The 576,716-nt window shown below is 42.5% G+C and overlaps 9 protein-coding genes, 1 long non-coding RNA gene and 1 other non-coding gene across 15 annotated transcripts; 5 read left to right on the top strand and 6 right to left on the bottom strand.

The window, feature by feature from the left end:
- Positions 1 to 13,134: 13,134 nt before the first annotated feature.
- LOC117064529 (fatty acid-binding protein 5-like) lies at positions 13,135 to 13,837 on the top strand. Its single transcript, XM_033178611.1, has one exon. It carries the CDS (start codon positions 13,204 to 13,206, stop codon positions 13,609 to 13,611), a length of 408 nt encoding a protein of 135 aa, XP_033034502.1. The 5' UTR covers positions 13,135 to 13,203; the 3' UTR covers positions 13,612 to 13,837.
- Positions 13,838 to 81,021: 67,184 nt separating this feature from the next.
- On the bottom strand, positions 81,022 to 99,042 carry F2RL1 (F2R like trypsin receptor 1). The gene is made up of 2 exons (XM_033179917.1): positions 98,762 to 99,042; positions 81,022 to 83,633 (listed from the first exon to the last, which is right to left on the bottom strand). Exons 1-2 carry the CDS (start codon positions 98,841 to 98,843, stop codon positions 82,522 to 82,524), a joined length of 1,194 nt encoding a protein of 397 aa, XP_033035808.1. The 5' UTR covers positions 98,844 to 99,042; the 3' UTR covers positions 81,022 to 82,521.
- Positions 84,036 to 84,668, top strand: LOC117065286 (60S ribosomal protein L17-like). Its single transcript, XM_033179918.1, has one exon. It carries the CDS (start codon positions 84,067 to 84,069, stop codon positions 84,619 to 84,621), a length of 555 nt encoding a protein of 184 aa, XP_033035809.1. The 5' UTR covers positions 84,036 to 84,066; the 3' UTR covers positions 84,622 to 84,668.
- Positions 90,283 to 90,862, top strand: LOC117064647 (60S ribosomal protein L23a-like). The gene has a single exon (XM_033178647.1). It carries the CDS (start codon positions 90,283 to 90,285, stop codon positions 90,802 to 90,804), a length of 522 nt encoding a protein of 173 aa, XP_033034538.1. The 3' UTR covers positions 90,805 to 90,862.
- A 1,176-nt stretch (positions 99,043 to 100,218) lies between the features above and the next one.
- LOC117065284 (40S ribosomal protein S11-like) lies at positions 100,219 to 100,796 on the top strand. Its single transcript, XM_033179916.1, has one exon. The coding sequence runs from the start codon at positions 100,247 to 100,249 to the stop codon at positions 100,721 to 100,723; it is 477 nt and encodes a 158-aa protein (XP_033035807.1). The 5' UTR covers positions 100,219 to 100,246; the 3' UTR covers positions 100,724 to 100,796.
- Positions 100,797 to 135,541: 34,745 nt separating this feature from the next.
- LOC117066285 lies at positions 135,542 to 135,645 on the bottom strand. The gene has a single exon (XR_004430262.1). It is a non-coding gene; the product is annotated as a small nucleolar RNA U13 (small nucleolar RNA).
- Positions 135,646 to 183,928: 48,283 nt separating this feature from the next.
- Positions 183,929 to 205,656, bottom strand: F2R (coagulation factor II thrombin receptor). Of its 3 annotated transcripts, none has more exons than XM_033179914.1 (3): positions 203,362 to 205,656; positions 193,038 to 193,114; positions 184,946 to 187,380 (listed from the first exon to the last, which is right to left on the bottom strand). In XM_033179914.1, the coding sequence occupies exons 2-3, from the start codon at positions 193,048 to 193,050 to the stop codon at positions 186,191 to 186,193; spliced, it is 1,203 nt and encodes a 400-aa protein (XP_033035805.1). In that variant the 5' UTR covers positions 193,051 to 193,114; positions 203,362 to 205,656; the 3' UTR covers positions 184,946 to 186,190. The 3 variants fall into 3 exon arrangements, with proteins under 3 accessions (XP_033035804.1, XP_033035805.1, XP_033035806.1); XM_033179915.1 differs by lacking the exon at positions 193,038 to 193,114 and adding an exon at positions 192,150 to 192,210 and having other exon boundaries at positions 203,362 to 205,649; XM_033179913.1 differs by lacking the exon at positions 193,038 to 193,114 and having other exon boundaries at positions 183,929 to 187,380; positions 203,362 to 205,643.
- Positions 205,657 to 208,460: 2,804 nt separating this feature from the next.
- Positions 208,461 to 212,791, bottom strand: LOC117064528. The gene is made up of 2 exons (XR_004429513.1): positions 212,626 to 212,791; positions 208,461 to 209,288 (listed from the first exon to the last, which is right to left on the bottom strand). It is a non-coding gene; the product is annotated as an uncharacterized LOC117064528 (long non-coding RNA).
- Positions 212,792 to 216,978: 4,187 nt separating this feature from the next.
- IQGAP2 (IQ motif containing GTPase activating protein 2) lies at positions 216,979 to 532,668 on the bottom strand. 3 transcript variants are annotated; one of them, XM_033179907.1, is made up of 36 exons: positions 532,323 to 532,668; positions 468,608 to 468,707; positions 365,487 to 365,643; positions 357,411 to 357,488; positions 352,549 to 352,625; positions 337,344 to 337,411; positions 336,579 to 336,692; positions 335,720 to 335,898; positions 333,376 to 333,463; positions 328,739 to 328,902; positions 324,951 to 325,111; positions 319,296 to 319,420; positions 314,174 to 314,337; positions 297,898 to 297,988; positions 293,351 to 293,518; positions 288,208 to 288,350; positions 284,280 to 284,450; positions 272,199 to 272,282; positions 270,781 to 270,852; positions 270,047 to 270,116; positions 266,716 to 266,924; positions 260,249 to 260,398; positions 256,565 to 256,728; positions 253,401 to 253,625; positions 252,081 to 252,221; positions 251,637 to 251,721; positions 250,967 to 251,199; positions 248,321 to 248,453; positions 244,901 to 245,003; positions 244,204 to 244,345; positions 234,305 to 234,392; positions 231,798 to 232,010; positions 229,266 to 229,426; positions 226,467 to 226,604; positions 225,065 to 225,173; positions 216,979 to 217,913 (listed from the first exon to the last, which is right to left on the bottom strand). In XM_033179907.1, the coding sequence occupies exons 1-36, from the start codon at positions 532,366 to 532,368 to the stop codon at positions 217,800 to 217,802; spliced, it is 4,728 nt and encodes a 1,575-aa protein (XP_033035798.1). In that variant the 5' UTR covers positions 532,369 to 532,668; the 3' UTR covers positions 216,979 to 217,799. The 3 variants fall into 3 exon arrangements, with proteins under 3 accessions (XP_033035798.1, XP_033035799.1, XP_033035800.1); XM_033179908.1 differs by lacking the exon at positions 532,323 to 532,668 and adding an exon at positions 531,391 to 531,492; XM_033179909.1 differs by lacking the exons at positions 319,296 to 319,420; positions 324,951 to 325,111; positions 328,739 to 328,902; ... (7 more) ...; positions 468,608 to 468,707; positions 532,323 to 532,668 and adding an exon at positions 316,117 to 316,203.
- F2RL2 (coagulation factor II thrombin receptor like 2) lies at positions 301,981 to 308,174 on the top strand. Its single transcript, XM_033179912.1, has 2 exons — positions 301,981 to 302,248; positions 306,463 to 308,174. Exons 1-2 carry the CDS (start codon positions 302,185 to 302,187, stop codon positions 307,521 to 307,523), a joined length of 1,125 nt encoding a protein of 374 aa, XP_033035803.1. The 5' UTR covers positions 301,981 to 302,184; the 3' UTR covers positions 307,524 to 308,174.
- A 27,460-nt stretch (positions 532,669 to 560,128) lies between the features above and the next one.
- Positions 560,129 to 561,172, bottom strand: LOC117064527 (U1 small nuclear ribonucleoprotein C-like). The gene is made up of 2 exons (XM_033178610.1): positions 561,086 to 561,172; positions 560,129 to 560,772 (listed from the first exon to the last, which is right to left on the bottom strand). Exon 2 carries the CDS (start codon positions 560,748 to 560,750, stop codon positions 560,394 to 560,396), a length of 357 nt encoding a protein of 118 aa, XP_033034501.1. The 5' UTR covers positions 560,751 to 560,772; positions 561,086 to 561,172; the 3' UTR covers positions 560,129 to 560,393.
- Between the last annotated feature and the right edge of the window lie 15,544 nt (positions 561,173 to 576,716).

Genomic DNA, 576,716 nt, shown 5'->3' with positions numbered 1-576,716 from the left:
TTGAGCCCAGAAAGTCGAGGCTGCAGTGACCACGATCATACCACCATACTGCAGCCTGGGTGATGGAGTAGACACCCTGTCTCAAAAAAAAAAAAAAAGTTATTACTTGTGAAGTACTGTGATGGCTCAGCTACTAAACATAAAATCTCAATTTACAGTTGAAAAAGAACAAACCTCAATCCATACTTTGCACTATCTACAAAAATTAACTCAAAATGGCTGGGCGCGGTGGTTCACACCTATAATTCCCGCACTTTGGGAGGCCGAGGTGGGCAGATCAGGAGGTCAGGAGATCGAGACCATCCTGGATAACATGGTGAAACCCCGTCTCTACTAAAAAATACAAAAATTAACCAGGTATGGTGGCCGGGCCTGTAGTCCCAGCTACTCAGGAGGCTGAGGCAGGAGAATGGAGCGAACCCAGGAGGTGGAGCTTGCAGTGAGCTGAGATCGCACTACTGTACTCCAGCCAGGGCAACAGAGCAAGACCCTGTCTCAAAAAAATAAATAAAATAGGCCGGGCGCGGTGGCTCAAGCCTGTAATCCCAGCACTTTAGGAGGCCGAGACGGGCGGATCACGAGGTCAGGAGATCGAGACCATCCTGGCTAATACGGTGAAACCCCGTCTCTACTTAAAAATACAAAAAACTAGCCGGGCGACGAGGCGGGCGCCTGTAGTCCCAGCTACTCGGGAGGCTGAGGCAGGAGAATGGCATAAACCCGGGAGGCGGAGCTTGCAGTGAGCTGAGATCCAGCCACTGCACTCCAGCCTGGGTGGCAGAGCAAGACTCCGTCTCAAAAATAAATAAATAAATAAATAAATAAATAAATAAATAAATAAATAAAATATAAATAAATAAATAAATAAAAATAAATCAAAATGAATCATAGATTTAAATGCGGAGCCTAAAACTGTAAAAAAAAAAAATGTGGAGAAATAAGTCAAGCACAGTGGTATGTGCCTGTAGTCTCAGCTACTCAGGAGGCTGAGATGGGAGGATTGCTTGAACCCAAGAGTTTGAAGCCAGCCTGGGTAACATAGGAAGACACTGTCTCTAAATAATAATAATAATAATAAAACAAAATCTTTGTGATCTTGAATTAAGCTTGTCAACCTTGGTACTATTGAGATCGTAGACTGATAATTCTTTGTTGGAGAGGTTATTCTGTGCATTGTAGGATGTTTAGCAGCATCCCTGGCCTCTAACCACTAGATGCCAGCAGCAACTCTGTACCCAATCAACCAAAAATATCTTTGATATTGCCAAATGTTCTGGGGAAAGAGAGTTGCCCTTCATTTGAAAACCACTGGGTTAGGCAAATATTTCCTTGATACATCAAAAGCATAATCCACAAAAGAAAAATTTGATAAATTGATTTTTTCAAAATTAAAAATTTCTGTTCTACAAAAGACAATGTTAAGAGAATGAAAAGGGAGGCTGGGGACAGTGGCTTACAACTATAATTCCAGCACTTTGGGAGGCTGAGGCAGGAGGATTACTTGAGTCTAGGAGTTTGAGACCAGCCTGGACAACATATGGAGACCCCATCTCTACCAAAAAAAATTTTTTTTTTCAAATTAGTCAGGCATGGTGGTATGCACCTGCGGACCCAACTACTTTGGAGGCTGAGGTGGGAGGATCACTTGAGCCCGGGAGGTGAAGGTTGCAGTGAGCTAAGATCACACCACTACAGTTTAACCTGGGACAACAGAGTGAAACCCTGTCTCAAAAAAAAAAAAAAAGAAAGTGGGGTGGGGGGGTACAAAATATTTGCAAAACACATATTTGGCAAAAATCTTATATTTATAAATACAAAGAACTCTCAAAACTCAAGAATAGAAACATAACCCAATTTTTAAAATGGCTCAAAGATGTAAACAGATACTTTACCAGAGAAAACATATAAATGTTGCTTGGGCACAGTGGTTCACGCCTGTAATCCCAGTGCTTTGGGAGGCTGAGGTGAGTGGATCATGAGGTCAGGAGTTCAAGACCAGCCTGACTAATATGGTGAAACCCCCATCTCTACTAAAAATACAAAAAAAATTAGCCAGGTGTGGTGGCAGGTGCCTGTAATCCCAGCTACTTGGGAGGCTGAGGCAAAGAACTGCTTGAGGCCGGGCGCGGTGGCTCAAGCCTGTAATCTCAGCACTTTGGGAGGCCGAGACGGGCGGATCACGAGGTCAGGAGTTTGAGACCATCCTGGCTAACACGGTGAAACCCCGTCTCTACTAAAAAAAAAATACAAAAAACTAGCCGGGTGAGGTGGCGGGCGCCTGTAGTCCCAGCTACTCGGGAGGCTGAGGCAGGAGAATGGCGTAAACCCGGGAGGCGGAGCTTGCAGTGAGCTGAGATCCGGCCACTGCACTCCAGCCTGGGCGACAGAGCGAGACTCCGTCTAAAAAAAAAAAAAAAAAAACGGCCGGGCGCGGTGGCTCAAGCCTGTAATCCCAGCACTTTGGGAGGCCGAGACGGGCGGATCACGAGGTCAGGAGATCGAGACTATCCTGGCTAACACGGTGAAACCCTGTCTTTACTAAAAATACAGAAAACTAGCCGGGCGAGGTGGCGGGCGCCTGTAGTCCCAGCTACTCGGGAGGCTGAGGCTGGAGAATGGCGTGAACCCGGGAGGCGGAGCTTGCAGTGAGCTGAGATCCGGCCACTGCACTCCAGCCCGGGCGACAGAGCAAGACTCCGTCTCAAAAAAAAAAATAAATAAAATAAAAAAATAAAAAAATAAAAAAAAAAAAAAAAAAAAAACAAAAACAAAAACAAACAAACAAACAAAAAAAAGAACTGCTTGAACCCAGTAGGCAGAGGTTGCAGTGAGCCAAGGTTGTGCCACTGCACTCCAGCCTGGGCAACAGAGCGAGACTCTGTCTCAAAAAAACAACAAAAAAAGAAAACACAGATGTCAAGCACATGAAGAAATGTTCAAAATCATTCATTGTTAGCGAAATACAGATTAAAGTTACAATGAGATAACACTTTACACCTATTAGAAAGGTAAAATTTTTAAATCTATTAATACCATACTAGCCAGCAATCCCACACTTCATATTTAGCTTAAAGAGAAATGAAAATTTACATCCATATGAAAATCTGTTTATAGCAGATTTATTCAGTCAACCAAAACCAGAAACAACCCAAATGTTTTTCAATTGAATAAACAAACTGTGGTACATCCATGCAGTGAAAGACTACACAGGAATAAAAAGGTATATACAAAATCATAGATTAGTATCAAATGTATTCCGCTAAGTAAAAAAAAAAACAGACTCAAAGGCTACATCATGCCTAATTCCATTTACATGACATGCTGGAAAAGGCCAAACCATGGAAACGAAAAACTAATCCGTGGTCTTTAGGGAATAAGACAGAAGTATCTGATGATGATGAAAAGCAACTAGCCTTGTTATTATTATATACATTTTTTGGGATGGAGTCGTGCTCTGCCCAGGCCAGAGTGCAGTGGCACGATCTCAGCTCATTGCAACCTCTGCCTCCTGGGTTCAAGCAATTCTCCCTGCTTCAGCCTCCTGAGTAACTGGGGTTATAGGTGTCCACCATCATTCCTGGCTAATTTTTATATTTTTAGTAGAGATGGGGTTTCGTCATGTTGGCCAGGCTGGTCTTGAACTCCTGACCTCAGGTGAGCCACCCACCTCAGCCTCCCAAAGTGCTGGGATTACAGGCATGAGCCACCGTGTCCAGCCACCTTATTTATTTTTAAGCAGAAAAATCCAAGAATGTTTGTTTTAAAAATTATCTTCCTGAAAAGTAATGTACGTAACTTGCAAAATGTATTTATTCCTCAAGATAGTAAGTCTGTCCTAATGTTCTGTGGAAAGAGAGCATCTAAAATTAAAATGGGGGGTGGTGCAGAGCAAGATTGTGGAATGGAAACTCCACCAATCATCCCGCCTCCCCCAAGGACAGCAAGTTAACAACTATCTACACAGAAAAAAAAAAACTCTTCATAAGAAGCAAAAATCAGGTGCTCACTCATAGCACTCACTGAAAGAGTACTGAAGAGATTCCAAATCGCTGAAAGAGGAACTGAAGAGATTAATAAAACAGTTCTAATAGCTAATGCCACCCCTGCCCTACCCCTGGCAGCAGTGTGTGGTGCGGAGGGCATTTCTGGGTACTGGGAGAGGGAGAACACTGCAATTGTGAAGCACTGAACTCAGTGCTGTCCTGTTAGAGCAAAACAAAAAGTGGATCAAATTCAGCAGAGGGCTACAGCACTCTGTGTCTCCAGGAATATTCAAAAGGCAGTCTAGGCCATAAGGACTGAATCTCTTCATTGAGTCCTACAACTGAACTAGGCCTAGAGACAGTGGGATGAGAGGGCATGCAACATACTGAGACATCACATGGGGCAGCCAAGGAAGTGCTGGCATCACCCCTTTCCTAACTCTGGGCTGTACAGCTGGAGGCTCCAAAAGAGACCCCCTTCCTTCTGTTTGAAGAGAGGAGGGGAAGAGTGGAGAGGACTTTGTCTTGAGTCTTGAAAACCAGCTCAGCGACAGCAAGATAGGGCACCAGTCAGAGTTGAGAAGCTCTTGTTCCAGGCCCGGGCTCCAAGATGACATTTCTAGACACACTTTGGACCAGGAGGGAACCTGCTGTCTTAAAGGAAAGAACCCAGTCCTGGCAGCATTCATCTGCTAATTAAAGAGCCCTTGGGCCCTGAATAACCAGCAGTGATACCCAGGTGATACACTATGAACCTTGGGTGAGCTGCTGAGACTTGCTGGCTTTAGGTTAGACTCAGCACATTCCCAGCTGTGGTGGCTATGGAGCAAAATTCCTTCTGCCTGAGAAAAGCAGAGGAAAAAGTAAAGGGGACTTTGTCTTGCACCTTAGGTATCAGCATAGCCACAGGGGAATAGAGCACCATGAGGGTTCTTGGGATCCCCAATTCCAGGACTTGACTCTTGAACAGCATTCCTGGGCCCTCCCTGGGCCAGAGGGGAGTGCACTGCCCTGACTAGTAAGTCCCAGACCAGGCAGCATTTACAAACCAGTTGACTGAAGAGCCCCTGGGCCCTAAGGTAATATTGGTGGTAGTCTGGCAGTACTCCTTGTGACCTGGGGTCGGGGTGGCTATGAGGTGAGGCTCCTCTGCCCTTGGAAAAAAGATGAAAAAGTGGGAAGAACTGCATCTTGTGGTTTGAGTGCCAGCTTAGCTGCAATACAATACCAGGTAGACTTCTAATATTTTTTACTCTAGTCCCTGGCTCCTGGACAGCACTTCTGGACCCACCCAAAGCCTGGGGGACCTTAACAACCTTAAGGGAAGGACACAGGCCTGGCTGGCATTGTCACCTGCTGATTGTAGAGCCCCAGGGCCTTGAGTGGACATAGGCAGTATTCAGGGAGTGGTTACAGCAGGCATCGGGTGAGACCCAGTGCTATCGTGGCTTCAGGTTTGACCTAGCACAGTCATTGTCGGGGTGGCCACAGGAGTGCTTGTGTCACTCTACCTCTAGCTTTAGGTGGCTCAGAACAGAGACAGAGACTCTACATTTGGGAAAAAGAAAGGGATGAGAACTAGAGTCTGTCTGGTAATCCAGAGAATTCTTCCAGATCTTGTCCAAGACAATCAAGGAGGTACCTTTACAAGTCTGCAAGAACCACAGTGTTACTGGGATGGGGGTGTCCTCTAAAGCAGATACAGCTTAGATCACAACACCCAAGTCCTTTCAAATATCTGGAAAGCCTTCCCAAGGATGGCTGCAAATAAGCCCAGACAGTGAAGAATATGATAAATACCTAATCCTCAATGCTCTGACACTTAAGAACATCTACTAGCATCAACGCAACTCAGGAAAACATGACCTCATCAAATTAGCTAAGTAAGTCACCAGGGACAAATCCTGGAGAAACAGATATATGTGACCTTTCATATAGAGAATTCAAAATAGCTATGTTGAAGAAACTCAAAGAAATTCAAGATTACACAGAGAAGGAATTCAGAATTCTATCAGATAAATTTAACAAAGATATTGAAATAAAAAGAAACAAGCAGAAATTCTGAAGCTGAAAAATGCAATTGGCATACTAAAGAATACATCAGAGTCCTTTAATAGCAGAATTAATCAAGCAGAAGAAAGAACTAGTAAGCTTGAAGAGAGGCTATTTGAAAATACACAGTCAGAGGAGACAGAAGAAAAAAGAATAAAAAGCAATGAAGTAATCCTACAGAATCTAGAAATAACCTCAAAAGGGCACATCTAAGATTATTGACCTTAAAGAGGAGGCAGAGAAAGAGATAGGGGTAGAAAGTTTATTCAAAGGGATAATAACAGAGTACTTCCCAAACCTAGAGAAAGATATCAATATTCAAGTGCAAGAAGGTTATAGAACACTAAGCAGGTTTAACCCAAATAAGACTACCTCAAGGCATTTAATAATCAAACTCCCAAAGGTCAACCAAAAAGAAAGGATCCTAAAATCAGCAAAAGAAACAAATCACATACAGTGGCGCTCCAATACATCTGACAGCAGACTTTTCAGTGGAAACCTTGCAGGCCAGGAGAGAATGCATGCCATATTTAAATTGCTGAAGGAAAAAAGTTTTTACCCTAGAATAGTATATCCAGTGAAAATATCCTTCAAACCTGCAGGAGAAATACTTTCTCAGACAAACAAAAGCTGGGGGATTTCATTAATACCAGACCTATCCTACAAGAAGTGTTCAAGGGAGTACATGAATCAAAAAGAAAAGGGCAATAATGAGCAATAAATAATCACCTGAAGGTACAAAACTCACTGATAATAGTAAGTATAGAGAGAAAAACAAAGAATAACACTGTAACTGTAGTGTATAAACTACTCTTATCCTAAGTAGAAAGACTACATGATGAACCAACCAAAAATAATAACTACAACAACTTTTGAAGACATGATCAATACAATAAGATATAAATAGAAACAAGAAAAAGTTAAAAAGCAGGGGGACAAAGTTAAGGCATAGAGTTTTTATGTTTTTGCTTGTTTGTTTATACAAATAGTGTTATCCTGTTAAAATAATGGGTTATTTTAATGGGTTATTGCATAGTATATGCAAGCCTTATGGTAACCTCAAACCAAAAAATATACAATGGATACACAAAAAACAAAAAGGCAAGAAACTAAATCACATCACCAGAGAAAATCACTTCACTAGAGAACGAAAGGAAGGAAAGAGAAGGAAGAGAAGACCACAAAAAACAAAAAACAAATAGCAAAATGGTAGGAGTAAGTCCCTACTTATCAATAATAACATGGAATGTAAATGGACTGAACTCTTTAATCAAAAGACATAGACTGGTTGAACAGATGAAAAAACAAGACCCATTGATCTATTGTTTATAAGAAACACACTTCACCTATAAAGAGGTCGGGTTCAGTGGCTCACACCTGTAATTCCAGCACTTTGGGAGACTGAGGTGGGTGGATCACTTGAGGTCAGGAGTTCAAGGCCAGCCTGGAGAAACCCCGTCTCTACTAAAAATACAAAAATTAGCCAGGTATGATGGCACATGTCTGTAATCCCAGCTACTAGGGAAGCTGAGGCATGAGAATCACTTAAACACTTGAACTTGGGAGCTGGAGGTTGCAGTGAGTCAAGATGGCACCACTGCACTCCAGCCTGGGTGACAGAGTGAGACTCTGTCTCAAAAAGAAAAAAAAGAAGGGGGGAGGGACACATAGACCACACAGACTGAAAATGAAGGGATGGAAAAAATAATGCATGCCAATAGGAATCAAGAAAGAGCAGGAGTCACTTTACTTACATCGGACACAATAGATTTCAAGACAAAAACTCTAAGAGACAGAGAAGGAAGGTCACTATGTAATGATAAAGGGGTTAATTCAGCAAGAGGATATAACAATTTTAAATACATGTGTACCCAACACTGGAACGCCGAGATATATCAAGGAAATATTGCAGCTAAAAAGAGAGATAGGCCCCAGTACAAGAATAGCTAGAGACTTCAACACCCCACTTCCAGCATTGGGCAGATCTCCCAGACAGAAAATCAATGCAAAAAACATATTTAATCTGCACTACAGACCAAAAGGATCTAACAGATATTTACAGAACATTTGATTCAACATCTGCAGAACACACGTTGTTTTCCTTAGCACATGGATCATTCTCAAGGATAGATCATATGTTAAGTCAAAAACAAGTCTTAAAATATTCAAAAAGGCTGAGCACAGTGACTCACGCCTGTAATTCCAGCACTTTGTGAGGCCAAGGTGGGTGGATTACCTGAGGTCAGGAGTTCAAGACCAGCCTGGCCAACATGGTGAAACCCTGTCTCTACTAAAAATACAAAAAAAATTAGCTGGGCATGGTGCTGAGTGCCTGTAATATCAGCTACTTGGGAGGCTGAGGCAGGAAAATCTCTTGAACCTGGGAGGCAGAGGTTGCAGTGAGCTGAGGTTGTGTCATTGCACTCCAGCCTGAGCAACAAGAGCAAAATTCTGTCTCAAAAATAAAAAGAAAGAAAAGCCCAGGACCCAATGGCTTCACTGATGCATTCTATCAAACATTTAAAGAACGCCAATATTACTCAAACTATTCCAAAAAATAGAGGAGAGACTATTCCTAAACTAATTCTATGAGGCCCATATTACCCTAATACCAAAACTAAAGACACATCAAAAAAAGAAAACTACAGGACAATATCTTTGAAAAGTACTGATGCAAAAATCCTCAACAGAATGCTAGCAAACCAAATTCAACAATACATCAGAAAGAATATTCATCATGACCAAGTAGCATTTATCCTTGGAATGCAAGAGTGGTTCAACATAAATCAATCAATGTGATACATCATGTCAATAAAATGAAGGATAAAAACCATATGATCATTTCAGTTGATGCTGAAAAGGCATTTGACAAAATTCAACATCCGTTTATGATAAAAACCCTCAAAAACTTGGGGATAGAAGGAACATACCTCAGCTGGGTGCGGTGGCTCATGCCTATAATCCCAGCACTTTGGGAGGCTGAGGTGGGTGGAGCCAGGTGGGTGGAGTCAGGAGTTCAAGACCAGCCTGACCAACATGGAGAAACCCCATCTCTACTGAAACTACAAAACTAGGTAGGCATGGTGGTGCACACCTGTAATCCCAGCTACTTGGGAAGCTGAGCTAGGAGAATTGCTAAAACCCAGGAGGTGGAGGTTGCAGTGAGCCAAGATCGCACCACTGCATGCCAGCCTGGGCAACAAGAGCTAAACTCCATCTCAAAAAAAAAAAAAGAAAAAAAAGAAGGAGCATACCTAAACATAATTAAAGTCATAAATGACAGACTCACAGTTAGAATCATACTGAATGGGGAAAAACTTAAAGTCTGTCATCTAAGATCTAGAATATAACAAGGATGCCCAATGTCACCACTGTTAGGCAACATAGTACTGGAAGTCCTAGCTAGAGAAATCTGACAAGAGAAGGATATAAAGGGCACTCAAATTGGAAAGAAATAAGTTAAATTATCCTTGTTTGCTGATGATATGATCTCATATTTGGAAAAACCTAAAGACTCCACAAGAAAACTATTAGAACTGATAAACAAATTCAGTAAAGTTGCAAGATACAAAATCAACATACAAAAATCAGTAGCATTTGTATATGCCAACAGCGAACAATACAAAAAAAGAAATTTAAAAAGTGATCCCATTTAAAATAGCTACACATAAAATTAAATATATAGGAATTAAGATAACCAAAGAAGTGAAAGATCTCTATAATGAAAACTATGAAACACTGATGAAGAAAATTGAAGAGGACACCAAAAAAATAGAAAAACATTTCATGTTCATGGATTGGAATAATTAATATTAAAATGTCTATACTACTCAAAGCAATCTATGGATTCAATGCAATCCCTATCAAGATAACAATGGCTTTCTTCACAGAAATAGAAAAAACAATCCTAATATTTAAATGAAACCACAAAAGACCCAGAATAGCCAAAGCTATCCTAAGCAAAAAGAACAAAACTGGAGGAATCACATTACCTGACTTCAAATTACACAACAGAGCTGTAGTAACTAAACAGCATGGCACTGGCATAAAAACAGACACACAGATCAATGGAACAGAATAGAGAACCCAGAAACAAATCCCCACACCTACAGTGAAAATTCCCCATCTGACAAGGGATTAATAATCAGAATATTTAAGGGTCTCAAATAACTCTATAGGAAAAAATTAATAATCTAATCAAAAGGTGGGCAAAAGATTTAAATAGACATTTCTCAAAAGAAGACATACAAATGACAAACAGGTATATAAAAAGGTGCTCAACATCACTGATCAGAGAAATGCATATCAAAACTACAATGAGATATTATCTCACCCTGGGTTAAAATGACTTACATCCAAAAGACAGGTAAAACTAATGCTGGCAAGGATATAGAGAAAAGGGAATCCCTGTACACATTGTTGGGGATGTAAACTAGTACAACTGCCATGGAGAATAGTTTGGAGGTTTCTCAAAAAACTAAAAATTGAGCTACCATATGATCCAGCTGCTGAGTATATAACCAAAAGAAAGAAAACCAGTATATCAAACAGAAACCTGCACTCCTATGTTTGTTGCAGCACTGTTTACAACAGCTAAGATTTGGAAGCAATCTAAATGTCCATCAACAGATGAATGTATAAAGAAAATGTGGTATATATACACAACGGAGTACTATTTAGCCATGAAAAAGAATGAGACTCAGTCATTTGCAACAACATAGATGGAACTGAAGATCATTATGTTAAATGAAATAAGCCATGCACAGAAAGACAAACATTGCATATCCTCACTTATTTATGGGATCTGAAAATCAAAACAAATGAACTCATGGACATAGAGAGTAGAATGATGGTTACCAGAGGCTGGGAAGGGTAGCAGGGGGTTGGGGAGGATGGTGGGGATGGTTAACGGGTACAAAAAAAGTAGTTAAAGGGAATGAATAAGACCTGCTATTTGATAGCACAATAGGGTAACTATAGTCAATAATAATATAACTGTATAATGGTTGGGTCTGGTGGCTCACACCTGTAATCTGGCACCTTAATAGGCCGAGGCAGGTGGATCACTTGAGGTCAGGAGTTTGAGAGCAGCCTGGCCAATATGGTGAAACCTCATCTTTACTAAAAATACAAAAATTAGCCAGGTGTGGTGGTGGGTGCCTGTAATCCCAGCTACTCAGGAGGCTGAGGCAGGAGAGTCGCTTGAACCCAGGAGGCAGAGGTTGCAGTGATCCAAGATCGTGCCGCTGCCGCTGCCCTCCAGTCTGGACAGCAGAGAAAAATTCTGTCTCAAAAAAAAAAAAGAAAGAAAGAAAGAAAGAAAAGAAACAAAAGGAAAACAAACAAACAAACAAAAAAACCCTCCATATTTTAAAATAACTTAATGTAATTGCATTGCTTTTAACTCAAAGAATAAATGTTTGAGGGAATGGATACCCTATTCTTCACAATGTGCTTATTTCACATTGCATGCCTGTATTAAAACCTTTCATATACCCTATAAATATATACAACTACTATGTACCCACAAAAAATTTAAATAATTTAAAAATTAAAAAATTAAATTAAAATGCCTTAGTTGGACATCAGCGTTTTTTTTTTTTTTTTTTTTTAACTGTCATTGGGCATTAATTTTCAATTGTTTCTTTGACGGCACTAGATAATATTTGATGACCAAACTTCTATCATTTAGGAATTGTTGACAGGGATGTTTGGCAATAACTCCTTTAGATAATTTCCTTATTCCTGAGGAACTCCAGGGACTACCATATTATAAGTTGCTTTCTTTCCATGAAGGGGGCAAATGGCTCTGTTATTTGGTTGGTGCTATACTTGTACAGTAAATAAGTTTTAAAACGGAGATATTAACAGAGAAAATCCTGGGCATTCTCAAGACAGGTTCATTTCAGAAAACATGTGCTTGGCTTCTCTGATTTGTTGGTGGTGTGCTATGTGCTAGGGGCATTTTAAAGAAATGACTGACAATGCAGAGGGGGAGTGGTCACACATGGCTAAAGAAGTGGTCTCAGAGAAAAAGACATTACAGTTTGTAAGAATAGGGTAAGGGAGGAAGAGAGGCATTTAAAACTAGACTTCAGGGAATTCTCTAATAAAAATAAATAACAGCACTTTTTTCTGATTATTGATCATTGTTGAAACATCAAAATTTAAAATATAAGGAAAAACTTTAAATCACCGACAATGTCACCATCTGTGGTAAACACCTTGGTGGGTTTCCAGTCTTCCTCTAGTCTTTCTTCCATGCATACGTATATGGATGTTAAAATTTGGCTGATGTCTGTCAATGAAAAAAGTCGAACTCTGTAACATGTTTTGAAGAGATTTATTCTGGACAAAATATGAGTGACCATGGTCCATGACACAGCCCTCAGGAGGTCCCGAGAACATGTGCCCAAGGTGACGCAGCTTTATAACCCTCCTGGGTTATACATTTTAGGGAGGCATGATACATCAATCAAATACATTTAAGAAATACATTGGTTTGGTCTAGAAAAGCTGTAAATTTAAACATTTTCTGGTTGACAATTGATTGAGTTTGTCTGAAGACCTGGGATCAATAGAGAAGAATGTCTGGTTGCAATAAGAGGTGGTAGAGACCAAAGTTTTACTATACAGATGAAGCTTTTAGCTAGCAGGCTTCAGAGAGAATAGGTTGTAAAATGTTTCTTATCAGTCTTAAACTCTGTGTTGACATTAATGCCAAAGCGGTATAATGAGGCATGTCAAACCCCCACTTCCCTTCATGACCCGAACCAGTCTTTCAGGTTAAATTTTAAGAGCCCTGGCTGAGGAGGACATCCATTGAGATAATTGGGGGGCCTAGAACTTTATTTTTTGTTTATATGCCTCAAGATAATGGATGCTGTATTCCAAAGGAAAATCAGAGAACACAATCCAAGATTTGCAAAAGGAGCTGGTAGGAACCCAGAGCCCACCTCTTGCTGATGAAGGAGGAGCTGAGAAAAGGTTAGCTATTAGAAGAGGATTTTCCAGGAAGGTCATATGTCCATCTGCCCCTGGGGACCCACACACCTCTTTCCCCCAGTGCTCAGGGGAATCTCTTTTTAATCTCTAAGAAAATATTTTGACAGCACGCTGCCACTCCGACGGCGACCCCGCTCTGCACGTCAGCCCGCCCGCGCCCACCATGGCCACAGTTCAGCAGCTGGAAGGAAGATGGCGCCTGGTGGATAGCAAAGGCTTTGATGAATACATGAAGGAGCTAGGAGTGGGAATAGCTTTGCGAAAAATGGGCGCAATGGCCAAGTCAGACTGTATCATCACTTGTGATGGCAAAAACCTCACCATAAAAACGGAGAGCACTTTGAAAACAACACAGTTTTCTTGTACTCTGGGAGAGAAATTTGAAGAAACCACAGCTGATGGCAGAAAAACTCAGACTGTCTGCAACTTTACAGATGGTGCATTGGTTCAGCATCAGGAGTGGGATGGGAAGGAAAGCACAATAACAAGAAAATTGAAAGATGGGAAATTAGTGGTGGGCTGTGTCATGAACAATATCACCTGTACTCGAATCTATGAAAAAGTAGAATAAAAATTCCATCATCACTTTGGACAGGAATTAACTGAGAGAATGACCAAGCTCAGTTCAATGAGCAAATCTCCATACTGTTTCTTTTTCTTTTTTTCCATTTTTTCCATGTGTTCAATTATCTTTATCACACACATTTTACATGTAGCTATTTCAAAGTGTGTTGGATTAATTAGGATCATCCCTTGGTTAATAAAGAAATGTGTTTGTGCTAAAAAAAAAAAAAAAAGAAAGAAAAAGAAAAAGAAAGAAAATATTTAACTCAGGGCGAGGGAAGTATTTTCTTCAAGAGCAATTCCCACAGTTTCCCTGAAGGCATCGAACATAATTGTCTCAATGGTTTAGACTTTTGAAAACAAAAGCTAGAAAATGAAGTGGTTTTCTGGAAATTTTTTCTTTCTTTCTTTCTGTTGTTGTTTTTTGTTTGTTTGTTTGTTTGTTTTTTTGAGATAAGGTCTTGTTCTGTCACCCAGAGTGGAGTGCAGTGATGCAATCATGGCTCACTGCAAGCTTGACCTCCTGGGTTCAATCAATCCTACCACCTCAGCCTCCCAAGTAATGGGAACTACAGACACATGCCACCACCCCTGCTAATTTTTGTATTTTTTGTAAGTGGAAGTTTCGCCACGTTGGTCAGGCTGAACTTTTGCTTTCTCCCCCATCACAGACCTTCACTTTGAAAAGAGCCTGTTCTCTTCTTAATGAGGGTGAAGAAAATTAAAAACTGCAAGTAGAAACAAAGCAATACCTTAAAAATTCATGCTGCAGCACTTTTTAAACCAAATTAGGGCCAATAACATTCTGTTGTTTAAAGTTAATGCTAAATAGTAGACACTTTCCATTGTGAAAGGAAAAAGAAATCTTGAAACCCCAAACTCACTGTGCCAAAAGGAAAAGTTAAGATTGGGAACTGAATTGCACAAAACTGCCTCCCATTTTGTTCCTAAATAGAGAGCTATAAAGATAGGTCCTCCGGAGGGCCTGGAAATTCCTTGTGGACCCCAAGATCTTTACCCTAAAACAGAGTTTTGCTGAATTTCACTCCGACTATCTAAATCAATGACCTCTCTTCATAAGGGACAAAGACAGGAGGGGGAGTCATCCCTCCACCCACCTGAGACAAATGCATACTTGATTGCTTCTTCTACTCTAAGTTTACTTTATCTTCTGTAAAAATGCAGATTCACAGAGCTATAGAAGAATGCACCGTTGACTGTTCCTCTATCCTCTCTTTTAGCATGTAAAATGTGATTCAATAAATGCTGATCAAAGCCTCAAAAGAATGCAACTGCTTGCCTCTTTTATCTATCCTCCAGCCCCTGCCTTTTTTTCTTTCTTCTTTCCCCTACTGCCCACTCTTTCCTCTTTAAAAATGGAAGTCCACAAACCGTCTTTGGAAAAAAGCAGAGATCACAGATGTTCTTGTGATTTTCTCTTCCTTTTTGTTATGCATGCTCTCAACCTTGGCAAAATAAACCTCTAACGTAGTTGAGACTCACCTCATTTTCTTCAGTTCTACACCATCATGTAGCAGGGCGAGCCACAGACAAAACTCCTCAGACACTGAGTTAAAGAAGGAAGAGGACTGGGTGCGGTGGCTCATGCCTGTAATCACAGCACTTTGGGAGGCCAAGGCAGGAGGATCACAAAGTCAGGAGATTGAGACCATCCTGGCTAACACAGTGAAACCCTGTCTCTACTAAAAATACAAAAAAGTTAGTCAGGTGTGGTGGTGGGAACCTGTAGTCCCAGCTGCTGGGGAGGCTGAGGCAGCAGAATGGTGTGAACCCGGGAGGCGGAGCTTGCAGTGAGCTGAGATTGTGCCACTATACTCCAGCCTGGGTGACAGAGCGAGACTCCATCTCAAAAAAAAGAAGGAAGAGGTTTATTCGGTCAGGAGCATCAGCAAGACTCCTGTCTCAAGAACCAAGCTCCCCAAGTGAGCAACTCCTGTCCCTTTTAAGGGCTCACAACTCTAAAGGGGTCCACGTGAGAGGGTCGTGATTGATTGAGCAAGCGGGGTTACATGACTGGGGGCTGCATGCACTGGTAATCAGAACGAAACAGAACGGGACAGGGATTTTTACAATGCCTTTCCATACAATATCTGGAATCTATAGATAACATAACCAGTTAGGTCAGGGGTCGATCTTTAACTACCAGACTTAGGTCAGACAGGCCCAGGCCTGGTTTCGGGTCAGGTTCCTAGGCTCTGGGCTACCTGCCTTTAGTTATGCTTCTCTTTCTTTTTCTGAGTATAAAACAATATGAGAGCATCTGTCTCTCTTCTCTCATTTCCCCACTTTGAGACTCTCACTTTTTATTAGTGGGTGTTCTCACTAATTTTCACTACTTATGTCTTCCTGTGCAATAGATTGATAATGATTCATATAGTACACTTGTGCTGATACATAACATGAAGTGACGTTGAGAGACTGGGCTGTATGCTTGGCTAATTGCAAAAACAAATTTCTTGTTTTTCCTGGAATTTCTGGTACTGGCACATGCAGTTCATCATAGAAGATTTGAAATACTGGCTCAGGAGAGCGTTTATAAACTTTTCCTCAAACCACAATATTTACTTGAAGATCCAGTCTAGTTCTATCAATTTCTAGGGTTACACATTCCCTCTTTTTCTAGCAAGGATTAAGGGAGTTGGTTATTACTAGTTCTAAGGGATTACACTAACCACTGGTACAGGAAGGGCCACTTTTCCCTTGCTGAAGGTGGACAGGATTTTTTCATGTTTTTATCCAAGTAGCCTAAATGACACAAGACCAGTATCCACATTTATTTTTACACAGTTTTAATTTATGATAAATGTACTTATTTTCTGCCATATAGTCTCTTTCTTAAGAGACCCACATTTTATTTCTAACTTATTATTATTAATGACAGCACAGGCATCAAATTTCAAGGTGACTTGTTTGCACACCTTTTTTTTTGTTTTGTTTTGGCTAACGTTTTACTCATATCATTTATGAGCTCCCACCAGTCTTCAGTTCTTAATCTTATTTTAAAAACTGTGGTCATGGGAGGCTCAGATGGGTCACAACACACATCAGGTTGGTCATTTCCTGGGCTACATACGTTGTATAGAGTAACATTATACAAACAAGTTATTTTTAGAGTTCCAGTACACTTATAATAACTGTAAAATAATAAGACCATAGCGACTTTTTGTCCTATCTCAGTGACTTGATGTATACACTGGGGACAGCCCTCAGTCTGAGGAAGGTCAGTTGAAGTCCTTACTGTGTAAGTCCAAATTTTAAGGAAAATGAATCCCATGATGAATTTCCTCATGCTTCGGCTGTGCGTGGACCAGTCAGCTTCTGGGTGTGACTGGAGCAGGCTTGTTGTCTTTGTGTGTATGTGTGTGTGTATATATATATATATACACACACACACACACTTTTTTTTTTTTTTTTGACACATAGAGTGTAAAGGGTTTTGTCAGGTTAGGTAGCCCCAGGGCTGGGGCCAACATGAGTTTTTCTTTTAACTAATGAAAAGCTTGTTGCTGTTGGTTGTAACAGATGTAGTTTATCTAATCTACATTTTTATTAACTGTCACCCACTAAAATATTGACTTAAATCCTGTAGCTATTTGATTTCAAGCTTTAAATTGATCTGGTATTCCTTGCGGGCCTCCAATTGCATCTAAATAGATGTGAGAGTTGAAAGACCCACAAGGGGCTTCTCTCACTTTATGATGTTTTATTTTTTCTCCCTCTGGTTGATGAAATGCCAGGGTGAAAGGGGTAGCCAACTGGACTAAAGCACAAGTGCCACTCTAGTTATTCAGCAGAGTGCTCAGTAAAGGTCCACCACAATACCACCACACATCCATTCAGGGATGAACAAGGGTTGACTGATTGATAAGCTCTTGAAAATACTTAAGCTTATCGCATCCCTTCAGGTCTCCGAGGAATGCTAAGTTTCCTCCTTATCGTGAGAGACACAAAGTGAACTTAGTGTTGGGAGATGGAAGGTGGATGGCCCATGGGGGCTGACCCGCAGGGTGCTGGACTTAAAGATATAGCAGAGAGAGCTTTGCATGACTTACTACTCCAGGTTGTAGAATCCTGTAAAAGAGCTACCATGCAGCCTAGGCCTGGTCGACTGGAGGACCACCTTAGTGGAAGGGGGACAATCTGGGCCTCTGGCCTGCCATGTGCATACGCATAACAATTGCTTTGTTTAACATGCAGATGGAATATTTGATCCATTTTAACCAGGCATTTGCATCTTGGTATCCTGTCTTCATTGCTAAAGTTTGTTTTAAGTCTTTAACTTCTATGATCCTCTAGTAAAATGAATGTATGATTTTAGGAAATTACAAAAACTGGTTGGGGGAGTTCATCCTTGCTCTTTAGTGGTCCACAGAATGTTGGACCAACTACGGCATAAAAGCTCTACATTGCGGGGCAAGACTCCTGGTTGGCACTGGGGTCTTTATCAAAATCGCCCCAGATTAAATGGTCCTAGTTTACTAATGCCCAGTCTGAGGAGAGTCAGGAGGGACAGAAGTACTTTTCTGAAGTAGAAAGCTGTCTTTGACTTGGCAAGTCTCCACAGGGTATAACAAGGCAAGCATTAAATGCAATAGTTTGAGGTGAAATTGACTTTGTTATGTTAATAACTAGATGGTCAGCAATAGAAGGAGGAAAGAAGAAAGAGTAACAGAATAGATGAAAAGAGTTAATGGGCTGGGAGTGGTGGCTCAAGCCTGTAATCCCAGCACTTTGGGAGACCAAGGTGGGAGGATCACAAGGTCAGGAGATTCAGACCCTGGCTAACATGGTGAAACCCTGTCTCTACTAAAAATACAAAAATATTAGCTGGGCGTGGTGGCGGGTGCCTGTAGTCCCAGTTACTCAGGAGGCTGAGGCAGGAGAATGGCATGAACCTGGAAGGTGGAGATTGCAGTGAACCATGATCATGCCACTGCACTCCAGCCTGGATGACAGAGCAAGATTCCATCTCAAAAAAAAAAAAAAAGAGTCAATTTTTTTTTAAGCTTTACTTCGGTAGGGCTTTCCCTGGGACTATGGCCCACAACTCTGGAGGGGGTGGCGCTTTCTTTACTTGGGTGTGATGAGTCCATCCTTTTTTTTGCTATACAAACAGCAGTCTTGGTGGTTAGCAACACAAGGTAGGGTCCTTCCCAGGCTGCCTCGAGTTTTCCTCTTTTCACCCTTTGATGAGAACTGATCTTCAGGCTGGTGCTAGTTTACCAGAAATTCTAGGGGTGGTATATGTGCTAAAAGACTTTTAGTTTTTGAGGGAAAGGAAAATGGAAGATAAACCAAGTATATAATTTTTAAGGAACTGACCTTTTGTTTAAATGTGAAGACCTTGGGAGTGGACTTTATAGTCTTTAGTGCCTTTTTACTGAGAAATTTTCTTTAGCACCTATTTTTATTAGTTTTTAAACCAAGGAGAGGCCGGGCGCGGTGGCTCAAGCCTGTAATCCCAGCACTTTGGGAGGCCGAGACGGGCGGATCACGAGGTCAGGAGATCGAGACCATCCTGGCTAACACGGTGAAACCCCGTCTCTACTAAAAAAAAATACAAAAAATTAGCCGGGCGAGGTGGCAGGCGCCTGTAGTCCCAGCTACTCGGGAGGCTGAGGCAGGAGAATGGTGTAAACCCGGGAGGCGGAGCTTGCAGTGAGCTGAGATCCGGCCACTGCACTCCAGCCTGGGCGACAGAGCGAGACTCCGTCTCAAAAAAAAAAAAAAATAAAAATAAAAATAAAATAAAATAAACCAAGGAAAGCCAAATAACATTTTACATTTAATAACGCTTCTTGTATGATTTTTATACAAGTTAATTTTACCTTTATATTAGTGTGTTATTAATGTTAAACTTCATTTTAATAAAACCTTGTAGACATATTTATCCAATTTTTAATATTTGACTAGAAGGTAAGATTTTATAGACTCGTTTTAACCTTCTATAATTTTTGCTAAAGAGCAGGTTGGTGCTTTCAGAAAAACCTGCTAGGCTTTTATTTTGACGTCCAGTTTACAGAAAAACTGTATGATACCTCTTTAACTTTAGCCAATGTTTACACACAGAATTTTCTTTCCCATTAACATTTTAAAACTTGATTAAACCTTTAAAACAAAATATACATATATTAAACCATTTAACACAGAGAAAAATTTACATTCTTATGCCTCCTGATAATCCTTTTACCAAAGATATATTTTACTTTTTTTATACACCTTGCACATAAACTGTTTTTTTCAATAGTTTTACATTCAAGAATCCTACTTTTAAATTATACATTTTTTGCATAAATTTTTTAAACATTTTTCTCTTTCATGACTTTCACAGACAATTCTTCAACATGCTTCAATTTTCTGACTTATTACAAATATTTATTTCTTTAAACAACCAGTTAATTTATTTCAGTATAAGAATTTACCATATAATACTCTTTTTACATAAATTCCGCCTCCCCTTTTTTCCTTAGGATACTTCTGAACTGGTGAGGTGTGCTCACAATGAGGTTTCCTCTAAAAGTTATTTTTTTTATATTTTTCTGTTAGCAAAGCAGTTGCTGCTACAGATTGAATGCATTTGGGCCATCCATGGGTTACCGGGTTAAGGATTTTTGATAGGAAGGCCTCAGTGCTTTCAGGATATGCCCCTGTTTACACTGACAACAGAGAGGGTATTGGAGTGTTATAGGGTTATGGAGAATACCTTCAATTATCAATTATAGGTTTTAAATTTACCTTGGCTTTTAAAGGAATAGGGTACACTGTTTTTTTTTTTTCTTAATTACTTGTATATATCTTTCTTTGATTTTGTCTCTCTCTTTGACTTTCCTTTTGCCTCTGTCTCTTCCTCTCTTTCTCTGCCTCTCTCTTTCTCCTCTCTGCCTCTCTCTCTCTCCTCTCTGTCTCTCTCTCTTTCCTCTCTGCCTCTCTCTCCGCCTCGCTTATGCTACAGTTCTCTCAACCACTGTGGAGAGATCTAAAACCAGCTGTAACCAAGCATCTTTGTATGGGAACTGGTCTTGGTGCCCTAGCTTTACAGGTTACCTTGTGCCAATCCTTTGAAACAAGGGATCTGTCCAGGCTTCTTTCTGATGGCCAATCCACCTCTAATGCTGGCCAGTCTATTTTACACAAAGTTGTAAGTTTTTCTGGTGTCATAGTACTCCATAGTCTGCCTTAAATCTTTTTTGTTTGTTTGTTTTTCAACATAGTTCCTAGTAGTGTGGGCTTATTTGTGTCTGACCCATGCTTCTTCGAGACAAAACACCATGCTCACACCACACACATACCACAAAACAAAGAATGAGTAAAAAGGGCACACACACACACTTTTACAGTTTACACCAAACCAAAATCAAAACCAAAATCAGAGTCTCCAGAAATCCAAGCCAGGTCAAAACCAAAACCAAAGTATCAGACAATCCAAGTCAAGTCAAAAACAAAAACCAAAGTGCTAATAAAGGCACGCTGTGGGTCATCCGGCCATGCTTCCACTCAAATGGAGTGGGCAAGTTCCCAAGACCGGTTTTGTCAAGCAATTCAAACCAAGTCAAAAACAAAACCAAAACTAATATGCCAATAAAGGCACGCTGTGGGTGATCAGGCCACGCTTCCACTCAAATGGAGTAGGCAAGTTCCAAAGACTTGTCTTACCAAGTTTCAGATGTCCAGACTCCAACTACAGTTCCTTCCCAGTGTTCAGCCACTGCATTGATTCTCCCCAGGGGCCTGCCACACACTGCGCTGGCGAGGCATCCCACCAGGGCAATTGCCTACCCAGGAGCACTCTTTGGATTGTGTCGCTCAGGCTGGCTGGAGTCCCCTGCAGGGATGCTCCACAGAGCAGGCCTAAGCCACCTAAGGGGCTGCCTCGGCCGTCCATCAGTCACCTTGCTTCCTGGTCAGGGAACCAAGAAATGTAGCAGGACGAGCCACAGACAAAACTCCTCAGAAACCAAGTTAAAGAAGGAAGAGGTTTATTTGGTCGGGAGCATCAGCAAGACTCCGTCTCAAGAGCTGAGCTCCCCGAGTGAGCAATTCCTGTCCCTTTTAAGGGCTCACAACTCTAAGGGGGTCCGCATGAGAGGGTCATGATTGACTGAGCAAGCAGGGAGTGTGTGACTGGGGGCTGCATGCACTGGTAATCAGAATGAAACAGAACAGGACAGGGATTTTTACAATGCCTTTCCATACAATGTCTGGAATCTGTAGATAACACAACGGGTTAGATCAGGGGTTGATCTTTAACTACCAGGCTTAGGTCAGGCAGGCCCAGGCCTGGTTTCAGGTCTGGTTCCTAGATGCCAGGCTACCTGCCTTTAGTTCCGCTTCTCTTTCTTTTTGTGAGTATAAAGCAATATAAAACAATATGACAAGGTCTGTCTCTTCTCTCAATCATAATAAATGTTCTTTGAAAACACATGGTTTAATGAGTTCCTCTTGTAAAGGAACTTTTTGAGAAAGCTGGAGAAGTCAAGAGAAATATAGTCAAGTGGAAATGCCCCCACTTTTCCTGTGGCAAGCAGCTGGCAGACATCATTGGTAGGGACCAATTTGAAAGAGTAGGATGGTCTACGGCCATACCACCCTACCGATCTTGTCTGAAAGAGTAGGATGCATAAAACCCATGTTCTGCCAAGTCTGGGCTGGACCAGAGATGTTTACCCTATCACCATTACCATCATCATCACCATGGTTACTACTTCTTGAGCACTTCATGTGTTCTGGGTGCTTGCTATCTTATTTTAACCATCAAAGTTCCAGTTCTCCTCCTTGAAGGTGCATAATAATCACCTGGTGTGCTTGCTATAAGTGCAGATTCTTACCCTTCCTCCTCCTTCATTTTGAATCATTTGGACTAGGTTGGAAAACTTGCGAATCCTAATGTTTGATAAGTACCCTTAGTTGGTTCTGATGCAGGTAAGCCACTGTATTTGAGACATGCTGGAAAATGAGGCTTAAAGAAATTAAATAACTTGCCCAAGACCTTTACTCTGAGATGGTCTGGTGACATCCTTTCCCTCCCCCTCCTCATCTCCCAGCACCCTAAGGCATGTTCTTCCTTGGTGTCTCCCACCTCTCTCCTCTTCCCCTGCACCCTCTGTCTATCTAATGTTCTTGTGTTGTCTGATTTCTTCCAGAGAAAGTATGCCCCAGCAAGAATTACTCTACAGGTGCCAGTGTTTCCAAACGACTCCTCCATACTTCCATTCAAACCCATTCCTCTTCATCCTAGAGTCTAGACCATCTCTATTGGCACCATCAGCAACACCTGGGAGTTTGTTAGGAATGCAGAATCTCAGACTCCACCCCGACTTACTGTAGCTGAGTCAGATTTCCAGGTGATTCACATGCACATCAAAGTTGAAGCAGCTACTGTCCTAGACAGTTCTCAGTCAGATGTTGATCTAATTATTTGGTTGAAGCAATTCACCATAAAAGCAATAATTTTCAACCCTGGTTGAATTTAGAATTCCCTGATGCTCTTTAAAAAATGCTGATGCCTGGGCCCCATCCCCAGACTAATTGAATCGGAATCTGAATGAGGTGGGGTTTATTCATCTATATTTTTAAAAATATCACAGATAAGTGTAATGTAAAGTAAGGGTTCAAACCCACTGTTTTGAAGATGTAAAATTTTTAGGAGGATATTTAGAAATATAAACCAAACTCCTTTAAGTTAAAAAAGAAACTGGGGGCTGGGCATGGTGGCTCACACCTGTAATCCCAGCAGTTTGGGAACCTAAGGCAGGCAGATCACCTGAGGTCACGAGTTTGAGACCAGCCTGGCCAACATGGTGAAACCCCCGACTCTACTAAAAATACAAAAATTAGCCGGGCCTGGTGGCACATGCCTGTAATCCCAACTACTCGAGAGGCTGAGGCAGGAGAGTTGCTTAAACCCAGAGGCGAAAGTTGCAGTGTGCTGAGACTGTGCCACTGCACTCCAGCCTGGGTAACACAGTGAGACTCTGTCTCAAAAAAGTAAATAAATAAAAGAAGAGGCCGGGCGCGGTGGCTCAAGCCTGTAATCCCAGCACTTTGGGAGGCCGACACGGGCGGATCACGAGGTCAGGAGATCGAGACCATCCTGGCTAACACGGTGAAACCCCGTCTCTACTAAAAAAATACAAAAATCTAGCCGGGCGAGGTGGCGGGCGCCTGTAGTCCCAGCTACTCCGGAGGCTGAGGCAGGAGAATGGCGTAAACCCGGAGGCGGAGCTTGCAGTGAACTGAGATCCAGCCACTGCACTCCAGCCGGGTGACAGCGCGAGACTCCGTCTCAAAAAAAAAAAAAAAAAAAAAGAAGAAACTGTAAAATCTGATAATGGGATAATGGCTTCCCATAATATGGAGGATAATTTCAAATTTCTCACATTAGCACCCAGGCCTTTTCTGCTTCTGAATCCTGTTCACCTCTCTAGCCCCATCTCCTGCCCTCGGACACCCCACATGATAGGGATGCCACAAACGGAACTTGCATTCTCCCAAACAAATCCTGTTTTTGTTTGTTTGTTTGTTTGTTTTTGAGACGGGGGTCTTACTCTGTCACCCAGGCTAGTGTGGTGGCATAATCATAGCTTACTGCAGCCTCAAATCCCTGGGCTCAAGCAATCCTCCAGCCTCAGACTCCCAGGCAGCTGGGACTTTAGGTACACACCACCACATCAGCAGATCCTGTTGTTTCATACCTGTGTGATTTGGGTCATATTCTCTCTCTTTTTAAATAATCATCCTGCATTTCATTGCCTTATCAAAGACTTGACTCAAGCCTCTGCCTCTGCCTCTGCGAAGCCTTCCTTGTTCCCACTATCTTTGGGGGGAAAAAGAAATATGTTTTCAAAATTAAATTGTAGGCCAGGCACAGTGGCTCACACCTGTAATCCCAGCATTTTGGGAGGCCAAGGTGGGTGGATCACCTGAGGTCAGGAGTTCAAGACCAGCCTGGCCAACATGGTGAAACCCCATCTCTACTAAAAATATAAAAATTAGCTGGGCATGGTGGTACGTACCTGTAGTCCCCGCTGCTCAGGAGGCTGAGGCAGAAGAATAGCCTGAACCTGGGAGGCAGAGGTTGCAGTGAGCTGAGATTGTGCCACTGCAGTCCAGCCTGGGTGACAGAGCAAGACTCCATCTAGAAAAACAAAACAAAACAAAATTAAATTTTAAGGTTTTGTTTTGTTTAAGCTTTCTCACTATTGGCATTGTCAGTCACATCTCAAAACCAGGGTCTCAAGTAAGCCTGGGCTTTTGTCTTCATAAGCTGCTCTATCTAATAACCACAACGAGAAAATGTTAAACATTAGATCCTCATTCAGAGATGCTCCTTGAATTTTAAACTTCAAGTTTATTTAAACTCCAGCAAATGCAAAGGACAGTGCCCCTGGGCATAAGAAACAATCAATTTTGCCCTCTACAAAATTATGTGTTCATAACATGAGGAAAAGAAAGCCTCTCCTTTACTGCAAAAGAGCTTTTGGTACATCATGTAATTCTTACTCTTTTGAAATCTAGTTTGAAACAGAGATTGCTTTTCTCCACTTTTAATCGATTTTTAGAAATGCCATGGAATTAACACTGTTTTTTGCATTTATTTCTCTATGTTAATAATGTCTGTCCTAGACTAGAAGCTGAAGAAAATTCTGGATTTACTTTTCATGTTTTAGTGACTCACTTTAGAGTATGTGAACTTTGTAGTAAATTAAAATGAAAACCTTAAAGGCCCCTGCGAAATGTCCAGATCTTCTCTTGCATTGAGTAGTGTATCAACTTGTAAAAAATGAACTTAAACAGCTCTAACATATGTGTTCAATTTTTAAAAAATTTTTCCTTCTAAATGATATGAGGAGCATTTAGAATGAGGAGCATTTAGCTCATTTCAATGAGCAGAGGAGCACCAGGGCTCTTGTCTCACGCTGAATTAGATAAAACAACACAAACACACATGAAGTGGTTTTAAGGAGCAGAGAGTTTAATAGGCAAGAAGGGGCAAGAAAGAAGGGAGAAGGAAGCTGTCCTGTACAGAGACGGACGGAAGGAGGCTCTGAAGCTGAGAGAGAGAAGTCCTGCTCAGGTAATATCAGCCAGTTATATGCCATGGCTAGAGGAGGCAGTGCTTAATTTGCATAGGGCTCAGGGGATTGGTTTGACGTAGCATGTCACTCAGGTAGCACCAAAAACGCTGGCCCTCCCAACCTAGGCTCTTAATATGCAAATATAGAGCACCTTAATGTTCCATACACATGGGGACACGTGGGGGCGGCCATGTTACCAGGCACATGTGGGGCAAGGGCAAAAAGGCAGGGGAATCACCACGAAGGCGGGGGAATCACCATGTTGGGTGGACCCAGTTTCTAACAGCTGGTATTTGCACATTAAAGGTTGCCAGCCTGGCCATGTTGGATGAACCCAGTTTCTAATGGCCTTCATTTGCATATCAAAGGTTGCCAGCCCGGCTCTAAGAGCTGGGGCTTTGCAAGAAACTTTTCCATAGATGCTTTAAAAAATGAAAACTTCCACCAGGCACAGTGGCTCACGCCTGTAATCCCAGCACTTTGGGAGGCCAAGGCAGGCGGATCACTTGAGGTCAGGAGTTCGAGACCAGCCTGGCCAAAATGACACGGTCTCTACCAAAAATACAAAAAACTTAGCTGGGCGTCATGGTGCATGCCTGTAATCCCAGCTACTTGGGAGGTTGAAACACGAGAATCACTTGAACCTGGGAGGTGGAGGTTGCAGTGAGCCGAGATTGTGTCACCGCACTCCAGCCTAGCTGACACAGCAAGACTCCATCTCCGAAAAAAAAAAAAAAATACAGTAGCCAAAGTGAGAGGAAAAGAAAAGTTTGTGGGTAATTCTAAGATCACTATAAAAATGTCGTGAAGACTATGTTAAAAGAAATTTTACTCTATATAGCTTTTCCCAAATAGAGGGTGGGGAGAAACGTGTGTTGTAATCACAGTCTCTGTAGTCTTAACACAGGGTTTGGAGAGATTAACATCACACAAGGGTAGTATGTTGTGCCAAAAATCAATTTAAGTCAACTCTATAAACACCACAGTGAAGTGTTTTCCTTGGAGGAAGCCCCAAACACTGCAATGTACGGCTTCATATATTGATCTCTCGAACTCCTGGCTATTTTGAGAAATGGATCTGTTTGCTACCCCACTGGTCACTGGCCAAACACATCCTTCTATCAATCCCAATCAGTTTGTGCTCGGCTGACAAAGCTCTCTTAGTATTTGTCATTCACTAGAAAATTTGCCACCATAGCATGAAGTACCCCACCTCTGAAGGTGAAGGGCCCCTTCACCTCTGGCCCAATACATAATTTACAGACAGCTGGACCAAGCTGCAGGTATAACTAGCTATAACTAGTTATAACTATAACTCTGGTTATAACTAGCTACATCTTTGATTGCTGCACCAGAATGTTAATTGGTGAAAGTCAAAAATACAATTTTTGTTGTTGTTTTGAGACGGCGTCTCGCTCTGTCGCCCAGGCTGGACTGCAGTGGCGCCATCTCGGCTCACTGCAAGCTCCGCCTCCCGGGTTCACACCATTCTCCTGCCTCAGCTTCCCGAGTAGCTGGGACTACAGGTGAAAGAACACATTCCTCAACACATCACATCCCCCCATATGCCTCCACTTCCTGGGCCCGACACAAACACATCACAGTCTTGAGCACATCCACTTCCTGGGCCCGACACAAACACATCACAGCCTTGAGCCACTTCCTGGGCCCGACACAAACACATCACAGCCTTGAGCACATCACATCCCCCCATATGCCTGCCCGACACAAACACATTAAGAAAAACAATTTGGGAGGCCGAGACGGGCGGATCACGAGGTCAGGAGATCGAGACCATCCTGGCTAACATGGCGAAACCCCGTCTCTACTAAAAATACAAAAAACTAGCCGGGCGAGGTGGCGGCGCCTGTAGTCCCAGCTACTTGGGAGGCTGAGGCAGGAGAATGGTGTAAACCCGGGAGGCGGAGCTTGCAGTGAGCCGAGATTGCACCACTGCACTCCAGTCTGGGTGACAGAGCGAGACTCTGCCTCAAAAAAAAAAAAAAAAAAAAAACACCTGGAGAAGCTCCAATAAGGTTACAACCGTTTGTAAAAGCGCAGGAACCAATAAGAAGGCTGCTAAAAGCATAACATTAACAGGTAAACCAATTGTAATGCTGTAGCCTAGAGAAATGCCTTGTTCCTCTGTAACCTGACAAGTCCTGTTTACCTCGAGCTATAAAAAGCAAGCGCACGCATTGTTCTAGGCCCTCTTGTATGTTGTAGAACGGAGGGACCAAGTTCGAACTTGCATTAAAGATCCTTGCCGCTTGGCTTTGACTCTGGACTCTGGTGGTCTTCTTCGGGGAATAAACGGTCTGGGCATAACACAGGCACCCGCCACCATGCCCGGCTAATTTTTTTTGTATTTTTAGTAGAAATAGGGTTTCACCATGTTAGCCAGGATGGTCTTTTTTTTTTTTTTTTTTTTTTTGAGACGGAGTCTCGCTCTGTCTCCCTGGCTGGAGTGCAGTGGCCGGTTCTCAGCTCACTGCAAGCTCCGCCTCCCGGGTTTATGCCATTCTCCTGCCTCAGCCTCCGAGTAGCTGGGACTACAGGCGCCCGCCACCTCTCCCGGCTAGTTTTTTTTTTTTTGTATTTTTTAGTAGAGACGGGGTTTCACCGTGTTAGCCAGGATGGTCTCGATCTCCTGACCTCGTGATCCGCCCATCTCGGCCTCCCAAAGTGCTGGGATTACAGGCTTGAGCCACCGCGCCCGGCCAGCCAGGATGGTCTTGATCTCCTGACCTCGTGGTCTGCCCACCTCGGCCTCCCAAAGTGCTGGGATTACAGGCATGAGCCACCACACCCGGCCCAAAAATATAATTTTTAAAACTTGGAAACCCTAACCCCAGGTAACATGAAAAAGGGCACGTGCCTATGTACAGAGAAAACAAACGTCTCCAGTGTTTGCTTCCCCTATATTTTGAGTCTCTGTACAAATTCGACTGCATTTGTGACAGAATCATAGGAGAGTATGAACCCAAAGGCCGTCCTGGAATCTGCACCTCATCTACCCTCAAATGAATGCAGCAGCAAAGGCCTGACTCACCGAGAGGAATTCCGCGAGCTCCTGCTGCGGGAGCAGTTTCAGTTCCCCCTTGCTCAGCTTGAATCAGTTCCCTTCCTTGCAAGAATAGTGGTGGAAGGTTCTAATCATGGTGTCCATGGCCATCTCAAGCTGGGTGGGCATGTAGCAGCAGAACTGACCACTCCAGAGGGCAGGCCACCAAACCCAGGGAGAAGATACTTGTTCCAAATAAACAAATGAGGAAACACCAACACTTTCATTAAAACAGAATATTACAATCCCCTGAGGCAGCCTGCCACACAAGTGATGGTTGTTAAAAACATAATAGTCTTTCATTAAAGAGTGTTTCACCCATGCTGGGGCAAGCTGCAAATAAGCACTTTGCAGGTGAGTTGTTTCTCCTCTCTAATCCCTACACCCCCAAGAGGTAGCAGCTCCAGCATATTCATAAGATAGCAAGATAACAGGTACAGAGTCATACTAAAATATAGAATTTAAAAATAAATAAAAATAAGAAGGAAAATACCTAACTTCATACCTGTTCAACAAATACACAGCTCTGTCAATGGTTGTTTACCATTAAACTATAAGCATTTATACCTGGGGGGGGGAAGTTCTCCCCAGCACACCTGTTTCCAGGAAGATGAAAATTGCCAGTAACAAGAGATTCAAAGGGAGGTGCCTCTGCTCTGTACTTAATCGTCAGAATGAACAGGTGTGAGCTGCTGCCCCAAGGGTAATTGAAGAAGGCTGGTGCTCATTGGGTGCATTAGATGAGAAGGCAAAGAGAAGGCAAGAGGAAGCCTTCCGTTATCTCTCATTAGGGGAGTGTGGATAGAAATGCAATTAGTTGCTAGGAGGTTGATGATGGGGAAGAACTCTAAAAATAGAGGAGCAGAGAAGAAACACTAGCTCCAATCTGGAGATACCTCAGCAAAGCCAATAACAAGGACAAGGGAGTAAACTCTTAGTAGATTAAACTAACCCAAAGGACAGTTGGAAAAAAAAAAAGAGGAAGTGCTCCATGCACTGATTTAGAAAGGTATAAAGCAGTGCTCCCAACTGTGTAAAAAAGAAATAATGTAATACTATGTTGGGAGCTGTCAGGGGTAAGGGAGGAAAGGGTAGAACAGAGTGGTTGGAGGTAAGACTTTCCAGTGTACACCTTTTTAACTGGTTTTAACTTTTTCAGTTATAGGAATGTATGACCTAATAAAAAAATTGAAATAAACCTCAGAGCAGGTGTGCATGCAGGAATCCACAACGGATTTCCAAGTGAGAGAAACTTAATAAAGAAAGAGTCCATGTAAAAACCAAAGCCAGATATTGGCAACTGTGATTTTAAATGCTGCCTGTTCTCTCAGGACTGAAACTTAATTATACGGAAAGCAAGCCAGGATCTCCTTATCATTTCCCTTCAACAAAGCAGTCGGTATGTAACCTCAACCATCCCATCTGCTCCTGGCCTTACTGCCTGGGGCATTCCACTGCACCCTCCCTGCAAGGTCCCTAGGAGGTATTCACTGTACACCTAACACACAATTTTCAAACATATTTTAGGCTGGGCACAGTGGCTCAATCCTGTAATCCTAGCACTTTGGGAGGCCGAGGCAGGCAGATCACTTGAGGTCAGGAATTGGAGACCACCCTGACCAAAATGGTGAAACCCTGTCTCTACTAAAAATACAAAAATTAACTGGATGTGGTGGTGCATGCCTGTAGTCCCGGCTATTCGGGAGGCTGAGGCAGGAGAATTGCTTGAACCCAGGAGGTGGAGGTTGCAGTGAGCCAAGATCACGCCCCTGCACTCCATCCTGGGTGACAGACTGAGACTCAGTCTCAAAAAAAAAAAAAAAAGTTGTTAGTTTTTATTGTCAAAGTAATATAGGTAAAGCAATATTTTGAATACTTAGGAGTATGAAATAGTAAAATTCTCTCTCACCATTCCCTACCCTGGTAATTACCCTTTGTTAATTTTTCCTGCATGGGAGGCAGTATCATGGTGGCTAAAAGCATGAACTGCCTGGCCTTACCTCTCACCTCTGCCAGTAGTTGTGTGATCCTATGCTGGTCAATTAGCATCTATGTTGCAGTTTCCCCATCAGTCTAAATGGGGTTAACCATAGCACCTGCTCAGAATGGAATAAACAAACTCTATACAATATTTATTTGTTTATTTATTTATTTATTATTTTTGAGGCAGGGTCTGACTCTGGTTGCCCAGGCTGGAGCTTAGTGGCGCCATCACAGCTCACTGCAGTCTCGACCTCCTGGACTCAGATGATTCTTCCACCTCAGCCTCCCAAGTAGCTGGGACTACAGGTTCACACCACCATGCCTGGCTAAGTTTTATTTTTGTATTTGTAGTAGAGATGGGGTTTTGCCATGTTGCCCAAGCTGGTCTTGAACTCCTGAGCTCAAGTAATCTGCCTGCCTTAGCCTCCCAAAATGCTGGGATTGCAGGTGTGAGCCACCGCACCCAACCTTATTTTATTTATTGTTTTTAAGACAGAGTCTTGCTCTGTTACCCATGCTGGAATGCAGTGGCCCAATCATGGCTCACTGCACCTCAACCTCCCAGGCTCAGGCGATCCTCCTGCTTCAGCCTCCTGAGTAGCTGGGACAACAGGCACGTGTTATCATGCCTGACTGATTTTTCTATTTTTGTAGATATTGGGTCTCCCTGTGTTTCCCAGGCTGGTGTCAAACTCCTGGCCTCAAGTGATCCTCCTGCCTTGGCCTCCCAAAGTGCTGGGATTACAGGCTTTAGCCACCTTACATTGCCTCTGTGAAATACTTAAAAAGGTTTATTTTGAGCCAATATGAGCGACCATGGCCCAGGGAACTGTCTCAAGAGGTCCTGAGAAAGTATGCCCAAGGTGGCAGATTACAATTTAGTTCATTATTTATTTATAGGGTCTCATGCTGTCACCCAGACTGGAGTACAGTGGTGCAATAATGGCTCACTGCAGCCTCAAACTCCCAGACTCAAGCAATCCTCCCACCTCAGTTTCCTGAATAGCTGAGACTGCAGGTGCACACCACCATTCCTGGTTAATTTTTTATTTTTTTAATTTTTTTTAGAGATAAGGTCTCACTATGCTGCTCAGGCTGGTCTCAAACCCCTGGGCTCAAGTGATCCTCCTGCCTTGGCCTCCCAAAGTGCTGAGATTATGGGCATGAGCCACTGCACCTGGTTAAAATTTGGTTTTATACATTAAGTTATAGATGAAGTCATAAATCAGTATATGTAAGGTATACATTGGTTTGGCTCAAAAAGGCAGGGGTGTGGGGCTTACAGACCATAATGGATTTAAAGATTTTTGGATCAGGTATGGTGACTTATGCCTGTAATCCCAATACTTTGGGAGGCTGAGGTGGGTGGATCACCTGAGATAAGGAGTTCAAGACCAGCTTGGCCAACATGGTGAAACCCTGTCTCTACTAAAAATGCGGAAAAAAAAAAAATTAACCAGGTGTAGTGGTGCATGCCTGTAATCCCAGCTACTCAGGAGGCTGAGGCAGGAGAATCACTTGAACCTGGGAGGTGGAGGTTGCAGTGAGCCGAGATCTTGCCACTGCCCTCCAGGGTAGGTGACAAAGGGAGACTGTCAAAAAAAAAAAAAAAGATTTTCTGATTGGCAATTTGTTGAAAGAGTTAAGCATTATCTAAAGACTTGAAGTCGGCCGGGCGCGGTGGCTCAACCCTGTAATCCCAGCACTTTGGGAGGCCGAGACGGGCGGATCATGAGGTCAGGAGATCGAGACCATCCTGGCTAACATGGTGAAACCCCGTCTCTACTAAAAAATACAAAAAACTAGCCGGGCGAGGTGGCAGCGCCTGTAGTCCCAGCTACTCAGGAGGCTGAGGCAGGAGAATGGCGTGAACCCGGGAGGCGGAGCTTGCAGTGAGCTGAGATCCGGCCACAGCACTCCAGCCTGGGTGACAGAGCGAGACTCCGTCTCAAAAAAAAAAAAAAAAAAAGACTTGAAGTCAACAGAAAGAAATTCTTGAGTTAAGATAAAGGGGGTTGTAGAAGCCAAGTTTCTTGTCATGTAGATGAAACCTCCAGGTAGCAGCCTTCAGAGAGAACAAATGATAAATGTTTCTTTTTGGACCTTAAAAAATGTCAAATTGTTAGTTCATTTCTCCTAGATCTGGGAAAGGCCTAGCTGCATTAATGGAGATTCTCTATAGATGCAAAATTTCCCCCATAAAAGATGGCTTTACAGGACCATTTCAAATATGTCAGAGAAGTCTATTTTGGGGTAAAACATTTTGATTTCTTTCATGGTCTGCTATATGTCATGTGATGCTACCAGAGTGAGGTTGGAATTTGGTATCTTATTGTCACAAAGAGTCTGTTTTGTCACTCTTATGATCTCTATTTTAATGTCAGTGCTGATCAGTTGTGCCTAAACTCCAAAAGGAAAGAGGTACAATGAGGCCTGTCTGACCTCCCTTCCCATCAAGGCCTGGAATTCAGTTGTTCAGGTTTCTCTGGGGTCCCCTGGGCCGAGAGGGTCTGTTCGGTCAGTTGAGGATTTTAGGATTTTCTTTTATTTATTTATTTTTTTATTTGTAGAAATGGGGTCTTGCTATGTTGCCCACACTGGTCCCAAACTTCTGGCCTCAAGCAATCCTCCCACCCCAGCCTCCCAAAATGCTGGGATTATAGATGTGAGTCAGCACGCCCAGCCTCCTCCTCTTTTTTTCATGCCCAGCCTCCTTCTCTTTTCCCCTCTCCAGCTCTTAAATGTTGTTCCCCCCGTGGTCTCAGCTACTCCTATAATTTCAGTCTCTCCCAAGATTATATTTCTTGGCCCAGATCTCTCTGCTAAGCTCCAGAACCATCTATCCCACAGCCTGCTGGACCACATGTCTACCTGAATGTCCCACAAGCTTTTCAAACTCAATTCGGACCGTCCACTGAAGAAAAAAAATATGAAGCTTTTAAAAAGTTAAAACTAGTTTACTCAGGAATCTTACTGAGGGCTATAGACCAAGGTCCACATTCTGGGAGCAGCCCTTCAGAGGGGTTCTGTGAGACTGCTCCGGCAAGGTAGCTCAGCCCACAGCTTCTACACAGGCCTTAGGGGTTCACTACATGCAAAGTCACATCAGACTTGCAGAAGTTACATTAAAGCAGAATCACATCAAGGTTTATGTATAAGAGTACATCTGGTATAGGTTACAGAGGCATCATCCCTAACCCCATCAGACGTTATGTTACCTATAGGAAAAGGCATTAATTAGGCTTATTTACCTATTAAGGAATGCGATGACTCAGCCAAGACACAGGACTGTATGCTGTACCCTGTTTTGTCTTCAAAGCATTTTTCTGGAGAGCTGGGTGTCAACACAGAGTCAGGGGCTTGTGAAATTATACTGGCAAGCAAAAATGAGCAAATACGTCTTTTTACATTTGCTACTTTATCTCACGGGACCTAAGCAAAACTCATCCCTTCAGGCATCTCAAGCATCCAGTTCCTTAGTTACACCAGCTTCTGTCACAATTTTTTTTTTTTGAAACGGAGTCAGTCTGTCACCCAGGTTGAAGTGCAGTGACAGGATCTCAGCTCACTGCAACCTCTGCCTTCCAGGTTCAAGCAGTTCTCTTGCCTCAGCCTCCTAAGTAGCTGGGATTACAAATGTGTGCCACCACGCTGGGCTAATTATTTTATGTGTTTTTAGTACAGACGGGGTTTCACCATGTTGGCCAGGCTGGTTTTGAACTCCTGGCCTCAAGTGATCCACCTGCCTCAGCCTCCCAAAGTTCTGGGATTACAGGTGTGAGTCACTGCACCCAGCCACAATTCTTAAATACCAACTAAACTAGTCCACTTCTCTCCATTCTTCACCACCTTTGGGGCCTTTTAATTTTTGGTCTCTGTTCCTGCCGAGGCTTCCTTACTGCTCTCTCTACTTTCTACCATCCCCCTCCATTCTCACCTCTATTCTGCTGCCAGAGAAGCTGATCTAAAACACAAATCAATGCCCATGATCCTGGCCATTCGAAGGCCTGGCCCTGCCTGCAAACTGACCATGGTGTTGGGAGCTCCCATTCTTCCACGCCTTTGCAGGTTCTGAGCACACTGTGTGGAATGCTAATTCTATCTACTCCTTTAAGATCAGTTCAAGTGTCATCTCCTCTTGGACATTTTCCTGCACTCTTCCCAACTACCCATCCCACATCCCCCATCTCTGATAGGTGCCTTCTCTGTCCTCTCCTATTCCCTACCTCATGTTTGTCTTTCTCATCATTGCACTTACCATACCTTCCCAATATCACTTTTTTTTTTTTGTCTGCCATATGTTCCCCACCCTCCACACTTTGAATGAGTTCCTTGATGTCAGGGTTGATATCTGGTTCATCTATGCATTCCACAGCATTTAGCACAGGAACAGGCATATGGAAGTGCTCAGAATCCTCACTGATGGATGGATTCATAAACAAATCAATCAGAGAGAGAAACATAAGATTCCCCAAGAGTTGAGCCTTGTCTAGTTTAACTGCCAAATAATTATTTGATTGCCTTTATTCCACATAAAAATTTGCTTCATCAAAGGGAGAAAGAGAAAAAGACAGACAGACAACAGTCATGTCAATGAATATAAAGAGTTTGAGCTGGACATGGTGGCTCACACCTGTAATCCCAGCACTTTGGGAGGCTGAAGCAGGTACATCACTTGAGGTCAGGAGTTCGAGACCAGCCTGACCAAAACGGTGAAACCTCGTCTCTACTAAAAATACAAAAATCAGCAAGATGTGGTGGTGTGCACCTGTAGTCCCAGCTACTCGGGAGGCTGACGCAGGAGAATAACTTGAACCGAGGAGACAGAGGTTACCGTGAGCCGAGATAATGCCATTGCACTCCAGCCTGGGCGTTGCAGGGAGACTCTGTCTCAAAACAAAACAAAAAAAAGAGTTTGAATTTGGAATTAAATATTATCAGGTTAAGTTGTTGAAGTTATAGATGCACTAAAATCAGTAAATCTTACAAAGTATATGGGTCTCAACAGTATTATATTTAAATCATATATTTTTTTTATTTTAATTTAATTTAATTTTTTTTTTGAGGCGGTGTCTCGCTCTGTCGCCCGGACTGGAGTGCAGTGGCCGGATCTCAGCTCACTGCAAGCTCCGCCTCCCGGGTTCACGCCATTCTCCTGCCTCAGCCTCCCGAGCAGCTGGGACTACAGGCGCCCGCCACCTCGCCCAGCTAGTTTTTTTTTTTGTATTTTTAGTAGAGACGGGGTTTCACCGTGTTAGCCAGGATGGTCTCGATCTCCTGACCTCGTGAACCGCCCGTCTCGGCCTCCCAAAGTGCTGGGATTACAGGCTTGAGCCACCGCGCCCGGCCTTAAATCATATTTAACCATAAAATAATTTACTCGGGGAACTCAATTGGCAGATAAAACTCCTAATAGAATAGATATTGAAAATTGTAATGCTGTCATTTGATTCAAGAGATGAAAATGTGGCCTCTACATCTTGTGCTTGTGGGGTTTAAAAGCAAGGTGATTTTCTCTGTTTCTGATGGGCTGTGGCAGCGCTAAATATATCCTTTGGTACATGCTGCCCCTTAGTGTCAAACTCCAGGATTGCATCTGGCAGCCCTTTAATTCCCAGAATGCACTTGAAATTCTGTTTATAACGCCCCTTCTTCAGGGGCTTATCTTTATATAACCCAGCCTCAGTCCCTGCCCTCCAGGAGGCTTTCAGAAACAAAGGCAATGTCAAAAGGCTCAACAAGAATCTGTCAGGCTAGAGACACAAATTTACAGGTGACATGAAATCCCAGGATGGGGAGACACACCTGTTTATAGCACAGAAGGGTTATCCTGTGCACCTTGCTTGCTCTATTATTTCCATTGTACTTTGCAATTTTGGTATGAGTCATAGCCCTTAGGGTGTAAAGGTCTGAGATAGTGTGCAAAGAATCGGGGAGATGATCAGATTTGGGGGGAGCTTAAAAGTAAGGACTGTGACTGGCTGCAGTGGCTCACGCCTGTAATCCCAGTGCTTTGGGAGGCCAAGGCGGGTGGATCACCTGAGGTCAGGAGTTTGAGACCAGCCTGGCCAACATGGCGAAACCCCATCTCTACTAAATATACAAAAATTAGTTGAGCGTAGTGATGCATACCTGTAATCCCAGCTACTTGGGAGGCTGAGGCAGGAGGATCATATGAACCCGAGAGGCAGAGGTTGCAGTGAGCTGAGATCACACCACTGCACTCCAGCCTGGGAGACAGAGTGAGACCCTGTCTTAAAAATAAATAAATAAATATATATATATATATATATATGTAAAAGTAAGGATAATTTTAGAGAAAAAAAATGGTACAAATCCACAAAGGTGGGAGCAAAAGCAGAAAAGATATTTGTAAGTGAGGCGTTGGTCATGGAGCCTGACAGACAAGACATATGTGAAGAAGAGGCATCCTGTCAACCAGGCAGGCAGACACCTCCTCAGACTGAGGACATCCCCAGGGTGTCTGAGCCAGGAACTGCCCTGGGGCCAAGACTACAGTCATACAGGAGGCTAAGTTGCTTCCTCCTAAAGTCTCCAGTTTCTGTCTTTTTATGTAACCAGATTCAAATGTTCTATCATTTTCCTAGCAACGGCATGAGGAATCTCAGTGGGAGGCATGGACCTCAGAAGGTCGTGAGGACACTTTTGAGGGTGGTGAGTATGTTTATTATCTTGACTGTGGTGATGGTGTCACTGGGGTATACAGATGTCAAACTTACCAAAGTGTAGATTTTAAATATGTGCAGTTTATTGTGTGTCAATTATAACTCAAAGCTATTTTAAAAAGGAAAGAAAGAAGCTTTCCTAGAATTGCACAACTATGTTGCAGCAGAACTGAGATTCAAACCCATGCTTATCTGACAAAAAGATAAAATCATGCAGCCATTTAAAATTAGAGTTATAAAGACTAGAAAAATGCAAAAAAAAAAATCAGGAAATTGGTAAGTGAAAATAGCAAAGTAGAAATTACACATATGCTGTAATGGACAAATTTTGTGTACCTAAAAAGGGAAAATGAAATAGTCCTGTGTTACTTAATGACAAATATATTCTGAGAAATGCGTCATTCGGTGATTTTGTCACTGTGTGAACATCATAGACTATACTTACACACACCTAGATGGTACAGCCCACTACACACCTAGGCCATATGGCATAGCCTATTGCTCTTAGGCTGTCAACCTGTATAGCATGTAACTGTGCTGAATACTGCAGGCAAGTGTAATGCAATAGTATTTGTGTAGCTAAACATAGAAAAGGTACAGTAAAAATATAGTATAAAAGATTAAAAAAAAAAAAGTACTCCTTCAAAGGACACTTACCATGAGTGGAGCCTGCCGGACTGGAAGTTGCTCTGTGTGAGTTGGTAAGTAAATGGTGAGTGAATGTGAAGACCTAGGACACTACTGTACACTACTATAGCCTTCATAGTCATTGTACAGTTAGGTTACACTAAATTTATTTTATAATACTTTTCATGGCCAGGTGTTGTGGCTCACATCTGTAATCCTAGCACTCAGGGAGGCTGAGGCAGGTGAATCATTTGAGCCCAGATTTTCAAGACCAGTGTGGGCAACATAGTGAAACCCTGTCTCTACTAAAAGCACAAAAATTAGCCGGGCATGGTGGCGCATGCCTGTAGTCCCAGCTACTTGGGAGGCTGAGGTGGGAGAACCACTTGAGGCTGGGAGGTGACGGTTGTAGTGAGCCAAGATCACTACACTGCACTCCAGCCTGGGCAACAGAGCAACATCCTGTCTCAAAAACAAACAAACAAACAAACAAAAATTTTTCTTTCTTCAAAATAAGTTAACCTTACCTTACTGTAACTTTTTTTTCTTTTTTCTTTGAGATGGAGTCTCACTCTGTCGCTCAGGCTGGAGTGCAGTGGTGTGATCTCGGCTCACTACAACCTCTGCCTCCTGGTTTCAAGTGATTATCCTGCCTCAGCCTCCTGAGTAGCTGGGATTACAGGTGCCCGCCACCACACCAGGCTAATTTTTTTGTATTTTCAGTAGAGACGGGGTTTCACCATGTTGGCCAGGCTGGTCTCGAACTCCTGGCCTCAAGTGATCTGCCCACCTCAGCCTCCCAAAGTGCTGGGTTTACAGGTGTGAGCCAATGCACCCAGACAACATTTTAGCTTTATAAGCTTGTAAATTTTGTAAACTTTTTGATGCTTTTGTAATCACACTTACCTTGAACATAAACACATTGTACAGCTGTATGAAGTTTTTTCTTTATATTTTTATTCTATACGCTTTTTCTATTTTTAATTTTTTTTACTTTGTAAACTTTTTCATTAAAAACTAGGACACGGGCCGGGTGCAGTGGCTCACGCCTGTAATCCCATCACTTTGGGAGGCCGAGGCAGGTGGATCACCTGAGGTCAAGAGTTTGAGACCAGCCTGACCAACATGGTGAAACCCTGTCTCTACTAAAAATACAAAAAAATTAGCCAGGCGTAGTGGTGTGCACCTGTTATCCCAGCTACTTGGGAGGCTAAGGCAGGAGAATCACTTGAACTCAGGAGGCAGAGGTTGCAGTGAGCTGAGATCACACCACTGCACTGTATGTAGCCTAGGCAACAAGAGTGAAACTCCATCTAAAAAAAAAAAAAGAAAAAGGACATATTAGCCTAGGCCTACACAAGGTCAGAATCATCATTGCTTTGTTGCATCTCTACATCTTGTCCCACTGGAAGGTCTCACGGACAATAACACCTGTGGAGCTGTCATCTGTGATAACAACACCTTCTGAAATACCTTCTGAAGGGCCTGCCCAAGGCTGCTTTATAGTTAGCTTTTTTATAAATTGAGGGAGTACACTCTAACAATTAATAGTATAGTAGGCCGGGCGTGGTGGCTCATGCCTATAATCCCAGCACTTTGGGAGGCCGAGGCGGGCAGATCACGAGGTCAGGAGTTTGAGACCGGCCTGGCCAATATGGTGTAATGCCATCTCGACTAAAAATACAAAAATTAGCCAGGCTTGGTAGCAGGCGCCTGTAGTCCCAGCTACTCAGGAGGCTGAGGCAGAAGAATCGCTTGAACCCGGGAGGCGGAGGTTGCAGTGAGCTGAGATTACACCACTGTACTCCATCCTGGGCAACAGAGCAAGATTCCCTGTCAAAAAAGGAAAAAGAAAAAGAAAAAAAAAGTATAGTAAATGAGGCCAGGCCAGTGGCTCACGCCTGTAATCCCAGCACTCTGGGAGGCTGAGGCGGGTGGCTCGCTTGAGCTCAGGAGTTTGAGACCAGCCTAGGCAACGTGGCGAAACCCTGTCTCTACTAAAAATACAAAAATTAGCCAGGCTTGGTAGCAGGCGCCTGTAGTCCCAGCTACTCAGGAGGCTGAGGCAGAAGAATCGCTTGAACCCGGGAGGCGGAGGTTGCAGTGAGCTGAGATTACACCACTGTACTCCATCCTGGGCAACAGAGCAAGATTCCCTGTCAAAAAAAGGAAAAAGAAAAAGAAAAAAAAAAGTATAGTAAATGAGGCCAGGCCAGTGGCTCACGCCTGTAATCCCAGCACTCTGGGAGGCTGAGGCGGGTGGCTCGCTTGAGCTCAGGAGTTTGAGACCAGCCTAGGCAACGTGGCGAAACCCTGTCTCTACTAAAAATACAAAAATTAGTTGGATGTGGTGGCACGCGCCTGTGGTTCCACCTGCTTGGGAGGCTGAGGTGTTAGGATTGCTTGAGCCCAGGAGGCAGAGGTTGCATTTAGCCGAGATTGTGCCACTGCACTCCAGCCTGGGTGATGCAGTGAGACTCCATCTCAAAAAAAAAAAGTATAGTATGCATTAAGGAGTAACATAGCTGTTTATTATCAGGTATCATGTAGTATAAATAATAGTATGTTCTGCACTTTTATATGACTGGCAACACAGCAGGTTTGTTTACACCAGCATCACCCCAAACATGTAAGTAATGTGTTCTGTTATGCCAGTGAGGGATGTGACTTCACTAAGCAAGAGGAATTTTCAGCTCTATTATAATCTTATGGGACCTTTGTCATATGTGTGGTTGGTCCATCATTGAGCAAAACGTCATTATGAGCACATGACTGTAGTTTTAATCGTTGTTTAATAGAATTATGGATGATTTAGGAATTCTTTAATGCTGCCGACAAATTGCATTTTCAGTTAAAACATTAATTGTAATAATACAGTATTTAAAATTGTAACCTATCTCCATATTAAGCACTGTCTTTTAAGGTAAAATGTTGAATAAAGATTTAGCATATAAAATTCTAGATTTAAGTTTCCAGTGTATAAGGTTTCTTTCATATACTTAGGGCAACCATTTGCCCTGTGCTGGAGCCTTCAAGAGATAATATAATTGAGGACACATGCTCAAAATATTACTAAAAATGCATTACAGATTACTATTAAGTGCTAACCAACCATAAGTTATGTGATATAAATGGGCCTCCTTTTTCACACGTGTAAAATGACAACCTTGGGCTAAATGACCTTGAAGTTCCCTTTCCTTTAAACAATTTTTTGATTCTAAAATGTGTTTAAGGACCACTGTGTGTGTGAGTGCTTGTGTGTGTGCACACTGTTGTGCATGTTTTACCTCCTTCAGCAAAACAATTCAGACAATGAAGTAGAGGTCAAAGGTCCCTGGAGGAAGTTCAAGGAGAGCCTTGACTATACCCTTTTCTTCCTGGCCCCTACCGTCCAGAAAAACAGGTTTAGAGAATTCGCCCCACATTTCCGCCAGGAAAGTCAGATGTCTCTACTCCAGGAACTATAGAAAGTGTTCTCTCTTCTTTAAATGGTGTCGCCTGTTGTTACCAGATAGGTCTTGACTGCGAGTTGTCCAGGTTCATGGTGTGTTGAACAAAGAATTGAACAAAACACACAAACAAAGCAAAAAAAGAAGCAAAGAAAGACAAGACAACAAAAGAACAGAGTAAGGAAGGCACAGATTTCTTTTTTTTTTTTTTTTTTTTTTTTTTGAGACGGAGTCTCGCTCTGTCGCCCAGGCTGGAGTGCAGTGACCCGATCTTGGCTCACTGCAAGCTCCGCCTCCCGGTTTACGCCATTCTCCTGCCTCAGCCTCCCAAGTAGCTGGGACTACAGGTGCCCGCCACCTCGCCCGGCTAGTTTTTTGTATTTTTTAGTAGAGATGGGGTTTCACCGTATTAGCCAGGATGGTCTCGATCTCCTGACCTTGTGATCCGCCCGTCTCGGCCTCCCAAAGTGCTGGGATTACAGGCTTGAGCCACCGCGCCCAGCCAGAAGGCACAGATTTCTTAAGTGAAAGTATAATTCACAGAGCAGGAGAGAACTTGAGGAAGCAGCTCAAGAGCCCATTTACTGCAATGCTCCTTAGGGTTTTTGTTGTTGCTTTGTGATGGAGTCACAAGTCTCACTTTGTTGCCCAGGCTAGAGTGGAGTGGCTTAATCTCAGCTCACTGCAACGTCCAACTCCCAGCCTCCAGAGTAGCTGAGACTACAGGCATGCACCATCATGCCCCGCTAATTTTTTTTTTATGTTTATAGTAGGGACATGGTTTCTCCGTGTTGGCCAGGCTGGTCTCGAACTCCTGGCCTCAGGTGATCCACCCGACTCGACCTCCCAAAGTGCTGGGATTACAGATGTGAGCCACCACATCTGGCAGCTCCTCAGGGTTTTTATAAAGCCAGGAGAATTCAGTAACACCACTAGGTGCTCTTCAGAGGCCTCCAATTGGCTACACCCTATGAAGGATTAGCCTGCACCAATCAGCGGCTGAAGTGGAGACTTCTGTCTTGTTATCACAGGAGTGAGGATGTGGCCTGTATGCTGCCCAATCTTGCCTAGAACTGGCTGTACCTGCTGTTGTCTTGCTTATGCGATCTGGCTGCCCCTGCTATTCCTTTGCTTATGCCCCAACCCTTGGTTACCCTAATTCCCTATTCTCCTCAGCTGGATACATGGCAGTTCATTAGGCTACTCTACTTTTCTATATATTTGAAATTCTACTTAATAAAAAGTTTACACACACACACACACACACTCCTCATCCCTGCCAGCATGAGAAAAAAGGTAACAAAACTGGAATTATTTCATCAGAAGAAGAGAAGTAATTTCATGGCATTGAGTACATGGAGGGTTAATGATAGAGGAGAAATACGAAACTTCTTTGTGTCACTGCTGCAATCAGATGAAGGTGAATAACTTAAACAATCTTAAAGAAAAAAAAAATGATCCCTAACCATGAAGGCTGTTAAACATTGAAATAAGATACTGGAGAAGATAGCTAAGAAGATTCTTTCTCTGAAAATAGGGAGTGAAAATGCATTATTTATACTGATGACTAAGAAGTATAACATGAATGCTTATTTATTTCCCAAATTTATTCCTGAGCCAAATGAAGTAGATGAATCTTGATCTGAACCTCAGCCAGTCACATTGGCCAAGCCTAAAATAAACACATAGAATGTGTTTGGGTAAGTGGCATGCAACTGTGCCAGAGGTCTGAACCCCAGCTCATGTTTACTGTCAGGACTAGCTATCAGCAAGTCCAACAGTTACACTTCCTTGTCACCTCAAGCCACACCCGTTATCAGCAGCAAGACCAACAAGCTTCCTGTGGTAGCTGGCATTCAAAATGGCCTCCAGGCCGGGTGCGATGGCTCACGCCTAGAATCCCAGCACTTTGGGAAACTGAGTCAGGTGGGTCACTTGAGGTCAGGAGTTCAAGATCAGCCTGACCAACAAGGTAAAACCCTGTCTCTACTAAAAATACAAAAATTAGCTAGGCATAGGGGCAGGTGCCTGTAATCCCAGCTACTTGAGAGGCTGAGGTAGGAGAACCGTTTGAACCCGGAGGCAGAGGGTGCAGTGAGCCGAGTTCGCACCACTGCACTCCAGCCTGGGCAACAGAGCAAGACTCTGTCTCAAAAAACAAAAAACAAACAAAAAAACGGTCTCCAGTGATCCTTGCCTTCTGGCATCCTTGCCTTTGTGTGGTGCCCTCCCACAATGAGTAGAGCTGACCTGTGTTCCCAGTGGGAAATTGTGAATGACTTCTGAGACAGGGGCATAAAAGACATCCTGGCTTTGGCTGGGCGCAGCGGCTCATGCCTGTAATCCCAGCACTTTGGGAGGCTGAGGTGGGTAGATCACCTGAGGTCAGGAGTTCGAGACCAGCCTGGCCAACATGGTGAAACCCCGTCTCTACTAAAGATACAAAAATTAGCTGGGTGTGGTGGCAAGTGCCTGTAATCCCAGCTACTCAGGAGACTGAGGCAGGGGAATCACTTGAACCTGGGGGCAGAGGTTGCAGTGAGCCCAGTTCACGCCACTTCACTCCAGCCTGGGCAAAAGAGCAAGACTCCGTCTAAAAAAAAAATTCCTGGCTCTTGCCTTGCTTCCTCTTGGATCACTCACCCTGGAGGCAATCAGCTGCCATGTTGTGAGGATATCCAAGAAGCCCTACAAAGAGATCTGCAGGACAAAGGACTGAGGCTTCTTGCTGGCAGCTAGCACCAACTGACCAGGCACGCAATGAACCACCTTCGGAGTAGATCCTCAGCCAGGGTCAAGCCTTCAGCTGACTGCAACACAACCTTGTGAGAACCAAAAGCCAGAACCATAACCAAACAGCTCCTGAATTCTTGTCCCACAGCTGTATGAAACAATAAATGTTTGTTGTTGTTTTACACTAAATTAGGGATAAATTTTTATGGAGCAATAGATAACTAATATAGCTTGTTAGTTAAAAGTTTGGAATCCTTTTTACATGACTCTTCAGAAAAATAGTGCAATGTAAATAGATACATTTCTTCTAGTAGAATGTTCCAGAAATTAATATGTAATATGTGTGGCCTCTCAAAGAGCACACATGCCAAGCTGTTACAGGAGAGGGTGCTGTTTCCTATTTTCTATAGCACTTTTCATTACAACCAAGGAAATGAAAAGTTATGGGAAGTAGCAATGAGTTTTCTGCAAACAACCTCTTTGAATATCTTAACAGAATTAATAATAGGCTTTTAACTTATCACAGTTTAAACAAAAATCATTGTTTCTGACTCTGAAGCATCACCTCACATCACAAAGTGTTACTCTGTCCCTCCTCAGCACAAGCTGAGCAATGTCTGCTTGGAGCATATCTGATTATTTCCACAATTCACTGAAATAATTAGGGCTTACTTGTCATGAGTCTGTTTCTGTGATATGCAACATAGAACTCCAAAAGCCTCCCGCCAGCCCCTCTTGAGCAGCTGAGAGGGCCGGGCCATCTCAGAGTCTCCAGGAGAAAAGTTTCTCCTCGCTCCATCTATAGCTCCCTTCAATAAATGGCAACTCTAAAAGTTTTCTGTCTTTGAAATTTGATCTGTGATGCAAGCCCATATTTGCCCTCTGTTTTCTGCCACACATGAGGTGAAAGTTGCTGGAGTCAATATAGCATCTGTACTGGCTACAGTGGCAATGACTGCAGAGTCAAGCAGAGCCTTGGTGCTTGGTGGCCACAATGGGAGCGATCTTCTCATCCAGCCAGTTCTGTTCTGTGGTTTTGGACATCATTCCTAGAAGATTCACCTGAAGCTCTCAAAAGAGTTCTGTGAGCCACCCAGAGTTCTTTCTCTGCTTCAGCATCTGGAGTCAACTTTCATTGCCTGCAATTAAGAGCCCTGCCTGATATACCTCATTCAAGACTGATATCTGCCAAGCTGGTTGAATCTCCAGAGAGCCCTACCCTTGATACAGAAAACCAGCAGATTCTCCACAAAGAATTACCCTTAAAGGACTGGATTTGGGCAACAAAAGCTAAAACTGACAAATGGGATCTAATTAAACTAAAGAGCTTCTGCACAGCAAAAGAAACTACCATCAGAGTGAACAGGAAACCTACAGAATGGGAGAAAATGTTTGCAATCTACTCATCTGACAAAGGGCTAATATCCAGAACCTATAAATAACTCAATCAAATTTACAAGAAAAAAACAACCCCATCAAAAAGTGGGCAAAGGATATGAATAGACACTTCTCAAAAGAAGACATTCATATAGCCAACAGACACATGAAAAAATGCACATCATCACTAGCCATCAGAGAAATGCAAATCAAAACCACAATGAGATACCATCTCACACCAGTTAGAATGGCAACCATTAAAAAATCAGGAAACAACAGGTGCTGGAGAGGATGTGGAGAAATAGGAACGCTTTTACACTGTTGGTGGGACTATAAACTAGTTCAACCATTGTGGAAAACAGTGTGGTGATTCCTCAAGGATCTAGACCTACAAATACCATTTGACCCAGCCATCCCATTACTAGGGATATACCCAAAGGATTATAAGTCATGCTGCTATAAAGACACATGCACACGTATGTTTATTGCGGCGCTGTTCACAATAGCAAAGACTTGGAATCAACCCAAATGTCCATCAGTGACAGACTGGATTAAGAAAATGTGGCACAGGCTGGGCGCGGTGGCTCAAGCCTGTAATCCCAGCACTTTGGGAGGCCGAGACGGGCGGATCACGAGGTCAGGAGATCGAGACCATCCTGGCTAATACGGTGAAACCCCGTCTCTACTAAAAAAAAAAAAAAATACAAAAAAACTAGCCGGGCAAGGTGGCGGGCGCCTGTAGTCCCAGCTACTTGGGAGGCTGAGGCAGGAGAATGGTGTAAACCCAGGGGGCGGAGCTTGCAGTGAACTGAGATCTGGCCATTGCACTCCAGCCTGGGCGACAGAGCGAGACTCCGTCTCAAAAAAAAAAAAAAGAAAATGTGGCACATATACACCATGGAATACTATGCAGCCATAAAAAAGGATGAGTTCATGTCCTTTGTAGGGACATGGAGGAAACTGGAAATCATCATTCTCAGCAAACTATCACAAGAACAGAAAACCAAATACTGCATGTTCTCACTCATAGGTGGGAACTGAACAATGAGATCACTTGGACACAGGAAGGGGAGCATCACACACCGGGTCCTATTGTGGGGAGGGGGTAGGGGGGAGGGATAGCATTAGGAGATATACCTAATGTAAATGATGAGTTAATGGGTGCAGAACACCAACATGGCACATGTATATATATGTAACAAACCTGTATGTTGTGCACACGTACCCTAGAATTTAAAGTATAAAAAAAAAAAGTTAAAAACATAAAAAAAAAAAAGACTGGATTTGCCAGTTTCGGGTTAGGTCACAAACCCAATTTACTCAAAGTCCCAAAGTTGCAGAGGCTAATTATGGTTGCATCATTCTAGACAGATAGTTTCCCTGGAGTTGGGAGTTCGCCTCCCTGTGATGAAGGCTTCTCACTTTCTTTCTTTTTTTTTTTTTTTTGGCTCTGTTGCCCTGGCTGGAGTGCAGTGGCGCAATCTCGGCTCACTACAACCTCTACCACCCGAGTTCAAGTGATTCTCCTGCCTCAGCCTTCCAAGTAGCTGGGATCACAGATGCCCACCACCACTCCCAGCTAATTTTTTGTATTTTGAGTAGAGACGGGGTTTCACTATGTTGGCCAGGCTGATCTCAAACTCCTGACCTCAGGTTATCTGCCCACCTCAGCCTCCCAAAGTGCTGGGATTACAGACGTGAGCTGCTGCACCCAGCCAAGGCTTCTCACTTTCAAACAGAGCTGAATGCGGTCCGGGGAGTAAAGATCCTGCATTATTTGCTTTTATTGGGAGCTTTAATACTACCCGTCTCCAAAAGACCTCGATTCTAGAAAGAGCATTCTCTTGTTTTCAATGTGCTCTTTCTTTTCTCAGCAGTTCAGACATAGTTGTGTGGTGGTAAAAGCAGCTCCAAATCCCAATCTTAGTCAACACTGGGTTCCAAAGTTCCTGCAATAAGGATATATTCCTCCTATCTTGATTTTACTCCTAATTATATGAGCATCATATGCTCTAATATTTACATTTCTCCAGCCAGCACAAACTCTCTGGCTATAATTTAATAATCTTTCAGATGATCATCATCATCATTATTATTTTGAGACACTGTCTCGCTCTTTCACCCAGGCTGGAGTGCAGTGCTGCAGTCTTGGCTTACTGGAACTTCTGCCTACTGGGTTCAAGCAATTCTTGTGCCTCAGCCTCCTGAGTAGCTGGGATTACAGGCATGCACTATCATGCCTGGCTAATTATTTTGTATTTTTAGTAGAGACAGGGTTTCACCATGTTAGCCAAGCTGGTCTCAAACTCCTGAGCTCAAATATCTGCCTGCCTGGGCCTTCCAAAGTGCTGGGATTACAGGCCTGAGCCACCCAGCCAGGCCTCAAATTATTTTATAGTCTATGTATCCACCAAGTTGAGATATTTCTCTTTGAAAGTTATAATGTCACCAGAAGGATTGTTTCTTTTATATCATCTCTGTATAGGGATGTGAATTGAAAACTCCCAGTCTTAATCATTTATAAACATAATTTATCACTGTGAAATAAAAGTTGAGAAGCTAATTGTGAAGACTTTGTGTTTTAGACTTTGTAACAATTAGCCCCCACCCCACTTGTCATTGTCCAGGCAGGACAATGGATGATGGGCACGTTGGACTTAAGTTGGATCAGCCATTTCTCATCACCCCCATTTTTTTTTTTTTTTTTTTTCCCAGACAGAGTCTCTCTCTGCTGCCCAGGCTGGAGTGCAGTGGCGTGGTCTCGGCTCACTGCAATCTCTGCCTCCTTGGTTCAAGCAATCCTCCCATCTCAACCTCCCTAGTAGCTGGGACTACAGGCATGAGCCACCATACCCAGCTAATTTTTGTATTTTTAGTAGAGGCGGAGTTTCACCCCATTGGCCAGGCTGGTCTCGAACTCCTGACCTCAGGTGATCCACTTACCTCGGCCTCCCAAAGTGCTGGGCTTACAAGTGTAAGCCACCACAATCAGCCCATCATCTCATTCTTGACATGTTCCCTGAGCCGGTTGGTGCCGTGACTGAACTGGCAAGAGAAGATGGCAGAAGCATAAAGGAATGAGTGTGGTAGAACAGCTTGCACTCTCACACACATCTGGAACGTCATTTTGATAGCCTCAGGAGAGGGGCTCCATGCCTTATACCTTACATCAAAAGATAACTGACAAAGCAAAACTCGTCCTGGCAGTCCCATCTTTTAGCAAGTACAGGCTTTATCACTTCTGGTTAAATAATAACTTCCAGGAAGCCACTTTTTTTTTTTTTTTTTTTTGAGGCGGAGTCTCGCTCTGTCGCCCGGACTGGAGTGCAGTGGCCGGATCTCAGCTCACTGCAAGCTCCGCCTCCTGGGTTTACGCCATTCTCCTGCCTCAGCCTCCCGAGTAGCTGGGACTACAGGCGCCCGCCACCTCGCCCGGCTAGTTTTTGTATTTTTAGTAGAGACGGGGTTTCACCGTGTTAGCCAGGATGGTCTCGATCTCCTGACCTCGTGATTCGCCCGTCTCGGCCTCCCAAAGTGCTGGGATTACAGGCTTGAGCCACCGCGCCCGGCCCAGGAAGCCACTTTTTAAGTTAGCTAAGGAAAACGACAGTTAATACCAAATAAGGAAGAACTTCCTAGGAGCTCATGGAGTTACATTTTATTATAAACTTATTAATTACTTCCAAAAACTCTTGGGTAAGAAATTTCCTGTAGAAGACCGCAGGTTTGATTTTTTTTTTTTTTTTTTTTTTGAGGCGGAGTCTCGCTCTGTCGCCCGGACTGGAGTGCAGTGGCCAGATCTCAGCTCACTGCAAGCTCCGCCTCCCGGGTTTCCGCCATTCTCCTGCCTCAGCCTCCCGAGTAGCTGGGACTACAGACGCCCGCCACCTCGCCCGGCTAGTTTTTGTATTTTTAGTAGAGACGGGGTTTCACCGTATTAGCCAGGATGGTCTCGATCTCCTGACCTCGTGATCCGCCCGTCTCGGCCTCCCAAAGTGCTGGGATTACAGGCTTGAGCCACCGCGCCCGGCCTAGGTTTGATTATTAAAACAAGAATAGGGCTAGGTATGGTGGCTCACACCTGCAAGTCTAGCACTTTGAGAGGCCGAGGCAGGCAGATCACTAGAGGTCAGGAGTTCAAGATCAGTCTGGCCAACATGGCAAAACCCTGTCTCTCCTAAAAAAATACGAAAATTAGCTGGGAATGGTGGCACATGCCTGTAGTTCCAACTACTCAGGTGACTGAGGCATGAGAATTGCTTGAACCCGGGAGGTGGAGGTTGGAGCTAAGATCTTCTCACTGCACCCCAGCCTGGGTGGCAGAGCAAGACTCTGTCTCAAAAAAAAAGGGGAGGGGGAACAGGGGGGTGGGCAAATCCTACCCAAGACAGTTCTGACAAAACGCCATCTCAGAGAGTATACATATGGAAGCACAGATATCACTTGATACGTGCATCCTCATATTACTGGGCTGCATTTTATACTGTTCCCTATTCCTATCTTTCTGAAAGCCTCTATTAACTTGGTTTCCGTGACTTTTCTTACTTTTTTCTTTTCTTTCTTTCTTTTTTTTTTTTTTTTGAGACCAAGTCTTACCCTGTTGCCCAGGCTGGAGTACAGTGGCGCAATCTTGGCTCAATGAAACCTCCACCTCCCGGGTTCAAATGATTCTCCTGCCTCAGCCTCCCGAGTAGCTGGGATTATAGGCACCTGCCGCCACACTCAGCTAATTTTTGTATTCTTAGTAGAGATGGGGTTTCCCCATGTTGGCCAGGCTGGTCTTGAACTCCTGACCTTGTGATCTGCCCACCTTGGGCCTCTAAAGTGCAGGGATTAAAGGCGTGAGCCACCACACCCAGCCTCTGTGACCTTTCACTATGCTGGAGTTCCTCCAACTTCTCTAATTCTTCTCCCTTCATGCTCTTTCCTAAGCCAGAGCCTTATCTTTTAAGAACTGCCCTTTGGGCCAGGCGCGGTGGCTCAAGCCTGTAATCCCAGCACTTTGGGAGGCCGAGACGGGCGGATCACGAGGTCAGGAGATCAAGACCATCCTGGCTAACACAGTGAAACCCCGTCTCTACTAAAAAGTACAAAAAACTAGCCGGGCGAGGTGGCGGGCGCCTGTAGTCCCAGCTACTGGGGAGGCTGAGGCACGAGAATGGCGTGAACCCGGGAGGCGGAGCTTGCAGTGAGCTGAGATCTGGCCACTGCACTCCAGCTTGGGCGACAGAGCGAGACTCCGTCTCAAAAAAAAAAAAAAAAAAAAAAAAAAAAAAAAGAACTGCCCTTTGGATGTGAGCATTCTCCAGGGCTCTACATGGTCAACCTAGGCAATTTCATCTATGGTGATGGTTTTACCTATAAATTAAATTATTTCAATTCTCAACTCTACTTCCCCAATCCTAACCCAAGGCCCCTGAGAGTCATATCAGTACAATTTTATTTCCACTCACCTGGAACATAGACTTAAACCTTCTTGCAACATGCCAGCGTTTTTCATAGCCAGCTATTGCCTATCTTGCTTTTATACTTAAACTCTTTCAAAAAACTTAAATTGTTTGTGGCTTCTGGTTCTCTTTCTTTGGACTTTAATTGGTTATGGCTCTACCAGTTACAGTGCTTTTGTCAGCAAGCGTTATTAGTCTGTTCTTACACCACTATAAAGAAATACCTGAGACTGGGTAATTTGTAAGAAAAGAAGGTTAGACTGGGTGCGGTGACTCATGCCTTTAATCCCAGCACTTTGGGAGGCTGAGGCAGGTGGATCACCAGAGGTCAGGAGTTTGAGACCAGCCTGGCTAACATGGCAAAACCCCATCTCTACTAAAAAATATGAAAACTGGCCAGGCGTGGTGCCATGCACCTGTAGTCCCAGCCACTCAACAGGCGGACACAGGAGAATCGCTTGAACTCAGAGGTCGGGGGTGCAGAGGTTGCAGTGAGCCGAGATCATGCCACAGCACTCCAGCCTGGGTGACAGAGCAATACTCCATCTCAAAAAAAAGAAAAGTAAAGAAGGTTAATTGGCTCACAGTTTCACAGGCTGTACAGGAAGCATAGCAGCTTCTGCTTCTCGGAAGACCTCAGGAACATTCAGTCATGGCAGAAGGCAAAGGGGAAACAGACACATCTTATGTGGCCAAAGGAGGAGGAAGGAGGAGGAAGAGAGAGAGGGGAGAGGTGCCACACACTTTCAAACAACCAGATCTCATGCTAGCTCATTCACTCACTTTCATGACAACAGCACCTTGGGGATGATGTTAACCCATTCATGAGAACTCCACCCCCATGATCCAATCACCTCCCACCAGACCCCACCTCCAACAGTGGGGATTACAATTCAACATGAGATTTGATGGGGAGACAGATCCAAACCATATCATTCTGGCTACTCCAAATCTCATGTCCTTCTCACATTGCAAAATACAATCATCCCTTCTCAACAGTCCCCCAAAGTCTTAACTCATTCCAGCATTAACTCAAAAGTCCAAAGTCCAAAGTCCAAAGTCTCATCTGAGAAAAGGCAACTCCCTTCCACCAATAAACCTGTAAAATCAAAACAAGTTAGTTACTTCCAAGATAAAATTGGGGGTATAGGCATTAGGTAAATACTCCTGTTCCAAAAGGGAGAAATCAGCCCCCAAAAAGAGGCTACAGACCCCACATAAGTCTGAAACCCAGCAGGGCAGCCATTAAATTTTAAAGCTCCAAAATAATCTCTTTCGACTTCATGTCTGATATCCAGGACACACTGCTGCAAGGGGTGGACTCTGAAGGCCTTAGGCAGCTCGGCCTCTGAGGCTTTGCAGGGTAGAGCATCTGTTTTCACAGGCTGGCATTGAGTGCCTGCAGCTTTTCCAAGCACAGGGTACAAGCTGTCCATGTATCTACCATTCTGGGGTCCGGAGGACAATGGCCCTCTTCTCATAACTCTACTAGGCAATGCCCCAATGGGGACTCTGTGTAGGGGCTACAGCCCCACATTTCCCCTCCACACTGCCCTTGTAGACGTTCTCAATGAAGGCTCCATTCCTGGGGCAGTCTTCTGCCTGGATGTGCAGGCTTTGCCATACATCCTCTGAAATCTGTGCAGAGGCTTCCAAGCCTCAACTTTTGCATTCTGTGCACTCACAGGCTTAATAACATATGGAAACCACCAAGGCTTACAGCTTGCAACCTTTGAAGCGGCAGGACCATTGAGCCATGGCTGGAACTGGAACTGGAACTGGAATGGCTGAGATGCAGGAAGCAGTGATGGAGGGGCTGCCTGGAAGGTCTCTGAAATACCTTTGAGGCCTTTTTCCCATTGTCTTGGCTATCAGCATTTCCCATTGTCTTGGCTATCAGCATTTCAGTTATGCAAATTTCTGCAGCCTGCTTGAATCCTTCCCCTGAAAAAGGGCTTTTCTTTTTTAACACGTGGCTAGGCTGCAAATTTTCCAAACTTTTACATTCTATGTCCCTTTTAAATATAAGTTTGTTGAGAGCAAGCCCCCCAAAATCTGGCCATAAACTGGCCCCAAAACTGGCAATAAACAAAATCTCTGCAGCACTGTAACATGTTCATAATGGCCCTAACGCCCAAGCTGGAAGGTTGTGGGTTTACGGGAGTGAAGGCAAGGAACACCTGGCCTGCCCAGGGCAGAAAACCGCTTAAGCCACAAACACCACCATGAGCGATCTGTGCCTTAAGGACATGCTCCTGCTGCAGTTAACTAACCCAACCTATTCTGTTAATTCAGTCCATTCCTTTGTTTCCCATAAGGGATACTTTTAGTTAATTTAATATCTATAGAAACAATGCTAATGACTCGTTTGCTGTTAATAAATATGTGGGTAAATCTCATTTCTGGGCTCTCAGCTCTGAAGGCTATGAGACCCCCGATTTCCCACTTCACACCTCTATATTTCTGTGTGTGTGTCTTTAATTCCTCTAGCGCCGCTGGGTTAGGGTCTCTTTGACTGAGCTGGTCTCGGAAAGGGGTGTCCATTCATGGAGGCTCGAATCCAGGTCGAAGGGTCGCCAGAGCGACGGTTGGAACAGAAAACTAGCTGGAGGACACCCGAGTACTCTTAAAGCATTCCCCGTGGTGAGTAAGAAGGGGAGCTCAGAGGCGTCAGGTTAATGATGGGACAGGTGTGGGGTCTGATTCGTTCCACCTTGGAACTTTTTCACACTGATGATGAGGAGGAAGGAGGGTATAGCAAAGTAACAGAAGAGGTTACAGAGCATGTTTATTTACCAGCTAAAGCTAAAGTGGCAAAGGAAGGAGAGGTTCATCCCTACCCTTCTGCACCCCCTTCTTCTTATTTTGAAGAAAATGACCCTCCAGATCTTTCTTTTCCGGAGGACACTGGGTGAAAAGTAGTTGCCCCAGTCACTGTTTGAGCAGCGCCTCGAGCGACTGCTCTTAGTTCTATTCAGGCAGGAATTCAGCAAGCTAGACGAGAGGGTGATTTAGAGGCTTGCCAGATGCCTGTTAGAATACACCCCCCAGATCAACAGGGAAATATTACAGCTACATTTGAGCCTTTTCCTTTTAAATTACTCAAAGAATTTAAACAAGCTATAAATCAATATGGACCATGTTCTCCTTTGGTAATGGGACTGTTAAAGAATGTTGCTGTTTCCAGTCGGATGATACCTACTGACTGGGACACTCTTACTAAAGCTTGTCTAACTCCTGCTCATTTCTTACAATTTAAAACTTGGTGGGCAGATGAAGCTTCCATTCAGGCTGCTCGCAATGCTCAGGCCCAACCTCAAATTAATATAACTGCAGACCAACTTTTGGGGATTGACGGCTGGGCTGGTTTCGATGCACAACTAGTCATGCAGGATGATGCCATAGAACAGCTTAGAGGAGTGTGCATTAGAGTTTGGGAAAAAAATCACTTCAGGTGGAGAACAATACCTTTCCTTTTTTTTTCTTTTTTTGAGACGGAGTCTCACTCTGTCACCCAGGCTGGAGTGCTGTGGCCGGATCTCAGCTCACTGCAAGCTCCGCCTCCCGGGTTCACGCGATTCTCCTGCCTCAGCCTCCCGGGTAGCTGGGACTACAGGCGCTGCCACCTCGCCCGGCTAGTTTTTTGTATTTTTTAGTAGAGACGGGGTTTCACAGTGTTAGCCAGGATGGTCTCGATCTCCTGACCTCGTGATCCGCCCGTCTCAGCCTCCCAAAGTGCTGGGATTACAGGCTTGAGCCACCGCGCCCGGCCTCAACAATACCCTTCCTTTAGTGACATAAAACAGGGACCAAGAGAACCATACATTGATTTTATAGCTTGGTTACAGCAGTCTCTTTTTTTTTTTTTTTTTTGAGGAGTCTTGCTCTGTTGCCCAGGCTGGAGTGCAGTGGCATGATCTCAGCTCACTGCAAGCTCCACCTCCCAGGTTCACGCCATTCTCCTGGCTTAGCCTCCCAAGTAGCTGGGACTACAGGCGCCCGCCACCACGCCCGTCTAATTTTTTGTATTTTTTTAGTACAGACGGGGTTTCACCGTGTTAGCCAGGATGGTCTCGATCTCCTGACCTCGTGATCCGACCGTCTCGGCCTCCCAAAGCGCTAGGATTACAGGCTTGAGCCACCGCGCCCGGCCCAGCAGTCTCTTAAAAAGATGATTGCAGATTCAGCTGCTCAGGATATAGTATTGCAGTTATTAGCTTTCGACAATGCTAATCCCGATTGCCAGGCTGCTCTGCAACCTATTAGAGGGAAAGCACATTTAGTTGATTATATCAAGGCCTGTGATGGTATCGGGGGTAATCTGCATAAAGCTACTTTGTTGGCACAGGCAATGGCAGGACTGAGAGTGGATAAAGAAAATACTCCATTTCCCGGAGCTTGTTTTAACTGTGGGAAGCATGGTCATACTAAAAAAGAATGTAGAAAAAATCAGCGAGTCAGGCTGCCAGACAGGGGAAAAAAGAAAACTGTTGAGCCTGAAATATGTCCAAAATATAAAAAAGGAAAACATTGGGCTAGTCAGTGTCCCCCTAAGTTTGATAAAGATGGGAACCCGATTTCAGGAAATGCCATGAGGGGCCCGTCCAGGACCCTGTTCTAAACCGGGGCATTTCCAGCTCAGGCCATTCCCTCACCCATGTACAATGTCTGTCCCCCTACCACAGCCAGTAGTGCTGCAGTAGATTTATGCTGCACAAAAACTGTGAGCCTGCTGCCTGGGGAATCCCCGCAAAAGGTCCCAACAGGAGTCTGTGGACCCTTGCCAACAGATATAATAGGATTACTTTTAGGAAAGTCTAGTTTAAGTTTAAAAGGGATACAAATATATACAGGAGTCATTGATTCAGACTACAATGGGGAAATTCAAATTGTTATATCTACTTCTGTTCCCTGGAAAGCAGAGCCAGCAGAGCGCATAACACAGCTCCTGATTGTGCCATAGTGGGACTGAGAAAAAGTGAAATTAAACGAACAGGAGGATTTGGAAGCACAAATAAACAAGGCAAAGCAGCTTATTGGGTAAATCAAATTACCAATAAACATGCTACCTGTGAAATAACTATTCAGGGAAAGAAATTTAAGAGTTTGGTAGATACAGGAGCGGACATTTCAATGGGAAGCACACGTTCTAATTCCAGAACAATTATGTAGCCCTCAAAGTCAACATACGATGCATGAAATGGGGTATGTCCCTGGTATGGGACTAGAAAAAAATTTGCAAGGTTTGAAAAAAACCGCTTCAAGTGGAAAGACAAAATTCCCGCCAAAGAGTAGGATATCATTTTACTATCCCCTTAGCTGAGCAAGACTATGAATCGTTTGCATTTACAATTCCTGCAGTAAACAACCTGCAGCCTGCTAAGCATTTTCATTGTTTTACAGATGGTACTAGTAATAGTAAAGCTTCTTATTTTGGCTCAGAAAGTAAAGTTTTCCAGACATACTTCAAGTCAAAAAGCGGAGCTTATAGCGGTAATTGAGGTATTGACTGCTTTTGATAATGTGATTTCTGATTCTTCATACATGATTCATTCCACATAGTTAATTGAAAATGCTCAGTTATGATTTCATACAGATAAACAACTGATGACCTTATTTACCCAATTGCAAACAGCAGTTAGAAGTAGAATGCACCCTTTTTACGTCACTCACATTAGGGCTCATACACCTCTTCCAGGACCTTTGACCGAAGGGAATCAAATGGCTGATCGCCTAGTTGCTAATGCAACATCTAATGATAGACACTTTCACAATTTAACCCATGTTGATGCCTCTGGTCTCAAACGCAGATACAGTATTACCTGAAAAGAAGCTACAGCTATTATCCAGCAATGCCCAACTTGCCAAATGGTATATTCCTCATCTTTTACAGGAGAAGTTAACCCTCTAGGATTGGAACCTAACTGTCTTTGGCAAATGGATGCTACGCGTGTTCCCTCATTTGGGAGACTAGCTTATGTACATGTATGTGTGGACACCTTTTCTCACTTTGTCTGGGCTACATGCCAATCAGGAGAGTCTTCTGCCTGTGTTAAATGTCATCTTTTGCAGTGTTTTGCAGTGATGGGCATTCCAGCTTCTATTAAAACAGATCATGTACCAGGTTTTACTAGCCAAGCTCTAGCTACATTTTTCTCTATGTGGAATATTGAACACATTACTGGTATCCCATACAATTCTCAAGGACAAGCCACAGTGGAAAGAATGAATCTTTCCCTAAAACAGCAGTTGCAAAAACAGAAAGGGAAAAATAGAGAATATGGAACACTGCAGATACCACTGAATCTAGCATTATTAACTTTAAATTTTTTGAGCCTGCCCAAAGGCCAGATGTTATCAGTAGCTGAACAGCATCTACAGAAACCAGCTGCAAAGACAAAAGCAGAACAATTAGTTTGGTGGAGAGATCTGATAACAAAAAGTTAGGAAATAGGTAAAATAATAACTTGGGGTAGAGGTTATGCTTATGCTTCTCCAGGCCAAAATCAACAGCTGATTTGGATCCCATCAAGACACCTGAAACCTTATCATGAGCCAGATGCTAAGGAAGAGACCCTGGGAGGATCCCAAGGACCCTCCGGTTGTAGCCATGTTGAGACCGACGCTGAGGAAGACCCCAACTGTCACGAGCAACACCCGTCAAACACAGCCACCACCTGGGGACAGATCAAGAAGCTGTCACAGAAGGCGGAAGAAAACCTGAGGAAAGCGGGACAACCAGTCACAACGAGTAATTCAATGGTAGCTATGATAGCGTTGATCACCACTGCCGTGAGTATCCCTTCAACAAGGGCTGACACAGAGAACAATTATACTAATTGGGCATATTGATCAGTCTTGGCTGGCAATGCCTGGATGCAATCACTCTGACACAGTTACACATGCTTTCTGATCTCAGTATTTACCATAACAAATCTGCTCCTATAATTGACTGCCTTCAAAAACCTATTTGTAAACAAAACGGTACACATCCAGAAATAATGAATGTACTTGTTTAGGAAGATTGCATTGCAGAACAGGCAGAGGTGCTGCACAATGATTCCTATAGAATCATTATTGATTGGTCCCCTAAGGGGATGTTTAGCTTGAATTGCAGCTCCCAGTCTGCGTGCCACAGCCACACTATGTTCGGATGATCTGAACAAAATGGTCAGATGGTAGAAATGATATGAAGTACAGCAAAAGTTCCTATTATCTGGAACCATGGCGGTATAGTGGCACCTCAACCTCAAATGATATGGCCCACTCTAGGAGCTTAACATAAGAATTTGTGGAAAGTATTAATAGCGCTTAATAAGATCAAAATTTGGGAAAGAATAAAAAAGCATCTAGAAGGACACTCTACAAACTTGTTTTTGGATATAGCAAAATTAAAAGAACAAATATTTAAAGTATCCCAGGCACACCTGACCTTAATGCTAGGAACTGGCGCGCTTAAAGGAGTCACAGACAGAATAGCAGCTAGTAACCCATTAAAATGGATAAAAACACTTGGAAGCTCTGTGATTTCAATGATGATTGTGCTTTTATTTTTATTTATTTATTTATTTATTTTTTGAGACGGAGTCTCGCTCTTCGCCCAGGCTGGAGTGCAGTGGCCAGATCTCAGCTCACTGCAAGCTCTGCCTCCCGGGTTTATGCCATGCTCCTGCCTCAGCCTCCCGAGTAGCTGGGACTACAGGCACCCGCCACCTCGCCCAGCTAGTTTTTTGTATTTTTTTTTAGTAGAGATGGGGTTTCACCGTGTTAGCCAGGATGGTCTCGATCTCCTGACCTCATGATCCGCCCGTGTTGGCCTCCCAAAGTGCTGGGATTACAGGCTTGAGCCACCACGCCCGGCCAATTGCGCTTTTAATCTGTGTTGTCTTTGTATAGTCTACAGATGTGGATCCTGACTCCTGCGAGAAGTAGCTCACCCTGACAAAGCTGCCTTTGCTTTTATCGATTTGCTAATCAAAGAAGGGGGACATGTTGGGAACAGGCCCCCCAAAATCTGGCCATAAACTGGCCCCAAAACTGGCAATAAACAAAATCTCTGCAGCACTGTAACATGTTCATAATGGCCCTAATGCCCAAGCTGGAAGGTTGTGGGTTTACGGGAATGAGGGCAAGGAACACCTGGCCCGCCCAAGGCAGAAAACCACTTAAAGGCATTGTTAAGCCACAAACAATACCATGAGCAATCTGTGCCTTAAGGACATGTCCTGCTGCAGTTAACTAGCCCAACCTCTTCCTTTAATTCACCCCATCCCTTCGTTTCCCATAAGGGATACTTTTAGTTAATTTAATATCTATAGAAACAATGCTAATGACTGGTTTGCTGTTAATAAATATGTGAGTAAATCTCGGTTCCGGGCTCTCGGCTCTGAAGGCTGTGAGACACCTGATTTCCCACTTCACACATCTATATTTCTGTGTGTGTCTTTAATTCCTCTAGCACCGCTGGGTTAGGGTCTCCCCGACCAAGCTTGTCTCAGCCTAAGTTTCAGTTTCTGGTCATTTCTTTGCTCATGCAATGGGCATAGGTTGTTAGAAGCAGCCAGTCCATATCTTGAATGCTTTGCTGCTTAGAAATTTCTTCTGTCAGATACTCTAAATCATCACTCTCAAGTTCAAAGCTCCACAGATCTCTAGGGCAGGGGTACAATGCCTCCAACTTCTTTGTTAAATCCACAACAAAAATGACCTTTGCTCCAGTTGCCAATAAGTTCCTCATCTCCATCTGAGACCTTATCAGCCTGGCCTTCCCTGTCCATATTACTAACAGCATTTGGTCACTACCATTCACCAAGTCTCCAGGAAGTTCCAAAATTTCCCTCATCTTTCTGTCTTCTTCGGACCCCTCCAAACTCTTCCAACTTGTGCCCATTACCCAGTTCCAAAATCGCTTTCACATTTTTGGATCTCTTTACAGCAATGCCCCACTCCTTGGTACCATTTTTCTGTATTAGTCCATTCTCATACTACTATAAAGAGGTACTTGTGAGTAGGTAATTTATAAAGAAAAGAGGTTTAATGTGCTCATGGTTCCACAGGCTGTACAGGAAGCATAGCAGCATCTGCTTGGCTCCTGGGGAGGCCTCAGGAAACTTTCAATCATGGCAGAAGGCAAAGGGGAAGCAGGCATATCTTGCATGGCCAGAGCAGGAGGAAGAAAGAAAGGGGAGAGGTGCCACACACTTTCAAACAACCAGATCTAACGCTAGCTCACTTACTCACTATCATGAGAACAGCACCAAGGGGATGGTGCTAACCCATTCATGAGAACTCCACTTCCATAATCCAATCACCTCCCACCAGGCCCCACCTCCAACACTGGGGATTATAATTTCTTTCTTTCTTTCTTTCTTTTTTTTCAAGATGGAGTCTTGCACTGTCACCCAGGCTGGAGTGCAGTGGCACTATCTCGGCTCACTGCAATCTCTGCCTCCCAGGTTCAAGCAATTATCCTGCCTCAGCCTCCCAAGTAGCTGGGACTACAGGTGTGCACCACACCTGGCTAATTTTTTGTGTTTTTAGTAGAGACAAGGTTTCACCTTGTTGGCCAGGCTGATCTTGAACTCCTGACCTCAAATGATCTGCCCGTCTTGGCCTCCCAAAGTGCTGGGACTACAGGCATGAGCCACCACATCTGGCCTGGGGATTACAATTTGACATAAGATTTGGTGAGGACACAGATCCAAACTGTATTAGCAAGTAATAGAATAAGCAAATAAAAGTAGTTCAAGCTTAATAAGGTAATTTACTATCTCTTACTATAAAGGTTGGTTGTTTCAGTGTTTTGTCAATGCTGTCAAGGGCCCAAGATCTACTTTTCTTCTTCCCTATCTTCTGTGTGCCAGCGCTCATCTCTGACTTGTCCCCACACAGTCACAAGATGACTGCTGCAATTCCAGGCATCACATCCTCAGACCATCTATGGAGAATTATCTGGGGGGAGTCTAGGCATTTCTTCAGATTTTTCTAAAGTTTCTAACATTAATATAGCCAGATCAGTAGAAAATTAGGTGTCTGAACTGTATCACATTGGCCCCTCCTAGAATTGTTTAAGCAGCTGTGCTTCAAGGGAAAAACTGCTTGAAGCTGCTAGAATCATCAGCCTTAGACTTGAATCGACTCTGGGTTGAATGTTGTTTGAACTTATCATTCCCCCTCTATGAAGACGCTCAAGGGAAAAATGTTGCTCTGGTTTTTGTGTTGAGAAGAGTCCTGACTTGCCTAAGCAATCATCCCATGGATACTATGAATAGCCCAGCTGATAAGATAGATAATGTATCCTCTTTTTCTTTGGCTGCTAGAAAGCCTAGAGTTAAGTTTCTGAACCACCTAGGCCGAATACATGATTTTACCACATTTTGCAAACTCAAATACCTACAGCTGGGTTGTGTTCAAACTTTGTTGTTTTTGTTTGTTTGTTTGTTTTTGAGACAGAGTCTTGCTCTGTCACCCAGGCTGGAGTGCACTGCAGTAGTGGGATCTCGGCTCACTGCAACCTCTGCCTCCTGGGTTCAAGCAATTCTTGTGCCTCAGCCTCCTGAGTAGCTGAGATTACAGGTGTGCACCACCATGCCTGGCTATTTTTTTGTATTTTAGTAGAGATGGGTTTTCGCCATGTTGGCCAGGTTGTTCTCAAACTTTGGCCTCAAGCAATCCACCCACCTCAGCTTCCCAAAGTGGTTGGGATTACAGGTGTAAGCCATTACACCCAGCCCAAACTGTTTAACAACAGGTACAACACAGGCACTAAGCAGAATGAAAAGCAGTTGTGAACAGGGAGCATCAGCCTGCTTCCGTGGCCAGGCTGCTACTGTAAACAGGGAAAATTGATTGAGAATAAGAAAAAAAAACTCTCGACTAATTTTTTTATTACATTTGATAGAAGGGTGAGTTTAGAGAAATAGTCCATGCTGATAAGAGGACTGACACTGCTTCAGTACTGGGGAGCCAAGTGAAGTGGAGACCAGTGGGAAATTAGACAGCCCGTGCCCTCCCAAGAAGGCGAGACTGCTTCTCAGACCCAGATAATCGTTGACAGATGGGATATGGCTCAGAGCTCCCAGAACTTCACCTTTTTTTTTTTTTTTTAAAGAAAAAGTTAGAAATTTTAATTTTTGAGAACTCCTGGATTTTAAGACTGCAACTCAAGACAAGCAAACAAAACCCACCAAAACCCAAAAACATAAGACTGCAGGACAACTCAAATAGTGAATTCAGCGAATGCTGGCCAGCTGGTGACTTCTGCTTTCTGCTGTGTATTTTATATCTAACCTCATTCCTTCCTCTAGTTTACGTCTCGTTCTTTTCTGTGTGCTTTCTCTCCTACTTAATTTATAATATGTTACTCTACATTATGTTATCTTCATATGTCACTTTAAATCCTACCCAGGACCCAGCAGAGTATAAATAAACTGACCACGGGACATCTCCACTTAGATAACACATCAGAGTCTCAGGCTCCAAACCACAGCAAACTGATTTTAGCATTTTCCAATCCCTTGCCCCCTCCTTCCTTTACCCCAGAGGGGATTCCTTTTTTTGCTGCTCCAATCAACAATACCCTCATTCACCCAACTGCATGGCCAGAAACCTGACTGTGTTGCTATTCCTGGCCCCTCTCTCTCTCATGCAATCAGTTGCCAGGTTGTATCTCCTTAGTCTGTGATCCTCCCTCCTCAACCCTAGCGCCATAGTTCAGGCCCTTGTCACTTCTGGACTGAATTATTGTACGAGATCCTGACTCACCTCCTGCACCTACTTTGCTCTTCTTCAAAATCAGCCTCCCCTGCCTGCTAGGATACACACCTGAGCTCCTCCCTACTTTAACCTCCTGGACAGGCCCTGCCATCCCGTGGTTAAATCTAAACTCTCCGCAGTGCACCCACCCATCCCCTCTGCACCATCTGTGCCGCACACGTGGCACACTGCCACTGTGCCGCCCATTCCTCTACTCAGGGCCAATCCTCCAGGAAAGCCTCCAATGCCCCTCAGCTCCTGCGAGCCCTCAGCCGCTGGTGCCCCTGTATTACCTCATGCTTTCCTCTAGACCTACACAGGCACTGGGTCGAAGGAAAATAATTGTAGCCAACATTAATTAGCACATATTTCTGGGCCAAGCACCCTTCTAGGCAATTTAAATGTATTCCTTCATCTCATCCTCAAAAATCCCACGAGGAGGCTGGGGAGTAGCGGCTCATGCCTGTAATCCCAGCACTTTGGGAGGCCGAGGTGGGCAGATCACTTGAGGTCAGGAGTTCAAGACCAGCCTGACCAACAAGATGAAACCCCATCTCTACTGAAAATACAAAAATTAGCCAGGCATAGTGGTGAGCACCTGTAATCTCAGCTACTTGGAGACTGAGGCAGGAGCTTGAACCAGGGAGGTGGAGGTTGCAGTGAGCTGAGATGACGCCGCTGCACTCCAGCCTGGGTGACAGAGCAACACTCTGTCTCAAAAAAAAAAGAAAAGAAAAGAAAGAGGCCGGGCGCGGTGGCTCAAGCCTGTAATCCCAGCACTTTGGGAGGCCGAGATGGGCGGATCACGAGGTCAGGAGATTGAGACCATCCTGGCTAATATGGTGAAACCCCGTCTCTACTAAAAATACAAAAAACTAGCCGGGCGAGGTGGCGGGCGCCTGTAGTCCCAGCTACTCGGGAGGCTGAGGCAGGAGAATGGCGGTAAACCCGGGAGGCGGAGCTTGCAGTGAGCTGAGATCCGGCCACTGCACTCCAGCCTGGGCGACAGAGCAAGACTCCGTCTCAATAAAAAAAAAAAAAAAAGAAAAGAAAAGAAAGAAATGCTATGAGGAGTGATTAGCCATGAAGCTTGAGCAGGCAGGTTAGGTAGCTCTTCCAGTCACATACTGGTGAAGTGAGGATTTGAACCCCGAGACTCTGGTGCCAGAGTAATTACTCTTCACCATGAGGACGCACCAGTGGGGGAGTGTTGGATCACAAGCAGTTTGTTTTTCTTTTTCTTTTTTTTTTTTTGAGACAGAATCTGACTCTGTCACCTAATCTGGAGGGCAGTGGTGAGCTCAGCTCACTACAACCTCTGCCTCCTGGGTTCAAGCGTTCTCCTGCCTCAGCCTCATGAGTAGCTGGAATTACAGGCGCCTGCCACCACGCCTGGCTAATTTTTGTATTTTTAGTAGAGACAGGGTTTCACCATGTTGACCAAGCTGGTCTCAAACTCCTGACCTCCAGTGATCCACCCACCTCAGCCTCTCAAAGTGCTGGGATTAGAGGCATGAGCCACTGCACCCAGCACAATTACTTTAAAGACTTGATGCCTTCCCATTTCTTTTACTCAGAGATATACCAGCTTTAGGTACTAAATTAAACCTCTTCCTGCTTTCCCACCTGATGAACAAACATACCTGCAGCGTGGTGAGTCTGGACCACGTAGCCTCAGAACAGCACTACTCACAGCAGGGCCTCTTGCTCGCTCTAGCTCCTGGGAGGAAAAAGGCTTGCTAATCTCCAAGCCCAGAAACTCAGACAACAGCGTTCTCCTTACCTCATCTCCACAGGAGGCAGCTCTAAAGTAAAAGATTATTTTTGTGGAAGATTCTTGTTTCTCAGTCTAGTGGTTGAAGTGTGTGCCTGGCAGGCGTTGGATTTGAGAGGGCAACAAGGGTGGAGGTTGTGAGGTGGGGGGGTTGCCTTGGGGCTTCCACTCTAAAATGTGGCCTTACCTTGGCCACAAAGGGGTGGGGAAGAGAGAGAGAGAGAGTGCGCAAGCACAGCCTGATCATAGCTCGGAGCTTAGAGGTTCTGGTAAGTTCCTTGCCCTAAAGAACACTTAGTTCATTCTGGGTCCTTTCCTGGTGACCATCCTGGCTTCCTGCTTGGCCTTCACCTCACCTTGAGAAATTCAAGTTTCATGTTCCTGTCCAGGCCAAAGACCCAGAAGAACCTTCAAGGTGAGGCTTGGCCCCCTTAGATCCACTCCGGGGATTTCGCTTCTTTTCCTGAAGCCTGCTCAGATGCCAGTGTAAGCCCACTCCCAGGAAGTCACTGTAGCGATCTGTGCTCCTCCTCCTCACACTGGCCAGTGCTGGGCATGCCTGGACAATCAGCCCTGGGCCTAATGGCTGCTCTCAGCCTAGAGAAGAAGAGAGGGAAGAGGGATGGAAGGGCTGGGGAGAAGTTGGTCAGAGGACACAAAATTTGGGTTAGACAGGAGGAATAAGGCTTTTTTTGTTTGTTTGTTTTTGGTATTTCTGGGGATGGAGTTTCACTCTGTCACCCAGGCTGGAGTGCAGTGGTGTGATCTCAGCTCATTGCAACCTCCGCCCCACGGGGGTTTAAGCGATTCTCATGCCTCAGCCTCCCAAGTAGCTGGGATTAAAGGCATACACCACCATGCCTGACTGATTTTTGCATTTGTAGTAGAGACAGGTTTTCACCATGTTGGCCAGGCTGGTCTCAAACTCCTGACCTCAAGTGATCCACCGGCCTCAGCCTCCCAAAGTACTGGGATTACAGGCATAAGCCACTATGCCTGGCCCAGGAGGAATAAGTTTAAGAGATTCTATTGTACAACATGATGTTTACAGCTAATAATATATTGTATACTGAAAATTGCTAAGACAGTAGGTGTTAAGCGTTTTTACCCCCCCCAAAAAATGACAAGCATATGGGGCAATGAGGTCAAATAGCTTGACTTAGTCATTCCACAATGTATACATAAATAAAAACATCATGTTATATACCATAAACGTATACAATGTTTACTTGTCAATTAAATAAATAAATAAATACACAGAAAAGGGCAGAGACAGGTCAAGAAGCACTCAATACAGAAATACAGAGAACAATATATTCAATATATTGAAAGAAAGAACTCAAAGATAAGTTCTTTCTGGTTTTTTTTTTTTTTTTTTTTTTTTTTGAGACGGAGTCTCGCTCTGTCACTCAGGCTGGAGTGCAGTGGCCGGATCTCAGCTCACTGCAAGCTCCGCCTCCCGGGTTCACACCATTCTCCCGCCTCAGCCTCCCAGGTAGCTGGGACTACAGGTGCCACCACCTCGCCCGGCTAGTTTTTTGTAGTTTTTAGTAGAGACGGGGTTTCACCGTGTTAGCCAGAATGGTCTTGATCTCCTGACCTCGCGATCCGCCCGTCTCGGCCTCCCAAAGTACTAGGATTACAGGCTTGAGCCACCGCGCCCGGCCTTTTTTTTTTTTTTTTTTTTTGGAGACAGAGTCTTGCTCTGTTGCCTAGGATAGAGTGCAGAGACACAATCACAGCTCTCTGCAACCTCAACCTCCCAGGCTCAAGTGATCCTCCCACCTCAGCCTCCCAAATAGCTAGGACTACAGGGCATGCCACCACACCTGGCTAATTTTTTTATTTTTTTGTAGAGATGGGGTTTCACCATGCTGCCCAGTCTGGTCTTGACCTCCTGAGCTCAAGTGATCCTCCCAACTTGGCTTCCCAGAGCGCAGGGATTACAGGCACCAGCCAACGCACTGGGCCAAAGATATGTTCTGAAGATTAAAATGTCTCTCTTTTCAAAATAACTACTCTTGGCCAGGCATGGTGGTACGCACCAGTAGTCCCAGCTACTCAGGAGGCTGAGGCAAGAGAATCACTTGAACCCACGAGGTAGAGGTTGTAGTGAGCCAAGATCGTGCCACTGCACTCCAGCCTGGAAGACAGAGTGAGACTCCGTCTCAAAACAAAACAAAAAAACAAAAAAAACCTCTTGACTGGGTGCGGTAGCTCAAGCCTATAATCCCAGCACTTTGGGAGTCAGAAGTGGGAGGATTACTTGAGCCCAAGAGTTCATGATAGCCTGGGCAACATAGGGAGACCCCATCACCACCAATTTTTTTTTAAATTAGCTGGGCATGGTGGTGCACACCTGTGGTTTCAGCTACTCAGGAGGCTGAGGTTGGGAGTTTGAGGCTGCAGTGAGCTGTGATTGTACCACTACTCTCCAGCCTAGGTGACAGAGTGAGACTCTGTCTCAATAACTACATTAATTAATTAATTAATTAATTAATTTTAAAAAACTAGTCTTTCCCACCTGAAAGTGAAAACTAAGAACATCCAAACCGGGCTGGGCGTGGTGGCTCAAGCCTGTAATCCCAGCACTTTGGGAGGCCGAGACGGGTGGATCATGAGGTCAGGAGATCGAGACCATCCTGGTAAACACGGTGAAACCCCGTCTCTACTAAAAAATACAAAAAACTAGCCGGGCAAGGTGGCGGGCGCCTGTAGTCCCAGCTACTTGGGAGGCTGAGCCAGGAGAATGGCGTGAACCTGGGAGGCGGAGCTTGCAGTGAGCTGAGATCCGGCCACTACACTCCAGCCTGGGCGACAGAGCGAGACTCCGTTTCAAAAAATAAAATTAAGGCCGGGCGCGGTGGCTCAAGCCTGTAATCCCAGCACTTTGGGAGGCCGAGACGGGCGGATCACGAGGTCAGGAGATCGAGACCATCCTGGCTAATACGGTGAAACCCCGTCTCTACTAAAAAATACAAAAAACTAGCCGGGCGACGAGGCGGGCGCCTGTAGTCCCAGCTACTCAGGAGGCTGAGACAGGAGAATGGCGTGAACCCGGGAGGCGGAGCTTGCAGTGAGCTGAGAGCCGGCCACTGCACTCCAGCCTGGGTGGCAGAGCAAGACTCCGTCTCAAAAATAAAATAAAATAAAATAAAATAAAATAAAATAAAATAAAATTAAAAAAAAAAAAAAAAAAGAAGATCCAAACTGTAGGATTATAGAATGAAGGACATCTGGGGAGATCAGAACGAATCTGCAGAAGGAGAACATGTAATCTGTCTGCATTGCCAGGTTTGGGTGGTGATTCCTGTCCAAGTGTGACTCCCAGGCACAAGACTGTGGCCCAGGGTCCTGTTCTTCCCTGTCTTTAGGAAAACTTTAAGATCCCCATGAGGCAGACACCACATAAGAAAGCACAGTGATAAGAGTTTTAGCATTCCTCGTTGTTCCTGCTAAGTGCTCGGTGAACAGTTGTATAACCAGAGTTCTTGATTGGCAGAGTCTTTTCATTTCCTCTAATATGCTTCATACTTTCCAGTTGTAGATACAATCAGCAAAATCCAGACTATGGGGAAAACCTATAAACAACCTGGTTTCTTCAACAAGTAAGTTGTAAGGGGTGAAGGTGGAGATAAATTAAGAGATTTGAAAGTCATAAATCATTTGCAATGTCTGAGCTTTATTTAGATTCTGATTTTTTTTTAAATAAAACTAAAAAAACCACTTATGACAATTGAGACAAGTAGAAATTTGAACACTGACAGGATATCTAATATTAAGAAATTTTTTGAGGTATGATTTTTAAATTTCTTATCTTAGACACTGAAACATTTACAAGTGAAATAATATGATTTCTGAGATTTGCTTCAGAATAAACAGGGGATGGGGAGGAGGATGGGGTAGAATTGACCAAAGGTTGATGATTATTGGGCCTGAGTGATAGAGACATAGAGGTTTCCTATACAGTCCGAATTCTGTATGGGTACAAAATTCTCCATAATAAAGTTTTTAGGGCCGGGTGCTGTGGCTCAAACCTATAATCCTAGCACTTTGGGAGGCCAAGGCAGGAGGATCACTTGAGTTCAGGAATTCGAGACCAGCCTGGCCAACATGGTGAAACCCAGTCTTTACTAAAAATACAAGAATTAGCTGGGCATGGTGGAGGGCGCCTGTAATCCCAGCTACTCGGGAGGCTGAGGCAGGAGAATCTCTTGCCCAGGAGGCACAGGTTACAGTAAGCCAAGATCTCGCCACTGCATGCCAGCCTGGGCGACAGAACAAGATTGTCTCAAAATAAAATAAAATAAAATAAAACAAAATAAACAAACAATAAAGTTTTTAGGCTGGGCATGGTGGCCTGTGCCTATAATCCCCACACTTTGGGTGAGTGAGGTGGGCGGATCACTTGAGGTCAGGAGTTGGAGATCAGCCTGGCCAACATGGTGAAATCCCGTCTCTACTAAAAATACAAAAATTAGCCAGGTATGGTGGTGCACATCTGTAATCCCAGCTACTAGGGAAGCAGAGGCAGGAGAATCGCTTGAACCCAGAAGGCAGAGAGTGCAGTGAGCTGAGATCACACCACTGCACTCCAGCCTGGGTGACAGAGCAAGATTCTGTCTCAAAAAAAACAGTTTTTAAAAAGATTTTAAAAAAAGAATTCCAGTTTTAACGGACAGAAACTGTCACTGGAATAAACACCATCATTTCCCTCCCTGCTGCAATTTTTTAAGCCATAAATTCTGATAAATCCATTATATTTTTAACAAGGTCTCTCATTTACACAAATCTCTGGTTAAAGAAAAAAGTCTGTCTTTCACCAGTAAGAACTAGACACAGTTCCCCTGCAGGAGTCCAGGTGGCCTCTGAAAGAGCTCAGAACATAAGGCTTGGCTAAAACTGCTTTCTTGGGATTAGGTAATTTAGTCTACCCGATGGTACATAGAAGCTATAATTCAACACTTTCCATGGACTTGTCATTCACCCCAGGCTACATGGTGCAGCTGAGGTGAGGAACTCGGACCTGAGCCAGACCCAGCAGTGCTGAAAGTTAATTCCTCATCTGCAGGTGAGCTGGCTAGGGCCCAGGGCTGGGACTCCAGGCTCCTGCTGTAGCGGCTGCAGCCATGCCCTCATGTTCTCCACAAAAGAATGATAGAAAACTCATCAGAGCAAAGGATACTCCACATGGCACAGAAGTTTTTTGTAACCCACCCAGAAGAATAGTTTAGGTTTCCTCTCTGAGCTAATACAAAGAGAAACGGGACCAACTTCCCGCAAGGCCGTACCTTTCGGGGGTCACTGCCTTGGTGGTGAGGAATGGCAGGCGGAAAATATGCCTAAAATATAAAGTAAACAAAGGAAGAAAGCAGAACTCTATTTCTTCCCAGATACTTATGGTCCTGCATTATCATTACACTCAAAATTTGTGAGGTTCAGACTGGCAAATAAAAGACCATGAAAATTTAGTGTTTACAACACTGTAGATAAACAGACACACATTTTTGGCAAGTGTATAATTGGTACAACATCTTAGGAGGGAAACTTACCACAATCAAAATTACATTTATTCTTTGACCCAGAAATTCTACTTATTTTTTTGTTGTTGTTGGGCAGTCTCTCTCTGTTGCCCAGGCTGGAATGTAGTGGTGTAATCATAGCTCATATAGCCTTGAACTCCTGGGTTCAAGTGATCACCCTGCCTAAGCCTCCCGAGTAGCTGAGACTATACGTTTACACCACCTCCCCTGGCTACTTTTGTTGTTGTTATTGTAGCAATGGGATCTTGCCATGTTGCCCAGGCTGGTCTCGAACTCCCGGGCTCAAGAGATTCTTTCACCTTCACTTATAGAAATACAATACATGCAAAGACACACTGCCTCCCTCTCTGCTGATTGACTCTCATTGCCTTTCTTGCTTCTGCATTCTCCTGCTCCCTTTCACAGTTAAACTTGCTGTAAGGATTGTCACTGTCATTGTGTGGACTTCCTTCTTTCTCCTTCTTTCTTGAACACACTCGTTCTGGCTTCCTTTCCCTATCACAGCACTGAGATGGTGGTCTTGTCAAGGTCACCAAGGTTCTCCAAGGGCAAGCTCCAGTAGTCATTCCTCTGTTCATATCTCACTTGGCTTCTTAGTAATTTTCACCGTGATTGATTACTCCGTCCTTTACGCCATTGGCTTTCCTGACAGCATATTTGCTGGACTTTCTTCTTGCCATAGTGGCCCTTCCTCTGCTCAAAAGAGTCTACATGCCAAAGGCCTCTGTCCAGGGCCCCCTTTTCTTCATCTATATTCTCTCCCCTAGGTGTCAGAGACGTTTGAACCAGAGGAACCCTTGAATAGGAGCTGGGTAAAAGAAGGCTGAACCCTACTGGGCTGCACTCCCAGACAGCCACTCTAAGTCACAAGATGAGTTAGGTGGTCAGCACAAGATACAGGTTATGGCCGGGCGCGATGGCTCACGCCTGTAATCCCAACACTTTGGGAGGCCGAGGTGGGTGGATCACCTGAGGTCAGGAGTTCGAGACCAGGCTGACCAACATGGCAAAACTCTTTCTCTACTAAAAATACAAAAAATTTTCTGGGTGTGGTGATGCATGCCTGTAATCCCAGCTATTTGGGAGGCTGAGGCAGGAGAATGGCTTGAACCAGGAGACAGAGGTTGCAGTGAGCCGAAATCGTGCCACTGCACTCCAGCCTGGGCAACAAGAGCGAAACTCTATCTCAAAAAAAGAAAAAAAAAAAGATACAGGTCATAAAGACATTGCTGATAAAACAGCTTGCAGTGAAGAAGCCGGCTAAAACCCACCAAAACCAGACGGCCACAAGAGTGACCTCTGGTCGTCCTCACTGCTACACTCCCACCAGCGCCATGACAGTTTACAAATGCCTTGCCAATGTCAGGAAGTTACCCTATATGGTCTAAAAAGGGGAGGCATGAACAATCCACCCCTTGTTAAATATATCAACAAGAAATAACCAGAAAAATGGGCAACTAGCAGCCCCCGGGGCTGCTCTGTCTACGGAGTAGCCTTTCTTTTATTCCTTCACTTTCCTGATCAACTTGCTTTCACTTTATCAACTCACCCTGAATTCTTTCTTGAGTGAGATCCAAGAACCCTCTCTTGGGATCTGGATCTGGACCCCTTTCCAGTAACATAGGTAACCTCACCAAGTTTCTTTTTTTTTTTTTTTTTTTTTCCGAGACAGGGTCTCATGCTGTTTCCCAGGCGGGAGTACAGTGGCACGATCTCAGCTCACTGAAACCTCTGCCATCTGGGTTCAAGCAATCCTCCCAGCTCAGCCTCCTGAGTAACACTGGGACCACAGGTGTGTGCCACAACACTGGGCGAAATTTTTTCTATCTTTTTAGAGATAGGGTTTTGCCATGTAGCCCAGGTTGATCTCAAACTCTTGAGCTCACGTGATCCTCCCACTTCAGCCTCCCAAAGTGCTAGGATTACAGGTGTGAGCCACTGCACCCAGCTTCCTACTCAACAGTTCTACTTGGATGTCTAACAGGCATCTCAATCTCAAGACGCCATGGTCAAAACAGAACTCTTAACTTTCAGCCTCCAAACATGCTCACTCCTAATTATTTCACCATTATCCATCAAGCAGAAACTCTAGGCATGAGCTTTGATTCCTTTTTTTTTTCCCACATCTATTGACTTTAGGCTCCTTCTCTCCATCTCTGTTACCACCACCCTAATTCAAGCCAACATCACCTCTTGCTTGGATTACTCCAAATTGTTCTTGCTTTCTCTTCTTGTCCTGCTATAATCCCTATTCCACATAGTAGCTAGTGATTTTTTTTTTTTTTTCTTTTTTTGAGAGGGAGTCTCACTCTGTCACCCAGGCTGGAGTGCAGTGGCACGATCTCAGCTTACTGCAACCTCCGCCTCCCAGATTCACATGATTCTATCTCAGCCTCCTGAGTAGCTGGGATTACAGACACATGCCACCACGCCTGGCTAATTTTTGTATTTTTAGTAGAGACGGGCTTTCACCATGTTGGTCAGGCAGGTCTCAAACTCCTGACCTCGTGATCCACCTGCCTTGGCCTTCCAAAGTGCTGGGATTAAAGGCATGAGCCACCGTGCCCGGCCACCAGTGATTTTTTAAATGGCCAGTAAAAGAAACCTATGGCATCCCGCGTCAAAAGAAAATCAATCTCCTTACTCCCTTACAGTTCCCTTCAGTTTTCAAGCTCTTGCCTCTCTCTCCAGCCTACTTACTCTTAAGAGTGTCTTAAGACACTCTTCCTGGCCGGGCGCGGTGGCTCAAGCCTGTAATCCCAGCACTTTGGGAGGCCGAGACGGGCGGATCACGAGGTCAGGAGATCGAGACCATCCTGGCTAACACTGTGAAACCCCGTCTCTACTAAAAAAATACAAAAAACTAGCCGGGCGAGGTGGCGGGCGCCTGTAGTCCCAGCTACTCGGGAGGCTGAGGCAGGAGAATGGCGTGAACCCGGGAGGCGGAGCTTGCAGTGAGCTGAGATCCGGCCACTGCACTCCAGCCCGGGCGACAGAGCGAGACTCCGTCTCAAAAAAAAAAAAAAAAAGACACTCTTCCTTCCCTTACTCATTCCCATAAAGTCCTTGCTTGAGATCCTTCCATGGCTGGTTTTCCTGCCCTTTGTCACTTAAACTTCACCTCCTTAGAAACCTTCCCTGATCGGCCGGTCGCGGTGGCTCAAGCCTGTAGTCCCAGCACTTTGGGAGGCCGAGACGGGCGGATCACGAGGTCAGGAGATCGAGACCCTCCTGGCTAACACGGTGAAACCCCGTCTCTACTAAAAAATACAAAAAACTAGCTGGGCAAGGTGGCGGGCGCCTGTAGTCCCAGCTACTTGGGAGGCTGAGGCAGGAGAATGGCGTAAACCCGGGAGGCGGAGCTTGCAGTTAGCTGAGATCCGGCCACTGCACTCCAGCCTGGGCGACAGAGCGAGACTCCGTCTCAAAAAAAAAAAGAAAAAGAAAAAGAAACCTTCCCTGATCTCCCAATATAAGATACTCTTAGCATTTACTACTATTGGATATTTTGTTTTGTTTTCAGTCTTTCTCCAATCAGAAAGTAAACTCCATGAGAACAGAGTTCTTGTCTATTTTGTTCTCCACAATATTCCTTATTGTCTAGAAGATGACTTGGCACATAGTGCATGGTGGAAGAATATTGAATTAACAAGTATGTACAGATTTCCACTCAAATATTATTTCTGTAGCAATACAAGTATAGCATAAGCTGGATTCCATAAATTATGGTATATTATATGTGCACATGGAGATAGCCACTTAAAAGAATGGGGCTAATCTGCAGATGTTAACATGGCAATCACATCCAAGATGTGTTCATGTATATAATGTGGTAGCCAGCCTCCCATGTGGTCCCCAGTGATCCTTGCCTGCTGGTATTTATGCTTTTAGGTAGTCTTCTCCCAGATTGAATTGGAGCTAGCTTGTCTGACCAAGCAATTGGAGCTAGCATGGTGGAGGTGATGGTGTGTGACTTCTGAAGCTAAGTAATGAAAGGCATTGTGGCTTTCCCCTTGTACTCGTGGATCACTCATTTTGGGGAACACCAATCTTTGTGTTATGAGGTCAATCCAACAGCCCTGTGAAGAGGCCCACATGGAGGGAAACTGAAGCTTCCTGCCACCAACGTACCAGCCCTGTGGAGGATCCTCCAGCCCCTGTCACATCTTCAGCTAGGAGCAGCACCAGCCAGTATCTTACCTGGCACCTCATGAGATCCTAAACCAGAACCATTGGGCTAAACTGCTCCTGAATTCATAACCCACAGAAACTGTGCGAGTTAGTAAATGTTTATGACTGTCTTTAAGACACTAAATTTTGAGGTAATTTATGTATAATTTAAGTAATACATGGTGTAACTCCTTTTATTTTTAAAAAGCATGTATACATGTTTATACATGTGTAAAAACATCTCAAAGAATATACAGAGGACGTATAAACAGGTTCCCATGTGGGGGATAGGGAGGGTGTTCATTTCTCATTGTATACTTATACTCTCAGATTTACTTATTTAATTTACCTACTCAATAGGTATGGGTTTTTTAATTTGCATTTTTCTAATGACTAATGCTAAGGGTCTTTTATGCTTCAATATGCTTATTTGCCATCCTTTCTATTCAATTCTGCTTTTTGTTTATTTTTCATTTTTTAGAGATGAGGTCTCGCTACGTTGATCAGGATGGAGTATAGTAGCTACTCACGGGCATGATCATGGCTTCATGGCTCACTGCAGCCTTGAACTGCTGGGCTCAAGCAATGGTGTAAACAAAGCAGTGGTTAGAGGGGTAAGTCATAGTAGCTGCCCTTCTGGAACCTTCTTGTCCTTTGCGTTTACTTTGACTTTCTGCCAGTCTCAAGATCTAGCTCTGAAATAGACTATGCTTTAAAGGCTTTGGAGAAGCCCATATACTGGAGGGTTAGGTTTTGCAATTTGTTTTTTTAAATATTGATGTATTCCACTGAGAACATCAACCCCTCAACTGGACAGCTGCTAAAGTAGAAATCCTAATTTAATTATTTGCATTTAATAATGCAGTAATGTTGCAATGAATGTTTGTGGGATTGTGAACCCCAAATATTTGAGACAGGGCTCAGTTAATTTAGAAAGTTTATTTTGCTAAGGTTGAGGATGCGTGCCCGTGACACAGCCTCTGGAGGTCCTGACAACTTGTGCCCAAGGTGGTGTGAAAAGAAAATATCTTGGGCCCCCACAATCACTGCGCTAAAAGGAAAACTCAAGCTGGAAACTGCACAGGGCAAACCTGCCTCCCATTCTATTCAAAGTCACCCCTCTGCTCACTGAGATAAATGTGTTATCTGATTGCCTTCTTTGGAAAGGAAGAAACTCAAAAGAATGCAAGAGGGTTTGTCTCTCACCTATCTGTGACCTGGAAGTCCCCGCCCCGCTTTTCCGGCCTTTGCTTCAAGTTATCCCACCTTTCCAGACCAAACCAATGTACATGTTACATAAATTGATGTTTAATGTCCCCCTAAAATGTATAAAACTAAGCTGTGCCCTGGCCACCTTGGGCACATGTCATCAGAATTTCCTGAGGCTGTGTCACAGGCATGCGTCCTCAACTTCGGCAAAGTAAACTTTCTAAATTAACTGACAACTGTCTTAAATGTTTGGGGTTCACAGTGCTCACAGCAGTTTGGTTTTATACATTTGAGGGACACATGAGACATCAATCAACATATGTAAGATGAACATAGATTCGGTCTGGAAAGGTAGGACAACTTGATGCGACGTGATGCGGGGAGGGGGCTTTCAGGTCATGGGTAGATAAGACACAAATGGTTGCATTCCTTTTTTTTTTTTGAGACGGAGTCTCGCTCTGTCACCTGGGCTGGAGTGCAGTGGCTGGATCTCAGCTCACTGCAAGCCCCACCTCCCGGGTTTACGCCATTCTCCTGCCTCAGCCTCCGAGTAGCTGGGACTACAGGCGCCCGCCACCTCGCCCGGCTAGTTTTTTGTATTTTTTAGTAGAGACAGGGTTTCACCGTGTTAGCCAGAATGGTCTCGATCTCCTGACCTCGTGATCTGCCCGTCTCGGCCTCCCAAAGTGCTGGGATTACAGGCTTGAGCCACCGCGCCCCGCCCAAATGGTTGCATTCTTTCGAGTTTCTGATTAGCCTCTCGAAAGGAGGCAATCAGATATGCATTTTTTTTTTTTTTTTTTTTTGAGTTGGAGTCTCATTCTGTTGCCCAGGCTGGAGTGCAGTGGTGCAATCTCAGCTCACTGCAACCTCTGCCTCCCAGGTTCAAACGATTTTCCTGCCTCAGCCTCCAGAGTAGCTGGGACTACAGGCGCCCGCCACCACACCCAGCTAAATTTTTTTGTATTTTTAGTAGAGATGGGGTTTCACCATGTTGGCCAGGCTGATCTTAAACTTCTGACCAGGATGGTCTCAATCTCTTGACCTTGTAATCTTCCCACCTCAGCCTCCAAAATGCTGGGATTACAGGCGTGAGCCACTGTGTCCGGCCCAGATATACATTTGTCTCAGTAAGCAGAGGGGTAACTTTGAATAGGAGAGGCAGGTTTGCCCTAAGCAGTTCCCAGCTTGACTTTTCCCTTTAGCTTAGTGATTTGGGGGCCCCAAGATTTATTTTCCTTTCACAGGATGAAGGAATGAACCACCCACATTGCTGCTGGGTTCTTGATGGGCCCACAAGCATGGGCTGTGGTTTCTACCGGAGGTGGTCTGTAACTCTGTTCAGGCTTAATTTCTCACCAATAAAGACAGAGGCTGAGAAAGAGTCCATAGATTGACCCACTGGTAGAGGAAAGAGCAGCTCATACTCAAATCGTAGAATATTTCAAACTGTCTCTCCAGAGAGGCTTTCCAAGGTTGGTATGAGTCACTCTAATTGTTGACATTTAAGTAGGACAATCATCTCAGTGAAGTTCCAAGGCTTGAATGAAATGGAGGGGCTAGATCCCTGATCACTAAGGGTTTGGTTTTTGTCTTCAAAACTGGGTATCAGAAAAGGACTGGACACATCAGAAACTTCTCTTTGAGGAGACATCTAAACACCAAAGCAAAAACTCATCATTTTAATCAAGATCCGGAGGACACTAAGGATTACCTTTGATTCTGCAATAAATTATAGTCCTCTCAGAGGACTCCAAAGGGTTAATGTTTCAGGAACAAAGTTGTAATCACTAAACTATGCATACTGATGAGATTATAACCCTAAAGTTTAGGAAATCTTGATAACCAGGAAATTAATTACAAGTTTGAAGCTCCTGCTGCAAACCACTGAGGTGACACACTAGGAAAGAGCCCGTAAAACAACTCCAGCCAAGTCAGTTTAGCACTGGCCTTTGTTCTGAGCATCAGGACTGCTAATCTTTGTTCACTTTCAACTTAAGTCTCACTGTTAGTAAATAAGCCTGTGGAGTTCAAAGTATTTACATTTTCAGACATTTTAGGACTCAGTTTAGAGAAATTAAACCACAATATGACATGTAACACAAGAGCAAAGACAACCACATCCAAGGTACTACTCTGCTAGGGCCAGAGTTCCTCACACTTCCAATCAGGGGCCTAATTCAGATAGACCAGGGGCTTTTCTAAGCCACTTTTCAAAGGCAAAACAAAACAATTTGAAAAGCTTTGCTGGGCCAGGTGTGGTGGCTCACACCTGTAATCCCAGCACTTTGGGAGGCCAAGGTGGGTGGATCACCTGAGGTCAGGAGTTCGAGACCAGCCTGGCCAACCTGGTGAAACCCCATTTCTACCAAAAATACAAAAAATTAGCCAGGCGTGGTGGCAGACGCCTGTAATCCCAGCTACTCAGAAGGCTGAGGCAGGAGAATCGCTTGAACCTGGAAGGCAGAGGCTGCGATGAGCTGAGATCACACCACTGCACTCCAGCCTGGATGACAGAGCGAGACTCGGTTTCAAAAAACAAACAAACAAAAAAAAGCTTTTGCTTTATTCAAAGGCTTGGTGAAAATAGACCAAGAAAAACACCTGTTCTTTAATAGGTACTTTTGACTAAATGTTGGGTCATTCATACATGAAATACTACTTGGTCATTAAAAATAATGAGAAATAGTCAGGGCACAGTGACTCATGCCTGTAATCCCAGCACTTTGGGAGGCTGAGGTGGGAGGATCTCTGGAGGCCAAGAGTTTGAGACCAGCCTGGGTAACATAGCAAGACCCTGTCTCACTAAAAATAAAATAAAAATAAATTAATGAGAAGCAGTGAATGAGTTAAAAAAAAATGAGGACAATTTATATAAACTGATTTAGGAGTTAAAGTGATATCTATGTACACATATTGCATACATATTTATTCTTGTTTTTTTTTTTTTGAGACGGAGTCTCACTGTCGCCAGGCTGGAGTGCAGTGGCACAATCTCGGCTCACTGCAAGCTCCGCTTCCCGGGTTCAAGTGATTCTCCTGCCTCAGCCTCCCAAGTAGCTGGGACTACAGGCACCCGCCACTACGCCCAGCTAATTTTTTGTATTTTTAGTAGAGACGAGGTTTCACCATGTTGGCCAGGATGGTCTCGATCTCTTGACCTCGTGATCCACCCGCCTCAGCCTCCCAAAGTGCTGGGATTACAGGCATGAGCCACCGTGCCCTGCCACATATTTATTCTTAAAGTATAGCCACATTGTAGTGAGATTTGCATAGTTACACACACACACACACACACAAAGAGGGTATAGCTAGGAGTGTTGGCATGTTCCTTTAGCCCCTAGCTAATATGGAGGCTGAAGCAGGAGGACGGCTTGAATCCAGGAGGGTGAGGCTGTATTAGGCTATGCTGATCATTGTCTGCACTAAGTTCAGCATCAATATGGTAACCTCCAGGGAGAAGGGGACCACCAGGTTGCCTAAGAAGGGGTGAACCAGCTCAGGCAGGAAATGCAGCAGGAAAAACTCCCATAGTGATCAGTAGTAGTGGAATCACACGTGGGAATAGCCACTGCACTGCAGCCTGGGTAACAGACCGACACCCTGTCTCAAAAAAAAAAAGAAATGACGAACACTAGAAAAATGTTCTCCACTGAGTCAGCTACAGATGGCCTTCAGGGCTCTGTGAACTATTTGTTCCTGCTCCCTTTTATCCTGTTCCCACCATTTTCCCATTTCTCACCTGACAAATGAGGACAACTTCTCAGGCCCACAACGAGACTCAAAGCAGAGAAGGCAAAGAAAGCAGTGACACTGAAGTGAAAGGGGGCAGAGCAGAAAACAGGTCTCGTCCACAGAGCATAGTAATAATATTATTTAATATTTATGATCACATAAACGTGCCAAATATTTTTATTCTCATAACTTTATGAGGAAGTTTAACTTTATGAGGAATTATTATCCTAATTTTACAAGTAAGGACTGAGATACTACTATCCCCATTTGACAATGAGTCACATTTTATTATCTTACTGCTTGAGGTAATAAAAACGTCCCTAATGTAAGCAATGATGGAGTCAGAATTCAGCCCTTAGCCGCTAGGCTGTGCTGCTTCTTCAATAAAACAATGACTTTTTTTTTTTTCCCCCAATCAGATTGGGAAACCAAAGACTGAGAGCATGGAATGTGGATGAGCATTTCAGGAAACAGGTGCAAAATATACCATTTTGGTAGAAGTATACACTACTGAAGACAATTTGGCAAGACTTATCAAAACTTTTTTTTTTTTTTTTTTTTTTTTGAGGCGGAGTCTCGCTCTGTCGCCCAGACTGGAGTGCAGTGGCCAGATCTCGGCTCACTGCAAGCTCCGCCTCCCGGGTTTATGCCATTCTCCTGCCTCAGCCTCCCGAGTAGCTGGGACTACAGGCGCCCGCCACCTCGCCCGGCTAGTTTTTGTATTTTTAGTAGAGACGGGGTTTCACTGTGTTAGCCAGGATGGTCTCGATGTCCTGACCTCGTGATCCGCCCGTCTCGGCCTCCCAAAGTGCTGGGATTACAGGCTTGAGCCACCGCGCCCGGCCAATCAAAACTTAAAATAGGCATCTAACTTTTGAGTTGCCCATTCTACTTCTAGAAACTTATCCTCAAAAAATATGCTCACAGATGTCTGTACACAGATATTTGATACAGCTGTTTTTTTTTTTTTTGAGAAAACAAAAATGGAATATTTATTTGCAACTCAAAAGAAACACTATGCATATAAGGTAAGAGATTAAACATAAACACAGCAAGTTCCATCCCATTTCTGTCTCCAAGGCTGCATGGCCAAATGGAATCTTGAAGAGAACACCTGGACAACAGAGGACCTGTCAGTGACTCCAGTCTGGACTTCTGGATGCAGCAGTTTTAAGAGTCAAAAAAAGAAGGGTGGGGGGATGACAACCTAAGGAGCCGTTGGTAGGGAAATAATTACATACATCACAATGTACACCAAATGTTAAATAGCTTCTATCCTTGAAAAGTGGTCAACCTACAGATGCAGGTGTGGAAAGAATTCTAAAACTTTTCTTTTCTTTTTTTTTTTTTTTTGAGATAGAGTTTCACTCTTGTTGCCCAGGCTGGAGTGCAATGGCATGATCTCGGCTCACTGCAACCTCCTCCTCCCAGGTTCAAGTGATTCTCCTGCCTCAGCCTCCCGAGTAGCTGGGAATTACAGGAACTTGCCACCACGCCCGGCTAATTTTTGTATTTTTAGTAGAGACAGCATCTTGGCATGTTGTCCAGGCTGGTCTTGAACTCCTGATCTCGGGTGATCCACCTACCTCAGCCTCCCAAAGTGCCGGGACTACACGCATGAGCCACAGCGTCAGTCCTCTAAAAACATTTTTAAATGAGAAACAGTTGTCACAGAGTTTGGTGTGAGTGTCCATCATTTCCTTTTAGAGGGGTAAAGCTGTTGCCTCCCTTCTCTCACTCCTTCCCTCAAAACAAACACACAACTCAGAAATAAGCTGTAAAAAAAATTGTGTTATTTATAAATCAATTACACAATAAAATAATGATTTTTAAAAGTCACAAATACAATCATTATATAAAGTCAGTTTGGCATCAAGTACCTTTTGAATATGTTGCAAACTATTTTCCAAAGAGATGTGGTCGAAACTCTCTGAAAGTTTTATAATTTCGTATTAGATAACAAGTGAACAAAACTGACAATAAATACTCCAACGATAATTTTTTAAAATGCTAAGTGGTAAATGCTATTCTAAGTGGCAAAACAATCTATTACTCAGACTGCCTGAAAATTTCACTGAAGTCATAAAAAGTTATACAAAATTTGTATTTACACGTTTAAAATCCTGATTGTATTTTTCTTGAATAATAATATATACAAAAGCTCAAAGGGTTAATAAATAATTCAAAGTCCTAATAAGTCAACAAACAGATTTCATTATAAGCTGAACATAAAAGAGACACCACTGTTTGCTTCTCTTTCTGAAAATTATCATTGTCAAATGGAAGCAGCATTCAGAACAATGGTTCTCAAATCTTCATGTGCATAAACATCATGTAGGTTTGTACCACACAGATTCCTGGGCCCTGTTCCCAGAGTTTGAGCTCTCATTACTGAATCTGAGGAATCTGCATTTTAACAAGATCCATGATTATTTTATTTTATCACCCAAGCTGGAATGCAGTGGTGTGATCTCGGCTCACTGCAACCTCTGCCTCCTGAGTTAAAGTGATACTTGATTCTTGTGCCTCAGCCTCCGGAGTAACTTCGATTACAGATGTGCACCACCACACCTGGTTAACTTTTGTATTGTTAGTAGAGATGAGGTTTTGCCATGATGGCCAAGCTGGTCTCAAACTCCTGACCTCAAGTGATCTGCCTGCCTCGGCCTCCCAAAGTGCTGGGATTACAGACATGAGGCACCGCACCCAGCCAAGATCCATAATGATTTTGATGAAGTGGTACAAGAACCTCACTCACTGGACATTGAAATTCTACTGTCCAATCCCAACTCACTGCTGTTGATTGGAAACCTGATTCTGGCAGTTCATTTATCTTGATTTCCTCATTTGTAAGGTCATTCGATTGGACTGATCATCTCTGAGGGCCTTGAAGCCCTAACAAGTCTATCACAATCCCAGATGTAAAATATATATATATATATATAATTTCAGCTGAGAAGTGAGTCTTCACACCAAGTCTACTTTTTGCAAGTTACTGGGTTTCTGTCTTTACCATCTTCTGAAAAGTCTGCTTCTGTTAGTTCAGTTTCTGGGGACATCTGAGTAGAGGAATTCTGAAACAGACACTGATGTTAATTTGAGGGACTACTTTTCTCATGCAAACAAGGGAGCTCCTAGCAATCCTAAGAGGTGCTGCATCCACATGGTATGCGGTGAGATGCGTTTGGTTAGGAAATAAGAGACACGTCCCCATAACATTAAACAGGCTCCACATCCTATGGTGCAATTCCCATCTGAGGACTTGGGAAGCTCAATAGGAGGTCTTAACAGTGGTTGAACTTAAAGAGTAAGAGCTGGACTTCCTGGAGTGTTTCTTTGAGGTGAGGGATACTTGCATCTGCTTTACTGTGCGGACACTTCTGCAAAGGAGAGCGTTCTTTGCATGATCCCTGAAATCATGTGAAACAAAGTAATAGACAAAGGGGTCGATGCAGCTGTTGAGGGTAGAGAGGCAGAGGGCTACAATGTACAGGGCATAGACATGGCTCTGGCCCCGGCTCTTAATCAGAAAATAATGCACCACGAGCAGAAGGTTACTAGGAGTGAAGCAGATCAGGTACATGGCCAGGACAGTGACAATGAGTTTGATGGCCCTCTTCCTTTTCTTCTGTGAGTTTTCATCCATGGCAGAAAATCGCAGCATTCTGATCATCAGCACGTAGGCAGAGGCTGTGAGGAAGGCTGGGAACAGAAAAACCCCAATGGCCAGAGAGAGGAAGTAATTGAACATGTCTCCCACCAAGAGCTGCTCAGGCAAAACATCATGACAGGTCGTGATGTTCAGGGCTGGAATGAAGATGGTCTGCTTCACGACATACAACGGGATGGTGACCAGCAGAATGAGCAGCCATATTGCCAGGGAGATGCCAATAGCAATGTTTGCCTTCTTCCTGGAGTGCCCCATGGGGTTCACAATGACCCAATACCTCTGCACACTGAGGCAAGTCATGAAGAGAATGGAACAGTACATGTTGCCATAGAAAAAGCCAATAAGCATGTTACAAAGAGCTTCCCCGTAAATCCAATTGTTGCCATGTATATGATAGGCAATCTTCAAGGGGAACCAGATGACAGAGAGGAGGTCAGCCAAGGCCAGATTGGCCATGTAAATCACAGCAGGGTGCTTCTTCTTAGTTCGGAAAAGAAAGACCCACAGGGCCATGCCATTACTTGGCAAACCCACCACAAATACAATTGTGTAGACAATTGGAAGGAAGACAGTGGTCAGTTTTCCAGTGAGGACAGATGCAGAAAACTCATCCACAGAAAAGCCTTGTTCAACTGTAACTCCTTTTCCAGTGACGTGGGATGTGCCATCAACCCTACCAATAAGGCTTCTTCCTTTAGAGGATCTATTGGTTCCTGTACAAGAAAAGAAGACAAGAGTCATTACAGAAATAAATGTTTCAGCAGTAACACTGGTTTGTTCAAATGAAAGTACATTCATTTATTCATTTTTTAATGTACCCAGGCTGGAGCGTAGTGGAGCGATCATAATGTACCGCAGCCTCAAACTTTTGGGCTCGAGCAATCCTCCTGAACTGCCAGGCCACAGGCACGCACCACCACACCCGGCTAATTTTTTACTTTTTGTAGAGATAGGATCTCGCTGTGTTGCCCAGGCTCTTCTCAAACTCCTGGCCTTAAGATTCTCCCGCCTCAGCCTCCCGAAGTGGTGAGATTACAAGTGTGAGCCACTGAGCCCAGCCTCAAATGAAATTACCTTAGATGATGAGTTCTCCCAGAAGCCACCACTCCTCCTCTTTCCCTAAGCGGCCTGAGGTAATCTGGGAAAATGGTTCACTATTCACTTGACCCGGAGAACCCCACGAAATCATGCAAATCAAGAGGTTCCAATCTTCGTGTTCACTTTAAGAACACTCGTGAAACTGCCCAGGCCATCAAGGGTATGCATATTCGAAAAGCCACGAAGTATCTGAAAGATGTCACTTTACAGAAACAGTGTGTACCATTCCGACGTTACAATGGTGGAGTTGGCAGGTGTGCCCAGGCCAAGCAGTGGGGCTGGACACAAGGTCGATGGCCCAAAAAGAGTGCTGAATTTTTGCTGCACATGCTTAAAAATGCAGAGAGTAATGCTGAACTTAAGGGTTTAGATGTAGATTCTCTGGTCATCGAGCATATCCAAGTGAACAAAGCACCTAAAATGCGCCGACGGACCTACAGAGCTCATGGTCGGATTAACCCATACATGAGCTCTCCCTGCCACATTGAGATGATCCTTACTGAAAAGGAACAGATTGTTCCTAAACCAGAAGAGGAGGTTGCCCAGAAGAAAAAGATATCCCAGAAGAAACTGAAGAAACAAAAACTTATGGCACGGGAGTAAATTCAGCATTAAAATAAATGTAATTTAAAGGAAAAAAAAAAAAAAAAGAAATTACCTTAGATGAAAACAGAAATATACTATTAAAGGATTACACAAAATGCTTATGGGGCTTTTCTTTGTGTAATGAGATTATTGGGATTTCTATTGTCTGGTTTAGTTTGGTTTTATGGGGTTTTTTTCTTACAGTGAGTATTTTTGTATCTGGGAGTTGTAAGGAGTTGTGGGATGCATGTGGAACATTGATTTCTAGGAATATAAAGAAGACTAACAATATTTCAACTTATTTTTACAAACTATCCACATTCATTAGTCCCCAGCTATTCTTTTTATTTTACTTACATTTTTTTAGAGATGGGGTCTTGCTATGTTAACTAAGCTGGTCTTGAACTCCTGGCTTCAAGTGGTCTTCCCATCTTAGCCTCCCAAAGTGCTGGAATTACAGGCATGAGACATCACACCCAGCTCTAGCTATTCTTATCACATGACTAACAACAGTCCTTTGATTTATCAATTAGTAAAATTTGGTTTGGCTGGGCATGGTGGCTCACACCTATAATCTGAGCACTTTGGGAGGCTGAGGCAGGCGGATCACCTGAGGTCAGGAGTTTGAGACCAGCCTGGCTAACATGGCGAAATCCCGACTCTATTAAAAACACAAAAATTAGCCAGGCGCGCCTGTAATCCCAGCTACTTAGGAGGCTCAGGCAGGAGAATCGCTTGAACCCGGAAGGTGGAGGTTGCAGTGATCCAAGATCATGCCACTGCACTTCAGCCTGGGTGACAGAGACATCAGTTTAGGAATGTGCAGTAATTCCTTTCCAAATTCTCAAGTGTGTAAAATAGCGATCCCCCTCCTGACACCAGTTTTCTAATTTCCCACTTCATAATGGCCTTCTGTTCCACTCCAGTCCTGAGCCAGGATCCATCCTGGCCTATTCAATTCATCATACCCTACTCAGACCTTGCCACAGGGAGATTCCCAGGACCACAAGGGACATTCCCTTTTCACCCACAAGGATAGCCTCAACAGTGGGCAGGGATTTCCCCTGTTCATGTGCTGGCTTCCTGGAGAAGGTCCCAGGGAGGCCAGCTGGCAGGGAAACTGTCTAGCCTGGACAGGTGGCTGTACTGATGACAGATCTGTGTTCTGACTTCCAAGCATGTAGCATGACAAGCTAACTTATTCTCCCTCTCTTATATTATGAAGTTGATCTTAAAAACCACAAAGAAATGAATGGCATGTCCTCCCTACATTCTGCCCCTAAGTATACATGAACCTGCAGGAGTAAGTAAGGACAATTTAAGGATGCCAAAGAATTTTACTCTAATTCTGGGGAAAAGTAGGCTTCACCAGGCAGAGAGGACAGGGCAATACTGGCACTGCAGATTACCAGGGAGGATATTAAACCTACTTATGCTCTTATCTCATAATGTTATGCTTGGTCATCACTAGAAGCTTTACACTAATGTTCCGCAGAATTTTTCACATCTTAACGCTTCTATTTGGGATGCTAGCCTGGGTGGAGTGTTGGGGGATGTAGAGATCAATATTTCACTTTTCACTTAGTGTAGTAGGTTGAAAGGTGGTACCCCCAAAAGAGAAGTCTATGTCCTAATCCCCAGACTCCGTGAACATTATTTAGCAAAAAGGTCTTTGCAGATACAATTAAGGATCCTGAGATAAGAAGATCTCCCTGGGTTATCTAGGTGGGCCCTAAATCCAACGACAAATGTCTTTTTTAAGATAAAGGCAGAGGCCTGGGGCGGTGGCTCACGCCTGTAATCCCAGCACTTTGGGAGGCTAAAGTGGGCAGATCACTTGAGGTCAGGAGTTCGAGACAAGCATGGCCAACATGGTGAAATCCTGTCTCTACTGAAAATACAAAAATCAGCCAGGTGTGGTGGCGTGTGCCTGTAGTTCCAGCTACTTGGGAGGCTGAGGCAGGAGAATCGCTTGAACCCGGGAGGCAGAGGTTGCAGTAAGCCAAGGTTGTGCCACTGCACTCCAGCCTGGGCGACAGAGTTAAAGTCTGTATCAAACAACAACAAAAAAAGAGAAAGGCAGAAAGAGATCTGCAACACGCAGAAAAAGAGAAGCCAGAGGAGTGAGTGACATGAGAATGGAGGCAGAGATTGGAGTCACGTCAAGGAACAGGCCAAGAATGCCAAGAAATGCCGGCAGCCACTGCAAGCTGGAAAAGGCGAGGAATGGACTCTCCCTTAGAGCTTTTGGAGGACATGTGGCCCCAATTCCTTGATTTCAGACTTCTGGCCTCCAGAACTGACAGAATAAATGTGTTGTTTTACATATTTATTTAGTATATGGCAATTTGTTACGGTAGCCACAAGAAACTAATATGCCTAGGATAGTAGGATAGTCCTATTTCTTTCTTTTTTTTTTTTTTGAGACAGAGTCTCGCTCTGTCGCCCAGGCTGGAGTGCTGTGGCCGGATCTCAGCTCACTGCAAGCTCCGCCTCCCGGGTTCACGCCATTCTCCTGCCTCAGCCTCCTGAGTAACTGGGACTACAGGCGCCCGCCACCTCGCCCGGCTAGTTTTTTGTATTTTTTTTAGTAGAGACGAGGTTTCACTGTATTAGCCAGGATGGTCTCGATTTCCTCACCTCGTGATCCGCCCGTCTCGGCCTCCCAAAGTGCTAGGATTACAGGCTTGAGCCACCGCGCCCGGCCTCGGATAGTCCTATTTCTAATGGTTCTATTTTTTTTTTCCATAATTCTTCAAAAAGAACATATGTTGTTTTTAAATTAAAAAAAAAATCCTACATATTACAGTGTTCTTCAAATATTTGACCATAACGCCTAAGAACCATATTCTACATAGTAACCCAGTTCCCAATACACATATCCATAGTAGAAAAAAGTTTCACAAAATAATAATTATTCTTATTAAACAGGGTGCACTGATACTTTCTATTGTATTCTATTCCATTATTATAAAAAGCCAGTTATTATTCTTTAACATTGATTTCACAGGCCACTTAACTTAGAATGACAACGATGTAACAATTAGAAAGTAACACACTAGAAATTAATTTGGTGTTGGATTCAGTGCTTGATCAGCGTTATAGACTGAGCAACGGGTGCAGTTATTGTGGGATGTATCCAACACCAAATTAATGGAAATGAAGGTGGCAAAGTGTTAAACACTACGAATGTAGTCAGTAAAATCGAGACTCTGGGAACTGCTACAGGATAAGGGCCTGTTTTTCACAAAATATTAATTATAAGGCAAAAAATAAGAAAGAGGGCCAGGCACAGTACCTCACGCCTTCAATACCCAGCACTTTAGGAGGCCAAAGCAGGAGGATTTATTGAGACCAGGGATTTAAGACCAGCCTGGGCAAATAGCAAGACCCCATCTCTTAAAAAAAAAAAAAGAAGAAGAAGACAAAAGGAAAAGAAAGGTGTGGAGGTGAAATTTATAGAGTAGAAGATCTAAAAGACATATCAGTCATATGTATGTACCTTCTTTGAATCCTGATTCAAACAAACCATAAAAATACCTTTTTTTTTTTTTTTTTGAGATGGAGTCTCACTCCGTCAGCCAGGCTGGGGTGCAATGGTGCAATCTTGGTTCACTACAACCTCCATCTCCCAGGTTCAAGCAATTCTCCTGCCTCAGTCTCCCAAGTAGCTGGGATTACAGGTGCGCATCACTATACCCAGCTAATTTTTGTATTTTTAGTAGAGATGGGGTATCACCATGTTAGTCAGGCTGGTCTCGAACTCCTGATCTCAAGTGATCTGCCCACCTCAGCCTCCCAAAGTGCTGGAATTACAGGCATGAGCCACTGCACCCGGCCTAAAATGACATTTATGAGACAATTAGAAATTTGAACACAGAGCCAGGCATGGTTGTTCATGCCTATAATCCCAGTGCTTTTTGAGGTTGAGGTAGAAGGATTGCTTGAGGCCAAGAGTTTGAGACTAGCCTGGCCAACATAGCAAGACCCTGTCTCTACAAAACATTAAAAAAAAAAAAAAATTAGCCAGGCATGGTGGCGCGCACCTGTAGTCCTGGCTACTTGGAAAGCTGAAATGGGAGGATCACTTGAGACCAGGAGTTCAATGATTCAGTGAGATTGCGCCACTGCACTCCACTCTGGGTGACAGAGTAAGGCCCTTGTCTCTTAAAAAAAAGAAAAAAAGAAATTTGAATACTGACTGAATATTTGATTATATTAAAAATTAATGTTAGTAGATACTATAATGGCATTATGTTTATATTTGAAAAAGAAATCCCTCATACTTTATTAATACATTCTAAAGTATTTTAGGATGAAATGATATCTGAGATTTATTTCACAACCACAGGAATTGAAACCCTCAGACACTGCTGGTAGGAATACAAAATGGTGCACGGCTGGGCAAAGTGGCTCACACTTCTAATCCCAACACTATGGGAGGCCGAGGTGGGTAGATCACCTGAGGTCAGGAGTCCGAGACCAGCCTGGCCAACATGGTGAAACCCCACCTGTACTAAAAATACAAAAATTAGCCAGGCATGGTGGCATACACCTGTAATCCCAGCAACTTGGGACGGTGAGACAGGAGAATCATTTGAACCAGGAGACACAGGTTGCAGTGAGCCAAGATCGCGCCACTGCACTCCAGCCTGGGTGACAGAGTGAAACCATGTCTATTTAAAATAAATAGCCGGGCGCGGTGGCTCAAGCCTGTAATCCCAGCACTTTGGGAGGCCGAGACGGGCGGATCACGAAGTCAGGAGATCGAGACCATCCTGGCTAACATGGTGAAACCCCGTCTCTACTAAAAAAAAAAATACAAAAAACTAGCCGGGCGAGGTGGCAGGCGCCTGTAGTCCCAGCCACTCGGGAGGCTGAGGCAGGAGAATGGTGTAAACCCAGGAGGCGGAGCTTGCAGTGAGCTGAGGTCCGGCCACTGCACTCCAGCCTGGGCGACAGAGCGAGACTCCGTCTCAAAAAAAAAATAAAATAAAATAAAATAAAATAAATAAAATAAAACGTACAGTTATTGTGGGAAATTATCTTCAGTTCCTCAAATGGTTAAAGAGTTACTATATGGCTGGACGCGGTGACTCATGCCTGTAATCCCAGCAATTTGGGAGGCCGAGGCAGGCGGATCACGATGTCAGGGGTTTGAGACCCGCCTGGCTAACATGGTGAAACCCCATCTCTACTAAAAATACAAAAATTAGCTGGGTGTGGTGGCACACGCCTATAGTCCCAGCTACTTGGGAGGCTGAGGCAGGAGAATCGTTTGCCAAGGGCTAAGACCGGAAGATTGGTGAATGACAGCTAAGGTGTTTCTTCCAGAGTAATAAAAATGTTCTGAAAGTGTTTGTGGTAATGGTTGAATAGTTCTATGAATACACTAAAAGCCACTAAATTGTACAGTTTAAAGGGGTGAATTGTATGGTGTGTAAATTATCTGATATGGAATTCTTGGTAAAGCTGTTAAAAAAAAAAACACAGGCTCAGTATCATAGGAAAGGGAAAAAAACAGAAAAGAAATAACAGGGAAGGGGGTGGCAGGTGGGTTGGGGAATAGATGAAACAAGATTAGCCAACAGTTAATAATTATTGAAGTTGAGTGGTGGGTACACGGAATTCATGTAATAGTATACTGCTATAAGATTAAAATTCTCCATAAAAATAAGCATGTACCAAGTCAGGAAAGCTCACATAAAGAGTGCTCAACCTTTTCACAAGTTGGCGCCGAAAGCGAAGACCGAAGCTCCTGCCCCTCCTAAAGCCGAAGCCAAAGCCAAGGCTTTAAAGGCCAAGACAGCAGTGTTGAAAGGTGTCCAGAGCCACAAAAAAAAGAAGATCCGCACGTCACCCACCTTCCGGCCGCCCAAGACACTACGACTCTGGAGGCAGCCCAAATATCCTCGGAAGAGCGCCCCCAGGAGAAACAAGCTTGACCACTATGCTATCATCAAGTTTCCGCTGACCACTGAGTCGGCCATGAAGAAGATAGAAGACAACAACACACTTGTGTTCATTGTGGATGTTAAAGCCAACAAGCACCAGATTAAACAGGCTGTGAAGAAGCTCTATGACATTGATGTGGCCAAGGTCAACACCCTGATTCGGCCTGATGGAGAGAAAAAGGCATATGTTCGACTAGCTTCTGATTACGACACTGTGGATGTTGCCAACAAAATTGGGATCATCTAAACTGAGTCCAGCTGCCTAATTCTAAATATATATATATATCTTTTCAACATAAAAAAAAGAGTGCTCAAAATCTGTTTTAAATAAGAACACTAAAATAAAGACCAAAAAGGAACAAGGAAAGGCAATATAGCAATTTTTTTTTTTTTTTTTTTGAAACAGAGTCTCGCTCTGTCGCCCAGGCTGGAGTGCAGTGGCCGGATCTCAGCTCACTGCAAGCTCCAGCTCCCGGGTTTACGCCATTCTCCTGCCTCAGCCTCCCGAGTAGCTGGGACTACAGGCGCCTGCCACCTCGCCCGGCTAGTTTTTTGTATTTTTTAATAGAGTCGGGGTTTCACCGTGTTAGCCAGGATGGTCTCGATCTCCTGACCTTGTGATCCGCCTGTCTCGGCCTCTCAAAGTGCTGGGATTACAGGCTTGAGCCACCGCGCCCGGCCTGCAATTTTTTTTTTTAATGGATTTTTTTCTTAGAATATTTCAACATATAACCTTTAATGGTCTCCATCAAAACTATTGTTGGTATTAACTGTTCTAGAACACTGGTAAATGTCAAGACGCTACTTGAAGGTCTCTGAAGCCCTTTCAGCCCAGTGCATCGGCTCTGACTCTACAGTGTCCTTACCACTCACCAGAACTCACAGAGCTTGTCTAGAGAACCAATACTATCCCAGCTCCCAATTGTCAACCAGGTAAAATCATTTCTATTTCACAGAGCTGAGGGGAGACTAACTGCACAAATGAAGTTTAAACACATATAAAGTGTCTGGCTACAATTACATTCCCATTTCTACGGCTGTAATAAACAATTATTGCCCAAGTGTGCAAAAATACACACTCACAGATGCTCAAGGCAGCATCCCCTACTCAGTTATAAACAGCTCCTTATTCCTATTCCTAACTTAACATGTCCCTGGCATCATCCCTATCACTAAGGGTAGACATTATACTAGCCAATAATATTGAAATGGAAAGACAGCCACAATAAACAGTCAATTGAAAAAAGAAACTGGCTGGGCACGGTGACTCACGCCTGTAATCCCAGCACTTTGGGAGGCCAAGGCGGGCGGATCACGAGGTCAAGAGATCGAGACCATCCTGCCCAACATGGTGAAACCCCATCTCTACTAAAAAATATAAAAATTAGCTGGGCATAGTGGCGTGTGCCTCCCAGCTACTCGGGAGGCTGAGGCAGGAGAATCACATGAACCCGGCAGGCGGAGGTTGCAGTGAGCCGAGATCACACCACTGCACTTCAGCCTGGCGACAGAGCAAGACTCTGTCTCAAAAAAAAAAAGAAAGAAAGAAAGAAAGAAGAAAGAAAGAAAGAAAATTATAATGTACAATTTGCAAAATCTGAAGTCTAGAAGGATATCCACCAAACAATAAAAAGTGGCTGGCTCTGTGAAGTAGAATAGCTGGAGACAAGAGAACTTTTCTTTTATTTTACACCTCTCTATATTATTTGAATTTTGTATCTCAAAGGAGTATAAATTGGTTTAATATTTTTGGTGGGTAATTTGGCAAAACATATCAAAATTTTAAATGTATTTGCCATATGACCTAGCAATTTATTTCTAGGAATTTGTCCTGCACCTACCAGCTAAAGTGCACAAAGTTATTCTATGTACAAGAATATTTACTGGAACATTGTCTAGCATGGTGAAACAAAGATGTTAATTTCAACATCTATCAAAAAGGGGAGTAGTTCAGGGCCTGGTGCAGTGGCTGACACCTATAATTCAAGCATTTTGGGAGGCTAAGGCGGGAGGATCACGAGGTCAGGAGTTTGAGATCAGCCTGGCCAACGTGGTGAAACCCCGTCTCTACTAAAAATACAAAAATTAGCTGGGTGTGGTGGCGGGCACCTGTAATCCAAGCTACTTGGGAGGCTGAGGCAGGAGAATGGTTTGAACCTGGGAGGCGGAGGTTGCGTGAGCTGAGATCACACCACTGCACTCCAACCTGGGTGACAGAGTAAGACTCCATCTGGGGTTTGGGGGTGGGCGGGAAGAAGGGGAGTAGTTCAGGTCAGGCATAATGGCAACCTAGTCATAGCCCCAGCTACTTGGGAGCTGAGATAGTTACAGTGAGCTATGATCCTGCCACTGCACTCCAGCCTGGGTGACAGCCAGAACCAGTCTCTTTTTAAAAAAAAGCAGGGCTGCGGGGGGCGGGGGGGCAGTAGTGTGGTGGGGAGGACTAGTTCAATTACCCCTCCTACAAAAGTTTATACAGGGCCGGGCGCAGTGGCTCACGCCTGTAATCCCAGCACTTTGGGAGGCTGAGGCGGGTGGATCACGAGGTCAGGAGATCGAGACCATCCTGGCTAGCACGGTGAAACGCTGTCTCTACTAAAAATACAAAAAATTGGCCGGGCGCAGTGGCTCAAGCCTGTAATCCCAGCACTTTGGGAGGCCAAGACGGGCGGATCACGAGGTCAGGAGATCGAGACCATCCTGGCTAACATGATGAAACCCCGTCTCTACTAAAAATACAAAAAACTAGCCGGCGATGTGGCGGGCGCCTGTAGTCCCAGCTGCTTGGGAGGCTGAGGCAGGAGAATGGCGTAAACCCAGGAGGCGGAGCTTGCAGTGAGCTGAGACCCGGCCACTGCACTCCAGCCTGGGCGGCAGAGCGAGACTCCATCTAAAAAAAAAAAAAAAAAAAAAAAAAAAAAAATACAAAAAGTTAGCCGCAGGATAATGGCATAAACCCGGGAGGCAGAGCGTGCAGTGAGCCGAGATCGCACCACTGCACTCCAGCCTGGGCAACAGAGCAAGACTCCGTCTCAAAAAAAAAAAAAAAGTTTGTACAAATTTCTATACACTGACTATGAATAGATTAGGTAAAAAAAGATAAATCATACCACAGTACGTACAGTACAGTATGCTCCGTCTATTCCTATAAATCATTTGTGCATAGAGAAGTTGAGCTGATGGCCAGAAACCCCTGTAATCTCAGCACTTTGGGAGGCCAAGGCAGGCGGATCACTTGAGGTCAGGAGTTCAAGACCAGCCTGGCCAATATGGCAAAATTCTGGCTTTACTAAAAATACAAAAATTAGCCGGAGGTGTTGGTGCACATCTGTAATCCGAGCTACTTGAGAGGCTGAGGCAGGAGAATCACTTCAAGCTGGGAGGCGCAGGTTGCAGTGAGCTGAGATCACATCACTGCACTCCAGCCTGGGCAACAGAGCGAGACTCCATCTCAAAAAAAAACAACCAACGAACCAACCAACAAACCAGCCAACCAACCAACCAAACAAAACCTGAGAAGTTGTGCTGAAATTGGAGAACAGAAAGTATGAGTTTCACTTTTTTTTTAGACCCTTCTGATTTACACATTTTTTGGGAAAATCTGCATGTAAAACTTTTTTTTTTTGACACGGAGTCTCGCTCTGTTGCCCAGGCTGGAGTGCAGCAGCACCATCTCGACTCACTGCAAGCTCCACCTCCTGGGTTCACGCCATTCTCCTGCCTCAGCCTCCGAGTAGCTTGGACTACAGGCGCCTGCCACCACGCCCAGCTAATTTTTTGTATTTTTAGTAGAGACTGGGTTTCACTGTGTTAGCCAGGATGGTCTCGATCTCCTGACCTCGTGATCCGCCTGCCTCAACTTCCAAAGTGCTGGGATTACAGGCATAAGCCACCGTGCCCAGCCTAAATTTTTTTTTTTTTGAGACAGAGTCTCTCCCTCTGTCGCCCAAGCTGGAGTGCAGTGGCCGGATCCCAGCTCACTGCAGGCTCCGCCTCCTGGGTTTAGGCCATTCTCCTGCCTCAGCCTCCCGCGTAGCTGGGACTACAGGCGCCCGCCACCCCGCCAGGCTAATTTTTTGTATTTTTAGTAGAGACTGGGTTTCACCGTGTTAGCCAGGATGGTCTCGATCTCCTGACCTCGTGATCCGCCCGCCTCGACTTCCAAAGTGCTGGGATTACAGGTGTGAGCCACTGCGCCCAGCCTAAAATTTTTAATTTAATTTTTACTTTAAGTATACTCCTCTTGTGGGAGCTCCTCTGTGCTCTTGGGAGCACAGACTGAAAAAACAAAGGTTTCACTTGTGGGGTGCCCCTCCCTAAACTTTTAGTACATTTTCACAAGTGTTCTTTCAGAATGAACTGTTTTCTTCAACACTTGCCAAGCTAATAAAACCGTAAGAATGTCAAATACAGATTTACTAAAACATCATCTATCAAGGTTACTTAGTAACTACAAGGCAAGCAAAAGGATCAAATTTAAATTCCTATCTTCCAGTTCATTGCAGTGTTCTGTCATTTTACAAAACTTTGGCCAGGGACGGTGGCTCATGCCTATAATTCCAGCATTTTGGGAGGTCGAGGCAGGTGGATCACTTGAGGACAGGAGTTCGAGACCAGCCTGGCCAACATGGCAAAACCCCATTTATACCAAAAATGCAAAATTAGTTGGGTGTGGTGGTGTGCGCCTGTAGTCACAGGTACTCCGGAGGCTGAGGCATGAGAGTCACTTGAACCTGGTAGGTAGAGGTTGCAGTGAGCCAAGATTGTGCCACTGCACTACAGCCTGGGTGACAGAGCGGGATTCCATCTCGGGGGAGGGGGGGAGAAAAATTGGAAATACCACATATCTATCAACAGAGGACTAATTTTTAAAATTGATACATCCTTCTATAACATTTTAGTCATTAAAAATGTTTTATATGTATTGACATGATACTGATCTGCTTATATAATCCCATACTTGCACAAACATATTTTCTGTATTTGTGAATACATATTTTGTGCATGGATGTAATAAAGAGTGGGAAAAGATATAAGCTGAAATGTTAGCAGTGGCTACTTTGGTACTGAAGTTCAGGGTGATTTAATTAAATTTTTCCTTTGTTTTCCTTTTGTTTTGGCTCATTTTTCCCTAGTGATCACATATTGTTTTTATAATTTAAAAAACAATTATAGATAAGGCACCTGTAATCCCAGCACTATGGGAGGCTGAAGGCAGATGGATCACCTGAGGTCAGGAATTTGAGATCAGCCTGACCAATATAGTGAAACCCTGCCTCTACTAAAAATACAAAAATTAGCCGGGCGTGGTGGTGCGTGCCTGTAGCCCCAGCTACTCAGGAGGCTGAGACAGGAGAATTGCTTGAACCCAGGAGGCAGAGGTTGCAGTGAGCCGAGATCATGCCACTGCACTCCAGCCTGGGCGACAGAGAGAGACTGCCTCTAAAAAAATATTACCTGGGGGTGGCGGTGCACGCCTGTAGTCCCAGCTACTCGTGAGGCTGAGGCAGGAGATTTCCTTGAGCCCGGGAGAGGTGGAGGTTGCAATGAGCCAAAATCGCACCACTGCACTCCAACCTGGGCAACAGAATGAGACTCAAAAAAAAAAGAAACACCAAACCTATTATAAAGAAAACAGAAGTTCCAGTCTCAAAAAGATAAATGGAATGACCTAGGCCCGTAAAATGGTGGAAAAAAATAAGTAAGTGGCAGAGAGAAGCTGACTGAAATGAACACCACATGGACCAGCCAGGGTACTCTGGGCAAGACTCCTCACTTCATTCATTTGCTATTTACTGAGGTCCCTTAGGTGATGAGACTATGCTACACATGATGGAAAGGATGGTAGGGTCCCCTGCCTCCAGGAGTTAACGATGCAGTGAAGACATGTATTAAACATATGAAGAGGGGCTGCGATTTCCAAGTGTTTTCCTTGCCTTGCCTCCTCCCCAATTCAGTGTCCCTCACCTGTACCCTGAGAAGGCTGTGATCTAGGCTGAGTTCCTTTCTCTGAGGCAGTCTTTCGGAGTGAGGCTTTGGGAAGAAAATCAAACCCCAAATCGGCCTTGCAGCCACTTGAGGGGCACACAGAAGGACTGGTTAAAAGGCAATGAGCAAAGATCTACCCTGAGGGCAGAAAAGCTTTGCTGACACGGTATTTATTAAAATCAATTTAGTTTTAAGGTGGGAGGAAAGCTCCATCTGCCTAAATCAATTCTCAGTGTTACTTCGCTAACCCTTTGGGAAAGTTACCCTGCAAGGGAATAAAAGTATGGTGGGGGGAGGATGAGGAACAAGGTGCAATATTAAGTGGCTCTAGTTAACAAGTAACCTGATTTTTCCTTATTTTTTTTTTTTTTTTTTTTTGAGACGGAGTCTCGCTCTGTCACCCAGGCTGGAGTGCTGTGGCCGGATCTCAGCTCACTGCAAGCTCCGCCTCCCGGGTTCACGCCATTCTCCCCCCTCAGCCTCCCGGGTAGCTGGGACTACAGGCGCCACCACCTCGCCCGGCTAGTTTTTTGTATTTTTTAGTAGAGACGGGGTTTCACCGTGTTAGCCAGGATGGTCTCGATCTCCTGACCTCGTGATCCGCTCGTCTCGGCCTCCCAAAGTGCTGGGATTACAGGCTTGAGCCACCGTGCCCGGCCCTTATTGTTAAATCAAGTTCGCCTTATACTCCAGGGATCTCCCAATTCCCCATCAAGAGGGGTAAACAAGAACAAGCCAAATAATCGGGGCATGCTTCCTAGAGGGACCTCTGATCATAAAGATGTTGAATCATCTATACCAACATGTATTTTTTTAAAGTTTGCACATACTAACCTTTGTTCCTGAATTTTAAGTTCCCAACTTCAAAGGACATAGAGGAGACGTGTTCATTACAGTTTTCAATACTTCCTGGAACTAAATGCCTTTATTCTGATGCTGATTAATAAAAAGTATATCAGAGGTGCACAGTTTTCAAGCTTACACCATTAATACCCTTTTCCCTAAGTGAAGAGGGAAAAGAATCACATTCTTCCATCTAATTCCAACCCACTGTGATTTGCTCTTTTACCTCCTCTTTATGAAGAGGAGGATAAAAGTGAGAAATGCCTTTTACAGCAAGTCTGCACATTTCTGAGGGAAATTAAAACCTCCCTTTGCTACCCAGGCTGCCCCAAACAGCGGGGCCTCAGTTAGGATCACAGTGGCGCGATCGCAGGTCAAACATCCCCCACGGCTACAGCGAGGCCTGCTGGGCCCGGAAGAACACATTCCCAGCAGTACAAGTTCGAGCACACCCAGGGCAGTACACCCAAGGAACGTGGCGGCCGGGCGCAAGTGCTGCTCTGTTCCCAGGGCGGCCAGCCTCCGGCCTGCAGACCTGGGTGGCAGCCAGTGGTCGCTCCGGGTGGCACACTAGGCAAGTCCCGGAACCCCAGGTCCAGAGAGTCAACTGGTCAAATATAAGGCAGCGTCCAAGAAGTTCCGCTCGTAAATCCTTGTGACGCCCAACGGGCCTGAACGCTCATTACCACCAGAACCCAGCAGAGTCCGGCCCTGAATTTCATACCCCAGGCCTTCCACCATGGGTGCCAGGAGCCGCGGGCCCCGGGTGGATCTCGAACGCCAGGGGCAGAACCCGAAGAAAGACTTCCAGTAGTTGGGGGAGGGGGGCGCAAAAAACAACCTAGAAGGCTTCCGGGCCGCGGGTTCCCACCCACTCCGCCAGTTCCCACCACTCCGCCCTGCCCTGCGCAATCAGTTCGCTAACTCCACCGGCCCCGCGGAAGCCAGAGAGGAAAGTAGGGGAAAAGCTCTTAATGACTTAGTGTTTACAAAGCAACCAAGCCCGGGGAGGGGACTGGGTCCTCTGGGTACCCTTTAGACACAGCTACTCCTTCCTTCCCTCCCTTTCCCCGAACCCACGCTGGGGCCTGGGGGGTGCCCAGCATGACAGCCTCTACGGGAAGTGGGGTCTTTGGGGAAATCTCTGCCTCTGCCGGGCTCTGCCAACTTCAGCTGCTCCCGCATGTCCCACCTGGGTGCCTCCTTGGCGCAGAGACCCCCCATCAAAGTCACCAAGGAGAGGCTAAGGGATTCGTGGAGATGGGTGCCGGCAGCAGAACCCCTCCGCGCACCTGACCGGATCACCGTTTGCCCAGCGTGCCCAGGACCCCAGCTCCTCAGCGATAAGAGCCCTCCTTGGCCAGGTTTCTCACCTTGGATGGTGCCATTGCAGGAGACAGAGGCTGCCAGCAGGATGGCTGACCCCAGCAGCCACGCCGCGCTGCGGCTCCGCATCCTCCCCGAAGCCCCGACGCCGGGCGCGCTGGGAATCCGCCGCCACGGATTCGAAACTCAGAGCTCCACTGGACGCACCGAGAGAAAGTCAGCCTCTCATCTGCCCCGAATCGGAGCCTCTGCGCTCCTCCCCAGGGCGGGTTAGGTTTCAGGGAAACCGAAGGCGCAGCGGGACTCACCTGCGGGAGGCCACGCCCCGGGACCGGAACACGCGCCCTGGCCCCGCCCCCAGCCACCTGCCTTGCGCGGCTGCGCCCCGGCTCCCCGGACGCGCGCCAGGTCCCCTAGACTGCTGGAGCCGCCTGCGGGCTGGGTTGAGCGCATGAGGTGTCCGCTTTGGAATGCGAATAGCAGGAGCGCTGGGACCACGGGTTAATCCCAGCCTGGGTTATGCCGCGAACTACCTTTAACCTTTACTTACTCCTAGAGAACCGGGTGGTCGGTCTCCCTCACTTTTCCTGACTGTGGGAAAGCCACGATCCGAACTCACTGCAATTGTGGTTGGTAACTGATACAGAGAGGGCTTCCCGGTGCGGTGGACACTGCAGGAGGAGGGATGCGTTTTTTATTGTAGAGGCAGCTGCGGACACCACGAAAGCGGTGGGGAGCACAAGGGGCGGGGCGGGCGGAGGCAAGGGTGAGGTGGAGCGTGATGAAGACATGGAATGGCTACTTTCAGCCCCAAATGCCAAAGCTTTAGATAATTATCTTGTTTAATCCCTGTAACAACCAGCGCAATAAGTATGATTATTCTTCCCATTTTATGGACGAGGAAATTGAACTTAGAAAGACTAGATAAATTGGTTAGAGTTACACGGTTTATAAACACAGTGTATAAATGTTTATCACATTTCAACTCTAGTCGAAGACTGCCACTGTCTTCTATTCATTGCTGCACTATAAATGCGTCCACCAGGGCTCCTCTGTATTGGGATCCCATAGACTAAATAAATACATGAGCAGATAGAAGGGGTGGGAGAGGAGAAGTGTGGGGTTGGGGATAAGTGCATGAGTGCATGAGAGTTGGCATCATATTGGTAATGTCTTACTTTTTTTTTTTCTTCGAGTCGGAGTCTCGTTCTGTTTCCCAGGCTGGAGTGCAGTGGCGCCATCTCGGCTCACTGCAACCTCCGCCTCCTGGGTTCAAGCAATTCTCTAGCCGTAGCCTCCCGAGTAGCTGGGGTTACAGGCGTGCACCACCGCATCTGGCTAATTTTTGTGTTTTTAGTAGAGACAGGGTTTCACCATGTTGGTCAGGCTAGTCTCGAACTCCTGATCTCCTGATCCTCCCACCTCCGCCTCCCAAAGTGCTGAGATTACAGGCATGAGCCACCGCACCCGGCATGTCTTACTTTTTATTTGCTTTTTAAAAGATCTATTGCCTTTTTCGGGCGGCCGGGAAGATGGCGGACATTCAGACTGAGCATGCCTACCAAAAGCAGCCGACCATCTTTCAAAACAAAAACAGGGTCCTGCTGGGAGAAACTGGCAAGGAGAAGCTCCCGCGGTACTACAAGAACATCGGTCTGGGCTTCAAGACACCCAGAGAGGCTATTGAGGGCACTTACATTGACAAGAAATGCCCCTTCACTGGTAATGTCTCCATTCGAGGGCGGATCCTCTCTGGTGTGGTGACCAAGATGAAGATGCAGAGGACCGTTGTCATCCACCGAGACTACCTCCACTACATCCGCAAGTACAACCGCTTCGAGAAGCACTACAAGAACATGTCTGTGCACCTGTCCCCCTGCTTCAGGGACATCCAGATCGGGGACATCGTCACAGTGGGCGAGTGTCGGCCCCTGAGCGAGACAGCGCGCTTCAACGTGCTCAAGGTCACCAAGGCTGCTGGCACCACGAAGCAGTTCCAGAAGTTCTGAGGCTGGACATCGGCCTGCTCCCCACAATGAAATAAAGTTATTTTCTCATTCCAAAAAAAAAAAAAAAAAAAAAGATCTATTAAAACAAAGTCTACTGTTACCCATTTAAACATTGGTATGGGAAGAGCACAGAAGAGAGATATAGGTGTTTTCAAATATTTGAAGGATTCGCTTGTAGAAGAGGATTTGGATGTGTTTTGAGTAGCCCCAGCGAGCAAAAATAGGTGGAAGCCACAGTGGGGTTTAATTTCAGCTCAATGTATAAAGAAATTTTCTCTATTTTTTATGTTAATTTCTATTAGAAAATAGAAGTGGGGTCTCCCTATCTTGTCCAGTCTAGTCTGGAACTCCTGGCTTCATGTGATCCTCCCCACTGAGCCTCCCAAAGTGCTAGGATTACCGGAATGAGCCACCACACCCGGACAGGCTTCTCCCCTTGTTCACATTGGTGTGATCCCAAGTTTACTTATCTTCTCTAAACTTTAAGTTATTTTATATATATATACACACACACGTGTGTTTTAAAGGTGTTTGAGGATAAAATAGTGACTAGTGACTGGGTTGGATACGTGGTAGAAGCTCAATAAATATTTTTTGTTTATTTCCTTTCTCTGAGGAGTCCTCATACCCACCTACACCCCAGCTCTCACTTCAGCCCATGCCCACTTTTCCTCCCAGGAAAAGCTGACTTCTAGAAGTAGAACAGGAACCTTTGACATCCTGAACAGCGGACAGTTCTCCTGATAGGGATCAGGCCATTCCTGAAGGTCCGTCCCCAGGGGAGATAACTGATTGGTAAGATGTCCCTTCAAACTATTCAAGCATCCATTTCCTCACCTGTAGCTTATTAGTATTACATCTATCATCTGGGAATGATACTAGTACCACTCTCGTAGGGGGGTTGTGAGGATTCACGTTGCTAAATGTCCATAAAGGACTTCTTAGCACAGTTTCTGGTATATAGTAAGCATCTAAGAAATGGGAAGTGCTATAGAATGACGGCCTTTAAGGTGGAATCTTCCTCTTTCAGAGAAAAATACATCAGAGTTCAGCTGCTTTTTTTTTTTTTTTGAGACGGAGCCTCGCTCTGTCACCCAGGCTGGAGTGCAGTGGCCAGATCTCAGTTCACTGCAAGCTCTGCCTCCCGGGTTCACGCCATTCTCCTGCCTCAGCCTCCCGAGTAGCTGGGACTACAGGCGCCCGTCACCTCGCCCGGCTAGTTTTTTTGTAATTTTTTTTTTTTTTGAGACGGAGTCTCGCTCTGTCGCCCAGGCTGGAGCGCAGTGGCCGGATCTCAGCTCACTGCAAGCTACGCCCCCTGGGTTTACGCCATTCTCCTGCCTCAGCCGAGTAGCTGGGACTACAGGCGTCCGCCACCTCGCCCGGCTAGATTTTTGTATTTTTTAGTAGAGACGGGATTTCACCGTGTTAGCCAGGATGGTCTCGATCTCCTCGGGATGGTCTCGATCTCGTGATCCGCCCCTCTCGGCCTCCCAAAGTGCTGGGATTACAGGCGTGAGTCACCGGGCCCAGCCGGTTCAGCTGCTTTCCACTGAAATTTTCACTGTAGGCCGGGCGCGGTGGCTCACGCCTGTAATCCCAGCACTTTGGGAGGCCGAGGCGGGTGGATCACGAGGTCAGGAGATTGAGACCATCCTGGCTAACACGGTGAAATCCCCGTCTCTACTAAACAAAACACAAAAAATTAGCCCGGCGTGGTGGCGGGTGCCTGTAGTCCCAGCTGCTCTGGAGGCTGAGGCAGGAGAATGGCCTGAATCCAAGTGGAACTTGCAGTGAGCCGAGATCGCGCCACTACACTCCAGCCTGGGCGACAGAGTGAGACTCCGTCTCAACAGAAAAAAAAAAAAAAAAAAGAAATTTGCACTGTATTTTATGGGAATATGCCTTGACTCACCACAATTTCCAAGAAAAGACGTTATTGAACAATGCTATGAGTTAATTATCTCAAAAATGTGGTTTCTTTCCACAGCCTGACTAAATGAACTACCTCACTTGAGTCAGTTTGCAGGTGTTTTTCTGTAATTTGGGGAGTATAGTGTTTGTTTTTCAGGGGTTGATGACTCCTTCGCCCTGAAGGGATTGGAGTATTGTATGGCTGTGTGGAACAGTATAGAGAAATGACCACAGGCAATTCCAGACTGCCTGGCTTCCAGAGATTAGGAACTATGCAATCTTCCGCCACCTACAATTCCAAAAAGAGGAGTTTAGACACTGAGGGAAAAGGTATTTCATTCAAATAATTCATCGAACTCTTCCTGGAGAAACAAAGTCCCCAAGTTATTGGGTCCTGATCAAATATAGTTGGAGAAAGTTACACTCATTTATTCACTGATTCATTGAGCACTCACTCTGGACAAGGTTAGCAATGACCTCCACATGGTCATTGGTCCTATGGTCCTCTCTCAGTCCGTTCTCAGTTACTCAGCCTAGCTGTAGAATTGGACACAATTGATTTCTCCCACTTTCTGGAATGCTCTATTCACTTGGCCTCCAGACCCGCTCTTCTCTTCATTCTCCATCTGCCCCATTAGCAACTCAGAAGTGGATTCCTCGCTAGTTCCCACCTACCCTCCTGACCACTATATTCTGGAGTGAGTGCCCTAGCTTAGTCTTTGGACTTCCTTCCTTCCTTCCTTCCTTCCTTCCTTCCTTCCTTCCTTCTTTCTTTCTTTCTTTCTTTTTTCTTTCCTTCTTTTTCTCTCTCTCTCTTTCTTTCTCTTTCCTTCCTTCCTTCCTTCCTTCCTTCCTTCCTTCTTTCTTTCTTTCTTTCTTCTTTCTTTCTTCTTTCTTTCTTTCTTTCTTTCTTTCTCTTTCTTTCTTTCTTTCTTTCTTTCTTTCTTCTTTCTTTCTTTTCTTTCTTTCTTCTTTCTTTCTTTTCTTTCTTCTTTCTTTCTTTCTTCTTTCTTTCTTTTTTCTTTCTTTCTCTCTCTCTCTCTCTCTCTCTCTCTCTTTCTTTTTTTTGAGACAGGATTTTACTCTGCTGCCCCGGGCTGGAGTGCAATGGCATGATCATGGCTCACTGCAGCCTCAACCTCCCGGGCTTAAGCAATCCTCTCACCTCAGGCCCAGAGTAGCTGGGACTATAGGCACACACCACCAGGCCTGGCTAATATTTTCTTATTTTTTGTAGAGACAGGGTCTCACTATGTTGCCCAGGCTGGTCTTGAACACTTCGGCTCAAGCAATCCTCCCACCTTGGCTTCCCAAAGTGTTGGGATCACAGGCATGAGCCACTGCGCCCAGCAGACTTCTTTTCTTCTTGATGTATACACTCATTCCTTTGATGACCTCATTCAGTCCCATGGTTTTAAATATCATCTATATGTTGACAGCTTCCAAATTTCTATTTCTACTCCTGATTTCTCCAGTCCAGACATATAGCATATTCATCTAGCTATTCAAAATGCCCCCTTGGATGTTTCTACAGGCATATCAAGCATAAGTCCAAAACCAAATTCCTGATTCATTCCACCTCTACCACTCTTTTCACAGTCTTCCCCCTCTCCTTAAATAACAACTCCATCCTTCCAATTGCTCAAATCAAGTCTTGGAGTCAGGCTGGGTACACTGGCTCATGCCTATAATCCCAGAAATTTGGGAGGCCAGGGCAGAAGGATTGCTTGAGCCTAGGAGTTTGAGACCAGCCTGAGCAATATATTGAGACCCTATTTTTTACAAAAAAATTACCCAGGGGTGGTTGTATGCACCTGTAGTCCGAGCTATGCAGGTGGCTGGGCAGAAGGATCACTTAAGCCCAGGAGTTCTAGGCTGCAGTGAGTCATGATTGTGCCACTGCACTCCAGCCTGAACAACCAAGTGAGACCCTGTCTCGAAAAAATTAAAATTATTTGGCCAGGCACACTGGCTCACACCTGTAATCCCAGCACTTTGGGAAGCCAAGGCAGGTAGATCACTTGAGGTCAGGAGTTCAAGACCAGTCTGGCCAACATGGTGAAACCCCATCTCTACTAAAAATTAGCCGGATTTGGTGGCACAGGCCTGTAATCCCAACTACTCGGGAGGCTGAGGCAGGAGAATCGCTTGAGTCCTGGAGGTAGAGGTTGTAGTGAGCAGAGACTGTTCCACTGCACTCCTGCCTGGGCAACAGAGCAAGACTTGGTCTCAAAAAAAGTTAAAATTATAAAATGAAAATTAGGCTGAGCGCGGTGGCTCATGCCTGTAATCCCAGCACTTTGGGAGGCTGAGGCGGGTGGATCACCTGAGGTCAGGAGTTCGAGACCAGCTTGACCAACATGGTGAAACCCTGTCTCTACTAAAAATACAAAATTAGCTGGGCTTGGTGGTGCATGCCTGTAATCCCAGCTACTTGGAAGGTTGAGGCGGGAGAATCGCTTGAACCTCAGAGGCAGAGATTGCAGTGAGCCAAGATGACACCATTGCACTCCAGCCTGGGCAACAAGAGCAAAAGTCTATCTCAAAAACAAAAAAGGAAAAGAAAAAAAAAAACTGAAGTGTTTCCCACTTCCCTCTGAGTAAAAACCAAAATCTATCAAAGGTTTACACATCCTGTTCCCTCTTCCCCATCCACACATACACCACATTCTTGATGTTATCGCCTGTGATTCATATTATCATCCTACTCCAGCCATGTATGCCCCCGTCATTCCTTTGCACTCGGTATCCTTTGCCTGGAGTGATGTTCCATCAAGCAGCTCTTGACTCATCTCTCTAAAGTATTAGTTTACTTAGAATTATAAACCGCTGGAGCTGGAGGGGTCTTTACAAGCCAGAGTAGGCCCTCACTCAGCCAGTATCTCTTAGCTTGTTGGCAGTGAGGCTAAGGCGTCTGGATGGTAGGCAAGGACTTAGTTGGTCATAGTGGTCTGTCCTCTACACGAAGGCCTTCTAGACCCAAAGAAATAATCTCTCATGATAATCATTTCAAGCATTAGTGGTCGACTATTATCTAGTGTTACGGTCTGTGGGGTTTTCTACTTTTTAGATTTTTTTTTTCATTTGATCAAAAAATGGGAATTTTTTTTTTTTGAGACAGTCTCACTCTGTCACCCAGGCTGGAGTGCAGTGGCACAATCTCAGCCCACTGCAACCTCCACCTCCCGGTTCAAGCTATTCTACTGCCTCAGCTGTCTGCCCAAGTAGCTGGGACTACAGACATGTGCCACCATACCCTACTAATTTTTGTATTTTTGGAAAAGATGGGTTTTCACCATGTTGACCAGTCCGGTCTTGAACTCCTGACCTCATGATCTGCCTGCCTCGGCCTGCCAAAGTGCTGGGATTACAGGCATGAGCCACCATGCCCAGCTGAGAAATATTTTTAAGGAAAAGAGTTATGAAGACTTTCAAACTGGGGCTGAAATTGTGGCTGGGTGATGTGTCACTGGGACATGTGTAGACAGAGAGTTAGTCATGACATCATGGGAAATGCAGCCACAATAGTAATCCTACCTTCTGAAAAATGATACTGCTCTAGGGTGCAGAACTGGCACCTCGCCCCTCATGAAGAGTCAGGCAACAGCACATGTGCCAGCGATTACTTAATGAAGTAAGTACATGATGGGCTGAGGTGTGGAGAGTAGTCATTATGCCACATGCTAATTAAAGAGATGGGAAAGGTCGATCTGCAGGAGCTGAGATGCCCACATAAGTAGCTCTAGTGGTAGGACTGGATCCTCCTACTCTCCCCATTTTCCTCTTTCTATTTCTTCCACCTACAACTGAGACAGCCAGGTGGGAGGGTGTCCCTGGAGAAACTCCAACCAGCCTGCCACTGAGGTGAAGCCTGGGGAAGTTTGCAGCAGGGAGGATCCTGGCCCCTCCTCTTCCTGTGGGAACCTGGGATTCAAAGGGCCAGGCAGGAAGTGCTGTAGCAGGGACTCTGGCCTTGCAAGAATCCCTGTTTCTCCCTTTCCTTCCTTTTCACCCAATAAAACCCTGTCTTACGACCATTCAGATTGTCTGAGCGCCCGAATTTTCGTGGCCTTGGAACAAAGAACCTGTCCTTAGCTGAACTAAAGAAAAGTCCTGGCTGGGCGCGGTGGCTCACGCCTGTAATCCCAGCATTTTGGGAGGCCAAGGCGGACGTATCACGAGGTCAGGAGTTCAAGGCCAGCCTGACCAACATGATGAAACCCTGTCTTTACTAAAAATACAAAAAATTAGCCAGAAGTGGTGGCACGCACCTGTAATCCCATCTATTCAGGAGGCTGAGGTGGGAAGACCACTTGAGCCTGGGAGCTGAAGGCTGTAGTGAGCTGTGATCATACCACTTGACTCCAGCCTGGGCAACAGAGTGAGACTGTATCCCAACATAAACAAATAATAAAAATCAGATTGACATTTGCATACCTCTTTTGTTACTGAGTTTTCCCTACTCAACAACATAGTGAACATTTCCCCAAATGTTTATTCTTCCATAGCACCGTTTTCAATTGCAACAGAATATTTCATCTTCTCAATAGATTTTAATTTAATCTTGTAAAATATTCAGATTATTTCATGTTTTTATTGTTTTGATAACACAGAGATAAACATATTGTGATGCATACATTTGTTTCTGCAGTCTCAGACTATTGTACGGTTTGATAATAATCACTAAGAGCTTTTAAAATAAATGTAATTTTTTATTAAGCAAATCCACCTATCCTTTGAAATATTTCTTCCTAGTCTGATTAAGTTATTGCTAAATTAAATGAAGAAGAAATAGTCTGAGACTTAGTATCTATTACAAAATTAAAAATAAAATGAAAATTAAAAAGATAAAATGTGCATAAAAGTTCTTTGGAAACCATAAAAGCATGACACAAATGCAGGTGATTATTATTTTTTTTTATTATACTTTATGTTCTAGGGTACATGTGCACAGCATGCAGGTTTGTTACATATGTATACATGTGCCATGTTGGTGTGCTGCACCCATCAACTCGTCATAAGTGATTATTATTATTGCTGTTACTAACCACAGTGAAGATCATAATAGCCAATCTTAAATATACCATATTGTATTTTTTTATTTTTAATTTTTTTGAGACAGGGTCTTGCTCTGTTGCTCATGCTGGAGTGCAGTGGTGTGATTTCCACTCACTGCAACCTCCACCTCCCAGGTTCAAGCAATTCTTGTGCCTCCGCCTCCCAACTAGCTGGGACCACAGGTGTGCATGATCACACCTGGCTAATTCTTTGTATTTTTAGTAGAGACAGGGTTTCACCATGTTGGCCAGGCTGGTCTTGAACTCCTGACCGCAAGTGATCCACCCGCCTTGGCCTCCCAAAGTGCCTGGATTACAGGTGTGAGCCACTGTGCCCAGCCAACCATAGAGTATTTAAACAAGTCATCTTGTTTAAAGGTCTTCCCTCTGCAACCTGGCAGGACCCTGTTAGGCCATCATCCTCATAAAACACCTGGGTGAGAGAGACAAAGATCAGAGCCACTTCCTAAAAGCCCAGGATTTTAGAGTTTAACACAGTGACTTCAGGTACGTGAGACAGATGTACCTACAAAAACCAGTCACAGATGTCAAAGGAGGAATTGAGACCAGTGTGTGCTCTCAATTCTGCGTGTGAAAGCTACATGTAGTTAGCATCAAGGACAAGCCTCAGCAAGATTGTGGCAGGGAGGGAAAGTAGGGTGAGAACCTGTGACCCAGCAGGGCCAGATCTGTGGATTCCACGAAGTGGTTCTGCATCTTGGTACTGTCATGGATGCTGTTTTCCTTCAGACTTCAGAGTTGCCTCATCCCTCCTCCAATTAGAAATGTCTCTTGCCTCTAGAAGGGAGTCGTTTTGATTAGGAGGAAGGGCTTGGGCAGTGCCCGAATGGATTGAATGCTGGCTCTTGTGACTTACGATCCTGGTTAAGTTACTTCATTTCTTTGGATGCCTGTTTTCTTTTTCTTCTCTTTTTTTTTGTTTTTTGTTTTTGAGACACAGTCTTGCTCTGTCACCTAGGCTGGAGTGCAATGGCATGATCTTGGCTCACTGCAACCTCTGCCTCCTGAGTTCAAGCGATTCTCCTGCCTCAGCCTCCTGAGTAGCCAGGATTACAGACATCCACCACGACGCCCGGATAATATTCTTTTTTCTTGTTTTTTTTAGTAGAGATGGGGTTTCAACACATTGCCCAGGCTGGTCTCGAACTCCTGAGCTCAGGCAATCCACCTGCCTCGGCCTCCCAAAGTGCTAGGGTTACAGGCATGAACCACCAGGCCTGGCCCTGTTGTATCTTATAAAATGGGGATATGTTACCTGCCTTACAAGAACATTGTGAATATTCAAAAGGCTAAAGGGCTATGGGCTCCACCACTGGGACCCCCTCAAAGGTGCTTAGTACTGATGGGGCTGGTCAGAAGCTGCTGTTTGCCTGGAATCCCTGGGGCACCTGAAGGAAAGACAAAGGCCTGTAAGAAGGGATGGTAACGAGAGGAAGCAAGAGGCAGAGGGGCTTGTAGAACTCAGAGTGTCAGCATTTGATAAGAAAGATAACTGAGGGCCACACAGGCCAAGAGAGAAGAGTTAAAACAGGTGGGTTCCTGGCAATTTAAGGACAGCTGGTGGGAATGTGGAAGAAGGAGGGTCTGCGAAATCTCTGGGAAGAAGGGTAAGGCAGTAATTCCCAGCTGCTTGGGGCCACAGAAACCAGTTTGGTCCTGCTGTTCAGCTTTTGTAACTGTTCATTAGCATATGAAGGAACTGCCGGCAGAACGCACCCTGGGTCTTTGGAGCTGTGCTGTGTATGCTGGGCCGGGGGTGGGGGCAGGGAATGAAATGGCTCTGACATCAGCCTGATTTCCCGAATCCAGATCCACCACCAATTCTGGACTCAGTAAGAAGGGACTGAATCTCTGATCCTTTCCCAGCTAAAGTCAAAATTTGTTCTATTTACAATACTTCTCAAGTCCTCAGCTGCTTCTATAATTGGTCTAATACAGAGAGCATAATAATTTTGGAAGGAAAAAATTTTTAACAGGTATGGGGAACACTATGAATGGACTAACTCTCATTTAATCTTCACTATATCTTATGAAATATAGACAATTCATATCTTCTTGTTAGAAATAACATGATTCAGAAGGGACTTCAGGAAACACATGCCAAACTCTTGACCTTAAAGTGGAAGAATTTCTTGCATGTAACACTAAATGGTTGTGTTATCAGAAGCTTCCCTGAATTTCCAGCATACAAAGAAAAATATTAGGTGCTTATTCCTTTGGGGGGAAAATTCAGGCCAATTTTTGGCTTTAGAGCCTAATGATGGCAGTCATGCAAGTTTTGATTCTTGAAAAATTGTAGCCAGGCACTGCCTATGAAACTGTCCCACCTACCTCGTCTGAGAGGTAGAAAGAGGTTGTAGAAGAGTCTGGAGTTGAAAGTGCATAGAGTGTTGTGTTCTGCCAGCTCTAATGCCCAGTCACGTACAACCACATTTCAGCCCAGCTCTTCTGAAAGGAAACTCACTTTAGAAATGCAAATGACTCACCAAGGAGTGAGGAATTTTAGTGTCTGACAAGTGAAGTGTGTAGCTTTGAAGACTCGGAGACCTCCGTGTTCTCCCAGGACTACCTCCCAGGGTTGTTGTTGAAGCCAAAGGAGATCAGAACTCTAAACGGGCTTGGTAACTTGGAAGGTACTAAAGGAACTTTTATTTTTCTTGGAAAAGTGTTGATCCTGAATAGCTCGGGGCCCACTGAACTAGCCTATGGAAAAGATGAGGTTGTGTAAACACTATTTCATTGGCCAGGATAGACAATCTTGGTCTAGAGCTACTCCTATTCTTTTTTTTTTTTTAATTGTTACTTTTTATTTTCAATAGAGTATAGTGGCATGTCACAGTCCACTGCAGCCTCAAAATCCTGGACTCAAGTGAATCCCCCACCTCAACCTTGAGGTATGCACCGCAACACCCAGCTAATGCTTCTGTTCTTAAAATCCGATTTTCAGTCTCTACCTCCCATTACTCCCCCGCTCTCTGCCCATATTGAGCAGGTCCTTTCTTGGGAGTCGTCCTGTGCTGGATTGAGTTTAGCCAAGGAGACTGCTGCTGCACAGCTCAAAGAAAACAGAACTGCTCATTCCAACAGGAAAGTCTGGGAGGTCAAAATAAAAGCATCAAAGACTAAGTTAGCGGTGGATAAGCCTAAAGAGGGAGTTATGAACAGGAGGATGGGAAGAGAAACCAAGATGCAAGATACTACAGAAGTGAGATGCAAATTGCTTATTACTCAGTGCCCAGCAGGCTCCCCAAACAGTCCTCAAAGCTACAGCTGGCTTGTCAGATGCTAAAATCCCTTCTTCCTTGATGAGTCATATGAGACAAAGTAGCAAACATAAGAAGTCGTGTTTGCTCATTTCTGCTTGCTTAATTTCACGAAGCCCCTGACTCTGTCTACGCACAGCTCTCTGGAAAGAAGCTTTGAAGACAAAACAAGACACCTCTTGCCTGAGTCACTGTATTCCTTAAAAGATAAATGACTCCAGTGTTTGCCTTTGCCTACACGTAAGATAACCTCTGACAAGGTCAGTGATGATGCCTCTGTAATCTATAACCAGTTGTGCTCTTACACTGAAACCTCAAAGTGATTCTGCTTTAATGCAACCTCTGAGCAAGTCTGATGTGACTTTGAACATACTGAACCCCCACGGCCTGTATATGAGCCATGGGCTGAAATACTTGACCCAGTAGTCTCACAGAATTGCTCCTGGGCTACTGGCCTTGGTCTATAGCCCTCAGGAAGACTTCTGAATAAAACTCTCTTTAAATCTTTAAAAGCTTTTTTTTTTTTCATTGATAGTCATTTTCATCCTCAAAGGGAGTTTTATATCAGAATAACTGAGTTGGACAGAATAACAAAGGCAACTTAGCCGCACTGGCTAAGAGCTGGGACTCCTGGGCAAAACTGCTTGGGTTGGAATCTCAACTCCACTGTTTATGAGCTGTGACCTTGGGCAAATTCGCCTCTCTGTGCCTCAGTTTTTCTTGTCTGTAAATCAGGGTTGATATTAGTAATACCTAGTTCTTAGGCTGTTTTTTTTTTTTTCTTCTTCTTTTTTTTTTGAGACAGAGTACTGCTCTGTCACCCAGGCTGGAGTGCAATGGTGCAATCTTGGTTAACTGCAACCTCCATCCCCCAGGCTCAAGTGATTCTCCTGCCTCAGCCTCCCAAGTAGCTGGGATTACAGGCACACATCACCACGCCCAGCTAACTTTTGCATTTTTAGTAGAGATGGGGTTTCACTGTGTTACCCAGGCTGGTCTTGAACTCCTGACCTCAGGTAATCCACCCGCCTCAGCCTCCCAAAGTGCTGGGATTACAGGCGTGAGCCACTGCATCTAGCAGTTCTTAGATTATTATACAGGAGTTAATATTTGTAGGGTGCTTAAAACAGGGGCTGGCACACAGTTTCGTTAAAGTAGGTTTTTAAAACTTACTATTGTGGCCAGATGCGGTGGCTCACGCCTGTAATCCCAGCACTTTGGGAGGCCGAGGTGGGCAGATCAACTGAGGTCTGGAGTTCGAGACCAGCCTGACCAACAGAGAGAAACCCCATCTCTACTAAGAATACAAAATTAGCCGGTTGTGGTGGCACATGCCTGTAATCCCAGCTACTCGGGAGGCTGAGGCAGGAGAATTGCTTGAACCCGGGAGGTGGAGGTTGCAGTGAGCCAAGATCGGGCCATTGCACTCCAGACTGGGCAATAAGAGCAAAACTCCATCTCAAAAAAAAAAAAAAAAAAAAAGAGAGAAAACCTATTATTGTTATTACTTCATTAATGCATCTCCATGACTAGATATAAGCTCTGAGAGCAGAGGCTCGGTCTGGGTTTGCTCAGAATTGTGTATCCCGTGCTTAGCACAGCGTGTGGGTAAGTACCCAGCTATTTGTCTTATGAACAAATGGACAAAGGGAACCTCCCGAACCATTCCCAGACTCAGAAAAGGAGGATGGGAGTTCCGTCCCCACGCATCCAAGAAGTAAAAAGGTCACGCCTGTTAATAGTCAACAGTGCTGGAGCAGTAACCCCACCAGCAATGCCGTGACACTGTTCCCGTTCTCAGACCCTTGGACTTCTCCTTGTCGTCACCACACAGGATGTGTTCACCACACAGGGGCCCAGCTCTTATTGACTTGGCTGAAGTCTTGGCCTCTGAGTCAGGAGTTTCTGTCCAGTTTCAGGTGTGGGCCAAGTATCGCCTTGTCCTTGGTCTCCCACACTCTTGGGAGAGTGGGCAGAGGGTCTCTCACACTCTTGTGAGAGCTGGTGGGCAGAGGGCCGGCCTCCCCTCTCTGGCCTCGCCAGACACCTAGGTCCCATCTGCAGAGGCTTGGGCTGAATGTATGTGTAATAAAGAGAGTGCCGCAGCCCACAGTTTGTTACTGTTATAAAGATGTTGGCTTCTCTTCCCAACTGTCAAAGTGAACAGCATCTGCAGGGCCCCACTTTGCTCTCTGCAACACAGGGATCTAGTTGGAGCCAAAGTAACAACGTTCCACAGTTCAACCTATCCAAGTCACCTTTGACAAAAAGTCTTCTGCATTGTATGGAGCACCTAGAAGAAATAAATACCAACACTTAGACATCCCATTTTTTTTTTTTTGAGACAGAGTCTCACTCTGTCGCCCAGGCTGGAGTGCAGTGGTGCGATCTCGGCTCACTGCAACCTCCACCTCCCAGGTTCAAGCAATTCTCCTGCCTCAGCCTCCCAAGTAGCTGGGACTACAGGTGCCCGCCACCACGCCTGGCTAATTTTGTGTATTTTTAGTAGAGACGGGGTTTCTGTTAGCCAGGATGGTCTTGATCTCCTGACCTTGTGATCCACCCGCCTCGGCCTCCCAAAGTGCTGGGATTACAGGCGTGAGCCACTGCACCCAGCCCGATATTCCATTGATTTTAAGATTTACTCCAATTTCACCATGTTGATGTTAAAATATGAAAAAGATGCATCTTAAAGTTGATGAAAACAGGCCGGGCGCGGTGACTCAAACCTGTAATCCCAGCACTTTGGGAGGCCGAGACGGGCGGATCACGAGGTCAGGAGACCGAGACCATCCTGGCTAACACGGTGAAACCCCCGTCTCTACTAAAAAAATACAAAAAAAAAAAACTAGCCGGGCGAGGTGGCGGGCGCCTGTAGTCCCAGCTACTCGGGAGGCTGAGGCAGGAGAATGGCGTGAACCCGGGGGGCGGAGCTTGCAGTGAGCTGAGATCCGGCCACTGCACTCCAGTTCGGGCGACAGAGCAAGACTCCGTCTCAAAAAAAAAAAAAAAAAAAAAATAGTTGATGAAAACAGCAGCATGACAACATATGGACAAAGCAGGACAGAATGGGAAGCAGTCAGAAGAGAATGTCCACATGTTCCCCCAACAGAGGTGCCCACAATGTACCCTGCCCTCCCTCTTTTGACAATGAGTGAACTGCTGGCAAACCCATCTAGCCCACCTCATGCTACATATGCACCCACTTCCACCCACTCCCAGTGACGTCAGGACATCACTCTAGCAAGCCCCACTCCTCTCCTCTGCATCGTCAATTTCTTCCTCTACTGGTTTTCCATTTTCTCTTGCCTAAAACTATGAAATAATGCCTTCCTTCTTGATCCCTCTCCAATGCCATTTCTTTTTTTTTTTTTTTTTAAGACAGGGTCTCACTCTGTCGCCCAGGGTGGAGTGCAGTGGTGTGATCACAGCTCATTGCAGTCTTGATTTCTTGGACTCAAGGAATCCTCCTACTTCAGCCTCTGGAGTAGCTAGGACTACAGACATGTGCCACCATGCCCAGCTAATTTTTATTTTATTTTTTATTAATTAAAAAAAAATTTTTTTAAATAGAGACAGGGTCTCACTATGTTACCCAGGCTGGTCTCAAACTCCTAGGCTCAAGCTATCCTCCTGCATTGGCCTCCCAAAGAACTGAGATTACAGGTATGAGCCGCTGCACCCAGTCTAATTTTTAATCTTTTGTAGAGATTGGGGGTCTCACTATGTTGCCCAGGCTGGTCTCAAACTCCTGATCTCAAGTGATTCACCTGCCTCGGCTTCCCAAAGCGCTGGGATTACAGGCATGAGCCACCACGCCCAGCCTTCAATTCCACTTCTTGACTGCACTTTTTTGTGTGTGTGTGAGACAGTCTCACTGTCACCCAGGCTGGAGTGCAGTGGCGCAATCTCGACTCACTGCAAACTCCGCCTCCTGGGTTCAAGCGATTCTCCTGCCTCAGACTCCTGAGTAGCTGGGATTACCAGCGAACGCCATCACGCCTGGCTAATTTTTTTGTGTGTTTTTAGTAGAGACGAGGTTTCACTATGTTGGCCAGGCTGCTGATCTCGAACTCCTGACCTCAAGTGATTCACCTGCCTCGGCCTCCCAAAGCGCTGGGATTACAGGCATGAGCCACCACGCCCAGTCTTCAATTCCACTTCTTGACTGCACTTTTGTGTGTGTGTGTGAGACAGTCTCACTGTCACCCAGGCTGGAGTGCAGTGGCGCAATCTCGACTCACTGCAAACTCCGCCTCCTGGGTTCAAGCGATTCTCCTGCCTCAGACTCCTAAGTAGCTGGGATTACCAGCGAACGCCATCACGCCTGGCTAATTTTTTTGTGTATTTTTAGTAGAGACGAGGTTTCACTATGTTGGCCAGGCTGCTGATCTTGAACTCCTGACCTCGTGATCTGCCCACCTCAGCCTCCCAAAGTGTTGGGATTACAAAGGCATGAGCCACCACGCCCGGCCTTTCTTGACTGCGCTTTCTGCTCTTGCTATCTCCTCATCCCCTCCCATTTCTTCCATCAAATGCTGATAGGGACACCAGGCTTCCATCCCCACTACTCTATCTATCTTGCCAAATGCAACAGTTAACCTTCAGTCTGTATCTTGCTCCCCTCTTGGCAGCAGTTGGCTTCCAGGATACTGCTGTCTCTGGACTCTCCTCCTCCCTCCTTGACTGCTCCTTGTCAATCGATTTCCCCGGCTTCCTCCTCCACACACTGGAGAGCCCTGAGGGTCAGATATCTTTTCTACCTGTGACCACTCTCTAGGTGATCTCACCCTGTCCTGTGACTTTAATTACTATCTTTACTCTGATAACTACAGTCCCCAGCTCTGACCTCTCTCCTGAACTCAGGGCTTGTATATTCTAATAGGCATCTCAAGCTAATGTGTCCAAAACCAAGCTTTTGAATTCCAACCTCAAAGAGGTTCTTCTCAAGAAGTCTTCCCGGTCTTAATAACTCGCAGCCAGTTATTAAGTCTTAATAACTCGCAGCCAGTTATTAAGTCTTAATAACTCCCAGCTTGTCTGGCCAAAAGGCTTGGAATGCAAATTATCCTGACTACTCACTCTCTCTCCCTTCCAACCCATCAGCAAATCCTTTTAGCTTTACCTTCAAAATATTTCCAGAACAAGATCAACTTTTGCAGTTTCCTCTTGCTCCCACCCTCGCCCAAAACACCAGCCTCCCTGTCCCAGTTCTCCATAGCCTCCCAACTGGTTTCCTTTAGCCCACCCCTGTCTCCTACATTCCAGCCCTCACACAGAAGCCTGAGTAATCCTTAGAGAAGGTAAACCAGACCTTGGCCCATTTCTGTGCAAACTCTCCAAGGCTCACGTCTAACTCAGAACAAAAGCCAAAGGCCCCCTGCAGGATTCATTTCTGGTCCTCTGTGCTCCTCTCCTACCACTCTTCCCTTCCATGCTCTCTCCAGCCACACAGGCCTCCTTGTAACTTCTAAAATACATCAAGCACTTTAATTTCTTCTCCAAGCCATCGGCTAACCTCTCACCTCTTCAGGTCTTGGCTCCACTGTCACTCCATCAGGGTGGTCTTTTATTTATTTTTTAATTTTTAAATTTTTGTACAGACAGGGTCTTACTATGTTGCCCAAGCTAGTTTTGAACTCCTGGACTCAAGTGATCCTTTTTTCTTGGCCTCCCAAAATGCTGGGATTACAGGTACCACCCGTACAGAATATCCCCTCCCCAGCATCATTCTCTGTCCTTACCTTGTTTCTTTCCTTTACTTATGTTGTATGTCACTCCCTCACATGCTGTGTATCTATTGGGGTTTTTTGGCTGTCTGTGGCCCCACTTGAATGTAAACTCCATGAAGTCAGGGATTCTGTTCACAGCTGTATCCTCAGCTCCTTGGCCCCTGAGTGGTACATGGTAGACACTCCATGAAGATTTACTGGATGACTTCTGATGTTGAAAAATACCTTATGCAGGAATGTTAGGGGTGTGACCATTTTTCCTGCTCCTTTCAATAACTAGGTCACTAGGAGTTAAAAAGAAAGGCAAACATGGCCGGGCATGATGGCTCACACCTGTAATCCCAGCACTTTGGGAGGCCAAGGCAGGTGGATCACCTGAGGTCAGGAGTTCGAGACCAGCCTGGCTAACATGGTGAAACTCCATTTCTACTAAAAATATGAAAATTTAGCCTGGCGTGGTGGGGTGTGCCTCTAATCCCAGCTACTCGGGAAGCTGAGGCAGGAGAATCGCTTGAACCCAGGAAGTGGAGGTTGCAGTGTGCCGAGATCGCACCATTGCACTCCAGCTTGGGCAACAAGAATGAAATTCCATCTCAAAAAAAAAAAAAAAAGAAAGAAAGACCAATGCGTGTTTCCTAGAAGTTGTTGCCTGAAACACAGAAAACAGCTGCCTTTTTAATCTTACCACAGGATCATGTCTAAAGGCATCTATTTGGGGCCTGAGTGTGCATGTACAAGGAGTCCAGCGGCGCTTCACCTGGGTCTGCAATGCCCTAGCTGGTCTCTTCTGCCCATGGTTTTCTCATGCTCCCCTACCCACCCCAACACTCTCACACCGACCTCCTTGTCCTCTGAGTCTCACTGCTTATAGGGTCCTGATGGTCCGTGCTCAACTTCTCTCTCCCTTTCCCCATCAGCTTTTCCTCTCTTCACTCTCAGCTCTTTCTCTAGACCCTTTCAAAGTCATTTGTAAGCCTGCATGACACATGTCTTTGTTTCCATCTGTGCCTGTCTGCCCCTCCTCACCAAACCTCTTAAGACCATGAAGCAGGCCGGGCATGGTGGCTCATGCCTATAATCCCAGCACTTTGGGAGGCCGAGGCGGGCAGATCACCTGAAGTCGGGAGTTCGAGACCAGCCTGACCACCACAGAAAAACCCTGTCGCTACTAAAAATACAAAATTAGCCGGGCGTGGTGGCACATGCTTGTAATCCCAGCTACTCGGGAGGCTGAGGCAGGAGAATCGCTTGAACCTGGGAGGTGGAGGTTGTGGTGAGCCGAGATCACGCCATTGCACTCCAGCCTGGGCAACAAGAGCAAAACTCCATCTCAAAACAAAACAAAACAAAACCAGACCATGAAGCATTTGAAGTTGGGGGTTGTATCTTACTCATCTTTATATCCTTAACCTGTAACACAGTACCTGGCACATTGTAGATGCTCAAAACCTGTTTGCTGAATGACTGAATAAACTCTCCATTGTTGACAAGCGGACTCCCCAGGACAGGCTGAGCTCATTCTTGGCAAAGATGTGCTGCAACATGGCCTCCAACCAGCATGCCCTGCCCCTCATTTCTACACATACAAGACCACCTTCAATAGCTAACTTTTTTTTATTTTTTATTTTTTGAGATGGCGTCTCGCTCTGTCACCCAGGCTGGAGTGCAGTGGCCGGATCTCGGCTCACTGCAAGCTCCGCCTCCCGGGTTCACGCCATTCTCCTGCCTCAGCCTCCCGAGTAGCTGGGACTACAGGCGCCCGCCACCTCGCCCGGCTAATTTTTTGTATTTTTAATAGAGACGGGGTTTCACCGTGTTAGCCAGGATGGTCTTGATCTCCTGACCTCGTGATCCGCCCGTCTCGGCCTCCCAAAGTGCTGGGATTACAGGCTTGAGCCACAGCGCCCAGCCTCAATAGCTAACTCTTAATTAAACAAGATATTTGGGCTCACTAAGCATTTATTGTCTATTTATAATGTTCTGGTACTGTACCCAGCAGTTGATAAAGATAAGTTGGTGCCTGATTTATTGGTCCAAGGTACATCAGCTACCATTTCTTCATTAGGCCTCTCTTTATAACTCCAAACAATGCACACCTTCCCCCCATCAGAGGGTGCACAGCACAGAGGATTGGTTTCAGGGAGAGGAAGTAAAGCTCTGTGTGTGGTTAGGACGGTGGTATGTAAGGGCTGGAGTCAGACTGCCTGGTTCAAACCCAGTTTTCCTAATAGCTTTCTTCATAAGGTTATTGAGAAGATTAAATGAGATAATGTGTCCAAAGGACATAGATTATGACAGTGCCTGTAATCCCAGCACTTTGGGAGGACGAAGTAGGAAGATCACTGGAGGCCAGGTAGGTGGGGGAGCATGAGAAGACAATATCAACCTGGCCAACATAGCAAGACCCTATCTCTTTAAGTTAAAATTTTTTTAATGAAAAAATGTTTAAAAAGAATTTTAAAAAAGGACATAAATTATGATCAACAAATGCTAGCTGTTATTATCATCACAGATTAGACCTTTGATCCTTTGATATGAGATTCTACTTTATGAGGTATTGTGGTTTTCCCTTCTCCTTCTCCTTCTCCTTCTCCCCTTCCCTTCCTTCTTTTTACAACAGTCTCGCTCTGTCGCCTGGGCTGGAGTGCAGTAGCTTGATCTCCACTCACTGCAAGCTCCGCCTCCCAGGTTCATGTGATTCTCCTGCCTCAGCCTCCCAAGCAGCTGGGACTACAGGCGCCCACCACCACGCCTGGCTCATTTTTTGCATTTTTAGTAGAGATGGGGTTTCACTGTGTTAGCCAGGATGGTCTTGATCTCCTGACCTCGTGATCCACCCGCCTCGGCCTCCCAAAGTGCTGGGATTACAGGTGTAAGCCACTGCGCCCGGCAGTGGTGTATTTCCTTATTAGGTCATATATGTAAATCATCTTTTGTTTTGTTTTGTTTTTTAAAGAGACAGGGTCTCACTCTGTTGCTCAGGTTGGAGTGTAGTGGTATGATTATAGCCCACTGCAACCTTGATCTCCTGGGCTCAAGCAATCCTCCGGCCTCAACCTCCTGAGTAGCTCGGATGAAGTCATGTGCCACCATACCCAGCTAACTTTAATTTTTTTTTATTTTATTATTATTATTATTTTTTAGGCAGAGTCTCGCTCTGTCGCCCGGACTGGAGTGCAGTGGCCGGATCTCAACTCACTGCAAGCTCCGCCTCCCGGGTTTACGCCATTCTCCTGCCTCAGCCTCCCGAGTAGCTGGGACTACAGGCGCCCGCCACCTCGCCCGGCTAGTTTTTTTTTGTATTTTTTTTAGTAGAGACGGGGTTTCACAGTGTTAGCCAGGATGGTCTCGATCTCCTGACCTCGTAATCTGCCCGTCTCGGCCTCCCAAAGTGCTGGGATTACAGGCTTGAGCCACCGCGCCCGGCCCCAGCTAACTTTTTAAAAAAAATTTTGTAGAGACAGGGCCTTGCTATGTTGCTCAGGCTGGTCTCAAACTCCTGGACTCACCAAATCCTCCCGCCTCAGCCTCCCAAAGTGCTAGGATTATAAGCTTGAGCTGCTTCACCTGGCCATAAATTATCTCTTAAATGACAGTTCAATTAACTAGAAGGCTTGGATCATGAGCAAATAGTAGGCTTAGAATGAACAGGGAGGAATTGAGTTGAACCAAGTATATTAGTTAATCCATAATTTCTTTTCTTTTCTTTTTTTTGAGACGGAGTCTTTCTCTGCCGCCCATGCTGGAGTGCAGTGGCCGGCTCTCAGCTCACTGCAAGCTCCGCCTCCCGGGTTCACGCCATTCTCCTGTCTCAGCCTCCCGAGTAGCTGGGACTACAGGCGCCCGCCTCCTCGCCCGGCTAGTTTTTTTTTTTTTGTATTTTTTAGTAGAGACGGGGTTTCACCGTATTAGCCAGGATGGTCTCGATCTCCTGACCTCGTGATCCGCCCGTCTCGGCCTCCCAAAGTGCTGGGATTACAGGCTTGAGCCACCGCGCCCGGCCAATCCATAATTTCTGAGACTGTATCTTTATTTTTATCTATTTACTTTTAAATTCTCTTTTGAGACGGAGTCTCGCTCTTGTCTAGAGTGCAGGGGCATGATCTCGGTTCATTGCAACCTCCACCTCCCGGGTTCAAGCGATTCTCCTGCTTCAGTTTCCCAAGTAGCTGGGATTACAGGTGCACGCCACCATGCCTGGCTAATTTTTTTGTATTCTTAGTAGAGACAGGTTTTTACCATGTTGGCCAGGCTGGTCTCGAACTCCTGACCTCAGGTGATCTGCCTGCCTCAGCCTCCCAAAGTGCTGGGATTACAGGCATGAGCCACTGCACCTGGCCATGACACTATCTTATTTTGTTATCTGGCAGATCTTTTTCTCAGAAGAAGATTAGAGAGGAGGGCCAGCCATTTCATGTATGATTCCATATATGTAAGTCATCATGTCTGATGGGGGGTTTTATTGTGTGTGGGAGTGTATAGAAACCCTTTGTCCCAAGGCTGCCATCCTTTTTCATAATCAGCTGGAATGATTAATTGAAAACAGTGCTACATAGAACATATGTCTACATAAAATCCTGGTTCTGGTAGTCAGTGCTGGCTCTGCCTTTCTCTAGTTGTACATTGGGTAAGTTATTTAACCTCTGTTTCTTTATTGAGGGTGAAGATAATGATAACAGTCCTACCTCATAGGGCTATCATGAAAATTAAATAAGTGCTTAGCACACAGTTAAGGGCACAATATGTGGTTGCTATTTTGTTTTGTTTTGTTTTGTTTTTTGAGACGAAGTTTTGTTCACTCTTCTTGCCCAGGCTGGAGTGCAATGGTGCAATCTCGGCTCACTCCAACCTTCACCTCCAGGGTTCAAGTGATTCTCCTGCCTCAGCCTCCTGAGTAGCTGGGATTACAGGCACACACCACCACACTCAGCTAATTTTTGTATTTTTAGTAGAGACGGGGTTTCACCATGTTGGCTAGGCTGGTCTCAAACTTCTTTTTATTTTTTATTGTTTTAATTTTTATTTATTTATTTCTGAGATGGAGTCTCGCTCTGTCGCCCAGGCTGGAGTGCAGTGGCGCAATCTCGGCTCACTGCAAGCTCCGCCTCCCAGGTTTACGCCATTCTCCTGCCTCAGCCTCCCGTGTAGCTGGGTGTACAGGCGCCTGCCACCTCGTCCGGCTAGTTTTTTTTTTTTTTGTATTTTTTAGTAGAGACGGGGTTTCACCATGTTAGCCAGGATGGTCTCGATCTCCTGACCTCGTGATCCGCCCGTCTCGGCCTCCCAAAGTGCTGGGATTACAGGCTTGAGCCACCGCACCCGGCCACGAGTTTGTATTATTTTAAAGAAAAAAGAAGCCGGGTGTGGTGGCTCATGGCTGTAATCCCAGCACTTTGGGAGGCTGAAGCCTGCAGATTGCTTGTGGTTGGGAGTTCAAGACCAGCCTGACCAACACAGTGAAACCCTGTCTGTACTAAAAATACAAAAATTAGCCAGGCATGGTGGCGGGCACCTGTAATCCCAGCTACTTGGGAGGCTGAGGCAGGAGAATCATTTGAACCTGGAAAGTGGAGGTTGCAGTGAGCTGAGATTGCATCACTGTACTCCAACCTGGGTGACAGAGACTCCGTGGAAGGGAGAGGGGAAGGGAGAGGGGAGGGGAGGGGAGAGGAGGGGAAGGAATGGAAGGGGAGGGGGAAGGCAGCAATAAAGATAAATAAAGGCCGGGCGCGGTGGCTCAAGCCTGTAATCCCAGCACTTTGGGAGGCCGAGACGGGCGGATCACGAGGTCAGGAAATCGAGACCATCCTGGCTAACACGGTGAAACCCCGTCTCTACTAAAAATACAAAAACTAGCCGGGCGAGGTGGCGGGCGCCTGTAGTCCCAGCTACTCGGGAGGCTGAGGCAGGAGAATGGCGTAAACCCGGGAGGCGGAGCTTACAGTGAGCTGAGATCTGGCCACTGCACTCCAGTCCCGGCGACAGAGCGAGACTCCGCCTCAAAAAAAAAAAAAAAAAAAGATAAATAAAAAAGCAGGGCCTTCACTATTATGAGACAAGATCAAACTCGCCTGAACTTACAAAAGAATATAAGACTGGGTGCCATGGCTCATGGTTATAATCCCAGTACTTTGGGAGACCAAGGTAGGAGGATCGCTTGAGCCCAGGAGTTTGGGACCAGCCCAATCAACATAGTGAGACCCCCATCTCTACAAAAGATAGAAAACATTAATCCCAGCTACTTGGCAGGCTGAGGTGGGAGGATCGCTTGAACCCAGGAAGTTGAAGTTGCAGTGAGTCATGGTTGTACCACTGCACTCCAGCCTGGCCAACAGAGTGAGACCCTGTCTCCAAAAAAAAAATATAAGATTGTTAAAACAAATTTGAATGGTGGTTCATGCTTGTAATCCCAGCACTTTGGGAGGCCGAGGCAGGCAGATCACGAGGTTAGGAGATCGAGACCATCCTGGCTAACATGGTGAAACCCCGTCTCAACTAAAAATACAAAAAATTAGCCAGGCATGCTGGCATGCGCCTGTAGTCCCAGCTACTTGGGAGGCTGAGAGAGGAGAATCGCTTGACTCAGGGAGGCGGAAGTTGCAGTTAGCCAAAATCGCGCTCACTACAGCCTGGGTGACAGAGTGAGACTCCGTCTCAAAAAAATAAATAAAAATAAAAACAACTTTGATGACACAAGTATGCTAATATACATGCATTTTCTCTCATTTCCCTCTCTCTGCACAGTTAACAATGAAGTCAGCATTCACATTTCTACGGCTTTGAATATATGTCTAGTGTTTTGAAAGAGCAGCTATTTCCAAGATTGTGTTTTAGGATCTGATAATATTGTCAGAGGCATTTAAACCACAGCAACTCCATCTTGAATAGGGCTGGGTAAAATGAGGCTGAAAACTGAGCTGCATTCCCAGATGGTTAAGGCATTCTAAGTCACAGGATGAGATATGAGGTCGGCACAAGATACAGGTCATAAAGACCTTGCTGGTAAAACAGGTTGCAGTAAAGAAGCTGAAACCGGCCGGGGGGAGTGGCGCATGACTGTAATCCCGGCACTTTGGGAGGCCGAGGAGGGCAGATCACTTGAGGTTGGGAGTTCGAGACCAGCCTGGCCAACATGGAGAAACTCTGTCTCTACTAAAAATACAAAATTAGCCGGGCGTGGTGGCACATGCCTGTAATCCCAGCTACTCGGGAGGCTGAGGCAGGAGAATTGCTTGAACCCAGGAGGCGGAGGTTGTGGTGAGCTGAGATCACACCATTGCACTCCAGCCTGGGCAACAAGAGCGAAACTCCGTCTCAGAAAAAAAAAAAAAAAAAGAAGCCAAAACCCACCAAAACCAAGATGGCCATGAGAGTGACCTCTGGTCATCCTCACTGCTATGCTCCCACCAGTGCCAGGACAGCTTACAAATGCCATGCCAACATCAGGAAGTTACCCTATATGGTCTAAAAAAGGGAGGCATGAATAATCCACCCCTTGTTCAGCATATCACCAAGAAATAACCAGGCCGGGTACAGTGGCTCACACCTGTTATGTCAGCACTTTGGAAGGCCAAGACGGGCAGATCACCTGAGGTCAGGAGTTCAAGACCAGCCTGGCCAACATAGTGAAACCCCATCTCTACTAAAAAAATACAAATATTAGCTGGACATGGTGACAGGTGCCTGTAATTCCAGCTACTCGGGGGGTTGAGGCAGGAGAAACACTTGAACTCGGGAGGCGGAGGTTGCAGTGAGCTGAGACTGGCCATTGCACTCTAGCCTGGGCAACAAGAGTGAAATTCCATCTAAAAAAAAAAAAAAAGATAAAAAGAAAAAGCCATAAAAATCGGCTCTGTCTATGGAGTGGCCATTCTTTATTCCTTTACTTTCCTAATAAACTTGCTTTCACTTTACTCTATGGACTCGCTCTGAATTCTTTCTTGCATGAGCTCCAAGAACCCTCTCTTGGGGTCTGGATTGGGACCCCTTTCCTGTAACAATATCACACAGAAAGGCAAGCTTAGGAGCCTGGAAGACTTCACTCAGTGTGAAAGAATTCTCTCTCAAGGGGTGATCCTCTAAGAACTCTTTCCTTTCCTATCATCTTTGGTCAGAATAATTCTTTGCTTAATTGATTTTTCTTATTCATTATGAAACATAGTAGGGTGAGAATAAAATCAAGGAAGCAGGAAGGAAGGGAACCACCCAAGGAAGGGATGAAGGAGGCCGACGGGAAAGAGGAAGAAGACAGATGGGAATGAAGAAAATGGGCCAGAAAGAGGAAACTGAAGAGGAGAAGAAGGGAAAAGAGGCAGTAGATAAACCAGGAGGGCTTGGGCCTTGGTCTAGAGAACTGGTGAAAGAGGCTTTTGTTGCTGTTGTGAAGCGGGGCCCATTCAAGTCTTCCCTGCTCCCTGAAGCATCTCCCGCCCAGTCTGGTGTTTATCTCTTCTGAGCTCTGAATTCTGGTCCAGCTCTCTTCCCTGAGCTCCATCCTCATAAATCTGATCTCCATCTAGGTGTCTAGTAGATATCTCCAATGCATCTGACCTTCCCCAATCCTATGTAAGCTCTGTGAGGCAGAGATTTGGTGTTGGTTTGTTCACTGCTGTATCCCAGAAGCATGCTTGGCACCAAGCAGACATTCAATAACTATTAGTTGAGCGGATGAATTAATAAACTCCTGTAGCAGCAACAGTCAAAAGTATACAATATGCTTTTACTGCATTGGCATGGCTGATGTTTCCTGCTTGTTTAATGTTCCCAGCAGAACTGCAAAAACCCTTTAAGATCAGGGACCCTGTGCTTTTATATTCCCATTGGTGTTTAGCACAGACCTGTGCCCATAGGTGATTTGTTGACTGATTAAACAGCAAGTCCCACCAACAGTACAAGCTCATGGCTAGAGCCACCTTTCTCAAATAGTAGGAACCACATGCTAACTCAAGAAAAAAAAAAATGTTAATTCATATCCAGAAATGTCTAAGCACTTCAGCTTGAGCCTTGTGACATGTTAGTGGTATAATACTTTTCCTGTGTTTGATTCTCATCCTCTTTAATAGAGTATGTCTCATTTACATATCTGGATTTTAAGCAGAGTTTTTGAGTCTTATTCTCCTTCTATCCAGCCTTCAGTGGCTCACCAGCACAATGCGAGCACACAGGAGAAGCTCAGCCCAGTTCTGCCTGTGGGCTTCTGACTTTGATTAAACATAGAGACCATGCAGTGCTGAAGGCCCCGTGCATACAATGGTACAAATCCTTCAAATCCCTGCTAGGCTGAAAGATGGGGTTCTCATTTGCTGCTAGTGACATCACCCTTCTGGTAACCTTCCTCTCCAGATGTGCCTCTGCTTGTTTATCTTAGAGCCTCATTTCACAGCAGCAAGAAGACACAACAGGAAGCAAATGTCTGGAGCTGTTCCCATCCATTCCAGTGTCTCATAGCCTATCTGTGACACAAGAGCAGCTCAGAGTCAATTATGTTGGATTCATTCACTAGGAACTTTTTCCCACCACAGTCCTTGTTGTGGGTGGAGCCGTCTTTTGTTCTAGCTGGTTTGCTGTCTCTGTGGAACTGCTATCAGAATGGCTGTTTGCTATTGCAATGACTAAGAGCTGCATCATCGCTATGTTAGGAAGCAATTATCTGAAAACAAATTCATTTCCTGAGTCATGTAGCTGATTTAGCCTGTGCCACTCTTTCCCCCTTCCACCCGACAACATTTCACCAGTTAAACAACCAAAATGTCCTATTCGTACTTCCTGCTCTATTTGTCAGGAGATTATATATCTGGTTTAGATGGATCAACAGAGTTATTACTTTTCTCTGTGTTACTCAGTCTGTCCTATTCTAATTCCAGATTTATTTTCAAAAGACACATGGTTTTCTGGATTAGTTTATTTGGCTTTCACGCCTTTGTGTGCTGAATGAGTAACATTGCATTCATGAGCTCAGCATCCTTGCTTCCTTCTTTCTGCCTTGTTTTAAAGGTATGAATACTTTCACATCTTCTTCATATTCTGTATTCGTTTCCTGTGACGGCAGTAACAAATTACCATAAACTAGATGGTTTAAAACAACAGAAATATATTCCCTCACTGTTCTGGAAGCCAGAAGTCTGAAATCTGTATCACTGGGTAGAATCGAGCTGTCAGCAGGGTTGTGGGCCTTTGGAAGGCTCTAGGGAAAATCTGCTTCTTGTCCCTTCCAGCTCCTACAGCTGCAGGCATTCCTTGACATGTGGCCATATTATTCTAATTTCTGCCTTGGTGGTCACATTGCCTCCTCTCTTTCTGTGTGTCTAATCTCCGTTTGCCTGGCTTGCGCAAGGACACTTGTGATGGTCCACCCAGATTATCAGGGATAATCTCCCCATGGCAAGATCCTTAAATTAGTCACATACACAAAGCCCGTTTTTCCTTATATGGCAACATTTACAGGTGCTAGGGATTAGGGACTGCTATCTCTAAATGACCATTATTCAGCCAACCACACTTTCAATTCCTTGCTCTCCACAATGCCCACAGTATTTTGTATGTAGTTTAAAAAGTTGGTGAGGAAGATAAGGAAAGAAAGAGCAAAATAAAGGAAATAGAAGATAGTCAAAGAGGATTTTTTTGTAATCCTAGCACTTTGGGAGGCCGAGGTGGATGGATTACCTGAGCTCAGGAGTTCGAGACCAGCCTGGGCAACACAGTGAAACCTCGTCTCTACTAAAAGACAAAAAATCAGCCGGGTGTGGCAGCGTGCGTCTGCAGTCCCACCTACTCGCGAAGCTGAGGAAGAATTGCTTTAACCCAGGAGGCGGAGGTTGCAGTGAGCCAAGATTGTGCCACTGCGCTCTGTCAGGTCTCTGAGCCCAAGCCTGCACGGATACATCCAGATGGCCTGAAGCAACCGAAGAATCACAAAAGAAGTGATTTTCTTCTTTTGGCTGGTTCCTGCCTTAACTGATGATGACATTACCTTGTGACATTCCTTCTCCTGGACAATAAGTCTCTGGAGCTCCCCACCAAGCACCTTGTGACCCCCACCCCTGCTGGCAAGAGAACAACCCCCTTTGACTGTAATTTTCCACTACCTACCCAAATCCTATAAAACTGCCCCACCCCTAACTCCCTTTGCTGACTCTCTTTTCGGACTCAGCCCACCTGCACCCAGGTGATTAAAAAGGTTTATTGATCACACAAAGCCTGTTTAGTGGTCTCTTCACACGGACGTGTGTGACACACACCAGCCTGGGTGACACAGCAAGACTGTCAAAAAAAAAAAGAGGCTGGGCGCGGTGGCTCAGCCTGTAATCCCAGCACTTTGGGAGGCCGAGGTGGGCAGATCACAAGGTCAGGAGATGGAGACCATCCTGGCTAACACGGAGAAACCCCGTCTCTACTAAAAATACAAAAAAATTACCTGGGTGTGGTGGCGGGTGCCTGTAGTCCCAGCTACTCCGGAGGCTGAGGCAGGAGAATGGCGTAAACCGAGAGGCAGGGAGCCGAGGTCTTGCTACTGCACTCCAGCCTGGGGGACAGAGACTCCGTCTCAAAAAAACAAAGAAAAAAAGAGAGATTTTTGTTTGTTTGTTTGTTCGTTTGTTTTTTTTTTTTTTTTTTTTGAGGCGGAGTCTCGCTCTGTCTCCCGGACTGGAGTGCAGTGGCCGGATCTCAGCTCACTGCAAGCTCCGCCTCCCGGGTTTACGCCATTCTCCTGCCTCAGCCTCCCGAGTAGCTGGGACTACAGGCGCCCGCCACCTCGCCCAGCTAGTTTTTGTATTTTTAGTAGAGACGGGGTTTCACCGTGTTAGCCAGGATGGTCTCGATTTCCTGACCTCGTGATCCGCCCGTCTCGGCCTCCCAAAGTGCTGGGATTACAGGCTTGAGCCACCGCGCCCGGCCCGTTTGTTTTTGCTGTGATTTCCTTTTAGCAATCGAGTGGTCTTCCTGGCATGCGCTCCCGCTTCCTGCTTCCTGGGGAAATATGACCTTGCAGGAGGTACCCTACTCTGGCAGCCAAAGGAAGCACAGACATTCATTTTCCCTTCTCCTTGGTAGTCAGGGCACTGGCATATGATACCAGCTACACCAACCAGACATTCCTACCCAGGATTTTTGACTTTTGAGGGCTTTAGTACCTGCGTATCAAGAGAATGACAAATTGTTTCCAAGATGGCAGGGTAGAGTCCAGGAGCAGCAACGCCTGTGTCTGGCAGCTATGGCAGTGGTACTTGCCTCCCACTCTGACTGTTGCAATGGCAAGGTCTGTCCGAGTTCTTTCTCTGCTTTTTGGTCTCCCCAGGTTCCTGCTCACTCCCCTACCCTGGTTCTCCCACATTCCTGCATATTCAGTGAGCTGCTGAATACCCAGCCAGGACATTCCTTGTCTGTTTAAGTCAGCCCCCAATTTGGCCCCTGGTGTTTGTAACCAGGAACTCCCCTGACTTAGAAACTACCGGTGGAAAGGCTCTATTTTTACTTATTTATTTGAAAGGCTTTATTTATTTATTTATTTATTTTTGAGACAGAGTCTCGCTCCATTGCCCAGGCTGGAGTGCAGTGGTGCAATCTGGGCTCACTGCAGCCTCCGCCTCCTGGGTGTAAGCAATTCTCCTGCTTCAGCCTCCTGAGTAGCTGAGATTACAGGTGCTTGCCACCACGCCCAGCTAATTTTTGCATTTTTAGTGGAGACGAAGTTTCACCACATTGGCCAGGCTGGTCTTCTGACCTCAAGTGACCCACCCGCCTCAGCCTCCCAAAGTGCTGGGATTACAGGCATGAGCCATCGCACCTGACTATTTATGTAATTTTAAAAGGTCAACTAATATAAAGAGAAAATTAAAGGAAAACATTTGTATAAAATAACTATTTGTGTATAAAATAATTCTATACATAATTAAAGGAAATAATATTTATATAAAAATGTGTACTCCGACATGTAAATGCATGCGTGTGACTACATTAGAGGACCCCACAAATTTACAGCAGGGCCTGACCATGCTTTACTGAATGGAAAACGCAGGTCACACACCAGTCATAAAGTTTGGATTAAAGTCCTCTGACAAATGAAAGACACAGATGCATATATACCTACTCGTAGATGCATGCACAGAACAGGAAACTAGAAGAATGCTCTGTAACATTCTGGCCAAGTTTACCTCCGAGGAAGGAAGTGGCTGAGAGTTGTGAAGAGGAAAGAAGGACTTTCACATTTTGCTGTCTTTTTGCATCCTTTGCATTTTTTATTTTTACTTTTAGAGACAGAGTCTCACGCTATCACGCAGGCTGGGGTGCAGTGGCATTATAGTTCACCGTAGCCTCAAACTCTCGGCCTCAAGTGATCCTCTTGCCTCAGCCTCCCACAAAACTGGGACTACAAGCACGTGCCACCACACTGGCTAATTTTTATTTATGTATTTTTTTGTAGAGATGGGATCTCACTATGTTGCCTGAGCTCATCTCGAACTTCTGGCCTCAAACAATCCTCTCACTTCAGCCTCCCAAATTGCTGGGATTAGAGGCGTGAGCCACTGTGCCTGGCCCAATCTGCATCTTTAATAAAATCAGTGCATTCCTTTTGTAATAAAACCGTGAAAGGGAGGTAGGAAAATGATTGGATTAGCATTGTGTGTGACAAGCATGTGGTAAGTAGTCAGGTGAGAAAAAGTGAAGAAGGGCAGGGTTGGACAGGTTTAATGATGAAGACAGCAGCTCCAGGGAGGAAAATGTATTGGTTGCTTCCACTGAGGTCATTCAAATGAGTTTGGCAATTAGCGGCTGTGTGATCCTGAGCAAAGTCACCTGTCAGGTGTGTTATCCTGAGGCCATGGCGCTGCCTTATGTATAGCATCACACTGTTGTTTGTGTTAATACTACTACTACCCATGGGGCAGAAGTCCTTATCTATGGAGCTGGCAGCTGTGTCCAAATAGCCAAGTATCCAAGTGGTCCTGCCCCCATCATCCAGGGCTGTCTGATTGTAATTCACTTGCAATGTGATCGTCTGCAAGCCAAATGCCTGGAGGACCTTCATTCTTTGGTTTATTCAACTGACATTAATTGACTACAAAGCTAAATAGAATAATTATTTGCTCACCAAAATGCATGTTTTGAAAATGGCAGTGGATTTAAATTCCTACTCTATGACTTACTAAATATGCTCTGAGTTTTTGTTTCCTTATCTATAAAATGAGGATAACATATATTTACTACATACGGCGTGTTAGGAGAAATAAATAACAATGTATATCAAGCTCACATTAGAGTCCCTAATTACACTTTAGGTCACTATTATTATTATTATTAGAGATGGGGTCTTGCTCTGTCACTCAGCTGGAGTGCAGTGGTGTGATCTACAGGTGGGACTATAGGTGTGAGCCTCTGTGCCGGGCTAATTTGGTGTTTATTAGTGTTGTGATCTCCAATTTTATAGCATGGGCATTGCTATGATCTGAATGGTTATGTCCCCACAAAATTCATCTGTTAAAATCAAACCCCCAATGCAATGCTATTGGAAGGTGGGGTCTTTTTGGAGGTGATTAGATCATGAGGACTATGCCCTTGTGATGGATATTAGTGCCCTTATAAAAGAAGTGTGGCTGGGCATGGTGAGTCATGCCTGTAATTCCAGCACTTTGGAAGGCTGAGGCGGGCGGATCACCTGAGGTCAGGAGTTCAAGGCCAGCCTGGCCAACATGGTGAAACTCCACCTCTACAAAAATACAAAAATTTGCCGGGCATGATGGTGGGTGCCTGTAATCCCAGCTACTCAGGAGGCTGAGGTGGGAGAATCACTTGAACCTGGGAGGTGGAGGTTGCAGTGAGCCAAGATCGTGCCATCGCGCCATTACAGGCCATCCTGGGCAACTGAGTGAGACTCCATCTCAAAAAAAAAAAGAAGTGTGAGGGAGCCTGCTTGCCCCTTGTGCCATTCGAGGACACATAGAAGACGCTATCTATGACAAAGTGAGCCCTCACCAGATACCAGATCTGCCAGTCCTTGATCTTGGACTGTCCAGCCTCCAGAACTGTGAGAAATCAATTTCTATTGCTAACTGTGAGAAATCAATTTCAGTTGCTTATAATTTACCCAGTGTGTGGTATTTTATTATAGCAGCCAAGTTGACTGAGACAGACTTCAAGTTGCTGGGCACTGATATTATAGTTTTCTCTTTTTCCATCTGTCTTAGTTCAGGCTGCTGTAACAAAATACCATAGACTGGATGGCTTATAAACAGTTGTAAATATATATATCTTATTCTCACCTATTGTCCCTCAATAGATATATATCCTATTGGTACTATATCTCTGGAGAACCCAAATTAATACAATTATGAGTGACAGATTGAAAAGATTATGGATCTCTATTATGGTCCTCTGAAGATTCCAAATTATTTATTTATTTTATTATTATTATTATTTTATTTTATTTTATTTTATTTTTTTGAGACTGAGTTTCGCTCTTGTTGCCCAGGCTGGAGTGCAATGGTGCGATCTCAGCTCACTGCAACCTCTGCCTCCCAAGTTCAAATGATTCTCCTGCCTCAGCTTCCCAAGTAGCTGGGATTACAGGCGTGTGCCACCAAGTCTGGCTAATTTTGTATTTTTAGTAGAGATGGGGTTTCTCCATGTTGGTCAGATTGGTCTTGAACTTCCAACCTCATGTGATCTGCCCACCTCGGCCTCCCAAAGTGCTGGGATTACCGGCGTGAGCCACTGCGCCCGGCCTATTATTATTTGGAGGCAGGGACTCACTCAGTTGCCCAGACTGGAGTGCAGGGGCACGATCTCAAATCACTGAAATCTCTGCCTCTTGGGCTCAAGTGATCCTCCCACCTCAGCCTCCCAAGTAGCCGGGACTATAGGCACACACTACTATGCCCAGCTAATTCTTATATATTTTTGTAGAGATGAGGTTTTGTCATGTTGTCTAGGCTAGTCTTGAACTCCTTGGCTCAAGTCATCTACCTGTCTCAACTTCCCAAAGTGCTGGGATTACAGGCGTAAGCCACTGCATCTGGCTTACCCAAATTTTTAGTTTAGTAGGCAGTTAACTTGGCTGAACTCAAATTCCGAATTTTGCCTCCCCCGTGGTGAGTGAACAGCTGGAGCCTCTGTTTATTTTAGCCTTATCTGAACTGCTTGGAGTCTATCCTGTGCATGCATAGTTGGAGGTCTGCCAGAGACGTGGGTAGCCTCCTGCTAGAGCTGGGAACCAGAGCCGCCAGGTGTGCTATCCTGAGCCAATATATACACATATCTGAATGAATTGGCTCATGTAGTTATAGAGGTTGAGAAGTCCCAAGATCTGCAGCTGGCAAGCTGGAGACCCAGGGGAATAAATGATGTAAATTCCAGTCCAAGTCCAAGCCCAAAGACAGAAGCCTAATGTTCCCAGCTCAAAAACAGTCAGCCAGAGAGAACAAATGTTGTTCTATTCAGCCTTTTTGTTGTATTCAGGTCTTCAATGATTGAATAAGGCCCCAAGACACTGGGGAGGGCAATTTGCTTTACTCAGTCAACCTATAGAAATGTTCATCTCATCCAGAAACACCCTCAGCGTTACACTCAGTATGTTTAACGAAATACCTGAGCATCCCATGGTCCAGTCAAGTTGACACATAAAATGCACAGATAAAATCCAGCCTTTTTTTTGAGATGGAGTTTCACTCTTGTCGCCCAGGTTGGAGCACAATGGTGCTATCTCAGGTCACTGCAACCTCCGCCTCCCAGGTTCAAGCGATTCTCCTGCCTCAGCCTCCTGTGTAGCTGGGGCTGCAGGCCCGCGCCACCATGCCTGGCAAATTTTTGTATTTTTAGTAGAGACAGGGTTTCACCATTTGGCCAGGCTGGTCTCGAACTCCTGACCTCAGGTGATCCCCCTGCCTCGGCCTCCCAAAGTGCTGGGATTACAGGCATGAGCCACTGTGCCCAGCTAAAATCCAGACTTTTATGGCAGATGAGTGGGAAGGCAAGGGAAGCTGGTTAAAATGAAGATTCTCAGGATCTACCGGTCACCTGCGGAATCTTTGCCCCAAGAAATCTGTGTTTTTAACAAGTTTCTCAGGCCAGGTGTGGTGGCTCATGCCTGTAATCCCAGCACTTTGGGAAGCTGAGGCAAGTGGATCACCTGAGGTCAGGAGTTCGAAACTAGCCTAGCCAATGTGGCGAAACCCTGTCTCTACTAAAAATACAAAAACTAGCCAGGCATGGTGCTGGGCACCTGTAATCCCAGCTACTTGGAGGCTGAGGCAGGAGAATCGCTTGAACCCGGGAGATAGAGGTTGCAGTGAACAGAGATTGTGCCACTGCACTCCAGCCTAGGCAACAGAGTGAGCCTCCATCGCAAAAAAAAAAAAAAGTTTCTCAAAGATTTCTGATTTACATTATAATAGAACTGCTGCTTGAGATTCTGGAAAGATTCATCAAGTTCATTATATATGGACTTAACGCTCAATCTGAAGGATGTTGGAATAACAAGAATAATCATGGGAAACAGTCAGGGTCTTTCTCCTGATGGCATATGGGCCATTTTCAAGTGGGATGAGAATAGTTAATGTGTGATCTATGTGTTGATCTAATACAGGGCAGAAACCAATTTGAGCAAGTAATGCTCCAGGGCACACCCCCTTACTCACCCACACCTCAAAATAATTTTACCAACTGTTCAAAGTCCAAGTGACAAAGGGCAGTGCTGGTTGTCATTGTTCTTGGGTGAGTCATACTATACAGCTTACTAATTCCTCTTCCTCCCCAAAGCTGCCTTTTTCCCATCTTCTAGGGGTTGAGGATTGTTTTTTTTAATCACACTCCACAAATGTGAACCTCTTTTTTCTATCACACTACCAGGATCTCTCTTTCTCTTTCTCTCTGTGTATGTGTGTGTTTGCACACATGTGTGTATATGTGTGTTTCTGAATTTCGGACAATTTTTATGAAGTTCTATATAATGTAATTTTTTTGTGTGTGTATGCATGAGGCCAGGTGTTAAAATATATACATTTAATTTGTTAAATATATGTAACATTGTTGAAGTATCACATACCTACAAAAAGTGTACATGTCAGCCAGGTGCGGTGGCTCACACCTTTAATCTCAGAACTTTGAGAGGCTGAAGCAGGTGGATCATTTGAGGTCAGGAGTTCAAGACCAACCTGGCCAACATGGCAAAACCCTGTCTCTACTAAAACTACACAAATTTGCCAGGCGTGGTGGTGCGCGCCTGTAGTCCCAGCTACTCAAAAGGCTGAGGCAGCAGAATCACTTGAATCCGGGAAGCAGAGTTTGCAGTGAGCCAAGATTGTGCCACTGTACTCCAGCCTGGATGACAGAGTGAGAGTCTGTCTCAAAAAAAAAAAAAAAAAAGTACATATAAGTTTGCAGTTTCATAAAATTTTACAAAATTCATATACATAGAACCAGAATTCAAATCAAGAATCAGAATACTACCAGAATCCTGGAAGACTCGCTCATGCTGTCTTCCAGTCATGAATTCCCACCCGGGTAATGTGAGCCAAAAATGAAATTATAAGCTCCTCCCCCAAATGACTGAACAGACCCCTTCCTCTCCACCAAGGGGGTTTCAAACCGGGGTAGGAGGGTCGGATATGCCTCATTATACTCTACTCCCTTTGGAATTCAGGCACAGCTGACCAGCATTAACATTAAAACAAGAGATCTTATGACTGACAAAGCAGACTCTTTGTAGCAATAAAATACCAAATTCCAACCTGATTCTAGTATAGCATCACATTCAGATAGCAGACCCTGAAAGGAATAAAAATCTTTTACCCCAGAATATATTTCTTTGACATATTTTTATTTATTATTTTTCCTTTATGTCAGACAGGTAATGTGCCAACATCCTAATGAGGTTTGAGGGTGGCACATCTGATGCATGCATGTGAACGCCCTATCATTACACTCTTGAACTACAAAAGGATCAACTTTGATGTATTTTTTAAATGGCTCTGCAAAGTTGTATCTTGTGGGGGAAATTTACTTTCTATAGAGAATCTCCTTCCCTTTCCAAGTCTTTTTCTGATCCTGAAGAGATTGGCCGAGAGACCAGCACCTTTTAAAGTTCTAAATAGAAAACATTTGCCATCTGTTGCCTCTAAGGGTGGCCACCTATGAGACTTTATCTACATAATAAGAACCTTGCAAGTCTCCACAAGTCCTTATCTTAACCCAAACACTCCTTTCTATTGATTCCAGGTCTCTAGGTAATAACTCTTTCAACCAATTGCCAATCAGAAAATCTTTGAACCTACCTATCACCTAGAAGCACACTTCCCCCGACTTGAGTTGTGCTGCCTTTATAGATTGAATCAATGTATGCTTCACATGTATTGATTGATGTCTTATGTTTCCCTAAAATGTATAAAACTAAGCTGTAACTGAACCACCTTGGACACATTTCTCAGGACCTCTTGAGACTGTCTCTTGGGCCATGGTCACTCATATTTGGCTTGAAGTAAACCTCTTTAAATATTTTACAGAGTTTGACTTTTTTTGTCAACAGTAACAACTGTTCTAACTTCTAGAATAATAGATTAGTTTTTAGCTGGCAAAACAGCTCACACCTGTAATCCCAGCATTTGGGGAGGTTGAGGTAGAAGGATTCCTTGAGCCCAGGAGTTTGAGACGAGCCTGAGCAACACAGTGAGATCTCATCTCCACAAAAAATTTAAAAAAATAGTGGGGTGTTGTGGTGTGACTGTAGTCCCAGTCACTTGGAAGGCTGAGGCAGGAGGATCACTTGAGCCCAGGAATGCAAGGCTGCAGTGAGCTAAGATCACACCATTGCACTCCAGCCTGGGTAATAGAGTGGGACCCTGTCTCACTCTAGAACTTTAAAAATGGGTTAGTTTTGTCTATTTTTATTTTGTATTTTTATTTTTGAGAGATGGAGTCTCGCTCTGTCACCCAGGATGGAGTGCAGCAGCATGATCTCAGCTCACTGCAACCTCTGCCTCCCAGGTTCAAGCCATTCTCCTGCCTCAGCCTCCCAAGTAGCTGGGATTACAGGTGCCCGCCACCATGCCTGGCTAATTTTTGTGTTTTTAGTAGAGACAGGGTTTCACCATGTTGGCCAGGCTAGTCCTGAACTCCCACCCTCAGGTGATCCACTTGCCTCGGCCTCCCAAAGTGTTGGGATTGCAGGCATGAGCCATCGCGCCCAACCCAGTTTTGTCTATTGTTAAAGTTTTGACCTTTACATTATACGAGTAGAATTGTAAACTATGTACTCTTTTTTTGTCTGGCTTCTTTTGGTCCTCACATTGTGAGATTCATTCAGGTTGTGGTTTATAGCTGTAGTTTATTCATTCTCATTGCTGCATAGCCTTTCATTATATGGATATACTTTCATTTTTTTTTTTTTTTTACCAGGACCCTGAACACAGGCCACCATTGTGAAAAGAGAAAGCACAGCCACATGGTTGCAAGGTCAGTCTCCCAAGGAAATGACTAACCAGTTTGCTGGGCTGTCTTGAACAGCAGGCATATACAGGTCCTACGTCCACATTCTATCCTAAGGTACTCCTCATCATGACAGAACAATACAGAAAGATACACAAAGCACACCAGATTCACTACAGTTTAAGATTAGCCTGAGCAATCCTTTTTTCCATTAATCAAAACTTTACAGAGGAGATAAACAGTGATTTTGTGTTTGTTTTTTATTGTTGTTGTTTGTTTTTTGAGCCGGTGTCTCGCTATGTAGTCCAGGTTGGAGTGCAATGGCATGATCTTGGCTCACTGCAACCTCCACCTCCCAGGTTCAAGTGATTCTCCTGCCTCAGCCTCCCGAGTAGCTGGGACTACAGGCACTTGCCGCCACACCCAGCTAATTTTTTGTATTTTTAGTAGAGACGGGGTTTCACTGTGTTGCTCAGGCTGGTGTCGAACTCCTGAGCTCAGGCAATCCACCTGCCTCGGCCTTCCAAAGTGCTGGATTACAGGTGTGAGCCATCATGCCTGATATAAACAGTGATTTTTACCATTCATTTAACCAGTTTGCAGAGAGGGAGCACGGGCATGCATTCCCTGAGGCAGAGTAGGAAAAGCGAAGAGCTCAGGGAGACCAGAGAAAGACCCACCCATTGCTCAAAAGTTCAGGTGGCTGCTTGTCCGTCATGAAGGGATCTTTTCCAGCAGTCCTGTCAGCTCTCAAATTTCCCCTTTTAGGGAGGAAAAAGCTCCCCATGTTCCATGATCCTGTACCTGCCTAATCCTGTCACCCACAGTCATCAGCAAAGAGTGCAAAGCAGATTATTCCAAAGAGAGTAGCAGTTAACATCCTGTAGTGCCAAACCCATTCTTAGCCGAGAGGGACTTTACTGAGAGGGGCCTCTAACCCTCCTAAGTTGGGCCTTGAACCCAAGGTTGGTCAAGTGTCCTTGCCTTTTATTGAGAGGAGCCTTTAACCCTCTTTGTCTTAGGAGAGACTCTTCTAACTTCTTTAAGTTGGGCCTCTCACCCAATCCCATTCTTTACCCAGGTACCCCACCAACTTACCCAAAGTCAACCAATCTATTTCCTTTGAGTGAGGGGATTTCATCCCTTCAGGGTTCGCCAGAAAGATGTTACCGGACCCAACCACTTACCCAAAGTTAGCCTTTGTGTCAGGGGTTTCCGCACTATAGTCCCTTCTTTGGTTGCCAACAATATGTTACAATAAAAGGGTCCTGATCCATACCCCAAGAGAGGGTTCTTGGATTTTGCGCCATTAAGAATTCCTAGCAAGTCCCTAGAGTAAAGTGAAAGCAAGTTTACTAGCAAAGTAAAGGAACCAAAGAATGGCTACTCCACAGACAGAGCAGCCCCAAGGGCTGCTGGTTGCCCATTTTTATGGTTATTTCTTGATGATATGCTAAACAAGGGGTAGATTATTCATGCCTCCCCTTTTTAGATCACATCGGGTACTTTCTGATGTTGCCATGGCATTTGTAAACTGTCATGGTGCTAATAGGAGTGTAGCAGTGAGGACGGTCATCACCTTCTTGGTTTTGATGGGTTTTGGTCGGCTTCCTTACTGCAACCTGTTTTATCAGCAAAGTCTTTACGACTTGTGTCTTGTGCTGGTCTCCTATCTCATCCTGTGACTTAGAACGCCTGACTGTCTGGGAATGTAGCCCGGTAGGACTCAGCCTTATTTTACCCAGCCCCTACTCAAGATGGAGTTGCTCTGGTTCAAAGGCCTCTAACAATCATAGACCACTGGAACTTCAAACTCCTGGCCTCAGGTGATCCTTCCATGGTGGCCTCCCAAAGCACTGGGATTAGGAGTGTGGGCCATTATGACCAGTCCTATCCATATCTTTTTTTTTTTCTTTTTTGAAACAGAGTTTCACTCTGTTGCCCAGGCTAGAGTGTAGTGGCACAATCTCAGCTCAATGCAGCCTCAACCTCCTGGGCTCAAGCAATTCTCCCACCTCATTCTCCTGAGTAGTTGGGACAATAGTCACCTGCTACCGTGCCCAGCTAATTTTTTTTTTTTTTTTTTTTAGATGGAGTCTCACTCTGTTGCCAGACTGGAGGACAATGCTGCCATCTCGGCTCACTGCAACCTCCGGCGCCCTGGTTCAAGGGATTCTCCTGCCTCAGCCTCCCGAGTAACTGGGATTACAGGCACATACCACCAAGCCCAGCTAATTTTTGTATTTTTAGTAGAGATGGGTTTTCACCATGTTATCAAGACCAGGATAGTCTTGATCTCCTGACTTTGTGATCTGCCGCCTCGGCCTCCCAGAGTGCTAGGATTACAGGCGTGAGCCACTGCACCCAGACATGCGCAGCTAATTTATTATTTTTTGTAGATATGGGATCTCCCTGTGTTGCCCAGGCTGGTCTCAAACTCTTGGGCTCAAGCAGTCATCCTGCCTCAGCCTCCCAAAGTGCTGGGATTACAGACATGAGCAACCACACCTGGTCCCATTACATTTTTGTTTGTTGTTTTTGAGATAGGATCTTACATCACTCAGGTTAGCATGCAGTGATGCAATCATGGCTCACTGTAACCTCAACCTCCCTGGCTTAAGTGATTCTCCTGCCTCAGCCTCCTGAGTATGGGACTACGGGCACATACTACCATGCCCAGCTAACTTACGCATTTTTTATACACACACTAATAAATACTACAGGCACACACTACCATGCCCAACTAACTGGGATTACAGGCATGAGCCACTGCACCCAGCCTGAGTAATTACTTTTTGATGATACATAGTTATGAATGTGTATATGTGCTCACAATATATTAAGTGCAAATTACAGAACTGCATTGTATGCTCTATTTCTGGTATATATATATAAATTTATTTATTTTTTTCAGACAGAGTCTTGCTCTGTCACCCAGGCTGGAGTGCAATGGTGCAGTCTCGGCTCACTGCAACCTACACCTCCCGGACTCAAGCAATCCTCCCACCTCAGCCTCCCAACACAGCAAAATTAGTTTTGCTGTGTTGTCCGGGCTGGTCTCCAACTCCTGAGCTCAAGCGATCCGCCTGCCTCGGCTTCCGAAAGTGTTAGGATTACAGGCATAAGCCACTGCGCCCAGCCCCCATCCTATTTTTTTTTTTTTTTTGGTTTACAATAACTTAACATTATAAGCTTTATTATGATTGGTAGCATATACTCAGACATCACAATTTTATAAATGCCATACAATTTTGAAACATATTAACATTATTCACTAAAATATAGCTTGAAGAGGATTAAACCTTATTTTTATTTTGGCAATCTCATGTAACTAAGCACGTGAAATAGTCCTGTTCACCTCTCTTTTGGATGCTCCAAAAGAGAGCTCCAAAGGCCCTCTGTAGCATTCAAAAGTTAGGGGTCAGAAAAAAAACTTTTGAAGCTGAAGTTTGATTTGGGGAAGCCTGTCCCCATCCTACTTTTAATGGACATTTGAGTGTCCAGTGTGTGGCTCTTGCCAACAGTGTGAAGCATAGTTTTTATACTGAGTCCTGGTTTTAAGAGGGAGTGTTAGGTATTCAAGTTAAAAAAAAACCAAAAAACAGAAAACAAAGACTGCTTGTGGCAAATAATAGAAACAAATGAACATTCCACAGATACCTTTGTTCACCCTAAAAATGGCTCCCAGGGTTAGGAAGCCCATATGGGAAAGAGGAAAAAAGAAAGAGAGCCCAGAGCCGAGAGTGATTTACAGTTCAGCCTGCCGCCCCTGTTCGCTTCTCCAAGGCAACCCCTTGCCCCTCCTCCTAATTTGGCCTAAATCAGTAGCTTTTCAAAACACTTGCTGGGTATGCAAACTGACCGGTTTAAGGGCTCTATGATAGATTCATTGCTATGTGGTCAGCGAACCAAGATGGGGGTGGGTCATCTCGTTAGAACGAACAGTTAAAGCCCTGTGAAGCGCTATCCAGAGTTCTGACCTTCCCTACTTGTGTCAGAAAATGTACAGCGCCATAGAATCAGAGATTTGAGCTGAAAGGGGTCTAAGGGAGAATGTAGGCCAACTCCTCATTTTACAGATGAGGAAACTGAGTCCCAGACAGCTAAAGTGCTCAAGATCACATGCAGAGTCATGGGTTGGGCTGGATGTTGATTTAGAACCACATCTTCAACTTCAGGGGTTTTGTTTTGCTTGTTTTGTTTTTCTTTTACTAGGCTACATTGTAACATGACCTTACCTCTCCACTGCATTTGCAATATGATGCTGGTTGCCTTATTTTCTGACTTCCTCCATTTAGAGTAGTTTTTCTCTGGCTAAAATGTTACTACCCTCTTCTATGACTTCCTCATTTTTGTTTTTGTTTTGCTTTCTATTTTGTCCATCCGTGTGCCATCAATGATATTTATATGGCCTGGATAACAGAGGTGGAAACTCATGTGCTGATATCCCTTAGAAACTAGGAGTTTTCAATAGTCAAGCAATTACAGAGTAATTTCTTTCTTTCTTTCTTTTTTTAGATGAATTTTGCTCTTGCTGTGCAGACTGGAGTGCAATGGTATGATATTGGCTCACTGCAACCTCCACCTCCCGGGTTCAAGCAATTCTTCTGCCTCAGTTTCCCAAGTTGCTGGGATTACAGGAATGTGCCACCAGGCCTAATTTTGTATTTTAGTAGAGTCAGGGTTTCACTATGTTGGTCAGGCTGGTCTCAGACTCCTGAGCTCAAGTGATCCTCCTGCCTCAGCCTCCCAAAGTGCTGGGATTACAGGCGTGAGCCACCGCGCCCAGCTGGAGTAATCACTTTTTAGTGATACTTAGTTATGAATGTGTACATATGCTCATAATATATTGAGTGCAAATTACAGAACTGCATTGTATGCTCTATTTCTGATATACATATATATATATTTTTTAATTAATTATTTTTTTCAGACTGTCTTGCTCTGTCGCCCAGGCTGGAGTGCAATGGTGCAATCTCGGCTCACTGCAACCTCCACCTCCCGGACTCAAGCAATGCTCCACCTCAGCCTCCTGAGTAGCTGGGATTACAGGTGCCCGCCACCATGATTAATTTTTTTTTTTATTATACTTTAAGTTCTAGGGTACATGTGCATAACGTGCAGGTTTGTTACATATGTATACTTGTGCCATGTTGGTGTGCTGCACCCATCAACTCATCAGCACCCATCAATTCGTCATTTATATCAGGTATAACTCCCAATGCAATCCCTCCCCCCTCCCCCCATTAATTTTTGTATTTTTAGTAGAGATGGAGTTTCGCCACGTTGGCCAGGCTGGTCTCAAGCTCCTGACCTCAAGTGATTCACCTGCCTCGGCCTCCCAAAGTGCTGGGCCTACAGGCATGAGCCACCCCGCCCGGCCGAAAGTAAGTTTTAACTGAACTTGGAAGTATGTGATCTTTATCTGAAAGGACTGTTAACCATGGCACCAAGGACAACCCTACTGATTCTTTTTGCAATTCAAGTTCTAAGACATTTAAAACATAATTTCTCTGTACACTGTGTAATATTCACTTTTGTTCTCCCCAGTGCCTGACATAATTTGGGCCCAATCCACTTTTGGTAAATGAGTAATATGAATAAATGGAATGGAGATCTCACAGTGTGAGAATATCAGCTAACTATAGTAATGGGAAGGGGGCTGGTTTACGAGGTTGATAAAGAGAGATACATTTTTATTTGTCAGCATCCAGAGATCCACATGGACAGGGTTTACCTTCTACCTGCTGCTAGGAATACTGGCCTAGCCTCTATGATTTTAAAAATAACCCAAGAGGCGGCCAGGAGTTGTGGCTCATGCCTGTAATCCCAGCACTTTGGGAGGCCAAGGCGGATGGATCACAAGGTCAGGAGATCGAGATGATCCTGGCTAAGACAGTGAAACCCTGTCTCTACTAAAAATACCAAAAATTAGCCGGGCCTGGTGGTGTGCACCTGTAATCCCAGCTACTTGGGAGGCTGAGGCAGGAGAATCCCTTGAACCCGGGAGGCAGAGGTTGCAGTGAGCTAAGATCATGCCACTGCACTCCAGCCTGGGCGACGGAGCGAGACTTTGTCTCAATAAATAAATAAATAAATAAAAAACACAAGAGGCTATGTTTTAGGTAAATAAAGACATTAGAATTTTCGTATTTTTTCAGACCTGTGCTCTATCCTACACAGCATTCAAATCCAGCAGAATTTATATGCCTGATTCTAAAAGTCTATCTCAAAGCTTAGGAATCAACCCCCATCCTAGTTAACCCATTATGGCTTCATCATCCCTGAACTTATCTAACAATCTACTCTTTTTTTTTGAGACGGCGTTTCACTTTCATCCCCCAGGCTGGAGTGCAATGGCACACTCTCGGCTCACTAAAACCTCCACCTCCCAGGTTCAAGCAATTCTCCTGCCTCAGCCTCCCGAGTAGCTGGGATTACAGGCACATACCATCATGCCCGGCTAATTTTTGTATTTTTAGTAGAGACGGGGTTTCACTATGTTAGCCAGGCTGGTCTCAAACTCCTGACCTCATGTGATCCACCCACCTTGGCCTCCCAAAGTGCTAGGATTACAGGCGTGAGCCACCATGCCCGGCCCTAATATCCTACTCTTATATTTGTATTTATTCTAGAAACAATTTTGGGTGATGTTTTATATTTACTAAAGATAGACAAAAATCACCCATAACCCGGCTACCCCATCTCAGGAGGTGTAGAGCCATCAATGACCTTTGAATTTGTCGTGAAAGCCTGGAAAGATGTCGATCAAGATGTCAATGGTGCCTAAAAGGCATACGATGGAAGTTTTTTTTTTTTTTTTTGTTGAGACGGGGTCTCACTCTGTTGCCCGGGCTGGAGTGTAGTGGCCGGATCTCAGCTCACTGCAAGCTCCGCCTCCCGGGTTCACGCCATTCTCCTGCCTCAGCCTCCCGAGTAGCTGGGACTACAGGCGCCCGCCACCTCGCCCGGCTAGTTTTTTGTATTTTTTTTTAGTAGAGACGGGGTTTCACAGTGTTAGCCAGGATGGTCTCGATCTCCTGACCTCATGATCCGCCCATCTCGGCCTCCCAAAGTGCTGGGATTACAGGCTTGAGCCACCGTGCCCGGCCTAGATTTTTTTTTTTTTTTTTAACTTAGAAAGGCTCAACTTAAAGCTTACATTGGAAAAAGTAAATTATTCTCAATTCAGAGCACAAACCAGTCAAACCTGCCAGTCATTAACAGATGGCATCTTTCACACATTGTACATGCCACAGTCTAAAACAAAATTTGCAAATTGACTGTAAGAGTAAACATTTGAGCCCACACACTGCTTTTTATTTCTTCACTCAATGTATATGAAATGAGTTTCGAGTATATTCTGGTTACTAGTTTAGGTCCAGTGGATACAGCAATGAACACAACCACCATCAAAGCGTTTATGTAAATTGATTTTTTGGGCAAACATAGACCATAAAAAAGATAAGTGAAATTTTGGTGCATTAAATTGCAATAAGAGCTAAGAAGAGAAAACAATGCAGGTAAGTGGTAGGTTAAATTTTAGACTGTGGCCAGGAAAAGTGTCACTAAGGTGTCTTTGTGGCCCGAAAAGGTGGCTCACACCTGTAATCCCAACATGTTGGGAGGTTGAGGCGGGAGGATCTCCTGTCCAGGGTTTTGAAACCAGCCTGAGCAACATGGGCAGAATCCACCTGTACAAAAAATAAAAACATTAGCCAGGCATGGTGTCCTGTGCCTATATTTGGGAGGCTGAGGTGGGAAGATCTGCTTGAGCCTAGGAGACCAAGGCTGCAGTGAGCTGTGATCCTGCCACCACCCTCCACCCTGGGTGACAGAGTGAGACTCTGTCTCAAAAAAAAAAAAAAAGAAAGAAAGAAATCTTTTGAATAGAGGTAGGAAGGGAGTGAGGGAGCCAGCAATGCAGACTGTAATGAGAAGGGCATCTTGGGCCCAGGCAAGTGGGTGTGAAGAGGCCAGAGTATGCAGATGACTGAGAAGGTCAGTGTGGCTGGAGCTGGGAGAAGGAGGGATTAGAGGAGAAGATGAGTACAGAGAAGGGGGGTGGTGAAGTTTAATTGCGACCTTGTAGATCATCGTAAGGCTTTGGCTTTCACTCTGAATGAGAGTGAAATCCTCACCTCAGCCTCCCAAGTAGCTGGGACCAGACACCTGCCAACACGGCTGGCTATTTTTTTTTTTTTAACTTTTTGTAGAGATGGTGTCTCACTGTGTTGTCTGGACTGGTCTCGAACTCCTGCCCTAAGTGACTTCCTGCCTCGGCTTCCATACAGGTGTCGGGACCTGAACATTACTTAATATTCCCAAATCATCTAATATCCACCTTACGTTCAAATTTCCCAAATTGTTATGTAAATAATTTTGGAAATCATATCTGTTGATTAAAGAACGTAAATAAATGCACATGCCTGACACTGCCTTCATACAGTGTTTCCAAGCACAGATTTCTTTTTTAACTTCACCCTGGAATGCAGCTCAAATGAAGGCAGTGCAGTTTGTTTAGTGGACAGTAGGGGGCGCCACAAGTCCATTATGCTATTTGCCAGCGTTGGTGATTTCCCTAGCGGAGGAGTGGGTGCCCGGAGTTCTGGGTAATTTTCAGTGTATCACACAAGACCTGTGATTTCAGAGTGCACTCAGAACCCCACAATGTCACCATTTCTGTAAGGGAGGTCATAAAGACTTCAAAGCAGAATTGAATTTTATTCCATTAAAAGCCAACTCAAGCCACACAGTACTTTTTTGGGATGATTTTCAAAACTGTGCTGTGAAATCAAATTAACAAAAAGCTATAATTCATTGAACTAACCACTTAAAGGAAATGACCCTAATCATTTCTCAAAAGCAAACTGAGAAATGATTGAGAATTTTTTTTGTCTTTAAAATATTACTTTTTTTTTCTTTCTTTCTTTTCTTTTTTTTTTTCGAGACGGAGTCTGGCTCTGTCGCCCAGGCTGGAGTGCAGTGGCGCGATCTCGGCTCACTGCAAGCTCTGCCTCCCGGGTTCACGCCATTCTTCTGCCTCAGCCTCCCGAGTAGCTGGGACTACAGGCGCCCGCCACCACGCCCGGTTAATTTTTTGTACTTTTAGCAGAGACGAGGTTTCACCGTGTTAGCAAGGATGGTCTCCATCTCCTGACCTCTTGATTCGCTCACTTTGGCCTCCCAAAGTGCTGGGATTACAGGCGTGAGCACCGCACCTGGCCTTGGCATTCCTTTTTTTTTTTTTTTTGAGACGGAGTTTCGCACTTGTTGCCCAGGCTAGCTTGCAATGGTGCGATCTCGGCTCACCGCAACCTCCGCCTCCCGGGTTCAAGTGATTCTCCCGCCTCAGCCTCCGGAGTAGCTGGGATTACAGGCATGCACCACCACGCCAGGCTAATTTTGTGTTTTTAGTAGAGATGGGGTTTCTCCATGTTGGTCGGGCTTGTCTCGCACTTCCGACCTCAAGTGATCCACCCGCCTCAGCCTCCCAAAGTGCTGGGATTACAGGCGTGAGCCACCGCGCCCGGCGGCATTACCTTTCTTAATGAAAGAAGAAACATGCTTTTGCCACCACATTTTTCCAGATTGTTTTTGTTGTTGTTGTATTGTTTTTTCAGTTCCTTACTTGTTTTATATATTGCCTGGAATCCAGTATATTTCTTCTTGAAAGTATTCCTGCAGCCCACAGACGTTCGTTTGTGTTTTTTATTCCTTTTTTCTTTTTTTTTTTTGAGATGGAGTCTCATTCCGTCACCCAGGCTGGAGTGCAGTCGCAAGATCTTGGCTGACTGTAACCTCCACCTCCTGGGTTCAAGCGATTCTTGTGCTTCAGCTGTAGCTGAACTTGTACTTCAGAGTAGCTGGGACTGTAAGTGCATGCCACCACACCCAGCTAATTTTTGTATTTAATACAAAATGTGCCGGGCGCGGTGGCTCAAGCCTGTAATCCCAGCACTTTGGGAGGCCGAGATGGGCGGATCACGAGGTCAGGAGATCGAGACCATCCTGGCTAACATGGTGAAACCCCGTCTCTACTAAAAAATACAAAAAACTAGCCGGGCGAGGTGGCGGGCGCCTGTAGTCCCAGCTACTTGGGAGGCTGAGGCAGGAGAATGGCGTGAACCCAGGAGGCGGAGCTTGCAGTGAGCTGAGATCCGGCCACTGCATTCCAGCCTGGGCGACAGAGCGAGACTCCGTCTCAAAAACAAACAAACAAACAAACAAACAAACAAAAACAAAATGTTTTCACCATGTTGGCCAGGCTGGTCTTGAACCCCTGAACTCAAATGATCTACTGGCTTCAGCCTTTCAAAGTGCTGGGATTACAGAAGTGAGCCACCGTGCCCAGCCTGTGTGTGTGTGTGTGTGTGTGTGTGTGTGTGTGTGTGTGTGTCTTGAGATGGAGTCTCACTCTGTCACCCAGGCTGGAATGCAGTGGCATGATCTCTGCTCATTGCAACCTCCACCTCCCAGGTTCAAGAGCTCCTCCTGCCTCAGCCTCCCGAGTAGCTGGGACTACAAGCACACGCCATCATGCCCAGCTAATTTTTGTATTTTTAGAAGAGACAGGGTTTCACTATGTTGGCCAGGCTGGTCTCAAACTCTTGACCTCGTGATCTGCCCACCTGACCTTCCAAAGTGCTGGGATTTTTTTTATGTGTTTGTTTATTTGAGATGGGGTCTCTGTTGCCCAGGCTGGACTTGGTTCACTGCAGCCCCAACCTCCCAAGTTCAGGTGATCCTGCCACCTCAGCCTCCCTAGTAGCTGGCACTACAGGTGTGTGCCACCAACCTGGCTAATAATTTTTTTTTTTTTTTGAGAGGGAGTCTCGCTGTGTCGCCCAGGCTGGAGTGCAGTGGCGCGATCTCGGCTCACTGCAAGCTCCGCCTCCCGGGTTCACGCCATTCTCCCGCCTCAGCCTCCGAGTAGCTGGGACTACAGGCGCCCGCCACGGCGCCCGGCTAGTTTTTTGTATTTTTAGTAGAGACGGGGTTTCACCGTGTTAGCCAGGATGGTCTCGATCTCCTGACCTTGTGATCCGCCCGCCTCGGCCTCCCAAAGTGCTGGGATTACAGGCTTGAGCCACCGCGCCCGGCCCCTGGCTAATTTTTTGTATGTTTGGTAGAGATGGGGTTTCACTATGTTGTCCAGTCCTGTCTCGAACTCCTGGGCTCAAGCATCTGCCTGCCTTAGTCTCCCAAAGTGCTGGGATTACAGGCATGAGCCACCAAGCCCGACCTGATATCTGACATTTGTTATAATTTGCATAGCTCTTAACCTGGCTTGTTCCTTCATTGCCTGCATCTCATACATTTTTCTTTCTCAATTTTCTCCCCCCACCTCCACTCCCCTGCTTTTTTTTTTTCGTAACTGAAGCATCCTATTTTCAGTCCCTTTCTCTCTTTTCCTCTCCCCTGATATAGACGCCAGTCCACACCCTGTCTGGGCAGAGAAGTCTCACTCCTCCAGAGCCCCTCCCACACATAACCCCTTACTGCACTCCCTCTGTCTACAATTCATGTTTTCTTTTCATCTCCCAGAAATGTGTTGAAATCTCTCGACGACTGATGCCCAAATCATGCCTCATCATCTTTTTGACTACGGATTTATACTCTTTTAAATTCTTTATTGCTTCATTAGTATCTTGAGAAAGAAGAATGACAAACCTACATGCTAAGTTTACCTTCTTGAATTGGAATCTGTTTTATATAAATGTGGGTTGTTGAGGGTTTTTTTTTTTTTTGCCTTTTTGTTTTCATAAATACAAGTATTGTGTTTAACTCTTTCGCTAAATACACAGAAACTATTGCTACCATGTTTACATAGCAGTTTTGCAAACTTAACTAGGTCCCTTGAATATTTGGGAATTACAGTACTAACATACTAACTGATGGTTAAAGGTGAAAAAGAGGAATATAAAGGGTCTATACTTACTGTAAGTTACAGGCTACAGCCCAAATTATTTTTCAGAGCAAGCATTTGTTAATCCACAGCTTTCTGGAGCTGTACTCTGTATAGAAAAATTATTATTCCTATTCCTAACAAGTTTCCAAGAGAAGGACAAACACAAGCATTTATACCACCAAGTAGAGAGCAACCTCAGTGAGAAATAAAGAATGTCAATTAGCAAAGTCATTATGATTCACAGCCCCTTTTTTGTTTTTTTAATATCATTTCAATGTTTATTTTAGATTTAGGGAGTATGTGTGCAGGTTTGTTCCAAGGGTATATTGCATAATGCTGAGGTCTGGAGTACAACTGATCCCCTCATGACGTTAGTGAGCATAGTACCCAATAGTGTTTTGTTTTGTTTTGTTTTTTTGAGACAGAGTCTCACTCTGTCACCCAGGCTGGAGTTCAATGGCACGATCTCGGCTCACTGCAACCTCCGCCTCCCGGGCTTAAGCGATTCTCATGCCTCAGCCTCCTGAGTATCTGGGCCTACAGTCACGCGCCACCGTGCCCGACTAATTTTTGTATTTTCAGTAGAGATGAGGTTTCCCCATGTTGGCCAGGCTGGTCTCGAACTCCTGACCTCAGGTGATCCACCTGCCTAGGCCTCCCAAAGTGTTGGGATTACAGGTGTGAGCCACGGCGCCCAGCCTCAGTAGTTCGTTTTTTCACTCTTTCTCTCTCCCTACCTCCCACCCAGTAGTTCCCAGCATCTATTGTTCCTGTCTTTATGTCCACGTGTACCCAATGTCTAGCTTCCACTTATAAGTGAGAGCATGTGTTATTTGGTTTTCTGTTCCTGCATTAATTCGCTTAGGATAATAGCCTTCAGCTTCCTCCATGTTGCCGCAAAGGACATGATCTCTTATGGCTGTATCTCTTATATACACATATGGTATATGTGTATATAAAAAAGAATAAGATCATATATGTACCACATATACACAATACTACATGTGTATTTATACCACATTTTCTTTATCCAGTCCACGGTTGATGGGCACCTAGGTTAAGTCCATGTTTTTGCTATTGTGAATCATGCTGTGATGAACATACGAGTTCATGTGTCTTTATGGAGAACGATTTATTTTCTTCTGGATATATCCCCAGTAATGGGATTGCTGGGTTGAATGGTAGTTCTAAGTTCTTTGAGAAATCTCCAAACTTTTTTCCATAGTGACAACTAATTTACATCCCCACTAATAGTGTATAAGCATTCTCTTTTCTCCATAGCCATGCCAGCATCTGTTAATTTAGGACTTTTTTTTTTTTTTTTTTTGAGGCGGAGTCTCGCTCTGTCGCCGGGACTGGAGTGCAGTGGCCGGATCTCAGCTCACTGCAAGCTCCGCCTCCCGGGTTTACGCCATTCTTCTGCCTCAGCCTCCTGAGTAGCTGGGACTACAGGCGCCCGCCACCTCGCCCGGCTCGTTTTTGTATTTTTAGTAGAGATGGGGTTTCACCGTGTTAGCCAGGATGGTCTCCATCTCCTGACCTCGTGATCCGCCCGCCTCGGCCTCCCAAAGTGCTGGGATTACAGGCTTGAGCCACCGCGCCCGGCCGACTTTTTTTTTTTTTTAAGACAGAGTCTCACTTTTGTTGCCTAGGCTAGAGTGCAATGGTGTGATCTCAGCTCACCACAACCTCCACCTCCCAGGTTCAAGCAATTCTCCTGCCTCAGCCTCCCAAGTAGCTGGGATCACAGGCATGTGCTACCATACCTGGCTAATTTTGTATTTTTAGTAAAGATGAGTTTTTCCATGTTCTTCAGGCTGGTCTTGAACTCCTGACCTCAGGTGACCACCTGCTTCTGCTTCCCAAAGTATTGTGATTACAGGCGTAAGCCACTGCGCACGGCCATTTTATGACTTTTAAATAACAGCCATTCTGACTGGGGTGAGATAGTATCTCATTGCACTTTTTATTTGCATTTCTCTGATTATTCGTGATATTGAGCATTATTTTTTCATGTTTGTTGGCTGCTTGGGTGTCTTCTTTGAGAAATGTCTGTTCATGTCCTTTGCCCACCTTTTTTTTTTTGAGACAGAGTCTCACTCACTCTGTTGCTCAGGCTGGAGTGCAGTGGTGTGATCTTGGCTGATTGTAACCTCCACCTCCCGTTTTAAAGTGATTCTCCCACCTCTGCCTCCCCAGTAGCTCAGATTATAAGTGTGCACCACCATGCCTGGCTAACTTTTGTATTTTTAGTAGAGACAGGGTTTTGCCATGGTGGCCAGGCTATTCTCAAACTCCTAACCTTAAGTGATCCACCTGCCTAGGCCTCCCAAAATGCTGGGATCACAGGCATGTGCCACAGTGCCCAGTCCTTTGCGCACATTTTTTTCTTTTTTGAGACAGACTTTCGCTCTTGTTGCCTAGGCTGGAGTGCAATGGTGTGATCTTGGCTCACCGCAACCTCTGCCTCCTGGGTTCAAGAGATTCTCCTGCCTCAGCCTTCTGAGTAGCTGGGATTACAAGCATGCGCCACCATGCCCTTGCCCACTTTTTAATGAGGTTGGCTTGTTGAATTAAATTCCTTATAGATTGTGTTTTTGTTTTTTTGAAACAGGGTCCTGCTCTGCCACCCAGGCTGGGGAGCAGTGGCACGATCATAGCTTACTGCAGCCTCAAACTCCTGAGCTCAAGTGATCTTGCTGCCTCAGCCTCCCAACTAGCTGGGACTACAGGCATGTGCCACCACGCTTGGCTCCTTATAGATTTTGGATATTAGACCTTTGTCAGATGTATGGTTTGCAAATATTTTCTCACTTTCTTTAGGTTGCCTGTTTACTCTGTTGATAGTTTCTTTTGCTGTGTAGAAGCTCGTTAGTGTAATTAGGCTCCACTTGTTAATTTTTGTTGCTATTGCTTGAGGACTTAGTCATAAATTCTTCCCCAAGGCCAATGTTCAGAATGGTATTTCCTAGGTTTTCTTCTAGGATTCCTATAGTTTGAGGTCTTACATTTAGATTTTTAATCCACCATGAATTAATTTTTGTGTGTAATGAATTGTAGGGGTCTAGTTTCATTCTTCTGCATATTGCTAGCTGGCTATCCCAGCACTGTTTATTGAATAAGGAGTCTTTCCTCATTATTTATTTTTATTGACTCTGCTGAAGATCACATGGCTGTAGATGTGTGGCTTCATTTCTGGGTTCCCTCTTCTGTTCCATTGGTCTGTATATACTGTTTCTGTACCAGCATCATGCTGTTTTGGTTACTGTAACCTTATAGTATATGATGTCAGGTAATGTGATGCCTCCCGCTTTATTCTTTTTGCTTAGGATATTGCTTTACCTATTCAGGCTTTTCTGATTCCATATGAATTTTAGAATAGTTTCTTTCTAATTCTGTAAAAAATGATGTTGGTAGTTTGATAGGAATAGTATTGAAATCGTAAATTGCTTTGGGCAGTATGGACATTTAAATGCTATTAATTCTTCCAATCCATGAGCATGGAATGTTTTTCCATTTGTTTGTGTCATCTCTGATTTCTTTCAGCAGTGTTTTATAGTTCTCTTGATAGAGAGCTCTCACCTTGATTAGATGTATTCCTAGGTATTTTGTGTGTGTGTGGCTATTGTAAATAGGATTGCATTCTTGATTTGGCTCTCAGCTTGAACATTATTGGTGTATAGAAATGCTACTGATTTTTGTACATTGATTTTGTATCCTGAAATTTTACTGATGTTGCTTATCAGTTCCAGGAGCCTTTTGGCAGTCTTTAGGGTTCTCTAGGTATGTAATCATATCATCAACAAAGAGAGATAGTTTGACTTCTTTTCCTATTTGGATGCTTTTATTTTATTGCCTGTTTGCCCTGCATAGGCCCCTTTCATTGTCAAGTCTAATAATATGTTTATGTGAACAAAAGTCTGTCTTAATAAGATAGTTATGACCATAAAAGAAGGACAGTATTACTCAGGAGGCTGAGGCAGGAGAACTGCTTGAATCTGGGAGGCAGAGGTTGCAGTGAGTTGAGATAGTGCTACTGCACTCCAGCCTGGGTGACAACTCAAGACTGTCTTCAAAAAAATAAGAAAAAAAAAATGACAATGTTACTTGGGAGGCTGAGGCAGGAGAATCACTTGAATCCAGGAGGCAGAGGTTGCAGTGAGCCAAGATCGTGCCACTGCACTCCAGCCTGGGTGAAAGAATGAGACTCTGTCTCCAAAAAGAAAAAAAAAAAGAATGACAATATTTAGTCTTCCAGAGTTATGTATAAATTTTATGTATCTTACCTCCCTTCAAAGACTGATGATTAGTTGGTGTTTTCATATTATTTAGGCACAGAATATTATTTGAGATCAGTGATAGTTGGTCTTTACATCACAGCTATAAGTAATACAAGAACTATAAATATTATAAGATCCATAGATATATGGGCTAACAGATCATTTCTGATGTATTTACTTTTTGGTCAGTTATTATCTAACTTTTGTAGGGTGCCTATTTTATGCTTTGCAGTTTTTGTTTTTTGTGAGGTTTTTGTATTTTTTGTAGAGATGGGGTTTCGCCATGTTGGCCAGGCTGGTCTCGAACTCCTGGCCTCAAGTGATCTGCCCACCTCAGCCTCCCAAAGTGTTGGGATTACAGGCGTGAGCCACGGCACCCAGCCTATGCTTTGCATTTTGATCAAATTATTAGATGATATTAAACCAAATAAGACCCTGCCCTCAGGAGTTTACTTTGATCTCTTTGAATTTTTTCCTGATATATATATATATTTTTAAATGTTCATTGTGACTCAGAGTTGATTTCATGACTCACTAATGAATCATACATATAATGTGAAAAACACTAATAAAGAGACATTTGTGCCTTCTGCTGTATTGGTGACTTCAGTATGTCTGCTCGATCATGAAAGAAACTAGCTAGTCTGTTAGACAGATGGATTGTACAGAAACTTCTTGAAGTGGTAGGAATATATCTTAGATTTTCATTTCAGATAGTTTTGATGGCAAGAGTTTTTAAGAGTACCAGTTATGGACTGAACTAGTGAAGATCCAATGAGGTTTTTCCATGGCTAGCTCAGGTTGGAGCTGACTCTCTCTCTCTCTCTCTCTCTCTCTCTCGTGTGTGTGTGTGTGTATATTTTTTGAGACTGAGTTTCACTTTTGTTGCCCATGCTGGAGTGCAATGGCACCATCATCTTGGCTCACCGCAACCTCCGCCTCCTGGGTTCAAGTGATTCTCCTGCCTCAGCCTCCCAAGTAGCTGGGATTACAGGCATGCGCCAACACTCCCGGCAATTTTCTATTTTTAGTAGAGACAGGGTTTCTCCATGTTGGTCAGGCTGGTCTCGAACTCCTGACCTCAGGTGATCTGCCTGCCTCTGCCTCTGAAAGTGCTGGGATTACAGGTCTGAGCCACAGCACCTGGTCTGACAATATATTTTTATGGAATTTTCTTGGAATGCATCTTTTACCTCCAGCCCAATTGCCACAACCTGGCAGGTCCAGCACTGCAAACCTCACATCTCACCCATGGAGAGGCAGTTCAACTCACCCCCATTCCCTCTGCAACACCACTTCTGGCCTCTGATCCTCCAATTATAGTGGTGGTCTATGGATGAACTGGCAGAGGTTTGCTACTTTTCAGTAAGAATATCTGAATATTGTGTTACGATAATTATATATATTTGTTTGTATGTTTGAAATGGAGTTTCACTCTTGTTGCCCAGGCTGGAGTGCCATGGCATGATCTCAGCTCACCACAACTTCCACCTCCCAGTTCAAGCGATTCTCCTGCCTCGGCCTCCCAAGTAGCTGAGACTACAGGCATATGCCACCACGCCTGGCTAACTTTTTGTATTTTTAGTAGAGACAAGGTTTCACCACGTTGGCCAGGCTAGTCTCGAGCTCCTGACCTCAGGAGATCCGCCCACCTCGGCCTCCCTAAGTGTTGAGATTACAGGCATGAGCCACTGCGCCCTGCCCGTCTCCTGTCTTTTCAACTGGTAGTTGGATAGGGATGCAACTTTTGCTTGAAGAAGATAGAGACCCAGGACTCTGTATCCCCTTCCTGAGAGCCTGACAGAGGCCTCCAAAAGATTAGACTCACACCCTGTACAACCTCAAGTCCATGCCATATCAGGGGCCAAAGTCAAGTCACTGCTTCTCCAGAGCAAGCCAGCTCATTCAAATGCTAAGTAAATGTTCCCTAAAATAAACTGACCCCAAGAATGAGATTCTTTCCTAAGTTAGGTCATCTGAAGAGTGGTTTATTGAAAGCCATGTGAACTCTGACTTGAACGAATGACCTTCTGAATAATATGCAGTTTGTGGGATGGAAACTCGTTGCTTTAAACATGAATCTTGGCAGAGTTTTCTGTGTTAACAATATTTTTGCTTGGCCTGAGTCTGTAAGATGTGCAGCTAGAAACATTGTTTATCTTGTTACAAATCAGGTAGAGAATGACTGAGAACTCAGGAGATCAGTTCCAAACAAATCTGAACAGTAGCTGGACACAGTACTCCTTGTGGATGTCACAAAGTGGATCTGATCTTACATTCTTTTGATACTTTGTCATTTCTTTGTTTTACAAAGAAATAGACACCATGAGAGTTTACCAAGTACAAAGTATGTGAAGTGTTACACAAAACTAAACTTACAGAACAGACCAATAACAAGTAAGGAGATTGAACCAGTAATAAAAATCTCCTATGAAAGAAAAGACCAGGAACTTCTACCAAACATTTAAAGAATAACTAAATCAATATTTCTCAAACTCTTCCAAAAAATTAAAGAGGAGGGAATATTTCCAAACTTACTTTACAGGCATTACCCTGATACCAAAGCCAGCCAAAGATAATAAAAGAAGAGAAAATTACAGGTCAATATCCCTCATGAACATAGAACAAATCAGAACATAAACATACTGCAAATCAGATTCAAGAGCACATTGTAAGAATCGTTTGACCGGGTGCAGTGGCACATGCCTATAGTGCTAGCTAATTAGTAGTGCTGGCTAATTTGGAGGCTGAGGTGGGAGAACAGCTTAAACTCAGGAGTTCAAGGGCAGCCTGGGCAACATAACAAGATGCTCATCTCTAAAAAAAAAATAGTTCAGTATGATCAAGTGAAATGTATCCCTGGAATGCAAGGATGGTTAAACGTATGTAAATTAATAAATGTAATATGTTACACTGCATTAACAGAATGACAGAATGAAGGATAAAAACCATATAATCTTCTCGATAGATGCAGAAACAATGTTTGACAACATCCAACATCCTTTCATAATAAAAGAATTCTGAACAAATAGGTATAGAAGGAATGTACTTCAATACAATAAAGTCCATATATGACAAGTTCACAGTTAACATCACATTCAGTGGTGAAAGGTAGAAAGCCATTCCTCTAAGATCAGAAACTAGAGAAAGATGCCCATTCTTGTCACTTCTATTCAACACAGTACTGAAGGTCCTAGCAAGAGCAATTAAATAAGAGAAAGAAACAAGAGGCATCCAAATCAGAAGGAAGAAGTAAAATTGCCTGTTTGCAAATAACATGGTCTTATATATAGAAAACCCTAAAACATCATGTTATACCGCATAAATATAAAAAATGTTTGTCAATTAGAAAATATATAGTAATAATTTTTAAAACCCCAAATCATAAAAACTAAATCTATAGACCCAGGTCTTATCTGTTAGGAATTTATAGTTCCAACCCAATAGAAGTTGCTATTCTCCTTCCTTCCCTCTCTCATCCTTTTTTCTTTCCTTCCTTCCTTCAAGATGATTTTACGAAGTCTGAGTGGAAGCATGAAGGAAGATAAAATAAGTCATATTCTTTATTGGGTGGTTTTTTTTTTGTTTTTTGACAGGTCTCTCTCTGTTCCCCAGGACAGAATGCAGTGGTATGATAATGGCTCACTACAACCTCCACCTCCTGGGCTGAAGCAATCCTCCCACCTCAGCCTCCCATGTAGCTGAGAATATGCATGCATACTACCAGACCCAGCTAATTTTTGTATTTTTTGTAGAGACGAGGTTTCACCATGTTGCCCAGGCTAGTCTCGAACTCCTGACCTCAGGTGATCCACCTGTGTTGGCCTCCCAAAGTGTTGGGATTACAGGCATGAGCCACTGTGCCTGGCCGAAAGTGTCATTTAAAAATACCATTTTAAAAAGGCTTTGGAAAAGCAATTCTGGTAGAAATCCCGTTCTTAGCATGAAGGTGGGTTAGCTTCTCTGTAAACAGGCCCAGTTTTATTTACAAGACAAACATGGAACACAGCAAATATCAGAACAAAGCCAGGAGACATGTCGCCACTGGCCCTATCTCTCACTGTTTGTATATTTGTTGCCTTGAATTGTTAAAATCCACCCCTACCACTTCCTGTCAAGGAGGACTGTGCCCTAGATGGTGGCTGAGGTCACTCATCTCTCTACATCCTGCAAGTACATGCAAGGCAGGATTCTGAGACTGACTGCTGACCCTCTGGTGGAGACATTAATACCACTACTGTTCTCAGTTGCTGCTGGAGAAGGCAGTCCATGAGCTGCAGAGGGGAGAAAGCAAAGAACTGAGGGCAATGATAATGCTTGCCACCAGGTACCCGTGAAGCTGAACCCAAATTTTTCACTCTGACCTTCACACCTCACTTTTCTTTTTGTTTGGAATTAATGAAAATACCTGCTTATGTCTTCATTCAGCGTAGCTCCTGTCTCTGTCTTCAGGTTTGTGGGGCACCAAGATATGGAAATCCTTGGCCTCGCTGTGCTTATTTGAAGCCAAGAGGCTTGAAGACAATCATGACTGTAGCTGGATTCAATCTTCTAAAAGATGAAACTGAAAAAAACTGCAAAAACACAGCTTTTACAGCCACATAATGCAACATCTGGAGAAAAAGAGGGTATCTCTTTCTCCTAAAATAAGTGGGGGTCCTTCCCAGAAGTTTTCAGGACACCTCTCCAGTGTCTCATTGGCCTGAATTAGGGCACATCCCCATTCCTGGATAACCAATGGGCCAGGGGTTGGATTTCTCTTAGGTTTATCAGGCCCGTTCCTGCATTTGGGGATGAGGTCAGCCTTCCTGGAAATACACAGGCTGTGTGGGGAGGAGATAACTTCAAAACACTTGCTAAAAATTAGAGTACTGTTAGAAAGAGAAAAGAGAAGAATGGGTGTTGGCTTGGTGACCAAAAATATCCACCATAACTTTCTTATATATCCTTTCAGGATTTCTTTCTTTCTTTCTTTTTGAGATGGAGTCTCACTCTGTAACCTAGGCTGGAGTGCAATGTAGTGATCTTGGCTCACTGCAACCTCTGCCTCCCAGGTTCAAGCGATCCTCCCACCTCAGCCTCCTAAAGTAGCTGGGATTACAGGCACACACCACCATGCCCAGCTAATTTTTTTGTATTTTTAGTAGAGATGACATTTCACCATGTTGGCCAGGCTGGTCTGTTTTTTTTTTTAAACAGTCTCACTCTGTCACCCAGACTAGATTCTAGATTGCCCCAGCACAATCACAGCTCACTGCAGCCTCTCCTCTGGGGCTCAAGAGATCCTCCCATCTCAGCCTCTTGAGTAGCTAGGACTACAGGTGTGCATCACCATACCCAGCTAATTAAAATTATTTTTAGATTAGAAATACTAGTCAGGGCCGGGCGCGGTGGCTCAAGCCTGTAATCCCAGCACTTTGGGAGGCCGAGACGGGTGGATCACGAGGTCAGCAGATCGAGACCATCCTGGCTAACATGGTGAAACCCCGTCTCTACTAAAAAATACAAAAAACTAGCCGGGCGAGATGGCGGGCGCCTGTAGTCCCAGCTACTTGGGAGGCTGAGGCAGGAGAATGGCGTGAACCCGGGAGGCGGAGCTTGCAGTGAGCTGAGATCCGGCCACTGCACTCCAGCCTGGGCGGCAGAGCGAGACTCCGCCTCAAAAAAAAAAAAAAAAAAAAGAAATACTAGTCAGGCTCTCACTATGTTGGCCAGACTGGTCTCGAACTCCTGGGCTCAAGTGATCCTTCCACCTGAGCCTCCCAAAGTGCTGGGATTACAGGCATGAGCCACCATGCCTGGCCCTTTTCAGGAAATTTTATCTGGTGTTCCTTATTCTATCATGCACTGTATTAGTCTGTTTTCATGCTGCTGATAAAGACATACCAGAGACTGGGCAATTTACAAAGGAAAGAAGTTTAATTAGACTTACAGTTCCACATGGCTGGGGAAGCCTCACAGTCATGGCGGAGGGCAAGGAGGAGCCAGTCACATCGTATGTGGATGGTGGCAAGCAAAAAATGAGAGAGCTTATGCAGGAAGACTCCTGGTTTTCTGTTGGTTAATTTGTTTTGTTTAAGACAGAGTCTCACTCTGTTGCCCAGGCTGGAGTGCAGTGGCATGATCTTGGCTCACGGCAACCTCCACCTCCCAGGTTCAAGTGATTCTCCTGCCTCAGCCTCCCTAACTGGGATTACAGGTGCCTGCCACCATGCCCAGCTAATGTTTTGTATGTTTAGTAGAGATGGGATTTCACCATGATGGCAAGGCTGGTCTCAAACTCCTGACTTCAGTAGATCCACCCGCCTCAGCCGCCCAAAGTGCTGGGATTACAGGTGAGTCACCGCACCTGGCAAGACTCCTGTTTTGAAAACCATCAGATATCATAAGACTTATTCACTATCACAAGAACAGCATGGGAAAGACCTGCCCCATGATTCAATTACCTCCCACTGGGTCCCTCCCACAACACGTGGAAATTCAAGATGAGATTCCGGTGGGGACACAGCCAAACCATATCATTCACTAACAGTAATGATAGCAATATTTATTGTATTTCACCATCTGCCAGGTGCTATGCTAAGGTTTTACAGATATCTTCTCATTTTAATCCTTAAAACAGTGTGGCAAGTGCAGGTACTATGTCCTTCTCATTTTACAAATTAGAAAACCAACGGTCAAGGAAGTTCAGTGGCTCACCTGAAGACACAGAACTAGTCAGGATGGAGATGAAATTCAAAGTGTGGACACTGTGGGTGCAGTGAATGTGTAACCATGACTCTTACCGCCTCTCATGTGTACCACACCTATCACGCCAGACAGCTTGTTGGCTTCTTCTCTGCTACTGACCTTTACATCAACTCCCCTTTGGTAACCCACTCCTGTGGCCACAGTGGACCCTTGTCATAGCCCCGCACGGCTCCACTTCTGACACCTGGCACTCTTCCTTTTGCCTTCTTTTTTTTTTCCAGACGGAATCTTGCTCTGTTGCCCAGGCTGAAGTGTGGTGGCATGATCTCGGCTCACTGCAACTTTCACCTCCAAGGTTCAACAAATTCTGTCTCAAACTCCTGAACTCAAGCGATTCCCCTGCCTTGAAGGACAGAACAGGAGAGAGGGCTGGGGGCTGAGACACTTTCCAGGGCTCAGGCTTGTGTGGGCAGCTTCATTTGAGGCCAGGAGCAAGGCAGGTAATCCATCCTCAGGCTGAAGCGCCATTTATTCTGGGTTTTTGTCTTTTAGCAACAGTCCTCCTCCTGATTTTCCCACTTCTTCAATACTCCCTCTTTTTTTGGTCTTCATTCTTTTTCCATCCACAAACCTGGCTCATGGCTGTGAGCCACTGCACTCCAGCAGTCCAGCTTGGGTGACAGAGCAAGAATCTGTCTGAAATATATATGTATATATAATATATATTCGTATTTATACCAAATATATAAACATTATTAATATTAATATAATTAATATTATAAACATATCAGTAATATTAATATGGTAATAATAAATATATAAACAAATATATTTGTATTAATATTAATTAATAATTCTGCCTCAGCCTCCCAAGTAGCTGGGATTACAGGCATGCGCCACCGCGCCCGACTAGTTTTTTTGTATTTTTAGTAGAGAGGAGGTTTCACCACGTTGACCAGGCTGGTTTTGAACTCCTGACTAGTCAGGAGGCTGAGGCAGGAGAATTGCTTGAACCTGGGAGGCAAAGGTTGCAGTGAGCTGAGATCACACCACTGGACTGCAGCCTGAGTGACAGAGTGAGACTTTGTCTGATAAATAAATAAACAAAAGCCAGGAGAGCAGCTCCTGCACGAGGTCACTCATCCTTGCATCTGGGCTGATGGTGAGAGGTAAGGCTGGGAACCAAAAGGGGCATTGGGAGAGGTCACAGAACCTGAAAAGCTGATTATCAGGACAGCTGTGATCATGGACCTCCCTGGCTCATGTGATCCCCCTACCTCAGCCTCGCAAGTAGCTGGGACTACAGGTGCACACCACCAGGCCCAGCTAATTACTTTTTATTTACAAATCAGAATGAGGTTTTCCTGTGTTGCCAGACTGGTCTCAAACTCCTGAACTCAAGCGATTCCCCTGCCTTGGCCTCCCAAAGCACTGGGATTACAGGCCTGAGCCACCACACCTGGCCTGAAAAGTATCTTTAATCTCTAAATAGAAGTCTGTAATACACTGTCCTATTTGATAATTTGCTACCCTGGTAATGTTATAATTGATGTCTCCATTTTCCTAAATGGTCTATATAACTGAGGCAGGAGAATGGGGTCTGGAGACAGGGAACCTAGAGCTGTTTCAAGTCTACTTCCTAGAACTAAATTGAAAGGAAAACCCTAACTTTCCACGCCTAAGTAGCAAAATGACCTACTGCCTTTGTAAACCCTCACCTTTTTAGTGTGGAGTTGAGTTGCCACAGATGGGAAATTGGCTGTCCGCAACAAATCAGACTGATTGCAGGTCCAGTCTTGGTTTGCAACTTTGTAACTTCGCTCCAGCCTCTGAATGGTTGCTGTCCACAATCAGACTGATTTTGGACAGAGTCTTTGTTTGCATAGAAGTACAACTTTGCTTTGTAACTTCAACCTAGCCTCTGACTAGCTGCTTTCTGCAACCAATCAGATGTTTGTACAGGAGTGTGACCTCTGTAAACACTTCAGCCTCTGGTTGGCTGCCTTCTGCAACCAATCAGATTGATTGTGGGCTATCACTTTATTTGCATGAGGTGAGCATGAAGTGGCCAATGGGAAACTTCTAGAGGGTATTTGGACCCAAGAAGATTCTGCATCTGGGCCCTTGAGCTGGGGCCCTTGAGCTGCTGCTGGGCGTGCTCCCACCCTGTGGAGTGTGCTTTCATTTTCAATAAATTCCTGCTTTTGTTCTTTTGTTGCTTCACTCTTTCTTTGCTTTGTTAGGCGTTTTGTCCATTCTTTGTTCAAGATGCCAAGATCCTGGACAACTTGCAGTCACAACTGTCTACCGATGACACAAGGAGTGAGGCCACAGAGGCCTACCTGGGGCACAGAGAACTGAGGTGGACGGAGGCTGGAAGGGTGCCCACCCGCTGCAGCAGCTGCAGCCCAGCCTCTCCTGAGGGGACTGAGTTCAGTAACAGGAGCCACCAGGCTCTGAGCGCTGTCTAGCAACACCCAAGCACCAGGATCCAAACAGCCAAGAACAGAAAAACTCCACCTGGAAAAGTTCACTAAATCCTTCTAGAAATGGGACCTTGAGGATTTTAAGCCATTTTTCAGAAACTTAGGTGACATCTGAATGCTGTAGACCTGGCCGTTGTGAGATTGTTCAACTCTGTAGTCTGAGAGAATTCAAAGGAAAATACTTGGTTATCCCTAAATAATCTCTGAGCTGAACTGTTGGAAGACAGGCTGGAAGGGAAGAAAGGAGCGGGGTAGAGAGCTAGCCCACAAAAGCATTTTGGGGTGTGTGTGTGTGTGCATATAGCGACACCTCATTTTTCAGTAACATTGGAGAAAAAGTCTTGTTTCAAATACAGGAATATTTCCATAACTGAAGCTTACCTTTCTGCACTGGTGTAGATTAAGATTGTCCAACCCACAGCCCAGGACAGCTTTCAATGGGGCCCAACACAAATTCGTAAACTTTCTGAAAACATTATGAGTTTTTTGTTTGTTTGTTTTTGCAATTTTTTTTTAAAGCTCATCAGCTGTTGTTAGTGTCAGTAGTGCATTTTATGTGTGGCCCAAGACAATCCTTCTTCTTCCAGTGTGGCCCAGGGAAGCCAAAGGATTGGACACCCTTTATGTAGATTCTTCCAGAGGAGGATCTTGAGACAAGCTCTGCCTCTGGAAGAATGCTACTAGTTTACCTGGGACATGCAGGAATCACCTCTAGGGAAGTAGGGAAATGATAAAGGATGGGATAGCAGCCACTAAAGGCTGTGCTACCAACCCAGTTAGCACAGTGGATGACTGAAGCCTCACCTAGTGGGCCACTTTGGGAGGATGTGTAAGATCTCACTCAAGGGGCATGCGTGCTAATGGATTTGTACACCAATGCCTGAGGGTTATTAGTGCTGCTCCCAGGGGAGCAGGGTGTGTGCATTGCCTGGCACTCTTGGGCTGCTGATGAGTGCAACTGTGTGCAGGAAATAAACCTTCTGGTTTCAGAAAAACCTTCAGGTATGGATTTGGGCAGTTGAAATCCAGCCAGAGGATAATAAATCAGTGAGGTTCAAGGAACGTGAGCAGAGCACTGACAGTGTCTGTTGCATTTATTAATCCCCAGACTCACTTTAGACTCCTGAAATTTTCCAACACAGTACACGGAGCACAATTTAGTCCTTTGTTCATGGCTAAGCAGCATCATAATGAGCATCAGTCATTTTAACTTCTTTTGTTGCAGCTGCTAGCAAGGTGATAGAATGGTTTGTTTTAAACTACAGGCCCTGGAAAATTCTGAGTGTGTTTTATATTTCCAGTGAATACTTATTGAAAGAATGAATAAATAACTTTCCATGTCAATACATGCATTTTGTTTTTCTTGAAATGAAAATTTAAAACATAGAAGTAAACATTTGAGTACATTCTCTCATAAAAGGTTTACCCAATACAGTTAAGCAAACATTCCCTTTTTCCCTGCCCGTGAATCTAGCTTTCCTAGAGGATAACGAATCATAACAGTGATTTAGATATATTCTTCCCAACCATGTTAAAGGCATCTGTACATATATATGTATACCTCTAGAAATATGTAGCTTTGTTTTTGTTTGTGTTGTATATAGATATATGTATATATCTATGTTAAACCACTGTCTATACCAAAAACATTTTCATCACCCCCAGTGTAAACTCTATATGCATTAAATTGTCTTATTCTTTTTCATTCTCATCTTATAGACGTGCTATAATTTATTGATTGACATTGAGGCTTCCAGTTTTTTCCTAGTGCAGACATTGCTCAAGGAAATATTTTGCGCTCTTGCCATTTTGTGCATATGAAGATGTTTCTCTGTATATTCCCTGGAATTGAGGACAATTTAAACTTTCTTTGAAATTGTTTTCTACTTATTTCCTTATTTTTTTCTGGATGTTTTTCTGAAATAGATGTTGAAAGCGGAATTGGTGGGTTGTAGAGAATGCAAGTCAAAATTTTTGACAGAATAAAATTTCTTTCTGAAAAGGCTATATCCATTTATTCTCTTCAACTGAGAATGACAGCTTCCATTTCTCCATATCTTCACCCATACTGGATGTTATAAATCTTTTATTTTTGCCAATCGGGGTAAAAAAAGAACTTATTTTAGCTCTTGAGATTGAACATATTTTCATATGATTATTAGTCATTTGTATTTCTTCTGTGAAGTTCCTGTTCATACCTGATTTTTTAAAAGTATTTCTTTTCCATATTATTAGATTTGGTCTTTCTTACTATTTACAGGCACTATCTGTTATTATGGCTATTAATATTTTGTCTGTTATATATGCCAGAAATAGTTTCTTCTGCTCTATAGTTTGTCTTTTTAAAGTTGTTTATGGTTCTTTTTTGCCAACTGGATGTTTTGAAAGCTTATTTAGTGAAATTTATCCATTTTATGGCTTCTTTGCTTAAGGAAGTCTGTGCTATCCCAAAGTTATAACCACATTCGCTTATGTTTTCTTTTCATTTGTCTGGAGTCTTGCTTTTCGTGTTTTCCTCTTTTAATTAACCTGGAATTTATGTGGCAGCATAAAGTAAGGATCTAATTTTTTCTCCTCCCAAAATGCATAGCCAATTCTTTAATGCTTGTGTTTATTGATTGATTGAGACAGAGTTTTGCTTTTGTTGCCCAGGTTTAAGTGCAGTGGCACAATCTTGGCTCACTGCAACTTCTGCCTCCTGGGTTCAAGCAGTTCTCCTGCCTCAGCCTCCCGATTAACTGGGATTACAGGTGCCTGCCACCACGCCTGGCTAATTTTTTTTTGTATTTTTAGTAGAGACGGGGTTTCACCATGATGGCCAGGCTGATCTTGAACTCCTGACCTCAAGTGATCTACCCGACTGGGCCTCCCAAAGGGCTGAGATTACTTGAGTGAGCCACCCCACCCGGCCAATGCTACTTATTTGTATCCTTTCACAATTAATATGGAATGCCTTCTTTATCACAAATTACACTCTCGTGAAAATGGATCTACTTTTCAACCTCATTCTACTTTATCAATGTATTTGTATTTTCTTGTACATTTCTGAGTGCTCGTCTCTGCTTTTCATTGTTCTTCTGTCTCTCTTTTATATGTGGGTGCGGGTAGTGCCTCTGCCTCCAGCAGCATGGTTTCTTCTCAACAACTAACTCGAGTCTGCTGGGAGCTAGAAAGCAGTGGATAATTGGGCTTGTACATATTATGGCCAAGAAGAAAAAGGATGCCTACACAGCCTACAAATGTCCTATAAGCATTCTGGAAACACAAGGTTTATCCTCCTTCTCAGAAGCCTTTTTTTTTTTTTTTTTTTTCCTGAGACAAGGTCTCACTTTGTCGCCCAGGCTGGAGTACAGTTTGATCTTGGCTCACTGCAACTTCCACCTCTCAGGCTCAAGCAATCCTCCTGCCTCAGCCTCCTGAGCTGCTGGGACTACAAGTGTGCACCACCACAACAGACTAATTTTTTGTTTTTTTAGTAGAGATGGATTTTTGCCATGTTGGCCAGACTGATCTCAAACTCCTGGCTTCACGTGATCCGCCTGCCTCAGCCTTTCAAAGTGCTGGGATTATAGGCATGGCATGACTGGCCTTTTCATAAGCCATTTTTGCCTCTTCCTTGAAACTTGGGTGAGCATGCATTGTTTGAAGAAGTAACTTTGGGATAAGCGCAGGGTCTCACTTCTGATATGCTCAAAGGGATTCCTTATAGTCAAGTGCATTTGCCTTCTTGCCTGAGGCCCAGGCAGGGCACCCACCACCTGTAGTCACTGCAGAGATATTTAAGGGGACCAAAGAGGGCCAAATAAAGAGAGACTGACTAGGTTAAAGGCAGAGTGGAAAGGACACACCTACGTGACGAAGACACATTTTAGAGAATCGCAAGAGCCAACTGTAAAGCCAGGTGGTTTGACTGTGGACTTCTGGAAAGTCACAGGAACAGACTCCACAGGCATCCTGAAAGAGGTATCCGGAAAGAAGGTTTCATCCCTGAAAGAGGCTCGGGCATCTGCTGGGTCGCGAACCCTTTACTCTTCTCAGGGTGCCAGCAGCAGCTGCCAGCAGAGCAGGCAGAGTCTTCATGATGTTTTCCAAACTTGTCGGGTCACAAGAACCACGTGGAGCACTTGCTCAACATAGAGATTCCAGATGCCAGCTGCGGACTCCTGAATCAGCGTCTCCAGAGAGAGGTCTGGGCACCTCTGTGCTTCACACACACCCCAGGTGACCCTTTTGGCCTGGCACACCAGGGAAATGATGACATGGGGACAAAGGCAACCTTTAAAGTGGATTGAACTCAGCTGGGCAGCCATGGTGCTCATGCGGGTAACTCCTACATCCAGAATGAAGTGAAGGCAAGTCATTCCTAGCATGGGGCTTGCAAGGGCCTGCAGCATCTCTGAGAGCCCAAGGAAGCGCTAATGAAATCAGACTTGTTTAAAGTGAACCTCATAGCCCAGGGTGAACTTATGCATAACACTTCTTTTTAGATTTGCTGTAGAACAATGATTCCCAGTTGAGTAGGAATTAGAATGAGGGAGCAGAAAGGAATGGTATAGATGAAAAATACTGCATTTTCCAACTAACTAGTGTAGTTGGAAACACATTAAAAATTGCTTTGTTTTAAATCAAAAGTAATTTACTTTGAAATGTATGAGGTGTAAAAACGGTGTGAGATTTTAATGTTTCTCAAAAAGAAATATGAGTGTAAGATGTTTGAGAGGACCTGTGGTTGACTGGGATAAACCAAGAACTACAAGTCAGATTTGCCTGGGGCGTCTGTAGAATGGTAGGGACCTCCTACAGCTCACCCTCTCCTGGACTCTGCCTTCTGGTTGGCCATCTCCAGCCCATCCCTCCTCTGCCATCTTTCTAAAACTCACATCACAAGTCAATAACCGCCTTGACGTTGTTGAAAGGTTTACTGCTACCCATGAGATAAAATCCAAACAAATTTAAGTGTGGCCCTCAAGATCCCTCTGTCTGGCCCTACCCTAAATTTCCAGCTGTACCTCCTGACCTTGCTTGCCACGTGTATTTTGTTCCTGCAACAGCAGGCTGCCGAAGTTACCCAAACACGGCCCCACCTTGGAACCTTTGCATGTGCTGCGCTTTTCTCCACTGATCTATCTGCAGATCCAGCTCCTCATCCAGATGCCTTTTCATTAAGCCTCTCCCAGGTCCCATGTGTCTGGCAGAATACATTGTTTCCATTTCCCAAAACAAGACGTTTGTTGATTGACATAGAAGTCAGAGTGGGGTCTTGGGCAGGGGCAGTGGAGTCTGAAAGTCATCTGTCCATTTGTCTAGCACTGCCCCAAGATAAGCACAGTTGATTAGAGGATTCCTTCCTGCCTTTCTTCCCTCCATCTTTCTTTCCTTCCTTACTTCCTTTCTTTCCTTCTTTTTTCCCTTTCTTTTTCTACCTTTCTCTCTCTCTTTCTATCGTGGTAAATAGACAAAACAAATTTTAACATTTTAAAGGTAAAGTCATGGGCAATAAGAACATTCACAGGGTTGTATAATCATTTCCACCATCCATCTCCAGAACTTTTTCATCTTTCTCAACTAAAACTCCATACCAATTAAACAATAACTACTGCTTCTTGCCTCCCCCAGTCCCTTCTATTTTTTGTCTCTATACATTTGATACTCTGGGTATTTCATATGAGTGAAACTTGCAATATTTATTCTTTTGTGTCTGGCTTCCTTCACTTAGCATACATATTCAAGGTTCATCCATGTTGTAGCAGGTCTCAAAATTGTATTCTTTTTTGTGGCCAAATTATGTTTCACTGTGTGCATATACCACATTTAGTTTATCCATTCACTCACTGTTAGACATTTGGGGTGTTTCCACCCTTTGACTATTGTGAATAATGCTCTTATGAATGTGGATATACAAATATCTGTTAAAGTTTCTGCCTTCAATTATTTTGAGTATATACTTAGGAACTGCTGGATCATATAGTGATTCTACATTTAATTTTTTGAGGAATTGTCGTATTGTTTCCTTTTTTTTTTTTTTTTTTTTTGAGACGGAGTCTTGCTCTGCCGCCCAGGCTGGAGTGCAGTGGCCGGCTCTCAGCTCACTGCAAGCTCCGCCTCCCGGGTTCACGCCATTCTCCTGTCTCAGCCTCCCGAGTAGCTGGGACTACAGGCGCCCGCCTCGTCGCCCGGCTAGTTTTTTGTATTTTTTAGTAGAGACGGGGTTTCACCATATTAGCCAGGATGGTCGCGATCTCCTGACCTCGTGATCCGCCCGTCTCGGCCTCCCAAAGTGCTGGGATTACAGGCTTGAGCCACCGCGCCCGGCCCATATTGTTTCCTATAGTGGCTGTACTGTTTTACATGTCCACCAGAAATGTGCAAAGGTTCCAATTTGTCCGCATCCTTGTCAACATGTGTTTTTATTGTAGTTGTTTTTAAATAATAGTTATCATAATAGGTGTGAAGTGATATCTCACTATGATTTTTATTTGCAATTCCCTAATAATTGGTGATGTTGAGTCTTTTTTGTTAAAAACTTCCATTTTATTGGGGTAAAATTTATGTACAAAAAACTGCACCCGTTTTAAATTCAAATAATTTTGAAATATATATATATATATGTAACTGCCATCATGATAAAAATATATAACATTTTGGTTGGGTACAGTGGTCCATGCCTATAATCCCAGCACTTTGGGAGGCTGAGGCAGGCAGATCACTTGAAGTCAGGAGTTCAAGACCAGCCTGGCCAACATGATGAAGCCCTGTCTCTACTGAAAATACAAAAATTAGCCGGGCTTGGTGGCCCGCACCTGTTACCCAGCTACTTGGGAGGCTGAAGCAGGAGAATTGCTTGAACCCAGGAAGTGGAGGTTGCAGTGAGCCAAAATCACGCCGCTGTACTCTAGCCTGGGTGACAGAGCGAGACTTTGTCTCAAAAAAAAAAAGAAAAGAAAAGAAAAAAAGATTTCCAGTTGCTTCACATCCATGTCAGGGTAGCCTTCCATTAGAAAATCTCTCTCACTTCTGGCTGAGCTCAGAGGGCCACCAGTTCCTATGAACTATACCTGTGGGTATCAGTGACAAACATAAAGAAAAAGGGCAAGGGGGAGGAGGTGAATTTCTACAGGGTTATGTTGCATAGATAATGCTGTACAATATTTTTCTACATCTCAGATTATGGAGAGTGCTGATGTCAGTGGGCAGCAATTTACAAAGGCAATACCTGTTCCATTGAGGCTAGTGTCTTAGTCTATAGTTTGTGTCACTATAACAGAACACCTGAGACTGCATAATTTATAAAGAAAATGTTTATTTAGCTCATGGTTCTGCCAGCTGGGAAGTTCAAGAAGCGTAGTACTGACAACCGTTCCGCTTCTGGCGAAGGCTTCTGTGCTGCATCATAACATGGTGGAGAATGTCAAAGGGGAAGCAGACACATGAGAAGAGGGTAAAAACTGAGGGCATCGTGGCTTTCTTTTTTACTTTATTATTGTTATTATTATTATTTTTGAGACGGAGTCTTGCTCTGTCACCCAGGCTGGAGTGCACTGGCACGATCTTGGCTCACTACAATCTCCGCCTCCCAGGTTTGATGGATTCCCCCGCCTCAGCCTTCCGAGTAGCTGGGATTAAAGGCCTGCACCACCATGCCCGGTTAATGTTTGCTTTTTGTTTTTTGTATTTTTAATAGAGAGGGGGTTTCGCCATGTTGACCAGCCTGGTCTCAAACTCCTGATCTCATGTGATTCTCCCGCCTCGGCCTCCCAAAGTGCTGGGATTACAGGCGTGAGCCACCACGCCCGGCCAGCATCGTGGCTTTTTAATGATGGAAGAAAAAACCTTACACAAATTACGCTCTGGAGAGCAAGAACTCACTACCGGGAGAATGGCACCAAGTCATCCATGAGGGATCCACCCCCATGACCCACACACCTCCCAATACACTCACCTCTCAACACGGCCACATTAGGGATCACATTTTGATGGGGACAAACTCAAACCATATCAGCTAGGATACACCCGTCTCGCATTCAAACCTCTAAAACAGATTCCAACCTAACTGCATGCAAAGACTCATTGAACTATGCCTGATCACTGAGTGTGGCCAGGTCTTACTTCTCACTTTCTACCAGAGAGAAATGCTGCGTTTTCCAGTGACTGCCTGTCAACCAACAGGACTAAATGTGAGTGGGTCAAGAAATGTTAACTAAGTAATTCCACATGCATATTAAAGTATGTGAAAATTCTACTTAAAAGGTTACTTTTTAAAGATCAGGATGAGGCTACTGATAGCATCAGAGTCAGTGTTATCTTAAGAAACAAAGTTTATTTCTTAAAATAAGCAAACAGCAATTGAAATTAAGTTCAATGGAAAGCAGAAACCAGAATCACCCCTGACATTTGTTTCATAAACCTTTCATAAGGGTCACTTTGTAAGTATGACTATTCTGATTTTAAAAGGCAAATATTTAAATCAGTATAGAATACTAAAAATAATCCCCAAAAAATGTCGACATAAAAGAATGAAAACTGTACTTGATCACAGTTTTTCTGAAAGTGGCTTGTTAGAAGATTGGCACCCCTGCTGGAGGAGGTAAAATTTTCTATTAAAATGGCACTTTTCTTTGGTACAACTTGAAACATTCTATTTCATGTTTCCTCAAATATTCTCCCAGAGTCATTATCCACTTTTTTCTTTTCTTTTTAACTTTTATTTTTATATAAAAGTAGAGACAAGGTCTCACTGTGTTGCCCAGGCTGGCCTCAAACTCCTGAGCTCAAGCAATCCTCTGGATTCAGCCTTCCAAAGTGCTGTAATTATAGATGTGAGTCACCATACCCCACCTGTTTTTCTCATTTCACATATGACAGTGGAAAGATATGTGCTGACTGACTGGGTGTAGGTCCCAGGTCTTTGAGATGTTTTCACAATTCTTCTGTGGACCTTAGAAATATATACGTCAGTGACTGGGTGCAGTGGTTCATGCCTGTAATCTCAGCATTTTGGGAGGCCAGGGTGGGCAGATCGCTTGAGATCAGGAGTTCGAGACCAGCCTGGCCAACACAGCGAAACCTCATCTCTACTAAAAATACAAAAATTAGCTGGGCAGGGTTGGGGGAGCCTGCAGTCCCAGCTACTTGGGAGACTGAGGCACAAGAATCACTTGAACCCAGAAGACAGAGGTTGCAGTGAGCCAAGATCGTGCCACCGCACTCCAGCCTGGGCAACAGAGTGAGACTCCATCCCCCCCTCACCCCTCCCAAAATTATATATTCATATACAACTGAAAAATCTTCAGAAAACATGGACAGTTTTATAAAAGCACAATACTTGAACACTAAGCCAAGTATTGTTATTGTAATGAATTTTCAGTCATTATGTACAGTAGATTTTGGTGATAGCCTCATTCCTCATCACTCCTTATAGCCATGGCCTTGCATGTGACATTGAAACTCCTTTCACTAAAGTGGCAATGTCTATTTTTCCATCGCCTTAAAACTGGGATGGCCTGTGTCTTACTTTAGTCAGTAGACTGTGACTGTGGTGAGAACATGCCAATTCCAATCCTACACTTCCCGATGTCCAGCATGCTTTCTCTTATCTCTAACACCTCGGCCATTGCCATGGGAATGCGCCAGGATTAGCATACTTGAAGATGAGAGACATATGGAACCCAATAAGTCACCCTAGTCATCCCAGTCCAGGCCTTCCTAAATCAGCCAATAGATCCCCAGACACATCAGCAGGACTACCTGGCTGGCTATCCCAGAACATTAGCAATAAATGCTTGTTATATGCCTCTGGGGTTTTGTGTAGTTTGTTATGCAGCAAATATCTGACTGAGATCTTTACATCAAAAGGCGTTTTTAAAACTCAAAGATACCATTAAAAAATAAAATGGCTTATTGTAGGTGTGGGTGGCCCATGCCTATAATCCCAGCACTTTGGGAGGTGGAGGCGGGGGGATCGCTTGCGGTCAGGAGTTCAAGACCAGCCTGGCCAATATGGTGAAACTCTGTCTCTATTAAAAATACAGAAATTATACAGGCATAGTGGCATATGCCTGTAGTCCCAGCTACTTGGGAGGCTGAGGCAGAAGAGGCATGAACCCGGGAGGTGGAGCTTTTAGTGAGCCAAGAGTGTGCCGCTGCACTATAGCCTGGGCAACAGAGCAAGACTGCATCTCAAAAAAAAAAAAGGCTTATTGTATACTCTCTTTTAGCTTTCCTGCCAAAAGTAATAATGAGTTTCCACATTGTTGTTTAGATTCAACACCATACTCAAGAAGCTGTTAACTGTGGTTGCCTTCCAGGAGATGACAGAAATGGAAAGGGTGGTTTTCACTCTATATCCTTTTTGCTTTTGAAATTTGAACCACATGAGTGTTACCTATTAAAAAAAAACAATAAAAATCCTACATGAATACAGAGCATTGACTTGTATTTCTAGAGGAGAGGAGAGACAAGGCAGAGGAAATGATAGAGACAATTGTTTGTAAGGCTAAATTTTTCAGTGGATATTTTCAGATATTTAGGGTCAATACCTAGGGGGTTATAGCTAAAGAATACTAATATTCCAATAACTTTACTGAGAGACATGATAATATACAGGTCAACTCTGAAAAATTTTAGCATATTAACAAATAAACTGTGGTTTTCCACTTGCTGACCACAGAATATACTAGGTTAGAAATTTAGTCTAGGCCGGGCGCGGTGGCTCAAGCCTGTAATCCCAGCACTTTGGGAGGCCGAGGCGGGCGGATCACGAGGTCAGGAGATCGAGACCATCCTGGCTAACACTGTGAAACCCCGTCTCTACTAAAAAATACAAAAAACTAGCCGGGCGAGGTGGCGGGCGCCTGTAGTCCCAGCTACTCCGAGGCTGAGGCAGGAGAATGGCGGTAAACCCGGGAGGCGGAGCTTGCAGTGAGCTGAGATCCGGCGACAGAGCGAGACTCCGTCTCAAAAAAAAAAAAAAAAAAAAAGAAATTTAGTCTAAAAACTAGATCCATGGTTCTCAAAGTTTGGTAGGCATGAGAATCACCCCCAGCTCTTGTTAAAAATGCAGATGATCCAGGTCCTATCCAACATTCTGGTTGTAGGTCCAGGACGGAGACCAAATATCTGCATTATAACAAGCAGCTCAGAAGACTTTTGTGGACTTCATTTCCAGAAGCACTGAATGTAGTCACTGCTGGGTGGTTCAATCAACTACTGAAGCTGCCTTCATCATACAGAAGCAACAAGCCTATGGGTACCAGCTTCAGTTTCATCATGTAGGAAACCATTTAATAATTGTAAGAAAATGAATAAGAGAAATTAAAGATCCAACAACATGGGTCAAAGGCGGCAGGAATTAAAGAAATAAAGCTCCAGTGTGTTTTAAAAAGAGTTTATGGGATAACCAAATTTTTAAAATACTGAATAATAGAATGTGGGTTACACACATTCATTAATTTCAAGAATAAGAAGACTAACATAACTATGCAATAAAATCAGTCAAAGTTTTTGTTTTGTTTTGCAAAAATAATATTTGCTGCTTGATGAGGAAATATGAATTCCAGAAGAAAACAAATGAATGGCCCTTTTAGCATAAGTATGAAGACTATCAGAGTAAACAGTTGTGCTCTGGTTATGTTGACAGAATGCTGAACTGAATGTTCTGATAGCTGTTGGGGACAAATAGAAACATTTCTGGCTTCAGAGTATAGCTAATGACTTTTTTTTTTTTTTTTTTTTTTTTTTGAGACAGAGTCTCGCTCTGTTTCCCAGGCTGGGCTCATTGCAACCTCCACCTCCAGGGTTCAAGCCATTCTCATGCCTCAGCCTCCTAAGTAGCTGGGATTACAGGTGTGAGATACTGCACCTGGCCATGGTTAAAGATATTTTTATGTTTTTGAGAATTTCAGAGTTCCACAAGATATTCTGGGAGAATCTTAAAGATGTCAAATATATGTAGAATCATATGATTTCCTAAAACCTTTATTTCCTGCTTGAGGGGCACAAAATACTAATTGTGGCTAGAAGATGGTCAGAAAGATTGTTTGTTTTTTCAGATTATTTGACTTTTGTTTTAATGTGGGTTGCTTTTTTGTTAGGGAGGCAGTACATAGGAAAGAGAGAAGTAGAAAATCCTTTTTTTTTTTTTTTTTTTGAGACGGAGTCTCCCTTTGTCGCCCAGGCTGGAGTGCAGTGGCACAATCTCCGCTCACTGCAAGCTCCGCCTCCCAGGTTCACGCCATTCTCCTGCCTCAGCCTCCAAGTAGCTGGGACTACAGGCGCGCACCGTCACGCCCGGCGAATTTTTTGTATTTTTAGTAGAGACAGGGTTTCACCGTGTTAGCCAGAATGGTCTCGATCGCCACCCGCCTCGGCCTCCCAAAGTGCTGGGATTACAGGCGTGAGCCACCGCGCCCGGCGAAAATACCTCAAAGGAAAAAAAAAAATGCCCCAATTGCCAAAACACAAGTTTAAACATCTTGGTATATTTCTCATTAGTTTTTACCTTGACTTAGATCTATTTTTCCCCATCTTGTTGGTTTCATTCTGCATGTATATCATTGCATTTTATTTTTTAAATTAAACATTATAAGCACTGCTCTATGCCGTTACATACACTTAAAACATCTCATTGTTAAAGGGTATAATAGTCTTCGGAGAAGTCCTTTAAAATTACACATCTAGGGCCGGGCGCGGTGGCTCAAGCCTGTAATCCCAGCACTTTGGGAGGCCGAGACGGGTGAATCACGAGGTCAGGAGATCGAGACCATCCTGGCTAACACCGTGAAACCCCGTCTCTACTAAAAAATACAAAAAACTAGCCGGGCGAGGTGGCGGGCGCCTGTAGCCCCAGCTACTCTGGCGGCTGAGGCAGGAGAATGGCGTAAACCCGGGAGGCGGAGCTTGCAGTGAGCTGAGATCCAGCCACTGCACTCAAGCCCGGGCGACAGAGCGAGACTCCGTCTCAAAAAAAAAAAAAAAAAATTACACATCTAGAGGAGTTTCGTCTTCTGCTAATATGCAAATGAGGCTGCTATTAACAACTAGAAGCCTATTACTTTTTTGATGTTATTTATAATTATTTCTTGATAGATTCCAGAAGTCATACAACTGGGTCAAAGGTTATGAACATTTAAGGATGATGACGTTTTGTCAAATTGCTTTCCTAAAGCGTGTCCACCGACATTATCTTACCCTTTCTGGTATTTATATTATTTTCCTTATTTCCTTCATTCCTTCTATAATACTTATTAGGGAGCTGTTTTAGCCATCATAGAAAAAGATCATTGTTAATTGGACAGGAGCCGGTGTTATCTTGTTTTAAACTGCAGCTATTTGATTATTACTGAGATGCAACACTTTTTCCCATGTTGGCTAACAAATTATAGTTTTTCTTTCATCATTTAGTAGTTTTTTTTTTATCAACTCGTAAGAGGGCTTCTATAATGATGAATTTACTCCAGGTTTACTGAATGTGCTGTAAATGTGTTCCCAGAGTTGATTAACAAAATCTTTGGTTTTCCCCAGGCACAGTGGAGTCATGGATCCTCTGATAATGATCCCTGGGCTGACTCATTTGCCTTTGGGTTTGCAAAGTTTCTCATTCCAGCTCCATCTAGATTGAAGCTCCTGAATGCTAAATAGCACCCTAGTGTTTCCCTGAGGTCACCGTTTTTCAGCCAGACCTAGAGACAGGAGAAATATCCACAGCTGCTTTCTGGTAACCAGGCGCTGCCGCTATCTGCCGGGCACTATCTTTAAAAAATGGGAGTTGCCACTTTAAACCCCCAATGTCTTATGAAATGGTTTTATGAATGAGATTAGAGCCATTTAAACTATCTTTTTCCCTAGAAAGGAACCAAAGAAGGGAGAAAGAGGAGAGGAAGCATACAGCAAGATAGATCTCACCTACAACAAATTTTGATTAAGAACCTGTGCTGCCACTACATTAAACATTGCCCCAATTTTCTCAGAATAAAAAAAAAAATGGTCTCAGAAAATGATTTTAAGGATATGAGAATTGATTTTCTGGATCCTTGGACCTGCAACCCAGCCAAATTTTGCCTCAGGGCTATCTCTGAGGGCCCTGCTATTCAAAGTATAGTCCAAAAGGAGCAACTTCAACTTTACCTGGTAAGTTGTTACACAGGCAGACCCAGCCTCAGACCAATTGCAGCAGACTCTGGTAATTGGTATGCATGTTAAATTTGAGAAGCAGACAGATCACAGCTCACTGTAACTTTGAGCTCCTAGGCCCAAAGGATCCTCCCGTCTCAGCCTCCTGAGTAGCTGGGACTACAGGTATGTGCCACCACAACCAGTTAATTTTTAAATTTGTTTTAGAGATAGGGTCTTGCTATGTTGCCCAGGCTGGTCTCAAACTCCTGGCATCAAGTGATCCTCCTGCCTTCACCTCCCAAGGTGCTGAGATTATAGATGTGAGCCACTGCACGTGGCCAAGAAGCGCTATTTTCTTTTCTTTTTTAAAAAGACTTTTGCCGGGCATGGTGGCTCACACCTGTAATCCTAGCACTTTGGGAGGCCGAGGTGGGCAGATCACAAGGTCAAGAGATTGAGACCATCCTGGCCAACGTGGTGAAACCTCATCTCTACTAAAAATACAACGGGGCATGGTGGCGCACACCTGTAATCCCAGCTACTCGGGAGGCTGAGGCAGGAGAATCCCTTGAACCCAGGAGGCGGAGGGTGTAGTGAGCCGAGATTGTGACACTGCACTCCAGCCTGGCGATGGAGCAAGACTCTGTCTCAAACAAACAAACAAACAAAAAACACTTTTACTTTAGGTTCAGGGGTACATGTGCAGGTTTGTCATGTAAGTAAATTGTGTATCTTGGGGGTTTGTTGTACAGATTATTTCATCACCCTGGTGATAAGCATAGTACTCAATAGGTGGTTTTCAATCCTCTCCTCATCCTTCATCCTCAAGTAGGCCCTGGTATCTGTTGTGCCCCTCCTGTGTCCATGTGTACTCAATATTTAGCTTTCGCTTATAAATGAGAACATGTGGTATTTGGTTTTCTGTTTCTGTGTTGCTTTGCTTAGGATAATGGCCTCCAGCTCTATCTATGTTGCTGCAAAGAACATGATCTTGTTCTTTTTTATGGCTGCATTGTATTCCACGGTGTATATGTACCACATTTTCTTTATCCAGTCTACCATTGGTGGGCATTTAGGTCGATTCCATGTCTTTGCTATTGTGAATAGTGCTGCAATGAATACCTGCGTGCATATGTCTTTGTGGTAGAATGATTTCTATTCCTTTGGGTATATACCCAATAATGGGATTGCTGGATTGAATAATTCTGTTTTACATTATTTGAGAAATTGCCACACTGCTTTCCACAATGACTCAACTAATAATTCACATTCCCACCCTCAGTATATAAGCTAAGAAGCACTTTTCAAAAACAGTGGTATTGTTGATCTAAAAGGAAGAAGCTGAGTCAAAATTAATGTAAGTAGAGAGTTTATTTGGGCCAAGCTTGAGGACTGCAACTGAGTGTATATTCAAGTTGTCCTGAATATACAAACTGATTAGCAGCAGTTGCATGTGAATGTTTATAAAGGAAAAGAGACAGGTCCTAAGTTGTTTATCAAAATTTACATTAAAATAACATAAGCTGTTGATTGGCTACATGTTGTTCTTTGTATCACAGATTCCAGGAACATGAAGATAACAGGGAAGGCAACTAGTCAGGAACAAAATGCCCTCCCCCTTTTTTTTTTTGAGATGGTGTTTCTCTCCGTTGACCAGGCTGGAGTGGCACCATCTTGACTCACTGCAACCTCCACCTCCTGGGTTCAAACAATTCTCCTGCCTCAGCCTCTCGAATTGGGGTTACATGAGCATGCTGCCATGCCTGGCTAATTTTTGTATTTTTAGGAGTGTTGGGGTTTCACCATGTTGACCAGGCTGGTCTCAAACTCCTGACCTCAAGTGATCCTCCTGCCTCGGCCTCCCAAAGTGTTGGGATGACAGGCACGAGCTGCCACACCACCAGGAACAAAATGACTTTAAATAATTGCCCACAGGCATTGGAGGGGGTGGGTGGGGGAAGGGTATGTGACTGAAGTCCCTTACTCCCGTCTCTCTGGGCCTGATAATTTTGCATACCTCACGTAGCTCAGACTGCTGAGGGATTTTTTTATTTTCTTAGTATCGACCCTGGTTTACACATTAGAATCTTCTGAGGAGCTTGAAAACAATATCAATGTCCAGGTCCCGCCCCGAGAGATTGGCATTGGAATTGTTTAGAAGCTCTCCGGTGATTCTATGTGCAGCCAGAGTTGAGAACTGATTTAGTTTCTTTTCTTTCCTTTCTTTTTTTTTTTTTTTCTGAGACAGTCTCGTTCTGTCTCAGTTCACTGCAGCATCCGCCTCCCGGGTTCCAGCAATTCTCCTGCCTCAACCACCCAGGTAGCTGGGATTACAGGCACGTGCCACCATGTCCAACTGTTTGTATTTTTAGTAGAGACAGGGTTTCACCATGTTGACCAGGCTGGTTTCGAACTGCTGACCTCGGGTGATCCGCCCACCTTGGCCTCCCAAAGAGCTAGGATTACAGATGTGAGCCACTGCGCCTGGCCAACTGATTTAGTTTCTGAAACTTGTTATAAGGCAGAGCTGATAAAATTCTACATCTGAGGTCTTCAGATTTTGTGCTTCCCAACTAAACATTAAGTATTAGGATTAAATCCAAAAGCCAGTTAGCTCCTGGAGGATGGGAATATATTATTTGTCTTTTTTTTTTTTTTTTAAATATTGTGTCAGCCAGTTTCAAGAGCAACTAGATATCTCAGGATTGGAAACAAAACAACAAAAATAGATATCAAATGATTATGGTTTTGCTAATGAATGCATCTCACTATTGGAAAGCCCACCCTTCGTGGTGTTTTCACTTCCCTGGATGGGTCACATAGCAGCACACCAAAATGACCTGATGATGTAGTCATTAAGATAGGCAAAACAGCCAGACTGGCCCTGCCACCATGCAAGCTACTATAGATGCAGATTTTCTTTCTTTTTTTTTTTTTTTTTTTTTTTTGTTTGAGACGGAGTCTTGCTCTGCCACCCAGGCTGGAGTGCAGTGGCCAGATCTCAGCTCACTGCAAGCTCCGCCTCCCGGGTTTACGCCATTCTCCTGCCTCAGCCTCCCGAGTAGCTGGGACTACAGGCGCCCGCCTCGTCGCCCGGCTAGTTTTTTGTATTTTTAAGTAGAGACAGGGTTTCACCGTATTAGCCAGGATGGTCTCGATCTCCTGACCTCGTGATCCACCCGTCTCGGCCTCCCAAAGTGCTGGGATTACAGGCTTGAGCCACCACGCCCGGCCCAGATTTTCTTTCTTTCTTTCTTTCTTTCTTTTTTTGAGATGGAGTTTCGCTCTTGTCATCCAGGCTAGAGCACAATGGCACAATCTCGGCTCACTGCAACCTCTGCCTCCTGGGTTCAAGCAATTATCCTGCCTCAGCCTCCCAAGTAGCTGGGATTACAGGCATGTGTCACCATGCCTGGCTAATTTTTGTATTTTTAGTAGAGACAGGGTTTCACCATGTTGGCCAGGCTGGTCTCAAACTCCCGACCTCAGGTGATCCACCCACCTCGGCCTCCTAAAGCGCTGGGATTACAGGGGTAAGCCACCATGCCCCGGCCAGATGCAGCTTTCAAAGCTCATCTCCTCACTGCTTATGAGTCATTTCCTGAAGTGATAAACACACAGCCTGCTGGGTTGAAACCATACATGCTGTATTATCTGAATTCTGAGATGCTACTGAATTTGACCTCTGGTCTTCCGTGTGTTTCCATAAGACTAGCATGCAATCAACAGTCCCTATGACAACAAACTTGGAGCTTGAGTTTCACTTTACAGGAATGCCACCATGGGTAGAATCTACTGCTGTTCTGAATTGTCTCGTGGTCTTCTGGTCTGAAACTTTGCTCAGCAAGCACCTCTCTCTTTCCTTTACACAGCAGCTGGATGATATTCAGACCTCACACAGACCTTCCTGATCTGTGGACCACACCACACCCGATGACTTGAATCAGTATCTTTTTTCTTTTTGAGACAGGTTCTCACTGTCACCCAGGCTGAAGTGTAGTGGCGCCATCTTGGCTCACTGCAACCCCTGCCTCCCAGGCTGAAACCATCCTCCCACCTCAGCCTCCCAAGTAGCTGGAACTACAGGCATGAGCCATCACGCCTGGCTAATTTTTGTTTTTTTCGTAGAGACGGGATTTTGCCATGTTGCCTAGGCTGGTCTTGAACTCCTGGGCTCAAGCCATTCGTCTGCTTTAGCCTCCCAAAGTGCCAGGATAATAGGTGTGAGCCACTGAGCCCTGCCGTTGAATCAGTTTCTAGCTCCAAGACTTGGAACCCCTCAGCTCTGAAACAGCCAGAAACCCAGAGTGGTACCTGCAGCTATAAGCCAACTCTTTACCCATTTGCTTTTATGCTTTTATAATCATTACCAGTTTCTCTGTTTTCTTCAAGTCAATAAAGTTGGGAAATCTTGGATAAGGGTAGTGGTTTTCAAACTTCTTTTGCTCAGAACACCTTAATATACTTAAAATTAATGAGGACCAGCAAAGAGCCTTTGTTTATGTTGGTTGCATCCATCGGTGTGCTGGAGTCAGCCTGTACTTGCTCATAAGAATTCAATATTCAGGAAATTTGTCAAGCCAACTGTTAAACTGTTGGGAGCTTGAAACTGGAAAAGAAGGGAGTATTCACACCATGAAATTGGCAAATGATAGTTTGCCAGATCAGGCTTTATTTTCTTTTTGTTTGATCCTGTTTAGCAGCACATCACTGACTTTTTTTCTCTTTCTTTTTTTGAGACAGAGTCTTGCTCTGCTCTGTCATCCAGGCTGGATGTAGTGATGCGATCTTGACTCTCTGTAACCCCTGCCTCCCAGGCTCAAGTGATTCTAGTGCCTCAGCCTCTGGAGTAGCTGGGATTACAGATGTGCACCACCACACCCGGCTAATTTTTTTATTTTTAGTAGAGATGGGGTTTACCCTTGTGGCCCAGGCTGGTCTCAAACTCCTGGCCTCGTTATCCGCCTGGCTTGGCCTCCCAAAGTGTTGGTATTACAGTGTGAGCTACTGCATCCTGCTGCCAATGATTTTATCTATTGATATTTTCCATATTAGACACTAAAATGGAGAACTTTTGAAAACATCTATTTCAGCTAAAAATGACAATAAACCCATTACATGTTAAAATAAATGCTATTTTTTCATAATTTTTTTCCAAAACAATAATTTAAGGAGGAGAGTTGCATTGTTTTACATTTTTGCAATCTCTTTAATGACTGGTGTAATAGGAGACAGTCAGATTTTCATCTCTGCTTCTGCATTCAATCTGTTGCATTTTCACATGTTGTGTAGCTTCTGGAAAACTCATCTGTCCACTTGTGAGAGCATCAGACCAAAAAAGGCAAATAATATCTTGGTATTTTAAGAGAGTTTTGACCTTGCAGATCTCCTGAAAGAGTCTCAGGAACTCTGAGAATAATTGCATTAGAGAATTTCTCCTCTCTTCTCACACTGCAGCTCACTTAACCACACCTCCTTCACAAAACACCATTAGGTTTATCCTGTGGTCAATTACTCTTCACACACATTTGGTCTAGTAATTTTGAAAGGCATAGCCACATAACATGCTAATTATGCCAGGAAATTACCGTTGGTGACCTGTTTTTCCCCTTAATTTTCACGACAGCACCTGGCTGAAGATAAGCTACTAGAGGATGGTCCAGGGCCAGAAACTTAAATAGCTTGGTCATCAATGCTGCTTAACCTTTTCCACTTGCTTCCGTAGCTCAACTTCCTCAAAGACATGCCAACAGCAAACAGTTTTTTATATTTCTTAAATTCAGAAGTATAACCTAAAATTTTCCAAGTGTATATTCAATAGCCAAGCATTCCATTTCCCTAAAAATGCTATTTTTGGCTTGTTGGAAAAAATGTATTTTTTTTTTGGAAACATGGTCTCACTCTGTTGCCCAGGGTGGACTGCAGTGGATGGCTCACTGCAGCCTCAACCTCTTGGGCTCAGATGATCCTCCCACCTCAGCCTCCTGAGTAGCTGGGACCACAGGCATGCCATTGTGCCAGGTTAATTATTTATTTATTTTTTAATTGAGATGGGGTCTCACTATGTTGCTCAGGCTGGTCTCAACCTCCTGGTCTGAAATAATCCTCCGGCCTCAGTCTCCCAAAGTGTTGGCATTATAGGCGTGAGCCAACATGCCTGGACAAAAAACATTGTTGTGTTAGCAAAATTTAAGGTTTTTTGAACTCAATCTGTTCCTTGAAATACATGTGAAGTGTTCAGGCCTTAGAAACTTAAAAAGCTTATGTGTTAACTCATAAAAATTCTGTATGTTAACAAAATCCTTGTTTAGTTGAAATAATTTTTTCATTGACTATACTCTAGAAATAATTTATCAAAAATTGTTTGGTTTTCAACCCTGAGAAGTACTAGTCATTTTGCTTTCAATTTCCCCTCCTCGCTTCTGCTTGAGGGAGTGCTAGATGGCAAAGGACTGTCATTTAGCCAGAGAAGACAGCACAGCCCTTTTATGGATTTCCTTTCTGCTCTGACATTTAATTTCTCTCTCACTAGGGAAGAACTGCAGACACTACCGAGGATGTCTATAACTCAGAAATTTGAATATATTCCCAATAAACTTTTTTTTTTTTTTTTTTTTTTGAGACGGAGCCTCGCTCTGCCGCCCAGGCTGGAGTGCAGTGGCCGGATCTCAGCTCACTGCAAGCTCCGCCTCCCGGGTTCACGCCATTCTCCCGCCTCAGCCTCTGGAGTAGCTGGGACTACAGGCGCCTGCCACCTCGCCCGGCTAGTTTTTTGTATTTTTTAGTAGAGACGGGGTTTCACCATGTTAGCCAGGATGGTCTCGATCTCCTGACCTTGTGATCCGCCCGTCTCGGCCTCCCAAAGTGCTGGGATTACAGGCTTGAGCCACCGCGCCCGGCCTCCCAATAAACTTAAATTTTCCTAAGAAGGGATTAAGAGAGAGAGCGCTAATCACTCAATGTCTTTGGCAGAAATGGTGCTGTTTGTTTTATTTTTTGCCTGCATTTGTTCTTCCAGATCCATTCTCCACGGCCAAGGAAGTTGATCTTTATGGACTACTTCACTTCTGGGTATTGGGTTAAGATTAGGATCAAGGGGAGGCCTCGCAAGAGATCGGAGAGTGAGGGAGAGGCCTCAGTATGTTCCCTCCTCTACCTGGGCCTTGGGGGCAGTAACAGCTTCCCCTGATTGCTAGTCTGTGGGGGTGCTTCACCACTCCCTGTTGGTTCCCTTAACCCTGTCCATACCTTTGCAAATCACCTCTTCATTAAATGTTCTTCAGTTAAGCCCTAAAAGTGTGCCAGGACGACAAAGATACAATACTAATTTGTTCCAAAGAGATACCAAGCAGATGTTCACATTTATTAATATACGTTACGTTTTTAAGAGTGAACATAAAAACAGTGACATACTATTTTGTAAGTACAGTAATGATAGCATATTTTAATATATACAGACTAATAAACAATGACAGTAAATCTCCACTGATTTAGATAAAATGAATATAGACACTAAATTAATAAAACCAGTGCTAGCTTCTACTTACAATACAGTTATATTACTTTTATGTAAGTTATTCTATGGTATTTGGAAAGAGTTTGCTCTTTTTTTTTTTGAGACGGAGTCTGGCTCTGTCCCCAGGCGGGAGTGCAGTGTCGCAATCTCGGCTCACTGCAAGCTCCGCCTCCCGGGTTCACAGCCTCCCGAGTAGCTGGGACTACAGGCGCCCGCCACCACTCCCGGCTAATTTTTTTGTATTTTTAGTAGAGATGGGGTTTCACCGTGTTAGCCAGGATGGTCTCCACCTCCTGACCTCGTGATCCGCCCGCCTCCGCCTCCCAAAGTGCTGGGATTACAGGCGTGAGCCACCGCGCCCGGCCAGTTTGCTCTTTTAAATAGATAAACATTTGCCTTGCAACTTTCTATTTTGTTTAAAATGCTACCATTTTTCCATAAGAAAAAAGAGATATGTTTCAACCTAATTTCCAAATTACTTTGTAAATTCCATGAAGATTTTCTATACTTGATACTTAGGAGGTTAAAAAATGCTTTTAAAGTCTCATTAAGTCTTAAGTAAATGGAAATTATAGAATAATTTTCCTAGATTTCAATGTCAATTCTATTTTCTTCTGTTATTTCTAAGTAGACTGACATGATCGATTCTTAAAAGAAAACCTGATTTGAGCAATCTATTAAGCAAACATTTGCAAATAAATAGTGCCCAATTAAATCAGACTTATTTTAAAAAACATATGTGCTGTACTGCATTATGTTTTCACCTTAAGTTATAACCACAAGAGCTATTAACCCAAATGTTCAAAGCTCTTTAGCTGATAGGCCTCGTTTGTGTGAAACATATTGATTATGCATACATCACACTCTATGCATCATCTACTTTGCTCTTGAGGGCAGGTCTGGTTCTTATTCCACTCTGTGTGCCCAGCACCTATTGGAGTGCCCACAGTGCATAATGGGTGCTTCCATATCCGACCTAACCTTTCAGAACAACTACTGGATGTGTTTATACCCAGCAGACGGGCATCCAGAAGTCCATGCCTTCTTTCGTTGTTTTTAAGATGGGTAGAGAAGTCTTTTGTGGTCATTACCTCCTAGGATATCACATTCTGCTTTGCCAGTTTCTCATAAACATGATCAGCTCGCAGCCAATCCTAGGAGGATGAAGCAAATGTGGTGGCCCCAGTCTCATTGCTTTCTGTGAGGTTCAGCAGGAAGGTCTCTGGCCAATCTGTGTCTAACATGGCCCTGGCATGTGTCTGCTGCTTGGAGTCCTCCATCGGGGGCGGACGCATGCAGCTCTCAGGAATAGGCTACCCTGAAAGCCAGCCTACATTCACTAGAGGACTTATGCTCAGTTTTGGCTTATGTATACAGTGTGTAAAATGTAAAAAATACTACCCATATCAAAATAGGGGCTTTTCATCTGTTTCCATAATTTTAGGAATTCAAACTTGTATATGTTTAAAACTGAAAACACTACAACTTCTACACACAGATAGTAGTAAGTCTTATCCCTTAATAACTTAAACCTTGCTGTCAAACAACTTCAAAATACACTTATTTGCAAAAGTGGTACAAGCCCAAACTATGGAGTCTCTCACTGTTGATGAACATCATCAAATGTTCAGGGCTAAACTCTACCAACCTAGACTTTGCATATTAAATCAGGGAATCAGAGATTATTTCCATAATTGCTGGAGTAGGGGGGAAAAGAGTGTTTTAAAGTGCCTATTCTATACTGCACTGCAAATAATATATGTGTGTGCATACGTCTACATATACACACATATAACGCGTATGTCACCTAGCTATATCCAAAAGTGACATTCAGTTATTACTGTAGCATTGACAATATTCCCTTGGAATAACACAGTCATCTCGTCCTGTTATCTTTCTGGTAACTGACAAAAAAATACATGCATGATGGCTCCCATAAAAAGCTGGCATGCAAGTTGTACATCTGTTGTTTTAGGAGGTGAAGTCAATACAGTTTGGGTGGGGACTAATAGAATCCTCAAGTTATTCACTTTCATAAACTTTTCTTTTTTAACCTCCCAGCAGTCCCTTTTCCTAAGTTAACAGCTTTTTGTATATGCTGTTATTCAGGTTACTAGAGCAGGTATCCATTTTACTTGCCATCAACTGCCCACTACTGTTATAACTGCTGGGATCGGAACTTTCTTTGCAGCATAAGATACTGTAGACATACCTCTGGCACTCAGAGGAAGCGTAATAGTAAATTAGGGGGTCGATGCAGCAGCTTATGCTGCTGACACAGACACAGAGGAGGTAGGCAAAGTAGGCAGCCTCTGTGGTGGAAGTGTGAGAAAGGAATGAGTAATGCGCAATCAGGAGGATGTTTGTGGGTCCGAAGCAAATGATGAAGATGCAGAAAACAGCAGCTGACAGGAACAAAGCCCGGGACTTCTTGCTGCGGTTGGCAACTGTGGAGGAGCTAAGACATCGAATGATAGACACATAACAGACCGTGGAAATGATCAGTGGCACAAAAAAGAAGACAGCAGAGAAGGCTGAGAAGTAGTAGGCATAGTAGCCTTCGAGCAAGGTTTCATTGAGCACATCATGACAGGTGGTGATGTTGAGCCCGGGCACCTGGATGGTTTGTTCCTTGAGGAGCAGAGGCACTACCCCTGCAATGGCCAAAGCCCAAATGGCCAGACAAGTGAAGGAAGCCCTTCCCAGAGTACGCCAGGAGAGGGACTGCATGGGATACACCACAGCCAGAAACCGGTCAATGCTTATGACTGTCATGAGCAAGATAGAGGCGTACATGTTACAGTAAAATGCTGCAGTGACAAAGCGACACAATTCAGACCCAAACTGCCAATCACTGCCGGAAAAGTAATAGCTGATCTTAAAGGGGAGCACAGACACAAAGAGCACGTCTGCCGTGGCCAGGTGCAGCATGTACACCACCGCCGGCTTCTTGACCTTCATTTTCAGGATGAACACAATGATGGCCATGATGTTTAGTGGGAGGCTGACTACAAACACCCCGGTGTACACAGATGGGACAAAGAGTGTCAGCCAGGAGCTGGTCAGATATCTGGAGGCATCTTCTGAGATGAACGCAGGAAGTGGTTTTTGAAGAGGACAGCTTTTATTGATGGAGACTAATCTGTATTCAGTTAACCCACTTTCATTTTTCTCCTCATCCTCCCAAAATGGTTCATATTTATCATTGGGATTCCTGAGAAGAAATGACCGGGGATCTAAGGTGGCATTTGTTGCTTTTGACTCTGAAAAATAAAATTAAAAAAATTTTAAATGTAAAAAGTGAATGCATCAACAAGGCAAAAGCGACAAGCAGAGCGCATATTTTACTTTTGTTTGTTTTATGTTTTCTTACTAGGAGAATGGGTGGTAAAGAGCAGATAATGCACAAATAGACTTTATTACAGAATAAGCCAACTCAAAATACTGTGCAACATTTGTCTTGATATAAGCAATACTTACTAAACTCTGTCCCTCAAAGGGACAAAGGTGAATGATAAGTTTTCAGAGATCTACCCTGAAGACATCAGGAAAGGCTGAGTACTTGACATGAAGGGATCAATCAGTGATTTCCACACTAGCCACTGTTCTATATAAACAAGTCACTCCCAGCTTCTATGACTTCTCTTTCCTCCGCATACCTTCATGTGCATATTTTCTCCATTTAGTCTGCAGCCATCCCATGAAACCTGTCCCTTTTCAATGGAAAAATCCACGTAGAAAGTTGAGGGGATTTAGGCTGGGCACACTGGCTTACGTCTGTAATCCCAGCACTCTGGGAGGCCGAGGTGGATGGATCACGAGGTCAGGAGTTCAAGACTAGCCTGGCCAAGATGGTGAAACCCCGACTCTACTAAAAATACAAAAATTAGCCGGGCACGGTGGCACGCACCGGTAATCCCAGCTACTCGGGAGGGTGAGGCAGAAGAATCGCTTGAACTTGGGCAGCAGAGGTTGCAGTGAGCCGAGATTGTAACATTGCACTTTAGCCTGGGCGACAGAGCGAGGCTCCATCTCAAAAAATAAAAATAAATTAAAAAAAAAAAAAAAAAGAAAGCTGAGGGGATTTCTTTCTTTTTTTTTTTTCTCCTCAGACACAGTCTCGCTCTGTTGCCCAGGATGGCGTGCAGTGACGCGATCTCGGCTCACTGCAATCTCCGCCTCACGGGTTCAAGGAATTCTCCTGCCTCAGCCTCCTGAGTAGCTGGGATTATAGGCACGTGCCACCAGAGGGGATTTCTTACAGGTTTTGGCATTAGAGGCAAATTAACAATGGGACTCAGGACTCCCAATTCTATGGCCATTGTCCATGACAGTAGTTTTCCTCTATAGTCTTTAGTTTGCTTACACAGGAGAACATAGAAATCTCTCACTATATCTGGGTCCAAACCACAATCCCTGGGGTTATCTCCTAACATAGTCACAAGGTATCCATCATCTCAGTCATTCTTCCACTTCTTTCCTGAGCAGGTCAGCAGAGCAGCAGATGTTCTTGGCCACTCATTCCAGGCCAACCAAGGTTTCTGGAGTATCAACCAAAAATAGGTGAACACATGTAGGTTCCTGGAAGGTGGTGCGCAAGAGAGGGCATGGAAGCTCTGTGCTCCTTCCCACAATTCCCTATGCATCTCTACCATGTGGCTGTTCATCTCTATCCTCTGTAATTTTCTTTATAATGAATGGATAAAGGTAAGTAAAGTGGTTCCCTGAGTTCTGTGAATCATGCTAGCAAATTAATCAAATCTGAGCAGGGGACCTTAGGATCTCCCAATGTATAGTGTGGTCAGAAGTCTGGAGGCCCAGACTTATGACTGCCATCTGAAGTGGAAGGCAGCCTTGTGAAACTGAGCCCTTAATCTGTGGAATCTGACTCTATCTCCAGGTAGATAGATAGTGTCAGAATTGAGTCATATTAAGAAGCAGATAGCGTCAGAATTGACTTATATTCAAGGATACCCAGCTGGTGTCCACTGGAGAGTCTGCAAGAGAATTGGTTGCTTGGTATGTGGAGAAACAAGCTCCAGACATATGGTGTCAGAAGGATTGAGTGAAGTGCTGGGTAAGAGAAAACAGTTTGGGGAAAATAGTTTGGTTTTTCCTATATAACAGCAGTGCCTATATAACATAAAAGGTGACTAAAACCCAGATAGAAAATCCATAGTCTTTTTGGCCTACAGAACCAGAGGACAGAGTTCAGGGCAAACACAATCACTGGAAAGTTAGGAGAGAATCCTGGAAAGGAAAAAGTCGGTTGCGGGGGGGGCCTAAATTTCAGTATAAATTCTGTCCTAGGGTTTGGCTGACCCTTGAACTATCCATGTGTAGGAAAGATGAGAAGCACCTCTGCTAAAGATAAAAGAACTGAAGTGATATTTAAGCTTCTGCTCAAGAGAGAAAGAGTCTGCTGTTTGAGTAAAACCAAATTAATTGGCTGCTAAAGCAAAAACACCAACACTCTTTGAAGGAATATAACAAAATCCAGAGTCTTTTCCTGTAATTTATACAGGAAAATGGTTTATTGGACTTACAATTCCACATGGCTGGGGAGGCCTCATAATCATAGCAGAAGGTAAGGAGGAGCAAGTCACATCTTACTTGGATGGCAGTGGGCAAAGAGAGAGCTTGTGCAGAGAAGCTCCCATTTTTAAAACCATCTGATCTTGAGAGACCCATTTACTATCATGAAAACAACATAAGAAAGACCTGTCCCCATGATTCATTCGTCTCCTACTGTGTCCCTCCTATAACATATGGGAATTATGGAAGCTACAAGATGAGATTTGGGTGGGGACACAGAGCCAAATCGTATCACCAGATCCAACCACCCTACACACAAGTGATACACTCTGGACCTCTTGTCCCCCTTCTCTCACACTATATACAACAACCAACTTAAATGGATTAACGGCTTACACATAAGACCTGAAACTGTAAAACTACTAGAAGAAAACATAGAGGAAAAGCTTCTTGATATTGTTCTGGGCAATAATTTTTTGTAATGACCATAAAAGCACAGGCAATAAAAGGAGAAGTAGACAACTGGGACTATATCAAACTAAAAAGCTTCTGCACAACAAAGGAAACAATCAACAGTGAAGAGAAAATGTATGAAATGAAAGAAAATATTTGCAAACCATATATCTGATAAAGAGTCAATACCCAAAATACATAAGGAACTCCTATAACTCAATAGCAAGATAACGAATCACCTGATTTAAAAATAGGCAAAGGACCTGAATAGACATTTTTCAAAAGAAGACATACAAAGGGCCAGCAAGTATATGAAAAAATGCTCAACATCACTAATCAAGGAAATGAACATTAAAACCAGAATGAGTTATCACTTCATACCTGTTAGAATGGCTATTATCAAAAAGATGACAGATAACAAATGTTGGTGAGGATATGGGGAAAGGGAACCATTGTATATTGATGGTGGGAATTTAAATTGGCATAGCCATTATAAGGAACAGTATGAAGGTTCCTCTAAAACTAAAAATAGAACTACTGTATGATACAGCAATTCCACTACTGGGCATACATCCAAAGGAAATAAAATCAGGATTTTGGCCGGGCACAGTGTCTCATGCCTGTAATCCCAGCACTTTGGGAGGCCGAGACGGGTGGATCTCCTGAGGTCAGGAGTTTGAGACCAGCCTGGCCAACATGGTGAAACCCTGTCTCTACTAAAAATACAAAAATTAGCCAGGCGTGGTGGTGCATGCCTGTAATCCCTCCTCAGGAGGCTGAGGCAGGAGAATTGCTTGAACCCAAGAGGTGAAGGTTGCAGTGAGCTGAGATTGCGCCACTGCACTCCAGCCTGGCCGACAGAGCGAGACCGCATCTCAAAAAAAAAAAAAAAAAAAAAAAAAGGCCAGGATGTCAAAGAGCTGGCTGTAATCTCATGTTCATTGCAGAATTATTTACAACAGCCCAGTTATGGAATCAAACTAGGTATCCACTGATGAATGAATGAATGAAAACAATGACGTATATACACAGTGGAATACTATTCAACCTTAAAAAAGAGGAAATTCTGTCATTTGCAACAACATGGATGAGCTGAGAGGGTGTTATGTTAAGTGAAATAAGCCAGGCACAGAAAGACAAATATAGCATGATCTCACTTATACGTGGAATCGAAAACAGTTGAACTCATAGAAGCAGAGAAGAGAATGGTGGTTACTAGAGGCTGGGGTTGGATGGGTGGGTAGGGTAGACTGGGGAGACATTGGTCAAAGGGTACAAAATTTCTGTTAAAAGGAATACGTTAAAAAAAATCTCAGGCCGGGCGCGGTGGCTCAAGCCTGTAATCCCAGCACTTTGGGAGGCCGAGGCGGGTGGATCACGAGGTCAGGAGATCGAGACCATCCTGGCTAACACGGTGAAACCCCGTCTCTACTAAAAAATACAAAAAACTAGCCGGGCGAGGTGGCGGGCGCCTGTAGTCCCAGCTACTCGGGAGGCTGAGGCAGGAGAATGGCGTAAACCCGGGAGGCGGAGCTTGCAGTGAGCTGAGATCCGGCCACTGTACTCCAGCCCGGACGACAGAGCGAGACTCCGTCTCAAAAAAAAAAAAAAAATCTCTTGTATAATATGGTGACTATAGTTAATAACAATGTGTTGTATACTTGACAATTGCTAAGAGAGTAGACTTTAAGTGATCTCTCCACAAAAAAATGATAAGTATTTGAGGTAATACATGTTATAAGTTTGATTTAGCCATTCCACAAGTTATGCATATTTCAAAACATGTTATACACTATATATAACTTTTTGTCAAATAAAAGAAAAAGAGGGCTGCCAGGCGTGGTGGCTCACACCTGTAATCCCAGCACTTTGGGAAGCCCAGGTGGGAGGACAGGTTGAGCCTGGGAGATCGAGGCTACAGTGAGCTATCATCACACCACTATACTCCAGCCCGGGCAACAGAGTGAGACTCTGTCTCCAAAAAAAAAAAAAAAAAAAAAAAGTGACCTAGTCTTAAGTAAAAAGACAGTGAGCGGAAACCAACCTCAAGTTGACCAGATGTTGGAATTAGCAGATAAGGATTTTGAAGAATATATTACAACCATCTGTAAGAAAAAAAGAAAAGAAAAGAAAAGAAAAATATTTCACTGAAATGAACTGAAAATAGGAAATATCAGCAAAGAACTACCAAGTGGAAATTCTAGAAATAGAAAATAAAATACAATAAGTTGGCATCTGTTTCTAAAATGAAGAGCAAAGCTAGAGTGGTACCAACTCAGAGACAGCAGAGCAGAGCCTGGCAGTGTAGGGTTGAGGTCAAGCTCCCTAAGCAAAGTTGGGAGAGGGTCTCCAGACAATGAAGGGGTGGCCTGGCAGGAGATCTGTCACAGGGAAGGAATAAATGTCTCTAGTGATGAATGTGAATACACATTGTGTCTCGATTGATCCTTAAGAGTAAGAACTGTTCCTGTTAATCTCTGAACCTCCAGTACCCTGTGCCCTGCATATGGTAGGCACATATTTGTATTCTAATATTGACTCTGTTCAGGGATCACTTAACTTCTCTGAATTAAGCTCAGAATCATTCAAATGGGATTCTAATGCCTGTCTGGCCTACAAATCTGGCAACTGGAGCATCCCATGTGAAATAGGACATATATTCACTTTGGAAACTATAACAATTAAGCAGTTTAAGAAATTACTATTATCCTCCCTCTCCCACTTTCATGTAGTGTGCTTTTATATCCAACTGTTTGCTCACTTAATTAAGTTAAAAGGAAATCTAGGTTCATCTTCCCTCCTACTTAGCAATGTTTATAGTTTTTTAGTACAATGAGGGAATGAACAAGTTGTAAATTATATAGCTCTAGGGTTCAGAACTATAAATCAAATTTCGAATTCATAATCTTTTATGGAAGTATCACTCTCTTACCTCTGCAATGCATGTAACTTACTCTGTGTTCACCTTGCCCCAGTCACACAGAAGCCTGACCTTGGTACCAACAGCCCCTGTGGACATGAAGCTATTTTCAAGATCACAATGAGTGTGTGGGAGCTGAAAGAAAGGAATGAATGGCTTCTGGCACTTAAAAATATATTTTTTATTTTTTATTTTTCTTGTTTGTGGTTCTGGCACTTTAATATCACAAAAGCATGCATGTGCAAAAATGCTGACCTAGAGGAATCTTGTATTTATTTATTTTTGAGATGGAGTCTTGCTGTCACCCACGCTGGAGAGCAGTGACGCGATTTTGGCTCACTGCAACCTCTGCCTCCCTGGTTCAAGTGATCCTCCTGCCTCAGCCTCCCAAGTAGCTGGGATTACAAGCATGCACCGCCATGCCCAGCTAATTTTTGTATTTTTAGTAGAGATGGGGTTTCACCATGCTGGCCAAGCTAGTCTCAAACTCCTCACTTCAAGTGATGCACCCACCTCGGCCTCCCAAAGTGCTGGGATTACAGGCCTAAGCCACTGTACCTAGCCAAGGAACCTTAAAACAATGCAATTCTCCTCTGCAGTTTTGGAAGCCTGGCCAGATTATGGGCTTCTGTGAGGCACAGAGGGGAAAAAGTGGACACGAACATGCATACTTACATACATGAATCAAGATGACACCTGAGAGTGATACAATCTGAAAACTAATAAATAGTCACAACTAAGCTCTTCAGATACTATCACTTAGTCTGAAAAGAAAACTGTCACTAGACTTTACTCTGTATTTACTACTTAGGCAATAAGTACTTGTTTTAAAAAACATCTTCTCTGGGTAGGCCTCAGGCAGTACAGTACTTCCGACAGAAACATTATACTTGTGGAAACATGAAATTTTTATAGGCTAGAGCTCAGGAAGAATGTAGAATGTATAATCCCTTCGTTAAATATCACTGCCTAAGGTGTTACCTTTTCTTAATACTATAGGTTTGATATTCTGGTTTTTGTGAAATTAAAGAATGTCAGAAAAAAAAAAAAAAAAGGAAGGAAAAAAATGTAGTATACACCAGCATCAAAGAAAGCACAAAACCAATGCAAGGCGACTAGATAATTCCAACTAGTTCAAGACCCTTAGGCTGAAATTTGAGTTTAAGTATCTCGCTTTTCCTTCAGTCCTAGCACAACTCAGGTCAAGGAGAAAGTGCTTGTCAGGGTGCCCAAATCTCTTATCATTCATCTCTGTTTTTGTTGTTGTTGTTGTTAAGCTGTGGTTTCACAAAAAAGGCAGCAGAAGTCCTGAATTCAGTTTTCATGCTATCTGCTAAGTTTCACTTAATTTAGCCTTCTCTAAATTGCTCTAGAGTAGTTTTGTTATTGAATACAGCAAATTATTAAATAGTTTAAATACAGACTCTTTAACTTTGGAGATTTTTTAAAAGTAGTGAGTTAGGCAACACATTTTCCAACTGTGATGAGATCTGTCCTGGAAGCAGAGGGGTGACTAGAGGATCTCTGAATGTCCCATTTGATCCTGGGATTTATACCACACCAGCATTTCATGACACACCAAGTCTTGGTTTTGACTCACAGTTCTGCCCTTGGGGCTCACGCCTTTTGAGAGTTAACAAAGCAGAAGTCCCAGGACTTTGCTCACATTCCCACACAGAGCACAGCAGTTGAAACAACACTACAGGCTAAAAAGAAATGAAGAGGAGGACAGGAAAATAACAGAAACACACTAACTCTGTCAAGTGGAAAACAGCAGCATTACTGGAATGTTTTACTCCCTCAGATTCAAACAAACACCATTTTCCAATGAAAAGAACTGGGGCTCCTTAAAGAAATGGCTAGTTCCAGATCTGGCGTAGGAAATACAGAAGATGAACACTGAACATCTTCAAAGAATATCAGGGTTAGGTCAAAAAGACTCTGGAGTCAATCTGAAAGGGCTCCCATTGACCAAAGATGTGACATTTTGATCACCAATTTGACCATCAAAACAATAATGATGGAAATGAATTGAAACATTTCATACATGTGAGATCCACAAGTTGAAGATGCAGTTAGCCAGATCCAGTATGTAGGAAAGTAAGACAGATGGCTTAGTTTCTTTGACAAATAAATAGCAATAAGAAAAGGGATGGGGTGGGCAGTTACAGATTAAAATGTAATGGTGGACCTTGTTTGAACTGATTCAAACAAACCAACTGTTAAAAGGTATTTATGAGACAGTAAGGAAAAAGACAGTCGGTCATGAACACTGACTGACTATCAGATGATATTAAGGAATTGTTAGGCCGTGCACGGTGGGTCACGCCTGTAATGCCAGCACTTTGGGAAGCCGAGGCAGGAGGACTGATTGAGCCCAGGAGTTCCAGACCAGCCTGGGCAACACAGCAAAACCCTATCTCTACTAAAATAAATACAAAAATTAGCTGGTTGTGGTGGTGTGTGCCTGTAGTCCCAGCTACTTTGGAGGCTGAGGCAGGAGGATTGCTTGAGCCCAGGAGGTTGAGGCTGTGGGTGAGCCATGATTGTGCCACTGGTCTCCAGCCTTAGCAACAGAGTAAGAATGTGTCTCGAAGCAAACAAACAAACAAAATACAAAAGGAATTGTTCATTTTTTAGATATTATAATTGTATTGTATTGTGGTTATGTGAAAAAAAGAGTTCTAACGTCTAAGGATGTTTACTGATGTATTTATGAATGACATAATATGATATCCGGGATTTGCTTTAAAATTATACAGTTACGGGAGGAGGGCAGTTGAGGGTTTAGATAAAACAAGATTGGTCATATATAAATAATACTGAAGTTGGATGATGGGTAGAGGGAGTAACTATACTGTTCATTTTTGGGTATGAATAAAAACTCCCATAATAAAAGTTAAAAAAACAAACAAATACTTTATGCATGTTTATTTGCCACTAGAAGTTAAGGGCAAGCGTTTTTGCTTTTTTCTTTTGTCCTAGCTCTGAAAGGAAAAATGTTCTTGCATGTTTGTGTGAAGATTGTCTTATATTTAGATAATTTATTTGGTATCAACTCTTCAAAAGCTTTTCTGTAATATGGAAGGATTGGTGTATGAAAAAACCTTACCATTTTTTTGAGCACCTACTATGTGCCAGATACTTCAATTGCCTTAGTTCCTGTAATTCTAACATTTCTATGAGATGAGCATTATGACTACCATTTTATAAATGACAACATGGAGGCACAGAGAGGCTAAGTAACTAATCCAAAGTCACACAGCTATGAAGTAGAGGAGCCGGGATTTGAATCTAGATCTGCCCAGCTCCAAAGGTCATATCACACTATTCACCCCATCACACTATTCTCTCTTTAAAAACCTGTCATTCATGACCTACTCCTAAAAGAGGAACATTTTTTTCTCTTAACATTTCACCAAACAAATGAATCTGCCCATCCTTTTAGCTTTAGTATGTGGACATGTGAATGACTAGCTTAACGTGATGATGCCAAAAGCTGTTGCTTGGGAATTCTGGGGTCCTACTGACTTTGGCTGCACACCAACCACACACGCCAACAACTCAGCCCTTACATACAGGAGAGAGATAGCAGGGAGACATTCAAGGACAAAACAGACAAATACATCTTTAAAACACTGTTCTAGATGGAGCAGATGCAACAGCAGTAAGTGAACAAAAATCTCTGCTACAGAAAAAGCAGAATTAAAGATAAAATTCCCCTCCCCCCACTTTTTTTTTTTTTTTGATACAGACAGAGTCTCACTCTGTCTCCTAGGCTGGAATGCAGTGGCACAATCTTGGCTTGCTGCAACCTCTGCCTTGTGGGTTCAAGACATTCTCCTGCCTCAGCCTCCCGAGTAGCTGGCATGACAGTTGTGCACCGCCACGCCCGGCTGATTTTTGTATTTTTAGTAGAGACGGGGTTTTGCCATGTTGGTCAAGCTGGTCTCCAACTCTTGACCTCAAGCAATCTGCGCCTCGGCCTCCCAAAGTGCTGGGATTACAGGTGTGAGCCACCGTGCCCAGCCTAAAGGGAGAATTCTTGACTGACTGGGGGTCACAAGAAGCTGCCAATATCAGAGGCCTCCTCTCCTCCCATTCCATGTCCTGGAGCAGGTACTCCTCTGGAAGTATAAGAAAGCAAGCCTAAGAGGAAGCTGGGAGAAGGGAAGTTGCAGGGAAGTAACGCAGGTGTACCCAACGCCACAGCAGGCATGAAGACTACATAAGCAAAGTGTGTGGGCTCTTGCCTGGAGCAGCCTGGAGGCCAGAGCCTGACATGGGGTGAGGATGCCAGCAGGCCTTGCCTGGGAACTACTCTGACTCCCTGACGTTCCCTGTTCCTCCAGGTCTGTTCTCCACTAAGTTACAGGTCCTGAGCTCTCCGTCTTGGGAATGTGGCTCTCTACTCTCCAACAAGACATCTAGCTAAAATGAAAACGAATTCACAGTCAAGGACATTAATGATCACCAATTCCTCCCCAGGGTTGGGGATGGCGACAGCTTTGTACTGTACAAAGTACTGTGCACTGTACTACAAAAACTGTCCCCATGCCCACCCCTGCCCAAGTCCTTCTGCAGTTTGTATATCGGAACTCAAATAAATTAGGTTCTAGACATGATAAGAACAATAATAAACAACAGTTCCAGGAAAACAGAACTCTTCCTGAAAAGCTAATAAGGCCTTTGATTTGGCTACCATAGGAATATTCACTGCAGCTGCTGCATTAGGTTTTAAATTATGGTATAGATTTAGCAATGGTTATGAAATCAATTCACACGATTGCAATAAGCATTAAAGATAGACTATAGGGTAGAAAATATCAAAATGCATACAATGCAGTAAAGGTGGGCACTGTTTGGTACAACTTTTGTTTCATGTTTACATATACACTATGATTGTCCACACATATTTATTGGAGACACATACCCCTACCATATCACAATGTAAAGTGTTATTTCTACAGTTCTTACTGTAGGTTACCAAACAGGAAAACACTGTACTGGTAAATGCTATTCTACAATACTATAATACCTGATTTTTAATTCATCATAGACTTGAAATATAAATAGATTACATAATGTCTTTTCCTAAAGTTATATAAATTTGTTTTCAAGGGCAAATTACAGATTATTCCTGTTGTGTCAAAAGGCCACTTACTTTTGAAAGCAAATAATGTATATAGGACTGTCAGAGCCCTTTAAGTGGCTTCCTCCAAGTACCATGACCAGGTCAGTGTGGGAGAGGGTATTTGGGGAAGTGAAAGCTCATACTCAGAAAAAAAATCTCAGTATATATAGAGAGTTATTTATGATGACAGTTTTAGGCACAAGCAAGAGAAAGAAAAAGGCAGAATGAAAGAAATCACAAAAAAGGAAACCAACAGAAAATTATGAAGGGTAAAACTATGGAGTCCTCTACACTGGTATCATAGTCAAAAATAAACCATGGCCCTGGGTCCTAATAACTCTTCTAACAAGGGTGTTTTTGTGAGTATCTGCAACGGAAGGGGAGCCTGGGTGCTCATGAAGACTAGTTAAAGACTGGGCATGGTGGCTCACTCTTGTAATTCTAGCACTTTGGGAGGCCAAGGTAGGTGGATCACTTGATCCCAGGAGATGGAGACCAGCCTGGGCAATGTGATAAAACCTTGTCTCTACCAAAAATACAAAAATTAGCCAAGCGTGGTGGTGGGTGCCTGTGGCCCAGCTACTCTGGAGGCTGAGTTAGGAGGATAGCTTGAGCCTGGGAGACAGAGGTTGCAGCGAGCCAAGTACGTGGCACTGCACTCCAGCCCGAGTAAGAGAGCTAGACCCTGTCTCAAAAAACAGCAACAGCAACTTTCACCCACGTAAAGTTAAGTTCCCCAGACACTAAGACCACATATTATATGATTCTATTGATATGAAATATCAAAAACAGGTAAATCCATAGAGACAAAAGGCAAACTGGTAGTTCCTGGGGGTAGGGGGAAGGGATAATGGGATCTGACTGCTTACTGGTTTCCTTTCGGGGAGATGACAGTGTTTTGGAAGTAGGTAGGGGCTTATAGTGTACATTGTACACTGTAAATGTAGTAAATACCCATTGAATTGTATACTTTAAAATGGTTAATTTTATGTTATGTGAATTTTATCTCAATTTTATTAATTTTATTTTTAAACATTTAAATGATTAATTAAAATGTAAAATTTTTATGTATTAAATATTTGGAAGACAGTGTCTCTCCCGCTCTGTTGCCCAGGCTAGAGTGTAGTCACGTGACCATGGCTCCCTGCCACCTTGAACTCCTGGGCTCAGGCCATCCTCCCAGTCTCCCAGATGCTGGGACTACAGGTGTACACCACTGTGCCTGGCTAATTTTTAATTATTTTTTTTGATAGAGATGGGGTCTTGCTATGTTGCCTAGGCTGGTCTCAAGTGATCATCTGGCCTAGGGTTCCCAAAGTGCTGGGATTACAGGTGTGAGCCACTGCACCCAGACCCTGAAAACCTGCTATGCTGATATGTTCTACAAAAATAAAGGCAAAGCCACTAAAAAATATTAGAGAGAGAGAGAGAGAGGGAGGGAGGGAGGGAGGAGAGAGAGAGAGAGAGAGAGAGAGAGAGAGATAGTAGAGATAGTAGGGCAGAAAATTACTTGCTGGCTCATAAGAAATCTGACTTTCAGGCTTTATAGAGCTTTCTGGTCTGCTTAGGGTAGAACCACTGTTCAGTTTTGTGTCTTTGTTTAGGTTTACTAGCGATATCTCTTGTAACATCTGATTAATTAGCGTATTCATGAGCAGGGATCTTTTCAGAGCCTGCCTTATCTATCATCCATTAGCAAAGTAAATGAGAGAATACCATAGTCCATGCATAAATGCTTATGAAATACCTCCCTGTGCTGAGTCTGGGTTACCAAGGCAATACGGCACAGACTTTGCCTCTAGGGGTACTAGGGAACACAGTGGGGTTACTTCTCTACTGTAAGAGGGGCTGGGAGTCTAGATGGCTTCCTTTCTTTGGGAGGTATTAGAGAAAGCCCGCACTTCAGAGAGACAGGCCTGTGGTCAACTCCCAATTCCATCTCTTTTTTTTTTTTTTGAGAGAGAGTCTCACTCTGTTGCTCAGACTGGAGTGCAGGGGCACGATCTCGGCTCCCTGCAACCTCTGCCTTCTGGGTTCAGGCAATTCTGGTGCCTCAGCCTCCCAAGTAGCTGGGACTACAGGTGTGCACCACCACACCCAGCTAATTTTTTATTTTTAGTAGAGACAGGGTTTCACCATGTTGGTCAGGCTGGTCTCAAACTCCTGGCCTCAAGTGATCCACCCACCTTGGCCTCCCAAAGTGCTGGGATTACGGGTGTGAGCCACCGCACCCAGTCCCAATACCACCTCTTTCTCAACTTGTGACTCAACCTTTCTGGGTCTCTGTTTTATAACCAGTAAAATGAGGATGACATCTGCTCAAAGGGCTGTTGTGAGAAATAAACAAGATAGTATGCATAACATCCCTAAGTAGGGTGTCAGCTGCAGTCAGTGCTCCATAGAGGGTGGCTGTTTTTAATTAAACATGAACGTGGCGGGTATGGGATATGGGGAGGGCATTCTGGCCAGAGGGAATGGCATGGGGACAGAAGCCAGAGAAAGTATAGCTCCTTGAAGGGAAGATCTAGAGGATGGGGCTGGGTGAACTGGAGGGTGAGTAACAGGAGATGGCTGGAGAGGGGCTGGGGACCCTTTTGCAAGGGGAGGAGCACTTCATTCTATGCCACAGAATTGGGCTTGACTCTGTGGGTAGGAGGGTAGCAAGTGGAACTGCCCATCGAGTCCTCTCTGTCATAGCCACCACCAGCTATTCTTGAAACCTTTAACCCTCTAAGAGCCTCATAAAATTCATAAACATCACCTTTTACTCTTGCATGTTGGCCCTTTTAATGATTACATGTCACCTCACTTAAATTGTCTAGACAAAGGAATGTAAATTTGTTGATGAATTTACACATTTCTCAACAACTATCTGCTGAGTGAACATTTGTTTTAGTCACCATGGGGATAAATAAAACTTTATAATCTTAGCTGGGAAAATGAGACACACACACAAAGTGACAAGGCAGGAAATGCCAAAATGAGTGGGAACAAAAAGTCGGAAAGTGCTGCAGGAAGGCTCAGCTTGGTGGTCAGGGCCAGCCCTGGGAGGGCTCCACAGCCCCTCTTAGCACATAGAGCTGGTAATCCTGGGCAATAAACTCTATCAGAGCAGTGGCGGTTCAAGGATGGGAGGCACCGTTGGATGCCTTGGGGTCCCAGCACCACTACCTTATGACAGACAATGTTTAGAATTACCAATGCATGGTGGTAATAAAAAGTAAACCCATCTTAGGTTGATTTTATTGGTGATTTTAAATTTTCTAAAGACAAAGCCCCACTTATTCCTAATTGCTTACACCCAGGGTGGGTGGACTGCCCACACCCCACGCCCCCTCCCCCACCACCCCATGCCCCTTCCCCCCACCTCCCTCCATTTGCTTAGCTACTGTTTCTGGGTCTTAGTTTCAGAATCAGCAAAAGGGGATAAACACCCACCTTAACAAGGTGTTTTGACAAGGTGAAATGAGACAATCTAAGTGAAAATTCCTTCTGGCCCAGGGCTTGACATGGAATACTGCACTTAGCAAGCACTCCTTTTCCTCTATCATACTCCTTTTGTCTTTCCCTCCCAAAGTGGTTCCAGAATCCAGTGTTGATAAACTAGCCAAGGTGGTCCACCTGCCTTTCTGTCTACACCAGCACTGTCCATATTAACATGCACCACTCCTCCCATGAGGATGTAAGACGCTTGGCAGAAATCAGCACCCTGTAACTTCACTCCTTAATGAGGCTACACACCTTGCTGGGAGGCTACTGTGAGAAAGGGTGGCTACAATGGATGCAGCATTTCTATAAGCCCTGTTTTCCACCCCATGATCCAAATCTCAAACAAAACACTGGATTCTCAAGAGCTTGTCTCCAACTAAATTGAACAAATTACATAATGTTATGTGAAATTATATCTCATCGCAAACAACTTTTCAGGAGTTCTCGGCGTTCTCTCAAACACTCAACAATGCTCACTTGATCTGCAGGCAGGCTAGTTACTGCTAAACACGGGGCCCCTGTCTGGAGCTCTTAGTTTTCCCAAAAGCATCTCAAAATTCACCGTGAACAAAGACAGAGAGGCAAGAACATGCTATGTCTTTGTCACCTCTTAATCTTGATGTGTCTACACTTTTTTTTTGAGTGTGGGAGCAATAGAGAGTGCACATTCTTTTAGCGATAACAAGAAAACCCGCTAGAACTTCTTTCAGCGTAAAAAAAAATTGGCTCAAAGCTTATAAAATGCTATTGTTATTAGGAAATTCAAAAACACTTTTCTCACTTCCTAATTAGTGCCTTTACAGGCTAAAAACAACTCATCTGTACTGCTTTTGGGGAGAGGAATATAGAAAATATTTGACCAAATAATCAAATTTATTTATTTGGTCAAGTAGCCAGATACTTAAAAATAGACTACGAGTGGGGAAAATATTCTAGGGAAGCAACCTTCTTGCAGCGGATCAGAAATCTCGTTAAGAAATACTTGGATCCCACAGTGTTCGAGGGAGCTTGGTCCTGGGGAGGGATCTCTCTCTTCAACTCACTTAGAAGGAATGGGTTCTAGGTAACAATAAAATCCTCCTCCTGCCCCCTCCCCTCCCCCACCCCCCCACCACGCGGAGCCTCTGCTATTGTCACCGTACATCTCGCACCGAGCACTTCCTAGACACAAGACCGGGGGCTGCTGGTACTGATTCTCTACTAAACATGCCAAGGGACTGCCAGGGCTTTTCTCTACACCACTTTTCTCGCCTGTAAAATGTGGAAGAAAAAAACTTCCAAGAAAGCAAAACTTCAGCGGCAGCGGTTCGCCAATTTTTGTTGAAAAGATCGGAACGTTTATTGGTGGAGTAATGTGAGACCTTTTCTTTTTGGGGGTGGTCCTGGGAGAAACAGGCTACACAATGACAAGTGCAACGCAGGACCGCAGGCTCCCCCAGGGGCTTCCGCTCCAACCTCCTCCGTATCCAACACCCCGTGGCAGGCGGGCTGCACCCTCCAAGATCGAGTCCAAAGGGGCATCGGCTGGGCCCGCGAAGGGGGTGGCACGCCCCACCTAAACGTGACTGGGAAAAACTCTAGCTCTCAGCCCAAATGCCAGTTTGGCTTTCGGAGGAAACTGAGGCAGGGGTGAGGAGAAGGAGCAACCGGGACCCCCGCAGTCTCCCCTCAGCGTCCCTCCGCCCGCGCGCCCCATTCCCGTGCGGCTCTCACCTGGCCTGCGGGCCCGGGTGCGGGCGGACAACAGCGGGCCGCACAGACAGAGGCAGGCGGCCACCAGCAGCAGCCGCCGCGGCCCCATTGTCCCGGGATCCGCACTGCGCTGCTCCACGAGGTGCCCCGCCTCGGGCGCTCCTCTCCACCCTCTCTCCCGACTTCTGCTGGTCGGGCAGCCGGTCGTCGCGGCAGGCAGAGCGCGGGGTGCCCGCGGGCAAGATCAGGGTCCGCGCGACCCCCGGCGAGCGCTGTGTCTGGGGCGGTGCGCCGGACGGGGCGGGACTTGGGCGCGCGACCGCGCGGGCGCGAGCGGGGAAGGGCGCCCCCCGGCGCACAGTGAGAGTCTTGGCGCGGTCGCCGCTCACCGCCCCTTCCCCGCGGTCCCTCTGCCGCCTCCCGCAAGCCCCTCTGGCTCTGTGCGCCCCGCCCCGCCCCGTTCAGGGGCCCTGGCCGCCGGCCACTGCCGGGCCTAGGAGTCCAAATGAGAAGTTTTTTCCTCTGGGCGCCGTTGACCCGCGAAGCTGTCAGTGACTCAGACTCAGACTGGCGGGGTCCTTGGAACGGGGCCGCGCGGCTCTCCGGCTGCTTCCTGCGGCCGTCTCGACCCTCCTGGGATGTGGAGACGTGGACAGTGGACGCCCCGGCCAGGATGCGTCCACGCCCTGCAGCCCCGCAGCCCCCGCAGTCCTGGCGTGGCCTCCCGTCTTCCCTCCCTTCGTGTGGGACACCGGCAAAGTTCAGTTTTCGCTAAAAGTCTGCAAGGGACTTCTGCTTTCGTAACGTGGGGATCATGGATTTAAAAGTTTATGATATAGTGACAGGGTTGCCCCTAAATGAGAAAGGGCCTTGAATTTGGACAGAATTCTTGACGTTTGATGCGTCTCTATTTCGCGAAGTTGGCGTTTCATACGCCGGACACTGGTTCCCCCCACGAGCGGACTGCGGGTGGAATAGGAAGAGCGGCTTCTCCCGCTTCTTCCCCTCGCGGCCTAGCGGAGCTCTTCCCTCTCCGGCGCCTCCCGGCGAGGTCACCTGCGCAGCCGGGGAGGAGGGCGCGCGTCTGCAGGTGAGGCCGGCGTTCTTCGGCCGTGGACGCCCAGGAGAGAAGTGGCTTGGTAACTTTCCAAGTGTCCTTCACACGTTCTTGGACGATATTACAGTTTGATTTGTTTTTGAGGCAGGGTCTTGCTCTGTCGCCCAGGCTGGCGTGCAGTGGCGCCAACACGGCTCACTGCAGCCTCGATCTCCCGGGCTCAGGCGACCCTTTCGTCCCAGCCTCCGGATTAGCTGGGACAGTTAGAAAGGCGCGCGCCACCATGTCCGGCTAATTTCACTTCTGGCCTCAACTATCCTCTTGCCTGGGCCTCCTTTAAGTGCTGGAATTACAGGCGTGAAGCACCACACCGGGCCTAATATTCCAGGAGTTTGGCTAAATTCAAGGCACAAGGCGGGGACACTCGCGTGGCAGTCCGCTAAGGGCCCCCAGGGCACGTCGCGGCTGGGGGTGGGCAGGAGGAGCCTGCAGCTTAAGTTGCTTTGCCAGTGGCTCCGGTGTGTGTGTCTTTCAGACTCCAACAGGAAATGGGTCCCCAAATAGCTGTTTCTAGGAAAGCTCAGCCGCAGCCCCTTCTCCTCTTAAGCCAGGGCGCTGATGTGCCGGCGTTTTCGGAAATCTGTGGTTGATGAGCTGCAGCTGACAGCCGCTGGTCAGGTTTCTAAGCCTTTTTAAAAAATAAATTTCTCATGAAGAGTATCATTCCCCCACTAAAGCCCGGACACTTACATCCGTGGAGAAAGTACGATCAGAGACTATTTCGTTCTTCCCTGTATTCTCCCGTCAGCCTCCAAGCACAGTACCTTGTTGTACACAGAAGTTGGTCACTAAATTACGGAAGTATCCAATTAAATAACGCTATTTAAAATCTATCCCCATTCAATTATCCTCTGGAAACATACCCAAGAGTAAATGTGAACCGTTAAAATTACATACTTCTTCATTCACTATTAAACTATTTTTCATTACTCCTGAGACGTCATTGATTTTACAATTCATCATTTTAACCCATTACCACAAGCCAGAGAAAAATGTGACATCCAATGATTGTAAAAAACACTTCAATTTCAGGATTATGAAGAAAAGGCACTTTAGAATGATTGAAACACGGAGTAAAATGTAAACACATATGACAAAATTTCTGATAATTGAAGGCTATGAAGTGAAAAATAAATTATCTTCTGCCTCCCCTCCTATTGCTGCCATCTGAGCACTAAGTTTCTTTTCTTTCTTTCTTTCTTTTTTTTTTCTGAGGCAGAATTTCACTCTTGTTGCCCAGGCTAGAGTGTAATGGCCCGATCTCGGCTCACTGCAACCTCTGCCTCCTGGGTTCAAGTGATTCTCCTGCCTCAGCCTCCCGAGTAGCTGAGATTACAGGCGTCCACCACCACGCCCGGCTAATTTTTTGTATTTTTAGTAGAGACTGGGTTTTACTGTATTGGCCAGGTTGGCCTGAAACTCCTGACCTTGAGTGATCCACCCACCTGGGCCTCCCAAAGTGCTGGGATTACAGGCGTGAGCCACCGCATCCAGCTACCTGACCACTAAGTTTCTGTTCACCATTCAAAAAAATCATATCCACATACAAATTATATATATGTATATCCTTAAAATAAGAATGGAATAATATGACCACACTTTAAAATTTTATCTGTGTCATTGGTGGAAAATGTTATTTTTAATTGTTTTACAAAACTATAAAGTTTAAAAGGATGCTTTGGGGGCGTAGTTATTAGAACAAAATGTGCCTCTAGTGACAAAAAGAGGTACAATGAAGGCTGGGTGCAGTGGCTCACTCCTGTAATCCCAGGACTTTGGGAAGCCGAGGCAGGCGGGCAGCCTGGCCAGCATGGAGAAACTCCGTCTCCACTAAAAATACAAAAATTAGCTAGGTGTGGTGGTGTGCACCTGTAATCCCAGTTACTTGGGAGGTTGAGGCAGGAGAATTGCTTGAACCCGGGAGGCAGAGGTTGCAGTGAGCCAAGATTGTGCCACTGCACTCCGGTCTGGGCAACAGAGCAAGACTCTGTCTCAAAAAAACAAAAACAAAATCAAAAAAACAAAAACAATGAAATGCTTAAATGCTTTGTGCATATTGACTAAAGGATTCCTTCGGCAGGGCGCGGTGGCTCAAGCCTGTAATCCCAGCACTTTGGGAGGCCGAGACGGGCGGATCACGAGGTCAGGAAATCCAGACCATCCTGGCTAATACGGTGAAACCCCGTCTCTACTAAAAAAATACAAAAAACTAGCCGGGCGACGAGGCGGGCGCCTGTAGTCCCAGCTACTCGGGAGGCTGAGACAGGAGAATGGCGTGAACCCGGGAGGCGGAGCTTGCAGTGAGCTGAGAGCTGGCCACTGCACTCCAGCCTGGGCGGCAGAGCAAGACTCCGTCTCAAAAAAAAAAAAGGATTCCTTCTAGGAATATCTCTGCCAGTTGTATTTTTTGAGGCTTGTTTGCTACATGTTTATCCAATTCTTTTTAAACATTACACTATTCCCTTGTATACATATAATACATTTTAGTCTTCTAAAACTATGTTATCTGTAGTGTTGTCCCCATTTATATTCCTAATGTAGCTAATTTTTTGCTTTTTTCCCTTTATCTGACCAGAGGTCAGAAATGACTATTTTCTAATGCTCATCTTTTTGTTCTGTTACTTTTATTTTTATTTATAAACACAGATCTTTAATTCATTCTTTTCCTCTACTTTCTTTGAGCTTACTCTTTAGTATAATTTTTTGAATTGATTACTTTTTATCTCTTCTTCTTCAAAAGACCATATCAGCTACATTTTGCAAGTTTTGATATGTGCATATATAAAATTCCGGTCTAAATATTTTGTGAATTTCATTCAACCCTCAACCATAAATTCTTGGATATTTTGACTGGTATTTTGTGACTGATTTCCAATTTTATGGTTTGTTAGTGATGTTGTTTTTGTTTTGTCCTCAGACTTCACAAAGTTCCTATTTTTATGTGCTCCTAAGAGCTTTTTTCTTTTTCTTTTTTTTTAAAATGAGACAGAGTTTCACTCTTGTTGCCCAGGCTGGAGTGCAATGGCCCAACCTTGGCTCACCACAACCTCCGCCTCCCGGGTTCAAGCAATTCTCCTGCCTCAGCCTCACAAGTAGCTGGGATTACAGGCATGTGCCACCACACCTGGCTAATTTTTGTATTTTTTTTTTAGTAGAGATGGGGTTTCTCCATGTTGGTCAGGCTGGTCTCAAACTCCTGATTGCCAAGACCAGCTCGGTGGTGGAGACCCTAACCCAGCAGTGCTAGAGGAATTAGACACATACACAGAAATGTAGAGCATGGAATGGGAAATCAGGGGTCTCACAGCCTTCAGAGCTTAGAACCTCTAACAGATTTACTCACGTATTTATTGACAGCAAACCAGTCATAAGATTTACTAAAAGTATTCCTTATGGGAAATAAAATGATGGGCTGAAACAAAGGGATGGGTCTGGCCTAGTTATCTGCAGCAGGAACATGTCCCTAAGGCACAGATCCCTCATGCTATTGTTTGTGGTTTAAGAACACCTTAAGTGGTTTTCTGCCCTGGGTGGGCCAGGTGTTCCTTGCCCTTATTCTGGTAAACCAACAACCTTCAGCGTGGACATCATGGCCATCATGAACATGTCACAGTGCTGCAGAGATTTTGTTTATGGACAGTTTTGGGGGACTGTTCCCAACATGTCCCCCTTTTTTGTTTTGCAAAGTGATAAAAACAAAGGTAGCTTCCTCATGGTGAGCTACTTCTCGCAGGAGTCAGGATCCGCATTTGCAGGCTATACAAAGACCAACAACACAGATTACAAACATAATCATTATTGAAATCACAGAGTTTCCAAGTGTTTTTATCCATTTTAATGGGTTACTAGCTGCTAATCTGTCTGCAGCTCCTTCAAGCACTCCAGTTTCTGACATTAAGGTCAGATGTGCCTGGGATGCTTTAAATATTTGTTCTTTTAATTTTGCAACATTCATGACAAGTTTTTAGAGGGTCCTTCTAGATACTTTTTTATTCTTTCCCAATTTTTGATCTTATTAAGAGCTATTAATAGTTTCCACAAATCCTTATGTTTCGCTTCTACAACAGGTCATATCATTTGAGGATGAGGTGCCACTATGCCACCATGGTTCCAGATAATAGGAACTCTTGCTGTACTTTTTACCTTTTCTACCATCTGACTGTTTTGTTTAGACCAGCTGGACATAGTGTGGCTGTGGCACGCAGACTGAGAGGTGCAATTCATGCTAAACATCACCTTAGGGGACCAATTAATAATGATTCCATAGGAATTGTTGCGCAGCATCTCTGCCTGTTCTGCAATGCAATCTTCCTAAACAAGTACGTTCATTTTTTCTGGCCAGGTTCAATTTTGTTTACAAATAGGTTTTTGAGGGCAGTATGCCTCAATTAAAGGAGCAGATTCATTATGATAAATACTGAGATAAGAAAACATGTGTAACTGTGTCATAGAGAGATTACATTCAGGCATTATTGCCAACCAAGATTGAGAAATATGCCAAATAAGTATAATTGTTCTCTGTGTCAGCCCTTGTTGAAGGGATACTCACAGCAGTGGTGATCACCACTATCATAGCTACCATTCAGTTACTCATTGTGACTGGTTGTCCCACTTTCCTCAGGTTTTCTTCCGCCATCTGTGACAGCTTCTTGCTCTGTCCCCGTGTTTGACGGGTGTTCCTTGTGACAGTTGGGGTCTTCCTCAGCATCAGTCTCAACATGGCTGCAACTGGGGGGTCCTCAGGATCCTCCCGGAATCTATTCTTTAGCATCCAGCTCATGATAAGGTTTCAGGTGTCTTAATGGTATCCAAATTGGCTGTTGATTCAGTCCTGGAGAAACACAAGCATAACCTCTACCCCAAGTTATTATTTTAACTATTTCCCAACTTTTTGTTATTGGATCTCTCCACCAAATCAGTTGTTCTGCTTCTGTCTTTGCAGTTGGTTTCTGTAGATGCTGTTTAGCATCTGGCCTTTAGGCAGGCTCAAAAAATTTAAAGTTAATAATGCTAGATTCAATTGACCTCAATTACAGCTATAAGCTCTGCTTTTTGAGCTGAAGTATAGGGTGTCTGAAAAACTTTACCTTTCGATCCAGAATAAAAGGATTTACCATTACTAGACCTGTCTGCAAAAACATTCTGAGCACTTTCTTTTTTTTTTTTTTGAGATGGAGTCTTGCTCTGTCGGCCAGGCTGGAGTGCAGTGGCCGGATCTCAGCCCACTGCAAGCTCCGCTTCCCGGGTTTATGCCATTCTCCTGCCTCAGCCTCCCGAATAGGTGGGACTACAGGTGCCCGTCACCTTGCCCGGCTAGTTTTTTGTATTTTTTAGTAGAGACGGGGTTTCATCATCTTAGCCAGGATGGTCTCAATCTCCTGACCTCGTGATCCACCCACCTCAGCCTCCCAAAGTGCTGGGATTACAGGCTTGAGCCATGGCGCCCGGCCGAGCACTTTCAATTGGTTTAAATTTAGTTGTTTTAGGGAGGATCCAATTAGTTAATTTCAAAAATGGAAACAGTTTTGTTTTAGGAAAATGATTATCAAGAATACCCACAAAGTCAGCTGCATGGGTTCGCCAAGTAAGACTATTTATAAAAGCTTGCTGTATTTGTGCCTTTGTGAGAGGGACAATAATTCTTCTAGTATCATATCCATGTAATTTAACAATCGGAGTTCTCCCATTTCCTATCGTAGTAGTGATTTGATCCAAATAAGGAGTTAGAGTCCGTGAATTAGTATGTGGAAGAAAAAGCCACTCTACAAGATCTTGCTCTTGAACAATAACACCAGTAGGTGAATGCTGAGTTGGAAAAATTAGCAAATCTAGAGTCTTCTCTGGGCCTATTCTATTTATTTGAGCTTTATGGACTTGCTTTTTGATTAGCTGCAGCCCTGCCTTAGCTGCTTTCGTTAATTGCCAAGGTCTAGTGAGACTAATATTTCCTCTAAGAATAGAAAATAGATTACTCATGGCATAAGTAGCAATGCCTAGAGCAGGTCATATCCAATTAATGTCCCCTGGTAATTTTTGAAAGTCATTTAATGTTTTCAGTTGATTCCTATGTATGGTTACTTTCTGTGGCACAATGGTAGTGTCATTTACTAAGGACCCCAAGTAGGAGTAAGGAGTAGTAGCTTGAATTTTATTATGAGCTATAATTAAATCAGCATGAGAAATTGAATTTTACAAGTGATCATAAGATTTGAGGCTTGAGTGGGGGCAGCACAAAGTGTATCATCCATATAATGAATAATGTAATGATGTGAAAATTTTTTTACAAGTAGGTTCAATTGCTTGCCCTACATAAGTCTAGCAAATTGCTGGACTGTATAACATGCCTTGTGGCAACACTTTCCAATGCAAACACTTAGCAGGCTGCAGGTTGTTTACCGCAGGAATTGTAAATGCAAACCATTCACAGTCTTGCTCAGCTAAGGGGATAGTAAAGAAACAGTCTTTTAAATCTATGACTATTAAAAGCCAATTTTTTGGAATCATATCAGGAGAAGACAATCCTGGCTATAATGTCACCATGGGTTGTATAACTGAATTAATGATTCTTAAATCAGTTAACTTTCTCCATTTACCTGATATTTTTCTTAATTATGAAAACTGGAGAATTCCAAGAGAAAAATGTTGGAGGTATGTGTCCGTTTTCTAATTATTCAGTAACTAATTCCTCTAAAGCGTCCAGTTTCTCTTTACTTAGTAGCCATTGTTCTATCCAAATTGGTTTATCTGTTAACCATTTTAAAGGTATAGGTTCTGGAGACTTAACAGTGGCCACCATAAAAAATGATCTCCTGAACCTTGGCGGGAACTTTGTCTTTTCACTTGAAGCCGTTTCTTTAAACCTTGTAATTTTTTTCCTGGTCCCATACCAGGGACATACCCCATTTCATGCATCGTATATTGACTCTGAGGGCTGTATAACTGCTCTAGAATTAGAACCTGTGCTCCCCATTGTTGTAATAAATCTCTTCCCCATACATTTATAGGTACAGAAGTTATAACTGGTTGAATAGTCCCAGGTTGTCCATTGGGCCCTTCACAATGCAAAATATAACTACTTTGATATACTTCAGGGGCTTTACCAACTCCAACTATGTTAAATTGAGCAGGTTCAATTGGCCACACAGACGGCCAGTGCTGTAGAGAAGTGATTGAAATGTCTGCTCCAAACCTTTAAATTTCTTTCCCTGAATAGTTATTTCACAGGTAGGACGTTTATCAGTAATTTGATTCACCCTATAAGTGGCTTTGCCTTGTTTATTTGTACTTCCAAATCCTCCGTTTAATTTCACTTTTCCCCATTTCCACATATGGCACAATCAGGAGCTGTCCTATACATAGCTCTGCTGGCTCTGCTTTCCAGGGAACAGAAGTAGATATAACAATTTAAATTTCCCCATTGTAATCTGAATCAATGACTCCTGTTTGTATTTGTACTCCTTTTAAATTTAAACTAGACCTTCCAAGAAGTAATCCTATCATCCCCACTGGCAAGGGTCCACAGACCCCTGTTGGAACTTTTTGTGGGAGTTCCCCAGGCAGAAGTCTCACAGCTTTTGTGCAGCATAAATCTACTGCAGCACTACCAGCTGTGGTGGGGACAGACATTGTACAGGGGTGAGGGAATGGCCTGAGCGGGAAATGCCCCAGTTTGGAATGGGGCCTGGGACAGCCCCTCATGGTGTTTCCCGAATTTAAAAGGAAAAGGCTCAAACGTAGCTATAATATTTCCCCATTGATCTGGGGGGTGTATTCTAACAGGGAACTGCCAAGCCTCTAAATCACCCTCTCTTCTAACTTGCTGGATTCCTGCCTGAATAGAACTGACAGTGGTCGCTCCAGGCGCTACTCGAACAGTCACTGGGGCAACTACTTTTCACCCAGGGTCCTTCTGAAAAGATCTGGAGGGTCAGGCCACTCTCTTTCTTCAAAATAAGAAGGGGGTGCAGAAGGGTAGGGATGAACCTCTTACTCCTTTGCTGCTTTAGCTTTAGCTGGCAAACAAGCCTGCTCTGTTACTTCTTCTGTTACTTTGTTATACTCTCCTTCCCCCTTATTATTAGTGTGAAAAGGTTCCAAGGTGGAACGAACCAGAGCCCACACTTGTCCTATTGTTACCCAGATGCTTCTGAGCTCCCCTTCTTACTCACCACGGGGATTGCTTGAGAGTACTTGAGTGTCCTCCAGCTTAGTTCCACGTTCTCCAACCATTGCTCCAGCGACCCTTCAACCTGGGTTTGAGTCTCCACATTGGGTGCTGCTTGCCAAGACCAGCTCAGTCATGGAGACTGTAACCCAGCGGTGCTAGAGGAATTAAAGACAGAGTGTGGAGTGGGAAATCAAAGCTGAGAGCCTTGAACAGTGATTTACCCACATATTTATTGACAGCAAGCCAGTCATAAGATTTACTGAAAGTATTCCTTATGGGAAATAAAGGGATGGGCTGAAACAAAGGGATGGATCTGGCTAGTTATCTGCAGCAGGAACATGTCCCTAAGGCACAGATCCCTCATGCTATTGTTTGTGGTTTAAGAACACCTTAAGCAGTTTCTCCCTTGGGTGGGCCAGGTGTTCCTTGCCCTCATTCTGGTAAACCACCAACCTTCAGCTTGGGCATCATGGCCATTACTAACATGTCACAGTGCCGCAGAGATTTTGCTTATGGTCAGTTTTGGGGCCAGTTTATGGCCAGATGTGGAGGCCTGTTCCCAACACCTGACCTCAGGTGATCCGCCCTCCTTGGCCTCCCAAAGTGCTGGAATTACAGGTGTGAGCCACCGTGCCTGGCCTCTCACGAGCTTTTTGAAGAAGATAACCCACTACTTAATTTGTTCCATGCCACTCATGCCAAAATCCCTTTGTCAGTTTTAGAGCAAACATCTGTAGGTTTCCCAGAGTAGAAAGTCTACCTAACCAGAGATGATAAACATATTGAAAATCTGCCTATCCAGAGTTGCTAAAAACATTTCTCAGAAATGAAATCTCAACCTTGCAGCATCATTCATATTGGAACCACTTGATATTAGTTTCTGGTTTTCATTTTCTGTTTTAACTTGCCTGGTACCAAATAGTATGAGTCATTAGCCATCCTCCCATAATGTTTATGGTATTTAGTAGTGTTTTCAAACAAATGTGGCATCAACGTGGTAAACATTTTAATAACTAGATGACACAAAAGCAGTTTCGTGTAAGTCATTAGATGATCTACCTGCTTCAGGTATTCTGGTTACCACTCTTCTCTTTGAAGTGTTGAAGTGTTCCAAAGACAATAGTATATTCTGAGAACTTGCATAGTAATTTCCTTTTGGAAGCTAATGGTGGGGATACCAGAGCTCATATGAAAATATTCAAAGTAGACTGAGGCACTACCAGATTCTGTGTATATATTGCCACATTTGTTTAAGCAAACAGAAGGTTTGTAATCCACAGCTCACATGAAAGTATTCAAAGTAGGTTGAGGCACTACCAGATTCTGTGTATATATTGCCACATTTGTTTTTTAAGCAAACAGAAGGTTTGTAATCAGGTTACAAGCTAACCAACGGATGACCTGTTTCTGTCTTTCATTGTTATAAACCTGTACTGTCAGCTTAGATTTAGAAGTTAATCTCTCATAATAGATCAACAACTGTATTTCCACCATAGATAGAATGGTAGGCTATCCCTATGGCTTAGGGTGTTAAGGAAAGGTCAAATTCAGTATCTATTAAAAGACAACAAAAACCAAAAACTTCCGTTCCAGTTAAGTAAGGTGAACACATTGTCTCCTAGTTCTCTCTCTTCATTGATTTCCCTTTCAATATATTTTAGCTAAAAGATTTTATACTCTAAGAAAAACAGTGAGGCAACATAGTAAATCTGTATAAGATATTTTATTTGGAAATTGAGTCGAGAGGCTATTCACTTTTAGACTGAGATAATAAGTAAAAGCCCCATTCATATGAGTGCCAACCTAAAGTAATAGTGGACTGCTGAGGGGCAGTGGGGGTGGTAGGGTCTGTCTGCTTGTCATTGCATTGCTAGAACCCACGTCTGCACCTGCCATTTATTTACAAAGCATTGCCAGGCTCAGGATTTAGAGTGACTGAAACAGATTCTGTCCTCTGGAGCTTAGGGGGCCTCTATGTAACCTGTTACCAAGTTTGGTTTTAGTCACATTGGCAATAGATTTTTCAAAAAGCTAACCAGCAGTAAGAACATCCAGTGCTCACTAGAATTTTTCAAAATAAAGACAACTTTCACCATTCAGAGTTCTGTGGTTTGCTCTTGGAATGTTTGAGGAATACCACAAATCCTTGCTTAATGACAGAGTCATAAAAATCACATCATGAATAGCATCTCTAATTTGTGCCCAACCACACACAAACACTAACATATAATTACAGTTCGGATCATTCATGTCAGACAATGGTCACAAGCCGGTCTTTCTTCACCACTAACTTTCAGAATAAAGCATACACATGTTTTCCTTCTCTTGAAGACCACTAAAGCATATCCTTTGAGAGCACCTAGAGTGTTGCATAAGTACTTTTTGCTTTTAAGATCAAAATAATCAAAATACGGGAGTCAGTTTTGTAAAAAGTTATGGTTCCAATTGCTCAGTGTTTAAAAGCAAGAAAGGAAGTAAGCAAACAAACAAAAAACCCAAACAACAAAAAACCTTTTCTATTGAGTAAGAAAAATCTATGGGCTCTGGGAGGAAGTTGGACTCCTTAGTGGCTCAGGCTCAGGGTTATCAAGAATTGTCCTCTGGCTTGAGGGATAGTTTAGTCTTAAAGAGTAGCACACGCCTTGGCTCCAACAAATCTCTATAAACTGAAGTCTGCTACACCCACGCCCCCATGGCCTCTTGTGTTTGCTCCTTCATCACCAGCCTTCTTCTCGGGTCACCCACTCATTCATACGGCTTAAAGATCTCAGACAAAGAGCAATTGGTGATATCTTCAACAATAACCTCATCTTGTGGGCCAACAGAGAAAACATTCACAGCGTTCCTTGAAGGTGTTGACATGATGCAAATTCTTTTTTTTTTTTTTTTTTGAGACGGAGTCTCGCTCTGTCGCCCAGGCTGGAGTGCAGTGGCGCGATCTCGGCTCACTGCAAGCTCCGCCTCCCGGGTTTACGCCATTCTCCTGCCTCAGCCTCCCAAGTAGCTGGGACTACAGGCGCCCGCCACCTCGCCCGGCTAGGTTTTTGTATTTTTTAGTAGAGACGGGGTTTCACCGTGTAGACCAGGATGGTCTCGATCTCCTAACCTCGTGATCCACCCGTCTCGGCCTCCCAAAGTGCTGGGATTACAGGCTTGAGCCACCGCGCCCGGCCCATGATGCAAATTCTTTATTTGCATCATGTCAAATAACATTCAAGCATATCATTCAGTGTTGCAATAAGACAAGCTCCTTTCAGAGATGCTGGGAAAGCTGGCTTTTGCCTCCAAATATTGCTCCCTAATTTGGCTCCTTCTATACATTTCCACTAAAAGCCTTGCCCAGAGCAAGAAGGAAGCTTACCCAGTCCACCCCCCATTGCCCCTGGCTCCTCTTCCCCTTTCCAATGCTAGCAGTAGGGCAAGAGGGAGGTTTATTTTCAACGTGAAACTTAACTGTATATTTGATTCCTTTTACCAAGGAGCCAAGGCCTGTGCTACTCTTTAATATTTGATTCCTTTTACCAAAGCCTGCATTAAGGCTAATGCATTAAAAAACATACATACCCACAAACTGTTGAGATAGTGAGCATTGTTTTAAGCTATTCATCTCTTTGTCAAAAAATATATATAGCCTGAAACCATCACTAAAGTAGCAGATTCTACTTTTTTTAATTTGACTTTTCCAAATTCTGTTGGTCTCACACTTCAAGTTCATTTGTGCCACATGTGCATAAACTAACCTACCTTCTCAATATTTTGCAATTTGTGAAAAAATAAAGCCTGTTGCAGGCATGAACAAAGTGGCAGGGAGGTTCTGGCCTGAGCGTCTGGAATCCTATTGTGGTGGAGACTCCTAAAGTGTCGGTAGGAATCACACTCCTTTTCTTCCGTTTAATAACAGACCCAATTCCCTCTCTACCTCTCTCTATTCACTGGCTACATGGCTGCCTAGTTAGGGACTATCTTTAGCTAGCTGTGTTCATGTGACTCAGTTTTGGCCAATACGATGTAAGTGGAAGTGAAAGTGATGCATATAACTGAAAAGGCTTGCCCTGGACTTCTTCACCATCCTCTCCCTCATCTGGCTGGGGGGAATCAGTACGAGGACAGAGCCAACTGACCTGCCTGAAACTCTTTACCTTGTGGATCTGCTCACCTTTGAGCTGAATTTGAGAAAAAACGAACTTCTACTCCTTGTTTTAGACACCAGAGTTTTGTATCTTTTCCTTACAGCAGCTTGCTCTATACTTTAACCAGTACAGCAAGAAATGTATTATTTCCTGACAAACACTACCAAGAATTTCCCCCTACCCACTAAACGACTTTGATTGATTAAGACAACTTAAAAGCCAAATTAATGGAATTAAGTAACATTTATTTTACATAAAACAATTTCCAGAGAATACATTTAAAAGCCATCTAGATACTGATTTTTTAGCATTACAAAAAATTGAGAGGCACAATTGAAGTATTCAAATAAATTGTGAGGGGTGGAGGCGGGGACTACGCTCACTATCTATGTTGTTCCTTAGTCACTTAAAGGCTCCGCGTGCAAGAGTCATTACATGAGGCAGTAGTGCACTTTCATTTAGTAGGAATAAATCACATAAAATATATACTTTTATACAGAAAGTGTTATTGTGTTGTCATTTTCAATTACTTATAAAAAGTTCATTTGAATTGCACAAAAGTTCTCTTTAAAATTGATAACTCCCAGAAGACAGGGCTTAAAACTGTCTAAATAATTCATTACAAACAATTAGGTTTCCATTTATCCATAGATTAAAAAAAAACTATGAAGAATTACATTACTCAAGTGGGACATTTAAAATGTTTTCATAGGAAAATAGGTTTACATGTTTGTCCCTAGTCAGCTAAATTCCCCACCCCGCAACTTTAAAACAGATCACACGATGTCCAAAGTTTTAAATCACAGTACCTATACCACAGTACAGTGTGGATATGTTTCCATTAATTCATTTTATGTCTCATTCTATTATAGTATCAGATTAGCAAAAAGGCACCTGGGTACATTCTTCAGAACAGTTTTGGTCATTAAAAAACAAATTACACATTTATAAGCAGTGATTTCAATCATGTTTAAAAACAAAAATATTAAACAAATTCATTTCCTAATCCAGATGGTACAGAATCCATGACACTTCTGCAGGCACTTCACTTTCCATAGAATTTCTTGTTCAGCAGATAGATGAGAAGGTTTACATTCACTTTAACCTTATCAAACATTTTCATTACAGCTACTCCTTCATATTGCATCTGAAGTAAATCCTGAAATTGTAAAAAGCATCATTAAATCTCAACTTTGATATTTTGTGCATTAAAAAAAAACATATTAGATGAATTTGTCGACAAAAGTCAGATTCAATTGACCTAATCACCCAGGTGGGGTCTAACTATGTTGCCCAGGTTGGTCTCAAACTCCTGGCTTAAGCTATCTTCCCACCTCAGCCTCCTGAGTAGCCAGGACTACAGGCGCATACCATAGCAACAGGCCACAGATGGGGGTTCTAAAACTTAAGTGTACATCACAATCATCTGGTTAAAAACACAGGCTAGTTAAAAACACAGGCTGTATGGGCTCCTCCCACAGGAATTTCTTATTTTGTAGCTCTCTGGTGGGGCCCATTAATTTGCATTTTAATAAATTCCCAACTGATTGTGACTTAGATGAAAGAAAATAGTTTTTTAGAATTGATAAGGGCTGTATGAAAGAAAATGATCATTAAGTTAATGTCAGGTATATAATTATAATTTCATTTTTATTTGAAAATGTCAAAACACAAAGTTCTGGCTAGATGCATATTCTTTAGAAAGCAGTGTTTTCTGGCTGGGTGTGGTGGCTCATTCCTGTAATCCCAGCAGTTTGAGAGGCTGAGGCAGGTGGGTTACTTCAGGTCAGGAGAGTGAGACCAGCCTGGCCAACATGGTGAAACCCCATCTCTACTAAAAATACAAAAATTAGCTGGGCGTGGTGGTACACACTTGTAATCCCAGCTACTCAGGAGGCTGAGGCAGGAAAATCACTTGAACTGAGTAGGCAGAGACTGCAGTGAGCCGAGACTGCACCACTGCACTCCAGCCTTGGTGATAAAAACTGTCTCAAAAAAACCCAAAAACAAAAACACAGAAAGCAGTGTTTTCTAAAGTGAAGTGAACAAGACAATTCAGTGGGGAGGCAAAAAGAATATTAGAATTCCTATTTCTATTTACTTTTCCTCATTTTTTGGACCTTTTTGTATATATTTTATACAGCACGTTTTAGAGTCCAATAGCAGAAGCATGTATACTTTACAAATAACTATGTATGGAGAGAAGTGCTCATACTATTTCCTGATGAAGTGACCAAAGTTTGGAGACCATTGTACAAAGCAGTGGTCTGTACTTCTTGATCTAGGCTACTTCTGTTTCTGTACTGAGAACAAGCCCTTATTCTTAAGTCGAACTATCATTCTGTTTTTCACTGTCAGCATATAAACAAAGGAAATCAACTCTCTTATTAAAATAAGTAACTGGGTCACACCAGCCATATGCATGAAAGTAAGCCGTAACATTTCATAGTCACACAGGTACAGGAAACCTTTCCCAGTGGAACGTGTAATTCCTGAGCTGTCCTGGCCCAATAGCTAGGTCTTATTTTCTTGTTTCTAGCAAGGTCAATTGTAGAAGTTGGAGTCATCTTTGAGAGAACTTTGACTCTTGACAGCTTCCTCCTCCACTTCCTCAATTACCTCTAACTTCACTCAAGTAAACTCCTACATTATTCAGATATGCTTCTAGAACTAAAATTCTATAGGGAATTGAAGTCCTTTCATCAATAATTCTTTTAGCTATTTAGAGTGTAGAGGAGATTCACTTTTCCTTTGGGAAATGCAACATCTGTTAAACAAAGTCTACTGGAAAAGAATTAAACCAATAGAGTTAGATTGAAAAGGTATGGCATATGTAGGGGAAGTAGCTGGGTCCCCAAAGTAGGGAGCAGAGAAAACATGGCTTGACTCATGACTTGAAAAGCAGACTTTAGTTTTAGCTCTGCCATTTGCTATCTTAAGACCTTGCAACATGACACAACTTCTCTGAAGTTCTGTTTCTTTGTGTGTAAATTGGGGATAACACTGCCAATTTCACAAGGGTGCTACTGGGAATGAGATATGAGATTAAGGTATATGCAAACCCTTTGTAAGCTACTCTTGTCTTGCAGGATCAACTGGAATCCTATGAGACAGGCAGAGGACTAGAGTGATGAAGAACTTGGATCCCAGCTGCCTCTTCCATAATTAGCTCTCTGAACCTCAGTTCTTCATCTAGGAGAGGAAGAAGGCCCACCCTGCAGTCCCTGATAAATACCTGACATTATTTTTATAAGCAGAACATATATCACATAAGTCATATCCTCCTGTTACCTATATGACCTATAGTTATAGGATATAATTCTATCCTACGGTTTTCTTTAGGAACTGAAGGGAGAATGGGCTGAAGATAACCAAGAGACATAGAGCTGTAATGTTAGAAGTGACTTTCTTTAGTCCTTTCAAACTTTGGTCCTGTTCCTGGTCCTTTATTCACAGTAAAGACCTGGCCATCACATTTCTCTTTGGCAAGTTACACATTCATGCAATTGACTGAAAGCTGCATATATAAATAGAAGTCAGCCTTTACATCTGACAGCTATCAAATGCAGGGCTGGCTCCGTAGGTATGCAATCTGTGCAGCTGCACAGGGTCCCATGCCCAGGGTTTTATTCTCTTCTGTCATCTCCTAAAATCCTTAACAATTATAAAAACAGGGTGCTGCATTTTTATTTTGCTCTGAGCCTTGCTAATGATGTAGCCAGTTCTGATTATGTGCTACTGATTTTAAAAACCCAAGACATATTGGTCACCTGCATATAGCTAAGGATTAACATTTCACAATCCATTATGTGTATAAATGAATAGTATGAACAGCTAATCTTACTGTATACAGAATCCTTAACAAAGGAACAAGTGAAGCTTGGTTTTTGTACCAGTACTCAAAGGAAGTCTCATGGAATTATTGCTTTCTCTCTAAACACAATAAAAGGTGTCTCCTGGTCACTTGTGACTCATTGGTTCAGTTGACATTGACTGGCCCTGGATCATTTCCTTCTTGGCAATCACATATGTCTTTTGCTATTTCTACAGAGGAATCACTAACGGAAGGGTATCACCACAAGCACCTTCTTTTCTCTTCCTGTATTTATCTATTACACAAAGTAACTGAAGACCCTAATTAGCTAAATTGTTTTTTTTTTTTTTTTTTTTTTGAGGCGGAGTCTCACTCTGTCGCCCAGGCTGGAGTGCAGTGGCCGGATCTCAGCTCACTGCAAGCTCCACCTCCCGGGTTTACGCCATTCTCCTGCCTCAGCCTCCCCAGTAGCTGGGACTACAGGCGCCTGCCATCTCGCCCGGCTAGTTTTTGTATTTTTTAGTAGAGATGGGGTTTCACCGTGTTAGCCAGGATGGGCTAAATTGTTAAATGGATACATTTAGTGACATTTAAAGTAAGTTAGAAAACAATATTGTTTACTTAAAAATACTTTCCATAATTACATAACAGCTTTCATCTTATCTTCAAATTCTAATTTACTCCATTATCAAATCCATTCAGCTCCTGTTTTTCTTTTTAAACTTACAAGGGCTGCCAGAAAAGAAGGGCTCTGGCACAGACTCCCATGATGGGGAGGTAATTCCAGTGCATGCAGCCATGGGCTGCACAGACAGTGAGGCCAGAATTCACATCACTCTCAGGATCTGAGTGAGATGATTCATGTAAACATATGCAAAATACCTGGAAACTATTTTGTAAGTAGTTTGGGGCCCAGGTAAAAAGATGTTATTTCCATATAAAAAGTGTTAGATCAAAAAAGAAAAATTCAATTACCTCTTTAAATTGATTTTGTGCGTCGGCCGGGCGCGGTGGCTCAAGCCTGTAATCCCAGCACTTTGGGAGGCCGAGACGGGCGGATCACGAGGTCAGGAGATCGAGACCATCCTGGCTAACATGGTGAAACCCCGTCTCTACTAAAAAATACAAAAAACTAGCCGGGCGACATGGCGGGCGCCTGTAGTCCCAGCTGCTTGGGAGGCTGAGGCAGGAGAATGGCGTAAACCCAGGAGGCGGAGCTTGCAGTGAGCTGAGACCCGGCCACTGCACTCCAGCCTGGGCGGCAGAGCGAGACTCCGTCTCAAAAAAAAAAAAAAAAAAAAAAAAAAAAAAAAAATAATAAATAAATAAATTGATTTTGTGCTAAGGATTAAGAAGTTGCGGGTAGATGAACATTTGTTTGCACTGCCCTCTTAACTTTTTTTTTTTTTTTTTCTCCGCACAGAAACTGGATTTCTCAGTTTTCATTTATGTGTATGTGGCTTAAATGTGGCTTTTATGATAAAATAATTTATATTGCAAACATCATTTTTCTATTTATAGATATCTGTTTTGCATAATGCCTTTCATTCCTGTGATCACAAACATTTGGCAAATAGAGTTAATAAACTGATGTAAAAACTATTTTAGAGGCCAGGTGTGGTGGCTGATGCCTGTAATCCCAGCACTTTTGGAGGCTGAGGCTGGCAGATCACTTGAGCCCAGGAGTCTAAGACCAGCCTGGGCAACATGGCAGAACCCCGTCTCTACCAAAAATACAGACATTAGCCAGATGTGGTGGTGTGCACCTGTAGTCCCAGCTACTTGAGAGACTGAAGCAGGAGGATCGCTTGAGCCCAGGAGGTTGAGGCTGCAGTGAACCATGATTGCGCCACTGCGTTCCAGCCTGGTGACAGAGCAAGACCCTTTCTCAATGCCCCCCTCCCCCCACAAATAAGAAAACCCATTCTAGGAAAGAGGGAGAAATGAGATCATGAAAGTTCCAGTCCTGGGCATACATAGTCTTAGAAAGAAATGCAAGTTTCCAATAAAAGGAAAATTTATAGCATTTATTTAATAGCTCTGAATACTTTTAAATTATATTCTGCTGTCTAAGCTTTAAAATGGAAACATGGGCCGGGCACGGTGGCTCAAGCCTGTAATCCTAGCACTTTTGGAGGCCGAGATGGGCGGATCACGAGGTCAGGAGATCGAGACCATCGTGGCTAACATGGTGAAACCCCATCTCTACTAAAAAATACAAGAAAAAAAAAAAAAACTAGCCAGGCAAGGCGTCGGGCGCCTGTAGTCCCAGCTACTTGGGAGGCTGAGGCAGGAGAATGGCCTAAACTCGGGAGGCGGAGCTTGCAGTGAGCTGAGATCGGGCCACTGCACTCCAGCCTGGGTGACAGAGCGAGACTCCATCTCAAAATAATAAATAAATAAATAAATAAAATGGAAACATGGCTTAGAGAAACTGACTGCTATAGTTTGCCAGCTAGAAGCATATTAATTTCCAATCATTTGAAAAGTCACAGCTTTTAAAAATCATCAACACTTGGCCGGGCGCGGTGGCTCAAGCCTGTAATCCCAGCACTTTGGGAGGCTGAGACAGGCGGATCACGAGGTCAGGAGATCGAGACCATCCTGGCTAACACTGTGAAACCCCGTCTCTACTAAAAAATACAAAAAACTAGGCGGGCGAGGTGGCGGCGCCTGTAGTCCCAGCTGCTTGGGAGGCTGAGGCAGGAGAATGGCGTAAACCCAGGAGGCGGAGCTTGCAGTGAGCTGAGACCCGGCCACTGCACTCCAGCCTGGGCGGCAGAGCGAGACTCCGTCTCAAAAAAAAAAAAAAAAAAAAAAAAAAAAAAAAAATAAATAAATAAATAAATTGATTTTGTGCTAAGGATTAAGAAGTTGCGGGTAGATGAACATTTGTTTGCACTGCCCTCTTAACTTTTTTTTTTTTTTTTCTCCGCACAGAAACTGGATTTCTCAGTTTTCATTTATGTGTATGTGGCTTAAATGTGGCTTTTATGATAAAATAATTTATATTGCAAACATCATTTTTCTATTTATAGATATCTGTTTTGCATAATGCCTTTCATTCCTGTGATCACAAACATTTGGCAAATAGAGTTAATAAACTGATGTAAAAACTATTTTAGAGGCCAGGTGTGGTGGCTGATGCCTGTAATCCCAGCACTTTTGGAGGCTGAGGCTGGCAGATCACTTGAGCCCAGGAGTCTAAGACCAGCCTGGGCAACATGGCAGAACCCCGTCTCTACCAAAAATACAGACATTAGCCAGATGTGGTGGTGTGCACCTGTAGTCCCAGCTACTTGAGAGACTGAAGCAGGAGGATCGCTTGAGCCCAGGAGGTTGAGGCTGCAGTGAACCATGATTGCGCCACTGCGTTCCAGCCTGGGTGACAGAGCAAGACCCTTTCTCAATGCCCCCCTCCCCCCACAAATAAGAAAACCCATTCTACGAAAGAGGGAGAAATGAGATCATGAAAGTTCCAGTCCTGGGCATACATAGTCTTAGAAAGAAATGCAAGTTTCCAATAAAAGGAAAATTTATAGCATTTATTTAATAGCTCTGAATACTTTTAAATTATATTCTGCTGTCTAAGCTTTAAAATGGAAACATGGGCCGGGCACGGTGGCTCAAGCCTATAATCCTAGCACTTTGGGAGGCCGAGATGGGCGGATCACGAGGTCAGGAGATCGAGACCATCGTGGCTAACATGGTGAAACCCCATCTCTACTAAAAAATACAAGAAAAAAAAAAAAAAACTAGCCAGGCAAGGCGTCGGGCGCCTGTAGTCCCAGCTACTTGGGAGGCTGAGGCAGGAGAATGGCCTAAACTCGGGAGGCGGAGCTTGCAGTGAGCTGAGATCGGGCCACTGCACTCCAGCCTGGGTGACAGAGCGAGACTCCATCTCAAAATAAATAAATAAATAAATAAAATAAAATGGAAACATGGCTTAGAGAAACTGACTGCTATAGTTTGCCAGCTAGAAGCATATTAATTTCCAATCATTTGAAAAGTCACAGCTTTTAAAAATCATCAACACTTGGCCGGGCGCGGTGGCTCAAGCCTGTAATCCCAGCACTTTGGGAGGCTGAGACAGGCGGATCACGAGGTCAGGAGATCGAGACCATCCTGGCTAACACTGTGAAACCCCGTCTCTACTAAAAAATACAAAAAAACTAGGCGGGCGAGGTGGCGGGCGCCTGTAGTCCCAGCTACTCTGGAGGCTGAGGCAGGAGAATGGCGTGAACCCGGGAGGCGGAGCTTGCAGTGAGCTGAGATCCGGCCACTGCACTCCAGCCTGGGCGACAGAGTGAGATTCTGTCTCAAAAAAAAAAAAAAAAAAAAAAAAAATCATCAACACTTAACAAATATTGGCAAAGAAAGCTGGCACTGGTTTTCTGTTAAACTTTATTGTTGTCATGGAGAGCGAGAGCCAGGGTAGCAATGTATGATCCACATATAAAATTTATCATGAATGTGCAGAAATTCCAGCAGCTTACCTGAATATTGAGTTGCACCTTTTCCATCTCAACACCAAGGAATTTTGATCTTACATCGAAAATGCCTACATCTTCAGTAGCTATGATATCAAATGTAACATTCTTAAACCTGTGAAGAAAGGGACATTCATACATGTGAAATTACAAATACAGATGTGCTTAAAGCTGCAACAAACTAATGGAATCTCAAATAATCATTTTTAAAGAATGGCTTGTTGAGAAAATCCTAAGGAAGTCACCAAAAACCTCACATCATCTTTCCCCCAATTCTGCTTTCCAAACACTAAGTTTGATGGCTATTGTCAAGATCTGTAGCTCACAGAGTTCTGACATAGGTGGTTTATTACAGAAAAAATAGAAGATATCATCCTTGCTCTTCAAGAGCATAAAATATAGTTGGAAATATGTAAGTCACAGAACATGAATATTACTGACCTATAGCCAATTGAGTACTTCAGATGATAACTTTTACAGAAACTTTAGGCCAGGCGCGGTCGCCTGTAATCCCAGCACTTTTGGAGGCTGAGGTGGGGCGGATCGCCTGGTCAACATGGTGAAATCCCGTCTCTACTAAAAACACAAAAATTAGCTGGGCGTGGTGGCACGTGCCTGTAATCCCAGCTACTTGGGAGGCTGAGGCAGGAGAATCACTTGAACCTGGGAGGTGGAGGTTGCAGTGAGCCAAGATCGTGCCACTGCACTCCAGCCTGGGCAGCAGAGTGAGACTCCATCTCAAAAAAAAAAAAAAAAAGAAACTTCAAAAGAGGAAGAAGCTTCTCTTCTGAGTTGGTGTTGTCAGGAGGTTTTATGGGATAAACAGAAGCCAGGCTTTGAATACAGGCAGGAGTTAAAGAAGAGGCAAATGCCAGTGAGTCCGGCTTCCCTTGAGATTTTAGGACAAGAGAGTGATGGAACAATGGGCTCATGACCCCTTTAAAATGAGGCAGCACCTGGTGCCTGATGTGGGGCTGTGAAGGAGGGTTTGTTTTCTCCACCACACTGAATACACACTCTCATAGCATGCTGTGGAAATGGCTCTGATCCAGGGGTTGGCACAGCCTATTTTAAATGAGAAAGGTGCTATTTTGCAATGGTAGATAATTCATCCATCAAGACCAAAAGATAGCCTTTTACTCTCATTGCTATGACTCAGTTCTGGAGGTTCACCAACCCAAACATATTGCACAAGCCATGGGAAAGACAACCACTGAACACACTACATATGACTGATAGCACCAGATGCTGAGGCCAAGGGAAGAGTAGCCATGACAATTTGTGTATTCTTCCCTTGTCACCCATCAGTAATCAAGGTTAAGCCTTGCTAGACCAAATGGAGCTCTCTCCAAGGCCACAAGAAATCAAACGGCATGCGTGTTCTATGCAGATTCCAGGTCACACTTACTGGTTTGTTTGAAGATCATCTATATCTAGCAGGACACCTTTCTCGTGCAGCTTTGCCGCAGTGTACTTCACTGGCTTTGCTCTCTTCGTCCCTTTGGGTTCTCCTTTCCCATCCAGTTTAATTGATCTCCGAGTATTTCTGACAAAATAAGAACAGACCATTTGTGGTTATGATGGCAAATACAGAGGCTTCTGGTAGTGCAACTACCATACCCAGAATGACATCGCTGTTCATACCTGGCCCTCAGACACTGGACATACACGTTTTTATTTTGTGATGGTAGGTAATTTCATCCATAGAGTAAAACTTCACTACTAAACTGTTTGAGGGGAAAGGGATTTCCCAAGTGACTGAAGTTTACATGACAGACTAACATTTTTCATATAACTTACACTCTATTTTCTCAGGTATATTGAACCAAGTGGCTATCTTTAGTCATTTCAGAAGTAGCTTTGGTGCAATAACATGAACTGTGTGGTCCTACATAAAGATATCACCAGGACTGTTTTAATCTATTTAACAAACACCATGTGGCCAGCATTGTTCTAAGTGCCTTATAAATATTACCTCACATTTCCAAAATTAACATTTCCATGTACTTTTAAATTAATAAATTCCTTTGCTATATACTATATCATGTAGCTCTCATAACCATACTTGTGAGTCTGGTACTGTTTGTTTTTTGTGGGGAGGTTTTTTTTTTTTTTTTTTTTTGAGATGGAGTCTTGCTCTGTTGCTCAGGCTGGAGTGCGGTGGCATGATCTTGGCTCACTGCAACCTCTGCCTCCTGGGTTCAAGTGATTCTCCTGCCTCAACCTCCAGTTGGGATTATAGGCACATGCCACCACATCTGTCTAATTTTTGTATTTTTAGTAGAGAAGGAGTTTCGCCATGTCAGCCAAGCTGGTGAGGCTGGTACTCTTAATTCCACCTTAAAGATGAGAAAACTGAGGCTCAAAGTTCACTGAACTGGGCTCAAGATCACACAATGTAAGAGAGAATCAGAACCCAAATCCAATTCGCCCAACTGTGGATCTTGTGTGAAATGCCTTAAAGTAAATCACTAACAATCTCTTTTCTACTGAAAATAAGCTTGACCAACTTCTTCCTTGCATGTATATGTATATATTCTTCCTTCCTATATTTAGTGTATAGTGTATATACACTATACACTATATAATGTATATATTTATGTAATTGTAAATGAATATGCACACTATGTATAGTGTGTGTATATACATATTTAGTGTATTTTTTTTTGTGTGTATATATATATAGAGAGAGAGAGAGGGAGAGAGAAAAAGAGAGAGAGAGAGAAAGAGAGAGAGAGAGAAAGATAAACAGAGAGAAGCCCGAAGCAAACGAACTAAAATTCAGGACTAGTGGGTGTCAAATCAATAAGGTTTAAATGTGGCTACATCCCTTTATCAAATCTTCTGTGATTTCAGCAATCCAACTTCTGAGTGTTTATTCCAAGATGTGAAATCAGTTTGTTAAAGAAATGTCTGCACTCCCATGTTCACTGCAGCACTACTCACACAACAGCCAAGTTATGAAATCAACCTAAAACTCTACTCACAGATGAACAGGTAAAGAAAATGTGGTACATACACACACAGGGGAATACTATTCAGCCCTAAGAGAAAGAAATTCTGTCATTTGGGGCAATGTGGACAGAATTAGAGGACATTATGAAAAGTGAAATAGGCCAGGCACAGAAAGGCAAGTACCACATATTCTCACTTACATGTGGAATCTAAAAAAGTTGAACTCATAGAAGCAGAACAGAATGGTGGTTACAGAGGCTGGAGGGTGGGGGAAATGGGGAAATGATGGTCAAAGGATACGAACTCTCAGGTGGAATCAGTTTTTTTGAAATCTATCGCACAGTGTGGTGAATATAGCTAATAATAGTGTATTGTACATTTAAAAACTGCTAGGAGCAAATTTCAAGTGTTCTCATCACAAAAACTAAGTATTTGAGGTGCTGCATATGTGAATTAATTATTTCATATTATAATAACAAATTATAACATCATCTTGTACCTCATGAATACATAAAATTATAGCCAATTTGCAACAAAATTTAAAAGATCTATGATTTTTAAATGCAACAGATTTTTCCATACAGCACCATTTCCTCCTGCCATTTGGATGACAAGGATTATATAAAAATATTGCACTACATATTTAAATGGGTAATTAAAATTTAACTAGCATTGATCATAGTCTAGTGATAAGAATAATTACTAAGCAAAGGATATTCATTAAAAATGGCTATACTGTATATAAACACCTATAATACTTATGCTAATGGATAATAGACAGCTACCAAATTTTGCCAGTTGTGTCAATAATAATTTTTTAAAACCATTAAGCAATTTAAAAATATTCAGCTGCTCTGTGCAATTGGTAAACATCCGGCATTATCTAACATTATCAATTATATAAAATATAGTCCAAAAACAAGAGATTTTAAAAACAATAGTATTTTAAAAAATCTTTGACTAAAAAAGACAAAAGGAACAATGAAAGTGCTTCCCCAACTACTAATGCTATTTGTTCAATATGCAACAGGTAAGTCACTTTAGTTCTCGTGCTGGTGGGGAATTGAAAAGCTTCCATTTGCTCCTGACTTCTTAGTTCACAGTGGCAAATAATAAAGCTGAGACTCCAGTTTTCAGTTATAAGACAGAGCAAAAAGTTTTCTTCCATACCCAACCCAAATGTGTAGATGCAGAACTGACATCTCATATAAATCATGACATTACGAATGAACATGACATGATTGTAACTTACTTTCTTTTTAAGTTGTCTAAACAAGTCTTTATGTAGGTGTCATAATAATTGATTTGCTCTTCATAAAATGCTGCCTTCTTGTTAAGTGCATTCAGGGTCTGCTGAAGTTTTGCCAATTCAGCTTTTCGAAGCTTACGATAGATTCTTTGATTTCGAATATCCTAAAACAACAAGTAAGGGCTATCATATTTAAGCAGAAGCTTGCTTTATGATATTGCCAATTTGGGACACGAAGAATATCAAACAGTAGTAAGTCACTATTTGTAACTTGACTTGTAGCTTATTTCAGGCCCCTTATTTTACTCTCAACACCACAGGGTTCCCATCCCTTTTTACTTCAGAACGGGAAAGTGTACATATTTCACTTTAAGAGACTTGTTAACATTAATTTTTTTCTTGATGGAAAGGCAAATAAGTCATTTTAGAATAACCACTATTTAGTTTAAGGAAAAATTGTGTTTTAAAAGGGGCACAAAGCAGCAGAAATGCAATTTCTTCAGATTTTTTTTTTTTTTTAGATGGAGTCTTACTCTGTCACCCAGGCTGGAGTGCAGTAGCCTGATCTCTGCAACCTATGCCCCTGGGTTCAAGTGATTCTCCTGCCTCAGCCTCCTGTGCAGCTGGGGCTGCAGGCCCGCGCCACTATACCTGGTTAATTTTTGTATTTTTAGTAGAGACAGGGTTTCACCATGTTGGCCAGGCTGGTCTTGAACTCCTGACTTCAAGTGATCTGCCTACCTTGGCCTCCCAAAGTGCTGGAATTATAGGCATGAGCCATTGTGCCTGGCCTCTTCACACTATTTTGAATATTCCTCTTTGACTAGTACTTTAAACTAAAAAGGTTTACATTTAATTGTTAAATTGATTTTTAAAATAAGAAAAGAACAAACTTTTTCATCTGACAAATATTTCTCAAGGTTTGAAAAAACAACACTAGCCTGTCAAGACTGAGTGAAAAGATTCAACATTGATAACCATTACTTGGCTTTAAATAGAATTCCTAGAACATTAAGTTGCATAAGCTGTTTATAGCTTACAAGAGCTATGCTAAATTTAAACTTGCAGATATACGTTTTTTTGGTAATTCTAATTGGTAAGTTATGAAAGTGTTTGACTTAAGAAAATGATGCCTGTTTAATATTGTTTTTCTTTTGTAGACAAATTAAAAACCATTCCCCTAGGAATTTAAAGAAATACCTACGTACACATACACTCCCCCCACAACTTCCCCATGCCGTTAGGTAAAAATTCTTCATAAATAGAATATTAGAATAGAATATTCTTCGTTAAATATAATTCTTCATTAAATAGAAATTCTTCAAATAGAATATTCATTAAATAGAAATTCTTCATATAATAGAATATTCATTAAATAGAATATCATGTCTTCATGATAGCCTTTTTCTTTTTAAAGCAAAAGCATGTATTTATCTACCCCATATTCCCAAATAGAAATATTTCTACCCCAAAACTAAAGAAAGAAATGCTATTTCCCTTGAGTCACTTGGGCTAGAATGAATAAGCCTACTGCCAGAATTGAACACAACTTTCTATCAAAGAACAAAGCTGGGCGCATTTCCCTCCCAGAACATGAGAAAATTTATTATTTTTTTTCTGGTCATTTAACTGCCTTTAACCTCTAGATCCATATTAATTTGCATGTTTGAATAAAAAGAATGAAATATCCTTCTAACTCAAATATATACTTCCTTATCCTTGACAAACAGATCTCAGCCACTTCCTGTGATGTTTCATTGCACTAAGTTGAGATGCTTTGCTCAGGAAGTTTCTCAAGTGTAAAAATACGGGATAAGAAAACAGAAATTAATCTTCAAGTCTGAACTGCATTTAGGCTAAATAGCTTAAAAACAAATGATCAGAGACACAGAGTTCATCTCAATGGCAGGTTCTAAGAGCAACTGAGCTATATGACAACTAACATCTCAGGAGAAAACTCTTCCAAATAATGTTATTTTAAAAACTAGCTTAAAGGTATAGACCAAACTTGTCAAGTACATTTTTTAGTATTTATTTCTGGTCTGTTTCAACTCTCCTAATGACTTCAAAGTGTTGTGATTATTTTCTCTTAAAAGTCATCAACTGCTTGGGAGGCCGAGGTGGGCGGATCACCAGGTCAGGATTTTGAGACCAGCCTGGCCAGCATGATGGAACCCTGTCTCTACTGAAAATACAAAAATTAGCCAGGCGAGGTGGTGTGCGCCTGTAGTCCCAGCTATTTCGGAGACTGAGGTAGGAGAATCGCTTGAACCTGGGAGGCAGAGGTTGTTGAGAGCTGAGATCACGCCACTGCACTCCAGCCTGGGCAGCAGAGTGAGACTCCACCTCAAAAAAAAAAAAAAAAAAGTCATCAACTGCTTTGAAACCTTGAAAAATCTGTAACATTGAAGAGTGCAGTAACCACAGCATATGCAACCATGAATCCCTAATGCCACCTCACAGAGTGCCCAGCACTTGACTGGTGATTAGCAAATGTCTGCTAAGCGAAGAAGAAAGAATACTGTTTCCAAAAACCTTGGCAATCTCATTGAGAATGTCTTGGTATTTATTTTTGGATGACACGTGTCCAGTCTGTTCCAATGTCCGAAGATTCCTCTGGATTTTCCTCTTCTTCTGCTCAAGAGGCAGCTGTGCATCTTCAATCATAGATTGGCTATGCTTCATTTCTTCTGGAGTCCTGGAATCTATCATTGCACGGCTCACCATGTCCGTGGCATGGTCTGCCTCCTGAAAAGAGAATATCAAGATGCTGATTTTTCTCTGATCCCCTAATTTCACAGTTCATAAGCTACACAATGCAAGTTAATGTCAAAATGAAAGTAGTCCTCCAGCCAAAGTTCAAAGACTAGAACCAGAACATGTTCTTCCTGAGATTTGAAGTTTGAAAGGAATTACTTCATCTTTTTGATAGCAAGCCTTATTTGGGAACAATTATCAATAGCTGCTTTATTCCCAAGGTGGCAAATCACCATAGTAATGGACATATTTTAATGGGTAACTGCTACTTTGTAATTCCCCAGATGGAAGGATTTCGATTCCTGGATAGTCTAGCCGAGGAAACTAAAACTAGATTATCTATTGAAATGTGGCTATGAGAACCCTGAATGTTCAGAACCCAGCTAAACTCTCACACATCAGCCATGTTTATGGAGAGTCCTAAACTAAACCAACAGAGGCAGTCAGAGAGCTTTATTCTTATAAGGGAATCACAAACCAGCAACTCTGAAAAACCTGCAAAGTTTCTTTGAGCCAAAGGGAATAAGATAGCACATCATAAATTCCCAAACAAATGATGAGTACATGAATGAATGAATGAATACTCTTTGGATAGTCTGTAAAAGGAAACAGTAATAAAAAGAGACTATTGGTCTTCCCATTTCATTGTACGAGACAATTGACTGACCCAATAGATGAAGTCTAAGGAAACGACTATTAGTTAGGCACAGTAATGTCAGACATAGGACAGGTAGGTCAACATTATTGACACAGGAACATCATTACCAGGTTAGCAGTAAATAACAAAAGCAGCAGCCAACATTGTTGAGCACTTAATATACGCCAGATACGAATGTACCCATTTAACATGTTTTAACTCAATCCTGGCTGTGAACTGGGTATTATTATTAATCCCATTTTACAGTTGAGGAAACTGCGGCACAGCAATGCTTCTAAGTGCACAGAGTTACACACCTAGGAGGTGCAGAGGTATACTTGATCTCAGAAGTCTGTGTTCTTAGTCACTTATTCATGACACATTTAGGGGAAAATGAAAAAGTAAAAGTCTTTTATACTAACCTAGTGTAATATTTTACTCACATTGTTGAAAACATGTTCACACATTAAAAAACGTGATTTGAAGTTTAGTTTTACATTTTTTATTAAAAATTTTTAAAAGTTAGAGATGGGGGTCTCACTGTGTTGTCCAGGCTGGTGTTGAACTCCTGGGCTCAAGCAATCTATACATCTCAGCCTTCCAAAGTACTGGGATTACAGACATGAGCCACCATGCCCAGCCATTTATATTTTTAAAATTAAAAACCATTCCAAGGATTCCTGGCAATCAAATAAATTAAGAATGATCCAGGCCGGGCGCGGTGGCTCAAGCCTGTAATCCCACTTTGGGAGGCGAGAGATAATCAGGAGATCGAGACCATCTGGCGAACACAGTGAAAGTTCTACTAAAAATACAAAAAACTAGCCGGGCGAGTGGCGGGCGCCTGTATCCCAGCTACTGGGAGGCTGAGGCAGGAGAATGGCGTGAACCCAGAGGCGGAGCTGCAGTGGCTGAGATCCGCCACGCACTCCAGCCTGGGCTACAGAGGACTCCGTCTCAAAAAAAAAAAAAAAAAAAAAAAAAAAGAATGATCCAGGAAAATTATGTATAGCTCTGCTAGAAGTAGTTAATTAAATAATTAACTTTTGTTTAGGGAGTGGCAATTATTGGTACTAAAATAACAACCTTAAATTTATTTTAGAATGAACAATGACACATTTTCAAAGATGTTAATAAAAAGCTAAATGCAAGATTGTTGTGAAACCTTACTTATGCTAACATAATGATGCTTTGACCCAGTGGACTCAATAGTTGCTTCTGAAGCATTTGGAAAACATCTTTAACATGTGAGATGCTTATTTGTTTCAAGTTAGTAAATACATAAAATGGGAAAGGTATTTTTCAATATCTTGTCAGCTAGAACTCTCTCAACTGACTTACTTGCCCATATACTGTGTGATAAATACTATGATGAACATTTCCAGGCTTTGAAAAACCCAGAACTATCATCCTAGGTTAAGACAAAAGTATATCCGGCATGAATTTGGCGCTGTATTTTCTATTTCATTCCCATTGATACTTCATACAGGTTTATATATGGCTGAACTCAGTCCACTACAGTAATAGATAAAATTCCTTACTTCCGGACCATGTCAGATACAGTTTCTCTGAGATAATAAACATTTGGCATAAAGATTTACTAAGAAAATCAACTCCTATTATTATTTTCCACTTAAAGCCAAATTACCTGTTGCGCAGTTGCTGGTGTCTCTAAGATTTCTGTCAATGTGTTCCCTGGCTGGTTCCGGATCACATCAATTATCAGCTTCTTGGTCCTTAACAAAACAGAGAAAGAGACAAGACTTTGAGACTGTAGTCCTTATGCACAGAAATCTGTTTCTCCTAAGAGAGTGCACAAACACATACAATACTGAAGCTTCAAAGAGAATACCTTACAATAAAACATTCTTGCAGATATTCACCAGATCTGCGGTAAGACTCTTGAAAGTTTATGAATGCTTGATAATCAAAGTCTGGGCTTTATGTGTTTGATGTTGTAGGATTATACTGTCAGTAACATGGGCACAAGTGTATCACAAGATTTCCTCTCTAAATACCTTTCCTTCTTTTTTAGACCGAGACTACTTTTCGATGGGCAGGGGAACAAGTGCTGCTGATATGGCCTGCTACTGCAGAGTGCAGGAATGATATCTAATATTCTCCTTTCCTGACTTTAATAGCACCTAGACTTCTGGGTCGGCTTAATACCTCATAAGCCTTTAGGAGCCAGACTAACTGTCCTGCTATCAGAAAGCTATGAAAGAGTTTGAAGACCAGTGGGAGCAAACGTCCAGTGTGAGCTGTGGAGGCTTGGGCTGTCAGCTGACATAGCAGCGAGGAGGATGGTGTTCAAGGGCCTGACCAACTAACAGATAGGGTTAGGTCCTCATCTTCAGGCAGAATAGAATAGAAGAGCTTCTCAGTAAATAGTAAAGAGCTGGAAAATCCTTCTGGAAGTACGAAAACCATATGTTCTCTCATAGGTGTTTTTTATGGCAGTTGGCCACCCCTTCCTAGTGAGGGATCATGTTATGTAATTACATAAAAAGGTTTTAACACAAAAGATAAAGGGTCAAGTTTGTTCACTTTTACATAAGGTGGAAACAGTATTATTGGGAAATAAAAAAAATTAAAAAAAAAAAAAAGGGCCAGGCGCAGTGGCTTACTCCTGCAATGCCAGCATTTTGGGAGGCCGAGGTGGGCGAATTACCTGAGGTCAGGAGTTCCAGACCAGCCTGGCCAACATGGCAAAATCCCGTCCCTACTAAGAACACAAAAATTAGCTGGGCATGGTGGCGTGTGCCTGTAATTCCAGGTGCTCAGGAGGCCTAGGTGTGAGAATTGCTTAAACCCAGGAGGCAGAGGTTGCAGTAAGCTGAAAACATGCCACTGCACTCCAGCCTGGGTGACAGAGTGAGACTCCATCTCAGATAGATAGATAGATAGATAGATAGATAGATAGATAGATAGATAGACAAACAGAAAGAAAAGAGAGGAAGAAAAGGAAACACAGACAAATGTTTGTTTAAATTATACATACACTGGTCTAATCGATGTCTGAAGTTTCACTTTTACTGTAGTCCCGTTATTGCATTTAACTTTAGTTATTTCAAAGTCATTATATGATATCACTGAATGACTAATTTTTCTTCCTAAACTCTAGCAGGAAATGTTCATGCAGCATGAAATTTAGAAATGAAAATAAAATTTTCACATTTTGAAGGATATGGGCAACTACTCCCAAATGACAGAGAAACCTTCCAAGTTAATTACAAATATATTACTTTTGAAAATAGGATAAAATCCAATAAGCCATCTGTAAACATCATTTTTCCCATTTCCTATTTATCAGAAGTCTGTGTGAAAAGAACAATCACAATGTGTCTTCCTTGCCTCCCTTCCCCCTGGCCTTTGGAGAACCATTTCCTCTGGCCCCATGACCCTTTGCTGCTGGGGATTTACAGGCTGTCTGGGAATGCACAGCTAAATACTCCATGGAGAGTCAAAGGTGGGCTCACAGCTAATTACAGCCACGTGGGGGATGGCATATTTCCTAAGGCAGCTGTGGCTGAGAAAGCCATGTATCCTTTCCTTCCTACACACCACCTTCCTCCAGCCATCATCATCAACGTATTAAACAGGAACACTGAGTTAAAAATAAAAGCTTTGGGTGATTTAAAAAGTGTAAATATAGTAACTTTCTTATTTGAAATAGTATTCTCAGAACTAATTGTGATATACAGTTTCTAGGGAGCTTCTAGTTCTTTAGAGAAGCTGTGTAATGACCAAATGACTGGAGTCACTAAAACGTGCCCCACCAAAGACAAAGAATGTTTATTTGCTCAGGAGTTGCTGGAGGATAAACTGCTCACACAGCCTGTTTCTCTTGGGCTTCTACTGTACATCAGGCCTGTGGAATTCATTGCCAAGGTTCTACCTCAGACATAAGTAACCATCCAGTCCCATGACAGGGAACCCACCTCCCTCCCACTACAGTGTGTCTAGTGCTTAAGGACAATGGGGACGGACAGATTTAAAACCAAATCTGTCTTGGCTTGGACTCTTGCTGCATATTAGCCATGTGGATGTGTGCAAGTTATATAATCCTTGGGGGTTTTGTTTTTACATTTATAACACAGGAATCTCTCAGGACTGAGGCAAGGATTGGATGAAAAGATCTAAAGTCTTCTGTGAGGTCTGGCACATGGTAAGCACTCACATGGTCCTTAAAGCTGTGCTGCCCATGATGGCCGCCACTGGCCACAGGTGACACTTGAGCACTTGAGACATGGCTAGTACAAACTGAGATGTGCTGTGTGAAACACACACTGGATTCTGAAGATGTTGTATGAAACAAAGAATGTACAATATCTCATCAATTTTTTACATTTATTACATATTTAAATATTTTTGCATATATTTGGTTAAATAAAATATATTATTAGAATCAATTTCATCTATTTCTTTTTAAAATGAGGCTTCTAGAAAACTTAAAATTACATGTGGCTTATATTAAATTTCTTTTGGAGAGTACAATATTGGCACATTCCATTCTCAAACAGGAGCTCACTCTAGAGGCCTGCCTTCCAGGGCCACCCAGTCATGGAACCTGGTTAGTCATAGGACTGTGGCCCGGAGGGAGACCTTTGAAAAACAATCCAATCCCTGATTGTACAAATGTGGCAACTAAAACCTAAGTAAGAGACTAGAGCTGCAGGAAACAAGTCCAATTCCCTTTCCAAATCAGCAGCTCCTGAAAAACCTATAGAGAAATGCCAAGACTGTGTCCCTCTACCCCCTCTTCTACCGTATTTCCTTTTTCCAAGTGAAACCGCTCAGTCCCTTAAAGCTCCTCACAATGGCATCTGCAAAGAGCTCACAGTCCTGCTCACATTCCAGTTGCCAATGACCTTAACATGCATTCCCCTTGCCACCCCAGTCCAAATATAACATTCTGGATATGGTCTGACCAGCATAAATCAACTGCTTAGAGTATTGGCGCTGGGGCTCTTCAAATATGTAAGATAGGTTGATCCAAACCACGGGTCTTGCCCTCCTTTAATGAGGAGGTATCTAATTTTGAAAAAGAATTAAGGAAAAAAGAGAAAGAAATACACCAGGGAGTTTATTCATCATAGCTGTGCTCAAATTCCACTGTAGATAAATGAGCCCATATGGCGCTTGTAGGCTGGTGTGGCCCCTTGGGTTTGGCCCCTCCATTCATATGGCATCTATTATCACCAGTAGCATTCCTGAAGCTCTCCCTCTGTCATCTGCTTCTAGTGTGCCAAGGTTGAAAAGGAATCAGTGTTTGTGGAAACTAAGCAATATTTTCAATATTTAAAATCCTAACAACACAATTTACATTATTAGCTCCAGATCTCAAATATCACCTTAGCCATTTAGTGCTCCTGCTAGTTTGGACCAAAAAAACAAGGAAATCTTTCAGCTGGGATCATGGGACCTAAACTTAATCATGTGATAGGAAATTCTTAAGAGATGACAATTTAAGAACTCAAGCAGCTAAGTATGATTAAAAACCACAAATATTGCCTTCTACTTAAACGCACATACTTTTGTGGGAAACTAAGCTTAATTAAGGCCAGAAGGATCACATATTTTAAGCTGCATCATAAGTTATAATGAAAGGTTGACAATTGCATGGTTCTATATAATTTATATGGTATTAATTATAATTTCATGTGATCATCATAGCCCTTCCTTTCCCCTCTCCTCTACATTATGGAGGAGAAACTGATGGCGAGGCAACTTGCTGAGTTCCATGGTTAATAAGCGATAGATTGAGGTTATCATCCTATGTCATCCTAAGACCCCTCGACTAGGTTTTAGGATTCCTCAACCAGGCTTCTTCTTTTCTTTCTTTTCTTCTCTCCTCCCCTCCCCTCCCCTCCCCTCCCCTCCCCTCCCCTCCCCTCTCCTCTCTTCTCTCTCTCTCTCTCTCTCTCTCTCTCTTTCTTTCTTTTTTTAAATATCCCTGTGCTTGGTAGTATTAGGAAAATAGCAATAGCCCAAACTGAGGTTCTCTATTCTATAAACATACACAAGGAAAAAAGAAATAAATGTTTCTTTCTACTCTGATATGTGCCCTTTGTCCCTCCTCTTTGTCCTGGAAAAATACTCCAGCCTCTGTCACTCAGTAACTGCTCAGCTAATAATTCTCATTATTTATTCTAAGATTCTTAAGAATGCAAAGAACAACGACCTTGCCCTGGACAAGTTGTAAAACTTTATTATCAAGAGTGTAGGCCCTGGAGGATTTAAAATCGTGTGAGTTTGAATCTCTGCTCCACTTAGTAACGGTATTACCCAGGAAAAGGTTTATATTTGTTCGTGCCAGTTTCCTCATCTGTAAAATACTGATAATAACCTCCACTCTCTTGGGGTTGCTGAGAATATTACATACATATTTTACACGTTTATTTTAATATATATATGGACATATTATTCTCTTTCTCTCTTTACAGATTGTACGCCCCTTTTTCAAAATGCTTGGGCCCAAAAGTCTTTCAGACTTTTTATCTTTTCAGATTTTGGAATATTTGCATTATATACTTACTAGTTCAGCATCCTAAATCCTAAAAACGCTCCAATGAGCATTTCCTTTGAGCAGTGTCAGCTCTCAAAAGGTTGGGAATTCTGGAGCACTTCGCATTTGGTGTGTGTGTGCACATGCACACACACATAGAGTATATAAAAACTGTCCCTGGTCCATGGTAAGCACTACATAGGTGTTTGCTATTATCATCATCTTCATCCTCATCTAATGAGTAAGAATTATGAGACGAGCATTGAATTAAATGTACAAGCATAAGGATTAACAACGCCTCAAATTCTGCTACTGTGGGGCCCCATGAAGATGAGCTCCTCATGACTGGAAGGCTAGTGACATTGTAATTAAACTTAAGGGCATTTCTGAAAGTTAAGAACACAATCTGTTTAACAAAAAAGCAGAATAGGTTTTTGATAGAGAAAAGCTAGGTATTTTCACATCCCAGTTGCTCTGCATTTCATGTCTATCCACTTCATAACTTATAAAAGTCACTGTCTTAGTTAAATTTGGTTCTCTCATGAATCTCAAGAACTACATCTCATGCTTGAGTTACAAATTTGGTTTATTAGCTTGGAAAAAAATCATTCTCATGAGAGTGTTCAAGTCAATATTTTAAAGGAGTGGTCCCCAACCTTTTTGGCACCAGGGACAGGTTTTGTGGAAGACAATTTTTCCATGGACAGTGTGGGGGATGATTTCAGGAGGTTGATTCAAGTACATTACATTTATTCTGCACTTTATTTCTATTATTATTGCATTGTAATATACAATGAAATAATTATACAACTCACCATAATACAGAATAAGTGGATGCCCTGAGCTTGTTTTCCTGCAACTAGCCAGTTCCATCTGTGGATGATGGGAGACAGTGACAGATCATCAGGCATTAGATTCTCACAAGGAGTGTGCAACCTAGATCCCTTGCATGTGCAGTTCACAATAGAGCTAACACTCCTATAAGAATCTAATGTTGCCACTGATCTGATAGGAGGTGGAGCTCAGGTATTCATGCCAGTGATGGGGAGCAGCTGTAAATACAGATGAAGCTTCACTTGCTCCCCTCCTGCTGTGCAGCCTGGTTCCTAATAGGCCATGGACTGATACTGGTACTTTTAGACTTTAGTTTCCTTGCCTTTAAGAAAAAGACTCAGTTTTCAGGTTCCCTGTCAATGCTGCACTTTGTAATTATCTGTTAGTATCAAGATTTTTCAAATATGTACTTTAAAGGAAACATATTTAGAAGCAGGGCTTGACTAAAATCATAGAGCTAATTCTATTAAATCTTTTGGGCAATACCCACATTTCACTTTCAGGGATGGCTAATCAGTCAGTGTTGATTTCAGATTGTTACCTACATTGATCACTGGGCTGCTTAGTAAAGTGGTCAGCCAACAGTAAGATCTCACAGTATGCCAGGAGGAAGGCCTTTGAGCATAAAAGACTTAGGGCCTCTATTAAAACACTGACCTCAAGCCTTTTTTTACATAAATGGAAAAGTAGATCCCAAAATTCACATATAATTGCAAAAGACCTATTCAACTGCAAGACTAAAACAATCTTGGAAAAGAAGAAAGAAGTTGGAGGACTTCCCTATTTCAAAACTCACTACAAAGCTACGGTGAGCAATATGGTGTGGCACTAGTACAAGGATAGACATATAAGTGAATGGAGTAGAATTGAGAATCCATAAATAAAACCATACATGTATGGTCAATTAGTTTTTGACAAGGGTGCCTAGACCATTCCATGGAGAAAGAATAGTTTCTTTAACTAACGGTGCTAGGACAACTGGACATCCACATGCAAAAGAATGAAGGTGGGGCCAGGTGCAGTGGCTCACGCCTGTAATCCCAGCACTTTGGGAGGCTGAGGTGGGCGGATCACGAGGTCAGAGGTCAGGAGATCAAGACCATCCTGGCTGACACAATGAAACCCCGCCTCTACTAAAAACACAAAAAATTCGCTGGGCACGGTGGCAGGTGCCTCTAGTCCCAGCTACTCAGGAGGCTGAGGCAGGAGAATGGAATAAACCCAGGAGGCAGAGCTTGTAGTGAGCCAGTATCATGCCACTGCACTCCAGCCTGGGTGACAGAGCGAGACTCCGTCTCAAACAAAAAACAACAACAACAAAAAAGAATGAAGGTGGACACCTGTCTCACACCCACGCAAAAATTAACTCAAAAAGGGTTAATAGACCTAACTATAAAGGCTAAAACTATAGAACCTTTAGAAGAAAACATTAGGGTAAATCTCACAAGCAACGACAACAACAACAAAAAAAACAGATAAACTGGACTTCATCGAAATTAAAAAAGAAAACACACTTGTGCAGAAAAGGACATTATCAAGAGAGTAAAAGAGAACCCACAGAAGGGGCAAAAATATTTGCAAATCATATATCTGATAAGGGTCCAGTATCTGGAATATATAAACAACTCTTACAACTGAGGAACAAAACCACAAACAACCTAATTTTAAAAGGGGCAAAGGACTTAAATAGACATTTCTCCAAAAAGAATACATAAATACACAAATGGATGACAAACATGGAAGAATCCTCAACATTTTTGGTCATTGGAAAAGTACAAACCAAAACCACAGTGAGATACGACTTCATATCTTCAGGCAAAAGTTCAAAGACAGAGTGCAGACTAGTAGTTGCTAGGGACTGGGCAGCAGCGGGGAATGGGGAATGACTCCTTAATGCGTACGGGGTTCACATCTGATAAAAATGTTCTGGAACTAGACAACAGTGATGGTTGCACACTGTGAATGTACTGAATGCATGTACACTTTAAAATGGCTGAAATGGGAAGTTTTATGTGTATTTTACCACAATAAAAATAAACCCACTGCTGGCTCTACATAGTGTGGTGATTAAAGAAGTGGATACTGTTTGTTTCCAACACACACTGGAGACTGGGGGAGAGCCACACAAGGCCGAGGCTGGGTAATGGCAAACAGGACAACGTCCCAGGTTTCCCAGGCTAAGACACATTGCTTCCAGACAGGCCTGACTTTTATGGTTTTATCTTTAAAATGTGATTTCCTAGAATTTGCGGGATCATTGAGACTGGTGCTCAGGAATAAGTATAAATATATATGATATTCAGATGATCTGATACTTTAAACTACTCAAATTGTGATTCTCAGACATCATGCAGACATTTGAGTTGACTGCATTTAGAAAATAATGTTGAAATAGCAGACAAAACTAATTAAGAAAAAATTTCTTTCCATTACTTCTAAAGGACAAAGCTTATGAGATCATGGGATACTTGCCCTAATTTCATTTACATGGCAAAACCACACAATCTGTATTTCCAGTTATCTTTATAACTGGCACTTGTTCAGAGGAACCCAGGTGGAGACTTTCTCCCCCTTTCTCTCCTGCCCTGTCCTGAATTGTCTCCCTGAAAGTTTGATCTGCCTTGGTAATCTGTAGTCAAAAAGAACTGCCCTCAACTCTTGTGAGGCCAAGGGTAAGTCCTAGTCCTGCAACTTGGTCACGGTCCTACTGTCGAGCTGTGCTCTCCACCCCTGTAAGACAGAGGCTGTTACCAGCTTGCCTACTGTTGTATCCCAGTCTCAAGCCCAGTGCATGAACACAGAGTAGGTAGACAAGCATTGACCAAATGGTGCATGACCAAATGGAGCCTCAGATGATCTGAGGACAAAATCAACAAGCCTAAGAGAAGAACATATCAACACAGCACAGTGAAGAAGTTCTTTCTGTTGTTTTCATAGATGATTGAATGTTTAAAAAAAAAATTAAGTGGAGATGAATGCTGTTTTCATTCACATTTCAAGCACACTTCAGCACATCAGTGGCAGGAGAGAAAGCTCTTGCCACAAATAAAAACAACCTCAGAACTCAGGACAGGTAGCTTGGAAGTAATATGTGAAGTATTGTTTCAACACACACTTGTTCCCTTTTGTCCTCATTTTTCCACTTCCAGTCTCCATCTCACCCCAATACAAAACTGTTCTAATGTACTGATATGCACTCTCGGGTCTGTATAAGTTCTTGAAAACTGCATTGCTTGGTCAGCGTGTGCTTTTGAATTATGGTGTTTTGATTTATGGTGTTGTATCATGAATCTCATTCTCTTTCTTACTCTGTGTGTAAAGGATGGATGTGGAATATCCTTGATTCTTTGATGGAGAAAAGATAGTATTATTTAAAGTGTGAATGCTTCACTTGAAGTCTTTGGTGGCAGGAAATAGGGTACAAATAAAGTCAAAGCTGGTAAACATATCCAGGATCAGTTTAATAGGAAGGAAGGCCAATAAATCAGATGGTATCATAATGTCTTATCGTAGGTATGTGTTTTTATATGATTCTATATCGGAAATTAACGTTGGTTAACTGGATTTCCTTACTAATCTTCTGGCCACTCTGTAATAGATATTTCTCTTCAGTTACCTAAGGACTTGTGTAAGCTGAGTTAATCATTTCTCAAAGGAAAAAAATCAAATTACTATATGGAAAACTAAAAACCAAGGAAGGTGTTGTAAACTATTATAATATTTAATTCCTTCCTAAATTCTACAGAGTCTATTATCCCTTGATTAGATGTTTGATGGATATACATAATAGATTTCAATGTTCACAAACTTTTTTTTTTTGAGACTGAGTCTTGCTCTTTTGCCAGGCTGAAGTATAGTGGCACGATCTCCACTCACTGCAACCTCCGCCTCCCGGGTTCAAGCCATTGTCCTGCCTCAGCTTCCTGAGTAGCTGGGACTACAGGCATGCATCACCACGCGCAGCTAATTTTTATATTTTTAGTAGAGATGGGGTTTCTCCATGTTGGCCAGGCTGATCTTGATCTCTTGACCTCGTGATCCGCCTATCTCAGCCTCCCAAAGCGCTGAGATTACAGGCGTGAGTCACCATGCCTGGCCAATGTTCACATACTTTTAAATAAATTAGTTGGGATTTAGCCTTATTTGAATTTGCATGGTTTAAGATGTGTATTTGGAGACATGTGCCCTTTAACCCCCAAACTTACTTTATCATGAGGCTTCGGCTATCTATAGCGTCACCATCCTCTATGTCATATTTGCTTGCCAAGACAAGAGAAATCTCGGTCTTTGAAAGCTGACTTAATGTATTTGCCTTGTTAGGGTCATTGGGGTCAACTGCTCCTTCTCCTGTAAGGAAAAAATCCTAGTGTTATTTTTACAATTCACTCTTTGTGATGATGGCACCAACAATGTAAGATAAAGGTTCTGTGGGAAAGACAGGCTCAGTAATTAAATGAGAGATCATGGTCTTCACAAAACCCACATTCTACTATAGCTAAAGTGGCTTTTAAAATATCAATTGAAAAATTAAAATGACACGGGACATAGGTATTTCAAATACAAACAAATTACTAAAAAGGATAACTGTTAATAAAATTATTTCTCATTTCCTAATAAATTTGGTTCTTTAACGATGCCTTCTTTCTGTATAATACAGGTTGACAATTCCTTTTTTACATATCTGGAGCTCACCTTCAAAAATATTGAATTATTTTATAATCCCGGACTCTATCAATTATAGAACTCTTACTGTAGGAAGGGGCAAGTGTAGTTGTTATTCTTTAAATATGCTTAAGCATTAAATTCCAAAAGAAATTGTTTTATCTAGGATAGGAAAACCAACCAACCAACCAACCCAATTAAACAAAAACCAACAGATAAGTAGAAGGAACAAGCTCTTACCAAGAAAAGATTCCACGGTCGGCACCTCTCCCAGCGACCCCAGCAATTCACTCAGTAAGTCATTTTTTTCAGGGGCAATTGCATCCTGGTGTTCCAACAGGAGCTTTATGTAGAAAGCAACACACACACAAAGAAAAAAGTAAATTCTCAACTGTACCATATTTATATGAAATTTTTCATAATGTCCTCCTCATACTATTTAAATCTTAAACACAAGTATGACATTTATAAAAATCAGAGACATAGATACAGTTTTTATTGTATCTCAGAGGGAAGTACCTACTGTACATCAAAAAATTGCAGCAAGAAACATGTTCATAAACCCTTTTTCAGCAAGGTCTGCCAAGGAGTAGCCTTCTACTACCTGATCTCTGTGCTTCGCTCTTCCTCCATAGAAAAAGTCAAAGTTGGGGGAAGAGTCCAGAATCAGGCAGGTCTTTCAGCTAATGTTGGTAACAAACTGGAGGGGCATTTACATTTCTATGCAGTAATCAAACACTACCGTTATCTTCTTCTTAATCACTACTATTAGCTGTTTCAATCTGTCTTGCAGTGAAGATCTCTCCTGGGTAAGGATGTAAGAGACCTACATGTCCTGAGTGGTTTCCCCTTTCCTGATCCTAAGAAGGCCCAAAGATGAGTAACATCTGCTGGGGTGTCTTGCCAGGTCTTAGAGGAAACAGCGTTAACTCCTGAGGGGTAGCAGCACTTAGGGGAAACCATGAAGGACAACACATCTGGTTTTTGTTTTTTTTAAAATTTAAACAAATTTTAATGGAGTTGGTTTAATTATTACAACCTTATACACGAACAGCAACACATCTGTTTTTGCTTGCATTTCTAATTAGATTGAAACAACATTTCTAAAGTATGGAACTAGTAATCCTGGAGACAGGAGGTAACATTTGTTGTTCTGAGCAACTATTTTTATAAAATCCTGCATCATAATGAAAAGCTAGTTCCTTTTCCATTTTCAATCTTTTTTCCAACAACTTTACCAAAATGAATTCAGATACATCAAATCCACTCACTTAAAATGTACGATGCAATGGCTTCTAGTGTATTCACAGAGCGAATTAAGAGACAAGAACAAAATATGCAAGATGGATAAATTTATGTTCTTGTTCTCTGATGAGCCAGGGCAACTGATTTGGTTGTTTTCTTTGAAAATGATTTAGGTGGTCAGCTTCTACCTTTTATTCTGACAAAATTTCCTAATAATTTCTTTTTAAAGAGCTTATTTTGAAGTTCTTACATCTTCCTTAGAGAAAGGGGCAAGCACATGGCCACAGGCTTGGCAAATCCTGCTACTGCTGTGCTTGTGTCTGCACATGGACGCCTCCACACAGAAGGCAGACAGTAAACAGGACAGTCTTCCTATGAAATTACGCAATTTCCCCACATTACATCTGCTTCCAACCTAACACAGGAAGAAATTCCAAATCGGTCACAAGCTCTCTTTCCCAGGATTGAATTCCGTTTTCAATTCTTGTTAACAAAAGAAGAGACTATTTCTTCTTAAAGACTTCTAAGACTTCTAAATTAATACGGTAACATTTTCTCTCTGCTACCCTCAGGAAAGAATCTCTCACTCTAAACAAGTACTCCCTACCATTTTTCTTGCATGTGGATATTGCATTCAGCAAATGTGCATCCAAGATGTGCACATTCTTTGAAGACAGAGAATGTACCATAAAAACAGACAAATGGGTCATTGCTCAAATATAAACAAGTCTGTCCAATAGATAATTATTTTTGTAAGTAATGCATTGCTAGATTGCTAGACAGTTTTCCTTGTAATTTCGGGTGTTTATATATAGAGAAAAGAAGGATAGCCTATTCATTTAATCAGTATGTATTGAGAGCTTGATATAAATGTCAGGGAAGTTCCCTGTTCCAATCCTGAAAGAAGAAAATCAATACTAGATTCAATCTTTCCTTCAAACCTACATTCAAGCTTTAGTTTCTTAGAAGAGCTTAATAATAGACTGAAATTTTAAGCAGCTAACCTGCCACTTGTTAGTATGTCTGGTTTGATGGGGGCTGGAGCACAACCTTTGAGAACATGTATTTATTATGCTTTCCCCTTAGTTGTCTGTATAATCCAAAGTTGGGTGCATCCTTAACTGAAGCATCTAGAAATTGAATGTGCATCTGAATCCTCTGGGATCTTGTTAGAACGCAGGTTCTAATTTGGGAGGTCCAGGGTGCATTGCTAACATATCGCCAGGACCTTGCTTTAACTCATAAGGTCTGAAACTATTCTTGAAAAGGTTACCTTTTAAAAACCAAGATTTTTCAGGAAAGAAGTTCCAATTGATCTTAAAAACAAAACAATGCAAATCCCTCAATGATTAGCTTTTTAAAAATTTTAATGTTTGCAAAGCCATCTAAAGCCTCCCAATTCCTTCCCCATGCCACTGAGCACAGTTCCCCGCACCCAACAGATACTTAATAGATGCTAATGGCTGATGACAGTGATGTCTGCATGCAAACCAGATGTAGATGTCATAGCACAGCACATGATGTGAAAAACTGCCTGCTTCCAAGAAATGGCGGTTTCCAGAACAATGGAAGTGATAGTTGCTTGTTTTCTTTGCATAGCCTGTTTACTGCCTCTCTATGTTAAAACATTAGAATAAAAAGAATATTCTCATTTCCCTCAGAAAATTACTGGAAAAACTGAGAGGGTTCCTGGAAGAGGGGAGAGACAGGGTGTGGGTCGAGATAGCATGGCTTTGGCTGATGAGAACACCATAGCCTGTCCCTGCCTAGGGCTTAAACTGCACATTTACAATCTGGCTTTATTTTTATTATTATTTATTATTATTTTTTGAGGCAGGGTCTTGCTCTATTGCCCAGGCTGGAGTGCAGTGGTATGATCATAGATCACTGCAGCCTCAGACTCCTGAGCTCAAGTGATCCTCCCACCTCAGCCTCCTAAGTATCTGTGACTACAGGCATGTACCACTAAACCTGGCTAATTTTAAAAAATTTTTTGTAGAGATGAGGGTCTCACTATGTTGCCTAGGCTAGTCTCAAACTCGTGGGCTCAAGCGATCCTCCTACCTCAGTCTCCCAAAGTGTTGGGATTACAGGCATAAGCCACCATCCCAGTCACAATCTGGCTTTGTAAATGGATTATACCAAAAGTACACTTTCTTTTCTGGGGAGAAGTTTTATTAATATATAGGAGTCAGGGAATAAATATATTATGTAAAAATAGAATTTTCTTGTTTGGGAGAAGGAGTTTTATTAATGTATAAGAGTCATGGAATAAATAATTGAGGGATTTTTAGGGTTAAGAATATGAGTATTAGCACATGTGTACAATAAGTCCTGTAGAGATTAAACATTTTCAAGATAACAGATGCCTAAACCATAGGTCCATTGCTAAGACGCCTCCCCAGCCCCACTTACTGAATGTGTGCTGATGATTTCTTCTATTGAAATATAAATGACTGGTTTGCTGACTGTCACCAGGTCTGTGTATTTGTCCATATTAAACTTCTCTTCTGGCTCAGGGACATTACATGCTTCTTTGAAATATTTCCTAATAAAGGGGGGAAAAAGTCTTAAGATAGACTCAAATGTGTGCATTAAACAGTTTCATCAAAATAGCTAGGAAAATTTGAATGATGACATGTACTTTGTTCCCAACTCAAACCTTGAGAGGACGTGTTACAGCTTCTTTCAGGCTGGCTCCCAGCTGTTGGAGCTGCATCCATGTTTCTGGATATTGGACCCAGCTCCTCAAACAGGATTGGAGAGAGTGGCAAGGGCCCCAGGCCCTGTTTGTGACTTAGTGATATAGTGACCTACGCACAGGTCATCTTAAAAATGTTACTTTAAAAATGGTCCCTGAAACTTAAAATAAAAAGTCAAAAATGATAATTCTTGATCTAAGAATCAAGCCTCTGTGAGGAATACAATAGAAAAAACAATTAGTCAAATTTGCTGCTTTAAACAGCACAAGCTCCTGGGTTTACATCACCCTAATCACCCTTCAGAGCTTCTGTTATCAGTTTGACAAAAATGAGATCAAGTCTACTCTTCTTTGTTGTTGCAAATATCTGCTGGCTGACGGAAAGACTGTTAAGGCTTGACATCCAAATACATAACATGTCCCAGTACTCAGACCCTAAAAAATCTATTTTAAGCTATAGCAAGTTTTGACAGATATCAAGAAAAGTGAGACATGCTGTGATCACAGTTTAGTAGTTCTATGTATTTTTTGCCTAAACAATTCTTGTGCAGGTTGAATATATATTTTATTCTATAAAGTTGTAAATGTTTCATATGCCTGAAATCATTGTTGGTATCTCTCCTATGGGCACCTGGGTCTTACGTACCAGAAATGACCTCTGCTTTCCCAGCCAGAGGCTGGGGGAGGTTAAACAGCAGAGCCCTGTTGTGGGGAGCATGTTCCTATGTGACAATCAGCTTTCCTATGCTGCTTTGGTTATAATTTTTTGTAGATTTCTGAGAAACACAAAGGATAAATATGAGTGGAAGAAAGGACAAGTTTAGGACAAGCTTAGAAGAGGCTCACTTCTTTGGTGTTTTTTTTTTTTTTTTTTTTTTTTAAATAAAGAATAGCTGGGAACATAAATGACTGATAGGAATAACAGCAGTTAAAAGTTCATGAGAAATGTGGGAAATGGATATTACTTTGTGTGTGTGTATGTGTGACAGGGTCTCACCCTGTCACCTGGGCTGGAATACAGTGGCACAAACACAGCTCACTGCAGCCTTGACCTCCCGGGCTCAAGTGATCCTCCCATCTCAGCCTCCTGAGTAGTTAGGACTACAGGTGCGTGCCAGCATGCCTGGATAATTTTTAAAATTTTTTTGTAGAGATGAGGTCTCCCTATGTTGCCCAGCCTGGATATTACTTTTTTAGTTGGTGAGAAGAATGAAAAAATTGCAGCTTGAAAAATCAACACTTTCTGTAGTAAGAGGATTTGGGGTAATTTTCTCACAAAAGACCACAAATTCTAAATAGAAATGAATAATCATGAACTACCTTTGTTTTCAGATAAGTCACTCACCCAGAGGGAGACTGAGGAATAGGAAATAAGTTTCCAAGTGAGGATTTAAAAGAGGCAAAATTTATGCTATACTTCTATGGCCTGTTGATTAAATGGCAGACATGAGAACAAACATGACAAGAGGAAAGTGCTTCCTCAGAGCTCTAGAAGGAGTGAATCTGACTACAAGACTCATGCCTTTCTTGTTAATGATTAGTGATATAATTTAGAAACACAAAATCAATAGAATTAAATCTTCTTAAATGTGTCATTAAGAAAGGCTTGAAAATAGAACAGAACATATTTACATACACAATCATCAACAAATATAAAATCTGGGCTTTCATAACCTTTCAAAATCAAGTATTCCATTTCCTACTATAGTCGTCCCTTGGTATGTTTGGGGGATTGGTTCCAGGACCCCCATACACACCAAAATGTGTGCATAGTCAAGTTTGAAATTGGCCTTGTGGAACCCACGTATGTGAAAAGTCATCTGTCTGTATATGTGGGTTTTGCATCCCACGAATACTGTGTTTTCTCTCTGTCTTTGGTTGAAAAAATTCATATATAAATAGACCGGAGCAGTTGAAACCTGTGTTGATCAAGGGTCAAATGTATTTGATGTAGATAAGGCAAGTTCTTCCTCAAAGGAAAACTTTTAAAAAATGATTCCTCTCTTCTTAAGTTGAAAAAAGCAGAAATCTGCTATTTTGATTTTTAAATTCTAGGTACTAGATGCCTGTAGCATACAAGGAAGAACAAGCATTCCATTTTGTCAGCAGCAGAAATAATACGCACAGAAAAGACTCAGTGTAATGGGAGTGCAGCAGTAGGGGTAGGATAGGATCACCAGGCAGAGGCAATCTTGCCTGCACTTCCCTCTCTCCTCTTTCCCTGAGTGGTTGGTAGAAGCAATGCTTGTAACCACCTGGGGTTCCTGTCCTCCATGCCCACTGTAGCTCTGGGCACAGAGCACATATTATTCTTGCCTACCATTCTTGCATGTTTCTCCAAAACTAACGGCCCCTCTCACCTGAATTCCTGATATGTCTCTGATAAATAATTGTTCATAGATGAGAGATGCTCATTTTCTCCTTCAAACAGCTTGTTGGAGGCTGCGTGCTGAAGAACCTTGGCCACCGATCCTAAGTTTCTCCTTTGGTCAGAATTTATCTGACCTCCAGCTGTCATGTCAATGATATCAAAGCCATCTGGAGCTACAATGGCTGGATTCATGTACCGATAGTACAGGAGGTTTCCAACAATCTGGAGTGATGTAGAAGTGCAAGACCATTTTTAAGAAAGAAAACTCAAGAGTTTTAGTTTAGTTTTTTTTTTAAAAGATATATACTCCTTACATTTCCCAAGAGAAAGCAGATCATTTTCTGATGTAAATCCTAACAAGGAGTTAAGTAAAGGCAATGAATACAATCACACATTATTAATAGCATAATTTGCAAAGTTGTTTTTGATGAAAAAATGCTCATTGCCCCCAAAATGCTCTAATACAAGAATTTCAATAATGCCTAGGATCTCCAAATTAACCTCAGCTTAATCAATTATCTTGAGAGTCATTAGAAACAGAAGACCTGCAGCTTTTTATAAATAATTACACATGGGGAACAATCTTACAAAGTTATATGTTGGTAATTTTGATTCAAACCCCAGGAGAAGCTATGGTGAGATTACCCTTGAAAATCTACCTTTAATAGCTCATCTTCTGTTGCATCGGGGAATTTCTCATGGATCGAATTCTTCAGTACTTTGGCTATATACCTCAATCCATAACTACATATAAAACAGATGACAAAAGAAAATAATGGAAAAAAGGCGGAGTGAGGAAAAAACACACAGCAATTGTTCCAGTCAACTTCAGCTGAGTAGTTTTTCTAAAAATTAAACATAAGATGAGATGGTAATGGAATCACAGGACTTCCACTGATGATAATAACTGAGCTGTGTTTGCTACTGAAGCATTGCCCCTTCTTTACAGAACACTCAGGATTTAAAAGGTAAATGTAGCAATCTTTTAAAATAGTAAACACAGTATAAGGGGAAACTGCTGCCTTCACTACAGGGGCTTATTTTACATCGTATTCCAAGAACTTCCAGGAAAGAATGTTAAACTTGCTGCAAGTACAACTTACGGCAATAGATCAAGGGAAGAAATGATAGAATTCAGGACTTTGTCGGTGACCCTTCTTAGGTTCTCAATGGAAGCCTCCAGTTTATTTTTCACTTCTGGGTATGTTAGAGCTTGTTCTGTGGTCACATCATAAGGCAACTTGCTGAAAACACAAAGGCTTTAAATTAACTGGAGGCTTAGGTACACGCATTAATTTTTCCTGCCAAGTTGGTTCAATAGTCAAGCTTTGTATAGTGAATTGGACTTTGCCCGCTGACACCAGTAACAAAATGTTTAGTAAATGAGGGGAGGCTCCACCCTCACAGAGGGTGCCTTCTGCAACTTGAAGCAGGAAGGACTTGAGGCTGTCCCTCTGGGCTCTTCTGGCAAAATAATAGGCAGACCCAGGTAATTTAGACTCAGCTAAATTTCTTTTAATTATAAAAAGCAAATGTTCATTACAGAAAAATAAAATCACATATAATCTAAAACAATACCAAAGCAGACAACCAATTTTCATACCTTAGGGCATAACTGTCCAAATCCTCCTCTGTGCATGTATGTCTATGGGTCTCACGTGTTAATGAGTATAATGCAATTTGTGTATGTAGACATTCTATACAGATCCTGTGTGGTGTATGCAATGAGCATTCTTTTCCCAGAAAAATGGGTTATTGCACCTAACCCCAACTGGAAAATATACCATCAACTTTTTCTGTGCCAAGAAATGTATATCTATACCATCATTCCAAATACTTATTCCATTATGTGCTATACCAACATTTATTTAACAAATCCCTCAACGCTAAATATTTTGACTTTTCCTGACTTTTTATTATTACAAATAGTACTGTGACAACCAGCCACATAATTACAAAATTCTCTGTGTACACTTTATTTCACAGACATCCTTTTACAGGAAACAAGAAGCTAGGATTGCTTAAATCTACAAACCACCACTCAGAATACGCCAATCCAACCTGGACTGTTAAACCTTACACAGTAAAGTTACTTGATTGGTAACTGTAAAGAAAGTATGTATTATCAGGTGAAGAGAGAGTCTGCACCATCTCTAGGTCGAGGTTTAGAAATACACAAAGAAAACAAACAAGGGAGAGAATTATGGAAGTTGTGGCATTGGGGATCACCTGGCTCTGAAATCTGGAAATACCTTTTAGTATCAAGATGTAATTTGCATGGATATGTTAAAGGGAGGTAACATTTTGGATTGACAATTGACTATGTACTGTTTGCCTAACAAAGTTTAAGGGTGTAAATAAATACACATGTGAAAATATCAAAAAACACAACAGAAGACCAACACCTTCCGGACTCTTATTACCTGGCCTCTCCAGTCTGTGTTTCTAGTTGGTTCACCCAAGCCTTGTACACCTCTACAGGGTTCGTGTTGATAATCAGCGACTTGTCCTCGATGATCTCTTTCACCACTGCAGCCAGGAGTTGGCGCAGGGTGTTCTGTCCCCGGGCACCTCTATTGAAGCTGACGACCATCTTGATGACTGTAGGGTTACCAGTAACTATGTCCTGTACCTGGTCCACCTTCGATCTAAAAAATCCCAAGACAAAACAAAATGGTTTGCTTCTATGGATACAGTTTTTTTTTTTTTTTTTTTTTTGAGACAGTCTTGCTCTGTCACCCAGGCTAGAGTGCAGTGGTGTGATCTTGGTTCACTGCAACCTCCACTTCCCAGGTTCAAGCAATTCTCCTGCCTCAGCCTTCTGAGTAGCTGGGACTACAGGTGTGTGTCACCATATGCCTGGGGCTAATTTTTGTACTTTAGGATGGGGTTTCACCATGTTGACCAGGCTGGTCTCGAACTCCTGATCTCAGGTGATCCGCCTGCCTTGGCCTCCCAACGTGCTGGAAATACAGACATGAGCCACGGCACTGGGCCTGGATACAGTTTTAAACAATGTATCCTCCCTCTGGAAGGCAAGGACTTCATGGAATTGTACTTTTCTTTATGAAAATCTAAGTTGGTGTGTTTCAAAAACAATCATTTATAAGGTGTATATTTCTTTTTTTCTTTTTGAGACAGAGTCTCACTCTATTGTCCAGGCTGGAAAAACAAACAATCATTTATAAGGTGTATATTTCTTTTTTTCTTTTTGAGACAGAGTCTCACTCTATTGTCCAGGCTGGAGTGCAGTGGCGTGATCTTGGCTCACTGCAACCTCCTCCTCCAGGGTTCAAGCGATTCTCCTGTCTCAACCTCCTGAGTAGCTGGGATTACAGGCACGCGCCACCATGCCCAGCTAATTTTTGTATTTTCAGAGACATGGAGTTTCACCATTGTTGGCCAGGCTGGTCCCAACTCTGACCTCAAATGATCTACCCGCCTTGGTCTCCCAAAGTGCCGGGATTACAGGCATGAGCCACTGTTCCCAGTCTATAAGGTGTATGTTTCTTAGATGAGCAATTTGAGGATCTGAAAATAAAGCCACAGCCTCAATTTCAATCTAGAAGGCAGGTATGAGCTGAAAATGGACTAGGACTAACAATACTGGGTGACACTGTACAAGTATCATGCCCCTGTAGTTATCAAATTTCAAAAACAACTTTCTTGATTGAATGAACTGTTTTCACTTTTTCAAATCCCACTCAAAGCTGCAATATAGCTTCTAGCCACATCAGATGGCTGAGAGAGCTTTTCTTGATTTATGGTTGCTGATTCTTTGGGCCTCTCTCCTGTCTTCCTTACCTTTCTCTTCTCCCTCTTGACCACTTTCTCTCTCTCTTCCACCTCCTCCCCCTTTAGAGCCTGACAGTGCCTGGTTCTTATCTTATCCAGTCATTCCTTTTTATTTCCTTTGCTGGCTCCTCTTCCCATCTTTAAATGCTATTTTTGTTTATTTTTTGACTAACTGTAGGTGCTTATAAGGTGAATGAGGGTGAATTAATGCCCAAACAAAAGAATAACTGGTCTACCAGAGTCCAGCCAAAACCCACGTTCTCCCCTCAGACCTCATGTGCATGTACAGCTTCACCCGTCATCTCTCTGGGACCTATCCCCCTGAAGTCAGGAGTTTGAGATCAGCCTGGCCAACATGGTGAAACCTCTTCTCTACTAAAAATACAAAAATTAGCTGGGCGTGGTGGCGGGTGCCTGTAGTCCCAGCTACTCAGGAGGTGGAGGCAGGAGAATGGCATGAACCCAGGAGGCGGAGGTTGAAGTGAACTGAGATCATACCATTGCACTCCAGCCGGGGCGACAGAGTGAGACTTTGTCTTCAAAAAAAAAAAAAAGAAAGAAGGAAAGAAGGAGGAGGAGGAAGAAGGAGGAGGAAGAAGGAGGAGAAGGAAGAAGAAGAAGGAGAAGAAAGAAGAAGAAGAAAGAAGAAGAAGAAAGAAGGAGAAGAAGAAAGAAGAGAGGAGGAGGAGGAGGAGGAGAAGGAGAAGGAGGAGGAGGAAAAGGAGAAGAAGAAGAAGAAGAAGAGGAAGAGGAAGAGGAAGAGGAAGAAGAAAATAAATAAATAAATAAAGATTTCACAGATCCCCAAAAAGCAAATAGAGCCTTAACAGCTGGGCCTTTACTCAGAGTCTCCCACAACCTGGCCCTACCCTATCTTTCAGGATTCATCTCCTGGTAGTTACTAATTAAGTCACATTCTGGCTAGACTAATTTACTTTCCTTCTGGGACCTATGCCCATGCCGTTTCCACCACCATTGTGCCTTCTTTCCCTTTTCTATCTCTTCTCATAAAAACTGCAGCTATTCCTCAAGGTTTTGGGTCAAGCACCTCCTCTTCTACAAAATCTTTACTAGTCAACCTGGCTGGAATCTTTCCTCCTATCCTCTAACCTGATACATTGTGCATGTCCTTCATTTAGACGCGTCCTTCATTTAGTACTTACCACATTCCACTGCATAGCATTCCTATTGCCGATGAATCACATTTCTCATGGGCTTACCGAACCTGGAGGGCAGAGGTGCCTGGCTCCCGTGCTCCCAAAACCAATAGGAGCTAGTATGACTTAAGGTTTCCACAAGTTACGAAGGCCACCTGAGCTCAGGACATTTCTCATGCATGTTTCTCAGTCCACTCATTATAGCTACCTATACAATTTTTACATTAACTGAGTCAGAAAATAATTTAGCAAAAGTAGTTTAAGTTCTAGTAAGAAGGGAGGACTATTTAGGCAGAGATTGCACTTTGCATTCTCACCCATTAATGGCCTTACTACTCAGAATTTTAATTAAGTTAAATGTTTTCACTGACTTTCAATATACTACTGATTTTCAGTTGTTATAGACATACAAAATCAAAAGTTAATTTAACACTACAGAAAGTATCATTGGTGGGAGAAAATAGTACTTGAATATAGCTCTAATGATATAGAAGTATTCTCAAGAAACTTGATATATTTTAATATGTGGGAATAACTTGTATGAATTGAAAAATAATTTTAGTAAACCAAAGACAGCCACCACTAACAAAAGGATCTATTCATTGGTATTTTTACATACATATTTGTATACATACTTTATTTCTTCCTCCAGAGCAGTTTTAAAAAGCTTGAGAAGTAGATATTCTTCTCGCTGATTAGAGGCATAATTATATAGTGTGAAAATAACAGTATCCATAAATTTAGTGGACTTGTTCTGTGGCATCTGGAAAATCAGCTTAGCCAAGTATAAAGGGTTGGTCTAGAAGGAAAGAAGGAAAAAGAAAACAAAAAAATCCCACAAAACAATAAGTTAATATATTATTAAAGCACAAAGCAATATCTGATTCCCTGTCTTCAACGACTTAATGTCACTAAAAGCATATAGATGAGTATATAAAATAATTTTTATGTGCCAGGTACTCATCTCTATGCTATTAGTAATATAGTATAACTTTCTACTATAGTTTCCTTTAGACTGATATTATATAACTTTCTACTTTAGCTTCCTACCGTATATTAATATTTAAAAATATTAATATCAAATATTAATTACTTAATATTATTCATATCATACTATAGGAAGCTATAGTAGAAAATTATGACAGGATTTAAATGATACACACTATATGATACACTTAACATATTATATCTACTTTTCACTGTTGACCTTTTTGAGCCACATATTAATATTTATTGTAGAGACGCAGAAGACAGGGTGGGTAGCCAACAGAATCTGGTGTCCAAAGACACTGGCAAAGCTTGGGCATGGTGGCTCGCACCTACAATTCCAGCGGTTTGAGAGACAGAGGCAGAAGGATAGCTTGAGCCCAGGAGTTCGAGACGAGCCTGGGCAACATGGACAGGCCCTGTCTCTAGAAAAAAGTAAAAATAAATTAGCCAGGCGTGGTGGTGCATGCATGTAGTCCTTGCTACTCAAGAGGCTGAGGTTGGGAGGATCATTTGAGCCCAGTATTTCAAGGCTGCAGTGAGCCGTGATCATACCACTGTATTTCGGCCTAGACAACACAAACTCTGCATCTTAAAAAAAAAAAAAAAAAAAAAAAAAGTGGACTAAGGGCCCAGCTATATAGACTGGCCTAGAAGGATTGATGGATGAGTAGAAGGAAATGCATACTATCTTGTCAGACTGGAAAGAACAAGAAAAGAATACATGTACAATGTGGAAACAGCAAAATGGCCACAATGTTCTACACAGAGTGAGAAGGGGGAGTGAGGTAGGGAGGTTGAAGAGAGGGGTGAAGGTCAGGACAGTTGATAAGGGAAGTGCCAGAAGACCATGAGCAAAAAATAACAAAGAACTTAAAATGGACGTGGAACCCTGAGGGTTCTGATGAGGGTGGACCCGTTGGATACAGAACCAGCCTTCATGGTGATGTGGCTTTTCTCGAGCAGCTACACCTACCAGGTAGAAGTTCAAAGAGAACAACAGTATTCAGGTTACAGAGGAAAGTATGTTCGAAGAGAAATTTAATACTCCTAATCTTCATCTTCTTTCTGACAAGAGAAGAAAATTTTTCTATACTTGAAAACTAAGATTCATCTAATATACTCAAGCAGTTTGGGCAGCTTTTAAGAAACCTCAAATTCTGGTTTACTTTACCACTTAGGTTTACTTTTAAGTTCATAATGATTGGTTGAAATTTTATAAATAAGCAGCTCAGTACTTTTTCTTGACAGCTCTGTAGTGACTCTTTTTCAATGTGAAGTATATAGGAATTAGGAGAAAGGAAACTTACTCTAGGACTAAATAAAGATGCCTACTCACCATTCCTCCTAAGGTTACCTAAAATTTTTTAAATTTAGTTTCACACTGAAGAGACAAATCCCCCAAAAAACTATATACTAGCTGACCTGTGGCTTTGGTTAAGAATTTTTGCTACGTCGGGTGTGGTGTCTCATGCCTGGAATCCTAGTGCTTTAAGAGGCTGAGGTGGGTGGATCACTTGAGCTCAGGTGTTTGAGATCAGCCTGGGCAACATGGAGAAACCCTGTCTCTACAAAAAACACGAAAAAATTAGCCAGCCATTGTGGCATATGTCTGTAGTCCCAGCTACTCAGGAGGCCAAGGTGGGAGGATTGCTTGAGCCCAGGAGATGAAGGCTGCAGAGAGCTGTGGTTGCTCCCCTGCACTCCTGCCTGGGCGAGATAGACCTTATCTCTACAAAAAAAGAAGTCTTGCTAAAGTGTAACCTGCGGGCTGAAGGAATCCAGGCCATTTGCTTTTCTATAATTTCTTCAGTGATAATGGGCTAATGTCTCAAAAGAAGAGAAGGAGAAGAAAAATATATGATTTCAACAGGGATTTCACTTGATACAACTGAATGGATGCACTCTTTGGTTGTACATTTTGGATTGTTTGTGGATAAAGTTTGGTGGGATTATTCTAAACATGCTCCTCTGCTTTTTCTTCTTCCCAAATGCCTCCATTTATATAATAAACAATGCAAGTCTTAGGTCAATGACTAGATTTTGACTTATGACAAATTCTGTCAAATTGAGAAAACTAAATTCTACAGAATCTTCAATATGCTTGAAATTTCATGGATATAAAAAATGATAAGTGCCTAAGATTAACTTTCAAACTGGTAGCTGACTACTAAATTAGGCAGACCAACATCCTTTCCTGCTTAAAGGGAGCCCCCTTTCTTTCTAAGTTTGCTGGCGTGAAACGGTGGGTTCCACAGACAATTCTAAGTACTGTTAACCTTTTCCTTCTGTACCGCCATGTGGTGGCCACTTGTGTGAAGATGTTCATATGTTTGAAGATGTTCTCCAATCTCTTATTCTAAGTAGAGAAATTTCAAACCTACCAAAATTAACATCGTGTTTCTCCATGAGATTCGCCACACCTCTTATTTATGGTTTGTGTCATGTGCTCTCTATACATCTACAGACAGTGACATCCTCAAAGAAAGATCTAAGTGTCTCCAGGCTTTGAAGGAATTCCAACAGTGGCCCCACTCTGAGAGACATCTGACTCTTCCAAGGGAGAACTATGGATCCACCTCTTTGGGGAAACTTTTCCTGCTGAAGCGGATGCTTGTTTATTTCTACCGCTATCACGCAGTTTCCTTTGTGACTAGTTGTATGTGCTAGTAGGCCTGACAGGCTGAATCAATGGTCAAACAAAACAATAAGTGATTCATCAAAGTCCAACCATAACCAGTCAAACTTATTAGTTCTCATCATCACTCAGGAAGCAATGGAAAATTACTATTCATTTAGATCACAGTAACGCCATGAAAATAATAAAAGAAAAAAGAAATACTGTTTTGAAATCCCAAACCCTCTGGCTCTTTCCCCCACAGAAGGGGAGACTGGTTCTGGTAAGTATCTGTTTTTCACATACAGTTATTTTAACTTTTTCATGGATGACTGTATCTGTTTTTGTTTTGTTATTATCAGATTTATATTGTTTCTGCAGGTAACCGTAGTATAATATTGTGAAGAGCATGGGCTCTGAAGCCAAACTGCCTGCATTTCAAACCCCCTGCTTTATCATTTACTGACTGTGTCTCAGTTTTCTCATCTGTAATGCAGGAATAACAATAGTACTCATTCTCTCGCGGCTCCCAGGGTTATGGTAAGAATTAAATGAGAGAATGTATGTAAAGCACCAACAATAGCCTTGGTACTTAGTAGATGCTCAAAACAGGTATGCTATTATAGCTGAAGCATGATAAAAGACTCCCTGTAAGCCACAGACATGTAACATAGTAGTACTCCCAAACTCAGAGTGAAAGATAAATTGCTCTCACCTGTAAAAGGTAAAACAGTTGCTGATATGTTTCTAGTGTTTTTCTCCTCTCCTTACTCAAACTTTTTATTCCTTGGTTGTCGGTGTTATTCAGTATTTCCATTTCTCCTCCTTTTTTCTTATTCAGCTTTTTACTGTGTGAAATTACATCCTGTAAAAAATTTGATGAGATTACTGCTTTTTAATTCTTGTACTCTTTTCCTCCTCCCTTCACATACAGGATTGAAACACACATATTTGGAAATACAGGCATACCTCATTGTATTGTGCATTGCTTTATTGTGCTTCACAGATATTGCATTTTTTTTTTTTTTGCAAATTGAAGATTTGTGCAACCCTGCATTGAACATGCCTGTTGTCACCATTTTTTCCAATAGCATGTACTTACTTTGTGTCTCTGGGTCACATGTTGATAATTCTTGTAATACATAGAACTTTTTCATTATTACACTATCTGTTATGGGGCGCTGTTATCAGTGATCCTTTTTTTTTTTGAAATGGAGTCTCTCTCTGTCACCCAGACTGGAGTGCAGTGGTGCAACCTCGGCACACTGCAACCTCCGCCTGCCAGGTTCAAGCGATTCTCCTGCCTCAGCCTCCCGAGTAGCTGGGATTACAGGCACCTGCCACCACGCCTGGCTAATTTTTGTATTTTTAGTAGAGATGGGGTTTCACCATGTTGACCAGGCTGGTCTCGATCTCCTGCCTTCTTGATCCACCTGCCTCTGCCTTCCAAAGTGCTGGGATTACAGGTGTGAGCACCCGGCCTATCAGGGATCTTTGATGTTACTATTGTAATTGTTTTAGGGTACCACAAACCATGCCCATATAACTTAAGCAGCAGTTCTGACTGCTTCACCAACTTTCCTTTTTCTCTTCTCTCCTTGGGCGCCCTATTCCCTGAGACAGGACGATATTAAAATTAGGTTAATTAATAACCATACGATGGCCTTGAAGTGTTCAAGTGAAATTTACACATCTTTCACTTTAAATGAAAAGCTAGAAATGATTAAGCTTAGTGAAGAAGTTATATCAAAAGATTATATCAAAAGATAGGCTAGGCCTAAAGCTAGGCCTCTTGCACCAAACAGCCAAGTTGTGAATGCAAAGAAAAATTTCTTGAAAGAAATAAAAAATGCTACTTCAGTGAAAACATGAAAGATTAAAAAAACCAAAATGGCCCTATTGCTGATATGGAGAAAGTTTGAGTGGTATGGATAGAAGATTAAACCAGCATAATATTCCTTTAAGCCAAAGCCTAATCCAAAGCAAGGCCCTAACTTTCTTCAATTCTATGAAGCCTTAGACAAGCCAGGAAGCTTTGGAAGAAAAGTTGGAAGTGGGCCAAGTGTGGTGGCTCATGCCTGTGATCCCAGCACTTTGGAAGGCCAAGATGGGAGGATGGCTTCAGGCCAGGAGTTTGAGATCAACCTGGGTAACAGAGCAAGACCCCATCTGCACAAACAAATTTTAAAAATAAGCCAGGTGTGGTGGCTCATGCCTGTGGTACTAGCTACTTGGAAGTCTGAGACCCGCAGTAAGAAATACATTTTCCATCTTTTATTGGTGAACACACATACACCCTCTCTCTTACTAATGGTGCATGCTGATATTTTTTATTTGCTTTTATTCTATTCCACTTTTGAAGATTACTCATTGTGACACACTAAAATGATTTAATGACCCTAATGGCACATGACTCATATTCGAAAGTCGCTGTTCTAGAACACCTCCCCTGTCACTTGGCATTAGTTCACTGTCCCAGAGTAAGTGGTAAGAAAGTTGCTTTTCCTAAAACTTCTTCCAGATTTTTGACTGAGCTCTTAGCTGGACCTCTACATGAGGACTCTACTTGCACATCAGGAATGCTGGGCCAGTATCCTTAGAGGGGCACTATGGTCAGTGTGGACAACAGCGTTTTGCTCTGCATGCACTACTGACATCTGTCACCCTGGATCCTTCCCACCAAATACCAGCAGGGACCCCTAGTCATTTTCACAGCCGACATGTGCCCGCCCTCATTTCCAATTGCCACTGGGGATAAGAACCACCGTCAGGTCTTGCCTAAAGGGTAAGCTCTAAATATGTTTACTTCCTGGCACCCCATTCTCCCATGGCTGGGGTCAGCCTATTGAGCAGCTGGGGTCCAGAGCTCTAGGAAGCTCTCGAATAAGACAGTTCCATGTGGCTACATCCATTGCCTTCCAGGTCCATGATTTTGTTCTTTCTCATTCTCAGCTCAGAGAGAGGCAGCCTTGACTTACCCACTTACTTCTGTCACCCCAGTTGCTTTTATAGGGAAAGGGGAGAGGGGAGTTGATTTACATTCCCATAACATTTTTTAAAAAGCAACATTTCCCCCTTGTTTTACCAATATATAAAGTGTATTCAGTTCAAAGAAAGGAACTGTAGTTACCACCAGATAGAGGTCAAGGGGGAATCTAGGCAGGTGGCTGTCTGATAATCCTTATCTATAAGAAGTCCTAAGACATCACTAGAGTAAATGTGGCTTATAGTGCCAGTTAATCCACATTTTTCCTCTTCAGATAGCTGGCGATGTTAAATCATTCAACTCCCTCAAATACACAGAATAAATCTATTACCTTGATTTTAAATATATGGCAGGAAAACAAGTCTTGTTACCTAGAATCCCCCCCTTTTCCCTCCCAAGTGTTTTCAGTGGAGGTCACTCTAGAAACTAGGGGCTTTTTGTTTTGTTGCAGACTTCATCTTCTGGTTAATGGTTTTTGCCATATACAGAAGAGAGGATAGGGGTGGTGAGCAAGATCTGGGGCAGATCTAAACTCCTCTGCATTAAAAACAGAGAGAGTTGGTGAAGGCAGGACAGGGAGAGGAATGGAGGGAGGGAAGCAGCGGAGGCAATGCTGAACCCAGAAAGGGGAAGAGAGGGCAGGCCGGTGGCTGTGCCGATGGAACAGCGCCTGTCTGCTGGAGCTCCAAGGGCAGAGCCGGGTACAGCAACCAGGATAGCCCCTCTGCCTTCTCCCTGTGAGGTTCGGACTTGCTCATGAATGTGCTTGGGTGAATGGAGGTTTGCTTTGGGAAGCTTGAAAATGGACACAAGAGCCAACCTAGACAAGGATAACAAACAGAGCGGTTACTTTTTATTCATCACAACTCACTTTTCCTGATTCTTAATCAATATCGAACACTGGAGGAATACCGTGGTTTGAAAGAGGAACTGTATTTGGCTTGTTTATGATAGTCCCACATCTCAATACTGCCCTTTTCCCACCACCTTTCCCCTTTTCCTGATAAGGGGATATCTGCAGGCCGGTAGTACGCTATGATATAAACATTTTTGTAGAAAGTGTGGGCTAGTATGAAGGGCTTGGGCTTGGGCGTCGTAAAGATATGGATATCTGCAGAATATAATTAGCTTGGTAAACTTGCACAGGTTAACCTAAGCTTCAGTTTCCTCATCTATAGAGTGACTACAATAACAGCAATTTTACTGAGTTGCTGTGAAGATTAAAAATATATGTCAATCACCTAGTACATTTTCCAAGGAAGAAAACACACTCACAGAGAGGTTAAGAAACATGCTCAAGGTCACATGTTAATATAAGCAGTGAAGTAGTATAATTAAGCATTAATAGTTACAAATCTCAATCCTGAGTTTCAGGTAGTACTGGCCTGCAAATCTGGGCTCCTAGATGATACATCACACTTATGAATGGGAATTTTAGTGCTAGTTTTAGATTAGCTTTAGTCTCTTAATTTAGGCTTTCCTTCCAGCTAGGTTGACCTATAGCTTTTTTTTTTTTTTTTTTTTTTTTGGCTCCTGTGCCTCCAGGAAACCTCTATTTCAGTTGCTTTGTCTTCTTTCTCCAAACTATTCTTTTTGCCTAAAATCAATATTAGTCACTTCACTAACCTACAGATTTTGAGGTTTTTAGGAGGAATGCTGATTTTTAAAAGAACTATAAAAAATGTTAAGGTTACTAGCAAGAGTTAGCACTGTTCTGTAAGAACAAAGCCATTTCCCTTTACAATCTCTCTTTCCTCACTAAACACACACTCATTGTTAAAAATAAAAAGGTGTGGGGAGGAGGGGGAGGAGATAAACTTAACTATCACACAAAGAAAAATCACTTAACTTCTTTCTCCGTCTGGCTTATTATTATTTTTTGATAATATAAGAAATCATACTACCTTAGGCACTATTTTCTCCTCTACTAAATCGCAAACCTTTCCTCCTGCTTTAAAAGTATCAAAACCATTATTTTTAGTGGTTATACAACATCTACATTAAACTAATTATATCATCCTCTATTGTTTTGGCCTTCAGGTCGTTTTCCACTTTTTCACTACTATAAATAAAGCTTCAACTGCTCTGTTCTTTATCACTACAAACGTTCTGTCAATGATAAGGCTAACAGCTGCATATTTAATAATCATTAGTTTAATCACTAAAAAATGTTGGATACATATTTGGTGTTTGCAAATATGTTGAAAAACTTCACAATGTTATCTATTAGTGATAAGTGGCTTTAAAAAACCCCCCACAAAACTCAAGCATTCATGAAAATCTGATAACTTGCCATGATTGCGTTTCCAAAAGATACATATTATTTAAACTATGTACTGATTTGCAACTAAGCCTTTATTTTAAAAGGCAAGACATTTCCTGTTTATGATTTTATGGCGATAGGGTGAAACAGCAGTTTAAGGCTATAAAAAGCATTCTCTAAAAAACCTTCTGGAATATATTACACTTTAAAAGTTCTCATGTATGTCAAACAATACAAATACATTATTTTTTAAAAAGTACTATTTTTCTGGATAAAATAATAAAAGTAGTTTTATTCCTGAATATTAAGAAGAGACAATCACTTGTGTTTATAAAATGATGTTTTTCTTATTTTCTCCTCCACAATTGCCCTGGTGTCTTTATGAGGTCTGGAGGACCAGCCTGGGGCATTCACATGCCCACGTAACTGGCAGCCTCCTGTGGCTGCTCATCTCCCAGCTCTCCAGAACACTTGCTTGGTTGCTCGCCACTGGAGCTCCACCTATGAGCCACTGTAGCCTTCTCAGAGTTTCCAGAAGGTCAGTTTCCCTCTTTGACCTATCAGTTTTCTGAAAACTGATGTGGCACATAGGAAGGGAACAGGGACGGGGAGAGAGGTCTTATCCTAGGCATCTGTTCTTGGATAAAAATGACGCTTTTTACACTTTTTTTTGAGCCCTGATATTGGCAGGTTTCACACAGATGTGAAGTCACACCGTGATTTATTTAGAAGTTATCAATGGGGGCAGTGTGACTCTGTACGTATTTTGGAAATACGTGGGGATGTTTTTTAATATCTTAACAATTGAAGGGCACTCCTGCTTTATAGAGAGCAGGGATTGGGGATGAGAGGTGCTCTGTGATCTGGCGATTTGTGGGATGGTCCTGTGTAAATAATTGCCCTACACCTTCCATGACAGAACTTTTGAATGTCTTACTGGTCATTTATGTAGGTCAAGATTCTGTTTGTAATTATCTAAGCCTAGAATCTAATTGTTTTACGTAGATGTGTAATATATTTTCTCCACACAAAATTAGGATTTTCTAGAATTGCAACTGCTGTGTAAACTGGGTGGAGACTACACTTGGCTAATGCTGAACTTTACAAATAGTTGTTCTCCATTTGGGAAAATGAGGTCCTGCCAGCTCTACCACTTCTTCACGTCAGTTGCCACTGAAGCCCTCACAATCGGTAGCTGTTCTGTGAAGAGGTCCACACCCCTGGTAACTGTATCATGTCTTCCAATGTCATCAGGCATATACATTTTCTCAATAAAATGTGTGCTTTTATTAACAATTACTCTTTAATTTCCTCTTTTGTATTCATATAAAGGCCCTAGTCTTATTCTGAAGGTATATATATCAGTACATTTTATCACATAGATTTCATTTCAGAATAAGGAAGCCTTACAAAATGTTATAAATGGGGAGGCATAAAATTTTACAGACTGGAGAACCACTAATTTATAATAGAAACGATAAAAACTTATCGTAGATTCCAAATGAACTTAGCTAGACCAAAGTATCATGCACATATATAATCACAAACAACATGTTTCAGTCAACAGTAGACCTCATATAAGACATTAGTTCTATAAGATTATAGTATAATATTTTCACTGTATTTTTTCTATGTTGAGCTATGTTTAGACACACAAATACTTACCTTTGTGTTACAATTGCCTGTAGTATTAGTACAGTCACAAGCTGTACAGGTGTGTAGCCCAGGAGCAGTAGGCTCTACCATATAGCCTAGGTGTGTAGTAGACTCTACCATAATCTGTGTTTACGTAAGTGTTCTATGATGTTTGCATCAGGATGAAATCACCTAATGCTACATTTCTGAGAACGTATCCCTGTCATTAAGTGACTCTTGACTGTATGTAGGCATCTTCCCTCTTCTGGGAGCTGACAGTCCCAAAAACCCCACTGACCTCTAGTGTGATCCTGTTCTTCACCAGGAGTCCAATCTTGATGTCCATCAGGTTCAGGTCTTTTTCCAGCTGTTGATTGGCCCTGATCTTGGTCACTACTTCTTCCCTTAATCGTGCAACCTCTAGTTCCTCCTGGAAATCCAAATCACTTTGGTCCAACAGGTATACAAATTTGCGAATTACTGTTAATGGTGGGTTTTCAGAGCCAACTGCAGTGACAGGAACAGGTATACTTTAATTAGGAAAGCTTGGAATGATTATCAACAGGAAAGAAACAAGGTCTTAAACAAGTACCAGAAAAATATACCAATGAAAGTACTTGGTCTAGGGTGAGAATCATTCTACCCACCCCCACACAATTTAAAATCTGGACAAGGAAACTGATCAATAAATAAATGAACAAAACAGATATCTGGCCCCACTCTTTTCTAGTTATCAACTCCCCTTTTCTCCCTTTTATCAGCTCTCTCTCACACTGTTCCCTGGACTCATGCACTAAGAAGATAGTACTATCTGTGCCTCCTTCCTCAGGAACCTGGGAAAGAAAGTTAATATAAGTTACCTCGACCCTGAGACCTTGTGCTTGAGCTAGATAAGTGACTTACATTCTTGCTGCAGGAAGCAGAAAGTGGTTTCTCCCAACCCAAAGGATCTTTGGGAAGGAGCCGGAAGTAGGCGAAAGCTGAATTAGAAAAGGGCCAGGAAGGGAGGACTGTAAAAGCCAAACAGGAACCAACAGAACGATAAGTGAAATGAATGTTCTACTCAGCTGAAATAAAAAGATTTTAGAAATTGAAACTTGGCCTTTGTTCTTTGAGCACCAGCCAAGGGAGGGTGCTCAGAATCTATAGGTCAGCCCTTGTTATTGAGAGGGACATTGTCACATAAACTCTAAAAGGGTTTTTCCCTTAGTACCTGGAACTTTAGGCTTTGATTTCCTGGCACTCTGACTCTTGGAAAATATTTTAACATGCTTAGGGAGATAACAGCTGGGTAAACTGTAAGAATAAATCATCTCGTCCATTGAAGACGAATGATTAGACCCAATACTAGAGAGATGACTTGCAAGAGCTAGTCCAGTCATGGCCATCTCAATAGCTGCCCTCCTTTACACCTAGGCCCTTGACAGTCTTCCTTTGACTTCCACCTTAGTTCTGTGGTGTTTTGACACTAAAGGAGTAAGAAAACCAGCACCACAAACAACTGCATAAACCCAGCATGGAAAACCAAATCTATAGTCAGGTATGTTATTTTACCACTGCTGATGGCCTTTATTGGAGAATTTTCCTTGGATCACCGGACCCTTTATTTCCTGACCACTGAAGCACATCAATTTATTTTCCTTCCATTTCTAGCAAAGATGCTGCCACTGACATGACCACTTCAGGGAAGGCCTTAGCAATGCACCACAGCTCATCCATGCAGCCAAGTTGGGGGAACATGAGCCCTCCCACCGTGGCCAGAGTTGATGGCTGCTTCTCCCTCCCGCTAAGGGTTATATCTCTTCATATGTACTAACAGTCCCATCGGAAAACGACTAAATTTTAGCTTTACTAATTGTTATGGCCTGAATTTATTATTTCCTCTATCAATACTAGGCTTTTTGCCATCTTCATCTGAGAATGACTTTGTGGTACGGGTATTTTCATTTCAGGAAATCAGACCCCTTTATAGTCTGCACCTACAAGTGACCACATCTTAGTTCCAGCAACTTTCAAGCTGGAATGCATTCAGTGACATTCCAGAGAAAAAGGGTGAGAACAGATGATAACAAACTTAGAAAAGTTTTGGTTACCATAAATTTTTTTGGTTACCATAAAAGCACCCAATTTGCTGAAGCCCAGAGAAGCTTAGATCTAACTCACTCACCGAGATGGTTTCTCGATTTACCTTTTATGTCCCAATATAAAGTTGCCTAGATTTTAAAATTGGAATTTGTGTTTGTAATAAAAAAGTAAACAAATAAAAAACATCACTGTAATTGCTTAAAAAAAAAACATGTCACCTTGAACGAAATGAAAATTAGCCTGTGTTCATTTGGAAGATTTACTTTGAACTCATCTTTCATATATAAAAGCAATAGCAAACATATTTTAGTGCCAGGGCTCAGAAAAAGAAAAATCCTCTTTAGCCTTCTTTAAAAAAAATTCAAAACAACAACAACACATCTACTAGCTGAGAGGTGAGCTGGAATCTAGTGGAATGAGACATTATTCAGTAGATTCTGCAGGCTGGAGGCAGAGTGAGGACTTCAAGCGTCCCTATATTTTCCTTAACAAGTACCAGGGAAGATCTTTCTTCAGCCATATACTTTATCCCTTAATTCAGACAAACTTTAGATAATAAAAGGTGCTGGCTAAACTTACTAGGCACTGTAAGTACTAATAAATTTATCAGCAAGCTTTCCTTGACTGTGCATGTTCCTGTGATAATTAGAATGGAAAAACTGAATATATGAAGAATGAACTTATGATGTAAAAAAACAAAATAACAAACATAGGCAAAGTTGGGACTGTAAGGAGATAGCACAAAATGTGATTGTTATTTTTTGGTGAATTTTATTTTGCTATTTTCAAACTTTCTACACATTTTTATTAAAAACCTTAATCTGTAATCCCAGCACTTTGGGAGGCTGAGATAGGTGAATCATGAGGTCAGGGGTTGAAGACCAGCCTGACACACATGGTGAAACCCCGTCTCTACTAAAAATACAAAATATTAGCTGGGTGTGGTGGCTTGTGCCTGTAATCCCAGCTACTCAGGAGGCTGAGGCAGGAGAATCGCTTGAACTGGGGAGGTAGAGGTTGCAGTGAGCCAAGATTGCGCCACTGCACTCCAGCCTGGGCGACAGTGTGAGACTCTGTCTCAGAACAAAAACAAACAAACAAAAATTAAAAATTATTCTGTGAAAATTTCAGCATGAAATTGCAGGAAGATGTTTGCAGTTGTCATTTTTGGGAGATGAGACTATGTCTAACAAATTAAACAATGTAAATGTAAGGTTATTTTCTGGCTAACTCTTTTGCATTAGATTTTTGACTCTAGCTTAGATTGAAAAAAAATTCAGCATTTACGCCAACTCCATTCTCTTTGAAGAAGAAATTATACCATGTGGCTGATCCTTTCCATTTAATAGGAAGGCCCATTTCCTGTCACCAAGTGTTCCTCTGTGTACTGATTTAGAACCTGGGGCCTGAGATGATCAAAATCTACTGGAAACAATGGGTATCCTCTGTTCTTAGAGCAACCTCTGAAGTGACCAATATGGACCAATATGTCCTTGCCTGGTTTATAAAAAATCCTTGCTTTGTTTCAGAAAGCTCTCACTTACCCAGTGTTTTGTAGTCATCTCTAGCTTTGTTCGCTCTCAGCAGTGACTGTATTTTCACAATTTCATTATTCTGCAAAAGATTGAGACGGGTCTTGATCTCCCAGTGTCCCACCTACTCCATTATTTTTGAATTTAGAACATTTAAGAACCGTTAGTATTTAAGAACTGACACTACTTAGAACTGACAGTATTTCAATGTGATGTATTCAACGTTTATTTTTCCATTTTCTTTGAAGAAGAGGTCAGATAAGTTAACTAAAAGTACAAACAAGACTGTAGGGGAACTGCTTAGACAAAGAGATCTAAAAGGGGAAAATAATTTTAGCACAGAACTTAGATGATCCAATCTATGTTCCCATATCTCTTCTCTAAAGATTCAGGAAAAAATCCCTCCCAGCGGCTTCTATTTAAAGTAAGCAGTTAGCAGTTGAAAAAACTACATATGCAATGCTGGAAAATATTTCTCTAGAGTCTTCTCTCTTTGGTGTTACTAGCCTACAGTTTTCCCCTCACCCATTTTCTATTGAGTCCTGACTGGCGAAGTCTAACTCTCAACATGATTTCTGAATGAAAACAGTAAGCCTCCAAATATTATCATATGAAGTTCTAAGATCCATTCTTCCCTAAGTGTTCTTGTCCACCATTCAACAAAAATCATTCAATGCTAACATTCAATAAAGCATTAATTTAGTTCATTATCAACCTGGATAAAATCCCACAGGCATTTTTCTTACATGATCTCTGAAATACTGTAGTCTTGAAAGATAGCTCTTTCTTGCAGTTGCCATTCGGAACCAGGACTGAATCTAAAAGGTTTAAAAAAATAGAAAAGAACAACAAAAAATAAAGAGAAAAGTCAAAGTAATCACCAAACAACCTGTAATACGGTTTTGTGTAGTTTTTCTAAAAACAATGATACTTGATAAGGAAAAAAAGCAGCCCACTAAATAATCAATCTTTCACAGATGTTTCTTAAGGGGTTCAAAACACTTTACCTGTTACTCTTAATTTCACCGCCTTAATAAGAGAGAGGTGGGGAGAATAATTTAACTTTGTACTATTTTACCTTAATCTCAGTAAATAAAAGCCAGAAGGGTGAGGCGTTTTGCTGAGAGTTGCAATGAGTCAGGAAATCAAGTAAACTAAGTCTAGGGTTTCTTCTATCATCCCTTTAAATGCATTCAATATCCTTTAAGCTTTTACGGGAAAACACTGAAGAGGTCTCATGAGGGACCAATAGTTTTTGAGAGAACAGGCATATGTTCCATAGGATGCTATTTCATCAAGGAGCTACTGCACAATGGATCTGGGTCACGTTATTCTCTGCCTTCACAGTTTAAAACTTTTTTAAAATTTGTTTTTATTTATTATTATTTTTAAAAATACAGATGAGTTCCCCCATGTTACCCAGGCTGGTCTTGAACTCCTGGGCTCAAGCGATCCTCCCACCTCGGCCTCCCAAAGTGCTGGGATTACAGGTGTGAGCCACTAAGCCTGGCCTAAAAGATCTTTAAACTAATCTGATTCTACTTTCCAGCTCCATTGCTTCCACTCTCATCTGGATTTCCAAGCTGGAGACTTGTAGATCTCCAAGTTGTAGATTTCCAAGTTGATTTTTGTCCAGTCCTCTGGCTTTCAGATCCATGAGAAAGGACACCACAGTACCCTTTCTTTCTCACCCAGAACTATTCACCTGAGTGAAAGGCTGGGTTGACTAATTCAACTCCCAAATATAGGCCTTAAATTAGCTCAACTTCCTCTAATCATTGGTTTTGTTCTGTTACATCTGAGCATTCTAAATATGCTTAAGCAAATGTGGAAAGAGAAACATGAAATAAAGCTGGGTTCTACCTAGAGTTTAAATAATCAATTTGAACTTTCTGGACAAAGAGCATTTATTAGTTACAGAACACTTTCACTTGTGATTCTCATAACCACTCATAAAGGACTTGAGGTTTTATAGTAGTTTAACTAACCTGCTTGAAAAATGATTAGGTAAATGAGCAGCGGAGCTGGGATTCAAATCCAGTACTGCCTTCTGACTTCAAGGCTCACACATACCCTCCCTTTCTGTAGCTGTCTTTCAGATTAAACATGAAATGAGGGGAAACATTTAAGCCAAGCACTTGGTATGGTAGGAAAGGGTATTTACCTTCACAATAGAATCAGTATTATCAATGAACGTTTGCCGCCTGTGCATATACTCCTTCCGTTGTTTACATCCTTTCCAAAAAGCCTAAGGAAAAGAGTGGGTTATAGAATTATTTACCAGCAAGTTTCCCAGTTTATATAGGAAGTGCAAGAGCAGAGCACATCTCAGGTCGCATGGAGCTGGGGCACTGTCAGGGACCCTCCCTTCAAATCTCATCTGGACACCCTCTCTGGGGGTAGCCAGTTAACCACGGCACAGAACAACAGCTCACAGCTGAGACTTGTTCTAAGCTTAGGACAGCAGAGCAGGGGTCATAAATTACATGGAGAAGCACAGTTCCTGCTGGAAAGCTTAACTTTACCAAGGCCCTGGGTGACAAGAAGGAACAATAAAATGGAATTTCTCCAAAACCCATAAACAGTATTAAGTAGGTGCTACTGGTATTTGATAACAACAAAAAATGCTTGAAAATAATGCCTAATATTAAGTATCTTTACCACAACCAGTGGCCCACTGTGGTCCTGACTGGAAAGGAGGATGCTCTACCAACTTGTGGCCCTGAATCCCTTGGATCCCTGAAAACACTGGTGCTGCAACTGACCATCATTTCAGATACTCCCACATAAGGTTCAACAATGCTTCATCAACACAGCTTTACCTGATTATCACCATTAAGAAGAAGTTTTACAGGAAACACAAAAACCGGACACAAACTAGTATCTTTAGAAGAATTAAATTCATAACTGTTATCAGTTTATTCCAATTCATTTATGAGCATCTTTTTATTGAAACATCTTTGTAACTCACCCCAATTCTGATACTGTTTTTCAAATTAGAAAGGAAGTAAAAGTTCCTTGTTAAAAAGGGCAAATATAAAAAATCAAATTATTTGTATAAACATCCTTCCATGTCTGTATATATTTGCCTCATTCTTTTTTAAAAGGGTACATGAAATTTTGTTATTTCAACAATAATATTTTTGTAATGAGTCAAAACAATATAGTCAGGATGGAATCAAAATGATGAACTGGGCACTTGCTCCAGACTTCCCCTTGGTCCAAATCCCTAGAAGGCACAAATATGCTTAAAAAAAAAAAAACCTTTTAATTTCGAAAGAATCACCAACTCACAAGAAGGATCAAAAATTATTCAATGAGTTCCATGTACCCCTTTACACAGCTTCCCCCAATGGTAACATCATACAAATATACTTTTATTATTATTTTTTGAGACAGGGTCTCTTTTTGTCACCCAGGCTACAGTGCAGTGGCTCAATCATGGCTAACTGCAGCCTCCACCTCCTGGGCTCAACTGATCCTCCTGCCTTAAGACTCCTGAGTAGCTGGGACCACAGATATACACCACCACGCCCAGCTAATTTTTCTATTTTCATTATGTTGCCCAGGCTGTTCTTGAATTCCTGGACTCAAGCAATCTGCCCACCTTGGCCTCCCAAAGTGTTGGGATTACAGGTGTTAGTCATACCTGGCCCAAACATACTTTTAAAGCAATCCATAATAGTGCTAGAAAATAAGAAGGCATAGAGATAAAAATTATGAGGGTTCCTAGAAAACAGAAAGTAACTAGAACTGAACTGAAAGAGGAAAAGGCAGAACAAATTTCTACAAAAATGTCAAAACATCTTTGATATGGCTTTAAGCTTGAGGCAGTCAGGGTAGTTTTGGGAAAATTATTGCCTTATCCATTTGTCAGTTGGTGGACAAAGAAAGCATAGATGGTGAAGTGTGAGCTCGAGGAAACTACAAAAGGGTATAGTTTTGGGGAGGGAATTTAGCAGTATCAAATTTAAAATTATTTAGCCTTTCATCTAATATTTCTAGTTTTCAATATATCTAGCCCAGGAAAATAAAAGCACCTGGGTAGAAAAACCCCATATATAAGTATTTTTGTCACAGCATTGTTTGTAATACCAAAAATGTGCATCCAGTAAAATGGTCACAAATAGGGGGAACAGCTAGAGACACTGCAATTGCAGTCCCACTGAGGGATGCTACACATCCGTTAAGAGTAAAGTAAGGTTGGGGGAGGGGGAGGGATAGCATTAGGAGAAATACCTAACGTAAATGATGAGTTAATGGGTGCAGCACACCAATATGGCACATGTATACATATGTAACAATCCTGCATGTTGTACACATGTACCCTAGAACTTAAAGTATATGTATAAAAAAAGAGTAAAGTCATATATACTGACTATGGCAAGGCTCTGTATCTTGGAGAATAGGAAGACCTCCAAGATATATAGATAATACGAAAAGGAAATTTTAGCTTACCACACATATTATGATACCACATGTTAACAAAAAATCCACAGAATAATTATAGCTATTTCTATGCAAACAATCTGCACCTCAATACCTAGAAGATCTATTAAAATACACAGTGAACAAAGAGAAAGGGTATACGTATCTGTGTACCTATCTCTACTTCCATCTGGCTACTTTATAAAGGGAACTACTATTTAACATTTTATTATGTATCCTATGAAATATGCACGTGTAAACACACATACCCCATCATTATACACACAAATACAAATACAAACTTACATTAAGATGTGAACTGGGCATGGTGGCTCATGCCTTGATACGGTTTGGATTTGCGTCCCCACCCAAATCTCATGTCTAATCGAAATCCACAATGTTTTAGAGATCTTCACAGCAGCCCCTGCCATCACAGGCTGGGAAGCCTAGGAGGGCAGAACAGTTTCGTGGGCCTTGCTGCCTGCACAGCCTTGGGACACTAATCCCTGCATCCCAGCCGCTCCAGATCTAGCCATGGCTAAAAGGGGCTCAAGTACAGCTCAGGCTGCTGCTTCAGAGGGTGCAAGCTGTAAGCCTTAGTGGCTTCCATGTCATGTTAAGCCTGTGGGTGCACAGAATGCAAGAGTCGAGGCTTGGGAGCCTCTGCCTAGATTTCAAAGAATGTTCGGAAAAGCCTGGGATTCCAGGCAGAAGCCTGCTGCAGGAGCAAAACCGTCATGAAGAATCTCTGCAGGGCAGTGTGGAGAAGAAATGTGGGGTGGAGCTCCTACAGAGTTCCCACTAGGACATTGCCTAGTGGAGCTGTGAGCAGACAGCCACTGTCCTCCAGACCCCAGAATGGTAGATCCATTGACAGCTTGTACCCTGTGCCTGGAAAAGCCACAGACACTGAATACCAGCCCTTGAGAGAAGCCACGGGGAATGAACCCTGCATACATTCAGAACCACATCAGCACTTCAACTGTCAATTTTAAAAACTCAAGAGTAGAAAAATGTATTTATTCATATTTTTATTCTTCTAGCTATCCTTTCTTCCTTTCTGATGTTCTGAAATTTCTTCTTTCGTCATTTCCTTTTTGTTTAGAGAGCTATCTGTAGTCATTCTTTAAGGGAAGGTTTGCTGGTAACAAGTGCTCTTAGTTTCTCTTTCATTCCTAAAGGATATTTTTGCTGGATATAAAATTCTATGTTGACAGTTATTTTCTCTCCAGACTCTACAAATGTCTGAGTGCCTTGTTACAGGAGGGTGGAAGTTTAGACTCCTCATTCAGCCTTTGCTTCCCCTGAAAAATGTTTTACTTCCTTCTGGCCTCCTTAAGTTATGAAAAATCCTCTATCATTAGAACTGTCTCCCTCTTATAGGTAAGTTGTTTCTATCTCACTGGTTTTCAAAATATTTTCTTTGTCTTTTGTTTTTAGAAGTTTGGCTGTGATATGTCTTTATGTGAATTTCTTTCACTTTACCCTGTTTGAGGTTTCCTCAGCTTCTTGAATCTGTGTTTTTGGAACATTTCCACTTTTATTTCAAGTACTTTGTCAGTACTGCCTCTTTCTCCTCTCCTCTGGGAATCTGATGACACAAATGTCAAATCTTCTGTTATAATCCCATTGATCCTTGAGGCTCTGTTCTTTATTTTTTTCAGTCTGCTTTTTCTCTGTTGTTCAGATCTGGGAATTTTATTGTTATAGTCTCTAGTTCACTGATTCATTCCTCTGTCCTTCCATTCTGCTGCAAAGACTATTCATCTGGTTTCCACGTCTGTTACTGTATTTTTTAGTTCTAAAAGTTACTGTGTGGTTTATAAACTTTTTAATTATTTGCTGAGGCTTTAGTTTTTTTTCCTGAGATGTTCTTTCTTTTGCTTCAAGTGTTAGTAATTGCCAATTGCTTATTGTAACATTTTTATGATAGCTGCTTTAAAAATCCTTGTCAGATAATTCTAACATCTGTCATTTCTGTGTGGGCACCTAGGAATTGTTATTTTAAACTTAAGTTGTGATTTTATTGGTTCTTGACATAAGTGATTGTTGTGATTGTAATATCCAAATAGTCAAGTGATGAACCTTAGACAATGTGGGTAGTATGGGGTCCTGGATCTTATTTAATCCTACTGTTTTAGGTGGCTTTTCCTGACATTGTTTTGGCAAGGAAAAGGTGGGGGCACTGCCTCATTACTAGGAGGTGGGAGGAGAAGGCTAGGTTCTCCATTTGGTTTCTGTCTATATAAACTAATATAACCCTCTTAAAGATGAAAAGGAAAAAAGGAGGCTAGTGAACCTTGGGACCCAAGGAACCTTAACACCAAGGTGGGGAAGGCCTCCTCGTTATTGCTGGGAGGGGGTCCAGCTACCTACTGTACCTGTCTTGATATCACTCTGGCTGGGAGAGTAGAAGTGCCTTCTTATTACTCCCCATGTGGTCTCCATTGACCAACTGAGGGAAAAGACCTTATTACAACTGGATGGTGTGAAGGTCCTGCCTCTCTGCCATGGCTCCTCTCACACCACTCTAGCAGGGAGAGGGAGGGCTGCCACATTACTGCTCAGTGGGCACGAGATACAGATTCTACAAGTCTGGGTGCCTTGTTCCAGTCCAGGAGGGTGGAAGCCCAGGCTCCCCATTCAGGCTTTGCTGCCCTAGGTGGAGGCATTACAGTTTTTTTTTTTTTTTCTGCGCGCACGTGTGTGGTGTTTGGCTAGAGTAGAGTAGTTACTGTCTGAAATTATTTTTGTCTTGCTAGACTGTTTCTTTCTTGGTCCTTTGGCTATAGAGAACAGGCTTTCATTGGAGCCTGTATTAGTCTGTTTTCATGCTGCTGATACAGACACACCTGAGACTGGGAAGAAAAACAGGTTTAATGGACTCACAGTTCCACATGGTTGGGGAGGCCTCACAACCATGGCGGAAGGTAAAAGGCACTTTTTACATGGTGGCAGCAAGAGAGAATGAGAAAGAAGCAAAAGTGGAAATCCCTTATAAAACCATCAGGTCTCATGAGACTTATTCACTACCACAAGAACAGTATGGAGGAAACCGTCCCCATGATTCAAATTACCTTCCACTGGGTCCCTCCCACAACATGCGGGAATTATGGATGTTCAATTCAAAATGAGATTCGGGTGGGGACACGGAGCCAAACCACATCAGAGCCTGTACCCACTGGTATTTCTGGGTTGCCAGCCTCTTCAGCTACAGGTCAGAAAAATATAAACAAAAAGAAAACTAAAAGAACTCACCACTATGTCATTCCTTGGGTCCCAAGGTTCACTAGTTAGTCTGACTTTTTTCTCTTCACTTTTAAGAGTGTTATGTTTGTTTATATATAACATTGGGGGCTTTTAGTTGTATTTATGGAAGAATAGGGAAAAGAACATGTGTTCCATTTCCCCAGAAGCGGAAGGCAAGCCCAAATAATTTTTAAGTCCTTAAAGTTTATAGTTTTCTATATTATTAAGGTTATATGAATCTATTCCTTGACAAAATTCAAGATTTAAAAAAATCAGAAGTGTCAACAGCAGTTATGACTCAAGAGGATCAACTAAAAATGTATTAGAACTAAGAGTTCATCCTGCTGACTAGTAATAAAATGAATATAAAATTGATAACTTTTCTACATGTCAAGAATAAACAACATAATAGAATAAAGATGTTATTCACAATAGCAGAAAAAGATACATGGGGTAGGAGTAAACTCAAAAATATACAGGAATAAAATTATAATGGTATACTTTGGAACAGATTAATAAATGGAAAAAGATTAATGTCTGAACGGTAAAGTTTATTATTATAAAGATGCCAACCGCCTCAGCAAAACTTTAAACTTCAACGCAATCATTTAAAGACACAGGAATGGGTCTAGAATTTTATCAAATGCTTTTGCAGTAACTATTGAAATGAGCACATGAGTTTTTCTCCCTTAAGCTCTTATGGTGATAAAGAATTATATGGGAAGATGAATTATCATCTGGAGTTTTGAAATGGAAGTGATCTTAACAGTGCCTCTCAAACGTAAATGTGAATATAAAATCATCTGAGGATCTTGTCAGAATGCAGGTTAGGATTCAATAGGCCTCGCGGAAGGCATGAGATTTTGTACTTTTTCCAATTTTCCAGGCAAAGAGAGTATTGTGTATGTGTCCACACATTAAATGATAAAAATGTAAATAACCAAAATAAAAAATTTTAAATTAATTATCTGTTTAGAAAATGCTACCCCATGGGATTTGTCACAGTGTGACAATTCTGAGATGGGCAAAATTCTCTGATGTCACCAACAGTTGCTCACAAAAGTGTCCCAACAGCACAACAGCAAGTAGGGGAAGTGGACCCTCATCGCGGGTCTCTGGGATTTCATGGCAGTCCAATCAGTAAAACACATGTTGTGATGGATCATAACAGTTCACATTTTGGTGGGTAACACTGGTTTAAAGCAGAGAAGTGTAATTGTTTGAATGTATATTATAAATCCCATTCCTTCCTTAGTCCACACCGAAAGGCTAAACAAGATAATTGGAACGAGCTCAAGTTCCCATTTTGCTCTTCTGGAATTACCTAAACTCCAAAAACATGGTTAATTTCAATTATCTGAGATTCACAAACATTCTGAATAAGTGACCTGTCATAGTAACAGATTATTTAATATTGAATTACTCCTGCATTGGCAAAATGACCCCATTCGTCCATTCTGGTTTTTTTCTTCTTCTTCTTTCTTCTTCTTCTTCTTCTTTTCTTTCCTCCTCCTCCCCCTCCTCCTTCTCCCCCTCCTCCTCCTCCTCCTTCTTCTTCTTCTTTTTTTTTTTTTTTAATGTACTAAGGATTGTCCATTCTGGTTTTTTTCTTCTTCTTCTTCTTCTTCTTCTTTTCTTTCCTCCTCCTCCCCCTCCTCCTTCTCCCCCTCCTCCTCCTCCTCCTTCTTCTTCTTCTTTTTTTTTTTTTTTTAATGTACTAAGGATTGTCCATTCTGGTTTTTTTCTTCTTCTTCTTCTTCTTCTTCTTTTCTTTCTTCTTCTTCCTCCTCCTCCTCCTTCTTCTTCTTCTTTTTTTTTTATGTACTAAGGATTAACTCTGTGTGCCACCAGGATTTACCTTGAGAGTTCATTATTATGTTTCATCTCATTATTATTTACGTAATTTTTTCTGGTATTCTCCTACATTTATGAGTTTTGTTACCTTTCCAAACAAAGGCATCTTGGCTGGGAATACAATTTTTTTGCTCCTGGATATGAACAGATACTTCTCAAAAGAAGACATTTATGCAGCCAACAAACATGAAAAGAAGCTCAACATCACTGGTCATTAGAGAAAAGCAAATCAAAACCACAATGAGATACCATCTCACACCAGTTGGAATGATAATCATTAAAATGTCAGGAAACAACAGATGCTGGAGAGTATGTGGAGAAATAGGAATGCTTTTACACTGTTGGTGGGAGTGTAACTTAGTTCAACCATTGTGGAAGACAGTGTGGCGATTCCTCAAGGATCTAGAACTAGAAATACCATTTGACCCAGCAATCCCATTACTGGGTATATACCCAAGGGATTATAAATCATTCTACTATAAAGACACAGGCACAGGTATGTTTATTGCAGCACTGTTCACAATAGTAAGGGATTGGAACCAACCCAAATGCCTGTCAATGATAGACTGGATAAAGAAAATGTGGCACATATACACCATGGAATACTATGCAGTCATAAAAAAGGATGAGTTCACATCCTTTGCAGGGACATGGATGAAGCTGGAAGCCATCATTCTCAGCAGACTAACCCAGGAACAGAAAACCAAACACCGCATGTTCTCATTCATAAGTGGGAGTTGAACAATGAGAACACATGGACACAGGGAGGGGAACATCACATACTGGGGCCTGTCAGGGGCTGGGGAACTAGGGGAGAGATAGCATTAGGAGAAATACCTAATGTAGATGGTATGTTGATGGGTGCAGCAAACCACTATGGCACATGTATACCTATGTAACAAACATGCACATTTTGCACATGTATGCCAGAACTTAAAGTATAACAATAAAAGAATTTTTTTTGCTCCATAGAAGCAGAATACTACTTACCTCATATTTCATTTGCCAAAATTCTGTTTTTCTTTTTTTAGTCTGTAAGTTTTAGTTCCATTGAGATAAGCTTTTCCTATTATGTACCAACAACAGAACACTTGTGCATAGCCATGATATTGTAAGCTCTTCTCTAATTAGAGGCTGTTTATTATAAGCAAATATGGGTATAAAGTTGATATAAAGAAACTTGGAAAATTACAGACAGATGGAATTTACATGCCGGGTGTGGTGGCTCATGCCTATAATCCCAGCACTTTGGAAAGCCGAGGCAGGCAGATCACTTGAGGCCGGGAGTTCAAGACCAGCCTGGCCAACATGGTGAAACTCTGTCTCTATAAAAAATACAAAAATGAGCAGGGTGTGGCGGTGCACGCCTGTAATCCCAGCTACTTGGGAGGCTGAGGTATAAGAATCACTTGAACCCAAGAGGTGGAGGTTGCAGTGAGCTGGGATGGTGCCACTGCACTCCAGCCTGGGCGACAGAGCAAGACTCTGTTTTAAAAAAAAATAGATTTACAAAAAAAAAAAAAAAATAGATTTACAAAAATGGCAGTCTCATTCTCCTGCCTGGTATGGGAACTTGTGGGAAAATTTATAATAGCCATCTTATTTGTTTTGTTTTCTAGTACCACAAATATATTTTCTGTGCAGAGTATCTGCATAAAAGAAGTCTGTCAAAACACTTAGACCTCAGAGGTCATTGCTCTGTTTTATAGACTTTATTCCTCGCTGGGAAATCTGGCTTGATACACGGGCTGCTATGCTTGATAACTGGACACTCAGTACAGATATATTCAAATTACCAATGCCAACTTTGAATGCACAAAATACTTGTGTGATTTCGGTTAGCCAATAAAGCCCTAAACATTTACCTCTTCTCCCTCGTCCGAAGGTAAAAAAAAAAAAAAAAAATCCAGCGATCTGTAAGAGTAGTCAGTTACATTAAAACAACTGAGGACCGACTCTCCCAGGCCATCCCCTTCCTCTTGGTCCACAGACTCTGCCGCTGCTCCTGGCAAAGTGAAGTTCCTTCAGGGTAGCTTATTTTTCTTCACCGGGATGCTTGTGGCACTCCCTGAGCTGAAGTTCAATAATTCATTAAATCTCAGGGCTAGGTTTTGGTGTTTACCATTATTATATCCTTTCCTAAAAAGTAGTATACTAGCTTTTTTCAGTTCACGAAAAAAACTTCCTCCTGTAGTTACCTATTCTATCCTATTTGATTTTTTTCTGAAGTCTTCCTGTGCCACATCACCAGTATCAATATTGGATCCCCATTATCTGCTCTCTGAGTCATTATCTCTATCATCTTGCCACTTCTAAACTTTATCAAGCACTTGAGAAGCACATACTAGGAAACCTCTGTTATGTGAATTATTGCAGTCCGTCCTTACCACCCTGCAATAAAATGGGCATTATATTTTTCAGATGAGAAAGTGTGCTTTTAATAATCTATTCTTTCTCTCATCTTTTGTGGATTTTTCTGAAGCTTTCTGTGTCTGCTCCAATTATGCTCAGTGTCTATTTTGCATTCTGCAGTTATAAATTCATTTACATTCTATGACATCATTATTTCTCTTCCTCTCCTTAGCTGTCAGCTGTCTTTTTATTTTATTATTCTGTTGTCTTCTTATTTCATTAAGTCCACGTCTTAACAAATTCCTTGACAGTATAAAGCAGTTTCAGTATAACATTCTCTCCTGTCTTCTGGAAGAGTAACTCTAGATGTCTACTCCGTTTATATTTTGCAAGTTATATTCCTTTTTCTGTTTTTGATATAAAGTCTTTTTTGTTTATGAGCAGTTTTTTCTTTCTGGCTCACTCAGGCGATTTTACTGGGGACTTCTAACTGCTCAAAAATAATATGGCTATGTAGATTATCTTTGACTTCCTCTATATTGACCTGGGCACCTCCCAATTAACTCCATAAGCACTTGAGACAGAGTGCTGGACGTTGATCATGCACATTCTCTGTACCACTACTCACTTCCTTGGCAGACCACTGACGGCAGGGAGGGTGGTGTAGCTGGGGTATAGCTGGCCTTGGCCTAGGAGCTTTGCCTTTGTATTTCTCTCCAATTTTGTTAAAACTACTGTATCTGGGGCAATTCAGCCAGCTAGGAAGCCCACAGTGTTTTACATAGGGGAACTTCTCAGATATCAGAACATTTTCCTACTTGAAGGTGAACCAGTCACTTTGGCGAGAAATGAGATTAGCATGACACCTTTTGGTTCACCGGCTCTTGGTTTTAAGGGTCAGCAGGTTCCTACTGACTGCATTATTCACTTCTGGTCCACATCTGTGAAGTAGGCTTACCCTTAGGCTTCACGCCCTCTGTTTTGGAAAATTGTCAGAAGACTGATAAAAAGGCGTAGTGAGGTGACTTCATGGTTTGATGACTGCTTCGTCAATTCTTCTGCCTCTGCTGAGGTGGAGGAAAAAGGCTCCAAATGATCGCTCCTGTCCTTACCCCGTTTCTCTCATCCTTCAGCCCTGGTTTCTAATACAGAGGGATTCTGTACTGGTGGGCTCTGTGGTATACCTTCCAACTGCAACACTGCTGTGTGCCCCGAGACTGGAGAGTGTGGGGTCCAAATTTTATATTGGCTGCCATGTGAAATTTGTGCAAAATTAGAGCCTCATCAGTGCAGATGACTATTTTGAGGCTTTTGTTTACTTCCTGTGTGTTCTGTCTACTATTTGTTTAAAGGAATAAATTGGAAACTCACTGGCCCACCTAGAAAAATCCTTTGAGTGTTCAGATTTATAGTAGAAATTTCTTTTACAAAATTAATTATTTCTGCTTTGCTAATAATATCTTAAGCTCTAAGCAAATTTTAAACATGTAAGCATCTATCATGTGCAAGATACAGGAAGACAATGTTTGTAAAATTCATTTTCTGCCTTGGACATTACAATTAGGTGGGAAAAGCAGATGAGTTCACCAGTGACCACACAAAAAAGAAGCTCTTCCACAGAAAAACGTTCAATTTAGGAAGCTTCGAAGTAAAAACCCACCAGCATCAGACTTTACCAGTTGTTAACAATACCCCTTTGAACTCACAATAAAAAGAACAAACTCACAGCCTTTCACAAACCAGTCTGGTGACTGGTAGGGGGTGCTACAGGAATACAGAAGAGAAACATCTAAACCTGGCAAATTCTCCTGCCAATCAGAAAGTTCGGACAAGTCATGCAAACTTAAGAACAATTTATAGCAAAAAAATTGGGAATGAAGTTTTCTCCTGCAGGCCTAAAAGAAGAGTGACAGATTACAGAAGGTAGAAGACATTCTTAGAGATGCTAAATCTGTTTATTTCATTAGTTCTTCTGTTCTTTCAGGCTAGAACAGCACAGAAACTAAGATGCCACTCAACATCCACTAACCACAAAAAAGCCAAATTGTAAAGCCCCCAAGTCAGGTATGATTTCAACTCTGATCCAAGGCATATCCCTTTGGGTCCAACTAAGTTGGCAGCAGGTAGATCTGTGCAAATCTGCAGTGCTCCTAAATACTCTCTAGAAGACCATAGGTTAAGTCATTCATCATCAAAATGCTTTCCATTTTAAAGCCTTAGTGAAGTAGACTAGGGGCACTGATTATGTAAAAATATGCAGTCAGATTTGTTTATAGGAATGCTGGTAGTTGACTATTATCAAAGAAAACATTTTCAGGTGATATGACAGTTTGTTGCAAACAGTGGTAGGTGATCCACATACCTGTATTTTGACCACATTCTCTTCTTGTTCATGCAAAAATGATTTTCTAGCTTCAAACTCTTCCCTAAGGATGGGTCCTGAACTTGTGGCTTGAAAGCGAAGAAGCATCTCTTCTGAAGCAGACCATATATTTTCACGAATGTAACCTACTGTGACTTCCTCAATTATGTCCTGGCAAGAGATATTTCTTATGGTTACACTTCACACATCAGCTGAAAGGCACACATAGAATAGCTTCTGATATTTTATCTTTTAGAAAATAATATAGATGTCTCCTTTTGGCTTGGTTTAAAAACAAATGTAAGCAGAGCTGAGGGATGAAACTGTCTTAGCTTCTTTCTAGCAATTATGATTTTGGAATCTCTGAGTTTGGTGCTGAGGTGGCAAGAGAATAAAGCTCAATGATCTCAGGATTTGGAAGCAGAGATGTATGCATGATGCTGGCAAGGACGAGGCATGAGGCCTGATCTCTACAGAATGTAAAGGGACAAGGGTGCTTGCTGTAAAAACATGCATCACCTCCCACTTCCCTTGGGCTGCCAAGGAAAAGATTGCAATGGTCATGAGGTCCTCAGACTTCTTTCCCATTTCTTCCCCAGGCCAGAGTAGGCAGACCCCTGTAATGAGCTGCGGCCAAACTCAGAATGATGCTCTGGGGCAAAAGAAAAAGGGGTGGGAGGAGGAGCAAGAAAAGTGCTATTAAGGATAGATGGCAGAAATCTAGAAGAATGAGAAAAAAGGAAGAAGGGGGTTATAAGAAAGTTTCACGTGGGGTATGAACAGGGTTTACTTTTATGCCCGATGAGAGATGCAAAGAAAGACTGGACTGTCACTTCTATAGCTGATGACTCTTATTTAGTACAACTGGAATTAATGGTTGGTTAACTCAAAGATCTAAAAGTGAAATCATGCAAAAGATGCATACATATCTTTAAGAGAAGACATATATGTACGCATTCATTGAATAAAACTGGTAACTTCAGGTTGTTTAGAAGAAACACAACTTTTTTATAACAGTGTTAGACCTTCCACTGGTTAATAATCTTAACAGACTGATGCTCGATATAACAAAAAGTTATACCTTGGGTATATCTTGGGATGCCACATGACCAATTTTTTATTCTAAATTTTAAATCTTCGATGCTACTTCTTTATAGTTTGATACATCTTGTCAACCATAGCACATAATTTTTTAGCATGTCTATAATTTCATTTTTTTCTTCAAAATTAGCACTAATAATCCATTGCTACAATGTCATTTTCCTAAAACTTGTACAACCTCTGAACATCCGAAATGAGTCACTAAACTGTGTTCTTCACTATCTTCTTGTCATTAAGCATTTTTGGTAGCATTGGTCAGACTCAGATCACGTTTTTTTCCTCTAAGTTTCAGTAAATACTGCATTGGTGATTCTGTCTGCAATACTGCTACACTGCAATATCTTTGATGTTGACTTTTAATGATTCTGTAAGATGTGTGTTCTTGTTTTTTTCCAAGATAGAATTTAATTATCATCAGTATTTTCTCTTTAAACATATTACGATGCGTGGATCCATTACCGGCGGGTTTCACATCCTTTGGGTCGAACTTTTGTTTTTAAATCCAAAGCAATGTTGGTGAATATCACTTCAAGAGTATTCCTCCTGGGAAGCATTACTCACTTTTTAAAGTACCTATGTATTTCTTAAGCCACCAACTTGGCTTATTAATTCCAGAGCAATGGGCACATGACAAAACCACTCAGAGATACTGGTGACTGTGTCAAAAACAATGAAAAAGTGGAAAAGATACTAGACTAGAAGTTGGAAGCACTGGAAATAAATCTGCTAATTGACAAAATCTACACAAATTGCAGAATTAGCACAAGCTGCTTCACCTACTCTGTGCCCCAATTTCCTCACTTAGAAAAACAGAAGATGAGAATATTTGCTCTATCTCTACTTAGAGGATAATTTAGGGATCAAAGTGATGTGAAAGTATATTGGAAAGTGAAACTCTATACAAACGAGGGGTACTTGGCTATGTTTATGGTTTCAGGAGACCTCATTCGCAATCCCACACATTCTTTGGGTATTTGCAGGGACACCAGCTGGAAAGGTTCCTTCTGGCCATAACTTGTTTCAGACATCTTGCTACAAGGGTTGATTCCAATTTCACATTCCTCTGACTTTACCCCTACCTGTTTCCTCACGGCTGCCCACCAACCTCAGACAAAGCAAAGAAGAACCTCACAGAGAAGGCCATTCGGCAAGATCTACTTCACTACCTGTTTATAGCTAAGTCTTTTGTTTCAGGAAATCTTGACGAAGCATTTAGTCCCCCTATTCCCATGTTGTGAGAAAATATTCAGATCTAACAAAGCCATGATTATACAAATAATCTATTGTCAAAGTGCTCCTCTCATTCCTCTATGTAGGGAGGGCACCTAAAAAATGAATGAAATTCAGTGATCTAGAACTGAAGCTCAAAAGAGCTCTTCTGGCTGTACTTTTTCTCCTAGCTTTGCTCTTGTTATCTTTTTTGTAAATACTTCAGCCCTGGGCTCCTGTATATATAAAAATTGCTGAATATTTGGGAGGGAATTAGGACTACAATGGACAAGGCACACGGGGAAATCAGGAGGACCCCTGAGACTCCAGCCAGTCTTGTTTACAATGAGAAAAAGCATCTGAACCTGAGATTCTAATGCAGACTTTTCTGTTTTTTGTTTTTCCCCAAGACAGAGTGTAGTTCTTATTGCCCAGGCTGGAATGCAGTGGTGCCATCTTGGCTCACTGCAACCTCTGCCTCCTGGGTTCAAGCAGTTCTCCTGACTCAGCCTCCCAAGTAGCTGGGATTACAGGTGCTCGCCACCATGCCCAGCTAATTTTTGTATTTTTAGTAAAGATGGGGCTTCACCTAATACAGACTTTTCTGAATGAGTTTCTTCTTTCTGTATTTAAAATAACAAATGTCCCCTCAAAAAGAGAAACAAACAAAAACTAACAAATGTCCTAATAGTCAATACCGACGCTATGTTCACTAATGCACTATTTCTTTACTTCTAACGAGAAGCTCAAACAGGTACTATCTATATAGTTTGGTTAAAAAGAGATGAGAGAAGGGATAAATAACTTTCAATAAGTAAAATCTGGTAGAAGAAAGCTTTCAAATATGGGTCAAGGATTAGTTAAAAGGGACCTTTAGTAGTTAAATAGAAATTTCAATTCAATGTATCATGTATAACTCTTGGTTAGTGCAATACATGGACACATGGCTAATTTTTATGTCAGTTAATCGAAAGCCAAGTATAAGATACACTCAGTTGTGATGTTAGCACTTACATTTGGACATGGGTACATCCAGAGCTCTAGAAATGTTAAGCAATGAAAACACGCTAAGATGACCATCTCAGAAGAAGCAAACGTTTAATGTTTACCCATCCTGCTCTTTGCCCAACTCTGTTCTTTCCTTCTGAAGCTGTCCTGGAGATGGCTGGGGCCATGTGTGGCAGAGATGCCCTCTCTAGCACTTTGTAGAAAAAAATGACATTTTGGTTTGAAAGGTACAATGTTAAGTTGCAGGCTGAGATGGGTGGGAAAGAAATACCTTTTAAATATTGACAACCCAGGAATTATCATTAATTGTGCTTAATTAAGTCAAGGAAAATCTTAAGACTGATTTCTTAGGATAATCTACCATCCCAAATAAATAGTGAAATATTTCTTCCCCCTGCTCTATTTGGTTTTGTTAAGCCAATATGGGAAAAATTCTGTACATTAGTAACAATGCAGCCACATTCAACTGCAGTTCATGAAGATCTTCTTACATATCCAGCCTTTAGATAAATCAATTAGTTCCTCTCATCACTTCCATAATTCAGAAATAGACAACCAGTCAAATTTAACTTTATACAGTACAGTTATCCATCAAACACCAACCTCCTACCTCGATTTCTTTTCCTGTGAGCCATGATTCTTTATACAAGCATGATTCAGGTATGGCCCAGGAACCCTCTTTTGAATCAGTGTTGTAATAGTAGTCATATTTTTCATGCAGGTTGAGTTTGAGCCATGAACCTTCACTAGACACTAAAGAAAAAAGCTTGTTAAATTCTATAGAGACACAGTGAACCCTTAAACATTAGCGTAGTTTCTTTAATATGTAAAATAAATGAATATGTTTTTCACCAAACCTTCAGACAGTCAAAGGCATCAGAAATGACCCACTAACATGGAATAAATTCGATGTATTTAATGGCAGATGCCTGCCAACCCAAGGAAAAGGAAGAGACACAAATGTCTAAGGCTAGTTCTGGAACTTAAATCTTTCATGAGGATGATAAAAACATGTTCGGCCAAAAACAGTCAAAGAGAAGGAAAAGCAAATAATAATTGTAAGTCCCAGGTAGATGCAAACAACAACACATGTAGACAAAGGAGACCAATCGGCAAGATCCTCTTTGCTTGCAAAGTTTACCTGCAATTTCTCCAACACGGATATACCCACAAGGACTGTGGCCCTTATTTAAGGAGGGCCAATGATTGGCATTAAACCAAAGCAGAACCTGCAGAGACAACGTTACTCAAAGTACAAAATGGCATAAGCACAACATAAAGGTCAACTAAAGTAGGGAAAAAGAAAATTCCTGGTTCCTCTGACTTATTTTGTGCTATGCAACCACACAAAATGAGAAAAAAAAATTTTTTTGAAACTTAATTTTGGAGGGGGGTGATAGAAAAACCTATGGTAGTTATGACTTCAATTGGTCAAGAATATCTCCTCCTCATGAATCTATGGGCTAAACCTCATATTTAGAAATCTGTTTATTTTGTTGAATGGTTACAATTCTGGTCCCAGACCTGAGAGCAAAAAACAACAGAAAAACATAAGAAGTTCTAACTTAGACTAAGCTAAGTCAACTGCACCAAGTGAGCATGAGACTCATTACCTTTCCAGGTAAATCAAAGTTCAAGTGAATTTCTTCACAGAATATTGAAATGCATTGAAATAACTAAGCAGGGGTAACTTTAAGGTCTTTAATATGTGTTAATGCTTCATTTGACTTTAAATGCCCCTCACCTGTTCTTTCTGTTTGTCAATGCCCAGGAAGAGAGATGTATCTCTTTTCAATGGGCAGTCAGACAGCTGGTTCATCTGTTTAGAAACATGGGTCTACTACAAAATACACTGTACAGTCAAGTTAGGATGTTTACAAGTAATTATTATTCTTTCTTCCTTTCCTTCCCTCTTCCTACCCTCCCCTCCCCTCCCCTCCCTTCCTTTCTTTCTTGCTTTTGAGACAGGGTCTCACTCTGTTACCCAGGCTGGAGAACAGTGGTGTGACCAAGGCTCACTGCAGCCTCAACTCCCCAGGCTCAGATGAGCCTTCAGAGTAGCTGGGACCACAGGATCATGCACAACTGGCTAATTTTTTGTATTTTTTGTAGAGATGGGTTTTGCCATGTTGTCCAGGCTGTTCTCAAACTCCTAGGGTCAAGCAATCCACTCGCCTCAGCCGCCCAAAGTGCTGGGATTATAGGCATGAACCACCATGACCAGCCAATTATGATATTTTCAATTACCAATAGTTGTCAGATTCATAAATGTTTTCAGAAGAATAATCACCCTTCTTAACGCAACTGTCTCAGTGGGAAGGGAAGAAAGCAAGCAAAGCTGGTGAAAATGTTTCTCCCATCACTTAAACTGAGAAGTAAAAAATTTCTTAGTTGGTTAAAAGCCAATCACCAATGGTCAATTCACTTGAACTTTGATTTACCTGGAAAGGCAATGAGCCTAAAGCTCACTTGATAGCAGTTGACTTAGTTTAGTCTAAGTTAGAACTTCTTATATTTTTCTGTTGTTTTTAGCTGTCACCCAAATATGACACATGGGAAAAGAAGCAGGCAAGTTTAGGAGAGAGAAAATAAACTAAGTTTTTTCCACGATGAATATGAAATTAGGATAGCTCATTAATACAGTTATGTAATTCTTTCATAATGAAGGATGAGACAGGGGACATTACAGTAATTCCTGATGAAGAGATCTGAATGGCATTAGAAGGCTTTACTTGGGTTAGGATGTCAGTAGGTAATAGGCAAGAAGAATTCCTATCTTTTTCACATCTAGTTTGAATGTAGTTAGATAAGAGGCTGAGGAGAGCTATTTTCCAGCATGGGTTCCAAATAGTTTTCCTAAGAAATATAGTTGGGTTGTTACTTAGAAAAAAGACTGATAACAGTTAGTTAAGAGGTGATGAACATTCCACAAGGAGGCATACTTTTTAGATGCCTTCCAGACAAAATTATACGCGAACATACAGAAGCGTTAAACTGAGTTGTAAGGCTGAGTAATCCATCCACCGAATGGTGGATGTTTTAGTTTGGGAAAAGATAGCCATCCTAGAACCAGAGGTGAAAAAGATAAGAATAAATCATCCTGTGCATGCCTGAAACAATGCTCATAGTTCTATCGGGGGGTGAAAATCAGTCTTTAATTGCTTGGGATGCTCTTCTTTGTAGAACAGGGGTCGGCAAACTTTTTCTGTAGAGTCAGAGAGTAGGGGCTGGGTGCGGTGGCTCATGCCTGTAATCCCAGCACTTTGGGAGGCCGAGGCAGGTGGATCACCTGAGGTCAGGAGTTCCAGACCAATCTGGTCAACACGGTGAAACCCCGTCTCTACTAAAAAATACAAAAATGAGCCAGGCATGTTGGCATGTAATTGTAATCCCAGATAGTTGGGAGGCTGAGACAGGAGAATTGCTTGAACCTAGGAGGTGGAGGTTGCAGTGAGCCAAGATTGCCCTGCTGCACTCCAGCCTGGGTGACAGAGCGAGACTTCATCTTGGGGAAAAAAAAGGCAAATATTTTCAGCTTTGCAGGCTGTGGGTCTCTGAAACAACCACTCAGCACTACCACTGCAGCAGGGAAGCAGCCATAGATCATATATAAATTAATGTGTGGCTGGATTTCAGCGAAAATGTATTTATTAAGGCAGATGGCAGCACAAGAAATGTACTAAAAATGATTAGAATGAGTTCAGCAAGGTTGCAGGATACAAGATCAATATACAAAAATCAGTTGTATGAAAAGATATGCCCACGAAAAAACCCAGACATGAACATTCATAGCAGTCTCATTTAGAATAGCCAAAAGTTGGGGGGAGAGGGTGGCACAGAATACAGGTTCCATCTGTTGATGACTGGGTAAACAAAACGTGGCATACTCATACAATGGAATATTAGCCACAAAAAAGGACAAACTGACAAATACTACATGAATGAACTCTGAAAATATTATGCTAGGTAAAAGAAGCCAAACACAAAAGGCTATGTATTGTATAATTCTGTTTACATGAAATGTCCAAAACAGGCCAAAGGCAGAAAGTAGATTAGTAGTTGCCTGGGGCTGGGGAGTGGGTGATGGGGATTGATTGCTAATAGGTACTGGGTTTTGTTTTGGTGTAATGAAAATGTTCTGGAATTAACTAGAGGTGTTGGATGTACAACCTTGTGAATATACTAAAAACCTCTTAATTACATACCTTAAAAGGACAATTTTATGGCATATAAATTATTTCTCAATAAAAAGTCAATTGTATATCTATAAACTAGCAATAAACAATCCCAAAATATAATTAAAAAACAATATTTACAATAGAATAAAAATGATAAAATACTTAGGAATAAATTTAATGAAACAAGTGCAAGCCTTGTATGCTGAAAACTACAAAAAATTGTTGAAAGAGTTTTAAACTTGATTAAAAGGAAAGACATCCCATGTACATGGATCAGAATATTGTTAAGATGGCAAGACTTCTCAAAGTTATCTATAGATTCAATATGATCTCAGTTGACAAAAGTCTTGCTGCCTTTTTTTATTCCCAGAAGAATGAATCTGAAGCACTTCCTAGGTTTCTGAATTGGATACAAAGGGATTTGACTATAGTCACCCAAATATGACACGTGGAAAACGAAGTAGACAAGTTTAGGAGACAGAAGATAAACTAAGTTTTTCCAGGATGAATTTGAAATTAGGATAGCTCATTAATACAATTATGCAATTCTTTCCCAATGAAGGATGAGACAGGGGACATTACAGTAATTCTTGATGAAGAGATCTGAATGGAACAGAGAGGGACTCAAGGGTGACCAGATGCCAAGTAAGAGAGTGGTCATTTCATTAATAGAAAATTTACTGAATTTTAAGGTGGAATCTCCAAGTTGGAAATATATGAAACTTGAAAGCAAGTACATAGGGTACTACTAGACAAACATCAAGTTGGACAAAAAAAGTTTTTTTTTTTTTTTCTTAAGCTCTACTTCTACGGCCATACGCTGTCACACTAGTTTCTTAAAGATGAATACTATCCTGTAGATGACCTACAATGTGGTACAAATAAACACTAGCCTAGAAGTTGAGAGCCACCTTGATCCTTGACACTAGGAAATAGTAGGTGCTTAGTAAAATCTACTAAAGGAATTCTGGATTAAAAATTAATTGTCCTTGGGTCTACCATTCTTTTCCTCTGTCTGAAATCTTACCAATGTGAATTTCCAAATCTGAAAAATGAGTATCAAACTGTATAGTCTCAAAGATTATTTCCAGAGCTAACAATGTAGGTTCTGCCGTTGGATTGAGTAGGCATAACTAGTTGCCTAGCTTTGCCAACTGATCCCTTGCAGACTGGCTTACTGTACTTTATTTTATATATTCAAAATTACTCTTTACCTCTACTTAATATTGTACAATCACAAAGGATTAAGTGAGAGAAAATATTAGTATAAACATCTATTTATATCACTGGACTACCCATTGGAATAAATCAATCAAGAAGCATGACCTGTATAAGGGCACAGATTCTCAAATATGACATTTTCTTAATGCCATCCATATATTGCCACTGAGCTCATCATAGCTTTCCAAAACTAAAAAGAAACATTTAAAACTTTTCCTAATTTCCTTAGCCATAGATGACAAAAAATTACAGAAATATTAATTTGAAAGCAATACTTGTCTTAAAATTAAGAAAATATAATACCACAGAAATGGTATTTAAAATAGTTTGTGCTAAAGTAACAAACCAACTTACCTTTTTCAGATTTGAGCTCTTTTGCCTTCACAAGGGCATCATAGTATTTGTCAGCACACTCCGGGATTATGTCATTTGCATTAGAAGTGGAAGACTTCAATACAGACAAAATATCACTTGATTTTTTTCCTTCCAAACACTGATTAACATCAACCACCAGAGTAACCCCTGGGTAATTGAAAAAAAAAGTTTCTTGTTAATGGTTATCTTCTACTTACTTCAAGGCATGCAAATATATAATTCGACGTTTTAGGAATGCATTAGTATCAAACATTTTTACCCTTTGGGAATATTTACCACATATGCCCAAGACAATCACAAATTCACCGACCAGTTTAGTCCATAAGAATTAGATACCATGGGAGTATGGTTTATTAAAAACAATAGTCTTCCCTGGTTACTCACACATTAGGTATCAAGGCACTAGGTTTTGCTTGCTGTAGTAATCTATGAAATGGGGTGAATACACACCAACAGTAGATATGCAGCTCTAACCTAGGCCATTAACATGTATTTGAGAACTAGTTTTACAAAGACATTTGTTTACTTTAGGATAAGCAAAATGCTTTTTAAGTTATAGAAATCCTGGTATTCTCTTGTATAGTGCCAATATATTTAGCAAGACTGTCATAAACAACCTAAACAAGAGTTCTGGAAAGGCAGAGCTGGTGGATATGTGCGATGGAGTCCTAATACTTAATTCTGGAACCATTTTAGACCTAACTAGCATTTTATCCCATTGCGAATTTCTACCCCTCCTCATTAACAAAACCATATTAAACTCTTGGTTGCCTAAGGAAAGTTAACTTAGTGAATTATTTCCCACTTTAATTCCAGGTAAGAATATCCAATCAGTAGGACTAGCGTTTTCACAACCAGTAAATGCACCGAGTTAGAAAAGTAGAACCAGAAAATGAAAAGAAGCCAAGTTAAAATACTTCCTACATGGAAAACATCTTGATGAAAAGAGAAGGAAGACATGGATACTTTTTCTTTTTTTCTTACACGTACATCAAACTCTACAAATATTAAATTACAATCTGTTCTCATCAAATTATGTTCACAGGTGCATAGTACTATGAGGGTTAAAGGCGAAAGGAAAACAGAGATTGACTTTCAACAGCCTGGAGTCAAAGTCATGCAAATCTGGAGGGGCACACAGAGATGAAAGGAGAACTTCTCAGGCAAACTCCAGTGGTTATTGAACAAAAGGTATGGCAGTATTTTCTTATGCTAATAGAGGTTAACAGGAAATGGGTAGACATTGCCCTTCCCTCCCTTTCCTCTTCTTCTGGAAAGCTTTGTAGGATAGAGGAAATAGAGTACTGGAAATTGAGAAGTTTGTGGTCTGAGAATAGCCAAAGGAACAAGAAAATGACAAAAATTATCACATAAACTACATGTGACAGTGTCATCTAACCCAATAAAATGCAATTTTCCTTAAAAGATATTACAAAAGGCACACATTTCTTGCATATATTATCATTGAGTATCGATGTGCTGGTTCACACGTCAATCAGATAACTAAAGCTAATTCCTTTATGGACCAATTCTCATCTTACTAGAATCATTTTTGACGAAAACTCTAAAACACGCCTTAGAGAAAATCCTAACAGGACAGTCGCTATTGCTCCTTATTTTACCCAAAGTCTCTGATATAAAGTAGGTGCTTAATGTCTGCTGAGACCTGCCAGAAGAGTCCTTCTTGTCATTAAAATTGTGCTGTGCTATAATCCGGTGTTATTTTCAAGGACTATGGAGGTGTTTGGGCTTACTGGCTCCTGCACAAAATAGCCTTAATAACTCCTATACTTCCTAGTTTTTCCTTCTTCCTTCACTGTCAGCTGTCACTTTTTACTGACATTGATGTGCCTGTCTGTGGCAGCTTAAGCACTTTACTGCCTTGTGACTTGTGGCTTCTGATGTGCTCTGAGTCACAATCAAACAGGAAAAGAAACTACCAAAGATAATAGAGTTTCGCCTAAGAAAAGAATCAACAGGCTCAAAGTGTCTATCTGAGGGGTCCTCAGTGAAAAAAGTAGATTAACTTCAATGTGCTTACTTTGAGATATCTATTTTGATTGCTTTTTTCCTTAATCTGTGAGCTGTAGCTAAGTTCCAGATAGCCACAGGTATCAGATATCAGATAGATGACTTTCACTCCAGAAAGTCAGGTATGTTTCTGCCAAGGAACAAATTAAGAAACCTCCCATAAATCTCCTAAGAGATCCAAAAAATGTTTGCTTTACATCTTAAGCCATATACCAGCAGGCTCTCTTAAGGCACACATTCACAGTGGAGGTGATATAACCCCTAACGGGGCAAAAATTGGTTTCTGCAGGGAGAGAGTGAAAAAAATCTCTTTATGTATTAAGTACAGGTCTACATATGGCACATAAACAGGTATACAATATATCTGTGGCACTAAAATTTCATGGTAAAGAGTGATTAGAGAAAAAACTGTCTAAAAAGATTCTTTTAGGGTGCCATAATGAGAAAAAGGTAGAGAAGGACTGCTCTAAGGAATCAAAAGTAGAGGCAAATCTACTTTCAGCAAGCAAGATACACCAGTGAATGTGAACACTGGGCCAAAATGAAAGGGACTTGAGTTACTCTGCCCTTTTAAATTTTGCTGATGGTAACATATCTGGGCCAACACATCTTCTTTTATCATATTATCTGAGAGTGTGTTTGATGCTTATAGTGTGTGACCAGAATCTATTTCAAGTCTTCATGCAAATAATGAATAATGTTTTTAAAAGGTTAAATTCTTGTTGAAAGTCAGAAAACTCTCATAGGTAGTATTAACTTTGGAAAATCTTTTTTGCTGTTATATATAGTAAAAGAAAGTATACCAGCTCCTCTAAGGGACAGGACAGAGGGAAAAGATAGGATTTTAGATGTGCAAGTACAGAGTACAAAATCATACATTTGAGAAAACCTCTTACTTTTGTAGTCAATAGTACCATGAATCTCAATGTGAAAAACAGAATCAACTTAACATTTGCAGGCCAAATGTAAGAACAATGAATATAAGAAAAATTTAAAAACCTTCTAAATTGGTTTGATTTCTAAGAGACAAATCATAACCATTTTAGGCTATTTTAATGTCTAAATTACAATCGAATTTCTCAAAAGTGTCTCTTCAGACTATGGCTTCCTTCAGTTTTATATTTAAGTTGAAATTTCTTATATACACACCTCCACTTTATTATTTTTTTTCTTAAGGCGTGCTAGAAAGGAAAGACTTCAAAGTTCCTTAGGGAATAAAAGTTCAGGTTAGAGAAATACACACATTTTTCTAAGCTAAGGAAGTAAAGCCCAGATGTTTCTCAAGGATGCTTCCGAGGTTGAAAAGCCCATCTGTGGAGTAAGACAAAGTCATCTTAAGAATCTTCTCTGACCTGATATAACAGAATAGATTTTAATTATGCCATGAGTTGGTAGGTTAATGAAATATACTTTTAGGAATCTTAATTTATATATGGAGAATGTGAGCATAGCCATTTAGAAGCTATTTCAGACTATCATGTGAATTTTCATATTATTCTTCCTTAAAAATAGAGGGTTAAACACTTTTATCATTTGAACCAATGTGGGGATCCTGCCAGTTGCTGATTATACCTATTCCAATTATGCACTCCAGAACTGGGGAAGTAACCACAGAAGGGGTTTAGGGACCCACAGTGAGATGGATCTGAGCTAATATTCTATTGATCACCTGACCTCCATAAACCCCTACATTGACTGGTGGATCACAGTTATGTTTTGGGCCTCTTGGAATTAGTGTCAGTTCAGAGTAAGTGTCCACTAATCCCCAAAATTCTGATTATGCCCTTTCTCCTAAGTACAGTCACCCTGGTAAAAGGCCATAGGTCCCTTTGGGGGAGGGGTGGAAGAAAGACTAACAGTATACATTTTTGGTAGTGTAGCTGAGTTCTTCCTCAAGGGGCCTGGCCTTCCCTTCATTTGAGGGGTTCTGGATTTGTAAACTGGCCCCATTCTGGGAATTGATTGAGGGTCCATGACTGTTCTTATGATTCAAGGTAGACTTATATTTGCTTGAGTCAAAACTCATCCAGTGTACAGATTAAGTAAGAATTGAGTAGACTGCTAGTCTATTTCACTTCTAGTTGCACCATGATCAGCTAGCCAACTCCATAGGTCTCCTATTGGTTCTGTTTCTATGGAAAACCCTGGTAACAATAAAGGCCATGAAAAGGAGAAAAAAGCATCTATTAAGTAGAAATGGTCTAGTTCTCTAAAAATCAAGAGGAAAAAAAGGATTTGATTCAATTATACAATTTGAGAGCTTAAAAACTATTTTTTACCTTCTGGATTTTGTTCAGCAACATTGTTAAATTTTGTTGGAGATAGAGTCAAATCACTGACAACAGGGCAACCAACTAATTTTGGTATAATTATGTGTCCAAGAACTAAAACTTGGTAAGAATCCAAATCTTCCAGAAATTAACAATCACATGACTTCAGGCACATAACCAAATCCAAAAAGACAAGTTTCAAGAGCAAAGGAGGTGAGGGCTTACATTGTTTTGCTCTGTCCTCGTTCACATTGGCCTCGTCTACGGCTTGCTGTATCTCATCCAGCCAAAGCACTTTGGAAACACTCTCAGAGTCCTGGGAACAATGTCACAGAATAAAAAGAAAGAACAGTGAATGATGAGAAAACAGAATTAATAACTGCTTTTGAGGAGCCATTTAATCATAATTCCCACAAATTCTTAATCAGCAACTACCCAGCTCTGCCATGTACTGTATACACTCCTGATGAAGCAGACCCCAAACCCGACCACTTCCCCTTCTTCCCCACCACTCTTGAGTCCAACCCTCCATCATCTCCCAACTGGACAGCCGCACTAGACCCCTAGTAGCTTCTGCTGCATCTAAGCTTGCCCTCACCACAGTGGCCGTTTATAGAGAGCCCAGAGGATCTCTTCAAAATGGATAGCTCAGTGCACCACTCCTCTGTTTAAACCTTCCCCAAAGGCTTCCCCCAGCAGTTAGAAGGAAACACAAGGTGCCTTCTCAGGGACAGTGGGGCTCCAACAGCATGGTCCTGCCTACTGCCTCTCTGGCTGCACCTCACACCCCTCTACTTCCCCCTTCCTGTTCTAGACCTTCACACGAGTCTCTTTCAGACCACAATACTCTATCTATCCTCACAGCGTGGCTGTTGGCTTTTTCTTATCATTCAGGTCTCAACTCAGATGCTACCTACTCCAAAAAGCCTTCCTGGGCTACCCTAGTCAAACACTCTCTCCCTTAATCAATTACTGTGGTTCTCAAACTAAGTGTCAAGGGGCCCCAGGGTACCATGGGATATTTTTAATTTGAGAGAAACACAGGGATCATCCCTATTTATCAGACACAGAGACAAAAATTAAAAACAAACAACATGGTGATTGTCCTCAAGGAGCTAACATTGTAGTGTAAGAGACAGATGTGTCAAGACATATAGCTGGGTGTGGTGGCTTACACCTGTAATCCCAGCACTTTGGGAGGCTGAGCGTGGGTGGATCACTTGAGGTCAGGAGTTTGAGGCCAGCCTGGCCAACATGGTGAAACCCCATCTCTACTAAAAATACAAAAATTAGCCAGGTATGGTGGTGCATGCCTGTAGTCCCAGCTACTTGGGAGGAAGGTGGGAGGACTGCTTGAACCTGGGAGGTGGAGGTTGCAGTAAGCCAAGGTCAGGCCACTGAACTCCAGCCTGGGCGACAGAGTGAGACTTTGTCTCACAAAAAAAAAAAAAAAAAAAAAAAGAAAGAAAGAAAAAAAAAGGAAAAAGAATTATAATACAATGTGATCAGGGCAATATATGCTGCAGACACATGATCCAGACATAGGTGAGAAAGGGTTAACCTATGGTAAAGGTGTTGAGTTGCAGGGGGAGCAAAGACTAAGTAGTTAAAGATAGCTTCAGAAAGGAAGCAACAGCAGCAATGAAAATGTATTGCATTTTTCCTATTATAGGTAAATATTCATATTTAACTTTGGGTTGATTCTGAAGGTCCTGCTACAAAAGCAACCCTGACCGATATTAAGTGGAACTTCTAGGTAGCAAATGTGTTTTATAAGATCTTGTCTGAGATGGCAAGTAAATAATTATCAGCAGAGATATTTCCAGGAAACATGTGACATTGAACAAATGGGAACATTTTACTTATGTGTAGAAGTAAGTGTCATGTTCTAAATCCTAAGTCAAGACTGTGATGAATGAAAGGTAATGGATCCGGCACTGACTCTGTCATTTAAAACTTAAGATGGATGGGGGCAGGAAGGAGAGGAAATAGTCACTGGTTCCTCTGGCAGGCTTCTAACGCTGTTTTCCTCAGAGACTAACGTGAGATAATGCATGTGGAAAGGGCTCTGAAAATGACACAAAGTATCTATTATTTCATCCTGCAACGTCTGGGCTAAAGGAGACCTTGGGGAAGTCTTGGTGCCTGCTTCCACAATCACCTCTAGCTACGTGGCAGACTACAATGGAAGCATCAGCAAGATTTTCCATTTCTTTTAAGAATGGATGGGGGAGGCTCAAACAGGAAGCTGGGTGGAAAGGGGAAGACTAGAGGAGGAAAAAAGAGACAGGGAAGCAGGAGCTAATTTTTCTCTGTTTCCAAGATCTCAGAGAACCCAACACTCCCCAGGTATAGCCTAAAAACTAAGCTCTACAAGTTCATTTATGTGTCTCAGTTCTTTTGAAGGGTATTTACCTTCCTTCATAACTTATCACTGTAGAAGATGCACCACACAGATTTTTACCCAGATGAGAAGGCAGTAACAATCTTACTTCAAAGCTTAAAGTATTAGTCTTATGAGCCAAACTGAAGAGAGAAATTACAAATCAGATGAATTTAAGTCAACAGTTTAAATTATGAAACATTGAACTAAAGGTTGCTAGAGTTAAATGTAAAACAAAGAGTAAAAGCTGAATCTTATCAATGTAAAGTCTGCTTTTTCTTAATTTATTGATTTTGTTTTATTTTTGAGATGGAGTGTTGCTCTGTCACCCAGGCTGACTCACTGCAACCTCCACCTCTCAGGGTCAAGCTATTCTCCTGCCTCAGCCTCCCAAGTAGCTGGGATTACAGGCACCCGCCAGCATGCTTGGCTAATTTTTGTATTTTTAGTAGAGATGGGGTTTCACCATGTTGGTCAGGCCAGTCTCGAACTCCTGACCTCAAGTGATCCCCCCCACCTCAGCCTCCCAAAGTGCTGGGCTTACAGGCATGAGCCACTGCGACTGGCCAAGTCTGCTTTTTCAATTGTTCACCAGAAGACTGAAAATAATAGTATATTTATGGGACGGCCACATCTCCACTTCAGTTAAACAGCCAGGTTCAACAGAAGAGATAAAAATGAATTAAATGACCAGAAACTAGGCCATGTGCAAATCGTCATAAATTCCTGAATTTAGATAACTCCCAGAAAAGTTCTAATTAAACAGAAAAAACCTTTGTCAATATTTTATGTTTTTTATTTCTGCAATATAATAGCATTCAATCTCAGTTTGTATAACCATATATTATGTAGTTGAAGTATTAAACACTGACTTTTGTAAAAATCTTGGTCTAATGTAATTTAATCAAGATGTGAAAGGTTTCCGCAGATCAATTTCTTCCTAGCTTTATCCCTGGCCTTTAAGTCTCATGTGAAATTTGTGTTTTCTGATTCTTGCTGTATTTTGTAAGGAGCAGGCAGTGGGGTGGTGAGGCTTCAAGTTTAAGTTTCATTTACTACAGAAAAATCTGTTATAATGCATTTTTTTTTTTACTGTATATTAAGTCATACTCTACAGAATATAACAATTCATAAAAGCTAATATGTTGTACAACAGTGTGAATGTATTTAACATTACTGAACTGTATGCTTAATACTGGTTAAGATAGTAAATTTTATGTTATGTATATTTTACCTTTATTAAAAATATCTTATTGTAGACTTATTCATCAGCACTCATGGAATAAAGGGAGTTCTCCTCATTTTAGTGATGTGCTATGATTTTAGTTTAATTGAACAATGTTGTTTGGGAGGTTCCTCATCTGACTCTAAGGGTTACTGAATGGCTCAAAACACATCAAGATAAGGCAAAAAAAAAAAAAGCCCGAACAAACCCCATCCTCACCCAGCAAAGAAAAACCACCACCACTCAAAAGCCAGGTTCTGGCCAGGCACTGATGACAAATTCAAATCAATATGACATTGATGGAAAATTTTCAAAGTAATTGACCACTCAGTTTGAATTTCTTAAAAAATGTTTGTTTTCCATAATTAATTTATAATTATATAAGGTGTTTAAGAATTAAGATTTGAAATAGCTGGGAAGATAAAGGAAAGGATAATTTATTAAGTAGAAATTACACTCGGGAACTGCATTTTTAAAATGGATAAGAAATGAAATATGGGACAGATTCAAAACTTACTGCTGCTCAACATCTGTTTTTGGCTTAGTTCTATAAAGGCCTGCGTAATTTCTGTCATTTTTAAATGCAAATATACTAGGGGAGAATTACAGCACCTATTCAGAATAGATTGTTGGGGGTGGGTAAGAGTTAAATGCCTTTCTCCAGGGATAACGTAACACACTCAGAGGCTTGGCCTGAGTCATGTTTACTGAAGCATCGAGTGGGTTACATCCTTTCCCTACGGGGGACCAGTGCAAGTTTCCTGCCTGTACGGCACAGGAGAGCAAACTTCTACAGACAGACCAAGGCTTCCATTTGCTGCTGACACATGGAACTGAGGTGAAATTGTGCTCCATGATTGTATACGTTTCATAACGTTCAAGAGACGAGACTCAGGTCATCAAAATGAAAGCCCTCATCTTTGCAGCTGCTGGCCTCCTGCTTCTGTTGCCCACTTTTTGTCAGAGCGGTAAGCAATTTTCTCAGGGGGGTAGGATGGGGATGTGCGTTCCTGTTACAAATTAAGAGTCAACTGAACCTAGCTTTCTTTGCATCTCACACAAACTGCAAACCCCAAAGGCAGTTTGATCTTTATTATTAAAAGGTAGAACCATGGAAATGAACATCTATAGTTCATTTACTCTATTCAAACCTGGTCAAAGACTAAGTGTTCCCTCCTGATGTTTAAAAATATGTGGCATATTCAAGATTTTAGATGTCTACAATTAAGTCAGGGAGCAATTTTGAAAGATGTTTTGTGTTTGTAAGAATTTTCTCTTCTGGTTAAGCAAAGATGGCACTTTTTCAAGGGATTAAAAAATATATCCTGTGTTTATACCTCTTGATGAGACAAAAATGGGAGAAACAAGAATATTGCCAGAAAGAGAAAGTCATCTGCTTTCAATAGCTGGCAATGCTAATAAGTCAGTATTTCCAAAATGAATGACCTTTTTTGCCTTTCAGTGGGGAGTTCTCCCTACCCTCATACATGATTTTTTAATTTTAGAAATAAGGTCTCCCAAATACTGTTATCCAACTTCAAATGTACATTCCACTTTACCCATCACGATGTTAGCCTGAAGCCTCCTGCTTTTTCCAAAAATAACAAATTTGGGATAGGTCTGTACCTGTCACTTTTTATTAGGTCACACACTCCAGTCAACATTGTTAGGAGTGGGAGAGGCAAAGACTGCACATAGCAAGGGAAACAAACACAGAAAACAATGCTTTCTAAAGGAACATTGCTTAAATTCACAGTTGGAATCCCTGAGTTGTTGCAGAGAGCTCTAAGAGAATCTGTGGTGATTAGCAGTAAGCACATGTGGGATTTATGAAGACAGTAAGTGCACGCTCTTTCTGGGAGTAGATGGGCCAATATGTTAAGAAGCAGAATTGCAAAAGAAACAAGGTTTTCGGGGGTGATTCCTTCAAGACACTAGTAGGGTTTGATGGAGGTGAAAACGGGGGCCTCTGAAGGAAACAAAGAGGCAGTGGATTTGCTTTCTTCCATAGGGGTGGGGGAGAAATGTGAAGGAAGAAAGAAGTAAGCTTGTCCAACTTGCCTTATTTTGTTGTGGTTTTGTTTTGCTTTAGGCTTTTAGCAGCCTGAAGCCATGGTTTTTAGTTTCTGTCTCTAGTGATAAACGGAAAAGATGGATGAGGAAGGGGCTTTACTGGCTCAACTAGAAACAGAAACTGTGAATGAATCCATGACGGTATTCTCTCCTTTGGACACCCCTGAGAGGCCGGAGTTCATTCCCTTTGGATTAGTTCTTCAAGGCCTTTTCCCAGACAGAAAACATTTTGGAAACATTATGCCCAATGGAAGCCTCTATGAAGAATTAAAATACATAAAAAAAAATTTAACAATGAGTACAATTCATAAGGAAAACCAGGCTCTGAGGAATAAAAGACTTATTTAAGTGGAACCAGATCTGGCATTCTCGTGGAAAATGGAATCAAATCAACTTTTCCACAAAACACAGGCACTGTCTGGCATGTCTGGAGGCATGATGTCTTGCTAAATCCCAGAAATTTTCTGAAAACGGACAAACACTTGGTTTTAACAGCTTTTTAAAATCAGGCTAATAACTTGTACGGCATGATCGTCAGCCACCATTCTCTAACTTTGTGCCTATCTTCAAAGGCACTTCTCTTTGGGTGATGTCAGATGCAAGAACTTTTCCAAAATGCAAAAGTGAGCAGAAGGGTTTGTGTGTCACACACACCTTCCAAGATCACCTCTAAATACAGGCACAGAAGAATGCTGCCTCCCGCATTTTTCTTTCCTTTTCTTTAATCTACCTTTTCTTAAATGATACCTGATCACCTCCATACCGTCAGTTATCAGGCTACACTTCCTCTATTTTACACTGTGAATTCAGCTTGTGCAATCTCAGGTTTACACGGAGAGTTTCCATTTCACCCGGCAGCTAACTGCTAGAGATTAAAGCAAGAAGAGAAACTGGCTCTGAATGAAACACAGGTTACTAAACACGAACTTCAAGTATTCAATACGGAGGAATTTTGAGGCCATGGGACAAGATGTAATGGCGCAGTACTGGCATTTTAAATCGATAAGAATGAGGTTTATATTTGGCATAGAAGTCTATCTTAAAGGTAACATTAGAAATCTGAGAGAATCTATTTTCTATACATGTGAAAGGGTTACAAAAAGTTATATAATAATAAATGTTCAGGTTTGGGCTTTAAGATTTTGTTTTTGAAATTGCAGGAATTAGGATTATTAACATCAACATGCCAAGGAACACCAAATCTTGATAGCACATAGTTGATGTGTTTCTATCTTTTAAAGAATTCATTTCCAACTTCTTAGGTCCTCATACCGATTTCATCTTCTGAATTTTCCTCCTTTGTTTCCTCTTCCCTTAAAATCTGTCATTATCCCTAAAGTCCACCTTTGGATTCTTTCTTCTCATAACTCTCCCTGGGCCATCTAAACCACTTCCACTGAATGAAACGAGAGCCTCCATGCAGACTACAATAAACCATGCCTCTAATTTGGGCTCCTGGAATTTTGGACCCACATCTGGTCTTCTAACCAGTTGCTGGATGTTTTACACACTAATATTCCACCAGCAACTCATCCTCAGTCAGACTAAAAACAGATTGTAGCTTCTCCCCCATCCTGCCTCCTTGTCTCTTCCTCCAACTCAGTTAATGGCATCCTTTCCCTCCAAGTCATCTAGAGTAGAAACCTGAGTCATTATTGCTTCCTGCCTCTCCCTCACTGCACCCCAAAGCCAATCAGATGCCAAGTCCCTTTGAGCCGCCATCAGTCTCATGTGTTCACCTCTGCCTTTCCATGACCACTGTTCTAGCTCAGTAACGCACTGAGCTATGAATGATAACAGTAGCCTCCAAATCAGGTCCCCTTGCCTCTGATTTCTTACCTTTTCAATCTATTCTCTAAACTATTACCTAAGACATCTTAAAAACAAGTCAAAATAATGGCTATATTAGTTTCCTATTGCTGCTATATCAAATTACTACAAATTGAGTGGCTTAAGACAACAGATTATATTCCTGGAGATCAGAGGTCTTAAAATCAAGGCCGTTGGTGGGGTTGTGTTCATTCTGGAGGCTCTAGGAGAGACTCGGCTATCTTGCTTTTTTCAGCTTCTAGAAGCTGCCTGCACTCCTTGGCTTATGACCCTTTCTTCCATCTTCAAAGCCAGCAGCATAATGTCTTCAAATCTCTGACTTTGACCCTCTTACCTTCCCCTTAAATGGACTCTTGTAATTATATTTGACCCACCCCGACAATCCAGGAAAATCTCATTTTAAGATCCTTAACTAAGTTAGATCTGCAAAACTCCTTTTGCTAGGTAAAGGAACAAACATACTTGTACGTTCCAGGAATTAGCAGGTAGAATCTTAGGGGGTGCTATTATTCTGCCTAACACAATGGTCATTCCTCTGTTCAAAATTATGTGTGCAATCCCAGCATCTGTGAATAGACATATGATTTCTTAGGATAGTTTAGAGGCCCTTCAGGAATTTAGCTGTCACTCACGCTTTACATTTCCTTTCTCAGCTGTACCTTATTAGCATAAGACAATGCATTTTTATGCATCTTCTCCACTAGTAGCATTACTTACAGATAGAAATGGAGTTTATTTAAAACTTTACACCACTGACACATAAGTATACAATAAAAATTTGCTAAATCATTTGCAAATTTGGCATTCCCAGATTCCATGAGAGCCCACATTATGCTTCTGCCCATTCATCACCAGCAGAATCTTACTCATTAAATTCTATCTTTTCATGAACCTTGCTAATCTTTGCTCAAGTTCATCTTTTCCTTGACATTTTGCTCAAACATCTGAATCTATTAAGTATTGTCTGAATGCCTATATAGTTTATAGTCAACATGCCTATAATATTCTGATGGGCTTTTTTGTTTCTTCCAATAGTATTATAAACACCTTACATACAAGGACTGATCATTTAGTTTTTGTTTCTGCATGAGATAGTGTTGTTCTGGGGCATATGATATGTATTAAATATATGCTTGTTGAGTGACTAATCTATAATAACTTTTAAAATAAAAGTGATCTTAAATTCTACAATCACAGAAATTATTTATAAGTAATTAAACACATTGTTTTCTTTTCTCTTGAACTATACATTTATGTTAATACTTTCTTTCAATTACAGGCATGGAAAATGATACAAACAACTTGGCAAAGCCAATCTTACATATTAAGACCTTTCGTGGAGCTCCCCCAGATTCTTTTGAAGAGTTCCCCTTTTCTGCCTTAGAAGGCTGGACAGGAGCCACCATTACTGTAAAAATTAAGTGCCCTGAAGAAAGTGCTTCACATCTCCATGTGAAAAATGCTACCATGGGGTACCTGACCAGCTCCTTAAGTACCAAACTGATACCTGCCATCTACCTCCTGGTGTTTGTAGTTGGTGTCCCGGCCAACGCCATAACCCTGTGGATGCTTTTCTTCAGGACCAGATCCATCTGTACGACCGTATTCTACACCAACCTGGCCATTGCAGATTTTCTTTTTTGTGTTACGTTGCCCTTTAAGATAGCTTACCATCTCAATGGGAACAACTGGGTATTTGGAGAGGTCCTGTGCCGGGCCACCACAGTCATCTTCTATGGCAACATGTACTGCTCCATTCTGCTCCTTGCCTGCATCAGCATCAATCGCTACCTGGCCATCGTCCATCCTTTCACCTACCGGGGCCTGCCCAAGCACACCTATGCCTTGGTAACATGTGGACTGGTGTGGGCAACGGTTTTCTTATATATGCTGCCATTTTTCATCCTGAAGCAGGAATATTATCTTGTTCAGCCAGACATCACCACCTGCCATGATGTTCACAACACATGCGAGTCCTCGTCTCCCTTCCAACTCTACTACTTCATCTCCTTGGCATTCTTTGGATTCTTAATTCCATTTGTGCTTATCATCTACTGCTACACAGCCATCATCCGGACACTTGGTGCATATGATCATAGATGGTTGTGGTATGTTAAGGCGAGTCTCATCATCCTTGTGATTTTTACCGTTTGCTTTGCTCCAAGCAATATTATCCTTATTATTCACCATGCTAACTACTACTACAACAACACTGATGGCTTATATTTTATATATCTCATAGCTTTGTGCCTGGGCAGCCTTAATAGTTGCTTAGATCCATTCCTTTATTTTCTCATGTCAAAAATCAGAAATCACTCTACTGCTTACCTTACAAAATAAATAGTGAAATCATCTTAGAGAACAAGGACAGCCATCACAGAGAACGTCTGTTTTCACAGACAACACATGCATAGTGCAAGGAGCTCCATTTCTGAGCTCCTAAGAAATATGCTTCAAAGGTCAAACATTACAAAAGTATTAGTTTTTTTTTTTTTTTTTGAGACTGAGTCTCACTTTATCACCCAGACAGGCACGCAGTGGCGCTATCTTGGCTCACTGCAACCTCCGCTCCCAGGTCAGCCTCCCAGGTAGCTGGGATTACACCACCACGCCCAGTTAATTTTTGTATTTTTAGTAGAGATGGGGTTTCACCATGTTGGCCAGGCTGGTCTTGAACTCCTGACCTCAAGTGATCCGCCTGCCTCGGCCTCCCAAAGTGCTAGGATTACAGGCGTGAGCCACTGAGCCAGTCAGCATTCGTAATTTTAAAAAATACTTTATCAGTATTTAAAAACGTTAATGCAGGAGAAAAGATACCACAACTCTTTATGGAAAATGACATTTCCATTTGCCTTATTGCTACTTCAAGCTCTTTAAATCGCCATCTTCCCTGTTCTGTGAGTGGTATTGCCATCCTTGACATCTGACATCGTTTTTTATTCTTTGGTCTCTTTTGACTCTCATGCTGGTGGCTGCTTCATCAACTGATCCTATCTTTGTAGGGTCCCTCACCAGGGTTCTTTATTTAGTTTCGCCTTTGCCTTCTTTTTTCTTTTCTTTTTTTTTTTTTTGAGACGGGGTCTCGCTCTGTCGCCCAGGCTAGAGCGCTGTGGCCGGATCTCAGCTCACTGCAAGCTCCGCCTCCCGGGTTCACGCCATTCTCCTGCCTCAGCCTCCCGAGTAGCTGGGACTACAGGCGCCCGCCACCTCGCCCGGCTAATTTTTTATATTTTTTAGTAGAGACGGGGTTTCACCGTGTTAGCCAGGATGGTCTCGATCTCCTGACCTCGTGATCCGCCCGTCTCGGCCTCCCAAAGTGCTGGGATTACAGGCTTGAGCCACCGCGCCTGGCCCTTTTTTCTTTTTTTAAATGGAGACGGGGTCTTGCTTCGTCATCTGGCTGAAGCGCAGTGGCCTGATCATAGCTCACTTCAGCCTCCAACTCCTGGGCTCAAGCAATCCTAATGTGTCAGCCTCCCAAGTAGCTAAGACTACAGGCATGCACCACCATACCCAACTAATTTTATTTTTTATTTTTTGCAGAGATGGAGTCTCACTTGCCCAGGCTGGTCTTGAACTCCTGGTCTCAAGTGATCTTCCTATCTCAGCCTCCCAAAGTGCTGGGACTACAGCCATGAGCCACTACACCCAGCCCACCTCTACTTTCTAAGTATTCTCTCCACTGCCAGCCTACCCTCTGCTTCACAAGTCCTGCCAGATTAATCTTCCTTAGATATCAGCTAGGATACATCACTAAAATGTCTCCACTAACTCCACTGCTTCTATAATAAATCATAAATCTTTAGCCTGGCATTCAAGGCTCAATTGCTAATCCAACTTCCTGTTAAACCTTGTTTGTGATACAGGCACCAACCAAACCTCTTGCTGTGCTCGATCTCCACTCTGCCTCAGACTGAAAAGCTAGTCCTGACGTCTTTGCCTTAATTCTGTCCGTTTTTTCTTTCAAGTCCTCGAAGGACCATTCTTCCCTGATTCTCAGGCTAGAAGTGTCACTTTTCTTATCTGTACTTCCAAAGCACTTTCGTATACTTTTTATTATGGCATTTATATATAGTTCATTTATATTTAAATTTGTATTCCATGAACAATCAAGTACCATGTATAATGGAGAAAGTGCTCATCCGCTCCCTTCCTTGAGCTTCTGGGTGATGCCAGGCCCAAATCTTTGTGGCGCCCAGCTCCATGCTTTGAATACTATGTAGCTGAATTAATTTTTAAAATCTCAAAGCAGTTAAACAGCAGGAAAGCCCATTAACTTCATACTGAAAAAGCAACATACTGTGATGATATGGGATGATGTCATTTCAGGTTGGGCATACAAAAAAATAAGGAAGCTAAACTAAGACTATACTCACAAGGCCATTTAGAAGTTTTAAATAATGCCTCTACTGTTTTTTTTCTTTGACATAGCTTTTAATTGGGAAATGGAATTTTGTCATTAATACCCATTATATTCCTGTAAGTAAATGACTATTTTTCCCTTAACTCAGTGATTAGACAGGAGGGAAGATATTAGTGGTAAAGAGTGAATGGTAGTAGTGAATATAAACGGGGTTGAGCAAACTTTAAGCATAAGGGACTGCTGAGATGAATTTACAAGTCTGTAGGAATCTGCCTTGACTGTATTTCGTACTGCCCAATAAAACAATAAAAAACAATTTTAAATGTATATTTTTAAATGTGCAGAATTTTCTATTTCATTGGACTTAAGTAAAAAGCTTCCACATGAAGGCCCTTTATAATGTGTGTGTGGTTATGCAAAGAGCAAAACTCAGGTAAACACTAACGTGAGAATGAAAAACAAATCTAAAGTAAGTTTCGAGAAGATAAAAACTTAAATGGAAGGAACTGACTTCTGAAAATTAAGTCATCAATTACAACAGTTTTACCTAGGGAAAAAATACAGCAATATTCGTTAAAAGCACACAGTTTTTATGGTATATACAAGGAGCAAAACAGAACTTTTTGGTGGAGTATATAATTCATATGTTCACAAGCAAAACCTTCAATTATAGAATAGCACACAACCCAGTGAACAGACATAGAAAAAGCGTTAAAGTCAACATGACCATTACTCAAGTCTCTTTCCAAGAGGCAAAAAGAATTTGGTGGCTACACAAGGTTATACTTGAAATACTGCTAAAGAGGACCAAGAATCCTCACCAGCTTCCATCACTGTCCTCCATCTTTGATAAAACTGGGCATCCATTCTATGAATATGTTACCCATTGTGTCCTTTAATGGCTGTATGCTTTGGCACACTTTTACTTTATACTGATAATATCAGCAATATAATTTTCTTCTATTATTTTCCAAGGCCAGACCTTGGGAAGACAAGGCACAGAAATACCTTCATAAACACACAACTGGAAACTTCTAGGAGTCAAAACAGTAGAGGATGCTGAATGTGGTGGCTTGTGCCTATAATCCCAGCTACTTGAGAGGCTGAGGTGGGAGGATCACTTGAGCCCAGGAGTTTGAGACCAGCCTGGGCAACATAGCAAGACCCTGTCTCCAAAAAAAAAAAAAAGGCAGAGGGGAAAATCAAGGACATTAAAGACAACATTGTCAAACAACAGAATTAGGATTTTTCCAAGAAAAAAGAACAGGCTGAGAAAAGAAAGTTTCAAAGTCAATGAACAGAGAAAGAAAACTACTTAAAAACAGGAATTTAACCAAATATATTTATTGCTTGGACCTGCATGCAGTATTTTAAATCTGTTTAAATCTGTTAGTAATCACAGTATATTTCAAACCTCTGATGATATACTCTAACTGGTTTAATGCCTGAACTAGAACGCAGATCCCTAGGCTCCATATTAATGCTCTAATCACACCATGAAAGCTACCGCTTCTGTACCTAGAAAGGATGCCTGACACAGAGCTGGCATGGTGTGGGCATTCAAAGGCTTCTTTCAAAGGACTCCTGTGGAGTTCCATCTCAATCTAGACTAGAATGCTCCATCTAGAAGGGACCTATACTGCCTGCCTATGAAAGGCCTTGGGTTTGTGGAGTCAGGTTCACCTCAAAGACAAACCCCCATGTGGCTGTGGGCAGACAGGGACCCAGGTCTGTCTCTATTTGTCCTCAGAAGACCCCAACTTTGGTGTGTGAACAGAGCAGACCCTACGTCTAGTAAGAACCTTGAGGCCAGGTGCTGTGGCTCACACCTGTAATCCCAGAACTTTGGGAGGCTGAGGCAGGTGGATAACCTGAAGTCAAGAGTTCAAGACCAACCTGACCAACATGGTGAAACCTCGTCTCTACAAATACAAAAATTAGCTGGGCATGATGGTGGGTACCTGTAGTCCCTGCTACTCGGGAGGCTGAGGCAGGAGAATCGGTTGAGCCTGGGAGGTAGAGGTTGCAGTGAGCTGATATGGTGCCACTGCACTCCAGCCTGGGTGACTGATCGAGACTCTGTCTCAAAAAAAAAAAAAAGAACCTTGAGATCACTCACCCCTTACTTAGAAGGCAACCATAGGTGTGCACAATAATACTAGCTACATTATTTAAGCCCTTTTTTTGGTGCCAGGCTCCATGCTAAATGCTATAGCTACACAAACATGTGCACATATTCTTCATTAATAGTACCTATAGTTATATATTGATATATATTATATTTACATATTGTATATTCTCATTGAACCCTCACCATAATCCTGTAAGACAGGTACTATTATTCCAGTTTTATACATGCAAAAATAAACATATAGAGATTTGGTGACTTGACCAAGATCACATAACCAATTTGTGGCAAAGCCAGGATTTGATGTCTATCTTCAAAGCAAATGATTTTGTCTTCCAATGATTATAAGTTTACCATATGGCATGGCCACAGCCACCTCAGTGGAAACATCAAGGTGAAGGCCCACTCTCCTCCTCCTGGGATATATGGACTCCAGGCTTGTGTATGAGTCCTCACTCTCCCACTCACTGGCTGTACCTTGGCCAGGGGTCCGCCCCGAGCCTCAGGCTCATTCACATCAGATGAGACAGCACCCATTCCACAGGTGGTATGAGGCTTAAATGAGAAAGACTGATGAGAGTGGGGGCGCTTGGCAAAGCGAGGAGGGTCAGGCAATGCTATTGACGTTCCTGTCAGAAGGCTGGCAGTGCAGAGGGGGCCACCATGGGGGATAACTTTCTCTCACCTTCAATGAGGCAGTAGAGTAGTGAGGATAGGATTTACATTGGTTTTTAAAAGTTTAGAAAGAGTAATGATTTAATACATACACTCCTTAAAAAAATTAAAAATCCAAGCAGTACAAAAACTGCTGAAAAAGAGTGAAAAAGAAATCTCCCACCCATACTAGCCTTCTAGTTCACCTTCCAGAAGGTATCCTCCCTCCAGAAATATTTTAGACACATAGAAGAGTGTGTGTGCCCCTCCCAACACATAACACAAGTCTGTATTCATTTATGTGCACATCACAGCATGATTTTTTTTTTTTTTTTTTTTTTTTGCTTAACAACATTTAGGTTGTTTTTCGTGTTTTGTTATTGCAAATGAAGCTGCAGTAAACATCTTTTCCCATCTGCCATAATACGTAATTATAATGTTTCTGAATCAGACAGACCTGAACTGTATGTAGTCTCAGGACTAATTATCTTTTAGATAGCTTTAATTTTGTTTTATTTAATTTAATTAATTTATTTTGAGACAGAGCCTTGCTCTGTCGCCCAGGTTGGAGTGCAATGGCGCGATCTCGGCTCGCTGCAACCTCTGCCTCCTCGGTTCAAGAGATTCTTGCACCTCAACCTCCCAAGTAGCTGGGAATATAAGTGTGGGCCACCACACCTGGCTAATTTTGTATTTTTTCTTTTTTTAAGTAGAGATGGAGTTTCGCCATGTTTGCCAGGTTGGTCTCGAACTCCTGGCCTCAAGTGATCCACCTGCCTTGGCTTCCCAAAATGCTGGGATTACAGGTGTGAGCCACCGTGCCTGGTCACGTTTTAGATAGCTTTCAACAAGTTACTTAATCTTGGTTTCATTATGTGTAAGACGGCAATAATGGTGACAAAATGGTTCAGAAGGCTGTTATGAATTGTTGTGATGATTAAATGAGATGATATACATGAGGATCTAATATCATGCCTGACAAATAGTAGGTTCTCAATAAATGTTTGCATTAACCAAGGATGTTTTTCCTGTTTCGAATGAGGCAGTTCCTAGGTTCTAAAGACCTAGACAGAGGAGACAACCACCCTTTCAGTTGGATTTGCACCTGAAGACAGGGCAGCCATAAGTGGCTAGGTCCCAGGTGGCATCACTCCCACTCTTAGGTGACAGATCACATCAGCCTCACCACTCAGCCCACTGGCCTTATCACAGAGGCCAGTCTTTGTGGGGCTCCTTATAATAGCGGTACAAGCTCTGTACTCGGAAAAAGCCACTAGTCTTCAAGAGGACAGCTTCTGCTCTACCTCCACACCAACTTCTCTTAGGATTCTAGTCCCCGACAGTCTCCAACATCAGTAAATCAATCAGTGTATCTCTCTATTTGACACTTTGTGCACCCTTATCTTTACTATTACTTATCTGTTCCATGTGACAATGTCCACTGCCTCAATCAGTTTCTAAGCATTTTGAAGATAAGGTCAGAGAACATTCAAACGGTATTATATGTCCCTCTGTATCCCCATCTTCTCTACCAGAAGCTATGGACTGAACTGTGCATGTAGTATCTACTAAGGAAATAGTCAATGAATTGAACTCTGAACAAGAACTCACCTACAACAGAGTTTTTAGTCAAAGAATTAAAGCAATAAATAGCTCTGGAGCTGGTTTCCCCCTAATGTTTGGTACCAGGAAAATAACAGCTCTATTATTTCCATTCTGATTCATAGGTAATTGTTGGGACAAGAAGCTCATGAGATTTAACGTAAATGGGTCAAATCCTCCTTCTTCCCTCCCCCTGCCACCCAGCCTGTAAAATTTAAAAGAAACAGATACACTAAAACTTACTCCGAGTTTCTGTGATTTAGCATGGTATAAAACATCCTGGTAGTGCTGGGCATGGGCTGGGTCCACATCACTAATATTCGCAGTAGGTAGGAGCAAAGTTTCTAAAGTCCTCAAAGGATTCCCTTCATCAATAGCTTCATTGATGTACCCTACAGCTACAACTCCTAGAAAATGAAGAAGTAGTTTTCCTTTTAAGTCACAGTACATTATAACTTCTCTAGTATCACCTATTGCAAAAGGCTAATAAACTAGTACAGCAAGGTTGTAGGATGCAAGATCCAGGCACAAAACCAATTATGTTTCTATACACTCATAATAAGCAATCTGAAAATATAATTAAGAACACATTCAATTCATAATAGAGTGCAACTACAAATACATTATAATTATAAATAGAATAAACATTTAGATATAATTTAATGAAAGAAACATAAGACATGTACACTGAAAACTATAAAACACCATGGGAAAAAACTTAAAGACAACTTAAATAAGTGAAAAGATAGCCCATGTTCATGAATTGGAAGATTTAATATTGTTAAGATGGAAATACTTCTTAAATTGATCTACAGATTCAATGTGACGTCTATCAAGGTCCCAGTTGCTGGGTTTTTTTTTTTTTTTTGAGAGTCTTGCTCTGTCCCCCAGGCTGGAGTGCAGTGGCATGATCTCGGCTCACTGCCACCTCCGCCTCCCGTGTTCAAGAGATTCTTGTGCCTCAGCCTCCTGAGTAGCTCTCTACATTCTGACCAACACTTGTTATTGTCTTTTTTATTACAGCCATCCTAGTGGGTGTGAAGTGGTATCACACTGTGGTTCGGATTTGCATTTTTCTAGTGACTAATGATTTTGAGCATCTTTTCATGTATTTATTTTCCCTTTGTACATCATCTTTAAAGAAATGAAATGTCTATTCAAGTCCCAGCTACTTGGGAGGCTGAGGCAGGAGGTTCGCTTGAATCCAGGAGGCAGAGGTTGCAGTGAGCCAAGATTGCACTACTGCACTCTAGCCTGGGTGACAGAGTAAGACCCTGCTCCCCCGGCCAAAAAAAAAAAAAAAAAAAATATATATATATATATCTATAGAGAGAGAGAGAGAGAGAGAGAGAGAGACACTGACTATAGGGTTCACAAATGAAAAGCACAGAAGTCAAACTATGAAACCCGAAAAGTTTTTGCAATTCTAACGAAACGGATCTATCTAGAGGTTACTTCTCAACATGTTATTATTAAAAAATAAACTATTATCCATTCATAAAAAATATGCATTTAGATAGACACACACACACATATAACACATATACACACACTGCCAAGGGGCTTTCGCTTCCTAGATTAGTACTGACGGACAAGGACTGTTAAAGAAACTAGATATTAATGAACAATAAGCTTAGAATATTAGCATTTTTAAGGTCAAACTTCACATTTCTCATTTTTTCCATTAGATTTCATCTAAAATGATCACCAGTCACTTCACAAATGTGACATGTCATGAAATAGAATGAGTACTTCTCATTTTTAAAAAACAGTATCTCTAGCTTGACATTCAAGTAAAGGTAAAATATTTAGCTAAATATTTCTTGAATAGACGAGCCCATAACCACCACTTCGTTAAGAATGAAAAGATTCACCTGTAAGAAGAATAAAAGCATCTAAAACTCCTAGAAATCATTCCAGACTATAATACTTAAATATGTTTGAAGAAAAAGCAAAAGTATTTCTCTAATGTGCAAGTTATACTATCTGTAAATATTGAGAGAACTCTGGAAAGTCTAAGTATTATCTACATACAAGGTACTCTCGTTTTACCCTGTAGAATTTATAAACTGGAGCGCATGGAATATTTAGTGCCATTCTCTGGTCACCCCCCTTGGGTAAACTGTTCTAAATACCTTTAAAACACCCCATCCAAAAATGGTCTTAACAGAACCAAGGCCGATCACCTGGAAATGAGTGCATTTCAGCTGACTTGATTGAAATCACCTGCTAAAGTTGTTGTCTGCTGCGTTTCTAAGAATACAAGCTGCTGAGGTCATAGTGAATGATATCATAGGAGCTGAAAGATTACCCAGAAGCCCTCTGGGAACATGTGCATCACTTCCTCTGTTTATAAATAAAAGAGAAATCCTATTTGAACAAAGATTGCTGAGCTTCACTCAGCCCATGGTCCACTTCTTTATATCAACACGTGTTACGATAACATTCTAGTCTACAAGAGAGTGGGCGTTCTTTTAGAATTCATGTATTTGAGGCAGCAGATGAGGTAACCTAGGCAGAATTGTACCTAACAAATTTAAAGAGCAAAAACTCAAAGAAGAAAACTTCCTGATGTAGGCTATATGGTTAAAATAATGCTCCTTGACGGTTCTACTGGGAAAAGCAAACTTTTCAGTAAGAAATCAACAGAGCCTGAGGAAATGCATTCAGCAGCTAGCTTCTCCATTAAATTCACTTTCTATATTTCTCATTTTCCATTAGCTGCTTACCTCCATTACAACTCAGATACGGAATTAGATCTCAGAGCATGTGGCAAGAATAAGGTGGGGAGGCAAAAGTAATGCACCTTCAAAACGTCCATGAAAAATTCTCAGCTCTTCAGATGACTTAATTACTACACTGATCAATTCCTGCCTGGTTACAATGGTGTATTTTAGAAATTTTAGATTTTTGAGCAATTGACTAAACATGATACCAAACTCAATACTTCAGGAACTAATTTGACAAAAGAAAAAATAAACCCAAAACACAGATAAATTAAATACTCTGTATTAAAGTTCCTAAATTCCAGAAAGGAAATATTAATGTCTGAAATACCTTTTCTGGTTATGGTATATGTCCTTTATGACAAGATATTTAACAGAAGTGTTATAGTGGCTGTGTGAAATGTCCTAGGGAGAATAACTTAGTAGTGTTGTTACCTTGATAGATAAAAGCCACAGCAATCAAATGAGATTTTTGCTTAAAAATAATATCTATTTGGGCCGGGCGCGGTGGCTCAAGCCTGTAATCCCAGCACTTTGGGAGGCCGAGACGGGCGGATCACGAGGTCAGGAGATCGAGACCATCCTGGCTAACACGGTGAAACCCCATCTCTACTAAAAAATACAAAAAACTAGCTGGGTGAGGTGGCGGGCGCCTGTAGTCCCAGCTACTCGGGAGGCTGAGGCAGGAGAATGGCGTAAACCCGGGAGGCGGAGCTTGCAGTGAGCTGAGATCCGGCCACTGTACTTCAGCCTGGGCGACAGAGCGAGACTCCGTCTCAAAAAAAAAAAAAAAAAAAAAATAATAATAATATATATTTACAATTCTCTAAATTATGCAAATGCTACTTGTTTTTTTTCCCCCAGTAATCAAATAAAGCAAAGGCTCTATTAGATAGTCAAGAACAAAAATGGCATTTCCCCCTTTTAATCAATATCAACTCCACAGTCTTTCAGCACTGAGACCTAACATACCTTCATTTGTATAAGCAGCGCGTACAGAAATAACCAAAGCAGAACTGAAGCATGGGTATTGCCAAGAATTGAGGAAAAAGTTACAAAGCAACGATGGGACGTGAATCTTTGTTTTGCCTACCAAAAGAAAGGAGTCCTACTTCTTGAGTGGCAGTTGCCATAGCAACCAAACCACTGCTGAAGGAGATTGAGAGGAGTAAGACAGTGGTTGTGGAGAAGGGCAGAAGGCTGGGGGACTGAGCTCTGTTGCAGGACACTAGGAGCAGTAGTGATCCCCCAACCCCCGCCTGATGTTGAACATCTGCTCAAATTACAGCTTGCGTCTTGACTAATGTCTGGCAAGAACCATAAACTCCCAAGCCAAGTGTCAGAAAAGAGCTAAGTGGGCTGTGAGCAAGCTGTCTGACTGCAGAGATTTTAAATGCTTCACTGAAAGGAAATGCAGAGGCAACAGGAAGCTGTGCCATCCCAAAAGAAATTTAGATTTGTGCACAACCTGAAAAGGACAAAATGGAAGTGTCCAGGGATCAGTGTAACAGTGGTACATCCGTGCTACCTTATACAGGGTAGCACACCTGGATTGTGTTTTACAGTAGGGGCTTAAAGTGAGAATATGTTTAAAAAACAAGAACCAAAACTGGCCTTGACTTTTGGCCCAGTGCTCACAGGAAATAGCAAAGAAAAAGAAGAAAACTTTGCAAATGCAATTAATTAACAAAGTCATATGTTTTATTTCAAGAGTGATCTTAGTATTCCTAAGTTAAATACAGTATTAGAAGACCAGACCTAAGACCTTAGCCAAACACACTAGAATAAAACTTAATAAGAGGTGAGAGAAGTATCTGCCCACTCTATCCTCAAGCTTGGGGCAAATGAGTTAGAAAAGTCAAAGCTGGAAGGTGGAGGAGAGATCAATGATTTTAGCAACACTCATCCACTGTTGTTGACAAGTGAAATGCTCATAGGTTACAGAAGATTGTGTTGCTTTGTTTTCATGGTGGAAAACACAGCTCGAAGCTTGAATTTGGCAATGCATACTATAGAAAAGCAGTGAATGTATGGCCTGCAGAAGCTACATAGCTCCTCATTCTTCACTCTATTTTCATAAGCAAGCTGCAAATGATAAAGCAGCAAGCTGACATTCAAGAAAGCATGTTTCAGGGCATATCTTCTCAAGGTTGGTGTGCTTTCACACTGGCAGCTTATAATTTCTAGAAACACAGCAAATCACCATGATTTGTGATCATTAAGCAACGGTTAGATTATGTTCCAATTTCTCCATTTGTGGGGCAGAAAAATCGTGTCATATTTCAGAAAAAAAAATGCCCAAATAAAAGATCAAAATAAAATTGGGTGCTTAAAAATATGAGTTATTTAGCTGTCTCTGAAGTACAAATAACCAGAATATATCAGGCCTTTTACCTGTGTATTTTATTCTATTATGAATTCTTGTATAGGCTTTGTAATGTTTATAATATATTGGTACAGTGGTATAGGCATAAAATCTACATATAAATAAAGGTATGCATATTAGCGGAGTGTGCTCTCACAAAGTTCCTTGAGTAAAAACTTAAAGCCCTAATCTAGAAAACTTGTTGTCCAGAAAAAAGTTGTCCAGATACCTTCTTCTCTCATTACGCTAGAGAAGGCAAGTGTCTTATACTTACGGTCATTTTCTTCTTGAATTTGAGCATTAACCATATCAATACAATTCTGAATTTCATTCCAGCTTAAGTTATCTTGTCCTTGGGATAAAACTTCTAGTTTAACAGAGAGTAGTGTGTTTGCATAACTGTGGAAGAGAAAATAATCATGATGTTAATCAGAGACATTCATTCTTTGTTTATGTTATGTTTCTCAACTATGACACATGGTCAAACATAGTTGTCATGAGGTCAGACAAAGAGTAGAAAGGCAAATAAAATTGTCTTGTGTAGATCTGTCAACATACACCAAGCTTACTTGTACTAATGGTGTTTTCTTAAAGTATTTTTATGAACAAATTCTGTTTAATGAAAGCTCTTCAAAATCGAAACTTGTACCTAACTCAAGCAAAACTGGAAGCTTTCACGTCTGCGAAATTACTTTTCCCCGGTTACTAATTTTCCTCCCCTTTGTATGTCTTGGTTCTTCTCAGTCTTCAGATCCAAATTCAGAGTTACCATGGGTCTCAATCTTTCTATCATCAAGGGTTCTTTTCATTATTTCTCTTGTTCCTTCCAAAATCTAAGTTTTAAAAGACCTTTTCTACTACAACCCTAATATAGAGTCACCTTGAGGCCTAACATGCCACTGAGGAATCAGATAACATGCAAATGCAGTTCCAGAAACCTTGCTGAGTAACACAATCTTTACTGTATGCTGTCCTGAAGAGGTGGCACATGAGTTAAACCAGTATATACTGAAATTCCTTTTCACCTGCCCATTTCTCCAAAGGTTCCTAGCCAATACTCAAGAATCTCTCTTAGGCCTGGCATGGTGGCTCACACCTGTAATCCCAGCAATTTGGGAGGCTGGGTGAGAGGATCGCTTGAGCCCAGGAGTTCAAGACCAGCTTGGGCAATACAGGGAGACCCTGTCTCCATAAAAAAATACAATTAAAATTAAAAATGGTCCTCTAACCCATCATTTACGACCAATGACCCTTCTCACTGTGCATAGCCCTCTGGAAGATACAGTTTAGTCAATCACTCCAATTACTTTTTTTCTGTCTGGGGAAATTTCAGGGAAAAACTTACTCATACTGACATATTAAGAAACTTTTACTTTTCAATTATCAATTTTCCCACTGTTCAATTTTCACAGAACCAATGTTATAACCATAGGCTAACATGAACTATTCCAGCCAAAAGTAATTAAAACTAAATAGTTTAGTGTGCTTTTCTTTCTTTCTTTCTTTCTTTTTTGAGAAGAGTCTCGCTGGTGTCTCCCAGGCTGGAGTGCAGTGGCCCCATCTTGGCTCACTGCAAGCTCCGCCTCCTGGGTTCACACCATTCTCCTGCCTCAGCCTCCCAAGTATCTGGGACTACAGGCGCCCGCCACCATGCCCGGCTAACTTTTTTTGTGTTTTTAGTAGAGACAGGGTTTCACCGTGTTTGTCAGGATGATCTCGATCTCCTGACCTCGTGATCTGCCTGCCTTGGCCTCCCAAAGTGCTGGGATTACAGGTGTGAGCCACCGCGCCTGGCCTAGTGTGCTTTTATGTCTTTACACTAGGGCAATGAAGAACAATCTTCTGTGTACATAATGAGTCACTCTGCAGTTTGAATTCTGAATAGTCTCTAGGGATCTAGTAATGGCAGAGGTTAAAAGAAGAAACATCATATGAAGTCTAAAACTGTTTTCTTGGTTGTGACAAACTTTTTCAAAATTCTGCATGCTTCAAGGTGACATGCAGTGTCTTCCATAGAGAGTAGCTTGAGAGAAAAACATCATTCAAAAATAGGAAATGGTGGTAACAATTTATTGTCTGGTGCTGAATGAGGCCTTGCCAAGTGCAGATGTGAAATCCACTAGCAACATATAACAATACTGACCACAATAACAAAATGGCTAAGTGTTAACTTGCACTGGTTAGTGTCCCTCACAGACGGAGACCACTCTAAAAGTGCAAAGTCCTTATGGGCATCCCATACACTTAACGTCTAAATGCTGACCCAACAGGAGTGAAATGGGAAAGTTAAAAATAAACACAGAAAGAAATACAACTACCCATCATTTTTTAAGAAATGAACAAAAACAAGCTATAAAGAGAAAAGATTTTTTAAAGTAACACCATTTGACCCAGCAATCCCATTACTGGGTATATACTCAAGGGATTATAAATTATTCTTCTATAAAGACACATGCATACGTATGTTTATTACAGCACTGTTCACAATAGCAAAGATTTGGAACCAACCCAAATGCCCATCTGTGACAGACTGGATAAAGAAAATGTGGCACATATACACCATGGAATACTATGCAGCCATAAAAAAGGATGAGTTCATGTCCTTCACAGGGACACAGATAAAGCTGGAAACCATCATTCTCAGCAAATTAACACAGGAACAGAAAACCAAACAACGCATGTTCTCACTCATAAGTAGGAGTTGAACAATGAGAACATGTGGTCACAGGGAGGGGAACAATATACACCGAGGCATGTCAGGGGGTGGGGGGCTAGGGGAGGGATAGCATTAGGAGAAATACCTAATGTAGATGACGGGTTGATGGGTGCAGCAAACCACCATGGCACATGTATACCTATGTAATAAACCTGCATGTTCTGCACATGTATCCCAGAACTTGAAGTATAATAATTAAAAAAAAATTTTTTTTTTACAAAGTAACAAAAGAGAGCTCCACAGGCTTTTCCAATCGAGTATTTCTTTCCAGTACTGAAGTTACCAACTTTGGGAAATATGCAACAGTTTATCTAAACAGGTAAATGTCCTCTCCTCTCACTCCTTCTCTCAGTTCTCTTCACCTCATTTATGGACAGACTAGTAAGGAGTCTACTAATCTAAGAGACCTGGGAAGCTCTGAGAAGATCAGTAATCCAATTCAGTTCAGCACTTACTGCATGTAAAATGTGGCAGGCACTACAGGAATATTAGGAGGAAAAAGGTGCAGCCTTTATGCTTTCAGACCAGTCGGTAAGATGACAAAAATTCCAAAAAGGTATAAAAGCAGAGACAGGAAGGGCTATTAAAGTAGAGAGTCCATAAGAGTAGATATAACGGGGTTCAAAGCAAGAAGTGGAAGGGAATCCTTACTGGTGGAGCACCCTCCCTAGGACAGGCACTGAACCAAACACTGAATCCTGAAAACAGTTCTGCAAATGCAGAGTGGGGCTTTCGTTTCTTTTGTTTTCATGCTTTATAGATGAAGGAAAAAGGTTTAGTTAGGGAGGGCCAAACTCAGATATCTTTGGCTCCAAGGCATATGTTCCTCCAATCACATCATGCTACGTCCCAAGAGAGAGAACATCAGATGCTGGGGTGGGGAGAATCATGGCTATACTTCACGGAACATAATGTATGGTAGGCAGGGCTCAGAAGCTCCAATACTGTGTTCAGCTGAGCTGGGTAAAGGTACCAAGTTCCTGATGGTGAGAGGACCATGCATAGGAACACAGAGACCAGAAAGTACACTTGGACTTGGCTGAAGTGCAAGATACGAGTAGGGATGGAGCTGGAGGTAAGGTCAGAGCAACATGCTTAGAATGAGAAGTCTGTTCTTAACTCGGATGAGAACAAGAAACAATCAAACAGGAGAATTACAAACAGGACTACATTTTAGAACAGTTATCTGGGAACCGTGTATGCCCAAGGCTAATGTTAACCCATACCATACTTTTGTGAGAATTAGACAAAAGAATCTTTCTGGGCAAACACAGCCCCAAGAGTAGAAGCCATGGTGAACAGGGAGAGACTTTGCATGAATTTGTCAAAGTGGCCATGCACAGCACACTTGTGCTATGAAGCACCTGCACTCTATGGGGAGAGGCCCTGGACAGAGCCGTGTTTCTGAAACCTGATAATCTGCAAAACTGGGCTTCCAAGATCCCAAGTTAAGATGCTGACTTTGGAAGTAAAATGCCAAGGCTGTAGAAGATTATTTGGGGCCAACACAAGTGTCAATACAAGAACCCAAGTGGGCCCTTAAATCCCATGTCAGTGCCGGGTCTTCCAGATCCAGAATGTATTTAAATTAAAAAAAACAAACAAAACCAAAACACATTTTAAAAGTTTTTCACACAGAACACTTGAACTGTGAGGCTCCACCTGTAGGTCCCAGCTGGAAAGTACAGGTATAAATACGGTTTTCAAACAGAATGGGACCACTTCTTTAAGGATATTTGTAAATAAGGAAGCAGGCATTTTTGATAATCAGAATGGGTGAGTCAGGGGCTACTGTCATGTGGAGGGCAGTTGCCAGGGATGCTAAATATGTGGGACAGTCTGGACAGTTGTCTCACCAAGATGCCCATTAGCCTGTGAGCTTCCTAAGGGATGGACCGGCTCTGTCTTCTACTCCAGCACTAAGAAAGTATGGCAAAGCCTGGCAGGTAGGAAGGATTAATGAATGGGGAGAGAAAAGAAGTAGGATGACCAATTTAGGGGTTACTACAGAAGCAAAAGTGAGAAGTCTAAGTGAGGGCGGTTGTAGGGAAATGGAAACATCTTGCAGAGGTATAAATAAGGCACATAGATTGACTACTGACGGCAGGCTTTTTAGAGCACAAGGGTGCCTAGCTGAGGGCAGAGGAAAACTCAAATTGAGCTTCAGGTTTCTAAGCTTGCAGGAGGGAATGGTGCCATTAACAGAAACAGTGGAAGTAGATATAAATTATCTTGGAAACAGACTCGAAGGAGTCAGATGAACCAGATGGCCAAATTTAAGTAGAACAAGAGAATTAGCTTCTCCTAAAAGACTAACAACAAGGAGAACCCACATCTTTCCATTACTTCTTGGCCATTCTCCACACAGACAAGTGGTCAAATACCATTTGTTTAACCTAAGAAATCTCTGGTCTTTCCTTTGCAACTGTACATGACCCAAGCGAATTAGCCAACCTGCCTACTAGAGCAGTTCCAAAATCAGTATCTGAAAAGAGCTTTTGTCAAGATCCGTGCAGACATCTCCCCCTGGTGGTTACAAGAATCCAAGATTCACTCATTTTAACTGGGACTTTTGTCTCAGCGACTTTCTCATCTGGCTCCCAATTCTGGCCATTTTATTTTCTCTCTAGATCCACTATGGTGTTTTATAATAATGCTATCAGTTGTACTATCTGGTAGCACACTTCAGAAACATGAAATGAAAGATAAATGGATGTTTTTACCCACTGCCATGACCCACAGTGGTCTCAGGATTTCTTTGGCTTAATAATCAGAAAAGTGGAGTTTGGGGCCCAACTGCCCAATTTTAGGTCCATAACTCCAGATTCTGTTTCTGCATCAGTGACATAAAATAATTGGACTGGATGATTATTAAAGTTGCTTCCAACTCTTCTACACTCTGCGGTTTCTAAAAGACAACCAAGGAAAGGTATGTTTCCAATAGTTCTTTTATTTTCAGCCTATCAAATAATCTTTGCCAAGGACAAAGTCATTTATTAATTGCCACAGGATGATCACTTTCTGATTCTTTTTGCTTCCCCAAAGGAATACTGTAAACAAGGATACTAATTAGAAGGACTTTTAAAACAGACTAGTTTTCAAGAAACATGAGCACGGTATATGGTTTCTCCACCAACAGGCAAATTCCTCACTTGTAAGATCTGCCAAACATGCATTTCTGCATTGAAAGAAGGTTTGGAAAATGTTCCTTACCGTTCCACATATGCCTTGTCCAGATTGTTTAAGCCTATTGTGGGGCTTCTGAGTTGATTCTGCACAGACACAAGATCGTTGCTTTCCAAGGCCTGGTTTAGTAAAGCAACAGCAGACAACATTTCCACAGCAATCAAAAGCTCCTCGTGGGCCAAGTAGTTCTGTTGGAAAACATATGGCAACATAAGCTCCCCACACAACACACCTCACGTGCATGATGGAGGTTTACAATGCACATTTCAACAAACAATGAAAAAGAACTTGACAGCTTGGCAGAAAGAGGAGTCATGGCCACCTGCTTTCCACCGGCTTTAAGAAGAGGCATATGGCTCCTGGGTTTTCCTTAGATGATCATTTTTTGGGACTCGGTTGATTACAGTGGAAAGTTACTATTCCACAAATATCTGCATTCCCATTGCTGATCCCTACTCCTAGCTATACTGGCTGCTTAAAGGCTCAGTCCAGTCATATAATTAAGCCAAGGACTAGATAACATTGTCACTGATTGAGAGTGCCAGGTAAGATTTTAGCACAGCTAATGATTTCCAGTTTGAATTAAGGGTTAAGGGAAGGTTGGGAGAATTTCACCGAAAAGTTATAATGTGAAGCACAAAGCAAGGTCTTCAAACCAAGACTACTGATTTAATTTGAAAAAAGTTAGTCTAAGTGACATTTTCATAAATTGGGTAGAAATTTTTAAATGCACTACCAGGTCTAGATATTTGAAGAAGTCTGAGGTGACCTTTTGGTACAGCAAGCAAAGATCTCCAGGTTTTTTTTTTTGTTTGGTGTGGTTTGCTTTATTATTATTATTATTATTATTTGAGATGGAGTTTGGCTCTTGTTGCCCAGGCTGGGGTGCAATGGCATGATCTAGGCTCACTGCAGCCTCCGCTTCCCAGGTTCAAGCAATTCTCCTGCCTCAGCCTCCCAAGTAGCTGGGTTTATAGGAGCCCACCACCATGCCCAGCTAATTTTTTGTATTTTTAGTAGAGACAGCGTTTTGCCATGTTGGCCAGGCTGGTCTCGAACTCCTGGCCTCAGGTGATCCGCCTGCCTCAGCCTCCCAAAGTGCTGGGATTACAGGCATGAGCCACCGCGCCTGGCCAGATCTCCAGTTTTATATGATTTAAAATCTGGGTTTAGCTTATCCAAAAAAATATGTCTTAGATTTCAGAACACCCTTCCCCTTTAATATCTTCTTCCATTTAACCATTTTATATGATCTTGGCCCAACTTCAAAAGGAATATTTTTTTCATCATATTGAAGGGACATAAGGAGGAGGAGCATGAAAAAGAATCACTAAGGAAAACCTGATACATATTTTATATTTAGGATATTATAGTTATTTAATATATAACATAATGTTCATCTTAAAATGCATTATTATATCTTTCTGGATCTCCACAGAAGTCTTGCAGCAAACTGATTTCAGAATAAAAAAGGCTAGTTTAATCTTCCAAAGCAAATGGGAAGAAGGGGTTACCATGGAGATCATGTAAGTAAATTTTATTCAAATATCTTACATTAAATACAAGTTTAATATATAAGGTACCAAATTATAAGAGCAGAATGGAATTGTTTATAATTCACTTCCTCTATCTCTTTCAGTGACCTGTCCATGGATACCTAAATTGGTATACAGCAAAAAGGATAAGGAGAGAGGAAGAAGAAATGGGGCTGGACAGCCACAGGTTAACTATGGCCAGTCGAGGATGAATGAGTGTCCTCAAGCCTAAGTAGCCTTGAGCTTCAGAGCCAGAGAAGTGGAAGAAAATATTAATGAGAGAACCGAAGTGAAATTAAGAAAATAAGCTATTTTTCTTTTATTACAAATACTATATTTCTATTTAGGAAACATAGGAAGTCTTTTTAATTATTATTATTTTTTTGTAAAGATGAGGCCTATGTTGCCCAGGTTGGTCTTGAACTCCTGGCCTCGAGTGATCCTCTTGCCTCAGCCTCCCAAAGTACTAAGATTACAGACAGGAGCTACCACACCCAGCCAATACAGAAGTCTTAATAAGCAAGAATAAGGAAACAAAGGCTACCACCCAAGCTCTTTTGTGTATATCCTTTTATGTCTTTTAAATTCATACATACATTTGCAGAGGTTTTGTCTCTAAATGACTTCATTTTCTTATTGCAAAAAACAAGATAATGCTATATATCTTAATCTCATTTTTCCCACTTAATATTAGTATGGATATCTTTTCTAGTCACTATTCTTTACATGATCATTTTTACTGGTTGCACAAATTTCTAGCATGTACAAGCACCATAAATGTTATTAATTTACAGGCAATCTGTTATTAATTAAATAGTCATTTGTTTCCTGGTTTTCAGTATTATAAACAATGCTGTGAAACATCTCTGTGGCTAAAGCTATTTGGTTCATATCCTTCAGGCTTATTTTCTAGAATGTAACTGTCAGCATCACGGGCTTTTGATCTATATTACTAAGACCACCCTGCAGAAAAGCTGTATAATTCATACTCCCAGAGGCTGTGTAGGAGATGTTTGTGCCCCATATTTATATCTATGCTGGGTTAAATCTTTCTAATCTCTACCAATCTAATTTTAAATAGTAAGTGTACTGTGCTTTAATTTATATATTTTTCACTTCTGATTGAATTTAAACTTTTTTTTGTCGTTTGTATATTTCTTGTTTTATGAATTGCCTGCTCATGTTTTTGGCCTCTCTTTATTGTGTGTGGATAAGTGCTGATTGTGACTTTAAAGATCCAATGACTGTCCTATGTTTTTCCTTTGAACTTTAATTTTTTAAATTTAACATTTTATGTTGAAAACTTATTCTGATATATGTGTAGTGAGTTAATGTTTTCTTAACAAAGCTTAAACACTTGCAAGGACATCATTTATTAAATAATCCTTTCCCCACCTTCTTGAAATACGAGCTTTGTCATACGCTGAATTCTTGGTTCTGCTTTCAGTAGTTTTCATTTTGTTTCATTGTTTGGCTTACAAGAGCGTTAGTAAACATGTTCTTAATTACTGTAACCTTGTTTGAAATTATTGTTGAATGCTGTTGTCCTTTTAAGGAGCACAAATTTACAAAAATCAAAGCCATGGTGCTAATGGTCTTTTTTTTTTTTGAGACCGAGTCTCGCTCTGTCGCCCAGGCTGGAGTGCAGTGGCCGGATTTTGGCTCACTGCAAGCTCCGCCTCCCAGGTTTACGCCATTCTCTTGCCTCAGCCTCCCGAGTAGCTGGCACTAAAGCGCCCGCCACCTCGCCCGGCTAGTTTTTTTGTATTTTTTTTTAGTAGAGATGGGGTTTCACCGTGTTAGCCAGGATGGTCTCGATCTCCTGACCTCGTGATCCATCTGTCTCGACCTCCCAAAGTGCTGGGATTACAGGCGTGAGCCACCACGCCCGGCCAGTGCTAATAGTCTTATTTGCAGTTTCTAAAATTGCAGATTGAGCTTATTTTCTATATAAAAAAATTATGTATTGTGAAAAAAATACCACATCGGTATAGCTAAAAATTATCAAAGGTTCTTCAAATAACACACAGAGAATAAGAACAACCTATTTTCAGATGTATATATATAGACCACTGCTGGAATTTCCTAACTATGCTCTTAGATTCTTTATGTAGACTAAAAGCAAAGTTAACAAGGAAGGAGGCCATGGAATTGGTACAGGTGGGGCCAGTGAGACCAGGGCTGGTACAATACCCCATTCCCCTTTCCTAACTAGGCTTCCCTAGTGCGCCATGGCACACAGAGTTACCATCCCCGCAGCTGGGGTTTCCTCTGACTTACCATGGCGTTCTGTTTCTGGAGGTTGAAAAGTTCGTTCTGATACATGGCAGCAGCAAAGGGATAAACAGCAGGCAGCTGGGCTTCTGGTTTCTTCAGTGCAAGCAGTGTATTCTCGGGGTCACCTTCCGGAATGACAGCATTGATATGGTCCACTGCGGCCTGCCCTGAGGGTGGGGGTTCACGTTTTGTCAGAATGGTTGCTCTTTCCACTGCGGTCTCACCCAACCAGCCCTTCTCCCCAAGGATTTGTACCTAAGTGGTTACTTTTCATGAACTCTGAAAAGCTGCAGGCAGAGGGTAGGTAAGGCTTTGAAAATGTTATCTCAGTAATTCAAACCAATCCAATCCTTGGAGTTAGTGCCTACAAGAACCTTAGCACTGATGAAGCTTAGGTTATGAGATCATTTCTGAGTAGCATGACTTCCTTCCAAAATCCTTCCTTTTAGGACCAGCTCTGGTCTCACCTTTTCCATGAAGCCTTCAGATTGCTCCAGTCCTTAAGAATTTCTCATCTTGAGAACCCCACAGTTATTTAAAACTGGGCCATGTAGTTCCAGCAGGCATGTTCCTCGTGCTCCTTATGTGTTAGTACTGCCTGGGGTCCCCAAGGAGACTTCAAGCGACACGAAGACCAGAAGCAAGCCTTGTCCTACTGCTGTGTCTTCCTATGCATAAGCTCTGAGGTAAGCCCACAGCAAGCACTCAGACACATTGCTGCAACATCTGAGACAACCATAAACTCTGTGATATGGTTTGGTTCTGTGTCCCCACCCAAATCTCATGTTGAATTATAATCCCCAATGTTGGAGGAGGGATCTGGTGGAAGATGATTGCAACAAGGGGGTGGATTTCACCCTTGCTGATAGTGAGTTCTCACGAGATATGGTTAAGTGTGTAGCACTTCCCCCTTCTCTCTCTTCCTCCTGCTTTGGGCATGTGAAGATGTGCCTGGCTTCCCTATCGCCTTCTGCCATGATTATAAGTTTCCTGAGGCCTCCCCCAGACATGTAGAACTCTGAGTCAATTAAGTCTCTTTTCTTCATAAATTACCCAGTCTCAAGTAGTTCTTTATAGCAGCGTGAGAACAGACTAATACACTCTGTGATCTCTTGACCAGTTGTAAGGTATAGATTATAAAGTGGTGACCAAACAAATGCTTGGAACAGTGGATTCAGCATAGTTTTCAGAGAACAAAAATGAAATTGCTGAGTAAATGGGAGAATGAATGATGAACTCTGCCATCAGGAAAGAGCAAATGAGATGGAGATTGCCTTATAGAGAAGACATCTGGGTAGCAGAAGCAACACACATCCATAAATTTCTAGAGTCTTTCAAGGGTTAGCTTGTCTGCCTAATTCGTGACTACACTGAAGCTTAGATTCTTCTAACCCTTTTTGACAAAATGACAATTTATCTTCTCTAAATACATTCACGAGGATCTTTCCTCCATCTTTTTACTAAGAGATATAACTCAATAACAGGAAATACTTATGATGAATGGAATCCTTCAAGTCATCCCCCAGAAAACTCACACTTAACCTAAAGGACCCTGAGAACCATTTTGATCTTTAAAATTAATGTGACAAACCAAAAAATTTCAGAAATGAAGGCCTAGTGGTTGTTTGTGGTATTTGCTGTTCTTCTAAAGTTAATCCAAGGCCTTTCAGCTGCATCTCGGATTACCCTAGGTAGGATCTTGCTGTACCTTTGATAAATTTATTATATGGGCTTGTACAGCTGAATTTCAAACATCAGAAAATCATGTCTTTAAAACAGTTTTCTCTCTTTCCTTCTCTCTCTCTCTCTCTTTCTTTTCTTGAGACAGTCTTGCTTTGTTGCCGAGGTTGGAGTGCAGTGGTGCAATCTTGGCTTGCTGCAGTCTCGACCTCTTGGGCTCAGGAGATCCTCCCACCTCAGACTCTAGAGTATCTGGGGCTACAGTTGTGTGTCACCATGCTCAGCTAATTTTTAAATTTTTTTTTTTTTTTTGTAGAGACTGGGTCTCTCTTTGTTGCCCAGGCTGTTCTTGAACTCCTGGCCTCAAGTCATGCACCCACCTCAGCCTCCCAAAGTGCTGGATTACAGGCATGAGCCACTGCACCTAGCCTGAAAAACACTATTAAATAAACAATTTCTTCAAAAAAAATAAGGTAAGATCAACCACTCTTTTACACTCTGCATTTAACAAAATGTCCAGGCAGGGCATGGTCGCTTTTGTCTATAATCCTAGCATTTTGGGAGGCTGAGGTAGGAGGATCACTTGAGCCCAAGAGTTCAACATCAGACTGGGCAATAGAGTGAAACCCTGTCAAAAAAAAAAAGCAAAGAAATGCAAAATATCCAGCTCTGATCTTAACAGAATACATCATGCAATGAATGGAATGCATTTGCTGAACCTGAAAGATAAATGGTTGTAATGTGAACAAAGATGAGGCCTCTGACAACAGATCTGTTGACATTACCACCAATGTTGTCACCGATGCTATTACTATGGTTGCTATGAATGTAGATGCCTTAACATTTTAATATAATAACCCACATGGTTGGGGAAAACCTTGTCAAAGTAATGATTCCTACATTTTTAAAAAAATTTTTTTTGAGATGGAGTCTCGCACTATCATCCACAGGCTGGAGCGCAGTGACACAATCTCAGCTCACTGCACCCTCCGCCTCCCACATTCAAGTGATTCTCCCGTCTCAGCCTCCCAAGTAGCTGGGATTATAGGCGCCCGCCACCATGCCCAGCTAATTTTTTGTATTTTTAGTAGAGACAGGGTTTCACTATGTTAGCCAGGGTGGTCTTGAAGCCTTGACCTCATGATACACCCACCTGAGCCTCCCAAAGTGCTGGAATTACAGGTGTGAGCCACCGTGCCCAGTCAATTCTTACATATTTTAAAGTATACAATTGTCTCATTGTCATGTCATCAAAATGAGGATTTTTTTTTTTCCTAAGGTTACTTTCAGTTCTACTGGACTATAAATTTTAAGATGGGGAGAGATAAAAAGACTTCAGAATAATCATGTTCAACACACTGAAAGCCATCAAACTTTGCCTTCATGTTTTCAGCCAGTTATGCCATTAGTGTAAAATATCCAGTGTCTTTTACTTCAAAACGGAAAAAAGAAGTATAGCCAATTTGGCATTAAATTTGTGGTCAGGAAATTATGGCACTGAGTAAAGAACTAAAACATTTATATAAAGCATTTCATTTAACATGAAAAAGAAAACTGTTTTCATGGTTATAAATATTTCAAAAATAAGGAATGGTTAAAGGCTATGGAGCCATTTCCTCTCTAAGCTTATGGACCTCAGATGTCTCACCGGCAACATTAATTTCCTCCTGTAATTCATTTCTGTCAAGCATCATGAAATTCTCAGCTTTCACATGGAGCAAAAAGACAAACTTTAAATTGGACTTCATTTCATGTATCATTAGCAACATGTTCAAGATTTCACAAAAATAAAAGAACAGGCATATGCATCCTAAAATGTTAAGGTGTTACCCTTAAAAAAAAAAAGGTAATTGAGAGTTTTCAGCCCAGTTGTGTGTATGTGAGGCAAATACTCAAACACACTCAGTTGTTAACTCCTAGATATTTACATTAACACTCTGGGGCTTTCCTTAATTACTGTTTGAGCCCCTTAGGATATTTCTCTCCAGCAACTTAGGAGCAGACTTCTGACTAACACCTGTGGCGGTACACTTTTTTTCTATAGTTACAAGCAAAAAAGAATATTCAAAACTCAACCAGGATGTTAAAAGGAAGGCAAGGTTTAGGACTGTTGTAATTAGTGGACACTCCAAATTTTAATTTGGCAGGGAGTTCACATGTTTTATTAAGCAGGCTAAATGGTCTTTCATGTATTAATTTTTTGGGTATATATGGATTATTTAGATTGATCAGGGAAAAATAAACATCAAATGAAATTTCTTACTGACTCTTCAAGGAAAAATAGGTTTTGCCAGAGAGGAGAAAAGACTAATTAAAAAAATTGATTATCTCACCTTGCATATGTTTATTTTAATTACCTGAGTCTGCTGTTCTTTACAGTCACACACCTGAGCCAGGTACTAAGAGGAACTCATCTGCTTGACCCCACAGAGGCTCAGGGGTGTGGGACTCAAAGCTGCCATCACGAGATTTCATCTGGCCTGCCCATAGTCCCATTCACTGGCACCAAAGTTACACAAGTGTAAGAAAAATCTTACAAGCTACAGATTAATGACTGGGAAGTCACAGAGAGTAGTGGTGTCAATAGCACCTTTTACAATTCCAATAGAACATCATCGCATAATCATGGGCAAGCAACTACAATCTGTAAGTTATCCTCTTTTACTAAATAACCTTCAGTATTAGCCCCAAAAGTGACAGATTCAAAATGTGGACTGTAATGAAACAGAAAGGTAGAATCAGACTAGCTTCAGGATACTTTGTGTGGACTGAGATCACAAAAGAAAAGCCCAGGGGGAAACTGCCAAATGCTGCACCAAAATTAAGAGCAACATTGACACTGAGTAGATTTTACAAGGCAGTTTTCCAAGTATACAAATTGAGAGTTGTGTTGGGATTCTGGGAAGGAAAGTCTGTATCTTATGGAAATATCAATTTCCTTCATATGATCCATTACTTACTGTTGACTTTATTAATATTGCCTTGGATTTCTGCTTGTGTCAGCAGTTCTTCATAAGCATCTCTTTCTTCTTCTGAAATACAGCTATTCTGCAAAACAAAGTCTTCACTGATTTCTGAGGTTAAATAAAATATTTCCAAAACTTGAAACTCAAATAGAAAAATGTGAAGAGTGATAAAAACCATTCCCTAATTATTTAAATTCATTGCAAGCATTTGTGGAGTGCCTGCTCTGTGCAGGGGACTAGGGGAGAATGCTGGCAAAGATTACAAAGATGAATGACAGACCCAGTGACTCTTTGAAAAGGGCTAATTTTCAAATGTGGAAAACATTAGTTTGGACCACTTGGTATTGCCATTTTTGTAGATCAAAAACAGTTGAATAGCACCAATTTCATTTGATTTGATCTAATAAAATCAAGAACACAAATAATAAATATACCTAGAAGAACAGAATAGGTTCAATAAGAGAAGTACGATAAGCATTATTTTAGAAAGTATTCATACTTAATTGGGAAGAAAATTTTTCAAAGAGAGCATAATCTATGAGGGCTTCAAGCAACAGAATAATGTCAAGAATAGGACACAGACAGCAGGATTTGGTTACACAGATGGAAAGCTTAGCACATTGGGCTACAGCTTGGAGTGTGTGTCCAGGGTTAGCCAAAAAGATGAGGGGGTCAACTGAAGGCTAAGCTAAGATTTGCTGTTTAATTCAGTAGGCAACAGAGAATCAGGGGATGTTTCTGGTGGGTTGACATCAGATCTGTAGTTAAAGATCAATTTTGTAACCTCTAGCTCTAAGAGGGATTGGCTTGAAGAATAACAGGAGGCAGAGAGACCCACGAGGAAGGTCTTGATACAAGAGTCATGCGATGAGGTCAGGAGGGGCAGGACTGAGGCAAGATTGGTAAGACTAGAAGGTTGACGACAGATTCAACTCCAGCAAGAGTAGGCAGCAGAATCTAGCAATGGATGGGACACAGGAGGCATAAAGAGTTCTGAGATAAAGCTGGCCATCATTCTTCTGAACCAGAGATGTCAGCAAGGGGAGCTCTTCTGATATAATGGGGTACAAAGCCAGAGGGACACAGATGAAGTTATCTGGTGGAGTAGGAGAGAGACCAATTTGGGACAGGCTGGCATAAAGCTGATGGCTGATTTCTTCAATAAGTGGATGAGCTCAATGGAGGAAGAACAGAGAAGGGATTCAATGTCAGACCTTGAAGAATCCCCATACTGAGAGGGAGAAGCAAGAGGAGAAAGAGGCACAGAGGAGAACCGCGGCAGCAAGGACGCACATAAGCTAGTGGAGCAGAGAATCTCAAGGTAGGGGGCCAACCCTGCCAGATGCTGGTGGAAGTCACCAGTAGAGAAAACGCCAAAATCTAAAGTGGTTACTTTTAGTCATGGAGCTGAAACTGACATGGCAAGAGCTTAATGAGAGACAAGCTGGTGAGGAAGTAGAATCTCTCAGTGTAGACAAATTTTTCAATAATGGACTAGATAGAAAGGTGGTTACTAATGGAGCTAGGATTAGGAGCAGGCTGTCTTGCACAGGAGGGACATCCTCAAATATAAAGGATTGACTATTGGGAAAATACGAAGACCGTAGCTTCAAAAACATCCTCTCTGAACTGCACCACACTGAATTATTAACCTCTACTACCAAACGTAAAAGTAACTTGGCTAATGTAAGGTCTGTTCATGATGTCTAACAAGGGATGATCATGAGTTGCTATGTCTATACTTTCTGGGGACATTAGTAAATTTGCAACATGACTTTTAATTCTTTCAATATATAACATTCATCACAAAATTCCCTTTTTAAAAATTGAGAGAGGGTCTCACTCTGTTGCCCAGGCTGGAGTGCAGAGGCAGGGTCACAGCTCACTGCAGCCTCAACCTCCTGGGTTCAAGGGATTCTCTCACCTCAGCCTCCCGAGTAGTTGGGACTGCAGGCTTGCACTAGCAAGCCTGGCTAATTTTTTATTTTTATTTCTATTTTTTTAGAGGCAGGGTCTCACTATGGTGCCCAGGCTCGTCTTGAACTCCTGGACTCAAAGGACCCTCCTGCTGCAGTCTCCCAAAGTGCTGGGATTACAGGCATGAGCCACCATGCCTGGCCTATAAAATTCCTTTTTATGCCTTATATAGAGATATAATCTAATTGCCTTACATAGTGTATAGTCCTCTTCTATGCTACATTTCATTCAAATCAATTGTCTATGGCTATAGAGAACATAGCCAATTGATTTAAAAATATTGCTTTTAACATTAAGGCTTTTCAAACTAGTAACTCATAAGCACATTCATTACTGTTTTTATTACACAGATTCTAAGTACCTTCAGTCTTGCATTTTCCTCTTTTTTCTTTTTGGCATCCCAGAGTTCTTTCTGATATTCTGGTGCAAGGTTGTCATCCACTAAAGTTAAAACTGCATTTGGGTTTCTTAGTGTTATAATGGTCTGCTCTGCTACTCCTTTTTCAACTGCTTCATTAATGGCTATAACTGCAGCATGTACTAAAAAGTAAAGAGAGAGAGAGAGAAAAAGGTTTTTATCAGCAAAAGACATCATGGACAGTTGCACTGACCCTGTGTAAACTCAAGCAGTTTTACTTTCTTTCTTGGCTTCCAGTAAATATGTCAAAAAGAGAACTCAGACATATTATGGAGCACCTGACAACCTCTCCACATGGTTGTCTTTGGTCCTGATCTCAGCATCTGTTAAGTAATTCTGACTCATTTATATGTCACTGAATGGCTAAAATGATCCAAGCCCTATGTCAACCACAGGAGTTAGAAGGTAAGTCAATCCTTGCCCCCTGATCAGGGCGACATGGGTAATTTTAAAGTAACATGTTGGTTCCAAGAGATACTTGCAATTTAGCTTGCAATACTAAAAGACCTGTAACAACGAACTCTACCACTAAAATCTACAGACACAGAAAGTAGAGAACTATGGACAATGAAGGTATTTCTACAACCTCAATTCATGTTGTACAAGAAGAAGTCTAAAGACCAAAATCAGTTACTTGGTTATACTGTGACATCCTCAAATTAATCATCTATAAAAGAAATAATAAAATGTTTAGGGTGTTTAATGTATCTTCTAAATGTCCTATTTCGAGTAATCAAAATCAACAGGTAAACTACAGGTAAGTCTCACGTCAATGGCAAGTTTGGATTTTAAATGGACTTACATGCAGCTTCATCCACGGACAGTTCATTGGCCAAAATACCACCTATTTTGCTGAAAGATGGCATCTGTATTCCGTATTTCTCAAGTTCTTTTCTCATATTACTGATTTCCTCCTCTAACAAAGAACCAAATAATAATAATCATTATCAGAGAAAGCTACGGACAGGGATGGACGCAGGAATGAGTACAATCATATCAAGAAATGTCTTCATCAGGAAGCGGGGTTTTTCCTAAACAAGAGCCTTAGGAAGAACCCAGCCCGTTTCTCATTTCATAAACATGGTGAAGGAGAACTGAGTCAAGAACAAACAAGATAGGTCTGTTTTCTCTTCTCACCAATATACAGGAATAAGGGAAATCAATACTATCAAAATGGGGGAAAAACGCATTGGTACTTTTTAAATATTTATTTATTTATTTATTTTTGAGGCAGAGTCTCACTCTGTCGCCCAGGCTGGAGTGCAGTGGTGCAATCTCAGCTCACTGCAGGCTCCGCCTCCTGGGTGCACGCCATTCTCCTGCCTCAGCCTCCCAAGTAGCTGGGACTACAGGCGCCCACCAACACGCCCAGCTAATTTTTTGTATTTTTTAGTAGAGACCGGGTTTCACCGTGTTGGCCAGGATGGTCTCAATCTCCTGACCTCGTGATCCACCTGCCTCTGCCTCCCAAAGTGCTGGGATTACAGATGTGAGAAACCATGCCTGGCCAAGTATTGGTACTTTTTCTAACGAGATTGTAAAAAATTACAAAGATAAAGAGTAGTACCTGTGAAGTCTACTTTGCCCAACAAATCCTGGATCTGGGGTGCTATTCCTAGTTTGAACAGGTATAAACTGAAAGAAAAACCCACAAAATTATCAGAAATGTTATCATCATAAGTCTTAAAGTTATAAATTACATAATTATTAATAGTTTTTTCAGTTGAAAAAGATCTAAGAGATATCTAGTCTATTAATTTTGTAGATGAGGAAACTGAGTCCCTAGGTAACAGAGTCCTTGTTGAGGCCAGGATCAGAATTCCGATCTGTGTCCCAAAGACTGGTCTTCTGTAATCCACTTCCACAGCACTTCTACGGAGCCGGCTAACTCTGCATCATCCATTTGTACAGAGAACAAGAAACACAGCTAATACAAAACAGCAGGTAACAAATGCAATAAATATTTCTTTGGATATTCCTCACATAATTCTTATTTTATTGAAGGTACAGCATGAATTATATTTTGCTTTTTAATATTCCTCCAAGTACCACATACCTCTTGAGAAAATGTTTGTTTTACATTTTCTAAACCAATAAATAGAGTGGCAAGACTATCAGTGGGTGAGGTAATGTGAAACTGTGATGTGTGTATATTACCCAAGGGGAAGATGGAGAATAAATTGGATGTATTTAAAAACAAATCCATAAGGTAGTAATGATGGCATCCATTAACCTACCCATAACCTGAGAAAAGAACTTGAGAGCTGGCATCTAAATTCTATCAAAATTATATGTGCTTTTCCCACCTTTACCACTGAGTCATAGTTTCACGTAATAGTATATATGAGAAAGTGAACTGAATTATTTTTATGGCTTGAAGTACTTCAAAATTATCACTTCAGATGTTGATGTGAGATGGAGCTCCATAGTTTATAGAACGTAGAATTTCATTAAATGCATTAAGAAAGTTGAAGATCAAGCTTTTTCAATGGTATTAAAACAAACTCTTAAAATATATGATCATTTAATGTAAGTAGCTTGCATTAAAACTGACAATGATTTTCTGATTTTTTTTTTGGTTGAGACAGAGTCTTGCTCTGTTACCCAGGCTGTAGTGCAGTGGCGTGATCTCGGTTCACTGCAACCTCTGCCTTCTGGTTCCAAGCGATTCTCCTGCCTCAGCTTCCCAAGTAGCTGGGATTACGAGTGCATGCCACCAAGCCCAGCTACTTTTTGTATTTTTTTTAAGTAGAGATGAGGTTTCACCATGTTGGCCAGGTTGGTCTTGAACTCCTGACCACCTGCCTCGGCCACTCAAAGTGTTGGGATTACAGGCGTGAGCCACTGCACCTGGCTAATTTTCTGATGATTTTTATGAAAAGCAATTATTTGACCAAATACATGATCAAAGTTAAAAATTAATGATTTATGGCTTAAAAAATTACATAGATAATCACCACTCAGTTACACACTAAATAATTTGATATATATGGTCTTTTAAAGTTGTTTCTGGACATACCTATTTTATAAATGTATATATTATTCTAGAATATGAATGTATTATAATTTTCTTAAGCAATTGCTGAGCATTTAGATTGTTATTAATTAATAACTATGGAAAATAATGCTTTAGTAAACCTACTTACATACAGACACAGACAAATCTTTGTGCATATTTCTTATTTGTTACAATAAAGCCATGAAAACAAAATTACCAGCTTGAAAGGGTACACACACAATAAAAGTTTTCAATGTATATTGTCCAAATGGGATCTTTTTTTTTTTTTTTTTTTTTTTTGAGACGGAGTCTCGCTCTGCCGCCCAGGCTGGAGTGCAGTGGCCGGGTCTCAGCTCACTGCAAGCTCCGCCTCCTGGGTTTACGCCATTCTCCTGCCTCAGCCTCCCAAGCAGCTGGGACTACAGGCGCCCGCCATGTCGCCCGGCTAGTTTTTTTTTTTGTATTTTTTAGTAGAGACGGGGTTTCACCATGTTAGCCAGGATGGTCTTGATCTCCTGACCTCGTGATCCGCCCGTCTCGGCCTCCCAAAGTGCTGGGATTACAGGCTTGAGCCACCGCGCCCGGCCCAAATGGGATCTTAAAAAGAGATTATGCTCGGTCCAGGTGCGGTGGCTCACGCCTGCAATCCCAGCACTTTGGGAGGTCAAGGCGGGTGGATCACCAGGTCAGGAAATCGAGACCATCCTGGCTAAGATGATGAAACCCCGTCTCTACTAAAAATACAAAAAAATTAGCCAGGTGTGGTGGCGGGCGTCTGTAGTCCCAGCTACTCAGAGGCTGAGGCAGGAGAATGGCGTGAACCCGGGAGGCGGAGCTTGCAGTGAGCCGAGATCATGCCACTGCACTCCAGCCTGGGAAACAAAGTGAGACTCCGTTTAAAAAAAAAAAAAAATACAAAAAATACAAAAAACTAGCTGGGCGTGGTGGTGGGTGCCTGTAGTCCCAGCTACTCGGGAGGCTGAGGCAGGAGAATGGTGTGAACCCGGGAGGCAGAGCTTGCAGTAAGCTGAAATCATGACACTACACTCCATCGTGGGTGACAGAGCGAGACTCTGTCTCAAAAAAAAAAAAAAAGTGAACAATGAGATCACTTGGACTCGGGAAGGGGAACATCACACACTGGGGCCTATCATGGGGAGGGGGGAGGAGGGAGGGATTGCATTGGGGAGTTATACATGATATAAACGTCATGCACATGTACCCTAGAACTTAAAGTATAATAAAAAATAAAAAAATAAAAAAAAAGTAAAAATAAAAATAAAATAAATAAAAATAAAAAATATAAAAGATTATGCTTATATATTCTTTGTGAGTAAAGGCTTAAAAAACATCCTTTTTCCTTTTATATGAGAATTTGACCTTTGATTAACTTTCTAGCTCTGTTCTCTTAGGAACCTATACTGTCAACTGTGTTATAAGCATCATTGCTAAGGAAAAAATAACCCAACTGATAAATTGTATCTTGAGAGAAGAAACCATAAATACCTAATAGGTACCATATCTTTGGGCCTTCCTGAGTTCAATGACTCTTATAACTGGTATGTTCTTTGCAGAGAACTGGGAAGCTATGCAGTACAGCTGTTACTATAGATATTGGCTCCTGGGGCATGAGACTTACAAGCCAGGAAGGCTCAAACTCACTCCTTAGCAGCAAAGCTGTAACTTGGAGTACCAAAGAGAATGGCAGCTTCCAGATGGCTGTATGGAGAACTATGTGGAGTGTCATGCAGGCTCCCACTGAAGAGCAAACACCTGCCAGCATGCTGGCTATCCCGGCTGCCTCTCTTCTGAGCAACAGGTGCCAGATGTGGCTTATGACAGGTGGGTGAATCTGAATATTTAGCTAAATCTAAGAACCCCTGATGGGTATGGCCCACTAGACCACGAATACATGTGAACGCCATTTTCTTTGTCCCCTTATCACCACAGGATATTATCAATAAAATCTTTCAAGGGACTAGCAACTGATAGCAACAAGATGTTCTTTAAATCTGCATTTCCTTATGGTAGTTGTGAGGACAAACATTTTTTCATACACACATTAGCCATTCATATGTCTTCCAGGAAATGCCTATTAATGAATGTTTGAATTTTAAAGAATTTGCCTCTTATTTTCCTGCTTTTCCTTTAAAACCATAGCAAAGGACAAAGAACAATTTTTTTTAACCGTATGTGTAACATTAGTTTTAATACTAAATTTCAATATGATATTTATATCTTATCCACAGAGGAAAAACTTTTATATTAGACTTTGAACATTCTTCAAAGTGATAGCCATTATGTATTAATAATTCCAAACTAGCAAAACAGGATACATTCCTTAGTTAAAGTTCTAGGTCTTTAGAAATTATCATGGATATAAAACTGTTTACTTTACACCGCTTCTGAGGACTTTACTACCAAAGGTTCATGCCAACAAGTCATTATAATTAAAGCTAGATCATTAAGATACCATGCTGACATTTTTAAAACCATAATATTTTATGAACCAATTCTCAACTCATTATTACATGGGGAAAAAATTCCAGTTAAAAGGGTGCTCATATTACTTGGAACAATGAAATGTCAACCTCTTCACTTGTTCCTTTCTAGTAATGGGAATGACAAAATTAAACAGAATTTAACAGGCAAGATAAACTGCAAAAGAATTTGGGAGGTGAGTGGAGATCAAGCCATAATTTAAGAAATGAGAATAGATAGCCAGGGGTGGTCGCTCACGACTGTAATCCCAGCACTTTGGGAGGCTGAGGCGGGCGGATCACCTGAGGTTAAGAGTTTGAGACCACCCTGACCAACATGGAGAAACCCCGTCCCTACTAAATATACAAAATTAGCTGGGTATGGTGGCACATGCCTGTAATCCCAGCTACTCAGGAGAATTGCTTAAGCCCGGGAGGCAGAGGTTGCAGTGAGCCGAATTCACGCCATTGCACTCCAGCCTGGGCAACAAGAGCGAAACTCTACCACAAAAAAAAAAAAAAAAAAAAAAAAAGAAATGAGAATAGATGAATAATCAAAAATGTATCATTGTATCACTTCAATTTCTTTCATAGTACCTGATTTGCACTTTCCTCCTCTTTTTACAAATTCAAAAATATACCTAAACTAATTTACACAGAAAACTATAAAAAAAATCAGTGAAATGTAGAAAATGTTACAGTAAAATGTAAGTAGAATCCATAAAATGTCTTCAAGCAACAAATTTTATATTTATTTCAAGTACTTAATGTGCTGTATCTTTAATATGTATTACCTACACTAATATCCTGCTAAAGTTTTAACATACTTTTACATTTTTCCATCAAAGCCTAAGCTAATTGGTATCTATTATCCTTTATATGCTTCCATCTCTAACTTTCCCACCTATGGAATGTTGAGATAATTTAGAATTTTAGATTCATGTTTTCATTTTTTTATTACATCCACCAATAATTTAGTTATCTACAAATTTTATTAATTGTTTTTCTGATTTTATCTATACCAAGTTTTCCTTCTTGGAGTTTTATCTTTCGTTCTTCTGTGTATAAATTTAAGTGCTCAATAAATATTTGCTGAACATAAATTGAATGAATCATCAATTGCACATATGTTAATATTTTCATTTGCTCCTCGAGTCTTGGTTCTGTTTGGTGAATCCAGTACTTCCTTCAGTGTCAGTTCCCTTCAAATGTCTGGCATCTTCTGATCTGGGGCTCATCTTGGTGTTTGAGACTTGCTTTTTGTTGGTCATTCACTGCAGATCCCCATGTCAGGAGCCAGCATTAAGAAACTGTAGACAGCAATGGAACTGATGCCACGAGGGAACCAGAGTCTTTCCTTCTCGGGCTGGGGACTCTCTGTCCCTTCCTGAGGTCATTAGCTGTCTTGGGTACCGGCATGCTCTCCTGCTATCAGCATCTACACTTGCTGCTTTAGGGAAGGGCCATACAGTTTTCTGCTGGTCCCAGCCTGACGATTGTTCACTTTCAGGCTCTTCTTTTCCTTGCTGTCCCCTTTGCGTGGCGCAAACCTCACGACAGCTCCTACCTCTGCTGCATCCCCCAGCGTTTTGTGGGCTGTGATCTTCTCCCCATTTGTTTCTCAGTCAATCGAATTCTGTTTACTTCATGTTAGGAGTTGTTCAAATTTCTGGTTAGTAGATGGCATTTTTATCGTAAATGTATTTTTTAAAAGTTATTACTGTAGTTAATTTCATGTCAGTTTTGGAAAGGGGATAAGACAGCTGTGCTCGATGATCTTGATGCAACTGTTTTCACATTATGCTCTGTTTATCGATTCATTCATTTAATTACTATTTATGGAACAGCTTCTATATAAAAATATTTTTCTCGGCTGTGCACGGTGGCTCATGTCTGTAATCGCAGCACTTTGGGAGGCCAAGGCAGGCTGATCATTTGAGGTCAGGAGTTCGAGACCGGCCTGGTCGACATGGTGAAACCCCTTCTCTACTAAAAATACAAAAATTATCTGGGTATGGTGGCACATGCCTGTAATCCCAGCTACTAGGGAGGCTGAGGCAGGAGAATTGCCTGAACCGGGGAGACAGAGGTTGCAGTGAGCCAAGACCGTGCCACTGCATTCTAGCCTGGATGACAGAGTGAGACTCCATCTCAAAACACACCAGAAGGCTGGGTGTGGTGGCTCACATCTGTAATCCCAGCATTTTGGGAGGCTGAGGCAGGTGGATTACAAGGTCAGGAGATTGAGACCATCCTGGCTAACCTGGTGAAACCCCAACTCTACTAAAAATACAAAAAATTAGCTGGGCATGACGGTGGGAGCCTGTAGTCCCAGCTACTCAGGAGGCTGGGGCAGGACAATGGCGTGAACCCAGGAGGCGGAGCTTGCAGTGAGCCGAGATGGCGCCACTGCACCTCCAGCCTGGGCAACAGAGCGAGACTCCGTCTCAAAAAAACAAAACAAAACAAAACAAAACAAAAAAACACAACAAAAAATTGTTCTCTACCATCCTATCCCTAAATTAAGGTACTTAGGCTACCACAAAATATAGGTTTGATGGTAACATGAATTAAAATGTTTATACCAAAGTGTTAATTTTTCCCCTTTGATGATAAAGAAGTTAGATAGCTATTTCCAATTTCACTTTTTATTTCTCCATTGTACAATGTAATATTAATATAAATCTGACAATAAACAAACATCCTGGCTTAAGTAAAAGTTACCACAAGGTGGTGCTGAGAAGTTAGCTTTCTGAAGATGGAAGAATCTTTGCTTTTAAATTTAAGTCTGATATTTTCTTAAGCTAATATTGGTCAGGTAAAGATCTCATTTGCATATATCAAAAAATCTCATTTACTAAAAATTAAAATATATATTGTATAGTTTCTGTTTGGCCTCAATTTTCAACCTTTTTTTTTTTTTTTTTTTTTTTTTAAATCACTGATGTTGAGTTTTAAACTGTTAGCTTTGGAAAGATCAGTTTTCATGGTGTGGGCGTTTTATACCTAATCTCTGTGTGGGAGGTGCTTCCCAGCCGATTACTCAAACGGGCAAAAGTTTATCAGGTAACTGTGTTTACCCAGTTTTCCCATGCTGAAAAGAAACAGCAATAATAGCAAACTACTCTTTCCCAAGCATTTAAATTACAACGAGGCTGCTCATTACCTGAAGTATATAGGAAATCAAGTCTTAATCTTAAAAAAAAAAAAAAAAAAAAAGCCCATTGAATAGAAAAAATACTAAACTCATGTAGCTCTTCAACAGTTAATTTATTAAGCGCCGTTTGGTACCTAACAGCCAAGTCAAAGGGCTGAGAACATTCCAAAGGTAGTCATGGAATTAATGTCACCTTCACTTCTCATGTCTAAGGGAGCACTTTCTGTGAAGTAGCAAGCCTCTTACCACACCAAACGCTACAGCACACCTGTGCAGCTGAGTGAGGCCAGCAACGACGGGTTGCTCAGAGGTAGCTACCGTCTCATTGACCCATGTGCTCCTACTTGTACAAATAATATCACTTAAAGTCCAGGAAGCAATAAAGAAAGTTTTAAAAAATACCATTTAGTGTATATCATGAAAGTAGTAGATAGTAGTAGTAGTAGTAGTTGTTGTTGTTGTTGTTTTATCTACTGAACCAAATTTTTCCATCTTAGTCACATACCTCACTGACAATATCACATGGCATTAGCTTTTTCTACCACTTTCAAGATAAAACTAGTGGTATTAGTTTTTTCTACTACTTTCAAGATATACACTAAAAGGTACTATAGTAATGAAATGCAAACTTAAAAGGCAGCAACTAAATTTATTTAGCTTTTTTTTTTTTTTTTTTTGAGATGGAGTCTCACCCTGTAGCCCAAACTGGGGTGCAGTGGCCGGATCTCAGCTCACTGCAAGCTCCGCCTTTTGGGTTCATGCCATTCTCCTGCCTCAGCCTCCCGAGTAGCTGGGACTATAGGTGCCTGCCACCTCGCCTGGCTAGTTTTTTTGTATTTTTTAGTAGAGACGGGGTTTCACCAGGTTAGCCAGGATGGTCTCGATCTCCTGACCTTGTGATCCGCCCGTCTCAGCCTCCCAAAGTGCTGGGATTACAGGCTTGAGCCACCGCGCCTGGCCTTATTTCAGCTTTCTTGGATCACATTATATGTAGGTCATTTTGTACCATAACATGTGGGATGAATGTTTGTACATCAAAGCCTCATGGTAGAGCAGAAAGACCACAGGACTCGAATCCAGAAGCCCTGAATCCTGGCCCCCAAACTGGTAAAACCTCAATGTGTGACTAAGAGCAAGTCACGTCACCCAAGCTTTCAGTTCCCTTATCTGTGAAATGAATGACTTAGACTACAATAACTTCCCAAGGCCCTTCCTGTTCTCAAGTTCCATGATTCTTCATTTAAAACATGTTAAACATAAGAGCTGAGAGGCCTGTGCTGAAGTTCAAGTCTGATACCGGTGTTCTTTTAACTTTCTTAGAAGTAGGGAAATAACTGACTTCTTTTGAAGCCATTGGCTGGCTGAATTCATAATAGCACAGGTTCATTTCTCACACCTCCTGGTTTTTACTAACTGTGTGACCTTTGGCAGCCTCTCTATTCCTCAACTGCCTTGGTAATAAAATGGGACTAATAATAGTGACCACTGCACAGATATGTTTTGCAGATAAAATGAGATTATACCAGCACAGTATTTTGTGCAGTGCCAGGCACATAGTTAAAAGCTCCATTTGTGTCAGCCTTTGTTCTTACTATTCTTTGTTATATAAATGTGTCCTTTGTATACAAATGCTTATTGATAACCTATCAAAGTGGTTTTCTTACTTTTTCCAATGCCAAGAATCTCTCCACACAAGATTTCCCCACACAGACTCCATGTTTGAAATAGTTTTATTTACTGAGCCAAAATTTTCCATCTTAGTCACATATATCACTGCCAATATCATATCAAAATCCAGGGTTCTATACCTAATTTTCAGCCCCAAAGCAAAGGAATCCTGAGGCAGCCTTATCATAGGGAAATTAGTTCAGTTAAACCTCCTGAAGAGTTAAATATGCAAACTCCAGAGACTTTAACTTGGAATCAATGGCACATAAGCTGTATGAGGTAACAAGATGTGGTTCACAGACTCTTAAGAGCTCAGAATTTAGGAAGAGAGAAAGGCATAACAGCTATATTAATTTAGGACAGAAAGAGGAGGAAAGGGAAGGGAATGGTTCAGAGCACAGAGAGAATTCTGAACAAGGAAGGATTTGAAAGAAATAAGCAGGTGCAACTGCCTCCCTCACCTTACTCCCAAATACTGCCATCTCCAGATATCCCTTCTGAGACCCTAGGATTAGAGCCTGTCCTTTGGGCTAAGAAACTGCCTTTAGAAATCTTATTTATAAATGCAAATATGTTCACTGTTAGAGATATAATCAATCTGATATAAGGGTTCAATCAGTTTCTTAGGAAAGGAAAGGGTTCTAAGGGAACAGAGTGTGAAGACAAGGAAAGTTATGCATTAATGCCTGAGGAGCAGGTTCAAAGGCTGCCTGGGAAGCAAGACAGCCACCTGGCTGTGTGGGAGCTGGCTAGACGAACTCTCCTCCACAAAACTGCCAGGGTACTCCGGTGGCTGGTGAACCAGAAGTGGGTCTGCCAGAGCCATGGCATCACCATTGCACCTGAAAACATGGCGGCTGTGACATAGCTACAGTATCAGCAGCAGGAAGAGTAACCCTATCACAGAGGAGAGGCAGACACGGCTTCAGTTTGTGGCTGCCCATATAGAAGAATCTCAATGGTCATATAAACTAGACAGCAAGAAAAGCAGAATCCAGTCAGCTAATAAGGTTAAACTTGAAAAACCAATATAAACACCCAACTTTTAAGAGAATTCCCTAGAGAGTGGTTGGTTCCACATCTCGAAGCAGAAATAATCAGGATAGGACTGGAACACCCTGTTGTGACCACGAACAAGGATATTTCAAAGAATGTCAGTTTCAAAGAATGTCAGGGACGGTGCAAGAAGGACAAGGAAGTGGGCCAGAAAGAGCTCAGACTGACCAAGCTGAAACAATCTGGTTCATCAAAAAGAAAGAGATATTAATCTTGGTTAAGTCTGAGAAAGGCCACAGGTTCAAAACAATAATCAAGAGAATAATATACAGTGTCCAAAAAGGAAGTTGTAATAAAAAAAGAGATAAATAGTGAAAGTGTATTTCTATTGACTTTAACAAGTTGGGGAGCATTATTAAAACACAAGTACTTTGTTCCTTCTATATCTGTTTTTTTTGTTGTTGTTATTGTTCTTTGAGAAGGAGTCTCACTCTGTTGCCTAGGCTGGAGTGCAGTGGTGCAATCTTGGCTCATCACAACCTCCGCCTCCCGGTTCCATTCTCCTGCCTCAGCCTCCCGAGTAGCTGGGGCTACAGGCGCGTGCCACCGTGCTTTTTTAAAAAATTGAGATGGAGTCTCGCTCTGTTGCCCAGGCTAGAGTGCAGTGGCACAATCTCGGCTCACTGCAACCTCTGCCTCCCAGGTTCAAGCGATTCTCCTGCCTCAGCCTCCCGAGTAGCTGTGATTACAGGCACCCGCCACCACCATACCTGGCTAATTTTTGTATTTTTGGTAGAGACGAGGTTTCACCATCATGGCCAGGCTGATTTCAAACTCCCGACCTCGGCCAGGCGCCATGGCTCACGCCTGTAATCCCAGCACTTTGGGAGGCCGAGGCGGGCGGATCACGAGGTCAGGAGATCAAGACCATCCTGGCTAATACGGTGAAACCCCGTCTCTACTAAAAAAAAAAAAAAATTATCCGGTCGTGGTGGCGGGCGCCTGTAGTCCCAGCTACTCGGGAGGCTGAGGCAGGAGAATGGCGTGAACCCAGAGGCGGAGCTTGCAGTGAGCTGAGATCGCGCCACTGCACTCCACCCTGGGCGACAGAGCGAGGCTCCGTCTCAAAAAAAAAAAAAAAAAACCTCCCAACCTCACATGATCTGTCTGCCTCAGCCTCCCAAAGTGCTGGGATTACAGGCATGAGCCACAATTACACGCCTGGCCTATATTTGTTTATATATAGATACTTTTATACTATTTATACTACATGAAAGAATAAAGACCAGGAACTTTGAGTAAACTAAATAGTCCCAGAAAACAAAGGAAGTGCTCCAAGATAAGGAAGAACCAAGGAGCACAGGTGGTGACAGAAACACTGGGTAGAAAGAGGGTCTAGCACTGGTGGTCACATCCACTAAGAGGAGGCAGGACTAGAAACATGATCTGAGATGATAAATCAGTCCCAAAGCCTAAGGATCACTGGGTACAGTCAATCCCTTGTTTCCCAGTGGATGAAAAACTCTAGAAAGCCCAACTAATTTCACACAAAAAAAATTTAAAACGCTTACATAAGCTTTTAATAATGTTAACGGATCAGGCCAATACATCATTATGACAGGACAATGGATTATACAATGCTGGTCAAGTGAGACTTAAGAAAGAAAATTATTTCGGGGTGATGGGGAAGTGGGGTGGGGCGGGGACCAGATTGTAAATAAAAACCTACCTGAAAGCCAGGTACTTAAATGCGGTCTGATTTAAAAAAACAAAACAAAACAAAATCCACACAAGGAAAGTTTAGCCTGATGCCTGTGGCCAGGGTCTGACTCACCATGGGAGAAGAACCCAAAGTTGCACCATGTTCTGACCCACAGGTGATCCATCCGAAACCCAGATCTGTAGTCATGGCAGGTCTGAAGGGGTATTCTTTTGTTTCTGGTGCCATGAAGATTATGTCAATTCTGGGTAGGTATCAAAATAACATAATAGCCTAGGACAACTCAAAACTAGTTATAAATAATAAACAAAATGAGTGAAACTTGCAGTATGGGCCTTACAGAATAGCTTCCACTGTCGTAAGTTTGTAATAACGTACCTGGGCATTCCACCTGCTCTTTAAGGTATCTGAAGTACTCAAAACATTAGTTCTACTAAATTATTTCAGTTCTTTCAAGGAATTCACTTGCATGACTGTTTAAACAAATAACAGTTGTTTAATATCATTTATTATAAATCTTTAACAAAGTGGGCACTAAACCACATGTCAAAAAAAGTTTCTTATCCTGGCATAAAAGGCCTCCAGATATTTTTTAAAAATTAGTATAGTAACTAGTTAGCAAGGTTCTCACTCTCGAACTGGTTCCTTTTCAAGGCAGAGGCTTTATAACATTCCAAAAGAAGCCACAAAAATAAAACATGCCATAGGCGGTATGCACTTTAAGTTCAAAAATATCGAAATAGTAACAGTGGTTTTTGAGTTGGTGTTGAGATAGTGGGTATTTTAGCTTTTTCTTTAACATTCTTCTAGAATTTTCCAATTTTTTCCACAATGAGCATACATTACTTTTGAAAAAAATGAGAAAAAGACAAACATTTCTTTAGAAAAAGAATGATGTGGCTGGGCGTGGTGGCTGATGCCTGTAATCCCAGCACGCTGGGAGGCTGAGGCAGGCAGATCACGAGCTCAAGAGATCAAGACCATCCTGGCCAACATGGTGAAACCCCGTCTCTACTAAAAATACAAAAATTAGCTGGGCGTGGTAGTGCATGCCTGTAGTCCCAGCTACTCAGCAGGCTGAGGCAGGAGAATCACTTGAACCTGGGAGGTGGAGGTTGCAGCGAGCTGAGATGGCACCACTGCACTCCAGCGGGGTGACAGAGTGAGACTCCACCTCAAAAAAAAAAAAAAAAAGATGCCATCCACCACTAACATGAGTCTGTCTACATTAGGTGAAGCTTGAGAATTTCCCCCCTTTGCTGCTGTGGTAATGTTCATGGAGCCTGGCTTGAGAACACCAAGCTAAACTGACACAGGGATTGGTGAGTGGTAGGACACGAGACTGGGATCAGAAATAAAATGAAAAGGTGAGGGCAGGCAGGAAAAGGGAAACACAGATACAAACAGGAAGCAAGGGTAAGCACCCAGGAGAAGTTAGGTTGTTAAGCCCAAATCAAGATGACAGGGAATAGGAGACAAGTTTGGTCAGGGCTAAGAGCTAACTTTTTTAGATCAAGTCAGGTCCACGGGCTGGGGCAGGAAGAAGGGAGCGCCTGGCAAGCTTAACTTCCTAGAGGAAATTTCCTTGCTGGCTTCTGAGCTATAATCAGAATCTCTGACCTGCCTAATTACTCTACCAGGTAATAACAACTATCAAATACAGCAGCAGTGCTGTATTTGCAGCCAGGATATAAAAGCTGAAGACATGTTAGTTCATTTCCATCATCACTTCTAACTATGCAGCAAGAGTATTTATTAAACACACTGTATTTATTAGAGGATTGCTCCTCAGCTTCCAAATGTGTGTTGCACAACAAAACAGAATATCACCCTCCTTTTGAGTGACTGACTGCATTTTAAGTCACAGCAGGAACAAGTTTTGGTGGAAAAAGCTTCAGATACACTTGGGACTTCTAGGTTCCATAGTGAGAGGCAGCTATATAATAATTTAGAACAAAGAAAAGTGAGGAGATGCTATTTACTAAATAAATACTGTTTTTGAAGATAAAATATCCCACTTAAGATCAGATCTGGTGAATGACATGCCCCAAGAGGGATCCCCCCCAGGATGAGTAAAAGTAATGCAGATGTCTAGGATGAGTAACTAAAAAACACAGTCCTGGAGAATGTCACATCAATATTTGTATACAACTGGCAATAATAAACAAAAAGTTGTTTTTTCTTTGTTTACCAAGCTATTCAAGCCATTGTTAAAACCATGGCAAACACTCATGTAAGTCTAAGTGCAGCTCTATATAGCTCCTTTAGGAGAACCATGATATCACCAGAAAAGAACTTAGCATACCATTTGTTTATAAATTCCTTAACATGAATGTCCCAGTTGTCTACTTCAGAAAATCAATTGAAATTTACACAAGATAGCCCATGAGCATGTGACAGAACTAGAGATTAGCACTATGATGCACACATATAGCAATGGCATTAACTAGTGGTGGCTGGCTTAGCAGGTCACAGACCCAGTACTAACTACAGTGTTAAGTGATCATTCTAAGATCTGAAAAATATTTAATAAAGAATATTGGGCAACAGAGGTTGAAAATATTCCTCAACATAAGCACTTTTGCACAAGCAGCTTTTAGAAAACCTGTGGCACAATGATACTCTAGCCACATCTGAGAAGGCAGCATTGAAGTAGGTTTGTTTTTATCGTTGTTTTCTTTTTTTAACCAGTTGCTCTAAGTTATTAGAATAAAAAAAACCATAGCAAAGGCACCTACACTTGGTCTCTATTTCTAGCAACTGTCATCTTCCAAAGCAATCCCATAAGTACTGACTAGGGGAAAAAGTCAAATTACATGACATAATCAAATTTCTTCTCTAGAAAGCCAACACCACCATGAATTATTGTAGAAGCATTTTCCTTTGGAGAGGAAAAGAGCCAGGAAGAAGTCAACGTAAACCTCTAGGCAGAGTACTCTGCCAGGAAAATGACTTCTAGTGATAAAAACACAAGGCAGATGTTCTAAAAGTAACTTAAAATGTAATCAGACATGAAGTCTTCCAAAACCATTACCTGTGTACACTCAAGACAATAGCCACAAACTGGATTTTTAGAATAATCTTTGTTACCATCTAAAAATCAAATTTCCGCCAGGCCAATAAGATAAAATGTAATCTGTGAACTAGCAGAATTTCAGCATTTTCAAAATTCAAGTTATTGAACAACTGCTTTAAAATAATGAATGTGTCTTGATTTGACTAATTTACACCAACTACTATGTTTCTTCTTTATCCTTAGGGTACAAATTCTATTGAACAAAAGATCAAAAGAAAGTATTCTTACCATTATATTTTCTTAATCTATAAGAATTGAACTAAATTATAATTTTAACTCATTAAACCAAAATTATAATGACTATTAAAGCTGCTCATTTGATATATCTGCATTATATTTATAAACTAGGTCATAACTCAAGAATATAGTAGTACATTACAGTTGGATTTCTAGAAGTTTCAACCTAAATTCTCTCTTTATTATACTTAATGGTTTTCATTCATTTTCTGGTTTTCTAAATTGAGTTACATTTAAAAATCAGAAAAACATTTTTCAAGTTCAAAGACTACTTATATGTGACCATTATTTTAATTTTGTGTTAGCAAATCCAAAACAATGGAATCTAATAAAAAGTTCTTCAAACTATTAAAGTAACTTAAGACCTCTTTTAAAATTGAAATTTTAGTTTTATTTAAATCTGCTTTTTAGAGTGTCTTTTAGCTGCATTTTCCCCCTACCTCAGTGCGTGAATGCAATATATCATTCTTGGTATGTTTTTCCGATCATAGACATCTGTTGTTTCTGGATAAAATATCTGGAAAACAAAAGAAACAATGTTTATTATATGTTTTGCTTCTCACAAGTATTTTAACTTCCCAAAATGATCCTATTTGATTGTCCTTGCTATCCTATAATTATTTAAACATAGAGGAACCTCTCCGCCATTGCTTCATCTTGCTGTAGATAGACCAATCACCGTATCCGGACCCCTGCCTGACAGCACGCCTAAGAGTGGTCCACAGGAGGATAGTGGGGTCCCCAGCCAGCTACTCCAAGGAGGCTGTGTCCACAGTGTTAATGGCAGTGTTTCCTTTCACAGGCATATGAGCACATATGGGCTCTGCCTCCTGTAGCCTTCACACTCCTGACTTCCCAGAGGTCCCATGGGCCTGAGAAGGGTGTCCTTTTTATTAGCCACTTTATTGCATTGTTAAAATCTTGGCATATGTGCTCTGTACAGGCATATACAACACATACACATTTTAAAAAATCTTTAAAAATTACTTTTTAAAAAGTAATACATTTTCACCAAATAAAATCTGGAAAGTATATAAGGTGTGAAGGAAAAACACCTATGACCCCACCTTTCAGATTGTCACTATCAGCAATTTTGCCCCTATTTTTCTTCTGGTCTTTTTTTCTGTATGTCTCTGATTTTTTTAGGTTTATATATGTGTGTGCATGTGAAAACAAAATTGTACTTAGTGTAAACCTGTTTAAAACACTTAACGGAACACAACTATTTCCCATCCCCTTCATTATTCTATGAGATTATTTTTAATAGATATATATGATTCTTTCATATTTTTGAACCATAGCTTAGCCAGTTATCCATGGTTGAACATTTGTTTTGCTTCTAATTTTTCCCTATTATAAGCCACCACGATGAATATTTCTGTATTTTCTGAGCATCTGACTATTTTGGATAATCATCTAAATATGAAATTACTAGACTGAAAGGTCTGAACATCAAAGTTTTGAATACACCTTCACACTCTTTTTCTTCTTCTAAAATGTTTTATTTTAGGTTTGGGGTACTTGTGAAGGTTTGTTACATAGGTAAATGTGTGTCATGGGGGTTTATCATATATACTATTTCATACTCTTTTTCTTAAACTTGAAACTAACAGCCTGATAAGAAACAGATTTCAGGTCAGGTCCAGTGGCTCACGCCTATAATCCCAGCACTTTGGGAGGCTGACGCGGGCGGATCACCTGAGGTCAGGAGTTCAAAACCAGCCCAGCCAACATTAGCCAGGCATGGTGGTGCATGACTGTAATCCCAGCTACTTGGGAGGCTGAGGTAGGAGAATTGCTTGAACCCAGCAGGTGGAGGTTGCAGTGAGCCAAGCACGTGCCACTGCACTCCAGCCTGGATGACAAGAACAAAACTCCGTCTCACAACAAAACAAACGAACAAACAAATCAACAAAAGAAACAGATTTCAGAGTGAGGCACCAAATTTCTCTGTTCCTAAGAACACACAAAAAATAATTAAGCTTGAGGCTTTTAAAATTAAGATAATCATTTAGATATTATTTACTTTAAGTAAATATTTTATAAAAACTGACATCAAAAACTAAAATCATGTATCATATGGTAGCACTTGATACTCAAGTGCAATTTCCTGTTGGTCATTGAGAAAAGCTGAGAAAAGAAAGAAGCAAAGTTACTTGAGCTATAAAATGTATAATTACTAAGTACTTAAAGAAATGGCAGTAGCCTAAGAAATTGTAAAAGCCTTTTCACCTTTCCTTTAATGCATTTGCTACTAAAGTGTCAATGAGAAGAGGATCCCTAAACTCAGAAGAGTATTAGCTGGGCATGGTGGTGCTTTGGGAGGCAGAGGCAGGTAGATCACCTGAGCTCAGGAGTTCAAGACCAGCCTGACCAACATGGTGAAACTCCCGTCTCTACTAAAAATTAAAAAAAAAAAAAAAAGCTGGGCATGGTGGAGCACACCTTGGGTGGCCGAGGCAGGAGAATCACTTGAACCCAGGAGGCGAAGCTTGCAGTGAGCCGAGATGGCACCACTGCAGTACAGCCTGGGTGACAGAGCAAGACTCTGTCTCAAAAAACAAGAAAGAGTATTACCAGTTTAAAGTTCTCTATGTAAGCAGAGAACAACTACAATTGCCTCTTCCCTTTTCTTTAAACAAGAACCTTTTATATTTATATTTCTCCTGGAAAGGCATTATAAATGTCTTCCTTCAGCAAGGAGATGAGATCAATTTATCGTTCACCAGAATGTTTTATGCAGCATTGTATTTCCGGCACCTAGGATGATACTGAGCACAGAGTAAGCACTTAATATTGATAAATGAAAGGATACTAGTTAAATATGATACATCAAAGTCAACTTAGTATACAGTCTCTTGCCCCTGCAATGCAATATATCAATGACTTCATAATAAAAACCAACGTTAAAATAAAACCTGCTATATAACACCATTTGTTTGGCCCTAAATACACACAATTTGAAAAGGTTTACATCAGATCTATCAAATCTAATGAAATGATCTGAATTTGATGTTGCCTTATACAAAACAATTGTTTAAATTCCTTTTTTATTAATCTGTTTATCACCCAGTCTCTAGTTAGTAGTTGCTAAATCACAATCCAGAAACATGAATTATGTATTACAGCCAGTTCCTAGAAGGAAACAGCATTTAACGTTCTGGGCATTTTAGGAGAAGACAAAATAGTTTGATTAAAAATGGCAGAACAAAATTTAAACATTGATTATTTCAAGATAAAATGAGACTGACCTAAAACAGATATGAGCATAATTATATTAAAAATAGGCATTAATAAATTACATTTAAGGAATCTTCTGTTTCTGTGGTGGTGGGTGTTTTTCATTGCACACCTGGTACAACAGAGGTCTTCATAAGCCAGTAGCTTATCCTCTTGACCTCCAGTGAGACCACTCCTAAATAATTTTTAAAAAATAGCTGTATAGGCCAGGCATGGTGGCTCATGCCTGTAATCCCAGCACTTTGGGAGGCTGAGGAGGGCAAATCACCTGAAGTCAGGAGTTCGAGACCAGCCTGGCCAACATGCGGAAACCCTGTCTCTACTAAAAATATAAAAAATAGCCAGGTGTGGTGGTGCCCACCTGTAACCCCAGCTACTTGGGAGGCTGAGACAGGAGAATCACTTGAATCTGGGAGGCGGAGGTTGCAGTGAGCCGAGATTGCACCACCGCACCCCAGCTTAAGTGACAGAGCGAGACTCTGTCTCAAAAAAAAAAAAAATTGCTGCACATACTAAGCAACACATAGGAGCAAGCTATTGACCCAGATGGGTCTCAAGAGCCATATATAGAGTGGAAACAATGTGAGTCAAAGGATACCTGCTATATGATTACACTTATATATTGTGCTCAAAATGCCAAAACTATAGAGACAGAGAACGTAGTAGTGGTTGCCAGGGAACAGGGCTGGGGGAGGGACGCAATCAGAAGGACCACTCTTCTGTGTGTCTGTGTCTTGATTGTGGTGGTGGTTACACAAATCTATTCATGGGATAAAACTGCACAGAATCACACATACATGCACACAGAAGCCCACTCACACAAACAATTGCATGTGAAATGGTGAAAATGGAAGAAGGTCTGTAGTCTAGTTTACATTAATACACCAACATCAATTTAACATGTACTGCAGTTAGATGTCACCAGCAGGGGAAAGCTGAATGAAGGATACACATAGAAGTACTATTTTTACAACTTCCTGTGATTCTATAATTATTTCAAAATAACAAGTTTAAAAAATAGTTCTACAATTTTTACCAAATGTAATTGTTTCCTCATTTCCTTCACTTGCCTAATTCTCTCACAGACTTTAGGATGCCTGCTCTTCGAATTTAACAAGCACTGACTGTTTGCTGAGTAAATTATATTTAGGAGATCTATTTTAGGAGTAAGAGCTATAACCCCCTAGCCTTTACAAGTGATATAATGATTTATAATAATAATGTATAGGCCGGGCGTGGTAGCTCATCCCTGTAATCCCAGCACTTTTGGGATGCCGTGACGGACAGATCGCTTGAGCTCAGGAGTCTGAGACCAGCCTGGCCGACATGGCAAAACCCTGTCTCTACAGAAACAAAAACAAAAACAAAAATTAGCTGAGCGTGGAGCAGCTACTTGCCCGTGGTCCCAGCTACTCGGGAGGCTGAGGTGGGAGAATCACTTGAACATGAGAGATGGAGGTGGTAGTGAGCCAAGATTAAGTCACTGCAATCCAGACTGGGCGACAGAGCCAGACTCTGTCTCGAAATAATAATAACAATAATTTACAAAAAATAAATTTATAATAATTACAGTAATAAAATATATACTAATACAATGAGATTTCTTTCTTTCTTTTTTTTAAATAGAGACAGGGTTTTGCCATGTCGCCCAGGCTGGTCTCAAACTCCTGGCCTCAAGTGATTCTCTCACCTTAGCCTCCCAAAGTGCTGGGATTACAGGTATGAGCCACCACAACTGGCTGAGACTCAGAATCTTCATATATAAATAGCAATACAAGAAAGGGAGTTGGCTGTTTTAGATAGCTCAACTATCTACCAGCTATAGCTTGTTCTGCCTTTATTTTGTATACACTTTTACCTGGCTACTCTCAAACTGTGCACATCCCTCATTCTGAGTTCTTGCCATATGTTACTTTGGATAGGTCTTTCCACATTTTTTAGTCCTCACATTTCTCATTTCTACGTTAACATAACCCAGTCTCCAAAGTCATTGCTCATAAAGAGGTGTTTGTGTACTACCTCTTTGCCTTTCCAGTTCAGGTTCCAGTGTGTGAAGGCTTACCTTGGGTAGACCAATAGACTCCATCGCTCTTAACCACTGGACAGTATTATCCGTGTGTCGAAAATGAAGGCCAGACTTCTAACGTGAGGATGGGAGGGAAAAAAGGAGAGAAGGAACCACACAAAAAGTGAGTCATTTGTAATAACTTTTTTCATGTACAGGATGCTTTTTAATTGTATTTCTCCTGGAACAGAGTTATTAATGTTCACATAAAACAGAGACACACTAAAGGAGGCTAGACTGTATCTTGGCAACATCGCAACCATCTGTGATGAACCATGAATTTCCATAATTCACACAATTGAGGTAAATTCTGAACTAGAATCTCCAAGACTGCTTAATGTCTAGCACATGCTTAAGGATGTTTTATGAGACACATGTACACAGGCGTGGGTGTGTACACACATACACACATGTATGGTGTCCAGATTTTGACAACCATGGCTGAGAGGCCTAGCAACTTCAGAAAAAGACAGGATTTTTAGAAGACTACATTTTTTTTGTTCTAATCATGAACATAATATTTCTGCAGAAAACTTGGAAAATGTAGCAAAATACAAAGACAAAAACAAAACATAAACCATCCTACAATTCAGAACTAATTTTAGTATCAATTCTTCTGATTTAACCCTGATCTTGGCCTTGTATATAAGAAGCAAACCTTCGGCAGAAATATTTAACAAGATCTTTTCCTACCCCTACAACAAAAATAGCTTTTGTATATCTTCCATTTCTTCTTTATAGCCCTCATCAGATAGTCATTCCTTCTGCACAGTCTATAAGTATAGCATTCTTGCCTGTATCTCATAAAAGTTTATCAGGAATGGACCATTAAGAACTTTAAAATGATCTTGTGTTTTTCACTAGTTAAATGCATAGCACAATGTCATCTGTTTATTATACTTTTTAATAAATATACAAAACAATAACTATAGTGAGTTTTACCATATAACTAACATTCAGTAGTAGATAATCACATTCAGAAAGTTTGGCTCTTCCCACCTTCTGTTACCTTCCACAATCTAATAGTTTGTTATATAAAAAGTATTTTCATTGCTGTTAGAAATTATAGAGTATAAACAAGTTAACATTTGACAAATGTTTATGCCTTTTTAATGGTGGCCACTATTTGTGATTGAACCATGTGTTCCAATCACTTCATGTACATTATCCCTAATTTTCAAAACACCCTGAAAGGTAATTATCATTCCTATTTTTTTTCCAGTGTTCATAACAGCTTTATTTTAATAGACCCAGACTGGGAACAATGGAAATGTCCTTTAGTGGGTGAATAAGATTAAATAAACTCTGGTGCATTCACACAATGGAATAAATTCCTATTTTTTAAAGATGTGGAAAGATAGGCCAAAAAGATGATGTGATTTGCCTAAAGTCAAGTAGTTGTCAAGTGGCTGACGTGGGATTCAAGACTACATCCCTCTGGATCTGAAAACTTCCCTATGCTGACACTCTACCAGAGAAGAATGCAGGACCTAGATTGTTTGGTTATTCTTTGGAAGGCAAAAATTAACTACTAATGAAGTAGGTAGAGGAAGGGAGAGTTAAAGGAAGGGAAGAAGGAAAAGGAATAAACAAAGTCCAGAGATTTGACAGGTCAGGCCATACTGTTTGAGTGTTTATAACTCAGCAAAAATTTGTTTATGCAAATAATTTTCAGACAAGGTCAATCTGTGACCATGGAAAAACAAGATAGAAACAATCCACAATCAAGTCTGAACCAAGACAGGTACGAGAACCTTTTGTGCCACAAAATAATGTCCCCCTCTTCCAACTAATATGAGCTACTCTGCTTTCTTTACTGATGACTATCTAAGTCCCTATTCAATCTTCCCACCTCTTAGATAAAAATTACCAAGACACCAAATTGATCCCACTTCCTGACAATACCCAAAAGAAAATGGGTTCTTGCTTCCCTAAATCCCTACTAGAATCACCCAGCACAAGACCAAATCTACTCATTTCTCTTCCCTGTGGCAATACGGGTATGCATTTTTCTTGCCCAACAAGTTAAATAAACCTAATCTTGTTTGACCACAGAGGGTTTCTGGTTTCCAAAACTGGTGGGCTCCAACAATCCCAAATTATATAACAAAGACACCCATGTATTTAGTGGTCTTGTTAGCAAAGTATCTCAGGAAAGATACAAATCTTTCTGAACCTTGGTTCCTGAGCCACAAAATGCTTCTTTGAGTTGCAGAGATTAAACTGAGAATATATGGAAGGTATTTAGTTGCAAAGTGCACCTAAGAATGCAGTAAATATTAGTTATCATAACTATTACACTACAAGATTAGGCTTGGAACTTTCATTTACATTTAAGGTCAGAAAAATGTTCAGTGCTTCATATTAAGAGGCACTGAAGAAAAGGGTGGTTATCTTGGTCATATTTCTGCAACAAATGAAATGACAGATTTCAAATCTTTCATCCTTTTAAACTACCTGAGAATGCTGACTTCAAAACCCTATGATTCATGTTTGCATACTTAAGAAACACACTTTGGTTAGCGAATTGCAGCAATAACGTTGTCAATCTACTGAGTTTGCTTCACTTAGAATGAAAATGGTCTTCTAAATAGGCTTGAAATAATCTCAGTCCACTATAATCATCTTTAACAAGTCTTTTCTTCCCGCTCCAGTCCTGTATATTACTATTAGATGAGGTGACATGTCTACAGTCAGATTTAGCCAAGGGTTGCTGTTATCCATACACCTAATTTCTTTCAGGTATTGGACCAGGAAGTATATGTTGTTTTTCCACTGCTGAGCTATTACACCAGCAAACATGGTTCATCTAGTTTAAACTGCATAGATGAGGAATTACGTTGTCATCATTGGATGCTAACATCTTACGCACTGGAATCAAAGCATTTTAAAACCAGGAGGCACTTTAGAAACCAGTAACATTACCCAAATTTGCTTATTTTACAGATGAGGAAACTGAGGGCACAAGTCAGTAAGATGCTTGAGTTGACCTAACTAGTCAGGCTCAAGGTTAAGACTCCCTTGCAGAACCACATAATATTTGCACTTCAAGTCCAAATATTATGTTTATTTTACTGCTCAAGTACTTTAGAACAAACACTGCCTCCAATATTCATTAGATGCTTATGTCTATCAGGCACCATGCCAAGTGCCCTGCATGGATCATTTTGTGCCTCACAATATCTCTACAAAGGCAGATACTGTTGTTATTACGTTGAGGATCCCTTATCTGAAATGTTTGGCATTAGAAGTGTTTCAAGTTTCTGATTTTTACAAATTCTGGAATATTTGCATTAGACATACTGACTGAGCACCCCTAATCCCAAAATCCAAAATCCAAAATGCTCCAAGGACCATTTCCTTTGAGTGTCATGTCAATTGGAGCACCTTGGATTTTTGGATTAGGGATACTCAATCTGTATTCCCACTTCACAGGTGAGGAAACTGCGGCTCAGAGAGCCAAAGTTAATGGCGAAGCTAGACTCTGAAGTATTTTGATTCTGCAGTTCACACTGCTAACCACTGTGTGCATGCCTTCCCTATCTAAGGCACACCTACATATTTGACAAGAATTTATTATAAACCTACAATTATCAAGGTGCTGTTCAGAGTACTATCTTTGAACCTTGTCAGACTGAAACCTCCCCAAGGAAGGCCCTTCCGTCCACTCCTCTTTCTCTTGCCTGCCCCAGTCTGCCTGGGACCACTTTCTAATCTTTCAAGACCCCACCATGGAAACCTTCCTGGCCCTTCACCACCCAACAACCCATTTAGAATGGACAGGACTGCTCCCTCCTCCTTGGTCATCTCCCACTGTCCACCCAGTTGTCTTCTCATGACCCTCCACCCATTTCTATTTCCTTTTCAGGATCCACCCTTGGTTTTCCCTCTTGAAGCAGGTCACTTCTTATCTGTGCAGGCCACTGCTACCTGGACTGAATTATCCCCTCCCTGGACTCTGTCCCCTCTCATCCTCTTTCTGGTTTGTTCTCTGTATAGCAGCCACTGATCTTTCTGAAGCACAAACTGCACCATATGGCATCACAAGGCTTCTGATTGCTGTCCCCTCAACATAGCATGAAATCTCAGGTGCTCCATGGGGCCTGCATGGCTGTGCAATCTCATCTCTGCTCTTCCTGGCATCATCTTCCACCACCATCCCTTTCAACCACTCCACTATGGCCAAGTTCTTTTCCTCCTTGTGGCAAGTCTCTCACAAATGAGCTCCCTCTCTTTGTACAGTTCTTCCTGATGCCCACCCCTGAGTCCACACAGGTGACTTTCTTCTCACTCTTCCAACCTCAGAGTAAACTCCTCCTCAGAGAAGCCCATCTCCTGGCCGTTGCTATCTACCCATAACATTAGCTTTCGTGTCTTCCTTCAGACGCTTATCACAATTCACAGCTATACATTCACTTAGTCCGCCTCCCCACCACCACGAAACCAAGCCCTTGCCTGCTTGGCTCACTATTCTGCCATTAGTGCCTAGAATAGTGCCTGACATGCGATAGGTCTTGACAAGTGTTGTATGGATGAATGAATTCTACCCTATATGTATTTCTATTGTGGTACACCTTTATCTTCCTTCCCTACAATTGTATTGCAATTTGTTATATTAATGTTTATTCACTTATTAGAGCAGTGGTTCTCAACTCAAACCTTAGAAGCACAGAAGAAAAGAATCACCTGCAGGTGATTTATTAAGAGTACTGCTTCCTGGGTCAAGAGATTCTGCCTGACTCACTAGTCTGGGGTGGGACCCAGGAATCCAGTTTTTACACACACCCATTAGGTGGTTCTGCAGGAGGCTTGAGCACCATTCTTAGAGGAAGAGTGTCACACTCAGCATATTGAGTACGTACCAAATAAAGCACAGAAGGCAAGAAAAGGTATGGAATCCTTTGGCTTATGTGAAACTATTGTCATTCATTCCTTTATCCAACAGCTACTCCCCAAGTACCTACTATGGATCAGACTCTGCACCATTAACTGGGTATGAGGCATCGAGGCACATACGGTGCCTGACCGCTTTACAATACACTATGGCATGTGCAAGACAGACTGTGTCAGGACCTGCAGAGCACATAGCATGGGCATGTAACTCAGACCTGGTGTGGACGGCAGAGGTGGCCATGGAAAAAATACTTATAACTGGAAAGTTGAAATCAAATACTCAGGACATCTTTCCAATCCTAAATTAATGAGGAACTAGGGTTGTACATAAGCTGGCAGACAAAGAGAATGAGGCAGCACAAAAGCTCCTGTCTGCCTAACTGATAGTCATCAAAGCTGCCAGTGCCAAGGCTGACATATTTTATGGCTACAGTCTAGGCAGACCCTGCAGCGAGAGCCGGAGTTCAATAAATTCATGGTTTCCAGATGGCATGAGGGGCTAGGGCTGGGTTATTGAGTGTTCCCTCGTGCTTCAACATCTTTGCCTTAGTCCCATGATTTAGCTCTCCTTGCAAAGGGCTATGTGATATGTTTCAGTCCTGAAGAACACAAGATCAGGAAGTCGAGTTACCTATTTGCTAATATTTATCTCCTTTCATTTTTGTATGAGAAGTGAAAAGGCCCTAAAATAAGATTTTATGATTACAAGGCAAATCACTCAAAGTTTCCATCCAGAACACTAGGCACTTTCACGGATTTAATAAGAAAAAAACAAACCTCTTTCTGCAGTCAATCCACAGAGGGGTCCTTTCCATTCATCTTATGTTTTTTTCTTTTAACTCAGCAAGGAGGGGCTCCCACACCACAGCTGGCCACGGTTCCCTCCTGCTATGCCTCCCTCCTTCCTGCCCCTCTCCCAGCATCATCTCTGTGCCACCCGGCCTTCCAGGGATCTGAGGAGGCAGGGGTGGTCTCCCTCTTGGGATGTTTCACTTGGGCATGTATGTCATCACCTGCCTACGCCCCACAAGTATTTTACTCCATAACCAGAAATTGCGAATATTATTTCCCCTGTCCCCATCCTAAAGAGAAGTTGTTATTCATTTAAATAATAGGATCTCTGATGCCAGGAGGAGCAGGTACCTATTTAAGTTGCCATGAGGCCACTGCCCATGAGGGCCCCGAGCTGGTCTGGAAGGACACTCCTATATTCAAGGTATACAATATTCCAGGAAGAGAAAAGAACTGGCTCACACACTGCTCTGAGGCTCACTTCCATGAAGGGCCTGTCTTCCCAGCCTGATTCTCACAGTCCAAGAAAGCCAAAAGAAAATCTGTAATTCCCTTTCAGTCGAGCTGGAGCCTATCCCAACTACGCTTTAACTCTATCATCAAATCTACATACGTGTTGGTACTGACAGACCTAGATCTTGATTATAACCAAAATAAAAGCCATGAAAAAAAGACAAGATGTAGTCTAAAATGTGAACAAATATTTATGTTGTGAAGAGAGGATACAGATGGTCTTTTTCTGGGCTTCTCTGAGTTTCTAAAAATATTTCTCAAAAAAATTTTCTAAACTTTAATTTTAGCTGGCTAAGTGATTGTTTTATTAAAGTCTTGTGGAAGGTTATATTGAGCTAGAACTCTGGAGTGAAACTTCATGAACACAAATTTACTTTAATAAATGTAAACGTTTTTATTTATAACATTATTCAAGGCAAAAACTTGTGCTCGGTTACCTTTTTGACTAGACTAGAAAAATAGACTCAAAATAAATTTGACAAGTAATCTTGTCTATTGTTAACTTTAAAGATTATTCAAACATTCTACCTGTATTTAATGTACATATTTAAAGAATATATTTTGCCTCAAGAAGTGAAGGGTACTATGAATTATGCAATAAATGGGAAATAATTCCTTTTCCAACTATACTCAACATATAGCTGTAAGAGAAATAACTGTTCAGAATACTTGAAAATCTGCAGATAAAAAATATTGATATACAGAAGTGAATGCATTAAACAAATAAAGATCAAGTTTCAAAGAAGCTTTAGAAACCTTGACCTGCAGCAGACAAGAGGTCACAAATTGCAGAATAGAACACCAGACATTTAAAAATTCTGTTTTGAAGATACATTGCTAATGGAGGAGCCTTCTAGGTTGGCGTTTGCTTTTTCCTTTTCCTTTTGAATATATAAGTTCAAATGTAAAAAAGTAGACAGAATAGTATAATGAACTCCTATGTAACCATCAATCAACTCAACAGTTACGAACTCATGGCCAGCTTTTTATCATCTGTCTACCTTCCCCTCAATTATTTTGAAACAAATCCTAGATGTATCACTTTATCTTTAAATACTTTGATATGTATCTCTAAAAAATCAGGATTTCTATTACTATAAAATTGGTGTTTGATTTTGTTTTCTTCTCCTGCTTCCTCCAAATTTAAATAACAGTGCGGTTTTTATTGTTGAACTTTCTTCTTCTTCTTCTTGCTATTATTATCTTAGAAACAGGGTCTCACTCTCACCTAGGCTCAAGGGCAGTGGTGTGATCATAGCTTACTGCAGCCTTGAACTCCTGGGCTCAAGCAATCCTCCTACCTTGGCCTCCAAAAGTGTTGGGATTATGGGCAAGAGCCACCACACTCAGCTGTTGTGATGTTTCTGAAAGGGCTATGATAGATTTTTATTTTCTGATGCTTCCCTAATTAGTCCTGAAACAATTCTTAAAACTAGTTTACACAAAGTCGTTAGTCATATTTTGTTTTAAGCATCAAATGGAAAAGAACGCTTGGCTGATCATTCGACCTTCCTACTTGTTTTATCACATTGGCCCTAACTCTTTAGGGCCACAAGTTCAAGTGAAAAAAGGAGTGGTAGCATGCCCCCACTTTTACCTTTACTGGCACTAATAAAGTCAAAACTGACTTCCATGAAGGAATAATTGGGAGAGGCACTGGGAGGCCCCATAAGTCAGAAGTCTCTCAGCATCAGACCAGAAATAGAAACACTTTGCTTTTTAAAACTGCTGCTGCCTCAGGAATGCTATTAACAGGCTCCAAAGACATCCCCCAGCCCCCAAAATCCTTACACAAACACTAAAAGAAGGGAGAGGATATGAAATACCAAACTTTCACTTTTAGCTGAAAGCCAAAACCAATTAGATCTTGGTTACCTTATAACGTGTTTGTTCCACATCATAGATCTTTTTCTCTGATACCATTTTCGGGGCAAAGAACTTGGCTAACTTTGCAAGGTAAACTCCATTCCGGAGCCCTTCTTCCAGTTCAGTGGTTGGTGGCAATTCTTCAACTAAGCAAACTTCCATCCACCTAAAAAGATTAAAAAAATATTAAAGTGACTCCAGTTGGGTAACTTTCTGCAAATGAAGGCATTCAGCATTTCGCTGTGTGTGTTGGAGACAAAGGAAGCAGGATCTGAAACATCTTTAGGTGTCACTGGTGGGAAGGGAAGACTTTCTGGATGGAATGAGGGTTTCGAACATGAGACGAACAGGGGGAATGAAAGCCCAGAAGCGCTGAGCTCACTCCCATGCCAGAGCTCATCAACTTCACCTTTATCTGAGCCTTTGCCAAGTCTCTTTTTGTGCCAAAGAAGGAAAAGGCCAAACCATTTTGTATGGGCGGAATCAGTCCTGCTGACATTAAAGAAAAAATAATTCCAAGTTTATGAGACTTCGGCAGAGGCAATTCTTTTAGGGGTTGTGCCTTGGGGAGTCACAGTCCAAAGTACTATAAAATCTACAGTTACCTCAGTCCAGGAATGACTACCAGGAAAGGTAGGAAGGCATGGAAAAGGGGCATCGGAATTAAGTAAGCAGACAAGGCTTCTTTAAATAATACAGACTCCTTTTTCCAATACCAGGAACTTATGACAACACACTTATCTTTTTTGGGAAAATACCGTACTTAATGGGTTCTGAAAAAAATATTTTAGACAAAGATCAGATTAAACCTTAAGATGTTGTGCCAGTATTGTAGAAAAGAGAACACCAAGGTCATTACTGGCTCAAGGACTTACAGTGGAAGAGGAGACAGGCCAGTTCACATGTCACAGTGGTGTGCTGAGGATCTGTCAGAGTTATGAGGATATTCCTTTCTCAAGTAATTATTACCTACTGGAAGATTCAAGATGCTGGTGTGCAGTTCTCAGCAGGCGAGTCCCCAGCCTCCCTGCCACTCAGCTATTGATCTACAAATCCAACTATTAGCGTGAGCACTATATCTATATAGACAGTCTCCTTAGAGGATCACTAACACAATAGCCACTGGTCCTGCCAACATGTGAAACACAGTAGAGCACCATGCCCCAATATTAACAACTGATCCCAACCCAAGCTGCCAACACTATAATATGTCTGAATCGCTTGTAGCTCTGAATAACAACTTTTAGAAGTTCAACAAGCCCCTAATAAGTGGTTATTGCTGACCACGTATTAGGCATTATAGAATTGGAATCCAGTAGTCCCCCGTTATCCAAGGTTTCACTTTCTGCAGTTTTAGTTACTTGAGGTCAACTAGGTCTGAAAATATTAAATGGAAAGTTCCAAGAATACAAAATTCATGAGTTTTAAATTGCATACCATTCTGAGTAGTGTGATGAAATCTCATGCTGTCCCACTCCCATCCCTTCCTCATCACAAGAAGGGTAAGTGCAGTACAATAAGATATTTGGAGACAGAGACAGAGTCCACATTCACAGAACTTTTATCATAATATATTGTTACAATTGTTATAATTGTTCTGTTTTATTATTAGTTACTGTTGTTAATCTCTTTCTATGCCTACTTTATAAATTAAACCTGAGCATAGGTATGTATCTATATGCAAAAACACTATATTCAAAGTTTGGTGTTATCTTCAGTCTCAGGCATCCACTGAGGGTCTTTGAACATATTTCCAATGGATGGGAAAGGAATAGTGTATATGATAAAAATATAAACATAAGCCTTGCCTTCAAAGAGCATTCAATACACTTGAGAAGGCCACACAATTCTAAGGAAAAGCCACAGAACCATACGACAGGCTATGATGTGCAATGCTACATGGTAGGATATAATCAGAAAAAGTTTGGGAGTAAAGGGGAATCATTGGGTTATCACTGCAGCAATCAAGGAAAACATTAAAAAGGTGGTAGCACCTGGACTTGGCCTCAAAGAATAGAGTACAGTAAGTACTCACCTACCTGGAAACTATGAATTTAAGCAAAATAATGTATAACAAAATCAATCGTACCATAGGCAAATTTCTACAAACAGGTTACACTGGACGCTATGGCTCATGCCTGTAATTCCAGCACTTTGGGAGGGTGAGGTGGGAGGATTGCTTGAGGCCAGGAGTTTGAACCAGGCTAGGCAGCACAGTGAGGCCCTGGCTCTCTTAAAAAAAAAAAAAAAAAAAAAAGAGCCAGGCATGGTGGTTCGCACCTGTGGTCCCAGCTACTCAGGGAGTTAAGGTCAGGGGATTGCTTGAGACCAGGAGTTTGAGGCTGCAGTAAGTCATAGTCAGGCCACAGCATTCCAGCCTGGGCAACAGTGCAAGCCTCTGTCTCTAAAAAATAATTAAGTTCCTATTGCATATTTCTGGCCACAAAAACATCACCAAACTTCTAAATAAAGACCAAAACACCTCGATGTTAAACACTGAAATAAATGTGAGCTATACAAACAATTAAGAAAGATTAACATAAACTTTTAGTATAACGAAGGGACTGGAAAAACACAAAAAGTAAGAAAATTCTTCACCCTCTTATTCCAGTTCAGGGTCTTGTGTGGCCAGAGCCTATCCCAGCAGCTCAGGGGTGGGGGGGTGAGGGGCACTAACCCTGGACAGGATGCATTCCCACTGGAGAACACACTCACACCCCCACCATACTCACTCAGTGGGGACAATGTAGCCACATCAGTTAACCTAACACGCACATCTAACGAGTGCCCAGAGAAAACCCACGCAGACCTGGGGAGACCACACAAACTCCACAGTGGCCCTTTCTTTTCCTTCATCAACATTATGAGGAAATGACATAGAATGAAACGACAGTATTGGAGGACCTGCTGTAGTTGGAAAGGCAGGGAGAGAACCGGAAGCTGGGGAGAACAGAAACTAAAGGCATAAAAGAAACCTGGCTGACTCACGAAGAAAACCCAGGGAAGACAGTGGGCCTTTGGGGCTCACAGGGAGAAAAGAGCAATGAAGCTGGGCCTTCACCGTGAAGCTAGGCTCTGGAAGGTCTAGCATGCAAGGACAGGTGTTGACATTTGTAGCCACAAGAAGCAGGGAGCTCCTGGCAGCCTCAAAGAAGAGGAGTGATGTGCTGACAGTGGTAATTAGAGAAAATTCATCTAGTATAATGGATGCCTCAGAGACCAAGTCCTCTGTCAGGCCTTTCCCATTGTGAGGTGTTGAGGGATGGGATCAGCCAGGAAGAAACGGGAAGGAAGACAACCAAGAGACATTTCCAGGAAACGGTAAGAGGACTTGGTGACATCTCAGAAAAGGGAGTTGAAAAACAGACAGAGATTACCAGCCAGGGAGAGGCACGTGGTTGAAGGGAGGGTTCTGCACCAGGAGTCAGTCACATAGTGGTGGTGTGACTGTAAGCAAGTCCCCTCACATCTCTGAGCCTCAGTTTCTCTCCTCTGCTAAAGGAGGGGTGTTGGTGATGAGAAGAATTTGTTGATAAAGTCCTTGCCAGCTCTAACATTCTAAGGGGCTGTGAAACTGGAAGAACAAGGAACAGGTAAGATATGATGATGATGAACTTCCTTTTCACATATCATGCATATCATTCACATATCATTTGAGCCTTGCGTCGAATAAACTGAAGTAGGAATATCACGGACTTGCTAAATTTTGAAAAGAAGAAATAAATAATAATGCTGCCTTAAAAAAAAAATGTGGCCAAGTTAAGAGCCACTGCTCTAGACCAAGTTTCTAAGTTAAAGAAACTAATTAGGGTATTAGGTGATTTCACGGTAAAACACAATCTGTTTTCAAATAATTACATTTTCAAATAATTATCTTGGAAAAATGCAAGAAATCATTTTATACACAAAAATATATGAATGTTTTTTTTTTTTTGAGACGGAGTCTAGCTCTGTCGCCCAGGCTGGAGTGCAGTGGCGCGATCTCGGCTCACTGCAAGCTCCGCCTCCTGGGTTCACGCCATTCTCCTGCCTCAGCCTCCCGAGTAGCTGGGACTACAGGCGCCCGCCACCTCGCCCGGCTAGTTTTTTGTATTTTTTAGTAGAGACGGGGTTTCACCGTGTAGACCAGGATGGTCTCGATCTCCTGACCTCGTGATCCACCCGTCTCGGCCTCCCAAAGTGCTGGGATTACAGGCTTGAGCCACCGCGCCCGGCCATATGAATGTTTTATAACAACCTGGTAATTGGGTATATGTGTGAGGAGTAAGGTTGGGGGTAAACTGACAATTGGTAGCAAGAGTAGGGGGAGATAAGCTGACAATTGGGAGCAAGGGGCAGGATGCAAAAATAAAAGCTCTGAAGTATGATATTTTAGAGTTGGGCTTGTTTTTAAAAAGAGCTAATCACATTTTTGTCTGTATTAGAATATATGTGCAGTTAGTTTAAAACACTGATACCAGGCCGGGCATGGTGGCTCATGCCTGTAATCCCAACACTTTGGGAGGCTGAGAGGGGCGGATCACTTGAGGTCAGGAGTTCGAGACCACCCTGGCCAACATGGCAAAACTCTATCTCTACTAAAGACAAAAATTAGTTGCGCATGGTAATGGGTGCCTGCAGTCCCAGCTACTCAGGAGGCTGAGGCAGGAGAATTGCTTGAATCTGAGAGGCGGAGGTTGCAGTGAGCCGAGATCGCACCACTGCACTCCAGCCTGGGCGACAGAGACTCTGTCTCAAAAAAAATTAAGAAAAAAAATAATAAAACATTGATAGCAAAAACTTAGGTTAGCTACAACCTGTTTAAAATATAGCCATGGCTAATTCTTATGACATTATCAACTGCTCAAAGGCAAAGGCCATTTCTTCTTTCTCTTTATGATCCCTTTGTGCCTGGCAACCTGTTTATACAAAGCAAGTACTTAACATGGTTATGAAAGATTCTGACTGCTAAAAAGAAAGTTTTCCAAGAATCACAGTTACATCATAAAATATTTTAAGATATTGCCAAAGATTTACGAAGTGTTACTTTTTTTAACATTAGGCATCAATGGAGATACCTCTTTTTCTCTGCCTTGAAAGTCAAAAGATGATGCTATTATTATCAATGACAGCTAGTAGTTATTGAGCACGACCTTGTGCCAAAATCTGGACTTGATACTTTATGGGGATTATCATGGAATCTTCTCATGATCACTCTATAAGGAAGAGGTGCTATCGGGATCACCATTTGCTGATGATTTTCCGGTGTTGTTCTCAGATTCTGTTGATGTTCTGACATGATATCTGAGGTTTTCCAAAGCTCAGAAAAGGCTAAGGCCACCCAGCTCAAGAAGTTGACAGGGGCCAGCCTCTGCTCCTCTAATTCCAACTTTTAATTTCTCACAACTCACCGAACTGAATCCTCCAGTCTAGGCCTAGCGTAAAACAAAAGTGGTAACAAAATACTCCAGGGCTACTTTCAGAGTAGCGGTCAGAGTTCCACAGCTTGGAGACAGATGTTGTCACTGTTTCAGTATTAGGTCAGAGGATAGTATATTCACTGTCAGGGTTGAGTAGATTCCTGGGGCTTTGTTTGTTCTCTCAGAACTCCCTTGTCACCTACCTTGCAACAGGCACAGTAAATGGTCCAGGTTTCCCCTTGTAGTGTTGTAGCAGGGCAGAGGCAGGATATAGGAAACTCAGAGCCTATTCAAATGCAGTCACCTCCTCAGGAAGGCCCACAGGCCTAGAGTTCTCAAAGATCCTTCCAATAAAATACAATTCGGAAACTCCTATCAATCATCAGCCCGTATATGAGCAACAAACAAGACTATTCTTCTAGGACAGGTGACAGACTCTGCTGACAGAATAACCAGTCAGACTGGGTACTTAACATTGCTCTAAAGGTATTAAAATCCCTCACAATGAAGCAGGAGCCATGATATGCAACTTCCAAACTTGTGCACAGTCATCATGTGGGCTGACTAGCCTTTAGATCGATTTTTTAGTATAAGGAAAAAACTTCAAGCACAGATAGCGATACAGGAGTTAAGAAGAAATCACTCAGGCAGATAGCAAGGGTATGGGAGTCCTTGGTAAAGTTTTTCTTTTTAATGAAAAGCCGCCACAAATCATTTTCTAACAAACAGCAGCCTGCAAGTTGGGAGCTTGCACAGGTGAATGCCGGCAAGAACTAAGGATTAGACATGTTCAAGATGGCGGCTCCACCTTCCCTTCTCTGTCAGCCACCTGTACTGTAAAGGAGCAGACAAGATGGCCCCATCAACTGGAAAGCCCATTTGCATAAGAAGATTAGGGTGGGGCAACAAGCCTTCCCCACGCACTATGTAAACATCATACCTGATTGAACCAATCTATGAGCTCTATGTACATCAGACACTGGCTCTTGACCCTACTATGAAACTCGGGGCATTCACCACCAGCGGGTCCTTTCTGCTGGGAGACCCCTTCCTCTACAGAGGAAGCTGTTTCTCTTCCTCTTCTCTTCTACCTATTAAACCTCTGCTCCTAAACTCCTTGTGTATGTGTCCTAAATTTTCCTGGCAAGCGAGAGACAACGAACCCCAGGGTATATACCTCAGACAACCATAGCTGCTTCAATACCAAATTGTTCAACTAAGAGTAGCTGCTGGTCAGAGTCTGCATTCGTAGGCCCACGGCATCTGTGAGGGGGCCAAGTGACGGCATTGTAACCACAGAAGGTGTGGGGAAATGAGTGTGAGGGGTGCACCACTCTAAGATGGCTCAGGAAAACCTCCCATGGATACGTCTCTTCTCTCTCCTCCCCGTCTGCTGGCTGGAGAAGGTAGAATAACTTCCATCAGTCAGGGTCCCTGAATAATTGTGTGGTAAAGAACCCCTTGTTTTCAAGGTCATTCTTGTTGGTTTAAAAAAAAAAAAAAAGCAACAGCAGCTCTTGTGTCTCCTCACCCCCACCCTACACTACTGAACCTTACAGGAGCAGGTTGCTATTGCCATTGCCAACCTCAGTTCCAGGGATTTGCTGATCTGTTACATGAACAAGTGAGTGGTACCTGGCCACACCAATATAAGTTTTAAGTGTGACTTGTATGGTATGTTGGGGTCAAACTTCCTATAACAATCACAACAGAGGGACAACTGGCCTGATGTTCCAGAAGTCTGGCTCTGTGATCACCAGCTATATGCACTGGAACAGGTCGCTTAATACTCTGAGTATTCAGTGTTAGTCCATAAATCTAAAATTATAATGGAATTCAATATAACTGTGTAATTATGTAATATGACTGTGTGTGGCTTAACATCTTTATTGAGATATAATCCACACATCATACACTCACCCATTTAACACGTGGATTGCAATGGTTTTTTAGTATATTCACTGGGTTGAAAGACCATCATCATCATCAATTTTAGAACATCTTCCTTACACCAAAAAAGAAACCTTATATCCATAAACAGTCACTCTCCATTTACCCCCAAGCCCCTAACCCACTAATCTACTGTCTTTAGATTTGCCTATTCTGAACATTTCCTGTAAATGTAAATAGACTCATACAATATGTGGCCTTTTGTGACCTTTCACTTAGCATAATGTTTTCAAGGTTTATCCATGTTCATCTGGACTTCATATTTTTTTCTTGAATAATATTTCATTGTATGGATAGATCACATTTATTTATTTATTCATCAGTTTTTGGACGTGTTATTCCTCCCCCAACTTTTTGACTATTGTGAATGATACTGCTATAAACACTTGTGAACTAGTTTTTGCATTGACGTATGTTCTCATTTCCCTTGGGTATATACCCAAGAGTAGAATTGCTGGGTCATATGGTAACTCTATGTTTAATCTTTTTAGGACTTCCAGACTGTTTTCCAAAACAGCTGTACCATTTCCCCTTCCCACCAGCAGTATATGAGGATTTCAATTTCTTCACATCCTTGCCAATACTCTTCTGTCGTTTTGATTACAGCCATCCTGGTGGATGCAAAGTGGCATCTCATTATGGTTTTGATTTTCATTTCCCTGATGGCTAATGATATTCAGCTTCCTTTTATATACATATAGCCCATTTATATACTTTTGGAGAAATGTCTTTCAAATCTATCGCTCATGTTTTAGTTGAATTATTTGTCTTCTTATTTTTGAGTTATAAGAGTTCCTTGCATATTCAGTATACAAGATTCTTATTTGATATATGATTTGAAAGTGTTTCCTCCATTCTGTGGGCTGTCTTTTCACTTTCTTAATGGTGTTATTTGAAGCAAAAATGTTTTTATTTTGATGAAGTCTCATTCATCTATTTCTTCTTTTGTTGTTTATATTTTTGGTGTTTTATATGTTACATATTCATGCCTATGTTTTCTTCTCTTTTATCTCTTAGTTTAGGTCTTTGATCCATTTTGAACTACTTTTTGTATATGGTGTGAGGTGAGAGTCTAACTTCATTCTTTTGCATATGGCTACCCAGTTGTCCCAGCACCACTTATTGAAAAGACTGCCTGATGAGTTAATGGGTGCAGCACACCAACATGGCACATGTACACATATGTAACAAACCTGCACGTTGTGCACATGTACCCTACAACTTAAAGTATTAAAAAAAAAAAAAAAGGCTACCTTTGTTGAACTGTCTTGGTACCTTTATTGAAAATTAACTGACTGTACAAGTGAGAGTTCATTTCTGAACTCTCAATTCTAGTCCACTCTATATGTCTATGACTTATGTACAGATAGTACATAAAGTGTGCATACATAAAATCAAGTTAGAGATACTTCATGTATCTTCAAGAGCCTGTCTTCAAATTTGGCCTAAAAATCTACAGAAATGAAAACCAGAATATTCCCCCTTCCTCCCTAACACTGTCCTTACATTCACTGCTTCTTCCCCATTCCTTCTATTGACTAGTTTTATTGGCCCACAACCCCAATATGTGAACGTCTTGCCCCAAAGCAAAAGTTGAAGCTATTTCTTATGAGCAACTTAAGGGTTGCTAGAGAACTTCATCTTCCTTTTTAGGGTGGGACTACTTGTGGAAGAAGGGGAGAGAAAGGAGAAATCTTTCAAATTTTAGGGCAAGAAGAAAAATTCTGTCTTGTGGGAGACAAAAAAAAAAAAAAAAGAAAAAGAAAAAAAAGAAACCACCCCACAAAAATCCTGGAACAAACAATCCTTTCTTTTATACTACTTTGTGCCTTGCAGAACATATGAAAGTTGTTTTGTGGAGGCATGTGCTATCTGAGTGGTTATTCAGGAAATCACCAACTATAAATCTTGGTCTGTATCATACAGTGCTGTATGGAATAAGTATCCTGACGGTGGAACTGCTGGCCAAGAACAGAAAAGTGTGTTTTATCTGCATAAACCCTGTTTTAATGCAGTGCCCTGTTCTACGAACTTTCAAGTATCACAAGTCAATTTTTCCCCTAATATTTTAAAAATCAGCATATAAGACCTATTCTAAAAGAATATAAGAATATGTGGCCTTTGTTTTTACGTATAGCACAGTTGGTCATTTTTCACCTTCTGTGTCAACAGGCAGTAAAAGCATCAGAAGGGCTAAGTTAAGTTCTCATGGCAAAAGTTTTCATCAGCTGGAGGCCAGTGCAAAACTGCCACCATGATTCCATTAGCCTTATTAGCCCAGGGGGACGTGGCTGTAGGAACCTACCCTGCAAAACTGAGGTGTGCATCTATGGGCCCCCATCCTTCTCTCATACAAAAGTTACTTGGTTCACTCTAAGAAAGTGACATGAAAGGATAATTTTTTTCTTTAGTAAAATTTTTGCTTTGCTTTAAGAATGCTATTTTCCTTAAAACGCAGGCACATAATACCATGAAAAGAATCAACATATGACTTCAAGATGTAGTAGGAGTGGAGGAGACTTCAGAGGACTTATGTCTCACTCTTCTCTTTCAGGGGGAGATATAGTATAATCTGTTGAGTTTGGCAAGCTTCCCCAAACTGTGCTGCAATGAACGTTGACTCAGATGCTAAGAGAGACTGTTGCTAGAAATACGGACATGAAAGGTGATTCTAGTGAGATTTTAGACAGAAATGAGAATGTATTGTTAGACACTGAAGAAAAGGCAATCCTTGTTATAAAATGGCCAAGAACGTCGCTGAATTGCGTTTTTGTGTTTTGTGGAAGGTAGAGCTTGTAAGTGACAACCTTGGATATTCTGCTGAGATTTCTAAGCCAAGTGTTGAAAGCCTGCTGTACTTTCCTTGCCACTTTCCTTTCTCCTTACCTGCTTCTAGCAAAGTGCAAGAGAAGTGAGAGAAATTAAAGAAAAAATTGTTAGGCTAAACAAACCAGAACTTAAAGATCTGGAAAATTCTCAGCTTATCCACATTGCAAGAAAAAGAATGTGTTCTGGAGAGGGCACCAATGGTGTGACTGAACAATCACTCCCTAAAGAGTGACAGTGGGACTCACAGATCTAATCAGCCATCTCAACAGAAGGCAAGAATAGAGATGGGGTTCTACCAGCAGCAGAAACACTGCTGACTTGGACTAAAGGGGACAGAGACAGGATACAACAGCAGGCTTCTGAGATGCTACAGGATGGGACAATAGATCTATCTGGCTCTGGGTGTGAGCATGTATTATCTTTCAAGAAAAAGGAAGAATGGTCCCTAAAGCTGCTACTCTCACCCCACACTGAAAGTGTTCAGACCCAGGGGGCGAGGAAGTGTCTCTTCCATTTCAAAGGGGGAGGCTGTCTCTGTCTCAGTGTCAGTGAGTCAGGCTGTCATTGTCCAAGGCCTCAAAAGCAAGGCTACCACCTGGGGCCTTGAAGAAATTCTGCCAGCCCAATGGGCCTGGAGGACAGACCATCATGTAAAAAGAATTATTCTCAGGCCTTAAAATTGAACATAATTTGCCCAGCTAGGTCTTGGACTTGCTTTGGACCCATGACCCTTTTTTCTTCCTTCCAAGTTCTGCCTTTTGGAATGGGAATGTCTATCCTAAGCCTGTCTCCATCACTGTATTTTGGAATCAAATAATTTGTCTGGTTTCACAGGTTCACAGCTGGAGAAGAATTTTTGCTGCAAGACGAATCATACATCTTGAGTCTCATCCACCTTGATGTAGATGATATTTAGATGAGATTTGGGACTTAGAATTGACGGTAGAATGGGTTAAGGCTTAGGCTGTTGAATGCAGGTGAATGTATTTTGCTGTGAGGAGGACATGAATTTTGAGGGTGCAGAAGGCAGAGTGTTATGGGCAGAACTGTGTTCCGCTCCCCAAATTTATATGTTGAAGTCCTAACCCCTAATACAAAATGAGACTGTATTTGAAGACAGTGCCTTTAAAGAGATGGTTAAGTTAAAACAAGGCGATTAAGCGAGGCTGCTGTCCTTATAAGAAAAGGTGCTTAGGGCACAGAGAGCTCCCAGGGCTGCACGCTCATAGAGAGAGGACAGAAGGACGTAGTGAAAGGGCCATCTGCAAAGCCAAAGACAGAGGCCTCAGAAGAAACCAAACACGCTGACACCTTGCTCTTGGATTTCCAGCCTCCAAAACTGTGAGAAAGTTAATTTCTGTTGTTTAAGCCTCCCAATGTGTGGTATTTTGTTTATGGTAGCCTGAACAAACAAATACACGAGCTAAAACATCAGCTCCCATCATCCTCTAAAATTCCTCACCCAATTTTCTCTTCACTGCATTTATTACTACCTGGCAGACTAGATATTAATACTTATTAGTTTGACTGGCTCACCCAGTTAGACTGTAAATTCTATGATAGCAAGGACCTTACCTATCTTGAGAGGCATCTAACACAATGGTTGAAAGCACACACTCCAGAGCTCGATGCCTGAGACTGAACCAAAGCTCTGCCACTTACCAGTTACATGCCCCTTGGGTAACTGAATTAATCTGAGTCTGTTTCCTAATCTATAACATGGGATAATAATAGAACTGCTTCCAAAGGCTGTTATGAGTTAACAGGAGAAAAGCACTAGAACAGTGCCTGGCATATAGTAGGTACCTTTCATGGTAGCTATTGTAGTTTTTACTGCTCACCACCATATCCCAGACCATCCCCCTGCCTGACTGCCAATATAATTCACTGTTCACACCTGACCTTTGGCACTATTTGTTTAGTTCAGTACTATTTGTTTAGCCATACAGACTTCCTTATGCAGGAAATATGCCAGCATTTTGACTATCAAACATGCCTTCTTCTCCCGTCCCAGTCTGTTGCACCCCCTGAACAAATCCACTCCTCCTGCTAAACACATCCTATTGCCTTACACCAAATACAGTCTTAAATGACATTTAGTAGGGGCTGTGTAAATATTTACATATGTTCAGGAGAGCCAGGTTTCTGCTATAATGAGACTCCCACTCTACTGATAATGCCAATGGCAAACAATTGCAGCTCACATTTACTTAGCACATAGTCTAGCACTTGGCAGGTACTTGGCACTTATATGAATGTATTCTCACACTAACCTGATGAGATTGATATCACTCCCCTTTAATAGAGAAGGAAGAAAAGGCTCAGAGAGTTAAGTAATTTGCTCAAGATTACACAGCTAATAAGCAGCTGGGCTGTGATTTAAATTCAGGTTGTCACCTCTACAGGACACCTCTCTGCCACTCTGCTCTGACAAATCATTTAAGATTAATAGGGTGAACAGGGCTTAAGCTCACTTCCTAGGAATGTTCTCTTCTTAAGCAGAAGCCTTAGGCGAAACCTTTTCTAAAGCTAAAATGAGCCAATTCAGATCTTCATAAATTATGCTTTCGCAAAGCCAGGTATGCCTGTGCTTTAAGACAAGATGAAAGTGAACATACTCTTTAGGACTGGCTGAAGAGACTGCTGTCACTTTCAGAAGCATCTGTGGGGGTACAGCTGTGTTCACTGGACCTTGGATCCCCAAAAATCAGGCTTCAAACTTGGTTCTGCAACTGTATTCATCTTTATTACCTTGTGGTACAACAATCTCTCTGGGCCACAATTTCCTCTATCAGAAAATTGGGTACAATACACACTACCTCACAGATAAGTCATGAGAATGAAAACAGATGCTAAATGTGAAATCACCTAGGGAAAAAGTACCCAGCATGCAACAGGTCCTCAGGAAACAATTGTTAACAAAACGAAATTAAAAGGAGGTAGGCAAGTGGGCACCAGTTTAAAGTGTAATGCTACCAAGGATTTATCACACTGTTCTCCACAGAGCAGCCTGGCCACACTGACCTGAACATAGGAGATCCAATATCTTCTAGGTGGAGACTACTGTGGGACATGACACCCTGCAGGAAAATAAGCTGACCAAAGGGCCTTGGAGAACTGAGCTCAAAAACGGGACTCTGTCAACCTGCCTTCCCTACAACTTGCTACAGGGGAGACTGAGCTGTCACGTCTGTTTGCAGTGCAAAGCACCTTCAGTTTTACCAAATAACCACGAGCTGGGGTGTAGAGCAAAAGTAAAGAAGAAAGAACCGAAAGTACTCAGCAGAAGTTTCCTGGCACATCAACACTCATCTGAGGCTTACGCATACATTTTGGTCTAAATAACAACTTAAGACTTGATGAAGCAGATTCTCCTTCCTGGGTTTGTCTACACTGTGCACATGCTCTAACCACAAAATAATCACTGTTCTTGCACTTTTAAACATGTCTTTGCCCCAATGTAGGCAGGAAAATGAAAGCAACGAGCTTAATAAGATCATTGTAAACTTACTTAAATTGCCACAACTCCTTCCTACACTTGACTTCCCTCTTCTAAGCCCTAAGCAAGTATTCAATATGGAATTGTTAAATAATGGACATTCCAGAACACCAAGAGAATGCCATAGCTGAAGCCAGGCCATATTTCAACATATAAGAAACATAACTGGCAAAAGCTGTATCCAGTATGAATTTCCTTCCTTCTCTTCCTCCCCTTAAACTACAGGTATCTTATGTCCAAAGTTAACCCTTTCTTGGAGGTGGTGAATCAGGGAGAGTTACACAGACTGATTCCTCTACAGCCTAAAGGATCAAAAGAGAATAGCTCTCAGCAGATAGTGTGAAGTAATAGCACAGTGAAAAATTCAACTGTGAGGAATGTCATGTTAATACCATATTTGCAGTGCTTTCTTCCTCTAGCTACGTTCTTTGTCCAGCCCTTATTGATTTCCCCCACCTCCACTACCAGCTGTGCCAAGGAAGTGACAAATGGGGACTCACTAGATGCCATCAATCATTGTCACCAAGAAGAGAAAAAAAGAATCCAACATATGTTCTTGCAAATGCCTCCCACTCTCCACTCCCACCTCTTCCTCTTCACTGACACACAATCTTTATAAGCAGTAGGCCACTTTTTTAATATTCCTTGAGTGAAAACGTTTGAGGCACAGATAGGAGGAGCATCCCAAGCACCATTCTTTCCTGATTTGCGTGTCCGTAGTTACAGTTCTCAGTGCAAGTGGCAAGACCAAGGCAGGGTTACCCACCAACAAGTTACTGCCAATCCCGACTACAGAGAGCAGAAGGGCTGCTGCTGATTAAACCAATGCTGCTCTTGTGCCAGGAGGGACAGAGGAACAGAAAGATGTACAATACAGGTAGCAGATGGTATTCTCTGCAACTCATTCTGACGACAGAACAGGAGTTTCCTATTTGTCTGCTGACTACCATGACGCCTGATAGATCAATTCCTATGGCAACAGCTCTAAGTATAATGCATTACAAATAAAAACGGGTATTTTGTTTTGTTTTTTTTGAAATGGAGTCTCGCTCTGTCACTCAGGCTGGAGTGCAGTGGCGTGATCTCAGCTCACTACAACCTCTGCCTCCCAGGTTCAAGCGATTCTTCTGCCTCAGCCTCGTGAATAGCTGCGATGACAGGTACATGCCACCACACCCGGCCAATTTTTGTATTTTTAGTAGAGATGGGGTTTCACCATATTGGTAGGTTGGTCTTGAACTCCTGACCTCAAGTGATCTGCCCACCTAGGCCTCCTGAAGTGCTGGGATTACAGGTGTGAGCCACCGTACCCGGCCAAAAAGGGGTGTATTAAATGGATATAGAAACCTGTGTTCATTTCTGGGAATAAAGCCAGAGGTAGAGTGTGGCCACTTCCATCACAGGCCATAGGAGAATTTTCTCTGGCTCAGTAATCCCCTATTGGGCATCTATTCTGGCTAAAGAAAAAGAAAATCAATAAAGACCAATGATATTAAAAAATAAAAAACTTAGTTGTCTGATGACAGGAGAGAGTGTGAAGTAATAACTCATTATATAAATGGAATACTATACAGCCATTAATATTTATGACAAATTAACAAAATGGAAAAAAGCTGATATAGTCAAGTGAGTAAAACAGTAACACAAAAGTACATGCACTTTTTGTCATGAGTGTCAATGTGTGAAAAAACCTGGATAAAAAGTCACCACAATTGCTTCAACTATTTTCCAAGTCTCAGTTTGGCCCTACAGAGACAGGCAGCAATGAAGTGCATTCACACCTAGCAAAATGGATGGAACTTTCAAAGCCTTGTAAAAAAAACTAAGGAACAGAATGAGATAGCCTTACCATTTGCATAAATTAAAAATACTTGCACACGAAACAAGATACATTGCAATACACACAAATCTAAATGATACATTGTATACATATCAGAATGTTGCCTATGGGACGGAGGGAAGCAGGGACAAAAGGAAATAACTTTTAGGGGTCCAGCACAAACCAGCGCCCACCATGTGCCCAGAGATACTGTGTACCATGACCTAAAGAGTGTCGTCAGCTTAACCTTTGCCCCCGAGGTCCTTCAGCAAGGCTAGGCATGGTTTCAAGATTGTAGCGTAAACTGGTGCCATTTCAGACCACCACACATTTCCTCTCCACGGCAATGTCCCTTGCTCCCAAACAGTAGCTGCCTTTTATGATGCCACTTCTGTTTGGTCCATTTCTAATTTTCCTTCTGTTTAACAAAATTGAAAAGCTGCAGGGAATCATCATTAATGAGAAATATTTAATCATATTGCTATTGTATACACATCCATGTTACACAACAGTATAACAATTGTATAGTTATATATATATTTATGTGTATATATGTATGTATATGTAGAGATAACTGTATAGCAGAAAACTATAGATATGTATATATGTACTGTATATAACTATATATGTATATATGTACTGTATGTATATACATATATACTGTATATAACTATATATACTATAGATCTGTATATATGTATTATATATAACTATATACATACTGTATACAACTACATATAGTTCTATCTCTATACAGTTATCTATAAACTACAGATAACTATTCAGAAATTATTCCCACTAGGCTACAAAAGAAACTGGCAATAGTGTTTATCTCTGGGAAGGGGAACTGGGTGAGAGAAAGATACAATTTTCACTGTCCCCTCCTGTGGGCCTTTTAAATTTTGTACCACATGTATATATGACCAAAAAAAAATTAAAGTACTTAATTAAGCAACCACTCACTCTGTATACATACATTACACAGTAGACTGAAGAAGTAAAGTGTTCCAACTATACCAGAAGCAAAAAAAATCTGACCAAGTTCTCTCTAAGCTACATCCTGGTTTGCCTTAGCTAGATCCATCTCTACCCAGCACAACCACAGGCAGCTCACAAGGTGGCAGCATTTGCTGCTGTGCTTGGCTACACGTCCTTGATTTTATATGTAGGTTAATAATCAATTAGAGCCCTGCCACCCAGAATATCCTCCTAGGACCCAAGTCGGCTGGGAACTGCTCTCTCTGTCAAGTGGCCCTGTTCTTGTGTCTCAGTGCTTCTTGGCTCTGAGGATTGTAGACTCTCTTGTGAACCATCATGGACTGTAGGAACCCCTGGGGGATTCAGGGTCTTTACTCCTTGACAAAGAAGGCATGTTAAAAATTGTTTCAAACGAAGGTTCTTATCTTAGAAGTCAGTTTACTTCCCGTCTGCCAGCTTTTTGGTCAGATCGGCAGACATCTGGGGTGCCGTGGCTATGGGAGCAGGAGGATGATGATGGGCCGCCAGGGGAGCGCGGCTTTGAACTGGCTAGAAAGTGATGCCTGTGGGGACCCGTTCCTACAGCATGTTCAGGAGTGGGGCACGTGAACTGCTACCCACAGTGAATTCTCACTCAGAAGGCCTTGCAGGTGCCTAGGAGTTTCCAGACAGATCATTAAGTACCATTTCACTTGCCTAACAATTTCATTATTGTTCTGTATTGACATAGACATCAGAAATGAAGAAAACGTCTTTCCATGGCACACCCTAATGGGGGCGAATGTAAATCAACCTGACAAAAAAAAAAAAATCCCAACTCGTCCCACCTACCTTGAGAAATAAAAGACAAGTGGAGCTTTTAGGAGGGAGGGGCAAGATGAAGCCAGAAAACAAACTGTTACAAAATAAGAAAATACAAGTCCAAACTCACAACTGACTACTATGCCCAGTTAGGAAAAAGAAGACAGACAAGAAGAGACTGATGGATGCAAAAAGAAACTGGCTGAGAAGCAGAAGACAAACACATGCACCACGGATTTCCCTGACAGGAAGCACAAATCATCAGGACTGACTTGGTGACAACGAGGTTCCCAGCTCCATCGTCTGGGCAAATGATCAGCAGCTCCTCAGAGAAACATGCCGGAGGGCGAGACGCCTGAGAGCGGAGGCGAGGAGGCTGGTCCACCCAGGCTCCGAGGCTCGCTTGCACATTTACGTCCCTCCGACCACCATCCAGCACTGGCTCTTGATCACTGAAATGCTTCACCTTTAATGAAGTCATTAGCGACCACACAGAGAGATGGGCTGAAAACCACAAAGGGTGTCATGCGAAGGTTTGAGGGAAGAGGAGCTGGTTATAAGAGAACTCTATTCCACTCTGGCCTTCTTAAGTTTCAGGAAATATGGCTTGAGCAGCAGTACAGCCAGCTCTGTGCAATAACAAATCATGCTGCGAGGGTGTTCTGGGCCGACTTGGGTTTCACAATGCCTCCATTTCATGGCTGTGACGCAGCCTCACCCTACACCTTCCAGTACTGATTATCTGTAAGACACAGGATCTGAAGCGGCCAATTATCATCGTCACAATCTAAACAGCTACAGCCATTGCTAACTGTATTTCCTGACCACAGACATGAAACATTTGTATTTCTTGTGCCTTAACTCTAGCACATACAAAGGCTATTAAATGAATGAGCACACACACAGATATAAAGTCCTTGTATATGTGAAAAGATTTCTCTATAACATAAACAGTGGACACAACTAACAAGCAGAGGCCTACAATTAGGTAGCAATAACAGAGGAGCCACTCTATGTTAGAATGTGGTAGAGCTAAAAGGGTGTATCTACCTGATGGGCAGATGCAAAACATGATATCCAATTGTTCCAGGTATGAGGAAACAAATTTAAAGCAACTTTTAACCAGTAGAAACCAATCTGTTGATAAGACCCATCCCTCAAGGGGCTCAAGGGATACAAGGATAAATGAGGAGATTTCAGATTTTATCAGGAAAGGAAGTGTCAGTGGAGGTATTAAGTAGCTAGGTAGAACAGAAGTATTAGTCATATCTGATCACCTCAATTATTTATATAAGTTGGAATAAATCCAAATTAACTTTAGCCTCAGAAAATCCACTGTAACAGGGCTTGGAAACAGGTGCCTGCAGGGGTGAGGCTGGTACTGGTAAGGAACGAAGCTGGCTGGGTGGGGGTTGTAAGCAACTTGGATCTAGCTCACAGCTACTTGTGAAAATGTGGACCACAAGGGCCTGACCTTTGGGATTTCCTAAAAAGTGGAAGATTCAGATTTTTTATGAGTTCTTCTGATTTTTAAATGCTCACAACTAACTGAAAAGTAGTGGCCGGGCATAGTGGCCCATACCTGTAATCCCAACACTTTGGGAGGCCAAGGCAGGAGGACTACCTGTGCCCAGCAGTGTGACACCATCTCTATAATTTTTTTTTTTCAATTAGCAGGGCATGGTGTTGCATGCCTGTAGTCCCATCTACTTAGAGGGCTGTGGTGGGAGCATTGCTGCAGCCCAGGTGGGTGAGGTTTCAGTGAGCTGTGATTGCACCACTTTGTGCTAGTCTGGGTGACAGAACAAGACACTATCTCAAACGCACACACACACATGCACACAGGAAAAATAAACTTTCTGCACGTTGAATCAATCACATCTAAAACTCTTATTACAGTATTTCAAAGGAGGTGAAACTATGCTCTGTGTGTTCTCACATAGGTGAAGGCTGGCTATGAGTTTGTAGGGGAAAAGTTGCTCTTTCCAGCATTCTTGAAAAGTAGAGCTTTCTTAATGATAAGTAGCTATATAAAAGTAGAACTGGGATATCAGGGAAACGCACATCAAACCATAAGGCAATATTACTTTATTAAGATGGCTACTGGTTTTAAAGAAACAGAAAATAACAAATGATGGTGAGGATGATGAGAAATAGAAATTGAAACACTTGTGAACTGTTAGTGGGAATGTAAGATGGGGCAGCCACTGTGGAAAACAGTTCGGTGGCTCCTCAAAAAGTGAAACCTAGAATTACTTTGTGATCCAGTATAGGTATTATAATATCCCCACAGAACTAGAAGCAAAGACTCAAATGTATACTTGCACCCCATATTAATTGCAGCATCAGTCATGGTCACCAAAACATGGAAGCAACTCAAGTGCCCATCAACAGATGAATAAACAAAATGTGGTGTATATCCATACAATACAAAATTATTCGGCCATGAAAAGGAATAAAATTCTGATAAACGCCACATGAATGAAACTTGAAGACATGACACTAAGTAAAAAAGCCAGACAAGCACCAAAGGACACATATATTCTATAATTCCACTTATATGAGGTACCTAAAGTAGGCAGATCACAGAGGCAGAAAGTAGAATAGAGGTTACCGGGGGCTAGGAGGAGGGGGAATAGGGAATGGTTTTCAATGGATACAGAGTTTCAGCTTTGCAAGATAAAAATTTCTGGAAATGGCCGGGCGCGGTGGCTCAAGCCTGTAATCCCAGCACTTTGGGAGGCCGAGACGGGCGGATCACAAGGTCAGGAGATCGAGACCACCCTGGCTAATACGGTGAAACCCCGTCTCTACTAAAGAATACAAAAAACTAGCCGGGCGACGAGGCGGGCGCCTGTAGTCCCAGCTACTTGGGAGGCGGAGGCAGGAGAATGGCGTAAACCCGGGAGGCGGAGCTTGCAGTGAGCTGAGATCCGGCCACCGCACTCCAGCCTGGGCGACAGAGCCAGACTTCGTCTCAAAAAAAAAAAAAAAAAAAAAATTTCTGGAAATGGAGAATGGTGATGTTGCACAATGTTGTAAATGTACTTAATGCCTCTAGATTGTACATTTAAAAATGGTTAGAATGGTAAATTTTACATTATATATATTTCATCATGATAGAAAAAAGAAAAGCTGTGATATGTGTGGAGAAGGTAGGTGTCTTTCAAAAGGAGGTGCCTTTCTTACATGATGGCTTTTTCTGCAATCAATACAGGAATAAGCACTATCACTCATTAGACATTAGAGTCTGGCTATGCCCTTGATGAAGTGTTGGGACCTTATTACTTCATGGGAACTTTGCTGCTCTACAGGAATCTTCCCCAGGGCTATCATGTATGGTTGTGTAGGTGGCACACTGTACACTGGAACCTAGCCCGGGGGACCAGCCTGTGTGCTACAGGCCAGGTCCTGTGCCTGGAGGAGGGAACATCTTTTCCTTCTTGAAAAGGCACTATAGGCTAAGAGTAGCCCTGATGTTCTGCATGCTCAAATTGGTCTTCTCTTCTTACTTCTGTTCATGGTACCCTCTCCTTTCATGGATCCCAGATTGATGCTGTAAAGTCATTCCCTGTTCTCATCCCAGTGTGTTGTTGGCTGCCAGTAACTCTGTGCCTCTCTCCCATTTCATCCCCTCCTTCCCACTCCCACTACCGCTTACCGTGGTCAGGCCCTTTGACCTCTGGTCTGAACACTGACCTATAATCTAGTGCGCCACACCTCCCTCTCCTCCTCCCCTGGATGATCTAGTTTCCATACTTTGCCACCAGATTAACTTTTCCCAAAAAGTGCTAGCCATTTCACTCATACCCTCCCAGGGGTTTTCTTTTTCTTTCTTGTATCTGCTTAATGCATGAACAATGAAGTAGCTTACCTGAACCTAATCATCAACTCTGCTATTTAAAGTAAGACTTTCTGTTTATTTTGACTGTCCATTTCTTAGGTGACTATGAAGAGGAAGCAGCAAGTCAAACAAACCATCCAAGAGAACACACCTTTATATTTCTAAGTCACTGGCATAGAGTCAGGAGGGGGAAACTGAAGAAAACTTGGGGAGCTTTGAACCTCCAATTCCTATAGCTAATTAAAATGATGTCCATGGAGACCCCTACCACACCTTTCCAAGGTGAAATACATTTTAAGCCTACTGATCAAATCTGACACAAATGCCAGTAAATATTAGCATGGTCCTGCCCTCCCTCTGCTACTGCAGGAAAGGATGCACAGGAAGAACATCCTGGGCACTACATGAAGGGTTGGTACAGAAAGAGAATATTACTAACTTAAAGAAGATATTGTTAAGTGGGTTGTTTCCGGTATTCTTAGAATACAACCAAGGCCAAAGCTGAGCACAACAGGGCTAAGTACCCTACTTAGAAAGCCATAAACAAGTAGGGTCAGACACTGCCCCGTATGGCTTCCCCAGGAGGTCAGAGGACCAGTCTTACTACCTGACCACACGCCTCTTCCCATGCAAGGAAAGGGAGAAAGGTTGATGTTGGCTTTATAGGGAAGGCAAGTTTCTAGTGCAGGTTACTGTCTGCTTCCCCAACCAGTTAGGGGTTGGGGGACTTTCAAGAGAATCACTAGGAGAGGTTAGGGTACCTGCAAGAAGGAGAGATGAGCATCTTGTTCTTAAGCTGATTGCTGGCTGAGCTGAAGACTTCACAGTTCCCCACTCCCTTCCAGGCTGGCACTGCAGCAGAATGGAGCATGTCAGGGGGTAGGGGGAACTTGGCATCCAGTCCCTGGAGTGGGGGCACACCCATGAGCATGAAACTGGTACCCATTTTTGAGCCAGAGATTTGGGAGTGGCAGACCCACTGTGGGAGCCACATGCAAGCAGAGCCTCAGGGGAATGTTCCAGGAAAGAAGACTGGAATATTTCTGCTCCACTTCAGTTCCCTACAACCCCTGGACAGACAGAGAGGACTGCAGTAACTCACACAGTTCCTTTTGAAGGAGTGTTGAGGTCAGAGGGGCAGGAGCCCTTGGGCTGCCAGACAGCTGATGGGCCAAGCACCAGGACACTCACGAGAAGGAGGAGTTGAAGCCAGATGGGCCATGAACACCCAGCAATACCAAAGGGGGACATTATTGTTCACTGCATAGACTGATCACAAACCAGGCTGAGGTAAAGCCAAACACAGCTCCAAGAGAGTTACACATCACCTGAGAAGACACCCTAGCATCAGAACAAACCACACAAAAGCAGCAGACTACGAGAGGCACTTTCTCACCACCAACTCCACTTGGTGAGTTAAATACTTACTAGTCCCTTGCTCCCCATTTCCATCCTCTCCTCTCCACCCCAGCATCCCGGAGGAGCTAGAGCTCAGAAGAGAGAGTAGGAGAGGCACACAGGTTGAACTGGATATGAGATTAGGAGATTTAGAAAGATGAAGCAATGATAGAATATGCCCAGTCCAGCATTCAGAGACTGGAAGCGGGGATTTAACAGGGCACAGTTGTAAGCAGTGCCTAGAGAAAGTTAAACCCACTTCATGTTGTTAGCCCCACTGAATTGGGTGAGACTTCTTAAGAAAGCAGTGATGCTGACGTAGGGCTAAACAAACATCAATTACAAACTCTCCTTAGATAAACTGGGTGCAGTTGAAAAACAGTCCCAACAGAATTGTAATCTGGCTGGAGGCAGGCAGAGGTCAGCTCTGGGTCCCTCATGGCCACTCTCCATGGAGAGGACTCAGACTACTTCCATTGCCCTCGAAGCGTACGTGGCAGCAGCCTGGACTCAATGGCTCTACACTTAAACCTTACCCCTTGATATGGATTGGCTGTGTCCCCACCCAAATCTCATCTTGAATAGTCGCTTCCACAATTCCCACATGTCATGGGAGGGACCCAGTGGAAGGTAATTGGATCATGGAGGCAGGTCTTTCTTGTGTTGTTCTCATGACAGTGAATAAGTCTCATGAGATCTGATGGATTTATAAAGAGGAGTTCCCCTGCACAAGTCCTCTCTTGTCCCCTGCCACGTAAAAAACACCTTTGCTCTTCCTTCATCTTCTGCCATGATTGTGAGGCCTCCCCAGCCATGTGGAACTGTGAGTCCGTTAAACCTCTTTTGCTTTATAAATTACCCAGTCTCAGGCATATCTTTAATAGCATCATGAGAATGGGCAAATACACCCCTCCTCTACACTGAAATACAACATCTACTTTGTAGCAGGTAATATGCATTACTTTACCCAACAGCTCTGCCAAGTAGTGGTGGTACCGCATAGTACAGAGGTTACTTAATCTGGGTGCTGCCCCAAGGGTCCAGATTGTGAGACCAGGATTCCAACAAAGTCTGACTCTAAACAAAATACACTCTGGTTCTAGCCCATCACACAGACCTGCATGTTGACAGAAGATCAAAGAGGGGTAAAATGAGCCCAGAAAAGAGCTGCAAACACCCATAGTGATTTTAGAATTGGCAGCTGCTCACAAGTAGTCTAAAAATGCAAACAAGTTTATTTACATTTTTAAATCATTAAAATCCAGCATTGTGATAGGATATTATAATAGAAAAACTAAGTCAATACTTCCACCCTCTTCCCTAGTAACTCAGGAACAATACCAATACTCGACAACTACAGTCTGACCTTTAGCAGAAAGACAAAAGCACTATTGAAAAAAAAAACAAAAACTAGTTGTGAACAGAATGCACCAGAACTCAAACTTGCCAAGCTGTCTGCACTTTGGAATTTTGCAGTGTTTAATGTCAAGAGTCCAAAGTTGGCCTTGTGGGTCCCTCTGAAATAATACCTTAATATCACTATTACTACCCAGCTCTATAGGTGGCATTTGAGATAATCAAAAGTGGCTGGAAGCCACTGCACATTATACTATTCTGTACAGGCCTTTATTCACTTTTTAAAAGCATAAACCAGGAGACTTATCTTAACCAAAATTATCTCAGAGTCAACTTCCATTGGCTGAATCACTATGCAAATATCAGGGCTCTGAGTCATTGAAAATTGCTGAAAGGAATTTGTTTTAGTAAGCATAAGATCTTTTTCCTAGAAACGTAAGCTGTGTTTTAAAAGGTGTTCACAAACTTTGCCCTCAAGATAGCTCTGGTACAGAACTTGCCAAGTAAACTTATTACAAATGAAAATGACAGCAACCAATTTCAGAATATCCCAAACTACCAAATTCCCACAGCCACTATTCTTCCCTCAGTGATACTAGAAGGGAAAATTCTATATATTTGTTTTCAATTTTCAGAGTTAAGGAACTTCACAGTTTATACCTCTTACACAAAGCTCTGCCCGTTTTCTGAATCATTTTCTACAGGTAAAAAATAAGTGGAGAAGGAGCTAACACTTAAAATTGAGATAAAAGGCCATGCCTTACCATTTTTTTTTTTTTTTTTTTTTTGAGACAGAGTTTCACTCTTGCTGCCCAAGCTAGCGTGCAATGGCATGATCTTGGCTCACTACAACCTCCACCTCCTGGGTTCAGGTGATTCTCCTGCCTCAGCCTCCTGAGTAGTGGGGATTACAGGCGTGCACCACCACAACCGGCTAATTTTGTATTTTTAGTAGAGACAGAGTTTCACCATGTTGGTCAGGTTGGTCTCGAACTCCTGACCTCAGGTGATCTACCCACGTTGGCCTCCCAAAGTACTGGGATTACCAGCGTGAAACCACCGTGCCCGGCCATATTACCAATTCTTTAAAAAAAAAAAAAAAAAAAAAAGCAGCACTCAATTTAACAGGAAGTCTTTTGCCCAAATCATTGTCCCTCCAAACTGTTTAAAAATATGTTTCTGGAAGCCAGGCGTGGTAGCTCACGCCTGTAATCCCTGCACTTTGGGAGGCCGAGGCGGGTAGATCACCTGAGGTCTGTAGTTTGAGACCAGCCTGGCCAACACGATGAAACCCTGTCTCTACTAAAAATACAAAAAAATTAGCCAGACGTGGTGGCTGGCACCTGTAATCCCAGCTGCTTGGGAGGCTGAGGCAGGAGAATCGCTTGAACCCCGGAGGTGGAGGTTGCAGTGAGCCGAGATCGTGCCACTTCACTCCATACTCCAGTCTGGGTGACAAGAGCAAAACTCCGCTGTCTCAAAAAAAAAAAAAAAAGAAAAAAGAATATGCTCCTGGAAAGCTAGCTAAATGAGTATGTGCTAGTAAGAAATAAATAGTTCTAAGGAATAAATTTAATGTTAATGTTATTTTCTTCTCCTAGTTTATGTTTTCATCAACCAGAGCCAATAAGAACAAAAAACAATTCTCTTAATTCCCATCACCATCCCTATTCACCTCCTCTAGTCATAAATACTTGTTGCCAGTTTTGTTTCCAACATTCTCTGTAATTTACATTGTGTTAGGGTTAAAAAAGCCTTTGAGTTAAAGAACAGGTTACTCTGGGCGCACTGCCTATAGGGTAGCCCTGCTCTGCAAGGAGCAGTCTAAACAAACAAACAAACAAACAAAATAACAGTAGTAGCTACACAAGCTTAGTTTATCTTTACCCCTCTGACTAGACCACAGGAGTTATCATCAGCCTTTTTATGGAACAGGCAAGGAGAAGCTTCTCAGGGACTGACTCAAGCCATTTTATCACACCCAGGCGTACTGCACAGCAATCACACAGGGTCCCATGTTCGTTGAATGCTCTGCTGTTGACATCTTGAAATTCTTATTTTTTGCACAAGGGGTCCCACAGTTTCATCTGGCAGTGAGGTCCCTGCAAGTTAGGTAGCTGGTCCTGCACAGACCTGGTTTTTTAAAAATATTTTTTTGTGACATGGGTGGTTTTGAAAATGTTTTATTTTATACCATATCTTACAGGGCTTTTACTCTAAACAACAGATGTTCATATTTTTTTATACTTTCAAATCCAATAAAGGCAAAGTATCCCTCCTGTATCACTGCAACAGGTTTCTAGATTATTTTTTTCTGGATTCACTCTGGCTTACTGTCAATCTATCTTTACACAGCCAAAGTTCTCATCTAGTACAAGCCTGATCTTGTCACCCTGCTTAAAATCCTCCCACAGCATCTACTGCCCTCAGCATCATGCCCAGTGCCTTCGCCTGGACCTAGGCCCTGAGGTCCAGCCCTGACCTGGGGCTTGGCCTCACTCTACTCCCTACCTGCTGTGTCCCTACCTCACCAACCTTCTTTCTGCTTCTAGAACATGCCAGGCTCCGACTTCATAGCCTTGGCACCTGCCCACGGGACAAATACTTTAATGTATGTCCAAGGATTTTGATAAAAACAACCAAATTCAACTGATAGTTATTATTGGTTTTAATTTATTAAAAGAAACACAAGAGGGTTTAAAAGACTCACACTTCTTAGTAAATATGTTTTTCACTCACACTATGATTTGGGCCACTTCCCCAATAGAAAGCATAATAAGCCTTGATCTGATTGTGAAATGTAGGACAATAATGGGGAGATGTAGAGAAGGTCACTTTTAAAGTTTTTCAGATCAGGTTAATCAGGCCTTAAAAGCATCTTCATGACCTTCACTGGCCCCTGAAACACAACATTCCCAAACAAGTTGGAAGGGTTCAGGAAAACGAAGTATTAATGAGGATAAATACATTATATGCTTACTTTAAAAGAATATCTCATGTCCTTTGAAGAGACTTAACTATTAAAGCTGATAAAAGATTCATACAGATCATAATTATATAGAAACTTTTCCTGCTCAGAAAAATGAGTAAGTTGCCTACAACTGTTTTCTCATCCAGATAACCACAGATTAGAGTTCTGCCTGTATGTAAATGTTCTGATAGTAAAACTGGTTAAAGGATGTTGGGTGTCCACTCCTACAAGGAGCTTTCTCAGAAGGGTATGTACCTTCTAGACTGAGAAGTCATCTAACCTTGATCAGTAGGATATTTAGCAATAATCTGTCCTTCTCCCCACTCTAGCCCCTTTAGCCCTTTGACTACCCTTATTCCAGTGGCCACAAATCATGCTGCTGGCTTTCCACAAACAATGTTGAGATAACTAGCTCTCCATGTGGGAAAAAATTAAGTTAGAGTTCTACTATTCATGAAAATATCCCTGATGGATTAACCCTCAAAACACTGTAAAATGTCAACTATTACAGCATGAGAAGAATATATAGGAGAAGGTGTTTATAACGCTGGAGAAGGATGGCCTTTTTAAACCAGACACAACACAAAGTCATTATTCATGATGCCTTTGATGTAGTCCAATTTCCCAAAGTTAAAAGACAAGGCCAAGCTGGGAGAAAATATTTGCTATGTAACAAAGCATTCGTATTAAGAATATATAAAGAACTACAAATCAATAAAGAGAAGACAATGTTTAAAGCAATAGGGCAAAGGACTTAAATGGGCAATTCATGAAAAGAAAAAATAAAATGCTCAATAAATACATAAAGAACTTCCTGGTAAAGAAAAATAAAATGGTGAGATACATGTGTCTTTTTCCTTCAAAAGCCTGGTAAAAGCATTTAAAGATCAATTTTATAAAGTGTTGGCAAGTGTGTGGCATGCACCTGAGACCCTGTCGGTGAGTAATTTAACATTCTAATATACTATCCCTCTATCATCCAACAATTCCACAAGTAAGTTTCTAGTGCAGAGAAAAACTTGCACTTATACATGTAATGAGGATGCCACACTGCAAGTTTTGGCTCTAACACAAGATGCTAGCAATATCAGATACCAAAGTGAGTTCAAAAAACAAAAAACAAAAAACATCTGCCCTTCAAAAAGGAGATAACTAAGAACTAGGCTTGAGCCCCTCTCCCACAGGGAGGCTCAAGAGCAAGATGTGAGGGAGGATTTCTTTGGAAAGTGCTGCACTGAGATCCCCATTCAGCATCCTCTTCCCATTGGGGAAGAGTAGGAATATCAGCTTCTTACTTCACAAGCAGGATTTCAGTGAGGCCAGTTGGGGGATTGATTTGAGTGCTCCACTGTTAAAGAGACACAGAGAGGTGCTGGAACCCCTTCTCTGGGGACCTGGAACACGAGAGGCCATGTGGCTAGCTGCTCTGGTGGCATGGGAGTGAAGGGAAATTGCTGCTGCAGTGGGTCTGAGCCATCCTCTCAGGGGCTGTGGGTGTGGGGGCACAGAGTGCCTAATGTTTCCAAGGGCACGAGGTAGTCCTCCGACAAGAATGAGCCAGTCCAGAGCTTGTTGCAGGTCCATTCCTCTAGGGCTGTCTGAAAGGGCAACATGACCACAGTGGCAGGACTGGTGTAGACCCCTGGACTCCCAGAAACTGATGCAGGTGACAGAGTCTTTGAAGAACCCTCATGAGCACCCCATGGGAGAATCAGCTTTAAACCTTGACCAGGCCTAGAGAATAGGATTGTCTTACCACAATATCATATGCAAAAGGGTTTTCTATCACCTTTTACCCCCTGCCACCCCAGCCTCAGGAAAGTATGGCAAAAGAAAAATGCTGACCTGTGTTCTCCAACATGGATCAAGCAGAAAAAAAAGCAATTTTCATTATAAACTGTATGACATAAAATCCATATGGGTTTTTTTTTAATTTTTATTTTTATAGTGATAAGGTCTTGCTATGTTACCCAGACTGGACTCCTAGCCTCAAGCAATCCTCGCAATTCAGCCTCTTGAGTATCTGGGACTATAGACATGGGCCACCATACCTGGCCTCATATGGTTTGTATTAGGAAACATACTTTACGAACATTTATGTACATAAACACACAGAAAATGATTTTGAAAGACAAAACATTGATAACAATGGTTGCCCACAATGAACTGAATGCTTATGTCCCTCTCAAATTCCTATGTTGAAATCTTAACCCAGAATATAACAGTATTGGGAGATATGGCCTGTGGGAGGCCTGATGGCACTAGAGAGATCCCTGGCTCTGTCCACCAGGTGAGATTACGTGAGCAGACCCTCACCAGATACCAAATCTACCAATATCTTCATCTTGGACTTCCCAGCCTCCTGAATGGGGAGAAATAAATTTCTGTTGTTCCTAAGCCACCCAGTTTATGACATTTGTTATAGCAGCCTGGACAGACTAAGACATTATCTCCGGGAAGGGAAGAAGTATTGAGTGGAGGAGACAGGGTCAAATGAGGAATTCAATTTATCCACATTATTTTAAAAGACAAAAACATAGTCATGTATTCTTTGAATAATTAAATGTACTTCTTTTTAAAAAGACAGTGTTCCAAGGAACAGACCCTTCTATAGTCTGAACATGTCCTCCAAATTTGCACGTTGGAAACTTAATCCCCAATGCAGCAGTGTTGGGAGGTGCAGCCTAATGGGAGGTGTTGAGGTCATAAGGGTACAACCCTCATGAGTAGATTAATGCTGCTATCAAAAGAGCTTGAGCTAGGCTGGCCAACATAGCAAGACCCTGTCCTTCCAAAAAAAAAAAAAAAGAAAGAAAAATTATCTGGGCATGGTGGCACACACTTGTAGTCCTAGCTACTCACATGGATCACTTGAGCCTAGGGGTTTGAGGTTACAGTGAGCTATGATTATGTCATTGCACTCCATCATGGGCAATGGAGCAGAGATTCTGTCTCTAAAAATATTAAAATTAAAAAATGAAAAAGGGAAGTTTGCAGGAGTAGGTTCTCTTTTTTCTGCCCCTCTGCCACCCAAGGACATGGTGTTCTCCTCCAGAGGATGCAGCATTTAAGGCACCATCTTGGAAGCAGAGACACTGGGCCCTAACCTCCTAGTACTTTGATCTTGAAACCCCCAGCCTCCAGAACTGTGAGAAATAAATTTCTGTTCCTTACAAATTACCCTGTCTTGAGTATTTTGTTATAGCAGCGCAAAATGGACTAATTCAGAGCCCATCTTTCAGTCCTAATTACTAAGCATGAATCAGCAAAAGTTCTAATCATCAGCACACACAACACTCTTTTGGGCTGTTCTGTAAAAATCTGACTGCCATTTTTCAGCTTTCTCTACAAAATGTTCCCATTCAAGTGAATTATGCATCTGGGGCTTGGATGTCAACTATACACCTCAAACTGATTCTTAAAGTATACAGGATTCACAGCTGAAGTGACATTGTTTTCTTAATTTTAAGAAATCCTTTATGTGGTTTCCTCTATCAGCAAGGATGGGAAGAAACAGGACTTTACCAGAAGAAAACTAAGATGTACATCTGGAAATAAACTGACACATGGAGAATAAAGAATCACTTAGTAGTGAACAAAAAGGAGATTAGAACAACTTGAAATTGTTAAGGTAAAGAGCCCTCCTGTGTGTGCACGTGCACATACATCTTTGTGTACATAACACAATTTGTTTTGAAACAGGAGAAACCTAGTACTAAACTGCAGCCTTTGAAATCCAGCAACAAAACTGTACTTTGATTATACACCAAATATTTCAGAAAGCTGATACAATCAGTTTGAAGAAATTAGTGAAAAAATTCATGGTTTTGCAATGACTTTTGAAAATGAATGGTATAAGATGTCTCAGTTGCCAAGAAGAGGCTCGGTAAACTTTCTTTGCACACTATTGCAAATATATAGCAGCCTGTATTTTGTACTATTTCTTCCTGAAACTCATCCTATTCTATGTTATGTACCAGGGATTGGCACATACAGTCTGTGGGTCAAGGATATTTTTTAGATTTTTTTTTTTTTTTTTGAGACGGAGTCTCGCTCTGTCGCCCAAGCTGGAGTGCAGTGGCCGGATCTCAGCTCACTGCAAGCTCCGCCTCCCAGGTTCACGCCATTCTCCTGCCTCAGCCTCCGGAGTAGCTGGGACTACAGGCGCCCGCCACCTCGCCCGGCTAGTTTTTTGTACTTTTTAGTAGAGACGGGGTTTCACCGTGTTAGTCAGGATGGTCTCGATCTCCTGACCTTGTGATCCGCCCACCTCGGCCTCCCAAAGTGCTGGGATTACAGGCTTGAGCCACCGTGCCCGGCCTTTTTAGATTTTTTAATGGCTAAAAAGTTTTTTAAAAAGAATAGCATAACACATTAGTTTCTATGAAAATCAAACTTCATTTTCTATAAAGTTTTATTCAAATTCTGCTGCACACATTTGTTTATGGTCTATGGCTGCTTTCAAGCTATAAGGACAGAGTCCATACAGCCCACACAACCATCCGGTCCCTTGCAGAAAAAGTGTTCTAGCTACTGTTACAGACTAATCAAACCTTCTTTACTCCTATTTGCATTACACAACCATCATGACTGATAGCTGCGAAAAGCAACCACTGAGCTTCTCACATGCGTTTGAGTGATTTACCAGTTGCTCAGAGATGATAAACTGTTCTACATCAGTCCATCAATTAGTATTTATCCAAACAGACTTCCCGGGCTCAAGTCACTTCAAAACACCCCGTGACGCTGTCCACAGGAAAAAGAAGCCCCTGATAAGTACATAATTCTAAGACTGCAAAAATACTAATCTGTGTTAAAGGACAATGAGCAATATCCCAGGAATTAATCCCTTCCAATTTCCCCCAATTTCAAGTCTTATGAATTTCACATTAAATATTACTTTAAAAATAACTATTATTATTATTATTATTTTCCAAGAGGCAGTCTTGCTCTGTCACCAAGGCTGGAGTGCAGTGGCACGATCTTGGCTCACTGCAGCCTTCACCTCCTGGGTTCAAGCAATTCTCCTGCCTCAGCCTCTTGAGTAGCTGGGATTACAAGCGTGTACCACTACACCTGGCTAATTTTTGTATTTTTAGTAGAGACGGGGTTTCACCATGTTGGCCAGGATGATCTCAAACTCCTGACCTCATGATCTGCCCATATCGGCCTCCCAAAGTGCTGGGATTACAGGCCTGAGCCACTGCTCCCGGCCCTTAAAAATAACCGTTTCTATGCCTAGACATATGCTTCTGGATATCCTGAAGTTCCATGTAAAAACCACTCAGTTAATTTAGTTCGAAGGTAACTTATTCATAACATCCCTTTTTCATATGTACATCATTGGTGAAAGCAGCTTCAAGAAAGACAAAATAAAGAAACTAACCAGGTATCAGTCATACTTCTTTTTTGACATTCTGATCTCCCCTCAGCATCACTCAACACTGCCATCTGCCCCCTCAAAACTAATCTCCCTTGCACTGTGATTTCCCATTCTCTCCAGCTCATGAATGTTATCCACCTAATGCACAAACCTCATGAAGTCTCCGTCTCCAGTTACAACTTGGGCAAAACTGTTCCAAAGTCTTCTCACAGTACTTTTGCCCTTGTCTAAATTATCTTCTCTTTGCTTCTCAAGCAAATGAAATCTGGCATTTAGAACATCTCTGAACAGGTTTTACTACTGTCTATAGAATAGCCCTTCGATTCCTTTAAAAAGCAAAGAGTCATCTATGAGGAAGGGGTGAAACTAAAAAGCAAGAACTTTGCAAGATGTCCCTAGAGTCTACATGGCATGCACTAGGCTTCAGAGCTGGTGCAAATGAATCCTATTGGCCATGAGTGACCCTAGAGTAGCCTGCTGGAAGCCTTGCTGCAAGAAAAAGGATGCAAAGAATGGCTGACACAGATATTCCAGTTACCTAGAGGTTAGACTTTTCATTGTTACTGAATTGGCATTCACTCCCTTGAGCTTGGTTTTTACGAACTGAATTCCCTAAGCCTGGATCAACTTTGAAAAAAAGGAGAAAATTGGGTTCCTGGTTTTGTAAACGAGGCACACATGATGCGGGCTGACCCCATCAAGGGTTCATCTCCTCATATTTGAAATATCTAACTCATGACACCTTTTACCTGTTTCCTCTAAATATTTATTGAACACTCACTATGTGCTGGTGCTTTGCTAAGAATTATAATATACAAAATAAATAGAGCAGAATACTTTCTATTAAGGAACTCTGACTTGCTGGAAAAACAAGTAATATGTGAAATAATAGAAGACCAACAGTAAACCAAATATACCAAATTGTACAGGCGAGACAGTGAGAGAGAGATACAAGAATGCTAGGAAGGCAGTGTGGGCCAAGAATGGATAGAATTTGGCCAAGAGAAAAATTCCACAGTGAAAGGACAGAAAAGAACAAAGGGTATCTGACAATAAGTAAACCACCTTAATGGCATCCAAGATCCATGTCAGTGAATCAAAGAACAAGGTCACTAAGATAAAAGGACCTCACCTGAAGTCTAGATGGCCAGAGAAGTTGAGACTTGATAGGGAAGCAAAGGGAAGATCCTTAAATAAGAGGATGATGTCATGACATCAGCATGTGCATCTGTAAGTGTAATCTTCCTTCTGATTGGACTGATTAGATCAGAGAAAGAAAACCACAAAACCAGGAGGTTAGTTAGCAAGTTAATACATGATACAATGTGAGCTTAGGGTCTTGGAAGTTTAGATTAATGGAAGAAAGGGGTAAATAACTGCAAACAGCCAAGACATGAAATATGGTGAATGCAGATAAGACATTTCTTCCCTTTGCTTGCCAAGAATGCTTACCATTAGTATGCCACTTAGTCATCAAATTGATTAGTCACCATAAATGATCACAATGATGGCCAAGGCACAGGAACCTCATAAAGTCCTGATACTTTCAGAGATTAATATGACAATTATAGACATTATCCTTAGTGTTTAAATAAATTATCATATGTTGAAAATTAGTAATCCATCATAGTATATTTGGTAATTCTCTATAAATTGCAACTTCTTTTTCAAGCCACACTAGATTAGAATTTACTATATTTTTGCTTTATATCCCACTCCTGCTTCTGCATTCAGAAGAGCAGGAGAGGTCTACGGGGGGCATTGAGCGATCTCAGAAGTGCTGGGCTAATGAAGGATCCCTGGCAGAGTTGGAGAAGTCATTCAGGTCCTCAAGCAGTTCCTGATTCAAACAGCTCTTGCGGCACAGGAAGCACCTCTGAGACTAGCAAGCGCACACTTTCTTGAAGCTGTTTAGACCCTGTCTCCATCTGTTCCCCTTAACAGCTTCCTTCTGCAGAGGCGAAGCTCTCGCATCTTTTCTGGCTTGCATTACTTACAGTTTGTTTTCATGAAGATCACTATCTTGGCCAGACACTGGGAAATAAGTGAGACAACAAATCTGGTTTTGATGAAAAGGAGACATTAAATGGGGTGTTAGCCATGACCCAAGGGACAAGGAAACCCCGAAGCTCCATTGCCTCACTAATTTCACACCCCCACTGAGATGATGGATCAAACACTTAGTACCTTTAAAAGCTGTCAGGGAGAAAGGAAGAACTGCCCAGCATCATGCACAGACCTACTCAGTGGCCAGCCAGAAAAAGAACAAACACATCCTTATGGTCTATAGGTACATGTGCTTAAAAAATATCCAGACAAAACCTCACACTTTTGAGTTTCCCTTTAAGTAATAAAACTAGACTATTATCATAGGTTAAACCTTAATCTAATAGAGTAACCAGACTTTCTGGGGCTCTGCAGGTGTAGTAGTTATGATCCAAGAAGGCAGTGGTCTTGCTCCTTCTAGAAACAATCAAGACATGTCCATACTTTGCAGCCAATCCATCATCTAGGGACCTACGTCTCCAGTGGAAGAAAAAAGCTCATGCCCAAATGGGGTGGATGGCAACACCAGTTTTAATTATGTTAAAACATTTATAATGAACAAAAAGCTGTTTTTTTGCAACTAAAGGCTTCGGATCAACAAAGCCAGGAGCAGATTTCCTAACAGACTCCTTTCCACATATTTTATAATGCTTTCTCTTTTCTCCATATTATACCCCACTTCTGACACTCCTTAAGGGTCAACAACTCTTATGAAAATCTAAAGGTAAAGGAGTTTTCTGCTTTCAGTGTAATCTTTGAGCGCCCTGCCTAGCATAAAGTCTGCCCCTGCCTCTCAGCAAGTGTAGCAAGTGTCATTTTATACTATCACTGCCAAAAGAAATCTAGTCAGAAGACCTAATGTGCTACAAGTCATCATTTTACACAAGGAGTTAGGCTAGGCATGATCTTCCTATGCCTTTCAACAACTGTACAAAGTGGGTCTCATCAACGCTTTTATAAATGAGGAAATAGACTTTTTGAGGTTAACTTGCCTAAGGTGGTACAGCCAGTAAAAGGCCATGTTAATATTCCAGCCAAGTTCTTCTAACCCAGGGGATCTTAATCTGAGATCCACGAGCTCTTGTTTTGGGGACTGGGACAGGAAAATGATTGCATTTTACTTTGCATTAACCTCCACAATTTAGCATTTTCCTTCAATTATGAATGTATGGACCACTCACCAGATATTGGCAGTATCTATGACCTTGTCTCCAACAGAAATACACATATTTTCATATCACTTCACTGTTGTTGCCAATTGTGAAATACCATTGATGCCCATCACCATTTAAAAATTATAGAAGTCATTAGGTCCCACAACTAGACCTTGTTATTTTGTGCATTAGTAAAAAAGCACCTACTACTATGCCACAAGTGTTTTCTTAAATATTTTGGTAACTTTTCAATATAATTGGCTTTCTTTGTAGTCCAGCTTATTCTACGCATTTAAAAACAACCTGAGAGGGGTTCCACAGAACTCTCAGCTTGCTAAAGGGGCTCTTGCTATACAGAAAATGTAAGAACTACTGGCTTTATCTAATTCCAAAGCCTACCTCTCTTTCCATTTTCCCACCCAGCCTCCCTCACACTGTATTTTCCTCCCTGGTTCTCTTCTTTCCCAGATTATCTTAAAATGGGTCCCTACACAGAATTAAAAAAAAAAAAAAAACACTGGAAATTCAACCACTAAATCAACTAATGCACTGTCTCCTATTAAGTAGCATTTATAAATTTGCATGGCTCCAGATTTTAAGTCTTAAATTAGCTTTAAGTATGATGGGCAAAACCCCAACTTATCATTTTGCTGATATGAAAAATGATGCCTATATTCTATTTATCAGAAACCCTAGCATTGCCTAATGATTGCCAGCCAGCATGTAGCAATTTCCATCAGCAAACAATAGCGCAACTGGTTAAAACAAAAAAATAGTATGATAAAACAACACTAAGCTAATCCAGAGAGGGATGCTAAGCTTCAGCCAAGATTCTCTGAGTATCAGGTAACATCCTTCTCTTATATTTGAAAATGCCAAGACACAGCTCTCCCCCAAATCCAGACTCACAGCAGTCTCACGGCAGTCCCATGGGAGCATACTTAAACACCACACCAGACTCGCATGCATAATGCATAGGCATGGGTTTCCTCAATGAAAATAAGACAGAGGAAAAGATAGCTTCCTTGTTGAATACATTGGCACAAGGCATGCATTTCTAATACATTCTAGCGCAATTGCAGGATGTCATTGTCTTGATGTTACTCTAAACACACAGAAGATTCGTAGGAAGGAAAAATATATTTCAGATTTTAAATAACGAGTCTTACACTGCAAAATATTCCCTAAATCTTTCAAAGGCTATTGATGTGAACTTTCTTTTCAGATGAATCTGCCACTCAATATACACAAGAATCTGAATGCCCTAGTTATAAGGTTAAAGAATTTCTTTAACATAAAAATATTCCTTAGTTGATTCAACTGGGCCATGATATCATTTCTTCCTTTGGCTTGTTCAACTCTTATGTTTTTTGATTCTTAACAAAGACATTCTTTGTGGTTTTATGTCAAAAGCAGTGGGAAATCATGGCCTCCCCATTTATGCTCAGACATGTGGCTTGAACAGCCAATACTGCCTTCTCTTCTGTTTTCCCACAATCAGAATTTTTGCTTTTATATTACTGGATCGGTATTAACTGATTCTCAAATGCAGGGTGCCTTTGGAGAACAGTGGCAACAGGAACCCTACTACAGTCCCTAGGATGTTATTTTAAAAACTCTCAAATGGCTTTACCAGGCTATTCTAATTAGCCCAGCCTCAGGGAGTCTTGAAAAGTCAAATGTATGGATAATCAAGTCACAATACACAGGAAATCAGGCACAGGTCAGCAATGAGGCTTTTGGCTAAGGTATAGCATACTTCATTCAACACCAAAGGCTGTTTGATTCCTTGTATTATTAAGATCAAAGCTGATTCTGCTACACAGGTGAATTTGGGAATAGTTTGGGTTGTCCTTTGCCTTAACTGGGGGCCTTCTCCTAACAGAGAGTGACCCAACAAGGCTCACAAATGTCTCAGAGCACATGCCCCAGATTTAAAGACTCCTAAAGAGATCAGCCGTGTACAGGTTTCTGCTTGAGTTTAAGATTTCTTACCTGTATTGGTAAAAGGTCACAGGGAAACGGATACCTGGGATCTATCTAATCTTGTCTGCCTTAAAATGTACTTAAATAAAGCTCACAGTGTGTCTGAGGGGGCAGTACAGATAATCACCCGAATCGGGGTTTAATAACTCTCTAAAATCCCGAATCTTTCCCCCATCTTTGTTTTCTCCTAATCATCTCAATTTAAACAAATTAAAATAAATGCGATTATTAATCAGGAGCTCTTCACTACTTACTGGATGAAAAATTTTCTCTTCAAAGCATTTTAAAAATGTATGCTCCAGAATAGATTGCTGATGATTTCCCCATTCTATTCAGGGCTAGAGGATGAAAACTGAGCTCTTACTGCATAGCTGATTGGACAGAAAGAGATTAGAAACTCCTCCACACACTATACTTGTAACAAGCTACATCTCCACGTCTTATTAAGCTGTGCCTTGCCTATTTGGCAGCTGCAGACAAAAATGCATGCATTTTAGAAAGACATGCAAATTCCCCGTTTCAACCCAGGTAGCAAAAATTTGATATAGCAAGATTGCTAATGAACACAGCATACAGCATGGTTCAATAATCTTTCCCATTGAAAATTAAGGCTGGGCATGGTGGTCCAATGGCTGTAATCCCAGCAATTTGGGAAGCCAAAGAGGGAGGATAGCTTGAGCCTAGGAGTTCAAGAATAGCCCTGGCAAAATAGAGAGACTCTTCCCCTTACAAAATTTTTTTTAAAAAAATTAGCAGGGTGTGGTGGTACATGCCTTTGGCCCCAGCTACTTGGGAGGCTGAACTGGGAGGATCGCTTGAGCCTGGGAGGTTGAGGCTGCAGTGAGCCATGATCACACCACTGCATTCCAGCCTGGGCAACAGAGTGAGATCTTGTCTCAAAAAAAAAAAAAAAAAAAGGCAAAAGAAAATTAAGACTGAAAGGAAATTTGTGAGTTTGCTAATTGCATTTCCTCTCCTTTTGAGGTTAAGATCTTTTACAAAAAGATATTTAATTTGTAATAGGGATGGATGGTGGTAAGAAAGAAAAAAGGATCATTTACTTAGGCAGAAATAAATAGAAACATAAAAACATAAAATCACAAGGCCAAAAGGAAACTTTAAAAGATCTATTCCAAAAACTCCTCAATTTCCTAACTAAAGCAATACCCAAAGTAAGTAACTTCCAAGGCCCTTGTATTAAGTGTCCAAGGCACACAGAACAGATTTCCTTGGTTAATGATTGATCTTTCTACTCTACCATACTATTTCTGCTCTATCGAGGTACATAGGAGTAAAGCTTTTAGTCAACGGTAAGCATTTTATAGTGAATCGTACGTTGTAAATTCATTTTGAGTGCTGCTGAATTCTCCTCTCTGCATTCAAGTTAAGTCTGCTCTCAACATACAAAATTTAGCATGTCTAAATGAAAGAAATAAATATAAACATCTTACATCTCCTTGAGGTAAGAAATAGGACTTGAGACCCAACCTTAAGAGAATATAAACTGTTAAATGGCCAGGCGCGGTGGCTCATGCCCGTAATCCCAGCACCTTGGGAGGCTGAGGTGGGTGGATCACTTGAGGTCTGGAGTTCAAGACCAGCCTGGTCAACATGGTCTCTACTAAAAATACAAAATTTAGCAGGGCATGACGGCAGGCGCTTGTAATCCCAGCTACTCAGAAGGCTGAGGTAGGAGAATTGCTTGAACTTGGGAGGCGGAGGTTGCAGTGAGCCAAGATTGTGCCACTATACTCCAGACTGGGCAACAGAGCAACACTCTGTCTTTAAATAAAAAAAAAAATAAATTCTAAGGTTATGCTCCTTCCTGGTTACATAAAAGAAGAAGGCAGAAAGCAATGTGGCCCAGCTTTGTTTTCTCTCTCATATCAGCTATGGACAGGGCTCCTTAGTGGAGAAGTTTCTGTTTCCATCCAGTAACTTGAGAACAAATCCATACCATCTCATTACTTGTAAGAATGATTTAATTGTAAACATGTAAGATTTTATAGAGATTCTGTTGGCTGCATTTTTTTTTTAAATTATCAATTCTTTTTAATGACACAAACACAGAAATTAGAGGAATTGATCTCCAAGAAGGCCCCAAACCAGCAGCCTCAGTAATGCCTGGAACCTATTCAAAATGTAAATTCTCAGACCCATCCCAGAACTATAGAAGCAGAAATTCTGGGAGTCGTACACAATCATCTGTGTTCTAACAAGCCCTCCAGGTGGTTCTGAAGTAGCTAACATCTGAGAGGAACTGAACCAGAACATTCCAAAATGCTACAGTGACGTGTGTTGATGGACTGAAAGTCCTGGGACACAGGCACACGATGGTCTCTGGTTCCTAAGAGCTTTCTCTACGGGGGCTCTGAAACTTGTACAAAGCATCAAGCTTATCCAAGTTAGATCACTTTCTGGCAAATATCTATGGCAGACGCTGCCTAAAAGTGAGTCATTTTCCAAAAGTATGGAGGAGTTTTATAAAGACAGAATTTATGACTCAGTTTTCTATTGTTTAAGTGGACAGCTAGTTCTATCCATTACAAATTAGATTTTGCCTGCTTTTCCCCAAAGACAGAAACTGTAACTGAAAATAAAGAGGAGAGAAATAGGAAATAGTGACGTGAGTATGCTCTCTGGTCCGTTGTCACTTATGAGAAGCTGGCTAGACCCATGGAATTGGTACACATAGTCACTGCCCTATTAAAGGGGATCTTCTGTCATTGAGAGCTTGGGTCCAACATTAAATAAGATGGAGATCTGGACAAATAATTATGTTTTCTAGTGTACCTACTACAGTAAAAGAAACTTAAATCAGATTCTGAAAACATTTCTGTTAGGAAGAAAGGTAAAACAAACAAACAAACAAAAAACTAAAAAAAAACCCCAAACATCAGGATCAATGGATGCTTCAACTTTAAAGAGAGATAAAAACTACAAAACACTAACGAAAGAAGTCAGAGACAACCTAGATAAAAGGAGAGACCTAGGCCAGGCGTGGTGGCTCACACCTGTAATCCCAGCACTTTGGGAGGCTGAGGCAGGTGGAACATGAGGTCAGGAGTTTGAGAACAGCCTGGCCAACATGGTGACACCTTGCCTCTACTAAAAATACAAAAAATTAGTCGGGCATGGTGGCATGAGCCTGTAATCCCATCCACTCAGGAGGCTGAGGAAGGAGAATCGCTTGAACCTGGGAGGCAGAGTCTGCAGTGAGCTGAGATCGCGTCACTGCACTCCAACCTGGGTGACAGAGTGAGACTCCATTTCAAAAAAAAAAAAAAGGAGAGACCTGTCATGTTCATGGACTTGAAGATCTAACACAGTTGTCACTTCTCCAAGTGATCTACAGGTTTAACACAATCCCAATCAAAATCCCAGCAAAATTTTTTCAAGGTATAGACAAACCAATAATAAACTTTATATATGAAAATGGCAAAGGAGTTTAAATAGCTAAAATGATTTTGAAAAAACAAAAGTTAGAGTACCCATCCTACCTAGTTTTAAGACTTACCATAGTGTTAGGATAAGGACGGATACATAGACCAGTGGAAAGGAGCTCAGAAAGAGAACCATGCATATATGGCCAACTGATTTTTGACAAAAGTATAAAGGCAATTCAATGGAGAAGGAGTAGTCTTTTCAACAAGTGGTGCTGAGATAATTAAAAATCCACAGGCAAAAAACAAAACCCCCCTTAACTTATACCTTACATCTTATATAAAAATTAACCCAAAATTGTCACAAACCTAAATGTAAAACATAAAACTCTGAGGAAAAAAACACCCAGGGAATCTTTGTGACTTTGGATTAGGCAAAGAGTTTTTAGATATGCCACCAAAAGCACAAACTATTAATGAAAAAAGATAAATTGGACTTTATCGAAATTAAAGACTTTTGCTCTATGAAAGATTCTGATAAGAGTAAAAAGACAAGCTACACACTAAAAGAAAATACTTGCTTTTTCTATATCCAACAAAGAACTTGAATCCAAATATATGAAGAACTCACAGAACTCAACAATAAGAAAGCCGAATTTTAAAGAATGGGCAAAAGAGTTGAGCAGATAGTTTACCAAATGAGCAAATAAAACTTCTGTATGAAATGGCAAAGGGGTTTAAATAGCTAAAATAATCAGCCATTAGAATGCAAAACAATAAATCACACTGAGACACTACCACATACCTGTTAGAATGGTTAAAACAAAAAGCTTAATATCAAGTGTGAGGAAGACGCAGAAAAAATAGAACTCACATATATTGCTGGCAGGAATGCAAAATGGCACGGCCATCCTGGAAAATGGTTTGATCATTTATTATAAAGTTAACCATGCATCTTCCATATGACCCAGTACTGCTAGATACTTATCTCATAGAAATAAAAAAACTATATTCACACAAAAGTCTGTATACGAATGTCTGTAACAGCTCTATTCATAATCACCAATAACTGAAAATATCCCACATGTCCTCCAAACAAACTGTGGTACCTCTCTCCAAGGCAATACTATCCAGCAATAAAAAGGAACATATCATTACACACAACATGGATAAATCTCAAATGCACTACATTGAATAAAGGCCGCCAGTCTTAAAAGATTACATGCTTTATGATTCCATTCATGCGATATTCAGGAAAAAGTAGAACTACAGATCAGTAGTTGCCAAGGTTTAGGGTAGGGGAGGGTTGTGTTTAACTACTGAGAAGTAGCACAAGGGCTATTTTTAGGAATGATGTAGCAGTTTAGTATCCTTAATGTGGTGGTGATGATTACAGGAATATACAAGTTAAAACTCGTGCAATTTTACACCAAAAAATGAATTCATGTATGTAAACTTAAAAAAACAAATAAAAAGAGATGGAAAGAGATATGAAACATATCTGTGTTGGGTTTGTTAGAATGGCAGACTCATTGTCTCATCTTCTCTGGTATGGGAGCAGATCTTATTTTTAAGATAATAAATTTATAATAGGAATTTCTTGACTCACAAAGTTTTAAGCATGCACAAGCCAAAACCTTGAAACTCAATCACATTAATTTACTAATGTTAACACTGGACCCAAATGCCATTTTTTTTTTTTTTGAGACGGAGTCTTGCTCTGTCGCCCAGGCTGGAGTGCAGTGGCCGGATCTCAGCTCACTGCAAGCTCCGCCTCGCAGGTTTACGCCATTCTCCTGCCTCAGCCTCCGGAGTAGCTGGGACTACAGGCGCCCGCCACCTCGCCTGGCTAGTTTTTTGTATTTTTAGTAGAGACGGGGTTTCACCATGTTAGCCAGGATGGTCTCGATCTTCTGACCTCGTGATCCGCTTGTCTCAGCCTCCCAAAGTGCTGGGATTACAGGCTTGAGCCACCGCGCCCGGCTGCCATTTTTTATTAACTATATTCAAATGTAACATTTTAAAGTTCTCCCAAAGAACTTTAATTTTTCTCCTAAAAACTAGGAATCAGATGAAAATGTTGTGAGTCTTTTTGTGGTCCTGTCAATTCCGTCAGTAGTGTTTGGCAAATAGCTGATAAATTCAAAGAAACTTTGGGCAAATAACCTCTGTCCAATTACTGCCAAGCAGCACCCAGAAGAACCACCATTACTTATGTATATCAAAAGTTGAAATCCTAAACTCTATTTATATCCCTTCTTCCACTTATGTCCCTGATATGGAACTATAAGTCCAATTAAACATCTTTCTTGGGCCAGGCATGGTGGCTCACACCTGCAATTCCAGCACTTTGGGGGGCCAAGTTGAGGGGATCACCTAAGGTCAGGAGTTTGAGGACAGCCTGGCCAACATGGTGAAACCTCGTCTCTACTAAAAAAGAATACAAAAAAATTACCCAGGCATGGTGGTGCGTGCCTGGTGGTCCCAGCTACTTGGAAGGCTGAGGCAGGAGAATCACTTGAACCCAGGAGGTGGAGGTTGCAGTGAGCTAAGATTATGCCACTGCACTCCAACCTGGGTGACAGAGTGAGACTCTTGTCTCAAAAAATAAATAAAACAAAATAAAATAAAATAAAATAAAATAAAATGTCTTTATTTTGTAAATTGCCCAGTCTCAGGTATGTCTTTATCAGCAGCATGAAAACAGACTAATACAGTCCCCTTATAAGAATAGCAGCCCTGCCGGGCGCGGTGGCTCAAGCCTGTAATCCCAGCACTTTGGGAGGCCGAGACGGGCGGATCACGAGGTCAGGAGATCGAGACCATCCTGGCTAACACGGCGAAACCCCGTCTCTACTAAAAAATACAAAACCTAGCCGGGCGTGGTAGCGGGCGACGGTAGTCCCAGCTACTCCGGGAGGCTGAGGCAGGAGAATGGCGTGAACCCGGGAGGCGGAGCGTGCAGTGAGCTGAGATCCGGCCACTGCATTCCAGCCTGGGGGACAGAGCGAGACTCCGTCTCAAAAAAAGAAAGAAAAAAATAAAAAAGAGTAGCAGCCCTACCATCTTAGTGAGTTCCTACTCTAAAATAGGTGCTTTAAATAGGTTTTCATTTAACCCTTACAACAGCTCATTTTCCAGGTAAGGATGTAATTCAACAATCGCATACTTGTATGTGACGGATCGAACTTCTAGTTGTTGCTACCCAACTCTCTTCCCAATTCCAAACTCCTCTAGTGAAGTAATAAGAAATGAAAAACTTCTGCTTTACAGTGTCTTTCTTATATACTTACCTTTTTTTTTTTTTTTTTTGAGACAGGGTCTCACTTTGTCACCCAGGCTAGTGTGCAGTGGCACATTCACAGCTCACTGTAGCCTCAACCTCAAGCAATCCTCCCAACTCAGACTCGTGAGTAACTGAGACTACAGGAATAAGTGCTACTTAACATTTTAAGGAGTTCTAGAAATAGAACGTTAGAATGTAAAACCAGGTAAACACGTTACTGTTATTTGCATGAATCTATATGATTATGAATTGAAGAGTTGAATGCAGTTAGAAGGAACAAAAATCGGGGCAATAGTGAGTGGCTTTAAAAGGAATATATGAATTGGTACTTATCTCCCTGAGATCACATCCCATGGATAATGCATATTTACATGTATGTATCTGATGATATATAAAGTAAAAAAATATTCTGAACTATGGCATATGAGATCCTGAATGTACTTCCTTTTATACTTGTGTTAACCTGACTCGGGGGAAAAAATGTATGTTGTTTTCCTTGGCAGATTGAGTAGACCATGAGAATTACTACTGACTACCAGTAGTTGGTCTCTGGCTCCTGGTTTTCTTTTGACAGCTCTCTCACCAACTATTAATTTCTACCTTTAGCTGCTTTGAAACTCCACATTGACAAGAAAGAGGGCCACTATCTTGCCTTCTAGAAATATTATTTTAAAACAAGTATTTACAAATGGAGTGTTTTATCAATTTTTAAAATACAATGTTTTCTGGAATGAAAACTAAAAATTTTTAAATTAAGATAGCAGCTATTCTTTGGAAACCAAGCAGACATGCAAAAGTGAACATATACCTTTCTTCTCTGTGGAGCATATAACTTGCAAAGAAAATCCATTTGTAAATTTTCAAAGACCCAAGTCACACATGTCCAATTGTCAGTTAACATCTGTGGCTATTTTCTGCTCTATTTTTATGCTCTAGTTAAAGCACTAGAATTCTTCAGACAAGTTTCCATCATGTATTCTGGCAACCCCCACACCCCAACACACACACATACTCAAACACATCTTTTCTCTAAAGTTCCTTATATTTAGAATTTCTCTGAACAATTAATGTTTCTATTATCCTGGAGAATTAATAAATAACTTTTAATTTAACTATAATCCAGTATGAACTTGAAAAAAAAATGTGCCAACAGCTATTGTTGGAAGACAAACATCACAAGTTGACTTAAGTTTTGTTAGAGCTTGATGATTTTTATAAGTTAAATACAAAAGCTTGAAAAGTATGTCCACCTGAAATCTTAATAGGATGTTTATCTTTCCTCAAAACAATAAAACATACTGAAACAACCTAATATTTTAAGAATGGTTCAGGCAACCACGTTGCATTATAGATTTATATTAGGTTTATAGTCAACTAAAATCTTAAGCCTATTTTCTGCATATTAGTATTAAACTATACCTCCTTTTAAAAAGATCATCCCTGGCTGGGTGTAGTAGCTCACGCCTGTAATCTCAGAACTTCTGGAGGCTGAGGTGGGTTGATCGCTTAAGTCCAGGAGTTCTAGACAGCCTGGACAACATGGCAAAACCCCATCTCTGCAAAAAAACACAAAAATTATCCAGGCATGGTGGCACACGCTTAGTCTCAGCTACTCAAGAAGCTGAAGTGGAACAAATGCTTGAGCCTAGGAGGTCAAGGCTGCAATGAGCCATGATCTTGCCACTGCACTCCAGCCTGGTTAACAGAGTAAGACTTTCTCTCAAAAAAAAAAAAGATCACCCCCTTGTTCCTCAATGAGGACATTTATACATCTAAATCCACTTCTGACTTTCCTGCTGATAGTTTTTTGACCTTCATTTTTAAAGAAACAAAAGAAAAGAAAACAAAAAAAACTACTTTATTTTTCTAAAAGCACAGCATATTCAGTATTTGGAATTCTGCCATTTCACTTCTGGACATCTCTTAAGCTGAAATTCAACTCGGTGAAATGTGCTTTACTTAAACAATTTTTAAAGCAAATAAGAAACAAATTTGTTCCTATAGATGCACTTCTTTATCTCCTTCTCACCTCTGTCCTTAAGCCATATTCTTTCAAGTCAACTATTTTTCTTCAAGCTGAACTCTTAAATGCCAGAGGCAATAACTGAGTTGCTAAATATTTCTACTTCATCTCCCCTGTTACTTAAGATAAAGAAAAAGACCTAAGGGATATATGCAACTCATTTTCACTTACTTGAAAATCTTTTACTGTGATTAAGCCATAAAAGGTTAAAAAAGAAAACTCCAAAAGAAAAATTGCTTAACAAAATAGTCACCAGATTCCTCAAAGAACGTAAAACAGTGATCAAAATGACAGCATCATTTTGTCAGGCCGGGCGCGGTGGCTCAAGCCTGTAATCCTAGCACTTTGGGAGGCCGAGACGGGCGGATCACGAGGTCAGGAGATCGAGACCATCCTGGCTAACACGGTGAAACCCCGTCTCTACTAAAAAAAAATACAAAAAACTAGCCGGGCGACGTGGCGGGCGCCTGTAGTCCCAGCTACTCGGGAGGCTGAGGCAGGAGAATGGCGTAAACCCGGGAGGCGGAGCTTGCAGTGAGCTGCAAGATCCGGCCACTGCACTCCAGCCTGGGCGGCAGAGCGAGACTCCGTCTCAAAAAAAAAAAAAAAAAAAAAGTTTTCAGTCTTCTAAAAGGAAAAATAGATAAAGGCAACCCTTTATCATGTAACAAGCAAGGTAAACATGTGAAGAAGCATGATAAGTACGGGCCCTTCTTTTGCATGTGGATAGATGTTTGATTGGTTTAAAATGTACTGATTAAAACATATTAATACCAATCTAAACTCTTCATTCAATACATAGTAGAGCAGCCAAAGAAGGGATACAAATCCCAAATATAATATGTCAGTGATCAAATACCAATAAATGACAGCATTCTAATGTCAGAAACATCTCAGCCATTGCACTGTACATCACAATAACCGTCATATAGGCAATGGGTTTCTCTTCCGTTTCACCTAATAGCAGAGCTCTGGATAGACTGAGAACACAGACACATTGATTCAGCTGAATGCATTTTTCAACGGCCCACTGTATTAAAAGCACTCCAGGTGACTTGAAAACCAATGTGGAGGGAAAACAGTCTTAGACTTAACCATCAGCTAACTTGCAGTCCAGTTGATGGTGAGGGGGAGGCAAGTACAACGTGATGTTTAATACAAGAGTGTCTGAACAAATGTCAACAAGTCACAAACAACATACTATGATAGAGGTCGCTTCTGATTTCAATGACTGCTTCTAACGAGATTTCAGAGAGGATAGACCACGTGATGCAGGTGATGGAGAAACCAAGGCGGGACAGTAGCATGAACAAAGGTTTTTCACTAGGGGAATGACAGAATCAGGGCCACATTTCAGGAAGATTAATCTGATGGCAGGAGGTAGGACAGGCTGGGAGTGGGGAGACCAAACGTAAGCAGCTAGCATGCTGGCAGCTGGAAAGGGAGAGAGAAAACAGATAAGGAAAAGCTCATCCACAGAGCTAGCAAAAAATCAAGTGTGCCATGAAGGACAGTGGAATTTTTAACATGATTGATGTCTTGCGGCCTGGGGTCAGTAATTTTAAATTTGAAGGGAATCCTGCCTGTAATCCGAGCACTCTGGAAGGCCAAGGCGAGTAGATCACTTGAGGTCAGGAGTTCAAGACCAGCTAGGCCAACATGGTGAAACCCCATCTGTATTAAAAATATAACAATTAGCCTGTTGTGTTGATGGGCACCTGTAATCCCATCTACTCGGGAGGCTGAGGCAGGAGAATCTCTTGAATCTGGGAGGCAGAGGTTGCAGTGAGCCAAGATCATCATGTCACTGCACTCCAGCCTGGGTGACAGAGCAAGACTCCAACTCAGGGAAAAAAAAAAAAAAAAAAAAAGCAACAAATAGACTTTTGAGTAGTTTTAGGTTTCTAGAAAAATTAAAGGAAAAGTACAGGATTTCCATATATCCCCTCACCTCCACCCATTAATGTCTTACATTAGTGTGGAGCATTTGTTACAATGGATGAGCCAATATCCATATGTTATTAATAACTATAATCCATAGTTCATGTGAGGGCTCACTGTTGGTGTTATGCATTCTGTATTTTGACGAATGTATAATCCACTATGACAGTATCATCCAGAATAGTTTCACATTCCTAAAAATCCTCCATGCTCCACCTATTCATCCCTCCCTACCCTTACCCCTCGGCAACCGCTGATCCTTTTACTGTCTCTGTAGTTTTGCCTTTTCCACAATGTCATGTACTTGAAATTGTACCATATGTAGCCTTTTCAGCCTTAGCTTCTTTGAATGGCCCAACGGCTTCCACAAACTCTTTCACTGAGGCAAATCAGTATTTCTCTGGCTTATATGAAACATGGGAAGTTACTGAACTTCAATGTCATAAGTGTGTTTTATAAGAAATTCTAGGAATTTATACATATACGCAAACTAGTTTAAGTGTTCGAATTATGTCAGATTTTACCACTGTTCCAGACCATCATCCCTATTAAGAGTGATGTTTTGGTGGCAGACAGACCTGGTTCAGAACCAGAGCTTTCCTTTCCTGCTCTGATCTTGATCTTTGAAATCTCAGGGGTTCTTAAAAATGTATTTTGGGGGAAATGCCATGTTCCTCAAAGGAGTGCTGTAAGGACTGACTATGATAATATGCCTAAAATATTTAGCACAGAAAGAGTACACAATAAATGGTAACTATTAATGTTTCATGATCTCTATAAGACTTCTACCAATGAAAAAGCAATTAAAACTAGCCAAGGCCATGAGAGTTCAAAAGAAACATTTCTCTCTCTCTTTTTTTTTTTTTTTGAGACAGAATCTGGCTCTGTCACCCAGACTGGAGTGCAGTGGCGCAATCTTGGCTCACTACAACCTCCACCTCCCAGGTTCAAGCGATTCTCCTGCCTCAGCCTCCTGAGTAGCTGGGATTACAGGCATGCACCACCATGCTCAGCTAATTTTTGTATTTTTGGTAGAGGTGGGGTTTCGCCATGTCGGTCAGGCTGGTCTCATGATCCACCTGCCTCAGCCTCCCCAAGTGCTAGGATTACAGGCATGAGCCACTGCACCCAGCCCCAAAAGTAACATTTCTAAAAACTCATAGTATATAGTTGATAGAGGCAAAACACTGCAGTCATTGGAAATACTTTTTTCTGAAAATTGTAATTTGATAGACTGTCTAAAAATCAGTAAACTTCCACATCCTCAGTTGCCCCTAGGTAATATCTGAGAAGCACTCCAGTCTCACTATAGTACTAATTAGCTTTTCCCCTGCCTAATTCAATAGATAGTATCACACTTCAGAGTTTGGTTTCTTTACAGACTGACACCAATAAGCCCACGTTATCTCCTAAAGGTCACCAATACAGAAAGCAATTAAAGAGTTTTGATTTCATGCAATCAAAAGTTTAGCTACTAAAGCAGAAAGGTTAGCAAGTGTGAACTTGGTGCAGAGAAGGATCATGAACTCGTGAAGCTCCCAAGCCTCCTAAGGTTTTAAATTTTCCCTCTCAAGATACAAAAGCCTTATACAAAGTCTGAGTTCCACACTTTGAATGTGTCTAACAACCTGTTTTTGGATGCCCCAGTAAATTCTTGGGGTAGGATTCTAGACCCTCTTCTTTATTTATTTATTTATTTATTTTTGAGACGGAGTCTTGCTCTGTCGCCCAGGCTGGAGTGCAGTGGCCGGATCTCAGCTCACTGCAAGCTCTGCCACCCGGGTTTATGCCATTCTCCTGCCTCAGCCTCCCGAGTAGCTGGGACTACAGGCGTCCGCCACCTCGCCTGGCTAGTTTTTTGTATTTTTTAGTAGAGACGGGGTTTCACCATGTTAGCCAGGATGGTCTCGATCTCCTGACCTCGTGATCCACCCGTCTCGGCTTCCCAAAGTGCTGGGATTACAGGCTTGAGCCACCGCGCCCGGCCTAGACCCTCTTCTTTAATAGCAAATTCTGTATTTTGGCTAATAATCAATCTCCACTAGAGTTTCTGTCTTCAAATAGTTTGTCTTTCAAACTCCGATACACCCCTATCTCTCAGTTTCCCTGTTACTGCAATATGAGAATAAGAATTAGAATCTATCTCCAAAGTACCCTGGAGATCATCTGCAATGTAATATAATCTTGATCTAAGGATTCTGATGAAAGGACTATGGGCCAATCGTCTGTATAAACTCACTTAAGAATGACACTTCCTTTTTTTTGTTTAAATGGGATTCCAATCTTATTTCAGTAGGCAGTGTGCCAGTCTCAGTAGATGGAACATGATTAGTCTACTCAACCAATACGACTCTGTTCCCTACTATCTTAGCTTTCTTCACAGCTAGGGGTACAGTGGTAGCTAGCTCAGGCCAAGGGCACCTAAGTGAAAATCTGCAGAAACAGAGAGCAGGAAACGGATTTCTGACATAAGTTTTACTTTCTGATAGAAGTTGACAGGTTCAGCAAGCTTGGCCCTTCTTCTTCCCCCACTCCTTTTGTCCTTGACCACAGACATGATTCTTGGGGATATGGCAGCCATCTTGTGACCATGAAGTAACAAGCAAATGAGGGCAAGGCAAAAGGATCTCAGAGATGTGACCTCTACTATCACAGAGCTGTTGAACCAATACCATTGGCCACCCACCTCCAGAATTCACTCTATGTGGAAAAACAAACACATTTGTTTAAACCATCGCAACCAAGGTTTTCCTTTCCTTACAGCTGAATGTAGCCCATATAATAGGGTTACATAAAGGCAAAAATGCGGTAGGATCCTTGTTCCTGGGAATTTGGAGCCAGCAGCATGTGGCTCTCCAAGCCCATTTCTGTTCTCATTTCATCCTCTCAATAATGCTTCATGGGTAAAGCCATATGCGACTGTCACAGATGTGGGAACTGAGGCTCCCACACTGTTCATCATGAGTCCAAGGTCTTGCAGCTGGCAAGAGGGGTGCCCAGAGTGAGACCCTCTCCCCAGGTGCAAAAAGAATGCATCTCTACTATTCCTTCTGCAAGGCCCAGCCTGCTGGAGGCCAAGTGTGTCTTCTGGGCTCTTGGAAGTGGGAGCAGGTGCCAAGGAGATGGTTACTGCAAGTCTGGTGTGGGCACCCCCAGGTACACCCTTAGGTCCGAGAGGGTGAACTAAACAAGCTTGGCAGTCTTTGACTGCAGCTGCTGGTAGGCTGTTTAGTAGTGGCAGTCCCCAAAGGAGTAGTCACCTCCCTGGGACCCTTTGATCTAGAGGACATCGATGGGAGGCACGCTGTCTGGGTCCTTCTAGATCGTGTCCATGAGACTCTACACCTTGGTGGGGTCCAGCACAGATGGCAGCGGCCAGATGAGCACCACAGGAGATGCACCTGAGTGGATCCTGCCACACTGTGTGCTGCTGCCTGGCCCGGGACTCTCAGGCGCCACCCCTGCCTGCACAGGCCCTGCACCATCATTGTCGCATCTCCCAAGAAAGACAAGTCTTTATGGCAGTTGCTAATACTATATTGGAAAACTTTCTTAATGATCCAGTAACATTCAACAAAGTTAAAAATAAAAATTAAGACCAGGCACAGTCTCATGCCTGTAATCCCAGCACTTTGGGAGGCCGAGGCCGGTGGATCATCTGAGGTCAGGAGTTCGAGACCAGCCTGGCCAACATGGCAAAACCCCATCTCTACCAAAAATACAAAAATTAGACGGGCGTGGTGGCAGGTGCCTGTGATCCCAGCTACTCAGGAGGCTGAGGCAGGAGAATAACTTGAACCCAGGAGGTGGAGGTTGCAATGAGCTGAGAATGAACTGCTGCACTCCAGCCTGGGTGAGAGTGAGACTGTCTCAAAAAACAAAAACAAAAACAAAAAAAAAAAAAGAAAATTAATCATTTAAATCTATTCAGTGTGAAAAAGAGCTCTCTAAATATTGTTTCCCATAATTTTAAGATATGGAAAACTATTAGCAGCTCTTAGGAAATATTGGGTGGGAAGAAAGTTTTATTATTCATTCTGCCCGCAGGTACACCCTTAGGTCTGAGAGGGTGACTATCTACTATGGGTAAAAGTACTATGGATACTTTTCGCATGTTCTGTCCTATGACCTATCTCTGCCCTCAGGGTACTCCCAAGTCCAGACGTAAAGACAGTTAAAAAAGGACAAGGAGTCCAGGCGCAGTGGCTCACACCTGTAATCCCAGCACTTTGGGAGGCCGAGGCAGGAGGATCACGAGGTCAGGAGATTGAGACCATCCTGGCTTACATGGTGAAACCCTGTCTCTACTAAAAATACAAAAAAAATCAGCTGGGCGTGGTGGCAGGCAACTGTAGTCTACTCAGGAGGCTGAGGCAGGAGAATGGCGTGAACCTGGGAGGCGGAGCTTGCAATGGCCGAGATTGCGCCACTGCACTCCAGCCTGGGCGATAGAGCGAGACTGTCTCGAGAAAAAAAAAAAGGAAAAAAAAAAAAAGGACAAGGAATTGCAAATAGATTGGCAAGTACTATAAAAGAGGTCGTTTATAAGGTATAATTGTGTCTCGCTTCTCTCACCCAACAATACAATCATAAACATTGTTCAGTGTTATTATTCAGTCTTTCTACACATCATTTATAAAGTCTGCCTAACACTCCCACTGGCTGGCTAGATTAAGATTTCCCATTCTTCACTATACTAAGTTGTACCATGATAAACATGTGGCATTTACTGCACTTGAGATGGTTTTCTTAAGCAGAGTTTAAAGAGAGACATTAAAGTATGAAATATATATACACACACACAGGCATGCACACACATACATACACACACACACATCTATACAGCCAAACTGTTTACCAAAAGGGCTCCCCCAGAGCACACGGTCATCAGCATAGTACATGGTATACCTATTTCCCCAAGAGGATCAGGATACTTAAAACAGAGGGGACATGTAGGGGCTGTATGCATGCTTGTGTTTGTGCTTTTACTAAATTAACAGGTAGAAAAAAGGGACCCTATGGTTCTGTCATTTTGTGGAAATGAGCATGCTGGAAGCTTTTAGTTTTACTTTTTTGTGAATTGGCTACTCCTGTTCTTTGTCCACATAATACTAGACCATTTTGTATTTTTCCTATGAATTTGTAAGCTCTCACTTGATCTTTAAAAAAAAAAAAACAGAGACGGGGGTCTCACTATGTTGCCCAGGCTGGTTTCAAACACCTGGGCTCAAGCAATTCTCTTGCATCCACCTCCCAAAGTGCTGGGATTACGGGTGTGGGCCACCAAACTGGGCCTGATCTTCTAATACTTGGTCTTTGATTTTCAGAGGGGTTCTGGAAACCACCCTCTATACCAGCCCATCATAAAGGTCATTCTAAGAGCTATATAGTGATATCTCATTGCTGTTTTAATTTGTAATTCCCTAATGGCATATGATATTGAGCATCTTTTCATATGCTTATTTGCCATCTGTATATCTGCATATCTTCTTTGGTGAGGTGTCTATATATATACATATATATATATATTTTAGATGGGAGTCTGGCTCTGTCAACCAGGCTGGAGTACAGTGGCAAGATCTCGGCTCTCCTGGGTTCAAGCAATTCTCATGCCTCAGTCTCCCAAGTAGCTGGGATTATAGTCATGTGCCACCACGTCCAACTAATTTTTGTGTTTTTGTATTTCTTTTTTTTTTTTTGAGATGGGGTTTTGTCATGTTGCCCAGGCTGCTCTTGAACTCCTGACCCCAAGTGATCCACCCGCTTTAGCCTCCCAAAGTGCTGGGATTACAGGTGTGAGCCACCGCACCCAACCCCCATTCACATCTTTGGCTCAATTTTTTTTTTTTTTGAGAAGGAGTCTCACTCTATCACCCAGGCTGGAGTGCAGTGGTGCAATCTTGGATCAATGCAACCTCTGCCTCCCGGGTTCAAGCAATTCTCCTGCTTCAGCCTCCTGAGTAGCTGAGACTACAGGGGTGTGTCACCACACCTGGCTAATTTTTGTATCTTTAGTAGAGACGGGTTTCACCATGTTGGGCAGGTTGATCTTGAACTCTTGACCCTGTGATCCAACTGCCTCGGCCTCCCAAAGTGCTGGAATTACAGGCGTGAGCCATCGTGCCCAGCCCATCGGCCCAATTTTTTATCAGATCGTGTTCTTATTGTTTAGTTTTAAGAATTATTTGTATATTTTGAATAACAGTCTTTTATCAGATATATCTTTTTGCAAATATTTTCTCTCAGTCTGCGGCTTGTCTTTTCATTCTCTCGACATGGCCTTTCACAGAATGGAAATTTTTAATTTTAATTTAAGTCCAGCTTATCAATTCTTTCTTTCACAGATCATGTCTTTGGTATGGTATATAAAGTCAATGCCAAACCTACAGTCATGTATAATAGATTTTCTATTATAAATCTAAGAAAACATGTATAATATCTAGGAGTTTTAGAGTTTTGTGTTTTACATTTAGGTCTTGTTCATTTTATGTTAATTTTTGTGACGGGTGTAAGGTCTGTGTCTGGGTTCATTTTTGTGCATGTGGATTCCAGTTGTTCCAGCACCATTTGTTGAAAAAAACTATCTTTTCTGCCTTGTATCACCTTTGCTCCTTTGTCAAAGATCAGTTGACTATATTTATGTAGGTCTATTTCTGGGCTCCCTATTCTGTTCCACTGATCTATTTGTCTATTCTTTCACCAATACCACACTGTCTTGATTGCTGTAGATTTATAATAAGTCTTAAAGTTAGATAGCATCAGTTCTTCAACTTTGTTCTTCTCCTTCAATATTGTATTGGCTACTCGGGGTCTTTGCCTCTATCTATAAACTTTAGAATCAGTTTGTCAATATCCAGAGTTATTTGCTGGGATTTTGATTGGCACTGCTTTGGACCTATAGATCAAGTTGGGAAGAACTGATATCTTGACAACATGGAGTGTTCCTACCTGTGAACATGAAATATCTCTTCATGTATTTACTTCCTCTTTTATTTCTTTCAGAGTTTTGCAGTTTTCCTCACATAGATCTTGAACATGTTTTGTTAGACTTATACCTGAGGATTTCATTTTTGGGGGTGCTGATGTAAATGTGCTGTGTTTCCATTTCAAATTCTACTTCATTGCTAATATATAGGAATGTGATTTACTTATGTATTAATATTTACATTGCAATCTTGCTATAATCACTTGTTAGTTCCAGAATATTGTCTACATTTTTGTATAAAGCAAAAAAGAAATTCTTGAGGCGATAAGTTAGAAAAGTAGATGCTCTAATATTTCCTTTTCACTTTTGATTCTGGAGATCACTGTTACTATTTGGAGTCCAGTTGTCTTAACTGTTAGGTCAACTCCAAATAGGATGCATAGATTTGTGCCTATTGGTCAATATTTTTCCCATTAACTTCCAAACTTTGAGATAAGTACATGCCACTGCTTTTGGGGAAAAAGATAGTAGTTTTTAGGAATTGCCCATTAAGGGCTTACATTTTCACACATTGAAAGCAAGAAGTTTATTGGCAAGAACTAGTACTTAGATAGGGTAGGAGAATGAGGGTGAGGAAGGTGATAAGAGACAAGGGAAATAGCCCAGTCCTTCCTCCTGCCCTCAAGTAGCTCTCTTGGGTTACTTTTTGTACAATGTTTGGCCTACAAATGGATCAAGGCCTCAGAGCTGTCCAGGAGTTTGAAAACCTGTAGCACTTTCGTGGATCACAGAAAACTATGGATACTTCCTGACTTCACACTAGTTCATCTGCCCATTCTTGTGTGGCTGATGGTAGCGTAAACAGATTCCAAGGCACAGGGTGTCTCTTCTTAAACCTCCAAACTTAGCACAGTATCTGCTACACAGTGCCCAAGTCATGTTGAACTAACTCATAAGTTCAAGACCTCATTACATAATGAATGATAGTTCCCATAAAAGTGTGGGGGTTGCTGAGCAGAGGGGCAATGGTAAAGAGATGCTTACCAGGAACAGGAATAAAGGTGGGCAACCAGTGTAGTGCCTGGAACATAATGGGTGCTCAATAAAAGTTTCTTGAATGAATAAATAGGGTCTAAAAAGACAAGAACCAAAATGGTAGAGAGGAAAACAGCTGAAGCAGTATGAATAAGAGCTACAAGCCAGGAGATCAGGAATACACCTGCAAAGCTCTGACAGGCCTCCTCAGGAAGCAGTGGAAAGTGGACTTGGAATGTCACTTAGAGGTTGGCAGCAAAATCTCTGATCTAGCTCTACAGCTCCCCAAGCTTGTTACTTAAGAGGATTTTTTTCTTAAAGAAATGACCCTAAGGAAATTAGCATCAGTAAAATGCAAGTCTCTTCAGTGTCTCCCTAATTTCTCTACTAGAAGAAGTCTTGCTCCATTCTCCCTGTATCATCACAGATTTTTATGAGTAAAATCTAATAGCAGCAACTGTCTCTCCCTCAAGGAAGCCAGTGGCAAGAGCAGAAAGAGCCTGGACTTGGGTGTTGGCTAAGCTCTGGGGTGACCCGCCAATTGTGTCTTGTAATTTCAGCGGTTTCCTGGATTAAATGAGATGTGTACAAAATGCTTGGCACTGTGTCTGACATTCATTCACTCAATCATTCATCCATCTGTCCCTTCACTAGACAAATATCTGTCAAACGCTCACCTGGTGAGGGGCCTGCCCTAGGCACTGAGCATATACTGTAAGCAAAGACAAAGCCTTTATTGCTATGGGACTTACGACTCTTGTGAGGGGGCCATACAGGCCCCAAGAGCTTACACCCCTAGACACTGACCTCATTTGAGCATCGAGGGAAGGCTCCCCTGAGGACATGAACTTGGAACATGAAATCAGGAGGATGTTGGGCAGTGGGGAGGTGGGGTAGATTTCAGCACGTGGGGGCTGGTGTAAGGCCTCTAAGGTGAGGTCCACCTAAGCAGGGCAGAGAGGGGGAGCTGGAGATGAGGCTAGTGAGTGAGGCCAGGGCTAGATCATGCTGGGCCTTTAGAACCACATTAAAGGCAGAGATTTAAGAATCTAAACTGATAAAATGTAGAGACTACTGAATACAGAGGGAAAGCAAGAGATTGTGGTAGTAACTCCCAGGTTGCAAAGTTAAGTGGATGACAGTGTCCTTCACATGATAAGGACATGAAAGAGACCAAATATGTTATTTTGTTGTTGGGGGAAGGCTTATAGGTGGGAGGGAGGGTTACAAAATAATGAGTTTAGATTTAAACATTTAAAGTTTGGAATAGTACACAGCAGCGGAGAACCTTGACTTTGCAATCGCACACACAGATCTGGGGCTCACAGAAGTGGCCTGGGCTGGAGCTACACATTTGGGAGTTGTCAGGAAATCTCACCTGTATCCATCCATCTATACCATGTAGAGAAGGCACAGACTAAAGAGAAGCAAGTCCAGGACTTTAGCACTTAGATGTTGATTATACAGAGTAACACAAATGGAGGGAGAATGGCAGTAAAATAGTAGTAATAAGAATAATTAGGAAGGCAGAAAAACCTTCCAAGTAGATAACCCCGGGCAATGGAGGCTCAGCTATTAGTTCCCCTGCCCTGACTTTGAAGGCACTTAGCTGAGCTGTATCCAAAGACTCTGCCTGCTCCCTCACCACCAGGATAAGAGGTGTCAATCAGGAGAAGGTGGCAGAAGGCTGAAGAGATGCAAAGTGTAGAGTACTGGGTGAAAGGAACACACTCACTGATCCCTGGACATTATCCTATTACTGTTTGGAGGAAGCAAGCTCCTCTTTGTTAGCACGCTATGCTCTAAAAGTCAAGGCTGCTGCCCAAGTCAGTGCCAGCTTTGATCATTCAGGGATTCAGCAGCTTTAGCAGGGCATTTGAAAAGTGCCCAACAATCTGGTCAAGTGTTGCGAGACACAAGATTCTAGGGAGACACTGCTAAACAGCACCAAGCAACAGAAGAATACCTGTACTCCACAAATGAATATCAGTGTAGCCTCAAAGAAAAGTAACCTGAGGCCGGGTGCAGTGGCTCATGCCTGTAATCCCAGCACTTTGGGAGACCGAGGTGGGTGGGTCATCTGAGGTCAGGAGTTTAAGACTAGCCTGGCCAACATGGTGAAACCCTGTCTCTACCAAAAATACAAAAATTAGCTGGGCGTGGTAGTGCTTGCCTGTAATCCCAGCTACTCGGGAGGCTGAGGCAGGAGAATTGCTTGAACCTGGGAGGGAGAGGGTGCAGTTAGCTGAGATTGCACCACTGCACTCCAGCCTGGGCAACAAGAGCAAACTCCGTCTCAAACAAAAACAAAAACAAAACAAAACAAAAAAGAAAATTAAAAAGCAAAATTTAAAAATAAAGATAATTAAAAAGTAAATCTGAACTTTACATTAGATTTATTGCTTTCAGGAGTAACCTATCATAAGAAAATATGTGGAGGTCGGGCATGGTGGCTCATGCCTGTAATCCCAGCACTTTGGGAGGCTGAGGCAAAGAGGATCACTTGAGCCTGGCAGTTCAAGACCAGCTTGGGGCCGGGCGCGGTGGCTCAAGCCTGTAATCCCAGCACTTTGGGAGGCCGAGACGGCCGGATCACAAGGTCAGGAGATCGAGACCATCCTGGCTAACACGGTGAAACCCCGTCTCTACTAAATAAATACAAAAATCTAGCCGGGCGAGGTGGCGGGCGCCTGTAGTCCCAGCTACTCCGGAGGCTGAGGCAGGAGAATGGCGTAAACCCGGGAGGCGGAGCTTGCAGTGAGCTGAGATCCGGCCACTGCACTCCAGCCCGGGCTACAGAGCGAGACTCCGTCTCAAAAAAAAAAAAAAAAAAAAAAAGACCAGCTTGGGCAACATAAAGAGAGCCCTCTTTCTCTACCAAGAATTAAAAAAAAAAAAAAAAATTGCCAGCAGTGGTGGCGCATGCCTATAGTCCCAGCTACTTGGGAGGCTGAGGTGGGAGGATCACTTGAGCCCAGGAATTCCAGGTTGCAGTGAGCTATGACTGCACCACTGGACTCCAGGTTGGGCAACAGAGTAAGACCCTGCATTAAAAATAAAGAAAATGTTTTTAAATTGTCTTCTTTTGAAACAAATGGTTTTACACTTTAGACATGAAGTAGGGCCACATAAAACTATTTTATGTTGCACTATTCCCACAGTCACAGTTTTAAAAAATCTATTTTAATTCAGGCATGATTAACTGAACTAAAACCAATGACAGCATTATTTAGGCTGGACACATACAGTGTAAGAATTCAAACATATACAAAGTGACTGACCGCCTCCTCCGCTCCTTTTATTGACCCTCAGCAAGTGGTGGTGGCTGTTGGCGTTTAACGGTCATTTGAAAAAAATCCCAGTAGTGTTTTACTATTCACTGGTCACAGGCAGTGAACTTTCCTATCCCCAAAAAACACTGTGGCAAAGTTGAAGGTGATGCTTATATTAATGAATACTTTGGTGAGGTTAACCACTACTATCTCACTAAACTTAATAACAGCCATACTTCCCCACCTAAACAAACACAGCCTTTTATTCACCTTCCAAATCTCTACACATCTTTGAGTTCGCAGAATGTGCCCAAGGATGCCTCAGTGACTATACCTGCAGAATATAATGAGCAACTGTATCTGTGCCAAATGCAGTCCCCTCTCTTTCTACAGATAAGCAGGCGACTTTCTAGTCAGCTTTTCAGCTTGGCATTGTAGCTGCCACAGCAACCATAGCAACCATTTTATTCTTCTAGACCTGACAGGGCCACGTCTTCATGGGCAAAGCAAAGGAGGAGAGTGGCTTCTTCCCAGGTTATAGTACAATCAATCACAGGTGCACAACTATACAACTGTGGAAAATGCAGCAGGGGCCAGGAGCTCACACCTGTAATCCCAGCACTTTGGGAGGCCGAGGCGGGTGAATCACCTGAGGTCAGGAGTTTGAGACCAGCCTGACCAACATGGTAAAACCCCCCTGCCTCTACGAAAAACACAAAATTAGCCAGTTGTGGTGGCATACACCTGTAGTCCCAGCTACTTGGGAGGCTGAGGCAGGAGAATCACTTGACCCCGGGAGGCGGAGGTTGCAGTGAGCTGAGATCATGCCATTACACTCCAAAGAAAAAAGAAAACACAGCAGGAGGGCTACTTAGAACATAAAAGCTCAGATTTCACTTCATAGTGGTGAGGGGGTGGGAGGAAGGTGGGGGAATTAAGGGAAGATAAGAGGAAGACCAGACAACCCAACACTATAGACTCTCCAAATAAAAGCAGAGCATGCAATACTGTTCCGATTATCAATAAGTTATTTTTTATAGTTTATTAATATTCTTTTACAATAAAAATAGAGATGGGGGTCTCACTATGTTGCCCAGGCTGTTCTTGAACTTCTGAGCCCAAGTGATCCCCCCACCTCAGCTTCCCAAAGGTCTAGGATTATAAGCACTAGTCACTGTACCTGGTCAAGAAATTATTTTCGTTTTTCTACATTCCTTGTGGAAGCTTGCCTTTATCTGGATTTTTCTGGCACCAGTACCACTTAAAAACTAGAACCTAGTCATGTGTTACTCTTGTTTAGAATTAGGCAGAAATGCTACATGTCTGTTTATGTGGTTTCAGACTGTGTTTTTATTCCTACTTTATCATAAGCATGTTGCCATAATGTCATCATCACATTTAATGGTCAATTCCTTAAATTTACACAGTGCCTCCAACATACAGCCCCATAAAGTCATCCTGTACATGGTAGAAATGGCAAGGGTTTTGGAAACACAGACTTGGACTCTAATCTCAGTCCTTTGGCATATTCTGTCATCAAGGCAATTTACCTAAACATTCTGAAATGCAGGTTTCACATCTGTAAAATGGGGAGCTGCTGCAGCTCACAGCGTGGTGTGAAATTAAATGAGTATATAAGGCACAGTACTGGAAAGGCTACTCTATGATCTGTAATTACCTTGAGCTCTAAAGATAAGAAAGCAACCTAAAATGATGACATTATCGAAAAATGCTTATGATACAGTAGGAACAAAAACACAATATGAAACTACAGAAACAGAACTAACTTGATTCTAGGAAAAACATAAATAAATGGCAGAGCCAGGCACAAAGGGGCTATAGATACTAGCAATGTGCTAGCTCTTAAATTGGAAAGTGGTACCCATACATTTAGTATTCCTTAATTCATACGCTTTTGTAGACATGATCTATTTCACATACAAATCTAAGTTAAAAAGAAAGAGAGAGTAAAGACACCAAATGTCTTACTACTTCTATACAGTACGGTTGTAAATGGAATTTTTAAAATGCATTTCTATATTTTATAAGCTTTTTACATTGGATGAGAAAAAAAATTTGTTATAGCAATGCTATGCTTAGCCACACAGTCCAGCTATGGGAAGAACCTCTCCATTTCTTAGGTTCCTACCTCTACCGATGAACAAATACAGTCTCTAAATAAGTATCTGCATTCATTTTTAATTACTTGGGAGATTGGGAAATGTCTATTCTTTCAGGAAGTGATAGTACGCAACAGAAGAAAGTAAATAAAGTTCTTCTAGGCTTTTATTTTCCCCTTTCAATAGCTTTTATTTATTGATTCATTCATTTTGTTGAGACAGGGTCTCTCTGTGTCACCTAGGTTGGAGTACAATGGTGTAATCACAGTTCACTACAACCTCAACCTCCCAGGCTCAAGCCATCTTCCTGACTCAGCCTCCCAAGTAGCTGGGACTACAAGTGCATGCCACCACACCCAATTAATTTTTGTCTTTTTTTTGTAGGGATGAGGTTTCACTATGGTGCCCAGGCTGGTCTTGAACTCCTGGGCTGAAGCAATCCTCTTGCCTTGGCCTCCCAAAGTGTTGGGATTACAGGCATGAGCCATCAGGCCTCAGCAGGATTTTCTTTTTTCTTTTTTTTTTTTTTTTAAAGAAATTAACAACTGAGCTCTTACTATGAGCCCGTTCTCTTGGTAACAATTCTGTGAGGCAGCTCTTCTTATTCTCATTTTACAGGTAGCTTAAAAAGGTTAAGCAGCTTGCTCCAGAGTTGAGTTAGTTAGTAGGCTAACTAACCATTTTGCACAGCTTGATACTACTGTCTTACCTTGAAATTGGAACTTTTCATCACATGCTGCTGGGTATGTGTGTAATGCCACGCTTTTAAAAACTGCACAGACAACGTGCTAAGGTATTAAAAGCTAAGAAACAATTGGCCCAAAGAGTTCAGAGAATTTTACTTTCTGCAACACATCTCAGGCCCCAAGTAGGGAGGTGACGGAATCTCTCCCTCCCCTTTAAGGGAGTTGTTTTATTTCTGAATGGGGAAAGGAGGAGATTTGGACAAGAAGCAACAATACTTTTAATACTGCTTAAGAATAAATCTGCTAAGAGGCCAAGAGGTAAAGCTGCTGTCTGATTCAAAGACAGAGGGGCAGAAAGAAAGAGCCCAGGTGCTTACATTTCAGAAGAAACCCTCCCCAGCACAGAAAAGACAACCAAGTTTATTGCAGCAGATCTTTGTCAGCGTTAGTACCTGAGATAGATTTTGAGAGTAAGTTAGAGGAGATGGCTTCTTGTGTTAAGACAATCATAATTGTGCTATCTCCACTGGTGGCAAATTAGAACCCAAATTCCCTGCCAGGTGGTCAGAATTCAAATCTTTGATTTCACAGTAATGGAAGCCCATCACACCTCCCTGCTCTGTTCTTCACTAAACAAATTGCTAATATGTCTGAACAGCAAATTCAAGAGTTTACCCAAAAGCCACTCTCCTGTTTCTACCATTTTCTTTTCATCCTCTTGCCTGCAAAGCCCCTCATTTCACACCATAACAACTCTCCTGTTGGGGGCACTATCTAGAACCCCAGACATCAAGCCAGCTCCCAGGTAACCAACTCTCAGAGATGTATCAACATTGTCTCTTCCACTGATTCTGAATTATGGGCCTAGAAGGCCAGACACCCAGATCCAATGGGCTTTAAGCAGATACACCAGGTGAGCTCAACTAACACCCAGCTGTGCAAATAGCAGTATGCGAAACCCAACATAAACCACATCAGTAGCTGCCATTTACTGAGTGCTTGCGAGGTTTAGGGACTGTTGCAAATTTTCACTTAACCCTAACAATTCTAAGAGAAGGGAGTCTCCCTATTTCACACATGAGATAACTGAGGCTTTGAAGTTCAGTAACAGCCCAAGGTCACAATGCTGGCATATGGAAGAGCCAGGAGGCAAACCAGCTCCCTGCTCTTCACCACGGCTCCTGCCTGAGGTTTGGAATGAGGAGGCCTTGGCTCTACTTCTGTCTCTGATATAGAAGTGTGACATGACCTCAAGGCAAGTCAAGTTCCTCAGCCTCAGTTTCCTCATCTGTCAAATGGATATAACACCATCTGCCACATTCCCACAATTTGGATGCATTCAATGAAGAAGAGCTACAAAAACATCGAAAAGTCAAGCATTATGCAAACATGTGGCATTCAGAAGAGTGGAAATATGTAGATACTTGTTTATTCCACCCTGCATTCTGAAAAAACAATTGGCCCAAGAGAATGCTGAAGCATCTCTTCCGTTCTAAATTTGAATATGTATGTCATGCACAATCACGATGTCCATGGTGGGGACTGCACAGGCTCTTTGCTCTTACTATTACGAGACAGTTGGAATGTTTGCTTTTTCCTTATGCGGGAGTTCCAAACTGTAAGAAGCCCATGACTTAACAATGCCTTGCTAAGTTTGGTCAGTGAGCCGGAACTTAGGATATGCTGAGTACGTGGAATCACAAAATATTTCAAAGTCTAATCACCAAAACACCAACCTCCCCCAACTTGAAGGGCCATAGGTGGTGGCCAGTACACCTGTGTACAGCAGAAAAAAAGGTTCCAAATATTCTTTAGGGCCTCTTAACCCTTGGTTAAGGGTGTGGTCAATCATCCTTCCTTGTCATCTTACAAATGTACCTCCAAATCATTAAATTGTTTTGCATTTTGGTATCCTAATCTCCAACAGCAATCTCACTTTGGTGTTTGCAATACCCATATAATTCTCAGCATTGTTCCTCAACATTCTCCCATACAGAGGAGAGCTGACTGAGCATAACTCCGAGCTAGTGCAAGGAGGGGGAGCCCAGTAGAGAACACAAAGTGCCAAACTTCTCATTTAAGAATGCCAGTTTAAGAACAATCCAAAAATGGCTTTTTTCGATTTAGAAAACAAATGAAAGTTTAAAGCTTGACACTGAATCTGAGTGAAACAAAGCAATGGTTATTTTCCCTGAAATGAGTACTTATTATAAACATTGCACAAATAATAAAAGAAAGTTTTACATTTTAGAAAAGATTTTTTTAAAATCACCTTTGCAGGGATGTTTCAATTATTCCTTACAAAGTAAGAAGTTTTGAGGTTCTGAAAAGCTCCCTTGGTTGGAAGATGTCAGATGCCATGTTTTCAAGGAAGAGAGCTGTGTCCTCAGTAAACTCCAAACCGCAGAAGGCAGCATTAGTGGCTGTTAACAGTTACTATTAGGCAGCACAGAGTGGCTTTATCTTGCTTTCCAATCAGTATTACTAAAATATAAGCCAATATTTTTATCAACCAAATGTTTTGCTAAAAGAAAGACTTGGGCTGGGTGCAGTGGCTCACACCTGCAATCCCAGCACTTTGGGAGGCCGAGGTGGGCGGCTCACGAGGTCAGGAGTTCAAGACTAGCCTGACCCAACATGGTGAAACCCCGTCTCTACTAAAAATACAAAAATTAGCCAGGCGTGGTGGCGCACGCCTGTAATCCCAGTTACTCAGGAGGTGGAGGCAGGAGAATCGCTTGAACCCAGGAGGTAGAGGTTGCAGTGAGCTGAGATTGCACCACTGCACTGCAGCCTGGGCAACAGAGCAAGACTCCATCTCAAAAAATGAAAGAAAAGAAAAGAAAAGAAAGGGAAGGAGAGGAAAGGAAAGGAAAGGAAAGGAAGCAAGAAAGCAAGCAAGAAAGAAAAGATTTGGTAGGTTTGCCTCTACTATGTTTGAAACACATGTGAATACGAATACCATTTGCAGCAAACAGACTCCCCCTGCATGATTCCCCCACAACATTCATACCTTCAGGTAGGCCCCTCTCCCTGAGTATGGACAGAACTTGTGATTTGCCTCTACCCAACAGTAGATGGCAAGGGGGACAGACTGTACTCTCGTGATTACCTTGCATCATATGAGACTCTGTCTTACTGGCAGACCTGGGCTTTGTCTTTCTCATTCTCCTTTCTTGCTGGCTTTGAAGTGCAAGCTCCTGTGAATCCTTCAACCCCAGGAAATAGAGTGTTGCTGACCGCCACCGAGCAAGGAACCAGATGCCTTTCTAGCTGAGCCTACAGATGAGAACCCTGTCCCAGTCCACATTTTAAGGCAGCCTTGAAAGACCCTAAGTACAGGACCCCTAAAGCTGTGCCCACATTTCTGAGCTAAAGAAACCATTAGATGATAAATATGTAAGCTGCTAAGTTTAGGTAACAGAAAGCAAATATATCATTACTGTAGTCATTCTCTGTAAAGTTAGTAATCACTTCCTAATTCAAGGTTTCCAAGTTTGGTTCTCTTGAAGGAAGCGCCATGCCACCTCTGAGGGCTGCTCTTCATAAGAAGAGCCATTTGTTCACTGAGCTTCACTCTGTGCTAAGAGCTTCGTACACACTTACCTCAACAACCTCAACACTACCTGATACGGTTTGGATGTTTGTCCTCTCCAAATCTCATGTTGAAATGTGATTCCCGATGTTGGAGGCGGGGCCTGGTGGGAGGTGATTGGACGATGGAGGCAGATCCCAATGGCTCTGTGCCATCCCCTTGGCGATAAGTGAGTTCTCACCCAGGTAGTTCATGTAAGATCAGGTTGTTTGAGTCTGGGACCTCCCCCTTCTCTCTCCCTCTCCCGCCATGTGGTACACAGGCTACCTCTTCACCTTCCGCCATGATTGTAAGTTCCCTGAGGCCCTGTCCAGAAGCAGACATGAGCACCACGTTTCCTGCATTGCCTGCAAAACTATGAGGCCATTAAACCTCTTTTCTTTATAAATTACTCAGCCTCAGGTATTTCTTTATAGTGACTCAAGAATGAATTAACACACTACCCTGCAATGGTTCTACGAGGAGAGGGATGATTATTATACCCATTTCAAACACAACTTCTCTTTCCCAAACTCTACTCCTGCCAGCTGGTCCCTGGGAGCCCAGTAAGGCCTTCCCTCTGCCCTCCAGAAATGGAGTCACCTGAGCAATTCTGTCCGTCTAACCAAAAAGAGCCTAAGGACCAAACTGATCATGATAAGCCCATGTCCTACCTAACAGGCTCGTGCCCTTGGATACAGCTCACTGTTAAACTATCAAACACCACATAAAAGCATGAACATGCAGAGCAGACCGCTTGTGCTCTATCTAGGCTGGTGCCTCTGAGTGTGGGTTCAACCAGTGCTTCTCAACCATTTTCATTACTGTACTCACCCTGAGGATATTTTCATAACATAGATATATTGTATATCTATGTATTGTATATCTTGTATATATAAGTATGTATATCTGTGCTTTATACATTTAAATAGGGTGTTTTTTGGTTTTTCTTTTTTGTTTTTTTTTTTTTTGCCTTCCAAGAACCAATGTTTGCCTCCTGCAGGGAGATACTGCCTCCACTGACAAATGGGTTATATAATTAAAAGAAAACACCCTCACAGTCTAAATGCAAACTTTCCAGCTGGGAATTTAGAAAGGTCCCAATTCACTTTTGAAAGTTACTTATAAGATAACAGACTAACTAATGAAAAGTTATCCAAAGGTTTACACAAGTCCACGTTCTCTATTCTGATTTCCTGAATCTTCTTCAACAGCTTTGTTTAATCGGGAGGGGTTAGGGAGAAGGAGGGGTGAGTATGTATGTGTGTGTCAATGATGCATGTGTGCACAGGAGAAAAACAAGCTAGGTGACAAGACCAAAAAAAAAAAAAAAAAACTAAAAAACTCCTGTGGTGTGGTCCTTTTAGGAATTATTCTTTTCCATCTGGCATCCTATCATGTGCTTGTTGTTATTTAGCATTTAGTACTGTGTGTGTTTAGTTCTTGAATTAAGAGGCAACAGAATGCTAAGGGCATGTACAATTGTGGAGGTATCTGAAATTCCCCCAAGATAGTAATGATGGAGAACTTGTCACTGTTGTTAGGAATAACTGGAATGCACCCAGACCATGCAAGCCAGAGAACCAGAGGACCTTATCCTTTGGTTACATTTTTATCCTCCACTTTAGCCTTGCAGATTACAAATCCTTTCTAATATGTGACTGAACCCTTTTGCCATGTTTCTTTTATTTGAAAAGTCACTTTCAAGGTTTCCTCTCTAATTATTGTGTCTATTTTATAGAACTTTGCTCTAAGAAATCAAAGAGAAAATACATCATTTGAAGAAAACAAATAACAGGTAAAATATACAGCTGGCCCTTCTTATCTGTGGGTTCTTCATCTGTGGATTCAACCAACTGCAGATCAACCAACTGATGTGCAGTTGGTTGAACTAACAAGACAACAATAAAAAAAATACAAATTTAAAGAACAACACAGTAGAACAACTATTTACATAACATTTACATTGCATTAGGTATTATAATAATCTAGAGATGATCTAGAATATGGGAAGATGTGCATAGGTTATATGCAAATACTACATCACACTGTAGCACAGACTGGAGCATCTGTGGAAGCTCCTGGAACCAATTCCCCAAGGATACCAAGGGGCAACTATATTTGGAATTTAGGCCATGACAGGATCAACCTTTCTTTCTCATAACCAAAATCCACTTGGTAAGGGGGAAAAGTTAACTAGGCCTTACTAGTAAGAGCAAACAAATTACAAATCATTTGACAAATATTGACTGAGCTTCTTCTTTGTACCAGGCACCGTTCTAGACATTTGAGACACACTGATAAACAAAACAGAAGCTGATTTCTGCCTTACAGAGTCTACTAAATAAACAGAAAAAAAATCACTAAATTAAATACTTCCAAAGAAAGAACCTGCCTATGGGGTGGGGGGATCAGTGTGGAGGATCTGACAAGAAACAACAGTAAATGACACATCATGACAGAAGGCAATCAGTCATGACAACAAAAGGTAGGACAGGGTCAGAAGGGTTGGAAGGGCCAGGGTTAAGGCTGGGGGACAGGTTACAATTGTAAATAGGGTGGTCAGTGACACTTCAGCAGACTTCAAAGAGGTGAGAAATCAGACGTGGAGACACACAGGGAAGAAGGGGCCTCGGGGAGCTTTACAGGGGTGAGAGGAACAGCAAGGAGGCCAGTGTGCTCACAGTGGCTGGGCTGAGCAGGAGATGAGGCCAGAGGGGTGGTGAGGGGCAGACGGGGCCCTGTGGATCCTCATGAGGACTTTGGCTTTTACTCTGGGTGCGACAGGAGCCATTGTGAGTGTAGGGAAGAGAAGTGATGCGATCTGACTTAAGATTTAAATGGATCACCCTGGCTGCAATGTTGAGAACAGAGCAAGTGGGGACAAGGGAAGCAGCAGGAGACCAGTTAAAAGGAACTGAAGTTGACAGCATCAGGGAGATGTCCGGTTAAGTGACTGAAGCAGCACAGGCAGCATTGTTTGTTTCACTGTGAACAAAGCCCAGACCTGTAATCCACGATCTGCATATCCTGGGCAGATACTCATGCTGGTACTCATATCAGTTAACCAGCACCCTATCACCTCCTATGGATTTTCCTTCAGGTTGGAATCTTCTCACTATAAATGTGACAACTAAGGTGATTTTATTTTCATGCCCCTTTCTCCTCAAGGGACACTACTCATCATAGACTCACCATGGCCTGGCACATGGGACTCACTTTGTAGAATGAGTGAAGAGCGGACTGTGTCTTGGGTTGGGATGCTCCCTGCCTATACTACTGCAAAAGTCTCCTTCTCTGCCCTGTATTCTTCTGCTCTCATCACTAGGACTGTTTGCTTCCATTTCTTCAAAGTTACAAAACCTTCACACACTCTTCTGTATGTCAGGATAACACCCAAATATCTTTAGCCTAACAATCAAGGCTCTCCATAACTGGCTTCTGGGATTCCTTTCTTCCTTCCCTCCCACTGCTCATTCCAGAACAGGAAATCTCTGCTCCAACCTTTTGCCCAAATACCTTGCTCTTTCTCAATGCTAATCTTTTCCTTGTGCTCCTCCTCGTTCCTTCACCCCAGCTTATGGAAATCCTATTCATCTCAAGGCAATATCCCAGTGCTATCTTTTCCTTCAGCCTCTGACCGCTACCAGCAATATGCTTGCTCCCACTCTGCCTTCCAGGCACAGGAGGCCTGAGCCATCCTGCACCTCACACTCCAGAAAACACAGCCTAAAAGTAGTCCACAGGCGCATGCTGTGCTCTGTTTCACTTTACAGCTCCTCTGTTTACCAGAAAAGCAAACTTCTTCAGGTACATGCCTGATTTCCTGACCCCAGGTAAGAACTACAGGGGCCAAATGCATCTCAAACGTCTCCAAATCCCTTTTCACAACCTCAGCAGATTCATACAGTTGATCAACATTTACTGATGACATGCTTATGAAGTTATTACTAAGGTAATGAACCGGGCTGTGTCTCACTACAGCCTTTCTAGGACATGGGAGAAGGCAGGTGAGCAAACCAACAATGACTGCCCAGTGCAGGACACAATAAGAAAGGTGGACTGGGTGTTCCAGGAGCATTGAGAGGAGACAAATCAGTAACTCTGGGTATGCAGAGCCATGGGAGGTGCAGAACAAATGCCAGGGAGAACTTCTGGAGATGAAGGTACAACTCAAAGGTCCTAAAGGACTTGTGAGTTATGCAGGGCATTTAAGGTGAGGGGAGCAGCATGTTTGGAGACATATAAATTAGGCAGAGAACCATAAGGAACTTGCTTTGCCCGGAGGGTAGTAGGTACGTGAGAGAAGAGAAAAAGAGGACTGAACAACCAACAGGAGCCAGGTATTTGATGATGGCTATCAGAGGCTAAAGCACATGTCAGGAAAAGAGAAAAGGTATGGGAAGATGAGAAACATCAAGAAATCCTGCATACTGGCCAGGTGCGGTGGCTCACGCCTGTAATTCCAGCACTTTGGGAGGCCAAGGTGGGAGGATCACTTGCGCCCAGGAGTTTGAGACCAGCCTGGGCAATATAGTGAGATCTTCTCTCTACAAAAAAATAAAAATTAAGAAAAAAAAAAGAAATCCTGCATACCTCTCAACAGATAAAAAGCCCTATAAAACTGTAACACTGTCACCAATTCTATTTAGCACAACTCACAGAAACATTTATTAAATCAGTATTGTTTCACATTATTTAATTAAAGTATGAGAAAAAAAGGCATCTTCCTAACCTTTCCACTGTATTCCATCTAGTAAGACTTTTTCAAGGTTTAGCAAACAAAACACCCCCAGAGAGCCAGTGCTAACCATTCAGAGAAGCATCAACAAGAACATGAAGAGTTTCCTCATGTTTATACAAACACGTCATAAAACACAGCAAGGACAACATGCAAGACAGAAACAATCTTCCAGGAAGTAGAGGAAGTGAGAGCATTTTAAAGCACACATCAATTATGTCAACTATAACACATTTATTACTATGTAAAGATGCAATAATGCCATGAAAGTTTCCAGCTGATAAACCCGAGGACTCAAAAAAAAAAAGATGAAAATCTCCAATGCTACATATTCTAAATGTCATATTCATTTTACTGGGCTTTCCTTTTAGGGGTGCCAAGGAATATGCTTTTAAACTTGAATATTTAAAGAAAAATGCTCAAGGTTGTTCAGCCCTTTCAATTACGCCTTAATCTGTTCAGTTTAAATACATTCTGCCACACAGATTCCATAGCATTTTTTTTTAACGTAATGGTCTTTTCATGTTTGAAAGTCAGAATAGAAATAAAGTAGTATTCAGCTGAAAAATTTTGAAAGGCCCTATAACCTACACAGTTCCTTGCTGACTGTTATAACAATGATACCAAAATAGCTTTTTTCTCATAGTTACTATTATGTTTTAAGCTACATTTTGGCCAGGCTGCCCCACTTGAGTGGGACCTCAGGGTTTTACATAGTTATTGCTGAATCCTTCATTCTCTCTACATCCACCCCACTGCTCCTAACTCCTAATGGTCACTAAAAGCATTTGAAACAAAGGACATTAATTTTATTTTTAGATTAAGTCACTATTTGATAAATGCCTTTAGGTAGTTCATAAGTGGATAAGGAAATAAATAAAAATGGGCATTCCGGGGTGATGGCTGTTTATTAACTCAGAAATTAAATCCAGATACAAAGTTATCTTTCTCCCCTCAAAGTACCAGCAATCCCACACTGGTAAAATTCCTGAGAATATTGCATATTGTTACATATGCAAGCTCCTAGAGTAGACCAGAGTTGCCTAAATGAATCATTCTCAATCTTGTTGCACACTAAAAAAAGAGATACCAGGAGAAAGTTTTTCTCTTCAATGCTTGTAACATAAAACCTGTCTTCCTCCTGGGAAGTCTGCAAGAATGAAAACGTGTATAAAGCAATTTACATTTCAATGAAAAGCACTGCTTAGAGTGAATTGTTATTTCCAACTGGCACTCTCAATTTGAGGCACACATTTGAAATACCATGGTGAGCTGCCAACAGAACTCTCTTCACACATTATGTCAGGGGCTAAGAAATTTCCTTGCAGCCAGATTAACAAAGTAAAGTGAATGTGGGTGGTGAAGTCCGTAGCATACATATGTGTGGTGTGGACATGGAGTGTGTGTGTCTGACAGAGGAGGTGAAAAGGGAAATGAGAAACAGGAGTCGGAAACAATCCTCATAAAAACAACAGCTTAATTCAGATTTTATCAGGATAAACTATTATTCTTAAAAGTGTATGTGGGCTGGGCATGGTGGCTCACACCTGTAATCCCAGCACTTTGGGAGGCCAAGGCGGACAGATCACGTGAGGTCAGGAGCTGGAGACCAGCCTGGCCAACAATGGTGAAACCCCATCTCTACTAAAAAAAATCCAAAAAAGTTAGCCTGGCATGGAGGTATGGAGGTGTGAACCTATAGCCCCAGCTACTTGGGAGGCCGAGGCACAAGAATCGCTTGAACCTGGGAGGTAGAGCTTGTAGTGAGCCGAGATCACGCCACTGCACTCCAGCCTGGGTGACGGAGCGAGACCCCATCTCAAAAACAAACAAACAAACAACAAAAACAAAAAAAAACTGTATGTGGAAGAGGTCCGGGATGGGGGTGGGGTGGAAAGATGAAAAGACATCTTTACTGGCAAAAGATGTTTTCCTAACAAAAGTTACTTCTTGGCCTGAGAAGTGACAGAAAGCAAAGGTATCAGGTCTAGCAGACAAAACTATAGAGTTTAAATCAGGAAATGCAGACTCCAGAGACACTCACTGGAAGGACTGTGTGTAGTCTCTGGACTGCAGGGACCAACCTGCTCTCACCAGGCAGGCTCTCCAGAACAGCTCATCCATAGGTCAAACTGTTCACCTGCACATTCCGTGCAACCCTACCACTGCGAGGCACAGAGGGAGAGAGGACAAGGCTGTAGCAGGCCCAAGCTGGGAAGGAGTTTAGAACACAGGGGAAGAACAAGGAGCTGAGAGCCTGGCTTCACATCTGGGGTCACCCTTTTCCAGTCATGTGACCTTGAATGATTACTGAACCTCCTACCTGAAGGGAGGAACAATACTGACCTCATAGGACTGCTGTGGGGGCTGGATTTAACAGTGGATAGGACAACGTAGCCAGGTGCTCGGCCTTTCAAGGTATGATATTTATTAGCTCCCATCTGTCCTTCCCAAGCCCACACAACAAGAGAATCTGAAAGCAGAAACTTTTGCCTCTGTTTTAGAAGCTAACAGATGGCTAATCTTACTAATATAAGCTGGTGGATTAGTCCAGCAATTACAGGGAAAGGGCAAACCTACAACCTCTCTCCTTGAGGCAACATGTACCTTGTATCTTCATACCTCCCTTACTGAAGCAAAACCTGATCAAACTGTTCAAAGAAATGACTTGTATATCAACAAGATGAATCCTCAAAAGATGAATTATTGAATCTCAGTTTCTCTGACCTTTCCCCAAATGGATATATTTTTATATCAGAAGAATTTTATTCTAGAAAGTTGACCTTGTAGCTTATTGTTATTCAGAAGCATAGAATCTTTCACACGGAATTTGATATTTTACCCTACACTGCTCCCCTAGGTCAATCTTAAAAGATAGGCATTCATTATAAACTGAAAACCAAGACAAAAACAACGAATTTTTTTTAAAAAAAAGAATATTTAACCTATAAAAGAAGGATCTGACCTTAGCTGGATTAATAGACCTTGATTAACAGACACCACAGACAAATGTCACAAACACTTTGATGCCGAAGAGTAAGCTAATTTCTCACTAACAAGAATTTCTCCGGCCGGGCGCGGTGGCTCAAGCCTGTAATCCCAGCACTTTGGGAGGCCGAGACGGGCGGATCACGAGGTCAGGAGATCGAGACCATCCTGGCTAACACGGTGAAACCCCGTCTCTACTAAAAAATACAAAAAACTAGCCGGCGAGGTGGCGGGCGCCTGTAGTCCCAGCTACTCCGGAGGCTGAGGCAGGAGAATGGCGTAAACCCGGGAGGCGGAGCTTGCAGTGAGCTGAGATCCGGCCACTGCACTCCAGCCTGGGCGACAGAGCGAGACTCCGTCTCAAAAAAAAAAAAAAGATTTTCTCCTTCCCTTCACCTCACATTTACAGTAATTTAAATGAAGATTAGGAACTGACAACTATCAGTTACCAAGTCCCGAGGAAAGTGTGCTCACTGCTAAAACAGTTTTTATATCCATTATTGCATCCAGTGCTCACAGCAGTCCTATGACTTAGGTGTTATTCCCCAAGAAAACCAAGGATGAGAGGCTCAGTGATCATTCAAGGTCACATGAATGGCAAGGGGTGATCCCCAGACGTGAGGACAGCTCCCATGAGCCCTAAACTCTTTTCCGGCTAGGGCCTGATAGTTTCCTCCCTGTCCCGAGTCATGGCTTCCCAATATGGTTCTACCATTTTGAATTTTGAAAAGGACTGGACATATTTCATGTGTCTGAATATTCAAACATGTTTTCTAACCCACTGCTTCAGGACAGCTTTGGGCTCTGTGTTCTGGAGGTGAGCTGTACCAGGACAGAGTAGAGAACAGACAGATGCAGTGTCTGGCCAATGTACCCCTACCCCATGTAGGAAAAGACCCTGCCCCCTATTCTTTCACCCCGCTGCATAAAAAAAGCATATACATGTGCCTGAGCACCACTGCATGCAGATCTGCCTGGAGGGTTGGTGACGTGGAGGAGGGAAGCTGCCTTATGATGAAAGGTTGGAATGGCTAGACTCCAGTATCCACTTTGCAACATCTTCAAACTTGAATTTGCATACCAATGTACAAACAAAAGCCAACTTCAATTAATAGATAATACTAAAAAGATAAACTTTTTTCTTACAGTGATCTTAACTGTAAGATCCACATCCACATCCCCCGATTCTAGCTGACAATATGAAATACCAATAGGCCAGGCACGGTGATTCACGCCTGTAATCCCAGCACTTTGGGAGGCCAAGGTGGGCGGATCACAAGGTCAGGAGTTCGAGACCAGCCTGGCCAACATGGTGAAACCCCGTCTCTACTAAAAATCCAAAAATTAGCTGGGCGTGGTGGTGGGCACCTATAATCCCAGCTACTTACGAGGGTGAGGCAGGAAAACTGCTTGAACCTGGGAGGCGGAGATTGCAGTGAGCCGAGATTGTGCCACTGCACTCCAGCCTGGGTGACAGGGTAAGACTCCGTCTCAAAAAAATAAACAAAACAGAAATACTGATAAACACATACACAGCAATCAAAGTGTGTAAAAATAGCACTATTACATATTACATTAATAAGACACTATTGTGCTTAAAACAGCATTTGGCATGGATCAAATGCTCAGTTATGATAAATGCAGGTGACTAAATAAAAAATTAAACATCATATATTCCAGATAGTCTTCAGGTTAAATAATTAGTAACCTCATAGGTAAGAAAATTTGCAGCCGGGCACGGTGGCTCATGCCTGTAATCCCAGCACTTTGGGAGGCCGAGGCGGGTGGATCACGAGAGCAGGAGTTCAAGACCGGCCTGACCAACATGGTGAAACCCCATCTCTACTAAAAATACAAAAATTACTGGGTGTGGTGGCATGTGCCTGTAATCCTAGCTACTCAGGAGACTGAGGCAGAAGAACTGCTTAAACCCGGGAGGCAGAGGTTGCAGTGAGCCGGAATTACGCCACTGCACTCCAGCCTGGGCGATAGAGCGAGACTCCATCTCAAAAAACAAAAAACAAAAAACAAAAAAAAAAAAAAGAGAAAGAAAGAAATAAAATTTGCCTAGGACAGATATAAAAAGGAAAATAAATGAGAAACAGCTCACTTGTTACTTATGACTCAGCTTGTAATGGTGGCTACAGAGGCAAACAAAACAAAACAAAACAAAACTCTGAAGAAGTTTAAAGTCAGTGATCTTTTTATGATATTTAGATATACAATCAGCTTCTTTTACATGGGTGTTGTCACTCTTAAGGGTGTGATAACATTCATTTTATTAAAGAAATTCTTGCTTTTTTTAAAAAAAAAAATCACTGCATTGGCAAAATAACTTTAATTTGTTTAGGAAAAATTTCCACCTAGTCATCTGACAGGCCTTCAGCGCTATTTAAGCAAAGTTAAATAGAAGCATCTAACAGGTTGATAACTGTGCTTAAGGTCAGAAATTGATGAAATTTATGTGTTGAGGAAGAAAATGAGTTTATTTCAACATAAAGCAGTATATTAATATAAGCCTGAAACATCACTCACATTATAAGCTAATACATGGTAAAATCATTTGATGGGGGGAGATAAAACTGGGCAGAATTTTAAATCCATGTTTTGGAGACCCAAACGAAATCTAAGCTAATATTTATGTATAGGGCAAACATGCTGCAATCAAATGAGATTTATTTATTTAAAAGATAGCTAAAAATTTCCACGATAAACTTTTCAAGCTGTAACCTTTTGTACTTTTAGTCCTTGGCAACTTTTTTCATGAAGGTTCAGCTGAACACCTTTATACCAAAGCAAATTCTTCCTCTACATTTTAAATGAAATCTACTGTTCAAGCATATTGCTCTTTGCATTAGGAACATTCTGAATTTCACCAAAGTTACCATGGCAGTTCTCATTAATTGGGCCTTGTCTGGATTTTTAAGGGGAGAAAAAGGTGAATCTAAACATCAAGGATCAAGTTTTTACAAAAATTGAAACCGGAAAAAGTATATGTGCTGAGGAAGTCACTGACAATCTTCCTACTAAAGCTGTAGAAAAAAATAAAATTAAGACTCAAAGTTAAAATGTACTTGAAATATGTCAAATATCTAAAATACAATTGGAAAAGGTCACCCTTCCTCCCATCCAGAAGCTACAGAGAACAGGACAGACCCAGCAGTGCACACCTGCTCTCTCCCTGAAGCCACACCTGGGGGGCTGTACAGAATGAGTGCCTGGCCAAGGATGACACACTCAGGATCTGTCCAAGTCCAAACATCAGCTCTGACACCCAACTCTGGCCACTTCTCCAATGACCACATGGACATTCAACTCCCCATGTGTGGCCTGTACTACACAAAGATGTGATTTCTACCAAACTTCCAAACACTAGGACCCACTTAGGACTTTAAGAACTAACCCATGCAAATGCAAATACTGGGTGGTTTTCAATGTAACCAGGGAAAACTCCAAGGAAACCAAGGAAAAGAATAACCAAGGGGGAAAAAAAAGTTTGTTTACTCACTATTGCAATTAAAACACAGCAAAAGAAAAATTGGCTCCTCACTACACCACAGCAAATCAGAACCTACAACTAAAGCAAAGACATTTTAAAGCTATTATAGATAATATTTTGCCATATGTGAATATGTTGTTTAGTAAATCTTTATGTGTCAAAAGGGCTCCAAATATTCCACAAAAAGATACTTACCTAAGAAGCATGGTCATGCAGAGAACTGGGTTCTGGCCTGGGCTTTGGAAATAGGCTCAGCTCTCTTGCCTCTTTGCCCATTCGCACCCTACCTCGAGGTGTCACGGGGAAAGCAGGTATGAAAATGATTTTGAAAAAAGAAGGCCGTACACCATAGCTCACACGTGTAATCCCAGCACTTTGGGAGGCCAAGTCAGAAGGATTGCTTAGGAGCTCGAGACCAGACTGGGCAACACGGGAAGACTCTGTTGCTTCAAAAAATTAAAAGCATAGCCAGGCATGGTGGCATACACCTGCAGTCCCAGCTACTCACAAGGCTGAGGCAGGAGGATCTCTTGAGCCCAGGTCAGGTCTGTAATGAGTTGTGATCGCGCCACTGCACTCCAGCCTGGGTGACAGAGTTAGAGCCTATCTCAACAATAACAACAACAACAACAACAACAACAAACAGAGACAGAGAGAAAAATCAGGCCACCTGTAATCCAATGCTTTTGGAGGCTGAGGTGGGAGGACTGCATGAGCCCAAGAGGTCAAAGCTGCAGTGATCAATGATTGAGCCACTGCACTCCAGCCTTGGTAACAGAGCAAGACCCCGTTTCTAAAGAAAAAAAAATTTTTTTTTTTAAAAACGAAAAGTGCTTCATAGCCTGATGTATTTAGTGATTGCTTTATAGGATGATGCAGAAAAGAACCCTCTGCCCAACATTCTGACACTTAAAAACATGATGGGGGAACACCCCATAAAGGAGGAATGAACACAGTACCCAGAAGTGGGAAGCAGAACAGGCAAGTGGAGACCAGCTAGCACTAAGACAGCCCTCCCCACCTAAGGGGCCACCTGTCACAACCTGCACCCCCACATCTGTAATGGCAGCTGGACTAGATTCTTCCTTGTAACCCTGAGAAGGTGTTGGCACCTGACTAATGCCACCCTCCTTGTAAGCCTTCACAACACATGAAATTACATGCTCTATTTTGAGTTCTTTGAAGTTTTCGTTTGCTCTTTCTATGGGGCTTAGCTTTAATTTAGGTTTTAAAGCAAGACTCTTCCAAATAAATGTCTGGGGCCCAACCAAGCTGGAAGTCATTTTAACCACCACACCTTTGCCGAGAACCCGCCGGACAGGAAAAAAAAAAAAAAATTATGAACAATAAGACAGTCTCTGCCCTCAAGAAACGTGTACCCTTAACATCCTGAAGTCAGGAAGGCTTCCCTGTTCAATCCACATTAAATCCCCTAGTTCGTTAGGGGAATTCTAGAAGGCTTCTCAGGAAGAAGGAAAAACTATTATTCCCTTGACCCTTGCCTATCCTGTGGCTCTTCCCAGAGGCCTCTGGGAGGCTAAGGAGCTGTCTGTTTAGAGTCCTCTCCCTATCCCCCCAATTCTGCTTGGCTGGCATGGGGTGGTGGTGGAGAGAAAAGGCTGCATGACTAGCATAAGAGAACAAAATTATAAATCTGGCACTTAGCAAGAGCAGACGCACACATGCCCCAACCCATGGGGGAGCCGGGGGGAGCCGAGGTGAGCCTAAATGAGCTTTATTTCAGGAGAGGTGCTGTCCTACCGCAGTGCTCCTGGTGGCCAGGAGAAAACCTGCAGCCTTTTATGCACTTGACTCGAAAACACCCAGTCTATGTGCTGCCCACATCACCTGTAAGAGCCAGTGACTTAACATCCAGCCCTGTCCAAGATGGTAGGTTAGAGAATCAACATTTTTACCACCTTATTTTTCTTCCCGAAGGAGATGCTAGTTGTTCCAATAAGAAGTATATTTAAAAGCTGAATTTGCTGGGCCAATATTGCTCCAAGTATTTCCTTGATGGATGCTTTACCTTGTAAAGGTATAATTAACCACATGCATATATTTCTAGGTTTGAAAAGTAGTCTCCTGCTCTCCCGGTGCTACAACAGACGGGCCTGTATCTGGTATTGAAAATAGTGTTTACAGAAGGAAGATTTCACTTCTAGGTTGTTCCAATGTACTCATTCTTCCCTGCATAAACCTACTCCACCTCTATTTATGCTATTCAAGAAGTAAATGTGCAAACACTATCAATAAAAAGCAGCTGAAGGCGCACATTCTTTGACTCTAATTAAGTTGGGCTGCCTGATTCACAGCTGTTCCTACTACTGAAAATGTTTTTCATAATAAACAATGGAGCTGAAGAGGTATTTTGTTCCATGTTTCCACACTTTACAATTTACAGCAACGCAGCGCTTAGTTTTTAGGCTGCTTTTCACATCATAACGCTGGGATGTAGGTGTGAAAGGTGTTCCTGGGTCCGTTTCATAAATACAGAAGTTGAGCCACAGAGACAGTGCTTTGCTCAAGGCCACTCAGGCACTAACAGAACCAGGACTAGGAAAAAGAAATTGACTACGGTTCATACACTGTTTGAGAAGAACAAAATCAGCATGTTACCTCCACACATTTCAGTCAAGGCTACACTGAGCCTGATCATTTTATTTGGATAATGCTGCTCTGATAACCAAGGGGCTATATTTTCTATTGTTTCTGCAGCTGTACACAATGAATAACTGAGCCTTGATCTTCCTGTGCATAACATTTGGACAATGTTTGCCTGGGTAGAAAGAGAACATCCTTCCTGGCCTTTGTAACAGTAGAGACTTTGTTTTTAGTCCTGGGTACTAACATGTCGATATTGGACCGCCCTGTTCCTTCTGTGTGTACTATCCTCTTCTCCCTTCAGCACCACCCTTATGAAATTAGGTAGTGTGGGCATGTCTTAAATTTAATTCCACTGACTCTAAAATAGGTGGCCAATCTTGTCACAGTCCATCAAGTCCTTTATTAAGAGAAAAAGACAAGTGCAACATGGATTTGCCGCCATCAGAGACACCTGTTGACCAAGAGGTAATTTTTCATCACCACTTTATGAGCATACATTTTGGTTGTTTAACTTCAGGAACAAAGCAAGAGGCTATCAGAAGCAGAGGCTGAGGTGGCTGATATCACCATTTCTTCTCTACACGCTCTTCCTGCAAAGATGCCACACTATCATCCACTCACCCTAGGAAAAGGTAAGGCAGATGCACAGGACGGAAGAAAAAGAATGCATCCCATGCTACTTGTATTTGCATAAATACTTGGTGAGTTTCTCCTTTCTGTTGTAAACTTCTCCTGGTTTCTCCTTTCTGTTGTAAATGTGAATATGGAAAGAAAACTAAGGGACAAAAAGTTAAGTGCACCTCATTGGTAAATTCCCTGTTTCTATTCTCTTAAAGCTTTAATTTGCCTCCTAATACATGAAACACAACCCTGTAACCTTTCTTGTTTCTCCTGGATTAATCAGAAGATCCCTAAGAGGCTCCTGTTAGACTAAAGGATCAAGAGTGCAGGGCCTATTCTCTCCCATGTGGCAGCTTCTAGCCCCATGTAAGTATTAAACACTTGAAGTGCAGCTAGTCTGAGCTGCAGTGTCCTCTAAGCATAAAATATACACTAGTTAGTAAAGACTTAGTATAAAATAAAGGACAGTAGCATATCTCATTAATATTTTTGTACATTGGGTCGGGCATGATGGCTCACGCCTATAATTCCAGCATTTTGGGAGGCTGAGGCAGGCAGATCATTTGAGATCAGGAGTTCAAGACCAGCCTGGCCAAAATGGCGAAACCCTGTCCCTACTAAAAATACAAAAAATTAGCTGGGTGTGGTGGCACACTCCTGTAATCCCAGCTACTCAGGAGACTGAAGCCGGAGAATTGCTTGAACCCAGGAGCAGAGGTTGCAATGAGCTGAGATTGCACCATGGCACTCCAGCCCGAGCGACACAGCGAGACTCCATCTCAAAATAATAATAATAATAATATATTTTTTTGTATATTGATTATGTATTAAAATGACATTTAGGATATACTAGGTTAAATAAAATACATTAAAATTATTTTACCTGTTTTTTCTACTTTTTTAATGTGGCTAGTAGAAAAGGTAAAATTACATATGTGGCTCCTGTTATATTTCTATATAGAGGACAGCCCCAGTAGAGACGATATTGTCAGTTCCCATATAAGGCTGCTGCTGTGGCCTGAATGTGTGGCTCCAAATTCATATGTTGAAACTTCATCACCATTATGACAGCATTAAGAGTGGATCCTTTAGGAGGTGATTAAGTCATGAGGGCAGAGCTCTCATGAATGGGATTAGTGACCTTATAAAAGGGCTGGAGGGAACTAGGTAGGGCCTTATTGACTTTCCTTCCATCACTTCCACCAACAGAGGATGCAGCTACAAGATGCCATCTTGGAAGCCGATACGGGACTGGATGGGACACCAAACCTACCAGCACCTTGATCTTGGACATCCAGTCTCCGGAACTGTGAGGAACAAATTTCTCTTCTTTATAAGTTACTCAGTCTCAGGTACTTTGTTACAGGGGCGCAAGAGACTAAGACAGCTGTGCTCCCAGGGATGCACAATAAATTCTCTGACATCCTCACTCAAGGTTCACCATTATTTCATTTACATGACAACTCACTTCTTTCCCCCTGCAAAATCCCCTAGGAACTGTAGGGGACACAGTAAGAATTGACACATTGGGGCTGTATTTGGGGAGACAAGATAACACACAGAACAATAATATGGAAGTTGCCTATGTATATGAGACACAAAAACACTGAGGTTCCTCCATCTGCTATTCTGTTATAAATGACACAGAAGTGATATGGACAGTAAGTGCTAGGGGTGTTCAGAGGAAAAATTACCACTATTTGGGTGACCAAGAAATCTGCAGAAAAAAGATAAGCTCTGGGTTCATCTTTGAAGACCAGGCAGACTTTAAACGGAGTAAAATGATAAGTGAGGGAGAAAGGAATGAGAAAACTCTTCTAGAAAGAGAGGATTAGCAAAAGTATGACTGCAAGAAAGAGGGGCCATGTTTGAGAGAAGAGGACCTCCTCTCCACCCAGTCCCTTGAGCTCAGTTCCGTCCGGAACAAAGGGTATGTGGAATATGTGCCTTATCCCTCAGGGGACACATATTTGCTTCTCCCTGTGCAGGCTGACATTAATCTGAGGCACACAGACACCCCACTGAGTGAAGTTCTGAGGCAGAGAAGTCAGTCTCTGGCGACACTCCCTGCCCAGCCCCCACCTACACAAACAGCTCTGTGAGTGCATAAAGTGCCACAAATGTCCCTTCAATTCTCTTCCTCCACACTTAAACTATATCGCTCATCCCTTCTCCTTGACTGTGCCTGACAACTTCTCCTTTGCTCTTTGTCAATATCCAGCCTGGGAGACACATCAGGAATAAGAAAATAATACTCCATCTACTTCTTCCTTCTATCAGTCTCTCAAAACCAACACACACACACACACACACACACACACACACACACACACACACACAGTTCTACACCACACACGAGTTTATTTTATAATTTGACTTAGCCACAAGACTTCTGAATATCATTTAAGTTTGCTGAACCTTTGTTAATTCATCTTTGAACCTGTCGTGTTGGTGTGTTTCAGATTGTAGGCAGTTCTGATGCACAAAAAGCCTACTTAAATCTATTTGTGCAGAATACATCATCAGGGGCTGAGGGGCTCCATTTGCACAGAGGTCCTTTAAAATCCCTATTTCCTAATGTCATCAGCACAGAGCAGCTGCTAGACAAACTATCCCACTGAAATGGAAGGGTGAGGAGCACACGGTCTTATGTATTCAAAACTGTGAGAGGAATGGCACGTGCTCCCCTAAATGTCTGTGAGTAACAGAGGATATGTGGAATTCAGCCATTTCCACCACACAACACCTTGCTGCCAAGCACAGCCAGCTGGACTGTGTTCCCCAAAGCAATCCATGCAATTGAGAATGAAAATCATCCAAAGGCTATCCAACAGAATCAGCGTCCCTCACAAAGCCTCTCTAGACAAAAGCACAGGGACAAGGAGGCTAAGCCAGAACTTCTGAGATCACAACGCTCACTCAGGCAAAGCAACCCAGCACCCATTCTGCACAGGCCCCATGCAAGGCAGTGGGGTACAGCGAGTGCGAATGTCTTCCTCAGAGAGCTCCCTGACTGCTAAGAGAGGACAACACATGGAGAAAGTTACCATAAAGCGTACTATACACAGTGGAAGCAGGGCAGGGACCTGAGGCGTAACTGAGGAGAGAACGATTAACCACGGGGTGAAGGCAGGGGCAGTGTAAAAGGGGTGAGCATGGGCTCCTGGGCCAGGCTCAGGAGGTGCCCTTCCATGATCCTGCAGGGAAAATGGAGCCTATGAAGGTCGTGAGCAGGAAAAGTCTTAACCAAACACCTCCTGGTTTCTCCCAGATGGTACAGTAAGCCCCAAGTATGAACTAGATACAGAAAATTAATGTTCTTCCTCCCAGAGGAAGCAGCACCTAGTGCAGTCATGTATCACTTAACGAGGGAAATGTGTTCTGAGAAGTATGTCCTTAGGTGATTCTGTCATTGCGCAAACATCACAGAGTGCACTTACACAAACCTAGATGGTACAGCCTTCTACACACCTAGGATATACGGCCTATTGCTCCGAGACTGCACACCCATACAGCATGTGACTGTACTCAGTACTGTAGGCAGCTGTAGCATGGTGGTATTTGTGTATCTAAACATAAAAAGGGGGCCTGGCCTGTAGCTGGGATTACAGATGCACACCACCACGCCTGGCTCATGCCTGTAATCCCAACATTTTGGGAGGCCAAGGTGGGCGGATCACTTGAGGACAGGAGTTATGTCACTCTCCTGAAGGACAGTGAATGTGAAGGCCTAGGACATTACCATACACTACTGTAGACTTCATAAACACTGTATACTTAGGGTATGCTAAATTATTTTTTCTTATTTAGTTTTTTTTCAGGTGGAGTCTTGCTCTGTCTCCCAGGCTGAAGTGTGGTGGCACGATCTCAGCTCCCTGCAACCTCCACCTGCTGGGTTCAAGTGATTCTCCTTCCTCAGCCTCCCAAGTAGCTGGGATTATAGGTGTGCACCATCACGCCTGGCTAATTTTTATATTTTTAGTAGAGACAGGGGTTTTGCCATGTTGGCCAGGCTGGTCTCAAACTCTTGGCCTCAGGTGATCCACCTGCCTTGGCCTCTCAAAGTGCTGGGATTACAGGCATGAGCCACCACACCATTGCACTACAGCCTGGGTGACAAGAGTGAAACTCTATCTCAAAAACAGAAAAAATAAAAGGTTCTTTCTTCAATAATAAATTAACCTTAGCTTACTGTAACTTTTTTACTTTATAAACTTTCACATTTTAACTTTTTGACTCATTAGTTTAACACAAACACATTTTGCTGCTGTACAAAAATATTTTCCCTTTATGTCTTTATTCTATAAGCTTTTTTCTATTTTTAACTTTTTATTTTTTTTTACTTTTTAAACTTTTTTGCTATAAACTAAGACACAAACACACACATTAGCTAGATCCCACATGAGTCAGGATCATCAATATGACTGTCTTCCACCTCCACATCTTGTCCCACTGAAAGGTCTGCATGGAGCTGTTATCTCCTATGATAACAATGCCTTCTTCTCCAATGCCTCTGAAAGGGCCTGCCTGGGGCTATTTTACAATTTGCTTTTTTTTTTTTTTTCAGTAGAGAAAGTACACTCTAAACTAACATAAAAACATAGTAAATACATAAAGCAGTAACATAATTATTACCATTATGAAGTATCATGTACTATACACATTTGTATGTGCTATACTTTCATATGACTGGCAGCACAGGTTTATACCAGCATCACCACAAACACATGAGTTATGCTTTGAGAATTTTTCAGCTCCATTATAATCTTTTTTTTTTTTTTTTGAGACGGAGTCTTGCTCTGTCGCCCAGGCTGGAGTGCAGTGGCCGGATCTCAGCTCACTGCAAGCTCCGCCTCCCGGGTTCACGCCATTCTTCTGCCTCAGCCTCCCAAGTAACTGGGACTACAGGCGCCTGCCACATCGCCCGGCTAGTTTTTTTGTATTTTCTTAGTAGAGACAGGGTTTCACCGTGTTAGCCAGGATGGTCTCGATCTCCTGACCTCGTGATCCGCCTGTCTCGGCCTCCCAAAGTGCTGGGATTACAGGCTTGAGCCACCGCGCCCAGCCTCAGCCCCATTATAATCTTATGGGGCATAAGACTCACATATTCAGTCTGTTGTTGACTGAAATATACACTCAAGATAGTGTAAAGTACTTTATTCAAATGCAGGCTGTAATGTTTTATTTTGTTTTGATTCGAGACAGGGTATCACTCTTTCACACAGGATGGAGTGCAGTGGTGTGATCACAGCGTACTGCAGCCTCTACCTCCCAGGCTCAGGTGATCCTCTTGCCTCAGCCTCCCAAGTAGCTGAGACTACAGGTGTGCACCACCATGCCTGGCTTTTTTTTTTTTTTTTTTTTTTTGTATTTTGTGCAGAGACAGGGTTTCACCATGTTGCCCAGGCTGGTCTCAAACTCTTGGGCTCAAGCAATCTCCACACTTTGGCCTCCCAAAGTGCTGGGATTATAGCTTACCATGCCTGACCTGTAATGTTTTAATGGATCACAAAATCAACACTGTGGATCATGACCAGCATTTTCTTAGAAAATGAATTAGAACAGAATAGAATGCTAAACATCAGAGGCTGTTGCATACAGTAGAGGTTAAGTGTTGCTCGGTGTATCTTTAGTTAGACACACACACCCACTTATTACACATATCACACAACTACCTGGGTCATGATATAAAATTGTTTTACTCTGGGCCATAATGTTTTAATCACTTGCTGAAAGTGCATGTCACAGCTAATGAATTAATAATGAATCAGTAACACAAGATCTTTAATGGGCCCCTATCACAGTTACATAAATCTATGCCTGTTTCTGCAGTGGATTTGGTCTCCTAGTAAACTCTAGTAAAAGTCCTGACCCCCAGAACTCATATAAAGTCATCTGTCTCCATCCTGCCAACCGGCCCTACTTACACATACCCCAAGTCTACTCATTCCTTCCAATGAGCCTCTGAACTCCTGACCCATTGTAATTCTCTTATATTATCACTTTTTGTTTACACTTTCTCCACCTACTTGTCTAATGAAAAGCTGGCTTTTGCTTCAAAATCCCACCCCTCATAAACCTACGTCAGGGGTGGTTGTTTGCCAAATTTCCTTGACTCCCAGGACAAAGAGAGGATAGTCATCACTTTCCTAAATAAACTTTTCTCCCAGGCCACATCCTGTCCATCACCTCACTTCTCAGGCCTCACTCTTCCCTCTCACCCGTAGTCTTGCTACATATCTCTTGACCTCCAGGACTTTTCCTTTCTTGCCACAATTGCTGTGTTCCTTCCAGGCCTGCCTCTGCTGGTGGCTTCAAGAAGGTGGATGACCTTGGTAACATTCCTCCACTACACTCCACATACAGGCACCACACCTTGCACGTTATCAATACCTGGAAATACTCCACCTGTAAGATCAAGGCTTCCAAATCTCGGACTACAGCCTTTCTATTTACTCACTTCTCCACTTCCTTATTCTTATAGATCCTGCCCTTTATTCTCATTACAGGTGGTTCCTTGACTTTACCCCACTCCATCTTTCCCATCCTGGCTTCATAGGCTCCTCAGCCAGATGGGACCTCAAGAACCCAATTTCAGCAATACTCCCACAAACACCCTAGAGTCCCCGTTTCCCATGCAGAGGCCAGAGGAAATCTTCCCCTTTGCCATCTGAAGTTTTGCTGAAAAATCAACTCACAAAAGGCCGATCAATTGGAGAAAAGGCTTACGAGTTTTATTAACATGTACACAAGTAGAATCACAGTGTTTACCGCCCCTCAAATGACTCAGAAGTGTAACTACCATCCCAGCAAAACAGGTTATGGAAAGGGGACAGAAAAGAAATTTTGTTGGGATTACCAAGGAAAATGGATGGGGAACAGAGATTAACCTGTATGTCATCCTGTGAAAGGGTCTGTTCAGGTGTGGCCACATTCCTGGTCTTATAGGGAAGGGAAGGAAAAACAATTCTTTCCCCTGGTGGGTCTGGATCTTTGGTAGATAAAGGCTTTGAAAGAGAACGTGGGATGCAGGAATGTCAGAGACACCTAGAAGCTTCTTCAGTTTGAAATATCAAAATGCTGTATTTTAGGGCATCAGTTTCTGAGCCCCAACAGCTATGACTTGGTCAGAGCCAACAGATCAATCCCTAGGCAAAGTTACCCTATTCTTTTTTTTTTTTTTGAGACGGAGTCTTGCTCTGTCGTCCAGGCTGGAGTGCAGTGGCCGGATCTCAGCTCACTGCAAGCTCCGCCTCCCGGGTTCACTCCATTCTCCTGCCTCAGCCTCCTGAGTAGCTGGGACTACAGGCGCCCGCCACCACGCCCGGCTAGTTTTTTGTACTTTTTAGTAGAGACGGGGTTTCACCGTGTTAGCCAGGATGGTCTCGATCTCCTGACCTCATGATCCGCCCGTCTCGGCCTCCCAAAGTGCTAGGATTACAGGCTTGAGCCACCGCGCCCGGCCTACCCTATTCTTTTATCTTATCTTGTTGGAGAAATTCACATGAAAATGCTTATTGGCTCTGCAAAGAACATTTATAACTCTAATTGGCTCTTCAAAACTACTCAGGCTTTCTATCCAACCCTGGCTGATGCACTATTGCTTTTTCATGCCTCCACCCTCCTCACCTCAGCAGATGGTGACTCTTAGTATCCTTCCTCTCTCTCCTCTCATCCCAGAGGAAGGGGTATCCTCCATTCCTTTTTTCTAAGCTCAGGTGGGAAGGCTGAGAGCTGAGACAGCATCAGCCATAGATGCTACTTCAAACATCAGTGTGCCTAAAAGTGTACTCCAGTGCTTTGTTCAAAGGCAGACCTCAGCTGGAGGCAGTGGCTCATGCCTGTAATCCCAGCACTTTGGGAGGCTGAGGTGGGTGGATCACTTGAGGTCAGGAGTTCAAGACTAGCCTGACCAATATGGTGAATATGGTGAAACCCCGTCTCTACTAAAAATACAAAAGTAGCTGGGTGTGATGATGCATGTCTGTGAACCCAGCTACTTGAGAGGCTGAGGCAGGAGAATTGCTTGAACCTGGGAGGCGGAGATTGTCCTTACAGATGGCCTTATAGGTTCTGGAGTGATCCTGAGAAGCCTGCACTCACACAAGCATCCATGTGACCTTGATGCAGGTGTAAATGAATTTGGAGATCACTGCCCTAAGTCACTCTCTCCCAGATGACACAGCTGCCTCAACTCTTGCATTCAGAAATACCAGAGGCAGGAAAAGCTAAGTATTATGAATCACAGGATGGGAAAAAACAAACAAACAAACAAACAAAAAAAACAACCCAGGGACATTAAGCCAAGTAGGATGGACTACAGAAACTGCAAAAATGACTAGAAATGTTAATTCCTGAATTCCTGTTTTTGCACCAAAATGGGTTCAAGTTTCTCAGCAAAAATGAAAGCTCCATGACAAGAACATATGAATGGCTAATTCCCCCAAACCATTTGCAGCATTTAACCAAAAGCAAACTTGAACTGAATTTACCAAATACGTTTAATATTCATGTTTATATATTTTCTTTATTGAGCTTTCTACTTTTACTACTCAACATGATTTATAGAGACTCATTTGAGCTTTCTACTTGTACTACTCAACATGATTTATAGAGACTCATGAAACTAAAGAGCACTGTCAAACAGTCAGAAGACTTTTATCCTAATCCCAAATCTACTACTAACTCCACCATGGATAAGTGAGATAAATTTCTGAGCCTCAGTGTCCCCATACATAAAATGGGGATTCGGCTCTGTTAGAGAAAAACAAAGGTGTTCAGACTGAGAAGGCAATGGAAGATCGTTCTACAGTCTATGATTACCCTAAAAATGGAAGACACAAAGAAATCATTCTGTGACAACCTTGTACAAATGTTCTCCCCCACCAGCTTCCCTAGAGTCACTCTACGCCTTGAATGATACTGTTTTATGACTTTTAAGCATCACAGCATGAGGCAGCTTCCTGTGGGGAGGTTCATACAGGAAGGAAGAGATCTCAGTGCTATTTGCTATTCATACTTTTTGATGTTTCAACAAAAAGCCAAAGCATTCTTTGAAAACAGTCATAATAGTAGCAAAACCAAAAAGATAATTGATAAATTGAATGTAGTATGGAGGCCTAACCAATAATAAATATGCACCAAAATTTTCCTGGGTGAAGGGAAGAGAATAAAGTCTACATCATAGAGAAGTACAAATTCGTAATAAAACCCTAAGAAGAGGATAGGCACAGTAGCTCATGCCTGTAATTCCAGCACTTTGGGAGACGAAGGTGGGAGGACTGCGTGAGGCCAGGAGTTCAAGACCAGCCTAAGCAACACAGTGAGATTGCATCTCTATTTTCTCTATTTTATTTTAATTAAAAAAAGAGAGAGCAAGAAAGAGCTAGCCTAAAGTGAGCAAAAGAGAGAAGGAGAAAGAGGGAGGAAGAACAGAAGGTAAATACGAGATAAATTCTTCCCAGAACAAACCACTTATAATAGTACCAGTTAAAACAAAATAGAAACAGTTCACAGGAAAAAAAAAAGAAAGGAAAAGAAAACAATACATAGCCATATATAGCCAATGGATGGCTATATTGTGCTAATTCCACCAAAGCTTAAGTGAGAATTTATCGATCAAGAGCTAGAACTAGAACCAGCCCATATAGAACCTAAAAACCAAGACCATGTCTTGGACTTACAAGGAAGACATGATCAAAACACATTAAGAAATAAAGAAATGGGACAGTATGTTATAGTTGTTAAGCACAGTCTTTGAAGTCAGAAAGACCTAGGTTGTAATACTGTTGCTGTCGCCTGTTGGCTGTGATACTGAATAAATTACGTAAGTTTTTCCAAGACTTGGTTTTTCCATCTATCAAATGGGGATAATGCTCCTTCCCACATGGTGGTTGTGAGAATTGAGACCATGTGGGTTGAATGCTTACAGCACCGTGCCTGGTGAGTAGACACTCGTGTGATAATCCTTGTGAGTAAAGTACATTTGCAACCGTGGAAAATTCCAAACCTGTCCCGGGTTTCTAACTTTGAAGATCCTGAGAAACAAATATAAACTTTGGGATCAAATATCAGTTGCTCAACTTGTCTTTGGCTGGAGATGATTAATGCCGATTGTTTGTATTTTAAAATACCAGCACTCTGAAAAGTTATACTTTCATCTGTCAGAACATACCTGATTGGCACCTGTCCAACATACCTCCAAAACTAGTACATTATGTGAAACTAAAAACAAAAAACTTTTTCCACCTACTGTATGCCCAAGCCTAGGCTTTGCAGACAGAGAACACGAAATGTGTCCCACTGAGTCAGATAAGCAATGCCTTGATCTGTCCCAGGGCATCTGACCTCCCAGTGTCCTCCTCTGCTGCCCAAATCCAGACCCTTGCCAAGTTCTGTAGCTTTTTCCTTTATATCCTTAATAAGTGTTCCTTCCATACTAGCTCCACAGCATAATCCTTGGTCACTGCCAGCTGGCCCTCAGCATCAACACCTCTCTGAGGCCCCAACTACAAGTACCACTCGTTGGCAGGTAGGGCTGGCTGGGATCAAGTCTATTCCTGTGCCATGGAGATCACTTTGTTAAGACCACCTCTCCAACTCTGCCAGGCTACCCTGGACAAGTCTGGGCTCCTCACAAGTTACTCTCTCCCTGCCATTGGGATGTGCCAGGCCCTGATCTCTGCCTCGCTGGCACAGGGCTTCCAAGGCAAGCTGGTTGGAAAGCAGCCCCAAGCAGGCCCTCCCCCAACCAGGTGCCAGACTTGCAAGAGGGTCCCTGCTCTCAGCCCACTGTACCCTCTGCCCCACCAGCTGTTGCATGGAACAACCAAGCACTTCATCTTTCTCCCTGTGGAAAGCAGAGGTGAGGTCAGAGCCAGGGAGAGAACAAGGGAGGGAAGGGGGAAATGGAGAGTTACAGTGGAAACATGAAAACTATTTATGTTTTGAAAATGCAATTAAGAATTCTTAAAAATTTCATTACTGGCCGGGCGCGGTGGCTCAAGCCTGTAATCCCAGCACTTTGGGAGGCCGAGACGGGCGGATCACGAGGTCAGGAGATCGAGATCATCCTGGCTAACACGGTGAAACCCCGTCTCTACTAAAAATACAAAAAACTAGCCGGGTGAGGTGGTGGGCGCCTGTAGTCCCAGCTACTCGGGAGGCTGAGGCAGGAGAATGGCGTGAACTCGGGGGGCGGAGCTTGCAGTGAGCTGAGATCCGGCCACCGCACTCCAGCCTGGGTGACAGAGCAAGACTCCGTCTCAAAAAAAAAAAAAAAAATTTCATTACTATTTTGTGTGTAGAGCAACAAAGAAAAATATTTCCCTGGAAATTCCAAGTTCTTATTAGCACTGCTTATCCATGGGTATGCCCTAGGAATAAGGATAGTGAGGTCCAAGCATGCAGAGGAAATCCATTGGATTCTCTAAAGTATTCCCTAGTCAGAAGATTCTTTTTTTTTTTTTTTTTTTAACTAATCATGAATATTCAGTGTTAAGCAACTCATGGCTTTCACTTGCTTAAACATTTGAAGCACTTCTCCTTTCAAATCTGATTCTCTAACTCACCACTAGGTAAGGCCAGAGGTTGAGACTCGATTTAATCAACAAGGTGTTCTTTTAGTATCTGAGTTGTAAACACTGACACAAGGGCCGGGCGCGGTGGCTCAAGCCTGTAATCCCAGCACTTGGGAGGCCGAGACGGGCGGATCACGAGGTCAGGAGATCGAGATCATCCTGGCTAACACGGTGAAACCCCGTCTCTACTAAAAATACAAAAAAACTAGCCGGGTGAGGTGGTGGGCGCCTGTAGTCCCAGCTACTCGGGAGGCTGAGGCAGGAGAATGGCGTGAACTCGGGGGGCGGAGCTTGCAGTGAGCTGAGATCCGGCCACCGCACTCCAGCCTGGGTGACAGAGCAAGACTCCGTCTCAAAAAAAAAAAAAAAAATTCATTACTATTTTGTGTGTAGAGCAACAAAGAAAAATATTTCCCTGGAAATTCCAAGTTCTTATTAGCACTGCTTATCCATGGGTATGCCCTAGGAATAAGGATAGTGAGGTCCAAGCATGCAGAGGAAATCCATTGGATTCTCTAAAGTATTCCCTAGTCAGAAGATTCTTTTTTTTTTTTTTTTTTAACTAATCATGAATATTCAGTGTTAAGCAACTCATGGCTTTCACTTGCTTAAACATTTGAAGCACTTCTCCTTTCAAATCTGATTCTCTAACTCACCACTAGGTAAGGCCAGAGGTTGAGACTCGATTTAATCAACAAGGTGTTCTTTTAGTATCTGAGTTGTAAACACTGACACAAGGGCCGGGCGCGGTGGCTCAAGCCTGTAATCCCAGCACTTTGGGAGGCCGAGACGGGCGGATCATGAGGTCAGGAGATCAAGACCATCCTGGCTAACACAGTGAAACCCCGTCTCTACTAAAAAATACAAAAAAACTAGCCGGGCGTGGTGGCGGGCGCCTGTGGTCCCAGCTACTCGGGAGGCTGAGGCAGGAGAATGGCGTGAACCCGGGGGGCGGAGCTTGCAGTGAGCTGAGATCCGGCCACTGCACTCCAGCCTGGGCGACAGAGCCAGACTCTGTCTCAAAAAAAAAAAAAAAAAAAAACACTGACACAAAAGGAATCACACTCATGTTTTGTTTCCTTTCCAGGACACATATAAAACTGTTCCAGACTCACCAATGCAGCCAATGGCTTGGCTCACATAAAGAGACCTTTGAAGGTAATAGTTCTAAACAAGCCTGTCACCAAGGGGAGGGTTTTTTTTTTTTTTGTTTTGTTTTGTTTTTTTTGCTTAGTTTATTTCCAGAGGTAGGGCAGAAAAAGGAAGCACAGCAAAAGATTTCTGTGTATTTTCTTTCCTTAAAAAAGGAATATAATACTACAGGAACTTTCCTTGGGAGACACAATAGCAGCTCCATTCATAACTATTTACTCAAGCTGCAATTTGCAAACTCCATCTCCATTCCTTGCCAAGATTCCCTCTCCTGTTTTCTGACCTTTACAATAGTTCCGATTGGATTAAGTTCCTCAACCTAGAGTTTATCCAAAAAGAATTCTCCATCTTACATTTTTGCATAGTTGTCCTAAAAACTAAAAGACTGAATTTCTTAAAACAGATTCATTTTCATTATTTGAATAAATTTTAGGCAGATTAATATGAAATCTACTCAGCAGTCCTAATTCTTTTGGAAAAGTTACTCCTTTAATTTAATTTAAATAGTGGGATTTCTGGCATCAGAGAGGACCTTTCAAAGCCCATATTAGTAGCAGACCTGTCTGCACAGCCTCATTTCAGCAAAAGCCCCACAGCAAAAAAGCTATAAAGTTAGCTTTGAGGGCCTACTTGAAAAGGAAACCTAAAAAGTCCATTTAGTATTATTTTAAATGACAAAGAAATGAAAAGGCTTAGTTTAAAACAGCTCACAATTCAAAAACATCAAGGCAGTTGCCAGGTGTGGTGGCAAGCACCTGTAGCATCAGCTACTTGGGAGGCTGAAGCTGGAGGACTGTTTGGGCCCAGGAGTCTGAATCCAGCCTGGCAACACAGCAAGACCCTTAAAATTAAAGACAAAAAAACAAACCAACAAAAAACAATCAAGGCACCAATAAGCTTAGAACCATACGCATTCAGATCAGGAAGGATTCAATTTCTGATTGAGTTTCTAATAGTAACAAAAATAATTTTATCCTCAAATTCCCTTTCTGGGGTCAATTTCAAAAGCCTATGAAGACACTCTGCAAGGCAGTTTCTAAGGTGGTTCCCAGTCATCCCCATCCCTCTGAATTCATTCCCTGTGGAAAACTCTTCCCCATGAGCATGGCCTTGACTTAGTAACTTGATTCTAATGAATAGGACGCAGCAAAAATGATGGATGTCACTGCTGAGAATAGGTTACAAAAAGACTGTATTTCTTCTGTCAATTGCCTACTCTGATGGAAGCCAGTAGCTATGTGTAAGTTTTCACGTGTAAGAGGTTCCAAGTGGTGAGCAACTGAGGGAAGACTCTGGCCAACAGCAGCAAGAAACTGAGATCTCTCCAGTACAAAAACCTGTCAGAAACTGAACCCTGCCAGTGTCACTGGGTGGCTTGGAAGTGGGTGTGCCCCACATGAACTGTGAGATGACTGCAGCTTTGTGAGAGACCCAAAACCAGAGGACCCACTTAGGCAATGACAGATTTCTGACCCTCAAAAATTCCAAGATAAATGTTTATTGTTTTAAGCTGTTAAGTTTTAGAATAACTTGTTTTGCAGTCATAGGTAACTAATACATATAAAAGACATCCTTTGCCTCCCAACAGAATTGATTCGCTCTCCACATCTGAATCCTTCAGTCTGTAGGGTGAAGTAATTTGGGTAAAGAGCCAAATTACTTCTTTTTGGTCCTAAAAATAAGCCTGTTTAATATTTTGTTCATTGCCATCAATATTAGTTTTTTGAGGGCAGGAGTGGTGGCTCACACCTGTAATCCCAGCATTTTGGGAGGCCGATGCGGGCGGACCACTTGAGGCCAAGAGTTCGAGACCAGCCTGGCCAACGTGGCGAGACCCCATCTCTACAAAAATATAAAAATTAGCCAGGCATGGTGGCACACTCCTGTAATCCCAGCTACTTGGGAGGCTGAGGAAGGAGAAATAATCGTTTGAACCTAGGAAGTGGAGGTTACGGTGAGCCGAGATCTTGCCACTGCACTGCATTCCAGCCTGAGCAACAGAGTGACACTCGGTCTCAAAAAAAAAAAAAAAAAAAAATTCATTTTTTGAGTCTTAACATCTATATATAAAGCCTACATAATTTTATAAAGTTTGAGCAATTGTTTCAGCCTTAAGTCCTCCTAATACACAGGCTTCCTCTTTCTTCATTCATTCATTGAGCAATACTCTATATGCCTTTCTGGATATTTTCTAGTTCACTGTGGTATCATGGCTTATTAAGCTGTCTGGAATTCCCAACTTCATAACCTACTGGGTCACAAACCTGTCAGGAAGTACTTGCATTCATCTAATTGCAATATAGTATTTTCCAGTGAAACAAAGATTACCTCTAGGCTGGCAGTCCAGCTGTCTACCATGAGTCTGATTCATATCCTACTTGTTACCTCCAGCATCCAAAATGTACAGAAAACAGAGCATAATCAATCCTCATTAGTAGGAAATGATACTGATCCAACACTGGGCGTTACGTTATTCATTCAAACATGCAATAGATATGATGTCAAAAGGCCTTTTAATCGGTGAGTTTGACCTGGATGTGGAAGTCAGAGAAGGATTCCCTCAAAAAGTGAGCTGCAATATGAAGAGGAAGTAAGTCTGACTAGATAAAGAGGAATATGAAAAGGGATCAGCACACGGCAAGGTCCTGTGCAGGAGGGAACAGGGGAGTAAAATAGATCAATGTGGTTGAAGCACAGAGCAGTGTGGCGCAATCTAAAACTAAAGAGGCTGAACAGGACTATGCAGAGCCTATGAGGCCCTGTAAAGGAGTGTGCTCAGAGTTTTGAAAAGATTTATCTGACTAAGACAGAAAATGGACTGAAGGAGGCCAGAGACACATGAAGAAACCAGTTAAAGGCTACTACAGTAGTCTCACAAGAGATGCTGGAATCCTGCCGGGCACGGTGGCTCAAGCCTGTAATCCCAGCACTTTGGGAGGCCGAGACGGGTGGATCACGAGGTCAGGAGATCGAGACCATCCTGGCTAACACGGTGAAACCCCGTCTCTACTAAAAATACAAAAAACTAGCCGGGCGAGGTGGCGGGCGCCTGTAGTCCCAGCTACTCCGGAGGCTGAGGCGGGAGAATGGCGTGAACCCGGGAGGCGGAGCTTGCAGTGAGCTGAGATTTGGCCACTGCACTCCAGCCTGGGTGACAGAGCAAGACTCCGTCTCAAAAAAAAAAAAAAAAAAAAAAAAAAAAGATGCTGGAATCCTTTGGTGGGCTAGCAGTGGTGGGATAGAAAGGTAAACATCTGAGAGCAGTTTAGGAGGATGATGGCTGGATATGGATATGATACACATACACAGAGAGAAGATTAACAGAGCAAACATAATTGAAGGAAAAATTAACTTTAAACTCTTGAGTAAAAAGTTCAACCAAATGGCGAGCTTTTCTGAGAGCAGCATTATTCGCTGTCTGAACTCCATCTCCCAAAACAACCCTCCTAGGCTTGTTTACACGCAGAGGATGCTCAATAAATATCTGTAAAACAAACACAGTATTTAGATACCTCATGTATCTTAGGGGTACCTTCTGTATGCAATGTGTCTGCTAATACCAACTGATCTTATTTAACAGCTTCCTAAGGACCTCTCCAAGCCAGTGTAAGGAAATTATCTTTAATAAATAGCTTTATTAAGATACAACTTATATACCAGACAATTCTCCCCTTTAAAGTATACAACTCAGTGGTTCTTAGTATACTTAGAGTTGTGCAACCATCACCACAATCAATTTTAGAATATATTTATCAGCCCAAAAAGATATCCCATACCCAGCAGCAGTTACCCAGCATTTCTCTTCTTCCCCTATGCCCTGGCAATCACGAATCTACTTTGTCTCTACGGATTTGTCTATTCTGGACATTTCATATAATATGTGGCCTTTTGTGTCTAGCTTCTTTCACTCAACATGTTTTTAAGGTTCATCATGTTGTAGTATGTATCAGTACGTCATTCTTTTTTATAGCTGAAAAATATGTCATTGTATGGATACATCACCATTTATCAGTGTGTAGACATTTGAATTGTTTCTGCTTTTTGTCATTATAAATAATGGTTCTTTGAACATTTGAGTACAAATGTTTGTATGGGCATAGATTTTCAATTTTCATACGTATATACCTGGGAGGAGAATAGCTGGGTCATATGGTAATTCTATGTTTAATTTTTTAAAGAGTTGCCAGACTATTTTCTAAAGTAGCTGCACCATTTTACAATATGTCCAGCAATGTATGAGTTTCAATTTCTCTATGATTTGTTATTGTTCATCTTTGATTATAGCCACCCTGATGGGTATGAAGTAACATCTCATCTTGGTTTTGATTTGCATTTCCCTAATGCTTAATGATGTTGACTACCTTGTGATATGCTTATTGATCACTTGTGTATCTTCTTTGGAGAAATGTCTATTCAGAACTTTTGTCCGTTTTAAAATTAGGTTATTGACTATGTAGAATTTAAGAGTGACTTTTTTTTTTTTTTTTTTGAGACAGTCTTGCTCTCTCACCCAGGCTAGAGTAGAGTGTAGTGTGGTCTCAGCTCACTGCAACCTCCATCTCCCAGGCTCAAGCAATTCTCCCACCTCAACCTCCAGAGTAGCAGGGACTACAGGCATGTGCCACCACATCCAGCTAATTTTTCTATTTTTTTGTAGAGATGGGGTTTCACCATGTTGCCCAGGCTGGTTGGTCTCAATCTCCTGGGCTCAAGCAATCTCCTGGGCTCAAGCGATCTGCTGGACTTAGCCTTTCAAAGTGCTGGGATTACAGGTGTGAGCCACCTCACCCGATTAAGAACCCTGTGTATATTCTGAATACATATAACCTTTAACAGATACATGATTGTCTTTTCACTTTCTTGATGGTATCTCTTGAATCAAAAAAGGTTTCAGTTTTTATGATGTCTACTTTATCTGTTTCTCTTTTATTGTTTGTGCTTTGGTGTCACAGCTCAGAAACCAATGCCTAACATCCAAGGTTACAAAGAACTACTCCTGTTTTCTTCTGCAGAGATTTACAGTTGCGGCTCTCACATTTAGGTTAATAATCCATTTTAAGAAAATGTTTGTATACGGTGTGAGGCAGAGGTCCAAATTCATTTTTATGTATGTAGACATTCAGCAGTCTCAGAATCCTTTGTTGAAAAGGGTATCTTCTCCCACTCCCAGTGAATTGCCTTTATTCTGCTGATGAAAATCAGTTTACCAGAAGTGTTAGGGTTTATTTCTAGACTCTCAAATCTACTCTATTGATCTATATGTATATCCTTATGCCAGTTCCACACTGTCTTAATTACTGTGGCTTTGTAAGTACGTTTTGAAATTGAAAAATGAGTCCTCCAATTTTGCATTTCTTTTTCAAGACGCTTTTGACTATTCCACATTCCTTGCATTTCCATATAAACCTTATTTTTGTTCTTGTTTTTGAGACAAGGTCTTGCTCTGTTACCCAGGCTGCAGTGCAGTGGTGTGACCATAACTCACTGCATCCTCAGCCTCCCGAGTGATCTTCATGCCTCAGCCTCCAGAGTAGGTAGGTCTACTGGTGCACGCCACCCATCTAGTTAATTAATTTTTTTTTTTTTTTTTTTTTTAGCAAAACCTAGGTAAGGTTTTGCTACCTTACCTAGGCTGGTCTCAAACTCCTGGCCTCAAGCAATCCTCCCATCTCAGCCTCCCAAAGTGCTGGAAGATAAGCATGAGCCACCAGGCCTGGCCACTATATAAATTTTAGAATCAGCTTTTCAATTTCTCCATTAAAACAAAGAAGGCAGCTGGGATTTTTCTAGAAACTGCATTGAATCTATAAATTAATTTGGGACCATTGTTTTCTTTTTTTTTTTTTTTTAGTAGAGACAGGGTTTCACCGTGTTAGCCAGGATGGTCTCGATCTCCTGACCTTGTGATCCGCCCGTCTCGGCCTCCCAAAGTGCTGGGATTACAGGCTTGAGCCACCGCACCCGGGACCATTGTTTTCTTAATGCTGTTTTCCAATCCATGAACATGAGATGTCTTTCCTTCTATTTAAGAGTTTTAAAATTTTCAATGTGTTGTAGTTTTCAGTGTTCAAGTCTTGTACTTCTTTTGTTAATTTTATTCCTAAGAATTTTATTGTTTTTAATGGTATCGTATATTGAATTGCTTTCTTAATTTCATTTTCAGATTGCTTATTGCTAGTGTCAAGATATGCAACTTTTACACACTCCCCTAGTATCCTACAACCATGATGGACTCATTCCAGTGGGGTTTCTTTAGTGTTTTCTTCTGTTCCGTTTTTTAGTAGATTCCTGTGGATTTTCTATAAACCAGATAACATCCCTTAGAAATAGTTTCACGTCTTCCTTTCTAATCTGGATGCCTTTTGTTTATTTTTATTGCCTAACTGCCTGGCTAAAATCTCCAGTACAATGTTGAACAGAAGTGGTAAGACAAAACATCCTTATTCCTGTATTTCATCATTGATATGGTGTTACTTGTAGGTTTTTCATAGATGTCCTTTATCAGGTTGAAATTCTCTTCTATTCCTAGTTTGTTGAATGTTTTAAGTCAAGAAAGGGGGCTGGATTTTATTAAATGCTTCTCCTGCATATATTGATTTTATCAAATGCTTCTCCTGCATATATTGAGATGATCATGTGGCTTCTGTCCTTTCTTACATTAATACGGTATATGATATTGATCTTCAGGTCTTAAATCAAGCTTGCTTCCTAGGATAAATCTCACTTGATGGCATTAAATACATTTTAGATGTTGCTGGATTTGATTTGCTAGTATTTTGTTAAGGATTTTTGCATTTGTATTCATAAGAGATATTGGTCTTTAGTTTTCTTGAGATGACTATCTGGTTTTGGTATTAGGGTAATGTAGGCCTCAGAAGAATGAATTGGAAAATGTTTTTTCGTATTTTTTGGAAGAGTTTGCAAGAACTGCTATTAATTCTTCTTTAAACATTTAGCAGAATTCTACTGTGAAGTAATCTGGATTTGTGGGACGTTTTCTGATTTCTAAGTCAGTCTCTTCACTTATTATAAGTCTCATTCGGTTTCTTTATGTTAATTTTTTCAGATTTTTAAATTTCTTATTGAGTCAGTTTTAGTAGTTTGTCTTTCTAGGAATTTGTCAGTTTCTTCTAAGTTTTCATTGACATGTAATTGTTCACAGTATTCCTTTATAATCCTTTGTATTTCTATAATGTTGGTAGTGATGCCCCCTCTGCATAAAGAACTTTTAAATGGCCTGATTTATTATAGAATTTTGAAATTAATAAAAGCAAAATTAAAGATATACTGGAATATTGTAATTCTCAATTTGTAAAAACCCTAAGTTACAGGATAGACAAACTAAATACCTTCCAATTCTCACCTCCAGAAAGAAAAACAGGTGAAAAGACAGAATCAATACATTTTTAATCAAAATGCAATAAACTCATTTCAACTGAAATCAGAAACAAGAAACACTTCCTAGATGAATATATATAGTACAAGCATACAATTTAGTAGAAACTCAATATTCTAAGCCAACTCCACTCATGTGAACACACATATGTGCATTATAATAAACCCAATATTACAAATTCCAAAGATACTAATACTTTAAAAGAATCATGCAATAAATTCTCTCAAATAATCTTTTCAAGGAAGACGAATTCACCCTTTCCTATATTTCTTGTGTTCAAGACCATGAGTTTTCTGTACACTATGCTTTCTTAAATCAGCACAACTATATGTCTAGTAGTAGCCACAAATTTTCATATAATCAATGACCAAAAATCAGCTTCTTTCAAAGTATTTGTGTCTTGGCCGGGCGCAGTGGCTCAAGCCTGTCATCCCAGCACTGCGGGAGGCCCAGGTGGGCAGATCACTTGAGGTCAGGAGTTCAAGACCAGCCTGGCCAACATGGTGAAACACCATCTCTACTAAAAATACAAAAATTAGCCAGCTGTTGTGGTGGGCACCTGTAATCCCAGCTACTTGGGAGGCTGAGGAAGGAGAATCACTTGAACCCAGGAGGCGAAGTTTGCAGTGAGCTGAGATCCCGCCACTGCAGTCTAGCCTGGGCGACAGAGTAAGACTCCATCTCAGGAAAAAAAAAAAAAAAAGAAAAAAAGTATTGGTGTCTTAATAATTCACAAATATATACTACATCTAATACGCTCTTATCAAATAAATTTATGAAAAGCCATCTTAGAGGAAAAATTGTATATTTTGATAATTATTTTCATGAAACTATTCAAAGTAAAGTTTTCCTCAAAGAATCTGAAATAATTATTATGTTGACTTTCTGAACAAAATTCAACTACAGAATTTCGAAAATACTAGAGAAGGTGACAAGCTTTCAAGCTACATTTATACCATTTCAATATACTGAGGAGAAAACTTTGCTTATGTTATTACCAGAAACCTAACTGGCACTATAGGTTACAGAATACTTTCACCTTCTTTAAATGATTTTTTAAAAATCCTTGAATCCATGAATAAGTAGGGCAATAAATAACATCATCTTTATTGTCTCATTTACAGAGGGGACAAATTGAACTTCCCACAGGTTAAATGGTCTGTGGAAAGTCAAACTGCTTGTGTAAGTGGTGGAGCTGGGACCAGGAAGTTAGGTAAACCAACTTCCAATCACGTATCATTTTCCTCTACATGACACCCCTTCCCACTTGTTAAAAACAGGAAGCAAAAACAGAACATAGAGTGAGTATCAATAGAAAAGTAAGTTTTTCTACCATCTCCTTGAACTTATTCACTGAAAGTATATACTTTTTTTTCCTTTTCTTTTTTTCTCTCTCTCTGTCTCTTTTTTTTTTTTTTTTAAGACAGCATCTCACTCTGCCACCCAGGCTGGAGTGCAGCAGCCCGATCTCAGCTCACTTCAACCTCCACCTCCTAGGCTCAAGCGATCCTCCCACTTTAGCCTCAGGAGTGGTTGAGACCACTTCTTCTCAATGCCTATGAATTAATCTCCTTATCTAACTTTTTTGCAACAACTTGACTAAAAGGATGTTTTTAATGATCTTAGACTGATAGTGAATCGCTAGCATCCTGCAACCTAACTGTAGACTTCACAGACATGTTAAACAATCTTTAAAACTAGGTTTTTAGAGCCTAAAGAAAGTTATGTGACACTATTAAAATATTAAACAACTCTGAGAAACCCCTTGAAAGCAATTTTGATGTCAAATTAGGGCATGTGTCACCAAATGTTCTGCAAAATACTGATTATAAACCTCATCATTCTAGTTCTGTAGATAGCCATTTATCAGTGTGATCAGAGATAATTAACACCAGAGACCATTTAACCAAGAACTTATTTCTATATAGCTAAGAGGGCTGGAACATATCTTTGTCCAGGGAACAATACTGTTGCTCCATCAAGGCATAAAGCATTCAATCAAACTCTAACTCATGGCATATGAACTCTGTAGTATTCACCCCACAAAGGACAAAGTTCTCTGATTCCTCTCATGAGGAAAGTATTTGTACTTAGGACTCTTTATCTTCACTTTCTCCTTGGAGAACGCAACATTTATTTAATCTAAAAACTTTAAAAGAGTCAATGTGATTTTAGAGACAACATACCCTAAGTGGCCACACACCCATGGTTTAAAGAGGAGATTGCTGTCATAAACCTACTTAGGGACTGATGGACTTCAGTCTGATATGCCACTGTCCTGCTGGGCATTTATCATCATTGGGCTGGGAGTGGGGAAAAGACCCAAGGAAGCTCTGGGGAAAAAGGAAGTTGATTTAAGTCATTGTTGCTCCTCTACATTCAAGCCAGTGAGATGAAGAATCTGAAACCATCTGCGGTTGGCCAAGTGATTTCCCAGGAGGCTCTGAGGAAGGGAAAAGAATACTGCTTTAACTTTAAGCCAAAGTGCTTCAACTTTGGCTGTGGCATCAACTTTTCTCAACTCTGCCTAACCATCTGCAAGAAACAGATGCTTCTTCTCCCATTATCCTGCTGCCAACAAGACTGCAAATGAGTTATTAGAACTATGTAGCATATGCACAGGAGTGTGATGTACACCCAGCTGTGACTCAGGGTTGGAGCAGAGTGTGGAGGGGTCACCCCTAGCCCACTGGTCTCCTGGCATGGGAGGTTTGGCCAAATCTAAATCACTGAGTGCACGCAAGACTCTCTCCCTGGCCCTCTCCAACTATGACAGCTCTTTAGAATTGCTGGCCCATTTCAGAACCCTCTGGTCATCAAATCCCATGCCCTTATCACAAAGCTTATCTCCAAGAGATGGTGTACAAATAGACTAAGTCTGGATCGTACCTTTTGGCTTCCTCTAAGTGGCACAGATATTCATAAGCAATGTTCTGCCGCCTCCTCTCATCCATCTCCTCTGCAGAGAGCCTTTCATCATCCACAATAGCTAGAAATAGAAGATAACAACATGTGATTTACAAAGGCAGTCTTCATTGAACACCCGAGACAATCAACCAGAAAAAACTCATATGCAGCTGAACATTCAGAGACAGGAGTATTGAAACACCAGGCAAAGAGAGAGAGAGATTTGTCTTTGGATTTTACAATATTATTTCCTTTTTTATTTTTATATTTTTGAGACAGGAACTGGCACTGTCACCCAGGCTGGATTGCAGTGGTGCCATCATGACTTACTGCAACTTCAGCCTCCTGGGCTCAAGCAATCTTCTCACCTCAGCCTTACGAGTAGCTGGGACTACAGGCACATGCCACCATACTTGGCTAGTTTTTTGTATTTTTACAGTATTATTTCTAACAAGTGAATCAAGGCCAGGTGCGGTGGCTCACGCCTGTAACCCCAGCACTTTGGGAGGCTGAGGTGGGTGGATCGTGAGGTCAGGAGATTGAGACTATCCTGGCTAACATGGTGAAACCCTGTCTCTACTAAAAATATAAAAAACTAGCCAGGTGTGGTGGCGGGTGCCTGTAGTCTCAGCTACTTGAGAGGCTGAGGCAGGAGAATCAGGAGAATTGCTTGAACCTGGGAGGTGGAGGTTGCAGTGAGCCAAGATTGCGCCACTGTACTCCAGCCTGGGCGATAGAGTTAGACTCAGTCTCAGAAAAAAAAAAAAAAAGAAGTGTGCAAAGGGGCAGGAGCTTCCATAAATGTCCTCATCCTTGTCCCCATCCCCCTTCCTACCACTCTCAGTTTTCCATTGTGGCTCCATTCCTTGAACATGGAGACCTCACCCCACAGCACTGATACCAACGTGTGTCAACAAAGATTGACATCTGTCAAAAGCATTTTCTTTTTCTTTAATAAACTCAGTCCAATATAAACTTTAAAAATGATCTCTCACATTTCTGAAAAGTACCAAAGCTCTCAATCTTCCTCTGCACCTCCACTGCGAGAGTCCAGGTCTTAATGTCTCTCCCATAAACTCTCCCAACAGGTCTAGTCACTCAGCCACTACCCGTCTTCCACTCATTCTCCCCATGGCCAACAGAAGTGTCTTCCTTATTACTCCCCCTCTCAAAACTTTTGATGGCTCCCCTATTTCCTATAGAACAAGGTTCCAGAACACTTTGCATCTCCCCCTATCCAGGAAGCCCACACATTAGCCACCACTCCCAGGCAGTACCGTGTTCCAGGACCACACCACTCCCTCCAATGCTGAGTGCTTCTGCTCTACCCTTCTCTCTGCCTGGAAAGCCATTCTCCCACCTTCTGCAGGTGGTGGCTTTCACATCATCTCAGGCAAAATTCCATGGACCTCTGAATCTAAACCCACTGGCTCTCCTTGGGACTTTAATTCACATTTTTATTACATCACTCATCAGAAAAGCCCCCCTCTATAAATCAGTCTGTCTGTCTCTCCAAACTAGGGGATCCTTAGAGGAAGGTTTTGATCATCTTCATGTCTCCTTCGAATTTGTCAGGGCTCCTTGCACACAGATAGCACTCTACGTGTACAGAAAAACTACCTTCCAGGGAATCCTCACTAAGTGAACTCATCATTACTGCATAATAAATAGACTTTAAAAGTTATAATTTTTAGGCCAGGCACGGTGGCTCATGCCTATAATCTCAGTATTGTGGGAGGTCGAGGCAGGTAGATCACCTGAGTCAGGAGTTTGAGACCAGCCTGTGCAACATGGTAAAACCCCATCTCTACTAAAAATACAAAAATTAACCAGGCGTGGTGGTGCCCACCTGTAATCCCAGCTACTCAGAAAGCTCAGGCAGGAGAATCGCTTCAACCCAGGAGGCGGAGGTTGCAGTGAGCTGAGATAGCACCACTGCACTCCAGCCTAGGTGACAGTATGAGACTCTGTCTCAAAAAAAAATTATAATATTCTTTTCCTGTGTTTTCTTAAATGATACCTGCTACACTCACATACCATCACCTAATCCTCCATCTCTACTGTTCTGAACAGTTAATCCCCAAGATACCTCATGATTTCCAGTTTCTCTTTTTAATGTCAGCTTAAAGACTTTCCCATTTCTGACAGGATGTTTTCATTTTATAGTACTCCAGAAACACTAAGGCTTGGATCCAAAATAAAATTCCTAGTGGGAGCCCCTGTGCTCGTCACACCATCCCCAACTTGGAATAATAGGCACTGGGGTCACATTAAAAAGGCGGTGTTCTCCCCATCTTTCTTATGCTGCTGCACCCTTCCAGCCTCAACCAACCCCCGAGCAGGAGACAGAAGCCCTAGCAGAATCTGGTCCCTCAGCGTCTGTCCACAACTGCCTCCACAAACCATGCAAGATTGCAAAAGCCCAGGAGAGCTGCTAAGGGGCTGCCAAACTCTTCTATCACCCTGTCCAAATAAGAGATTTTACTTAATGTGTGAATTAAAATACACACCCACAAAGCTTTAAATTGCAGTTGCAACAGATTGACCCCATCTAGTAGGATCCTACCTATCTTCTAGGCTTGACCCAGTGGGCCCTTTTCTTCCCAAAGTCTTCCTGATTGTCTCAGCTCAAAATGCCCTCCTATCCCACTTTGGTTAACAGTAAACTCCTAGAAGACATATTTGTGTCCTCATGGTGCCCAGCACACCTCCCAGCACAGGCTGCATGCTCTGTAAAAATATGTGATGAACAAATAAAATATCTTATCAGGAAAGGCTCTAAAAGGCTCCAAAGGGGCTCCAAAATATCTCTGTGGGGTAATTTTATTTGATTATTTATACTCGATAAGAGTATGATCATTAATGGAGCAAAGATAGCATCATTCTGTGGACTTTACTCAACTAATGTTCAATTCTTAGGTTCTATGTGCCACATGTGAATCAAAGCACCAGATATAGGGTAATAAGTATAAAAAATGTATACCCTCATTGGGACTTCCTTGTACATATCCATTCCTTGCCTTCTGACCTTCTGCCAGGCCCACTGACTTTCTAACTACACACACTTCAGCCTCACCTTCCTTGAGTGGGAGAGAATACCTTTCATAATCTACTGTCAAACTGTAAGTCTAAGAAGGTTAGGAGTTTGAGAAAATCTTAACAGCAAAAGCAGCTCCTTCTGGGCCACAGAGACTGCCTGCAAATATTTCTGCATTACTCAATATTTACTAAGTAGTGGACTTCTGATAAGAATGACTGGCATGGATAATAACACTGTCATTTAAAGATCCATCATAGAGCTAATAAAATAATTCACTTAAGATGTGGCTTTACTGCCTATAAAGGATGTTTCTATATGTTACTGTGTGGTTCTGTGGTTCTCATGATCACCCTGCGAGATAGGCATTATCGCTTTCCTATAAATGAGGAAACCGAAGTCAAGCAAGGGAAAGGGACTGCCCATGGTTATTTGCTGGGTCAATGGTAGAGCCAGGAACTAAGGTCTGTCAACATTGCAGCTCTTATTCTTTGCCCACTACCTCCTGCTGCTAAATCTAAGTGAGCCCAGGAAGGGACTTGTCACTGCCAAGCCCAAGAAACAGGTCATTTAAGTGGCTTCAAAATTCTTTCCACTTCAAAGTAACTTGATTAACTGCAACCTCCACAGTTCATCTTTACTTGCTGCCTGAACCACAAAAAACATGAGGACATTGTGAAGAACACAGCTTTCTGATGTATTAGTAACTCACAAAATACCACTTATAGCATCAGATGACAGTTCAAAGCAATTGCATTCTATGGAAATTATACAATAAGGCTTATTCACAGATTCAAGGAGCAGAATGAAAGCAAGTTGTTAGAGTATTTTGAAATAGAAGTATAAATTAGAGATGAAAGGGTCCTTTAGGAGTCCATTTCCCAAAGAATGCATACAAAATCCAGTGTAAAAATAGCCCAAAATCTACCTCATTCAATAGGGAGTTGACATGGTCACTGTTTAATTTCCCCCATTCTCTACCTGCTACCTTCACACAGAGACACCAAGGCCAGCATACACTTTGTATTAAAATTCATTCATTTGTTCAACAAATATATGAGTGGCTGCTTGGTGCCAGTTTGTTATGGAGATGGAACACAAAGTGATGAATATGACTCAAAAGGTCTCTTAAAGTTTTTATTAAACAATTGAAAGTTTGGCAAAATTACAAAATGCTCAGATTTGAGGGATCTATTGAAGGGAGGGTTGGCAAGAATCCCCAAAACCAGGGCTCGGAATCTGTTCTATAATAGAGTATTATTTAGGGTATTTCTCTTTAAGGAAAAGTAGAAAACCAGGAATTATCAATTCATAGAAATATGCCCGGCTGGGGTAGCTCCCAGCACTTTGGGAGGCCAAGGCGAGTGAATCCCTTGAGCTCAGGAGTTTGAGACTAGCATGGGCAACATGGTGAAGCCCCGTCTCTACAAAAAATACAAAAAATTGGCTGAGTGTGGTGGTGCAAGCCTATAGTCCCAGCTACTCAGACGGCTGAGGCAGGATTACCTGAGCCCATGAAGTGGAGGCTGCAGGAAACTGTGATTGCGCCACTGTATTCCAGCCTGGGTGACAAAGCAAGACCCTATCTCAAAAAATAAAGAAAGAAAAGAAAGAAAAGAAAAGAAAAGAAAAAAGAAAAGCAAAGAAAAGCAAGAAAGCAAGAAAGAAAGAAAGAAAAAGAGAGAGAAGGGGAGGGGAGGGGAAGGGGGAAGGGGAGGGGAGGGAAGGGGAGGGGAGGGGAAGGTGGGCCCACAATTTAGCATTTTATTTTGTATTTTAAAAAATTTAACCTTTATTTATTTTCAGTAGAGATGAGGTCTCACTATGTTACCCACGCTGGCCTTGAACCAACCCCTGAGCTCAGTCCTCCAGCTTAAGCCTCCCAAAGTGCTGGGATTATAGGAGTGAGCCATGGTGCCCAGCCTTAGCGTTATAAATATACATTGTTATTCTATGTGGTTCAAAATTTCTACAAAGAATCCTAAGTATCCTCGAGTATATAATTCATTTCAATTGTTCATTGAACCATCTTCTGAGAGTTGGGAACTGCTTTTGTCTGGAAGAAAATACCTAAAAGGATATCTTCCCCCCCTCACAACTTAAAGAATAGTTATCAGAGATGGCATCTGTACATCAAAGAACACACTAGAAGGAAGAGAACTGATTCCAAGACACTAAAACTGGGGTGGGAATGGGAGAATGGAACATAAAGATGAGAGAACCTAAAGTCCAAGATTTCAAGTAAGCTGATACACTCTGTAAATTTGACCTGTGGTATATTCCAGCTTCATACCAGCTTCCAAAAGTATTTCACAGCTGCTTAATCTTAAGCTTTAAAGGACCACATAATCAAACTTCCCTGAACTCAATTTTCTTTTGAAAAATAGGCAAACCTTAGGCCAAAGTTGTTAGTAACCCCATACATATTCACAGGCACTCTGAAGAATCTGAAACGATGAGAGAGACTGCCACCCCCATGTTAAAAACATGGCTTCACCAAGTTACTAAAATTAGGAGACATGGAGAACAGGCCCTCGAGTCTAATCCATTTCTTTATCTCTACCAAGGGCAAAGGAAATAATAGGTGCTCAGTAAAGGCTGCTGAATGGTGTGCTCAACTTTGTGCTTCAAGGCAGAGATGCTGTGTCCTTCCAAGTTTAGTCCTACGAAGTTTGCTGCTCTCATAATAATCACACAAGATACTAAGGGCAGGGGAACTTTATGGAAAGCCTGCCTTCCACATCATCCTTGGAACTGTTCCCCCATGACACATTTCTAAGAACCTTCCAAAGTTATAAATCAACACACAACTTCAGAGGATATTCAGGTTAGACAAGGCTGTAAGCGACTATGGCCACCTACCATCATAAGACAAAGCTCCAAATCTTCAAGTTTAGCATTAGAATAATTTCCCAGGTGGAGAAATGAGGGTAACTAACAGTGACAAGACAAGTTTACCAACAAGAGTTAGAGTTTCTGATTGGCTGCCAATACCCTCTTTGTTGCAGTGAGGTCACTAGGGCCTGGAATAGTTAAGAAGCTTGTCATAATTATGCAGGAAAATGGAGAGAGTTTAGGCTTTATGAAAATAATTTATCCTTTTCTGCAAATATGCTTTCAATGTACATGGCATCAGGATCTACACATGAAAGAGGGTTCCTGAATCCCACTTTCATACAAAAGTCCCCAAACTTTTTTCATACTTATAAACATCTACTTAACACTTGTTGGTTTTTTTGTTTGTTCTTTTTTTTTTTTAAGACAGAGTCTCACTCTTGTTGCCCAGGCTGGAGTGCAGTAGCACGATCTTGGCTCACTGCAAGCTCTGCCTCCTGGGTTCAAGTGATTCTCGTAACTCAGTCTCTCAAGTAGCTGGGACTACAGGCACGTGCCACCATGCCAGGTTAAATTTTTTTTTGTATTTTTCGTAGAGACGGGGTTTCACCAAGTTGGCCAGGCAGGTCTCAAACTCCTGACCTCAGGTTATCCACCCACCTCAGCCTCCCAAAGTGCTGGGATTACAGGCGTGAGCCACTGCACCAGACTGTTCATTTGTTTTTAAACCAAACCTGGGTCTCCATACCCAGGACATCTTTCCAGAATAGATGAATTATTTATAAATTTCACACAAGAGGAAAATTCATTTGGTCTGCTGTGTAAATCTGAATAAGAATATCTAATTTCTTTTTTCATTATCTAGAAACCCAAAGCAGCCCATGGAGATGTTAAGGCTCATATACAGAGGGCTGGTCTGCAGACTGGGTTTGTGGGTGCAGTGTATCTAGAACTCTGCTTAATTCGGAAGAATTATAGGCAATGATTCCTAGATTTGAAATTTTTTGAACAACTACAATTTCAAGACACAGTTTGGAAACCAAACCTCTACTTATTACCAAGTAGGCACAGAGAAAATTCCATTTGCCCACTGCCTGCTCCTATACACTCTGTCCTTCCATCCCCATAAAGATCTCAGTAAGAAAGAATGAAGTGTCAAGTTTCCAAGGTCAATCTTATAAATTTAACTCCAACAACAGAAGGTAATTTAAAAATCTTTAGTTTGGATAAGCTTCTACTATATTTAGAAGAAGGGAAAGAAACTCAATTCCCTAGGACTTGGTATGAACCTTTTATGCTTGAACTGTTGGTCAGGGCAAAATGTCCCAAGTTATTTAGAACCAATCCTAAAGTAATTCTCCCTATTCTCTATAGATAATTAATAGTTTAAAGACCCAGATATTTACATAAACTTTAATACCCCATAGGAATAATAATATTTTACAACTGTTCAGCCGAGTTAGCAGGTCTTATAACAACAGTCCCCTGTCCCTATCCTCACAAAAATCACCCCAAACAGTACAATAGCAGAGGATATTCCTACAAAGTTGGAGGCTTTAGAAGACAAGAGAACAGTGAGGCTTGGCCTAATTTTCCCTTGACTATTAGGAAAAATGAAAAATTAGATCACACATGACTCAACAGTACATGCAAGAAAACAAAACAATCTCTCAGCTACAAGTGGGTTTTTTTCTGTATATTATACAGCACATGACTTATTCTTCTAATCAATGTAAGCTCTTTATGATGTGTTAAAAAAAAAAAAAAACACAGACAGAAAGGATTAATACTTAACGTGCACTTACTACATCACATATTTTGCATGTATTACTTCTTAGTCCCTGCATTCCTCTTTAAGATAGGAATTGAAGGCCGGGTGCGGTGGCTCATGCCTGTAATCCCAGCACTTTGGAAGGCTGAGGTGGGTAGATCACGAGATCAGGAGTTCAAGACCAGCCCGACCAACATGGTGAAACCCTGTTTCTACTAAAAATATAAAAATTAGCTGGGCATGGTGGCATGTGCCTGTAATCCCAGCTACTCAGGAGGCTGAGGCAGGAGAATTGCTTAACTGGGACCTGGGAGGCGGAAGTTGCAGTGAGCTGAGATCTGGCCACTGCACTCTAGCCTGGGCTACAGAGCCAGACTCCATCTCAAAAAAAAAAAAAAAAAGATAGGAATTGATTGGAAAATACATTTTTCGAATGGGAAACAAACTCAGAGAGTTTAGTCTTTGGTAATTCTAAGATCATAAAAACAGGTAAATGGCAGAATTGGTTTTCAAAACAACTGGTTCCAAAGTTCATGATCTTTCTACTAAACTGAAGTGCCACTGTCTCCCTGCATGTAAATGCTTGATGACATCAGCAGCCATTAGGCTTTTCTGAGGGTGTCGCTATTATTATGGATACCTTGTTCACCAGCAGATAGATTTGTGTGAATTTGTTTTTTTCTGAAAACCATATAAAATTGGCCGGGCGCAGTGGCTCACCCTTGTAATCCCAGCACTTTGGGAGGCTGAGGCAGGTGGATCACAAGGTCAGGAGATCGAGACCATCCTGGCTAACACAGTGAAACCCCATCTCTACTAAAAATACAAAAAAATTAGCCAGGCATGGTGGCAGGCGCCTGTAGTCCCAGCTACTCAGGAGGCTGAGGCAGGAGAATGATGTCAACCCAGGAGGCGGAGTTTGCAGTGAGCCGAGATCATGCCACTGCACTCCAGCCTGGGTGACAGAGTGAAACTCCGTCTCAAAAAAAAACCAAAAAAAAAAAAAAAAAAACCAAAAAAAAAAAACCATATAAAATTAATGTTACCATCTTGAAAGTATACAAAGTAAAATTATAGGCTTTTTTTCTCAGAGATCCAAAAATCTCAAATATAGTCCAGCAAAAGAAAAAAAATTAATATTCAATATTGACAAATTAGACCATGAGGAATGCTAGGGTTGTAATAAGATCAAAAGAAAAAACAAGGGCTGGGCGCACGCCTATAATCCCAGCACTTTGGGAGGCTGAGGCAGGTGGATCACTTGAGGTCAGATTTGTTCTTTTTATTTTTTTGATTCTTATACATTTTCCAAATACTCTATACCATTTACTTGTATTACTTTACTATATCTACATCAGAAATAACAATAGATGAAATTTGTTTTTTCTTTTTTTAAGACAGTCTCACTCTGTTGCCCAGGCTGGAATGCAGTGGTGTGATCTTGGCTCACCGCAACCTCCACCTCCCAAGTTCAAGCAATTCTCGTGCCTCAGCCTCCTGAGTAGCTGGGATTACGGGCACACATCACTACATTCATCTAATTATTTTATATTTTTAGCAAAGCTGGGGTTTCATTGTGTTGACCAGGCTGGTTTTGAACTCCTGGCCGCAAGTGGTCTGCCTGCCTTGGCCTCCCAAAGTGCTGAGATTACAGGCGTAAGCCACTGTGTCCGGCTTAAATTTGTTTTAATGTTCTGTTACAGAAATAAATAAATAAATAAATAATGAGGAATAAGCATTAATACCAGGTCCACTGCAAAGGATGACTTTCATGCATCTAACTGATCTATCTGAACTTCTAGAAAAGGATCATGGTCATTCAAAATGTACAATGGATATTTAGTCAGTTTTACCATATTTTTAAAAATCACAGAAGTTCAAAGGCAGCAGAGAGGAAGTGGTCAGAAGATGACTAATGCCATGATATCTTATTAGAAGGCCCAACAGCCTAAAGAGATAGCTTGGGTGTGACAGGCTAATGGGAGAAAACAGGTAGGGTAAGACATGAGTGAAAGAGAATGAATGGAAGGGAACCTAACCTGGACAGTGATGAGAAGGCTGCAGCAAGCCTGTGTGACATGAAATCCAAATTAGAAGAAGAAAGAAAAACATGGTGATGCTTTGCATGGGCGGGACTGGCAATAGAAGGAACAAGAAGAAGAGAAGCACGATACGGGGGAAGAAAAAGGAAGTCAACAAGTAGCAGCCAGCTCACTTTGTGACTTCAGATGGTGGAGGTGGAAACAGGACATGGCTCTGCACCAGAAAGTCACCCCAATATGCCAATTTACATAAAGACAAGCTTGTACAATTAAGGGTACAAAACATAAAGGTATCTCACTGTTCCAGGGATATACTAAGGAGCTGACTTTAAGTCAAAACTTATATTTGGAAGAGAAGTTTAATATAACAGACTCAATTAGAAGGCTATGATGTTGAACAGATGGGTACTATTAATGCAAGCATATGCTGTTTGTTAGTGAGTGCGAATTAACACACGATTCAGGACAATTTAAAAAATATTGCCAAAATCTCAGCTCTCAAGTGGATCATACTATGCAAATGGATATATGCTGACAATACAGTCATGAATCAAGAATATATTTCAATGTGATTAGATTCTGGACTAAAGCCATCTAGGCTAGTTCTCATTAGCAAGAAGCTTCTCTCGTTTAAGTAGGACATGAAAATCAGCTCGGGTCCACACATTTAGGGTTTGTAAGGAGACCAGACTCATGAGAAGCCATAAAACACTGCATATGGTGCCAACAGCAAGCAGCAAGACTTCAACTAAACATGCTGAGCTCTTCAGTTTCATAGAAGTCGTATATATTTACAAAGTGCTACCACATAAATTCTCTCTCATGACTAGAGCAGCTCTCATCTGATAGATGGGACAAGTATTATTACCTCCACATAACTAAGACTCAATGGGTTAAGTGCTTTACTGAAGGTCCTAGAGCTAATAGATTGCTCTATAGGGTTGGCATGTATTTAAAACTATTCTTGGTTTCTGTTTAGTTTTCACTGACCTTTGTGTTTTGGAGGTACCCGATTATATTAGTGCAAACATTTTTATTCTTTTAGGTCAACAGCACAGAAAGCAGTAGGAGGAAATGGAATGGCTGATGTGGGAAGGGAGTTGGGTTGGCAGTGTGGGTGAGGCTCACATCAAGTTTGCAGGCTGCAGAGAATGTATACAACCCATGATTGTGTAAACTACTTGGAAAGTGTATAAAATACACAGAGAACAGCACTCTCATGGGAAAGAATTTACCGCATTAGGGCAACAAAGCTGCAAACATTTTGATTTTGGCTTGCTGTGTGCTTTTTGTTCTAACATGCAGTACCACTGCTCTCAGAAAGTAAATGGTCCCAGTTTAGAAGAGATGTTCTTATAAACATACAACGGACATGAAGGTTTTCTGATATTATGATTCTTTAGCCCACAGCTGAAAGAACTTTATACAAGAGCCAGAACAGCAACTACCTTAAATATAATTCATGCTGTTCTGCTTCAGATTTAAATAGCTGATCTCCTCCAGGCATTTAATTCTTGGCTGGGAACTGGACCATAGTACTGTATGTAAATTCCCTCATGCCACATGTCAGCTGCAGACCAGAGGAGATAGCCAAATCTTTTCTGTGTATCAGCCACTAAAATACAATTTCAGAATTAAGTCATGAGAGCCCTGCCAGCATTTGTGCAGCAGAAGTGTCCACAATTATGAAGCTAGGCAGGGATGGAAAAGTAATGGTACTAATGGTCCACTAGGTGCAAAGTGCTGGCAGAGAATTATGGAGATGCAGAATCCTAAAATGCATCCTAACTGACTTGTAATTAAAACCAATAAATACAACAACAGAATGTGTTTCTTTTGGTATACGGCAAAGTCTCTAACTAATGTTTAAATAGTTGCAGAGCACTTCATGGGTAGAGAGAAGGGATAGGGTGGAAGGACTTTGTACCTCAGTTTACAATCTAACAGGAGAAGACACATTTAACAGTTGGAGAAAGGTTATAAAGCTCCTTTGGAAAAAGTACAAACTAATTAAAGTGAAAGAACAGAAAAGCCGAGGGAGGGAAAAGAGGTTGTTGAATGATGGGATTAATCAGAGCCAGTTTTCTAGATGAAGAGAGTTTGAAGTCAGGTTTGAAGGAGGAGAAAGAAAGGAAGTTGGGTGGCAAAACACATCTGGAGAAGTGAAGACAAGAATAGAGAAATCATATACACACATCAAGGTGTATTTCTGTCCCAATCCTTAGCCTTCAAAGTCTTTGTTTTATGGACACAGCTAAGAGGACCATTCCCCTCCACCCTTCCAAGTTTTTGAGCTTCTCAAGAATACGTGAAGGGAGACCCCCAGGTCATTTACAGCTGTTTCTAAGCCAGATAGATGAGAGGAGTACGGTTGTGAGATGACAGTGAGAAGACCAGGTGACAGCTCAAAATCAAGAAGCCGGGCAGATGTTCATTCTACTGATAAAAGTTCTTTCATGGCAGCTAAACTGGAACACCTGATAATACACATGCCTGCAAGAGAATCACATACAGTCCACTGGGCATCAATTATTAAGTCACTGATGATATTATAATAATTACTATTAATTTAAATAGTCAAACCAAGCTCATTTTGCCAGTTGACCGGTATTCATAGTCCACGTGGATCTGCTTTTTCTTGCAACATGTTTAGAGCTGCATCCATGGGAATGGAGGTGGAGATTAAAGATAATGGCTCTCATCTGCTCTTCAAAATCCTTGCTTCCCCATTTCCTCTCCTAGTGCTCCATTCACTACCATCCTGATGCTTCCACTTATGGAGAGCCTTGAGCAGCACACCAGATGGGTTTCTTGCCCTTGGAGGTAAAGTCCTCTGGAGTAGTCTTCAGGTACTCCAGATCTTCAGCTACTCCAGACCCTTCCCCAAGCCAGCCTTCCTTTCATCTTGATATCCGGTCTGGAGGAGTTAGAATTATCTAAGGGGAGACGAAGGGCAGAGAGAAGAAATTCAGCAATAAAAGAAGGCTGTGAATTCCAGCATGTAGAGACATGAATAAGTAAGGATAGAGGGCTACATGAATAAGTAAGGATAGAGGGCTAGGAGAGGCACTAATAGAAGCAGCAGGTGAGGCTTCATCTCCTTACCCACCTTTCCACAGCCACAGACAAAGCCAGCACCAGCTCCTCTTCATTGCACAACATGTAACCCACAACAATCCTATGACACTGGTATTATTCCCACTTTACAGAGTGGAAACAGAGGCTTGAGACAGCCCAACCATTTGTTCAAGATCACAGATGACACGTGGTGAGCACAGCCGTGCAGCAGTCTGACTCTTACTGGCCACGCTACCTTTAGGAGATGCAAACCAGCCTTTCTGAGTCTCTCTGGCCCTCCACACACCCCCCAGGCTTCCCAAATTGTGCAACAATAAGCTTTTTCATAGAAAACCCTAAATGCAGAAGAGAGGAAATACATGGAATGAACGAGGGGTGAAAAGGAATATTTGTGGGCACAGCTCAAAGCCCAATTAGCATAAAGTATCATGTCTGTCTCACCCTTTTAAAAAAATCATCCATTTTTCATTTTAATCCACAATTTATCTGTGTTTCAGTATTTAAAATAGAAGGGGTTCCCACCCCCAACCTTAGTAAAATTGGCATTTCTGAGAAGATGTGCTATGTGTACCCAACGGGCTGCATAGGTCTGCATACCAGCAGCTCCTGGTTTAACAGCACAGAGGTCTCAGGCCACATAAGCGACTTCATGTTTTTTTTTTTTTTTTTTTTTGAGACGGAGTCTCGCTCTGCCGCCCAGGCTGGAGTGCAGTGGCCGGGTCTCAGCTCACTGCAAGCTCCGCCTCCTGGGTTTACGCCATTCTCCTGCCTCAGCCTCCCAAGCAGCTGGGACTACAGGCGCCCGCCATGTCGCCCGGCTAGTTTTTTGTATTTTTTAGTAGAGACGGGGTTTCACCATGTTAGCCAGGATGGTATCGATCTCCTGACCTCGTGATCCGCCCGTCTCGGCCTCCCAAAGTGCTGGGATTACAGGCTTGAGCCACCGCGCCCGGCGCGACTTCATGTTTAACCAACCGGGCACAGACCCCAGCTTAGCTCACACTTGGTCAAACATATGCAGGCAGCTTAGGGAACCCAGCTGGGAGGCACCTTTCCTGGGAAGAAGCATTTTATTCAAGACACTCGACCCACTGATTCCGGCAGCTCTCGATGGGTCTAGCTATGTCCCATGGTTTTTTTTGTTTTGTTTTTTTGTTTTTTGTTTTTTGCAGTTGCAAGATTTAATAGAGTGAAAACAGAGCTCCCATAAAATGGGAGGGGACCCAAAGGGGGTTGCCGTTGCCAGGTTGAATGTCTGTGTTTATATCCCGATCATTGTCCCTCCTCCTGTGCTCTCAGGCAATAGATGATTGGCTATTTCTTTACCTCCTGTTTTTCCCTAAGTAGCATTTTAGTGAGCTCTCTTTACTACCTGATTGGTCGGGTGTGAGCTAAGTTGCAAGCCCCGTGTTTAAAGGTGGATGCAGTCACCTTCCCAGCTAGGCTTAGGGATTCTTAGTCAGCCTAGGAAATCCAGCTAGTCCTGTCTCTCAGTCCCTGCCCTCAACAGGAAAACCCAAGTGCTGTAGGGGAGGTTGACTGATGACCGCTCTAACTGCTTCCTGCTGAATTGGGCTATGCCCCAGGTTACTACCAATCTCTGTGATCCACAGAGCCTTCAGGAAACTGCTCGCAAAACAGACATGATCTTCTTAATGGACTGGTGCCCCTGGCACCCATTGAAACTTGAGCTCACAAAGTAAGGAAGCACGTCAAGAGGAAAAACACAAGCCAGAGAGGAACCAGAACTTTCTCATTCCATCTGTTTTTTCCCCACATCTTTTTCCAGGGATGGGCTACTTTTATGCTGGATATGCTCAGTCTGTTCATACAAGTTTTACAATACACTTGGAGGGTAGGATCATTCTAATTTGGTAGATGAAACTGAGCCAACTCATTCTTTACACACTGCAGTATGTAAACTAAAAAGCAGTTTGGTTCTAAACGAATTCTTATTATGAGCTTACTACCTATGACTTGCCTTTCTCCTTAAAAGTAGAGTGCAGGCCGGGCGCGGTGGCTCAAGCCTGTAATCCCAGCACTTTGGGAGGCCGAGACGGGCGGATCACGAGGTCAGGAGATCGAGACCATCCTGGCTAACACGGTGAAACCCTGTCTCTACTAAAAAAATACAAAAAACTAGCCGGGCGACGTGGTGGGCGCCTATAGTCCCAGTTACTTGGGAGGCTGAGGCAGGAGAATGGCGTAAACCCAAGAGGTGGGGCTTGCAATGAGCTGAGATCCGGCCATTGCACTCCAGCCTGGGCGGCAGAGCGAGACTCCGTCTCAAAAAAAAAAAAAAAAAAGGAGAGTGCAAAGGATGGGGATGGGAGTGTTAGATCAAGGAGAGGTTAGATGAAACACAGAAGGAGGGTTCTAGAAACACAGAAGAAGGGCTTTGCTGGTAAACATTGATTAACCAGCATCTGATTAACCAGAAGATTTCCCAAACTTCCCTCATCAAAATATTTTACTCATTCCTCTTTAAAAAGACTAAGGCAACAACTTAACAACACTGGATATATGACTGTTGGTTAATAAATTCCTTCAATATTTTTACATATTTTAAAAAGCATTAAGAAAACAAACAACATGTAGTGGTGCAGGTGTGGAAAAAAATGAAACCTGCGTATATTGTTGGTAGGGATATAAACTGGTGCCGCTCCTGTGGAAAGCAGTAGGGCAATTGTGCAAAAAGTTACACATAATATTATCATATGATCCAACAATCCCACTGTTGGGTATACACCCAACATAAGTGAAAGCTGGGACTCCAGCAGATATTTGCACCTAAGTTCATACCAGCACTATTCACAATAGCCAAAAGGAAGAAGCAACTCGAGTCCACAAACAGAAAAGCAGATAAGCAAAATGTGGTATATACATACAAGGAGATATTATTCATCCTTAAAAAGGAAGGAAATACTGACACATGCTACAGTGTGGATAAACCTTGAGGACGTTATTCTAAGTGAAATCAGCCAGTCAGAAAAAGAAACACTGTATGATTCCAGCTATACGAGGTACCAAGAGTAGTCAAATTCATATAGACAGGAAGTAGAATAGAGGTTGCCAGGGTTGTGGGGGAGGAGAGAATGGGTCATTCATGTTGGCTGCACAACAATGTAAGGTAGTTAATGCCCCAGAGACGTACATTTAAAAATGGTTAAAACGGGCCAGGCATGGCGGCTCGCATCTGTAATCCCAGCACTTTAAGAGGCTGAGGCGGCGGATCACCTGAAGTCAGGAGTTCGAGACTAGCCTGGCCAACATGGTGAAACCCCATGTCTACTAAAAGTACAAAAACTGGCCAGGTGGCGGGCGCCTATAATCCCAGCTACTCGGGAGGCTGAGGCAGAAGAATTACTTGAACCCAGGAGGCGAAGTTTGCAGGGAGCTGAGACCATACCATTGCACTCCAGCCTGGGCAACAAGAGTGAAACTCCACCTCAAATTAAAAAAAAAAAAAAAAAGAAAGAAAGGGTTAAAATGGCCACTTTTTGCCACAATTTAAAAATGTTTGTATAGCACATTCTATATGCCAGGTGCTATTCTCAAGTCTTTGCAAATATTAACTCATTTAATCTTCACAACAGCCCTATGAGGCAGGTTTTATTATTATTGTCATCTTCACTATTATCCTTGTCCAGAGTCACACAGCTGGCAAGTGACCAGAGCAGACACACAAATGTTGGCATCGAACTCCATCACCTTGCCCTAACCACTCTGTCCTGCTGCTTCTCAGTGAGTGAGACAGCTCAGCCTGTGGGATTGGCCAATCGTTTCACATAGAAACAGGATAACAGATGCTATTGCTCACATGCCACTGGAAGAGTCCTAAAGACACCAGGCCACCCAACCCTCACCATGATGTACTGAGGAATATTCCAAGGGTTCACCACATCGAGACAGATCTCGTATCAAATTTAGCCTCTTCAACCAATTTCACAGAACCAAAGAGTTTCAGATTAGAAATAGTATCTCTCTGGTCAAATCCTCTTTTAAGACAGAACTACTGCTAAACTACCCCAGAGAAGATACAAGTTTGCTTTCTTGTCTTTTATATATTTACATTTTCTTTTATTTCCAAAAAGTACTTAAGCTGATAGTCTATGAAAGAACCCAATCCCAGGAGGCTATGGGATGAAGGTTCTAGATCCGGCAGGAACCACCTTGAGCAAGTCATTTACCTTTTCTGGATTTTACTTCTGACTGCCAAGATAATTTTAAATCTTAAACAGTATTAGTGGCTTAAGATTAGGTTAATAGGTAGGGAAATACTTTCAAAAATTTAAAATGCTGCTTTCATAATTCCAAGCACTTGGAAAGTTGTTAAAAAAAATAACAATTTTGGCCAGGCATGGTGGCTCACGCCTGTAATCCCAGCATTTTGGGAGGCCAAGGCGGGCAGATCACCTAAGGTCGGGAGTTCGAGACCAGCCTGGCCAACGTGGTGAAACCCCGTCTCTACTAAAAATATAAAAATTAGCCAGGTGTGGTGGTGGGCACCTGTAATCCCAGCTAACTGGGAGGCTGAGGCAGGAGATTTGCTTGAATCCAGGAGGCAGAGGTAGAGGTTGCAGTGAGCTGACATTGTGCCACTGTATTCTAGCCTGGGCAACAAGAGTGAAACTCCATCTCAAAAAACAAAACAAAACAAAAAAACACTTGTATTTACTGATGTAAGCATCTATTTCCTTTTTCTATTATTCTAATTTTCTTTATTTATTTTAAGTAGAGACGGGGTCTCACTATGTTGCCCAGGCTGGTCCTGAACTCCTGAGCTCAAGTGATCCTCCTGCCTTGGCCTCCCAACATGATGGGATTACAGGCATAAGCCACCGCACGCAGCCTGTTGATTTTCTAACTCCATGATTCTTTCTACTATTGTAAGGAAGAGGCTTCTCTCCCATTGACTTCTATTACACTTTACAATACACTTGAAGGGTAAGATCATTCTAATTTGGTAGATGAAACTGAGCCAACCCATTCTTTAAACACAAATTTAGACTTGTGAATTCTATATTCAATCCCCTCCTGTAGTCAAATTATAAGCAAAAAATACACCAATGTGCTATGAAATAGAAAAAATTTTCAAGAACTAAAACTTTATATGAGTATCTCATGAAACTAGAGTTTGCCCAATAAATGTGCTAAAACGTCACCCATAAAGTCTATAGCTGAACACTTACTCTTTGACAAAACCCGGGATATGTTTCAGACATGAAATGTCATGTCCCATAGCAGCTGCCATTGTTAATTTACTAGGCTCTGTGCTAGTGGCCTGACACGTAAGTACTGATCTTTCCAACAACCCTGACTAGAGAGACGGCTTTATTTTCAGAGGAAGAAAACAGCTCAGAGAGCTGGAAACCTGCCCAAGGATTGGGTGCCAACCAGGCCAGAATCAGCAGTCAGATTCTAAAACTTATACTCTCTTCACACGACATTCTGTCCCCTCACTTTTTTTTTAATTAAAAAAAAAAAAAAAACTTTTGGTGTTTTTAGAGATGAGGTCTCACTATGTTGGCCAGGCTGAACTTGAATTCCTAGGCTCAAATGATCTTCCCTTCTCATCCTCCCTAGCTGGACTACGGATGCATGCTGTCCTCTCATACACATCAAATGAGACATAGTTGAATTTTGGTTTGTAAATCCACCATAACTTTTGCTTCCATCCATTTCATACACCAGAGAACTGTTACAATGAAATGAGGTTCTGTAATGAGCAGACGATTTAAAACTCTGGAGACTATTTGTATGTATTTTCCCACTATAAATCCAGACACGTCACCCTCTGTAGGGCAATAAGCATTCTCACTGTCCAGTCCCTTCCTGAAAAATTTTTCAACTACAAAATGGTGTATTTAAGCTTCCATTGCATGTCCCTTTAGATTCAAGCAGATTACGTGTGGTCTTTATTCCAGGTGTCATATTATTAAGTGATTTTATTTTATTTATTATCTTTTGAGACAGTTTCACTCTGTCACCCAGGCTGGAGTGCAGTGGCACGATCTTGCCTCACTACAACCTCTGCCCCCCAGGTTCAAGTGATTCCTGTGCCTCAGCTCCCAAGTAGCTGGGATTACAGGCACCCGCCACCATGCCTGGCTAATTTTTTTTTTTTTTTCAGTAGAGATGGGGTTTCACCATGTTGGCCAGGCTGGTCTTGAACTCCTGATCTCAAGTGATCTGTCCACCTCAGCCTCCCAAAGTGCTGGGATTACAGGCATGAGCCACCATGCCCAGCCTGTTAAGTGATTTTAAATGTAGGAGAAATAAGAAAGAACTGGGGTTACAGCTGAGTAGGCACTCAGGTAAGCAAGGAAAGATGTTTACATGTACTCTAGGTGAAAACCCTTCATCCCCGGGCAAGGTAGCACGAGTGACCAGGTGCGTTCTCATACTTGCCTTGTGGCTGTAAAACTGTACTTTGTTGTTGGTTTACTTCGTGTGATAAAGGATTCACATTCCTTTCCCTCCCCATTACACAGACAGCTTAGTTATTCACTTCTATAACTATTCAGTGGGTTAAGTCAATTCATAGGTCTCTGTTATGTTAAAGCCTGCAAATATTATAATCTAGTTTTACTGTGATGTCATTTTTATTCAGAGAAATGAGATCAGACTATTAGAAGTTAAGTAAAGCTTCTTGTAATCAATCATACCATAGGTTTTCATTTTAATTGGAAAGATAGGAAGAAGAGAATTAGGTCCTCCACAGAAAAATTGAGAAACAGAGTGTATATACATTCTCAATGAAGGCATTGTAGCCCAATACCTTTTTATAGCTCCCTTAATTTTCTCCACCTGCCTCAGACAACTCTGTGTTAAAGTCTCATCTGAAGTGGGGGATAAGATCACATAGAAAAGAATTCAGCTACCTCATCTATGAGTGATTCAAGCTTTGGGTCCCTGTTTTCTTGCCAGTTCCTTTCTTTCTTCCCATGGCTATTCCCTAGCTAATGAGTAGGGTCCCCCCAACCCCCATTTTATAGGTAGAACAGCTCTTCCTGCTTCCAGGCATTAATATGAGCAAAGCTGAGTACCATTTTCTTAGTCCTCAAAGGCCTGAACTTCATTCCACATGTGCCATTCTGCTGTAACTCCTACTCAACACTCAGGCTTTGAATGCCCTCTTTATGGATGGCACAGGGGGATTTCTCATTCTTGCTTTCTTAAGGAAGGCAAAATTTCTTTAGTTTTGATATCTTTTACATGCCTGATGCAAGAGTGATTCTTCATCTGCAACAGTTCAGTCCACAAAGTTAACCAAAAGGTAAAACAGTAACAGGTATTAACAGCATAGGAGATCAAAGGTAGTACTTGAATAGGAAAGGGTATCTGATTATTTAACAGAATCAGAAGTGAAAATCAGTCCAAACATACCACTGACATTCACGAATCCTACCACTGGCTTTGTAAGAAGTGGCACTATTACAGTTGTACCTTCCCTTACCAACATGTTCACTTTCTTTCAGGCTCCTAATTCCTTCTTTTTCTTCTGGTTCTTTTTCTCATATCCATGACTTAGACACAACCTTTTCAAAAGTAGGTACTTTAGGCAGTTAATTTCTGATTCTTTCCAGGAAGTGAAAAAGAGTTTACTAAAATGTGACAGACAAGACTTATAGATGAATGTGATTACACAGAGACAGGAAGAATCAATGAGCATCTCAGACTGTCAAGATAATGACAGCAATAAAAAGCATGCTAACCACTACTGAGCACTTACAGTTGTGCTAGACATTCTCCTAAACCCTGTATGCAAATTAACTAATTAACTCCTCACAAAACCTGTGTGAATAAAGTACTATTATTTCCACTCATGAAATGAGGAAACCAAGGCACAGAACCCAAGGACACTGAGCAGTCAGTCATTTGTAGGGCCTAGATTGGCATCAATGCAGTCTGGCTTCAGGGCCCTACTACTTTTTTTTTTTTTTTTGGCGGGGGGATGGAGTCTTGCTCATGTTGCCCAGGCTGGAGCGCAATGGTACGATCTCAGCTCACTGCAACCTTCGCCTCCAAGGTTCAAGCGATTCTCCTGTCTCAGCCTTCTGAATAGCTGGGATCACAGGCACACACCACCACGCCTGGCTAATTTTTGTATTTTTAGTAGAGACACGTTTTGCCATGTTGGCCAGGCTGGTCTCAAACTCCTGACCTCATGATTCGCCCACCTCAGCCTCCCAAAGTACTGGGATTACAGGCGTAAGCCACTGTGCCTGGCCAGGGCCCTACTCTTAACTACTTAACTAGGCTACGCTGTCTCAAGCCATCTCTGGTTAGATGGCAACAATGGGCTGTGTGCTCTCAATCACTGTCAACCTGGCCAGCCTAGAGTTCTTCTGCAGGTCAAAGAAATGAATACACACCCAGGATGCACTGAGGTGAGACAAAGGTAACATGAGTAAAATCTGGTATTTTTAAGTCAAGAGATCACACATAGAAATTAATATCCTATCTTTCAAAATAGTCCCTAGAAGCTCTATGCTCATTTCAACTTGGCAGCCATTACTAAGCACATCTTTAGGTGTCTCTTTTGGAATGTCCTTCAACTCAATTAATGTTTTTTAAAAGTTTACTTTTTAAAAATATATAATTATAAAAAATTAAAATGCTTTTAAAAAGAGACAGGATCTCACTATGTTGGCCAGCTAAGTCTTGAACTCTTGGCCTCAAGCAATCCTCTCGCCTCAACCTCCCAAAGTGCTAGGATTACAGGCATGAACCAACACACCCAGCAGAAAATGTATTTCTATTAAATGTCGCCATAACTTCAGCAGAAATCTTACAAGCCAGAAGGGACTGGGTTACAATCTTTGGCTTCAAACAGAATAACTGTCAGCCAATAATTTGGTATCCAGCTAAACTAAGCTTCATAAATCACGGAGAAATAAAGTCTTTTCCAGATAAGCAAGTGCTGAGTGAATTTGTCACAACCAGACCAACCCCACAAGAAATGCTAAAAGGAGTTATAAATCTTGAAATAAAAAGTCAATATGCAGCAGAATAAAAACTCTTGAAAACATAAAACTCACATGGCCTATAAAACAATAACATAACAAAGAAAACCAAGTATCTAGGTAACAATCAGCACAATGATTGGAATAGTACCTCACATGTCAATATAAACATTGAATATAAATAGCCTAAATGCTCCACTTAAAAGATATAGATTGGCAAAACGGATTAAAACAAGCCAAGCCAAATACCTGCTTTCTTCAAGAGACTCATCTAATATAGAGGGATTCAAATAAACTAAATGTAAAGGAGTGAAAAAGATATTCCACGCAAATGGAAACCAAAAGAGAGCAAGAGTAGCTATTCTTTTTTTTTTTTTTTTTTTTTTTTTGAGACGGAGTCTCGCGCTGTCACCCAGGCTGGAGTGCAGTGGCCGGATCTCAGCTCACTGCAAGCTCCGCCTCCCGGGTTTACGCCATTCTCCTGCCTCAGCCTCCAGAATAGCTGAGACTACAGGCCCTCGCCACCTCGCCCGGCTAGTTTTTTGTATTTTTTTAGTAGAGACAGGGTTTCACCGTGTTCGCCAGGATGGTCTCGATCTCCTGACCTTGTGATCCGCCCGTCTCGGCCTCCCAAAGTGCTGGGATTACAGGCTTGAGCCACCGCGCCCGGCCAAGAGTAGCTATTCTTACATCAGAAAAAAAAAAACAACTTTAAAACAACAACAGTAAAAAAGAAAAAAAAAGACAAAGAAGGTCATTATATAATAATAAAAGGATCAATCCAACAAGAAGATATTACCACCTAAATATATATGCACCTAACTCTGGAGCTCCCAGCTTCATAAAACAATTACTACTGGACCTAAGAAAAGAGATAGACAGCAACACAATAATAGTACAGGACTTCAACACTCTACTGACAGCACTAGACAGATCATTAAAGCAGAAAGTCAACAAAGAAACACTGGACTTAAACCACACTCTAGAACAAATGAACCTAACACATATTTACAAAACATTCTACCCAAGAACTGCAGACTATACATTCTTCTCAACACATGGAACATTCTCCAAGATAGACCATATGATAGTTCACAAGTCTCAATAAAATTAAAGAAATAATTGTATGAAGTATCTTCTCAGACCACAGTGGAATAAAACTAGAAATCAACTCCAAAAGTAACCTTCAAAACTATACACATACATGGAAATTAATCTGCTCTGGAATGACTTTTAGGTTAACAATGAAATCAAGATGGAAATTTAAAAATTCTTTGAATTAAAGGATAATAATGACACAAGTTATCAAAGCCTCTGGGATACAGCAAAAGCAGTGCTAAGATGAAAGTTTACAGCACTAAATGCCTACATCAAAAAATCAGAAAGATCACAAATTGACAACATAACACCTCAAGGAACTAGAGAAACAAGAACAAACCAAAAACTAGAAAAAAAAAAAAAAGATTAGAGCAGAACTAAATGAAATTTAAACAAAAAATACAAAACATCAGTGAAACAAAGTTATTTCTTTGAAAAGATAAGCAAAATTGATAAATCATTTGCTAAACTAACCAAGAAAATGAGAGAGAAGATTCAAATAAACTGAAATATAAATGAAATGAAGGCCAGGCACGGTGGCTCATGCCTGTAATCATAGCACTTTGGGAGGCCAAGGTGGGTGGATCACCTGAAGCCAGGAGTTTGAGACCATCCTAGCCAAGATGGTGAAAGCCCATCTCTGCTAAAAATACAAAAATTAGCCGGGTATGGTGGTGCATGCCTATAATAATCCCAACTGCTCAGGAGGTTGAAGCAGGAGAATTGCTTGAACCTGGGAGGTGGAGGCTGCAGTGAGCCAAGATCATGACATGGCACTCCAGCCTGGACAACAGAGCAAGACTCCATCTCAAAAAAGGAAAGAAATGGAAATGAAGCCCATTACAACCAACACCACAGAAATACAAAGGATCACTTGAGAATACTATGAACTCCTCTGTGCACACAAACTAAAAAAATCTAGAGGAAATGGATGAATTCCTGGAAACATACAACCTTCCTAGCTTGAATCAGGAAGAAACAGAAATTCTGAAGAGATCAATAACAAGAACTGAGATTGAATCAGTAATTTTAAACCTGCCAAAGAAAAAACAGCCCAGGGCCACATGGATTACAGCTGAACTCTACCAGACATTCAAAGAAGAATTGATACCAATCCTACTGAAACTATTTCAAAAGATTGAGACAGAGGGAATCCTCCCTAACTCATTCTATGAAAGCTAGTATCACCCTGATACCAAAGCCAGAAAAGGACATAACAAAAACAAAAACAAACAAACAATAAAAACTACAGACCAATATACCTGATGAATATAGATGCAAAAATCTTCAACAAAATACTAGCAAACCAAATCCAACAACACATAAAAAAGATAATACCATTTGACCCAGCAATCCCATTACTCAGTATATATCCAAAAGAATATAAATCATTCTCTTATAAAGATGTATGCATGTGTATGTTCATTACGGCACTATTTACAATGGCAAAAAATCAACCCAAATGCCCATCCATGATAGACTGGATAAAGCAAATGTGGTAAATATACACCATAGAATACTATGCAGCCATAAAAAGGAATGAGACCATGTCTTTTGCAGGGACATGGATGGAGCTGGAAACCATTATCCTCAGCAAACTAACCGAGGAACAGAAAACCAAACATCACATGTTCTCACTTGTAAATGGGAGCTGAACAATGAAACCACATGGACACAGGAAGGGGAACAACACACAGTGGGGCCTGTGGGGAGGGAGCCGGGGAGCTATTATCAGGATAAATAGCTAATGCCTGTGGGGTTTAACACCTAGGTGAGGGTTCATAGGTGCAGCAAACCACCATGGCACACTATTACCTATGTAATAAACCTGCACATCCCACACATAAATCTCGGAACTTAAATAAAATAAAATAAAAAATTTTTTAAAAAGATAGGCCAGGCATGGTGCTCATACCTGTAATCCTAGCATTGGGAGGCTGAGGAGAGCAGATTGCCTGAGCTCAGGAGTTCGAGACCAGCCTGGGCAATGTGGCAAAACTCCATCTCTACTAAAAATATAAAAAAACTAGCTGGGAATGGTGGTTGGTGCTTGTAATCTCAGCTACTTGGGAGGCTGAGACATGGGAATCACTTGAACCCAGGGGGCAGAGGTTGCAGTGAGTCGAGATTGCGCCATTGCACTCCAGTCTGAGCAACAGAACAAGGCTCTGTCTCAAAAAAAAAAAAAAAAAAGATAACACACCAGCATAATCAAGAGGCTTTCAACCCAGGAATGCAGGGATGGTTTAACATACATAAGTCAATAAATGTATGTTTAACATATTAATGTATGTTTAACATATACATATAAATGTATGTATGCATTTGTATGTATGTATAACATAAACATATATGCATGTATAACATACACATATAAATGTATGTTTAACATACATAAGACAATACACCATATAAACAGAATTAAATACAAAACCATATGATTGGCTGGGCATGGTGGCTCATGCCTGTAATCCCAGTACTTCGGGAGGCTGAGGCAGGTGGATCACGAGTTCAAGACAGCAAGACCATCCTGGCCAACATGGTGAAACCCTGTCTCTACTAAAAATACCAAATTAGCTGAGTGTGATGGCACATGCCTGTAGTCCCAGCTACTCGGGAGGCTGAGGCAGGAGAATCGCTTGAACCCGGAAGGTGGAGGTTGCACTGAGCCGAGATTGTGCCACTGCACTCCAGCCTGGCAACAGAGCAAGACTCTGTCTCAAAAAAAAAAAAAAAAAAAAAAAAAATATATATATATATATATATATGTGTATATATATATATATATATCATATGACAAACCCACAGGCCAACATTACATTGAATGGGGAAAAGTTGAAAGCATTCCCCCTGAGTACTGGAACAAGACAGGGATGCCCACTTTCACCACTTCTATTCAACATACTACTGGAAGTTCTAGACAGAGCAATCTGGCAAGAGAAAGAAATAAAGGGCATCCAAATTGGAAAAGACAAAGTCAAACTATCATTGTTTGCTGATGATATGATCATTTATCTAGAAAACTCAAGACTCCTCCAAAAGACTCCTAGATTTGAAAAATATGTTTGGTAAAGTCTCAGGTTACAAAATCAATGTACACAAATCAATAGCACTACTATACACCAACAATGACCAAGCTCAGAATCAAATTAAGAGCTCAATCCCTTTTACAATAGCTGCCAAAACAACAACAACAACAACAACAAAAAGCAAACCCAAGAATATACTTAACTAAGGAGGTGAAAGATCACTACAAGGAAAACTACAAAACACTGCTGAAAGAAATCACAGATGATACAAGCAAATGTAAACATATCCTGTGCTTATGCATTGGAAGAATCAATAGTGTGACAATGACCACACTGCCTAAAGCAATCTACAAATTCAATGCAATTCCTTTCAAAATACCAACATCATTTTTTTTATTATACTTTATGTTCTAGGGTACATGTGCACAATGTGCAGGTTTGTTATACATGTGCCATGTTGGTGTGCTGCATCCATTAACTCATCATTTACATTAGGTATATCTCCTAATGCTATCCCTCCCCTCCCCCACAACAGGACCTGGTGCATGATGATCCCCTTCCTGTGTCCAAGTGTTCTCATTGTTCAATTCCCACCTATGAGTGAGAACTTGCGGTATTTGGTTTTCTGTTCTTGAGACAGTTTGCTGAGAATGATGGTTTCCAGATGCATCCATGCCCCTACAAAGGACATGAACTCATCCTTTTTTATGGCTGCATAGTATTCCATGGTGTATATGTGCCACATTTTCTTAATCCAGTCTATCATTGATAGACATATGGGTTGGTTCCAAGTCTTTGCTATTGTGAATAGTGCTGCAATAAACATACATGTGCATGTGTCTTTATAGCAGCATGATTTATAATCCTTTGGGTATATACCCAGTAATGGGATGGCTGGGTCAAATGGTATTTCTAGTTCTAGATCCTTGAGGAATCACCACACTGTCTTCCACAATGGTTGAACTAGTTTACAGTTCCACCGACAGTGTAAAAGTGTTCCTATTTCTCCACATCCTCTCCAGCACCTGTTGTTTTCTGACTTTTTAATGATCACCATTTTAACTGGTATGAGATGGCATCTCATTGTGGTTTTGATTTGCATTTCTCTGATGGCCAATGATGATGAGCATTTTTCACGTGTCTGTTAGCTGCATAAATGTCTCCTTTTGAGAAGTGTCTGTTCATATCCTTCACCCACTTTTTGATGGGGTTGTTTTTTTCTTGTAAATTTGAGTTCTTTGTAGGTTCTGGATATTAGCCTTTTGTCAGATGAGTAGATTGCAAAATTTTTCTCCCATTCTGTAGGTTGCCTGTTCACTCTGATGGTAGTTTCTTTTGCTGTGCAGAAGCTCTTTAGTTTAATTAGATCCCATTTGTCAATTCTGGCTTTTGTTGCCATTGCTTTGGGTGTTTTAGACATGAAGTCCTTGCCCATGCCTATGTCCTGAATGGTAGTGCCTAGGTTTTCTTCTAGGGCTTTTATGGTTTTAGGTCTAACATTTAAGTCTCTAATCCATCTTGAATTAATTTTTGTATAAAGTGTAAGGAAGGGATCCAGTTGCAGCTTTCTACTTATGGCTAGCCAGTTTTCCCAGCACCATTTATTAAATAGGGAATCCTTTCCCCATTGCTTGTTTTTGTCAGGTTTGTCAAAGATCAGATGGCTGTAGATGTGTGGTATTGTTTATCAGTGCTCTGTTCTGTTCCATTGGTCTATATCTCTGTTTTGGTACCAGTACCATGCTGTTTTGGTTACTGTAGCCTTGTAGTATACTTTGAAGTCAGGTAGGCTGATGCCTCCAGCTTTGTTGTTTTGGCTTAGGATTGTCTTGGCAATGCGGGCTCTTTTTTGGTTCCATATGAACTTCAAAGTAGTTTTTTCCAATTTTGTGAAGAAAGTCATTGGTAGCTTAATGGGGATGGCATTGAATCTATAAATTACCTTGGGCAGTATGGTCATTTTCACGATATTGATTCTTCCTATCCATCAGCATGGAATGTTCTTCCATTTGTTTGTGTCCTCTTTTATTTCATTGAGCAGTGGTTTGTAGTTCTCCTTGAAGAGGTCCTTCACATCCCTTGTAAGTTGGATTCCTAGGTATTTTATTCTCTTTGAAGCAATTGTGAATGGGAGTTCACCCATGATTTGGCTTTCTGTTTGTCTGTTATTGGTGTATAAGAATGCTCGTGATTTTTGCACATTGATTTTGTATCCTGAGACTTTGCTGAAGTTACTTATCAGCTTAAAGAGATTTTGAGTTGAGACAATGGGGTTTTCTACATATACAATCATCTTATCTGCAAACAGGGACAATTTGACTTCCTCTTTTCCTAACTGAATACCTTTATTTCTTTCTCTTGCCTGATTGCCCTGGTCAGGACTTTCAACACTATGTTGAATAGGAGTGGTGAGAGAGGACATCCCTGTCTTATGCCAGTTTTCAAGGGGAATGCTTCCAGTTTTTCCCCAGTCAGGATGATATTGTCTGTGGGTTTGTCATAAATAGCTCTTATTATTTTGAGATACGTTCCATCAGTACTGAATTTATTGAGAGTTTTTAGCATGAAGGGCTGTTGAATTTTGTCAAAGGCCTTTTCTGCATCTATTGAGATAATCATGTGGTTTTCGTCTTTGACTATTCAGGCTCTTTTTTGGTTCCATATGAACTTTAGGATGTCTTTTTTCTAGTCATGTGAAAAATGATGTTGGTTTTTGCCTTAGGTTCAGTTTAAAAATGATAAAGGGAATATCACCACCAACCCCACAGAAATACAAACTACCATCAGAGAATACTATCAACACCTCTATGCAAATAAACTAGAAAACCTAAAAGAAATGGATAAACTCCTGGACACATACACTGTCTCAAGACTAAACCAGGAAGAAATGGAATATCTGAATAGATCAATAACAGATTCTGAAATTGAGGCAATAATTAATAGCCTACCAACCAAAAAAAGTCAAGGACCAGACGGATTCACAGTCGAATTCTACCAGAGGTACAAGGAGGAGCTGCTACCATTCCTTCTGAAATTATTCCAATCAATAGAAAAAGAGGGAATCCTCCCTAACTCATTTCATGAGGCCAACATCATCCTGATACCAAAGCCTGGCAGAGACCCAACAAAAAAAGAGAATTTTAGACCAATATCCCTGATGAACATCGATGCAAAAATCCTCAAGAAAATACTGGCAAACCGAATCCAGCAGTACATCAAAAAGCTTATCCACCATGATCAAGTGGGCTTCATCCCTGGGATGCAAGGCTGGTTCAACATACACAAATCAGTAAACGTAATCCAGCATATAAACAGAACCAAAGACAAAAACCAACATCATTTTTCACATGACTAGAAAAAAAAATCCTAAAGTTCATATGGAACCAAAAAAGGGCCTGAATAGTCAAAGCAATCCTAAGCAAAAAGAACAAATCTGGAGGTATCACATTACCTGATGTCACATTATACTGCAAGGCTATAGTTACCAAAATAGCATGGTCCTGGTATAAAAGCAGATACACAGACCAATGAAACATAAATAAAGAACTCAAAAGCCAAATTCAACCAAGTGATCTTTGACAAAACGTACAAAAACATAAATTGGAAAAGGATACCCTATTTAATAATTGGTGCTGGGAAAACTGGATAGTCACATATAGAAGAATGAAACTGGATCCCTCTCATTGTATACAAAAATTAACTCAAAGGGGCTCAAAGACTTAAATCTAAGACCTGAAACCATAAAAATTATAGGAGAAAACCCAGGAAAAACTCTTTTGGACATTGGCCTAGGCAAAGAATTTATGACTAACATCCTAAAAGCAAATGTGACAAAAACAAATAAATGGGACCTAACTAAACTAAAAAGCTTCTGCACAGCAAAAGAAATAACCATCATAGTAAACAGACAACCCACCGAATGGGAGAAAATATCTGCAAACTATGCATACAACAAGGTCTAATAACCAGAATCTACAAGGAACTCAAATTGGCAAGAAAAAAAAGAAAAAAAAAAAAAAGAATCCCATCAAAAAGTGAGCAAATGACATGAGTAGACATTTCTCAAAAGAAAATATAAAAATGGCTAACAAGGCCGGGCGCGGTGGCTCAAGCCTGTAATCCCAGCACTTTGGGAGGCCGAGACGGGCGGATCACGAGGTCAGGAGATCGAGACCATCCTGGCTAACACGGTGAAACCCCGTCTCTACTAAAAAATACAAAAACTAGCCGGGCGAGGTAGCGGGCACCTGTAGTCCCAGCTACTCCGGGAGGCTGAGGCAGGAGAATGGCGTGAACCCGGGAGGAGGAGCTTGCAGTGAGCTGAGATCCGGCCACTGCACTCCAGCCTGGGCGACAGAGCAAGACTCCGTCTCAAAAAAAAAAAAAAAAAAAAAAAAAAGGCTAACAAACACATGAAGAAACGCTCAACATCACTAATCAGGGAAATGCAAATTAAAACCACATGAGATACCACCTTACTCCAGTCAAGATGGCCACTAATAAAAAGTCAAAAAGCAATAGATGTTGCCATGGATGTGGTGAAAAGGGAATGTTTATACACTGCTGGTGAGAATGTAAATTAGTACAACCTCTATGAAAAACAGTATGAAGAGTTTTTTTTTTTTTTTTGAGACAGAGTCTCGCTCTGTCGCCCAGGCTGGAGTGCAGTGACCGGATCTCAGCTCACTGCAAGCTCCGCCTCCCGGGTTCACGCCATTCTCCTGCCTCAGCCTCCTGAGTAGCTGGGACTACAGGCGCCCGCCGCCTCACCCGGCTAGTTTTTTTTTTTTTTTTGTATTTTTTAGTAGAGACGGGGTTTCACCGTGTTAGCCAGGATGGTCTCGATCTCCTGACCTCGTGATCTGCCTGTCTCGGCCTCCCAAAGTGCTGGGATTACAGGCTTGAGCCACCGCGCCCAAAGATTTCTTAAAGAACAAAAAGTAGATCTACCATTCAATCCAGTCATCACACTACTGGGTATCTACCCAAAAGAAAAGAAGTCATTATATAAAAAAGACACCTGCACGTGTAATGCAGTATAATTCACAATTGCAAAGATATGGGACCAATCTAAGTGCCCACTGACCAGAAAAATGGAAAAGAAAATATGGACTATAGGCCGGGCACGGTGGCTCACGCCTGCAATCCCAGCACTTTGGGAGGCCGAGAGGGGCGGATCACAAGGTCAGGAGATCGAGACCATCCTGGCTAACCCGGTGAAACCCCGTCTCTACTAAAAAATACAAAAAACTAGCCGGGCGAGGTGGCGGGCGCCTGTAGTCCCAGCTACTCGGGAGGCTGAGGCAGGAGAATGGCGTGAACCCGAAAGGCGGAGCTTGCAGAGAGCTGAGATCCGGCCACTGCACTCCAGTTGGGGTGACAGAGTGAGACTCCCTCTCAAAAAAAAAAAAAAGAAAATATGGACTATATATACTATGGAATACTAGTCAGCCATAAAAAAAGAATGAAATAATGTCTTTTGCAGCAACGTGGATGGAGCTGGAGGTCATTGTTCTCAGTGAAATAACTCAGGAATGGAAAATCAAACATCGTTAACGTTCTCACTTATAAGGGAGCTAAGCTATGGGTATGCAAAGGCATGCAGAGTGGCATAATGGACTTTGGAGACTCAGAAAGAGGAGGGTGGGAGGGGAAAGAGGGATATAAAACTATGTATTGCGCACAATGTACACTACTCAGGTGACAAGCACACTCAAAATCTCAGAATTCACCACTATGCAATTCATCCACATACCAAAAACCCTTGTACCCCCAAAGCTATTGAAATTTTTAAAAAATTTTAAATATATCCTTAACCTTGGTCCTTAAAAGTGGATCAGGTGTTTGCAAACAATCAGTAGTCAACCTGAACCAAGCCTAGAGAATACAGTGGCATATTGAAGGTTTAATTACTTTTAGATTATTTTTTCCTTCCTGGCTTATAACATGAATCTGATGGCAATTCTAAAAGAAAGGAATGAAAAACTCTGAACCACAGGAGTTGATTGGAAGGATGTTATTTATTGAAATATTTAAGAGCTAATTTGTTTTATAGTCTCATAACTTCATAGCTATATCTGACAGGTAAGAAACTTTTCCCTCGGGTTTCTTCTCAATGTAAAGATGACTGCAAGAATTCCTTGGATGTGACAAATAGGAAAACACTGAAGTTAAGAATCAGCTATAACATAAAATACTCTGAATTTGAATCCCAGTTCTGATATTAACCAATCTCTATGCCTCAACTTCCTGACATTTGTAAAACGGGATATTATCTAACTAGTCAGGGTTCAGGCAGGAAAAAAATGGCACTCAAAACAAAGTCTAATTACAAAGAGTTTAATGACAGACATTTTACAAAGACATGAATAAGGTAAGGGAAACTAGATAGAATTGTTGGGTACTTGGGAGCCTAGCAACAGCAAAGCCATCACCTCCCCTAGGTCTGAAGGGGTAGGAGAGCTTATGTGCATTTTTGTTTGTTTGTTTAAGTGTTTTTGAGGAGCAGGATTAGTTGCCAGATTTCAGCAAGCATTTAGTTGCAACAACAGCTGTAAGAGAGGGCCACCCTATGGGAGCTGTGGCTTTCAGCAGAGGAACATAGCACCACCAATCACCCAGAGCCTTAAGCCTTGGATCAAAGACTTAAATCTAAGACCTAAAACCATAAAAGTTCTAGAAGAAAACCCAGGAAAAACTCTTCTGGACATTGGCCTAGGCAAAGAATTTATGACTAAGACCCTAAAAGCAAATATGCCAAAAACAAATAAATGGAACCCAACTAAACTAAGAAGCATTTGCACAGCAAAAGAAACAACCATCAGAGTAAACATGAGAGAAAAGCATCTGCAAATATTTGGGGTACCTCCCAGGTACTCCACAATTCTTGCTAGTTTCCCTTACCTTGTTCACATCTTTGTGAAATTTCTGTCATTAAACTCTTTGCAATTACACTGTTTTGAGTATCATTTCTTTCCTGCCTGAACCCTGACTAGTTAAATAATATCCCATTTTACAAATGTGAGGAAGTTGAGGGAAGGAGGGAGCGGGGGAAATAAATACCCAAAAGCCACAGGGCTCAGAAGCCACAGAGCAAGGGGCCCCATATGTGATCCATAATGGTCTGCCTCCCAGGGCACAGAGCACGGTGGATCGGAAAGGGCAAACAGAGTATGCAGCCAGGTGTATCTCTCAAAGTTCTGATGAGCCAATCTTCTCATAATCACTTATTTTATGTTTCTGTCTATCCTACTAAACCATAAACGTTATACAGGCAGGAAGTATCAGCTAACTCACTGCCCAGCCAGAACACAGCTCAGTGCCTGGCACCATGTAAGTTACTCTTACTACTTCTTGTATGACACTAATTTAAATAACATAATTGTTTGAAAAATGAGGCATGATCAGGTTACTATACAACACAGGAAGTAAGTAGAGGACTGGCACCTTTAAAATGTAGCTCTAGATCTCCATCTTGGCTTCTATCCTGTTCTATTAGCTTGAGGGGTATGTGATGCTCCAAAAAACCCAACCCCAGAAGATTAGCTCAGAAATAGACCAGCCTGGGCTGAGCATGGTGACCCATGCCTGTAATCCCAGAACTTGGGGAAGCCCAGGTGGGTGGATCACGTGAGGTCAGGAGTTTGAGACCAGCCTGGCCAACATAGTAAAATCCCGTCTCTACTCAAAACACAAAAATTAGCCTGGCGTGGTGGTACATGCCTGTAATCCCAGCTATTTGGGAGGCTGAGGCATGAAAATTGTTTGAACTCGGGAGGGAGAGGATGCAGTGAGCCGAGATCACACCACTGAACTCCAGCCTGGGTGACAGAGCGAGACTCCATCTCAAAAAAAAAGGGGGGAAGGGAAGGGAAGGGAGGGGAGGGAAGGGGAGGGGAGGGGAGGGAAAAGAAAGAAAGAGGCCGGGTGCGGTGGCTCAAGCCTGTAACCCCAGCACTTTGGGAGGCCGAGACGGGCGAATCACGAGGTCAGGAGATCGAGACTATCCTGGCTAACCCGGTGAAACCCCGTCTCTACTAAAAAAATACAAAAAACTAGCCGGGCGAGGTGGCGGGCGCCTATAGTCCCAGCTACTCGGGAGGCTGAGGCAGGAGAATGGCGTAAACCCGGGAGGCGGAGCTTGCAGTGAGCTGAGATCCGGCCACTGCACTCCAGCCTGGACGACAGGGCGAGACTCCGTCTCAAAAAAAAAAAAAAAGAAAGAAAGAAATAGACCAGTCTGAATTCCATTAAAGTCATAAATCTTTTCTAATGTCATTGAATTTCCTTAATTTGATTATTATCTATAATAATTAACTATATTAGGAATATAGCTAATTCCATTTGGGAGATAATACAAGCTTAAGCAGCTCAACCCCACATGAATATGTCTACTCTTAATTTCTACTAAAATCATTATAAAAAGACCGTTTGGAATCACCACACATTCCAGGAACTGCTGCCACTGAGGAGACTGCCTGAGCAATAAGAGGAACAAAAAACAGTAAGACTGGCATTCTTTTTTTTTTGATACAGAGTCTCGCTCTGTCGCCAGGCTGGAGTGCAGTGGTGCACTCTTGGCTCACTGCAACCTCCGCCTCCCAGGTTCAAGCAATTCTTCTGCCTCAGCGTCCCGAGTAGCTAAGACTACAGGCATGCACTACCACGCTCAGCTAATTTTTGTATTTTTAGTAGAGCTGGGGTTTCACCATGTTGGCAGGATGGTCTCGATCTCTAGACCTCGTGATCCACCCGGCTTGGTCTCCCAAAGTGTTGGGAGGCGTGAGCCACCGTGTCCGGCCAAGACTGGCATTCTTAAATTTCTCTCGCAACTACAAAGCATGCCAAAGCATGCCAAACAGCCTAGTGCCCATCTGTGCCCATGCCAACCTACTGTACCGATTCATATAATAAAATACTAGGAAAGCAAAGTTCAGTAACAGTGCCAGGAAGAAAAATGTTTACCAAATTAAATTACACTTTATATTTTATATTAAAATATGAAACATATTTTATATTTTTTATATTTATAAAGTAACCAAATTAAATTTAATGTATTTTAGAAGTTAAAATCTCACTTAGCAATTCATATCATAAGAGCAATATAGGAAAACATAATACATCTAAAAATTTAAACAGCATAGAACTATAGAATGAGAAGTGGATTCTCCTTCCTATTACCTACCCAAGTCCTACTCTCATCTACAGTAGAAATCCCCACTAACAGTTTAATGTGATTTTTAAGACTATTTCCTGAATTTTTACATATATATGTACATGTTAAGTTAAAATACTCATGAATCATTGCATACATGTTTTTCTGTAAATAATTTTTTTACTTAACAGATCTTGGACATATTCTTATATAATTATATATAGAGCTACCTCATTCTTTTAAGAGTCTGCATCATATTCCTAATGTAAATATTTTATTTGTAATTTATTTGAACTACTCCCCATTTGCTAGGCATTTAGGTTAACTTGAATTTTTCTACTCAACGCAATTATTTTCATTAATTCTCACAAGATACACAGTTCATGTTTTTCCCCCACTTACAATTAACTCATTCTTGACACAGCTTTGCTGACTTCTACTCAAGCTCATCTTTCATTGAATTAGCACCATGGTGGGGCATGAAATGGTTTATGTGCTTTTTCTGTTTAAGTGGTTGTGAATTGTTTTATTCCTTCCACTGAGAGGCAGGTCCCCTCTCCTTGAATCTGGGGAGACTTGCAATAGCTTCTACCAATAAAGAGTGGCAGAAATGCTGTTATCTGACTTCCAAAGCTAAGTTACAAAAATCCATGCGGCTTCCACGTGGTCTCTTGGAACATTTGTTCTGTGGAGAGGCTCGCTCTCGGAACCCTCCCACTTGGGAAGCCAGCTGCCATGCTACAAGAAGCCTGAGCTCCATGAAGTGTCAACTCGCAGATGCTCTGGTAAACAGCCCCCGCTGAGTCCAGCCTTCAAGTCATCCCACCCCACGTACCAGGCATATAGGTGGAGAAGCTTCCAGATGATTCCAGCCCCCAGCAGTTTCAGTCTTCCCAGCTGAAGCTCGTTAATTGGTCCAGTAAATGGAGCAGAGACAAGCCATTCCCACTGTGTCCTACCTGGATTCCTGACCCAAAGAATCTCTGCAAATAAGATGGTGGTGGTTTTATTCCACGAAGTTTTGAAGTGTAACATAGAGCTCAGTTACACAGAACACTATGTAACTGGAACCACGTATATAGGTCTGCCTGGCTAATTCAGGCAGGTAACATTTTTCACACCTCAAATCCTATTACTTCCAGCTATAAAGACAAGTCCAAAGATTCTGAGGCTGCACTAGGACCGCAAATCAGTTGTCGTTTTTTTTTTTTTTTTTTTTTTTGAGACGGAGTCTGGCTGGAGTGCGGTGGCCGGATCTCAGCTCACTGCAAGCTCCGCCTCCCAGGTTTACACCATTCTCCTGCCTCCGCCTCCCAAGTAGCTGGGACTACAGGCGCCTGCCACCTCGCCCGGCTAGTTTTTTTTGTATTCTTTAGTAGAGACGGGGTTTCACCGTATTAGCCAGGATGGTCTCGATCTCCTGACCGTGTGATCCGCCCGTCTCGGCCTCCCAAAGTGCTGGGATTACAGGCTTGAGCCACCGCGCCCGGCCTACAAATCAGTTTTTAAATCACTGAAACTCCTGTCACCACCCACAGGCTAGAGATATCTACTCTCTCTACCTAGATGGATGCTGTGAGAAAACTAAAAAATGTCCTAAATCCTAAACAAATGAAACAGTCGTGTGTGTGTGTGTGCATGCGCGCATGTGTGTGTCTCCTTTTCGTTCCCCTGGAAGACAAACACAAATCCTTAGTGAACTTGGGATTGAAGGTTTGGGCAGGATCTCTGGACTTCAGTTCTCCCACAAAGACTTTCATAAGCTGATGTTCTTCTAATTTCAAAGAATTATGAATAGCACAAGTTTACTTTAACACCCTTCATCAAGGTGATGGGAATGTTAATTAATTTTAACATATATATATTTTTTAAAAGAGAAAAACAGAAATAAAAACTAAAAAGAAAAATGCCTTAAGTATACAAAATGATTATATTTGGGTAGTAAGGTCAAAAAGTATCTGTAAGAGAAAACATATATGAGCCACTTCTCAATGGAAGGAATCACTTTTCATTTCAGATATTTTTCTAGGAAAGCGATGTACTTCTAGAATTTTTTTTTTTTTTTTTTTTTGAGACAGAGTCTCGCTCTGTCACCCACTGAAACCTCTGTCTCCCAGGTTCAGGTGATTCTCCTGCTTCAGTTTACAGAGTAGCTGTGACTACAGGCATGTGCCACCATGCCTGGCTAATTTATGTATTTTTAGCAGAGGTGGTGTTTCACCATGTTGGCCAGCCTGGTCTCGAACTCCTGACCTCAGGTGATCTGCCTGCCTTGGCATCCCAAAGTGCTGGGATTACAGATGTGAGCCACCACACCTGGCCGAGAAACTTTTTTTTTTTTAAGTTGGTTTAATAAGCAATGGAAAGATGCTACCCACTTACAGATTAAGATTGAGGGTAGTCATGGTGATTCACTCCTGTAATCCCAGCACTTTGGGAGGCTGAGATGGGTGGATCACTTGAGGTCAGGAGTTTAAGACCAACCTGACCAAAATGGTGAAATCCCATCTCTACTTAAAAAATACAAAATTAGCTGGGTGTGGTGGCGCACACCTATAATCCCAGCTACTTGGGAAGCTGAGGCAGGAGAATCGCTTGAACTCGGGAGGTGGAGGTTGCAGTGAGCCGAGATCACACCATTGTACTCCAGGCAACAAGAGCAGAGCTCCATCTCAAAAAAAGATTCAAAGCAAACTCCTGGCACAGAACAGTGGGTTCATGGGCTCCCCATCTTCCTTTGCATTACCAGATTTAAACATTTTACTCACTTCACTTGGTGCCCAATACCACACCCCACTCCTTCTCCCTTCCCAGGTACCCAGCAGACCCACAGCAACAAAGCCTTCAGGGTAACAAGGGCAGCACTGAGCTAGGAAAGAAGGTGTCTGACTGCCCATCGCCCTGCAGAGCTGGACAAGCAGAAAGGCAGGCCAAAACCCTTCTGAGGGGCTGGTTCTCCTCTGTGAGTCTCTGCTCAAACCACACCCAGGGAGCCACCAAATAGCTCAGAGTCTAACAGTTCAAGCTGCTGCCTCTCTGGGGCTGCTTTGTCCCTTCAGTGCCCATTCAGGGGGTGCAGCCATCTGTCTCAGGCTGTCCTGTTAAACTGCTCCCCTCAGTGCCAGGTAAGGCGCTGCAGGCATTGGTCCTCCCACTGCTTGACAGTCTGCAAGGCTGCAGACGGGCTCAGGGGCTCACCTCCAGCGCATAGAAGGGTCTGCGAGCAGCCCTGCACACAACAGATTGCTGAAAGCTTACACTGCCCCCGCTCAGAGCCTTTCATCATCCTCCTGGACATATGTGCCAACTTTTCTTTTACTGTCAAGAACTGGTCCATAGCACAACCTCACTACTAAGTGTGGCCTGGAGACCTGCAGTGCCGGCAGCACCTGGGAGCTTGTTACACACGCAGAATCTCGGGGGAGAGTCTCGGGGCCCAGCCCAGATCTGCGGGAACCGAATCTGCAATTTCACCAAATCCTCAAATGACACATGCGTATTCAAGTGTGGGAAGCACGGTTCTAGAGAATCCTCATTTAAAATGGAACATTTCTGTCAGGATAAAACCTAGGATGCTAGTCACAGTAGAAATTTTGAAAAAATAGTTTTAAGTTGTGGGAACAAGCATAATCCTATTCCCGGCAGAAAGACCTCATTATTCATGCACTCTTGAAAGGGGAGGGGGGAGAGCTCAGCTCACTTTATTTCAAAGCCAAATCCAAGAGCATGAAAGTGAGGGTATTTCATTTTAAATCACCACCCACCGTCACAACACTAATTGGTCCAGTAAATGGTATTATAAAAGCTTAAGGTGGGAGCTTGGCCAGGCAACACACAGCTGCACAAAAAGAAATGTCCAGAAAACAATTTTGTTTCTTTACTTATAACAGTGATTCTTAACCGGGGACATGTGACAATGTCTGGAAACATTTTGTGTTGTCACAAGTGAAGGGGACTGCAACTGGAATTGAGTGTGTCAGGGATGATGCTAAACATCCTACAATGCACAAGTCAGCACCCCACAAGCAAGAATTGTCCAATCCTAAACATCAGCAGTGCTGAGGCTGAGAAACCCTGACCTACGGGATTAATTCTAATGGTATTTTCTCTTCTCTCTCAGTGCCCACGACCCATTATGTACTGATCACTCCACTGTGTAACTCATTTTTCAGTAAAGTCCTGCACACACACACACACACACACACACACACACACCCTCCATGGTTTTCCCCAGCTTGGCTCAGAGAAGAGCCTGCCATTGAGTGTGTGACAGCCAGGGATGGAGGGGCAGGGGCCCTGTCCTTTCATCAAGAACGGCCCCTACTTGTCCCTCCTCATTACCCATGCAGCACAGGCCTTAGGTTACCTATTATAAAATCATGGGCTGTGAGAGCTGGAAGGGGCCTTAGTGATCCTCTCGTCCAGCATCCTTCGTGTATTAAAGGGGCTGCTTCCCAGCAGACTCGGCACATAGACCAGTTCCTTTACAACACAAAGCAAAAGGAGCCAGGACTCATAAGAAATGCAAAGAAAAGGAACAATGGCACAAGCCCCAGTGTTTAAAGAGCCTGAGCAACTGTTGAATGGTGATGTTCTATTTTTAGCTCAACTTTCCTGAAAAGGAACCCGGCTTCCCCTTTTCTGGAATGCTGTGGCATCCTCTCCAACTGTTTGGTTTCCCTTCTGCTCCAAAGGGTGCTGTAAAGACTGTGCAGGAAAGTGAATGTCACTGCACAGACCCATCCTTATGGGCAGGGTGACCGTAAGTTCTGGCTTGCCCAAGGTTGGCACAATTTATATGGTTGCCTTGGAAAAACTAACAGAATCCCCTTTTCCTAGGTGTCTAGGTTTGGATGATGATTTATACTGTAACCTTTCTTCTGGGGCACGCTGTTCCCAGGGAGAACAAAGCTCCAGGCCTGGCATGCTTTTGCAGAGCACATTAAGCCACAGACCTTAACGTGAAACTGATGTGCAATTATGTCTAATTTGGCCCTTGCTGGTGATGTGCCAGTGGACCGAAATTCTGCTCACTGAAAATGACTGGATGCCAATGAAGGGAAACCCAGAACTGCGCAAACACATTCTAATCCCGTTGACTTGAGAGCATCAAGACTGAGGATACTGGCACAGACCATGGGAAAACCTGCTCTGAAACTGATCCATGAAGTTAGTACCCAAGAATTTCCACTTCAGACTGAGTCTATCCTCCAGTTTCTAACCCCAGTACGCACAAACAACTCACATTTCTGTGTGGTATGCATGCACTGACCCATGAGGCACAAATGGTGTTATGGAGCTCAGAGGCTCAGGTAAAACATAACCGAAAAGCAAGGCCAGCAAAATGATCACTGGCCATTCATCCCATCAACACTGCCTACCTGGGACCTACTAGCCCACATTAGTCAAATCCGAGCAGATGATAACTTTATCTCTCATAATCAGAAGGAATAATATGAGAACTAATGTGGGTTTTTTTTATTCTTTTGTTTATAATACTTACAAGTCTCTCTGGGAAAAATGAAGACTACAGAACAGGAAACATCATTCTATCTAAAACAACTGTTAACAATTTGACACATTTCCTTCCAGTCCTTTCCCTGTACTATTTAGGTTCTAACTTCCCTACAGTGTATCTTGCCTTTTTGCTTCATGAATAAGCGTTTCTCCGTGTCATTATAAACCAATCAGTTTATTTTAAGTTGGGTCCGTGGTTCTCCAATGGCAACATTAACAGCTGTTTGCTATTCAGACTTCAAAAGTTTATGTATAACAGAAGGTAGTAAATAAAGAGGATGGAGAAGAAAAAGGAAATCAAGCAATAAAATTTTAATGAAGAATCTCTCTCCAAGAATAGTGGTCACCAGTGTTATGAGTGCTGAACTGATCCTCAGTCCTGCTGGAACCACTAGAGAGGGCAGCCCCCTGACTTAACTGAGCTAGTATAGTCTCCAGATGGATTAAGCGAATGCAGAGAAAGAAACAGCAAGAAAGGCAGGGGGTTAGAGTCCCGCAGGAGATAAAGAAAGCTGAGGAGGCAGGAGCAGGAAAGGTCTGACTGTGGATGCCTCTCAGTGTCTCCAGAATCCTTGCTTCCCATGGCAGTGCAGACCCTCCATGTGCTGTGCTCTCCTTTCCCTAATCAATCCTGCATGCATGCGCACATTAAGGCCAGGCCTGGGCACAGCCTGTCTCCTCTTCACAGAATGCTTCCTCCTCCTCTCACTGGGCACTCTCTCTGTGACAGTGCTTTATATTTGCTGTTCCATTTTGTCCTAATAATGCCATCAGACAGGTACTACAATTTCATTACTTCAGGTCACAGGAGAGGAAACCAGAGCTAAGCGTTAGCTCTGGGCTACTGGGCCATGTCGCCTACCAGAAAATCAGCTCCCTGAGAGCAGAGAGGAGCCCAACCACTCACTTGTCCAATGAACACTTTATATCTCATGTTCTTCCTAAAAATATTTGAGGAGGTTTACAAAAATAGATCTGTTAGGGCCAGGCATGGTGGCTCACACCTGTAATACCAGCATTTTGGGAGGCCTAGGCAGGTTGATCAACTGAAGTCAGGAGTTCGAGACCAGCCTGACCAACACGGTGAAACCCCACCTCTACTAAAAATACAAAATTGGCCGGTCGTGGTGGCGCATGCCTGTAATCCCAACTACTTAGGAGGCTGAGGCAGGAGAATCACTTGAACCACGGAGGCGGAGGTTGTAGTGAGCCAAGATCGTGCCATTGCACTCCAGCCTGGGCAACAAGCAAAGCTTTGTCTCAAAAAAAAAAAAAAAACCCTTAGGGAAAAAGAGATTTATAAATTAAAAATTTTTTAATTGGGTAAAGGGAAAATAAAAGTAGACAAGGACAATGAAGGCAGAGGGGGATAAACACACTGAAAACAATGTTTAAGCCCCTCACGAATTCTACAGCTCAGTCCCAAATTTGGGTCTCTGTTTTTGATTACCCAAGGCAAAAACAGAAAGTGGATATTCATAACTGAGTTATGGATTTATCTCAGAAAGTCCTGTTGCTATAGAAATTATGTTAAGAACAATATATATCTCTGCCATCCTGCCTGATTAAAGAGCTTCTAAATGAGCCTATTTTCTGTTTAACTATTGGCTAAATCTACAGGTGCTACAACGTAAACGTGGTAGAAAATTGCTCTATAAAGGATTCCACGCTTCCCCCATCCCTATCCAGAATGTGCTGAATACACTTTAAATCACTGAGAGACAGTGTAAATTATCATCACGAGTTACTTTCTTCTGAACAGTGATACTCTTACTGTGCTGTCTCTCACTAGGTCAGTGCCCACCATGGCTTCATGTGCCTTTTGATGCTTCTAAATCCTTTCTTGTATATCTGCTACTTCTGCACTCTTCCCACTCTTTCGTCTTCATCTGTTTTTGTGATGACTTCTCAGCTTTAACGATGACCAAGCACTATTTTTCTTTTTTTGAGATGAAGTCTTGCTCTATTGCCCAGGTTAGAGTGCAGTGGCACGATCTCAGCTCACTGAAACCTCCGCCTCCCAGGTTCAAGCGATTCTCCTGCCTCAGCCTCCTGAGTAGCTGGGATTACAGGCACCCACCACTGCACCTGACGAATTTTTGTATTTTTAGTAGAAACGAGGTTTCACCACCTTGGCCAGGTTGGTCTCGAACTCCTGACCTTGTGATCCACCCACCTAGGCCTCCCAAAGTGCTGGGATTACAGGCTTGAGCCACTGAGCCCGGCCGACCAAACACCATTTTAACAGCAGGTACCAGCTAACTCCAATAACTCACAGCTTCTTCCCTGGCAATGTACATCACTGTTCATGATTAGAGAGTCACTGTGCCAAAAAATTTAGAATGTCTAAAATTTTCCAAATTTAATGGCTACACTGAGTTGATTAGCGGTAATTTTCTATGGCAGGAACAAACAGGAAACAAATAAAATGGATAAATCCTTTACTCAGAAGACAGAGTACCAAGTACCCAAGAGCTGTCTTTCTTGCTTGTATTCAACAGGCATGATAGGCACAAAACCTGGCGTAGCATTGCCTGGTTCATTCTGCCACTTACTAGCTGCACCTTGGGCAAGTTACCTAATGTTTCTGCACCTCAGTTTTCCCACCTATAAAATGGGGATAACATTACCAACCTCAGAGTTTGGTTACAAGGATTAAATTGGATGATTCTTACAAAGTGCTTAAAACAGCACCTGGCATATAGAAGCATCATATGTGTTTGTTATTATCTGCACCATTTGAGATTAACCTAGCAGAAAGTGTAGAAGCCGGTCCCCACTTCTTAGAGCTGTGTGTACATGCTTCCTTCTCACAGACCTGTCCTCGCCTACCAGACATGAAGCACAATCCCCCCGGATTGCACAAGGGAGCCAGAGACAGACCCAGAGACTCAGGGTTAAGATCAGGATTTTCCACTGAAGTAGGATTGTCTGCATTTCAAACTTTACTAGGCTCTCCTGCAGAGCCAGCATTTCTCTTGTTAAATAATCCTGGGAACTCCACACGGAGTACTTAGCACAAGCTCCAAACTAATCATTATGAGACAACCACTTGGTTGCATGGAGTTAAACTGTTGTTTTTATAATTCTTGGCTAATTTCCAATGAAGGAGTGGAAGAATGATCAGCCTTCAAAAACAGCTGCCTGCGGAGTCCTGGATCTACCTCAGTCAAAGCACAGTGAAGTCAGACTCCTCGGAACACACTTGCTTAATCTGGACCCTGTGGCCTCAGCAATCTCTAAAAATTACCAACATTCACTCTTAGGAAATACATAGCTTCTGCTGACTTTAAAGCCACAGTTATGCTAGAGCTCTCACATGCTTCTGCTACGTTGTGCTCCAGTTAAGAACACCATTCTAGAGCCGCCAGGTCAGTCTCATCTAAAGACAATTAAATAGATGCCACCTCCCATAAAAGAGTAATAACTCATTTAAAAATACCAGTTTCTGGTTTATTGGGATTGTCTAAACACCTTTAAAATCAACGGGAAATATTATTTTATTATTAATAGCTTGCACTGAATGAATGCTTTCTATGTGTCAGGCACCAAGCACATAGATTAGCTTATTTCAATCAATAATTACCATTATTATCCCCATTTTATAGCTAAACAACATGAGCTAGGGAAGTTAAGACCTTGCTGAAGATCGCACAGTATTTGGATGAGCCAGGTTAACAAAACAACATTCTATTTTGAAAATCCCATATGCCCCAAGAGGCAGCCTGTTACTTTGTTTTACACTATTTATGGAGGCCAAAGGCAACTTGTTGCCTATGCACTATTTAAGTCAACAATCAAAAACTTTAAAAATTCTAAAAGTTGTGATTAATGTAAACGACAAACTGTAACCCTTGTCCTGCATATCTGAGATCACACCTGAGGTCACAAAGAAGTAACTTTTGCCACAGCTAGGTTTTTTTTTTTGAGACAGGGTCTCACTCCGTCACCCAGGCTGGAGTGCAGTGACACTATCATGGCTCACTGCAGCCTCGACTTCTGGGGCTCAAGTGATCCTCCCATCTCAGCCTCCCAAGTAGCTGGGACTATAGGCACACACCACCAAGACCAGCTAATTTTTTTTTTTTTTTTTTTTTTTTTTTTGCAGAGACAGGGTTTTGCCATGTTGCCTAGGCTGATCTCCAACTCCTGGCCTCAAGTGATCCTCCTGCCTCAGCCTCCCAAAGTGCTGGGATTACAGGCATGAGCCATTGCACCCAGCTGCCACAGCTAGACTTTATACCCATTGCTCTTTATCTCGTGTAAAGAAAAGATGAATTTACACATGACCTCCCAGGAGGTAATCCAAACAGGAGCCTAAAGGCTGGCATTCTAATTGGCTTCTTCCTTCAAGTCATAGATACTTCATTCTTCAAAGTGTTCTTCAATTTACTCCATTAAAAAGTGATAGGTATACAATTCCTCCAAAAATTAAACAGAATTACCATATGATCTGGCAATCTCACTTCTAGGTATATACCCAAAACTAAAGCAAAGCCTCAAACGGATATTTATACACCCATGTTCGCCATAGCAGCACTCACAATAGCCAAAGGAAATAACCCAAGTATCAATCAACGGATGAACGGATAAATCAAATGTGGCCTGTACATACAATGGGATATTATTCAGCCTCAAAAAAGAAGTACGGACACATGCTACGACATGGTTGAACCCTGAAGACATGCTAAGTGAAATAAGCCAGATATAAAAGGACAAATACTGTATAATTTCCCTTACATGAGGTACTCGGAGCAGTCAAATTCATAGAAATGGAAAGTGGTTACCTGGTACTGGGAGGAGAGAGAATGGGAGTTATTATTTAATGCATATGGAGTTTCAGTTTGGGAAGATAAAAAAGTTCCAGAGGCTGGGCATGGTGGCTCACGCCTGTAATCCCAGCCCTTTGGGAGGCCAAGGTGGGCGGGTCACGAGGTCAGGAGTTCGAGACCAGCCTGGCCACCATAGTGAAACCCCGTCTATACTAAAAATTCAAAAAATTAGCTGGGCATGGTGGCAGGCACCTGTAATCCCAGCTACTTGGGAGGCTGAGGCAGGAGAATAGCTTGAACCCAGGAGGCAGAGATTGCAGTAAGCCGAGATCATGCCATTGCACTCCAGCCCGGGTGACAGTATGAGACTCTATCTCAAAAAAAAAAAAAAAAATGTTCCAGAGATGGATTGTGATGATGGTTACATCACAACGGGAATGTACTTAATGCCACAAAACTGTCCACTGAAAAATGGTAAGAATGATAATTTTATATGTATTTATCACAACAAAACACAAAGTAGGGTGGATTTAATTAATTCAATTAATTTCAAACCTTGGCTGCACATTGGAATCTCCTAGGGAGGTTTTTAAAAATACGTATTCATCACCAGTAGTGGGAGGGTGGACACTGTGGTCCCTGATGTGATGCACCTGGCAGAAGTAGGCCTGGACTCCTCAGAGGATTCAGGGTCATTGCATTGAGAGGGAGGTGGGACCACTGTTCCAGTCTGGGGAAGGCCTTGAGGAATAACAGCCAAAGGCAATGTGAGACACTTACCTGGGTCCTAAAACATGGCTATAAAGCATAGCAGGGGAAATCATAGTATAGAATTTATATTGAACAATGGAACTGAACACACAGTAATGGCAACACTGAGGATGAGGCTGGAGAGAAGAATGTCCTTCTCAGTATGTGAGATGTGTGCTGAAGGACTTAGGGGTGAGCCATCCCAGTGTCTGTAGATGGAATGGTGTGGCAAGATGTCAACAGGTAGTAAAGCTGAGTGAAGGGAATGGATGATCATTGTATCCTTCTTTGAGGTTTTGAGAGCTTGAAAATGTTTAAAATACAAAAAAAAAAAAAACAAAAAAAAAAAGAAAAGAAAAGAAAAACAAAGCAAAATAATACCCTAGTAAGGACAGGCATGGTGGCTCACACCTGTAATCTCAGCACTTTGGGAGGCTGAGGTGGGAGATCACTTGAGATCAGGAGTTCGAGACCAGCCTGGCCAACATGGAGAATCACTTGAACCTCGGAGGCGGAGGTTGCAATGAGCTGAGACCATGCCACTGTACTCCAGCCTGGGCAACAGAGTGAAACTCCATCAAAACAAAACAAGACAAAAAACCATAGTGAGACCCTGTCTCAACCAAAAAAAAAAAATTTTTTTTAATTAGCCAGGTGTGGTGTGCATGCCTGTAGTCCTAGCTACTTGGGAGCATAGCTTGAGCCCAGGAGTTCGAGGCTGAAGTGAGCCAAGATCATGCCAATGTACTCCAGCCTGGAAAACAGAGCCAGACCCTGTCAAATAAATAAATAAATAAAGTTTAAAATAAAAACACCTATGCCAGAATATTCTATCCCCAAATAAACAGAGAATGGTGACGATATCCAGGGAACACGCATTTCTTGGTAAAGCTCCCCTAGAGCTCCCAGTGGGTAGCCAGGTTGACAACTATTACGATCTCTAATCCAAGATGGGATATTATGCTGGCGTGGATCATAGTTAAGGACGTGTAATCAACCTGGGGGGCTGGCCTGCTGTTGACAGCAGCCCTAGGAAACCTTATCAAGCATTAAGTGACCCCAGTCACACTATCTTCCACACTCACCCCCCTACTTTTCCTAAGAATAAGCCATAAGCTTTATAAAGAGAGGATCTCTGTCATCAGATTAGGAGACAGAATTGTCTTCCCAAGCTTTATCCTCCAGTGTTAAAAATACAGGTGTCCCCTCCCTTGCACAGTAGTTTCCCTTGATGAAATACAGCATGGGTCTCAAAGAAACTACTCTTAAAGTCTTTTCAATTTAGAGTTTTTTTTTTTTTTTTTAGATGTAGTCTCACTCTGCCACCCAGGCTAGAGTACACTGGCACAATCACAGCTCACTGCAGCCTGGACTTCCTGGGCTCAAATGCTCCTCCTGGGCCAGCCTCCCGAGTAGCTGAGAACACAGGTGCATGCCACCATGCAAGCTAATTTTTAAAATTTTTTGTAGAAACGGAGTCTCCTGACATTGCCCAGGCTGACCTCAAACTCCTTGGCTCAAGCAATCCTCCCGTCTCTGCCTCCCAAAGTACTGGGATTACGAGCATGAGCTACCGGGTCCAGCCTCAATTCAGAGATTCTTACTATTAACTTCTGTTTTCAAAATTCACATTTCCTAGTAAAAGAAATGCTAAGATGGACAAGTAAGAATCTGGCCAAAAATCATATATTAGGATTCAAAAAAGTTACATCTCTAAGATATTGTTACCAAAATGCAAAATGTTGCCTTTCATGTTGAAGGAGAAAGGAAAATCTTTTTTTTTTTTTTGAGACGGAGTCTCGCTCTGTCGCCCAGGCTGGAGTGCAATGGCGCAATCTCGGCTCACTGCAACCTCCACCTCCTGGGTTCAAGCAATTCTCCTGCCTCATCCTCCTGAGTAGCTGGGATTACAGGCGCACGCTACCATGCCTGGCTAATTTTTGTATTTTTAGTAGAGACGGGGTTTCACCACGTTGGTCAGGCTGGTCTTGAACTCCTGACCTCATGATCTGCCTGCCTCAGCCTCCCAAATCCCTGGGATTACAGGCATGAGCCACCGCACCCAGCCAGGAAAATCTCATTTCAAACACCATTTCAAAAAAAGCACATATAAGCCAGGCACAATGGCTCACGCCTGTAATCCCAGCACTTTAGGAGGCTGAGGGAGATAGATCACTTGAGCTCAGGAGTTCAAGACCAGCCTGGGCAACATGGCGAAACTCCATCTCCTACTAAAAATACAAAAATTAGCTGGGCATAGTGGAATACACCTGTAATCCCAGCTATTTGGAAGACTGAGGTGGGAGAATGGCCCAAGCCTGGAAGGCAAAGGTTGCAGTGAGCCAAGATGGCACCACTGCACTCCAGCCTGTGACAGAGCCAGACCCTGTCTCAAAAAATAAATAAATAGGCCAGGTGTGGTGGCTTACGCCTGTAATCCCAGCACTTTGGGAGGCCGAGGTGAGTGGATCACTTGAGGTAAGGAGTCTGAGACCTGCCTGGCCAAGATGGTGAAACCTCATCTCTACTAAAAATATAAAAATCAGCGTGGTAGCAGACGCCTGTAGCCTCAGCTACATGGGAGGCTGAGGCAGAAGAATCACTTGGACCTGGGAGGTGGAAGTTGCAGTAAGCCGAGATCCTGCCACTGCACTCCAGCCTGGGTGACAGAGGAAGACTTCATTTCAAAAATAATTAATTATTTATTTTAAAACATATGTCACAAAACTAACATAGCATTGCCTTTGAGGTAATGATTAAATGATAAACCCATTTGAACACTAATAAGACTTCACCAATGAATTATTCAAATAAGTGGCAAATCCCTTCCCACTATATACACACACACACTTGAACAACTTTCTCAGCAATCCTCCATACCTCATCCCCTTTTGAGGTAGAGGAAATAGAAACTCATTTTTCAAAAGTAGAAAGAAGCTCAGACCAGCCTGGGCAACATGGCAAGACTGTCTCTACAAAAAAAATTTTTTTTAATTAGCTAGGCATAGCGGTGTATGCCTGTGGTCCCATCTACTCAGGAGGCTGAGGTAGGAGGATCACTTGAGCCCAGGAGGTAGAGGCTGCAGTGAGCTGTGATGATGCTGGGTGACAGAGTAAGATCCCTGTTTCTAAAAATAAAAAAGAGCTCAGGCCAGGTATGTTGGCTCACACCTGTAATCCCAGCACTTTGGGAGGCTGAGGTGGGCAGATCATCAAGGTCAGGAATTTGAGACCAGCCTGGCCAATATGGTGAAACCCTGTCTCTACTAATAATACAAAAATTAGCCAGGCATGGTGGCACACACCTGTGGTTCCAGGTACTTGGGAGGCTGAGGCAGAAGAATCGCTTGAACATGGGAGGCGGAGGCTGCAGTGAGCCGAGATCACGCTACTGCACTCTAGCCTGGGCGACAGAGTGAGACTCCGTCTCAAAAAAAAAAAAGCTCGAAGAAGTTACACCCAATATCACACAGTAAGTGGCACCTCAGTCTAAGTCCTCAGACGCTAGATGCAGGTCTTGCTATCACAGTGCTTCTCGTCTCTCATTGGTCTAGAGTGACAGTACTTCCATGGCTACCTCTGTTTTACAGCATAATGCTGGGGCCAGTGGCAGCTTCCAAGATGCTAAACAAGACTAATCTATCTTGTTTTGCCTGTACACTGCTCATAAATGTTTTCCTTCCAATTTGAGTGACTAAGGTAGCAAATGTATTCTCCAGCTGAGAGACACTCCAAAGTTTCCTATTATTTTATACAGGCTGTGAATCACATTTGACCCCTGAAGGCATTTGGTCATAAACTCTGTGTAAATTCCACCTTATACATGGCATCTAGCACCTCCTGTTGAATGAAGGAATGGTCATGAGTGGTTCACCTCTTCACAGGCTCTTTAGAGTTTACCTTGTGAGTCAACAGAACAATCCACTTTTATGTCACAACCTTTATTTCCCCATGGACACTAGCTGATTCATTACTACCTTTTACAGATCTGCTTCCTGCACACTTTCCTTTCACTTTTTTTTTTTTTTTTTTTTTAAGAGAGTCACCCTCTGTTGCCCAGGCTGGAGTGCAGTGGCGTGATCTCGGCTTACTGCAACCTCTACTTCCTGGGTTCAAGGGATTCTCTCACCTCAGCCTCCAGATTAGCTGGGATTACAGGCACATGCCACCATGCCCAGCTAATAGTTTTTGTATTTTTAGTAGGACAGGGTTTCACTACATCGGCCAGGTTGGTCTTGAAATCCTGGCGTCCAGTGATCTGCCTGCCTCAGCCTCCCAAAGTGGTGGGATTATAGGCGGGAGCCACTGTGCCCAGCCCCTTTCACAAATTATTAACTACAACGGTTTAACAACTATAGAGTCCTGGGCCTCTTAACATTTCTGTCCCTCATTCTCTATGCATGTACACACATACACACTTGGAAAATCAGATAGCCATTGAATCCTTCCAATAATAACAGATCTATCTTTCAGACTAGTTTTCATAAGGCAGAGTTTGTAGCTAAAGAGAACTTTGTATCTTGAGCAGCAAAGGGTAACTGTTATAATTTTTCCAACTTAACTTTTATAGTCTAACTATAAAAATATGTATAGCTGAAAATTTGAGGAAGAAGAAAAAATATTAATCACAAAATATCTCATTACCTACACAGAATCACTGCTGACATGTTGACCTATGTACCAGACAGTGGGGTTACAGCATTGACCAAAAGATACAGTCCCGACACCTCATGGGTTTTATTGCTGTTCTATTTTGTCCATATTATTCTCAGAGTAATACATGTAGAACCTTATTTTTCAAAAACACACATTTGCTTTATTTTTTCAAAGGGTAATACAGCATATGGTGAAAACTATTTCAAATCGTATTCCCACTCCTGCCCCCAGTCCCTCCTCCCAAAGGCAACTTCTAAAAAGATATTTGCATACCCTTCTAGACATATTCACATGTCCAGAGGCTGAGGATGTCCCTCCCTGTTTGGTTTGTCTTACTTGTCCTACTTAGCAGAGAAAGGTACACATTTTCAGAGATATCAAAGCTACAACACAGAAGCACATTATAAGCTCCACTTATTTCTCAGAGTTCCCCTAATCCAATGTGAAAAGTTACAGGCAGAGTCCACAATGAAGAGGAATAAGCAAGCACAATCCTCCAAACTGTTAGCCAATTCAAACTAATAGCAAACATTAGACTGGAGAACTGAGGAAGAAAGCTTTGAGACTATCGCCAGAATCAGTGCCAAAGCAGGGAAGGGCCTCATGTGACCCTAGCTCCCATGGAGGAAAAAATTATCTTTATATATTCATTTTTTACTTTCTTTTTATAGAAACAGGGTCTTGCTATGTTGCCCAGGTAGTCTTGAATTCCTCGCCTTAAGCAATCCTCCTGCCTTAGCCTCCCAAAGTGCTGGGATTAAAGGCTTGAGCCACCATGCCCGGCCTTGTATGTTCTTTACAAATAAATGTATCCTTGTTTCTTGTAGAAAGTAAAACTCATTAGTAGAGAATAGAATGAGAGCAAAAGCATGTTTGTATTAGCTCTATAACTACCATTTCTTGGACAAACTTCCTAAGAGTTCAACATGCAGCGAGGCTCTGGTGGGCTGCCTTACTAGATCTTATCTGAGAAGCACAGTTTAGGGGGCAGGAGAATGGGGAGTCATATTTCATGAGGCTATGTGACTATCTCACCAGGTCCCTCATCCTACCCTAAGAAGCCTGCTTTGTGTAGGACTGGGGCAAAGAACAGAAAAGTGACAATCTCAAGGACCAAGACTGGCTGATTACAATGGTCCCCTTTGGAGAGGTGAGGAATAATAGAGGGGTTATTAGCAAACATTTACATGAAAAGTACTAGAATTTTTTTAAAAAATTGGGCACGTGAGTTGCAGTGCAGGTTTTCAATTCCTAATGGCTCCAACATTCCAGTTAGTCCTCTCAGTTGAGCTTCACTGAGCTTATGAACACAAAACTTCATTAACTTTGTAGAGGCAGTGAGGCCTGGAGGGACGTTAGATGAACCCCATGTACCAAGTGTACTTCCTCTTCCTCACCTCCCTTCTAAACTCCCACAGGACTGGGTTGACCACAAGGTTGGCTGACCCTGGCAGCTAAGTCAAACTCTACATTCTGAAGCAAGGGTAAAGATTAAAACACATTTCAAGTAGACAGCATTCTCATCTAGATAGCATTATAAACCCTCAGGTTTTTAAACAAGCAACAGCAGCAGCAACAACCAACTTCAACCTGGAAGCCTAAATGAAATAAGAGAATGCTTGGTAACGTCAGAGTACACTTCGAAGACCCCCTGCAAGATGGCAAAATATGCAACAGAGAAGCCCAAATGTTCTCCCCATATCAGCTGTATCTGGAAACAATAGAACATATTAGTTTTTTAAGTATACAGACACAAGGATTAATTTGGTCCCCACCCAAACTGATACATTGAAGTATTTACATACAGATAACTTAAGAATTTTCCCATTCTCAAGAGAAAATAGGGCTAGGGTTGGGGGCGGTGGTCCACGCCTGTAATCCCAGCACTTTGGGAGGCCGAGGCGGGCAGATAACCTGAGGTCAGGAGTTCAAGATCAGCCTGACTAATATGGTGAAACCCTATCTCTACTAAAAATACAAAAAACAGCCTGGTGCAGTGGCATGTGCCTGTAGTCCCAGCTACTTGGGAGGCTGAGACAGGAGAACTGCTTGAACCTGGGAGGTGGAAGTTGCAGTGAGCCGAGATCGTACCACTGTACTCCAGCCTAGGTGATAGAGCAAGACTCCATCACAGAAAAAAAAAAAAGAAAAAAGAAAATAGGGCTAGGATTTTAAATCCACTTTCTGTTAAAGTGAAAAAGAACGGGCAAGGAGGTAAGGAAGGATACAGACCAAGGGGCAGCGGAAATGAGGGGAGTTCTCCCATCACCATCCCTGCCCTTTAGGTGTTGACTCCGTGGGAGCACACTCTGAGCAAGTACGTTTCCATCTTATTAAATCATTTTTAATCCTTTGAGGATGCATTTTCCACCTACATTTTACAGATGAGGAAACTGAGGCACAGAGAAATTAAAACAACTTGCCCAAGTTCCACAGGGGATGGAAGCAAATCTAAGCTCAACATTTAATGTTTGCATGACATCTGAAAGCTGCCGAGATGATCTTTAATTAGACAGATAATAGAAATAAATTCCTCATTTAGACAAACAATACAGTATAGACATGTTATGCAAAACCTGTCATAACAGCAAATACTTACTCAGTATCTTCTAAGTGCCAGGGTACCAAGCTGCTGGCTAGATACTGAACCAGATATGTTGCTTCAATTACATGCAAATCAAGTCTACTTATTTGGAGACAACTCTGGGATATGCATTAACATTACTTAAGACGGAATTCATATTGCCAGTAAAATATAAGAACTGAGATAAAATTATCAGGAACTCTGCCAGGCATGGTGGTACACACCTGTAGTCACAGCTACACAGGAGGTTACGGTGGGAGGATCACTTGAGCCCAAGAGTTTAAGTCCAGCTTGAGCAAACATAGTGAGATCCTATCTCTGAAAAAAATTATCAAGAAATAAACTACCCTAACTAAAAAAAAAAAAATTTAAAATGTCTTCCTTCAGAGATTTAGTAGCAATAGAGAAAGAACAACCAATTGGAAATCTTTTTGGGAGATTCTAAGCAATAAACAATAAAAATGTCCTCCTGTCTTTTACCGATAGTAAAATAAACAGATTGGTAGTTTCCCTGCAATTTGGGAATGACCTGGGTGCACTTATGTCTATCAAATAATATCTCTGCTAACATATTCACAGTTCTAAAAATTGTGAATGAATAAATGAATGAATGAAAAACACTTTAAGGTGTCCTGGAAGGAAAAAGAAAAAAAATGGAGGAGAACATCTACGAATTCTTACTGTCCAGCTCCCCACCTCCTACTCCCAGGGATTAGAAGCCCAGAATTTCCAGGCTTGGAGTTCCCTTTCTTACACAAAAAGGTTCCCTGTTCACCCAGCCTTCCCAATGGCTCCTAAAAGCCTCACTTCCAGCTGAAATCCCTGGAAAGCTAACTCTGCTTTATCTCTAGTCAGTGGAGATTTTAAACTTTTCCATTTGTTTTAGTCTGTTTTGTGCTGCTATTACAGAATACCTGAGACTGGGTCATTTATGAGGAACAGAAATCTGTTTCCACACAGTTCTGGAGGATAGGATGTCCAAGGTTGAGGGGCCTGCATCTGGTGAGAGCCTTCTTACAGCACCGTAACATGGCAAAAGGCATCGCATGGGTGAAAGAGAGAAAAGGAGCCTGACCTCATCCTTTTACCGAACTCACTCACAATAACAACATTAACCCATTCACGAGGGCAGAACTCTGGTGGCCTAATCGCCACTCATTAGGCTCCACCTCCCAATACTACTGCATTCCCCAATGTTCCAACACAGGAACTTTGGGGAATACATTCAAACCACAGCACCTTCCAAATCACATTTGTTTCCCAGAAGAAAGAAAAGCAAACTTAAAGCCATACCAAAATTAATTCTATAAAATAAACACGAACCTGTAAAGTAATCAAGGCCTGGGTTAGTATGTGGTTTACAAATCAAACATTCAAGAGATACTGTAAATAAAGAGTTCCATAATATACCCATGTGTTTTCACTTACTTTACAAAAACTTGTAAGCACTGTGAAGAGTAACTATATATCCAGAAATGCCTCTTTACCCTTCTGATGCCCTAGTGCATCAGAATCAACTGCAGGGCCTATTAAAACTCAGACTGCCAGCCCCGCCACAGAGTTTCTGATTTGGCACGTCTGAGTGGGGCCTGGGCATCTGCCTTTCCAACAAGTTCTCAGGAGATGCTCTGCTGCTGCTACTGCTGCTGCTGCTCCAGAGACTGCTCTTTGAAAACCACTGCATTTACTAAATAAACAGCTGTCAGCTCCTCTTAGGCACCTTGGCAAGAAGAAGTCATACATAATACGCAATTATAAAATTAAAGGACGGTCCAATTAGAGCTTAGTAAAATCCCACAGAAAGTCTAAGTGAAAGTTCCTCAGGCAATTGCCAATGAATTGGAAACACAGTCTAAGTCATTCTTCGAGAAAACTGGGATGCTGGACATTGCAGGACCGTAAATCAGTGAAATCTGACCGTAAATCAGTGAAAACATTGCCACAATTAATGGAGAGAATGAGAGAAAATGAGGTGAGAGAAACCCTACCCCCTAGAGAATTCAGTTGTCAAGATCCTTGTCCTGCTCTAAGCAGGACTCGTTTCCTTACCTGTTCTCAGAGAATTCACCCATGCTCAGCAAAACTCTCTGGCAAAGCTGTTCATCCAAAAGACATGACCAAACCCAGAAGCATAGGGAAGAGGCCGCTGAGCAGCCGGCAGAGAGGGCACCAAATGCTCACATCCCTACGTCTCACCACACCTGCCTCCCCTGTCACTCACTTCACTGGGCCACTCACCCATGTCTCTAGTGAAAAGTTCAGGGTGTTTTTTTTTTTTTTTTGAAAAAACCATCTCAAAGAACAAGAAGATACTTGTGAGGAGTTGCATCAGGTGACTCTCCTCAGGACAGCTGCAATTGTCCTTTATTGCCTATATAAATAGAAGATTCCACAGTACAAATATACTAGCATGCGTTTCAGGTTTTCCTCTGACCTTCCTCAAGGTCATTTCAAATTTACAACTTTCATGAAGCCCTCCCGTTGCCCCCATCCAAATCCATCCTTCTCATATCTTCTCTTCCACAGAACTTTTGGAAGGGCACTAAAAGTATAAGCATTTTTACTTGTCACCCAGATTCTCTGGTAAGCTGTCAGCAGCTAAGTGGTGTTTCATTCATCACAATATTTTGCTAGTATTAAGTGCTCAATTAATTGAAACAATTACAATTTGTTTAGCATTATGTGCCAGGAACCACATCAGCCACCTCTATAGATATATCATTTCCACACACCCTCTCAAGGTACAGGAGAAAACCCCAAGGCTACTGAGGCAGGCAATGGAAGTCAGAATTCAAACCCACCTCTATTCAACTCCAAAGCTTTTGCCATTTTATCAACACCATACTACTTCTCAAGAGAAAAAAATAAAATAGAGCAGTAAGGTGACAAAGTATAAGCTCACAGGTCGGCCACACTACTGCAAGTTTCTACTTGATTTCTCAACAATCCCAGACTTTAAGGTATGGGCAGTGTATGCAATAAAGTAGGTTTTACAGATTATCCTATTTGCAATCACTGGGGCACATGTCACTATATTATTATGGAAAAGCCTTTCACTTCAGCACCTCACAGTAAGAGATGGGATGTTTCTAAGTATACATAAAATATATGATGAAGCTTGGATGTACTCTATAAAAAGCCCATGTAAGGCTGGGCACGGTGGCTCATGCCTGTAATAGCAGCACTTTGGGAGGCTGAGGAAGGCAGATCATTTGATCTCAGGAGTTCGAGACCAGCCTGGCCAATGTGATGAAAACCCATCTCTACCAAAAATACAAAAATTAGCTGGGCATGGTGGTACATGCCTATAATCCCAGCTACTCAGGAGGGTAAAGCATGAGAATTGCTAGAACCTGGGAGGCAGAGGTTGCAGTGAGCTGAGATCATGCCACTGCACTCTAGCCTGGGTGACAGAGCGAGACTCTGTCTGGGAAGAAGAAAAAAAAAAAAAAGCCCATGTATTCTATGCTGTTTCTTGGCTGGGGAGGGGGGGCGCGGAATTCAGCAGCAAAATCAACTTTATGCATCTATTTATAAATCAGCACACTATCCAATGGCCACAAGTTTTTTTGTGTTTTTTGTTTTGTTTTGTTTTGTTTTAGAGATGGAGGTCTCACGGGGTGGGGTGGCTCATGCCTGTAATCCTAGCACTTTGGGAGGCTGAGCCAGGCGGATCACTTGAGGTAGGAAGTTCGAGACCAGCCTGACCACCACGGTGAAACCCCATCTCTACTAAAACATGCAAAAATTAGCTGGGTGTGGTGGTGCATGCCTGTGGTCCCAGCTACTTGGGAGGCTGAGGTGGGAGAATCACTTGAACCCAGGAGGCAGAGGTTGCAGTGAGCCCAGATCTCACCACAGCACTTCAGCACTTCAGCCTGGGCAACATAGTGGAACTCCATCTCAAAAAATAAATAAATAAATAAATAAGAGAGACTGGGTTCAGGCAAGGGGGTGGGGGGCACAGCGCAGATCTCACTATGTTGCCTAGGCTGGAGAGCTGTGGCTATTCACAGGTGTAATCACAGGTGTGATCCTCCTGCCTTAGCCTCCCAAGCAGCTGTAACTACAGGTGTATACCACCACATCCAGCATAAATAGCTAGAGGTTTCTGTATCTTGAGAGAATCATGACAAACTCCTGAAACACATAGAAGGGGTGAACATTTATGATTCAGGGGCAGCAAACTGGCAACAGTCAATGGGGAAAGCCTCCAGGATCTGACAGTGCTGCTTCCAAGTTCCCCTGCCACCAGCTAGCAGGGTGGCCTTGACACAGTACTAGGGGTTTAAGCTTCTTTGTAAAATGGAAAACCACTGGCCCTCTCAAAGGCCATAATGAGCTGATGATAACAGTAACACACAAAAAGCACCCAGCCCTTGGTAAGTTCACAAACATTTGTTGCATATCCCATATTAAACTGCCTGCCCTGTAGGACTTACCTGACCCTATCAAATCAGATGTTGAGTGGCCTTTGTTTCTCTTTTAGTTACCATGAAGACATGGTAAGCATTAGATCTGTTTGTATACTAGCTTTTTTTTTTTTTTTTTTGTGAGATAAGAGTCTCGCTGTGTCGCCCAGGCTGGAGTGCAGTGGCGTGATCTTGGCTTATTGCAACCTCTGCCTCCCGGGTTCAAGGCTTTCCCCTGCTTGGGATTCCCCTATTTGGGATTCTTCTGCCTCAGCCTCCCAAGTAGCTGGGATTACAGGCGTGCACTTCCACACCAGGCTAATTTTTGTATTTTTCGTAGAGACGAGGTTTCACTATGCTGCCTAGGCTAGTCTTGAACTCGTGACTACATATGATCCACCTGCCTTGGCTTCCCAAAGTCCTGGGATTACAGGCGTGAGCCACATGCCCAGCTTTTAAACAGAAGGGACTATTAAAAAGCTTGTGTAGGGCCGGGCGCGGTGGCTCAAGCCTGTAATCCCAGCACTTTGGGAGGCCGAGGCGGGCGGATCACGAGGTCAGGAGATCGAGACCATCCTGGCTAACACTGTGAAACCCCGTCTCTACTAAAAAATACAAAAAACTAGCCAGGCGAGGTGGCGGGCGCCTGTAGTCCCAGCTACTCCGGAGGCTGAGTCAGGAAAATGGCCTAAACCCGGGAGGCGAAGCTTGCAGTGAGCTGAGATCCGGCCACTGCACTCCAGCCCGGGCAACAGAGCAAGACTCCGTCTCAAAAAAAAATAAAAAATAAAAAATAGGCCGGGCGCGGTGGCTCAAGCCTGTAATCCCAGCACTTTGGGAGGCCGAGACGGGCGGATCACGAGGTCAGGAGATCGAGACCATCCTGGCTAACATGGTGAAACCCCGTCTCTACTAAAAAATACAAAAAACTAGCCGGGCGACATGGCGGGCGCCTGTAGTCCCAGCTGCTTGGGAGGCTGAGGCAGGAGAATGGCGTAAACCCAGGAGGCGGAGCTTGCAGTGAGCTGAGACCGGCCACTGCACTCCAGCCTGGCGGCAGAGCGAGACTCCGTCTCAAAAAAAATAAAAAATAGGCCGGGCGCGGTGGCTCAAGCCTGTAATCCCAGCACTTTGGGAGGCCGAGACGGGCGGATCACGAGGTCAGGAGATCGAGACCATCCTGGCTAACATGGTGAAACCCCGTCTCTACTAAAAAATACAAAAAACTAGCCGGGCGACATGGCGGGCGCCTGTAGTCCCAGCTGCTTGGGAGGCTGAGGCAGGAGAATGGCGTAAACCCAGGAGGCGGAGCTTGCAGTGAGCTGAGACCCGGCCACTGCACTCCAGCCTGGGCGGCAGAGCGAGACTCCGTCTCAAAAAAAAAAATAAATAAAAATAAAAAATAAAAAATAAAAAGCTTGTGTAGTGAGAGGGTAGACGGCAATAGTAAGTCATTGGCTCCCTAGAGAAAAAGGAGTTAACTAACACCCCAAATAACACTAAATTCTAAAACAAACTCAGTATTAGAAGCTTAAACTCTCCTAAACAAGTCATTCTGGCTAACAGCATGTATAATTAAAGTTAAAAGCACACTAAAATAACACTTTAGCTGTTGACCTTAAAGATGCTTTTGAAAAGCTCAACCAAAACACGAGCATATGAGGGAGCAGCTCGACTTTTTGTCTACTGAAGACAGCATCACAAGATAAGGCTGTATATACCCTTCTGTGGTTCAAATGAAAGCACTGATAGGATGTTACAGCTGAGCTACGCTAAATACAGACTTATTCAATCCCCTTTTACACAACTACGTTTAACTACTTCAGAACTTAAATTTCATCTCAGACTGGTCATTGTAGATGGATAAGTTTAGTTGCACTGACCAACCCAAAACTCCAGTCTCCAGGTAACTTAGTAACATCACCATTCAGACAAGAGCAGAGAGCAGTACTCAAAAGCTCACAGTATCAGGCCAGGTGTGGTGGCTCACATCTGTAATCCCAGCACTTTGGGAGGCTGAAGAGGGAGGATTGCTTGAGCCCAGCAGCTGGAGACCAGCCTGGGCAACATGGCAAAACCCCATCTCTACAAAAAAATATAAAAATTAGTTGGGTGTGGTGATGTGTACCTGTAGTACCAGCTACTCAGGAGAGTGAGGTGGGAGGACAGCTTGAGGCTGGGAAGTTTGAGGCTGCAGGGAGCCATGCACTCCAGCCTGGGTGAGAGAGCAAGATCCTGCCTCAAAATAAATAAATAAATAAAAAACAAATAAATGAATAAATAAAAAATAAAAAATAAAAAAATGCTCGACCAGAATCTTTCTCAACTTCCCCTTCCCCGCCCCCACAACAGGCTGGACTTAGGTTGCACTTTTTAAAAGAAGCAAACGGTGAAACATTGATCCCCATTTTTTTGTACAATGTATCTCATGAAAGGAAGTCTCTAAATCTTGTAAAGGGTAGAAAACCACAGTTCTTGCCTATGCAATCATTAGAGATCCACTGTAGTCACTTAAGTGTTGATTGTGTTATCAGTGGTAAGTGAAGTCATCTGCCTAGTCACAAACCCCTCTTTTGCTCTCGCTGGTGTTTTTAATTCTCAAGTAACTGAAACAAAACTTATGACAGTTCATGGCAGCAATGTGTTTTCAGAATTAATTTGGCAGATACATCATAATCCATTACAACAACACAAGTTATTTGCAAATCACACCTAAGCATAAGTGTCATCTTAATTTGGTTGAGTACAGAAAAATACAATATATGCAATATATAGTATATACTATGTCTATGTCTGCATTAGTTTAAACAGCTCCTACTATCACTTCCTTCTTCCACCTCCTCCCTTCAGAATTGTGTGACTGAATTGTTTCAGCTTTGTTTGTAGTATTAACATTATACAAAAATAACTTTACAGATTGCAGGAAGATGTGGCCAACAATAGCGGAAATTAAATAGAAAATAGTCTATTTAATTTCAATCCAGTGCTCTTGTGTGCAAATTAGGGCGACTTCAGCAATCTTGCATCTGTCAGAAACCTGAGAAGAGTCAGAGGTCTCATGGAGAACTCATTAAGAAATCCCTCAAGTACAATTTATTATGTGGCCTATTTACAGACCCTCAGCCTGGTACAGAGGAGAAAGACCATAACAGCCTGAGCTGAGTTAATTTAGTTACTTTGTATAAGAACTACTGAATTAAATGATGATTCAAGTGGGTAGGAGAGAGAGCAGAACAGAAGCTCAGACCCAAAATAAGCAATAGCTGGCTTAATTCAAACTACCAAAAACTTGTGTTTAAAGCCCAGTCTCAAACATCTTATACTCAGAACGTTCAGCACTAGAACTGAAATTACAATGTATTGCTACTTTATTTTTAAATGCTAGGGATAACGCCAGTTATAATTTGAGGTTTTACTGAACCTGTACTTACCAAACCAATAAACAAGAAAAAGCACAGCCCTAGAACACAACAGAGCAAGGACAATCCTGTTATCCTTCCCTAGCCTTCCCAAGAAGAACTCACAGCACTATTTTCAGTCTCATGTTGATAGGTTCAGAAAGCCAACAACCACCAGAAATTACACTAACACACCAAATAGCCCTCTTTTGCATGAATAGGCAATGTTAGGTAATGCCTATTAACACCAAAATCTATTCTGCTAGATATCATGTTCTGAATACACTGAAAATACACCATTCATAAACCAAAATTATAAAAGTGTTCATTTTGTGGCCGGGCGAGGTGGCTCAAGCCTGTAATCCCAGCACTTTGGGAGGCCGAGACGGGCGGATCACGAGGTCAGGAGATCGAGACCCTCCTGGCTAATACGGTGAAACCCTGTCTCTACTTAAAAATACAAAAAACTAGCCGGGCGACGAGGCGGGCGCCTGTAGTCCCAGCTACTCGGGAGGCTGAGGCAGGAGAATGGCATAAACCCGGGAGGCGGAGCTTGCAGTGAGCTGAGATCCGGCCACTGCACTCCAGCCTGGGTGGCAGAGCAAGACTCCGTCTCAAAAAAAAAAAAAAAAATGTTCATTTTAATGACATAACTGTCACATTAAAGCCTTCATATTTCAGAGTGACAAGAAAGTCTGGAAACATAGGCAAATATTTTCCATTTTTGACAGTGTTAAGTGACCAATGAACGCCAGCACTTGATGAGCGCAGGGAAAGTAACCGGGAGTGATTCCAACAAGATGGCACCCACCCCCTTACACCATATTGGTGAGGAAAGCTGGATGAAGATTTCCAAAGAAAGCAGCCCTGTGAACTGGGCTTCAGGCTTGCCAGATCTGGACTCCCTCGATAGCTTCTCCTGGAGTGCACTTAAAACACAGATTTATTCCGTGAAAATCAAGCAGCATCACAGATGCACATGCAGGGACTGACAGAAATGCTGCATTCATGTACCACATTCACGGAAATTTTGCACTATCTATTGTTAATGAGGGCCGACATTAATCATGTGACAGCAAGAAATCATTTGCTCATGTAGATTCACCTAGTTTACAGAAGTTTGTGGTTATCTTACCATTTGACACAGTGAAGCCACCATACGTTCTGAGAGCTTGTCACATTAAAGTACTTCCACCAACCTAAGGTTGGCACTGCAAACACTGAATGAGAACAGCATTCCTCCTTGAACCCAATGAGTTCTGCTGTCTGTGTGGTTTACTAAAAGGCAAAAAGCTGGGTCCCACCTGAGGCTGGCACTGCAAACACTGAATGAGCACAGTGTTCCTCCTTGAACCCAAGAGGCTCTGCTGTCTGTGTGGTTTACCAAAAGGCAAAAAGTTGGGTCTCAGTCAACCGCTGAATGCATTAGAGTACAGAGGCTGTAGTCCTCAGGCCTCCCCCTCACTGCAAGGGTAACACAGGAAAGATAACCTCCCATCTTCAACACGCCAGCGGGGAGGAGGCGAAAGAACCTACACAAGTTGAGCAGCCCTTTTTCAGTTAAGCAAGTCAGTGGCCCTAAGCACCATCCAAAACCACACACACACACACACACACACAACACCCTGCTGAAGGTATCACCACCTTAACCCAAAGCTGGTACCTCTGCCACCAAGGCCAGCCTGGGCAAAGATTAACCTGTGGTCTTCGGCCTTGGGTTCACTGACAGGGCCACCTTGGGGAGACAGCGGGCCAACTTTCTGTTTGTTTTAAAGGAAATGCTTCCTGGCACATGTTTAGGACTCTGAACTCTGCACATGAAGCCACGTGGTTAGTGTTAATCTGGCTCCATCCACTCACGATCGGCCAAAGCAACCTCTTTCTGAAGGCAGCCCCTGGCTGGGTAATCGACACCATCTCGTTCAAGTCACGCGGGCTCCCACCGGATTCCCCGGAGCCTAGTGCCGCGTCCTCTCCACACAGCAATCCTCCCATGCGAGGGCAGCGGGGAGGAAAGGGGTTGGGGAGTTTCAGCAAGGAGGGACTCACACCTGTGAGGCCAATGGCTCTAGCGGCTCAGGTGAAGTCCGAGGGCGCGGGACAGGAGGAGACGCCCGCCCTTCCAGTCAAGCCGACTTTGCACTAGCAGAGTGCGCCGGCGCCCTATTTGTGGTGCCCACCTGTAGCCACAGCAAACAAACTTTTCCCCCTTTCTGGGTTGGAAGAATCCGGTGCCTTACGCCACCCCCTGGCCCAAGCCGGTGGCGGTCCGGAGCTCCGCGGACTCCTCACCTGATACCCCTAAAACCCCAACCTGGTCTGTCCCAGAGCGCAACCCCCGCACTGCCCGCGCACCCATTTGGGGTATGCAGAGTGGAGGGTCTGGGTTGCCAGCTGGATATTAGGAATGGGGGGAGCGGGGGGACGCGGTTCACTTCCCTTTGCAACTCCAGCTCCCTACTTTGCCAGCCGCGCAGCCGCTGCCTTTCAGTTCCCTCTGCGCCGCGCAACCAGCTCCTTCGGCTTCTCCAACGCCGTCCTCTGGGAGGGAGCTCCCCAAGGCCAGCCGGAACCCCGCGCGCCCGGCGCACTTACAGCCATAGCGGGGTCTCTGCAGCGACGGCAGCTCTTCGCGGGGCATTCTGCGCGGCTCCGGGGGCCCGCCCGGGGCGCGCCCCCCGCGGCTCCCCTCGCTGGCCAGGCTCGCGGGCTCTGCGCCCCGCTGGCGCGCTCGGATCCCGCCTCTCGCCGACTTCCCGGGGCCGCCCGAAGATCTGCGACCTGCTCCCTCGGTGCTCTCTCGCCAGCGCCAGCCGCGGCCGCCGTGCGCTGACACTGGAGTAAAAGTGAACTCTCCTCCCTCGCTCCCTGGCCGGCCGCCGCCGCCTCCCGCAGCAGGTTTCCTTTCTCCTCCAGCCAGGCCCCGTTATTCACCGCGGTGGGAGCGCGCGCCGAGACACAGCGACCCCTACCGCGTGCCGGCCGCAGCGCCCAGGCCGCGTGGATCCGCCCCTTCTCCCTCTGGGGAGAGGGAAGGGGCCGAGAGGGACGCTGGGCCGGGACCCCCTGCAGCTGGGGCCCCAGCACAGCTGGCGGCTTGGGGGTGGCGGCCGCCCGCCTTATTTCTCGCTTCTGGAGCGTTTCGAGGGTGGAAGTGAACCAATGCGGAGAAGTGCAAGAAAAACCGCAGAAGTCACAGGCAGCCCTGCGTGTCCGGGGTGTTGCTCAGTTACTGAGGGACAAACAGCGCGGTTCCTTTTCCTCTGGGGAGATTTCACGTTGACTTTTGTTCGTCTTCGTTTTTTTTTTTTTTCTTTTTGTTTTGTTTGTTTGTTTGTTTTTTGCTTCGAAACTTGCTTCTGTCACTTTTTGTCTACAAAATAACAGGGTTCCCCTTATGACAAGAAACTGAGTGTATGTGTGCTGGAGGAACAACATAACCCAAGCAAGCACTCAAAACACAACTGCGAGTCATCCCCCTCCCTCCGATCACCTTGTGCCCGCCCCCACCCCAATGAGCAGAGCCTTCGCTCAAGCCCAGCTGGGGTCGCAAGCCACAGAAACCTTTTCCGGCTAAGCTTTTAAGGAAATTAAACTGCATGTGGCTGTTTTGAAATTGGGGTTTTCATGCGGTCGCCAGAAGCTATTTTTCTCTTTGTGCCTCAGCGTGATAAAATCTGGAGGGAATGCGGGACGCTTCTGTATCTGTGCCCTCACCTGTTTGACAATTGTGAAATGTGTAGGTGACCCGATAACAGGAAAAACAAACTGAGGGAGGGCGATAAGAAATTATTTAGAGCCGGGCGCGGTGGCTCACGCCTGTAATCCCAGCAGTTTGTGAAGCCGAGGCACAAGGATCCCTTGAGCCCAAGAGTTCTAGACCAGCCTGGACAACATCGCAAGACCCCGTCTCTACAAAAAAATGAAAACATAAAAATTAGCCGGGCGTGGTGGGTGCCCCTGCCGTCCCAGCTACTCAGGAAGCTGAGGTGGGAGGATTGCTTGAGCCCGGGAGGACGAGGCTGCTGTGGGTTGTGATTGCACCACTGCACTCAAGCCTGGGTGACAGTGCAAGACCCTCGGGGGGAAAAAAAAAGAAGGAAAAATTATTTCGCTAAGGAAATGGTGGCATAGTGACACGAATCATTTTTTATTATGCAAGGATACAGAGGATGACTAGCTGTTTTCCATTTCAGATAGGAGACGCAGTCTTTCTCAAACTTGTTGAAACTCACATACTTGGGCCCCACCCTCAGAATTTCCAACTCAATGGGTCTGGGCTGGGGCTCATGAATTTGCATTTCTAATTTCTAGCATAGTGCCAGGTGATGCTGACACTGCAGAGCGTGCTTAGAGTGGCTCTGTGAGTAGTAGATGCACACAGGGATGTAAACTGTACACAGGGAACTCAATTCAGACAGGATAGCAAAACAATTATTTTTCCCCTGATGGCATTAGATTCTCACCTGTTTGGAATGGAATGTATTGGGTTTTCCTTTCTTAAAAAGCAGATGCCTCTCAGTATAAGAACAATTAAAAGGCAAAATGGCCACATTTGAGGCACAGAACCCTGTCAATCGATATTCACCTGGAGGAGAAATGTGAAAGGCAATTTTCCTGCATGTCAGGAGATGCTGAATTAAATGATGTCTAAAGTTCATTCCATCTCTGTTGTTCCATTTGTCAAGTGTTAACAATTAAATACTTAACACATACCAATTTTCTTATAAGCGTATGACTTAGAGACCAAATAAATGATTAGTCTATATATTTAGAGGTGGGCAGAAAATCACTGTAAACTAAAATGGTCCAGGAAGGTGATAGGGTTTGAAAGTATGGCTTGAAGTGGAAGTGTGGTAAAAGCTGGATGGAGAGCATCCAAGGGAAAGAGACAATGAGGTGGAGCACAAGGCTGGGTTGGAGCTGGATTGGTTGGACTGGATTGGAGCCGTGAAGCTGTTATCAGGTTGTGGAGGGCCCTCAGTGTCCTGCTAAGAGGACTGGAGATTATCATAGAAACATTCAAGAGATCTTAAAGGTTTTGAGTATGGAAGCTGCAGAATGCAAGGGAGTTTAGCAGGTCATAGGATAGGTTGGGATGGAACAACTTGGAGATGTTGATGCCCCGTGGAAGGGGTCTGGACAGAGATTGAAGAGAGAGGTAAGAAGAGCCTCCATGAGGCTGACGTCAGTAAGGGAGATGAAGGGGGTGTTTTAATATACTCAAGTTGGTGCCATCAACATGTATAGATATTACACACACTAACAAGTAGATTAAGTAGAGTAAATATCTGTTAATAGTAGAAAGTGAAGGTTAAAGTATAAATAGGTGATTGGGAGGGCAGTAGTTCTAATTTCATGTTCTAGCTGCTCAGCTCTTTGAAGAATCTGAGGTGGCTTCAAGGCCCTGTCATGGGTAATGTTTTTATGAAGAAGTTTAAACACTAAGATGAAACTGGAAAGCCAAATGCTCTTGTTATTTTGCAAGTGCTAACATTAATCATGGGCATTTTGGTCTGCACTCATTGGGTAACAATACTGTCTCACAGGTCACTTCATCTCAGCATCTCAGAAAAGAAATTTGTCTTCAGAATGCTGGACTATTTTAGGGTTTGACATTAGAGAATGATTCAAATAGGTACAAGGCAATGTGTCAGCTTACTTTGCCATCTGATTGAGCTTGCAATAATATTAGAAACAAAAATGAAGGCCATCTAGTGAAAAACATTTTTCTTTTTTTTTTTTTTTTTTTTTTGAGGCGGAGTCTCGCTCTGTCGCCCGGACTGGAGTGCAGTGGCCGGATCTCAGCTCACTGCAAGCTCCGCCTCCCGGGTTCACGCCATTCTCCTGCCTCAGCCTCCCGAGTAGCTGGGACTACAGGCACCCGCCACTTCGCCCGGCTAGTTTTTGTATTTTTAGTAGAGATGGGGTTTCACCGTGTTAGCCAGGATGGTCTCGATCTCCTGACCTCGTGATCCGCCCGTCTCGGCCTCCCAAAGTGCTGGGATTACAGGCTTGAGCCACCGCGCCCGGCCCGAAAAACATTTTTCAAGAAGGCAAGAGAGTTTTTTTAATTTAATGTAAAATAAAAACAACACTAATAAACCACTAGACATGCTGAAACAATTTTTAAGCAATATTATTTTTAAAAATTATTGTTTTTAAGGCCCATCTGTTTTCTTTTGACAAGTTGAAATAAAGGTGTTTGGGAAAATGCAGTTTTTAAAATAACAGATTATATCAAGAGCATCAAAAGGGAAAAAAAAGTATGTCTCAGTAAAAGTCTTAACACACTTTAATATTCTATTTGCCTTTGAGATGACTTGGTTATTTTCCAATAATATCACATTATTGATCAATGTTACATGCATACCCAAAATAGTGACTGTTGCCAGAAGTGAGAAATGAGGAAATCATAGGAAAGAAATTATTCAAGCCTTTTTCAAAGTACTGGGAGCACTTGGATTATTAAAATTTTCTAACTTGCTCCCATTTCCAGAAAAAGACAGATACTGAAAAGAAATAGAAAGTACACTTTATTGCAAAGGAGACTCCTATGTCTAAAAAGAAAACTGTTACAGTCCAACTTCAAATTTACAAAAAAATTAAAAAGAATCAGAAATGAATGAAACAATCAGTGTTTGTATTTTTTAGTAGGGATGGGGTTTCACCATGTTGGCCAGGCTGGTGTCAAACTCCTGACCTCAAGTGATACACCCGTGTCTGTCTCCCCAAAGTACTGGGATTACAGGCATGAACCACCACGCCAGGCCGAATTCAAGCTTCTTGACAACTGGAACTTGGGGTCTAATTCAACATTACTGTGTGTCCAGGATGTGTAGCAATGCCTGGCATGTAGTAGCTGCTCAATTATTTTGTGGCACTCATGAATTTACTATGATAAATTATATGCACCAGTCAATATACTAGAAATAGTTGTTACTTTCATTCCAGTAACAACTCTGGAAAGAAGATGGAGATATCCTTATTTAACAGTAAAGCAACAGACTCATAGAGACAGGTAGTACATGGCAGAGCTGGGTTTATCTGAGTCCACACAGTTTCCCCAACAGAAACCAATAAATTGAACTACAATTTTCAACATTTTCACCTTTTACCAAATACATGTTATCTATTCCTAGGTGAACACTAAAGGACCTACTACAAATGACTCCAAGTTACCATCATCTATTTGCCATTACAAAAAACTAGGACCCTGGGGTCCATTTTGTGTCCAGGCAATAGTTCTGATTATAGATTTATTGCTAATCCGTTATAGTTCCTTATTGGTCTTCTATGCATGAATGAGACAAAATCTGAATGGTGCTTACTAAAGGGCTCTCTACTACATACCTGTAAAGTTGTTCTGAATCAATGTTTTAAAATCATTTATGCTTTCCCGTTGACCACACTCCAAGTATACTTTATTTTAATCTCGGATTGATCTATCTTTAGCAGTAGTTCATTGTTCTAGCTTTAATCTTCCCTGCCTGACACATTTCCTTCTAGAAGATTTTGTATTAATTGATTGATGACAGAGAAACTTCTAGATGACCTATGAGAGCTTGGATATTTTGAATAAAGCCTCACAATTTAACAGGGAATGACAATGAAAACACGCATTAGGTGCCAAAAATGTTTAACAAGTGTGGGGAATTGGGAACTCTCATAGAGTGTTAAGGGGGGGTGTAACTTTGAGCAACCATTTCAAGGAATAAGTTAGTCATCTCTAGTTAGAGTAAAGATGTACATTTCATGAAACCTAGCAACTTCACATCTATTAAGGTACTCTAGTGAAACTCCCACATACAGGAGGACATGTACAAGGATGTTCACTCCAGAGAAAAACGAAACAACCTAAGTGGCAGTAGTGGCAGAATGGATGGACAGATGTCGTGGTATAGAAAAACAAGATAGAGAAGGTCGGGCACGGCGGCTCATGCCTGTAATCCCAGCACTTTGGGAGGCCGAGGCAGGTGGATCACTTGAGGTGAGGAGTTCAAGATCTTCCCTGACTAATATGGTGAAACCCCATCTCTACTAAAAATACAAAACTTAGCTGAGCATAGTGGCAGGTGCCTGTAATTCCAGCTACTTGGGAGGCTGCAGCGAGAGGATCGCTTGAACCTGGGAAGTGGAGGTTGCAGCGAGCCGAGATTGCACCACTGCACTCCAGCCTGAGTGACAGAGTGAGACTCCATCTCAAATAAATAATAAAATAAAATAAAAATAAGATAAAGAATGATGAATACAATGTTATGCCATGTATGTGCAATTATAAACACATGAAATAATAGTACATAATATATGTTGCGATAGATGCATATAGTAAAAGTATAAAAAACATGTACAGGAAGAACATACCAATTTCAGAATAGAAATAACCTCTGAGAAATTAGAGAAGAAAATGGAAGCCAAAGATGTAGACAAGGAACATCAAATGTATCTATAACATTTAATTTCCTTTTTAAAAGCCTGAGGAAATATGACATTTGTTATATTCAGGGAGTATGTACATAAGTATTTGATGTTTTATCCTCTATGTCTTTCTTTTGTTTGTGATGCTTTTCAAAACTTTTTTTTTTGAGGAACAAGTATTCTGTTAATATATTCAAAATAAAAATAACGTCTTAGTTTGTTGGTTTACCACATTTTTTTTTTTTTTTTTTTTTTTTTGAGACGGAGTCTCGCTGTGTTGCCCAAGCTGGAGTGCAGTGGCCGGATCTCAGCTCACTGCAATCTCTGCCTCCCGGGTTCACGCCATTCTCCTGCCTCAGCCTCCTGAGTAGCTGGGACTACAGGCGCCCGCCACCTCGCCCGGCTAGTTTTTTTGTACTTTTTAGTAGAGACGGGGTTTCACCGTGTTAGCCAGGATGGTCTCGATCTCCTGACCTTGTGATCCGCCCGCCTCGGCCTCCCAAAGTGCTGGCATTACAGGCTTGAGCCACCGCGCCCGGCCAGTTTACCACTTTTTAAAGTTCAGATTTGTTAAGTTTTCTTGATAGAGGCAAATCTATATTATTTCAAAACAAGGCCCTAGTGAGACATTGATGGTGGCAATATGAACATGCAAACACATATGTCTTTCTAGGAAGGTGCTTATGATTTATTGAAAGAGTTGTGGCTTCTACCCTAAAACTCAGCTGCTTCCTAGGGGGCTGCTAAGAACCACCTGCTGATGACCAGCATCTTGATTTTGGGATTGGTTAGTGACTCCTAATCCTCCTGTTCACACTTACCAAGAAATAGCTCTTCATGGATGAATGAAGAGTTGACCATATGTCTGGCCTATTGTTGAGGCAGGAATTGCCACACTGTCATAAAGTACTACTTATGCATTTTGGTGGGTCCTCCTTCATTATTAAGTCTTTCTGGACCAGTCATGGTGGCTCACACCTGTAATCTCAGACTTTGGAAGGCCATGGTGGAAGATCACTCGAGGCCTGGAATTTGGGACCAGCCTGGGCAACATAGCAAGACCCCATTCTGTAAAGAAAAAAGGAAAAAAATTTATAAAAATAAAATCAAGTCTTTCTGTTTGTTTTGTTTTGTTTTGCTAGCCAGCTCCTAATGCTCAGTTACTGTTTGTTAAGAGTTAACTTCGCATCTGGATCTGGTCAGCCCCTGGCCAAGTGCAAAAGCCAATAGTGAACCAAAGAGTATCACGGCAAGGGAGGCAGACATCACCAAAGACTGCATTTTGTCAGACCATAAACAAAACTGCCACCCCAAACTCCACAGGCGAAACCAGAATTGTTCAATTCCATCTACTCTTAATCTACTAAAACACGTCTTTCCTCTGATTTCCATACCCTGTTCATACACACATTTTCGGTCACTTAGGTTCAAAACCTCAATCATTTTGCATTCCTTCAGAATCATTCCTTAGCATCCAGTCAGTCCCTCAGCCTTGGTGATTTTTTCATTCCTATGACTCTCCTTTGCTGATGTCTCTTCTTTCTTCTTGGCTCCCATCATCACCCACCATGACTCTGATTCAAGCTGTCACACCATCTTACACCTGGACTGTTGCAAGAGTGATTTCTGTGCTGTTTCTTTCCTTCTTGCAATTTAGTTTGCTTGCTTCCTCCTCGGAATTCCTCATTAAATACCATACAGTGTTATTGTGAGAAAAAAAATAAATAAATAGCTCATAGCAGTCTGAATTCTGTGAGATATGCAAGCCCAGAGAGACATGAGTATGGGACTTCATGCCCCCTTCCATGCCTGGGGGCAATTGTTTAAAGTCATTTTAAAGGCTGGGCGTGGTGGTTCACGCCTATAATCTCAGCACTTTGAGCGGCCAAGGTGGGTGGATCGCCTGAGGTCAGGAGTTCGATACCAGCCTGGCCAACATGACAAAACCCCGTCTCTATTAAAAATACAAAAAATCAGCTGGGCTTGGTGGTGGGTGCCTGTAATCCCAGCTACTCAGGAAGCTGACACAGGAGAATCACTTGAACCCAGGAGCCGGAGGTTACAGTGAGCCAAGATCGCACCATTGCACTCCAGCCTGGGCAAGAAGAGTGAAACGCCATCTCTAAATAAATAAATAAATAAATAGTCATTTTATTCCTGACAGCTGCTTCACCCATTATCTTCATGTTCCTGAAAATTTGTGATACAAAGAACAATGTATAGCCAGTCAATAGCTTATGTTATTTTAATGTAATTCTTAGTAAACAACTTAGGAACTGCCTCTTCCTTTAAAAGCCTACCTGTAACTGCTGCTAATTGGGGTGTACATTCAGGGCAACTTGAGTCTATGCTTCTGGGTTGAAATCCTCAAGCTTAGCCCAAATAAACTCTCTGCTTCTATTAATTCTGCCTCAGCTTTTTCCTTTTTCTTTTTTGCGATAGGGTCTCACTCTGTCACCCTGGCATGATCACGGCTCACTGAAGCCTTGACTTCCCAGGCTCAGGTGATTCTCCTGCCTCAGTCTCCTGCGTAACTGGAACTGCAGGTGCATGCCACCACACATGGCTATTTTTTTTTTTTTTTTGTAGTTTTTTATAGAGACGGGGTTTCACCATGTTGCCCAGGCTGGTCTCAAACTCCTGGGCTCAAGTGATCCTCCTGCCTCAACCTCTCAAAGTGCTGGAATTACAGGCATGAGCCAGGCGCCTGGTCGGCTTCTTCCTTTTAGGTCAGCAAGTGGTTCTCTCCTTCTGTTAGCAGTGGCGAATTTGAATGGGATTGCAGCAACCTCAATTCTTGCGTCCTCAGAGGAAAGAATTCAACTGAGGAGCAAAAGGCAGAGGGAGAGATCAAGGCAAGTTTTAGAGCAGGAGTGAACATTTATTAAAAAGTTTTAGAGTAGGAACAGAAAGATGTAGAGTACACGTGGAAGAAGGGCAAGCAGACAACTTGAGAGATTCAAGTGCATGACTGGACCTTCGACTCAGGGTTTTATACATTGACATGCTTTCAGGGGGTCGCATCCCTTCTTCCATGATTCTTCCCTTGGGGTTGGCTGTCCACATGCACAGTGGCCTGTCAGCATTTGGGAGGGACTGCAGGCACAGTGTGTTTACTGCAGTTGTGCACAGGCTCACTTGAGGCGTTTTTCCCTCCCCAGTTGAATGTTCCTAAAAGAAAGTCACATACCAATGAAACTGCCATTTTGTCTCAGAGTGCATATGCTTCAGCCCACTCACCTAACTCCTGAGATTTTATTGGGACGCTGCTGATCACCAGGTTCAGGATTTTTCTATCTCTGGGAGACTCCCTTGGCTGCAACCAATTATTATTTCAGAGAGACAGTGTAACAACTGCCTGACGGTCACCTGATGATCACCTGACATTCCCCGTGTGGGTGGGGGCCCTCTCCTGCCTGCTCGCGTCTGACTAACTGCCTCCTCTAACACTTTGAGTCTTTAGCAAATACAACCTTAGTTGCTATTTATGTTTCTATTGTTTCCTTGATTAAAAAAAAAAATTCAGCATCTGGAGTTCCCAGATTTTGCTTTTATTACCCACAATAGCAGACAAAACAAGTAACCTCAAAGGGTCCAAAACAACAGTGCGGGAAGTTATAGCTGTTGAAAGCCTGCTGATTCTCTGTTGGCCTAAAAGAAAGAAGCGGAGGCAAAATTAATGTAGTTTATTTTGTCCTTAAATTTATTTGAGGACTTCAGCTTGGGACACGCTTCCGAGTCGCCTTGGGGAGCGCTCCAAAGAACAAGAGAAGCTCAAGTTTTTTTGTTATTGTTGTTGTTTTTTAAGATGGAGTCTTGCTCTGTCGCCCAGGCTGGAGTGCAGTGGCGCCATCTCGGCTCACTGTAAGCTCTGCTTCCGGGGTTCACGCCATTGTCTTGCCTCAGCCTCCCGAGTAGCTGGGACTATAGGCGCCCACCACCACGCCAAGCTAATTTTTTAATATTTTTAGTAGGGACGGCGTTTCACCGTGTTAGCCAGGATGGTCTCAATCTCCTGACCTCTTGATCCGCCCGCCTCGGCCTCCCAAAGTGCTGGGATTACAGGCATGAGCCACTGCGCCCGAACAAGAAGCTCAAGTTTTTAAAGAAAAAGATGAATCAGGAAAGGGGGTGATTATAAAAGTTGTTCTTTCAGAATTCTCATTGGTTTACAGAAGTAACATTGGTTAGTGATGGGCAATACATTGTAGAACTATGTGATGTGTGGCATTTTTTGTGGCTACTTGGCATCAGTTAGTCTGGAGCCCACAAAGCATAGTTGGTTCCAGAGATAATTATGTAACTCAAGGAAGAGAGAGATATGAATGCTGTTACTTTTCTTTTTTTTTTTAGACACAGTTTTACTCTGTTGCCCAGGTTGGAGTACAGTGGTGTGAGCTTGGCTCACTGCAACCTCTTCCTCCTGGGTTCAAGTGACTCTCCTGCCTCAGCCTCCCGGGTATTACAGGCACTCACCACCACACCTGGCTAATTTTCATATTATTAGTAGGGATTTCTCTACGTTGGCCGGGTTGGTCTGGAACTCCTGGCCTCAAGTGATCTGCCCGCCTTGGCCTCCCAAAGTGCTGGGATTACAGGCATGAGCCACCGAGCCAGCCCTGTTATATTTTAAATGCCTCTCTGGGCCTGATAATTTAACGGGGCTCACCTTCCTCAGGTTAAAAAGTTTTCTTTCTCACTTCCATGAGTAGAATTCTAAACTAGTATTTTCTTCCTAGAGACTCTGAGAGTCTAAAAATTGAGAGGTTTCATGGAGTTGGAATTTGAAGTTTATCCAGTATTCGGTAGGTGCTCAACAAAGATTTGACACTAAATAGATCTGTTTGGGTCTTGGCAAGTGATGACATCAACAAAAAATATCTGCCTACTGCATATAGAGATTTTTTTTTTTTGGAGACGGAGTCTCGCTCTGTCGCCCGGGCTGGAGTGCAGTGGCCAGATCTCAGCTCACTGCAAGCTCCGCCTCCCGGGTTCACGCCATTCTCCTGCCTCAGCCGCCCAAGTAGCTGGGACTACAGGCGCCCGCCACCTCGCCCGGCTTGCTTTTTGTATTTTTTAGTAGAAACGGGGTTTCACCGTGTTAGCCAGGATGGTCTCGATCTCCTGACCTGGTGATCCGCCCGTCTCGGCCTCCCAAAGTGCTGGGATTACAGGCTTGAGCCACCGCGCCCGGCCGTATATAGAGATTATCATTTGATCTCTGTAGTTTCTAAGCCGGGTTTAGTAAAAACAATTGGTTTGAGAAAGCTTTTCATTTTCCTAAGATGTCTGTATTTGAAGCATGTTGGTGTGTCAGAGTTTTTGTTTTATCAGGTCACATGTTAGATATTTTTGTGAGAATTTAATATGAACAAAGACCACATATACAGCACAAGGGTGGTGGTGTTGAGATGTAAGACAGGAACCTCCCGCTGATCAGCCACAAGGCCCTTTGGGGGAGGGGAGGCACCGCAGTCACCAGAAAAACCCTGCTTCATGTTCTGTCATTTTAAACTCTTCATGTTTATTGTGAGATTTCACATAACGCTCAGCCCTTCTTCTCACACAAAGTTCTACATGTTGCCCAGCAGTGTTGCTTTAAGTTATTTTAAAACAAATTTAAACTGTTTTCACTTTGAGAGTGAATTCTACACTTTCTTGAAAGAACTGAAGACATTCTGGGAGGTAAAATTAAACAAAATAGAACAGATTTAGTCATTTATCTTTTGCAAACTGTAATGCTAACTTGAAGTGCCCTTTAAAATGTGGTATATTAAGCTCTTCTGAACGGCTGGAGTTTATGTCTTCTCAGGAAACCTGTTAATTAATATAAACTTGAGGCCTAGAACAATGCTTCATTGAAACTGTATGAGGTATGTTTTAAAAACTGACAAAAAAAGCATTATGCTGGAAATGCTACAGAAAGGATTCATGCACCAGGTGAGAGTTCCATTTCAATAAGCGACAAAATCTTTGATCAAAATTTTGAAAATCTGGTCCCAATCCATATGCAATTCCTTTTCAGGATCACCAGAGATGTAGCTGGCATTCCCCATGGGCTAAGAAAACCCATGCTCCCTTTGATTTTCTTTCTAATTTTTACACTAACTTATTTGTAAACAAATGACAAATAATACTTTTAAATGTTACGTGGCTTTTATATTCTTTATTCTGTTTTGAGCATTATTCAAAAATTTTCTTATTCTGCTATTTAAGTCAGTGCTTCTCTGTGGTAATATAATTTTCAATAGAATTCAGCTAACACTGAATATCCACTCTGTTTCAAGGTCTTGGTCAGTTTTAGAGTAACTGGCCTCAAAAATTAGGTTTTGGATTTTTTTTTTTTTGAGACGGAGTCTCGCTCTGTTGCCCAGGCTAGAGTGCAGTGGCACGATCTTGGCTCAGTGCAACCTCTGCCTCCTGTGTTCAACGATTCTCCTGCCTTAGCCTCCCGAGTAGCTGGGATTATAGGTGTGCGCCACTATGCCCGGCTAATTTCTGTATTTTTAGTAGAGACGGGGTTTCACCATCTTGACCAGGCTCGTCTCGAACTCCTGACCTCGTGATCCACCGCCTTGGCCTCCCAAAGTGCTGGGATTACAGGCGTGAGCCACTGCACCCAGCCAGGTTTTAGATTTTTAAATGAGATATACTGGCATGCTTGGCTATGTACAGTGGTTTATTCCCTAAATAAATATGAGTTTTCGATTGAATTCAGCTATGTATAGTGACAGCCTGTGCACTAATGCTACAAAGTTAGTGTTATGAAATCTAGAAGATTTCTCAGGAACAAAAGTGTTTTATGCTACCAAAAATTGCATATAGGGTAGTGGTGGTGGAGTGAGAGACAATGTGTATGATTTTTCAAGAACTCTTCCAAAATGGTTCAGTGATTGCATAAATCTTTTCAATGCATGCTCCACCTATTTATTTATTTGTTTGTTTGTTTGTTTGTTTATTGAGGCAGAGTCTCGCTCTGTTACCCAGGCTGGAGAGCAGTGGTCCGATCTTGGCTCCCTGCAACCTCTGCCTCCCGGGTTAAAGTGAGACCAGCCTGGCCAACATAGCAACATCCCTGTGGCCATGTGCCACCATGCCCAGCTAAATTTTGTACTTTTAGTGGAAACAGGGTTTCACCATGTTGGCCAGGCTGGTCTTGAACTCCTGACCTCAGGTGATCTGCCTACCTTGGCCTCCCAAAGTGCTGTGCTGGGATTATAGGCATGAGCCACTGCACTCGGAATTTTTTTTTTTTTTTTTTTTTTTTTACTTGAGACTGAGTCTTGCTCTGTGGCCCAGGCTGGGGTGCAAAGGCACAATCTTGGCTCATTGAGTTGAGCCAAGATTTCTGATCTCTGCCTCCTGAGTTGAAGCAATTCTCCTGCCTTAGACTCCCGAGTAGCTGAGACTACAGGTGCACACCACCAGGCCTGGCTAATTTTTTGTATTTTCAGCAGAGATGGGGATAACCTGACCTCAGATTATCTGCCTACCTCAGCCTCCCAAAATGTTGGGATTACAGGCGTGAGCCACTGTGCACAACCAATGCATGGTACCTTGAAACCCACTGCCTCCCTTGAGCAAAATAACCCACAATAGGAACAATGGTTTTCTTTGTTTTTGCTGTCTTCTTATTCCTTGTTACAGATCTTGAGACAAAGCAATGAAAGGTTTTGTTCTGTATTTTTTTTTTTAATTAGGTTTTGGAATTCCAGTTGTGTTTACTTCTCTTGCTTTAGTTGCTTAGTTCCTTTAAAAATCCCCAGGATCTAGTGGCCAAGGACCACAAAGGAAAGAGGTCACATTCCCCCTTTCTTCCTCCCTATAATCTTATACTGGGAGGCAGTGATTCTTCTCCTATGATGCCTCTAACAGACTTCACTGATACCTCAGATGAAAGAGTCCTATTTTAGGAAAATTTTTTGAAAGTAAGAAAGAAAGAGGAACAGGAAAGACGCAAGCTTGAGCTGGTATATAAAATGACAACTTTCAGGTAATTTTCATTTCTTCCCCAAAGAGTTCTCAGGTCTCCATGACTTGGAATGCTTCATAAATCATGTGTTGTTCTGATTTTATAGCTCTTCAGTTTTATTCATGGCTCTATACCCAGTGCTTTGCATGTAGTAGGCACACAGTGAATATTTGTTAAATCAATGAATGGTTAACTCCAATCTCAATTCTCTCCAAAATTAACTTATTGTTTTATCTTCTATCACTTGTCTCAAACTGAAATTGATTTCTTGCCTCTCTCAGGCTCTTTGATGCCAGCAAGGCCTGTTGGAAAGGAGAAGTTCAATAATTTCCCATATTTAGCTAATGACCAAAGAGCACCTGGTTGCATCAGAGAGCTAATTCTTGGTACCTGACCTATATATGAATTAATGAGCACCTACATTGCAGTATCTCCACCCGGAAAATAACAAGAGCAGCAGCATAGCAGAATGGTATAAACTATGAGCATGGAATCTGGAAAGAGAATCAACTCTGATGTCTCTGAGAAGGACAAACACTGTGTAACCTCTTGGAAAGTCACTCACAGGCTTTCAATGCAAGCATGTTCATTCCAGAGAGCCAGAAATTTCAACTTCTAGAAACAGTCTCATGATTGTGGACAGGCTCCCATGGTGAGAATGAGTCCAGTTAGAGAAAAGCACTGTGGCAACAGCAGGTCATACTGAAGTGGCTCCAGCTCCAGAAACTCCGACAGGGGGCAAAAGTTATGTCAACATGTTCTAGTAGCTCCACTGTCGAGGGACCCGGGAGAAAGAGAGTGGTCAGGAAAAACACAAGCTGCATAAATAAAGGTAGAAGAATGACAGGTTATGCCTAAGAATAGAAAAAGAAATATTTCAAGGGTCATAGTGTCGTTGAGCTGAGTCTATGGTCAACAAAACATCATCGTGGGGCACAGCTGAATGCTGGCTTCTACTCACTCACTGAGAAGCAAGCTTTGATGGAATTCACTGTGCCATGTCATTTCACTATTCAGCAGCTTCTGAATATTTTTTTGCCAGGGAAGTGGGGAGGATGGAATCTTTCTCTGTTGCTGAGGCTAGAGTGCAGTGGCGCCATCTTGGTTCAGTGCAACCTCTGCCTCCCTGGTTCAAGCGACTGTCCTTCCTCAGCCTCTGGAATAGCTGGGACTACAAGAGTGCACCACCACACCCAGCTGATTTTTGTATTTTTAGTAGAGACAGGGCTTCACCATGTTGACTAGGCTGGTCTTGAACTCCTGACCTCAGGTGATCCACCCTCCTTGGCCTCCCAAAGTGCTGGGATTATAGGCATGAACCACCGCGCCTGGCCAGCTTCTGAATTATTAATGCAAAGCTCTGAGAGGGGAGTGGTCAAAATGATTACCTGTTGAGAGAAGAGAAGCAGCCACGAGGGGGTTGGAGAGGATCATTCAGCTTTTTAGCATGGAAGTGGGAGAGCTAAGTGCTTACTTATGGAGAAAAGATGAGTTGGCAGCAGTGGTGAAATTGTGATTTAAAATGAGCATGTGCAAAAAGCAGCTCCAATACAACAAATGAAACTTGAGTGAAGCATGGAAGGACTTGCTGTACCCTCTGCCCAGAGCCGATTCTGAACTGGCTAGGGGTTCAGTGTGCAGGCAGCTTTTTAGCCTTCCTACTATTTGACTCTAATTCTCATGCATCCTGTATTTAAGTAGTCGCTGGACTTTTTCTGTTGTTCAGTTCTTCTACATATTGGACAATTTATTGGATACCTCCTTTATGTAGGATACTATGCTAAGTGTTGAGTAGGATTAGAAAGAAAGATTAACCATGGAATGTGCCCTATAGCAGCTTATGGTTCCATTTTACTCTTGCTCTAATTTTTATGCAAATCTGTAAATCCAAAAGGCCAGCTGTGTCTACGTAACCTAAGCAAAATAATAGGAGTGGGATGGAGAAAGTTATTCTATTCACCTAGGCAGTATTGTGGTGAATATTCATAAAAACACTGTTTACATGTTTAGTTTCACACACACAAAAAAGTGATTCAAAATGAAATAGCTGAATGAAGAAGGTAATAGAAGGAAATTTGAGAAGAAAAAAGACTCATTTTTATAATATAAAATATTACCTATCTTAATAAAAACATTTGTGGTGTTTTTACTGTTGAGCTCTGGTATAGCTATAATTCTCTAGTTAAGATATCAAGGTGGTATTCACAATAGAGAAATATGCCTTATTGTTCTAAAAGTTGTCTGTCCAGTCTTGCTGCTTTTAAATCTTGTAAAGAATCACTCCGTGAGTGAGTTCGAATACTTCCTTTTATGCTGAATAAATAAACTTGCTTCCAAGTCAGGATGAGCAGATAGCTCCAAACACTTACTGGCATTCAGCATGAGAGTCCTGGATGTGATCCTTCTAATCAGTTGGCTAGTACATGCTGAACCTTTAAGGGGGAAAAAAAGTGTGCAAATTCATTATGTAGTTTTTGGTACAAGCAACATTCATTTATATGTAATGTTCTGCATCTTTTCATGTATATTATACACATACCTTGCTGTCACTTAGTAAAATAACCAAACTTTTTACCCAATTAAGTGTCTTGGGGACATCTACAGTTCAGCTGGAGGGCATCAGGTCTCCAGAGGTGGACTGGAGTTCAAAGAATTTTAATATCATCCACTTCACACTTTTGCCAGAGGGCATTCTTGAGTTCTGCCGAGGGCAGTGCTCTAGGTAGAAGGCTGTTAGGGATCCTCGGCCCAAAGGCTTAGGTCTATCCCACTAATTTTATGGGGAGGAAACTAAGGCATAAGATGGCAAGATGATGACTGCCGGGCCGCGCAATGACTCATGCCTGTAATGAGGGGTGGAGCAGTTACACCCCTCATCAGAGCTATTCCAGAAAAAGATGGGAGGCTGAGACGGGAGGATCACTTGAGATCAGCAGTTCAAGACTAGCCTGGCCAACATGGTGAAATCCTGTGTCTACTAAAAATACAAAAATTAGCCAGGCGTGGTGGCGGGTGCCTGTGATCCCAGCTACTCAGGAGGCTGAGACAGGGGGAATTGCCTGAACCCTGGGAAGTGGAGGTTGCAGTGAGCCAAGATTGCGCCACTGCACTCCAGTTGGGGCGACAAAGCGAGGTTCTGTCTCAAAAACAACAACAACAACAACGACAAACAAACAAAAAGGGAAGCTGAATGAGCAGACACTTTTGGTTTTGTGCTTTTCTTCCCCCACGACAGCAGTTTTTCTTAGTGAGCAAAAGAAGGGAATCACGTAGGCTAAGTACCTTGTCCAAAGTCATTTAGGGCAATTGTCTAAATTTAAAACATTACTGGCCCGGAGACCCACCTTGAACATTCCTAACTAATGATTCAGAGGCAAAGGTCTCTCCTAGAAAGTTAAGTGCTGCCTCTCCAAATAAACTTTCCTAGGGAAGCTTTGCAATTCCTTTTTTTGATCTGGAAGAGCAAAAACAGAAAAGAATGAATTAGCCAGTCATGGTGGCTCACGCCTGTAATCCCAGCACTTTGGGAGGCCAAGGTGAGTGGATCACCTGAGATCAGGAGTTCAAGACCAGCCTGGCCAATATGGTGAAAGCCCATCTCTACTAAAAATACATAATTAGCCGGCCATGGTGGCACACACCTGTAGTCCCAGCTACTTGGGAGGCTGAGACAGGGCAGTCTCTTAAACCCAGGAGGTGGAGGCGGCAGTGAGCTGAGATTCCAGCCTAGGCAAGACAGGGCAAGACTCCATCTCAAAAAAAAAAAAAAATGAATTAAAGTGTTTTCAGGGTCTGAGGTGTAAAGAGGTTGACAATATTGTACTTGGCTCTTGCCTTGAAAGAGTTTGATTGATTTTTAAGGAGAGCCTCCTGCTGGTTAGATAGTTTTGTTATGCATTAGAGCTGGAAAGAGTGGTGGTTCAGCTGCTCCTGAAAGCAGATATGGCCTTGGGCAGAATCTTCCTTCACTATTCCCTAGAAGCCAAATGGAGCCCACAGATATTTCCTTTAGCTTGTACTGTTCAGGCCCACACAGTATTTCAAAATAATTAAGTTAGTTGCCAACGTCTAAAAAAAAGAAATTGGTTTCCACCTTCTCTTAAAAAACAAAACAAAACAAAAATCTGGCAAGTGGGGCCCACAATTTCATGCAACAGGAATGGGCTGAGAGTGGTCAGTGATTGCCTCCTTAAATGGGACACAAACCCCAGTTCAGTCAAAGCCCCAGGACCTGCTGCTTAGGGTGAGCCCTGCCTGTCTCTGCCTTGCTTTTCCCACCCAAAGCCTGTGGAGCACTAGTGCCTCGGGGTTTCCTAACTCACTTCTGCTATTAGACTTACCTCTGCAGAGTCTGGCTCTATCTGTTAAAGCCCTGATTTCTTCTAGGTGGCATCCAACAAACTGGACAGTCTTATAGGTCCGTTAAGCCAGAGCTGGAATCTTACACCCTCAGTTGGCACTTGTTCATTTCCACAGGGGTTTTCTGGACCTACTGGAAAGCATATGGTAGTGCAAATTTTAGACCAGGAGACAGACCTGGTGGAGAGAGATTTTGGTACAGCTGAATCTGCCTGTTGTATCAGCTTGGTAGATGTGCTAGCCCTTTTGAGAGTGGGGTGAGCCAGAGATTTGAGCCTGTAATTAGGTGGTAGGGTGGTGGAGCAGTTACACCCCTCATCAGAGCTATTCCAGAAAAAGAGAAAGATCTCCCCACCTCCATATCCACCTCCAGTGGTTTCCCTCAAGGAACCTCCCTCAGGGCCTGGAGTTCCACAGGCCTCTTTCTGGGGCCAGGCCAGCCATGACTGGGACTGGAGCACACGAAGAAGTGCATCACAGCCACCTGATGCCAATGGGGCATCAGGCCTTCTGGCAAAGTGCCAGGCATTGCTTAGGGAAAGATGTGGCTCCTCCTTCGCCTTGCAGGTAGAGCTCCAAGGTCAAACAAGCCTGGAGGGCAGCCAAGGCCAGGATGTTGGCATGAGATCCTGCAGCCCAGAAAGGGAGAAAACCTGTTTACTTATAATTCTGCCTGCGCCATTCGCCTTCCCCATAACTGGCCCTGGGTTTATTCTGCACTGTGATCATCAGTCTGACAGCTGATTTCATCCCTATAGCTTTTCCTTTTCCTTCTCCAAACTTACAGAGCTGTCTAGCTTTAGAAAGTGCTTAACAAGACTTGTGTTTAAACAAGAACCCTGAGAACCTTAAGGAACAATAGGCAGAGGTCAACAACCTTTCTCAGAGTCTCCTAGTTTTTCTTCACAGCCCAGAAGATACAGTCTGAATTTAGAAAAATCTGATTATGATCCAGGGACTACAAGAGAAAGAAAAGAGAGAGAGAACAGAATTTGGAAATAAGTCCATAAAGCTTGTGTGTCCTTGGCAAACATTTCTTATTTCCCTCGGTGTGCAGGAACCTGAGACTCAAGGAGCTGAATTTCAAGCCACGCCAAATATTATCACCCTCTACACACATGGATTCACAGTCCAGATTTAGATCCTGGGGGAAAAGTTGATAGGAAAACGTTAATTAAATGAACAGTTAATGCTTAAAATCAAATGGTTGATTTGCTTAAGTGTAAACTTTTTTTTTTTTTTTTCAGACAGTGTCTCACCCTCTAACCCAGGCTGGAGTGCAGTGTTGCGATCTCGGCTCACTGCAAACTGCAACCTCCATCTCCTGGGCTCAAGTGATCCTCCCACCTCAGCCTCTTAAGTCGCTGTGATTGCAGACATGAGCAACCACACTCGGCTAATTTTTGTATTTCTTGCAGAGACTAGGTTTCCCAGGCTGGTCTTGAACTCCAGAGGTCAAGCGATCCACCTGCCTTGGCCTTCCAAAGTGGTAGGATTACAGGTGTGAGCCACTGTGCCTGGCCGAATGTAAAAAATTTGATTCTACAGGGAAATTATTCAGTGTCAAAAATGATTTTCATGAAGCGAACGTGTATTTGTTGGGTAACTGATACGTGTACAACCTCTGCTCTAAAGGAGTTCATAGCCTAACTGAAGAAGGCGTGGGTTTTGGAAAGGATTCATAACAGTGCAAATGTCTGCCAAACAAGGTCAGAAAGTTATAGGAGTAAGGACATTTCTTGGCAAAAAGCACTGCTGTCAGTTTTTACAACAAAGAGGGAGTTAGATCCATCAGGAAAGGTTTTGCTGAATTTGATGTTTAAAATGTTTTACCTCTGCATAATGGCAACCCGTGTCTGGCCAGACAGACAGGACTATATCATATTTCCAGCATCTAGAACAGGCCTGACACATAGCAGAAGCACTCAATTTATAGTTGTTGAATGAGTGAGTGAATGAATGAATTCTGGTAAAGAAAGTAGATAGATTCCATCATTTTTAGGCATTCCTTCTACGCACACTTCCCAGCAGAATCAATGATTTTGAAAGTCAAAAGCCCCCCATGCCATTCACCAAGACATCATTCTAGGAGATGCTTCTCTGCCAGGGGAAGTCTGGAGTAGCAACTTTGCTACAGCTCTGTGACCCTGGGTAGGCTCCTGCACCCTTTGAGCCATTGTGCCATCATCTGTCAAGTAGTACCCACTTGACAGGGTTGTGGGAACATCAAAGGAGATAATGTAGGCAAAGCTTTTAGCAAAGTGCTAAGAGGGGCATAATAAGTGGAAACTGCTTTCTACTTCGACTCATTCTGATTGGCATAAAAGAAAAGTGCACATTTACCTGCCCTAAGAGGCTTTTTAATTTAAAAATTTTTTATTTCATCCTTCACTTTCCATCTTAAAAAAAATTTTGTTCACCCAAAAAGGAAATTTTCTAGGAAAACATTAATGAAAAGGGGAAGCCAGGAGAACCATTACAGAGGCACTTAGGGGCCTCTTACTAAGGGTTCTTCCCTCTCCAGAACAGGCCAAGTGCTTCCTCACCACACCACTACGTCGGAGAGGGCAGGGTTAAACCTGGTGGTGAATTTGAGCAGCATTTCTTTGGAAGCAGCGTGACAAGCTACAGTACCCTGCAAACTGCAGTTCTCCCCACCTTCTGCTATGCTGGAAGCTGGCCACTCCAGCTTCTTGTTTTTGTGTATGAGCTTATCAGTAAAAAGAGATTTAAATGAACAGGCTCAAAATGGTACCTGTACAAAGTCCAGGTCAAAGGTCACATACACATCTCCTCCTCCACAAACTCTACCATCAAGCCAGTTTGCTCCCCGACAAAGCCAGGGCACCTAGAAATTCTGCAGCAACACAAGATGAGATGGCTCACTGGAGGGGACCAAGAGGGGCTGACTTCCAGGGAGCTCCCTGGTCTGAGTGGCAAAGCTGCCTTCCGGCTTTGCAGATGGAGGCAGGAAGCTGAGGTAGCTCTGCTGGGTAGGCAGACACTCAACCCTCAGGAGAGCTGATCTGGGGTAGTCTGAGAAATGCAGTCAGAATCTCCTGTCCCTGGTCTCCTGACAGCTTCTGAACCACATAAAATCAGATGATTGTGTGTGTGTGTATATATTATATATATATGCACATATAAAATAGACATATAATTATATATGTTCAAACATATATGTATATGTTTAAAAATCAAATACATGAATAAAATGAATGCATATGCCTCAGTTACTTCAGTGAGAGAGTGGAATAGAAAATGTATTGGGTAAGAGGAACATCTGTTAGTGAGGCACTCAATCGAGGCAGTGAGGATGGTGGTTAAAATTCAAATCCTAGTTCCACCCTTTGCTAACTGTGAGTGATTTAAATCTCTCAAAGCATCTATTTTCTCACTGTACAGAGCGGACAATAAAAATACCCAGTTCATAAGAGTGTGGTAAGGATTGGCCGGGCGCGGTGGCTCAAGCCTGTAATCCCAGCACTTTGGGAGGCCGAGACAGGCGGATCACGAGGTCAGGAGATCCAGACCATCCTGGCTAACATGGTGAAACCCCATCTCTACTAAAAATACAAAAAACTAGCCGGGCGAGGTGGCGGGCGCCTGTAGTCCCAGCTACTCCGGAGCCTGAGGCAGGAGAATGGCGTAAACCCGGGAGGCGGAGCTTGCAGTGAGCTGAGATCCGGCCACTGCACTCCAGCCCGGGCGACAGAGCGAGACTCCGTCTCAAAAAAAAAAAAAAAAAAAAAAGAGTGTGGTAAGGATTAAATGAAATAATATGTGGTAAACCCTTAGCAAGATGGGCAGGCATTGTAAGCACTCAATAAATAGCAGCAGTTATTAGTCATAATGAATCTTATCACTGTAAGGTAGATATAGTGGTTTTGGGTTCTCCAGAGAAACAAAACTAATAGAGGGTGTGTGTGTGTGTGTGTGTGTGTGTGTGTCTGTGGAGAGAGAGAGAGAGAGAGAGATTAATTTTAAGGAATTGGCTTATGATTGTGGAGGCTATCAAGTTCAAAATCTGCGGAGTAGGACAGCAGGCTAGAGATCCAGGGAAGAACTGATGCTGGCATCCAGTCCGAAGGCCCATCTACTGGCAGAATGCCTTCTTGCTGGGGGTAAGTGGAGAGAACAGTCTTTTGTTCTATTTAAGCCTTCAGCTGATTGGATGAAGCCTGTCCATATTATGGACAACAATCTTCTTCACTCGAAGTTCACCAATTTAAATGTTAATCTTATCTCAAAACATCCTCATAGAAACATCCAGAATCATGTTTGACCACATATCTGGGTACTGTGGCCCAACCAAATTGACATGTAAAGTTAACCATCACCAGAGACTTGATTAGCCCTATTTTACAGATGAGAAGCCTGAGGCTCCAAGAAATGAGACAGTTGCCCAGAGTTTATAGTCAAAAAGCTGGAATTCAAATCCTGGCATAAATCAGCAACTGGCCAGTGCCTGGCCCACAGCAGAGACTTAGGGTTTGCTGAATGTAATCCCTTCCTTCCTTCCTTCCTTCCTTCCTTCCTTCCTTCCTTTCCTTTCCTTTCTTTCCTTTCTTTTTGTTTTTGAGATGGAGTCTCTCTCTCTGTGTTCCCCAGGTTGGAGTGCAGTGGCACAATCTCGGCTCACTGCAACCTCCACTTCCCAGATTCAAGTGATTCTCCTGCCTCAGCTTCCAGAGTAGCTGGGACTATAGGAGGGTGCCACTATGCCCAGCTAACTTTTTTTGTGCTTTTAGTAGGGACAGGGTTTCGCCATGTTGGCCAGGCTGGTCTCAAACTCCTGACCTCAGGTGATGCGCCTGCCTTGGCCTTTCAAATTGCTGGAATTATAGGCGTGAACCACCGCGCCTGGCGTGCTAAATGTATTTCTAGCTCTAGTCTCAGCTCTTACGCCTAAACTGCATCCTGGAGGAATGGGGCACAGGAGAAGATTATTATTATTATTATTATTATTATTATTATTAAGGACAAAGGAAGCAGGGAAAAGAAAGAAGTGGGAGAAAGTTTGGTATGTGATGACTTTGGGGTGCATTAGCTAAGTGATGGGGTGAGGTGAAGCAGAGTTGGAGGACCTGAGCAGTGGCTCTTGGTGGGGCCCTGGAGGGACACAAGGGGGACAAAGAGACAAAGACAGATCTATGGCCTGATCTCAGGCCCCACATGCTGGGCTGCTTTAGACCAGGTAGTAGAGACAACCTCTGAGTATGTGAGGCATTGCTGTGAGACCTGGAACAAAAAAAGCTGAGTAGGGAAGGTATCCCAGGCTAGTGCCACAGAAAGCCACAAAAACTGGAGTCTGGAAGGACTCGGGCAGACTGAAGCTGGAGGCAGGAGCAGCGTGTGCAGGACTCTGGATTTCCTTCTTAAGAGACAGGAAGGCCTGGTGTGGTGACTCATGCCTGTAATCCCAGCACTTTGGGAGGCTGAGGCAGTGGATGACCTGAGTTCAGGAGTTAAAGACTAGCCTGGCCAACGTGATGAAACCATATCTCTACTAAAAATACAAAAATTGGCTGGGTGTGATGGTGGGTCGTTGTAACCTCTGCTACTTGGGAGGCTGAGGCGGGAGAATTGCTCGAACCTGGGAAGCAGGAGGTTGCAGTGAGCTGAAATCGCACCACTGCACTCCAGCCTTGGCGACAGAGTGAGACTTTGTCTAGAAATAAATAAATAAAGAGATGGGAAGCCACTGGAGGGTTTAGGCAGGATTGACGTTATCTGGCTTCCCCACTTGCTAGTGGACTGAGTGATCAGACCCTTTGGGTTTCTTTCTTTTTTCTTCGAGACAAAGTTTCACTCTTGTTGCCCAGGCTGGAGTACAAAGGTGCCATCTCAGCTCACTGTTTCAAGCAATTCTCTTGCCTCAGCCTCCCAAATAGCTGGGATTACAGGCATGTGCCACCATGCCTGACTAATTTTTTGTATTTTTAGTAGAGACGGGGTTTCACCATGTTGGCTGGGCTGGTTTAGAACTCCTGACCTCAGGTGATCCACCTGTCTAGGCCTCCCAAAGTGCTGGGATTACAGGCATGAGCCACTACACCCAGCCTGACCCTTTGGATTTCATAGCTAGCCAAGGATCCAGGCTTACAGTAGCTGCCCGGAGTCTGAAAACAGGCTCTTCTCAAATAAATACTTGAAAAGTTATTAAACTTAAAGTTTAAATATTTAATGAGGAAGCCAGGCCTTGGGATTCCCTCTGTCTTCTGCTGCCCACGCCTCAGTGGTTCTGGGCCCAATTACTGGGCAGTGTGTGAGGGGACAGCTGGCCTGGAGCAGATGACACAAGTTCAAGAAAGAAATGTTGAACATTCCTTAGAGCTAAGACGGGCACTGTCCTTTCAAAAACAAAAATAAACACAAACAAAGAGAGCTCCATGCCTGCAGTGTAGGAACCTAAAAGTCGAATTGATTTAAACAGTGATTGATCATCTCATGATGTTTCAGAGAGGTTTCAGGGAGCAAAAATGATATAAATATGTGTGAGGGAAACATAGAGACATTCAAAGAAATTAGAGTTCACTGCGAACAGAATGGAGTCTTGCTTATCTGTAAGGAACCACAGGCTTTAGTTTTCAAACCCAGCGTTATAGGGGGAAAGAGATTCAACAGCAAAATAAGAACATATCTGTAAATGACAAGACTCAAGTTAAAAGAGGCCACCAATGGGGTATGTTATATGGGGGAAAGCCCGGGGGTTCCTGAGTGAAGAGACTCAGCCTGAGTTGCCCCCCGACACCTCCTTTTGGGGTGATCTTAGGTGAACTGTAAAACACACGAGAGCTCCATTTTCCTGGATTATAAATTTCCCTCTGACTGCCAGAGCCACAGCCAGGTAGTGTGTGTGAAAGCCGAGGCAGGCACTGTGCTCCTGGCTTGAAATGCAAGCATCCTGAAGGGGCATGGAGAAGCAGCCTTCCCTCTCCATTTCATGTAGACCACCCCTGGGAGGAGGCCGGGCGGGCTCCTAGGGTGGGGGCACTGCTTTATGAGGATGCCTCAGTGTGGGTGGCTGGGGTCAGGGGTGAAGAAATCCCAGTTGACAAAATCCTCAATGGGCAGGACTCAAGTTCTGCAGATAGCAGATTGAGAGGATTTTCCTTTGAAACATAACAAAGGTCAGTTGAAGGCAGATTAAAAACAAACATTACTCTGACAAAAGGGGTGGTGAGCATATGGATTTCACTAAGATACATCCCACTTCCTTTTATGGGAATGACCTGTAATAAAACAATATATGTTATGAGATTCTTCTTGGTAATGTATAACTGTTATGGTAGGAAATTCTAGAAAACCATCTGAGGACTCAGTGATCAAATAAAACCTGGGCTAGCAGCTCCCAGTTCAGAGCCCCATAAAAAATATCTTGGAACCATGTATAGCATTGCATGACTGGCAGAGGGCTTTGCCCTGTGATATCTTCTCAGATCTTTATAATAACTCTATGAACAGATTTTACTCTCCTTATTTTATAGAAGGATAAATAAAAGCTCAGAGAGGTGCCCAAAATTGCCCTGCTAAATGTAGAGTTGGTTCTAAAGTCTAGTTTCATTACTACAAATTCTGAGCCCAGTTCATCAGACCAGCATTAGAAATACAAATTCTATGGTCCCAAATCCCAGTGATTCCGGTTATTGGTGGGGCCAGGAAAATTTTTTTTTTTTTTTTTATGTCCTAGGCAGCTTGGGGAATTCCTGCATGAAATCACACAGGTTATTTATTATCTTTGATTTTAAAATGAGGAGCAAATTGGAAATAGGAATTTAATGGACAGCTAAAAAAAAAAGGAGCTCCATGGCTTTGAAAGGGGAGGAAACAGGAAGCCTGCTTCTGACAAAGAGGATGGCCCGGAGCACTCCAGGTAAACACAGCATTTGTCCTCATACATCCAGAGTCGAATGAGAATACTAGCTAACACTTCAAAGAGTTTCCTACAAGCTTGGCACTATTCTAAGCACGTCCATACATAATTTCATCTTACCCTCACGAGAAACTGAGTTTTTCTGTCTCCATTTTACAGATGAGGAACCTGAAACACAGTTTCTTGTCCAAGGCCAACTGTTTGTTCAAGGTGGCCAGCGAGTACTGCTGGTCCCACTAAACAAAAGAAATTCAACAACTGGCTGAGGGATGTTCAGACAAACAGAATGGGTCGGTGATGAGAAGATGCTGGGAAAGGCAAGACTCCCATGGTTGAGAGCAAGAAAGACCCACGGTGCTTGCACACCTGGGGCTGCCTCCCTCCTTCCATCCCAAGAGCTGAGGAGGGGCCTCCCTCCTGTCTAGAGCTCATCCTTCCACTGTGCTCCAGCCACATGCCCTCTGTTTTGTTGTTGTTGTTATTTGTTTTGTTTTCTTTTGTTTTGTTTTTTTGAGACAGAATCTCACTCTTTCGCCCAGGCTGGAGTGCAGTGGTGCCACCTCGGCTCACTGCAACCTCCGTTTTCCGGTTTCAAGTGATTCTCCTGCTTCAGCCTCCCGAGTAGCTGGGATTATAGGCATCCACCACCACGCCAGCTAATTTTTGTATTTTTAGTAGAGATGGGGTTTCACCATGTTGGCCAGGCTGGTCTCGAACTCTTGACATGGTCTGCCCACCTTGGCCTCCCAAAGTGCTGGGATTACAGGCCTGAGCCACCATGCCCGGCCACCCTCTGGTCTTTAGCAGAGCCTTCATGTCACAGATTCCTGGGCCCCTTTTTCCTCTGTCCTTATTATCTCCCTTGACTGGTTCTTTCCTAGCAATCAGTGAGCAGTTCTACTTTTTAACAGCCTTTCCCCTCAACCTCACGTACCTTGTATCTCCTAAAACTAATTTTATCTGTTCCCTGACTCCAAATCTCAGTTAATGACATCAGCATCCATCGGAATGCCTAAGCCGGAAATGTAGGCATCATTCTCAATTCCTTCCTCCCAACACTTTCTCATCTGATTCATCTCTAGTCTTGTAAATGCTACCCTATAAACACCTCTCCAATTCTCCCCCTTTTCTCAACTGTCTCCACCTTCAGCCACTATCCTTCTCTCCAGGGTCAGCCCAGTGCCGTCTGGACTACTCTCTCCTCTTGCAGGGTTGCCAGCCTCCCCAACTTTCCATTCGTGGATTCTCTGCACAGCACCCAGAGACAACTTCATAGACAAAGTCACCTCTGCCACTCTCCTGCTTCATACCCTGCAGTGCCTCTGCCTTGCTCCCAAAAGCCTTTGGTGACATAATTCTGCTCACCTCTCCAGCCTCATTTCCTCCTGCCCCCAGGAACCCTCTTCCCTGCCACCACCCAGTTGAGCCAGTCCTTCTCACTCTTCTGCTATCAATTTGGATGTCATCTGGCCTAGGACGTCTCTTTCAACCTCTCCTATACACATAGACCCAGAGCTTCCCCTAGTAGCATTTATCTCACCATAATTATAGTTGTTGACCTGTCTAATTTTTTTAATTAACTGAGCTGTTTATTATTTTAACCAATAAAAGCTCTATAAGTACTAGATTTAGTCCTGCACAAGATGACTTTACTAATAAAGGGAGGATGCCCAGAGAGATTTACCAGATAGCTAAGGAAAAAGAATCTCACGCAGAGGACATCCTGAAGAGATAATGAGCTAGAGAAACAGAACTGGAATGTTTCATTTTTTTAATAATACACAGAGAATACAGAGGGGAGGAAAAAGGGAATACACTTTTAACTAAACGAGTTGACAATTTTATTTTCACATTTCCCAATACAAATGAAAACTGCATCTTTTCTGTCCCACTTCTCCCCTCCAAAACCATTCTCCTTGATAGGGCAGGGGAGCAAGCCTTCCTTAATCTGTTTAGAAAACCCAGCATCACAGTAGCATGATCTCCTGGTGAAGCAGAACAGGTCATATAAAACTGATAGAATGAGCCCTCCCCGCTATCCTTATCTGTCTGGTCGAGTCCTTCTGGGCCAAGTGGGCACCATCATGGGACAGGCAGGAGGTCTCATCATTGGAGGCCCAGGCATCATTGGCCTGTGGCCTCCCATAGACGGCCTCATTCCAGGAGCAGGGCCCACTGGTGTCATGCCAGGAGGAGGAGGGCCCATCATTGGCATCATGGGAGGACCCCTCATATGGGATGCTGGCATCATACCAGGGTGAGGAGGACCCGGAAGACTAGGGGGAGGTGGTATCATCGCTCCTGCAGGAGCAGGAGCAGAGGATGGAGCAGGAGGTATCTTTCCTTGTTGAAATGCAGCCGATGTTTTGTCAATCAGGCTCTGAGCCTGCTCTTCCATCCATTTCTGATAGTAGTCTTTCTTTTTTTTTTTTTTGAGACGGAGTCTGGCTCCGTCGCCCAGGCTGGAGTGCGGTGGCCGGATCTCAGCTCACTGCAAGCTCCGCCTCCCGGGTTTACTGCATTCTCCTGCCTCCGCCTCCCGAGTAGCTGGGACTACAGGCGCCCGCCTCGTCGCCCGGCTAGTTTTTTGTATTCTTTAGTAGAGACAGGGTTTCACCGTATTAGCCAGGGTGGTCTCGATCTCCTGACCTTGTGATCCGCCCGTCTCGGCCTCCCAAAGTGCTGGGATTACAGGCTTGAGCCACCGCGCCCGGCCTCTGATAGTAGTCTTTCACATTCTCTTTGTGTTTCCTACCACTGCAGTGTGTCTTTCTCACAGATGGAGAGTCATGGGTGAGGTATGTATTGCAGTAGTCACAGTAAGACTTGGGCACATTGCTCTGCAGGCGATTGGCCACTCCATTCCATGACACCCAGAAATGACCGACTTGTCTAATTTTACTAAAGCAAAGCTCTAGCTCCTTGAGGATGGGGACTGTTTTAAGTTTGTCTTAATTATCTGTACATCTTCTTTTCACTGTATCTGGCATTCGACAAAACCTTAGTAACTATAAGTTGAATGGATGAATGACCCAGCAAGACCATGAGGAGTGGCTAGAAGCTCATCAGAAGGATTTGAGTTTCAGAATAGAAAATGTTTTCCTCATTAAGGGGCCAGGCTAGTCGCAGAGGTGGACTGAAAGTGTGCAGAGGGAGCCCCCGAGAGCTGACTCATGCTTGCTGAACACCAGTGCTGTGCTAGCCTCTGTTGCTGTTAATTATTTTTTCTTACACATCATAGGAATCCTTTAAGGTAGATTCTGTTTTTGTTTCCACTTTAAAGACAAGAAAACTGAGGCCCAAATTTGCTGAAAGTCACATAGTGGCAATGCTAAGATTCAGATATTGTCTATACACCTTTCTCTGGGCTACAATAAGTCTGTAGTTTTCTTTTGTAGGTTCTTTGATAAGACTCACCTTGAATCTTTAGGAAACTGCCTACGACTTCATATGCAGAGAAAAAACTAGCAAACAGCTTGGAAAAAGAGCAAATTTCTCACCCGACTTGGGAGTGTCATGCTAGAAGTTTGGGTATTTTTGCTTAATATTTAGATAAATTCAGATTCGATAATTATGAAATTTGAGAGCTGGAAGTTATCTTAGAAACCTTTGAGTCCAGTTCCTTGAACACCTGAAGGGGCCAGTGACTTGCTAAAGGCCACTCAGCTCCTGGTGGAGCCAGAATTGAAACACTGGGTCTCTCTCTGACGTTTCTGCAGAGCTATGCATGTTTTGCCTTTTTGGTGCTTGATTTTGCTTATTGGAGTCTCTTGGTAAAACATCTCTCTTAAAACTTCAAACTAGGTGGGACGCTGTAGCTCACACCTGTAATCCTAGCGCTTTGGGAGGCGGAGGTGGGAGGATTGCTTGAGGCCAGGAGTGCAAGACCAGCAAAGGCAACATAGTGAGACCCCTATCTCTACAAAACATTTAAAAATTAACCAGCCGTGGTGGCATGCACTTGTGGTCCCAGCTACTCAGAGGCTGAGACAGGAGGATTGCTTGAGCCCAGGAGGTCAAGGCTGCAGTGAGGTATAATTGTGCCACTGCACCCCAGCCTGGGTGACAAAGTGAGACCCTGTCTCTAAAAAACAAAACAAAGTAAAACCTTCAAACTGCACACTGCTTTGTCAAAGAAAGAATTTCAACTTTGCCGAATGGCCAGATGTGGTACAACAGTGGGCCTGGACCCGCTGGGACCAGGAAGTTTAGGGGTGCCAGAGAGCTCAGGGTGAGTTGGGGGTTGAGATGATGAGGGAAGCCCAGGAAGAAACACGCTGGAAGTGGGGCCTTCCTTTCACAAACATGAGGAGAAAACATATGGGGATTTCAGAAAGTTTTCTTGAATGCATACCAGATACTAGGAACTGGAGAAATTGCCCTCAAATGCTTACAATCCAGAAAGGCAGTAGATGTGAGTATAGTCATGAGATGGGATGAAAATATAAAGGGAAAATAGACAAGATGAGGGTGTGAAGGATTTTGCCTGGGAAAGTCAAGGAAGTTTTCCTGAAGGAAATGGACTCCTGAGTTGGGCCTTGGAGGAAAAATAGAAAGAAGAGAAAGTAGGCTTTTTTTTTGTTTTTGAGACAGGGTCTTGCTCTGTTGCACAGGTTGGAGTGAAGTGGTGTGATCCTCTCACCTCAGCCTCCCCAGCAGCTAGGACCACAGGTGTGTACCATCATGCCTGGTTAATTTTTTGATTTTTAGTAGAGACGAGGTCTCACTATTGCCTAGGCTGGCTCAAACTCTTGGGCTTAAGTGATCCTTGCACCTCAGCATTCCAAAGTGCTGGGCTTAGAAGTTTGAGCCACAGCAGCCCCTAGCCAGAAGTAGACGATTTCAGAGGGAAGAACAAGGGCAAAGTTGGAAGGGCTGGCCGGGCATGATACAAATCAGAGCAGTGGTTCTCAAAGTGTGGTACCTGGAACAATAGCAACTGCATGATCTGGGAAAGTGTAAATAATGCAAATGATTGGGCCTCCACTGCAGACCTTTAAAACTGGAATTGCTGGGGGTGGGTTTTGCACTGTGTTTCATAAGGTCTCTCAGTGACTCTGATGAGCCTTAAAGGTTGAGTCCCAAGCTTGGCACAGTAGCTCATGCCTGTAATCCCAGCACTTTGGGAGGTTGAGGCGGGATTGCTTGAGCTCAGGAGTTCAAGACCAGCCTTGGTAACATAGAGAAACCTCATTTCTACAAAAAATACAGAAAATTAGCTGGGCATGGTAGTGCACACCTGTAGTCCCAGCTACTTGGGAGGCTGAGAGGGTGAGAAGATTACTTGAATCCAGGAGGTGGAGCCTGCAGTGAGCCATGATCGTGCCATTGTACTCCAGCCTGGGCGACAGAATGAGACTCTGTCTCAAAAAAGAAAAGTGAGGTTGATTTCCACTGAATTTGATAATTTCTAATGGGAGCCTCCCTGCTCCCATGGTAGGGCTTTGGGATGGCAGGGACAGGTGTGGACAGAGTGTGGGGCCTATACTCTGTTTCCCACCTTAAATGCCTCATGGCTCCTGTGGCTCTCTGACTCAGTCAAGTGTAATATACTGCACTGTGTGCCTACAGACATAACCTTCCTCTCTCATCTGTGAGGTCCTAGATAGTAGGGCTTCTCCACGATCCTCAGAGCTGACCATACCAGCACCAAGAGTTCCAGAAGCTTCATCATGTCTACCACGCACAGAGCCCTATAAGGGGTCTCTTCTTGGTCTCTCCACCTGTTTTCTGTCCTTTATGACCCCAATGTTACTCTCTCAACCAACCAGTTGTTGAAAATTGACATACACAACCCTGCTCTTGGCACTATCTATACCCCTGCCTGGCGTTTTCTCCATCACATGAATCAACATCGAGCCTATGTTTTACTTTTCATTTTTTCTTTCTTTCTTTCTTTCTTTCTTTTTTTTTTCTTTCTTTCTTTCTCTCTCTCTCTTTCTTTTTTTTTTGACAGAGTCTCACTCTGTCACCCAGACTGGAGTGCAGTGGTCAATCTCGGCTCACTGCAACCTCCGCCTCCTGAGTCCAAGCCATCCTCCTGCCTCAGCCTCCAGAGTAGCTAAGATTACAGGCACTCACCACCACGCCTGGCTAACTTTTGTATTTTTAGTAGAGATGGGGTTTTGCCACGTTGGCCAGGCTGGTCTTGAACTCCTGACTCAGGTGATCTGTCTGCCTCAGCCTCCCGAAGTGCTGGGATTACAGGAATGAGACACCACACCTGGCCCACTTTGTTTCTTGTCAGCCATCTCAGCCCCCAGGAGAATGTGAGGCAAAGACTTGTGTTCTTTCTGTTTCACCATTGTATTCTCCATGCCAGGACAGAGTGTGACATATATGAGGTGACCTATTTGTCAGATGAATGAATGGTTTCTATCATGTGACTCTGCATGTGTGGCTTCAGGTAAATTAATTGATTAAGCCAGGAATTAGTGCCCTTACTCCAAGGCAGCTTCCCACTGGTTGGCCCATGTCCTTTGAGGGTGTCTGGCATGAGAGCTCTGTCATGGTGACAGGTGGAACCCATAAACCCTACTGGTAGGGAGTTCGTGAGACTCTGAGAGGGAAGCTAATAGTAGGATAGGATTGAAGAAAGGGGCCACAGAAAAAAGGCCGCAGAAGCTGTGGCACAGAGGCGGATAGCAGAGACGTTAGTCAGCAGGGACAGAAGCAATGGAAGCAGAGATAGAAAAATGATGAGTCATCCTAATGACAGAGAACTCCAGCCTGATAATCCCAGAGAATGGCTCAGAAGCCGGTTGAGATGCAAGGGCTACTGCACGGCTACTAGAGCTGCTCTTACATCTCAAATGATGTCCTGCATGTCAGCAAAGCCCGGCCTGGTGGCTGGTTTGCTCACTTTTACTTCTCTGCACATCCTAAAAGCAGCTTGCCATTAACCAAGATAGACTGAGGGGCCTCTGGCTCCTTCAACAAAGTCCCTGGCAGCATGAGCCCAAGGACCAGCCTGGCCCTTGCCTGGCAGGGGCTCCCAGGGACTGGGCTGGGCTGGCCCTCACCTCCCGTGGGGAAGGCACCTGCACAGGGGTGGAAGTTCTCAGGTCAGGCTAGGGCAGGTGACCTTGCTCATTCCAGGAAGCAGTGCTCAGCTGAGCAGTTTCCCTTCAAAACATGGCAGTGCTCATGGGAAATCTATGCACTCCCACTTTCAACGTACTCTTTCTCCGTAATGCTGTGGAGAGAAAAGGTCAGAGTGAGGCCTTGTTGCTAAGCCAAGTCAGCAAACAAAATCCCATGTTTGCTGTTCCAGCGTGGCCCTGGGGAGGCTCCTTTGAGGCTGCCGGGGTGAGGTGGGGGAGTCAGAAGGTGGAGCGTGTGCAGGCAGAGGAACATTGCCCCTGTCCTTCCTGCTCGGGGACCTGTTTGTTACTTGGTCTACCACAGGGCCTGGCCCCCTTCCTACTGCTGCCACTCATTTACTGTCCTGAGTCATTTCCCAAGAACATACTTGGAAAGCTTCCCACCTGTCCAGATACAATTTTTCAATATGCTAGTTGTCTTATGATACACACACACATATATTTTTTCTTTTATATTTATAAATAAATATATATGTATTTTCATGCGTTTGTTTCATTTTGTTTTTTGAAATAGAGTCTTGCTCTATTGTCCAGGCTGGAGGGCAGTGGCACAAATCAGGGCTCACTGCATTCTCAGCCTCTTGGGCTCAAGCAATCCTCCCACCTTAACCTCTCAAGTAGCTGGGAATACAGGCCCATGTCACCATGCCCAACTAATTTTTTTATTTTTATTTTTTACAGATGGGGTCTCACTACATTGCCCAACCTGGTCTCAAACTCCTCGGCTCAAGTAATCCTTCTGTGTTGGCCTCCCAATGTGCTGGGATGACAGGTGTCAGCCACCACACCCAGCCACATATATTGGTTTTCACACACAGTTCCTGGCTCGTAACTCCCACAGTCCTCATTACTGTAAAAAGAATATCTCTCTCTGATCTTTCCCTGCCCTCCTTTGACTTCCCCGTGGCAGGACCCTAATCTGATTGTGGGTCATGAGACCCTCATTCCGGAGAGGGTCCTGCCCCATACCCTAGAGGTAGAAATGCTGTACAGAGAGGCCAGGAAGAATCTGAACAGACAGGACTTGCAGGGTTTAGATCATCTCTCTTTTTTTTTTGAGACATAGTCTCACTCTGTCACCAGGTTGGAGTACAGTGGTGTGATCTTGGCTCACTGTAACCTCTGCCTCCTGGGTTCAAGCGAATCTCCTGCCTCAGCCTCCCAAGTAGCTGGGACTACAGTTGCACACCACCACGCCTAGCTAATTTTTGTATTTTTAGTAGAGATGGGGTTTCACTATGTTGGCCAGGATGGTCTCGATCTCTTGATCTTGTGATCTGCCCCCCTTGGCCTCTCAAAGTGCTGGGATTACAGGTGTGAGCCACTGTGACTGACCAGATCATATCCTTTTTGTCCAATCACATTTCAACAAGGTTATCCATACTTCAATCACGCCTATCCAATGAAGTCACCATAAAACGCCCCAGGAGACAGGGTTTAAGAACTTCTGGATAAGGCTGGGCATGGTGGCTCACACCTGTGATCCTAGCACTTTGGGAGGCCAAGGAGGGTGGATTACCTGATGTCAGGAGTTCGAGACCAGCCTGGCCAACATGGTGAAACCTCTTCTCTACTAAAAATACAAAAATTAGCTGGGTATGGTGGCATACACCTGTAATCCCAGCTACTTGGGAGGCAGAGGTACGAGAATCTCTTGAACCCAGGAGGCAGAGTTTGCAGAGAGCTGAGATCATGCCACTGCACTCCAGCCTGGGTGACAGAGCCAGACTCTGTCTCAAAAGAAAAAAAAAAAAAATACCGAGTGCAGTGGCTCATGCCTGTAATCCCCGCATTTTGGGAGGCCGAGGCGGGTGGATCACCTGAGCCTGGGAGTTCAAGACCAGTCTGACCAACATGGAAAAGCCCCGTCTCTACTAAAAACACAATATTAGCCAGGTGTGGTGGCAGGTGCTTGTAATCCCAGCTAGTCAGGAGGCTGAGGCAGGAGAATTGCTTGAACCTGGGAGGTGGAGGTTGCAGTGAGCCGAGATCACGCCATTGCACTCTAGCCTGGGAAACAAGAGCGAAACTCTGTCTCAAAACAAAACAAAACAAAACAAAAACCTTCTGGGTAGCCAAACATGGAGGTTTCTGGGAAGGTGAACGGTTAACAAGAACTCATGCAAGAGCCAGGAGAGTGGCCCATCCCAACACCATGAGGACAGAAGTGCCTGTACTCAGACCTTACCTTATGTATCTCTTCATGTAGTTGTTTATTTGTATCCATTAAAATATCCTTAGGAATAATCCAGTAAATGTAAGTAATTGTTTCCTCGAGTTCTGTGAGCTACTTTAGCAAATAAATCGCATTCAAAGACCCGGTTGTTGGAACCCCAACTTGAAGCTGGTCAGTCAGAGGTTGTGGATGCCTGGCCTTGTCACTGGTGTCTGAAGGGGAAGGTGAATTTTTGGCACTGAGCCCTTGGTCTGTGGGATCTGACGCTATCTCCGGGGAGACAGTATCAGAAGTGAATTGGAGGGCACCCAGCTGGTGTCTGCTGCAGTATTGATTGTTTGCTTGTAGTGGGGAGAATCCCCACATTTCATCACAGAAGTTTTCTGTGTTTATTGTTGTGTGGCGTGACAGCAGAGGAAAAAAATTGAGTTTTTCCTACCACTAGTGCAATTCCAAAACATCTTTTTTTTTTTTTTTTTTGAGGCGGAGTCTCGCTCTGTCACCCAGACTGGAGTGCAGTGGCGCAATCTCGGCTCACTGCAAGCTCCGCCTTCCGGGTTCACATCATTCTCCTGCCTCAGCCTCCCGAGTAGCTGGGACTACAGGCGCCCGCCACCTCGCCTGGCTAGTTTTTTTTTTTTTTTTTTTTTTTTTTTTGTATTTTTAGTAGAGACGGGGTTTCACCATGTTAGCCAGGATGGTCTCGATCTCCTGACCTCATGATCCGCCCGTCTCGGCCTCCCAAAGTGCTGGGATTACAGGCTTGAGCCACCGCGCCCGGCCCAAAACATCTTACTTTGGTTCTGCCCAACATTGAGATTGTTGGGGGGTCATTCATTCTTCTCAAATACAAAATATTCTGTCCAGATAGCATGATAACAAAAGCTCACTCATTCCATAAATGTTTATTAAGTTTCATTAAGTGTCAGGAGCTAGACCAGATATTGAGGAAACAGCAATGACAAGAGAGAAATTCTTGCTTTTATTGAGTCTCAGTCAACAGGAAAGACAGATATTAAACAAATAATTGTAAACAGGAGGAATATTTCGAAAGAGGAAGCACAAGGTGTAATAGCAAGGCGCTTATAACAGAGGAAGCTGGATGCAGTGTGGGAGTCTGAAAAAACTTCCTTGAGGAGCAGACATTTCAGCTAGGCCGAGAGGATGTAGAGGGGGTATTCCAGACAGAAAACACCACAGGTTTGTAGGTCTAAAAGAGAAATACAGAGAGCAAGAGCAAGAGAGATGTTTGAAGAAAATAGAAGTTCTGGCTGGGCGTGGTGGCTCATGCCTGTAATCCCAGCACTTTGGGAGCCTGGCGGGGTGGGGGACGGATCACAAGGTCGGGAGTTCGAGACCAGACTGACCAACATGGTGAAACCCCATCTCTACTAGAAATATAAAAATTAGCCAGGCATGGTGGCGGGTACCTGTAATTCCAGCCACTCAGGAAGCTGAGGCAGGAGAATCACTTGAACCCGGGAGGCGGCGGTTGCAGTGAGCCGACGAGATCACGTCACTGTACTCCAGCCTGGGGACGGAGTGAGATTCGTCTCAAAAAAAAAAAAAAAAAAAAATGAAAATAGAAGTCCTGAATGGTTGAACTGTAGAGAGGGAGGTGGAATCAGTGAGAGACATCAAATACATTTTGAGGAGAAATTGAAGAGTCTTTGCTCTTCACATCCTCCAAAACTTGGCATTTGATAGACAAATGACCTTCTCTCCTCCAACTCTACATGACAAACGTTTTTACCAGTTTGGAAACAAATAGATAAACAACCTACTATGATCTGAATGTCTTCCATGTTCATGGTGCATCCAGAGAAAAGTTGGCCATGTAGTCTGTCACCCTGGCTAAGCTAATTGGTAAGGAGAAGATACCTGACCCAGAAAAAGCCAATCTGTAGACTGGTCAGTGACCTGTGAAAACAGCTTGCTACAAAAGCTTTGTGAAACAGAGGCAGCTTAGACTACAAACTAATAAGAATGTCTCTCTTGGAGCATTTGAATACAAAGCATCAAAGCCAGTTAGTCAACAGCTGCAGGAACAGGAGAAACAATGGCAGAGTCGCCAAGACAATGTAATGGTGAAACCCTTAAGTAGGAAATCCCCAAAACCTGTGGCTGAGGGTCTTCAGGTCCCCAAAGTACAGTTCCATTGCCATGAGACCTGGCTGTCCCTGGATTCCCCTAAGGCCTGGCTGTGGGGTTGAGGGTCTTATCTTCTTATTTCCCCACATGTCCCTATGGAAATCCTCACTCACCTCTGGATCGTGCTCCATACAGTGGTGTTTGGGTCCTATCAGCGTTCTTCATCGCTGACTGGGCTAAGTCAGTGTTAGGGCCATCTGGAGAGGTGGCGTTGATGTTTTCATGAATAATGGCTCTGTACCCTCTCATAACATTCAGTACCAGGTGGAGGGAGAAAGGAAATTCATCTTGCTGAGTACCCACTATGCGCAGGCAAGATATCAGTTCTCCTTATAACTATCCTAAGAGGTGCAATTGACCTCATTTGATAGCTAGTAGAAGACAGAATCAAGACCCAAACCCAGGTCTTTCTCCCATCTTCCAGACTATTTTTGCTACATTGTGTTGCCTCCTTCGTTCATGTAAATATATACTTATGGGCCAGGTGTGGTGGCTGAAGTCTGTAATCCCAGCACTTTGGGTCAAGGCAGGACTGGACGACAGAGCAAGACCCCATCTCTACAAAAATACACACACACACACACACACACACACACACACTGGTCTCAAGGGGTTCTACCTTATTTATATCTTTGCTGTTTTGGCAAAACTGCAGAATTGCTTGACAAATTGCTTTGTTTTAGCAACTTTATTTGTATCCTAACTCTTACAGAAGGCAATTATGAAAAAATCAAGTAAGAAAGAAAACATTTTCATTTAGATTCAGTAGCCTTACAAAGATACTAGAAGTCTGCTAATATATTTTATTTTTGTATTAACATGTTTTAATTATCTACATTTGTTGTTATATTATGAAGTTCTATTAGCTTTTAATAATTCATAAATATAATTGAAATGGGTAATTCAGAAATAGGGTTGAAATTTACCTCAAAACCATTCACTTTAAAATGAAAAGCAATGTATTTTAGTTAACTCTTCAGAATGTGGTGTGAACATTACCAAGTGGTGACCGGATGGGTAACCCAGAAATAGGGTTGAAATTTACCTCAAAACTATTCATTTTAAAATGAAAAGCAATGTATTTTAGTTAACTCTTCAGAATGTGATGTGAACATTACCTAGTGGTGACTGGATGTGTCTAACCATGGTTTACCCTTCCCTCTTGGAATTAGCAAATGAAAATCCCTGGATTAGATATGGATGTGGTTAATATGTTCACAATAAGCACAAGGGATGAAATGGATGTGACAATTTATTCTTTTTTTATTTATTTATTTTTTTTGAGACGGAGTCTCGCTCTGTCACCCAGGCTGGAGTGCTGTGGCCAGATCTCAGCTCACTGCAAGCTCTGCCTCCCGGGTTCATGCCATTCTCCTGCCTCAGCCTCTGGAGTAGCTGGGACTACAGGGGCCGCCACCTCGCCCGGCTAGTTTTTTTTTTTTTTTGTAGTTTTTAGTAGAGACGGGGTTTCACCCTGTTAGCCAGGATGGTCTCGATCTCCTGACCTCGTGATCCGCCCGTCTCGGCCTCCCAAAGTGCTGGGATTACAGGCTTGAGCCACCGCGCCCGGCCAGGATGTGGCAATTTAAAGCTCAAGATGTAGAAACAGTGGTTCTCCATCACCCCCAAAGCACATTAAAACAAAAATCAAAAAAGCAACATACACACAAAACCCTCTACCATGGTCCGGCTTCAAAAATCATTTTAGTAGGGTGGTGGCTTTTGTTTTAAAGGGAATGAAAAAATGTATATTTTAATCACATATTAAAATTACTACTAGCTGGGCATGGTGGTGCATGCCTGTAGTTCTAGCTACTCAGGTGGCTGAGGCAGGAGGATCACTTGAGCTCAGGGGTTTGAGGTTACAGTGAGCTATGATTGCACCACTGTTCTCCAGCCTGGGTAATGAGTAAGACCCTGTCTTAAGAAAGAAAATAAAAGAGAAAAGAAAATAAAAGAAAGAGAGAGGAAGGGAGGGAAGGAGGGAAGGAAGGAAGAAAAGAAGGAAGGAAGGAAGGAGGGAATGAGGGAAGGAGGGAAGGAAGGAAGGAAGGAAGGAAGGAAAGGGAAGGGAGTGAAGGAGGGAGGGATACTAATATCCTTTCTCCCTCCACCTGGTACTGAATGTTATTAGAGGCATTATTCATGCAAAACATCAAGGCCACACTTCCAAATAGCCCTAACACTGACTTCCCCCTCTCGGCAATGAGGAACGCTGATAGGTCCCAAACACCACTTTATGGAACGGGATCCAGAGGTGAATGAGGTTTTCTGTAGGGACACAGAAAATAAAACTATAGGAAATTTTTTAAAGCATTCATTTATATAAACAAACAGAATGAGGAACATTTATTTTCACATATCCATCCACGGTGCAGAAGTGAGAGCGTCTCAGTGGAAATAGTGAAAACTTGTTTTATGTACAAATTTTTAATCAAACACAATTACTGCCAATTAACCAAAAGTGGCTTTCAGCCTTATTGACTAAAATGATTGTTTGAGATTCAGTTGTCATGTCCACATTCCAGGCAACCTGACCTTTCTGGAAGTTATACATGACACTTCTATTTACATCCCCTTTACTAGAACTTAGGCACATGGCTACTTCTTGCCTGTGGCTATGTGGCTAGAAATAGGAAGTCTATTACTAAAGAAGAAGAAAACAGATACAGGGGCCACTAGCAGTGGCAGTTAGTGTCCTCAGGGGTTGGATGATATAAATATTCAGGAGGAAATGCTTTTTAAAATTAAACTCTCATTTATTACTCTAGGGCATAACATTGCCATTGGTCAGAGTGGAGAATAATTTCCCAAAGAGAAGGAATGCCTAGCAGGAGACAGAGGAATGGATTTTCAGGACAGAGTAGGGGCTCAGGCCTAACTGCCTGCTGTCAATGGTCAGACAGAAGAAACATTGCCTTCTCTGCAGCAGTGGTTCCTAGTACCAGCAGCTCAGGTCACCCGTTTCTTATCTCTTGGAATCAGGAGAAATCATGAGTTTTGATGACTTAAAACCGAACTCTGGATATTTAAAGGAGCCTACAGTGTTTTTAAACCAAATGATCACATTAGGTTAAGAAAATTACTGAATTTGCTGTATATCAACCTTGGGGGTAAGCTAGAGCTATGTATTTTATATGATAGAGTTGATTCCGTTGAAAATAAGAGAATTGGTCAGAAATAAAATTACACCTTCAGTTGTTAGTGAAAAGGGGCTTTTAAATGAATCTTACTTTTCCCCAGATTAAACTGCAATTTGAAAATGGATTCAGTCATTTTATTTGCTCATTCACTAGGTCAAGCATTGATTGGGTATCTCTGAGTACTTGATGGATGTACAGAGATAATCTTAAAAAGCTTGTTTCTTGGCCGGGGGTGGTGGCTCATACCTATAATCCCAGCACTTTGGGAGGCCCAGGTGGGTGGATCACCTGAGGTCAGAAATTCAAAACCAGCCTGGCCAACATGGCGAAACCCTGTCTGTACTAAAAATACAAAACATAGCCAGGCGTGGTGGCGGGCGCCTATAATCCCAGCTACTCAGGAGGCTGAGGCACAAGAATCGCTTGAATCTGGGAGGCAGAGGTTGCAGTGAGCTGAGATTGTACCACTGCACTCCAGCCTGGATGACAGAGCAAGACTCTGTCTCAAAAAAAAAAAAAAAGTTTGATTCTTTTATTTTCATTTATTACATTTTTTTTCTTTTTTTAATAGAGATGAGGTCTCACTATGTTGCCCAGGCTGGTGTTGAACTCCTGGGCTCAAACAATGCTCCTGCCTCAACTTCCCAAAGTGCTGAAATTAGAGGCACACCATACCTGGCAGTTTGATTCTTTTGAAATCAATTTTGATTGATTTGCAGTTGTCCATGGTTTCTAGTGACACTCTAAGTGTCTTGGCTTTTTATTCAGCTGTGAAGGCAGTGTAATGGAAAGAACATTGAGTTAGTCTGGGGTGTTTTCCAAGACCAACAACCAATTCTCTGTGAACATCACATGAATATCCTAAAATTCCATTCAATTCTGACAATAACTACTGTCAACTGAGAATGACGAGGCCCATACATGTGGAAAAGAGAGTTTTCTTTCTCATAAAGCATTGCAGCTTGCAAAGTGACAGGCTGGGAAGTGTAGGTGCTCACAGGAAGCCAGAAACAGGTGCTTCAAGGGAGTGGCAAAGGGCACAGGAATTTATACTGAGCAGGTTGGCTGAATATACATATTCAATAAGCTATAGCAGGAGTTGTGAATATTTATGAAAGGAGAAACATGAGCTTCATGCCCCTTTGTGGGTTCCATGTACAAAAACGATGGTGATAGCATGATCTGAGGGTAGAGTTTTTGGCCTTCTGACCTCAAAAGATGAAGCAGAGGGCACAGAAACCCCTACTGCACATTCTTTGTAGACTGGCCAGAACCACTCCATGGTCAGTGGCTTCTTATCATGGCAGCCTCACATGGCTGGTTGATGCGAGAGCCTTTTGAAAGGGCTGGTTTCTGGTAAGCCCTTATGAAAGAAAGCCTTATCATGCTTAGCTAGGGAGAGGGTATAATGAGGTGTGTCCAACCTCCTATCCCACCATGACAGAGAACTCAGTTTTCAAGGTTACTATGGGGTCTCTTTCACCAAGAGAGGGTCTGTTTAGTCCATTGGGCAGTTTAGGATTTTATTGTTATTTCTCATTGCCCAAAGCTATTACTAGCATAGACACCACAGGTTAAGGACTCAGTCCCACAAGGCTCCTCCCACTTCACATGTCAATTACAAGTCTCAGGTTCTGGCACTTCTGGCTGTCCTTGCTACAAATCAAGAGTTACTATAACCCCCTCCCCCAATTCGATAATTTCAAATAATGGCTCACAGAACTCAGGGAAATACCTTACTTATGTTTATCAGTTTATTATAAAGGCTGTAACTCAGGAAGTCAAATGGAAGAGATGCACAGGGCGAGGTATGGGGATCAGGGAAAGCTTCTATGCCCTCTCCAGACACACCACCTTCCTAGCACCTCAGTGTATTCACCAACCCAGAAGAGCATCAAATCTCATTGCTCAAGAGTTGTTTGTTTTTTTCCTTGAGACGGAGTCTCACTCTGTCACCCAGGCTGCAGTGCAGTGGCACAATCTTGGCTTACTGCAACCGCCACCTCCCGGGTTCAAGCGATTCTCCTGCCTCAGTCTCCTGAGTAGCTGGGATTACAGGCATGCACCACCACGCCCAGCTAATTTTTGTATTATTATTATTATTTTTTTTAGAAAGAGTTTTGCTCTTTTTGCTTAGGCTGGAGTGCAATGGCACCATCTTGTCTCACCACAAACTCCACCTCCTGGTTTCAAGAGATTCTCCCTGCCTCAGCCTCCCTAGTAGCTGGGAGCTGGGATTACAGGCGCCTGCCACCATGCCCGGCTAATTTTTTTTTTTGTATTTTTAGTAGAGATGAGGTTTCACCATATTGGCCAGGATGGTCTTGATCTCCTGACCTTGTGATCTGCCCACCTTGGCCTCCCAAAGTGCTGGGATTACAGGTGTGAATCACCGCGCCCAGCCAATTTTTTGTATTTTTAATAGAGATCGGGTTTCACCATGTTGGCCAGGCTGGTCTAGAACTCCTGACTTTGGGAGATCTTTACCTACCTCGGCCTCCCAAAGTACTGAGATCACAGGCATGAGCCACTGCGCCTGGCCAATTTTTGTATTTTATTTATTTTTATTTATTTATTTATTTTGAGACGGAGTGTCACTCTTGTTGCCCAGGCTGGAGTATAATGGCGTGATCTCGGCTCACTGCAACCTCTGCCTCCCGGGTTCAATTACAGGTGTGCGCCACCATGCCTGGCTAATTTTGTATTTTTAGTAGAGATGGGGTCTCTCCATGTTGGTCAGGCTAGTCTCGAACTGCTGACCTCAGGTGATCTGCCCATCTTGGCTTCCCAAAGTGCTGGGATTATAGGGGTAAGCCACAGCGCCCAGCCGAAGTTTTGTATTTTTAGTAGAGTCAGGGCTTCACCATGTTGGCTAGGCTGGCCTCCAACTCCTGACCTCAGGTGATCCACCCGCCTCGGCCTCCCAAAGTGCTGGGATTGCAGATGTGAGACATCGTGCCCAGCCAAGGAAATGTCAGGCGTTTTAGGAGCCTTATGCCAGGAACCAGGGGCAAAGACCAAATACACATACGGCAGTTAGGAAAACCAGAGTTCAACAGCCTCCATGTAAACTTGGACAAGTCTCTTATTTTTGGGTTCTAGTTTCCTCAACCTTATTATTCATAGTTGAGTTAAGCAAGGGGTCTAAAGTCAAATGTCTGCAGTGGCCAGGCATGTGACATAAATGAAATGATCCTGACTTCAGAAAAAGGAAGGCAGAGTCTGTTCTGCTTTCCTCCTAACTCAGGCTTAAGGAAACAACAGCGCGTGGCTGGGTGCTGTGGCTCCCGCCTGTAATCCCAGTACTTTGGGAGGTGGAGGCAGGCAGATCACCTGAGGTCAGGAGTTCGAGACCAGCCTGGGCAATGTGGTGAAAACTCGTCCTATTAAAAACACAAAAAATTAGCCAGCGGGCACGGATAGTCCCAGCTACTTGGGAGGCTGAGGCAGGAGAATTACTTGAACCCAGGAGGTGCAGGCTGCAGTGAACCAAGATCATGCCACCGCACTCTAGCCTAGACGGCAGAGTGAAACTCCATCTCAAAAAAAAAAAAAAAGAAAAAGAAAAAGAAAAACAACAGTGCAAGCCTAATAATAAACGGTCACCAATGCTCTGTTTCAAAACCACAGAAGCCACAGGAGCAGTGGGGACTAGAGTAAAGGGAAGAGGACACCTTCCAGGTGGGGCTGCCGTAGCTCATCTGTAGCTAGGACTGTGGGCCAAGTGCTCCTGGGCCTTCTGAGGTTTCAATGGAATTAAGAAATACGGATTGTTTTTCCTATGTGAAATC

This window comes from Trachypithecus francoisi, unplaced genomic scaffold (assembly GCF_009764315.1).
Source record: "Trachypithecus francoisi isolate TF-2019V2 unplaced genomic scaffold, Tfra_2.0 Lachesis_group2, whole genome shotgun sequence".
Lineage (NCBI taxonomy): Eukaryota > Metazoa > Chordata > Mammalia > Primates > Cercopithecidae > Trachypithecus > Trachypithecus francoisi.
This window is presented reverse-complemented; position numbering and strand designations above follow the sequence as displayed.

Coding starts and splice junctions, on each gene's coding strand:
- LOC117065286 (XM_033179918.1), top strand. CDS start 84,067: ATGGTTCACTATTCACTTGACCCGGAGAACCCCACGAAATCATGCAAA.
- LOC117064529 (XM_033178611.1), top strand. CDS start 13,204: ATGGCCACAGTTCAGCAGCTGGAAGGAAGATGGCGCCTGGTGGATAGC.
- LOC117064527 (XM_033178610.1), bottom strand. CDS start 560,750: ATGGAAGAGCAGGCTCAGAGCCTGATTGACAAAACATCGGCTGCATTT.
- F2RL2 (XM_033179912.1), top strand. CDS start 302,185: ATGAAAGCCCTCATCTTTGCAGCTGCTGGCCTCCTGCTTCTGTTGCCC. Junction 302,249..306,462: donor GCCCACTTTTTGTCAGAGCG/GTAAGCAATTTT, acceptor TTTCAATTACAG/GCATGGAAAATGATACAAAC.
- F2RL1 (XM_033179917.1), bottom strand. CDS start 98,843: ATGCGGAGCCGCAGCGCGGCGTGGCTGCTGGGGTCAGCCATCCTGCTG. Junction 83,634..98,761: donor CTGCAATGGCACCATCCAAG/GTGAGAAACCTG, acceptor TTTCTTGTACAG/GAACCAATAGATCCTCTAAA.
- F2R (XM_033179913.1), bottom strand. CDS start 203,449: ATGGGGCCGCGGCGGCTGCTGCTGGTGGCCGCCTGCCTCTGTCTGTGC. Junction 187,381..203,361: donor CACCCGGGCCCGCAGGCCAG/GTGAGAGCCGCA, acceptor TTTATTTTTCAG/AGTCAAAAGCAACAAATGCC.
- LOC117064647 (XM_033178647.1), top strand. CDS start 90,283: ATGTACCAAGTCAGGAAAGCTCACATAAAGAGTGCTCAACCTTTTCAC.
- IQGAP2 (XM_033179907.1), bottom strand. CDS start 532,368: ATGCCCCGCGAAGAGCTGCCGTCGCTGCAGAGACCCCGCTATGGCT. Junction 352,626..357,410: donor AGTCTATTGGTCTACCCAAG/GTAAGCCTTCAC, acceptor TTTGTTTTCCAG/ATATTTTATCCAGAAACAAC. Junction 260,399..266,715: donor AGAACAGGATCACACTAGAG/GTCAGTGGGGTT, acceptor AATTTTTTACAG/GATGTAATTTCACACAGTAA.
- LOC117065284 (XM_033179916.1), top strand. CDS start 100,247: ATGGCGGACATTCAGACTGAGCATGCCTACCAAAAGCAGCCGACCATC.